Source organism: Neofelis nebulosa, chromosome 5 (genome assembly GCF_028018385.1).
Source record: "Neofelis nebulosa isolate mNeoNeb1 chromosome 5, mNeoNeb1.pri, whole genome shotgun sequence".
NCBI classification, from domain to species: Eukaryota; Metazoa; Chordata; class Mammalia; order Carnivora; family Felidae; genus Neofelis; species Neofelis nebulosa.
This window is the reverse complement of record NC_080786.1, coordinates 117,624,558-118,201,273: the sequence shown is the minus strand read 5'-3', so window position 1 is coordinate 118,201,273 and position 576,716 is coordinate 117,624,558. Positions and strand designations below refer to the sequence as shown.

General features: G+C 35.7%; 1 protein-coding gene, 1 long non-coding RNA gene, 1 other non-coding gene and 1 pseudogene across 5 annotated transcripts; 3 read left to right on the top strand and 1 right to left on the bottom strand.

Annotated features, from left to right (window-relative positions):
- Nucleotides 1–193,665: 193,665 nt before the first annotated feature.
- LOC131512665 (uncharacterized) lies at nt 193,666–212,738 on the bottom strand. Its single transcript, XR_009262229.1, has 3 exons — nt 212,180–212,738; nt 201,773–201,906; nt 193,666–193,928 (listed from the first exon to the last, which is right to left on the bottom strand). It is a non-coding gene; the product is annotated as an uncharacterized LOC131512665 (long non-coding RNA).
- Nucleotides 204,605–565,064, top strand: EPHA3 (EPH receptor A3). 3 transcript variants are annotated; one of them, XM_058731685.1, is made up of 17 exons: nt 204,605–204,898; nt 224,872–224,936; nt 303,438–304,098; nt 432,598–432,753; nt 433,452–433,787; nt 485,551–485,675; nt 488,885–489,044; nt 496,732–496,834; nt 497,545–497,612; nt 502,870–502,995; nt 509,592–509,777; nt 519,920–519,981; nt 522,353–522,562; nt 538,408–538,557; nt 540,082–540,275; nt 556,114–556,269; nt 562,316–565,064. In XM_058731685.1, the coding sequence occupies exons 1-17, from the start codon at nt 204,811–204,813 to the stop codon at nt 562,419–562,421; spliced, it is 2,952 nt and encodes a 983-aa protein (XP_058587668.1). In that variant the 5' UTR covers nt 204,605–204,810; the 3' UTR covers nt 562,422–565,064. The 3 variants fall into 3 exon arrangements, with proteins under 3 accessions (XP_058587668.1, XP_058587667.1, XP_058587669.1); XM_058731684.1 differs by having other exon boundaries at nt 204,606–204,898; nt 488,882–489,044; XM_058731686.1 differs by lacking the exon at nt 204,605–204,898 and adding an exon at nt 211,853–211,969 and having other exon boundaries at nt 488,882–489,044.
- LOC131513020 (superoxide dismutase [Cu-Zn]-like) lies at nt 404,341–405,161 on the top strand (annotated as a pseudogene).
- TRNAG-UCC (transfer RNA glycine (anticodon UCC)) lies at nt 473,116–473,200 on the top strand. Its single transcript has one exon. It is a non-coding gene; the product is annotated as a tRNA-Gly (tRNA).
- Nucleotides 565,065–576,716: the final 11,652 nt, after the last annotated feature.

The following is a 576,716-nucleotide window of genomic DNA, read 5'->3' as shown; positions in this document are numbered from 1 at the left end:
TATAAATGTATAGATACAAATGAGCTATATAATGAGTTTTTTACCACATAGTACGATTTTCTTCTCTTGTGGATTAAAATGTAATACATAGAGGTTATATTATAAAACATTACACTACCACCCAACAACTACCAAGTCACTTCTCTGGGTCAGACTTACGGTTTTTGTTATTTATAATATTTCCTGAGGTCATGGTCTGTGCCCAATTTCAGGGTCTCGAATCAGACCAAATTGTGGGATCACATCCACGAATTGAACTTATCCATGAGTTGAACAAGGATGGGTGCAATGCTGCAGGGAGAATAGCAATTAAAGGTCCTGTAGCATGTGTACACACACATACACACACACACACACACACACACACACGTATACATTTATTAACTCATCCTTGCTATTGACCAATGACTGTTGTGTGTCTTCCCTTCTTCCCTTTCTGAATGAAAAGTTTTTATTGGCTTCCATTGCCCCTATTCCATCTATGTTTATTAGATGTGTCACCGAGGGTAGGAAAAGAGCTTGTCTTTTAGCCCCTGGTGAAGCACTTCTGGACTTTATGGAAAAGGCTGAACAGAGATCCTGTGCACTGAGTTGAACACAGCATCTGGATGGGGCTGTGTGTTATCTACCATAGGGACAGACGAGGATATATTATTTTTATGAGAAATAAGATGCAAATAATTTTTCAGAAGGCACAAGTGTAGACTATGGCAGAAAATGTTAGTTATTTCATATTATTCTTTGTTGTGCAGAAAGATTATAGATCTTGGCCTGCACTTTATTTTTTTTAGATGTTTATTTATTTTGAGAGAGAGAGAGAGAGAGAAAGAGAGAGAAAGAGAGCCTGACATGGGGCTCAGTCTCATGAAGTGTGAGATCATGACCTCAACTGAAATCAAGAGTAGGATGCTTAATTGACTGAGCCACCCAGGAAGTCCTAGGCCTCCATTTTAGCTAGACATGGTCACTGATTCTAGTTAATGAAATGTAAATGAAGTTAACATATACCTTTACCAAGCCTGAGACATAAAGTCTACCTAAGCACTTTTCTATTATAGAGAGTTGAAACATACAAAACCATCTTAGAAATCACATGTTGAAAACAATAGAGTCTTTATCTTCCTGACTTCCTGGATCAATGCATACATGGCATAATCTGGCTGACTTGTAAACTCACCAAGTATTTTAATAGAAGAAATAAAATTCTATTGTGTTCGAACCTATATATCTTTGGCCTATTCTTAGTAGTGGCTAGCATTATCATCACTATCTAATTACTAAAAATGAGATATAAAATCCAAGTAATTTGATGAATAGTATATACTAAAGACATCTTTAAATTCCTAAAAATTGTTGTAATATATTAATAATAATAAGCTCCTATTAATCTCTGTGGTGAAGGAAAGATGACTAAATATTATACACATCATCCATTTACTTTAAATAGGAATACAGAAATAAATTTTACACTCATGAACAACCAGAAGTGTATAAGAAGAATGAAGACAAATCAAAAGTGCTATGTTCTCCATTACATGGTGAATAGTTTGTCTGTGTCAGTAGCTCTCAATCTCAGTTTTACTTTAGAACCACTTGGGGGCTTTTATAAAACACTGAATCTTAGTATCTAATTACTACAATATTTTAAAAGCACCTAAAAAGATTCTACTATGTAGCCAAAGGTGCCTAGGTGGCTCAGTCAGTTAAGCATATGATTCTTTATCTCAGCTCAGGTTTTGATCTCAGGATTGTGAGCTCAAGTCCTACATTGGGCTCCATGCTCGGCGTGAAGCCTACTTGAAAAAAAAAAAAAAGTTTCTACAATGTACTCAGAATTGAAAATGACTGAACTTTCCAGCATTAATTTAGCAAATTATGTTATATGTCTTACTTTCATCCCCAATACAGATTAACTGAATATTATGTAGTCCACACATCCCTCTGTATTTCTTACTCAGAAGAATAAATTAGGGCTACCAGTAGATCTCTATAAAAATACATGTGCCCGGTTTCATATATGAAAATTCTGATTCACTAGGTCCAGAATAATGGAATCAGTAGATTGAGACTTTCTATCTTTTAATGTGGGCTAAGCCAGACCAAACCAGTGCTATGTTTTCTGCATCTGCTCTATACAGAGCAATGTGGAGAATGATACAGAAACACATAGTAGTGAGAAAGAGTGTTTGGTCTTTAAGCATTTGTCAAAATGCCTTCTTTTTTGCTTAATTTTCTTCTTCATATTTTTGTGTCATCCTACCTGCTGTGTCTGAAACTTTTCTCTTACAGAAATAACAACAACAATAATTATTGGTTTAAAATGAAAACTTTAATGAAGCAGCATAAGACATAAAATCATTCTAAATGCAATTGCATCATTTAAACAACTGCTCTGAATGACTGGTATCAGAATCTTTCTTGTCTTGAAAAAGGAAAGAGTCGGAAGAGTGTCTGAAAATAATTTTAAGGGCAAGATCTTTCTCAAAGAGAAGAGAGCTTCTCTTCAACAGATTAAAAAAACCAGACTTATGCAAGCCAATATTTTTTAGCATAGTCATCCCCATTGATCTCAATGTTTTGGGATGAATACAATATGTTGCATATGTAATTTTTCTGTTTCTGGTTGCTAATTCAACAACTTAAAAACTGGGGTATTTTCCTCATAATTCATTTTTCTAAAAGGACTGTGGTACTGCTCTATATTATTGTTACTCATATGAAAGGAAAAAAATATGTGTTGTTTTCCAGATATGTAAAAAGTTTAAGATAAATATCTAAAAGTATTTTCAGAATCTTAATGACCACCTTAGTCGATTTCCACCCTAGGAAAAATTTGTATCCATTTTTTGTGTAGACACAACTTCTCTTTGCCTTAAACTCATTGAAAGTCACTCAGGCCAAACCTTGAACAGCTGATCTTTTTCCCTAGATTTCCCTTTCTAGCAGAGACTGAACTACACTAAGTTACTAGGCATCCCCTTCATTTATGGATACCACCAATTATTTTTTAAAAATTGAAGTCACCTCCATTTTGAACCCCGAAATGGAATATAGTGTCTCAAAATGAAATGTTTTGGAATTTGTAACTGCAAGTGAGATCAGATTTTTTAAAAGGTAGCCATGGTTAAGTTACGTAATTGGGTTAAGAGCCTGAATATATCTTATAGTAAGTGATGGGATGTTGATTCCATTTTGGGGGGAATAGAGTTTGAAATTTCTTCTAATTAAAGTCCTACTTGGACTTAGACTATAAGCAGAGCTGAGTCTTCTGTCAGGGCCAAATGACTCCAGAAGTAGACAGCAAGTTACATAAAGTTGAGGACAAAACAAGGTATTTTTATATAGGCCTGCGACTATATATATGCATCTCTCTGTGGATTCAATGCCCACGCTTTTATGGAAGATCAGAGGGAAAGCATATCTTTATAAATATACAACCTCTTCTTTCTTTTTATAAGATCATTGGTTAAAGCTGCACAAGGTCCTTTAAAATTGGTTTACTATTAAGGAAAAACACTTAAAAGAAAAAAATGTAAAGCCACAAGACAAAATTTCTTAGGTGGAAGGCCATTCTTCCTCAGTTTTCCCCCTCTTCTTTAATTCATTTATTGGACATTTGTAGATTACCACACAAGTATCACCAGACCAAAGATACTGTCCCCTTTGAGGCAATGCAACTCCTATTATCAAATTATACTTATTTCATACTTCAAAAATTTTGATCCACAATGAACACCGAATGTCAAGTGTCAGGAATTAATCTATACTTACTTTAATTCAGCAATCACTATGCAATGAAGTGTTTTAGACATGGAGGAATCTTCAGAGAGATATGAATATACATCCTAGTCCTTAGAGTAAAATAGATTTCTCTGTTATAACCAAGTATAAAATAAATGTCTGCTTTAGTCCTTGATTTCAATTAGCTTTCCATTCTGTTGTGACTACAACATGCATGCAAAGTTCCTCCAGTTAATAAATTTGTCATAATACAATAGCGAAGATGTTATAAGGTTTACTAGACTATGAGATTTTTTACAGATGCAGATATTTCTTGCTTATATTCTTATTTTCAGACCTTAGCCCCTTGTGTTTTGCATATAATAGAAATTTAATATGCGTTTCATGGGTAAATGATTATCATATGAGTAATACTGAAAATAAATTCCAGGGCTACCTGGGTGATTGAACTGGTTGAGCTTCTGACTTTGCCTTAGGTCACGATCTCACGGTTCCTGAGTTTGAGCCAGCATCGGGCTTTCTGCTGTCAGTGCAGAGCCTGCTTCAGATCCTCTGTCCTGCTCGCTCTTTGCCCCTCCCCTGCTTGCACCCTCTCTCTCAAAAATAAATGAACATTTAAAAAAAAAGAAAGAAAAGAAGTTCCAAGGAAAGAGATACTGCCATAGCCAGAGCATGAAAGAAAAATTTTAAAAGTCAAGAATTATTTATTTTCATGATGGCCTTCAGCCAATTTCAGCAAAGTGTGCATTTTAGAGGGTCAGAGCCGTCATTGAGATTGTGATGGAATGTATCAACACTTTTGCCTGAAAAGTACACATTTACACATTCACATATTTTTGCATATCATTTCAGGGAGTCTTCAGACATTCTTAATTCCTCCCATGGATACATTTCTGGATACATAGGCCCTGGGTGAAGAAATCCTGATGCTTTGACTGATGTTTTTAAACATCCCCAGACATGAATGTATTTTAGTCATTAATAATAAGTAGATTTCCCTGTTGTAAACAATTGTGAAATAAACAATAATCTGCATCTTAATTCTGGTGGTAATATGGGCATATATATTTGTCAAATCTCTTAAAGTTATATACTCAAAGGACTGACTTTTATTATAAAAGTTGCATTAATAAAGTTTGTTTAAAAGGAACTAAATAGTTCTGTAAAACTCCATAAATATGTAGCAGAAAAACTACTCTCATAAAAATATTATCTTGACTATGTTGTGTGATCATGGACAACTTTTAATTTATATTAATAAAAAAAACTGGTGCAGGTTATAATGAAGGCATCTAGAGGACCATGGTCCGAACTGAGAGTTGAAGACCATTCTATAGAGCAAGAAACCTTTTTGGGGCACCAGGGTGGCTCAGTAGGTTAAACATCTGGCTCTTTATATCAGCCCAGGTCCTAATTTCATGGTCACAAGATCGAACTTCACCTGGGGCTCTGCGCTGATAGCACAGAGTCTGCTTAAGATTCTCTTTCTCTCTGCCCCTCCCCTGTATGCATGCAGATTCGAGTGCGCAACTCTCTCTCTCAAAGTAAATAAATAAACATTTAAAGGTGCCAAAAATAATCTTTTTATAACCAGAGGAAAAAGTAGAGGGTCATAGAATTGTTTGCACTCTATAACCAGAGTTATATGAAAACAAAAACAAAAACAAAAACAAAACCTTGACATCTCAGGTCTAAATCTTTCCTGCTATATTTTCATGGAGAATTACCCTAAATTTCCAATGCCTTGTCTTTTCATGTGTAGACAAATTTTCTCAAAAATCTACTACAAATTATAATGACTTTTCACTGCCAGATGGCCAATATGATCAATATAATTGTCCAAGTCCCATTTTTAATATCAGCTAACATCATACAGTTTGGAGGGTGTATCTTTTAAAAAGAAGACGAGAAAGAAGCAGCCAGGCAGAGATCAGCTACCTTAGGAAAACTGAGGTGAAGACCTACCCATCTTTACTTAAAATGAATATATGCCATCTATCAGCAAACACCTTCTTCTCCAAATCTATTTTGACATATTGTAGTTCAGGCATGTGGGAATATAGCTCTTGTGCTGTTCATGGTATGTATGTCTGTGCTAGGACAATGTCAGGAATGGGGTGAGTAATGACACTGCAAATTGAAGTCATCTGCTTATTTTCCACATGCCTGCCCAAAACAAGCAGCTGCAAAGGAATTTCTCCCATAGTGCTTTGCCCATGACCTTGACCCCAAGAGTACCATCCTTCAGAGAGAAATATAGAATCTTTTGAGAGAAAAACTATATTATTAATTTATCTATTTTCTGCTCCTCTATAAATAATAGCATATTTTTCTCACCTGATATCAATATCTTGGTTCGCATGTTTTTCTTAAAGTATGTTTAACATTGGTCATGAGAACATAAGAAAGAACAAAACATTAATTCACTACTGTATGGACCCAATCAGAAACCAAATAAATGAAAGAGAAATTTGAGCATATATCTTAGAATAAAAATGAGAAATACCATAGATATTTCATATGTATTTGAGGAATTAAAGACCCTGACGTTGTCTAGTCTACTGTAATTATCATAGGCAGAAATAAATATAGCTTAGAGTACCCAATTTTGACCTTGAAATAGTCTTTTAGGATTCCAAATAATGACTAGTTTCAAACTGCCACATTGGTGGCTGGTGCACCTGCCTAACCAAAGTTCTACCCCTATACTTCTCCGTGCATTCTTTAAATAAAAACAAAGGATAGCTTTTTATCTGCACATCATTGGAACAGGCTACATTACATATATGTAATGATTATACATCCATATATATATATATATATATATATATATAGAGAGAGAGAGAGAGAGAGAGAGATAATCTGTCCATAGATTATATATTATCTATAATTTGAGAGAAGTATATATAATGTAATTAAATTAATTATATATAATTCTCCTAAATTTATCTATTTCATTTGTTTTTAGAATTGTAAACAATTTAAATAAGTAGGTAGTTTTGTGTTCATCTCAGCATTCTTTACATTTACATGACCAAAATCACTTTTCCATTTGGAAAATTAACTTTGCATCTTACAGTACAAAAAGAAGCACTGAACTTGAAGGAGAAAAAATACAATTTATTTTTGCTCCCATCTCTAAAAATCTGTGTGGTGACCTTGAGTGAGTCACTTGATCTGTCTGACTTTCACTTTTTCCCAACTCACAAGGAAGGATCCAGTCATTCCTAAGGTCATTTATAATGAAAAACTCCTATTATCTATGAGACATCACTATAGAGCTATAAATGTTTATTTGCCAGTCATAGAGAGTGAAAGGAGAGGTTATGCTGTCCAATTTTCATGACAATATTGGAAGTAAATTTTTGACTTGCTTATAGAAGCACCCAGAAGGTACTGACAACATATGTGGTTTTTTTCTGGATGAATACCATTGCTAGTATTATACCATCATCTCTTGACATTTTGTCTTTGGAAGCTCTCTTTCTAGAATGATTTGACAGTTCAACAGGAGGAACGATGAAGTTTCTTGGCACTTGAATACACACTTGATACATAAAAAATATCTATATTTCCTTGTGGTGTTTACTTGACACATCTATTCCTGTTTTTCATATTGTGTCTCCTTAACCTTAGTAGCTGGGATCATCTGACCTCCACGAAAGATAAGGATTTTCCTTGTTGCTAATTCTCTGGAAAGTTTTCCACACAAGTTAGTTAGAAATGCTGCCTACCTCCTAAAGTTTTCAAAGTCATGGCATTGCAGGTTAGCACCCTAAATACTCCAGGATCATCTATTGCTCCTGATTCCACATGTATATAGACGCTCCTCTGAGACTCATATTACTGGCATTTAAAAAATGCATTTACTTTCAAGAAAAAAAAAAAAAACAAAGTATAAAAATAAAATAAAATAAAATAAATTAATAAAATAAAATAAATACACTAAAGGCAACATTACTACCTTGTAGTAGCTTTGCCTCTCAAATAAGTCACCGCTTCCTGTTTCTTTATACCCGTTAATTTTACTAGAAATGCATCATCCTAGACATATACTTTTAAAATGTGGAATAGTCCAATTCAGCATCTCTCATCCTGGTGACACAGGTCCTAGAGGTTCACAATTCCTATCTCTGTGGGGGTTTATACCCAGACCGCTACATAGGTGTTCAAATGCCATTACTATGTGACATGACAAGCCAGTCCAGTGTGCTGTGTGTTCTTACTCTGACTGAATTATATTCTAATCTTTTTGATACAAGTTCCCTCACAGAAACATTTTTGTTCTTTTTTATTTCAGCCATCTAGAGCAGCTTCACCAGACGTTAGTTTTCAGAGAGATGTACACACATACACCTCATAATTAGATGCATAATAAGGCAATGCTTATTTAAACTGAAAAGCAACTAGCTTTTTTTTTTTTTTGTAAGTTTCCATTTACTTGGCAAATACTGGAGGCTGTTCAGCACAAAGAAAAAAGTAATATAAAATTTATGAGGAAAAATCTATCTCTTACTGAAATTGTTCATTTTGAAATCAGCTCACCAATAAATGAAAGACACAGGAAACATCTCCATGCTTTACATGCCATAAATCGTCATTTGTAAATGATATCGATGAGAAATTCTTCCTGCAATAAACTATTGATTCCTCCAGTCACAATGATATAAAGAACATGATATGTTAGCATAAGAACATTTAAGTGCCTGTTTTTTTTTTTTTTTTTTTCTACTACTACATCAAAATTACATTTGTTTCTAGGAGGAAAAAACAGGACATCACCCTAAACTTTCCTATGGTCTTCATGTCCATGTAATATTTACTTTGGTATAAGATAGGATAAATATAATGAAAATCAGAAACATTCTAAGAGTGTTGAAAACAGTGACACGCTATGAGAAGCCACGCATTTCAACAAGCATTTAAAACAAATTTCTAATCTAAAGTTGGTCTTAAAAGTAAAAACAAAAGTAAACCAGTAGTTTTCTAGGTTTTTCATTCATGAAGAGGCAATCTTACCAGTGCTTCATAATTTCAAATGCCCTTATATTTTTCTGATCAACCTGTACTTTTTAAAAATTCTAACAATATATTCCATCCTTCAGGTTAGTATCTCCTGTTACTTTTCTTTCTATGTATGAGCATTTTTTTTTTTTCTGTAGATCTCCTGTGCTAGAAAATTTTCAGATTAATTCTCTTGGTAGAAAATTGCAAGGCTATCTGAGAAAGAAAAAGTTTAATTAAAAATACCGCTCTCTCCTTCCTCCCCCAACCCCCCACCCAACACAGTAGGGAGTAAGAAGGAAAGGGAAGGTTGGAGGCAGAAAGAGGAGAGAGAAAAAGAGAAAGTGAGAGACTATCTGTTTATGTCATTATTTTTGAAAATCCCAAATCTGGTCTACGTTATTGAATGGGTGAGGGAATGAACTTCAAACTGAAGAAATTTGAAATCAAACTCACTAGCTGTCTTGGGTGTAATATGGTTTATTAAAGTATTTAATATGGTATTTAGTCCTACAAAAGCCCTAATAAATATTTGCCCTCATTAAGACAATGCTACTTCCCTTGGGAATTTACAGTCTAAGGAAAAACAGACCAGGGAAGAGAAAATACTAATAAATGATAAAATGTGTCACAAGCGAATATAGACTTATGCCCAGCATGCTGTGCAAAGCAGAGTGGGGTCTCAGCCACACACAGGTTCAGGCGAGGCTTGCAGGACGACTGCATCTAAGCTGATTTTTACAGAGAAGCAGTGTGGAACACCTCATGCCATGTTGCCAGAGTTCACAAGCATTTTAAAGCATACTGTGCTTTTCAAAGTTCTTCCTGAAGCAGAAGGTTATTTTATTTCCCCTAAAAGTCTGGGAGCATAACTGGAAGACACAAAATTTCTTTCAAAGTGTCCACATCTAGCAAGGAGGAGAAGGTGCTCTGGAGTCGGATGCTTTCCCTCCATCGAACCTGGATCTGTTCCATGGTAACCACTGGTAAATGTCGGTGCTCAGCATCTCTCAGCCTCAGAATCTGCATCAAGAAGCGGGAAATCATAGGAAAACTACACTCCTTCGGGTGCTCTTCTGAGAATTAAGTAAGTTCATGCTTATGGAGTCCCCAGGAGTGCCTACAACAAAGTACTCAATACATAGTAAACCAATTTTATGTCTTTGCAGTTTGAGATACCATTTTAAAATTTACATCAATTTTGTATTTTTATATTCTCCATGATGTAGATGTTTATTTTAACATAGAATTTTTCCAATTACTTAGAATTGAGAAAAATCAAGCTTTAAGAAGATAAGCCATTGGATCAGACTTCCTAGGAAGAAAGATTGTCTATTCATTCTTTGATTTAATGGATTCTTTAGTATATGCCTACTTTAGGTTATATGCCAAGCTAAATGCTGGGATGCAATAGTGATAAAACAATGAACTTATAACCCAGTAGGGGAAGCAGGCATTAATCAAATAATCATGTTAATAAAAGCATAATTGCAAGCTGAGACAGTCTCTGAAGGCAATCAAGCTAATGAATGTGTAAATGTTCTTCAGGGAAGTTGAAAGGATAAGATAAAGGAATCTGATTTAGATGAAGGAGAAGGGTGGTCAGCTTAAGGTTGGCAAGAAAACACATGGGATAGATAAAAGTTACTTGCTCAAAACTGGTGGGAGAAATGGGGCGTCGGCATTCCCGGCCAAAGGAACAGACTGTATAGAGGCTTGTGTCCAGTGGAAGAAAGCGGGGCACCTCCAACAGAGCAGGACAGGTTAGTGGGAGCACCGAGAGGGGGAGGGAGAGAAGTCTGAGATGCAGGTGGAGCCATGGCTGAGACACGGCCCTCAGAGTCCAGGCCCTACGAGAAGCAGAGATCAGATGTGCAAGAAAATGGGAAGAGAGCTGGGAGAGGTAGTGGGAGTCATGAGACCACCCTCCTTTGTGAGGGAGGGAGTGCAGGAGGACATTTGAGTGGGGAAGTTTAGCCCACGGTTCACACCACTGATGGGACGCTCTTAGGCTAAAGTCTTCTCTCAGCCGAGTCCTGAGTCTCCTGGGAATGGGCCTACCTTGGCACTCCTGCCATGCTCAGTTGCTGGCTGGGGGCATTCTCCGGAAAGTGGGGCCTAATCATAGCGGGTGATGATTTCAGAGCGCGCAGCTGGGGCTGCTGTCAGCTGTCAACCACGCACTTTGGTCAAACACACTCAGCAGAGTAGATGTATCAAGTGGGTGGGGTTTATGTATCAGGTGGGTGGGGTTTGTGTAATCAAGTGGGTGGGGTTTATGTATCAAGTGGGTGGGGTTTATGTATCAGGTGGGTGGGGTTTCATGGAGGCGGTGCCACACTGACAGTACGCATGGAAGTTAGAAGACGGATACTATCAGATTGAAAAAGTCAATATCACTTCATAAGAGTTTAGAAAGGTTTAAAGGCCAATTTACCACAGCTGTCTTCCCTGACCATCCTGTGAAAGCACCTCTTCTCACACATCATTCTGTTCTCTCATAGTTTTATTTGGGGATCTAACATCTACCAAATGCCGACATATTACATTTTTAATTTATCTAATTCTTTACGGTCTGTCTACACTCTTCCCCCTCTACAAGCTAAACTTAATGATTGCAAGGGGCATCCTTGCGTTTTGGCTGTTTTTCTAGCAACTGAAACGGTATGGCCATTTAAGATATATTTGTCGGATAAGTGAAGGGGGGTTGGTTTCCTGATGAAAGAAGAGAAATTGTCAAAGAGGACTTGTCCCAGTTTTACGGTATGTGCAACTGGTTCATTCGCTGATGAAATACACACTGGAAGTCTTGAGCAGGTGGGTCAGAAAGTAACATTTTTTTTTTTTTTGTACTTGAGTTTGAAAGTCTTTTGAGACATACCAATAGAGCTTTTACCCTTTCCTCTTTTTAAAAAGTTTTTTTTAATGTTTTATTTATTTTTGAGAGAGAGAGAGACACAGTGTCTCTTAATGTCTTCCCTTTTCTTAATAAAAAAGTATTATAGTATAAAATTTAATGCAAGTAATAGAAAGTTGCAAGTTTAAGTATGAGTTAAATCAGTGTGCTGGCAATTTTATAACATACTGAAGAGGTGAAATCTGAAAATTACCCTGTAGAATCAACACATAATATCCATCAAAATGCCATTAAGAAATGATTGAAGGCGTGCCTGGGTAGCTCGTTGGTTAAGCGTCGGACTTCAGCCTAGGTCACGATCTTGCGGGTCCCGAGTTTGAGCCTTGCGTCCGGGCTCTGTGCTGACAGCTCAGAGTCTGAAGCCTGATTTACATTCTGTGTCTCCCTCTCTCTCTCTGCTCCTTCCCCCACTCACACTCTGTCTCTTTTTCTCAAAAATAAATAAACATTAAAAAAAGAGAAATGATTGAAGGGACTAACAGATAAAGGTAATATTTAAAGGGAGATTGGTCAGTCATGAAAACAGAGACAAGGGGGGAAAAATCACAGAAATAGAAGTTTCCAGTTGGACACGTATAGGGAGGACACTGGGTCTTTAAAATTGAGTTCCCTTGGCAGAACCTTCCTTTTTTGTGAATTAGATAGACGAAGTTATGTAGTCAATTATAAAATCTTTGAATAATCAAAATCCCTTAACTCTGATTCCATGCACATAAAATTGAACTTCTTATGACTGATTTTTTCCCCCACAATTGTCTTGTCTACCAGAAAAGTAAGGTCATGTAATAATTTCTCATTATGAATTAGTGAGTTGGAATCCTGACTTCATGTAAAAATCTCTAGGGCTCAGTTAATGTGTGCCCCTCTGTCATTCCTAAGAGAGGTATTAAGCCAGGTCACATTATATTAACAAAATCCAGCTTCAGAGCATCCAAGGCTTCAAGGCAGATCCTGCATCTGATAAATTCACGGAAGTAATACAATGCCACCTTGACAGTTCTTTGAAGTCAGCCTACTAAATATTGTTTTCTGTGGCAAAATCTGGACATTGATAGTACATTAGGAGAAAAACAGTAAAACTGGATGCCCAATTAGATGGTAGCTGGTTTGTCTTCAAGATAGATCAGTTTTTCCCCTCAGCAGTGAACTAACTTTGTCCCTCTAGGAACAAGAAGCAATTCAAGGCAATTGATATTTAATTGTGGGTTATAAGTGAATACCCGTGTAAATCCAGTCATGCCCCTCTACTGTATAGCTGTGTGATACTTAACCGCAGCTCTCTGAACCACAGCATTTATGTTTGTAAGCTAGAGATTGCAATATCTCCTATACAAAATTGCTTCGAAAAACACATGACACAGAATATATATGAGGTTCTGTGACACATAGTAAACACCCAATAAATAGTAATTAAAAATTACAAGTGTGTGGAAATTCAGAAAAGAAACAAAAAGCATTAAATAAGCTTAACCTTATCTCGTCTTCATTTCTTTCCCACTTGATTCGGACAAAGCAATACATACTTTGTGTTCACTAGTTAATTGCCCTTTGGCAAGTTATGGTATTAATTGATAGCAGGGCAATATATATATATATATACTTGGTCAGAATAAGCAAATAAATGTCTGTAACAACTGTGTGTAATTCACCCATAAATAGATAGTCATAGCTTTGCACAGAGCTGTGTTAAGAGCAACTCACGTATATGGTAGCCAGGCAAAGCAAAGACACTGTTCCTATCCATACAAAATTTCAGTTAACACAGTTAACTGAGAGTGAAGACTGCTTATAATATAATTTCCCCATGTATCATTAACAGCTGTGAATATAGTTATCCTTTTGTTCTTTCACGTCTTTTTAAAAAGATGACATTCATCAATATAATATTGTTCAATCTTCTATTCATATATGGTGGCTGCTGTTTGGTAGAACAAAGGCATATCAGGTGTTATTCTCTAAAAAGGATCTATCATCCTTCTCCCAGGTTTGTTCTTCTTTATTTACTCATTGTGAAAGAGATTAGAATCCTTCTTGAACCTTGACATTAACCTTAGCTTTTTTTGTTATTATCCCTCATATCCAGTGGGGACGGGTAGGTACCATGATGTTTGGCAGTGAGCTATCTGTTAGAGCCATACATCCCACCTGAGTTTTATTGCTTCCACAAGAGGTCACACTGCCATTATCTTCCCCTGGGTGACTCCATATTTTTCCACCTTGTCTGCTCTGCCTCTTTTTATCAAATAAGTGCAGCATTGGGTCATCTGGGTGGCTCAGTCAGTTGAGCATCCGACTTCAGCTCAGGTCATGATCTTACAGTTCGTGGGTTCGAGCTTTGTGTCAGGCTCTGTGCTGACCGCTCAGAGCGTGGAGCCTGCTTCGGATTCTGTGTCTCCTTCTCTCTCTCTCTGCCTCTCCCTCGCTCACACTCTCTCTCTCTTTCTCTCTCTCTCTCTCTCTGTCTCAAAAATAAATAAACATTAAAAATTTTTAAAAAATAAATAAGATCAGCACTGTGTTTACTGTTTAATTTTCCTAACACGCACATGAGATCATGCTGTTTCTCTGGTCACAAATCCCAGAACAACCAATATTTGGATTCAAGTTCCTCTTTAACCCAGGCCAAGGATTACATTTTCTATTCACATACTTCACTTTATTTCTCTATATCTATACTCTAAATTCAAGAATGTGGAACTATGAAACTTTATAGTTATACTTCAAGCAGAGAAAATAATTATCATTTTTCCACTTCCATTCCTCACATTTATGTCCTATATCTTCCATAATTTCTGAATGTTCACATTTTCTCCATTTTTAAGACCAAATATGAATGCCACTCACTCTATAGACGTCCTGTTTTCAAGCTAGATGTTCTCTCTCCTTTTTCCCCATCGCCACTTCCCTTAATTCTTAAACTTCCTGTGATAGGCATTGTTTTCCATTTAGTATAGTTTACAAGCATGTTACAGGTCTCCCACTGTCCTAGATTATCCACAGATAGGGAGTTTGTATTGGTTTTATTTGTGTTCTCCTACTGTATTTTACACTCAGTGATTTATATGGAATAATTACAGCCAAGCATTTTTATTACAGCAAGACAAATGAATAATAGAAAAGCTCATCCTTTAATCATTTTAAATATCTGTATAAATGCAGCTATACCAACTTAGTACTGCTTGTTATGAATGTTCATTAGTATAATTAGGCTCTTTACTTAAGAAATATAAATAAAATTATAGTAACATTTTTATGAGAAAATATACAATTACAAGGAATGTAATCCTCAAAGAACTGTAAGATTGTATTCATTTCTATTTCTTTTAATATTCATGCTTAGAAAGAGTTTACTTTTTTTTTTCAACTGAGTCTTATTCTTTAGAAGGAAGATAGTAGAACAAAATCCATTAAAATTCTCAGTTGCTATCTAGTTTAAAATCATATCATTTAAATATACTTAGAATTCCATCTAGCAACCATATTAAGAGGATTATGTCTTCCCTCAAAATAAGCTCATCTTCTTTAGGGCAGAGCCAATAATCAACCACCATCATATCTGAGCTTACTAAATGTAGAGCCTTTCAGAAGTTTCATTTAATTGTTTTGAAGATTTATTTTCTGGGAAGAAATCACATATTCCATTTTGTGTGTCATTTGAGAATTATAGCATCAAGAATATCACTGCAGACTAATAAAAACAGAAACCGCTCTCTCTTTTTTTTTTTTTTAAGAAAACCATGAAGCACATAAGCCACATATTAGATCACACTTTAGTACAAGCACACTTGCAACATTAAGTAAAACCTTGACACTGATATTTGGTACTCAGATGATGTGTCCAGAAACTTTCTTCATTTCAATAGTCCGACATTTGCCAAGAATGATGAGAGTGGTGATTTGAATCTTAGCCCATGCTGACCTCTAGCTTAGGGAGATATGGATACAAGAGGATACAGGACAGAGTTTGCAGTTTATTTTCTGAAACTAGCACAGTACTTTGTCCTGGCTAATTGTTTTGAGAAAGAGTCAGTCTCTGTATCAATTTAAGTCAGGCACAACATACAGATGCTCAAAGAACGGTTTATGGCAGTAAGGTTTGAAATAATTATCAAATTCAACTGAATACATTGGACAGTGCAGTAACAAAAAAAGGCCCTTGAATATTTGAATAATAACCTCTGGAAACGATGAGATACCCTGGTGCCAATAGACAATTGTATTTCAAACCAATTTACTGCTCCATAAAGGCATGTAATAGTATTTTATTTATTTGACCTCATCTCATGCATTTGTTGTTGTGGATCCACTCTACAAGTGGGAAAACTGGATATCATTGTACAGACCTTGGTTTTCTGTGTTTCCTCGCTAATAGTTTGTGAGTTTGGCAAACCTCTACGACTCCCTGCACCTCTGTTTTCCCCACAAAACCTCCTATAAATATTACTTGCTTCGTATTAGAGAAGTCTTATTAATCTACTCTCCCATGCTCTTCAAACTATTAGAAAAAATGTAAATCTCACTTTATGAGATTTCAAAACCAGTACAGAGAGGCATTAGTTTAATTTTGTTTGTTATGAAAATGTTAATGACTGAATTAACTCCCCAGATTCATATGTTGAAGCCTCAACTCCAAATGTGATTATATTGATTTGCAGATATGACCTTTATAGGTAAATAAGATTAAATGAGGTCATAAGGCTGTGGCTCTGGTCCGATAGGATTAGTGTACTTTTAAATGAGACACCAGACAGTTTATGTTCATGCTCTTTCTCTCTCCTTCTCTATCTACCTCCCTCTTCCTCTGTCTCTGTCTCTGTCTCTGTCTCTGTCTCTCTCTCTGCCATGTAAAAACATAATGAGAAGACAGCCACCTGCAAGTTAGGAAGAGTCTCAGCAGACCCCAACCATGCTGATCTCAGACTTCCAGCTACCAGAACTGCGAGAAGATCAATTTCTTTGCTTAAGTTACTTAGTCTGTGGTATTTTATTATATGACAGTCCAGGTAGACTAATAAAGAGGACCCAAGGGAGTAATAAATATTCATTCTGAGTCAAATAAATTGAAGTAAAGAAATCAATTGGAAGCACACTTCTTATAATTACATTATAATATGGTAGGTTTTTATGCAAATATTAGTATAAAATAGAATTACTTACATGGAGAGAAAATCTATATATTTAAAAAAAAACTGCATATTAAGTGAAAGCTGAAAGTTATAAAACTTCCCCAGCATGGGCATTTACTTTATCTTTGTGTGTATATATTATACATGAAAATGTTGGTGGTGGTTATATTTATTGGGTGAGAACATGAGGCATTTAAAATTTCTTCCCTTTTTTGGCTTCACTGTTAACTGCTTCAGATAAACCTGTATTAATTATATAATATAAAAGGTCAGTCAATTCAGTTTTTAAATGCATTTTTCCCAAATTTTAAAATATTACAAGTTAGCACCTCAAAGAAATAAATGATAACATGAACATTATGCACGGATGACACACCCCAAGTTTTAGAAATTTTTACATATATTGCAGAGTTGAGCTTCTCAAATGATAATGCCAGGAACACACTTAGATTTTGAGAATCTTTCTCTCTCTGTATGAAGCATAGTTTATATAGGGTGTTTTATCTCTATCTCTATCTCTGTCTCTATCTCTCATCTCTATCTATGTCTATCTACATAATTTTGAAACTTCTGATATTTAATATGTAAAAGATATAAATTAGACAATAGTGAATGAATCCAACCACCTCCTAAGTACCAGCAAGCTACGTGGGCAGTTATTAGCAAGCAATTTATGCAGTGGATAATCTGATCGAATATCTGATCTTCACTCCATCTTTACTCTTCAATCCTGGCCCTTTGAAATTGATCATGATAATAAAGAACACTGAATATTTTACCATGAGTGTGATACGGTTAGGAGCAAAATTGATCAATAGTTTAGACCATTCAATATTTAAAATTTTTTTAATGTTTATTCATTTTTGAGAGAGAGAGAGAGAGAGAGACTGAATGGGAGCAGGGGAGGGGCAGAGAGAGAGGGAGACACAGAATCTGAAGCAGGATCCAGGCTCTGAGCCGTCAGCACAAAACTCCATGCGAGGCTCGAACTCACCAACTGTGAGATCATGACCTGAGCCAAAATTGGACACTCAACTGACTGAGTCACACAGGCGCCCTGACCGTTCAGTATTTAAACATTCTAATCAGAACCATGTGGGGATGAGATGTTGATCAGAAAATGTGATGATCTTTCTTTCTTTCTTTCTTTCTTTCTTTCTTTTAAACTCAGAAGTATCTTTATTGTTTGAAATTTTTATTTAAATTACAGTTAGTTAATATATATATATATATATATATATATATATAGTGTAATATTGGTTTCAGGTGTAGAATTTAATGATTCATCACTTTCATACAACACCCAGCGCTCGTCACAACAAGTGCCCTTCTTAACACCTCTCACCCATCTAGCCCATTCCTCACTAATCTCCCCTCCAACAGCCCTCTGTTTGTTCTCTATATAAACCCAGAAATATTAAAGTGAGTGAGTGTAAAGGGTGGCATGGAAGCCAGGAATGGGGTAAAGTCCGCATTTGTATTTATTGATCGACAGAGGTTAATCAAACTCCGTGATATCCTAGAGCTTATATTCTAGAGTAAGATATTAAGTAATTAAGCAATAAACAAGCAAGATATATTCAGATGGTTATATGTTAACATGTTATCAGGACAAAATGAAAGAGAGTGGTATGACAAAGATATCCAGGAAAGGGATGCTTTCAATTTGTGTGTTCAGGGAGGGTTTCTATAAGAGATAATAATGGAAGGGGACCTAACTGATTAGAAAGTGGGTTCCATGAAGGGATCAGAGGAAAGATATTTCCAGCCACACAGATTTGCAAATACAAAGGCAGAAACAAGCTTGGCATTTATAAAGAACAGGACATTTAAAAGTCCTGTAGATGGAGCATACAAGCAGGGGAGCAGGTGGTGGGAGAGAAAGTTAAAAAGAACTGACATATGGGGTTTGTAGGCCAGAGCAAGGGATTTACATTTTGTTTTGTGTCGAATAGGAAGTCATCAGAGTGGCTTATTCAGAGAGTGTTCTGATATGATTTCTGTTTGAAAATGACCCTCTGGTTGACCAAATTTATTAAAATCTCATGGATCTGGGAAATGGAAAATAAGAATGGGTTTTACAAATGAATCAAATGAGTCTTATGATATAACACATTTGAGAAACTTGTCTTACGAGATAAGTACTGGCATTAGCTGCCAGGGAGGCAGTGCTTAAGTCAAGTGAAAATATATCAGGACCTGGAACCTCACTTAAATTGATTTGCTCTGAATCTGTCCCAGGAATGTTTATAAAAATAAAAATTTAACTTGACCTACGATTGATCTCTTGGAATTTATTCTAGAGAGGTAAGTCAGACATTAAACAATCAAACAAAGGAAACCCTAAGGAATGTGACACTAAACAGCAAATTAAAAAAAACACCATGACACGTCAACAGAGAAACTGCAAGAGAAAAGAAAACTTCTTCCCTTTGGAACAATGGACCTACCATTTTTATTTTGTGTAAGGGCCCACAAATTATACAGCTGACCATGTTTACAGGTTTTCCTATTCTGTAAAATCAGAAGAAAAGCCCTACCTCATTGAGTTGTAAAGTTACATGAAATAAAGCACATGTAGTACTTGGCACAACGCCCAACAAATGTAGGTGGTCAATAGAAGATAGTTTCTCTCTACCCCACGACCCTCTTACCCATATAGTCTTTGTCATTGATAAAGAACATGTCTAATAAGAGACTTAACCTTCAGAATCCTTGGCTTCCTCATCCATAAAGAAGGTTGGGCAAGACGCTCTCTGAGATATCTCCTGTGCTCTTAGCATTGTTTCCCTCTGCAAACCCAAGTGGTCCCCATACTAGCATGTCACAGCAATGTGTCAGGGCCACAGTCAGGATCACCTCTCGCTCAAACAATAGCTTCTCTTAATTACTGAGGCACCCGATATTGTACCCTGTAAAAAGAAGCATCTGTTACAAGGATTTCTATTTAAGCTGTTGCACTTGTTTCTAAGGCCTTTGATGTTTTAATTATTGATGAAATATTAATGTATGTATGGCTGGTATTAAAATATTCTTATCTCATTACAGAATAGTTGTGCCTGCTTTTTATTTTTTAAACCCACTGATTAAAATCTTTGCTACTCCGAAAACATATTACACTTTGCATAAAAACCAATATATAGCTGTGTAATTTTCTGGAACTGCTTTTAAAATATTAAGTTTGGGACATCATGAAGTGAAGTGTGAGTAGATTATGTCTGCATTTGCAGGACTAAATTTATGATTATAAGTGACTTTTAAGACATACTAAGGGAAATAATAAAATTACTATATAATAAAATGATAAAATAATTTTTCCTTGACCCATCATTTCACTCTTCCATCCCCTCCAAAATGAGAAACTTCTCATCTAAATCTAATTGCAAACTTCATAAAATACACAGGAAAGAGTTTAGTGACAAAATGAGAAAACAGCACTGCTCTGTGACAAGGAGTTTAAAAGACAGGAAAACATCCATATTAAGTAACAAGGGATTGAATAGGAAACTAGAGAGCAAATTTTCGGCAAGAGAAAGTAGCTTTATATAGTTAGGACTTAAGATCTGAGGCTGTTGTCTAAGTAGAGTGTAAAAAGCAGAGTACTTTTGGGACGCCTGGGTGGCTCAGTTTGGCGTTTGACTTTGGCTCAGGTCATGATCTCGCGGTTCATGAGTTCAAGCCCAGCATCGGGCTTTGTGCTGACAGCTTGGAGCCTGGAGCCTGATTCGGATTCTGTGTCTCCCTCTTTCTCTGCACCTTGCCCAGTCACACACTCTCTCTCTCTCAAAAATAAATAAACATTAAAAATTAAAAAAAAAAAAGCAGAGCACTTTATCAAGTGATTATTTCAGTTACTTTAGTATTTGATTATGAACAGATTACATCAATGCATTATTTTGGCATGGGTAAAATCAAATAATAAATGTGCTGGAAAAGATAATCCACATAAAATTTGATAATTATAAATATATAATATTTATGGCGTATTTTCATATTAGTTACCAAATAGAAGACATGAAAGAAGAGGATTTTATTGGTACAGCCTCAAATACATTACTAAGTTTGTGACACTAAATGTGGAGTTTTCCTAAAATCTGTTCTAAGAGAAAGCCTGATAATTGTTGTCTGTATCTCAAGAAAAATTCTTATTTCCCTGTAGATATATGCTTAGTAGGACATAAACTTATCTTAACTTGGGAATTTTCAAAGTTAGAGTTCTGTGGATGTAAAATGATGAGATCAAGTACGTGCCAGTCGCCACAGCAAAGCATGCGTCTTCAATAGTCGTGTAATGTAGATATATCAAATTCATGAAAAGACGATGATACAGCTACAAAATGACAAGGAAATCCATCATGAAGGGCTGCACAGGTCTTTTCGTGAGAAGCTGATTACATATTCCAAGAAAGGAAGTGTCATTTACTGGTTAACCTATCTGGTAGTTTTATGTGAACCGATGAATAAATATATTCATTCCTGTAATTGAAACTGAGTCTTTCCAAGGAAAACTGCTATAGTGCTTGAATATATTTACAAAGAATTTGGGCGAACTTAAATGCCTTGCATTTAAGAGGTTTGGCTCCTTATTATCATTTGTATAATTACTAGATGATGAAGATGGGGCTAATTACTACCACAGTGTCCTTATTCAGTACCGTTTATTCTGAAGAGCTCAAAGAAATTTAGAAACTTTCATCTAAATAATTCGCTGTGGCAAGCATCATAGGAAATACATTTGTCCATTGGACAGCAGAGCAGAAAATGTAGTCACATCAAAAGGAAAGCAAGATTATTTTCCTTAAAGTTGGCTTTTGAGTTTTCTGCCACAGAGCAGAGATGCCTGATAACCCTGGAGAGCTCAATGATGTATCCAGCTGTGGAGACCAAAGCCTAAGAATTAAATTTCCTCAGACCCTTCCCTATTTTTACAACCTCACACAGAAAGACAAATGGGTAAAGCTCTGTCAATGCATAGGACTGAATTTCTTTTTATATGAAACTGAGTAATCCAACTTAGGAGACACATTCATGCTAATACATCACCTGTAAGGGTTACTAGGGAAGTTGGAGACCATTATAAACAAGGAGACGATTTATAGCAAATGGAAGAATGTCAGGATTTAGGATTCTGCTAAGAAGGATATGGCAGTCTGAGTATGATTGTTGGTCAGAAGAGAAATAGGGAAATATTCAAATGCATGATAATTATTTGCTGAGAGGCTGTGGAAGGTATGGTTGACCCTTCATTTCTTTCACATCAAAAGCAAAAAAAAAAAAAAAAAAGCGGGCTCCTCATTTTAACCGGTCTCAAAGTGCAATTTATTTTCAACCAGAAAAAGAGACTCCAAAATTATTTTTATAGATATTGTCATTAACACAAGATGAAATAACTTTCTAGATATTTTTACTAATTATATTAATTTCTGATATTCATTGTGGTATCCATAGTACCTCACCTATAGAAGCCACTCTATAAATGCTATGGGATTATGATTATGTGGTATTGCTGTATTTTACAAAACTATTTTGTATGGACCTAGGTAATACATGGCCTATTTGCTCCCACAGTAGGAAGGACATTGAAATTCTTTCATTAGAGAAGCAGTATTTTACAGTTTCAGGATTCTACTGCATATTCTCCTCAAAGAGTCTAGGTTTCTTCAGAATATTATATAAAGATTCAACTATGAGAATGAATACTAATATATTTTTAAAAGTTTAAAATCATATTCCATTTGTATGTGAACACTGAAAGATGATTAGGAGCAGTCCTCCAGGGTTCTCTTCAAGAAACCAGGTGTCTGACTTCTCAGAAATTGGTCCTTAAGGAGAGATCTGTCTCTGGAATGAGAACAAGGTTAGAGAATTGTATGAATTTTATGCCTTCCTCTTCTGATCAGGTGCCAAGACAACCGCATAAAATACTGCTAAAAAGGAAGCATTAAGAAATGCTAACAATGAGGAGAATGAACTCAAAAGACAAAGAGTGAAGAGATTTCCATTAAGATGTCAAGTAATGCAAATATTAGCAGTGCCTGTAGAATTAAGTTCTACAGGTTGCTCAAATACTTTAAAACTCTCTAAAGCAAAAGGTGATCAGTAACTTCCTTCTCTACTAATGGGCTCTTCCAAATGTGCACGACTTACCTCTCTTGATGAAATGAAAATAATCGTGTATACATTAAAAGTATTTTTTAAAAATATGCTTCACATAGTAATGTGTGCTGTGGGCAGGGGCTGTGAGGTGGGGTGCAGGATGGAAGAGTAAATACCTGTATAAGAAGTAATTCCAATTGTTAAGCATTTATAGGATTTTTAAAAAAGGTTAACATGATTTAAAAAACCATAGCAGGAGTAATTATAATGACATGTATTTCTATCTTGTACTTGATTATATCTATAACATAATATAGCTATAATATATTTTTGATATATTATGAATCTGTCAATTAACACTTGTTAAGTGGAACCGGGGTGGCCAGGTTGTGAGCCATAAGAGACATTGAAATAGAGAAGCTTATTACAAGCCTTAGAGGAAGTATATGGCATGTCTTGAGGGGTCACATAGGGAGGTCAAGGCAGAGTGCAGATAGAGAGGCAAGACTTGAGACATATGCCTTTATTAGGGTCTGTAAGAAGAATATTTTGGGTTTCCTGAACTAAAGCCAGATTGGTCAATTCAAACCTAAAGAGCAGAGTTTTAATAAGCCCCATAGGACTCTTATCTAAGGAGCACATGAGGGGAAGGCTCTGAAAGGCAGGGGAGAGTGTTGATCACAAAGGCTGTTGGTGGCTCATAACAGAAATTTAACATTTGCTTGTGACTCTGCAGGCTGTTATCATGGGAGGTGCTAGTGTCCGTTCAAGGTCTCTGTAGGCTGATTGGCTGAACAAAATGGAAGGCAAGGTATCAGTACCACGGGGTAGCTAGGCTAAACCTTCAATACAGTGTACCATCCATAGTATTTTTGAGCTATAACTGAACTAATGCCAAGGTCATTGCAAGCATGTAAGAAAATATTTTTGAAATGCAACATTTTCCTATTTTCTTCTATGAACTTTCATTTTCAGGAACAAATAGAACTGCTGTTTCGGAGTTGGATTGCTTTCTTTAAGGTGCCAGATCTCTCCTCGAGATCCTTAGTTACAGGTACTTTGAAATTGGTGATCTGATTACCAAGAAACTTTTAATTCTAGAGAAAATACAGGAAAATAAGGTTAAATTGGAGCTATTAAAACATAGGTCAAGGACCAAGGTGTTTCTTTTCTAGGAGACAAAAGATCTGGGAATCTAATGATTGCAGTTACCCCGTTTAAACTTAAAGTAAAACCTTTTGCTCTGACTGTAAGAAACCCTGCCATTGTCATTTGTTACACATTTACTTAATTGTTTTGTTTTCTTTTGTTTTACTTAATTGTTTAATGCACATGTATAGTATATATAGTGGTGTCAGAATTATTAACCTGTCCTCCATGGAAAACAGTTTTATCAACTAAGGCATAGTTCTTATGTACATCTACTTTTGCCTTTAGTATTATACTCTCCATTCATTTCCAGTGTTACTTAGGTCAGCACCCTTTCCCCCACTAACACAGTGAGGTTACTTACATACATTTTTAGTACAGTTCTATTTCTTGTCTCTATCTGAATTCTGTCCTGGAATCCCTCAACTTCCCCATGATTAAAAAAAAAAAAACAACCCTGCATACATTAAGATTCAAGATTTGTACTGTAAAGTTCTGTGGGTTTGGACAAATGCATTGTCATGTTTATATCGTGTTATATCATACAGAATAATCTCACTACCCTACAAATTTCCTGTGCTTCATCTATTCAATTCTTCCCACTCCCTAAACTACTGGAAACCACTGATCTTTTGAACTTCTTTTTTTTTTTCAAATTTATTTATTTTTTAATTTTTATTTGAGAAGAGAGAGGATGCAGAGGGGCAGCGAGAGAGAGAGAGAGAGAGAGAGAGAGAGAATCCCAAGCAGTGTCCGCACTGTCGATGCAGACACCGATGAGGGACTTGAACTCAAGAACAATGATGAGGTGACGACCAGAGCCAAAGTCAAGTGCTTAACTGACTGAGCCACTCAGGCAACCCTGATCTTTTGAACTTCTGTAGAGTTTTGCTTTTTCCAGAATGCCATGTAATTTGAATCATACAGCATGCAGTCTTTTCAAAGTAGCTTCCTTCACTTAGCAAGGATGAATCTTAACATTCATCCATATATATATATGTATATATATATTTTTTCATGACTTGATAGCTTATTCCTTTTACTACTGAAGAACATCCCATTACGTGGATGCACCACAATTTATTTATCCATGCACTATTGAAGGATATCTTTGCTGCTTCCATTTTTGGACTATTATAAATAAATCTTTTATAAATTTTATGTTCCACTGGGGTGTGTGTGTATGTGTGTGTGTGTGTGTGTACATAGTTTTCAAATCAGGTGGGTAAATACTTAGTAGCACAATTTCTGGATTGCATGGTGAGAGTATGTTTAGCTTATAAGAAACTACCTCAATGTCTTCCACAGTGACTATCATTTGCCATTTCCACCAGCAATAAATGGGAGTTCCTATTGCTCTGAACCTTTGCCAGCAAAATATTGTCAGGGTTTTTTTTTGGGGGGGGTGTTAAATATTTGAATAGGTCTATAGTGTAATCTTGTTGTTCTTTTCATTTGCCTTTTCCTAAGGACAAGTAATGTCAGGCATCATATATATATATATATATATATATATATATATATATATATATCTTCTATTATGCCATGTATATATCTTCCATGGTGAGATACATGTCCAGAACTTTTGCCCATTTTTTACTATGTTTATTTCCCTGTTGTTCAGTTTTATGGGATTTTGGTCTATTTTGCATATAAATCCTGTTTCAGATTTTTTTTTTCTAAATATTTTCTCCTAGTCTGTGGCTTGCCTTTTCATTTTTTCATCAGTATCTTTTCTTAGTGGAAGTTTTAGTTCTGATAAAATCCAACTTATCTAATTTTTTTTTTTACAAGGATCATCCTTTTGGTATCATATCTAAAAACTAATCTCCAAGTCCAGTTTCGTGTAGATTTTCTCACATGTTTTCTTCTAGATGTTTTAAAGCTATGCATTTTACATTGACACCTATAATCCATTTTGAGTTAACTTTTGTGTAATATATAAGGCCTGTATCTGTGTTCCTTTCAAGGACTAGCTGTAGATGGCATGTGAGATAATAAAATTTGTGAGTCTTGTACATCTGATGTTACAAATGATTTGGTATACTTTAAAAAACTCATGAAACAAGCCAAGCAGTGACAAAAATATGATTAGATGTTCTATATCTTTTTAAACTGTGCTAATTGGTATATAATGCTGATTACCAAAAGGACACACATCTTGCTGCTCAATCAATGACATGGTTAAAGGTATGAACGTGAGGAAGTTAAGACAACTGCTTTTATAGGCTCTGGGTGCAGTCAATATACCATATCATAAGAAAACACAAATTGAGAAAATTGGAAACACAGATGATAAAAAGAGCCTGGCTGAACCCTGTTAAAATTTATTCAGACAATATCACTTTGGCAGGGAATTGATAGAAATATTTAAAATACTACATTGCAAAGGAAAAATAAACCAGGAATCAATACAAAAAGTATGAAGGCATAGAAATGGGAAAAAGAGGCCAGTACTTTATGATTCAATTAGTTTTGGTTCAACTACAATTTGTGAAGACACTGTGCCATGCCGATGGGTGATAGAGAAAGCTCAATAACACATTAGGCTTCTCTTAAGTGAGCCCCCCACTTAACAGAGAGAAAGGCGTGTGTTCAAATAATGTAAAAGGTATATCAAAATAGATCTAGGTACAAAATAGGTGAGCGCTCACTAGAGCATTTATAAATGTGGTAGTAGTGCACTCCAAGTAGAAAGAATATCAGAAGGGGTGCCTGGGTGGCTCAGTTGAGCATCTGGCGTCGGCTCAGATCATGATCTCAAGGTTTGTTGAGTTCGAGCCCCGCAACAGGCTCTGTGCTGACAGCTCAGAGCCTGGAGCTTGTTTCTGATTCTGTGTCTCCCTCTCTCTCTCTGTCTTGCTCGTGCTCTGTCTCTCTCTCTCTCTCTCAAAAATAAACATTAAAAAAAATTAAAGGAAAAGAAAGAATAACAGATGAAATAGTACAGAAATATGAAACTGCATTGTATATTCTGGGATTTATAAACAATTCAGTAATTTGGGAATATAAAACATAAGCAATTAAAAAAAACATTTTTCTTAATCTCCTATTCTTTTATAAGTAGATATCCAAATGGGATAAGATGGTCTTAATATGCATATGAATAGAAGTTATAACACTTTGCCTTTAAGTATGTTTACTAGAACTCATCAAATAAATGATTCTTCTCTTTTAACCAAGAAATGAAAAAATTCTTCTGTCCTGTCTACCTCTTGAAAATGTGAAGCATATAGAATGAGTCTATTCGGATTCATTTCTACCCATCCATTTTGATTCTAGTCACATACCATAATACAGCCCAAAGATACTGGTTAAAAAAAAGAAAGGAAAAAAAATAATGTACCCATAAATTATGCCAACCATACAAATGACAACTCTTAGATGATAACCCACTATAATTACAGTATTTTAAGCACCATTATCTACCCATCTATACATTTCTATAGCATCATTCACCCAAGTTTGTAAGATCATTAAGAAGGCTAATGTTTTATAACAAAATAGTAACAACAACAAAAAAGCAATCAAATACTTCCGGTTTTGAGCTGGAGCTGGGTTGTAAAGTTCACAGAAGCCAATAGGGTATATTCCTTTGTCAATTCCACATTCAGTTGACCTCTCAATAGCAAGTTGAAATTGGCCAAGTGGAAGTATGTATAACTGAATATTTCTTTATAATTTCTTTCAATATTGGAAGGACAATTATTTCAGAATTTATAGATCTCTTGAATATGTCCTTAAAAAACCTATACACAGAAAAACCTTAAAAATAGGTACAGATAGCTTGATTGTATAAATGAAGCGATGATAACGTTTTGGAAAGCATTGTTGCTGTTAACAATGAAAAATTTGCTTCCAACATGAGAGCAAGTCTCAAAATCATGGAAGTTTTTATGTCAACCAAGACTAATGGGATCTAAAATATCAGTATTTCTACCATCTAAGTTCTGAAACAGATAACTTTATAGAACTATCATATAAAGTTCCTTCATGTGAACCACACTGAGATTCATAATCAAATATAGTCTCTGTAGGAAAAGGATAGAATGCCTGTGAATTTCCACAATTTGTCCGTATTCTGTGTATTAAGCTGTCAGGGACTATCTAAATCACTTCCTTTTCTGTCACTCTGTCTTTGGACAACATCCTTTGAGACACAACAGCATTCAGCAACGACCTTTCCCTCTCGCCCCCCGCCCCTCAAAGTCTCAAAATGATATGTAAATCCTGCAATTCATCATGCCCTGTGTAGTACAGGTTTAATTCTTCCTCCTAGGCCTCAATCTGCTGAAACATTACTCTGATATACAGTACAAAAGCAGTAACAAAGATGTTCATATCAGCCCATTGTGAGTTGGTGGCAGGCAGAGAAATCAATGAAGCCTAGGGGACAATAGCTGGAGTTTAAACAGGCTGCTGAAATTTGCTAAGACGCAGACAAAGGGCCCATGCTGAAAGGGGAGCTGCAGTGGAATTTCTTGGCCTCCATTATGTGGCTGAAACAATCCTTACTCAGAGAGTGGATTTGCATCTCTAATAGAGTTCAGGCTCTGTTTGTGAAAGGCTTTCGCTAGGCCTGACCCCTCGTCTCAAGAGCGCACTGATACCCAGCGCCTTGCCTCTGCCTTGTCCCACACCACAGAGAGCAGTATCATGGGAAAATGCACTAACTTAAAAGAAAGCAAAGGAAGGCAAGAGGAAGGGAAAAAAAATGAAAGGCTCGAGGCAGTTTTGGTGGTACTTAGCGGTGAAAATTACTTTGGCAAATAATAGAACCTACTGCTGGTAATTACTGCTAACAAGCTTCCCCTAGCCCAAATGTGACACTTGGGCTGATGTGAGAAAAGCTGATATAGGCCAAGCTTATTAGCTTCAATGAAAGGGAACCTTTTCCCTATGAAAATATAGCAACTCAGGAGCCTGCAAATCTTGTAATCTAGTGTTACCAATTATTCAGTAAAACAGAAAAATGGTGCTGCAATATTTAAAATGCTTCTTGGATTTAATTCAGTATGGTGCCCTAATCCCAAGCAGCTGTAATCATGAACATCATTGGTTTCCTAAACATGCACTCCTGGTTCCAAACAAAATATTGTGGGTACTTAATCTTCTACTTCATGTTAGGGACCACTGGGAAAACCTTTCATACTTGATGTCCAGCAGATAACATGGCAAAACATTTCTTTGAGAGATCACGAAAGAAATAAAAGGAAACAGTCATAATCTGAAACGAGGCAATAGAATCTTGCTCGAACATGTTCATGACTTATTCATGATCTTGATTTTAAATTTAATTTTGTGTTCTCTGACATAGTAATGTCAACTTCTCCATCAACCTTAAAATTGTTTTAATTAGCATGAGGAATGATCACATGAAGTGATAGCATCTATTAATTATTATATTAGTGAAATATCGTGCCTTGAGAGTAAACTCAAATTTCATATGTAAAAATGAGTATGAAAATAAAAGATGTCTCAGAAATGTATTTTATTTGCTCCTGTATTTACTACATACAGGAAAAGATCATATTCTTCCTTATTTAGGACACAAGCATTTGTTAAAGAGGGATGCTTCTTATATGTAGCAATAATCACATGAAAGATAAATATTTAATTGAGCATTTTGACTTAAATTTCATTAGAATTATCTGGCATATTCATACTCTTTCCACACTCAAGTTGTCACAGATTTTTTAAAATATTACCATTGACTCTATGATATAAATGGCACCTTGGGTATCTAGCAAACTACAGAAATTTTAAGGGTAAGCTCACTTAATTCAGTGAAACAAAATCATATGCTACTGTGGACCTGAAAGCATTCAATTACAACTGAATTTTAAACTTTTCAATGTAGTTTTGACTTCTTAATAATCCATTAGTTCATTGCTTGAACATACCAGTTGAATATTTCCAATAATTTGTTTTTCTATAGCCTAATTACATTGGGAATGTGGCAATATTAAGAGATGCACACTGTATCACTTAAGAATTAGTACAGATATTTAATCTGAATTTTTACAATATGACTGTTTTTACAAGTAGCTTAAAACACATTTTTTAAAAGTTGTGCAACATAATAGAGCCAAGAAGTCACACATTCATCTAATTATTCATTTTTAAAAATACATATTTAGGTTTAAGGCTCTATTGTGTTTTATGATCATGTTGCCTTTAAACCTCCAATGTCCTTCATTCAGCAAAGTGTTGATTGTTTATATTTGTAGGATTACTGCCATGTGTTGCAGTTAAACTATTCACTCAGTGATCAGGATAGTGAAAAAAGATTTTGACAATTTATACCAAAGGAACAGAGTGAATTTTTAATATTTCCTTAGATGAAAAGTAAATGATAAAAAGTTAAAGGTGAAGATTACTAAAATTTTGCACATTAAATTTATGACACTAACTCAAGATATTTAAGACTATTACCACAAGTTACTAACTAAACTTATGCTATTCTTATATTCAATTAATTGCTATATAGAATTATTTATTTTAATATGCCTGTGCTGTTGCAAAATTGTAAAGATTTTATTATTTGTTTATTAAGATATTTGCTTAAGCTATGTTATTATAATATAAATTTATTTTTAAATAACTGCATATGGCTTATCTCTTACACTTTTCTAGTAAGATGGTAATAAATCTAATGAAATTATTTCATCGTTTACTAAATATAGTATATACATAATAGCCTACTACTTATAAAGGCTGTGCACTTTTGATCTAGACCAAATGTGATTTGAAGTCTTTTAAAGGGAAATAGAATTGTTCAGAAGAACGTTGCTTATAATCAATGAAGTACATTTCACAAAAGATGATAATCTGTGATTTTATTTTATTTTCTTAAGAAAATTTAATGTTTATTTATTTATTTATTGAGAGAGAGAGAGAGAGAGAGAGAGAGAGAGAGAGAGAGAGAAAGGATGAGCAGGGGAGGAGAAGAGTGAGAGGGAGAGAGAGAATCCCAAACAAGCTTTGCACTGTCAGCACAGGGAGCCCAGTGCAGGGCTTGAACTCATTAACTGTGAGATCATGACCTGGACTGAAATCAAGAGTTGGAAGCTTAACTGACTGAGGCACCCAGGTTCCCTAAGTAATCTGTGATTTAAAAAAAAAATCAATTTAATTTTCAAACTTTACCAAATGCTAATCATTTGATAATATACTAAAATAATTCTCTTTTCTGTGTAACCCAACAATCAGTGAAAAAAAAAAAAAAGACATCACTGGGAATTTTAAAGAAACTAAATAAATGAATAAAGAATATAGCCTTTCCTCAGTTTCTTTTTTAAACAATGTAAGTTTTTTCATAAAGAAGTTTTCACGTATGCCTCTGTGTATATGTGTTTTAAGATATTATCTTCCCCTTGAAGCAAAATGTGTACATTTAAAATAAAAAAAGTTTCCGAGTGATAACGAATACTATAATGAATTTGTACAATTGCTGTCCTAATGTGAACTGCATAGGATATTGATGTTGCAATAAGAGGAAGTATATGTTTTTAGTGATACTTCAAGGCAAAAAATAAAAATAAAAATATAAAGGAAAGGAATGAAGTAATGCAGACCAGGGTGAAAAAAGGTCACAGAGAGAGAGGGTAAGAAGGAAGTGGGTAGAGAGGCTGAGAGAATTGGAGAAGCCCAAATGAGGAGAGGGGAGGAGAGAGGGGGGGATGGCAGAAACAAAGGGGGAGGGAGAGAAAGGAAACTCATGCCTCCCTAATATGAACACTGAAATTCATGATTTTCATAACCCTGTATTCACTTCCAGAAAAATTCCAAGCTTTGCCAGTGATGCATTTCATCTACTTCCTAATTCCATCTAAGCTTTACCTAAAACCTATTCTGAGGTGTTTTGTTTCATCACAGGGAAACCTGTAGTTGAAACAGACTTTATGAGACAATGAGCTTTTCAAAGCTCTATTAATACATTTCTATGGAGAAAAAAATGACAAGAGTTAATGATAATACTAATGAGTTTGAAAAAGCCATGCAAACAAACTTGATGGATCATCGTAGTCGTTAAGCCATATATTATATGTTTTAGGTAGAGTAAAACCTTGGTTGCAAACACGCTTATAATCCAAAGCACTCATCTGTCAGAGGGAATTTCAAGAACCATTGTCTCAGTTGTGATCCTGTGACATTCAGCATTTCATACTACTTGTATTACAAGACATTGCTTGTTTATCAAGTTAACATTTATTAGAAATGTTTGGTCGTCTGGTGGAACGCTCACATAACAGGTTACTCACAATCTAAGGTTTTACTGCACAGGGTGGAGAAAATTAAGGGAAGTATTAGTTCATAAAGGAGAATGTGGAAACTGATTTCAAATACTTTGCAAAAGTATGTGTCCAAGATAATATATAATAATAAACATGTCTCATACAATATCTATTTTTAAAATAATTTTTTACAGACAATTTGAAAACTGGAAAGGATCACCAGATGAGACTGGTCACTGAAAATGGGAGCTTGTTGAGATCTTCGGTCACACTGATGCTTAAATGGAATTCTCAATTAATTCCATATACTATGTGCTATCATTTCATCCAGTTTCGAAAGTGCTGTTCCCTTTGACACATGCATTTCCCTTCCTCTCTCCACTACAAAATGTTAATCCCTGTAGATCCTCCCTCTTGTATCTCTCATGTCTGCTGCTTCAGTTCCATCTCATTCCCTTTTCTCTGACATTGCAGCAGCCTCTAAATCCCTCCCCCCTTTCTCCACTGTTTACCTGAACAGCTCACTCTGTATAGAGCTGTCACATTAATTATCCTAATGTTCAGATTCAATTGTGTCTCACTTGTGCTCAGAAACTTTCCCGTCTCCCTACTGCCTTCTGAAAAGGGTTTGCATTTCTCCAGCAAGTAGTCCAAACTCTCCAAATCTATACCAAGCATCCTTTCCAAACGTATCCTCACTCTATTATTCTGCACATACGGATACCCTTACAAAAGAGAGCTGCTATTCCATGGTTTTGCCATACCATGACTATGTTCCACTATTTAGACCATTCGGTTCTACTGGAATCTGCTTCCTCTACCTCTCTGCATCTCTATTTACTAACTTTGAAGTGTGACTTTTACTATGACATCTGCCCAGACCTCACCTACAAGCAGCGCCTTTGAAACTTCTTTGTCCCTAATGCTAAACGGGACAGTACCTTATTATAATACTTGCATAGTCAAACCGTGTCTTGTCATTCCCAAGAATACATAGTACATTCCCTTCCCATACTAACATGAAATTAACATTGAATACATTGATACATGAGAATAGAGAGATACCAAGTGTTTTTAACTTAACAGTAAAAAAAGATATACTGTCAACAGTTATCTGGTGAAAAATTGTTTTCCTTTTCTTAAATTAAAAATAGTTATATTGCCTTTTAGTGGCAAAAATCAATATATCCTTTAAATCAACTGGTCGTTTTCAATAATGGATGCAATTTATTACATCGGGGGATGTATTTCCAAGTTAATATTTTAAAAATCAGAAAATGGAAAATATTCCTCAGATAATCCCTAGATTTTAATTATGCCTGCACTAAAAATATAAATGTGGATAAATACTGGATAAATAAATAAATAAATGTGGTGTGCCATACACCAGCCTTTGGAATATGACTTTGAAAACACATTATCTTCATATGGTCCCTCCAAAAGAAATAATGCTTCTATTTTGATATGTTACAGGGTACGACATTTATTACAATAGTATTTTAGATCAATATAACATATAACTTTATAATGAAATTCATAAAATCTCTAATTTCTGACACTACAGAAAGCAGCTTGGTATGAGATGGATAGATTGATTATCCTCAAACTTTCCATAGAGAAAATACCTCAGGCATCTCGGAACAGAAAGAAATAAAGGTTTATTTTTTAATGGATACTTTATTTCATGTTCTTTCTTGTAATTTCATCCAAATGAAAGACTACCACTTTTTAGTTCTTTTATTCAAGATATTAGCATATAAATAAAATTCCTCAGAATTGATATAAGGCCATTCTTAATGGAATTTCCTTCATTTTTTCTATACTGAAATTAAGCAATTGCTGATGCCTTTTAGAATGAAGTTACAGAATTTTTTAATCTTCCCTTTCTTTTCCAAATTCACAGAATGATCATTTAAAGTGGCAGTTATAAACAAACACACAAATAAAGTGGCTTTTATCATATTTGCTACGATTTGTAAACTGGAGTATGCATTAAAAGTTTCTTAGAGTTAACTATGAATTTAGTAAACATAACTTGATAGCAGCTGAGTGTCTTATTTTGAAGATAAAAGTGAGTTATAAAAAAAGTAGTGTCAAGTTGCATATTTGATTTTTTTTTACTCTTAAAAATTTTCTTTCTTTCTGATGAATACTACAGAAACCTTAAAGTTCATCTCAAAACTTAATCCCATCCAAACTTATGCTAGAATGGTATACTCATATTTTCTTTAGTGTTTCTGGCACTGTAACACGTGTTCAATATAAAGGCAGCAATAATGGGCTACTTAGTTTCTCTTATTCTTTGACACTTCAAAGAGTATTTTGCTGATTTACCCCCATCTTGGTAAAATTGGCGACAATCGTATGGCTTAGGTTTCCCATTTGCATTATCAAGTGTGGAAGAGTCATTAATAATTCACCATTTTGAACCATGTCAAGCCCTTTTAATATTATCCATAGTGCAAAATAAAACACGAACATTGTGTTTGGCTTCAATACCTGAGGTGTCTTTTGTGTGGTCTCTACAGATTCCTACATTACGATGTGAAAATATTTTTGTATCAGGTAATGTGGCGCTATGCAAAACTAACTTAATTTTTCACATGACTTTCACATTATTGTGGAATCTTCCACCAGTTGTCACTATGTAACAGACCGCTATGAAAATGTGAGAGAAACACAATAAATGTTCTCATTTCATTTTAACATTTTACATGAGGGTTGTGGTACCATTTAATGAAATGCTCAAGATATTTTATTTCCCAATATCAGTCTTAGGTTTCAGAGAGCTCCAAAAAAATAGAAGAGATTCTTTCTTACATTCCAGGAAGAATAGCACGGTGATCAAATGTATTTTAGTGAGAATTTTAAGACTAAATACGGAGTAATGTCTTAAGGCCCCCTTAACATTACGTCCCACCTATTGGAGCTATTTCATCTGCTTCCACACAATAACAAGAAAAATTTGTGCATTTAGTTTTGTTGTAGCTAAGGACAAAGACAACATACAGTTTTGAACTTGAATTTTCAGATCATAATAGCATTTTGTCTCATTGGTGTTTCTTTTTTCTTTCCTTTTACCAACTGGATGACTTGTTGAAGGGAATAAAGAGAGAAGGCTTCATACAGGGGAAGCCACCGATATCATGGGCAAGTGAAGCTCACGACAAATGAGATATTATACGGGCACACACAAAATGAGCTCTCACGCAGGGCTCTGTCAGTGTCATTCAGCTTTGCCTGAATGGATAACCCTCTCATGATTTATCTTCCATTCATCAAGTCGATGCCTGGTATCTTTTCAGTTGTGATGGATAAGACCTTGCTAAATTGACTACTGCCTGCTGAGCATTGTGGAGCCTGAGAACTGAACAGGAAGGGGATCCAGTCATATTTCATTCATATAGTAAGTCAGCCATTCTCAGCAGACCTAAGGACCGAGGATTATAAAGAGCCTTGTTTCAGCTGGCCCATTGGGCTAGAGGAGAGAGTAGTCAAGGGTCCATCTAGTTTCCAGGACTTGAAAGTAAAGTAGGAATGGGGATATTCGTCGCTTCCACAGCAGATCAAATGGAAAATAGAAAACCAATTTATTAAGAAGGAACTACTACTCCTTCAGGTCTCATTCTAGATGATAAATATTTAGCTAGGCCTTTCAAACATCATGCTTATTTTATCATGAAAAATAACTACATCAGGTACACATTTCCTCTCGTATTTGACCGAAAAAATTACCACACTTCATTACAGCAGTGAGCATGGTTGACTTATTCAGCTGCATATTCTTCAGCTGCTAGACTAGAAGAAGATCTAGCTCAATCAACGTCTGTAGGTAGATGGAAATGTGACAGTAATGGAGATGGAGGGAGGGAGGAGGGAAAAAAAGGAAGGAAAGAAGAAAGGACAAACCTAAATTAATGCATTGAATTTAGGATTTGAAGTGTGGGCATGCATCCCTAAGTACTCTGGTTTTTTCCACTTGACTAAACACCAACCTTAAAATTTTCTGAGATGGTTGTTTGGTTGTTTGAATGTGAAGTGCGAAGCATCTATTTAAATCTCCTTCACAGATATTGCACCTTTTTGGTCCCCTAGATAATTGTCTCCCCACCCCCCATATTTAAAGACACAGGTTAATTGTTTTAGCCACACAGTGAGTACATATTTCCATTCAAGTTCTGAAGTTGAGGTATCCTTTAGATGAGAAAGTTATCAAGTGCTCTCTGTTCATCAAGTCATGACTTGAAAATGCCAGTGTGCACACTCAAAACCACTGCCACAGTATAAAGTGTTCAAAGATATGAATACTGCAAATGAAAAAGTCCTGCAAAAACAGGGCCCACTATCATTATACGTTACCAAAAGTAAAGAAAAAATTAACAAACACAAATAAACATGAAAAATAAAATAAATAACGGAACATCTTATATCCTAATGCTCTGGAGATAAGGATCCTTATGATTATTTATCTTGTACACTCACAAAGACTTACTTGAAAAGTAATTTCCATGTAAAAATATCATTTCCTTTATTTTTGTGTCTGCTTTGAAAACTTGATTAATGGATTCCTCACAGCATTACATCAATAACATTTGGGAAAAGATACTAGAGTATCATTAATTCTTCTGAAATGTATTAGCAAGGATGTTTTATAGATATGGTGGATTTACTTAAACACACACACAAAACAGGGATGAAACATGTCTCTCTTGTATATTTCCAAGAAGGAGCAATCTAGAAACTTTTTTTTTTCAAATGTAGATGCCCTTGTTTGAAGAGTAAGCTAAGTTTCTAAGCCTAGGGGTTGAAGGGGCGTACTCCACAAGAACATACCCTACCATGCTGTATGAAGCATTATGCAAGGGAAAATAAATGGTCATAAGAAAGGAGTTTGGAGAAGAGAGTGAGAAGTAAGTGATAGCCTTGTCTGTGTGTTTTAAAAGTTTCCTGGCTAAGCCCTTCTCCTAGTTACATTTGCTTTGAATTTTCACTTTTTGTTTACCAGACGGAATGTACGTTTTTTAGGAAACAAAGCAAACAAAAAATACCCCCGTTTGATAGCTTAAGGCATAGACATCATTCCAAAAAGGATAGGTCAAATATATAAAGAATGTCTATATACACATACACATACACAATGTCAGTGTAAAAATCCCATTGATCTCCATAGCCTCTTTTTCTAGAGTTTGGTATAAACCTTTTTCAAAGGCAAATAATAAAATTGTAGATTTCTTTTCATTCTTTGCTTCTACCCTCCTGACTTGATCTGTATCCATTTCTCTATTAATCAGCCATCCCAGAGAACGGGCAAAAGATTATAGAGGCAGCCCAGAGTTAGTGTTTTTGTATAAACAGCAAAAGAACAGGTTGGGAGGGCTTTAACAACATAGCTTTAAATAAGGCTTTGAAATTGTCCTAGTATATGAGTTGGACTTTCTTTCTTTTTTGAATGAGTCATGCTTTCTTTCTCTGTTCTATTATTAAAGGAAATAGTTATGAGTTAGTGATGAACCAGTTTGATTTTATTAAATTGACATTGTAAGGCATAATGGTATCTTTTAAACTACTGTTAACTGGTTTGAAAAGAAAAAAATGGTGGTCTGGGTTCTTATTTGGGATCCTTTGAGAGAATAAAACTGTTAACACCCAACATGTCCTACTACAGGCACCAAATCTCACGAACGGATTGCATTTAATTTTTATTCTGTAGGTATTTATTCAGTGTTAAGTCCCAGATGTTGTTCTAAGAAATTGGGATACATCATTGAACAATATACAAATAACCTTCACATCCTGGAACTTATATTCTGGGTATAGGAGGAGACACAAATTATAATATATATTAAAATTGTGATTAATAACAGCCAAGAGCTGGAAAAACAGGATACTTGAATGCTTTTTGGTAATTTATTCATAGGTCTGCCCTTTAACAAATCTTCTATTTTTTTTTTAACAAAATACTTTTTTTTTTTTCACGGCTTTAAACACTTAAGTAACCAGGCCAAGTTCATAACGCCTCAAGGTTACCAAGTAAATAAAAACTGACACTGGACCAAAGCAAGAAGCTCTAGCTTCTGGCCCAATCTTAGCTATCAGCCGTCTGAACCCCTACATAGACACGTGTGTCCCCCAAACGCACTGAAAAAGCAAATGCGGATTGTGTCCCACTGCTAGAAAGTAGTTAGCATCAAATGATAGACTGTCCAAGGAAGTACTTTTAAAAGGATAAATAACTCTGTACCTCATACAATTACCTTAACACAATTTCTGCCATTCAGTGGATAGTCTGCTAATAACTACTGAAAGAATAAATAAGTGAGTGAAGAAAAGCAAACGTTCACATGATTTATATCATTCTTTGATCATCTGTTTTGTGAATGGTCTGTCAATTCAAGCTTTTTAGTGATAAAAATAAAGTCACTTTCTCCCTCCAGGGTGGCACAGAGAGCATTTTTTCACAGAATCTAAATTCATTTACGTGCTTTTAATGAAGGAATTTTGTTGAAAGAAACAAACAAAAGCCTTGTGTATTAATGATAACGAGCATATTGCTTATTAAATTATAATGGTTCCATCAGGTGCTCCTTGAGTACTGTTAGTTCTGCAGAGAGGCTTAATTTGTATATTTTAGAGTTAGCATAAGTATCTTGGCATGTAATACATTCAGAACAAATGAGTACTTAGCTCAGCAGCTGCCAGAGGATGAAGAAGTAACATAAAATCTTTATGAAGTTTTATACAAATGAAATTTTTCTTCATTTACTGCTATTTTATTTTATATTCACAATTTGTTATTTCTCCCCCATGCTTAAATTTTTCCCTCTGGTCTGACAGGCTGTAGAATAAAATAAAATAAATATTGAAAAGTAACTCATTTCTCTGACCAGGTCCCCATCATATCTAAGACCTGGTAACAGGGGGTAGAAAATGGAAGACTGAAAACCCAGACTTGGTTGCACTGTCACTTAGCTTCAGTCTAAATCTCGGTTATGTGATCAACCACGCATGTGAACAAAAGAGACATCCTCTGAAGAGAGGAGGGGTTTCTGATGGAAATCACAAGGAAAAAAGAAAAAAAGAATATAGGTTGGAAAAAAAGCAAGAAGATAGGTGTCAGGGCCTTGTGGGTTTTGCTAAATGGGGAGACGCCCACATGCTCTTTGCAGTGATTCTTTTCTTCTTAATCTCCATCCTTCTTTTTCAGAATGCATTAGGGCCAATCCACGAATCTGTTATAAAGGAAAGTTTTGTGTATTTTTGAAGTGTGTGGGAAAGAAGTGTCCCTGGGGAGGCTGTATTTAGGAATAGATTTTGGAAGCATTTTCTGAGGTGAAAAGGTTTTAAGGAGAATACTGTGTTAATAATTAGTTCGCCTGAAATTCTGAGGTTACCTATTGGATGTTTTTTTCTCATCTATCACAGTATAGTGTATCTCAACACAAATCAGCTATCCACCTCTCCAGCTGGTCAAAGGACATGGCATCTTCAGAGGAAACATTTTGGGCATGAATGGTATCAGATTGGTCTTTTTTGACTTTAGTTGCTTTTGTGAAGGAACTAGGGCAATCTATTCACCAGTACAAATATGGAAAGCAATGAAAAATATGAGTCAATATTAAATTGAATCCACAATATTACACCAGCATGTTCAATTTATGTTTACTGTGAAAAAACTTAAAACAAAAAAAAATGTGGAAAAATAAAATACCACAGCCCACCCAGAAAGGGGAAATTTTGTTTACTGGGCACCAAAGTCAATGTTTATCCTACTCACAATTGGAAAAACAGAGCTAGCTCTCTGAAATTTTGTGAGTTAATATGACACATAACGTTTCTCAAAAGATTCTCACTTAACACATACACTCAGTGCTGAAGCACTGACTTTACTCATTTGCATCATGAATTAAATGGAATTGCATAGGTCTTGAGAATCTTTATATTTAAAATGTCATGATCAGATTAAAGTTATTCCTTCTTTCCTCTTTCTGTTATATTCACAATGACCACATTCCCTGTCATCATAGTCATTACCTTAGGTAAGTAGTTGGAAAAGTAAAAAAATTGAAATAGAATAATTAAGTCATTTAACCCAACAACAAATTTAGAGTTCCTAATAACAGCTTATATATGTAATGTGTTGGAAGAATGACAATAAGTTTGGGAACTCCAATCCAAAATTAAATTCCTTTTGTGTATGTTAAGGAATGGAAGTGAAAGAATAAAAAGAGAAAGGGAAAGGAAATATCCTTTACTGTTTTATTCGAACATCCACACAGGCACAAAGTGTTCTTTATATTCACATGCTTTGCTCCATGAAGCACTTTAAAGACACTGCCATATTGCAAAATAATAACTTCTCGTTTTAAACATTAATAAAAAAACATTTAAAAACCCACAAAAATGATAACCTTTTAGGGAACATTAGGATTTAACACGATTTAACATTAGCGTTTAATTTTTTGAGTTGTATCACCATTCTGAAAGTGTCCAGAGACTATCCACTTTCTGTCTCAAATTAAAACATAGTAACTATTAAGACAAGAGAACTATTTGTATGTGAATTAGCCTGTTGACTTCCCCGTAGTGTCCATTTTAACTTACAAATTCAATATGAATTTTAATATGAATTTGTCTATATTTTTTTAATGAGACTGTCTTCAATTTTCAATACACACTAAATTTTAAAGTTAGCATGTAGCTTATTAACATGTCTCTGTCCTGAGAAAAAGAAACTTTTAATGAATATAATTAAAGATGAAAGAATAGGGGCTTCTGGGTGGTTCAGTCATTGAGCATCTGGCTCTTGATTTCGTCTCTGGTTATGATCTCACAGTTGGTGAGGTTGAACCCCATTGCAGGTCCGTGCTGACAGTGCAGAGAGCTTGTTTGAGATCCTTTCTCCCCTCTCTCTCTGCCCCCCCCCCCCCACCGACTTGTGCTTTTTTCTCTCTCTCTCTCTCAATAAATAAACATGAAAAAAATTAAAAATAAACAAAATGAAAGAACAGGTCATCTTTCTTTCTTAGAGTTTCCTATGTTCCGGGCACTGTCCTGGTAGCTTTGTATCCGTGATCTCATTTTATGGATGCAAAAACCTCAAAAGAAGACACTATTGTCCTGTATCACTGAGAAGTAAATTAGCCTCCCTCCCAGTGTTTCTCTCTAGATATGGTAGGTGTGGATATCCATTTCTTTATTGCCCCTGAAAACTCTGTGAGATTTTCCATCCATTCCATTGCTGTTTATATTGCAAATCCTGCCACTTGTTCCTGTTAACTCTTTGATACTGATGATGATGATGATGATGATGATAACAAAATCATAAGGACTGACATACTGAGTGTAGAGTTCTTGCCAGTTACTATTCCAAAAACTTTATATATATTTGATAACTTGAGTCTTCTCCCTTTTCCCTTAACAGAACTGGAAGAGACAACTGGAAATAGTATTGCTCCTTCTATATTTTGAATAACCTTGTCATTTTTGTAGTGAAAAACATTGGAAATACTAAATTTCATATGGTCTATTCTAAAATGCAATATATTTTAGTTTTATTTGATTTTTAATATGATAATTAAGTACATAATAGACAAATGCATATCAATGTACATTTTATAACCATAAAAATAATTTAGGCAAGAGTTTTATTGACCAATAAAATTCTTGCATGTATCTTGTAATTTTTGCTTCATGAGAGATTTTTAAATATGACCATTTTATTGGCTTTAATCAGATTGTATATACTGCTTATTAATATAACTTTATTCAAGCTGCTAATCATCTTTTCACACCCTTTCACAATGTGATCAACACATTTTCACATTTTTATTGATCTCATATTTACAAAATCTCCCTATTACTTAGCAGAAAGATATTTATAAATTATGCTGGCTATCATCTGACAATAGTATACTGTGTCATTAAATAGCTGCCCAGGGTCAAAGGAGAAATCCGGATAGATTACCAATGAGAATTACCTTGTTACTCTGGTATAGTTTTGAGAAACATTCTCACACATTATGGGCGCTAATATCATGGACAGTGAGGAAATAAGTAAAGAAATGTTAAAGCACTGAGTGCTGATTTATTTCTTTTTCTCAATCATTTAGTCTACCTTCATTATTAGGGGTAAAAATAGTACACTTTATTGTTTTCTATCAGGAGTGCTTTTGTTTTAAATTATTTAACAATATATAAGCTACTGTTTTATTCTACTGCTAACACTAGGAAGACCGCTAATTCTTTCAGAGTGATTCCAATTTTATAATTAAAAAAACAAATCATAAGTGATTGAGTCAACAACTCTTAATGGTATCGTAAGTAATTAGATTTGATCATCAGAGAAGAAACATTTTAACAGCAAAAACTTGTTTCCTAAGAAAGTTAATATTGTCTCATATAGGGCGGATGAATGTTTTAGAGTATTTTTAGCATATGCCCTATAAGGTTCAAAAGACAACATTTTCTATCATCAATCATTCTCATTGCTAATAATGAGCCAGTCCTAACCATAAAATATAGATCAGATTTGCTGCCCTCACATTTAAAGTTTCAGGTTCTCCTGCACTGATTACAGTATCGCCATGCCGAAAGAAGAGGTCTTCGAAGAAAAAAAACAAGGCTCCATTAATCATGAATCATTACGTTTTGTCAGTTGGCAAAGGAATACTTTGCTCATTTATCCTTTGAATGAAATTAGTTCTGGCTCAGGCTCTTGTAGAAGGAAATTCTAAATTGTCTTGGCATCTTCCTATAGCAGTTTGTATATGTGCCATAAAATGGCAGATGGGGTTTATTAATGGCAGATGAGTTTAGTTTGCAAGATTTTCTCTTTTCTCTATTTGATCATTTTAATATGGAAGCTCAGATAAGACATATATATTATTACTCTATATTTATCTATAGATAGCTTTTATCCTATTGAGAGAGAAAAGAGAAAACTGATAATGTTTGTGATGCCAGATATAAGGAAGCTCTTTATCCTCTGTGCCTGAAAGAAAATGGACACAAATTTCCTTAAGCATCCAAGAAGAATCAAAGAATCAAAATCTTTGAAAATATTTACAGTAAGTATGTGAAGATGATAGTTTACTCATAAACAGCACTAGTCACTTAGTAGAGTGATATGAAGATTACAGTCACATCAATTAATGTGTAACAGACATATGAGTAAGCCTTGAAAAGCAATGTTCTCTCATGAATAATTTCTACATAAATTTTACTGTCTTCACTCAGTCACCCTAAGTGGGAAAAAAAGTGTAAGGTTTCAATATGAAACACTGAAGACTAAGTTAAATGACTGATATAATAGGGTATCTTATGGGTATATTAATCAAGGCTCGAGTCCCATCTTCTGTCACTCTGTGGTAGATGTTTAGGCAGACACATGGATTCTTTTAACCGTGAGTGCGTGACTGGCAGAAATCTGTAATGTGGAATATGAGCCTGCAATGTACCCCCTCAACTACTTACTTAATTTCACAGAAGTGACACAGGTGCTGGGGAAAATAACACATACAAAAGTGTTTTATAATCTATAGGAACTATAGACATAAAAGCCGTTATTCAGCCCAAAACCAGCAGATATAAGGGCTTTGCAAATTGTTAATAAAAATGTTTTATGCTGAGTGTCCATATGCTAGACTTGATGGGGGTTAATGGTGAAAATTTTATTTTATTTCAATGATTTAAAAGTTAGTTGTGACTTACCTTTGGGGAGGATTAATGTGTGTTTAGAGTAGTAAGTTGCATACTTGAAAATAATTCAGACAGGGGAGAGGGGGAATCGTATTTTTAATAAAATAACTCCTAATCAAAGAGAATTTGTAACAATCCATTTCCTTAAAATGTAAGTATACCTTCACTGCAATTTGTGTTTATAGGAAAGGATAAAACAATAAATCTTTTGTTTTCTTAATGCTGCTTGAAATAATAATCAGTGGTTATGACAGCATGCTATTTCAGTTTTCACAAAAGCCTTTAATTTTTTACAACTTATATCTTAACATCAATGTTGACTATCTTCTCAGCCCATTAAATGCATTTTTTATCAAGTGTTGTACTTAGTAGTATTTTTATTTTAATAAAATGGAAACAGCTAAGCTCAAATTTGATATCAGCCTTGAACAATAAAAAAGTGAGATACAAATATAAGCCTTACAATGTCAAAGTCAATTCAAGTAAAACTCTGTTGATATTTTTCAAGATCCATAAATAGCCAGTCATTTCCCATGATGACACACAGAAAGTCACTTAACAGTTTAAACCACACTCCAAATAGTTACAAGATACACTTACATTTCTTTTTCTGGCCACACTAATGTTGGATTCAGAATCAATATGATCACACTGCTGCCATTTATTTGCTTTATAGAAATAAAAGTAACTTTTTCCAGTAACTGGAGAAGAATAAGACAGTTATGCCTGTGAAGGGTATTAGGGAAATTTTTGCTTCTGTTTCATAAATCACTATTGAATCATAAGATAACTCTGCACCTAACAGATCTATAAAGTGTGTGTTCTGACTCTTGCTACCATTACATATACTATATTCCCCAAATACTCATCCATATGTGTAAAGGACGTTGCATATCTCCACATCAAGCACAAAAGGTCAGGATCCAGCCATTAGCTTCCTCCAGATTTAACATGGTGATGAAATGTGTATTTCATTTTGGCTGCCAAAAGATAATGGAATCCCCTGAAATCTCATTACCTGAAAATGTAATGTAGTCTTCTTAAAGTGGAATAGCAGAAACGGAAGTGCAGTGTTGCTCAAAAACTGGTACATTTCTATGCACATTACTATTTATGTCAATGTTTCATAAAGAGAATAAGTTTCTCTTGTATTTGGGACCTGTTTTTTAGAATTGCACAAATGGCTGCGGTCATTCTCTCCATGTTGGAGATTTTATATTATATATATATATATATATATACGCACATACACACACACGCACACACACTTTTTTCTCTGCATAACTTACTTTCCTCCTCTTTTTAAATAATATAACTATAAAAAATAATAAATAATATAACTCTGATTTCCAATCCTCTCTTTCTCTTTCTCCTATCTCACAAGGTCTTGGAGTGTTGGATTCCACTCCTTAGCAATTGACATGAAATCTGACCAATAGAAACATAGGTACATGGATGTATACATATAATACATATAATCCCAGCTAACCCAGGACCACTGAGGGCCAGAATTTTTGCCAGAGTCATTATAGTAAGAAACAATATGCCAGGCTCTGCTCTAAGGGTTTTCCATGCATTTGACTTTTTACTCCTTATAACAACTGGAATCCTTATGAGATACCAGAAAAATGGCATGTTCCTCCCATTGGAAGTTAAAAGTGTGATGCTTCCTGGAATCCACAGGAAAACTGTATGGCTGAGAATGATACCTACACTGTAAAAATCTGACATGAACAAGAAAGGAGATCATGTTTTGGTGATAATTGATCTCCTAGATTCAAATGTGACAGAAGTCAGCCAATTCAAAAGCAATAGCTTAGGTATTACACAGAATAATTTTGTCTATCAAATGCTACAATGAATGTGAAACCCAATACTTATTATTAGCATCACTAACGAGTTACTGAAGACTCAACACTGTTTTTCCCAGGGATATTTGCAATACAATGGGAATCCAAATGTTAAATTAACAGAACGAACCTAGAGCTAGCAGGTTTCCCAGCTTGTACTGAATTTTATGGCAAGGACGATGTCTTCCTAAGGCCTTCAAAATTAACAGATTTATATCGAACAAACATGTAGTTTGGCACCTATTAGAGGAAAATACAACAGAATAGAGAGGTTGCAAACCCAAAAATCTACCGGGGTCGTGCTGGTGTGCATATGAGTGAATTAGACCAGATTTTGAGGGTTTAGCTAAGAGATTGAGAGAGACAAGGTTTCCATGGTAGTTTTGAGTTCCTACCAGCAAATGTGCTAAAGTTTGCAAATTCAAAATATGCAACGTACTGTGAGGACTACAGTGGAGTAAGGAATATGTTTTCCAACTTCCTTCCTGAAATGTTTTCAAACATTAGTCTTTTTTTTTTAAAGGGAACTAGAATAGGGATTTTTTTTTTTTTGTAAAATTTCAATACTTAAATGCCTGCTCAATTTATTGAGCTATTGAAGATGAGGGTGCAAAACAAAACAAAACCAAAAAACCCCACAAACCTATCGTGTCTGGCACACAGGTTGTCTATTATGACCTCTGCAGTAAGGGATACAGACATGATTAACACTGTGACCTCTGTAGTAAAGGATACAGACATGATTAACACTGTCAATTAGAAATTTGCAATTTGAAATGTATCTTTTAATATTTATCTGTCTTGTTTATTTTATTTTTTTTAACGTTTATTTATTTTTGAGACAGAGAGAGACAGAGCATGAACGGGGGAGGGTCAGAGAGAGGGAGACACAGAATCTGAAACAGGCTCCAGGCTCTGAGCTGTCAGCACAGAGCCCGACGCGGGGCTCGAACTCACAGACCGGGAGATCATGACCTGAGCCGAAGGCGGCCACTTAACCGACTGAGCCACCCAGGTGCCCCTTATCTGTCTTGTTTAATTATTAAAATAATCCACTACATATATCTCCAGTTTACAGGGAAAACAGAAGCCCAGAGAAGTTAAGTGAATCATTTGGTAATATAGTTGAAGATTGCGGAGTTTAAACTCCAGTTCAAATATTCTAACCCAAAATAACTTGAAATAGATTTTGAAATGCAATTTAAAGTAGTCCCTGATATAGCTTTATTATTTATACATTTATCCATTTATCTGATTATCCAGCAAATCTTTGCTGGGTAACTACTGTGTGTCAGGTCCTCTAAACACTAAGAAATGTTGAGGTTAAAAATAGTAATATAGGGGCGCCTGAGTGGCTCAGTCTGTTAAGCGTCCAATTCTGGGTTTGGACTCAAGTCATGATCTTGCAGTTTCATGGGTTCAAGCCCCGTGTCAGGTTCTGCGCTGGCAGCGCAAAGCTTGCTTGGGATTTTCTGTCTCCTTCTCTCTGTCCCTTCCCCACTCACGCTGTCACCGTCTTTCTCAAAATAAATAAATAAACTTAAAAAAATAGTAATATAGAGGTGCCAGGGTGGCTCAGTCCGTTAAGCATCTGACTTTGGCTCAGGTCATTATCTCACGGTTCATGAGTTTAAGACCACAGTCAGGCTCTTTACTGACAGCTTGGAGCAGGGAACCTGCTTTAGATTCTGTGTCTTCCTCTCCCTTTGCCCTTCCCCTGCTTGAACTCTGTCTCTCAAAAATAAATAAATGTTAAAAAAATTTTAAAAATAGTAATATAATAAGTAATAGTAAAAAGTGAAAAAGAGGAACACTTTTCAGAATCCCACTTTTTAATTAATATAAAAGCTCATGCAATCATACATAGGACTAGGCAGAAAAAACTCAGAACAAATGTACAGAATCTTGAATGTTGAAATGAGGAATTCAGACTTAAATATGGGAAATGTCTCATGCACTCTAAATTATCATATAGTTACTAGAAGTTTGAATCATTGGGAGTTTTTGAGCAAAGGAGTATGATAAAGGAGTCTCTTAATCTGTGATTTATGGGTTTATATGAACTGCCTTAATTTTATTCAAATGTGTATGTATGATGTGCCTGCATCACGTGAGCGTTTTCTGGAGATAAGGGTCAAAGATTTTCATATATTTTCCCATCCCCTCTTCCTCCCTCACTCCTCTCCTTTTCTTGCTTTCTTCTTTCGTTCCTTCCTTTTTCCCATCCTTTATTTTTTTAATCCTTTTTCTTTTTTTTTTTTTTTAAATTTTTTAACATTTATTCACCCTTGAAGAGACAAAGAGACAGAGCACGAGTGGGGAGGGGCAGAGAGAGAGGAAGACACAATCAGAAGCAGGCTCCTGGCTCTGAGCTGTCAGCACAGAGCCCTGTGTAGGGCTCAAATCCACGAACTGTGGGATTGCCCTGAGCCGAAGTTGGACGCTTAATCAACTGAGCCACTCAAGCACCCCTTTTTAATCCACTTTGTAAACCATATTCCTGCTTGATTTAGACAAGATCAGGAAGAAAATGGATATATAGCACATATGTAGAAAAAGTCAAATGAAATAATTTGAATAATATTTAGCCCTTTGAACTAATTTCTGTATATAATTGTCTATATTGTATATTGATCTCCAATAAGGCATTTTATCTTCGAGTATATTTTAGTCATCTTCTTCAGATGTTAGTTTATGTATAAATATTATTTTGGCCTTGATTTATTTTTTGATAAGTGAAATGTAATAGCACAGAATTTAAGCATGTTTAAATAGATAGCTTTAAATTATTGAAGAATCAATAAAGTTAAAGCACAAGATTTTAAACGCTGGCTGTGTCACCTAATCAATATGTGCCATTCACTAAGTCACTATACCTTCTTGTGAATTGTTCTCCTAAACTACATAAATGCCATTTCCTTTCTGTTTCTAAAATTTTATGAGTATGTAAGTCTAGAATGTTTAATATATTATTAACTATATTTTTCCTTCTTACACAAAGTATCTGATTTAAACAAAATAGAGTCAAAGAGTACAATGCTTATTTTACGTGATCATTTCAGATACAGTCGAGAAGAAGAGAATGAGGATACTCTATCTATACTACAGACTCTCCCACATTATGTATGACTTTCTAAGTGGTTGCACCTACAGTGAATTGTCATATTTTTTCTCTATTAATGCCTATGCATTCAATTACCAGCATCTTCAGTTTTACTTATGAAATTTCTATGGCTTTTCTCTCAGTCATGTGTAATTATTAAGCTCTCTGAATGTTGACTGTGGATTCCTGTTATTTATCTTTCATAACATTCTTCCTGGGGGAAAAAAGACATATCTAAGGGTAAGCATTAAGAATCACTAACTTGAGAATATGAATGTTACAAAATAAAACAACAAAAAGTATAAAAGATTAAAAGAAAAAGCAAAATGAAGGTTTCACCTATATAAAGATTACAAAATGACCAAAAAAAGGGAAGATTAACATTTTACTAAGATACAGAATTTTAAAAATGTGTTATTGATGTCCTTCCCTCTTTTTCCGAATAGTGAATAATGTTTAAATATGACTTTTTTACTATTAAAGTAAATGTTTTAAAGGATAAAAACATGTAAAATGAACTATGTTTGCTTACCTGTATATTTCATTTATTTTTTCGGTTTCAGTTCTAAAACTGGTGCTTGCCTGTAAACGGATGAAATTAATAGGCATCCTGTACATTGTTGCTGTTACCTTCCAATTTAATTATGTTAGTGTAGCAAAGAGTTTTATAGATTTACTGTGTATTGTTATAAATGTCATTTGACCATGATGTTGGACATTAAAATGTCAGTTATTTGCTTTTAGGTTAATAAAATGTTTTTATAGGAACCAGAATGGCGATATGAAGTGTAATGTATAAAACCATTTTGATATGCATATCATGTAATTACAGAACTACTCCATGAGCAATCTATTTAACTCCTTTCTCTTGAAAAGTTCTACTACAGCATCATTATCGAGAGGAAGATAGCCTAACCATGTATTTTATTTTAAATCAGACAAGTTCAGCATCTTTGAGGAATACTGAGTCAGTTCCTTCATTCTTACTTTCCCAATGAGATACAATCACTTGTCTGATGGGACAGCTATTAGAGCAGATAGTGAAGTGCCTTGGGTATCTTTTGAGGCTGATAAAATATAAGGTGGCATCAGATAGTGACTGAACATCATTATATAAAATTGGAATCCTACACCCCAGAGACCTCTCACTTGATCAGGTACATATTTATGCCACCTTGCAATACCTACTTTCTAGTTAGGACAGAAAGGCTTAGTCTTCTAGATAATTACAGATTACCAGATTACTTGAGTTTTTGATGAACGCATGAGTCTGAGTATTAACATTCATGTGCAAACATGAGAAAGTCAAAGACTACTGGATTCTAGGGGAAGCAGTGCTCATCATTTATAAACGAAATCCAGATCTCCTTACTTTGGTTACTTAATTAAATGCCAGTTGTTGTGGCTTAATCCATAGTCACAGGAAAATAGAAAATATACTGAGGAGGATAAGGTGGAGCAGGAAAAACAGTCAACCACTATGGAAAAAAGAATACAAAAAAAAGTAACAACCAATATTTACTACATGTAATAATTAATTTTATGGACACTTGTCATCTGACTCCATTTTTTAAAATATTTGATGGCTGACAATTTTTAAGTCTCACTCCTTCTTATAACCTAACTCCATTTTTTAAAATATTTGATGGCCAACAATTTTTAAGCCTTACTCCTTCCTCGAGATCTGCTGCTCTGCATCCAGAAAAACTGATGAGAAATCCTGGTTTCCTCTTTTGATGACGACAGATTTAAACAACACAAATCCCTGCCCCACACAGAATCCTCATCATGAACCCATAAAAACCCTGAAACCAGTACCCTCTGTTTGATCTCTCAGGCAATTTTGGATCAGCTTGGGGGCCTGCCCTGTCTTCCCTACAAAGCCTCGTTATGGAAGTAATGAACTTGTTCATACATTCTTGGTGTATATGTAGCAACCACAGTCTGAATATCTAAACTACACTATGAAGAAGTTGCAGTCTAATTCTACACTGTGGCTACAACAAAGACAAAACTTGTAAGGAAAATGCACATGACCAGAAGTAGGTAGACATTTTTAATAATTTAAGATTATGGATGATGTCTAAATGGTAAGATCATAGACTATTAGCCCTTGCAGTCAAAGTAGTCATTTTCATTTCCCTTTGAAATTGTATGTAATATTCTTGCTCAGTAGATATCCTGATAAATATTAATGCTATGTCACAATAACATGCAGTTAGAATTTAGCAAAATGGCATATTTTCTTGTGCTCTAAAAATTCTCACCTGAGGGAAGAAAAAAATGGGCATTCCTCTTATATGTTAGTTTCCTAAGATTTCTGTAGCAAGTTGCCACATATTTGGTGGCTTAAAACAACAGAACTTTTTTCCTTACACTTCTGCAAGGTAGATATCTTAAATAAAAATGTCAGCAGGGCTGCAGATCTCTCCCTGGAGGCTCTGGGGAAGATTTTGTCCCTTACCTCTTCCAGTTTCTTGTGGATGTCAACATCCCTTGGTTTACGGATGCACGTCTTTCTACTCTGTTTCCTATCACCTTCTCCTCTGTGTGTCTGTACCCTCCTCTATGTGTTTGTCTCATTTCCTACTGCCTACTCCTTCTAAGGACACTTGTAATTAGTCTTACTGCCGACAAGGATAATATCCAAGATAATCTCAAAATCATTAACTTAATCACATATTTTGCTATACAAGGTAGTATTTACTCTTCTCCTTATAAGGTAATATTCAAAGGTTTGGGGGATTAGGACATGGATATATCTTTTCTGGGAGGAGTGACCATTCAGCCCACTACATCTTGGTTAATAGGCTCAAAAGCCTGAGGATAGTTTCTGTAGCCCCAATTCCTTGTTAGTGAGACAGAAAGCACTTGAGCTCCCATACCTTGTCGGGTTTATAGAAAAAAAAATAGTAAATGTGAAGAGAGATGTGTCAGTTAACACAAGTCTGTCTTCAAAACGGATTTCACCTGTCTATTCCCTTTCACACATCCTTGGATTATTATAATGAACCACCTGACATTGCTTATATAAGCCATGCATTTCTGCTGTCTCATTCTTTTAAAACTGTTCATTTAGCTCATGGTGCACTTCTTTCCATCATTTCATGTTCACTTCCAATTAACTTTTGTGATCTGTTAAAATGCCAGTTGTTCAATCAAATCTAACTAGACTGTAAATTAATTTAGGAAATAAATTGTATTGGACACTTCCCCTGGCACCAATATTCCTTTTACATACTGTCATGTAAATGTTTTTTTAACTTTGTTTATTTTTTTTGAGAGAGAACGGGGGAGGGGGGGGGAAGGGTTGGGTGGAGGAAATATTGGGGGGAGGGAGAGAGAGAGAGAGAGAGAGAGACCCAAGCAGGCTCTGTGCTGGTAGTGCAGAGCCTCAAAATCAGGAACTGTGAGATCATGACATGAGGTGAAGTCCAGTCAGATGCTTAAGCTGACTGAGCCACCCAACAGGTGCCCCTGTTATGTAAATCAAAGAATGACTTGAAAGTGTCAGTTTCCTCTTGAAAATACATTTCCATTCTTCAGCCCTTTATCCAAACCACTCCCTATCTTTGACTTTTACTCATAATTACTAGATTCTATATTAGACTGATTCCTCCTCATTCTTGGTTTTGGGGGTGATTCCTTGTATCATGTTTATGGTGGACTTTCTGACCTGTCAATTTCCAGTGCTGTGTCTAAGTCTGTAAGAGCCCTAAGCATTTCTCTGCGGGACACTGTTCTGAGGCTTTCATTCTGAGGACTATAAAGGGTTCTGAATTAGAAAAGAATTAAATTCTTAATGTTGTCTTCATGCTTTCTGCATATTCTTGTAAGCATTTAGATAAATGAGACGGAATGGGTATGTTCTCTAGTGAAATCAATTTAATATACCATGTTCATATATCTTTGTAGTTAGTTATATTTGTAGTTTTATATATATATATATATATATATATATATATATATATATATATATATTTGTAGTTAGTCAATTAGTTATATTCTAATTGATTGCCATGTAAGGTAACTAAGCAACATTTTTTTAACAGAAACACACAAAAACCATATTTCTACCTGTTGCAATTGGCTGGATGTGCTGAGGCTAGAAGAGGCTGTGTACCAATCTTCACCTATGCAGAGGATAGTCTTTATTTGACTTTTACTGTATGGCATGCTCCTTAACATGCTAGCTATGCAGTGACCCTCTTGGTGTGCAAGAGACAGGGAAACATCCCACTTGCCATCACTGGCCTTGGAGTCAAAGAATCTGGGACCAATTTTCTTCTGTGCTGCTGACTTATCTTGTGACTTGGGAAAGTCATTGCTATCTCTTGTCCACAGTTTCTACAGGTGGTTGGGTTCAAGAATAGAACCAACACTCTTCATCACTATTGCATTGTTTGCATGTGACATATAATTTGATTTTATTTCATTCATCCTAAAAGCATGAACTGATTATATGATGTACCAAGCACTGTGCTCCACTGTGCTGGATGGAATAACCTGAAAAAAGAAAAAGAAAAAGAAAAAAAAAAAAAAAGAACACAATTGGTACCTTCAAGGAACTCTGCGCTCAATGGAGAACACAGGTGGCAACCAATTATTAATAACACAGAGATTATGATAGGAATTATTATATAAATGAAAATATTTACTGTTAGTACATAGAAGGACATAGTAGATGACATGGAGAGACATAGGGGGAGTAGGCAGCAGCTTTAGGATCGGAAAACCCTTGGAGGGAGTTTGGCGTATGAGCTGAAATTTGAAAGGCACAAGTCACTATCCAGATGAAGAAAGCAGAGGATGGAATCCCAGGCAAAGAGAAAAGAACATGCTAAATCGTAAGAGGACAGGACACATGCAGAAAAGTAGTACATTCATTCTTTGTTTTCCAACAGATATTTACTGACTACTTCTCTAGTCTAAATGTTTGCGTTCGAATCTGAAATCCTAACTCCCAAAGGTGATCGTAATAGGTGGCGAGGGAGGTGATTAGGGAGGTGATTAGGTCATGTGAGTGGCACCCTCATGAATGAGATAAGCGCTCTTATAAAAAGAAGTCCACAAAGCTTCCTAGCTCCTTTTGCCGCGTGAGCATACAACTAGAAGCTTTCGACCTGGTAGAGGGCCCTCATCCCACCATGATGGCTTCCTGATCTTGGACTTCCAGCCTCGAGAACAATGAGAAGTGAATGTCTATGGTGTGTAAGCCACCCAGTCTGTAGTGTTCTGTTACTGCAGTTCACATGAACCAAGGCAATCACTTCTACTTCAAAATGGTCTCTGCCACCACAGAAGGTGCAGGTCAGTGCACAGGAAATGCAGATGGAGTTTCCAGCGAATACAGTCGGGGATCGTTGTGAAGACTGGAGCCTGGGAGGAGATGAAGCTGAAGTGGTCACAGAGGAGAGAATGTACGAGCCTCCTCTGCTGTGCTGGGGGATTTAAATTCCACCCACTGGACAATAATAACAGGCGATAATTGCTTTTAAGTGGAGGAACAATCTAATAAAATATCTTTAGGAGACCACTCTGTAGCCATGACAAAAAGGGATTGAAAGGAGATCTGGGAGGAGTAGAAACATGCTAGGAGACAACCACAAGACTTCAAGAAGAAAATTGTGTATGTTACGGTAAAGTACTGAGAACAAAATTATCTTAAGGAAGAAGAATCTGGAGGAGTTTTTTATGTATTGTCTGTAAGATGTGAGGGGAGATTCTGACATGGGTAGCAGGCTTCCTTCACACGATTGTCTCTTCGATATCTCCTTCATGAGATAATGCAATACCATAAAGATGATACTCCAATAAACAAAAGAGACAAAACTTTCAGCCTTCGTGGCACTTACATCAGGTTTAGCGGAAGGTAAGTGTACACAAGACAGGTAAGTAAATTATGTAATGAGAAGATTATGAGTATTATAGAATTGAGAGCAGGGCAAGAGGGCTGCTAGTGGCAACGGGAGGCAGAACAGTGTGGTCAGATGGGTCTTACTGTGAGGGTGATGGTTGAGCAAAGACTTGAGGCAGATGAGGAAGGGAGCCAAAAGCATTCCTAAAGGGATATCAGGCAGAAAGAGGAAATTAGGCAAATAATTGAGGCACAGCACATGTCTGACATGTTCAAGTAGCAGCTGTAGGGCAGTGTCGACAGGAATGGGGGACAGAGGAGCAGAGCAGGATGAGGTAAGGTAGAGTGGCAGGTGGAAACTGGATGAAGTAGGACCTTCAAGGCCATGGTGAAAAGTTTAGATTGTTTTCAGATAGGGAGGATTTGTGCCAAAGAGTAACCTAACTGTACTTAAATTTTAAAAGGAACGTGATGTCGATTCTGTCATAAATAAACTAAGAAAGGCAAACATACCAAGAACAAGCCCAATGAACATCCTACTGTGCTGTTTCGTGGAGGCAAAAGAACATTTCCAGGCACAAAGTGATTGTGGCTTGGATATGTGGGTGGTAGTGAAGGTGGTGAGATTTGTGAGTATTCTGACAGATCCTACCGGAGGACGGGACGCACGTTAGCAGAAAATTACAAGGACTGAAGAAGCAAATTGTGTATGTTAAGATAAGGTGCTAAAAATAAAGGTGTTTGAAAATTGTATTCGAGGGGAACCCGGGTGGCTCAGTCGGTTAAGCGTCCGACTCGATTTCGGCTCAAGTCACGATGTCACGCTTCCTAAGTTGGAGCTCTGCCTCCGACTCTGCACTGACAGGGCGGAGCCTGCTTGGGAATCTCTGTCTTTCTCTGTCTGCCTCTCAAAATAAATAAATAAACTTTAAAAATACATTAAAAAATACAATAATAGTGTACCGGATGTTGAGCCAACAAGGTTTGCAGTTAGAGAGCAAGTCCGGTAAGTTTTGTACACTGATGGGAAGATGCCGTGGAAAATTCAATTTGAAGGTATAGGACAAAGGGAGGGGACCTGAAAAAAACGGTCCTCCAGTAGGTAAGAGAGTCTAGTGCACAGGAATAGAGCTTTGTATCAGATGCAGGCAGAAAATTGTCATGTTGAGAAACAGATTAGAAGGCAGGAAAACGGATACTGATGATGGTAGGTGGACAGGTGACATGGTGTGACCTTGAGGAAGTTCTCTTTTGACCCTGCCACCTCCCTCCGTGAAATAAGAGCAGTTATTACATGAGGATGAGGGTGGGGCATAATGTTTCCTGTCTTGAGACACAAAGAGAAAAGGAGTAAAAACAAATAGTATTTTAGATAAACAGAAGAGTTCACCGGTTAAGGAAACGCAGTTTTACCGCCAGGCAGCATCGTAAATCTGCTTGATTTTTTCTGGGGATAAACTCAAAGTTAAGCCGATCTGAATGGCTGTTTGTATTCTCTACACCCAGAAAAAAGCACGAAGTACATAAAGAGACATAGTTCAGCGGGACTGAAAGTACAAACAGCTGTGAATATTGGAAGCAGTAGAAAAGGGGATGAGGGGGGGCGCCTGGGTGGCTCAGTCGATTAAGCATCCGATTTCAGCTCAGGTCACGATCTCGCGGTCCGTGAGTTCGAGCCCCGCGTTGGGCTCTGGGCTGATGGCTCAGAGCCTGGAGCCTGCTTCGGATTCTGTGTCTCCCTCTCACTCTGACCCTCCCCTGTTCATGCTCTGTCTCTCTCTGTCTCAAAAATAAATAAACGTTAAAAAAATAAAATAAAAAAAGAAAAGGGGATGAGGGAAGTGCTCGATAGAGGGAAGTGTTAACGATTTCCCATGGAATTTAAGCTGGGTTTGAGCGCGGAAGAAGGGGTATCTTGAAAGGGAGAGATACAGTGACAATGTTGTGACATCAGTGAATTTTAGTCTCACTGTATTTGAAGGAATGGTGAGGTTTGGATCTTAAAAGGAGTAAGCTGTGAACATTGGAGGGGATGGTTACAGAGTTGGATACATGACACTGTGATCCTGGATGGGCACACGATACAGACGGGAAAGGTTTAATTTTCAGTGTGAGCATCTGTCTCCCATGATGTAGCAATCGTGGATGCACAAGTTAACAGAAGCACAACATGGAGCAAGCACATGTAGAGGAGTGCCTTGGAGAGTTGCCTGGAAACACAACAGGATTTGCATGAGCAATAAATAAACATTTATTGTTTTACTAGCATGAACTTTAGGGATCATCTGTTACTGCACCCAACCTTCTCAATCCTGAGAGATCTATTCCAATTAGCAGTTACTGTCAGTGACAAGAAAATGACCAGTGTGACTGTACGAGATGAAATAAGTTGAAAGACAGTATTATTGGAATAATAAAATTCAAGGAGTTGAAAAGCATAATAGATCACAAAGATGATTGATCCGTTTATTGGAATCATCAATAATTAAGAACAGTGAAAGCTTGAGGAGAGGATATAATCAAGAGATGATGGGGAGAAAAGGGGAGTTGGTAGATGACTGCAGAGATGTGAGGCTGTGAGAGATACCATGTAATGAGATGACATTCAAGGTACGATTTTAAGGAACAGAGAAGTGGAGTCAATTTGACTCCAATCCCAGAGTTGTGAGAGCTGTGGTACAAAACAACACAACCATCTTTGTAAAAAAGGCAAGAAAATCATTGTCCACATTTCAGTTAGAGAGTGGAGGTAAAGGGAACTTTCAGAGAAGATACTGAGTGATAGAAGGGTTTTTGCCGATGAGGGACTAAGAGTCCCAGAGGATACCGTAGAAGATTTTCAGGAGATAGGAATAATAGAACAGGTGTGTCTAATTATACGGAGGGTGTAATATGGAGGTAAGGGGTTATTTGGGAATCTAGAATCTCATTTGGTAATTGGTACAAATGGGGATAAAAGGCACAAAAAACATAAGTTCTGATGAATTTAAGGTATATAATGAATATTAAAGGATTGAACGGGGGATTACACGTATAGGAATCTTTTTAATTGCTGCAAACAGTAGTTGGGTAGCTAAGAAGGGACAGTCTAAATCATGTGGGGTTCCGTTTTGATCTCTGCTGATGGCCAGTGGTGAAGCACGGTCCTAAACCTAATTAATTCCTGCTATTCTCGCTAGACTCTGTTGACATCTGAGAAGCTAGATCTACTTCCAGAATATTCAGACTCCTTGTGTTTTTTGATGGAGTAGAGAATTGCTACAATATCTTGTAGCAGGTGTAATACTCTTCATTTTAGAGACAAGAAAACATTTACACCTTGAGAAAATTATACAGCTAAACAGAGAATTCAGGATTTGGTTCAAAATCTAACCTCCTTCGTAACACTTCACTGTCTCACAAATCCATGACAAAATCAGTCCTAGCATGAATTCTGGGGGAATATTTATTTCTTACTTAAATACAACAGGGTATGGATATTTATGTCATAGCCATTATAGAAACTATCAATATGGTAAATATCTCTGCTCTGTTGTGTACAAATAATATGTCCTTTTGTGGTCATATGCTATAAGGGACGGCTGTAGAGATGATTTACATAAGATGTCCTACCTAAACTTGTGGGTTGACATTAAAGGTTTGCATAATAAATAAATTGAAAATGCCAATAATGATTTTCAGTGAACGTAAGAATATAAAGAACTAAATACATTCAGCAGTGGGCCAGATTTCCCCTGGGTGTTATTAACCCATAGATCAGCAGCTAAGATAGATACAGAGCAGGCACAAGGCAGCAAATCAGTGTCACTCCAAGCACTGAAATGAACTCTAAAGGAAAAGCAAGGCAGTAAATTGTGACATTCCCTCCTGGGTATTCAGTATTTATGCAACTACATGTTCTGTAACTATATCACGTTCATATAAGGAACAGCCCTATGCTTGCGAAATCATGTATGGTGAATTGGTATTTAGGAGTGCCATGAAATACTTTTCCAATCAACGCTGTCCTCATTCTTCACAGTTAAAATTTTATCTAAGCTTATAAATGAAGAGATATTTATTGGAGTTTATCATTGAGACAAATCAGAGAAGCAATTTTTTTTTTTTTTTAGATAATGTTCAGATGCTATATAGACTCAGGAAAACAACAGTTAATAATGTTTTTTTTTTTTTTTCTCACTCCACTCATCGCTGAGACAATCTTACCAATACCAGCATTATCCCCCACGGTTCATTACCGCTTGAGTAGGTCAAGTTAAATTTACTGGAAATATGTTAACTACATCATTCAATTGATATGAAAATCCATAGCAAGACATTTGATTAAAAAAAAAAAAAGTGTCTTACACTTCCCGTATCTGTATAAGTCTTTTGCCTGAAACCCTTGAAGGGGCATTAATCTTAGAAACTTTCAAATTATTTTTAGTTTCTGAATTTTCAGTTTTTGCAATCAATTAACAAATTGGAGGAGAAAGGTGGTAATAGACAGAGGTTCCTTGCTAACTCATCAGTTAACACATGTGTTATATTATGCAGACAACACATATTTAGAAGTCATTTGAGATTTAAGTGTCCACTCATGACACAGAAATTATCTGTGGACACCTATGTTTCACATACCTGCAGACAATGAACTTTACAAATTCACCTGACTGAGGTTTACGTGTTGTCAGCTGCCACCTGATCTCATGGCCTAAGATAATAGTAATGGCTCCCAATCTGTAAAGCCCTTTGTAGACATAAGGGCTTACAGAAGAAAGAAAAGAGTGAAATGCATGGAAATAAGAAAAACGCTCGTGAGAAAGAGGACATTTTTGCATCTTTCAACTTGACACATATTTTCCTTTTTGCCATCTGCTTTACTATTTTGTACCATAGCCACACACTGCCTCATTTGAGGAGGAAAGGCTATGATCCCTTCTTCTTCCTTAGGGAGGGCAAGCATTAGACCATGGTTCATGGACCAACTAGTTCAGAATAAGCAAGGATATTTGTCAATGTAGGATGGCCATACAATGCATTTCCAAACCCGGGCCCTTCTGAGAGAGGAATAGGACACTGTGACACCAGGAGAGCAGGCTTAAGCCAGGAATACTTACCTTATTGTCACCTTAGTAAAAATGTAGATTGCTGGTTGCGAGTCCAGATTTAGTGGAATTAGAATCACGACAATGCTTTGCTTAAATATGTGGAAAGAATTTGATGATTTTCAGGAACTTTTGGAATAAGGGAGAAAGTCGGGAAAAAAGAAGAAATTATTTGAAAGGAAATTTCAAAATTATAACAAGGATCCAGGGGCTATAAGGAGACCCCAGATGGTGGAAAAAGCCTAACATTTTTTGTTCAGTCGTGTCTAATTTCACAATTATTGAATACCATACTGACTTTAGTGTATATTCCCCTTCACTGTATCTAAGTATTAGTTTAAAAGGCTTATCCCAACAATAGTTCTTTAGGATTTAGTGATAAACTTTAAAGAAGTGGTATTTTAAGAAGAAATGGGATTGGGTTCAAAATGAGGAAAAGTGGAACAGGATAAAAAAAAAAAGTTTTATGAGAAAAGATGCAGAGTGGAAAGTAAGAATGCAAAAGAAACAGGTCATTGGAACAATCTGTGCTCAAAAGAAACAGAAGCTTTCTCAGTATCATCAATACTAGGGAGCAGATTGAGTTCCTCATAGTGCATGTAGTGGGGGACATTATGTTAAAGACACATTCAAGTCCTGAGGACCTTCAAAAACAGTCACTTGAGTCCCATTGATAATGTGATAATCATAGTCATGCAAAAAGCTTTACTGTGTATTTAGGAAAATTTCATCATGGTAGATTCCCAGATGTTGAATTTCTCCTTGACATACAGAAACAAGTTAAGAACATTGATGTATATTTCCTAAATGAGACTCTAGAAGGCTATGCCTATTGGGTTTTCAGTGCACCAGCAAGCATGTGAATTATGTAAATTACAAGTTCTACTCCTTTTGGTTGGTTTAAAGAGGTCAGTTAAGAGGAGTGAGTTTAGGAAAGGAAATCCATAAATGGTGAGAGAGATTATTGGAGTAACAGAACTAGTTAGTTAGTCCCTATAGAAATATGAGGGTGTGGAAATAATTCACTGGAGGGATGTAGGCAGGACTGAGAATAGAAATGAAAGAACTCTCAGGCAGAGATTGATAGGAGCATCCCTATAAAATTAAAATAAATTATAGTGCATCAAAATTAATTGAATATGGGTTAAAGACACAGAAGCAAAAAAAAAAAAGTTTTTTTGACATTTAGATGAACATTCCCATAACTTATTTGGCTTTAGGCAAAATATCTAATCTCTGTGCTTCCTTACCAGCAATAGTCCCTGCCTTGTTCTTCTTGTTAGTTATATATATATTTGTATCTATATCATTTATACACATATGTTTGTAATATAGTGTCAGGCTAAATAAATACTGATGGTGAATGGTATGGTTGCTGTGGTTGTTGTTATTATTATAAAATAATGCTTTCTCTTGAACATGATAGGAAGTCAGAAGGGTGAATAATAGTAATTAACTTTTGTCAAGCCCTAACTATGTGCCAAACCCTATCTTACCAGTCTATCACTATTACCTCTGTAATGTGTATTCATTGCGCCCATGACCCCAACTGGTCATTTGGAAATAAGTAAATGCTTTTACTCATAAAGGAGCTTGGGTAAATAGGACAGATGGAAATACATGTATCTGAATTCCCTGAAAGACATCTGTAAGAGACGGGGCTTCTGATAATGAACCAGCAGTGTTTCCTGAAAGAAGGTAGTGTACTGTGCCCGGTAGGCTAAATTGCTCTGTGGAGAGCAAGGTATTTGCAGTAAGTAAACCCAAAATGTATATCTCTCCTCATTCCTCATTCCTCTTTCTCATTATGTTTGTTTGTTTTATTTTTGCTTCTCTCTCTTTCTCCTTTCAGATGCACGTGCACACACACACACACATGCACACGTGTGCACAGATATACCTACAGCAAAGGTTTTCGCCACATAGGAAACCTGGAATTAATCCCAAGGCTGCACTCTGAAGCTGTATGAGTATAGGCAATCTGTAGGCAGCTCTTGTCATTCAGTAGGGTCATTTATAGTTCTAAAATGCAATAATGCTAAGCAGTAGCTGTTCTGCATTACTCCTATGAGCCAAAGTTTACTATTAAAAGGTAATTGTAATAATAAAATCCTACACTGCTTTAAATCATCACTTGCCATACGCCATTGGAAATAGTATGCAAAATAGGATGCTTATAAATAATATTACTTCTAAAATGACTCACTGGGTCAATGTTTTTAGATCACAAAAAGGCTGGCATGAAACTATTTTAATTGTGGTCCAAATATAAATGACTTATGACAACAGCTCCTAGTGGCAAAGGATACTGCCAGTGCAATCCGTGATAATTACTTTTGTACCCATGAATGTATATAACTTCGTATTTACCTGACCTGAATACAAAAAGGCCTTCCCTATTCTTCAGGTAGGAAACAAGATACATGTAAGACACAAATCTAGTGGCTCAAACTATCAGGTTTTATTGACTGCAGATATTATCCAATTTTATTTCCATAATTCCAACTTGGGTTTTCCTTTAGAATTTTCAATGACATCGTATTATTAGAGTGTGGCTTTAAGTTTCTTATCTTACAGTGTGAGGCAATGAAAGGCTTTAGTATAACAGATTAAGCAGGCCATGCCTTGTAAAAGCAAATTGCTAACCTTTCATGTACGCTTCTGCACTCTGTGTGCTACAATACTCCCTCCCTAGATATTTAAAAAACAATGAATCAAATAGGGCTGTGCATTGCAAAAGAAAAGATCAATGGTTTTGTAACAGGTTCCCATAGACAGCCAAAGAACCTCACCCAATGAATTTTTATTTGAAGCTCTTCAATATCAATGAGAATTGTATCCAAAGGGGAAAATATATCAAGAAACAAAAACTTTAAACCATACTGACATCTAGGAGTCTCCTTTATACCATGCATAGAATTAGTATGTTATGATATCATCACAAAGAAGATGTAAGTGTTTAAGAACTTATTGTCAAAATAAATAATGCTAATATCTTTCTTAGATATTACATAGAGTACCACACCACCACCCCAGAAAAGAAACTTTCTAAAATCTATGATTAGAAATTTTCAAACATTTTTGATGTAGCAAATAATATGTTACCTGCTATAGTTTTTTTAAGTGTTTATTTATTTATTTTGAGAGAGAAAGAGAGAGAGAGAGAGAGAGACAGAGAGAGAGAGGGAGAGAATCCCAAGTAGGCTCTGCTCTGTCACCATGGGACCCCATGCAGGGCTCAGTGTGGGGCTCAAACTCATGAACTGTGAGATCAAGCCCTAAACTAAAGTCAGACGCCACCCAGATGCCTCTGTTATAATTTTTAAAGGGAACTTAAAAATCTTTTTGAATTCAACATTCTGGATTGTTTCATTTTATCTGGATATATTGAAAATGCTCATTTCATTATACCACATTCTTCTGAGGATGAATAATCTTAAATTCTCTAATTCTTCATTGTAGAAGTGAAAACTTCTGTAAGCCTGTTGGATCTAGGGCCTTAAATATTAAATATTTTACTTTCATATTTCAGATGTTAATGATTGCTTTCATAGAATGAATATAATGTTTTTATTAACAGCTTGAAATTATGTGATTGTTTCAAAGGCTATTACATCATATCACAATTTTTATACCTCTATAAAATCTTTTAATAGTCAATTCAACCACCATTATGATGAAACATACTGTATTTGCTACATTAAATCAACCTCTAAAAGACGTAGGGGGTCATTTTCCCTTCTTGAATGCTTCTACCTAGTATTTATTACTATTACCAGTGCATAAGAAAGAAGGTTTCAATCCCTCAGGGTTTAATTCCATGAGAGAAAAAGGGAACACTTGCCTGTGTAGACATTACCACCGAGTTATATTTCTTAAGTAGGTGCAGAGAATAAACTAGAAAGTAACTGCAGGCAGAGCTGGGAAAATGTGGCCAGGATTTGTCCAGGAACACACAGGAATACCTCAAACTGTGCACTGGTAAAAGCTTGACAAAGCATTAGACTGGGAAATGGAGAGCTACCTTCTAAACCGAGCTTTGACAGGAAGAGGTGTGTGACCTTTGAAAAGTTACTGAATATCTCTGGGCTTTTTCCTCCTTATCCAAAAAGTTTTGGGTGTTGGATGACATGACAAGTAAAGTGCTTTGATATACTTTATTATAGTACCCAGTTTGGAGGATGTAGCACAAGAAACATACCCTAAAAGACAATTTCCATTTAAATATTTCTTCTTTCCCTGTTTCTCAGTCTTTTGTGATAAGGCAATGTTGCGAAATAATAATCAACATGCTTTCCACCCCACGACACTGCTCATCCTCTCCCATTTTTACTGACTCCTTGCAGCCCTGGAGAGCTAATCAGTTTACTATAGTCACAAGGGGACATTTTGATGACAGCCAGAGAAATCTGATAGACTGGGTCAAAGTATAACACTTCAAAGAATATTTGAAAAGCACTTTTTAAAATTTATTTACACATTTACATGTGTATGCATTTATCTATGTATGCATGTATTTTGCATCTCAGAAGAAATACCAACATCCTGTGTTTCTAGAGCAAGGAAAAGCAAGACAGTTAGATGCCAAAGTTCTCTGGTCCAACCACATCCCTCAATTGCCTAGAGAACCCTACATACGTTTTTGGCAATTCAAGCATGTGGAGACTTCTATTAAACTTGACCCTTTGGTACCTGAGAGCGGAGCAGCCTGGCTGAAGTTTCCACATCGCCTAGACAGAGGAGCAGTAACGGAATAATAGCTGTATTGGTGACCAAGGGCTGGGAGGTCTTAGGCAACCATTCCATGATTCCTGAATTAACTAGGAGGGCATCTGAATTTTTCTCACCATACCTTGTGGACAGACACGAGATTTCCCCTACCCAATCCTAGGCAGGAAGTTAATGAACTTTCTGTTGGTATGAACAAATTTTGCAAGTGGGATCTAGGTATTTGATAAAGAATATTGTTTGAATATATTTGAGTATCTTTGACTGGCTATCTGATGAGAACAGAAATGCCAGCAGATGCCAGTATAAGGGGTTGGCCTTCCTGGATGATAGAATAAATCTGTGCATCCCAGGGATATTGATGTTCATAGGCACTGACCAGACCTTCTCAGTTCCACTCCTTCCTTATAACATGACACTACTCCAGAAGTCCCAGGGATTGAGACACCAACTCAGAGAGAAAAAAGTGTAGGGGAAAACACCTCCATGTTATGCATATAATTTGCCTGATCCCATGTCTGACACATAGTAGGCTCTCAGTAAATTGTTAATTGTTATTGGTTACAACATTATTATTAATATTACTCAGAAACTAAATACTAAGTGTATTTATAACTATTTTACATATTTTAGTTGATTTGATTTGATTTTAAAAAAGCTTCTCTGGAGGAAGATATTATATGTATGTACAAATACAGATTTTACTAATTTTGCAGGTATTTGATATTGGCTACAAAAAATCAAATATAAAATATAGGTGTTATAGAAATATGCTGCTTCTATGGAGTATCTACATGAACACACTAAAAAAAAAAAAACAACTTGCTGAGCCTGAAATACTAAAATGCACAGCAATAATGGTGAAAATGGCACCATAAATTAACTTTATGAATTGAATCACCTATTCTTTGGGGAAAAAAAAACCTCTTAAAGATTGTAATGATCACCAGATAAAAACAGAATGAATGTTGAAATAAACTGATTATATCTCAGAATTCTTTTCCTTCCCTCAACACAAAGCAATAGCTCTCCTAGATATTGACACATGAAATCGCTGATAACAAAATAAAAATATGGGCCAGAAAATAGATTTGGGAAGCATCGGTCTTTTGCTCTTTCTCAAAATACAGACATAACTATGTGTCAAGAGTGGGGCTGACAGTGACGGTGTAGCATCTGACAGCTCAAACACAGTTTACTCATCAGCCTGATGCCACCAAACCCGATATGGCAGGATTCCACCATAAAAATATGCCTGTTATCTTGAAATTAGAAGAATTGGCTTTTGCCTTTATGTGATTGCAGGTTGTTATTATGATAATTGGTTAATAATAATGTAGTTATTATTATTATTGGTTGCCACTTAATCTACAACTTCAAGGCCAATATACAAACCCTCAGTTTCCCAAATGTGAAGGATGTGTTTACAATATTATCTCCCTTTGAATATACTCAGTAATAATACAAAATACAATGGATAAGGGACCATTTTTCAGCAGCACTTCTGAGATCTGTCATATTTCCTCACGTGCTTTAAAATCAAGTTTTGGATTCTAATTTTCTGGCTCACTCAGTTGATTTGCTCTGGTGATGTCAGCACTTCATGGCATGGATGCCAAGTGTTGTTTATGCCTTGCTGTCCTCCAGGGACTTGTAAATCCATCCTGCATCCACAAGCTGTCAGAGGAGAAGAAAAGCACTGGTCACTAATCTTGTCATGATCAACACCGTTCTCAGCACCTTGGTTTATATCTTGGCCTGGATGGAAAGAAGTCAGTAATACAAATGTGAACCTGGGATGCCCTTTCTGTCTTTACCATCAGTGGATCTTCTTTTCTCCCAACATTATTTAAACCATGTTAGGCAGGTGTTGCGCAAAGTTGAAAACATATCTCTGCTAAAGAGCTGTGTGTGTGTGTGTGTGTGTGTGTTAAATAGGCTATTGAACAATTTATTAAGATTTTCTAGGTTCCTCCAGGTGGCTTCTTTTCCCTTTGAATTCTTCTACTTTACTTAACAGCCTGAATATAAAGGGAAAGCCTCTGCAGAAAGTGATAGGAACAGTGATAAGACTGAGAGTTCTCTGCTCAAATGGCCCCATTAAATCCACCATTGCCCCCTTGATGGGCCATGATGGTTCATTTCTTTCAGCAAAGCATACTACCAGTGTTGATGTCATGTTCAATAATCTTGGGCTACTGCTCTAGGGAAAAATATATATATCTTTTCCAAACAGTGAATGTTGAGCTTCAAGGCTTCACATTATTTTCAATCTTTTCATTCTCAGAATGAATAGACACAGATATTCATTTTCTCGTTCTCAACATTTTTTATTAATACTCTTGGCTGTTCTTTTTACCTTCAGATAAAATAATTTGTTCTGAAAGCCATTGAGATAAGAGTTCTTTGTTCACTCACAATGCAGGTGCCCAAACAAGCATTCTTCCAGGAGGGCCCCCTATCTTTAAGAAGAAATATAAGAAACAAACTGTTTAAAAGCAAATATTTTATAGTCATCACTTCAAACTAGTTTGAGGCCATTGGCTGATGTTATTACCCGAACAATTTTTTGGACTTGGAAATTCATCATTGTGAAACTTGCTCTTCAACTTTACTTTGTCTTCATGTCAAAAAGCTTTATATTGTAGCTTTATGACTAAAACCCTAATATTCTGAGATTCCTCAAACTGTTTACGCATAACCATGCTAGGAGAAGTGGCTAAATAGAATGGACTTCATATGACTTTGAACTCAAACTGACTTGAGTTCCAACCCTCCCTCTAACACTTCATAGCTCTGTGATTTTTGGAAAGATATTTAAACTCTGTGTCCCTTGGTTCACTCATCTCAAAAAAGAAAGTAGTAATAACTTAATCTTGCAAGGTTTTGTGAGAGGCAAAGGCATTATTTTATTTATAAAGTACCTAGACTAGGGCCTTATATATCGTCAAGCCCCACCATGTATTAACTCTTCCTCTTATTCATGAATTTTCCAGCACTCTCACTTACAGGGAGTCCCCTATCATTAGAAGAAAAAAAAAAGTTAAGAGATAAAGGAACATCTAGGGCATCCTTTAATTAAAGAAGAGATGCACAAAGATACGGTTTGTGGAGAAAGGTGAAGTATATGTATACCTTATACCAAGTATATGGGCCTATTAATTACTTTTTTTTTTCTTCATCAGAAATTTTATCAGGTCTCGTTTGGACTCATTGACAGTGGCATCTTCTTCATCTCTTTTGTCTGTCCTCCACTGGAGAGCCTACCTTTAACCCCAACCCCAAAATAAGCCAGAGCTGATGTTGCTACTTTTTAGCCCTAGAAAATCCGTTAATGCGGTATCATCACCCAGTAAGATCTATGATCAATTCTGACATATATACACTGGTCAGTGATGTAGCTTACAACTGGTTTCCTTTTCACAAAGTATGATCTGTAGTTTCAGTGGTATCTAGTTAAGAAAACAGCTTCCTGAAAGTTCCTCCTGTTCCTTCGGATGACTTACTTTAAACAAACCAAGGCTACTTTGCCAGTGTCCATGCTGGTTTGCCAACAAAGTGACTGCTTTTTTGTATATTGCAAAATTATAAATTGGTTTTCATGCATATATTCTTTTCTACCTTTCATCTCTGGTTGCACTAACTCCAACTCCAGAGATCAAAGAGGGGGTTATTTCAAGAGTATTATGTGTTTCTGATTCTTGTTGGAGTCACAGTTGTCATGAGGCATTACTCCAGATTCTCAGGTTGACCTTAGGGTAAAAGGGATCATTTGGAGACATTTTTAGGGAATATCTTAAAAGAGTGAAAAGCTTTGACCTCACGGAAGTGCAAATAAGAACTCTGTTCTAGATGTTTCTGGTTGGCTTCCGTCTGACTTCTCGGACCCCCTCTGTAAGTTCTCTCTCTGATGGGAAGCCATTCTAATCTTGCAGTGACTACAGTTTTGGGAGAAGAATTCTCTCTAAGGTTATATGAAAAACTGTCTGAATACAAAGATTTCTGAGGGAGAGTGTCCCTCTTTTTTTTCTTCATATCTAAATCAAAAAAAGTTAAAGACTGCCCCACAGCAATAAACTAATGGGATCCTAAATATTCAGATTCGTGGCTACAAGCTCCCAAATGCACTTCTTTGAGTCATAAGAAGACAAACAAACAAACAAACCCACAGTGTAGCCCTCCAAAGTACTCAATATCTGGCATATTTTTCCTGTGTTCCTCATTGATGCTTTCTTATTGACCTTTCTTTTTTCTTCCAATTTAGAATCAGTTAATCTGTTACTCCAGGGAGGTATGAATTTCCATATTCTGGTTGATTTATATGGATTTCCTGTAAACTGAAGACTGCAGGATGAAATCAATCACTATGATGCCTACAGCAGTGGCTCGGCATAGGATGTGCGAAACACCTGACGTTTTCCATTCTTAGTGGGAGTGAAATAAGACCATGTGATTTTCATGATGCTTCCTGTGCTGGGGAGATTATTTGGAGAATCTCATACTGATAAGAGAAGAATAGATACACACCATTTTGTGCCTTTAGCTGATGTCTTATGAAGGTGATAAACAAATATCCAAATGTTTTCTCTGACCTTTTTAGGAACTACTGAGCTTACAAGACTTCTGTGGGTAGGAACATGAATTAGTATTCTAGAACCTAAGAAACAGCTATATTAACTCAGTTTAGATAAGAGCATAGCATTCACTAGAAAATCTAATAGTTCTGAAATTCTGAGTTACGTTCACATGTTGTGGGAAGAATGTTTAATTTCATTTGTTTTATGTGATCATTTTTCTAACAGATCTTTTGAATGTGGGAAACACTATGTATATATTCAGGTACCAAAAATAATATAAGTACCCATTGCCAAGATAAAACTCTTTTTAGAAAGCATAAAATGGCACTCTGACAGCAACACCTGATGTTAAAAGTTTGAACAAGTTGCTACCTGACAAAGTGAGAAAAGAGGAAGGGAATCCTAGGAAAGTCACAGCAGAGGTTCCTTCTTTGTAGTTGAACTTTCTGTTTTTTAGTGTCCAAATTTCCATTTGTCATGAAAATGTAAAATTAAACCTCTTCAATGTGCACAATTTAATTTAATACAGGAGAATGTAATTTATTATTTGGCACAGATTTATCGTTGTAAAAAGCTCCCACTGATGTCATGGTGAATTCTGTGCATGAAATGAAGGCAAACAAATGATTCATTTTTCATGAATATTAACAATCAGTGCTACATTCTCCTCACACAGCCATAGAAGGTACTTTACCAAATACTCAGCTGCTCTTAGTTTATGTTTCTTTCCTAAATCCATAAGGTTGAGGAAAGTTTTATTAGAAGTAATGGTATTACCACAAAAAGTAGCACAAGATAAAAATTGCTAAGTTATTTTAATTGCAAAAAATACATGAATTGCAGTGGTGAGGTGATGATAAAATAACCATGATAACCGTGTATAAAGGATTACCTGGTAACCTATAATATATTTTAATGCATAGATTGCTTTCCTGTGCCTATTGCTGGGGTAGCATAAAAGAGCTCTTGTTTTCACAGATAGCTGTATCACAGCTATAAACCAACATAAATGGGATAATTATAGATTATAAATATTAATAATGCTATAAAGTTATTTCTGTTATTGTAATTGAAATCTAGTTGCTTTCTAAAGCCTAAGATAAGATAAAATAGAAGATAAGATAAGATAATGAGATGAGATGGACAACTTTTAAAAAATCAGTGATTAATTATCTTGGTTATGTTTTATTTCACATATATATATATATATATATATATCCATTTTAGTTTGTTTTGTTTTTCTCTGTGGTTTTTTCAGGTCACCATTTTAATAGGAAATGTTGAGTGAATTTAGCTTCCATTGGGCAATGCAACTTGTGAAATACTTCAGGCTTGTTTTTGTTTCCCAGGGCCACCCTAACAAATTTCCACACACTAGGTGGCTTAGAACTACTGAAATGTATTCTTTTGCATTTCTGGAGGCCAAAAGTCCAAAACCAAGGTTCTGCAGGCTCTCGGGGAGAATCAGCTCCATGCCTGTCTGGTAACTGTGGGCAGTCATTGGTGTTTCCTGGCTGGTGGATGCATCACTCTAATCTCTGCTCCCAGATGTCTTCACTTGTCCTCCACCTTTGTGTCTCTGTATTTCAAATCTCTCTTTAGTTTCTCTTATAAAAACTACAGTCATTGGGCTTATGGATCTATCTTAATTCAAAACGATCTCTTGATTAATCCTGTAACTGCATACACAAAGGTTAAATTAGGTCAAATTCTGAGGTTCCAAGTGGACATATTTTGAGGAGTACACCATTCAATCCCGTGCTCTTATAAATCAAAATTTTATTCATTCTTGAGCATGTAAACAAGTATCATTAGGTTAATAAATCACTTCTCCTTTCCCTATTTTTAAAAAATTCTAATATATTTTTATTTTGAGAGAGAGAGAGAGAGAGAGAGTGGGGAAGGGGGAGAGAGAGAATCCCAAGCTGGATCTACACTGTCAGCACAGAGCTCCATGTGGGGCTCGATTTCATGACTCATGAGAGGATGATCTGAGCTAGAATCAAGAGTTCGACGCCTAATCCACTGAACCACCCAGGTGCCCCTCGATCCCCCATTTTAAAATAAAAACTTGCAGCTAGGGATCATGAGCAAGTTACTTATTCTCTCTGTGTCACATGTTCCTCATGTACTGTCATGGGCAGATCCAGCAGGCAAATAATCAGTGAAGACACAGTTGAACTCAACACTACCATGAATCACCTGGATCTACTTGACATTTTTAGAACATTTTATCCAATAACAGCAGAATACACATTCTTCTCAAGGTCATATAGAATATTCATTGCGAAAAAAAAAAAAAAAAAGAATATTCATTGCGATAGACCATATCCTGGGCCATATATCACATCTGAACAAATATAAAAGAACAGAAATCATACAAACTGTGGTCACAGGCCGTAATGAAACTAGAAATCAATAATAGAAAGGTAGTTGAAAAAAATCCAAAATACTTACAAACAACATGTTTTACATAACATGGGGTCAAAAACTTTCAAGAGAAATCTTAAAATATCTCTAATTAAATTAAAATGAAAATATAGCTTAAAGGAGCACATGGGTGGCTCAGCTAAGCATCTGACTTTTGATTTCAGTTCATGTCATTACCTCGCAGTTCGTGAGATGGAGCCCCATGTTGGGCTCTGTGCTGACAGCAGGGAGCCTGCTTCGGATTCTCTTGCTCCTCTTCTCCCTGCCCCTACCCTGCTTTGCACTCTCTCTCAAAATAAATAAACTTAAAAGAAAAAAGAAAATACAACTTAAAACTTGTAGGATCAGTAATTAGAGAGAAATGTATAGCATTGAGTGCATATATTAGACAGGAAGAAATATCTAAAATCAATCACCTAGGTTTCCACTTTAGGACATCAGAAAAGGGAAAGCAAATTTAGTCCAAAGTAAGGTAAAAATAATAATAATAATAATAAATAAGCAAGAAGTCAACAAAATTTCAAACAGAAAATTAATAGAAAAGGAAAATTATATGAAAAACAACTTTGACGATCCAGATTTCAATTAAAAAAAAAAACTACAAAAGATAAAAGAAACTTGCAAATAAAAATAACCACCTAATGTAGAAAATTACAGGAAATGTTGTTAGTCTCATATGTTTTTAAAGGTAAACTAGAATAACATTTTTAGTATAAGAATGTTCAAAATATAGTAGTTGTTTATTAAGATACGTCACCAGTTTTAACTGTGTGATTTGCTATTTGTAAAAATGCTTTGTAAACAATTAAGTGAATATTTTCATTATGACCCTTAGGTTATAAAAAGCTGCTGTCCTGGGGCATACGGTCTCATAAAAACTTACTTATATGTTTTCATGAAATAAGTGTGCCAAATTTTAAGAAATTGGGCAGAAGAACTGTGTCTAGAAGGGCAATCATTTTAGATGATCACAGTTAGTTAATGGCTAGAGAGCTGATCAAGTTTTTAGTCTCGAAACACTTTACTAACAAAGCTATTGCACTTATGTGTAATATACTGATAACAAACATGATAAACTCACTTTGAAAACGACCAGAATATCAAATGCAAATAGAGTAAAAAAGAGAGAGACAGAGGTGGAATATATGAGAATATAAAATAAAAATTAGTGAGAAAATAGTGTGCAATGGAATAAAGCAAAGAGTTCAGACAGACTTATGAAGAAGTACATAGTAAATATTTGTCTAACTCTTCACTAACTTAGTTTACTCCTGTCCAAATAAGCCTTTTTTTAATGTTTATTTATTCTTGAGAGAGAGGGAGAGACAGAGCATGAGCAGGGGAGGGGCAGAGCGAAAGAAGGACACAGAATCCGGAGCAGGCTCCAGGCTCTAGGCACAGAGCCTGATGCGGTGCCGGGCTTGAACACGAACTATGAGCTCTGACCTGAGCTGAAGTTGGACACTTAACCAACTGAGCCACCCAGGCGCCCCACCAAATAAGCATTAAATAAGAGTCCAACTGGGACTCAGTTAACTTCTTTTATTATTTCCTGTTCAGGTCTACCACAGCATTTCTGTTAAACTCTGGTTCATCCGTTTGAAATTCAGGTATGATATTTTTAAATAAAATATCATTTTATTTAAAATATAATTTTATTAAAAATAAAATTTAATTTAATTTTAAATAAAATATCATTTTATTTAAAAGAAAATAACATTTGTTATTGTTAGGCAATATGAATAAAAAATTCTATATATACAACATGAAAGTTATGAATGCAAATATATTCCATTAAGTGAACCACAAAAAAACTGCAAAATAAAATGGAATTAAGTATGAAGTATTTATTATGAGAAAATGAAAAGTGAAAATCATACAGTGCCTGAAAACAATCCAGAATAGCAATCATTGGTAGAACAGCTTTGTAAAAGCTACTCGATATACGTTTTAATAATATTTACCGTATCTCTGACATTTCCACCTAATGGCACAAATATCTCACAAGCTGTTGCATGGAAAGATTCTGAGATGGAGATTAGAGAGCAGAGGTTTTACTAGGGAGCACTCTTGGGCTCCACTCCTTTGGGAAAAATGAAGTGGACGATGGAGGGAGAAGAGGTTTAATACAGTCTCCATGGAGGTGGCCACCAAACCATCTGAAGCTGGGATAGCCCTTCGTACAGATGCTGAATTAGGGAGAGAGTTGTATCTTTACAGCCCCGAGTGGTCACAGGATGTGGGCTACCTCAGAAAGAAGGCACAACTTTGGGCAATACACCTGACTTCAGCTGAGGCAACGACAAAACATGGCTTATGGGTGACAACTAGTAATATATTGGCAGTTACAGCGGGTTCATCCTGAAGAGGAACCTGGGAGGTGCCTGTTCCTCACATCACTAGGGACTATTTTGTATATAAATTCAGGGAGCCATTAGTTCAGGGCTCTGGTGAACCTCTCTCCCTGGAGAAAGATGAAGAGGATTGGTGAGAAAAACTATAAATACTGCTGTTTCCTTTGGTATTGGAACCACAAATGTCACTTTTTCTTTCCCCCTCTAATATCCATCATACATTCGCTTCAACATCGAGCAACATGTTTGCTAGTCTCAGGGACATGATGCATAGCCTCATCCCTGAGAAGCGTGGAGCCTTTAGTCCTCATGTCCTTCTGTAGCAGAGATGGTTGCATTGCAATTGACAATTGATCAAGGTGGTATCAAGAAAATCCAAGTATAACACCTGGATATTAAGTTGATTCCTTCCCACAACATAACAGCAGATCCACTGTATACTCCTGGTGATCAGATTCAATGAACTCTGACAATATGGTGACTCTCTCTCTTGCCTCCTTTTTTCCCTTGACCCTGCACCTTGACTGTGCACTCTTAGATTACCATCCCATGCACATTCATGTTGAGTAAGCCCTATAGTTCCCTTGGGGTATTATCCCTTTCCTTCCTTATCAGGCCCTACAGGTCTCCAGTTGTGTTATTTCCTGACTCAACCCCTGTGGCTAAGAGGAGGACTGGGGACAGATCCTGAGGATGGGGTGCATGTTAATGTGTACGAGGGAAAACTCCCCACTATCTTAAAACAAGGAAGGGGCTGATGGCCCTAAATTAGGAAGTGAGCCATTGCTTCAGTTTTAAGGGTTCTGGGGATTTGGGGGACTCCAAGTTTATGGGTCAAATCCACCCAGATGTCCCCCTCCCATGTGTCAAGATGGACTCCTTTCCTAATCAGGACGTTGGATTTAGCATAACTGAACTGATTAGGTTGAGAGTTAAACTGTCTTTGGAGCTCTGTTATTCCTTTCAATAAGTTCTGGAGCTAATCTCCAGCTTTCTCTGATGACAGCTGCAAGAAGTGAAAGCCTTTTTATCTGTTAAAAAAAATGTTCTAGTTTTCACACTTGGCTTTCAAATGTCAATTAATTACTACTCTGAACCTTTCCATTTCTCTTACTAAGGTAATAACGCTTAGCACCCCACCCAGTTACAAGTACTTTACAGCCACCTTTTTATCTCTCACATATCTAACATGTGCAACCAGCTAGTGTCATCCTTTCTACCAGTACACCACCCCAGGTGAAAGTTGTAACAATTGCAATGTTACTTTGTGCCAGGGACTGTCTGTACTCCACCTACTACCATCTCCTCTGTACATCTCATGAGTTGTTTCATGAAAAAAGATGCTGAGATAGAGATCAGAATGTAAGAGTTTTATTAGAAAGAACTCTTTCTAATAACTCCTTTGGAAATAAATGAAGCAGACTCCGTAGAAGGAGAAGAAATGGAATGCAGTCTCCATGGTGGTGGCCACCAAACCATTTGGGGTCATTGCCAGACAAGAAGCAGGCAATCTGGTTTCAAAAGCTCATCTCTGGTCTGTTTCCTCAGATGACTACCAGCACTAACTATCTCTGTTTGGGCTCTCCAGGAAGCAGATTCTGAGATGGAAATCCCCACACAGGAGATTTTCTAGCAACTGCTCTTGAGATTAACTCTGAGGGAAGAGAAGCAAAGAAAGCAGAGTTAGTAAGAGCAAAAAGTTGAGATCTGATATAATTTTAGTAGATACTTCAGTTGACCACACGTGGAAAACTAAACTGGCGTGGCTTTTCAGAATTATCCTAAATTTGGGGGAAATGGGTCAGGTCTTTATCAATCATTGATCATCATCTATCATTGATCAATATGTAGCACCCTGCATAGGCAGCATACTTTTGGGCAAGATGGTTGTCTTCAGTTATAGCAATCCTCAGAGGAGGTTGAGAGCTGAGGTCTATAGATAGGAGGTACAGAATGAATTATTCATTCTTGCAAGAAAATCTGGGTGGTGTTACCACGATGTTAACCAAACTGGTAGATTATGTTGTTACTCAGTTTTAAGGCAAGAAAAACTCGGAAAATCTTCAACGGTCTATTAAAAATAAGAAATCCGTGCCAAATATTCTCTTTCTGTCCATGTGAAGTCATTTGGTTCCTGGTTGTAGTTAGCCAAAGGAGAACTCAGGTAGAAGTGGAAAAGAGAGCAAACAATACATTCTATTAATTCTCTTAGGTCCTCCTTTAAAAGCAAATCACTGATCTTTGCAAGGCAACCAACTCTAGCGATGCTTTCTCTTTCTTGGTTGAAGTGACCTCCCCACCACACACACATTCCAAACAGTGTGGGCACCTGCTCCTATGCTGCTGTTTCTTGCCCTCTCCTTGTATTTCCTTCTCAACTGTCCCCGCCTTAGTCATAGGTCCAGCTGCAAATCATTTCTCTCAAGTCATTCCATCTTGAGTCCATCCTTGTTTCTTATTGGGACCCTGACTTACACAAACATCTTTCCTAATATTATCAGTGGTCTGTAAACTCCCTTAGGGCTACGTCTGTGCCTGATTTGTCTTTGTGTCTCTAAGGTACTCCAAGTGTTCTATAGGCATGCAGTAATTGTGTTATTTCAAAAATATGCATAGGATTTTTATTTATAGCAATACTCATATCATTTGAGGTTCTGGTAACTTCCTGTTTGTCAAGTTTGGAAAGAAAATCTTAAACGAGGCCACATTTCCTACATATTTTAGTTATAAATAAAATATTGGGTTCTCAGTTGCTTGGGCCTTATTAGAGAATGCAGAGACCCTTAACTGGATTGTGAGAAGCTACTCAAGATGGTCCACTATTTGTATGATCTGGTAGAAGGTGCTTGGTTTCTCGGGGTCTTGTTTCTTCATCGATGTAATAAGCAAATGAGATAAAATATCACTAAATGCTTTGCAGTTCTAGTCTTTTTTAGTTCTGTAAATGAAGAAAGTTGTAAGATGAGCATATTGCTCGGAATTTTTATTTTGTATGCTTTTTAACTCCTGAGTCATTGAATTTTTTTTTTTACAGATAATGTTCTAGGCTATTGATTATCATTTCCTACCTTTTAATGGATGGGAGGAAACTGAGAAATGGACAATGTCATTGAGATTTTGGCAAAGACAACAACATAAGGTTTATAAATACTGCATTTTGTACTTTGGTGAAATGGCCATTGCTCAAAGCTAATGGTTTTGGCAGCCCTGGATGGCCCAATGTTGATTGACTGACATAAAGGTCAACTGCTTAATTTATGAGCTGTCCTTCCAGAATAAAGACACTGACACTGACCTGATGGCAAAAGAAGTTGCCATTGAAACTGTAGATACAATAGTGATGACAGTTTTAAAAGAATCTATTCACCTTCTTTTGATCCCTGCCTCTTGTGATCAATGACACTCAAGCCTGGTCAAGATTAGGAACAGACATTTCTGTGGCTGTCGAACAAATTGAGGCCAAGTTGCTACAAAGCATTATTAACATCATCTGTATTCTGAACTAGCCACACATAGACAACGCCCTAGACTGCAGACAAGTTCAGGATGACATTTTCTATTGGTTCTCAACTGCTTAAACAAGAATCCACTCTCTCTGGAAATTAAAAATTATTTAAAAATTCCAGCCTAGAAGATAATTTTTCCCCCCACCCCCAGGGGCACCTGAGTGGCTCAGTTGGTTAAACATCCAACTCTTAGTTTTGGCTCAGGTCATCATCTCACATTTCTTGGGTTCAAGCCCTGCGTTGGGCTCTTTGTTGACAGTGCAGAACCTGCTTAGGATTCTGTCTCTCCCTTTCTCTCTGCTCCTCCCTTGTTCACACTCTCCCCACCCAATCTCTCTCTCTCTCTATCTCAAAATAAATAAATTTAACATTTAAAAACTTTTTATATCACAATGATATCACAAATCTCACCCTATGCTGTTTTGGATATTCTCATTGAACTGATGATGGTAATTAATGAAAATTGGTAACTATCAATGAATAAAACTTGAATTCCTTGAATTTTTGGAGAAAGGAACACAAAATTTAAATGATACTTCCTCAGTCTAAGCACTAATGACATGTGGCCCAAGTAATTTATTGTTGCAGGAAGGTTGTCCTGTGCATTTTAGAATATTTAGCAGCATCACTGGTTTTTATCCACCAGATGCTCTCTTAGCAACCTTCCTCAGTTGTGATGACCAAAAATGCCATGAAATATCCCCTCGGGGGCAAAATCACCATAGGTAAGAAACTACTGATTCAATTAATAAATATTTTAAACTGTGTTTTGTTGCCAAGCAGTGAGCCTGGGAGTTCCAAAAATGAATGGAACAATGTGCTCTGCTCCCCAAAATCTTACAATCTGTTAAAAAAAAAAAGAAAAAAAAAGAAAGACCAATAAATGCTACCATTGAGGTATGTGGAAGGCATTGTTTTTAGCTCCCTAGGTTTTTCAAAATGTTTAATTCAGTAAAAATTCATTAATAATGTACGTGAGAATGGATTTGCTATTAGCTGATTAAGCTACTCCTTGCAGCTTTGGCTGAAGGAAAATGGGGAACCTGGAAACGTCAGCAAGAAGTGATAAGAAGGGGACCAAGATGACAATAGGATTAGAATGGTTAAAAAAAAAAATAGAAAAAAAAAATGTGGTCCAAACTTTGATATCCTGGTGCAGAATAACACAAGAGTTAAATTCAAAGATGAAAATTGGTATTTCTTCCAGAACATCCATCATCCTTTAAAAAAAAAAATCCATCGAGAGGATCTTCCAGATCTTTGAATTCAGATTTTATACAAACTGCCACATGTACGTCTGTATTGCCACGAAAGAACATTTGGCTCTAAGACTCTGTAGCATCATTCTCACTATCCATGGCGGCTCACTCACCTGAGGTCCCAAGGCAGGTTTGCTAGATTATGGCTCCTGCTGCATGTTCAAACCCCAAATGGAATGTGAAAATGCAGTGGCATCTCCCTGAAACTGAAAGAAATTAGAAGGGGAACTCCAGCTGGGAAACATAACACTGTCCCAAGGTTGCTGTCACATACCAAGTAGATAGGAAGGGATTTTATACAAAAGTCATGCCTGAAATGCAATTGACAAAAATGTACTGGAACGAGACCAGGCTTCATGAAGTCTTCAAGATAAAAATCTTGTAGAACACACGATTCTCAGTTGTGAGAGTTAAAGTGAATTGGTACTTGTTATCTGGTGAGCAATGTTAATTAAAACATTTGGGGACACGTCCAAGAAAACCGCAAACATGCAATTTTCCAGTAGAAGTGAATGAGACCCATAGCAGGTTCCTATTGTGAGGAATCATCAGAGTAACTCAACAGCAGTCCTGAGTTTTCAATGGCACCGTGAGCAGTCTAGGAGAGTGGCAGTTATTTTTAGCTTAGAAATTCACATTAGCAGTAACAACTGAATACTCAGATCAAATACTGAACATGAATGTTCTCTGAGATGTAGAGATGTGTACTTTACACAAAATTTAATTATCTTTAACTTGAATGTAAACTACCTACGTGGTTTTAAAAAGCACTTTTGGGACAATGCAATCTTACCTCTTGCTGAGCAACAAACATTATTAAAATCCCAAGCAAAGTTTTTCAACATATCACTAAAATGTATAGTGAAGTTTGAATGCTTAAATGTAAACCAGGGCTGATAAAGAGAATCACTTATGTCAACCAAAACTAACATGGGTCTTAGGATCAGCTAAAAGTCAAGAGAACAACTGCCCAGGAGACTGTAAGTTAGGAATCATTTTTTCCTATTTTCTAGGATGAAAGCAGAAGGCGACTAAGCTCTGCCTAGAAACACCACTGAGACTTGTCTACTTGCTCAAACTATTTTACAAATGGAGGCAACTCCTACCCAGGACTATCCATAATCAGCTAAGACTAAAGAGAACACAACATGAAAAGGCAAAATTTAAAAAAAATTTTTTTGCACCTTTTTTTTTTTTTTCTCAACAGACATCGTCTGTAATACTTGCAAAGCTCCCTGTGCGATGATTCAGATATGAGTTAGGTAGAGTCCCTATCCTCAAGTTGTTCACCATCTGCATGGGAAAGATTAATGCAGAAACAATGAACTAAAATAGTCTTAATTAAGATGCCAAATAGTAGTCCAAATAAACCTAAAACAGTGTAGAAAAGGGAAGAGGCATAAAAAGGGGGAGTTGTTTGTTTGGTTTTTTTCTTAGCTTTGGCAAGCTTTAGAAAATTTTATATATGTCCATATTCATAAAGTGAATTAAAGTAGTTCTTACTTGTTTTTTATCCTGTGTTCTACAAAATTTTGACAGCAATCTGCAAGAATGTAAGTGATTACGTGAGAGGCATTTTAGGAAGAGGTCAGTTTCTATTTTCCCTTTCAGCTATTTGGACCGAGCCTAAGATTTCCTTTGAAGTTGGTGGTATTCCAATCAGCATCTCAGAAATGTAAGACAAAAATCTCAAACGTGTCCCAGATGTTTCTTTCTCTCTTTCCTTTTATTTGAGTCGTTCTATTAAAAAGACAGCAACAGTAAGTATTTTTAAAGTACATTACACCAGAAAGCTTAAAACAATATTTTTAACCATAATATGCCATTAACTAATAAAAAAATAAAGAAACATATATGGTGTGTCTTTCTCCTGTATGTTTCCATGCTTCTAAATTTGCATTTAAACGTTTATATATGTGTGGGAGTGAGTTGTAAGTGGGCTTGTGTTTAATGACATACAGGCTGCAGGTTTATGGTGATAGAAACAAATTATTCTGTCTATAGTCTCCATGATACTTAATTTAAACCCCAAACTGACTTACCAAGTAATAGATGTGTTTATAGTCTAATTTATAACATATTCTAATTATATATTAGATATATTCTAATTATAATATAATATATATGTAATATATTCTATTAATATATTTTAATAATATGTAATATATTATAATTATATATTCTAATTATATTCTAAATATATTATATTCTAATTATATTCTAAATATATTCTAATTATAACATATTCTAATATAAACATATGTGCTTATATTCTAATTTATAACATATATCTATATTCTAATTTATGCTAATATGTTATTTTTATAACTTTTGGCTTCTACATATGAATTATATAGTTTCCAAGATAGGTTCTTAAAAAAATTAAGCTGACCATTTGGTTTAAATAAATCGGCAGCTATTCAAATAATTTATTTGGATTTTTTAAAGGATAAAAGTATTTATTATTCTCAAACTATTATTCTATCCTCTGGAAGGCACTATAAAATGTTCTGGATAGGAAATATATAATAATAACTTTCTCAGTTTGATAATTAACATTTCAGAAAAGTGCTTCATTTTTTATAAACACAGTTCAAAATAAATAGTTATTTTTCTTTTATCATTTAAACCACTCTAATGTGGCAAGATGGCATTAGAGAATCAAATCAAGAAAAACATATTAGAAGTTTGTGGGAATCTCAAGGGAGAATAAAAAGTGAAAGGCATAATGGCAGGTTTTTACCCATGATTCAGTTATTGATTAATAAAATTACATTGAAGTTCATGTTCTGTTTTTCTACATGTAAGAACAGTGCATTCTGCATAATTATAAATTGTCCACACCATGTTTAAAAAGTACAATAAGAATGTTAAAATATTTTGCCATATAATTGTCATTCCAACCATGATCACTGACAAACAGATGAGATGGTGGTAAACTTACCCCAGAAAGACCACGTTTCCTAAGAGAATTATAAAAGGATTGACATCCTTGTTAAAAGATTGCAACATTTTTTTTCCCATTTCATTTACTAAAGTGAAAGTCTTTTTAACATGCTTGATTGTGGCAGTTCAGCTAAATAGATTGCCCATTGAACAGTTACAAAGTGAAATATTCACAAAGCTGATTGGGTCTTTAGACCAAACCCATTTGTACAAATCAATTCTGGCACAGGGAAATATGTATGTTATAGTTTATCACCATGAAAAACTGCTGTTGGAAAATAGTAATCATGTATCCAAGGAACAATTTATGAAAACCACATCTTAAACAATGGTGTCATTACAACAATCATCCATAAACAAAAGAAACACAAATGATACATAGTCATTTCAAATACACTGAAAGTGGAATTATATGGTAGAATAACATTATATTCATGTTTATTTTAATTCATTTTATGCTATTCAAAAAAATAGATACAACTTAGCAGGTGCTGAATAATAAGCAGAAAAATGAACATTTCTATTAGATGCACCTGGGTATTCTCAGCTTGGATAACAATAACCCAAAGAAATCCAATCACTACAGATTGTATGCAGCGAGATTCCACTACTCTTTTCTGAAATGTTTCACTATTTCACGTGCTCTTATGTCTTTTCAAGTTAAATAGTATGTCATTTCTAGCCTTTATAATATGGTCTATCATTGAATATGCATGTGGATATAAAGAGTATTTTAAGAATGTCACCTGGTAGAATAATTCTCTAGCTCTCTATTAAATATATAAACAGATATTGCAAAGAAAATTCTACCTTTTGTGAGTTCTTACACCAAAATGCTTAACAAGTACCAATCACTTTATGGGCCTAACAAAGTAAGTTTTTCTAAAAAGCTTGGCCTAATGAAAACCCTAGAAAGTAGGGTACATGATTTCTCAGATTTTTCCCCATGAAAGTAAAGTAAATGGTTGAATAGCTTCTCATTTTCCCACAGACAGCAAGGAATTCACCTAGGATTTGAACTGAGTAGGACAAGGTGGAAATATCATTCTTAATCACGATGTTATATGCTACAAATACTCCCTACCAGACAGACACTTGCAGACTTCTTTCTCTCAAAAGTAACATAATTATGAACTATCTTGCTGATATTCCCCAAGTATTAGAGGATAAGCTTAGGTTCACTCTATTTTTATGATTGTTGATTTTCTCTTCTGGACAGAAAAAATAGTGAAGATCTCAAAGATAATCTAAGGTGTTGAAATGACTAAAGAAGATTGTTTAGGTGATACAGACAGACTTTATTTAACACTTGGTGAAGCAGGCATTTCCCACCATCAAAAGAACTGAAAGGTGGGGGATGAGGAGAGAAAGCAGGATGCCTTTATAGGATAAAGAATAGGAAACAAGGAAGAGAAGGAATAAAAATTTCTGGTTGGTTGGGTTGTGTATCTGGCCTTATCCGAGGTATCATTGGAATAGGAGGATCACTCATGTTCTTTGATGACCACAGATTGGTTACCTAGATGGTCTGGTTTCTCAGCAGATAGACCGTTTATAAGAACATGGAGTCTAAGAGTTAAGTTTTCTTTTGCTGAGGTGGTTTCCCAGGGTCAGTGGTGTCCAGCCTACCAAGCCAAGGTCAGTATGACAACAACTGACATTTCAAAACAAACTTTAATTTTTTTTTCAACGTTTTTTATTTATTTTTGGGACAGAGAGAGACAGAGCATGAACGGGGGAGGGGCAGAGAGAGAGGGAGACACAGAATCGGAAACAGGCTCCAGGCTCTGAGCCATCAGCCCAGAGCCTGACGCGGGGCTCGAACTCATGGACCGCGAGATCGTGACCTGGCTGAAGTCGGACGCTTAACCGACTGCGCCACCCAGGCGCCCCCAAAACAAACTTTATTTAACACTTCTTGAAGGAGCCATTTCCAGATCAAAGAATTGCCTAGTTCATGAAGTGTTAAAGTCTGTACCACCTAAACTGTCTTCATTTTAATGAGGGCTTTTTTTTTTTTTTTGGCAGAAAATTTTGGTTGACTAGGGCAGAGAGAAGAACCAAAGAAAAGGAGGAGCAAAAAAGGAAGAAAGACCCCAGTCATGCTAAATCAAAGAACCTGAAACCAGAAGACTTTTACCAGGCTAGTATGGTTCTTCCTGCATTGGGTGTATACACTGACGCCCTAAGGCCTTCTTATGGGTTATGTTTGAGCTGAATGAGGAGTTTGTTCTCTGATAGCAAAAAGACCTAGAAAGTATTGAAGAAGTCTCTTAAAGACAGTTCCAAGTTCATACCATACTCCATTCAGGTGCCTGAAATGTAGAAAAAAAAAAAAATAATGCAAACTATCCATATCTGGTCATCCATGTAAATAGAGAGGGGCACCCAAAGAATCTGCTCACTCTATTTCTAAAAACTGGTTTTAGATAAAACTGTCCCCAGTTTGAAGGAAATGCAAAAAGAGAATTCACATGGGTTTCAAATAGTCATCCTACGGAGAAATGAACCAAAGAAAGGAATGCAGCAAGTAAAAGATAAAAGAACACAATGAGTGAACAGAAATGGGGGGGGGGGGCAGGGGGGCATGAAGAAAACAATTGTATCAAGTACAAAGTCAAGTAGAGCATTGGATCTATGAACAAAAGAGATTAGTGATGAGACAATCAGTAAAAAGGTGAGGTTGAAGGAGACCTAGTAGTAGTTAGAAAAAGTGAGCAGATGGTGACATTGCCATAATAATGGACACTTTAGAGACCGGAAGTAGGGATTTCTAACAATAGGGTATCTGAGTGGAAATTATTACATGAGAGTGAAGAAAGGAAAGACAAAGCAGGGAAAAAGGTTGTAGATAAATGCTATGTTTCGAGAACAGAAACATATGGAAAATTGGAGCCTCCCTGGTGCAGAAAGCAGAACAAATAGAATAGGGGAAAAATTAAAGATAAATACTTTCCTGAAATGAGGAAATAGCTAAATTGACACATTGACAAGGTTCACTTTGTTCCCAGAAAAGTTAATGGAGCACATTCAAAACCAAAACATATCCTGTTGAAATTATTGAATTATGGGGATAAAAAAAGTAATGCCAAAGGCATTTGGGCAAAAGAAACAACTCACCTATAAAGGAAAAAAAAAAAAAAAAATCAGGGGAGCCTTAGACTTCTTTAAGGCAATCATTGTGGATTAAATTCAAGTCTATGATGTTTCTAAGGAAAGCACAGTGAATTGAAGTTCCATTCCTAGGCAAGTCACCATTAATGTGTAAAAAAAGCCAAAAAGACATAGTCGGATCATCTGGGATGTGGGAGCCATATTACCTACAAGCAAATCTGTGTATAATTTATACAACTAAGATACTAGTCAAAACAACGAAGTTTTGATGTGGCAACCAACTAATGTAACTAAACAAAATAGGTATGTAGAAGTGGGGTAACCTTACCAGTTAAAAGGAAAAGTTTATTTTTGTCTGTTTTTCCTTAAATAAACCTAAAGTAAGCTGTATATAAGTGACATGTTTAAAGTAAAGCGACTCAAAAGGAACAAAGTAAATGATCAGGCAAGATTTACAGCAAATAAATATAATGCATACGAACATAAATCAGGTGATAAAGTTAAGATGAAAAAGTGGTATTCAAAAAATGTATTAATTGGACCAAAAAAGAGTGATCCGATGAGGCATGATGTCCAAAAAGAACACATCACTGTTATTAAATACCTATGAAATTATAATGACCTACTTTAACATGTTCTGGGAACTTCATGACTTCTGGCTTTGCATGTTACTCATTGCCTTATCACATCTGTTGAACTTCCCTCTATATAATATAAAGATAGATATACCTTTAATAAAAAGATATATAACGCTGTCATGAATATGTTCCCAAATATATAGTATCAAGTTTTTTATTTGTTTTTAATTTTGGAAATATGGGGGTGGCTGGGTGGCTCTGTCGGTTAAGCACCCAACTTCATCCCAGGTCATGATTTCACAGTCTGTGAGTTCGAGCCCCGCATGGAGCTCTGTGCTGACAGCTTCGAGCCTGGAGTCTGTTTCAGATTCTGTATCTTCCTCTCTCTCTGCCCCTCCCCGGCTCGTGCTCCATCTCTCTCTCTCTTAAAAATAAATGAACATTAAATTTTGGAACTATGAAGAAAATTTGTCAGATACATAAGAGTAGATGTATCTATGCATTTCTATCAGTTCTCAGGACAAACACAAAAATAAATGAGGATTTGAATAGCTGTAATTAATATGGTTAAATTAAAAAGAAATATAACTGTTTGCAAATGGCAGAGTATATACCTCTCAAGAATCTGTGAAACATGTATTAAATTGGTTTAGCTTGAAATTGGCAGGTTAGAAATAAAATCTGCTATTCAGAAATCGTTAATAAATCTATAACTAAGATGCCATGCCTGTATGTTACCTAAACAACTACTCTAAAAGAAAGCCCTCTTTTGTCTCCTTCATATTCATAATTATGTCACTCAATTATCATATTAGTGCCTTAAAAATAGGACGTTCATACCTGGCCTTTTTAGACCTGGTGTGTGTGATTGTATAAAATGAGGCATTTAAAAAGGGTTGTTTTTTTTTTTTTTCTGCAAAGGAGATTCAAAATACTTGCATATGTGCTTCAAATTCTGGGAAGCAGCATGGAATGTTGGTGATTGATGAGCTAGTTATTTCAGAATTCCATTTTATGGTAGTATTTCAGAAATGTTAAGTCTTGTGGCAGTTTTGCCAGATCAAAAAGCTGTAATTCAGCGACGACAATAATGCTGAGCAGTTAGTTCTGGCCCCGTGGTTTGACGCCATCTTTACATCCGCAGATCAATCCCCCACACACCACCGTCACATAAAAAACACCCCATTGCACTGTACAATTTGGCACGATTGCCTAAGAGGCCTGGATTGAACTGGCATTAATTAGCTATGTCACACTATTATTCATTCCCCATGAATGTGCTCTTACCATTCAGATCAGGGATGAATTCACTAGCACAGCAGTATGTAGAAACAATATATGATCTCCTTGCTTGTGTTTCAACTAGTATTCCTCTTACACAGAAAAGTCAGTGCTGTAGAACTGCAAGGACTCTAAATTACATACCCTCCCTTTGCATCCACCTTCCTTGCTCAGCACAAGTAATGCACACGTTAAAGGACTATCCCTAGTTTGAAAATTGCAAATGGGGCTCAGTTCTCTTTCTTCTCTCTACGATAGGTTTGTTTTATTCTCTTTGCTGGATTCTCCGTCTACCTATCATATCCTCCTTTCTGCCGAGATCTCTCCTCTTGGGTTTAAGTGTTTGGGAAGTATTTTGCTCTGGCTTCCTACACGAAGTCAGATATATATCACTGTTTATCCTGAGTTGGGAGCCCCTGAAAGGGAGATGATCTAGTTCATGAAAGTGCATTTAATTAAGTAACATGGAAGGATAATTATCCAATAAGTTACATAATGGCCTTAGATGAACGCTATGGCAACATTTATTTAAAAGCCGCTGTTGAGCATCTTAAAGCATTTTATTGCTTATTTTATAATCTTATATGTCTGGTCCAGAACATTATCCTTTCTTAAAACTTGTCTACGTCCCTGCAGCAATACAGACAGAGAGTGTTTAATTTTGTGGCCCAGAGTCAAACTAATCCCGTAAAACCAGAGAGCCTTCCAGATTGTGTGCTTTTGAAAAATTTTGAAAAGTACAGTATCATAATATTGGTAATTGTTCATTAAGAAGTTTTAAACTGTAAGTCACAAAGAATTCTGACTCAGCAACAAAAAGTACATGTTATCTTTTCTAACAAAGTCGTCGGCTGAGGCAGCTTCATGGCTGCTTGATTGAATAGTCTAAAGACATGATGAAGCACCTTGTCATTCTCAGTATGTCAGCTTAGCTCCTGTCATAATGGAAAGATGGTTGCTGCAATTTCGGTCATTACATGGGATCATTTTCTTACCCAGTAAAAGGAAAAAAAAATGAAACCTTTTGCAGGACAATCCAGAGACACCTTCACATATTTCATTGGCCAGTACTGTATCACATCACTAAGATTAAACCAGTTACTGACAAGGAGAATAAGGCCACCATGATCGGCTTAGGCAGATCAGTAATTACCTTTGGACCTCAGGGTGGTGTCATCTCCCAGGGTCACAATGGGGATTTCACCACCAAGATAAAAAGGGAGTTGGGGAGGCAACTGACAGTAACTGGGGAGTTTGCTGAATTAAATAATTCATATCTTGTTTCTTGTGAGAATGAAACTCAAGACAGGTAGATGGTCTTTAGTGGAATTTGGACCACCAATAAGACAAAGCCTATTTACCTGAGGCAAATAATCTAGTCAGACCAGGAAAATATCCCTCAAGTGAAGATCATTGACATTTCTGACAGATGTTTATGTTAGTAAGAAGTGGCAAAAGGGATTAGGAAGATTCTACTTAGGGAGATAAAGAAAAGAGAGAGAAAGGAGGTCATTGACACCATAGTGTTAAAAAGGAACAAATTAATCTCATTTTTTGTTTTTAATTTAAACCAGGACAAAAAAGAAAAATTCAAAAGATATTTGCTCAGCTTTTACAGATTCCAGGCACTGTTCTTTCTATATTCCCCTGTCTTCATTCTGTTATGCATTTAACAGGTGTTCTAGGTGATGGGAATGTAGCAGTGAATGAAATGGGCAGAAGTCTGTATTTAGCAAAGATCACTGCCCTTAAGGAATTTAAACAGTAAACGATATATGTAATAGACAAACAGTATTAGGAGTGCAAACAGTATAAAGGGAGACAAACAGTAAACAATAAATAAAGTAAATGATAGTCTCTTAAAAGTTGACAAATCCTATGGGGGAAAAATAAAGAGAAAGACACATGTCAGGCCGGTCAGTGGAGATCAGGAGTGCAGGTAGGGTACAACTGTAAATCGTGTATTTAAAGTATATTTCACTGAAGTGATATTTAAGCGAAGACTTTCTGCTGTTCAAGTTACCCGTCTCTTAATGTTAAGTTGTAATGCAAGTGTGAAGGTTTTTGAGTTATTAAATGCACCTCATAAAATATTAAAATATATTTATTAAATATTTTATAAAAATGACGTTTTTGTTAAATTCTGTTAGACTATCTTATGTTTAAAAAATATTTCTAATGGTAGCTTTCAGTTCCTGCTATGTATCAAAAATCACCATGCAAACTGATTTTTTTCCCTTAAATTATGACTAGTTCTACATTTATTCAAGCTATTTTGCCTTCTTCTGAGTTCTGTGCAATCAATTCTATTCTCAAAAGATTTAGTTTTCCCCTTGGCTAAAATACAAACTCTTTCTTTTTTTTTTTTTTTTTTTTTTTTTTTTTTTTTTTTTTTCTGGGAAGGATATCTGGTACTAAAGAGAAGGTAGACTTGGGGAGAACGTGGGGCTTCTGAGGGATAGTGAGGGGAGGCTTTACCCCAATTACCAATGAAAGTACCCAATAATCAATACTGGTGATCAAAAGAATAGAAATTGCCTTGGCATCCAGCTGGTCTTCTAGAATGACTACTGATTTATTTGGTGTAAAACAGAAAGTGCCACCATTAGGTGCAATTTTAATTTAATCAATGTTTATTTTTTATACCTTTTAATGGCTTTGTCTTTTTTTACAATCTCTGAATACCTAATGCATGTGTTCCCTGGGTCTCTCATGAAGGTCAGTTCCCCTTCCCAAATTGCCCCAGGCTTTGAACGTTTAAATCTCTTTTTCACCTCCCGCCCTTGTAGATAGATCTTAGGGTAGATAGGCTTTATATTTCTCTCTTCCTTTTTTTTTTTTTTTTTCTATCTCCCATTCCTGAGAATTTGAATTGAAGTATAATGTAGTCGAGGGAAAAAAAAATTCTAATAAGTTGGGGTAATTTTTACAACAGTTTTAGTGGATCGGTAGTGTGGAAGTTAGATTGTGAAGAGTATTATTCTCAACTAGGAGTAAAGGGATGTTTGGAAATGTGGGGGATATTTTAGAAAGAACGCGTACTTTGAGTGCTGGCATGAATGGATGAGATATCTAGCCATGCTGGGTATTCTTTAGATGTTAGGGAAATGTTGCACTATGAAAAAATATTCTACTCAAAATACTAATAACACCCCTGTAGAGATACACTGGAAGACATAAATTGGTAGGGGCGGTGGAGGATGTAAACAAGAATATTCTACAGTCAACACTACTGAATATATATGATGGAGGCAAGAATGTATGCTGACTACCTTAGGGGAAGTGGAAGGGAAGAAGGACAACATGGGGAAATTGCCTGTTGTATTACAAATAGAAATGTAGGTAGCCTTTTTATACTTTTAAATATAGCACAGCAAGTCTCATTTTTACCATTAAAGCTCCGAGAGGTTAAATAATTCATACAAATGCAACATATTAGTGAATGCCGTATCCAGGGTTCAAACACAGTTATATTGAACTTCAACGTTCACATCCTTTCCCCTAGATGGAAAGACATCAAAGAACTGCTCCAGCATCCGATGTAATCAACTTATTTGTATGAACTTGCAAATACTATGGATGAAAGTAAATAATCTCGACCCAAACTTATTGGTTCAGGGTCTCAGGCCTTGCTTTTGTAAAGAAATTGGGGGTCAATAATATTGTTATTTTTAATAGCATTAATACATATGTGTGAAGTGTTACTTTATTATTGTTTCAGAGGATCCAGAAGACCAGTGTGCTAGAGTAAAAGGTAAAGGTGATGTCATGGTGTGATAGATTAATTAAACACATCATTGGCCTCAATTAATGGCCTTGTAGCCCAGCTATTGGTTTTGTAAATTTACAGTCCCTTCTTGAGCCTACTCTGAGCTGGCCTTGTGATTTGCTCTGGCCAATAGAATGCTGCAGGAGTCATGGTGCACCTTCCTTACCTTTTGTGTTTCTTCTTTAGATGCCTCCATGAGAATGAGTCTGGACTAGCTGCTAGATAATGAAACACCATGTGGTACAGAGCCCACTTATCTTAATCACGGCCATCCTGAAACACTCTATAGCAGCAGGGCCCCAAACATATGTAATAGACCAGACCAATTCAGCAAAACCACCTACTCCCTCCTTCAGCTGTGTGTAGCCATGATATATGAGTGAGTCCAGATGACACCAAAATAACTTCTTAGCTGACCCACAGACTCCTGAGCATCAAAAACACTTATTATCTTAAACCATGAGGTTTTAGAGTGACTTGTTACATAGCAATAGTCAACAGATATGGATGATTTTCTTGAGAGATTTTTAAAGCCTAAAATTAATGCCCCTAGAAAACCAACCCTATTCTAGCTTCTCAGAAGCTGCAAATTCTGAATGCATCAGTAGACCATATCTGAAGATAGATTCGGCAAACCCATCCAGGGCACAAAACCATCAGCAACAGAGAAGCTCCTTCAGGCAGCTTCAAAGTCAGAAGACATCTTCTATGGAAAGCTGTCTAGCAAGGAAGGACATGGTACACCCTGCTTGAGACATTAACAGATAGATTGATTTGTTAAAACATGTGAGTCATCTCTTTGGTGTGTTTTGGAGGGTGAAGGTTTCTTTTAGTCAAGCTACTGGGATGTCAGTCACCATAATTGGGAATTAAAAACAAATTTGTTCAAACTTTGGATGCTTAGAATGATAGAGCCTTTGGCTTACCAGTTATAAAAGCAAAGCTATCTTTCAATGCAATTAATCACATCTGTCTGGGATGGTTCAGCTGAAGCCAGAATGCTTGTCAAAATGACTTTTTGGCATCTTTTCCCACCCACAAATCCATAATTGTAATCGTAAGGAATTGTTACCAAAGGCATTGTCTATTCTATATAGCACGTTATTACTCAGTATAAGTGCTTAACATTTTTATGTAAGTCAGCTCCAGGGTTTAAAAACGTTTTACTAAATCCCTAGGGCTAATTATTGAGCAATTGGCATGCAATAAACCTTAAAGATACTTCAAAGAGGGAGATGGTTTAAGTGGGAGGATCTAAAGACTGGGAATTACAATAATCAAATCTTGTGGTCAGGAGACATTAGTTGTTGCTGTGAGGTCTTTGGAAGATAAACATGGCTGAAACCCACACTGAATGAATAGCTAACATCAACAAGTTTTGTACCATGTCCTACACAAACAGAATGGGTGGGAAGAAAAGCTTTCCAAAATTAAATCAGCTCATCATTTCCAGACAACTTTCTTATAGCCCCACTGCCCCCCAAATTAGGGAGGAGGTGAAGAAGGAAACACTGAAACTCTGATAAATCATCTCATAACCACCAAGATGTCATCTTCCTTGGCTTGGAATTAAGTAGGGTTGGCTCAGCCACCCAGGAATGTTCCTATGGGTACCCTGGAAAACAATACAAAAGATGTAGAAAATCTTTAAGAATAAGCCATGGACAGAGATTTTATTAGTATACTCTGTATCTGTAGTTGTACTTAGAAAAAAAAAATTGTGTTTAGTTCATGAAACTATATAATGTAAAATTTATAAGAGTGTGGTTGTTATTACAAGTAGAATCCCACTGTAGCAAATGTTATAACCATGAACGATTTTGTATAATTAAAGCTTATCAAAGTCCTAGATATGGGGGTCACTGTTTTCAAGCATAAATACTGTATAAAATCAACTTTATTTAAAATTAAAGAATGTAAATATCTCTCTTTAATTTAATTTTTTAAATGTTTATTTATATTCGAGAGAGAGAGAGAAAGAGAGAGCGAGCAGGGGAGAGGCAGAGAGAGAGGGAGACACAGAATCCGAAGCAGGCTCCAGGCTCTGAGCTGTGAGCACAGAGCCTGAAGGGGCGTTTGAACTCATAAGTCATGGGATCGTGACCTGAGCCAAAGTCGAATGCTTAACCAACTGAGCCACCCGGTGCCCCTCTTTAATCTTATTTTAATAAAATCTTATTTGTGTAAATGATAGAAACATGACCCAGCCTAATACTTAGCAGATACTGTACTATGGCTATTCCAATTCTAAAAGTATCTCAACCAGCTAACAACTTTGGCTAATGGTAAGTAGTTGGTTGAAACATTAAATCAGTACTGCCTAAAGGTGCATCTTTCTTCACGCACAAAGCAGAAGATTTCTTTTTGAATTTCATTGATTTATTTAATTTCAATATTTATCTAAGTAAGGCTTACAAACGTTAACAAAAGTCAACTTTGAGAAAAGTTAATAAATATACTCACAGCAGCATGGATATATTTTTGAAAACATAACATTGAATAAAATAAAGGCAAAAATGGGGGCGCCTGGGTGGCTTGGTCGGTTAAGCGTCTGACTTCAGCGCAGGTCATGATCTCACGGTCCAGTGAGTTCGAGGCCCGCGTCGGGCTCTGTGCTGACAGCTCAGAGCCTGGAGCCTGTTTCTGATTCTGTGTCTCCCTCTCTCTCTGCCCCTCCCCTGTTCATGCTCTGTCTCTCTCTGTCTCAAAAATAAATAAACGTTAAAAAAAATTTAAAAAAAAATAAAAGCAAAAATGAAACAAGCAATATAACTCAATAAATTAAGGTACATTAACATAGCACATCTGAATTTAAAAAGAAAAACTTTGGGGCGCCTGCGTGGCTTGGTCGGTTAAGCGTCCGACTTCAGCCAGGTCACGATCTCGCGGTCCGTGAGTTCGAGCCCCGCGTCAGGCTCTGGGCTGATGGCTCGGAGCCTGGAGCCTGTTTCGGATTCTGTGTCTCCCTCTCTCTCTGCCCCTCCCCCGTTCATGCTCTGTCTCTCTCTGTCCCAAAAATAAATAAAAAAACGTTGAAAAAAAAAAAAAAGAAAAACTTTTCCAAGGATTCATACTAAATTTTTGAATTTTGTCCAATTTAAGCAACTTTTAGTTGAACACAAAACAACTATTTTAAAGGGGAAAACTTTTAAGTAAAAGAATGAGAAACAAGATGAAGGAAAAAAATTAAATACAGTTTTGTACATTTTGTACAGATTTGAAAACTTCCTAAACACAATACCATTTGATTATTTGATATAAAATTCGGACATTTCACTCACTTCCACTGTGCCCTTCTTACTCCACAATTTTGTTATCTAATTTAATACTTAATTTATACAATAAAGTGTATTATTTTAATATATCTATTGATTACTTTTAACTGTATACATATAACTGTTTCTCGATTGATTGATATAAATTAATAGAAATATATATAGAAATATAAATATCTATCTGAGTACTAATAATACCTGTTAAGCAACAAGCAACATGTTTGTTTTATGTTTATGTTTACTCTTAGAGCTATACTTTAACATGCACATATAATATTATTATGTTTATTTAAGTGTTTACTGCCATGTCAAATAATGTGCTGTAATGATAATGCCATGCCACTTGAGCCAGTAAAAGTACATTCCTAGTTTTAAAGTCAAATGGATTTTCTGTTCTTACTTTACTCTTAGAGTCATGCCACATTTTAGTTTGCTTTATATTTTCACTCAATCTTCTTTCCATAGTCTTTGTTTAGCCTACTTTTTTTTTTTTTTTAGTTTTTATTATCCTAGACTTTTTTTTTTTTTTTATCCTAGACTTTTTAATTGTCTTTGTGTTTCCCAAATAATAAAGGTCACATCACGGAGGCCAATGTTTTGTCCAAAAATTTCATTCTATTAAATTATAACTATATAATTAAGCATGACACAAGTAATTGACAAATCTGACTGTACATATGTCTGCACATTCAAAAAATTTATTTGGAAAGTACTTTTGATGAGACTAGAACTATTCAGAGCCCTCTGAGCATTATTTTTATACCCTAAATAATAAGCATTATACATTAGGCACTGTAACCTCCTATGTCACTATACATAGTGTAATACCAGTGAGTAGTCTGTATTCCTTCTTAATGTAAAGTAGAAAATTTTAAGAGAGATCACCCACACTAAGTCCAGTTTGAACCAGTTTCAATATTAATTTTGATTCTCATATGCCCCACATAGTAACTCACAGAGGGTTCCATTAAAAGATTTCACTTTGGAGTGCCTGGGTACTTCAGTTGGTTAAGTGTCTGACTTTAACTCAGGCCATGATCTCATGGTTTGTGAGTTTGAGCCCTGCATCCTGCTGTCTGATGTCAGCACGGAGCCTGCTTCAGATCCTCTGCCTTTCTCTCTCTCTCAAAAATAAATAAACATTTAAAAAATTAAAAAAAAAAAACCTTTAACTTCATCAGTATAAACATTCTTGGAAGCCTTTTCTTTCATAGACACATTAGATCTAAAAAATAGTGTTTCCCCTCCTTCATTAATTCCACTGAAGAATCATTTTTGAGAGAAATGAAAGAGAAAATAAAGCAATAATGGTAAGAAAAAACACCCAAACTTCGTAAGCTAGACTACTGGCTAAGATTCCTTAAACTGCAAAACAGTTAAAGATACAATTAAAGACCAATAATTTAATTTTTAAAAGGCTATCATTTCCATGTTTATTTTTTCCATTTTAAAACGTTTCTCACATGGATCCAAACCTGTTCCAAATTAACCAAACTGAGCCTGTTTAGGTTTTGAATTGTCTAAAACACAAAACTAAGTCTGTTTAAATTTTGGCTTTATTTTTGTATGGTGTTTTTATTTTTGTTTTATTTTTAACTCTTAAGCCAATGATATCAAATCAAATAATGTATGTTAATGAACTAATATGTAACATTATATCATTCATAAATATTTTTCCCACTGTGGGTAAAAATTGTCATTTGAAAACATGGCGACAATCAACCTGCTCATTTGCACTGTATGTTTTTAAAAGTACAACTACTACCAAAATAATAGCAATTATCCAGGATCATTGGGAAATATTTGGCTTACTTTTTTCTCTGTAATACAGGTTATTCAAAATAGTTCTTACTTAGTCTAAGCCAATTAACATTTGCAGTAGGTTTTAGAAACAGCCAATACAATCAAAATACAAATTAAAATCGCTGTGTAGAGTAAGCTGCACATATATTAATTGGGTTTAGAAGGTTGGCCTTGATTGATAATATGGTCTAATTGACATAATTAGTTAGCTATCATTTGTACCTATTGTGGTGTCCTTACTTCAAGAGATGATAATTCTGGAGTATGACTAGGTGTTATTTGGAAAATTACCGGTTTCAGCACAAATAATTCTGAGAAAGTTTCAACTTCATCTCGTTAGTCATCTTCAGAATGGCAGCATCTAGGTGACGATAACAACTGGCCATTGCGTTGTATGAGGAGGGAGTTTTATGGAATTCAAGAACCAAACCACAAACGTTTCATGATGCTCAGTGCGATTCAAAAGTGACGATGATATCTGTCTTTCTCTGTATGGCTTATTTCACTTAGCATCACACTCTCCAGTTCCATCCACGTTGCTACAAAAGGCCATATTTCATTCTTTCTCATTGCCACGTAGTATTCCATTGTGTATATAAACCACAATTTCTTTATCCATTCATCAGTTGATGGACATTTAGGCTCTTTCCATAATTTGGCGATTGTTGAGAGTGCTGCTATAAACATTGGGGTACAAGTGCCCCTATGCATCAGTACTCCTGTATCCCTTGGATAAATTCCTAGCAGTGCTATTGCTGGGTCATAGGGTAGGTCTATTTTTAATTTTCTGAGGAACCTCCACACTGCTTTCCAGAGCACTGGGTGTTGTATGGAAACCAATTTGACAGTAAATTTCATATATTAAAAAATAAATAAATAAATAAAAATAAATAAATAAATAAATAAACTTAAAATTTAAAAAAAGAAAAAAAAAACAAAAAACAAACAAAAAAAAAAAACAAAAAAAAAAAACCAAAAGTGACGATGAAGCTGTATTACCCAACAGCTGCCAGCTGATTCTTTTCTGGTCTTTGTATATTGTGGTTGTTACTTTTTATTTTGCGTGTATATAGATGGTTAGCTATATGGCCTAGAACGTATTCCCATAGATATTTTCAAGGAATCAAATTATGTGGCTTTGAGAGGAAAAAGTTTTCAGTTTCAAGTAGAAAATGGATTATGTATTAATCCATAAAATCTTATCCGCCAGCCCTCAATTATGCTTTGGTGCAGCTATACTATTACATGTTTGGAGCATAGAATGAATCTGTCTAGTCATCCCATCATTTTTCTTACATTTTCCCCATAGGATAAGACAAGAGGTAAAATGGATGAGCTGCCACTTTTCCACAGAGGGATGCCAGCGAGATACAGACATTCCTGATGTAGGTCTTGGCGTTAGCTCTAGATTGGCATAAGTCTCCTCAAAATTTCTTTAAGTCACACTGATTAAGGTTTTACAGTCTGTGATGGTGCCAACGTCTGCTCTTGACTAGCTCTTTTTGTAAAGGTTCTGGGTAAATTTTGCATTTAGTTTTGACTTGTAGGCTTATTCCACTGCAAGAAAACGCCGCCTCCCTCCTCCCCCCACCCTCCCAGGTCACACACATTCTTGCTTTTTCCAAGTTACCACCATCCTCAAACCTCGGGAGGTACTGTCAGATTGAGTAACAATGAAATCCCTAAAGCAAATCTCTTTAAAAAATAAAAATCAATTTTTCACAGCTATTCAAAAATGCATAATAATTTGGAGTCTGTCTACTGGGAGGTATCACTTTCTCAACCACAGGCTCCCCACCCTTGCACAGTCTCCTTGTTAGAACCCAGTGTGTGCAAACCATAGGTGCACACACCGGTTCTGTGATTCACTCTAAATGGAAGCACCCACTGTTAGTGACCTGCCTCAGGCAGTTGCTCTGCATTCCTCTGGGATATTGACACTCTTTGTGCTTTCCTCCGAACTGGAATTATGCTTGAAAGCTTGATAATTTGATAAATCTTTTAATTGTGAGCAGTAAATCGTCAAGTTCTTTTTTAGTTTGGTGTTAACAATATTAGCTCTCCCTGCAAAGAGCATACTGAAATGATTAGTTGAAAAGCATCCTGTTAAAAGGTTAGCTTATGCTTTCCTTTTTTTTTTTTTTTTTTGTATCATCTTCTGGAAGCAGCCAACTATTGTAGCTATTTAACTCTTATTATATGAGGTGAAGAAAGCTGAATGTCTGCCATATGCCTGGAAAGGATCAAGTAGTTCATCGCTTACCTTAGAAACTGGGTTTGCATTTATGTGCTGCCTTTAGCTATTTCAATCCACACTACCAGGTATGTTCTCCCCTTTCTTGCAAACAGCACAAATGCTGACATGGGAGATTCTATTGTTTTATTTCATGTTATTGTAAGAAATCCTTGCATTGACTATGATGGGAGATGGAGTCATCATCTTATCATGAAAGTTTTGAAATTAGAACAGAAATTCTCGATGGGTATTGAAGAGGGCATCTTTTGGGATGAGCGCTGGGTGTTGTATGGAAACCAATTTGACAATACATTTCATATATTTAAAAAAAAGAACAGAAATTGTCAATAGGGTGCCACAGAAGGGTTTGGTGGTACCCTGACAACGGTAAAACATGTTTTCTAGGATTCATGTTATCAAAACAAGGCCAAGATTTTTGTCCAGTTATACAGGAACAGGGCCAAGAGGCACTCAGAAATTCTGGGAGAGTCCCAGAGGGGAGGCAAAAGTTATACCACAGGTAAAGGGAAATTTTATGAAAAAAAATGGGAGATAGCTATAACCCCAAAGACTTTTTGTTATTATATGATAGAAACATTGAACTGGATTTGAATTTACTCAATTTCCAATATTTACATTTGACCATTGATTTAATAGAAACACAGAAACCAATTCCAAGGGACCTCACATTTTATATTATATTTTTTCTGAGGACAAATATTTCCATACTTAGATACTTTTTTCTCTGCATTAATACTGTCACCAACCTCCTGGGAGAGGCATTTTATATGGTTTTAAATCCCATCCAGGCCACCTAATAGCTGTGTTACCTTGGCTATTCATTTCATTTCCTGGAGTTTCTGTTTTCACATCTAGCAATTAGATTAATAGGTTTCTCACCAAGATATTTTAAGAATCAAATGCAATAATATATGTGAAAGCAAAATGTCTGGTGGTACCCTATAAATATGAATTCTTTGTCACTTAAAAAGCAAATATCCCTTCGAAGTATAGCAAAAATTAACTGGGCATTTAAAATGCCCAGTACATTGGTTTTCAAGTAGTTGTGAAAGTATGTTATTTTTGTATCTGTTAATTATCAGCAATCTTTTGAAGTATGCAAAATGTACTTTGATAGCTATGAAATACATTTTCTATGTAACAGCACATAAATTCATAGTGTTGTGTTGGAAGCTTTATATCTCTTGCATTAACATTTTTTGTATTCTTATTGCCAACGATTTCGGATTCTCAAATCTTTTTACCTAAATATCGTTGGTCCTCTGCAATTCATCTTATATTAATATTAGTAATATTATAAAGTTCAAGAGTGAACTTGGAATTCTGTGTTCAAATATCTTTAAAGGCTCCTCAAATTCCATTGATATATCTGAGTGTCTTTTCCCTTTCACCATCCGGCTCCAAAACTCATAACCCTTATTTCCAGATATTCCTATATGCATACCTTGTATTTCAGCCAAATTAAGCTGATTTCCCCCTCTAAACATGTCTTGAATGTCCTTACCTTCCTTAGTTTAAGCCAAACTTTCTGTATAAAATACACACCCCCACTCGAAACAACCTGCCTCACTAATTGTCATCTGTTTGTTAGAATTCTATCCATCCTTCATATTCCAGGTCAAATGTAGGGAATAATTTCCCTCATGATCCTCATAAAAAGGATTCTTTTATCTATGAATTTCCATGTAAGATGACATACCTACTCACACACATGCACACATGCAAACATCTTATGGTAACTATCATATTCTGTCTTAGTTCCAGTTTATTTCTCCATGTGCCTTTACTCCCGGATTAGATTAAATTAGCCTAATACGTAAGATTTTTGTTTCTATCACCTTTGTCCCATGGAGCATATCTAGGATAATGAAATGAACCTTTCAATCCTTTGGAATAAGGTTACTGTGCCACAGCAATGAGATTTCTAAATAGGAATGAACTGGGGCGCCTGGGTGGCGCAGTCGGTTAAGCGTCCGACTTCAGCCAGGTCACGATCTCGCAGTCCGTGAGTTCGAGCCCCGCGTCAGGCTCTGGGCTGATGGCTCGGAGCCTGGAGCCTGTTTCCGATTCTGTGTCTCCCTCTCTCTCTGCCCCTCCCCCGTTCATGCTCTGTCTCTCTCTGTCCCAAAAATAAATAAAAAACGTTGAAAAAAAAAAATTTAAATAGGAATGAACTGAGGAGTAGGAGGACGAAGAATCTGGAAGTATGGGTGTCACATGAAGAACTTGGAAGTTTGTTGCTGGGAATGGAAGGAAGGAAGAAGAATTTCTGAGCAAAAACAACAGGGCCACAATGAACAGAAGTAGAAGTTTATGAAAGAGATACTGTTTCATGCGCTTGACTAATGGTGACTGTGCCTTTGGAGGAACAGTGATATATAGACGTTGTGGCCACTTTGAGCAAGAGGAAGAACACTTTGTTCTCAAATGCAAAGACTTGCCCTCTAATGCTCTCTTCATAAATCTTCTGGGATGTGCTCTGATAGCACGCCTCTGCTCACACCACCCCTATTGGGAACATTTGGATCTCTCCCACGACCTCCTAAATCGATTACAAACCTGATAGTTTGCCTTTCATGATCTTCTGGCATCTTTTGAAGTTCTCTTTGGCTAGCCGATGCACATATGGAAGGCTCTAGCCAAACTAGACTGCTCCCATTGGGTACACGTGGCTTCATCTCTCCAGTACCACACTGTTTCTCACACTTTTCACTCTGAATGGAATACGTTTCCACCTAACTGCTCTTCATTCCCTAGAACCTCCGTCTCTTCTAATGTCCTGAAATTCTACTCATGCTTCGAGGCATAATTGAAATGTCCCTTTGTTCATGAGGGCTTCCCAGATTCCTAACAGTGTATCACAAATAAAACGTGACTTCTTTATCTTCTTCATGTATTCTAAATACTTTTATAGAAATTAACAATTAACAAATAATATATATAATATATAATTTATGTGCTCTTGTATTTTTATATAATTTCCTGACATTTAAAAAATATCGTGCATTGAATGAACCAAAAATATTCTTAAAATTTATATACAAATGATAGGAACTGGTTTCATGAGTAAAATTTGAAAAAATTTAGCAACGTGCAATCTTGGATTTTTATGTGAAATAATAAAAGAAAATGTAACTTAATGAGAATTTAGTTTGGAGTATGATAATCTGGAGTTTGTGGTAAAAGCATCAATTGCTGAATTTCACAGAGCTAGGAAAAGTTGACTAATATCAGGAAAACAGAGGCATGAATAAAGCTGTATCTTGATCTAACAGTTTGCAATAAAATCAAATATAACCAAAGAAAATGTACTCCTTTACATTAAAAACAAATCTCAGTAAATTCAGTGGGTAATTAATTCTGGTTCCCAGATAAAACCCTTAGTGAGAGCAGGTAACTGAAATTCGTGATGGTTGTATATCTCAAATTCTCTGCTAAAAGGCTATTGATAAATTTTTACTTATTAAAACCTTAATTCTCACACACCTTGGCTATCTATAATTTCTTCTCTACAGAGCCCAAACTTGGCCACTCCATTCTAGGAGGGAAATGCATTCAACTGAAACGCAAAATAACTTTATCATTTCTCTCTTGTCCAAAAAACAAACAAAACAAAACAAAAATAGACAAAGTTATCTATTAGTGCATTAAAAGTTAGAATTCAGGGGCGCCTGGGTGGCGCAGTCGGTTAAGCGTCCGACTTCAGCCAGGTCACGATCTCGCGGTCCGTGAGTTCGAGCCCCGCGTCAGGCTCTGGGCGGATGGCTCGGAGCCTGGAGCCTGTTTCCGATTCTGTGTCTCCCTCTCTCTCTGCCCCTCCCCCGTTCATGCTCTGTCTCTCTCTGTCCCAAAAATAAAATTAAAAAAAATGTTGAAAAAAAAAAAAATTTAAAAAAATAAAAAATAAAAAAAAGTTAGAATTCAATAAACACTTAGAAAGAGAAATATAAACACATATATAAAACCCCACAGTACCCATTTTAAGTGACATTTCTCATTGAAAACTCTGGTTTGCTCAGTTAGGTGAGGTTTTACATTCACTATTCTAAATACAGGTTCAATTCACTTCTCACTTATTATTTTTGTATTTAAGATCTTTTCATATCAGTCCCTCTCATATATGGTAAGTGACTTGGTAGAATACTCTCAAGAAAGAATGGAATGTTCTGCCATCTTCTCTATCCTTTAGCAGAGATTACTGCAGCATACACAATGATTTTATAAATTAAAGATAGCAACAGGGAGAGGACAATTAAACATCATCAGCAAAATGTCAAGTTGATTTTCTTTCCAAGACATTTAATCCACAAAATAAAAATTTCTATGTTTTAAACTAAATTGTTTTAACCTTTCATTTCAAAGGATAAGCAAACAATAACATCCAGAATTTATGAATTTATTAAAAAGTCATAATCATACCAAAGCCTGGAATGAAGCAATGGATGCAATTTATTCTATGCACAATAGAAAAACAAGAAAAGTGACTCATATGACCTTGTTTCAACTAATTGCTCGTACTTCCTGGGAGAAATTTCAGTCCTCCTTCTTCTGAACTTTTATACAACAGTTGATAAAATAAGAATAACTCAGCCCCTTCCTTGGACTGTTCAACAACAAAATCCTGTCAGTATTCACTCTGCTGAAGTGCTATAATTAGAACTTGCTGGAAGCAAAATTACAGTGATAAATAATTATATTTTCTCTACTAATAGCGCATGTGGGAATACAATAGAGATAAACACAATGAGAGAGAGACAGAGACAGAGCATTCTTTCGGTCTAACATCTTTGATAAAAGCTGCACCAGAGACAGGCAATAAACTTAGTATGCAAGTAGTAACTCACTCCCATGAACCCCGAGCTCCCCAGTTTGTCAGTGTCGAGAAAGAAAGAGTCCCTGGCATTCTTGGGAAATCAATGACAGTGCCATGTTAAATGCTCCTTCATGGGTTATTACAGGTCAATCCAAGCATCTCTTTACCCTCATTCTCTGTCACTTTGCGATTTTCTCCACCAGTTTTTAGTTTTCCTTGTTGGAGTATCATGATTAAACAAACACCAGAACTGCCAGATAAATGCAGGTGGATTAGCTGTGCAAACATAGAAAAAAACCTGACCTACAAATGTCACGGAAGACGTGTTACATAGAATGTACTTTTCCATAGAAAAGATAATAGACAAAGGTTAACTTGACAGTTGTACAAAAATTTTCATTTGCCTGTATTGCCCAGAGGAATTGTCTTATGGGAATCGAAGCTTTTTTTGTCTTCAAAAGGCATATAATTCCTGTTCACATAGGGATACCTTTGACCCAATAATACCCTCAACAGGGGAACACCCCTTGATCTCTGCTGGATCTGCCCAGTGCCCCATCTCATCCTCACTCTGTCCCTTAATATAACGAGATGCCCTGAAAGCTTGTCCAGCCTAAGACATCAGCCAGCTCAGACCTGTCTACTAAGCATGTTGTTAGAGCTAGAATTCCAGATTCAGGGTGGGCCGGACTTCTTCAAGAATCAAAAGCTTAAACAGAAAGAAAAATAACTAAATTGCCAGCTATGTGGTTTGAGGACACAAATCACCCCTTCAGTGTTTGTGCTGGTTGAGAAATATTCTCATGCAGATGTGAGCAGCAGCCTTATGGGAAAATAGTCTGTTAACTAAGAACTATCTGTGCGTATTATGAGGAAAACACCAGACCAGCTAATAATACAATTCCATTTGTTTTAAAGTGTGTTGGGGGTTCGGGGGGGGGCATGGGACAATATAGTACGAGCTATATCACTAGAAGTTTTGTTGGAAACTAAAAGAACACAGTATTTTGTGACCCACCTGATACACAGAGGAAACTTTCCACATATCCTCTCTAAAAAGCTGACTCTGGGGGCGCCTGGGTGGCTCAGTCGGTTGAGCATCCGACTTCGGCTCAGGTCATGATCTCGTGGTCCGTGAGTTCGAGCCCCGCGTCGGGCTCTGTGCTGACCGCTCAGAGCCTGGAGCCTGTTTTGGATTCTGTGTCTCCCTCTCTCTCTGACCCTCCCCCATTCATGCTCTGTCTCTCTCTGTCTCAAAAATAAATAAACGTTAAAAAATTTTAAATAAAATAAAATAAACAAAAAGCTGACTCTGGTACCAAATACTGTTGCCTCCAGGTGCCTTTGTAGCAGCTCTTTGGGTTCCTTTCCATGATCTTCACACTAGAGTTAAGTAGGGTGTTGTTTTCAGAGATCCAGTTCCTTCGGCAGCCCCCCAATATTAAAATCATTGTTTGTTTGTTTGTTGCCTAGGAGCCTCCAATCCCTCCATGCACTTGCTCCATATGAGTAGCTATGATTTAAAAAAAAAAAAATCTACTTTTGTAAATTATTGTCAGCCTATTTGGCATTACAACAATTATTTGATACTTTGGACAAATAGCCTCTGGAAGTTTGAACAAGTTGTGGCTTTATGGTTCTTCTTCCACAATCTGGCCACCAGGTGGTATTAGACAATGAAAGCAAGGGTTGGACTCAATCTATCAGCACTTGGGTACATAAAGTGATTCAGTCTCTGCTTGTAGCATGGGAAAACATCCTCTCGCTTCCCTCCAGAGTTCCAAAATGGATCACTCTATTCTGAGGGTTTGGAGAGCCAGCCTTGTTGTTTGGTTAGGTGAGAGAATCTGCCAGGAATCAAATGATTTGGAGGAACAAGAGAGATCTAGACCTTGGCACCTGCATGAAAAAAAATGTAGGCCATTCATGCAGAGTAAGGCCCAGCCACTTCTCCAAATACCTGTCTAGAATACTGTCATTTCCACCAGTGAACAATTATTTCTAACACACCTTGGAGAAACAGACTCTGAGTTAATGTTTTTGGAGCTTTGGGAAGTTCTGTTCTGATTCTTTTAGTTTTCTCAATGTTGAAAGAAATGAGGTCATCACTAGAGAATGAAGATAGGGAAGAAGCATTTGAGGTTGAGGAAAGAAGAGGGATATGGAATCTTCTAAGGTCATAGGAAAATGGAAAGTTTGGGAAATGAAGTTTTATTGCTGTGCAACATTAGGGGACGATTTGCAATTCTTGTTCATAATTTCAAGGTGATCATCTTAGTGGTATTTTTCCCCCAACACATTCAGCTGCTTGGTTAAGGATGTGAAGTAGGCACAGTTGGATTTAAGTGGAGTTAGGATTATATCTGATGATTTATGCTGAAGTATTTTCAAAGAAAATGTATCACAGAAGATATAACACTGTTTGTGACCCAAACTGTGCATTTCTAAAACCCAGCATGCCTTCTGAGCTTTGTTGCTCCTTACAGACTACAGGTGTCAGATATTCCAAACTGAACGTGTCATTCCCATGACCATGCTGCTTAAAACCGGCCCTTCCTATTAGTGTCGTTCCTTCCTTCTTCCCCACCCCTCACCCAACAAAGCACTTATCACAGTTAAAACAATAATCTACCTCTTTGTTATTTCTCACTCTCTTTCTTTGAAATTTAATGTCAGGGAACATCAGGGAACATCAGGGAACATGTTCCATGTTTTGTTCACCACTCCATTTTCAGGGGCTACTAGCTAACACGTGGCTACCGCATAGTAAATACTCAACATGCATTTATGGAATAAGTAAATGAACAAGTGAATATGAAGAAATAAATGAATGACAGAAGAAAACAACCTGGCTATGGTTTTGCATCCAACACTTTACTGGTTGTGATGAGATAAGTGCTGTTTTATTACTGGTACTTATATCTCAATTATAGTTGGCTTCTTGATTCGGGCAGAGATCAGGGCCAGAGCCAGTCTTTCCAATGTCTCTGTGACTCTGCCTCCCTAACCATTTCCCCAAAGCTGCTCCCCAAGGAATATTATACATTTAGCCAACTATTCATTTGGCATGGAGTAAATACGTAAATTATGAAGATTCATAGAATACAAACTTTTCAGAAACCCAAGTATATGAAGTTACCTTCATTAGAGTCGAGACTTCTAATTTAACAGAGGGTGACTTTACAGCTTTCGCCTGCTTCAGCCCCAGCCAAAGCAGGTTAGGCAATCTTTCTTAACTGTTATCCTTGGCAGAGCTCCAAATACAACTCCTGGGTTAAAGCTGCAGATGACTCTGCTAAATTGGTTGCTTCACATGATGGATAACACTCAGGGTCTTGGAACTTCTTTTTATACATCCTTACGTGCACAGACTTACTTTTCTTTGCTACTCTTCTCCATTTCTCTACTTGACTTCGTTCCTTTTTCTTTCTGTAGACCTGTTCTGCTTTGCAAGTCTGTAAGAGCCACATTTATGCTCTTACAGACTTATTTCATGCTTATAAGTCTGCTTCTTTCATGCTTTATGTCTTCTCCAATAGTAAGATCTGGGTCTCAGTCTTCTTCAAATATTCTTCATCCAGGCCCTGCATTTCTCATAAAGTTAGCATCAACAAAGACTGACGTTTTAAAAATAACTTTGAGATATGTCTTATCAATTAAAAACTAACACATTTATAAACATACTTAGGGCAAATTTATTCATGGAAAAATTAGGAAACTCTAAGGGATCCTGGGTGGTTCAGTGAGTTAAGCAACCAACTCTTGGTTTCAACTCAGGTCATGATCTCACGTTTGTGGGTTGAGCCCACATCAGGCTCTGCGCTGATGACCCAGAGCCTGCTTGGAATTCTCTCTCTCTCTCTGTCCCTCCCCTTCTCATGTTCTCTCTCTCTCTTTCTCTCTCCCAAAAATAAATAAAATAAATTAGGAACCTCTCATTCTCTTTTTATTCTTTAACACTTAAGTATATTTTCCAAATAGTTTTGAGGAAGTTTTCTACCTTACTGCTAGAAATACCAATGCAAATTTTGTTAACATAATATTGTGACACTCGGGGGCAATAGCATTAGCATTAGCAGTATACTGAGAATGCAGGTGGTTTAAGACAGAACTGGGCTATATAACATGTTGCATTTATCCAAGTTGCATTTGAAAGCAAAGTAGGATGTGCGTTTCCTTTTCTTCAAACCTCCACTTTCTTCTATGGGCTAGAGTAAAACTATTTGCCAACATCTAGTCAAGAAAGGCTTACTCACTTACTCTGTTTCTAGAATAAGTGAAATTTGAAATACACTTTGGCTCAGTTATCCGTCGTGATTCAAGCAAGAGAAATTTTAAACCAAACTCATCCAGATAATTGCCCAAAATCTCCATTTCCCTTTGGTGTATGAACACAGTCTATAAAATATTTTGGAAGGGATTATTTGCTTCATTTTAAGGCAGTGGATTCCCAGGATGAATTTAATAAAAGTGATTTGTCATCACCATTGATTCATGGTTAGTAGTTATCCTGGGAGCTTGGCACTATATGCTTAACTTTAAAATTTTGCAGAACTTATAATTTCTACCTTCAGGAGTTTATCCATTACAAAGAGCAGAATGAGAAGCTTTTTAGAATCAGACGGATGCTACAGTAACAGTAAGTGACTGAAGTAAGTGACTTCTAAGGTGGTAAATACCAGATGGGGAGAAGGATATACCTGTGCCACAGCTTCATGAAGAAGTTCTTAAAAATATGCCCATAGTAATTTCTAAGTGTGTGTGAAACTAACTTTGGTTTGCCTTGTAACTCTCAAAGTTTTAAATAATTATATTCAGAAAAAAATGCAAATGAATTTTGCCAAAACCTTTCCTCCCTGAAATTTCAATCCTGTGGGAGTTTTAATGAAATGCACTGCATATGTTTCTGATTCATTTTTTACTTATTAAATCATTACAGAGCCTATAATAAAGCATTGGGTTGTACTTTTCTTAGTCTTTTCAACACAACTTCTAGGGGAAGCAAATATGCATTGAAGTCTTTGCAGAGTTAAAACTGAGCCCAAACTGCATGGTCTGTGGACTGAAAAGAGCCTTGCAATTTGCCATGTTCTAGTAAGTGGGACACAACAATTGAGAATGATTTCTATTGTTGGTTTTTGTTTGTTTTGTTTTGTTTTGTTTTTTGATTGTTTGTTTTTGATGTTCTGAAAGGAACAGTCTCCTTAATATAATATTCTTCACAGGTTTTATGGGGTTAAGGAAATAAATCCAAAAACAAGTTAAGTACCAGAGAAATGGAGTTCTGGAAAGATTTTAGAGTAAGAAGCACTCACTAGGAATCAGTCTCCCTACCCAGACAATAATTACACAGGGTTTGTCTGATATAACTGTTTTGGAACTCAGGAGTCTATTAAAGGCTTATAAATTCCAGGGAAGCTTTAAATGTGAAACTGTAATTAATTTTGGTCAATTTTAGCCTTTAGTTAGGTAATGGTTCCCTACTCCACACCCTCCAGCTATGGGCACATTTTCCTTCAGCAGTTTTCATGAAGCTTGTGGAAGCCTGGATGGGCAATAAGGACTCTGCTCTCCAAACATCAGATATCTGTATTCTGATTGCCAATTGCTGCTTCTGATCACAGAGGTGCAGAGGCAGAAGCATGAAACCACTGCACCTCCTTATCTTGTTGTAGGTCCCCTTCCCCCCCGCCCCAGCAGAAGTAACTTCCTGGGAATTCAAAGAACTAAAATGTTTCACATTTTTGTTATTTCCACTTCGGGGAGTCTAACACTCAATACCAGGATATTAAAAGGCAAGTTCATATATGAGAAAAATTAAAAAGTTGCCACATATACTCAGGGAAAATCACAGGCCCAGGAAAGACCTGGAAAGACCTTAAACTTACACTTCAGATTGATTTTCAGCACAGAAACAGCTTACAGCAATAAACAAAACAAAACAAATGAATGATGGCAAAACCTGGAAGAATTTCACTTCCACCATTACCACATTATTAAATTTAAATGTCCAGTATTCAAGAACAACAAAAAATTACAAGACATACAATGAAACAAGAATGTATGGCCAATTCAAAGGAGAAAAATCAAGAGAAACTACCCCTTAAAGAGAACTGACACATACCTACTAGACAAAGACTGTAAAAACAACTGTCCTAAAAATGTCCAACAAGCTAAAGAAATACATGGGAAAAGCCAGAAAAAGTATGTATAAATAAAATTGTAACATCAATACAGATACAGAAAACCTTTTAAAAAAGAAGAAATTCTGAAGCACCAAAGAACAATAACTGAAATAAAACATTCACTAGAGGGACACAGAGACAGATTTGAGCAGACAGAAGAAACAGCAAATTTGAATATAGAACAACTTAAATTATTAAGTCTGAGGAACAAAAACAAAAAAGATTGAAGAAAAATGAAGAGAACCTAAGGGGCCTGGAAGACACCATTAAGTACACCAACACGCACAATGTGAGAGTCCCAGAAAGAGAAGAGTGAGAGAAAGAGGCAGAGACAATATGTGAAGAAGTAATGACTGAAACTCCCCCAAATCTGATGAAAAACATGAATACAAATATGCAAGAAGCTTGGCAAACTTCAACTAGAATGAACTCATGAGACCCACACTGAGACATGCTATAATCAAAAAGCAAAAAGCCAGAGGTAGAGAATCTTGAAAGCAGCAAGAGAGAAGTGACTCCACAAGCAAGAGATCTGTGATAAGATTTTTAGCGGGGGCGCCTGGGTGGCTCAGTCAGTTGAGCATCTGACTTCCGCTCAGGTCATGATCTTGCAGTTGTGAGTTTGAGTCCCGCATGGGGCTCTGTGCTGACAGCTCAGCGCCTGGAGCCTACTTCAGATTCTGTGTCTCCCTCTCTCTCTGCCCCTTCCCCACTCATGCTCTGTCTCTGTCTCTCAAAAAATGAATAAACGTTAAAAAATTTAAAAAGATTTTTACAGATTTCCCTTAAGGAACTTTGAAGGCCAGAAGCCAGTGGGTCAATATATTCATGTGCTAAAAGGAAAAAAAAAAACCTATCAATCAAAAAACCTACATCTAGCAAAACTGTCCTCCAAAGTTGAGGGAGAAATTAAGACATTCTTAGATACACAAGAGCTGAAGAGTTAATTATCACTAGATCTACCCTATAAGAACTGCTAAAGGGAGTCTTGCAATTTGAAATGAATGAACTTTAGACAATACTTTAAGCTGAATGCATAAATAAAGAACACTGACAAGGTAAATACATGAGCATACAAAACTCAGTATTTTTTTTTAACTTTGGTTAGTAACTCCACATTTTGTTTTTTTACATAATTTAAGACACTAATGTATTAAAATTTTATTATCTTATGTTTTTGGACGCATAATTCATAAAAATGTAATTTTGTGACACCAACTACTGAAAAAGGTAGTGATGGAGCTATAAAGGAGTTTTTGTATGTTATTAAAATTAAGATGGTATAAATTAAAATTAGTGTGTTATAACTTTAAGATCTTAAATGTAACCTCCATGATAACCACAAATAAAATAACTACAGGATATTTTAAAAAATAAAATGAGAAGAGAAGGAAACATTTCATGATAAAAAAAATTAAACACACAAGATGTTTATGGAGGACATGAGAAAATCTCAAGTGGAAAGCATATAGCATATGGAAAAAAAATAGCAAAATGACTAAAGTTCTTCCTTATCAGTAATTAATTTAAATGGAAATAAAAATTAAAGTCTCTAATCAAAAGGCAGAAATTGGCAGAATGGATTTTAAAATAAATTCAGCTGCATATTAGTTACATGAGACTCACTTTAGATCCAAAAACACAAATGAGTTGAAAGTTAAAGAAAAAAAAATGTTTCATGCAAATAGTAACCAAAAAAGAGCAGAGGTAGCTATACTTATATCATAGAAAAATAGACTTTAAATCAAAAAAGGTGAAAAAGACAGAGAAAGATATTAATAAATATTAATGAAAGGTTGATTGTAACAGTTATAAACATCCACACTTCTAACAGCATGCCATCATCATATATGGAGCAAAATAAACAGATTTGAAGAATAGACTATTTTACAAGAAGAATTGAAGAGTTCAATACCTGACTGTCAATAATGGGGAGAATACCAATAGGGATAAGTAACAAATTAGAGGACTTGAACAACACAATAAACCAAGTAGATCTAGCAGATATATCCAGAACACACTACCCAACACCAACAGAATTACATTCTTCTGCAGTGTACATGGGACATTCTCTGGGATAAATCATATTCTTGGCCACAACTTAAGTCTCAGTAGATTTAAAAAGATAATTGTCATACAAAGTATCCTAGCTGACCACAGGGGATGAAGTTAGAAATTAGTAACAGAAAGAAAACTAGAGAGTACATACATTTGGGGAAATTAAACAAAACACTCTTGAACAACCAATGGATCAAAGAAGAAACCGTGAGAGAAGGCAGGAAATACGTCAGGGCAAATAAAAACAAAAATAAAACATACTAAAACTCACAGAATACAGTGGAATTTGCAGGGGAAAATTATAGTTTTAAATGCTTACATTAAAAAAGAAGAAAGATCTCAAGTCAGCAACTTGTCTTTAAGTGTAAGGATCTAAAAAAGACAGAAAAACTAAGCCCAAATTTGACAGAAGGAAGAAAATAATAAAGGTTACAGAAAGATAAATGAAATAGAGAACAAAAAAACAATAGAGAAAATCAATGAAACCAAAAGTTGATTCCTAAAATATCAACAAAATTCATACGACTCAAATTTGTAAAGCAAGAAATGAAAGTTGTGGCATTAATACCAATTCTATAGAAATAACAAGAATAAGATAATACTATGAATAATTCTATACCAACAAATCGATAATTTAGTTGAAATGCAAAAATGCCTGAAAACGAAATACTTACTAGAAGTAAACCATGAAGAAACAGAAAATCTGAACAGACCTACCATTAGTAAAGAAATTGAATCAGTAATCAATAATATCCCATCAAGCAATAGAGCCCTAGATCTGATGGCTTCACTGGTGAGTTGTACTAAACATTTTAAAAAGGACTGACACCAATTCTTAAACTCTTCCAAAAATAATTGAAGAGCAGGAAATATATCTTAACTCATTCTATGAGGCATGCACCATTTTAATATCAAAGTCAGAGACACTATAAGAAACTTACAGACCAATACCCTTATGAACACTGATGTAAAAATGCTCAATGGAACACTAGCAAATGGAATTCATCAGCGTATTGAAAGATAATATACTGCATCCAAGTGGAATTTATTGCTGGAATGCAAGGATGGTTAAATGTACAAACATTGATCAATGCAATACATCACATTAACACAGTGAAGGGAGAAGACCTCTAATGAATCATGTCAGCACTTTTAGTACTTGACAAAATTCAAAACTCTTTCATAATAAAAATACCCAACAAACTAAGAAACAATTTTGAAAAGGAAAAACAGAGAAGGAGGCATCATACTTCCTTATGTCAAAATTTACTACAAAGCTACAGTAATCAAGACAGTGTGGTACTGGAACAAATGCAGACATATTGAAAAATTGATGTGATGGGATGGGATGGAATGGAATGGAATGGAATAGATAAATGAATAGAATAGAATAGAATAGAATAGCCCATAAATAAACCCTTGCATATAGGGTCAAATGATTCTTGATAAGGGCCCAAACTAATCACTGAGGAAAGGGCTTTCTCTTCAACAATTGGTGTTAAGGAAACTAGATATCCACATATAAAAGAATGACATTAGAGCTAACACCATATACAGAAATTAACTTAAAATGGATCAAAGACCTAACTGTAAGACCTAAAACTCTAAAACTCTTAGAAGAAAATATAGTGAAAAACCTTTACAACATTGGATCTGGTAATGATTTCTTAGATATGACCCAGAAAACACAGGTATCACAAGAATAAACAGACAGTTTGGATTTCACAAACATTGAAAAAAAATTATGCATCAGAAGACACTATTAATAGAGATATCATTCCATACCTGTTAGGATAGCTTACTCTTCAAAAACAGAAAATTATAAGTGTTGGCAAGGATGGAATCCTTGTGCACCATTGGTGTGTAACACGGTGCAACCACTGTGGAAAACAGTATAGTGAGTCCTCAAAAAGTTAAAAATAAAACTACCATATGATACAGTAATTCTAATTCTGGGTATATAACCACAAGGACTTAAAGTGGGGTCTTGAGGAGATATTTGCACCACCGTGTTCATGGCGGCCTTATTTACAATAGCTAAAATGTGGAAGCAACACTGTGTACATCAGCAGATGAATGGACAATGGAATATCATTCGGTCCTTAAAAAGGGAGGAAATTCTTACCTATGCTTTCAACATGAATGAACCTTGAGGGCATTATGCTAAGTGAAATAAACCAGTCACAAGAAGACAAATACTGTATGGTTCCACTTGTAAGAAGTATTTAGACTGGTCAAAATCATAGAGGCAGAAAGAAGAATGGTGGCTGTCAGGGACTGGGGAAAGGAGGATTTGGGGAGTTACTGTTTACTGGGGATAGAGTTTCAGTTTACCAGATGGCAAGAGTTCTGGAGATGGATGGTGGTGGCAGTTTCACAATAATATAAAAGTACTTAATAACACTGAATAGTAGATTGAAAATACTTAATATGATAAATTTTATGTAGTGAGACTCTCATCACAATAAAAAATTGAAAAAAAAAAAGAAGTACCAGAGGAAAACAAATATCACTTTTACCTCCTTATGTTCTAAGGTGTGATCAAAAGTTTTACATTAATGTCCTTGGGATACTTATGTTGATGTTTCACATAAGCTTGAGGTACTGTTACACTGTTTGTATGATATTTTTGTATAAAATATGCCCTACATCCCTCTATACTTCAAATATCATTAACATATTAATATAAACACAACATTTTCTCAAGGTTTTACATTGAAGTTGCCTCAGGAGTTATATGTAACTTAATACTGGAATCAGACATCTGAGTTGCATATGTGATTATTGTGTAATAACATCAGATACCTCATCTATAGTAAAAAAAAGAAAAAGACAAGTGACAAAGATAAGGGGAACTTGTATAATAAATGAATAACACCAACATTTATGTAATACGTTCAGGTTCTATGTACATATATTATCTCAGTTAATACCCTTAATACATCTTATTTCCATTTATTTTAAAAAGATTTTACAGATTTTAACAACGATAAATGTATCATGAATGTTGCAAATTCACCCCTTGCCTAACTGGCTAAGAAGTCAGGTTTCCTGTGTTCATCCCATTCCAGCCACACTGGTGATTTTAGATTTCTTGAAAACAAAGAAGCAAAGAAACAAACCAAAAACAGTGTTGTGTGGTTACTCCTGGGCTATTAATCTTGTTTTTCTTCTGCCTAGAACATCCTACCCTTAGGTCTGGACGGGGTCACTCTTCCTTTTATGAATCTCTGCTTAAAGATCATCTCTCCAGAGAGCCCTTTCCTGACCAACTTATAAAAAAGACTTCTCTTCTACCTGATCATTCACCAGTTCTATAACCTCCTTGATTTTTTTTTCTTAGTTAAAAATATTTTAAGTGACAACATATTAATCTGTTTACTCTTTATTGTCTATCTCCCAAGTAGACTATTCGTAGCACCTTGAGGGCAGGAACAACTCTCCGTGTGTCCCCGTATCTCGTGCAGAGAGAGGAACAGGGGCTTGTGATGATTTATTAAATAAATGGATGAATTACAGAATACACTTCAGTGGTAGGAAGCTCTCTCTACCAGCTGTTAATATTTCAAAGGAAGGGGCCATTTCTGACTAGTAGGGCTTTGCTTTTGTAAACACAAGACATCTTGAATATATATTCAATAGGAGAAAGATTCAGGTGAAAGGATGTTCTTTTAGAAATGTGTAATATCTCCAAACTGAAGTTAGGGTTGCAGTTTCAGTGACTGACAAAGTTGCAGATGGAGCCTTTGCGTAAGACAGTGAATGAAACAGAACCAAGTGCAGTAAGCTAGCTCATTTGCACTTCGTTGTTTTCATAAAACATACCCATCAATCAAGCGAAAGCAGCTGCTCAATTTTCAGAAGCTACGGGTGAAATTCTTTACTGAAAAGGATAATAAACTCAAGACAAAAATACATGTGAGCTTCTAATTCAGAATTGCCCTTCTAAGTACAGAATAAAAAAAATTTCCATTTTACTTTTGAATTTGTCCAGGACTCTAATAACCTTCATGGGTCAAAGAAAAAGAAATCTTGTTTTTCTGAAGCTTTAATGTTCTGCTTCTGATAAATGGATACAGTTGAGGCAGTCTTGAAGGGATTTTTTTCTTTCAATTTAAAAATACAGTTCTAATCACAAGAATACATGTCAATGACTACTCACCCATTTGACTCAATTCATGCCTGACTGTAAACTACATGATATACAAACCCGTATTCCAATCAGGCTTAGTTTTCTCACTCCTTAAACGCATGCCAACCACTTCCAGTGTTCTTTCAGTGCAGCTTTTCATCACATTCTCAATTCTTTAGGGATTTAGGGTTTTCAAAATAATTTTCTATGACCAATTATCATACTCCAAACAGCCGGTTTTCCCTTTGTGCGATTTAGAAAATTCTGGCCAACTTTGTAAGTGATGTTTGATCTGTGTTTTAGCTCCGGGTTTCTCCCATGTGAACTGACTTTTCTTATCCCCAAGTTGTGAAAATAGAAACTACAGTGTCAGTTCCATGCTTTGCCCTTTATTTATATGGTATGATAAATGCATCCGAAAAATGCATTCAGAACCAAAAGACGCCTATTTCTTCACTCCAGACTGGGACTAGCTGTACATTAGCCACTTTCTCCTGTCTTAGATCAATCCCTACTATCAGAACACAGTTTATTTAGTAACACTAATGGGACATGCAGATCTGCTTTTTTTTCTTAAACTAAATCGCTCTGCAAAGTCAATAGTCTCTGACTCTAAAACTGGACCCATTATGTTAATTTTAATGGTTAGCCTGCAGATTCTCTGTCTGTCTAAACTGTTCTAGGAATGGGCTTGGAAGTAAATGACTCTGCTAACGTAGTGCCGAACTCTTTCTGTAAGACTTGATCTGAAAGAACAATGCAAAACTAAGCCTTTATAATATAATGCCTTGACATTATATTTGGGATTTTAAGTACATTAGTTGAGCACTGACAAAGTGACAACGTGATTGAGCTACAAAATAAATCATGTCTTCCCTGCATTCAAGGTTCACAACTGAAAGGAAAGATAGACACAAAAGCGATAAATTACAAGGCCATATACAAAAGACACATAGGCAAACATAAACAGACATTACAAAGGATATGCCATCAAGCACGAGCAGGAATACAACAATCATATAAAATTAAATAAATAATCCATTCAGTGGGAAGAGAGTGAAAAAATGTGTGACTATAATGAAGCACATGGAATGTTTGGGGAATAGAAAATGGCCCAACTGGTCTGGTTGGTCAGCAGTCATTATTCAAAGATTTTGAGTCATAAATGAGTCTGGCTATCAATGTGCATACTAACAAGCCAGATATCTGGGACCAGTGGCCCTTGAACATTGATGTCCCTTAGAAATACCAGGAAGCTTGTTAAATGTAGATTTTCACGTCTGTCCAAGGAGGTTTTGATACAGTATGTTTGAGATAGACTAAGAACTATGCATTTTTAACAAGCACCTCAGGAGATTTAGATTCAGAATAACACATTTAGATCCAGTCAAGCGGGGTCCCAATTGCAGACTCACCCAAGGGCCTCCCAAGCCTTGGAGTGTCTTTCTCAAACTTTCCAAACTCCCCTGCGGTGCCTGAGATCATCTGGGCTAGCAGTAGGGCACAGCACTGGGACCCACATGGGCTCTGGTCCCACTCTCTCCCTGTCAGGATCCTCTTTAGTCCCTACCACGGTCTTGGGTTCCACACATACCCCAAGGAGTTCAAGGGCTTTTACCTATGGGGTTGTCTTATGGTCCCAGTATTTCTTCCATGCAATCACTTCAGATTGGGCTGCTACCAGAGAGCTGGCATGCTGACTTAAGATGCCTCTTGGCATTGGACACACTACCAAGGTCAGACCTCCAAGCTGCCTACAGCCCTGGCACTTGGACTTAAACCACGCATAGACCTATGTGTCAGCTCTTGCCCTTCCATTGGCTCTTGCTTATCTATGTTCTGATCTCCACATTAGTGCCCCCTCTGCTCTGAAGCACCCGAGTGTGGCAGGGTTGGTGGGAAGCACCCTGTATAGTGTTCACAGCTTAAATCCGAAGATGTTTGCCCATCTCCTGCACTCATTTTGTGCTATGGGTCAGAAGTCCTTCACAGATAGCCACCTATTGCACCATCATGCCAGTGGGCCATTCTGAATGATATCCTTTCTTATCTTTGACCGATGTGGTCACTCCTGACTCCTAGGTCAGTCTTAAGCCATGCCGGGTGATGGATGAAGACTCCTATGATTTCTGTATAATTCAGTTAAACAAATTTTTATTGAGTGGCTACTAGGTTCCAGAAATAATGCAAGGTTTGTGAACATGAGGCTCAAGTAATTCAAGACCCCTACTCTTAAGGAAATCACGGTTTGTGAGATGCACACATAAGACAAATGAATAAAAGCTACCGTGGTAAATTCTATAATAGTATAAAACATGAATCATTATGGGAACATAAAATAATAAGCAGCTAATTCTGCCCAGCCTTACATTTAAATCAAACCAGAATATGTTTTTAAGTAAGTATTCATTCATTCAAGTGGTAAATATTTTTTTCTGTGTGCTTACACTGTGCCAGATATTATACCAGTCACTGAAGATGGAGATAATTGTCAAAGAATAGCACGAATGATACACAGTTACAAGCTGAAACAAGTTGAATAATAAATGAACCGGACTTAGGCTGTGGTCTTCCTCCGGCATATCTTCTTCATCTGTTAAAGATGAGAGCAATAATTTTTGTAAGGATTGTTGAATAAACGAAAGGACAATGTGATGTTTCTGACGTTTTTTAAAAATCAGAATTTATCTCAAGCCGTTTCTGGGGAAAGATCACTTATTGAGAGCCTTTCCTTGGGTCACACTCTCTCTAATTACAGCCTACACACAGAAAGTTCATAAGGAATTGATCCCCATTTGACTGAAAAGTTTCTTGGCAAAGTTTTAAAAGCTGAAAAAAATCTTAATGATGAGAATCTAGTTAAGTTACCCTCCATGCATGTAAGTTTTGTTATCATATTTAATAACAAGCTTCTTCATTGAATGCTAAAGTGGATTGTCCTTCTACTTGAATTCTGAGCTGTTGGCCTGTGTACAACCCTCATCTCATCATGAGAAGGAGTGATTCATTATACTAATATGTAATTCCCCATAATGTATCTTGTTTGTCACCTGAGATAATGCACTCTGAAAATGGGGGAAATTGTTTCTTCTTCTTTTTATTGCCAACATTTTATTCAGCATCTGTAAAAATATCCCCTAAACTTAACATCACAATTACAAGAGGTTAGTTAATATTATCACAGATTTGGGGAGCCATTAGTCTACTTTGTGTGGCTTACTAAATGAGATCTGAGTGTTTGAAAATCATCACGCATGTGAGTGACATGATGTGAGTTATGAAATGAGTTGATACAAGGTGAAAAAGTAATTGTATTGAGTGTATAAACTCTTGAATAGTCTGAAACATTTGAGTGTTGACAAATCATCTTACAAGACAGTGGACTTTTCATTCCATCTGAACTCTGTCGGATAACCAAAAATATGGTGGCCACAATATTTATGATGCCATTTCTTCAAGCCAATAAAATATGGGATCAGTGAAGAATGGTTAGCAATTAAGTCTTTTCGAAATGATCAATTACAACTTTTTAAACCTATATATTCTGATAGTGACTTTCTTTGTTCTTCCTCATTTATTGCATAGGTGACAAATATTTCTATGTTTCAAATTTCATAGAGCTTTATGTTACGCTGTCACTTTATAAAAGGATTCCATTAGCTAGGATTTCAGATGTCTTTCGTCTTCCTCTCTCAATGATATTTTAATTAAGATTGTTTCTGAAAGAATGTATGGTTACATGAATGCTGTCTTTGAACTTCAGCTTTAAATTAGCTACTGACAAGTGTGGAGATTGAACACACAAAAATCCTGATGGTAATTGTATTGATCATCTTCAGGTACTTGTCACAGAAAGTAAAAACCTGAATGCTTTATTTAACAACAGTTTAAGGCAACATTTTTCACACCTGAAAACATATAGGAATCATGTAGTGGACCTAGTATAATAGAGATTCTTTGGTTTCCAAAGACTGTGATCTCTAGTGCAGAGGAAGGCACTAATGATTCTGAGCCATAATATAAACACGTTGTTCTATAGAGAGAGACAATGATTAGAACCTAAAATTATAGTGTCTGTTTATGTTTGGTAGTTACTTTTTTTCATGATTATCTTTATATCATTTTCATTGGTCTCACTAAATTCTGGATCAGTGATCACCAAAGTGTGGTACAGGCAATCAAGGACAGACAGACAATAGTTTGGAGTGTAAGAAAAGTATACATACATGCACGCATTTACCAATGCTGATCATAGAAATACATATTTATTATTATAGTGAAAATTAGTGTGCCAATATTTTAATTAATATACCATATTATAAAGTTATAGCCTATAACTTAGAGTAGCCTATATTCACGCTAGCTTATATTTCTTTTTATTTGAAAATCATGTTTTCATGTAACATATCAAATCTTTTAATAGAAAGCTGATAAAAATATTCCTCTCTAGTCTATTTGGCATTATGTAAAAACATAATCATCTTCCAGATCATAATCATATTTTTTGGAATCTAGAAGTTAAATTAGAATAGAGGAAATATGATTGCAAGAAAACTTGGAATTTTGGCATTCCTCTTCTACAGAAGCAAGTGAAGTATTTAAATTAGTAGATATGTATACATATTTAAATATAAACAATTTATTGGTTTCTATGCCAAATTCCATCAGTTTAAAGGGACTTGGCTTTTCACAGCCAACTTTTAGGATGAGGAAATTGTTAAATGAAAACATATTGTGTCCTCTGATCTTGGAGGTGGCAACTTTTGCTACCTAACTGGGTAGGAGATTGATCTCATTCTTTGGTTTTCCGTTTTTTGTTTTTTGTTTTTTATGAAGAATTTAAATTTCCTATATTTTAACTAACAGTTAAAAAATATTGCATAGCCTTGGTGAAAGAGCAATGCTTCATAACTGCATAATAGCTTCATCAACAAATAAGAGTCTGTTTCCTGCAATGAAGCCACAAATATGTTGAAAGGCCTTCGCTTTCTGCAGGATGTACAAAGATCTCTGTTCAAGTCACTTTTGGACCATTTTCCTTCTTTGTGGTGGCAGTGGTTGTCTGGCTGTGTGGGTGTACATTTAAAACACATCTTACAGATTTTTTAATAATGCATTCTTGGGGAGAAAGGGAGACCAATTTTTTCCTATGCTATAAGCACTTAAAGCACTTCTTCAATGACTTATTGTGGGTTTTTTTGACAGTTTAAGATTGATTAAATAGGAACATAAAGAGGATTTTTGGAGCACAGTAGATAAAAATACCTGAAACTTTTTGTTATTATCAAGCTTATTTTATATTCATTTGCTGTCAATGCTACAAAATCTTTAAGGGCAAAACTAAGATCTCAACTGGAATTATTCATAGTGAGTTAAACAAATCACACTCGTGTATCTTGAAGGCTTTCATCTGGTGACATTAGGTCTACAACATTAATTTATTCATTCATTCCCAAAATTCCTTTTAATATGATCAGTGATAGTATGTTTCCAGCTCTAAGTAATTATCACCCAAGGGAAAAAAAAAAAAAGAAAAGAAAGAAAGAAAGAGATTCTTCTAGGTCAAACTTTCTAGAGGGCAAGTATCTTGAGTATTGTCATGACCTACTTATACTGATTACATGATTCGATGATGACTTCAGCAAATTTTCCCTGGAGAGTTTCCTTCTGATCTGCGTCTTTCATAGCAATTTAGGTCTGTATTAGAGCAAACAAACCTGGTCCATTTCTCTTCTTTTTTATTTCAGAGGCAAGTTTCACATTCTTCAATAAAATCTTCTAGAGGTTAAATCAATATATAATGAGCCATTTTATAAGGTTACCCTGTCATATGTATGTCTAAGATAGATTTTTAAATAAATCAATGTGTTCTTTTAAATCTCCTTAAGCTTATTGTGAAATTTGGATCTGTTTGTTTTTTTTTATATCTGGTAAATATGAAATTCATCTATTTATCTCTAGGCTGGATTATAATTTAGGTATAGTGGAGAGATGTGTTAATTTCTTAAAATATAATATTTCATAGATAAAATCAAGGGTTTAGTTGAAATTACTTTTCCTGTCCCCAGACTCTTACATTTTATATTCTGTGATTTTTAAAACTGTTTAGGATAATTCTTTTAATCATCCTTAGGGAACTTTCTTGGCTGTAGATCTTCTTTATTTTTAAGAAGGGGATTCCTCATTAATGATCTAAATTTCTCAAATTCCAATACACCATTATTTTTGCACCATTTGACCAAATACTAATAAATACATTTTAAATGAATCCTTCGCCTCCATATTAGATTAAAACTTTTTTCTCATCTCTAAGCAAAATAATTATAATTTTTAAATTTTCATTATTTAGATAGTCAGAAAAATGCTTTTTTGTGTCATTTTCCATTTTTCTGATTTCTTCCTAACTTGTGGGTTTCAGTCCTATGATGTCACAGTAAGTACTTGGCTGCAGTATTCTAACACTCCAATTTATGCATGTTAGTCTCTTCTACATGACCTTTAGTTCACTAGTTTTTAAATATTATCTTCCCCTGCCATTTCACCTCCAGGGAAAATCTACCAAAAGAACAAGCCATATTTTGCTCACTTATAAAGCTTTCTTAATATTATGGAGAAAACATATAGTAAAATTGATCCTCGAGATTATATATCAAGGCTATGTTCTCACAAAAATCTTGTACTCCACAGGTAAATGTGTGGATCCTTAATAACAGAAGAAGTGAGTTCAGATGTAGGAAGTTCCTTGATGCTGGAAGTTGTCTGAATGCAGGGTGCTGTTGCCATGTTTCCATAGTCCTTAGCAAGGTTTTCCTTCCCAAGAACCTTCATGAGGAGGGTCACTGGTAACACTGCAGCAAGAGGAAGCTTCTAGAATTGACCCCTTCTTACTCAGGCCCATTGCTGGAACCAAGTTAGCCCATGCTTATTGAGTTTTTCCTATGTGTCGAACATTTGTAAACCTCATCTCACATCAATCCCACATTAGCCCTGAACAACGTATCCTGGTAATCCTAAATTTGCACATTTGGAAATAAAAGTTTAGAGGCATTGCATTATTCAAAGTCACACAGCAAGCTCATGGCAGAGTCAGAATTCAAACTCAAGCCTGTTTGACTGCAAAGCCAATGCCTTTACCTTTTATGCTCTACTGTCAGTGCTTTATGCACAATTCCAATGTCATGCCAAATTTGTACCTTTAATGATGTCCTCCTCCCACTCAGACCAAGTGACAATTCCTGGGAATTTATTATTAAGCCTGTCTATTTTCTAAAGTTCAATGTGTTTTAAACTGAAGGCAGAGGACTTTGTGTAAAAATGAACTAAATGATTTTTTTAAATCCCCCAAACTATAAATGAACACAAATTTCAATGGCAAATATCAAATACTGAAATAAAACACCTGAAATGCAATTATGCTAAGCTGTAGTCTCTTTACTAGAACAAAAAATAATGAGAAACACAAAGTAATTATCGATTGGAGGATACATTGTATCTCCTGCCCTCAGGAGGTCTACTTTAACTAGGAAAAGTAGATCATGCTCAGATTAAAATATTCGGCTTTAAGTAAACATTTTTACTTAGAAATCTATTTCAAGGTTAATGATTTGAAGCCAATACTGTCATAGACAAAACCTCTAATATGTTCAAGATTGTATCTTGATACAATAAACTAGACCCAAAGCAGCAGTAAAGCAATATGAATTGTAGCAACTCTCCTGATCTCTCCACCCTGCCTGACTCAATGCCCCGAAGGCTACTGCAAAGCTGTACTGTTAATTTCAAAGGAGCCACTATCAGAAATTTAAAATCAAAAGAATCATCTTACAAGAGAGGAGATGGAGAATAATTGCTATATTGCTGAAGGGAAATATTCTTCTTCTAAAAATGGTATGGCTTTAAAAAATAGTTTAGTTTCATTTGATGAATTTCACTAGCTGACCAGTAAATGAAAGTGCAAAGTAGGTTCAAATAATTTTATAATGTTGAACAATATGTGACATTACAAAATAGTTCTCTTTGGCTGCCAACTTTTTCTTCATTTCAGGAGTACAATCCAGTTCCCCGTTAAAGTGTGCTGGCTTTTCTTTGAAGACTACTTATTTGCTTCTTGACTACAATCATGTGCTTTCAATTTCTTTTGCATTTTACCACTTACTTTCTACAGCATTCTTTTATGGATGAACGACTGCCTGGCAAAATAGAAACTGAACCACAGTATGTAATTAAGTTCTTTGCACAATGGAAGTTAGTCATCGACACAATTAAACCACTGGCTTCAGATTCCAGCACTGAAGGAATGAACAGCATAACCAAACAGCACTCATTCCAATAAGACTTTCCTAAATTGTAGGATTGAAGGGATCTGCCTGCATTTTTGGTGTCACGACAAAAATTCAAAATAAATTCTTCCAACACTGAAAAGAATTTATGTCAGATGATATTCTTGCTTCTTCTATATTCATTTTTGTGCAGTTTTTTTCATTGTTTCACTTCAAAATATTGCTGACAAGATACAATAATTTAGAGATTTTTTTCAAACCCTGGGAAAAAAGTCCTAGAACATAAAATCTACATTTATAAAACATAGAATAATTTAATAATATTCTGTTATTTTAATATAATGCATAATGTAATAAGTGCAACAAAATATAATATGCAATAGTTAAATATAGCTTAATATTTCTTTAAATTATAAGTAACACTTTCAATTTTTTAACAATATTAATTTTACTTAGTGGTGATTTATTTAGGAATGTTCTAGAACTGTTCTAACTTATGATGCAAAATTCAATTTCAAGTTGATGATCAGACACATATCTAGATTTAAAAAATATAATGGAGAGCCAGTAAGTCGCTGGAAATGTCCTGGAAGGAACAAGGTAACTATTAGTAGATATAGTTTGGTTTTGAAACTTTTATTTTTCAAAGTAAGATATGGGAGTAAAAATATTGAAAAGGAAGCAATACAAGGTCAGTTTCTGGGTGGCTGGGTGGCTCAGTTGGTTTAATGTCAGGCTCTTGATTTCAGCTCAGGTCGTGTCTCGCAGTTCATGGGTTCGAGTCCGCATCAGGGTTCTCTCCCTCTCCTTTTCTCTCTGCTCTTCACTCGCATGATCTCTCTCTTTTTCAAAATAGTTAAACTTGAAAATATATATTTCTAATTATCCCTTGCCTTCTGATCACATTATTGATTATTTCACATTAATAGGTTCCAGTTGGAGCACCTATAAACTCAGATAAAAAAGTAAAGTGTAGAATCACACATTTAAGTAGGTGCCATAAAGTTGTGATAATATTGGATATTTCAGTGACTGCACTTGTTGATATTGACATAGTGTCTCAAGGCTTTTATGTAAACAAGACAAGTGTACTATAGCCTTATTGCTTGTAAGTTACCCAGAAATTCTCCTTTGATATTTTTCCTGTCAAGTCTTCATTATAATAACTAGCACATATAGACTTGCCCCAAATCAGATATATAAACGTATAAATATCTAGAGAATTCTGGAAGCATGCTATAATTAGTATTTCTGGTATAATTTTTGAGTAGGCATTTGTTTTCCCTTTGATGGAGGATCCTAAGTATTTTCTGGTTGATAGCAATGGAGTGTGGTTACTTGAGTTACTCTTATAACCACTAAAGCATTTTATAAAATTTGAATCTGGTATAGGGAGCAGATACCCACGAGGCTGCTAGAAGAAAAGGGGAGAAATAAGAAAGCACTGTAAGCACAGTTTGGTTTTGAACTTTTTGTTTTCAAATTACCTATGATCATACTGTATCTACCTCTCACTGGATGTATCATCCTTAGTTTTTTCCTTAGGACATTAAAATCCTGTTTGCTCTTCCTTGAATGATACTATTTCTTCATAGTAAATTGCTCAGTGTTTTGCTATCCATATTGCCTCCATGGAATTTATCTGTTAATGCATTGGTGAATACCTGTAGATTAGTAAATTGCCTCTTCAGGAATCAGAAGAAAGGCATTCTGCCTTATAACGTAGAGAGCTCTCAAAAATGTGAGACCTTTCAGGTTTTGAGTGTTCTTGTTGGAGAATGTTTGGACACAGATTTTTCCTTTTGCACATATGAGCCACTTACTTGATATAAGCAAGGGAAAGGCAACATCTGGCTTCAGGGTTGATATTACTCAGACCATCATCTAATTTGGTTTAAATAAGGCTGGAGTAATCTGAGTCACTGAAGAATAAAGTGGAAGATATAATTAACTATCCCATGATCAAGTTAGAGAGTGACACAAGTGGGTTGTAAAAGAGAACAGGGATTAAAAACTAAAATCTGCATTGGATAAAGCATTGGCAGAGTGGAACTGATTGGTTTTGTTGCTCAAAAACATTTCCAAAGTATTAGTTGAAGAATGGGATGGGACGGTTGCAAGGAGTGGTCATGAAAAGCGATCCGCAGGATGTCCAGGCTTGCGGGCTGAGGTTTGGTCAAAAAGCTGAGGGCAGAAGAAGACAGCAAAGGCAACATCAGAGCACAGTCATTCTGCCCGGTGGCCCCGACCTCTGCATTCTTTCAGCGCACGTCTTCCTTGGCCTCCAGTGGAAACACCACTGAGATTTCGTGCACAGTCTCTCATGTGACTCTTTTAAGGGGGATGATTTTCAGGTTCATATATCCATTCCTTCATGCATCTGCCCTAAACTTAATTATTGGATAATTGTCACATGTCACATATTGCAAGATGTGAATCTTGCTACCTAAGAGGATGTTAGATTCTACCTAAATAGAGAAATGGGTGCCTGAACAGTATACCATGAAGGGCTTTGGGAAAATAAGGAAGGTCCATGTAACCTAGACTAAGGGGATCGATGAGATTTCAGGAAGCAGGGGCTCCTCAGAAGTAATGAAAGACAAGGAACAGTAAGATGAAGAGAGACCAGAATTCTCCACAAAGCAGAACCTGCAAGGCCTTAGACATCAAAAGTGGGGGGTCTGAGATTTTGGAATCGGAGTGTGCAAGAGAGCTGCAGCTGTCAGACCCCAGGGGGTACTTCAGGTCCTCAACATAAACTTGAAGATTATCCTCTAGCTAATAGAGAGCCATTCAAGAGTTTCAAGTAGAGAGGGAACACCTTCAGATTCGCCTTTTAAGAAGATTGTTCTGGGGGCAGAGTGAAGAAAATTGCTGGAGAAGAGCAAGATCAGAGGCAGGGAAACCAGCTGGACAGGTGCTGTGTTCAGGAGAAACGGCAAGGATTTACATCTTTTTAAAGTGGAGATCGTGTAGATTATATTTAATTCCATAAATTCTCATGTTTGTTTAAATATCATGCGCGTTACCTTATAAGCTTGACCGTTCCCTTTTAAACTTAATGTGATTTCTCCTTTTTTGCTTTAAATTAACTCACGATTTCCAGACAAAGTCTGTAATGGACTCTGTCAGATATGGATAACCTTAATCAAGAGAAGTTATCTTCACAAAATAGGTTTATATATTGAGTAAACAGGCAACTCAAAAAAAGGAGTGTCATATTCTAAAAAACCTTTTTGGAATTAATTTCAAAGTGAGATTTTTGTAAGAAATTTTCCCTCTAAACCGGTGCTTACTTCCAAGCATAGGGAAGGACTCATGCTTTTGTGGATTGCTTTTCAATTGTGTGGGTGATTTGACCACTTATACAAAAATAGTATATTACTAAAAAGCTCAACTTTTGTTGTTTCTACATCTACCTTTAATAGACTTTCTGCAGTAGAACCTTTATATACAGAAATAAAGTCATTTTAAGAAATGAAAAAAGTCATTGAAATGGACATTTATAGACCATCAAAAGGAACAAAAATCTAGCATGGTGTTAATAAGAAAGCAAAATGTTACTCCTGGAGGGTAACTGAAATTCTGCCTTCTGTGAGTCTGTCTTATACTAAAATCAATGATTTTAAATTTTATATTATCGGTGGGCCATATTAAATAATAAAAGAGCGTAGACTTAAAATCAAAATATGTGGGTTGGAATTCTAGTTTATTTTGCTGATAGCTTATCATAATATGCTCAGTTTGGGGGGACTTCAGATAGGATAAACTAGATGATACTTAAAATTATTTTCAGTTATGGAGTACAATGAGTTTTTGGATTTTAATCATGTATACATTTAAAAATATATATACTATTTAGTAAGGAAAAATGCCATAAGACTCGCTAGTAGCCACAGGCTTGTAAAATATCAGAGTTTTATATTAAATTTATTCTACTTATATCCCATGTCATTTCAAGCTGTATGCATAGATTCTGTCTAGTATATAAGAGTATTCCCAGTAGCTGAGCAATTTGCATGTTTCACTATCACTGGAATAAAGCCTTTGAGAGTCCATGACGGCTAGGATCACAGCTAAGATAAATTAAACATTTCTTGTGATCCCTAGAGCCAAGGATTAATATGGATTTGAAGAATATAAATATGTTTTGGAAAAGGTCATGTCTTATCACAAAATATGAGCATTTTGGCTTTGTATACCATTTTTTAAACTACAACTGTGCTCACCAAGGTTTCCCCACTTTAATAAATATTTCCTCTGTCTTTCCAATCAAGCATTCTAATTGTCATTGTTTGCTTTGAATAAGAATGTATGAAGGACAACTAAATCAAGGATAGTCAATGGTGGTGTAATGAAATATAGATGTCAAAATGCAGATGTTCACTCTTGAAAATTAAGTTTCCCAGTATATAGATGGAAATGTTTGAGGGTTGATCAAGTAACTAAAGTTCTATAGACTTGAGAGTAGGTCTGGGTAGGACCTGGATGATGATGATGATGATGATGATGATGTGTGTGTATGTTTTCTAATCACAGAGTTTTAAATTTTTGAACCAATACTAAAAATTATAAATTTTCATGTAACAATGCAGGTGTTACCTTCTTTTTCAAAGCCAAGTGATATGGAGCTGGAAATAGGCTTCTTTTTTTTGTACTCCTTGACATTTATTTGAGACCTATAAACATTTGAGTTTAAACCAGATTTTGGACCAACTTAAAGACTTCTTGTCTTTTTTGATATATACACTATCAGTTCTCCAAAAATACTGTGAAGAGAAAATATATGAAATAGTTGAATACATACAGGGTCAAAGGCTAGCAAGATACACTGAAATTTTAGTGATGGTTGTACAGAATTCCAACATTTTTTACTCAAAGTCAGAAGCTCTTCCTGAAAATCACACATCCTTCATGAATGCGCTAACCTCGAGCCCGTGTAATCTCATCGGAAATATGAGAAATCATAAGACCCAAGATGTTTCAACAGTTGTATGAATCATTATGCAAGGTTTCTGACATATATTTTCACTGTTTATAAATGATTTTTCGTTTCAGTAACTTGTTTCTAATAGATGAAATTGCTGGATAAATTCATCAGAGGTGATATATGGGTCTTCATTGCAACAAACTATGAGGATTGTAAAAGACAAAGGGACAATAAAAGAGAGATTTTGGAGCTACCATACTCAATCATGCCTGTAGTTTATTTATTTATTTTTTATGCATCTAGTTTTATACCGGAAAATTCAGGGTTACACGAAGCCAAAATCTGGTAACATATATTTTGGGAAAACATTTGGGGAGAAAACACCGATAGAGTAGCCATGTAAGGTCTGGGAAATTATTTAAATGTTTATTTTATTTATTTTGAAAGAAGGAGTGCAATTAGGGGAGGGGAGAGGGAGAGAGGGAGAGAGAGAAAATCCCAAGCTGACAACGCAGAGCCCAACATGGGGGTCGATCTCATGTACAGCAAGATCATGACCTGAGATGAAATCAATAGACGCTTAACTGACTGAGCCACCCTGGCATCCCAGAGTTTTGGAAATTTTATTTTGAAAAGAAAATACACTTTAAGCTCCATTGTTGGAAGACTTTTCAATTGTCATATACTCCTTCTACTAAGTTTGCTATTGTAAGTCACATCATATTTTTTAATGACAAAAAAGAGGTAATACTCTTCTTACCATAGGCAATGAATTAGGACTGTAACTGCTCATATCTGCTTTGAAAAAGACAACACTCAACATTTATTCATAAATATCTTTGAATCTTAACACTAACAAAAATTTTTTTCTTGTTCTAATTCTTGTGTTTGTGGTGTTTGTAAAGTCATGCAACAGTCTAATACTTATTAGTTAGGAAACGGTGTTATCTATTTCACCAATGTCATTATTTAAAGTGTTCATAAAGTACAAAAAGTACAAAAGTTCACACACATATATTTTGAAAAATTAGATATGTAAAGCTCTTTGGGAAAATACGTTGGTTTTGTCCTGTGGAATTATTTTTTCAAAACAGAATAGGAAATATATGCACACTTAAGATAGACAGTATTTCATTGTCAGTTTTAAGATAATAATAGGAAACATAATTTTATGAGTCATAGCCTGCTTGACTTTAATCCTTTTAGACATTGCAACCATTTGATTAAGTGCTATATGAGCTTTCTCCTCCAACACTCTCAAAGTGTCATCTGTCATAGCCTTGCTGTCACAGCCATAAAATATGACTGTCTAATGATATTAGAAGCAAGAAATATGATGTTGGGTTTGGCATTTCAGATCAAAATGTTTCTTTACTGTAAACCATGTAGAATGGTCCCTGTGTACATAATGAAAGAGAAAATATCAGTTGAGACCATGAACATGGCAGATTTGGGGTAAAAATAGAAAAAAAAGGCAACTTTACCTTTTACCATATTTAGTGCAGAATACCATGAATAAAGAAAGACCTATTATCTGTTAATTTTGATTTTTTCCAAGTAAACAATTTTACATTTACTTCTGTGAGCTCACAGAAAGTTAAGCATTCAGGCTAAGTCACTTAATCAGGACATTGGCAAAAGCTTGAGTTGCCTAGCTTAATATTGCATCAGCTTTGTTGTTACCTGGCGCCTAAAAATAGATTAATATGCTGCTGACACTAAACGTGTCAACTAAATGTGGAACAAAATCTCATGGGTTTTGAAATAAAAGTTCTTGTTTGGGAATATATAATCCAGCTGTGTGATACTGGGAAAGTTACTTACCTTCTTTTTTCTTATTTGTAAAACTGTGTTTCCAATATCTCACTGGCAAAGATTTTTGTGAATTAAGTGGAAAAAAATGGGTGTGAAAAATTTAGCAGAGTGCTTAACACATAGTATGTGCTCAATAAAAGATAGCTATATTTATCATTGGGAATACTGTTGGAAACATCCAATAAGTCTATTCCTGTCCTTATACAATGATGTGACTTAGACCTGTAATTTGGAAGTTCACGTCACTATACATCCACATAATGAAACAACTTGTAGATAATACAAGGTAGGGCAACAGAACAAATTGAGGAGACAGAGTGATTTTAAGAATTGCCTTGATTCATGAAGCAACATGGATTTTGAAATATGGTAGAAGAGATAAGAAAGAAATGCGCAAAGTAGACACAGTTTATAGGCAGGAAAGATGATGGTTGGAGAAAAATACCATGTATTGAATGGAAGGAAGGTTAGCCAGACTATTGGATGTGGAGGGTATGACATGCTTATTTAACAAACAACCACTAAGAACAGTGTGAAAAGCTCATAAATGTAGGATCTGCCTTCCCCAAACAAAGGTGCAAGTGGTGGAACTGACAAACATAAATACTTTTAGATAAACTTACCAGGCTGTAAAAATGTACAAAAGGCAAGAAACACTTGTGAAATGGTGCTGTGAGGGTCTCTTTGGAACTTCTTCCCAGCAAAACAACCATAGTTCATGAAAGTAATAAAAAAAATCTTTTACATCTCTGGAAATTGTACTTCAGGAATTTGCAAGCAGCAAATGGAGAGATATTTATTCAAGAATATCTGTGCAATCTTAGTCTGCACCATTGCATCCACACCCTGCTCCTCTTCCTCCCTTAGCTCAGTGTGGCAAAAGCTCTACTCTAGGCAGGTGCCACAGAGGAGGTGAAACTCACTCTTCTGCCAGCTCCCAGTCTAAGGTGATGACGTCTCCTTAAGACAGGCTGTGCCCATTACTTATCTCTTTCCTCCATCTGCATGTGGCAGAAGTTATATTCCAGGAAAACATAGCCAACAGGTCTGGAGTTCCCTATCTCTATCCAGCTCCTGCTGTGTAATGGAAACTCTAACTCAGAGGTGTCTGGCCAAGAATATTGGGACCCATTTCCCTCCCAACTTCAGCTTGCTCAGAGGGTGGAAGTTATGTGCCAGTAGAAGCAAACAAGATGACAAGTTTACCATGCACTGCCATCACCTCAGTGCCCAGTCCTAGGGTAGAGTTTCACTCCCAAAGAAGCAGACCACTGTCCCTGCCTTCAGCTCTGGAACAGTGGCACAGAGCTTCTGCCCAGGGGGAGATACAGTCTACAAGAATACAAGGTGCTATGGCTCTCCATAAAGGGATTGCTTTTATTTGAAATACAGGAGGAACATTCACGCCCATGGGCAGAGTCAAAACCAATTAAGATCTTGGTGCCGAGCAACTAAGGGGAGATTGCCATGATAGTAATGAACTTCACAGTAGCAACAAGTAGACCAGACAGAAGTTTAACAGAAAGAGCCATGGAAATAATTAAATAAAGGAGACATTCTGGGGTTAAAGTGAGTTTCAAAGACTGACCTGAAAGAAGTTTTGAATGTACCCCTGCAAATGGGGTGGCCACGCTTTATTTGGATAAGACTGTGGGAACATCTATGCCCCAGAGAGTGGTGGAAAACAATAATCAGCTTGCAATTACTGGAGGTTAACTGAATATGATACCACTAGAGACAGACCATCCAAAGCTCAGTAGAGAAATCAGGTAAAGAGACAGTCAAAGAGTCCAAGTAAAACCACAGTCATTTCTGTGTAGGTAAGGGGGAGACTTAAGACTCTACCCTCTGGAAAAAAAAAAAAAGACTCTACCCTCTGAAGAGCAACATCAGAGGCTGCACACTGAAAGAGAAATAGATTTTATGGAACTAGTCCAGCCAACATATTAAACAAACAAACAAGTAAACAACAACCATGGGAGATGAGGGGTCAGGATCTAGTAGTGCTACAATATATTATCTAAAATGTTCAACAAAGAAGTTGAGTCATGCAAAGAAACAGAAAAGTGTGGTATGTACAAAATTAAAAAAAAAGGGCAATAGAGATTTCTCTGAGAATGCACAAGTGATGCACATAGAAGACAAAAACTTCAAAGCAGCTCTTAGAAGTATTTTCAAAGAAATACAAATAACCATGATTAATGAATTAAAGAAGGCTTGATAACAATATCTCATCCAATAGTGAATATCAATAAAGAGATGGAAATCATGTTAAAAAAAAGACTCAAATGAAATTCTGGAGTTTAAAACTTCTGTAACCAAAATGAAGAAATAAAGAGGATCAGCAGGAGTTTTGAACTGGTAGAAATAAAAACTAGTAAATATGAATATGGATTGAGAATTATAACGTAATGTGAAGAACAGAGAGAAAGAAGAATAAACAAAAATAAACATAGCTTTAGAGAAATGTGGGATACCATTAAGTGAAGCAGCAAACACATAATGGAAGGACATGAAAATGAAGAAAGAATAAGACAAAAAATACTGTAAAAAATAATGGCTAAAAAACTCCCCAGATTTCATCAAATACAGCTTGTACACATCCAAGAAGCTTAATGAAATCTAGTAGGATAAGCATGAATAGATCAACACCAGACACATCATGATCAAAGTGATGAAAGTCAAGGACAAAGACAAAAATCCTTAAAGTAGCAAACAGAACTAACTTGTCGTAAAGGGAGCTTCAATAAGAATAAATTTGACTTCTCATCAGAATCAATGGATGTCAGTAGACAGTGGTTTGACATATTTAAATCCCTGAAAGAAAAAAATAAAATTGTCAACCTAGAATCTTATAATCAGAAAACTTTCCCCCAAAAAATCACTTAAAAATGGAGGAGAAAATACGTTTCCAGTTGTTGTTTTTTTAAATGAGAATTTCTGAGATGCCTGGGTGGCTCAGTCAGTTGAGCATCTGACTCTTGATTTCAGCTCAGGTCATGATCCCAGGGTCACGAGATCAAGCCCTGCATCGGGATCCCTGCTGAGTGTGGAGTCCCCTTAGGATTCTCTCTCTTTCCCTCTGCTCCTCTCCCCTGCTCACTCTCTCTCTCCCTAAAATAATTAAAGCACATTGAAAATAATTTAACAAATAAAAATTTCTTACTAGCAGATACCCCACACAAGAAATACCAATGAAGTATTTTAGGCTAAAAACAAGTAACATCAGTAGTAATTTGAAACCACACACACTTAAAAAGAGAGTCCTGGTAAAGATAATTATGTAGGCAATCACAAAATACAGTATAATTGCATATTATTTTTCTTTCCCAATTCATACTATGAGGTCAGTATCACCCTGAAACCAACGCCAAACAAAATCATCACAAAAAAGAAAATAGAAAAGTACAGAACTCTCTCTTTCCCTCTCTTTCTGTCCCTCCCCCACTCATTCTTTCTCTCTCTCTCTCCCTTTCTCTCTCAAAAATACATAAATAAAGTTAAAAAAAGAAAAAGGCAATATCTCTTATGACTATAGATGCAAAAATCTTCAACAAAATACCAATAAACCATATCTGGGAACATATAAATAATTATACATAAATTATAAATCCCAGGACCAGATGGGATTTATCCAAAAATGCAAGATTGCTTTAGACATACAATAGTCACTAAATGCAATTAACCAATTAATAAACTAAAGGATAAAAAAATGCAATCATCTCAATTGACACAAATTATTTTTAAAATTCAGCACTCTTTCATGATAAAATTACCTGAAAAACTAGAAATAAAAGGGAAATTAATCAATCTGAGGAAGAGAACCTATAAAAAACACCCAGGTAACATCATATTAGTAGGGAAAGACTGAAAGATTTCCCTCTAAGACAAGGAACGAGACAAGTAAGTCCACTCTGAGCACTGCTTTTCAATGGAAAGGACAGTCAGGCACTAAATACATAGAAGAAAAAAGAAAGACATACATAGAGGAAAGAAGAATTTTGGAAAGAAGAAATTTTAAAATACCTCTTTTTGAAAATGATATAATCTTGTATGTAGAAAATCTGAAGGAATCTGACAAAAAAATATTACAAATAATAGACTACTTTGACAAAGTTGCAGGATTCAATATCGATATTCAAAAGTCAATTGCATTTCTATAGACAAGAAATAAACAATCATCAAATAAAATTTTAAAAACAATTCTACTTACAATAGTGTTAAAAAAGAATAAAATAAAAAGGAATTATTTTAACAAAATAAATCTAATACTGGCACTCAGGAAAATGCAAAACATTTCAAAGATGCTAAAGAAGACCTAATAACTACGAAGACCTTCCTTTGTAATGTCTTTCCACATTCATAGATTGGAACACTTACAGTTAAAATTTCAATGCTCCCAAACTGATCTAGATTCAGAGCAAGCTTGTCAAAATTCCAACTACATTTTTAAAAGGGAAGTTGACAAGTTCATCCTAAAACACCTATGGAAATTCAAGAGACACAAGACAGTCAATATAATCTTGAAAAAAATAAAAAAATAACAAGTTTGGAGGACTCACAGTTTCTGATTTCTAAACTTACTTCAAAGCTACTGTGAACAAAACAGATTGATACTGGCCTTAAGACAGACTCAAAGATAAATAGAATAGTATTGGGAATTCCAAAACAACCCTTTACATTTATGGTTAACTGATTGTTGATAGACTTGCTAAGAAAATTCAATGGAGAAAGAATAATCTTTTCAAATAATTGTGCAGTGAAAGCTGGATGTCCACATGCAAAAGAATGCAGTTGAATTCCTTCCTTACACCATAAGAAAGAATTAATTCAAGACCAAAATATATTAGCTAGAACTATAAGTCTTAAAACAAAATACAGAGTAAGTCTTCGTTACCTTGGATTAGGGAAAGCCATTTTAGATAAGCTAACAAAAGCACAAACAATGAAAGAAAAGAATAAATAATGGACTTCATCAAAATTAAAAACTTTTTTCCCACAAGTCCACAGAATGGGAAATATATTTGCGAATCATAAAGCTGGTAAAGGGGCTTTGTGTCCAGAATATACAACGACTCTTACAACTTAAAAAAGATAAATTTAAAAATGGGCAAAGAATCTGAGTAGACATTTCTCCAAAGAAAATATATAAATCATCAGTGTTGGCAAGGAAGTAGAGAAACTGGAACCCTCATACATCGCTGGTGAGAATGTAAAGTGGTGCAGCTGTGTTGAAAAACAATGTGAGAGTTTCTGAAATGTTAAACATGGAGTCATCACATGACTCAGCAATTCCACTCTTAGCTAAAACACGTCCACGAAACTTACGCATGTTTTGCTAACTAAAATAAGTCTGTCACAAACAATCCTAAATATGATGCTATTTACATGAAATGTCTAGAATAGGCAAACCTGTGGAGATGGAGAGTCCGTTAGTGGTGTTGGTGGTACCTGCGGCGGGGGTGTGAGCGGTAGGGCCCGGGTTGGGGGTAACTGCTAATATGCACCAGATTTCTTTGCAGGAAAATGACAACGTTCCAAAATTAAATTGTGACAATGGCGACACACCTCTATGAGTAAACTGAAAGCAAGCCATTAGATTATATAATTTAAGCAGGTGAATTGAATAATTTATGAATTATATCTCAATAAAGCCATTCAGAACTGTACACAGGAAATGCAGCCACACTTAGTAGGAATTTAGGTGGGGAAAAATTCAGACAGCATATGGATAAACATGAAATAAAGAGATAACACTGAAGAAAGAGATAACATATATCGTCATGTGAGTAGAGTTGTGCCCAGGAGTCTAGGAGCAGACAAAATTCAGAGGCTAGCTTTCTAAAAATTTTAATATTCAAGAGGAATAAGTAGTGGAAATTATTACAGAAGTTTTCCTGCAAAAATTTGATTTTTTAAGATCTAGAAAAGAGTGAGCATGTTAGTGTTTATGAAGTGGCCACATCTAGGAAGAGAGGAGTTTCAAGGGCGGACAACCAGTCATAATCAGAGTTGACCAGATAAACTAGATGAGATGCAGGGTCAAGATCTACATCAGAGGATGAATCCTGGAATGTACAAATTTTTAAAAATTATTTAAATTTAAATTTAAATTTTGACTACAAACCCCTAACCTTAAATTGGCCATTGTAAGAATTTTTAAGTGCACAGTTCCGTATCACTAAGTATACTCACATTGTGTGTAACAGACCTCTGAAATTCTTTTCATCCTGCAGAGCTGAAACTTTATACTCATTAGACATATTGTCCTTTTGTGACTGGCTTATTTTACTTTGCATAATGTCCTTGAGATTTATTCACATTGTAGTATGCCACAGAATCTCCTTTTTTTAAAGGCTGAATAGTATCTGTTGTATGAATATGTTATGTTTTCATTATCTTTTCATCATTGATGGTTATGTGGGTTACTTCCACCCCTTAGCTATTGAGGAAAATGCTCCAATGAACAGGGTTATACGAGAATCTCTTCAAGATCCTTCTTTGAATTATTTTGGATACATACCCAGAAGGGGGGTTGCTAGATCATATGCTAATTCTATTTTTGATTAAAAGAAAAAAAATGCATACTTTTTTCCATAGCAACTGTACCACTTTACAGAGCCCAAGTAGTCCAGTTTCTCCACATCTTTGCCAGGACTTGTTTTATGTTCTTTTGGAAGTGGCCATCCCAATGAGCATGAGGTGGTATCTCGCTATGGGTTCGCGTCGCCTTTCCCTAATGATTAGTGATGGGGAGCATCTTTTCACATGCTTCTTGGACATTTGTATGTCTTCTTCAGAGAACTGTCTATTCAAGTTATTTGCCCCTTGAAAAAATTGGCTTATCTCTTTTGTTGTTGGTGGTTACAGAAGTTCCTTATATATTCTTGATATTAATCCCTTAGTAGATATGTGATTTACATATATTTTCTCTCCGATAGATCACCCTTTCCCTTTGCTAATTATTCTTTTTGGTGACAGAGAATCTTTCACATAGTAAAAGATGTGTTTCTTTTTTTTCTTTAAGAAAGAAGTGCTACTTACAACAGTGAAGCCCTTTAAATCAGTCCATATGCATTTCACCATGTCAAATGTAAAAATACGTTTCATCATGCTGCTGTCTCTAGGCACAGACACCACAGCACGGACCACTGTTTCCACCTCTGTTGGCCACTGAATAGCAATACTGTAACCACTGATGGTGCTGATTCTGAACCCTTGCCATACATGCCACTTCTGACACTAGTCTCGCCGGAAAAAAAAAAAGCTTACTCTGGTTCCTGCTTCTATGTCCCACTAACTTCCAAAGTTGTGGCAGCTTCATATTGACAGAGCCTAAGTGTAAGTGAGAAAGTCTGCCAGTGCTGTAGCTCCAAGTGAGGATTGGAGAGTGCACACAAGTCACTTTCAGTATCTCAAATGGGAGATAAGTGACGTCTCCTTAAGGAAGAATTCCTCAGGCATAGATATAATACTTGGTGTTGTGATTGAAAATTAAAAATGGGGGGCGTCTGGGTGGCTCAGTCAGTTAAGCGTCCAACTTTGGCTCAGGTCATGATCTTGTGGTTCATAGATTCCAGATCTGCATCTCCTTCTGTGGAAAGCTCCAAGCCTGGATCCTGCTTTGGATTCTGTGTTTCCCTCTCTCTCTGCCCCTCCCCTGCTCGCACTCTGTCTCTCTGTCTCCCTCTCTCCCAAAACTGAATAAACATTAAAAAAAAAAAAAATGGCAGGCACCCGTCACCCTTAGGAAACAAAGAATTTTTTTTTTTATAAAATGTGTCTTGGTACCATTTTCATAAATAATCATGGTCTTGATGGGCCACTTAAATAAACCAAAGTAATGCTTCTTATATTTTTATGCATATAGAATAACAAGTCAACTTTCAAGACCAAGGTTCTTCATTTAGTGAATACTTCTTGTTGCAGACTCAGTGTGCATGGTTATTATAATGGTTAGAGTCAAAAAAAGGGCCTCATTTACCTGTAAGTCTATAGTATTTGAGTAGGCAATACATATCAATGATGGACGAAAGAATGGCTCAATAATAATAAATTAGGCCATCCAAATCAATATCTATGACCTATATAATTAGAGAGGTTATGACTGATTACTCTCAAATTCTGAAGAGTACAGGCTTTCATTGTTTAATTGCACTTTGCGGGGCGCCTGGGTGGCGCAGTCGGTTAAGCGTCCGACTTCAGCCAGGTCACGATCTCGCGGTCCGTGAGTTCGAGCCCCGCGTCAGGCTCTGGGCCGATGGCTCGGAGCCTGGAGCCTGTTTCCGATTCTGTGTCTCCCTCTCTCTCTGCCCCTCCCCCGTTCATGCTCTGTCTCTCTCTGTCCCAAAAATAAATAAAAAACGTTGAAAAAAAAAAATTAAAAAAAAAAAAAAATTGCACTTTGCTTTATTGTACTTTGCTGGTTTCATGTTTTTTTACAAATTAAAGGTTTGTGGCAACCCTTAACCAAACAAGTCTACTGGAGCCGTTTTTTTCCCAACACATTTGCTCACTCTGTATCACATTCTGGTAATTCTAGCAATATTTCAAGTTTCTGTATTATTATTATATCTGTTATGGTGATCTGTGATTAGTGATCTCTGATGTTACCATTGTAATTGTTTTGGGTCACCCCGAACTGAGTCCATATAAGACAGCAAACTTAACTGATAGATGCTGAGTATGTTCTGACTGTTCTACTAACTGGCTATTCCCTTATCTCTTCCCCTCTCCCCAGGCCTCCCTATTCCTTGGGTCACAACTCTATGAAAATTAGGCGACTTAACGACTTAACGATGACCTCTGAGTGTTGAAGTAAAAGGAAGAATCTCACATCTCTCGCTTTTAAATCAAAAGCTAGAGATGGTTAAGCCTAGTGAGGAAGGCATGTTGAAAGCTGCAATAGGCCAAAAACTAGGCCTTTTGTGCCAAACATTTAGTGAAGTTGTGAATTCAAAAGAAAAAGGTTTTGAAGGAAATTAAAAGTGCTACTCCAGTGAACACACACAAATGATAAGGAAGTGAAACAGCCTTATTGCTGAGATGGAGAAAGTTTTAGTGGTCTGGATTGAAGATCAAACTAGCCACAACATTCCCTTAAGCTAAAGCCTAATCCAGAGCAAGGCCCTAACTCTCTGTAATTCTGGGAAGGCTGAGAGAGGCAAGGAGGCTGCAGAAGAAAAGTTTAAAGCCAGCAGAGGTTGGTTCATGAGGTTTAAGGAAATAAGACATCTCTATAACATAAAGGTACAAGGTGGAGCAGAAAATGCTGACCTACTAGCTGCAGCAAACTTTCCAGAAGATCTAGCTAAGATAATTAATGAAGGTGGTTACCCTAAACAACAGATTTTCAGTGCAGATGACACTGCCTTCTACTGAAAGAAGATACCACGTAGGACTTTCATAGCTAGAGAGAAGTCAATGCCTGGCTTTAAGCTTCAAAAGACAGGCTGACTCTCTTGGTTGGGGCTAATGCAGCTGGTGACTTTCAACTGAAGCCAATGTTCATTCAGCATTCCCAAAGTTTTAAGGCCTCCCAAAAATATGCTAGGTCTACTTTGCCTGTGCTCTGTAAATGAAACAATAAAGCCTGGACGATGGCACTTCTTCCTAGAGCGTGGTTAACTGAATATTTTAAGCCCACTCTTGAGATCTACTGCTCAGAAAAAAAGGATTCCTTTTAAAATATTACTGCTTAATGACAATGCACCCAGCCACCCAGGAGCCCTGATGGTGACATGGCATATTTTCAGAGCTTAAGCATCTGAAATACCCCAAAATCTGTTACCAAAGAATCATTCAATTAATATACTCCAGCATTTTTACCAGGAATAATTCATAGGCAGATGCTATGACAAAACACTTAGCACTGATTAGTATTTTGATTTAAAAAAACTCTCAACATCTGAGTCCCGGGGAGATGTAGCCCTGTGGTTTTGCCCTAGCAAGGTCAAAACTAATGTTTGAAGGAAGTGTTCCCCGCCTCAAACAGGGGAAATTCAACTGAAAAGAGTCTTTAAGTTTAAAGCTGAATACTGTCATTGAATTACACAAATATTTATTATTTCCATACATGTGAAATAAGCCAGATTCCTATTGACCACCTTCTCGGTCCAGTTTATTTTAATCCACTTCTAGTCAGACCAAGGATGAATGTCACAAATAAAAAAAACAAAAACAAAAAAACCCAAAACTGATGGGTTCTTGGAGTTTAGAAACGGTGGTATTAGTTTCGCAGGCACTCACCCTGAGCCAGTGACATGGGCAGTTTTATATTAATTCCAGAATTGGCTGGAAAACTTCCGTTAAGCATGGGAAGGGGAGTGCAGTGTGAGTCACAACCACAAAATGCTTTATCTCATGTGAAACCTGGTGTAAGTGAGAACTTTAAATGGTATTGACAGGAGTGTGAATTTTCTTTTTTGAGAGTTCCACCTGCCTAAAAGTGGAAGCTTCCCCTGCTGCTGCCCATGCTGTCCTCATTTGAGGGATAAACAAAAGCCTCCTCTCCAAAAGTCTGTCAATCCAGCACTTTTATGAGGCACTGAATTCATTTGAAGCAAAAAAAAAAAAAAAAAAAAAAAAGTGCTAAACGAATACATTGTCAAACTCAAAATGATTTTAGTTTTTTAAAAGGGAGACTTGGCATACCAAATACTCTGCATAATGATCTCAGCAGTGTGCAGTTTTGCGTTCCTACTATGATGGTGAGAAATCCAGTATCATACACACCATTTGAATCAGTATTTCCTGCTGGAACCCAAGGTATAGCCAGCAAGAAATGGCTACAAAGTGGGCATATAAATGCCATGGGACACTTTGATAAATAAATGTTATCTGAATAATTATTTTTTTTTTTTTTAATTTTTTTTTCAACGTTTTTTATTTATTTTTGGGACGGAGAGAGACATAGCATGAACGGGGGAGGGGCAGAGAGAGAGGGAGACACAGAACCGGAAACAGGCTCCAGGCTCCGAGCCATCAGCCCAGAGCCTGACGCGGGGCTCGAACTCACGGACCGCGAGATCGTGACCTGGCTGAAGTCGGACGCTTAACCGACTGCGCCACCCAGGCGCCCCTTTTTTTTTTTTTTTTTTTTTAATTTTTTTTTTTCAACGTTTTTTATTTATTTTTGGGACGGAGAGAGACATAGCATGAACGGGGGAGGGGCAGAGAGAGAGGGAGTGAATAATTATTAATAAAATCCAAGATTATTTACTTTGCTTTTCTAACATTAAACATACATTGTATGAAAAAATTCTGATATTTTTAAACCAATTAATTTATCTTATTGTTTCTTGATGGGTTCACACGAATTTATTCACAGGAAACTCTTACTGAAGTACCAACTTACTACCTTTGATTCTTAATTTTTCCTTTTTTTTTTTTTTTAGTTTGGTGCCAGTAAATTTTTTTTTTTTTTTTAAATGCTTTGTTATGATTTGTAAGGTAAAGGAGGAAAACGCATTTTCGGTGCCTTCAACTTAGATATTATTGCAGGTCATTTGTTTATATTTATACTACGGAAATGTATATAAATGTCTCCAGTTATGATGCATCACAGTTTTCCTCTTTCCAATAATCAAGTTGGGAACGTTTTTTTTTCAAGTACTCCTTTCAAGTGCCGCTGTTTCGTTTCAATTCATCTACTCACACACGGGACCTGATAAAAGATGGGATCTAGTTAATACTCCTGATCCATTGTGTTCACATCGGCTTCTTCTGTGGTGCTGTGATCATAAGCAGTGCACAATAGGAGGCATTTTGGTACTTATTGTGCATAATTATTAAGGTGTGACAAATGAATGAAGGAATTGCAGAAGCAATCTGTTCTTCAATCTGGGCTGTCTGAGGATCTTTTCAGAGCGGCGGAGTGTTAATTTCCTGAACATCTCATGATAAGCGAAACAAGCCTTCTCTGACAAGAAGGTTGCCATAAAAACATGCCATTGGTGCATGATTTATTCTCCAGTGTAATAAAAACCCCAGTGAAATAAGAGTTCGTTCTCTTAGGTAAGGAAGCGCTCAAGCTTTTACAAAGTATTGGTGTCCTCCTACCACGGAGGGAAAAAGACAGTTTGTTTATATTTTGAAAGTTAATGAAGCCCCTCAACTTAAAATATTTCTTACCTCATGGGAGTAGCAATGAAAAAGGTAATTTTCATGATGATTCCTGGTGATGTGAAAGTCCATTCTCCTGCAAATAGAGCAGTTTATAAAATACCCACAGTTACAGAAGTAGCATTTACCAGATAATAAATATTATTTGCTTGTGCATTGGTTTCAGATAACTGTGAAAAGTAGTAAACACATTAAAATTCCAAGTACATATGCCACGTAATAATTTTTGGACTTAAAAATAAAAACAAATCTGTTTTAATATGATGAGCCTGACAATAAACCCTTGGTACTTTTGTTTTTACCAGCATTTAACAGATTATCTTTAAAGCAAATACTCTATTTGGGAAAATGAAATGAACTGACAATTTGTCTTTTTTTAAAGTTTATTTATCTATTTTGAGAGAGACAGAGACAGTGCGAGTGGGGGAGGGGCAGAGAGAGAGGGAGAGAGAGAATCCCAAGCAGGTTCTGCACTCTCTGTCATTGCAGAGCCCTACAAGGGGCTTCAACCCAGGAAACACTGAGATCATGACCTGAGTTGAAACCAAGAGTCAGGAGTCAGACTGAGTCACCCGGGTGCCCCTGACAATTTGTCTTTTTAAACTTACTTGAGTCGGAGAAAAATAATTATGGCGAATGATACAAAATACCTTTTTTTAAATTCTTGAGTTGGAAATATTGGGTTATGTTCTGCAGTTTTGGCCTGCAAAATAATCTACCAACTCAGAAGTAAAAGGCTGTGCTCCTTTGCCCCTGTGAGGTTCCAAATCTAGTTATCTGTTTTACTTTAGACCTCGGGAGTTTCAGAATCATCCAGGGAGCTAAAAGCAATGGCCTTCAGTCTGAGCCTTTTGAAAGGAAAAAAACAAATCAAGAGCAGAAGCCTTCTAGAATCTATACCTTCTCAATTCTTGTAGATCTAATCCTACTTGTACACTCAGCAGCTTAGACCTTTCAGCTCTAGAAAAATGATTTTTGTTGTCTCTTATGATGGCTTAAAAATAATCTCAAACTTATTTTTCTCTACTATATGGGTAGGAATCCAGATAGGAATCAGAGATATCTATCTTTAACTGGGTATATGTTCCACGGAGAGAGAAACATCAGTCCGTTTCAATTAGGTCTACCCTGGGGTAGACATTCGGAAAATTAAACTGAGATATGGAACAAAATGGGAATATTTTAGCAACCCTCTGAAGATTAGCATTTCTCAAATTTAGTTTGTTAAAAATACAAATTGTCAGTTCTCTCTGTCAGAGTCTGACTCAGGGTGAGGTGATGGCCAGGAATCTCTCTGAATGTGGACCAAGTGTCTCTGATGCCTCTGATAATCAAGCTCTGAGAAATGCCCCTGTATGTTAAATATTACCAAAATGTACAAAGAATTCAACCAATTACTGGACATTATACCGAATCTCAAGCTCTGATATGGCATTAGTATAGTTTTCATCTGATCTCTCCTCTGATGGAGGGATTGTGAAGTTTACAGAATCAGCTTTGTGTCTCTGTTAAACGAATGTTTGTCTCCTCTGCTTCTGACTTTTGCTTTCAATGTCTTATGTATAGTTGTCTCGCCCATTCCTTCGAAGTGTTTTTCAAAGTTTATTTACATGTTTGTGGGGAGTCGTTACCCCGATTCCAATCCCTATATATGCTGTAGCTAAAAGTAAAACTGCATTTTCCTCAGGCTCCCTCCACTACCACTTTACCATGGTTCAAGGTGAGGGTGAGGCTGATTATGCAGGAAAACTCTAATTTAGGAGTGTAAGCTAGCTGAAGATCCAGAAAATGGCTAGTGGATGCACTAGCCACATTAAAATTTTTTTTTTAACATTTATTTATTTCTTGAGAGACAGAGAGAGAGAGCATGAGTGGGGAAGGGGCAGAGAGAGACACACACACACAGAATCTGAAGCAGGCTCCAGGCTCTGAGCTGTCAGCACAGAGCCTGACGTGGGGCTTGAACCCATGAGCTGTGAGATCATGATCTGAGCTGAAGTCGGATACTCAACTGACTGAGCCACTCAGGCGCCCCTCATACAACTGTCAGTGGGCAGACCATCCTGCGTTGCCCCCTGCTTGTTGCGTTTGGTCAGTCCTGCATTGCTAGTTTGGCCAAGGTGGATATCATGAAAACCAGGGTTTTCCAGGGTACAGCTGACCACTCTGTGGGGGTAAAGACACTACAAGTAAAAGAGCAGAGAAGAACAGAAGTGTGACAGAGGGAAGAGAAGTGTGAGCAGTTGGCATTTCCTGTAGCAGCTGCAGCAAATTACTACACATTTGGTGGCCTAAAGCAAAAGAAACTGAGTCCCTCACAATTCTAGAAGCCAGAAATCCAAAATTGGTTGGCACTGTGCTGAAATCACAGCGTGGGCAGTGCTGCACTCCTTGCCATAGAGGTGAATCCATGCCTTGCCTCTTCCAGCTTCCGATGGCTTCCAGCATCCCTTGGTTTGTGGCCGCATCACTGCCATATTTGAGCTCAGCATCTTCAAATCTCTCTCTACTCCATCCACGCATCTCCTTCTCCTCTGTGTGTCTGTAGAATCTCTCTGCCTCCCTCTTTCAAGGGTACATGTGACTCACCAGACAGAATACTCTCCTTTCTTCGAGACCCTTAACTTAATCACATCTGTCCCTTTTTGACCATATGTAAGGTACCATTCCCAGGTTCCAGGGATTAAAATGTGGACATCTTGGAGGTGGGAGTCATTTTTAAGCTTTAAAGGAAAAAGAGAACTTATAGGCTGAAGCAGGTACAGAAAGTGATCATTGAACAGCCATTGGCTATAGTGGGAATATCTAAGATCAATTTTAAGCGGTATGTCTTGCTGAGATAAAACTCTCTTGATTTTCTTAAATTTTTAATAAATATTTCTTCAAAAACAAAGTCTTGTGGGAGAAGCTGAGTTTCACAGATGTAAAAACGTCTGTCAAAAATGACCACGGGAATTTTAATCTCTGGATGTCCTGGGACAGGACTTCCCACAGGATTTGGGATAAAGGCTTGAGCTAATTTTATATAAATATCAAAGGGCAGTGTTGCTTAACTGAAATCTGGATAGCAGTGTATTTATTGTGGTTTACATTGGGTTTTAACTATTACATTAGGGTTTTTTTCGGGGTTTTTTTGTTTTTTGTTTTTTGTTTTTTTTTTTTTTCCTGCTGCGGTTGTGTCCTTTCTTGGCTGTTCACACGTTTCTGGAAACCATCTCAGTTTATATTTCCTTTTATATCATTTTCTTTGCTATTCCATGTGTCCTAAATGCCTTCCTTATAAGCTTGAATGGGAGATTGTGTTGACACACGTTCCTGTTTAAAAAAAATAAATAAATAAGATCTCAGACCACCCAGTGCAATAAGACTTCCCATCTGCCTGTCCTTTGGTTTATATATTACAGTTATTAAATCTTTATTTTCAAATGTATAATGAGAGGGATTTTTAACCTCCATGAGGAAACACTTTGGTCTGGGAGGAAAGGAGAAACTCTCTACCAGACTGACTTCAGGACTAAGTACTACGTGTACAAGACATTTGTCTGTCCTGTAGTCACCTGTCACATTTCAAAGGCAGGCCTTCTTTGATTAGTGGTAAGATTCATATCAGAGTTTATGAGAAGGTAGAAATAAAGACATTAGTAGCTCATGGGCCTATGTAAACTAGGCCAAGAGAAGAGCCATTAAGTGCCATAGAGCCTTATACAAGGGGGTTAAACGGTGTTCGCTATGGTTCATGTTTTCTTCAATTTCCAGTTTCACAGGCTTCCCAAAATGCCACAATTATGAAAAGTAGTGTAGAATGAGGTGCAAGCCCACCTTTGCAGGGCACTGTAACAACTACACTAGAGCTGCTTCACATCCAGAATGAAGTTGAACAGGTAAGAGGATTCTTCTCAAGAGTGACAGGGGTGCACACAGCGGGGAGCAGCTTCCTTCCGCCTCCTTGTGAACAGGGAAGAAGGCGTCTAAGGCAATCCCTGAGAAAGCTTTCTCTATTATCCTGGAGCTTGGGGAGTTAGTGTGTGACTCTTGACAAGACCAGTTTAAAAATTTTTTTTTTCAACGTTTTTTATTTATTTTTGGGACAGAGAGAGACAGAGCATGAACGGGGGAGGGGCAGAGAGAGAGGGAGACACAGAATCGGAAACAGGCTCCAGGCTCCGAGCCATCAGCCCAGAGCCTGACGCGGGGCTCGAACTCACGGACCGCGAGATCGTGACCTGGCTGAAGTCGGACGCCTAACCGACTGCGCCACCCAGGCGCCCCTCAAGACCAGTTTAAAGTCAGGGAGTGTGCCTAGAACTGACCCTTCCTGACTATACAAGGAGAAAGCTTATAGGGTGTGAGCTGTGTAATTAACATATGCTTTCATGGTCAACATGCTGTACTTTAAACTATAAGCACCCTAATGCTCTGTTAGATCAACAAATTTATTTATTCTGTTATTCAGCAAATACTTGTGGAATGTCTATTATGTGCAAGAGAATATTGCATCCCTCGAGTGAACAGTGTTTAGTAATTTTATCTCAGATAGTCACTGGGAAGTTCATAGCATTAAAAATACATTCTAAAGACATACCTAGTGAGACATTTATTGAATGTATCTCTGTATAATACACTGTACGAGACACAAGCAGGAAATCTATGTAATCTTTTCCAGAATAAGAGGAGCTCATTGTTCAGTGATTAAGTATGCTATAGCATCATATGAAGTCAAATGTGACAAATGAAAGCTATGAGTGTTCAGTTCCAGTGAGACAGTGCCACCCTCAGAGGCAGAAGTTCTGGAATGGGTTATAAGTGAGGTCTTAGTAACAACTGTTGAATCGTCTCATATAAATCTGCTTGCCTTTTGAATAAAACAACACCACATTGAGACCCTCATACATCAAATTATATGCCAGAGGTAAAGAACCCCAAGATGAATATAATCTATTTCCTAACCTCAAAAGGGTTATGACTCAATGGAAGCAATAGATGTTTCTGGAAATTATTCTAATGGAGCGTGTCTGAATGTGCGTATGCATGTGTGTATGCGCACGTTTCCGAAATTGAGGTTCGTAGAAAGTGCCCAACTCTGTTGAGGGAAGTCAGGAGATGCAAAGAGAGAAAATCAATAATGATTTTAGAAAAGCAGACAACCTTCTATGGTACGAACTTCTTTTTACCCCAAACCAAAGGGAATCTAAACCCAAAAGTCGGTCTCAGGAAACCAAGGAGATCGATTTATCTTGAAGGGTTTCTTCTCACTCTGCCTGTCCTCAATGGCCACACAAAGCGGGCTTCGTGGGTCCCAAGCGTGACACAACAAAACAACCCCGAGGCACTGTCTGAAAGAAAACCATCAGCATACACTTGGCTGGCGCAGGGCTAGTGGTCCGTAAGAGTTTCCCTGGACATAGAATCCAAGGATGATCTCACCTGCTAACCCTACTCCTCTTCCTCCCATTGTAATTTCTCCTTAACTTCAAGTTTCTTTTTGATGTTTGAAACTTTTTTCTGAAAAACAATTCCAACCCCTCTCAAACTGTATTTAAAACAAAAACAAAAACAAAAACAAAAAACATAGGCTACTCTGACTTAGGGCAATTGTGTCTAAACATAGCTCCTATTAGATAGCTCCAGATTCTATTAACCTTTAATACTCACAACCCGAATATCACCCCTATAGGTATCTTACCATATCAGACACTCCTTGGCCAAAATGGTGATGTCTCAGAGCTCTTCATAAATGTCACTGTTCACAATGTCAATGGAATAGGGTTCATTGCTCAACAAAATCTACAAAGGTTAACCAAAAAAATGAAGAGAAAATTTAATTTTTTTGAGTCCTGGATAACTTTTCTAAAGTATATTCAAGTTAGTTAAATGTAAATACTCAGGAGGTAAAAGTCCTGGAAAATAAATTTTCCATGAAATGCATACTAAATATAGCATGGATTTGCAATTTAACCTTGGCAAAATAAACCATTGAAGATTTCTGTTTTAAACTAAATGCAGAACCATTTAGAACATTGCTGTTTTGACTCAGTTGGACATTTTTTTAAGTGTTTGGGGACTTAAATTTTGTATAATACATACAGAAAAGAATTGAAAAAAAAAAAGAAAAACTTTGTTTTTCTTTTTTTATAAGACTTAGCCAGACATATCAGAAAGATCATATATTAGTTGCAAGAAAAGTTTAAGCGTTTTAGTTAGAATTTTACAGTTTCAATACTCTATATGGAAAGGTACACTTTCAGAAAAGATTTAAATTTCTTTAGTAATGATGATACAATTCAACTACATCATAATGCCAAGAGTCACTATTCTACAGGTTTCCTACACTAAGATACCTGAAATGCATTTTGCTGTGGTCACGCCAAAGAGGTGAAATAAATCCCCCCAAACTCAAAGTTTGGTTTAGATATCAAGATTGACAATGCCACAAATTCACCAAGAGAGTCTGAAAAGGTTCATTACCTCCATAATGAAGTTTTCTTAGGGCAAAACAGAATGAGCTCCCTAGCAGGTCCAAGAATAGCTTGAAAAAGCATAGAACAGAGATTGTCTTCAGGGTTTTATGGTCGATAAGAGAGGTGGGGGTAGGGTGAGCATTCTTTCACATGAAATGTGGCTTTTGTGGTTTGGAATTCCCACAAACACCAAAGAAAGTAGCTTTAAATCAGCTTGCCCAGATATAGAACAGAGGGAGGAAGAGAGCGGTGGGGATTGAAATCTGTCAGCAGTCAAACAAACATTGAAAACTGCACCTGTCTTTATTAGAATTCACCTCTGATATTTGACTGATGGTTGAAGGGTACAATATTTCAGTTAACGGAGTTTGAATTTGTTTAAATAAACCATCACCATGCTCTACAAGGTCTGAGGCTCTTTTAGCATAAGACTCGCAAGGGAAGTGAATGTTCCAGGATTCTGCAGCTTTTGGAAGTGAAATAAGTGCCTTGGTCTCTATCAGTAATAGAGTCTGGAGCTCTGAAAGGAGTAAGGAGTATTTTGCTGGTGTCTTGTATTACAGCTTTAGTATGTGCAGGAGCTTGTGTGATCTTGATCTAAGTTTTGTATATCCGTGAAGCAAGATCACCAGATTTCTTTACATCAAAGGAGGCAACTTTGACTAAACAATTGTTATTGTTGCCATTGCCAGACCAAATGGTCAAACCATTGGCAATGACCAAGAGCATATAAATAGCAGATGAGGCCAATTGTCAGCCAAGGTATCCAATGCTAAGATGGCTGCCTAACATACAGCCAATTATGCTAATCTTTGATCAGGGACATCCTGGTAAAGGAAGGAAAAAAGTACACTCTGTCAGTGAGCTCCATCATATATAACAGTGGTGCTGTTGTCCAAAAACTACGTGAACTACCTTTACATACATGTACCCAAGGGATTACCCAGGTGACCATGGCATTCAAAACAGAGGAGTCCTCCTCTAGAACCATGGAACTTGGCAACACATTGAGGATGGAGGGGGCACTCTTCCTATTGATGAGATATGCTAGCACCCACATTTGACTCTGTTCTCTGGAAGGAGGTCTCCATGGTTGTGCTGAACATGTGGAGTGCTGCTTATATAACCCAAGACATAAGGGCAGTTGGGTATGGAGAGTTGTGGGCTTAGGGCCTGTGAGAACCTCTGTTTGGGGGACAACCAGTATGTAGCCAGCATTAGCCACCCTAATTATATGAACTGTGGAGTCAAGGGGGCAATTTCTTATACCAGAAGTCCATGGGAAACTTATGGCCACTTCGATGCCCCATCCAAAGTGGGCTAATTTCCAAGTAATAGTATAAGGGGTTTAAGTAAAGTTGTAACTTAAGAATATGTTGCCTTCAGAACCCAAAAAGGCCTAAAGGATGTTACGCTTGTTTTAAAATTATGGGTGATGAGTAGACCAACAATTGCTTCTCAATGGTGCCAGAGTGGTCTTAGTTTACCCAATCATTTTCAGGAATTTAACTGAGGTTGTGGGGCTTTATACTATTTGTGATACAATAGCCCACAAAAAGCTCTTTTTTTGTGAGCTCTTTCGTCAAGTATGTGTATGGCCTGAATGAGTATGTCAAGCAAACCTCCTTGGAAGGCAATGTCATCAAAATAATATCATATCTGTGCTCCTGGAGAGAGTTGGATGTGCTTAAGAACTTGCCTGCAAGGATTGTGTGTAATGATGAGGCTGTTGCAGTACTCTGTATGCAGCCAGAAAAAGGTGTATTGGTTTCTTCAGAGGTAAAGGCCAACTGCAGTTGAGGGGCTGCTGCAATAGGTGCTGACCAGAAAATATTAGCCAAATCTATGACTAAGTATTTACCAGCTGCTGCTTGGATGGAGACATTAATTTTAATAATATTTTATAATATTGGGTATGGGTCTTAGTATGTGGGACCGGGACATTAAGATTGGGGGAATGCACCATTAGGTGCCATTCATTCTTTCCAAGTTTAAGAATAGGTCAAATTGGGCTGTTAAATGGAGGAGTGGTAATAATCATCTCTTCCCTAACAGGTCTTCCATTATGTTTTTCAGTCTTTGAAGGCCCTGTTTTAATTTCATTGGTCTGTATTAACTATTTTAACTAGGGAGGAAAAGGACCATGGAGTCCAATTTTTTTAGGCCATATATAAATTTCAAAAAATAATTTTAATTTATTATTCATCGAGAAAGATCCTTTATACCCTCTATGGGCTATTTTGGGGCAATGGTCACTATGGCTATGGGGGAATTTTGGCAATGGTTAAGACATGTCTTTTTGGCCTCTATTTTATATTCAGGAAGTTCTTTAAGGTTATGGAGACCACCACGATTAAATGTAGTGGGATTCCAGGTTGAATTGTAATTTGAACCCCAGTATTGATTATGGTCATGAAGGTTTGCCAGTTGGTGCATTTCAGCAGATTATTTGTTATTTCGGGACCTATGTTGTAGAGGCACAAAAGCCAATCAGCCCTCTTTTTTTTTTTTTTTTTTTTTTATTGTATGAAGAGGGTCCCAGTCACATACTTCTGTCCCTAAATACTGATTACTGAAACCTGAATCTAAGGTTGGTTAAATCTGTGTCTCAGTAGGACTGAGCAATTGCAGCACAAAGCAACACAGTCAAAGCACAAGATTGTCAGCAAGCACATCTGGTTATCAAGACAATGTAAGAGAAGAAGGCTCCCTGGTGGTGGTGGCCGTTATCTAGCCACTCTGTTTCCTATGCCAAATGTTATCATCACTCATAATAAAGAAATGGGCCTTCTCCCCAATATTTGGTTCGGATGTCAAGACTGAGGATGCCACTCATGTACCAAGAGGGTTTGAAAAGATTTATTGCTATACAATAGAACTTTCCAGAGAGAGCAGGATTGGACCTAACAAGTCCAAACAGGTCAGGGGAGTGGGAAGAGGAGACACTAGCTTAGAGATTTTTAAGGGAGTTTGGAGTGGGGCCAGAATGAGAGTCGTTCCATGAAGGCTGGAATTTGCAAGGTTTGAACTTTCTACCTATACCAAAGGGGGGAGCACTTAGGCTCGCTTACAGTTTGCCCATATGTGGATCAGCAGAAAAGGAAATGCTGAGGCTTGAAAGTTGTCAGCAGTCAAGCATCAAAAAAAAAAATGGAGGCTGATATTTTATTGCACATGTATATATGTGTATGTGTGTGTGCTATACACATATTAGAAGAAAAGATATGATTTGGAATATTACTACATTTTCACCTCTACTCAGCATGACATGGGGATTCACAGGGAATCAAGGGTGCCGTAAAAATAGGACAGACATTACCGTCAAGACAGTATGAATGTTACAGTCAGACAGTCCTGAATTTACACCACTAATCTGCTACTATTTACTCTATGCTTTGAGTAGGTATACTTCAACTTCCCAGTTTTCTCCATCATGTAAAATAGAAACCTCAAGGAACTGTTGAGGGGAAGAGGTCAATGTGCAAATTCATGTGAGTTGTGTGGCATGGTTCTTGGCATATGGTAGGTATTGTTCATGCTAGTTTTACCTCTTTTCCTTCAGACACTCAGCAACTTCTGTTTATTTCTGAATGGAAACCCTGGAAGCAGTAAGGTTTTCCTGTACAGCCAATTCCCGATTATTCACAAGTGAGTTGTCCTCCTTGGGGAATAACGTGATGCCGCAGGAGTTTCCCAGCATCCATTTCAGCTTGCCAGCATTTTTCATCGTGGGGAGAGGTATTAGCCAAACCAGCTAATTTAACTGCATATTAAATTGGATTATGCAAGGTTGTTCTCTCTATTATGTACCTTTACACCATAAAAAGTATATTTGAACCTTTCTATTTAATCTTTGCAAATCAACGATCTTTCTAGCTCTGCATTTCAGGATGCTTACCATGTACACATTCACCACTCTATTTTTTCTTTCAATAAACATGTATTGAGCATATTGTTGTGGGTCACAATGACACAGTAGACCTCATTATTAGGATATTATGTAAGGATAAGAGGACAGTAAGAAAAATGCAAAGAATTCAGAATACATATATGAAACAAAGCAGCAAATGCTGTTTGTGAGTAGACAGAACATGTGCTGCCATGCCCTGTCCTTTTACCTGGTGGCCAAAAACTCATGACCAGGAGCTTCTCTGACTTGCGGTTTCTTCATGCCATGAGGGCCATTTTTAGCACTTGATTCACATTTTGCTGCCCCAACCACATCCCTTTAGCCGTACTGTTTCAGTGGACGCAAGTTGATTCCAACTCCAGTGTCTGCATTTTTCTGTGCCTGATGCCTTTCTCCAAATTCAGAGACCACTCTACCCACATTCCTGACATCATGGAAGGGCTAAGTACTTAATGCCCCTTCAGAGTAGCTCCCAAGCAGGGACTGTTGGGAAATGGTATATAAATAGCCATCATCCTGTATCCTAGATGGGAAAACCCTGAAGCATGTGATTTACATTGACTTCCAGAGTTTTTCCAGTGGGGGATTAGGCACCATCATCCACAGTGACCACTGGCTTTATACAACTACCTTCTGTTGAGTATCTCTTCTTTGTCTCATTTCTTATTCACTTAACAGTCTTTTCTGCTCATTGCAAATAAGCTATTGGCACTCACCTCTTTGATTTAGGGTCTGCTTGCAGGGGAAGCCAAATTAAGATAAGTTAGGTTTATTTTGTCGAAGAATTAGGAAAGAATCAAAGCATTATGTACAGTAACTTGCATCTATCAAGAGCTATGAAAATTCTTGGATTTTACTTGCTTGTGATCTAACAAGTTAAACTATTTCTGTGCCATGGTTATTGACACAAGACATGAGACTCCTAGGTCAGAGACAAAGAACATCATTGCTCATAGTGCAACATGCGACGTGGGCTTCGCGTTCATGTCAGTTCTCTTTACCACCCCCTCCCCCAGGCTACAGAAAGGTGATGCAGAGGTACCCGTATGAATGCTAGGTATATAATAGATTGTGTCATGATTGAGGTTAGTAAACTTGGGGACTTCATTATTTTATCATGAGTGGCAGGCGCACCTGTTTTTATTCCTTCTCCCTCACTGCAAATGCATTCTTGAAAAATGGCCCTAGCAAAGAGAGGTCATAGTCTTATACTCTTGGTATACCCAGTAAGGACCCACTGGACATGCAGCCCATGGCAAATCTCCTCTCCCAACAGCGTCCTGGTTTATATTCTCTTACTTCTTGTATGGCCATTGACCAGTAAACTGAAGAGAGGCCTGGGATGTCATTTTCACTTCTAACACAGGGCATGTCATTATACTCTGGCCTAGCTCCCATCGGAACACCAAGTGCTAGATGCTGTAAGACCTTCCCTAACTTGAGGGCACTAGTGGTCAGTGGAGAGATTGCAATATAGTAATCCCAAGAAAAGAAGTATAAAAAAAGAATAACAGAATCATGTAAAAACCAGCAATTTAGATTCGGGGAGATTTCTCAATTCTCACAAGAAAATGCCATTTGAGCTATCGTAACAAAGGATGAACTTTACAGTGGAAGAGAAGAGGGTCACAAATAGAGGGGACACTACCGATGAAAGGCACTGAGACGTGGAAGCATCATGGTGTGTCCAGTGATGGCAAGTAGGGCTGTATGAAGCATGAGTGAAGGTAAGAAGTTTTTTTTGTTTACGTTTATTTATTTATTTATTTATTTATTTTGAGAGACAAAGAGGGCAGGTGGGGGAGGGACAGAGCAGGAGGGGAGAGAGAATCCCAAGCAGGCTCCATACTGTCAGCACAGAGCCCGAAGCAGGGCTCAAACTCACGAACCGTGAGGTCATGACCTGAACCGAAGTCAGACGCTTAACCAACTGAGGCATGCAGGGGCCCCCAGGTAAGAAATTGTTAAAGTGAGGTTAGCAAAACAGTGATCACCGATTATGAGGGGTCTTGAAGCCATTTAATGTGTATTTAACAAATGTTAATTGCCCTTCTACTCTATGCTGCTCCAATAATATAAGCTACTCTCTCAGGGTTTTCATTTGCTATTCTTCCTACTCCACTCCCCTCCTCAAATATCTAACTAAGGTGGCAGGGCCACTGCCTCAGAATAGCTTAACTAAAGTTAGCAGCCCCTTCTCTGCTATTCAGAAGATTCTACTGTATCAGGTAAAGCCCTCTGTTGAGATACCCATATACATCATTGCAGTCAAACATTTGACTGCTTTAAACATTTTTTTTTTTTTCTATTTCAGCAGTAGAGCTCAGTGAACAAGAGAATCCATGGAAATACGGCATTTGCAGAAGCCAAAATATCAGTCTCTGAATTCAAACTCTTAAGTCTTCAGTCCCACAGGTGAAACTTCTTAGCTATGTGGGCTTGGACAAGTTACATAACATCTTAAAGACTCAGTTTCCATTTCTATAAAATGGGATTTATAATGTTACTGTCCTCATGCAAAATATTCAGATGATTGAATGAAGTAATGAACATTAAGTACACGGGGGGAGCCTGGCACATATTATCATCCAATACAAGTAGTTATAAACCTTAGGTTCATATTATTATCACAGATGCTTGGAAGGTGGCAGTATCCAGTAGAACACACATATAAAATCAATTCACTGGGCTTCTTTGGCTATGATTAAGGTATTTACAAAGAGTTTTGCAATTGGGAGATAGTCATAATGTTTACAAGTTGTAACATTCTTATCAGAACTGAAATCTGGGGACGCCTGCGTGGCTCAGTCAGTTAAGTGTCTGACCAGCTCAAGTCATGATCTCATGGTTTGTGAGTTCGAGCCCCGTGTTGGGCTCTGTGCTGACAGCTCAGAGCCTGGAGCCTGCTTTGGATTCTGTATCTCCCTCTCTCTTTGCCTCTCCCCCACTTGTGCCCTGTCTCTTTCTCTCTCTCAAAAACAAAACAAAACAAAACAAAACAAAAAAAAAAAAAACAAAAACCCTGAAATCTGGTCACCACATCAAAATCTGACTGTGGCTTCCTAAAGAGTGTCAACAAATTTTCAAAGAAGTTTTCAGAGATGGATCTGTGGTTTATTTTTAAAGAAAATCCGCACACATTTATAAGCAAGAAATAATGCATTATCTTTCTATAAAGTATTTGCACATGCCATGGTGGATTGAAAGAGTTAATGTAGTCGCAAAACAAGGTTAAGCAGCTTACAAAAGTTTAAATTGGAGGAAAAATAGTTACAGAATTTAATAGCTAAAACGTATCAGACACAGAGCACATGGTTCAATACCTCCTGTTATTCTAGTATACTTTGTTATAATTGGAAATGAAAAAGGATAAGTATGTGTAACCCTGTACCACAGGCGCCTGTAACACTTCTCTCAGCCAAACCCCAACCCAGAAGCCACAAAGTATGCCCTGTTGGATAAATCCAGGGCTTCCCCACTTCCATGCACTCTTACACAAGTCACAAACAATGTGTGTGCCAACAATTACATAACTTGCTTTGTAGCTCTAGTAATCTTGCTCCTTCCTCTTTGGGACCACTCAGTCATCGCTCGTTTGTCTTGCTTCATGCTGGCCTGTTCACTTCATGCAGTTCCTGTTAAGCCCCGGTGCACACACTCTTCGCCACACAGCTGACGCGATACAAATTGGGTTGAAATGTAGGCACACTGCAACCAGGTTGCCCTTTAGCGTTTACCTCTGATGTGCCTCGGCCTCCTGAAGATCATTTCTGAACCCTGTCTTGCGTCTACCTTTCTCTTTGTACTTGGCCTAAGTGTAATATAATTCTTAGGGATCACCCTTCTAATCCCACCGCCTCACTCACTTTATAGATGATGAAATGATCTCACTTTAGTTGCTCATATATCGAATGTTTCACATGAGGTTTTTGCAGAAATATTTATCAATCACTTTAAATGCTAGGCTAATTTCTGGAAGGTTTCCACAAGTGGCTGGTCTCTCCCTCTGTATTATATTAATTCCTAATAGTTTTATTCAGAGGATAAATGTCTATATTGTCCCCTGAGGGGAAATGCCTTCTTATTGAAAAATCAGTGGATCAGAAGAGAGAATATATTGTCTGAATATAGACGCACAGGATTTAAAAAATGTATTCAAATTCTTTATAAAAGGTATTAATTCAAATCATATATCATCTTTATGAATTCACTCTGGAATTTATTTCCCCTTTCCTTGGTTCCCCTGAAATTTACCACATCTTTATTTATATAGTACTTTATAGTGTTTAAATGCATTACCCTATATTCTACCAATAACAATGAATAATTTTGGGTGGGGAAATATATGACTTTATCATATACATGAATAAACCATGGATCATTTCTAGCTGTGTAGATTAGACTATTGAAAGAAAAAAATAAATTGTGAAAATACTGGGGACACTGGAATGGAATGTTTATATACTTGAAATTCTCAAATTCCATCATTTTGTCTCCCCAAAAGCCAAGAATTTTAAAATACCACATATGATAAAAATATCCAAGGTACTGTCTCATAGTATGTCATTCTCTGAGTGTACTAAAAGCAAGTCCTTAGGCATTTTAGGGTCTAAATCCCTTTGATGGAGTCCATTTCGCACTGAATTCTTCTCTGCCTGCATAACACGGTTGCAAGTTTCCAGTGGTTATATCTGTCATCTGAATTAGGTTGGATAGATTATCAGAACAAACTTACTTTGACTTTAACTATTTTGTTGTTTAAATAACTCTACAAATAAAACATGTGGTGAATAATTGATTCTTTAAATCAGGCATTCAAACTCTATAGGAAAAATATTTAATTTTCACCGTTGTAAGAGAAAATTTGAAAAAAGATTAATATTGTGCCTCGCTTGTTCCCCAAACTAATTTCCTGGTGTTCGCTTGAAAACTTTGGCTTAAGATCACATTGAGGGAAATCAGAAGAGAATCCATCAACTACGTCAGTGGCACACATCCATTTTAAACACTGAAGACCTTTCCGTCCAAATGCACTGTTCTGTCATGGTCAGACACATTGTAATCTTCTCTTCTTTATCTATAATACGGCAGCTTCCTCTTATACTTTGAAGGAACTTCAGTCAAAATACTCCATCAACACTCTCTTTGTCCCGCAATACTATTTCTTTCACATTATTTTAGGGATTTCTGTAAAAGCATCTTTCCTCTTTAAACTGTCAAATTTTACTGCCTGAAATATATGTGCTAGTGTACATCTGTAAACCACTGGCTGGGCCCAGTGACTGAATATAAATTGGTTCCTCCTTAGGAAACATGCCATATTTCCCCAAAGCACCTCCCCTTGGTAGCACATGGCCTCCCAATTCCTCGTTCAACAGTGCTGTTCTATTTAGAAGAAACAATCATTTAACAGAAAACTTAGCTAAAATGGTTGATTATCTTGAAGTTGTTCAATCAAGTGTTGCTTATACTACTCTTTGCTCTCTGTGTTGTCAGCAAAATTATTTAATTTACAGTACTGTGTAATGTAGACTGACACATTACTAATATCAAATAAATTGCACGACAATTATTTAGTAATCCAGTACGAGAATTAGCAACAATAAAAATCAGCGTAAGTTTTGCTTCAGTGTTCTTCAATACAGTGGAACTGAGTCTACTTCAAGTGTTTTAAAAGCCTGATTTACATCTTTCCTGGTATACTGTGTCACATCGGAAAAAGTACCCCCCAAGAAGTAGAGAAAAATTCTCTAGCCAACTCTACAGAAAAATAGTGACTCTAGGTCTGAGTGGCTTGTGTCTGATCCACAGGCTGAAGAGTCTTGATGATAGATAGATAGATAGATAGATGATAGATAGATAGACAAATAAGTAGACATATATAGAGCTAGAAATGTTTGTATAGGTATAGATATACATGTAGTTCTAGATATAGATGTAGTTGTAGATATAGATATGGACTCGGTATAGAGATATATAGATGCATAGATATAAACAGCCTAGCACAAAACCTCATTCTTCATGCTATCCTATATTACCTCACATATTTATGAAAAATGCCTGGTTCCTGTAGGTATATGAGTTTCCATCCTTTATCCAGAGAAATGCATCGTGGTTGAAAGCTCTTGTTTTGCAGCTAAAGGTCTTTACATGCTTGGGGTAAGCTGAAGACTTTTTTCACATACACACATTCAGCTCTAACTGAAGCATGGAGTCAAGGAAGCATAGGAAATACTCGACAGTGGATTGAGCCTTTGTCGTTTTCTGAAAATCTTATTTAAAAAGGTGTTCTGTTACAATTTACGAACAGAAGCCTATAAGTGAATCTTTAGAAACCTTCTTTTTGGTTTTAATGACACTGTTCCTCAATGTATTTAAGCTTGAAGTTTATTTGCTCTGTGTTATGTAAATGGAGACTGGCGCTTTGGTAGAAAAAGCAAACCATTTCTTGAAAGACCATACCACACATACGTAAACACAGTGTACACACTGTGTCAAATGAACATCTTAGAAATGCTGTTGTTAACTGACCACAGTGTTACACGGATGTACTTTTTTCACTACTATGTTCCCCCCCCCCCCATATACAGTTTTAATATATCAATTCACCTGAACTGATAAAGGTCAAACAAGGGGTAAGTTATTCCCCTTAACTGGTGGATTGATAATTCCAAAGCACATTTTCATTGACTTGGAAACCATTGTGTTCCTCAAGCAGGAGTTTTTAGTCACAGAAATATATACTTTTCACAGTAAAAGTGGAAATAAAAATTGCTAACGCAATGCATGTGCACGATAGATAGCATGTTTGATGTATATGCTTGAGATATGTATTGACCGGGGTGGCAGTGTGGACTAGTGATTTTAGATTTATCTGCCAGATATATGATATTCCTACATGTTGATATTCATTTGATTGTTGTTTACTTGTTCTGTGCACAAATGGTTTTGGCTCAGAGAAGGCCATTAGGTCTCTAAACTATTTCCCCATGGGCTGATGTAATTGTTTGCAAACATAGTATGAAATGCAAGAGACCAAAAACAACAACAATAACAGGAAAACATGGAGAGTCATTAGAGATCATTGGCCTTTACTTTGGCATGAGAAAAATAAAATATCTTCCAATAAACGAAACCATTTCTCTTGCATATCAACCTTACATTAGATGTTCTGCACTAAGGCATGCATTTCTCTGGCTTCTGTAACTGTGGTATTTGGAAATTCTGTTGAAAGTCATCTTTTATATCTTAATTTTATGACACCCGTTAATCCTTAAATCACAAAGATTTAGAATGTTAGTGCTTGCGACATACCTAGAAGATGATCTGTTTCATTTTCCATAGACAACTCATGTTGAGGCTGAGGAGAAAAACAGCAATAAAACAATTGAACTGAAGGGCGCTTAGGTGGCTCAGTCAGTTGGGCATCCGACTTCCGCTCAGGTCACGATCTCGCAGTCCGTGAGCCCCGCGTCCAGCTCAGAGCCTGGAGCCTGTTTCAGATTCTGTGTCTCCCTCTCTCTCAGACCCTCTCCCGCTCATGCTCTGTCTCTCTCTGTCTCAAAAATAAGTAAACGTTAAAAAAATTAAAAAAAAAACAATTGAACTGAAACCTCTAAATAAATAGTATTTTATGAACTTACATTAGGAAGTTTTCTGGGGCACCTGGGTGGCTTAGTCAGTGAAGCACCTGACTCTTGATTTCGGCTCAGGTCGTGATCTCATGGTCCTACAATTGAGCCCCGTGCTGGTTGTGTGGGAGGCTACTTAAGATTCTCTCTCTCCTCTCCTTCTGCCCCTCCCCCTCCATCTCTCAAAAACAAAACAAAACAAATGGAGCTATTCCAGTTGTCTTCAAATTAATTTAGGTATGTTTTAGGAAAAAATATCAAAGTTTCTTAGATTAAGACAAATTAATGATACAGACGATTATTTGGGGAAGTCACCAATATCCCAACTTTATTTATTGTACATCCGCTATTTGCCATTCACTAGTCTAGTTAGTAAACAGAGACTAATAAAGCAGGGGGGAAATCTGTTACCTTGGAGCTCATATTTTAGCGAAAGAAGTGAAGTAAAAGAACAAAATGATGTCTCTTTTGTGTAAAAATATGTAAACTATAGGCAAATATCAGGTTAATCTATAGTATGTTCTCTATAAAGAGTGATAGAGAAAGCATCCCGGTTAGAACCAAAAGCCCTGAGCATTAATCTGAAGTCTGGAATACACAAGACACCTTCATAGGTTATGGGGTTTTTTTCTTTTGTTTTTTAGTTTATTTATGTTTTGAGAGAGAGAGGGCCAGCAGGGAAGGGACAGAGAGAGGGAGAGAGAAAATCCCAAGCAGGCTCTGCACTGTCAGTGCAGAGCCAGATACGGGTCTTGAACTCATGAACTGCGAGATCATAACCTGAGTCAAGGGGGAGGCCTAACCGGTTGACTGAGCCACCCAGGCACCCAGGTTATTTACCTTTTTGATCTTCAGTTTATCCTTCAGTTAAAAAACTGAAAATTCACCCACTATTTCTCACAATATTTTTCTGAATCGCATAAGTGATCAAAGAATATTGTAGCATTTTGTAAAATGGTATGAAGCATGATATAAATATAAAGTAGTGTCATTATTTGGGTACTTTGGTGTGAGGAAGGAAGTAAACTAACATGTAGCAGACAAAATCCATGGGTATTGCTAGATCTTAGCAAATGCTAGAAATTGGCTAGCAAATTGACAAAACTTTGTATGAGTTGCAAGATGAAGATTGCGAAAATTTAGGATGTGTCCATACTAAATTCTACCCCGTCAGATCCACCTCTAGAATGTAATTTACTGGGGCCTCCCCACTCACCCGGTTTAATGTTTTAAGGGTACCATTTTGCTACATGGCAAGTGGTAATGCAATATGGATTTGAAGAACTGTCTGTGGGATAAAGAGATCACATTCCTCACCTATGCTAAAAAGTCCCTGATGACTTCCCAACAAGCTAAAGGAGAGGGATGGCTCCTCTTTTACAATTTACATTCATTTTTACTGTTTATTAAAATTTTCTCTTGATGTTCATTTTAAATTGACTGCATCTGCTTTAAAAATTTTGGCATTGGGTCTGAAGTTAGAATGAGGACTGTAGGGAGTATTTTTTCTTGGGTCTACCCTTCTACATTGGTGGTTTTCATATTAACTTGAGTTTAAAGTCAAATGTTGATCTTGGAACATTGGCGTCCCTGGGCCCTGGCACAAATATTCTGACTGAGTGAATTTGGCATGTGTCCCAGAATCTGCATATTAAATAGTACCTACCTACCTCACTATTTTAACTCGGTTGACCTTTATAATACACTTTGAGGAAAAAAAAATTAATCTAAGGATAATGGACAACCCTGGAAATAATCTTATTTTTAAAGTGTGCAAATAATTTTCTATATAAAATCATGATTTAGGTATTTTTGTAAAATATATTATAAACAGCTAGTTGTGATAGGAAACAAGACCCATGTAAATGCTCCTCAGGTACCATTTTAAGTATGTGGTTTTTCTACCCCAGTTCATTCTTTGTGTTCTGCTTGAGTTTTTTCTCACTATCTAAAGAAAGCAGAAAAGTAAGGAGAAATAGTCATTTTTTTGGCTTTTACCTAAAAATAGAACATATTTCCTACAACAACCTAAAGAATGTTTGTCCAAATAGAAATCTTGGAGAGAAACAAAGGGAAAGGAAAAAGTAAAATAAATATTATTATGAGAAGAAACAAGGAAAACTATACTGAATAAAGCAAGCTCAAGATCTTGGAAGAGTGTATCGTGACTTAGGAACTCCCAGTAAAAGGTCTGTGTGTTTGAATTCTTGTGTATAAGAAGGGAGGAGGGGGGAAAGAAAATGTGTGTGTGTGCGCATGTGTGCACACGCACACACACACACACTTGCATGCAGAACATACACGTATTTAATACCACAAGATAATAAAATAATCTGATTAGGTTTTGTATTTTGTTTTGTTTTATTTTAAACATGCTATTGTTTCTTTGGAGGATGGATAATTCAAAGAAAGCATGGGAAAGCATATTTCTTTTAAAATTACTAATATAAGGGAGGAGACGAAAAGAATGGTTTTGATTAAGGCTTCCAATTGTCTGAGACATGTCAAGAGCTTCCTTTTCTCTTTCTACATTTTAAAAGGCTCAGAAACATTTGACGGGATTTTATTTTCCTCTGGGTATTTTCTTGGCTATTCTCTTGGGTTCTGAGAGTCATTACTCAACAGGATAGAGTTGAGTAACTCCAAAGTTGAAAATAAATAGTAAAGCCTTAGGAATTAGGATGTATGCAGAATGGTAATAGAAAAAAAGAAGTTACTTTTGCTTTGGAAGACATGAGTAAAAGGTACTACAGCTCTTTGAGCAATATCAAGGGTAATGACACAGAGCACTTGTCCAGGTGTTCTTTATCTCCGTTAAGGGCAGAATGAGAGGAAATGGTTGAAGATGGATTATTTACTTTGAAATAAGAAACAAATTCCCAATACTGCAGACCAACAACCATCGTAATTTTGTTTTTGTTGTGTGTATGACTGTGTTTATGATTTAAAGGCGCTTTATAACCGTATTACAGTAAGATTTTCCAATTGGAACTGCTTGGTCTAAGTTGGCTTATTTATGTTCCTGAATAGAGAAAGACTAGTGCAAGTGGCCTCTTAGAATGCGTCCTATACCTGTCATTCCTTAAATCAAAAATCCAAATGGATATTTTCTTTTCTGCAGATAGTTTTAAACTAACTGATGAGATGTCATTAGGGAGTTTTCCCTGAATTAAACATAGAGATCTTTCCCATGATCCTCTTTTTCCTCTTCATCTCATTCATTCCCAATTATTTTCTTTCTCATGATAGTGGAAGTTTAAAAGGGTGGGACACGCGAAGAATGTTTTAGAAGTAATCCTTCCTGCCTGAGTTAAAAAAGCAGCATTTGGAAAAGTTTATGCTACAATTTTCTGAGATCTTAAATAGAAACCTTATTGAGATTAGTTTCCTGAAGAAAAAAAAAATCAATAGCAGAAGAAATACTAAAAAGTTAGTTTATTAATTTAAAATGCACTTTAATTATAATGGGAGATTATAAATTGTTCATTTCAAAAAGAAGCAGAACTTGATTGATTTAAGGAATGCCAGACTGTATTCTTTAATTGCTTATTCTGTACGACACAATGTAAGCTACAAAGAGAAGGTGCTATTAAAAACTTAAAGGCATCTTGGATATTAGCTAGTTATTAGAATAACTTTTCTCTGTCTGAAATAGCTACTGTATGTAAAAGATAATAATTAACTTTTCATTGATATAATATCTTGCAACTTATCTTTTTAAAATTTAATTTTGTCCCAAAGTACTCTTCAGTAGCCTGTTTTTCTCTGTCAGTAGAGACGATAGAGAAGATTACTATTGATAGGATAAAAAGATCACAGAAAAATATTTAAACATCTTACATTCTAGCTTCTCAATCTAATAAAATGAAAAGATACTTTAAAATTAAATAAAAATAATGCTCGGTAACAATAGTCTTTTCCCTATTTACTGTTTATTTATTTTTATGAACTGAGTCATAATTTTGTGTGGGGAATCAACATGTCCAAACATGTGTATTTCTTTTCTGCCAGATATTTACTTTTCTAGGCTTCTTTGTAGCCAGGAGTGGCTACACTGAGATATAAGAAAATCACTCTGAGATTTTCTCAAGAGTTACCATCGCCTCTTTCTCATGCCTTTTGCCTTAAACATGGATATCATACCTAGAGTTGAAGCAGCCATCTTTTGACCATGAGGCAAAAATGTGTAAGGAAAAAAGCTCTGCAAAGCACAGAATGAAGAAAGAGTTTTGATGATAATATAAAGGTTTTGAACTACTTATTTCTTAGACTCCTGGTTAGGAAAATGATGAATGTCTTTATGATTGAAGATACTTTACATACATGTTCAGTTACTTGCAGCTGGATACATTGCTCCGTGGTGATTCCCAAATGAGTTTTCAAAGTACCTACCTGTCAGTAACAGGGAGAGGATGCGTGACCTACATGTCAATCTATCAATAATCTTAAATCAGGAAAGCAAGTGCCATTTATTTTTCCACCTTTCAAAGGTTATCTTACAATTTCTTAATGATATGAAAGTATTTTAAAAGATGAGATCATGTGCTCTTCCTGTTTATCTTTTGCCAAGTACACTTTAAATTTCTGAGGTATTTATTTGAATAATTGCAAATGTTCTATATTTATACGTTACATAAAAATCACTTGGTTACATAAAAAATATTGAAAGACAAACAGAACATGTTCAGGAATATATCCTTCATTAGATAATGTTTCTAGATGAAAAATATTTGTAATTATTATGATTGGTGAAAATGTTACTGACTTTTTGAAAACAATTAATGTCCTTTCAACAACTATAAATGGTTTCATACCAAGAGAAAGATTTCCAAGTCAACAACATATAAAAAGTCATTGCTACTCAAAAAGTAAATAATATGTTCATATTTCAGTATGTCTTTACAATAGATGCTGAAAAAATGTGGAAATATTTGTATTTGTCCCTTATCCCCCAACATATGTATAACAAAAGCAAATATTTCCACATTTATATATAAATATCTGCACACATTTATATTTATTCCCAATGCACACTAGAATACAGTTGATATTATGATATTTAAGTGACTGTAGACACAATTCACCTGATTAATTTTTAGATTTTGGAAAAGAAATTTTTTATTATGAAAATGACTTTGGAAATATGGGAATAAATATTTAGGATTTATCAAAATTTCAATCCATGTATTCTGAATCTAGTCTTTTCAGATAAATATTTGAGATTGTAGTTAATGAGAAAAGTTAGAGTTTTCAGTTGGTCGTTATTCTTGAAATTTGGCTAGAAATATTTTAAAGAAGTTATATTTTGCTTTTTTTAAGTTTATCTGTTTTGAGAGACAGAGAGACAGAGAGAAGCAAGTGGTAGAGGGGCAGAGAGAGGTAGAGACAGAATCATAAGCAGGCTCTGTGCTGTCACCACAGAGCCTGATGCAAGGCTCGGACTCACAAACGGTGAGATCATTACCTGATCCAAGATCAAGAGTCAGATGCTCAACTGACCAAGCCACCCAGGGGCTCCTATATTTCCCTTTTAAATGAAGTAAAATCATTATAAAAATTCATAATTTTTATTCTTGTTAGTTTGTACATCTATTTGAATATGACACAGAAATGTTTATTTTAAGCTTTTATTATGTAAATAAATTGCATTCCGGTAAAGTTATAAGAACTCTGAAGTGTAACAATTTTATAAATTTTAATACAAGTATTGTGATATTCAAGCCTCAATTATTCATTTTTTGGGCAAGTCGAAGCAAAAGAAATAAGTTAAAGGTAATGATCTCTGGTTTTCACAGACCACTATTTTTTTTTAACAGTGGTTGAGTAGTATGATAACTCTTAATAAAAGAAAATGAAACTAGGGGCGCCTGGGTGGCTCTGTCAGTTAAGCGTCTGACTTCAGCTCAGGTCATGATCTCACAGTCTGTGAGTTCGAGCCCCACTTCGGGCTCTGTGCTGACAGCTCAGAGCCTGGAGCCTGCTTCAGATTCTGCATCTCCCTCTCTCTCTCCCCTTCCCCTACTCATGCTCTGTCTTTCTCTCTCTCTCTCTCTCAAAAATAAGTAAACATTAAAAAGTGTAAAAAAGAAAGATAATGAAACTATGAATTTGTTTCTTCAAAAAAAGATGAGACAAGTATTTGTATAAATTTAAAATAACTATTATATGCATTATTGAATAGATTTACATTGTCATTGTGAAGAATAAATTACTTCAAAAAAGGATTAAGAGTACTTAAGGGATGCCTGGGTGACTCAGTCTGGTGATTTCAGCTCAAGTCTTGATCTCAGGGTTGTGATTGTGAACCCCGCTTTGGGCTCTGCACTGGGCATGAAGTCTACTTAAAAAGGAAAGAAAGAAAGGAAGAAAGAAAGAAAGAAGAAAGAATACTAAAGTAAAGCATAGCCCAAAACAATAAATTTGGAGAAATGGGAAAAAAAAGCAGATCTGTATATTAATTATAATATATATATATATATAATTTTGATTTTTCCCTGCAGTTACAGGCAGACTGTGAAGAAAATCTTTTTTAATAAATTCTATTATGTTTTATAAATTTATTTTATAAATTCTATTTTGTGGCTATAACTTGGTTGTCTTTGATACTATGGTGGTAGATTTTTAGGTGGGAAAATTCTAAATTCTCTGTAGGAAATGTCTCACGTGGAACTATAAAATAATGGCTGATTCTCACTTATTTCTTCTGAACTTTAAGCCCTTACTTTATTTAAACCACGTTTAATATGATATGTAATAAAATTGACCATCAGTGATTTTGACTTTTAGTTGCAAGATCTGAATGACCCAAGGATTCCTAACTCTGCTTATCCTCTAATATACTTCAGAGGGGGTGGATTGGACAAAGGTCTTCCCCAAACCAGGTAATTTGCATGCAGATCTTTCAAGATCAGAAATTCAATCAGATACAAATGGGTTTTCAGTTGAAATCGATAAGAATAGGTGTGCAATTAAAACAAGCTCTTAATCCTTTTCATTACAAAATAATAATAAGAAAGAAAGACATAAACATCATCATCAAATGATCAGAGGGGAAAGCAAGGGCTTCCCGATAGGGAGTTACAGGGCAGTGCTTCTTAGAATTCTTTTCTTCTCAAACAAACCCTCATGCGTGGAACAAAGAAGCCAATGCCTTTCCTCTCATCTCTCCCCATGTCCCTACTGTTTTTAATAATGTACGTCTGACATGCTAACAATCGAGCACATGTTTTTTTATTGTTGTCTGATCTCAGCTGTCTGATAATGGCTTAAGAGGAATGATGAGTGGAATCACACATCAAGGATCTCCTTTGTTGATAGTATAACCGGGGTGTATTTCCAATTTGCAGTTTGGTGCTGCAGCTTAGAAGTGCCACCTTTGTCCGATATCCACTTGGTGCTGTGCCATTAATCTACCAAACTCAGGGGTCAACTGCTCCGACAATGTGTGAATAAGGAATTAAAGGTATGAACTTTGCAGAAGTTTGTGAAAAATAAAGAAACAGTTTGTTTCCCAGTTTTTTAAATCTTCAGACATAAAATAATAAAATATCCCTCTGCAAAAAATCTAAGGGTACCATATGATATGTACATACGTTCTTTACCGTCCATATTTAGTTTAAAAAAGGTCTGATGTTTTCCATAATGAATGAAGAGTCAATCTGTTCTATGTTTTACCACTTGGAATTAATCCAAGACCAATTACTTTCCAGATTATTCTCACAAATTTTCCACAACCCAAACTCCTCTTTTGGAGGAAAAGTACATATTTTCAATAGTTTAAACTTTTTCTAACATGAGCATGTTACCTGGGTAATAATAAAAAATATGTGCTTAAAATATGAACTGTATAATTTTATAAAAGCTTTCAAAAAAGAAAAGTCTATGTAAAAATTAGAAAATGTTTGTCCGAATATTAATAACTTCCCCCCTCTGCTAATAGTGACATGTTGTTTTCATAAAGTTTACTCTCTGAAAGGAATCCCACTCTGATTAACCAAAATAGATTACATCTATAATACAATTTTTTTGTCTTATATAATTGATAGTGATTGAAATTAAGTCTTTTCTGGTGTTGAGGCCGCATTCACAGTTAAGAGCCTTGAATTCATCTATAAAAATTGGCCTTTTTAGAATATGTGCATATTACCATTCATTATTTTTTCCTATTTTTCCTTTGATTAAGAATAAACAAAAATATATTAAACTACAGACACATGGCTTATATCCTTTCAACATTAATAGTGATCTCTCCAAATATAGTGGCACAAATGAACACTGTAGCTAAACTTACTTTTTATTCAAACACCCCTTCTATTAGAATTGATTTTAATTTTTAGGTACAATGGCATGAAGAGCTTTAGAAACACTTTTAGTTGCATACTCAAACTGCCTCAATACTACAATACAGACATATTTGGTGTACGATGTTCTGTGCCCACAGGGTTACCCGAACTTAGTATGTGATAAATTTCTTATTTTACTCTTTTTATTTTCATTATGATTCTGGTTTGCTGAGCAGCTGTATATAAGAAGAAAATAGAAAAAAAAATTAGTATCCATCAGAATAGTAAATACTATTTAAATTAATATTTGAAGAGAATAGCAAAGTGAATAAAAATCTGTGAAACAGGGGCGCCTGGGTGGCTTGGTGGGTTAAGCGTCCGACTTCGGCTCAGGTCATGATCTCACGGTCCGTGAGTTCGAGCCCCGCGTCGGGCTCTGTGCTGACAGCTCAGAGCCTGGAGCCTGTTTCAGATTCTGTGTCTCCCTCTCTCTCTTTGCTCCTCCCCTGTTCATGCTGTGTCTCTCTCTGTCTCAAAACTAAATAAACGTTAAAAAAAATTAAAAAAAAAAATCTGTGAAACACATGATTAGCCATAGTAAGTATAGAGAGGTATTAAACTAAAGTCTGTGATGCACTAATTTATGGCGATTCAATGAAAACTCCTCTTAAGTGAAAACTTGCTAACAAAAGAAACATGTTAATGGAATTCTGTTATTTTATTCAAAGCCTAAACACTTAAGAGGCTCTTTGTACCCACTTGTTGTGGGAAAAATCTACAATTAAAGCCCCTGCAATACACAATCCATTTAACGCTTTCCTTTTCAATGTGCATTTATAAGGTAGGAATTGCTCTGAAAATAATATCTTAAGCCAGATTGTACATTCTCTCTTTCAAATGGCTCTTAGAATCCGTGCAACTTCTCTTTATACAAAAAATAATGTTTCAGAGGGGCCTGGGTGGCTCAGTTGGTTAAGCATCCAGCTCTTGATTTCTGCTCAGATCGTGATCTCACCATTCGTGACTTCATGAGCTCAAGCCTGCTTGGGCTTCTCTCTCCCTCTCTCTCTCTGCCCCTCCCCTGCTTGTGCTCTCTCTCTCTTTCTAAATAGATAAACATTTAAAAATATAATGTTTCAAGTATGACAATAGGCTGTAGAAAATCATGAGTTTTGAGAATAAACTTTTAATAGGACATATTCATGTGTCCTATGATTTAAGCAAAAGGTTCTTAAGAAAACTTGATATAATTAGGTTTTTCCTGCAACACAACTATGATTGCACTGTATCATGAAACAAGGGTGTATTTTGATCAGGGAAAAAGGTAAAGGCCATATTATTTCTCTGGATAAGAAGGAAGAACAGCATTATCAAGTACAAGTGTGGAAGTTTACCCCTGCACGAACACTTCTTTCAGCTCCGGAATAGCTAGATCCTGTGTTTCTAAATTTCCATTAATGTCTCAAAATGTACTAGCGTGTGACTTGAATATTACAGGTCTTTCATGCTAAAGATGTCTCCAGATCTTAACAGAGTTAAATTTTACCTTACAATAGCTTGTTGTTAATTAAATGAAATTTTTATTGAAATACATAGCCAAATTCTTTAAACATATTTTTTAAAGTTTTTATTGGTTTTGAGAGAAAGAGAGAGAGAGAACAGAACCAGAGAGAGAGAGAGAGAGGAGAGGGGCAGAGAGAGAGGGATAAAGAGAATCCCAAACAAGTTTCTCACAGTCAGTGGGGAGCCCAATGTGGGGCTCGAACTCACAAACTGTAAGATCATCACCTGAGTGAAATCAAGAGCCCAAGGCTTACCTGAATGAGCCACCCAGAAGCCCCCTAGCTGTATCCTTATAAAGGGATTTATAATGTTTTATTCTCTCTGCCATGACTGGGATATCAGCAATAACAATTATTTTCATTTTGAATAAAAGTAAGAACTTGAGAAAAGTTTATATTGAGTATAACTGTCCAAAGACACGTTTATAGGTGAAATTATATCATTTTTAAATCATTTTGCACATCAAAATGTCAACATTGCCTTGCCAATATTCTGTCCCAGAGTTCAATTATTTTGTTTTCTTAAACATGCATATTTTGGGGAGGATGCTAGTTGCCGGATAATGTTCACAAGCTTCTCTTTACAATAATTTTTGGGGGCACTTGGATGGCTCATTCGGTTGAGTGTGCAACTCTTGATTTCAGCTCAGGTCATGATCTGAGGGGGTTGGGTGATCAAGCCCCACTTTGGGCTTCATGCTCAGCATGGAATCTGCTTCAGATTCTCTCTCTCCCTCTGCCCCTCTCTGCACCCCCCCCCCCCGCCACTCACATGCTCTCTCTCACTCTCTCTAAAATTAAAAAAATAATAATTTTAAAAAGTAAAATAATCTTTGTAGGAGAATAGTCATTCACTTTGTCATAGAGACAACGTAGGGTAAGTGTGATATAGCATTAAAGAGTATGGGGTGCCTTGCTGTTTAAGTATTGGATTCTTGATTTGGGCTCAGTCATGATCTCATAGTTTGTGAGTCTGAGACCTGTGTTGGGCTCTGTGCTGACAGCATGGGGCTTGCTTGGGATTCTCTGTCTTTCTCTGTCTGCCACTCCCCTGCTCACTCTCTTTCTCTTAAAATAAATAGATCAACATAAAAAAATAGGAACAATAGAGTAGGATTAATACAATATGAAATAGTCTATATCCAAAATGCAGCAAGGTATCAGATTTACTCCTGTTAACCTGTAGTTGAAAAAAAAAAGTAGCTTATTCGCTCTCATTTTTCATAAAGCCAGACTCCACTAAACAAGAGAGGTGACTTAGCAATCAAAAATACTTGCTAGTTTAAGTCTTTTTGGTTTAAAACCAAACTTAGTTGGGGCGCCTGGGTGGCTTAGTTGGTTGAGCGTCCGACTTCGGTGCAGGTCATGATCTCACGGTTCCTGAGTTTGAGCCTCGCGTAGGGCTCTGTGCTGACACCTCGGAGCCTGGAGCCTGCTTGGGATTCTGTGTCTCCCTCTCTCTCCGCCCCTTTCCCACTCATGCTCTGTCTCTCTCTGCCTCTCAAAAATGAACAAATGTTAAAAAAATAAAAAATAAAAACTGAACATTAGTCAAAGTTCCTTTTCTATAGGGTTGATTTTGCTAACTTTCTTCAGATAAACGCTCTTTCAGATTGTATTCTCTTTCCTGTCCTACACTCAACATGATGTGGGTGTGCTTGGGAAAGGAGAAGGTGGTAAGCAACAAGGCAGCAGTGGCCCTTGAATGTAGCATCCTCTGGGTCCTCCTGGTCTTTTCTTTGAGCGGCTACAGAGACCCACCTGGTCAAACTTACCCAGAGGGATCTTTCTTTCACATCATATGCAATTATCAACCACAGGCACAAAGGCTCATGACCAAGCAATCATAGAGGAAATGGTTTCCTCTTTACGCTGTCGAAGAAGCCCTTTAATCTGATTCCTCCAGATTTGTTTCTTAATCTGTCAAAGAAAGTTTAAAATTCCTGTTTTCTCAAAGCCTGAATTTGCAAAATCGTATTTTGGATGCCACTGCTGAATACAATTTAATTCTTGTTCTACATACCTTTTGCAGTCACCTTTTTTTTTTTTTTTAATTTTTTTTTTTCAACGTTTTTTATTTATTTTTGGGACAGAGAGAGACAGAGCATGAACGGGGGAGGGGCAGAGAGAGAGGGAGACACAGAATCGGAAACAGGCTCCAGGCTCCGAGCCATCAGCCCAGAGCCTGATGCGGGGCTCGAACTCACGGACCGCGAGATCGTGACCTGGCTGAAGTCGGACGCTTAACCGACTGCGCCACCCAGGCGCCCCCCTTTTGCAGTCACCTTAATCATCCTTCACCTAATCTACCACCTTAAGATTAGTAAGAAACAAGGTGATATCGATCAGAGTACAGAAGGGAAATAACACATTTAATGTATTTTCAAAACCTTTTTTTGAAGTGAAGAAAGTTTGGGGTAAAAAACTAATTAAAATATACTTGAATGTTAATAATGGTTCCTTTAATTAATGGATTTGTTTATCCAACATTTTATTGAGTCTTCATATATTCTGGATAGTGTTCTATGCCCTGAAAATACGTCAGCTGAATAAAACAGACAAAACTCATGCCCTATTTGAGCTATTTTCTTGTGAACAGCACAGCTGTTAATCTTATTCTTTCCCATGGCTTTCAGGATCATCTATATGCTGATAACTACTACCAGTGAGAGTCTAATCCAGAAAACAGAAACCACTGTAAGGATTTTTAGAAAGGACTTTAATAAAGTCAGTTGGTACATAGGTGATAAAAGAGCTGAAAAGAAAAAGAAGGATCAATGGGGTAACCAGCGTGTTACCAACAGCTACACTCTTAGATTAGAGGATCAGAGAATAGAGAAAGAATTACCGGGTATCAGACAGGGGGACTCACCAGATGGAAGCTGGAATCACACCAGCCTGTGGGGTCGAAGCATGAGCTCTAAGGGATATTCAGCCACTGTTAGAGACGTTCTTCAAGGCAAATGGAGGGGGAAAGAAACACCCTTGCTTCTCAACACTCTCTCACCTTCCTGTTTCTTGTCAGTGTCTGGATCAGCCAAACCCAGTGTTGGACACAGCCAGCAGTGATTAGCCCACTTGGGATGCAGAGTGGAATAAAGGAGAGATGACGGGTGTCCCTGAGAACAAACAGGACGAGGCAGGCACATCTACTGAACTTACATCTTCTGTGGTTATTTTCCTCAGACTTGTGTTCAAATGTCTCTACGAGGTTTCCCTTGGATATGTGAAAGACACATTATAATAAATATGAAAAACATCAAACTTTGATCACCACAACATCAATCATGCAGGGTGTATCATCAGTCATGGGGTATATCAATCATGCTTTTCTCATTTTCTCCTGACTCTATTCATTTCATATGCAAGTCCTATCTCTGAAACATTCTGGGTCTGTCTACTTCTCTTCATTCCCACAGCTAACACTCTAGTGGAAATCACTATTATATTTACCTTGAATTTCTGCAACATCTCCTAATTGTCCCACTATGATAGATTGTATCTTTCAAAATTGGCCTGGCTCTTGAAGCCAGAAGCCATGTAAGATATTTAACTACCAGAAACTACAAAGCTTTGAGATGCCTCCACCACGTGTAGAGATCCTGCAGAATGAGACCACCTGTGAAGAGAAAGAGGCGAAGAAACACTCCTGGTGCCCTGTGTATGAGTGAAGGACTTGTCTTGCACTTATTGTATCTTATCTTGAAGCCCTAGTTGCCCAAATAATTTTCTCAGAATGCTATGAATTGAGTTACTCTGGAACTCAGCAATTCCACTTCTAGATATCTACCTAAGAGAAATGAAAAAAAAAAATCCACACAAAAACTTGTACATGACTATTTACAGTAGCATTATTTATAATAGGCAAAAATGGAAAAAAAAAAACCCAAATGTTCATGACTAAGGGATGGATAAACATAATATGATATATCCAGACACACACAATGGGATATTATTCAGCAATAAAAATGAACAGAGTACTCAGACATAATATAATACGGATGAAACTTGAACATTTTATGCTAAATGAAAGAATCCAGCCATGAAAGACCACATATTGTATGACCTCATTTCTACAGAATGTCCAGAATAAGCAGAGCTATAAAGACAGAATGTAGAGTAATGGCTGCATAAGGCAAGTTGTGGTGTGTGTGTGTGTGTGTGTGTGTGTGTGTGTGTGCGTGCGCGCGGGCTGGTGGAAGAGGATGGGTGGGTGTTAAGTGGGAAGAGGCAAAAAGTGCTGATGAGTATTAGGTTTCTTTTGGGCATGATGAAAATGTTCTAAAATTAGATTAGAGTGATGGTTTCAAAAGTCAGTAAATATATTGGAAACCATTGAAGTATACATTTTAAATGGGGGAACTGTCCAGTATGTAAATTATATCTTGGTAAAGCTGTTTTAAAAATTCCCATCAGATCATGTTAATCCATTGTTTTTTTTTAAGTTTATTTATTTATTTTGAGGGAGACAGAGTGAGTGGGGGAGGGGCAGAGAGAGAGGTGGGGGTAGAGAGAGGATCCCAAGCAGGGTCCACACAATCAACACAGTCTGATGTGGTGCTCCAACTCATGAATCTGCAAGATCTTGACCTGACCCAAAACCTAGAGTCAGACGCTCAACCGACTCAGCCACCCAGGCACCCCCATGTTAATCCATTATTAAAACCCTAGGAATCCCTCCTTGTGAGGCCACAACCTTGTACACCATCCTGATCTTACCTCTTGCAACTCTCCCAAAGGTCCACTTTCTTTAGCCATGTTGGCCTTCTTCAGTGCTTCTCATAGTCTGAGTTTGTCCTCTTATAATATTCACATCACACCTTTACCTACACCTGAGAGACCCTTCCCCCAGGTTTCAAGGTGTTTACATCCTCCTAGCCCTTCAGGTCTCAGGCTAATTTTAACTTCGTTTTTTTTTTTAATTTTTAAATGTTTATTCATTTTTAAGAGAGAGACAGAGAGACAGAGAGACAGAGCATGAGTTGGGGAGGGCCAGAGAGAGAGGGAGACACAGAATCCGAAGCAGGGTCCAGGCTCTGAGTTGTCAGCACAGAGCCTGACATGGGGCCCAAACTTACAAACCGTGAGATCATAACCTGAACCGAAGTCTGATGCTTAACCAACTGAGCCATCCCAGGCGCCCTGGTTAATTTTAACTTCTTAAGGCAGGTTCATTCATCAAAACAGTCCACCAGCCACTCTCTTAGAAAATACCGTTTTGTCTCCATGGCACTTCAAACACTACAAAACATTATTGACTTGATTTTCTTTATTTCCTTGTGACGTCTTTTTCTCCCACTAGAATCAGAGCTCCATGAGAGTTGAAATCTAATCTCCTGATCATCACTTTGCAGCACCTGGAGGAGTGCACAGAGTAAATGCTTGCTAAATATTTGCTCATTGAGGAATTCTTTACACTTAATTATCTTCTTATATTTATCATCATGGAGCAAATAACAGCTTTTCAAAACAGTTATATGTCTCATTGTTTGTAACCTTCATTCTCACCTTTCTCTGCTCACTGTTGAGAAAAGTTCGCTGCTCTGGGACTAGACCAGCGCTCTCCAGAGAGAATGTTTCTTCTGTTCTCACCTGCTTTTATCACAGATCTTCCCACTGCTGCAGTAACAATGGAAATACCTTACAAACTATTTTTACAAGTATTTATAGTTTATATTTTTGTTATTATATGTATATATATTGGTATAGAGTGGACACATAGTAGGAAATCAGGAAACCTCACTTTTTTACCTACATTCTGTCCCCAAACCATCTGAGTCTGCAAAACATCAAACTTTTTCTGGACAACTTCTGAAATTCCTTCTTGTTCCAACAAGAAAAAAAATGCTACAGGAGCATTGCAGACACAATATAGATATCCTAATGGCATTAAGAAGTCCTAGTTTTATTCCTTTGTGGTAGTGCCTCATTCAATCTAATTGCTTCTTTAATTTTCTTGGGATGATTTTCTATTTCTCATGCTCATTCTTACAAGAAATTCATACGTTTAGCTGATTTGCAACCTTGTGACACTTCCTTGCCAGGCCAAATTAGCCAATGCTTAGAACTGACTATAATATAGACAGACTTTAGCTTTCCAACCTAAGACTAGCTGTATAGACATGAATAAATTGCCACACTTTTCTGGGACTCTTTGTCTTCATTGCTTATTGTAGATAAATAGTATATCCTGTTTTGGGGATTAAATGACATAACTTACACGAAGCTGTATCACAGCAGACTCAGTGGCACATAGTAGGTGGTTAATAGAGGTATAATAAATATGCTACATTATTTTGTATAAGCTTGCCTATTCTGTATTAATCAAAACCACTAATATCTCGGTTGCTTAAACTAAAAAGTTTATTTCCTGCTCATGGTCCGTGTCCATCATGGGAGCCAGGCAGATAAGGGATCTACAAACTGGAATGTGATAAGTCATCAAGAGAGGAAAAAGAGAAGAGAAGGAACTATGAACCAGTTTTTAAGTGTTCACTCCTTGGGAATACATCACCATATTTACATATGTGAGTTAAAGTTCATCATGTAGCTTCAACTATCATGAAGAGGTTGGGTAAGTTTCAATCCTACATGTGCTTGGAAGATGAAAATAAGAAATATTAGTGAACTGTTGTAATATTTATCTCAGTAGTCAGTATAAATTTCTTATTTTTATTGTTGACATGACTATTATTTAAAAATGTCTTGGGGCACCTGAGTGGCTCAGTCAGGTGAGGATCTGACAGGTGATTTTGGCTCAGTTCATGATCTTGTGGTTCATGAGATTGAGCCCTGCATCGGGCTCTGCACTGCCCTCTACCTCTCCCACCCTCTGTCAAAATAAATGAAAAAAAAACAAGCTTAAAAAAAAATAAAAAGTTCCTATATAACTGCATTTGTTGGGAAAGTATACCTATTTCAGTTAAATTTAGAAAATAGGTTTTGAATCATTCCCATGTACAAACTCATATTGTAATGATGGAGACTGATATACATAGATAGATGATAGATGATAGATAGGTAGATAGATAGATAATACATAGATGATAAATAGATTTAATATTGGTGGTACAACATAAATTGGTGGGATGCTTTTAGAAATAAAATAAACTTGGGTCACAGAAAATGCACTAGTAAATTCTAACTGGAAAACAAACAAACCAAAAAAGTCTACACAAATGACAGCATAAGTAAATTATAACAGATGACTACCATCCATGCTCACCAGGGTAAGGAGACAAAAAGAACAAAGATAGAGCAGTGTGAAAGTGCCTCATGACCATAGATCAGCACATGTCAGAGTGCAGAAGCTTTGGAAAATGGAGCTGGGCCTTGTTGAGAACTATGGATACCATGTTAAGTTTCTGGATGTAGGAACACAGACATGAATTTTCTCCAAAAATATAAGAAACACATTAGAAATGGAAAATATTTCAAAAAATGTAAAAAGTCAGTATAGTAGAGCCCATAGTAGTGGTGACCAGTTGAATGTAATTGTTGAGAAGAAGTAAACAAATCAGATATGGCAGTCGGAGTCTTCATACAGAAGAGGTAACTGGTGGTACCATGAATTGAGGGTCACTTGAAAGAAGGAAGTTGTAATGAAGAAATGGGTTTACCTTGAAAAATATGAATTAAAGGTGCTTATAGGAATTTTACATGGAGGTTTTTCTAAATTATCTAGTGGTCCTCACATAAAAAGACCACACACACACACACACACACACACACACACACACTACAGAAGAATGAAAAAAAAAAAAAACAGAAAAGGCAAGCCAAGAGAGATTGTATATGTTTGGAAAATGGATGAAAATTAGGTCAAAACCTGCAGCCATGTCATGTGCAAGATAAGTTTATGAAACTCTAGGCAAATGGCAATTAGAAAATTATTGGCCATGTTTTAGTTTAGTCTTAGTTGAATAGTGACAGTAGAAGCCACATGCAGTGAAAACATGAGATAAATTAAGGATGATGAAAGTGGATTATGAATTCAAGAAGTTTGGCAGAAAGAGAAGTTATCACATTTCTCCACTACTCTAAGCCCTCCAGTTACTTCCATTTCACTCCAAATGAAATACCAAGTTCGTAACATAGACTAGATACCTCTACCTCATTTGATCTTCTGCTAATTTTCTGAACTCATCTTCCCCACTTTCTTCATGATCTTTCTTATAAACATCACCTTCACAAGTAGACTTTCCGTGGCCACCTGATTTAAAAGATCCTACTCTCTCTTCCATGACTTACTATCCCACCCTGCTCTTTCTTTTGGGTACGTATTACAACCTGACATATTAAAAAATGTCCTCCCTCCCATCACCCCCAGAATATAAGCTACAGTACAGCAGGAACTTCCTCTGTTTTGTCCACTGCTATATTCTTAGTACCTAGCATAGCACTTGGCACAAATTAGGTGTTCAGTACATATTGGTTAAGTGCATGAATAAAAGTGTGACAGTGTAGGGCTCTACTTAGAAGGAGGAATTGGGTTAAGTAAAGGATTTCTTCAGCAGGAGGCAATCTTTTTTTTTTAATATTTTTTTTAACGTTTATTTATTTTTGGGACAGAGAGAGACAGAGCATGAACGGGGGAGGGTCAGAGAGAGAGGGAGACACAGAATCCGAAGCAGGCTCCAGGCTCTGAGCTGTCAGCACAGAGCCCGACACGGGGCTCGAACTCACGGACCGTGAGATCGTGACCTGAGCCGAAGTCAGACGCTCAACCGACTGAGCCACCCAGGCGCCCCTCAGCAGGAGGCAATCTTGAGACTATTTGTGTAGGGGACAATTTGTATCAATCTGGAGGGAGAAATGGATGACACCTTGAAAGGGCATAGGGTAGAAACAAGCAATGGAGTAATAATCTGTAAGGGGGTGTGCAGAAGAGGATTGTATCAAGGCAACAGGTCAGGGATACATCTCAGAAAGGAAGGGAGAATTCCTACATCTGAAATTTAAGGGAAAGGAAAGGATGGATAGTAATGAAAATAAAATCTGAGACAGGAAATTGGAATCGCTGTTTCTTAAACTGTGAAGAAGAATTCAAGAATTCTTAGACAGGCTAGAGGGAAGGGAGAAGCTTGAGGAGAGCCAGAAGAAGAGAAGTTTAGGCATGCTGCTTGGAGTGAAAATAGAAGACATGTAGATTTCCTGGAGGTCAGTCCAGGGTAGAATTCTTCCCTTTCCTTCTACTTTAAAATTTTTATTCTACTAAGTTCTTCCGATATAGTCTATTATTTTTTGAGATAGGCTAGTATAGGATGTCAGTATATTTTACTCATTGAAATAAATATATGCATATGATATATATAACTTGATTTTTGCATATATCTTATATGCATATATGTATGTATGTATACATGTATGTATATAGCTATACATTGTATATATTTTTGGATATGTATATATGTGTAAATATGCAAATGCATGCATGCATATTGGTAAATATGTGTGTGTATGTGTGTGTATATGTGTGTGTATGCCTTTAGTATAGTAGGTCAAGTTAACTGGTTTTGGTTTTTTTAGATTCATCTAGTCGACTTGCAAGAATCTAGTATCTTTCTATCTTGAAACTGAATTTTCCAGTTGATTCCTGGCAGCAGCCATCATCATCTGTTTGGAACGATAGCTGTTGTTTAAGCTTTGATGGAAGAGACCACAGAATATTTATCCCCCTCTGATGATCCTGCTACTTTACTAGATGTTGTCAGTTTTTTAACTGTTCTGGCATTAGAAAGAAAATGTCAACAATGTTTTTTTTAATATCTACAAAGTAGTATATGCACATTAAAGAAAAGGGAGAATACAACGAAGAATATCAAAATTATCCCTGATTTTACTACCCAGTATTATTGTTTGATAATTTGTAATGGTGTTTTCTTTCTAAACTATTTCTCTATATATATGTACAATTTTTAAATGTTCCAACTAATAATGTACACCTTTCTACAGTCTGATTATTTTTCATATTTTCTGTCATTAGCATTTTGTCAGGTAATTCAACACTCTTGGAAAGAGTAGTTTTTTATAGCTGCATAATATTCTATCATACGGCATTTATTTAACTCTTCTATTTGTTTGTTTTTTTCTTTTTTTAATGTATATTTTATTTCTGAGGGAGAGAGAGAGAGAGAGAGATAGAGTATGAGCAGGGGAGAGGTAGAGAGAGAGGGAGACACAGAATCTGAAGCAGGCTGCAGGCTCTGACCTGTCAGCACAGAGCCCGACACAGGGCTCAAACCCACAAATTGTAAGATAATGATCTCAGCCGAAGTTGGATCCTTAACTGACTGAGCTACCCAAGCTCAGCACCCTTTGTTTTTTTTTCTTTTTGTTATAGTATTATTATAATTTTTTTCCACATAAATTCTTTATTTAAGGGCATGAGTTTTAAAAAAATTTTGAAACATTATCATTGTTTCTGTGAAAGATTATCATTATAACTGCTACTCGAGTTTTGTTTTTAAACCAATATATCAAGCAGAACATGGGAAAATAATACAGACTTTCACATTTATATATTGATGCTGATAGTGTCTAAGATGTTACATTTGGGGATGTTACATTATCTTACCCAAGTATTTGTAGTTGTGAGTTTTCATGAACTTGTGTCCTGTTTTGTATTATGCATCTGTTAAACTTAGTAAAGCTAAAATAAATAAATGTTGTGCCATATGTGTTCTTGGTTACACTAAGTTAGAAATAGCACTAAATTCTGTATTTGGATCATATATTTTATAATCATCATGGAGAACTATATCATAAATTTTGTTGCAAATAGTGGATAATATTGTCATCAAGATCAATATTTGGACACTAGTTTTATTTAAATGTTAAGTGGATTTTTTTACATCAGAATATTCCTTGATAGTATTAAAGCAGACATTATAAGTCTTTCAGAATATACCTTATAAATGAAATACATTTATGTGAAAGATTTCTTTTCCCTGGATAGAACTATCCTGCCCTGTTGCATTTCAATAGCTATTTCTTTTTGTTGTTCTTGTTCCAGGAACATAAGTGCTCCTGAGTGAATGGATAATGCTGGTTGAGAAAAAAAAGCATAAAGGAGGATAAATCTCAAATAGAATCCCAAATGTTTCTATTTGGAATTCATCAATGGCATCTGCTGATGTTCAAGGCAGACAAAGTTGCTTAAAATGCAGACTTTTTGCTGTTCCCACCACAATCGATATCACACATCTTTCATACTTAAAAGGCTGACTTTACTGTAAATCTTCTAACATTCCTTAGGTGATAAATGGCAGGCTTTTAGGGACAGACAATTTCAACTAGCATGGCAACTGTATTTCTATGATGAAGATCTATTTAAAATAAAATGGACTCTTTTTTGGATATAACAGTAAGAAAAGAAAGGAAGAGTGACCACTGTTTTGATCACTTCTGTTGCCAAATTATAGGACATTTACTAGCATACAGGTAGTGTTTAGTTTCATTTGGTACATGTGCATTTCTTATTGGAACTTAAAAATCTCTTTGTAGAGCATTGTAGTGTGAAGGCAAAAAAGCCTTTAAAGAATATGATCCTTTCACGTGGATCACTTACCTTCTAGCTAACGGCCCATGAAGTTTACAAAGTTTTCTAAATCCTATAATTTTCTTCTAGGGAATCTATCTCTCTATCCAGCCCAAACCTCCCATAGGCACAAAGCATTTCAGTGATATAATACTAACCTGATTTTTGCAGAGATCTGAGGGGTAGAAGGTGAAGAGAGCAGAAGTAGAAAGTCACTTGAGTAGCGTTTCAAGAAGAATGTAATCTAAAGTACCGTGATGTGTACTGTGTGCAGCTTAGAACTAAATTAAAATTGCAAATTTGTTAACTTTGTAAAAACCAGAAAATTGAGTTGGACTTACAGGATATTTGCTTGTTTGTTTGTTTTAACCTTCTAAAGTAATCTTTATTTACAGGAAATATTTAACTATGGTAGATGCTGTGCCTTCTACGACCTTAAAGACCTGGTTTTCTGTAAGAGAGTAAAGTTATTTTTGGCTTTGACCTAAGGGAAAGAAAGATAATAGAGGAGATGTTATGGTAGCCAACCCTTTGACTGGTATCAAATGATTTTAAAAGAAGAAGAAGCAAAATGATACCAAAATGAGTGCTAAGACAATACACTGGGTGGAAAAACAGTCTTTTTAAAATAATGTTAGGACAACTGAACATCCATAGGGAAAAAACTGAAGTTAGATCCCTTTCTTACACCATACACAAAAAAATTAATATAAAATAATCATAAACCTAAATACAAGGGCTAAAACTACAAGACTTCAGTAAAACACAAGAGTAAACCTTTACATCCTTGAATTAGGCAATAGTTTCTAGAACTTCTTATATATGAAAATCATGTCAAATAGACAAACAACAAAAATTTTAAGAAACATCAAGAAATTAAAAAGCTCTCAGAATGGAAGAAAATATTGCTACTGCTAAGGGACTGGTATTCCAAATACATAAAGAACAATTACAACTTAACAATAAAAAGGAAAATAATTAAAATATTGACAAAAGATTTGAATAGATATTTCATCAAAGAAGATATACAAAAGGCTGATGAGCACATAAAATGATGCTCAACATCATTAACCATTAGATAAATGTAAATGAAAACCGCAGTGAGAAACCGCTTCACACCCACTAGGATGGCTATAATTAAAAAAGACAGATAATAACAAGTCCTAGGGAGGATGTAGAAAAATTGGACCTCTTGTTAATTGCTGATGAGAATGTAAAAAGGTGTAGCCTCTTTGGCAAACAGTTTTCAGTTCCTCAGAAAGTTAAGCTTAGAGTTACTGCATGACTCAGCAATTTCTCTCCTAGGTATGTGCCCAAGGAAAATAAGAACAAACAGTCACCAAAAACTTATGCATGCTTCTAGCAGCATCATTCATGATAGCCAAAAGGTGGAATAAAACCCAATGCTTACCAACAGAAGACTGGACAAATAAAATGTGATATATCCATACAGTGGAATATCATTTTATGAATTAAAAAAAGAAATGAAGTACTAATTCACACTACAACATAGATGAACATCGAAATTATTATGCTAAGTGAAAGAAGCCACTCATCAAAGACCATCCATTGTATAATTTTATTTTATGCCATTTCCAGAATAGGCACATCTATCGAGGCAGAAAAGTAGATTAGTGGTTGCCTAGAGCTGGGCATTGGGAGAGGGGAGGGGAGGGAGGAGTAGTGTTAATTAAGGAGTGATTGCTAATAGGTATGGGTTTTCTTTCGTGGTGATCAAAATGTCCTAAATTTAGATTGTGGTAATGGTTACACAATTCTATGAGTGTACAAAAATTGAATTACATGCTTTAAATTGGTAAATTTTATAATATGGGAATTATATGTCTCAATACAGGTATTTTTAAAAATAAGTGTCAGAATCTCAAAATAAGGTTTTTAAGAGAAAATTCATATAAAATTCTTGATTAAAGGACAGGGCAGGAACTGATGCAACCCTTTTAACAGATTTCTAGATTCAAGACACACACAAAAAATCTACTTTGGATCCCACGGGACCTAACGAGTTACAGATGGAGTTAAGTTCCCACTTTGTTCACTTGACTATAAGCAAACACCCTGATGAATTGGAAATAGAAACCCCTATCTTGTTATATACTAGGATTAGATTCTTTGAGGTTGTCAGGAGTCATCGCTCTTGCTATAGACATTTTTCTTGGGACAGTAGAACAATCCTCAGGGATCTCAGTGTCTCCCGCACAAACACTTTTTTTGAAGAGTGGGATACAGCCATCAGTGATTTCATGTGTTTGCTTGTTTTAACAAGGAGAAGGAAAATTAAAATATCGGTAGCTGGGAGCTTGCTTTATATATTTAAAATTATCATAGTAGCATCAGTGTTGATGTGATTCTGCAAATGGCAGAATATCCACCTGAGGAATTTATTTATTTTGCAAAGTGTAGGATGTTTGTAGAAACTTTACTTGAAATCTTTCCTAAATATACATGAATGTCTTTGCATATATACATATAGGTGTATGTGGGTAATATTCTCTCAAAAATGTTTGATATTATCCCCTTAGAAATGAAACTTTGAGAAACACTCAAGTATACAATCCAATATAATGTTTTAGTTGGACAGATTTGAAACAAAATGGTTAAACTTTCTTCAACCACAACATAGTGTACAGTGACAGACTAAAAATAATTATAGCTATTGTCATTCTTGTGTATTTTACTTTAACAAAAACTGGAAGTAGACACATGCAAAGGAATTCTTATATTTTAGTGTTAGTTTATCATTTATATTAAAATTAATTAAACTATGCTTTTGCTATGAATTGTAATGTACCCTTTGCCTATCCCTACCTCTGTCATTTACTTTTAAGCAATCACGGACAAATATATTTTTAAGCCTATTGAATTGGCATATTAATTAAGCACAACAATATGTTTGGTAAAAACAGAATTTTATCATGGTTAGAAAAACAAAAATAAAAAACGTTGAAAAAAAAATTAAAAAAAAAAAAAAAAAAGGGGCGCCTGGGTGGCGCAGTCGGTTAAGCGTCCGACTTCAGCCAGGTCACGATCTCGCGGTCCGTGAGTTCGAGCCCCGCGTCGGGCTCTAGGCTGATGGCTCGGAGCCTGGAGCCTGTTTCTGATTCTGTGTCTCCCTCTCTCTCTGCCCCTCCCCCGTTCATGCTCTGTCTCTCTCTGTCCCAAAAATAAATAAAAAACGTTTAAAAAATTTTTTTTTAAAAAGAAAAACAAAAGAGCAAGTTTATATTAAATTATCTATGTCTTGTGATGATCTTATCTATAAGATAGATTAAATTGTCTGTACCTCTGTGATTCTATGATTCTAAATAGTTATAGAATCTTAGAAATGGATATAAAAGAATGATAAAAATATTGTTAAGTATCACTAGGAAAAACTTTCTGAGATTTCTATGTCCAATAACAGCCATCAGGCATTTCCCAGATAAGCATGTAAGTTGGATAGTGACAATTCTTCCAAGGATGAAAAGAAAGAATTCAGGGAAAATTAATATAGGTTTGAAGGGTAATAATGTATAAACTAATATATACATATAAAATATATAATTTGTATATATAAACGTAATCTAAGAAACTAAAAAAAACTTAAATAAAATGACAAATTACTTAAAGAGATATAACCACAAAATGAATTAGGAAATCTGAATTGACAATTAATAAAATAATTAACAAAAGATGTATAAGACAAATACAACGAACATTTAAAAACATTGTTGAGGGGTGATTGGGTGGCTCAGTGGCTTGATTTCAGCTCAGGTCATGATCCCAAGGTCATGGGACTGAGCCCCACATTGGACTATCTGCAATGAGCATGAAGCCTGCTTAAGATTATCTCTCTCTTTCTCTCTGCCCCTCTTCCCCATTTATTCTCTCTCTCACTCTCTAAAAAAATTTTTCAAAGTAAGAAAAAAATAAAAAATAAAAACATTGTTGAGATAAATTAAATAAAACCTAATAAATTACAGAAATAGAATTTATTCTTTGAAGCTTTCCTGAGAAGATATCTCTAGGCCCAGATGATTTTATTGGCAATTTCTATTAAACATTCAAAAAATTGCACATAAACACTGTCAAAAAGAGGAGGAAAGAATTTCTGACTCATTTTATCAGGCTAGCATTGTCCTAATGCCAAAGTCTAAAAATTACAGATTCATATCTTTTGTGAACATACATGGAAAAATAATTAACAAAATATTAGCAATTGAATACAATATATGTTAAAAGATAATGGACTCAAACTATGTAGGGTATATCCTAGGAATACAAATTTAACATTCAAAAACAGTCACTGTAATTCGTCATATCAGAATGAAGGATGAAGACCATATGAATCTTTGAAAGGAAGCAGAAAAAGGATTTGACAACATTCAGCATTCATTCATGAAAAAGCTCTTCCCAAAAAGTCTTCAGCCAACATCATAATTAATGTGATTATGATGGCTAATTTATGTGTCAACTTGGCTGAGCCACAGGATACCCAGACATTTGGTCAAATATTATTCTGGGTGTTTAGGTGGATGTTTTTGGATGAGATGAACATTTAAATTCGTGGATTTTGAGTAAAACACTTTGCTCTCCATGACACGATGGGCCTCATCCAAACAGTTGAAGGCCTGAATAGAACAAAAAAAAACAGCCTCCTCTAATTAAGAGACAATTCTCCAGTAGACTGCCTTCAGATTCAGACCTTATCTGCAACATTGGCTCTTCTTGTTCCACAGCAAGTTCCATATATATATATATATACATATATATATATATATACACGTATATATGTATATATATATATACGTATATATATATGTATATACGTATATATATATATATATATATACGTATATATATATATTTATATTTCTGGTGTGTGTATGTGTGTGTGTGTGTGTGTGTGTGTACACATTCACACTCTATTAGTTACATTTCTCTGAACTATTCTGACCAATATAGTGATATACTGAATGCTTCCCCTACAAGATAAGGAAGACAAGAATGGATGCTCTCATCACTTTTTTTTCAACATTGTTATGAAGGTCCCAGTCATTGTAATAAAATAAAAATAAATACATAAAGATTAAAGAGAAAAAGGTAAACTGTCTCTGTTCAGACATGCTCAGATTGTTTCATAGAAAATCTTAAGGAATATATAGCACTGCTAGAACTAATAAGTGAATTTATCAACATTGAAAGATAAAGGTCAACACAATTGATTAATTATATATTTACACACTGGCAGCAAAAAATAGGAAAATGGAATCTGAAATAGCATCAAAACACATAAAACACAGGAACAAATATAACAGAAGATGTGCAAAGTATCTGCACTGAAAATTATAAAACATTGCTAATAGAGATTACAGAAGATATCAATAAATGAAAACATATAATGTTCATTTTATATAAAAGACTCAATATTTTCAAAATAGCAATTCTTCACTAATTGCAATCTCAAACATATTCTTAGAACATTTTTTCACAGAAATTGTAAATCTAATGCAAAATTATATATGTAAATGCAAATGACCTAGAAAAGCCAAAGCGATGTTTAGAAGGGAGAACTAAATTATAGGTCAATCTAATCTTAAGACTTTATCTATATCTCTACTAATCAAGATAGTGTGGTATTGGTGAAATGATAGACATATAGATAGATCAATGAAACAGAATACAGAATCTAGAAATAGATCTACACATATAAGCTATATTGTTTTTGACAAACATGTCAAAACAATTCAATGAGTAAAGAAAGTCTTTGAACAAATAGTGCTAGATTGATTGGCTATTCATACAGGAAAAAAGTGACCATTTAACTGTGTCTCACACCGCATACCTAAATTAGCTCCAAATCAGTCAAATACTTAAATAGAAAAGCTAGAATTACAAAACATCTAGAAAAAAACATAGAAGTAAAGTTTGCCACTTTGAAGGAGACAAAAACCTGCTTAGATAGGACACAAAAATATAATATCTAAAGGAAAAAATATTGTAAACTGGACTTTATAGAGACTAAAAACTTTTATATTTTAAAGCACAATACTAAGACAACAAAAAGGTAAACCAAAGGATGAGACAATATTCATAATACATTTATCTTATGAAGAATTTCTATTCAGAAAATATACTTAATCTTTATAACCCAATAATATGCAGACAGTTAATTAAAAAATAGGTGAAAGAGTTGAATGTATGTCACAAAAGAAGATATACAAAATGGTCAACAATCACATGAAAAGATGCATAACATCAAGAAGATGCCTTAATCATCAGGGTAAGTGCAAACAAAAACCACAGGGAGAAATCACTACTCGCCATTAGAATGGCTAAATTAAAATGTAAAGTATGAACAAGGGTTTTGAACAACTGGATCTCACATGCACTGCTGTTGCGAAATCAGAAAGTTAATTTGTTTAAAATACAACCAACCTTTTGATCTAGTCATTTCATTTCTAGGTATTTACCCCTTAGAAATAAAAATAAATATCCACAAAAAATGTTGATATGTGAATTTCTATAGCAAATTTATTCACAATAGCTCAAAAGTGGGGAGAAAAAAACAAATGTCTATTCAGAGGTAAATGAGTTAAAAAAAGTTACATCTGTGTAATGGAATAATTCTCAGCAACAGAAAGAAACAGACTACTGATGTATACAACAACATAGATGATCTGAAACTTATTTCGCTACATGAAGAAAGGCAGACGCAAAATAGTACATACTGTAAGACTTCATTCAATTAAAATTTTGGAAAATACAAACTAATGGATTGTAATTAAGAGTAGATCAATGGTTTGTCTGGAGCTGAGAAACAGCATGGAATGTGAACAGACAGAACAGTTTTGGGGATTATAGAAATATTCTACATCGTGTTTGTAGGGATGTTTCACAGGTATATATACCGGCCAAGATTCGAATGCATTTACATAATGAAAATATAAATGCATAATGATTATACATAATAAAAATTATAACTAAATAAAAGCAATTTTTTAAATGGAAAAATATAAATCATCAAAGTATATGTTCACAGGACTCAATGTTGATGTAACTATGAAAATGATTTTATAATGTTGGTAATAACATGTTCAAAAATCACTGTAAGATTAATAGCCTGATGGATTTTGATTTATTTAAAAGATCAAAACGATATAAATGTATACATACAAAAGAACAAACGAAACTGGTAGATGTAAGTTAAGGCATCTTTTAGGGTCTTTTCCCCTTACATTCTGTAAAAACCAAACATTGTATATAGAAGAGAAATATTCCTTTCTTCAAATACTACTTTTAAGTCATGTCGATATGAGAGAGGTAGTAGGGTGGGCGAAGATCCAAGGAATTTCTATGTCCCTTTCAATATGTCCCTTACCCTTGTCATGTTTTTTCTGAAGAGACTCATCTAATGAGCTGCTTGCCTGGCTTCTTGGGATCAGATGGGAGAAGATAACCAATAACTTGGGCATTTCTTGTTAATCTAGTAGTATTTGAAGCTGTAGTTTTAAAGAAAAACAAAATGATAAAATACACATTAATATCAATATACTCTGGCAATCCAGGCAAATATATTACTATTGAGATTACTTATTTCAGCATGTCAGTTAGTATTGCCAATAGTACAATGTCTAGGTGAAATAGACATTGTAAAATAAAATGGTGTAGTACATTAAAAGGTAATTTTACTTTGATTTTCTTTATAATGTTAAAGCTATAGAAGACCTTACAAATCATCGGCCAAAAAAAAAATGTAGTTTGCAGATTAAGCAGTAAAAAAACAGAGATGCTTGTTTAGGATTATGCACCCGGTTTGGCCAGAAGTGAGACAAATACTTCTCAGAATCAGGCTCTTTCTATTAATTTTTTTTTAACGTTTATTTATTTTTGAGACAGAGAGAGACAGAGCATGAACGGGGGAGGGTCAGAGAGAGGGAGACACAGAATCCGAAGCAGGCTCCAGGCTCTGAGCCACCAGCCCAGAGCCCGACGTGGGGCTCGAACTCACAGACTGCGAAATCATGACCTGAGTTGAAGTCGGACGCTTAACCGACTGAGCCACCCAGGTGCCACAGGCTCTTTCTATTAAATCATAGGTTTTATTCATCTCTGGAAAGTTACTGTATTTTAATTTAATTTAAGAGAGAAAGTAGGGGGAGGGGCAGAAAGAGAAGGAGAGAGAGAGAGAATCCCAATCAGGTTCTGAACTGTCAGTGCAGAGCCCTATGCAGGGTTTGAACCCATGAACCGTGACGTGAGATCATGCCCTGATCAAGAGTCAGAAGTTTACCTGACTGATCCACCCAGGTGGCCTTTGCAGTATTAACTTTAAGTAAACTTTTGTGTTTTCCTTCACTCAAAAATTTGGGAGAGTGTAAATATTTTGACCATTATTCACGTATTAATTCCTGGATTAAAGACAATAAACCAAATTAGTTATTAATATCAAAATATTTTCAAAAAAATACTTTCATGTGATTACTAGGGGTTTATATTCACATTCAAAAAGAAATCCTGTTTCTAAAGTCTTCATTCAAATTAAATAACTTGGTACCATTGTAAAATCCTATCTAAAGTATGTAACCTGATTCTCACAACCACAATAATATACTCAAATAAATTGGGTCTGTAAAATGTAATGGAGGGAGAAAAAATCCTTTTCAGTTTTAGCCTGTAGTATTCTCAATCTTTTCTTTCTAGTGGTATAACAGTCATAATATGACAAAAACAATTATTTCTCCTTGATACCCACTATTAAAAATAATCTAAAGGGTTTTGTGTATGTTCACATGCGCTTTAAGTAATCTTGGAGTCCACATTTTAATCACTACATTCAAGCGGTTGTCATCTTTCCCTTAGATAAACATGTTGCTCTTAAATCTCCTTGGAGTTCATGTCACTGTACGAAATTAACCTGTTTACCCTGGTTAGAGGGAACTTGTAGGTTCTGATTAACGACAAGAATTTTCTCTTTCTGTTACTAAATACAGTGTCAGTGTTTTCACAATATTTTAGATATCTTTTGTAAACAGTGGAACTCTGCAGACAAGTGATAGCTGATGAACTCCATTCATGACATTGCAGTGAATTTTTGATTATAGCCAAGAGTCTGAAATTAAATGTTGCTATTGGTAGGAGACAAATCATTTTAGCTAGTGGTTATAGTTACTACATATATGAATATATATAGTAGGTGGTCCTGGATATTTCATTCCATGATACATGTTCTAACATTTTTTTTGTTATTAATTTTTTTCTCTAGTTGAAGCGCGACTTAGCTCAAATATTGAAATTGCCACTTATGGGTCCTTTCACGGAAATTGTTAAGTAGTGTACTTCAGTTACACATTTTTCCTGGGGACATTTTTGCTTGCGAAAATGCTAGCTCTCTATTTTCCGGTAGAAATATCTTTGGAGGATTGTAGCTGACATGCTGGCTCTCTTCCCCAAACCATGGATACACTGTCAATTTTCTAAATTAATATATTTCATATTATATATTTTTGATCCAATTTAGCTGTTTTCAAAAGCTCGGTAAGAAATATAAATTAATAATATAATTTCAAATGGCAAATATGCATATTTAACTAATCATCATATTTTCTTAATATTTATCTTCAGTCTGTGCTTTTTAAATTTACATTTTAAAGGACTTAATTTCTGGAATTCTAAAACCCATGAAGAAAAATGTAGTTCTTCTTAATCACATTACTGTTATTAGGAAAATAGCTTTAGTTAAAGCCACTAAAATAGGTGGTTATAACCATCAAAGGGGGGGATGTGCCTGTGTCTGTATTCTTTCACCTTTATAATATTTTATTGCGTTTTACTTTCACTTTACTTCACTTGCCATTTTTATTTGCATGGAAGAAAAATACAGGATCACTAAGCACTAGAAAAAAAATGACTCCATATAAATTACAAATAAACTATGTCTATTGATCTTTAATTGTGGTCTATTATCGAATTAGCTTTAGAGATCATGCCTTCTGTATGTCCTGAGCTTGAACACTTACTCTCATCTTCACTTCTTGTTCTAGTTGCTGCCCATCATTGCTTAATTGCCCAGTCCGGCCTTCCCCTGGAAACCATTCATTAGCCAGCAGTGAGACAAAGTTCTACAACATTATTAGCCTTCTTTCCAAAGTATGCAAGCTGATTTGCCAATTGATCAGTAAAAAAGTGCAGATGAAAAATTTGTTCTTAGGAAAACCTTTTGAAAAAGTCTCAAGATGAGATCCTGCAGGCATTTCCAAATAGGTATTAAGTGCTCACACACACAGCGTAAGAAAGTGGTGTCTTGATCAAGTAGATTGAATCATTGTTTCTGTCACTTAAAATTACATTTACCCTATTTCTCCAAGAACTTGCAGCTTTCTAGAGTATTATTGAGCAAAAATAGGTACTAGAACCTATTTTGGATGTTAAAATGATTTAGGGGATATTATGAATTTTCTATGCCTTTTTCTTTTCCCTTCATAATTTTTCTATTTATTCTATTGCAATATAACCTGCTGAAATATGTTTCAAGATTTCCACGGCCTAAGATTTCTTTGAAGAATTTCTCCGTGTAGGAAGTCGTACTGAAACATTATTCACTGTCTTAATTCTAGGGCTTCAATGCTCCATAAAGCAAAGAAGCATCCAAGGAAATACTCATTTTTTTCCAAGTTGGAAAACCCCTCTATAATAACCTCTCTCAGAAAATGTGTTAAGTAGGCTCACTTCTGTTTTTCACCCTACTAGGAAGATTTTCTTCACCCAAAGCTAACCCTGTTTATTCTTAAATTCTTGAATAACTAAATGTACAAACAAAAAGGAAGAGTCTAGTTTTTTATTTTTTTAATCTCGTGAATAATGCATTAACATTTTCCTCTAGGTTCTTTTCCTTACAGTCTTAAGACTGATAAAAAATGTAAGTGGCTACCTAAGGGTATTCAGTTAGTTGTACATTGATGAGGAAAATAAACTAAACAAATAAAAGACTGTATACTAGATATGAGCTGAACGATGTATAGAACAACATAGAGGGATTTGAGGGGCACTAGCTTTTTCTCTAATATGCTTGTCCTGAAGACAAATAAAAACTTTAAATCTCATAGCTGCCTATCAGGCCCTCTTTTGAAACCAGTATTCTATTCCACACTGAGTTACTTAGCAAATAAAAAAAAAAATATTGCTTCTTTGCTAAATAGTGATGCCGGTAAAATGAAGATCACTTCATGTGGTACAATTCATTTAAAATATAAATTAAACTTTATGGACACTAAATGGCTTTTTTGAGGAAGTCTAAAACTTGAACTTTGACTGGATAATAATCATTGATTTCTTCAGCAGTCTTTTCAAATATTAATACCTAATAGTTATTTTCTTATTGTTCATGCAAACATGAGGCCTAGAGATCTCTGACTGTGTGGCTTGACTTGTTGGGAATTTAAAGCTATAAGAATGCCCTTCTTCCTATTTTGGGGGAAACCCACAAAATAAAACATTGTATTTTGAGAATTTGAAATTTTAAAAACTAAAAATAAAGAGAATAATTTTATAGATTGAAATATCTGCACTGTTTTGCTAAAAGGCAGTTTTATCTTGCTTCTATCATACTTTGAATTCTTTGTATAAAATCAATTTATTACAAATGATAATAAAGTTAACATAAATATTGTTATATAAATTGAAACAATATACAGAAAAAGGTTTTTGCTGTTAATTTATTGGCTGCCTCAAGAAAGTTGTTCTGGATCTCTCTCTCTGGGTTCAATGGTTCAATTAAATACCCCTTAATATTGTCTAGTCAATCCAGTTGTTTATGTTTTTAATGGGGTGGGATTATATGATTGCTAGTCTAATTATCTGTTAAAAAACGCAAATGTATTAATTTATTCAAATAGAATAGAATAAGTTTTACTAATTCACTGCTATGTGAGTAACTTCTACCTTCATTTCTGGGCTATGTTAAACAACTTGAAAAGGAAAATTAACAAATCAAGTTACTAGGTAGAATGTTGAAGTCTGACATAAAATGGATCCAAAAAAAAGGACAAAGCAGAAAAATAAAAAAACAAAACTTTAAGTATATTGCATGAATGTGAATTATATTTTTATTCATTCAAAAAATATTGATTGCAGACCTACAATGTGCCAGTGCTGTTCTAGATGCTTGGAAGACAGCAGTGAACAAAACAGACCAAAATCTTTGCTCTCCTGGAATTTATATTTTATTTACTAATTGCACAGTGTTTTGGATGAACTCATCTTTTGGCAGGCTCAAATGTTGGTTACAGGTGGTCTGTAGGCTACTTAGCATTCATAGACATCATTTTATTTCGAACAATGTAGTATTCTGGACTTCATCAGGCTTGTCATAATATAGTATGGTGTTTCTTAGTTATAGTTATGGTGATATGGCATATCAGTCCATCAGTGAAGGGTCTCCACCACCGCATCGAATATAGTTCTAAGTTAGAAGACTGTAAAACAAGGACATTGTTATATATTGTGGAGGTTGTACCAACTTTCACTCTGAAGTGTATTAAAAATAGATAATTCATGTTTTTTACAGTAAAGATAGAAAAGTTCATATTTCTAAGTTAGGCATGTTTTCCTCCAGTGAAAAAGCTCATCCCCACAAGAATTTCTGTACCTGTACCCGTGTGACCGGGTGGCTCAGTCAGTTAAGCCTCTGACTCTTGGTTTTAGTTCAGGTCATGGTCTCACAGTCCGTGAGTTTGAGCCCCGAGTAGGTCTCCATGCTAGCAGTGTGGAGCCTGCTTGGGATTCTTTCTCTCCCTCTCTCTCTTCCCCTCTCCAAATCACGCCTGTGCAGGGGCATGCACTCTTTCCTTCTCTCTGTCTCTCTCAAAATAAATAAATAAACTTCAAAAAAATTACAAATAAATAATTTTCTATATTCCTTCAAAGAGTGTATCATGTCTCTCTTGAGAATCATGATGGGGTGAGTCACTTTTACTGTTGGGAGCTAGACATATTCCACAGGAACATCAGGTATATTGTTGCCCAAAAAGGATTTGGACATGTGGTCTATACATTTTTATTTTGATCTGTTCTTGAAGATGCAAACCTTTATATTTAAAGTGCTAAAACAAAAGTATTCAGCGTTTGCTATAGTCGTTGCTCTCTGCAATACCTTTACCATAAATACTACAGATGAGCCCATCTTCTGTCTGCCATATGCGCCATACAGATGACTATCCATTTTGGAGATCCTGTTTCATTGTCATTTTTATCATACTCCCTTAGTTTTTTCAGTACATTTTACTAATTCATATAATTTGTATATGTTGTATATCTTACATGCATTCTCATTATCCATTTTAATGGAGAAATTTAATGAGGAAACTGCATAGAAGAGAGAATGGTAAAGAATAATAGATGGCTCAGTCGATTAAGCATCCGACTCTGGCTCAGGTCATGATATCATGGTTCACAAGTATGAACCCCGCATGGGGCTCTGTACTGACAGCTCAGAGCCTGGAGCCCGCTTTGGATGCTGTGGCTCCCTCGCTCTCTGCTCCTTCTCCACTCACGCTCTGTCTCTCTTTCTCAAAATTAAATAAACATTAAAAAAAGAAGAAGAAATTGTGTCACTCGTCTCAGCATCTTTTAGTGTAGAAATGAGTAGATTTACCTGGAGCAGAAATTAAATGTGAGACTTTGTTTGCTTGATTCTTTAGGGTTATGATGAATTCATCATAGGGTCCAGATACAGTAAGTAAAAGCATGTTATATGATCATATAAAACTCACACGTAAGCATCCATAACCCTCCGTAATTACTACCAATCAGGAAACTAATCAAAGTAAACCTAAAAATAAAGTTGTGCTAATTCCTGTGAAGACCTCTGCTTTTTTGTCAAGGAGCTGATCTGAACACCTGAATCCTCAGCTGCGGTGGCCACTGCTTCTGCAGAGCCCTCTAGTGGAGTGCATGACCTATAGCAATTTCCTAAGCCAGAGGCTTGACTAAAAAATCTTTCACGAAATCGAGTGAAGTGAGTGCTGGCAGATGATTATCACTCCTTCGTGTGTTTCGATGTGACGTACCTCCAACAGGCAGATTTCCTATATGTGAACTTGACTTGTAAATTTATTGTACTCTAAGGTGAATTTAAAAAAGACTCACGTTTTTACTTGGGGCTTTACTTGTATGAGTGCTTCAAAAAATAACTCTTGAATATTTAAGCCCCAACTAAGTAATAGAAATGGCTAAGTGAGTACCTTGGAATAATAAGAATACAACATGCATATTTTGAATACTTTCATTGCCATAATTAAGAACTGGAGGAGGGTCTCTTATTTTTCTAGAAGAAAATGTATGTCATTAGTATATTTGTAATTAAATGTTTTAGAAGCCATCCCTTTTACTTTGATTCAGTTTTAAAATTAAGTTCTTTGGAGCTTCAAATAAATATGTAAAATATGTATTTTTTAATTTAAAGAAATATGTTTGGATATCTAAAAACCTAGAGTTTAAAACAGAAGTAGCTTCCATTTTAATTTGGGAAATACTGCAGGGGTAAAGATGACTGACATTAAGATGTGGATTACCTGTCACATTTTAAATTATTTATCATTATTTAACCACTGTATTGATGTGACATAATAGGGATCACTGACCCATAGCACAGTCGAGGAGACAAATTGGAATAGCAGGTGAGGTTATTTGGGCACTTGTGGAAACCAGAGCATCCGTGAAAAATCGCAAATGTTTGACACTGTTGAATATAAGATCCCTATGACTTAATATGGATTATTTTTCCGGTTCCCAGCTGAATTGACGACTATGGTTAGACAAGAACATAATCAGTTAATTTTTCTGTATTGAGTAATTCTATTTTATGTTCAGGCTTACAAGATACTTGAGAAACAAAATTGAAGCCATGTGTTCTCAAAATACTTCTATACAGAATAGTCAATAACCCTTTATCAAAATTTGCTTTTGGTTAAAAAAATGCTCTGGTTGCACTTACATTTTTACCTGAGCCATAATTATAACTTACACACACACACACACACACACACACAGACACACACACATATGTACACATATGTACACATCATTAAAAAATTCTCTTCAATCTATAAACTATATTTCTATTACTTGTTTTACCAAACTACATATCAGTATATCAAGAAAATTAAAATGCTCGTTTGTAATTAAAATTAATCCATTAAAAATGAAGGACATTACTTTTTCATCTTTAGATAAATGTCCTAATACTTGTAAACACAAATTCATTTCGTATTAAGTCATGGGTTTATTTTTACAATGGTTTTCTTATGCTTGTTAAGCTTTGCAAGTCCCTCGGATAGTTTAAATTTGGCATCAATACATATGTTGAGAAATTATTATCAAACTGTAATTATCACATATTCAACATATCTGAAGTAAAATGAAAGAGACTATTATACACTATTGGGTTGAACAGTGTCGTCTCTCTTCTAGATAATGTTTGATATTTACTTTGTCATTTAAGAACTTAAAATATTGGGCAGACAATTCATACCCTTGAAACAGTTCAATAACAATGAAGATCGGTATATTATAAAATGGTTACAAGAGTGATCTAGATAAAAGTGAACTAAGAGTTAACAATAATGGTGAATTAGTCTTGACTACTTACCTTCAAGAAGAGAGGGATTTAGGATACTAGAGTATCATTTAACTACTTTGTGGGAGCATTAGGTTTATCTTGAAATTTATTGGGAGATGAAGTTGAACCTATTGGGCCACGTATTCCTGTATTTTTACCATCTGACTTAAAAAATTTTTTTTTAACGTTTATTTATTTTTGAGACAGAGAGAGACAGAGCATGAAAGAGAGAGGGTCAGAAAGAGGGAGACACAGAATCTGAAACAGGCTCCAGGCTCTGAGCCGTCAGCACAGAGCCCGACGCGGGGCTCGAACTCCCGGACCGTGAGATCATGACCTGAGCCGAAGTCGGATGCTTAACCGACTGAGCCACCCAGGTGCCCCAACCATCTGACTTTTTGATATGTTCCTGCTTATATTTAAATATACATATACACATATTTATGCTAATTTTCCAAACAAGATCTACGTATTCTAGAACTCTGCCGTACAAAGTGTTGTCAGACCTGCAGAAGACAGGGCGTAGGAACTTGAGGGAATGCATAATCTCAGGTCCTGTGCTTGATTTCCAAAATCAGAGTCTGCATTTGTGCAAGCTCCCCAATCTTCTGTATGTTAAAGATGGAGACCTCCTGCTCTAGAAAACTTGGCTGGATAGAGCATCAATATACCATTTCCTTCGTGCGTGTGCACGTGTGAATGTGAGTGTATATATGTTTATGAACGTATAAGTGTGTGTAAATATATATGGTCCCAAAATGGGCTTACAAGGACGATGATGTAGGTTCTGCTTCAGCCAAATGCTCCCTTGTCCCTCAACCACCTCAAGCCCCCTGCGCTCATGCTCAGAGTTTTCTCAGAGCTTTGGGATGTTTTCCTTAGATTTTAAGATGAACTCTTGGCTTGTTTTGACTGGTTTTTGGCAAGGGAAATGGAAGACTAGGAAGTAATGGTAGTACTAAAGTCTGTTTTTTAAAGTAGAGAAATGTTTCAGAGGTAGTTATAAAAGTGAGTGTAAGCGTATGTTTTAAACAGCACTGGTCAATCCTAGCAAGCCACATATGTTATCTTTTTTTCTTTTTCTTTTGACACTTTATAACAATTGAGTGAAATCCTTCTAATTTACAATTAGCAGTTTTCAATGAATTCAGGCATGCTAATTTTTATATTGACTGCATAAACCTGTATGTTTAAATTTGAGATATGTTAATTCGGTGGATATCGGTTAAAATACAGCAAATTGATTTGTGCAGCCCACTGTGACTATTTTCAAGTCCAAAATTTAGTAACTGTCCCAAAAAACCACAACCCTTCGTGAAGTTTTCTTGGATTATTCTGTTCCAATAACCCTCAAACACTTAGGTAATGGAAGTTTTCCCATAAAGTTCCTCATAAGTATTTTTTCTAATGTTTTCTTTGCATCCTGGCAAGGGCTCTCAGACACTTTCCTTATTGTTGCCTTTGACTGCAGGAACATAATGAAGTCAGTAATGTTTTAGTCTTTCTCTAACTGTAAAATGATAAGCTCTAAAGAATTTTGCAGCTCCAAGTGTGAACTTTTTTGGGTAGGGATTCCCAGTCCTTTGGTCTTTCCATTAATGGGAAAAAATCTTACTGTTGTTGCTGTTGATTCTCTCCTTTCTTGAAATTTTCATTTTTCTTGTCATCTCCAACCCATTCTTTCCTTACCTTTCTTTTATAACATTTACTCCTACTCAATTAATTCTGATAATTATACACCCTCCGTCTGCCTTTTGAATATTTTATTTGACAGAATTGATTCTCCCCTGCTGTTTATGACCTTTCTGGACAATTTCATCTATTCCAGTGGATTAAGCTACTACCAATTCACTAATCATTGTTTAACTTACAGCGTCTAACCTCCCCTCCCTTCTGGGCTTCTTATTTTCTATCTAAGTCCTGGCTTGAATATCTACCCTTGCATCTTGCCATGTCCTAAACAGAGGCTGTTATTTTCTCACCTTTACTCCATATCCCCAATTTGAGCCACGAAATTCCTCATCAATAATTGTATCACTCGTCAACTAAGCACATAAGAGAGATATCTTACAAGCCTCTTGCATTTTTTAACATTTTTAAAAAAATGTTTATTTATTTAATTTGAGAGAAGGAGAAAGAGTGTGAGCAAGGGAAGGGCAGAGAGAAGGAGAAAGATAGTCTCAGGCATGTCAGCGTTGTCAGCGCAGAGCCCAAGGGATGTGGGGCTGGAACTCACAAACCGTGAGATCATGACCTGAGCTGAAATCAAGAGTGGAACCCTTGGGGTGCTTGGGTGGCTCAGTTGGTTGAGTGTGGGATTTCGGCCCAGGTCACGATCTCTCAGTTTGTGAGTTCAAGCCCAGCGTCTGGCTCTGTGCTGACAGCTCAGAGCCTGAAGCCTGCTTCGGATTCTGTGTCTCCCTCTCTCTCTTCCCCTCCGCCATTCATGCTCTGTCTCTATCTGTCTCAAACATAAGTAAACATTAAAAAAAATGTGGAACCCTTAACCGAGCTGCCTTGAGCCACCCAGGCACCCCAAGCCCGTCCCATTTTTTAATATTCTCATTACCCTTTGCTTTTTCCTCATTTAGGCATGCCTTCTCCTCTAAGTTTACTTTCTTGAAAGAGTAGTACATTTACTATTTCTACTTCCTCTCTTTCCATGTACTCCTTTAGCTCAATCTATGTGCAGCAGACTCATTACTCTAGAACTGCTACCATCCAAGTCATCAAAACCTTCAGCTGTCAAATCCAACTGTTATTCTTCAGTCAGTATCTTATTGAATATGTTCCTTGCAGGCACCGTTGACCATGAATTCTTTGTGAAACTCTTAAAAAGTTTTAATAATATGCTAATCTCTTCCGGTTCTTTGTTCTGCTCTATTTCTGCCTGTCTTTTAAATATTGGTATATGCTAGGGTTTCATCCTTGGCCAACTGATCCTTCTGTCAACACTTTGCTTATATGGAGGAACCTACTTATTTTTTTTTAAATAGTTATTATTTGTAAATGAAATTATTCCCAAAGGAACAGCACCAGTGAAGGTCTTTGTCTCCTAATTTTTCATCTATTCCTGGTTTTCCCGCGAGCCACGTGATGTAAAATACACCCAAAATACAAATTGTTGTACCCACGCCAATCTTCTTTGATTTTGTATTGTTGACTGCCTCTTCACTCAAGCCACAGATTGAGAGGCCTCCCAGATGCTTGTATCCACTTCATTTCTTATAATCAATAATTATGAAGTTATGCCAATTTCCCCTACTTATATTTGTGTGCCTGCTCAGGATCGGACCTTCTAGATCTCTCTGCTAGATATAGATAAAAAATGTATGGAATTCTTTTAATATGTGAGGCACTAGGCTTAGACTTTCTCTGTATCATCGTAAAGCTTATCTAATCCTTACAACATCCCTATCAAATAGGATCTGTTATTATTAGAGTTTTACTAAGGGTCACAGAGCAAGGGCCCTGTTAGGGTTAGTCTGACTCAAGAGCCCCACTGCTATCTCCACATGATATTGGCTATGCTGTTGCAGAGGGATCCTAATTGGTCTCTTGGCTCCTAATTGGTGTTTTTGCTTCCATTCTACTCTCCGGATTTAAGTATGTCAAAATGATCTTTTTTTTTTTTTAATTTTTTTTAATGTTTTTTTTATTTTTATTTTTTATTTTTGGGACAGAGAGAGACAGAGCATGAACGGGCGGGAGAGGGGCAGAGAGAGAGGGAGACACAGAATCGGAAACAGGCTCCAGGCTCCGAGCCATCAGCCCAGAGCCTGACGCGGGGCTCGAACTCACGGACCGCGAGATCGTGACCTGGCTGAAGTCGGACGCTTAACCGACTGCGCCACCCAGGCGCCCCAAAATGATCTTTTTAAAATGCAAAATGAATAGGTCTCTACATCACCTTCAAGTCCAAGCTCCTTAGAAGAGTTCACAAAATTCTTTATAACCTTACGCTTTCCTATTCTTCCTGTCTCCTCTCTTCATATCCCCTCACCCCACCTCAAAATCTATGCTCCAGTAATAGAGGTATGTGTCATTTCCTCCCCAAAGCATGCTTTTGATGCTTATTCTCTCTTCTCATCTTCTCAGGACTCTTCTCCCCCGCACTGTGAAAATATTCTACTTGTATGTAACACTTGCTATCATGTGATTCTAAGTTATTTAAAGGGCAGGGACAAGGTCTTTTTCACGTTTTTACCCTCAGTGTCTAACACACAATCAGTTACGTGGTCGGCATTCACATTCTGTTGAACTGAAATACTAGTTTCAGTATTCAGGTGAACTAAATATTGCAGATATCTGTCATCTCCCTCTTCCTCAAACCCGAAATTCAGCTTTTCCTTGGGGAATAGTGTTTGTTTTACCTCAGACACGTATCTTAATTTCATCTTGTATTTTCGTTCTTTTTGTTAGATTGTACTTCAGTTCCATGTTACTTTAGTTTTACTTTTATTATTATGTTTTTAAATGTTTATTTGTTTTTAAGGGAGAGAGAGAGAGAGAGAGAGAGAGAGAGAGAGAGAGAGGATCCAATCCAAAGCAGGCTCTGTGCTGACAGCAGAGAGCCCGATGTGGGGCTTTAACTCACAAACTGATCATGACCTGATCATGACCTGAGCCGAAGTCAGAGGCTCGACCAACTGAGCCACCCAGGTACCCCTAGTTTTATTCTAAAATTGCCTCAGATCTCACCATTTGGACTCCGATTTTCCCTCTTTCATGTTCAGCAGTGGTTCTCAAATGTCAGGATCACCACAAGGATCAACTGAAGAGCTTGTCAAGTTGTAGTTCTTGGGTCCCAACCTCAGAGGTTCAGTTCAGTAAGTCTGTGGTGAGCAGAAGGGATATGCACTTTTTATTATTTAAAATTTTTTTAATGTTTATTTATTTTTGAGAGAGAAAGAGAGAAAGAGAGAGAGAGGGAGTGAGCAGAGGAGGGGCAAAGAAAGAGGGAAGCACAGAATCGAAGCTCTGAGCTGTCAGCACAGAGCCCAACAAGGGGCTCAAACTCACGCACCGGGAGATGGTGACCTGAGCCGAAATCGGATGCTTAACCGACTGAGTCACCCAGGTACCCTGGGTTATGCAGTTTTAAAAAGCATTACAGATACTTGCATAGCAGGTGGTCCATATACCACAGGTGGAGACACTCTGCTCTGTGCTATCAATAGCATTTCTTCCTGAAACCCAGACAGGATAAGTTATTACTTGCTGAAATACTTTTGGTGTCTCCCCTTGGTCTAGGATACATTGTAAAATCACTGACATGTGGCATAGGAGTTTCTACAGTTTCCAGTCTGCCTTTTGGAGAACATCTCCCAGCACTCTGTCCCCACCCTTACTTCCTTGTATCCTAACCCTTTTTGTATCGTACATTCTCTATGTTCTATGTTCTCTATGTGCCAGCTGCATTCTCTTGCCCTTACTTGGAAACTATTATTGTTTGTTTATGTTATACCTGCCTGTCTGCACTGCCTTCTGATCCACTGTTCCAATTACTGAGCTCCTAATCATCCTACAAGATCTACCTCAAGTATTACTTTCTCCATGCGGGCATCCTTGAAATAGCTGCCTTCTCCTCTAGCCTTTGCTCTTATCTTTGGCCAAATTTAATGTTCCCTCTGTTTGCTGATGTCACTCTTTTATACATCTATCCAGAATGCCGCTCAGACTGTGGAAACTCTTTGATGTCTCTTGACTTAGAGAGTCTATAATTGAGAGATCTTACATTGTTTATGTTATATTCCTGCAATTACATTATAATTGCTTTTTACGTATTTTCACACTATCGTAGCTTCCCTCAAACATGAAGGCCTCTTTCCACAGTGACAGTAGTTAATTGTGAAGAGAGAAGCAGTGTGAGGGGAAGCCAATGTATGTGGCTATCAGCACATGGGGTATTTTTCTAAAATATTTATAAGTCGTCATTCCAAATAACACTTTATTTTCTTTCAAGTTTCAGGAAAATTTTATCTAGCCCTAGAACAATAGAACAGTGCCTTATGGAAAGACTCGAGTTGTGCTGCAACTTTTAAAAAAATGCCAGAGTCACCATTATCTGAGCCCTCTGTTCAGTATCTGTCAGTATTTTCAATTCTGACAGACTTGGCACTTGAAGAGGGTTCCACAGCCTCCGGTGACATAACGTGGGAAGAAGTTAGAGATACAAAGTAACAAGGCATACATAGAAAGCCAGCAGGGCCACTCTCCCAGTCACTTCCTCTACCCACCTCCCAACCCCCCATCCCAGCCAACAAGCTCTCTTCAGAGGCCCTGAATTTCAATTCATGTGAAAATGGGGTTCCCTCATCAAAAACATAGTGTTTGTGGAAGGACTATGTTTTGGTGAGGTCTTTTCAAACCCTTATTTAGATTTAGATTCCCCAACCTAGGGCTTTAAAATTCATCACTGATCTTAAAATTGTCCACCTATCTTTACTTTCTGGAGTTGTGCAAAGAATGGAAGTCTCGGGTTCTGTTTGGAGTAGCAAAAGACAGATGAGGAGGAGGATATTTGAGTAATCGTTTTCCGGGGGATGTTTTAAAGACAAGTGAAGAGAGCTCTCCAAATATAAATCACAAAATTATTCAGCTGAAGTCGGTTGCAATTGTATTGCCCGACATGGGCAAGCGTGCTGCAAAGTGAGCAAGTGCAAGGACACTATGATTTAGCCATTGGAGTTGGAACATAAAAGAACATCCAGCTATTATCAGATTGCAAGTGGCTGAAAAGCTGAATGGGGGACTGTGAAATATACCATGTTTATCTCACAGATCCCAGAGATCCTAACATAGATGGTGAAGTGGGGGGGGGGGGGGTGATGTGTTGCCAAGGATTTCAGATTTGATTTGTATTACTCTTATTTACACCCACAGCACAGAAAGAATAAATGCTGCCCAGCAGCCACTCCTAGGGCTGGGTCTGCTCACTTCCTTAGCATGGTGAAGGTTACGCCCCAGTTTGGAAAACTAAAATACAACAAATGTACACTGAAATCCCTGTGCCAAATCTATTGAAAGCCCTGATACCATTTGGTGTAGAACTGAAAAGACTTTCTGATCTGAGGTGTGTCTAAGTGTCCTTCTGGACCACAAAGGACTCATAAGAGTTATGATTACATTGAACATAGCAAAGGAATAATCCTAATTTTCCTTTGAATTACACAATCATCTTTAATTTTTTTTTTTAAATGAAAGGCTCCTGCTCTTTTACTACAAACATCTTCTGACATTTCAGTTTCTTTTTCGCTCACACTGCCATATGACATTCCTATCAGGGTTTCTGGTTTCTTCAGGGAATTAACCTACAGAGCATGTATAGCAAACAATAAAATAGCTGCTTTTCAATGAAAATAAGGAGCGGGTGTTTTTCCCTCCCTTCCACTGCTTTCTGCCACTGCCCCATCACAACTTCTGGATTTCCTGCCTATTGGCGGCGCCCCCCAGCCCCACCCCTAGCTCCCCAGTTCTGTGCTTCAGAGCAGTTTGCGAGCCTCAGCGGGCTGTTCCTTCCCCTACAGCGCTCACTTCCGACGGCACTAGGACCCAGGGAAGTCCCAGAGCGAGGTTCGAGGAAAGGCAGCCAGACTCCTCCTTATCTCCAGTGTCAAACTTGACATCAGCCTGCGAGCGGAGCATGGTAACTTCTCCAGCAATCAGAGCGCTCCCCCTCACATCAGTGGCATGCTTCATGGAGATATGCTCCTCTCACTGCCCTCTGCACCAGCAACATGGATTGTCACCTCTCCATCCTCCTCCTTCTCAGCTGCTCCGCTCTCCATTGCTTTGGGGAACTGATTCTCCAACCTTCCAATGAAGGTAAGCCAGGTAGAGCAAACTGCCCTGCCCCGCAGAGCTAACGCTCTTCAAAGCACGTTCTCCCTGAAACCTTTTTAGGTCGTTAAGGTGCCTCGGAATAAAGCAGTTTGCTCTGAGAGTAAACTAAAGATGTGCTTTTATTTTCCGGTGTCTTCTGAAAGACTTTAAGAGAGAATTTTGGATTGCCTAAACCTAAAATGTGTTTTTAATCTGATACCAATTCAAGCAATTACCTTGTTGGCTAATTTTAAGCAGAAAGAAAGAAATATCCTCCAGTTTTACAACCCACGATGCTAATTGCCAAATAGCCGTGGCAGTATTTTATTTTCTAATTATGACCATGTAGTACTCTGAGAAGTTTAAAAGAAAACCCAACCCTCCTCGCTAGATTCTTTAGTATGTTCAAAGGTAATGACAGGTTGTTTCTACTTAGGATCATGGCATTTATGAATGGACTAAAGGGAAATCAGAGTTTGTTGAAGCTGATGGGGTGTGTGTGTGTGTGTGTGTGTGTGTGTGTGTGTGTGTGTGTGTTTATATTGCAATAGCCTTATTGAAGTGATGTGTACCCCGCCAGGCGATGGTTTGCTCTATGGTACAGGTTCTAATGAGCAGCATATGCCACATTAACATAAGTAATATTTGCAGGAATTACAATAAGCTTAGATTGGATTCTCTTTGTTTAAGGGTTTATATACGAATAAGGGAATGTACTTGATGAATAGTGAAAAGCTCTTGGGTAGGTATAGTAAATAACTGAATAGAAAATTAGAGAAATAATGTCCATATGCAGCAAATGGCATTTCCTGATGTTGGGTTATTTATTTTCTTCCTAATGGGCATTCATCCCTTTCCAATGGACTAAAGTGCAAATGTAACATTGAGGACACCAATGTTTCCTATAAGATTGTGTATTTGATAGATACATTGCTTTTTTCATGTATACCTTTTGTGATCTATTCCTAATGATTTGTGAATACAATCACTGACTTTTAAGACAAAGTTCTCTAAATAATTGATTGCTTTAAAGCAACACTTACAACTTTGCCTCTTAATCATTTTGAACTTATAACAGTAACGTTTAGCAACCTGTTTTGCAGTTTAGTAATACTGAGAAATTGATGTGAAATCCTTCACTATATACTATGCCACTAAAAATATATCAAGCCAATGCTGTTGTATGTTGTATGCATTATTTTAAAAAGACAAGTAAATACTCAAAATGTTTAGAAACTTTTCATTGAATCTGAACACTGCCTCTCATATTTACTGACCTACTTTCATTGCTAATAGAGCATTTTAATTTTGTTCTTTCCTTAGTGACTGTTTTTATCAATTTGGCAGATTTCATTAAATTTTTCTGTGTCTTTTTTTAACTGGGAAAGTGAAAATTCTAAAATATAAGGATCAAGAAAATCATCTGATAACCTAGAAGTGACTTTTTTTTTTTTTTTTTTTTTACAAATCAAATTAAAATCTTTATTGGAAAGTAATGGTCAATAATTTTTCATTGAATGAAAGGCAGGAGTAATCATTTGTATAAGGAGTAACATATTAGTAAGTTAAAATTAGTGTTTGTTTAATCTCCTTAATTTTTGAAGATATTAAAGAATTGACAATAACTAGAAGTATAGTAATGTTATTCCCGTATTGCTATGATAATTGTATTTCTCCAGATGGAATATTTATAAACTATTTAGATAATGGATTTTGCTGAATTAATAATGCACAGGGATAGAGCTGAGAGTGAGTATTTTTGTTGAAAACATAACCTTTCAGTAAATTGCAAGAGGAAAAAAAGATCCTTTATTTAAACTTATTCATGCTTATATAAAATTAATGAATACTAATTTAATGAAACAGGAATAATCAAATGTAAATTGTCTTTAAGCCACACCTTGTATATGTTTCAATATATAATGTATATAATATTATGCTGGCAGGGATGTATGTAGAAAGGGAAATAGATGCAGAAAACTGACACAATTACATTTAATTTGTTTGGATAAAAGTTTATCCATTGTTCATGGGATTATTCTTTCCAGATCATGTCCTATGGATAGTGTCTCCTTTCCCTCCTGAGGTCATGAAGGGAAGCTCTGGAACAAAATTTAAAATGAATGATTTACCTTGAGAAATATTTGAGTGTAGTTTTAAATATTAATGTAATAGCTTAGGTCTTAATAGTTGAGATGAACAACATGAAAAGTGAAAACCCCAAGTATGTGCCAAGATTTCCATGCAATTCTTCTAACAATGTCATTTGAATAGAAAGTCATGCTTCTGAAAATTCATATATCATAATAATGATAAAATGAATCTCACTAATATAGCTTTCTGATACAAGTTTTGAGAATGGACATATAAAATACTAGGTTGCATTTAAAATACTATGCTAAAAAGTATACTTACTGTACATTTACTAGAAATTTACTAGTAAAATTTACTAGAATTTATTTCACAGTCTTCTATGGAGTTAGGCATGATAGAACTAAAAGGGAACAAACAGAAGCCATTGAGTTAATTGCTTGCCCCTGTGTGATTTTTTTTTTTAATTTGAGATTTGATAATTAAATTGCAATATTAAAATGCCATGGGTCTCTGATAAAGCAATTTTTTAAAAACTTAGAAAAAGTTTAATCTGAACTTGCCTTTTATTAATCCAGTTACAAATAACTTTCTAATATGCTTTCAAGAAAATGACTCCAGGTGATACTTTCTATCACTGGCCTCCTCAATGATAATAGATTATTCATAATTTCAATGATCACTTTAACAACTGGCCTATATACTTAAACAGAAACTTTATTAACGCTGCACAGAACTTTATTAAAATCTTATCAGATCTCTGTTTACATGACACGCCAACAGAAGACTTCCAATGGGAAATCAACTACTCATGGCAAAATTGGATTGCTATACTACGCATTATTTTAAAAGTTCATGTTTGCTCCCTATTGTAATCCCAAATGGATGATAATAATGGTAAATAAAATAACTTTGGAAAATGGTTAAAATTTGATATAAAGTGAAGTATCAATCTCTTTAGCATTGGATAAAGTACTCTCTTTAAACACTTTTCTACATTTGAAGGAGTCTGAGGCAGAATGAACTGCTTATTCATCAGTACATAATGCATTAAGTCATTTTTCTGTCCAAAAGCATTTGTAAATTAGATTAATGTTTATCTATAGAGCTCTTTACACTGGAAATCAGAGTTTTCAAAGTAAGAGTGGATAAAATTAAATCTGCATATTTATATGCTACTTATTTTGGGAGACTTTTATTGGAGTGTCTGGGACACTATATCTATGAAATGTATTTCACTGAACGTAAATCTCCCAAGTACTAGAGGTGACTATGCGATTGTTCAAAGCTTAAAATTAAAATTTGCATATGTACACTGTATGCCTCCTTTTGAATATTAAGCAAATGTTTGAGACAGCCATTTAAATAATGGATTATTACCTTTTTAAAAATTACTATAAATTGGCATCACTTTTCATATATAAACACTTATCCTTAAACAATAATACATTGTGATTGAAATCTTTATAGAGTACTAAGCTGTCATATCTTTATAGGTTTTTTTTTTTTAAAGAGGGTTTACATTTGCTTTTAATAGCATTTCATCACACTAGACTAAATAATTGAATGCATTATACATTTTTGTAATTTAATAGCTCCCCTAATAGCTAACCCCCCCACCCCCAACAGTTATAACTATGCTATTTGCCTGGAGGTAGGAGAAACCTTAATTTCACTATTTTATAACCCACAACAGTTAACACTTGACCTAGGTCATTAACAGGATTATCAGCAAATTTGTTTAAGCTTTTACTGACAACCCGAATTGCTACGATAATATTTTGATTGTGCCGGAAAGAAACTTCTTGTAACCTCTCAAAATCTATCATGAAATTAATTCATTCTGAATCTTTATCTTTCCAAAGACTAATATTGATAATAATAATCCAAGTGAGAAAAATGTCCACTTCAATATCCCATTCTGCTCACTCTCGTGTTACATATATCACACCATTCTAAAACTTGTCATAAATGAGCAATTAAAACTTCTTTTAAATAATACATATTCTGGCAATAACAATAGATTTATAAATACAAACCAGCTATCAAAATTTCAGTTTTATACTTTTTTATTATTGGTACTCTAGTTGATATTGCTTTTCTGTCTGTTTTAAGATTTAAGGTCAATTGGATATATTTATAACTCAGAAACAACTGGAACTATAAAAGGGAAACTACATACATAAAACACTATTGCCACGTGTTACATCATGGTTATATTTATATAAAGTTGTAAGGCTAACAACTGGGAGCAAAAATGAAAAGCACTGAAAATTAATATAAAAATTTTAAACAAAATGTTGTACACAATCAAAACTTAAAGGCATTTTTTTAAACGTGGTTTAGTGAGGTTGGGAAGTGTCATGTGATCTTTTTAAATTAATTGAATACAATAATGGTTTGTGACTTGCTCATGTAAACAATTTAGTAGTTTCACCTTGACTCCAAAGAAACATTGTCTTTAAAGAAAAGGTTTGGTAAAATTCTTCATCGTGTTTATATATTATCCGCACGTTAATATTCAAATTCTGATTTGTTCTTCACCACCTTCACTTCACTATAACTTTCTTTATAAAGATCGCTAAATGTTAAAATTGTTTCTGAAACTTTGGAATTTTTCTGAAATAAAATATATGCAATTTTTAAATATCAAATAATCAGTTACATATGCAAAGGATTTTTAAAGGCAAAACATATTTCCACAGTATATTTGATTTACTAACTTCAACGCAAATGGAAAGAGCAAGGACTGTTCTTGAGAGTTACTTTTTCCAAGTCATAAAATCTTCAAGAAAATATTAATAAAACTTTCTACAAATCATCAAAACTCGATAAGTTTTTACATTTACTTACTAAGAAATCTGTGATGTGGGTTACCTTTGATTTTAGTCGTTTCCAAAGATTTTGTTTGGCATAAAGACTAGATGTAAGAGGAAATATATGTATCTTGGAAGAACACTAAGTTTTACAAATCATTTTCTGTCAAGATCCTCCACTTTATTTTCTAATATACACACTTTTCCTTTACAACATTTAATAAACCTCTTCTTTTAATTCCTGCTTGATAAAAGATTTAGAAAAACAGATGCAGGTGTCCCCTTTTGGGTTGTTTGCAGAGATCTGGATTTTATCACCAGGGAAGGTCAATGCAGGGCTTTTACAAAGTGGACAAGTAGCTTTCCACAGATTGTTCAAATGAAGGGATGACTGGTGGTGTGAAACATTCATTATAGTATTCATCCAGGTATACCAAAAACCAGGACTTGAAATTTGCTTCTCAAAAACTTGGAAACCTTTGATAATTCTTTCCTAACAACTTTAGAAGTAAAAGTAATGTTGTGACTTTTAAAAAATTCAAAGGTTTCAAAGCCACAAATCAAACTAGGAAGATACTCCTGGTGGGAATCAGGATGTGGGACCATGTGCTCCTCTTAATTTTACTCTTTGGGTCTGTTACAAGCCGCCTAGTATCAGGTAGTTCTTGGAATCTGGCAGGAGGTTTTCTCTTGGAAAAGTCTGAAAGTCAGCAAGTATTAGTTTGCCTCCTATCAGCTTTCTTTGAAATAAAAAGTGTGGTGGATTACAAAGAAAAAAAAAAAAGTCTTTGCAGGCGAAAAAGTTGATTAGAAAGATGGGGAGAGGTAGAGACGTGCAAAGGTTCTAAAACCAATGTTGATATATAAATATTTTGCTTAAAAAGAAAATATTTATCACTTAAAACATCTGGCTAATCAATTTTTATTAAAATCCTAAAAACCTGCACACTGAAAAAGCGTGGGGGGGGGTGGCAGCGGGAGGTTGCGTTGTTTGTTTCTCCTCTAAAGTTTACACAACTTTTGATTTTCCCCCAGAAGAAACTACTTTATCCAGGAAAGTTTTAAGACTGTATGCCAAAGAATGCTTCCCCCTTTGGATGCCTGGGCAAATGCATGTGGAGGGTGGGTGGAATCAAAACCAGTTCAACAAATAAAGCCTCCAACTTGGAGTGATGTTATTAAACTGGAAGCCCTGAGTGTGCAGCCCCCTCCCTCCCTTCATTTTCTAAACCACGTCCTGCTGTTCCAGTCAAAGCAAAGGGTGAAAATCCACATAATCCAAACCAACATGGTGAAGTCAGAATAATAGGCGAAGAAGGAGGGGGGAAACAAGTGGCAGCACTGTACAAACAAACTGTTGTGAATAATCTTAGCCAGAGACTGGGGTGGCCACAGGAGGGGATGACGGCGTTTCTTTTCCTTCGCATTACACCTCCTACATTTGATAATACAGGACCGATTACATGTCAGAAGTGTGCTCTGAGAAATTTTAGGACGCAGCAGGGCTTCGGGGGGGGGGGTAGTGACAGCAATGTGGCAACCGAGAGAAGAGCAAGCGCTCCTCGCTGCCACCACACCCACCGCCAGGGCATCGAAACCGTAAACTATTTCGCCCGCGGGACCAGGCTCGGGGGTGCGGAGGGAAAACGAGGGCTCCCGACAATTCATCACTTTTTCTCTCTGCACGGATTTCAAGATCAAATCATAGAAACTCAACTCTGGGTCTGCGTCCCCCAGCCCCAGCCCTCTGGGGGGGGGAGGGGGGGCGGTGGTTCTTTGTGCGCGAGCGTCTCGGCTCCCGGCGGCCGCAGCCAGTTTCCCGAACGCGGCGAGGCGGCGCGGACCTCCCGCGGGCCCGGCCGGCGGCGGGCGGCGGGCGGCGGGCGGCGGGCGCACGCGGGGCCCCTGCGGCCGCGGACTTCCGCCCGGCGGCGGGGCCGCGCGCGCTCGGACGGGCGGCGGGTGAACGCGAGCAGCGCCAGGGCGCCAAGTTACGCGCAATGAGCGCGGGCAGGAGACCCCGGCGGGTGAGAGGTAAACGTGCGCCCTCTGCCTGCTGCCGCGGAGCTGCTGGCGCTCGCAGAGGCGGCGACCTCCTCGCCGCCCGGATTCCCCTCACCTGGGGCTCGGGCCCGCCCAGAGAGCGCGGGCGCCCGGGACCCGCCAGGTACGTCCAGACTCGCACCATAGACTTTGACCGGAGATCTTCGTCCCCCGCCCATCGCTACCAGCCAGTCTTTTCAGCTTGGCGTCCGGAAGTGGCGCGGTCTCCTTTCCTTACGAGTTCAGGGACCCACCAGGTGGCAAGTGGAGGAGGGGGATACAGTTCTGCAGGCTTCTAGAACGAACTCCCTGCTGGAAAGCTCCTGGTACCCACCTGCTGCTCTGTTGGGACACACGGGAGCGCCTGAGACGTCTGGTCGTCCTGCTTGCTGTTGTTTGATCCGACCTCTGGGCTATTTGTTGGTCCTTTAGACAACCTTCTTTCCTTCAATTCTTCAGTTGCTAAAACTAAAATGAGGAGTCTCCCCCCCCCCCACCCCATTTTCTTTAAAGCTACTTATGCCACCTGTTAGGCGCCTTGTGAGAGCAGTTAAGTGGGCGTGTTCCATAAACTTCCCGGTGGACGATTAAAAGTTGTCTGTTTTCTCCTACACGCCTCATATTTGATTGGCACCATTTTATTAAAACGAGATTTTCCCTCTTCCGGTTTTAAGAGTAAAACTGGAATGGGCCAGAGAGGGTGTCTGGGATCACTGCTATCGAGGTAGGTTAGTAGTAGGATGATGCTGATGTTTCTGTGGTTGTGTTGGAACTTCAGTATTTTTCATAAAAGAATTGTTGAATCCAGGGGTTCCGAAACTAAATATGGCCTCAGTGCCATGCCCAACATTGTAATAATAATTGTACAGAGTTGTGCTAGTTAGGAAGAATTTTCCCCTACATTATCATTCACTGTTTGCTGGACCTCATTTAATCATTAAGACAGCCCTAAAATAGGTATTATGACATCTTCCATTGTTACAATTGAGGAAATTGAGGAATTGAATCATAATAACGTAGTAACTGAGCCAGACCCGCTTTTGTCTTTGTCTTTTGATTTTAACCTCATATGTTTCCTCATGTACACAGATGCCTATGAATTAGGGAAGCATCCTTCCATTCAGGAAAAGCACTGGCTTTTCAACCGTAATCCTAGTGACTAGCTAGTTCGTCCTATGACTTTGCAAGAATAATTTAGAAATACCCAGAGTAAGAGAGTGAAAAATTGTGCTAAGAAGTGCTTTCAAAAAAGTACTTCAGAGAGTACTTAGAAACTGCATAGTTTTTACACTCAGAAGTTATGATTCTCTACATGGGTGGGGGACACACTAGGAAAATAACTTAAAGAAAATTTGATGTGGATAGAGGAATAGGGAAAAAAAAAAACAACAATGTCTGTGTTGCCTTTTCTTAACACATTCTTACCTCTGTCTTTCCTTCCGGACTCTCAAACACTCCTTTTTCCTCATGCTGTAAGGATTTTGTCAGGAAATCCATACACAGATTGTAAGGCAATTGTCGCTATACTGTGAATGTTATTATTTAGAGTTTTATATAGTAAAAACTGTGAATCCGTATTGAAATTGTCATAGACGTCAGTAATGGGGGAAATAGAACGTGGTCTAAAAAGTAGACTTTATTCCCTGAGGAAACTTTTCTCTATTTGAAAGATAATTTATAAATTACTTAAGATGAGAAAATAAATTATAATGATTTATCTCCACTTTCATAAAAACACTTGTACTCTATTTAAGTGGAGATATTGAGAAAAGGTAGCTAAAACAGGGTTTTGAAAGGTAGCAAATTAAGTTGGGGGCAATTATATTTTTCACGTGGGTACTTCGGCACATATGTTTTGCATTAATTGCTGCAATAAATTCTGTTAACCTGGCAAAGAGCAAAAACAGCATATTGATGATATCAGTCTTCCAAATCAGAAAGCTGCTTTTAGTATCTTGCTTTCTTCACCGTAGTGTACCAAATAAATAAATACATAATTCTAATGTGTTACCCTTTATGTTTTCAGTGAATGTTTCAACCATTCAAGCTATTGGCACATTTTGCCATAAGCAAAAGTGAGGGCTTAGCAACAAACTTTTTTTGTCTTGCTTTTGGAGAATTAGAGTCCACAGCTACTTGCCCTATTTTTAAATCATTTTATTTATATTTGAGTTCTGGAACTCTCATTCAAGAAAATGTAAATTTGACTTTATAGTCTTCAAACTGATTTGTCTCTTATTTTAATTACAGGACAGGGTCTCAAAAGGTGTAGGAGCAAAGGGTTAAGCCTGAGTTAATGTCATTGCTGATTAATCAGTATCAAAATGGTTTCACCTTGAATTTCTTTTTTTTTTTTTAATGTTTATTTATTTATTTTGAGAGAGTGAGAGAGATCACGCGTACAAGTTGGGGAGGGGCAGAGAGAGAAAAAGAGGGAGAGAATCCCAAGCAGGCTCTGCACAGGCAATGCAGAGTGGGATGCAGGGCTGGAACCTGTGAACTGGGAGGTCATGACCAGAGCTGAAGTCAGACGCTTAACTGACTGAGCCACCCAAGTACCCCTCATCTTGAATTTTCTATATGTTCATTAAGGTGAGGTTAATTTATCTTCTTTGAAATAATAGTTAAAGAAAGATAAATGAATAAATTCTATAGGTCCAGGAAAAGTAATACCTGCCCTTCATCCCCACCCCCTCCCTCCTTTGACAAAAATATAAAGCTTTAAAATTAGCTTTTTGCAGTGATAAAGTTGGTTGGTTTCCCATCAGTATGAAATTTAGACATTCTCTACCTTAGGGTGACGAAGGGCAACAGAACAGCTCGTTAATACTTAACATATATTTATTTCCTGATTTTCAAATCTAATTTAGCAATTAATACAAATCTATAGGTTTTAGAAAGACATTTATTTATTGCATGTAATGGTAATCTTCACAGTAAGGAGAAGTTAGACTGGGAAGCCACTTTGCAACACTATGTGTGTGCCTGTCTGTGTCACCAATAGTATAATCCCTATGCAAAACAGAACTATCCCCACACTGTGGGCAAAATTTTATGAATGAATATATGCCTTTTAGATTCAAGATGATATAAAATTCTGTTTCTCTGAATTACAAATTGGTGATGAGGAAATATAAAAACAATCATGTCTTAAGTTATTTATCACTATCTAACTGTGTAAATTTTCCCCAACTGGACCCCCTAATCTACCTATAATATTCAAAGATGGCATAAAACTAGAGCTATGTCCAAATTGTGATTTTTTTTTCCCTTTCATATGCCAAAGCTGTTTATGGTTGGTTTTTCATTTGAACTGAATGTCAAGAACTGGCATAATCACAGAAATTATAAATAAAATTAAATTGGCTTGTTATTCTTTTATTAGTTATATAAACTCCATCAAATAGAGCTATTCCCAAATATTGAAACTGTTGTTACAGAAGCAGAATAGAAGGGAATAGTATTTTTTCTCTTGGTTTACTTTTACTATCTGGGTTACCGTACATAAGTTAAGACTTGTGTACATTAGATAACTCAAAAAAGCTAAACTCTGATTTTATCATGGTGTTCTTGACATTTCTGATCTGAATTTTTTTTTTATAATTTTTTTTACATTTATTTATTTTTGAGAGACAGAGTGAGACAGTGCATGAGTGGGGGAGGGGCAGAAAGAGGAGACACAGAATCTGAAGCAGGCTCCAGGCTCTGAGCAAGCTGTCAGCACAGAGCCTGATGTGGGGCTCGAACCCACGAACCGTGAGGTCATGACCTGAGCTGAAGTGGGACACTCAACCGACTGAGCCACCCACGCGCCCAAACTCAAATCTAATTTTAAAGCCATAAATGTAAAAACCATTAAAATGAATCAAGAAAAATGATAAGAAAAAAAATAACTCATGTTCTATATTATAATTTGTTGTTTGTGTTTATTTATTTACAAAACAGTTCACTCCTGAGTATTAGTTTCTTACTGGATTTTGGGAAAGAAGGTCATAGGGAAGGTATATTTTCTCCCCTTGAAGATAACTAAGGTGGGGCAGATGACCACAGAATAAATAAATACTCTTATAAAAATTGTGTGTTTTGGGGCACCTGGGTGGCTCAGTTGGTTGAGCGTCCGACTTGGGCTCAGGTCATGATCTCGCGGTCTGTGAGTTTGAGCCTCGCGTCAGGCTCTGGGCTGACAGCACAGAGCCTGGAGCCTGCTTCAGATTCTGCGTCTCCCTCTCTCTCTCCCCCTCCCCCACTCATGCTCTGTCTCTTTCTCTCTGTCAAAAATAAACATAAAAAATTTAAAATTTTGTGTTTTAACATAGATATAAAAATAACCAAAAAAATGCAATATGAATCTTCAGAGGAGGGTGCAGTTAGCTTCCGAGAAAAGAGCACCTGGGATATAGAGAAGATTTTTTTTTAATATAAAAGTTAATAGTAAGTTAAAAACAAGGAGGAGGAGGATAAATGATTTTTCTCATGTCATGTGGTAGCATGATTATAATCCCAATTTTATACTGCTTATATCTAGAATACGTTAAAAATAATTTGCCTAAGTATATATAAAAGTAAAAACCACTTTTGAAAGTACTGAACATTCAGAAATAGCTGTTCTTAGTAAGCATGCATCTGAGCTCAGTGTAAATTCTGTATGACTACATACATACTCCTGTGTGTGAGTATATGGAAACAAACATGATTGCATATCAAAAAAGAACCATTCCAAAATAGAAGCTTTTTTTTTTTTATTTTATTTTTATTTTTTATTTTTTATTTTTTAATATATGAAATTTACTGTCAAATTGGTTTCCATACAACACCCAGTGCTCATCCCAAAAGGTGCCCTCCTCAATACCCATCACCCACCCTGCCCTCCCTCCCACCCCCCATCAACCCTCAGTTTGTTCTCAGTTTTTAACAGTCTCTTATGCTTTGGCTCTCTCTCACTCTAACCTCTTTTTTTTTTTTTTTTTTCCCCTTCCCCTCCCCCATGGGTTTCTGTTATGTTTCTCAGGATCCACATAAGAGTGAAACCATATGGTATCTGTCTTTCTCTGTATGGCTTATTTCACTTAGCATCACACTCTCCAGTTCCATCCACGTTGCTACAAAAGGCCATATTTCATTTTTTCTCATTGCCACGTAGTATTCCATTGTGTATATAAACCACAATTTCTTTATCCATTCATCAGTTGATGGACATTTAGGCTCTTTCCATAATTTGGCTATTGTGGAGAGTGCTGCTATAAACATTGGGGTACAAGTGCCCCTATGCATCAGTACTCCTGTATCCCTTGGATAAATTCCTAGCAGTGCTATTGCTGGGTCATAGGGTAGGTCTATTTTTAATTTTCTGAGGAACCTCCACACTGCTTTCCAGAGCGGCTGCACCAATTTGCATTCCCACCAACAGTGCAAGAGGGTTCCCGTCTCTCCACATCCTCTCCAGCATCTATAGTCTGCTGATTTGTTCACAAAATAGAAGCTTTTTATACTATTCATATTGACTACACTACCAAGAAAAGTCACATTGAGGATTTTCTGAATTCTTCCTTCTTTTGCAATGATACTTTAAAAGTTTTCTGTCGCCAGCACTAATACTTTGATTTTTTTCCTTTGATGCCATGCTTCTTATATAGAAAGTTTTGAATTAAACTGACAAGCATGTGACTCCTCATTGGACCCTCTGTGGGCCTTTATAAAGACCCATATTTATATGGTGAAGAGTTTGTTTATATGTGCACGTGTCTCTTTGTAGACATCAGTCATGATGTATTACATGAAGTCCAGATGTGGTTGTCCTCTAGAATACGATGAAGCCAAAGCTATATCCTGATTCTCCTTTTCCAGAAATTCAAACCAATTTATTCCACAACGGATTTCTTTTGAAATGAAAAAAAGAAAATGTTTCGTGGCATAAAGATGTCCAGAGAATGTTTTTAAATTGAAATTAAATTTCATCACTGCACTTTTTGTTCTCTATGCTAAAATTTTGAATCCTTCTGTCTAAGGATTCTAGGAATACTTTATTTCTAAAATAAATGCTGTAGTGGGGCGCCTGGGTGGCTCAGTAGGTTAAGCATCCGACTCTTGATTTTGGCTCAGGTCATGATCTCATGGTCGTGAGATTAAGCCGCCTGTTGGGCTCCGTTCTGGGCATGGAACGTGATTGGGATTCTCTCTTTCCCTCACCCTCTGCTCCTCCCTCACTTGCAATCTCTCTGTGTCTTTCTGTCTCTCAAAAAAAATTATTTAAAAAAATAAAAATGAAAGAAATGCTGTAGTGAAATTGTGATATAGGCAAGCGTGCTTATTCTCTTTCATTTTCATTGCCATCAGTCAAATGCTGACTGAACGGAGAGCTTTCATTTAGTAGTTGAAGGTGCTGATAATCAAGATTTTATGACAAAATAAAAAATGTATTCCAAGGCATCCTCAGTTGATGGTGTGAAGGCAAAATATATGTGCTAAAGTTTGAGCACCTATTTGCCTTAGTGATTATTTTTATAATATTATAATTGCATACTATATTTTCATTTTTCACTTTTTAATCTGTCAGAAAAAGTCTTTTGAATTAGAAATCAACAAGTTCTGCTATTTCCAGAATATTTTAAAAAAGCAAAATATGTTGAAAAAAAATACAGTGTTAATGTAATCATTAATGTTCTACTTACAGTAACTTCTACATTTTGGGAAACACATTTTCCTTGTCTAAGTGATTCATAATATTAGTTGACAATGCACAGAAACAAATGAGATCTGCTATTCGAGGCACTGTTATTAAATCTGAGGTAGTTAATTTACTAAAACTTCATTGAGTAGAACATCACCACTCATTTATATGAAAGGATTATTTTGCGGTGCCTGGGTGGCTCATTTGGGTTGGGTGTCTAACTTCAGCTCAGGTCATGATCTCACAGCTTCATGGTTTGTGGGTTTGCATCCCGTGTGGGGCTCTATGCTAACAGTGTGGAGCCTACTTGTGATTCTCCCTCCCTCTCTCTCTATCCCTTCCCCACTGGTGCATGCTCTCTGTCTCTCTCAAAATAGATAAATAAACTTAAAAAAAAAAGATTAAATTCCTTCATGATAGTTTGATAGCTGTTTCCTTCATGATAGTATGACATTAGAGTGGCCTTCATACTTTTCAGATTAAGAAGGAAAAAAAAAGGAAAGTTTTAACACACTAGAAAAAGCACAGCATTTCCAATTACTGAAGTGTCCAGGTTTCAAGCAAAATTTTGGTGTATGTTTCTGTTAGTCCCTTGAACAGCTCTAGTCATTAAAACACAGGGGCGCCTGGGTGGCGCAGTCGGTTAAGCGTCCGACTTCAGCCAGGTCACGATCTCGCGGTCTGTGAGTTCGAGCCCCGCGTCAGGCTCTGGGCCGATGGCTCGGAGCCTGGAGCCTGTTTCCGATTCTGTGTCTCCCTCTCTCTCTGCCCCTCCCCCGTTCATGCTCTGTCTCTCTGTCCCAAAAATAAATAAAAAACGTTGAAAAAAAAATTAAAAAAAAAATAAATAAATAAAACAGACACCTTACTGGAAGCCTGTGTGTTTGGAATCCAAGGAGGTCTCCCTGTCCCTGGCAAAGATTGAGATGAGGCAGCTCATTACAGTTTCTTCTATAATTAGGACCTGTATAGAAGTAAATCCAAGATTATTGCTCAGGAGGAAAAGCTAATAAGAAAGAGTAAGTTGATAGTACACCACCTTGTCCAGAAATCTGCTTATATCACATAAATAAGCCATTAAAATACCATGTGACAAAAGAGATTTTTTTTCACAGAACTGCTCGCACAACAATTTTTTGTTTAATTTTTACATAATGATTTTAGCTGGTAACTTGATGGAGAAATTATCATAAATGAGTATTTCTGTGACACAAAATGCCTGTTAAACTTAACAGAATTTACAGGAAGATTTATCTGCACATAATAAATTATAGGTGACTTCATTTGTAATCTAAAAATCTTATAATTTTTAGTCAATGAAATACAGTAGTAACTCGATCTATTGCAACTGTTTTCATTATATTTAGGTAGAAATAAATATAAACAGGAAGCCTGTGGGAGCTATTAAGAGTATATAATCACAGTAGATAAAGTCAGTGTTGAAATACATAAGTACATTAATCCAACTTTGACTTCTCTAAATTTCTTCTCAATGGCATATCCTGGTATGTCCAATAAAATGAAAAGCTGAGGTTTGGTGAGCTTCTGTGAGAACATACATCTTGGTTTCTTCACTCCATGTTATGGTTGACCAGAGTCCTACAGCCGAGATTTACAACACCCAGAATAAAATGTATCACTTTCTCTATCATCTTCTTCTCTTTGTGAACATTTAGGTGCAACCTGTAAGCAGATTAAAGGACCCCTCTGCTATCTGTAAACTAGAGCAAAGCTACCCCTTCTATCCTAACAGAAAGTGATGAAAATGATAAGTAGCGCGCAAGAAATGTGGCTGGGGACGATGAAAGTGATGGTGTGAACAGAAAAGGAAATGCCATTTTTCTTCAGTAAATGCAAGAAATAATCAAGAGATGGGTTTGTTTTCTGTTGTAGTGGTTTTATAGTTATTTGCAAATGTCTTTAAAGGCACTTTAGCTGAAGGTTTTAGAAGAAAACATGTTTATTATTGTCAGAGTCTGAAATTCTTTAGCCATTAAAGTCCTCTGCTCCCTCAAATAATTATTTGATAATTTTTATAGCTCAATATTTTCATAAAATGCAACTAACATTTCATAAAATGCAAATAGCATTACTACAAAGCATAGTGATGTGTTATTAGATAATCGAAAATGTCTTCCACTTCAGTAAGAAATTGTCATTTAATTTTAAATATTATTTTAGCACTGTCTACATATTTACAGCACTTAAACAATCTACAAGATGTGAATGTTTAATTCTCAGTCTTTCCAAGCGGACACATAGGCACATGAATCAGAACTTTGAAATGCCCTTGAAAAAAGTCTTCTTTAACGATTCTCTAAGAGTGAAAACTCCATAAATTTATACCTAAAAAAATTAATCCGTCCTAACAAGTAATATTTACTGAAAATACTTATTTCAATAATTGCGTCCTTGAAATCATCTTACCGCATTATTAAGAAGGGAAGGAGGAATAAGTTCCTGGTACAGAAGATTCTTTATAACGTTGTTAATTCAAATGAAAAAGGAGCGAACATTTGGTTGTCTCTCTGTTATGATGAAGGATAGGAAAGGGAGAGAGAACAAGACTCCTGTGCATCTTAAATCTACAGTCCAGCTGAGTGGGAAAAGTGATAGTAAAAATCAGTGGCAGGAATGACAGCAAGGGTTCCTCCTTGATAGAAGCAGTGACACCAATTTGAGCCAACTTTCTCTATTCTTACGTTGTTCTTATTCCTGTACTCCATTCCACCCCTTCTAATTCCCATCAGAGACCATGCTTCCTTTTTTGTTCAGCAAATCTCAAATTAGTGCCCACCCCAAAGCCAACTCAGAGTTTGAGCAAGGACTCCCTTACAGTTTTCATGAATGGAAACCCGTTCACATTTAAAATAAGATTTACAATAAAATATTGTCTGATTAAGAGCAAGAATAGAGTAAAGCATGTGAAGGAAACCCAGAACCATATCCATCCAGACTTTGGTCAGTTATTTCCAAATACAGTTTTTCCAAAAAGCACCGATTTATATCTCAGCTCAGAGTCAGAACATTTAAAAATGTGTCCAGTTCAAATCGCTTTAATTTAAGAAGTATGTCCATATACCATATGGACCTTCGCATAGAAAATATTCTGAAATTAATGAAATGATATGTTTCCTGTTACAAAACAAAAATATTTGGTGATCGTACCATTTAGAATATAAAAACTGGTAAGGAACAGTTTATATCTTTGAAAAATAATCTGGCACGAGGCAGTTATTAAAGAATTAAGCCACTTCCCCATCAGAGTTTAAGAATAACTTCGTAACTTTTTTTTTTGTTGTTAAAATTCATAATTATGGACTCAGGATTTTTTCAGCAGTTGAAATAAACCTTCCATGTTGCAAATCATCATCAAAACTCAAAAGACTAGAATATAATCGTACATCACAATTTTCTCTGCTTCTTCCATGTGCTCTGACATTTGTATAGTGGCACCACCTGAAAGGCTATGATCAAATCTACTTTTATTTTAGGAGAGAAAAACATTAGTAATGGAAGTTCTTGCCCGATTCAGTGTCAGGTTCAATATGCTATATTGCAATGTTGGATTTAGTCAATGGATCCAGAGAAATCACTCACAACACGTTGACTTTCAAATTCCATTAACTTTCTCTTTTTCTTATTTCAATTATGCTGCACTGAGATTGCTGCACAACAGATCACAGGAGACTTGAGCTTATATCCTGGGAAGTCCCAGTTTAGCAATTATTCACTTTAGAGTGACTGTATTCTTAGATTCTGCTTTTCTGATTTGGCTATAAACAAAAGACACCATGTAAACTCAAAAATAAATGCTTTTAAAAAGTGTTTTGAGGTCACTATTCTTTTCTATTAGGTTATATATCCATGATTGGCTATAAATACAATTCAGAAGCCAAAATGGTATGGTTGTTAGTTAAGGTATTAATTTTACATGAACATTGAATCTGTATAGCACGTTATAATCTCATGGTGATTTTAAATACATTTATATTATTTGATCATCACAGAAACATTGTGAGATAACCAGGGCAGATGTAATTATGTTTGATAGACAACAGAATCAGAATCATGAGTAATGATGCTATTGTGTTTTCCTCATTCATGCTAAATGGAGTGCACTAAAAATTCCATTTCTGGGTAAATGCAACAAATTTAATTAATCCATTACACTTATTTTAATCAGCAATGTGATCCAATTCTCTTCTCTTTTGAGTAGACACCAAATGCTGATGTGACTGGTCCAGCCCTTCTTCCCTCATTATCATCAGAGAAAACTTAAGGGTATTTAGTTCTTTAGTTAACAGCCTACATTCCAATGAGTATTTTACTAAATGGAGACAACAATCATATTTTCTTTGCCTCAAACACTTCTTCCCTCTGGTTACTAATATTGAAATTAAGTCAGCCATTTATCTTAACATATTGAGTGACACATATTCATCAGTTAGTACATATTCAATTATTATACACACACACACAAATACATTGAACCATTTAAACCCCTCAAGGCATTGCAAATATGATCTAATGATTTATGAATACTGGTATTGTAAACTCTATGCAAATCATATGTAAAACTCAGAGAAATGAACTGATGTCTGATAGAGCTGTCCAACTAGACTTTGTCAGTAGAACATATCTTTATCAGAATGAACGTTGGTAAAATACTTTAATCTGAAGGTGAAAATGTATTCTTATATTTTCAAACATTTTCTAACATTGATTAATCTGAAATATTGCCTATAACACTGATTAATCAGTAGAGCATTTTTAAAAATCATTTTTGACAGATAATTTCAGTATAATTAAGCATACTGTTCATTTCCAAACTGATATCCTGGGAAATAATACCATTATGGAAATTGCACTATGTAATCCATGCAGCAACTGTCTTCTCTTATCTAAATATAATTACTTCTCATTGGGATTAATTTATTGAGAGAAAAAAATCTTTAAGGATTTCTAGTGTAATTAAGTTTATGCGTTTTTCTTGCACTTGCGCAAAACTTAGAGATTCTAACTTTGAGAATTTTATGTTTTCTAAGTTAACAATCAGGACGATTTTTTAATACTCATCTAGATAACCAGATATCCTCCTTTAAAAAAGCAGGGCTTGAAAATTGAGAATTATAATATCTGTCAAATATATTATTTCTTTAACATTTTATAAGATTAAATGTATCCTATCTGGGGTGATTAAATGCTAGTATTTTTGTGTATAAGGAAATACTTTATTGACAACACGTGGACCTGTCGCGCAGTGCCATGTACTACCGTTATGTTTTGATTCATGTATATATGGAAACTAAAAATGATTTCTGATTGTATTTAGTGATTCAATGGCTCTAATAATACATGGCTATTTTGTGTAAATTTCCTCCACATCTTCCCTTAGTCACTTGTGGGATTGCTTCCTGATTTAGAAGAAGGATGAGGTGAAAGCATTAGTTTCCATTGTTTAATAGATCAACAAAGTGAGCCTTTCGTTATTAATTAGACTTGAAGTATCTTTTTATATTTTAATTTCTAGTCCATTACAAATTAATGCCCTCTGTGTTAGAAAGAAAAGATTTGCCTTTCTTTTAATAATATATTCAAAATGCAACCGCATTAATGTTATTATTAATCTTATTATTCATCAGACTTTTTAATAACTGGTGCAAAGTTCTGAATAAAATCATTAAAGCCTTTGGGTAACAGTGCTTTGTCTGAATAACTAGAGCTTATTCCAGGCAGTGTTATAAAACATAGTATTGTTTTGGCTTCTCCTGAAATTATTAGTTAAGCATTTTGTTTGTTACACAGAGGTAGACAATTTGTATGGTATTAGAAAATACACATGATAGAATCCTCTGCTTCATATTGGACAGAGGCAATATAAAGATGTCGTATCAGACACAAACTGATATTGATTCATCATGGGAGCATATTTAAGAAATTTGTTCATAGTGAAATCATATGTAAAGTTGTCAAAATTAATGGTCTTTGAAGTTATTTTGATACCATGTTAGCATTAATGTTCCTGCTTTGCATTTTTGCTATTTCTTCTTTAAACCTGTAATTATTTTGTCAAAAATTATTATCAATATTTTGAACATTGATCTACCTTTATAAACAAGACAGTTAAAAAAGCCACAGAAATCTGATTCCTTGACTTTCCCTATGATTTCTTTTATTTTGCCATTTTCTTCTTTTTCTCTCATATTCCTATAACAGAAAGAAAGAGTCATGTGTTTTGAACATGTTAATATTGTTATATCAATAACAACAGACAAATTTAACTTGACAGAGGCAAATAGAAATAACTTATTTCTCTTAACTATATTTGTGTATTTCTGTTTTTTGTGTTTTTTTAGTCAATCTACTGGATTCAAAAACAATTCAAGGGGAGCTGGGCTGGATCTCTTATCCATCACATGGGGTGAGTTTGGTAAACTATTGAAAGGGAATATCATTCTGTGTGTTGTCTCTTAAAGAATAGAAGGAATTATTGGTATGTTCTCTGAAAGGAACTCCTGTACTTCTGGTGACAAGTTAATTTTATCAGTAGATTCAATACATGGACTAAGACAGCCTGATATTTGTGTACAATGGAACTACTGAAAATTTTGAAGTTTTATTTGTTTCTTCTGAATTTACCAATTGCTTGATGGTGCTAATTAAGCCTTCTGATTATGACTGGCATTATGTAGATGATCTAAATGTGATCATCTAAAATTTTTTTGTGTGATGTGATCAGAATAGGTGAATTGAGAAGACATTTCAGATTTCAAGTAATGTATAAAGCATGTATTTGGAGAACTGCAGAGTTGTAGCCTTAAAAGCCACCTTGGTGACTGTTCCAAGGAGGATATGTTTGTCAACTATATGAACCTTTGATTTGTCTGTTTATTTGTCCTTATTTCTTAATTTCTTCACGTTGCCTTAATGTCTTTGCTTAAAATGTCTGCATCATGTTTGCATCAGCTTAAGACTGGGGAATTTTATTTAGAAAAAAAAATTTGGCTACTTTTAAATTTTAAACTCTTCACATACCTTTAGTATTTTGCCAGTGAGACAAAGATCGTTCAAGTGTACGGTATGTTTGTGACCCAAATGTTTCTGATAAGACTTTGTGTGAGAATACTGCTTTTCTTTTCTTTTCTTTTCTTTTCTTTTCTTTTCTTTTCTTTTCTTTTCTTTTCTTTTCTTTTCTTTTCTTTTCTTTTCTTTTCTTTCTTTTTGTTTTTCAGAAAAAAAGATCACACACATTTAGAAAATTCTTGTTCTTAGAAAATTGTGTGATAAGTACCTAAATATACCTCGTTTCCAAGTATAGACTGTGGAAAATGCGAAATGCTATTTTGAAATACTTGTGAGAGGAACAAATTTGTGTATTTCTTCTCCTACTCTCATCCTCTTTTCAAAGAGATTATAATTACTTCCACTTTGTATCGGTATTCAGTCTTTAGATTTTTGTGCCCAAACATACTGATTTTTACGGTACTACCAGCTTCTTCACCAGCGGATGTTTTACGTCAGGGATACTTCATCTGTCTGTCATCTTTGAATCTGCTTCTCTTCCTGGTACACCTTGACATTGACACGATGCCAAAACCTATCACATAATCAGGACTTGGTTAGTTGCTTTGGAGGGGAGAGTATGAAGTAAGCCAGGATTTGGTTTTCCCATAGGTGTAAACGGAATCAAATGATTAGGATAAAAGAACATCCTGGGTAGTTCTGAAGAGTGAATCAAAATTCTGGATTCAGCCGGAAAACTCATTTAAAATTAATCATCCTAAAATCAAGCCTAATTTTAATTCTGATTTTATAAATTTGACTTTTTCATTACTTCATCAGAGCATCTACCACAAAAACATGCTACCCAAGGATATATGAAAAGCAAAAACCACAGTGACATTTTACTAATAGCTACTTATATATGCTTTAAAAAAGTCAATAAGAAATTAACTCATATTTCAAAGCAACAATCTCATGTTTTCCTTTAAAGAAGGTATAAAGAAAACATATTTCTATATATTAAGAATTTAGGGAGAATACTGTATAAATGAATTCATTTTACCTTGTGAATCTTACAGATTTTGTGATGAAACAAAATTGGCACTTCTACTTCCAGAGATATGTTGGGGGTGGGGAGGAATGTTCTACAACTCTACTACATAAGGTGTGGGACATGCACCACCCAGCAATATCAATCCCCCAGAGATTCTTAGATATGCAGACCCTCAGGTCCTGCTCCAGACTTTCTGAATCAGAGTCTGCATCTTAATGTGGTCCCCAGGTAGTTGTTGAGCACAATGAATTTAAGAAGTACTACTTGGGGGGCACTTGGGTGGTTCAGCCGGTTAAGCGACTGAGTCTTGATTTTGGCTCAGGTCATGATCTCATCGTTTTTTAAGGTTAAATAAACTTAACAAAAAAGAAAAAAAGAAAAAAGGAAAAGAAAAGAGAAAAGAAAAGAAAAGAAAAGAAAAAAGAAAAGAAGAGAAGAGAAGAGAAAAGAAAAGAAAAAAAAGAAGAGAAGAGAAGAGAAGAGAAGAGAAGAGAAAAGAAAAGAAAAGAAGAGAAGAGAAAAGAAAAGAAAAGAAAAGAAAAGAAAAGAAAAGAAAAGAAAAGAAAAGAAAAGAAAAGAAAAGAAATCACTACTTAGGATAACAGACCTTTTGGCCTTTCCCACCTCTTGCCCAATTTCCTACCTCATTTTTGTCTACAAACATTTATGGTTTTATCAGTTTCTCCTTTGGCTTACAATTGCCTCAGAGAGCCATCCTCAGGAGCTGGGCCTTTCTCCTCTTTGTTTTCCTGGTGCATCTTCTTACAGCCTTGCCTTCCCCTTTTCTGATGCACTGACTAGCCTAAAACAGCTGGCCAAGCTTTCCACATTTATCATCAAAACTTGCAGGGAGGGAAAAAAAATATCTCTGCAACAAGTCATGGTATTTATAATACCCCAAGACCCCAAAGCAAAAAAAAATAAAAAGAGGGAGAGATGTGACGTGGTGCTGTGTAGTGTGTTTTTCCTTTAAACTGTATCCCTGTATTATGTTAACCATAATGTCCATGAGAAAAGAAGTAGCACTAATTTGGAAAATGTTAGGTTAATATTCATTTCTTTCTGGGAAACTGGTGAATTTCTTGAGTAAAAGTGCTGCATAGTAAATTAAGGTTTGGGAGTTAACATCCTTGCTTTTACAATTGTTTGTGCTTTTAGACTGAATTAATTATTTTTATTGCCTAATCATTGCCATTATCAGTATGACAAAAATATATTAATTCTGTATTTGTTTTTAAAGGAAAGTAGATAGTTAAAAGTATTGTGATATCTTTGCTCCAGATTTTCCATATAAAGTGACATGTAATAACTGGAAAAAAATTGAACTTGTTATTGTTTTGATTGATTAACCCTAATAAAAGCAGTACATATGTTTGTAGGTTAGCTAAAATATAAATGTAAACTTCAGAGAAAAAAATTTGTAACATCATAACATGTTGAATCACTGAAAATCCTGCTTTGTGTGTGTGTGAGAGAGAGAGAACACTTAAATTCTACTCTCTTAGTATATTTCAATTATTCAATAAGTGTTCTCAACTATTTTCATCATGTTTTACATGAGATCCCCAGAACTTATCTTACAGTGAAAGTTTGTGCTCTTTTACCTGCTTCTCCCTATATCTCCTACCTCCAGCCCCTGGCACCCACTTTTCTTCTGTTTCTATGTGTATTTTTTTTAATTCCACAAAATAGTGATATCATGCAATATTTGTCTTTCTCTGTCTGGCTTATTTCACTTAGCATAATGCTCTCAAGGTTCATCCATGTTTTTGGAAATACCCGAGAAAATCCTACTCTTTTGATTTAGGGCAATGGTTTTCAGTGTGATGGGGGAGGTGGGTTGGAAAGGAGGCAGTGTTTAGTTTGCCCCATGGAGATATTTGGAAATATCTGGAGATGTTGTTGTCACAACTGGGAAGGCAGGACACTGCTGGCATCTAGTGTGGAAGGTCAAGGGTGCTTTCTAAACTAAAATGAGCAGGGAGGTCTCTCACAGCAAAGAATGATCTGGTGTTCCCTTGCTGAGAAACCCTTTCTTAAGAGATGAATAATGGTGCTCCATCAGGAGCTGTGGTCACCAAAAAGATGCTAGGACACTGCTGGCAACTTCTCTAAATCTCAGCCCTGTTCTCACCTAAATTCAAAATCTTTTGAAGTACAAATTTAAAAAAATGATTATGTTACCAGAGCTATATAAAATTAATATATTTGAGGGAAAGGCCCAAGGGTGGCTCATTCATTGATGTATCTTCTTTCCTATTTCTGTTCTCCCTTTTCCCCAGAGATATATTCATGCATAAAAACTTACAATTAACCTATATAATTTTCTTGGGAGGAGTATTTCTATCTATTTTTAAATGGTGCTTCAAATCTTAGAGGTACGAAAGTATGGTACTATACCATTAGGCCTAGAAAAAATTCTCTAAATGAGTGTCTGGGAGGAAATTTAATGAGACTTTGGTTTTCTCTATATTAAATTCTTGAAAATAATACTTAAAATTTGTAAACTGAAATTATCAGGGTGTTACTAACATATTTTTTTTAATTTTTCAAAATATAATTTATTGTCAAATTGGCTAACATACAGTGTGTATAGTGTGCTCTTGGTTTTGGGGGTAGATTCCCATGATTCATCACTTACATACAACACCCATTGCTCAAAATTTATTTTTTAATAAGAGTTTTATTTTTGGCACTAAGTTTGTTCACCTTAGTAAAGCAGATATAACAATTACCTTCTCTTCCTTATAAACTGTGAGTTATAATATATGAATCTTGGATATAATTATATTCAGAAATTTTATTAAATAATCAGTAGTTTAAATATTCTTTGATTTAGAGGGGTGCCTGGGTGGCTCAGTTGATTAAGCCTTTGACTCTTATATCAGCCCAGGTCATGATCTTGTGGTTCCTGAGATCAATCTCCACATCAGGCTCTGTGCTGGGTTTGGAGCCTGCTTGGGATTCTCTTCCTCTCTCTCTGCCCCTCCCCTGCTTGCTCTCTCTCTCTCTCTCTCTCTCTCTCTCTCTGTCTCTCAAAAATAAACAAACTTAAAAAAATATTCTTTGATTAGAGGACAATCAACACATATAAAACCCATGTATATTTTTGGATTACAACTTTGAAAAAGTATTTTGCTTAAATATGACCGTTATTTAAATTATTTGATTGATTGATAATGCCAATCTATCATATAAGCTTTACTTAGTATATATATCATTATAGAAGAGGGATCAGAGGGAGTTAAAGCTGTATAATTTTCAGTTACAATTATGATGGTATTGATGTGCTTACTAAGTAGTACAAAGGAATTTAGAGCTTCAATTCACTTAATTACAGACTCAAATAAGGGGAAGTGTAGAAAAAGCAGAGTCTGAAATGAGTGATCCATGTATATTTGTCGATGAGAGAAAGAAGTCTCAAAATTAGCAAATGTGAATTTTTATTTTCTACCTTCCCCCTTTTCTCAACTTCTTTAAATTTTTTTTTCCTTAAAGATTTCCTTAGACATTTATTGGTGCCTTACCTATGGTAATGGACTTAAATTAAACCACAACAACAAAGCAAAAACAAAATGCTCTTTTGGCAAAGAAACCCTGTTGGTTGCCTACCCGCCATCTGTTTCCTGGCTTTTTCTTGAGAATGGAACACCCATATTGTTTAGGTTTTCACCTTCTGATGTGTTCTTGGAAAATGGCCTCTCTGCCACTTTGTGGAGAGAACATCTGAGAGCTAATCATGATAATTACAGTAATTTTGTCAGTGATTGGTTTAGGCAAGAGTAAGTAAAGCCAATGAGGCTGGATCAGAATTCTACTAACTTCTGGGGAAGTTTTCCTCCTGATAAAAAGAAATGAGGAGAGGCTAAGTACTTTGTGCCCCTGGGCTTGCCCTGTGAAGGCCCAGTGTCCCTGTGTAGAGCAGTTGTGCTTTCCTTATGACCAGAAAAGTGGAACCCAGTGAACACTAGAGAAATTGGCCAGGAGCCCTGACACAACCCTGATTTGTGTAAAAGAATTTTCCTTGTTTAAGTCACTTTTGTTAGTACTTCTCATACTTTCAAAGTAAAGACATTCTGATAGAATACAATGTTTAATTTCCCGATCAAATATCTTAATATCTAGGGGCACCTGGTGGCTCAGTTGCATGAGCATATAACTCTTGATTTTGGCTCAGGTCATGATCCCAGGGTCCTAGGATTGAGCTCCACATTGGGCTCTGTGCTAAGTGTGGAGCCTGCTTGAGATTCTTTCTCTCCCCCGCTTTGTCCCTCTCCCCTGCTTGCATGCCTGCTCTCCTCTCTCTCTCTCTCTCGTAAATAAATAAAAGTTTAAATATCTTAATTTCTAAATGAAGACTAGGCAATGCATAATTATAATTATGTTATTTTGTTAATTATATCTTGTTATTTGGACTTCCCCAGGTTATCTTTTTTTTAGTGTTTTAGTATGATGTCAAAGAAAATATGCAGAGTGGTCAAATAGAATGAGCACATTGTTTAGAATCAGACACTTGTATTTGAAATCTGGCCTTGCCATTTATTGCTGTGTGATCTAATGTAGGACAATTAACCTCCATTAACATTTGTCCTCACTGTTAAAAAAGGAATAACAATAATTTCTATGTCACAGCACTTTGGAGTAAATGATATTTGAGCAAATAAGGTATTTCTGTGTATCCATCTATGAAAAAATATATATGATAATGCATGTGAAAGAACTATACAAGTATCACTTCTTATTCCTAAGTAAGTTTGATGATTTCACCTTCTAATCTTCAATCTCAGACTATATGTGATATCTTGGATTTGGATTTGGGAGAAGGAAATTGATAGTATTTCCTGAAATTTCTTTTCAGTTAAGAGCCCAAACATTGCCTTTGACATTACATGATTGTTATACCATTGAAGTTGTGCAGTCTAAAGTTTGGATACAATCTTGACACTATATTTTGAATTGAAAGAGTCAAAATGTGGGTGAATGGGTCCAGTTATTTTCAATTTTTAAGTGATTAGAATTTCCTCAAAATTTTATTATTTCTTCTTCAGGGAGTACTTCTGATTGTTTTACATGTCACTCTCCTGACACCCCTCCCCCTACCTGCCAGATACCCCCCCAGACTAGCATATCAGACTGTTAAGTTAATCTGGTTTGTTCTATGTTGTTTGTCCACAGCTTGAAATTCTACATTAATGCAAATATTTCATTGATACTTGTTTCAGCCAGGAAGGTGAAAACTCTGTGAAACTGATTTCCATCATGAAATTTCCCCTTTTCTTCACATTTTGAGTTCCTGGGTTAGTTGTCCATAAATTAAAATTGCCTGAACAAATGAATAATGAAAGCTTTCCAAAACAAGGAAGGATAACTAAGTTAACATTGATTATGTATTTGTTGAAAAAAAAAGGTTATTTCCAATCGGTTATTTTAAATGGTATCTATTAATGCTTCCACTTCCTTTTTAATGGCATAAATGTAAGTAAAATTATAACTATATGAACACACCTTATGTACTATAAATATATATATATATATATATATATATATATATATATATGTTTATATTGCATACAATATTATGCTGGTTTTTGTACTAGCAGGTCTATTTAGTTAAGTATATTTAGAAAATACTGTCAGCTTTTGAGTTGGAAGTTAACTGAAAAGAAAACTAGCTAAAGACAGCTCTATATTGAAATTTATCTTGATTGTTGTTTAAGGGTAAAAATCCAGAATCCTGCAGATGAATTCCATTTAACTAAACATAGACATGTTTAGAATTGAATGAATCATACAGAGGAGTGGAATCATACAGAGAAGTGGAAATTATAAAAATACTCTCTGAACAATGCATTGGTTTTCTATTTTCCAGTTTAGTGTAATTTGCCTTCCGTAGTGGAATTATTGCCGTGTGTGAAGTCTGGATTCTAAGTCTTACCTACTGGATTTCTAGCTTTCACTTTGTGAATGGTATCTAAAATGCAGTAAGACTATTTTGACAACTCGGTGTCAACAATAACCACCTGGGATTCCGCCTTTATGAATCACAGTCTAAATTCTGCTTCATATGCTGAGTAGTCAATCCAGGAAAATCAAATTTTTGACACATGTGATATGTGATTCTGGGTCATTTGAATTTTTGTTGCCTACAATGAACGATACTACATACTTTAAATATGTCACTCTCACCTATTGTGCTGACCCTTCGAGGAAGGATGTCTGATTAAATTAGAAAAACATGGCAAAGTTTTACAGTTTTTTTTTCCCTAACCATTTCTTGAAACAAAATGCACCAAAGTAGAAGGGAAAATATGGGTAAGTGTTAGAAATCAGCAAAGATAGAATTTATTCTAGCACCATTCAATTTATAATAATTATGTTACCTTCTATTTGTTTTAATGGAATTTTTATCAGTGCTTTAAGAAAATAGAAACCATTTTCCGTTGCTAATATTATGTATTTCTATGTTCATTCAAATTATTTTTCTATGTTCATTCAACTTATTGTATATTAAATTTGCTGAAATATGTAAATAGTATACAGCAGACTGAATATCAGTATTTTTATTGCTAAGAAATATCCAGTTCCTATACTATTTTAAAGAGTATACTTAAACACTGCTTTCAAGCTTCTAAATTTTCATTTGAATATAAGATATAAAAACAACATATGTACCTTAATGGAAGAGTTTCAGTTCTGTTGTTCCATTAAGCATAAGTCAAGAATTTTGATAGAAATTTATAAAAATTAGTAATTTACCCAAAGTTATACTTACTTATTTCTATCCTTCTTTTTAAATCCCATGGGTTAATGATGTTGATACTTAGGTTTATTATTGCCTGGTAGTTAATTATTTTTGAAAGATTAAAAAAAAAAGAAATGTTTGCTCTGGAAAGAAATATAGCATGAAACACTTTTTAAATATGTCCTGTATTGCAAATGATAGCTATTGGACCTGAGAACATTTAAAGGTTATACTATTTACAATACAAGACACTTAATTATTTCTGCAACCTGAACAGCCCATTGATTACCATTTTTTCCTGCTAATAATGCCAATTTTAATGAATAAAAACCATACTAGTTTCTTAGAGGTTGCTTAAATCATTTATTCCCTTTCCATGAAACGTATGAAGAGAAATATCAAGGGGGCTAGTGTACTGAGTTTTCTGAGTAGCCTACATTTACAAGTTATTTTCATTCATCAGTTAACAATGTAGTTTGAGAGATGTATATGTGTGTGTGTGTGTGTGTGTGTATGTATGTATATGTTATATATAAGACTACATAATAATTATAAATATATAGATTGAAATCCTTAGTGTAAAATTTATATACAGTAGTTGTTAGAAATGGAAAATCCTTGGTACCAAACAAGACCTATTTCATTAGAAATCCTGAGGGTTGGGACCCAGGAATCTGCTTTTCACAGACCCTCTGTGTGATTGTGATGCCACTCAAGTTTGGGAATCACTGTACTAGAAAATCATTATCTGCTATAATGAGGCCAGCATTACTTATGAAGATATTTAGTTGCTGCTTGATGCTTTGCTGTAGTTCATTCCAGCCTCTTAATTAATACAGCACTGTTCATGATTCAAGATTAATATAGCTCTGGATGTTTTTAATTTAGGATTTGACAAAAACCATATAGCAAGAGAATACAGGTATTTTACCAGCAACTCGGTGAATTTATTCTTTGCAGTTTGTAACAAGGATTCATTTTAGAATCATCATATTTCTCTCATATAATCAGGGGATTCATTTTTTGAATTGCATGTATATAGTGTTTATACATCTGGCATCCATTGCTCATGATAAAAGAGATGACATTAAAACCTAAAGACTAGAAAAAGTCATGAATTAAGTGATAGGGAAATTGCAATAAGGAATATGAAAATCCCCTTGAAGAGTTACTAGAATTTAAGGTTGTCTAGGGAATGACTATGGGATGTTCCTAGAAAGTGACAGGGATCAGCTTATAGTGGATTTTATGTGCACACTAAAGACATTATACAACATTCAAAGGCAACATTTTAATCACATGATTATGGGGGATGTTTTAATTGAAGAACATACAAGAGTCAAAAAAAACCAGGAAAGCACTGTGAAAGTTCCCATGGTAGGTTGATTAGGAACCTAGTATCTGCTTATATGTGTTTGGTTATATAGCTTAGTGATTTGGCATAAGGTTGAATTTTTACTATTGTACTAACATTCCAAGAAAGGATATTATAAAAAATAAATTTTTATTAGTGAATTATTTTTATAATAAAAGCATAAAACAAAGAGAAGCCAAATTTGGAGAATTGAGTTGTAAGACCTTTGGAGGACTCAGTAGAAATGAAAATTATCTAGTAAACTAAGGAAGACAAAGCAAAGGAAGAAAAAGGGAGAGCATAAGATACTCTAATGGTAAGAGTAATTAAATTTCTCTTCCCTGTGACGATATCAGTCTATGTTTTGGGGGGGCACCTGAGGTTAATGATAAGTTAAACTTTAGAAAAATGTAAATGGTGACCTCCCTTCTCAATGTGAAGTCACAAAACTATAGACCCAGTAACTAGAGAGATTCAGCCAGTGCAGGAAGAGGGAAGAGATGCAATGTGGTGGTTTTAAAGAACTTTAACTCCCAGTCTGCACTTGGATGTTTATTCCATGCCATGAAATCCCAAGAAAGCTGGTAGTCATAAACTTTATGGATTTACTCAAAGTCTTCAGTAGGGATTAAAGCTTCTGAGTGGTATGAATCAGTCTTTTAAGCTCTTCTTGCTCAGAATTTCCCTAGATCCATTTGTCATTTGTACCCTTAATGTTGGATGCATGTGATAGGTGGCCATTTTTTATGTAGAATTAATGATATCGCTTTGACTTCAATTTCGCTGTCTTCATGAGTGTTGGAAAAGCAATAAACAACAATGTCATCATAAGCCACAAGAAAAGAACTCTGTGGAATTTTGTGAAAATGTTTATTAATAGGGCTGCTGCACTTATTATTAAGGGTAGCAAAATTTAATCTTATTTGGAGCAGTAGAATATATTCAAGTTGCTAATCAATTTTAGAGGTAGTAATGGCTTTAGAAACCATCTAGTACAATTCTCCAGTGAATGTCGACAAGCAGCTCCACCTCTGGGAGTGTTAGTGACTTGACCAAGGTCATTTCATTGCTTTCTGGGTCTGAATTCATGCTTTTTTCATTATTCTCCTCTGTCTTACTCTGGATAGTACCAATGAAGATTTTGAATTCCATGGTTTACTACTTAGCAGATTGGAAACCATAAAATTTCAGAACTATTTTGTCTGAGTGTCTTACAGCACCCTAAATAATCACCACATCTTGGGATGCGTCACTCAACATAGAGCTATTTTTCTCAGCAGCTGAAAAATGCTGATCTTTCATAAGACCAAGAGGAAAATTGGGTTGCATAGGATTATTATTAGCTCTCTGTTCCTGTATACATATCCCCCCCTCCCCAAATCACAGCTGGATATATGATCCAGGGACTGAGATGTCAATGAATGACTAAGGATTTTTAACTTATTCTCTGACAACTAGAAATTGATTTTAGTTTTGATTCAAATATGAATCTGAATTTACTTGCATTGAAAGGGTGTTTTTAATTGTTAGCTTATAACCAAAGCAAATCTCCTATAATTTCAGTTTTCATAAGAACCAATGAATGTTTTGAGATATTAAAAAAAATTAGTACATAATCTTAATGTGACTAGTTTTAAAACAAGGGGTAGATATGTTATCTTCTAGCCAGTAAATCATGTTCAAGCTTTAAAATGTTTCTAAATGGTTAAATTTATTTTTTTTTGTATTCTGCATTACTAAAATAGTAATTTTTAGTTGTATACAATTTAGTTGTATACAATTTTTTATTGTATACTTTTTCTAAAAATATATGGTACTCTCATGTAGTTTTCCAAATGGTTTGATGAATAAAAATTAGATTAACAAGTTAGTTCTTGAACAAAATTTGGAATCTAAAATATAAAAATTGACCCAGGAGTTTTATAATCCAAGAAATATTTTGTAGTGAAATTTACCATAAATTGGTTATTAAACTACTAAAATAACTACTTTTTCTCTTCTGAAATAAATTACCCCAATTAAAAAAAAATCCCAGTAGTGGTAAACATTTTGGGGGAAAACTAAAGGTGGTAGCATTGTTTCAGAAAGGAAAATATATGGGATGTTCTTAGTTTCCAGAATTTTTGAATTCTCAATAGTTTTACAGTATAAAAGGAGTTTGTAAAATCTTTAGTATATTGACATTTATTCATCATGTTGTTTAATAACTGCTTGAAAAAAAAATAACTGCTTGATCTGCTACTGTCTGCTAAGCACTATCATATGGAATGGGGATGAAATCATTACCAATAGTTAATATTTCTACAATGTTCTATATTCTGTTAGCCTGCTTTCCATATATCAGCTCATTTAATTGTTACAACAATCATATGAAATTTTACTTTCATTTTATAGAAGAATAAAGAAGTCCCAAAGAATTTATTTATTTATTTATTTAAATTTTTATTATTATTATTTTTAATGTTTATTTTTGAGACAGAGAGAGACAGAGCATGAATGGGGGAGGGTCAGAGAGAGGGAGACACAGAATCCGAAACAGGCTCCAGGCTCTGAGCTGTCAGCACAGAGCCCGACGCGGGGCTGGAACTCACAGACCGCAAGATCATGACCTAAGCCGAAGTCGGCCGCCTAACCAACTGAGCCACCCAGGTGCCCCTGGAAGTCCCAAAGAATTTAAATAACTCAAACAAGATCAGACACCCAATAATTGTGTCAGAAATGGAAATTGGTCAGACTCCTTACACTGTATATATCACCCCACCTCTCTACTGCCTGTTTTAAGAGAAGTAAGGAAGATATTTCTTGGTGAAGCTTAAAGTTTGGTGCAAGACACCAGTCCATGAACTGGCAATTACAATACAAAGAAAATCATCAATTGAGATACATAGTAGGTACAATATCACACCGTATGTATCATCAGTTCTGCTTGGCATGAGTCAAGGAAAATTATTTTGAAGACGTTTTTAAGCTTTAAAGATCAATAAGAATTTACCAGGTATATGTGACTGGGCAACACACACACGTGAAGCACAGACTATAAAACAGCATTGTATGTTGATAAAAAAAAAAGCCCATGTCATCTGGAAGTAAGCTATAGAGAGAGTAAGGTGATAATGTGTAAAGGAAAAATAAGAGAAAGTTAGAATTTCCACCTGTATTATGAAGAGCTCATATAGCATGCCAAAGTGTTTAGATTCTCTTAATAGAAAATTGTTAGGCAGTCTTAGAATGAGGAAGTTTACTCGGTGCACTAGAGGTACAAAGAAGAGTTGGTTTCTAGGGTCATCTGAGAAAGATACCTAGCAGGGCACAGAAAGGAGGTGATGGATACTGGCTCAATGTCTGTTTTATAAGAAATGATGCCACCTGGACATAGGCAGAAAGAAGATGAAGGATTCAAAGATAATTTCTGATATTATGGGTGATTAATGATGACTTATGTGTATCTTAGTTTCCCCTAGATGAAAATTTCTTGGATTTTCAAGTGCTTCTGGATCAACTACAGGGACCACCTCTATAGTTACAGATTGCATTGCTCATGATGCCAGTCCAAGGGCCACACTTTGAGAATCAGTATCCTAGATCAATGTTAAAGGATTTCCCTGAAAATAAATTAGAATAGTTTGGTTTTATGAAACTTAAAGGATAGAAATTAAATGAATTTAAAAGGAGAGAGGTGATCTGTTCTTTTTAATAGTTTCTTTTTAACATTTTAAAATTTATTTTTGAGAGACAAAGACAGAGCGCAAGCAGGGCAGGGGCAGAGAGAGAGGGCACAGTCTGAAGCAGGCTCCAGGCTCTGAGCTGTCAGCACAGAGCCCAGTGCAGGGCTTGAACCCACAGCCGTGAGATCATGACCTGAGCTGAAATCTGACACTAACCAACTGAGCCACCCAGGTGCCCCAAATGATCAATCAAGATTGAGAATCATTTTTTAAATACCTTATTATTGGCATATATATACAGCTATAAACATGTATATTTATTTTCATGTGTGTATATGCACGCACATACATGTCTGTATTTATAGTAGTATCATTATACAACCAAGGGTATCTATATGCTATTCTAGCATTTGAAATTCTATATCATTGGGGCGCCTGGGTGGCTCAGTCGGTTAAGCGTCAGACTTCAGCTCAGGTCACGATCTCGCGGTCCGTGAGTTTGAGCCCCGCCTCGGGCTCTGGGCTGATGGCTCAGAGCCTGGAGCCTGCTTCGGATTCTGTGTCTCCCTCTCTCTCTGCCCCTCCCCCATTCATGCTCTGTCTCTCTCTGTCTCAAAAATAAATAAAACCTTAAAAAAAAATTAAAAAAAAAAAAGAAATTCTATATCATTGCCTCAATATTTCCTGAATTACAGAGAAATATAGAAGCTAAAAGACTAATTTTTCAAATAGATGGCCATGGGCAGTTGCAGGAGGTAATATATATACTTTAAAATTTTTGGCAAATCCCCCTATGGGTATTTTGGTAGTAGAAGGTATTTAGAAGCAAAAAGTAAAAATTTTATCCCAATATTAATTTTATATTATGTAATATTTATAATACAAAATAGCTAATTTCTGAAGAAATGTTGTAAAATAGACTCATGATATGTGATAAAGAATAATTAGAAAATAAAAGATGAAATTTTAAATAGAATTTTAAACAATTGACAACCTTAGGAAATGTTCACTGGTTAACTTTTCTGTTAGTATTTAATTTCCCTTTGAAAAAAAATTCCTTTAACATCTGATTAGATGTAATATTTGTAGAATGTATGATTCTCAACAGAGACATAGGTAGGTGTTATACAGCAATATTTAAACAGGAGAGGAATAATTCCTTAACCTGTTATAGAAGCAGGCAGTCATTTCATAGGAAATGAGTATAAACAAAAAGAAAATGAAATATCTCGAAGCCCTTATAAGCAGATGAACTAATTCTTTGTTTTTAAGTTTATTCATTTATTTTGAGAGAGAGAGAGAGAGAGGGAAGGAGGGAGAGAGAAATGTGCATGTGTAAGCTGGCAAGGGGCAGAGAGAGAGGAAGAGAAAGAGAATCCCAAGCAGGCTCTGCACTCTGAGCATGGAGCGCAGCACAAGGCTTGATACCAACCGTGAGATCATGATCTGAGCCCAGAAACCAACAGTCAGACACTTAACAGACTGAGCTACCCAGGCACCCTGCAAATGAACTAATTCTTTTTTTTTTTTAATTAAAAAAATTTTAATGTTTGTTTATGAGAGAGAGAGAGAGAGAGGGAGAAAGAGAGAGGAATATTGTGAGCAAGGGACGGTCAGAGAGGGAGACGCAGAATCCAAAGCAGGCTCCAGGCTCTGAGCTGTCAGCACAGAGCTCGATGCGGGGCTAGAACCCACACACCACAAGATCATGCATGACCTGAGCCAAAGTCAGATGCTTAACCGACTGAGCCACCCAGGCGCCCCTCAAATGAACTACTTCTTGTGACCTTGGGCTAATTTTTTTTTAAGTCTCATGAGTATTTTCATTCATTTTTATCCAAAATTTTTTGAATAAAATAGAGAGATGTTTTAATTTTTTGATTATTACATTTTAATTAAAAATTTAAATTAATGTTAATTGTACGTGTTGTTTGGAATATGTACTCAGTAAACATACATAGGTCTGAATTGTCACCTTGGAAGATTAGGATGTACATCTCTCATGAAATACCATGACCAACATGTACCAAAGAAGGATTTTCTTTTAATGTAAGGACAATGATGTCTAAATTTTATATAACTGGATTTACATAACTGTAAATCAGTTGGGGTTTAGTGTAGTGATTCAAACCACTGATCCATCAAACCTTTCAATAACTTCACCTGGTAGAGATTCATTTTAGGCCTTTTCAAAAAAGGACATAGACCTAACAGTGCTAAGTAAAGATTATATTCAAAAATATAATTAATTGACTGAATGGTTAACCATCTGTAACATGTTTAAGAATAGGATGGGGAAATCTCTTTGACCTTTGAGCAAATTAGTAGATGTTTTTATATGAAAAAAATTCTAAATGTTACTTAGAGAGTATTTCATAAAATATAACTAATTAAAAAAAAACTTGGCTTACAAAAGGAGCCATAACATATTTAGCAAAATATTTAAATACTGAATTCCATAGGATATCTACATAGTTTGGAAGAGAAAAATATCATTGCGTTTAATGAGACCAGATCCTCTTTGCTTTTTCTAGTTTGCTTTTCGTCTTTGTTTTGAAACATGTACTGTAGCCTCTCTATGAGGAAGACAAAGTTAAATAAAAAGCTGTCATTTTAATTAATACAACACAAGCTGTACTACTAAGTGGCTTCCGAAGATCTGTTGTCATTTGATTCTAGGTAATTGAGAATCGGTAATTGAATATGTATAAGCACCTCTTCCTCTAGACATTTTAGAGTGAAAAGAGAGTCAGAAACCATCTCTGCTCACGAGGCGTTTTTGGTATAGTCATGTGATTGTCTCATTCTTTTACATCCAGCTTTCAGAGCCAAAGATGAATGTGGTCTATAGTAGTTGGACATTTAGTTCTGGCTGTTGATTATTTCATGATTATGTGTGATGCTGGTTTTAAAAAGTTTATTTTGAAGAAATGATTTTGGATTTATAGAAAAGTGGCAAAGAGAATACAGATGGTTCCCATATAATCAAACCAGTTTCCCCTAATGCTAAGATCTTATATAAGCATGGTATACTTGTTAAAACGAAGTCATTCACATTGGTATATTACTATTAACTAAACTACAGATTTTATTCAGATTTCACTAGTTTTTCCACTAATGTTCTTCTTCTGTTCCAAGAAGTAAGAAATTTTTCCCCATCAATTTCTATTCAGTAATACATTTTATACCACATGCAATATAATTGTCATCAACTTAAGATTAATAGACTATTTCTTAGAGAAGTTTTAGGTTTACATGAAAGTTGCACCTGAGAGTTCAGAGTCTACATATACTCTCCCCCTTCCCAGTTTCCTCTATAACTAATGTCTTCTATTACTGTAGTATGTTGGTTAAAAATGATGAAACAATATTGAAACATTATTTTAACTAAAAACCATAGTTTATATTAGATTGTACTCTTTGTATTCTACAATTCTCTAGGTTTTACCAAATACGTAATGTATGTGTCTACCATTTCAGTATCATACAGAACAGTTTCACCACCCTAAAAATCCCATGCTCCATCTGTTCATCCCTTGCCTCCTCTTGGGGCTTTTTTTTTTTTTTTTTTTTTTGCTATCTCTGTGGTTTCCCCTTTTCCAGAAAGTCGTATAGCTGGAATCATATTTTATCTATCTTTTCAGACTGGTGTCATTCACTTAGCAATATGCATTTAAGGTTCCTCTGGTTATGATGCTATTTTGCATTTGCGTTTAAAACTTCTAGTTTTAAACATGGCCCTTTTGCATTCTGAATTTACCAAACAAGTCTTTGTTCGTGTTCTATTTCCATTTTATGCTTATTGAGGACTGTATTTTTGAATCTGGTTTTCTTTTACAATTCTTGATCTGAAGTAATAAAAAACCTTTGAATGCAATTTACTTAGGAAATATCTGAACCTATCAAGATATTCATTTCTTTGCATATTATCACTTGTAAGATAACACAATTATTTCTCTTACATTTATTGTTACTTTTACAATACCATTCATCATTTGTTTTTGGTCAAATGGACTCTCAAATATTGTTATTTCCTCATTTTCCAAACACTTTGTGTCTGCAGTGACATGAATTGTAATTATTTATACTTCTCAATTTCTAAGGCTAATTATTAGGCAATTTAATGAGAGGTGAGAAAAAAAGTCAGAATAGGCACAATCTACCAACTGAAGTATAACAGTTGGTTGGCTGATTTTATAATTTATTTTGTATGATTTAAAACAAGTTAGGGAGTAGCCATCATATCATTTTTGTACTGTCAATAGCAAGTATTTGATAATGCCACAGGATTTGATAGAACATCTAAGAAGACAAACACAAAATTAAATCTACCTTCATATAGACATTTCTTTTCCTTCACTAAAGAAAAATGGATTCTTATAAAGAACTTTTTCTTCCTGATGATTTATTTGAGAAGGAGAGAGAGGAGGAGGGATAGGGAGAGGACTAGAAAATTGGTATTTTTTGCTTACAATCAGTGTTCTTAAATTTTTGCTCTAAATGAATTTGCTTTATTTTCCTTAAATCAAATGTGTTAGAAGTGCTTTATTTTAGTCAATTCTGTGTATACACACATGCAGGGGGAAACAGACACACAGAGACCCATGAAACGTCTTTTTCTTACATAGATTCTTCAGCTAAACATATAAAAGCTTTGTTTAATTTTTATAGTAATACCCATTATATAAACATTCTTAATAAAACCATTCTCTTATGTGGACATAGCCAATTTTCAGGTGGATATGTTCTGTGAGTTAAACCAATTCTTATCCAGATTATTTAAAATAATGTAGAATGGGGGCAGCGGGTAGTTAAACATCTGACTCAGGTTTTGGCCCAGGTCATGATCTCACGGTTTCCTGAGTTCGAGCTCCATGTTAATCTCTGCGCTGACAGTGCGAAGTCTGTTTGGGATTCTCTCTCTCCCTCTGTCTCTGCCCCTCTCCTGTACATGCTGTCTCTGTCTCTCTCAAAATAAATAAACTTTAAAAAAATAAGGTAATGTAGAATGATCTTTTTTTGTATAAAGGTTCAGAAGATACTGTGACTTTTTCTTTATGAATTGGCCTGAATGTATGATATTCAATGCTTTACATCCTCTTCACTGAATAAGTTGATCTAAGTACCTCAAATTTTAAAAGTCTACTCTTTCTTCTGTATTATCTATTTTAGATAATGCATTAAATATCCACTTAGTCACTTGATGTAAAAGACCTTTGAATCAATTCTGATTTGTTGTTTCTTTTTATCCATATTCAATTATTCACTACTTCCTAAGGATTCTTTCTTTAATATGTGTAGAATCAATTTTTTTTCTCCATCTTAATTGTTGCTAGGTTTCAGGCCAGCAACCATAACTGAAGAAGGCACCTGTGTGTAAGAAGAACTTGGGCTTAAATAATAAATAAATTAAAGAAATCACTAAATGAAGAAGAAAAAGAATCAAAATAATAAAACAAAAAAGATGCAGTGTCAAAAATGAAACAGACCCAGCAATAGCACTGCTAGGAATTTATCCAAGGGATACAGGAGTACTGATACATAGGGGCACTTGTACCCCAATGTTTATAGCAGCACTCTCAACAATAGCCAAATTATGGAAAGAGCCTAAATGTCCATCAACTGATGAATGGATAAAGAAATTGTGGTTTATATACACAATGGAATACTACGTGGCAATGAGAAAGAATGAAATATGGCCCTTTGTAGCATCGTGGATGGAACTGGAGAGTGTGATGCTAAGTGAAATAAGCCATACAGAGAAAGACAGATACCATATGGTTTCACTCTTCTGTGGATCCTGAGAAACTTAACAGAAACCCATGGGGGAGGGGAAGGAAAAAAAAAAAAGAGGTTAGAGTGGGAGAGAGCCAAAGCATAAGAGACTGTTAAAAACTCAGAACAAACTGAGGGTTGATGGGGGGTGAGAGGGAGGGTAGGGTGGGTGATGGGTATTGAGGAGGGCATCTTTTGGGATGAGCACTGGGTGTTGTATGGAAACCAATTTGACAGTAAATTTCATATATTAAAAATAAATAAATAAATAAATAAATAAATAAATAAATAAGTAAACATTAAAAAAAAATGAAACAGATGCTATTTCTGAAAATTGAATACATACTTCTATTGAGCCTAACCTTATGATTGATCCTCACCCATGAGGACCTTTTCCTAAGAAGTGTAACATGGGGCAGAAAAGGATGCTGGTATAAACATAAAGATAATGACTACTGACTAATAGTTGAAATTGTGAAATGACTCACATATTAGCAAAGAAGAAATTTAATTAAAATCAGTCAGCTTGGGGCGCCTGGGTGGCTCAACGGGTTGAACGTCTGACTTGGGCTCAGGTGATGATCTCATGGTTCCTGAGTTTGAATGCTGCATCGGGTAGCTATCAGGGCATAGCCTGCTTGGATCCTCTGTCTCCCTCTCAGTCTGCCCCTCCCTGCTCATGCTCTCTGTCTCAAAAAAAATAAACTTTAAAAAAATCAGTCAGCTCATTTGACAATACCATGCGGTGGTTGGTAAAAAAAAAAAAAAAAAAAAAAAAGGAGGAAACCAAAATCGGAAAGTGTGTGTGTACTCGTATGGGTGTGTGTGTATTAATTATTGGAAAACTAAAATATATGTTAAAAGGAAAATATGGTTATATAATAAAGTTGATTAAAATATTACAATAAAGAATAAGTGTATTCAAGTATATTTGGTTTTTTTCTGTGTCTAAAAACGATAGGATTAGTAGCTATGGATTTACTGTTTTACAGGAAAAACTTCTCTTTTTCTCCCTCCCTTTTTGTCTCTCCCCCCCTCTTTTTTTTACTTCGTTTGAAATTTTTATTGATAAGCAGAGAAGACAGGAAGTGCTAAGTAAATTTTATTTAAGAGCACATGAAAAGGACTTATGAATAAATTAGATGGTATGACCATCAGAAGTTACACAAAATGTTTTCATCTTTCACGGAACAGAAGCCCAAACTGAATTTAAATTTAGTTTTCTCTTTCTTATTTTTAAAGGTCGAAAAAAGGTCAGAAAAAAATTAATGCTTTTTAAGTTGGGGACAACCTGTGTTTTAAAAAACTACATGTAACTTTTAGGACAGTAAAACAAAATGACTCTCTTAGAACATCATTAGGGATTACTTTACTCTGATATTGATTTTTTAACCTACCGATCTCAGGAAAGTTCTGTTTGTCATTTCACTTATAGAAATAGTCAGTTGGTGGATACATCTGAGTTATTTTCAATTTTCAATTCATGTCACTTGCACTTCCATCGGGAAAGGAAGAGAAGAAATTACTGGTTTTCACAGAAACTGCCTAAATTAGGTATTTGCAAGTAGAAACTAAAGTTTAGTTGAAGTCACATTATGAAATAATTGTGAAAGTGCACATCAAAAATAGGACCTAAAAGTACTGAGGCCCAAGGAGCCACAATGACATAATGCAAAATTCGATACCAGCACATAATGGTCAAGGGATCCTAGGCCTTTAAAAGGGATACAGAAATTGCAGTGAAGTCCATAGTACCTCAGGAGTCTATTGAAATAGAGAATAATACCATGTCAGAATAATCGTAAAATCTTCTATAATTCGGTGGACTTTGTGGAGTATTGGTTTCTTCCTGAAACCAGGTGTGTCTGACTTGATTTTACAGATACAGACTAAAGCTTGTATTAGGTTTTGCCTTTGAAAATTATTTATTTATTCTATAAATATTTACCAAAACCACTGTATTTACTGATGCAGTTCTAGACATTTAAAACATTTTTAAAGTTTATTTTTGAGAGAGAGAGAGAGTGACAGAGTGTGAGTGGGGGAGGGGCAGAGAGAGGGAGACACAATCCAAAGCAGGCTCCAGGCTCTGACCTGTCAGCACAGAGCTCAACACAGGCCATGAACTGAGCCAAAGTCGACGCTTAACTGACTGAGTCACCCAGGCGCCCCAATGCACTTTAATTATTAGACACTTTAATCAATTTTTAACAAATGTGTCACTCTAATACAATAAAAAATAATAGGTAATACTGTAATGGAAAAGTTTTATGGGAAATCTGTACTATCTGCTTAATATTCTGCAAACCCTGACTGCTCTCAAAATGAAGAAATACTTTTTAAAACTATCAGTAAATCTTTAACAAACATTTCATTCAGTGATTCACAATTTTACCATTCGATATGACATATTATAAAAATATAAAATAATAATGTAGGATTCTGATGTAATCTGTGATGTTAAAGGCAGAATTTTGTAATACATAATAAGCAGTGATACTGTTTTTGAAATAAAAAAAAAGAACCAAGTTAATACACTTTAAATGCAAAAGAGTTTACTGGGATGTCCATATGTATAGAAAAAGGAAGGGTGATTGCTATTAGTTAATAGGAGATTTTTAGGTGGATTTTTCTGTCCTCCTCTCAGCCCTTATAACAAAGGGATAAAATTTGTAATAGAATTCACAAGGCACCAAAATATATTCCTGTCTACAAGTAGCAGCTTGTTCTTAGGTTTTACTACAACTTACCATAGGCAATAGATCTTTCAAAGGTTCTGTTGCTGTATAACCATTTTCTTGTATCTCTGACTCTCTGCTCAATGACACTGTTGGCACAGAAAAGGATATGATTCTTAGAAGATATTGGTTGCAAAGCAATGTCCTCATGATTAATTAAGCACATGTTATGTCAAATTATGTCTAATTACACAAAGTACAGTGCAGATACAAAAGTCAAAGTAGTAACAAGTAACTAGACTTCCATGGGGTATAGTTGAATTCAAATCCTTTGAATTTTGAACAATATTGAAATCATCTCTGGTCTTCAAGAAATTTTGACGGTAAAATTTGACATGTATTTTTAGTATATATGTCACTTGTTTATATTTTATATGTATAGATAGATAAAATGTACATTAAATACTGAAAAAAGGAAACTTTAAAAAAGGCTAAAACATATATGAATAGCAGGGGCCTTTGTGTCTCATTTTGGAAATCTCATAGTGTAGACAATAGATGTCTTCCTTCATTTTCTGACCAATGGTCATTTCCACATTTTGAAAATCCACGTAACTTCCCCAAATGCAAATACACACCTTTAGGAAAACTTCAAAATACTGATAACAGATCAACAAAATTCTATGTGACTGAAATGTTTGCTAGATATCAACTTGAAGTTAATATGTATTAGTTTTTTTATATGATTCATTACTTACCCCATAAAAAAGTGACAGATTGATAATGCATATATCCATTGGACACTCATAAGTTTGACATTTTGAATCTGAGAGTTGATTTAGAAATTTGTACAAATTCTACCATCTTAAATAAAAAAGGCCTACCACCTTTTTCCTGTATTATGCTAAGCAGTAAACCCTGTGGCCAAAGACATGCTCAATGCTTTAACTTTGTTTCAAATTTTTTTTTTTTAATGTTTATTTATTTTTGAGAGACAGAGAGACAGAGCACGAGTCGGGGAGGGGCAGAGCGAGGAGGAGACACAGAATCCAAAGTAGGCTGCAGGCTCTGAGCCATCAGCACAGAGCCCTATGCGGGCTCGAACTCACAGACCGGGAGATCATGACCTGAGCTGAAGTCAGACACTCAACCGACTGAGCCACACAGGCGCCCCTCTTTTAACTTTGTTAATGAAGGAAATTTTATGAACAAATTAACTACTGTAAGAGGAATGGGGTGATTGATGATTCATAAAAAGAGCAGAGAGATAGTCATCATGGCTGGATTGCGTGACACTGAAAATCCTTTGTGTCTAATCGCCTACTCCGAGTCCTTTCTGCTAATGATAAGAATCCTTATTTTATTCAGGCTGACTCTGTGTCCTGCTAACGGAATACATCTTCTGGCTTCTATAAAATCAAAGTGTGTCTGTATGACACAGTGTCAACCCATGTGATGTAAGCATTGGGGCAATGACTGGCACTAAACATGCATCTTGTGACATTAGGATGAGAGCCACATACCGGGGGCAGTGTAGTGAGGAGCTAGGAGGAGCTGGATCGCTGGTTTCAGGGTGCTGCCCTAGCAGATAGAAGCTGCCTACTTCTAAACTCTTCATGTGAAAAAATTAGACCTTGTTTACTAGTGAAGATTTTCCAGTTTCTCTCACTACCGGTAGAATAGAATTTGTAACTAATATAAAAATCATATTTTAGTAAAACCTAATATAAGTTGAGCACGAGTATATATATATCAATATGCACATTCTGCATTCTGTATATAAACATGATATTATAAATAATAGAAGTTAAATAAAACATAGAAATTAAATATTCATGAAATATACAAATCTATTTTATAGTCTTATATACCCTGAAGCCCAAGAAAAAAACCTTTCTTCCAAATTCTCTTTGTAGTGATCCATCCACATTTACTTTTAAAAATAATAAGATGCTGACAGTTATGTTTTTGCTCTTAATATCAAAGCTATCCCATGATAAAGATATTAAAAATTTAATCTTATTTAAAGGGAATTTTTCATTTGAAAAAGACTTCTAGCCCACCTTGAGATTGTAAAGTGGATTTGTTTACATTATTTCGTATACGTTCCTGGGTATTTTAATTCATATTTCTCTGGATCACAAAAGTAACCATCATCATTACGGTGTCCATATTAACTTGTATCCATGTGTTCTCTGTTTATCTGATTACAGTTCTCAATCCTATCTCTAGATCAATGAATAATCAGAGGCAACACAACGTAGATAAGTCACCTATACGTTAGAATTAACAAAATACTCTAGTTGTCTACTTCCAGTAAACCTAAAACAGCCTCCTCATGCTGTTTCTTATTATGATTAAAGGCTCTCAGAGACTGCACAGATCCTTCTCCTCCACCCCCAACCTCCTTTCACATATGGAAGTTTTAACTTAGGGTCAGGACCATTCAAGATGTCTAGGTGATTTTACTCATCTGTTTCTATGAATAATTCTCAGGACCTAAAGTGTTCATACTGTTAAACATTTTAGGGAGGACTAATGGAATACATACTATTACATATTAAAAAATGCTAGAATTCACAGTATTATTTTTTCATTTATTGTTCCAACCTCAGAAACTTAATTTTCTAAAAGAATGTGCTTACATTTCCTATCTAGTCAAAAAAAAATTTTTTTTTTGCAGAACGAAAAAATAGTATAGTGCAGAATGAAACCATTTTTATGATTATAGGAATACATTTCTACAAAAGTGGATGTGAAAAATCACAAAGCAATTGCTAGTATATTTCTAGATGAAAGAGGAAATATAAGCCTATATATGCTGACAGTAGTTTGAAAAGATTCATTAAGAGCTAGTAATAAATTCCAACATTTTTGATTACCAATTTGCTGGGTAAGTTTAGAACAAGTCTCTCAAAATTAAGTTTTTTGTACTATCTGTAAATTTATCTAATTATGATATTGTCTGTTTTTACAAAATATTATGTGTATGTTTATAAATTATCATAGTTGAGTGGAGAAAAATTCTACTATAAATGATTACAATAATGTGTATTTAAATAAGCATAATTGTAATAAGCACCATACTGTATGTTGATTGCTAATTGGCCTATGTCAATAATCAAAGCCATAGATGTTTAGAAACTGAAAAGCGCTGTATGAACTGGGGTGGTTAGGGGAAGAGAGCCTCAGCCTGAAGTTCAACTTTTCCTTGAAGGGTGTGTGTAAGTCCGTGAGATGATGTGTTGCAAATTCACTTCACTGAACTCATGAGTTGCCTGTTCTGCCTTTTCTTTCCGCGCCCCCGCCCACCCCATCAGTGGCTCCATTTACTTTGCTGTTGCCTTTTTGTTTCCAGATTTCTCCAACTTACAGATTTATATATTCAACTTTCTTCTTAACATCATCTCAAATTAAACTTATTAAAAACAGATTTCCTCTTTTCCTACGTATCTGACTCACAAAATGTACTTCTCCTGTAGTCTTCCTCCTATTAGTTCATGGCCACTTTATTGTTCTGGGTGGTCAGGCGAAAAAATGTGGAGTCAATGCTGACTCTTCTTTTTTTTACATTTCACTTGTAATGGTGGTAAATCTTGTTGGCTTTCCTTTCAAAATATATTAAGAGTATAATCATTTCTTGCCTCCTTTGCTGCTACCACCCTAGCCAGGACACCACCATCTTTTTTTTTTTTTTTTGCTTGGATGATGTATAAGTTGGACTTCCTGCTTCTGCCTTTGTCCCATTACAGTTGAGGGTCAATTTCTGACAAAGAGTTATCCTACTAAAATGTCAAGTCTACCATGTCACTGGTTTCTCCCAACTCGGCAGTGGTTTTCCAACCCACTCAGAAAGCCAAAGCCCTCAAAATTATTTACAAGACCCATTGTATATGTATATATATACATATACATATACATATACATATACATATACATATACATATACATATATATGTGTTATATATATATATATATATATATATATATATATATATATATATACACACACACACACACACACACACACACACTACATCTTCTGTATCCATTCATCCATCGATGGACATTTGGGTTCTTTCCAAACTTTGGCTATTGTGGATGGAACTGGAGGGTATTATGCTAAGTGAAATTAGTCAGAGAAAGACAAAAATCCTATGACTTTGCTCATATGAGGACTTTAAGAGACAAAACAGATGAACATAAGGGAAGGGAAACAGAAATAATATAAAAGCAGGGAGGGGGACAAAACAGAAGAGACTCATAAATATGGAGAACAAACTGAGGGTTCCTGGAGGGGTTGTGGGAGGGGGGATGGGCTAAATGGGTAAGGGGCACTAAGGAATCTACTCCTGAAATCATTGTTGCACTATATGCTAACTAATTTGGATGCAAATTTAAAAAAAATTAAAAATAAAATTAAAAAAATTATTTACAGGGCCCAGATGATTCTCCTTCCAGTGGTATCAATGATCTTATCTTCTCCCCTTCCTCATGCTGCTCCATCCTGGCTTGTCCCTGTGGTGACCTTGAGCAAGTCAGGTCTGCTTTTATCTCTGAAGTATCAGCACTTACTCATCTCTCTACCTGCAAACGAAGCCCATCCAGGAGGCTCCCCCTCTCATATTCTTCATTTCTTCTCCCTTCAAATGCCAATCTCTCAGTAAGGCTTCCTTGATCACTCTATTTTAAATTTCATTTCTTCCCTCCCCCAAAACTCCCTGGGGCACTTCCTACTTTTATCATCTCTATAACACATATCACTTTCTAACATTTTTTATAGGATATTTTATTATTATTATTATTATTTCTCCTTCCCTTAGACAGTAGGGCAGGCATTTTATGGCCCTTTTGTTTTTCAGTTTATTTCAAGCAGGTGGACAAGCCCTGATACAAGATGAGCACTCAACAAATATTTGTTGAATGCTTCAATAAATTAATAAATGTAGAAAATAGTATCTTCTGCAGAAAATTATTAGTATCAATAGACTATGTGTGCTTATGTAATGCTAACAGAGATGTGTAAATAGAGTATATAAACTCATAATCTTTTTAATTTTGAAAATACTGATTTGGGCCCTAGTTTCTGAAATTGCTTTGTATAATGGATGGCTATAATGACAAATATTTTAAATCCCTGACCAAGCAAGGGTTAATTTTATAAATCCTGCCAAAAAAAAAATCAATCATTTGTTGGCCATTTTGTAAACACTTGTCTGTAATTGGTTGATTGGTCAAATGACTGAAGAATGTAATACAAAGTTTTCAGAATCAAATAGATGAGGCTTTAAAAAGAATGGAGCTTTAAAAAAATCAATATTTTATTTGAGACATTAGGCAGTTATCCATATATTTCATCCAAAGATAAATGACATACTCAGTAGGCCAACTTCTTTAAGCCACACTAAAGTGTCTAGGAGCATTTATAAAATCATTGTTAAAGTGGAACAATCATAAATATAAAATGTGATCAATTTGTTTATCCACAATCCATTGACAAGAGTTGATATATAATCTTTAAATCCTAGATAACTACAGAATAATTGTATTATATTTTCAGCTTCACTTTATTGAACTAAGAGGACCAACCATCACATAAAGTCTTTCATAAATTACAGTCTTCTCTGCTTTTTAGTAATACCTTTACCCAGAAAGCTACATATGATTTTAATCATTACTTTTTGGTTCTTTCATCTGTGTAGTGTATAAAAGGGAACTGATCAATAGGAAGATAATTGTGTTAAGAGGTTGGGAAGATTTTTGTTTGTAAAGATAAAATCGCATTAAAGAATTCTTGAAGTCTATTCAGAGAAGCATCTATTAAGCACTTACTGTGAGTGTGTCTGATAGTATGGTACATTAAACATGAAAAGATGACTGTATGGCATGATTCCCAGGGTGACGAGTTTTGGAGTAGTAGGCACAGAAATATCTATAAAATTAATAAGTAATGAAAAGTATTCTGAAATATCAATAATGATTCTATATATTCTTCATCTTTAATAGTTTAGAAACTATTAAATTGTAATTGTGCTTTCACCCAATCTGTGTAATTTATTTAAAACAAATTTCTCAAAGTCCAGGAAACATATAAATTAGCTTTTTTTAGTTATTTAATAAGATTATCAAGTCACGTTTAGTGAGTGCTAACATTGTGCTGGACACTGACAGCATATGTTATGTGTATTACTTCATTGAGTCCAGCAGTGCATGGATTTTCAGCAAGCTATTAATGAGAAAGATGCTAACTACTACAGATGAGAGAGTAAACAAAAATTTTAAATAAGATTTCGGATTAGATGACCTATGATAGCAGTCCATTTTGATTTTGAGAGTGGCTTTTGCACTGTCAACGGAGATTCTGGAAAGGAAAGGATCAATACGTTTTCACAATGCTAGACCTCATAGATATAATTTGTAAAAGAAAAAAATACAGCAAATAGGCACAGTTTTACAGTTATATTTGAACAAGCTTAAATTAAAAAAAAATCTTATATACCCATTGTTGAGGGTTGGGTTTTCTTGAGAGAGTGAAAATATGGTGCTAGTGATTTCTTTTCTGGATTACCCTTTTCTCATCTTTGAAAACATTGAACAGATTCATGATTTCTACAGTATGTAGTTGAATGTTGGGAACCAAGTCCTGCTGCAGTGGTAGGAGTAATTACAGCTGTCAGTTCTTTCAACATGAGAAAACAACCTCCTTTCAACTTTACAAGAAACAGATTGTAAGTATCTAAAGGAAAAGAAATAACAATCTTTATGTGATGAACAGTGTGGTGATTGTTAAAGTAGTCAACTTGGTCACTTGGAGGGATATATTTACTGGAGGCCGCTGGGAAGAAGATACAGTTTATATGCAAGTCCCAGAGTATTTTATGAACGAACAAACAAAAACATGAGTACTAAATATCTTATCAGGACAAGACTAATGACTTAGACATTAGGACAAAGACAAGATTGGTAGACTTCTCAGGGTAGAAAAGTTATGTCTAAAGAAACTTGTCTTAACTGCTTTCATGTGACTTTTGTTTTTTATAAAAGCACTTCTTTGTGTCTGGGTGTTCCTCACATGAGGTTTATTTGGATATTAGAAATCAAGGACTTCCTTTAACTAATCAAGAAGAAAGTAGATGAAACTGAAAAAAGTTGAAAACATGTTACAAAATAAGGATCAAGCACTCTTATTTTTAGCTGATCTTCAATAAATGAAGTTTATTTTTTAAGCAATTTGTTTAGCGTGGAGTGATTGTCCTTTTATTCTGTGTGTGTGTGTGTGTGTGTGTGTGTGTGTGTGTGTGTGTGTGTAGGGGTGATTTTGTGTGCTTGTGGCAAAAGTAGGCCAAAGTGCCAGTCTTAGATGTCTAGGACCCTGGAGGAAGGGATATTCTCGTTTTTGCTTTTTATTCCACTGTGAAGTAAACTTCAAGGTCTGTTTTTCTAGCATGTGCTGTTTTCTTCCTCTTAATGAAAATTTTTATTCCTTAGGTAAAAATAAGACTGAGCTTAGCAAATTATCAAAACAACTTAGCATTCAAAAGCTGAAAGACAATATTACAATGCCAGACAAAGCAGTGACATGTTATCAAAAAAAAAATAGGTAGACTATGAAAGTGCTAAATATATATTTTTCTGATTAGTTTTGAAACATCACTTTCCTTTTTCTCTTTGTATTCTCTTGTCCACTACACATTTTTTCTTTGTCCTGAACAAATTGTAACTAAGGGCAGCCAGATGGCCTAGGACAGAAAACAGGACACCTCTCGTTGCCTGGACAGGTTTCAAAATTGACACAGCATCAGTGCACAAATGAAGCCAGATAATGTGGCTGAAACAAGGTGTCTGACTCCTAATGTGTAGAGTGCAAAAGCTGAAGGAATAGAATAAACTTTCATGGACAGTTCTGGTTTACAGATATATAAGATTGAAAATGTGATGAAGTGAAGGTTTCTACTGGGATAGAAGCCAGGATACTGAGGTACTGTGATCCAGTGTCCCAGTCTTGGCCAACAGAATTCCAACTTTTCTGACTGAATCGCATACATCCACATTTTACTTTTGAAAAATTAAGATTCAAGAAGATTCCTTTGTTAAAGACAATCTCCAGTTATTCCCTACTTCAGCTTTCAAATAATTTTCTAAGTTTGCTAAATTCAAACAAGTTCTATTTGACCTTTATTAACAGGCACACTTTCTCATACTTCAGCTGTTATCCATAACACCTGTAGTACATTCCTATGGTGTTCTTTCACAAAACCAGATCTCTTGCAAAGTTGATGGAAAAGGAAGAGGAACAAGTTGCATAAAATATCACATTTCTTTTAGGTGTTTTTTCCTGATTTCCTTTGGGTTCTGGAATATGTACTTATGTTCATGGTTATCTGAATAACCATGCTGCTCCAAGCAGATGGCTGTTGTAAAAGGATAATGTTGGGGGAATAAAGACCAGGCTAGGGGGACCCAGAAGCAGCGATGAAATCCTCTGGGGGCTGATGATGTACATATATTAATTTCACAATTTTCCTACAGGTGACTAATACCAGGAAGTTGTCTCTATGTATCTCTGGAGATACAGTGGTAAACAAAGAAAAGAACTTGTCCTGGAAAGTGGAGAAGATTGACAATAAAGAACCTTAATAATATAAGCGGTGTTTAGATGGTGACATATGCTATGGAGAAAAATAAAAATATAAAAATTAAAGCAGGGCAGAGAAATAGGGAGAGTCCATGGGTAGCATTGAAATTTTAACTAGGGTTGACAGAGAAAAGCCTGAGAAAGTAATATAAAAGCCTAATTGTTGTGAGGCCTTTCTACCTCTCTCAAGTTGAAGGCTCTGCATTTATTTATTTACTATTTATTTGTTTGCTTAGCTCACACTATGTGTTTCAGTATATACCAAATCGTTATAACATTAATTTATTTAAACCACATGGAAACCCTATGAGACACATTCTATTATTTTGTAGATGAGAAAACTAAAGTACAATGAAGGTAGGAAAATCATTCAAGGTCATACAGCTAGTAAATGGTGGAGAAATGATTTAAACCTAAGCAGCTTGACTCCAGAACATTCTAAACATTTTTCCAAAAACTGGGTATGTCATTATAGATTTTATTATTCCCTTGATACCTTTAATGCTAATGGTAAAGGGTATATAATTTCTAACTATAAGACCTTGTCCCTTAGTTCTCAATTAGGGTACAATTATAGGTAGATGGGGTTTTAATTTTTACTAGCTATTGAAAGGAGATAAAAAAATTGCAATTTATTGGTTGGCTATTTTATTTGGTCAAGAATTCCTAAGTTTGTCCATCTAAGATGTATTACTCCCAAAAATGGTAAGGTTAAAATTTTAAACAAGATAAAAAAAGTTTACAGAATGCTACTTATCATATCTCCTTCCAGATTCATATCAAAACATTAATGCTTTAAAGATTTTGAGAAGTCCTATTTTAAGTAGATGTGATTTGCTTTTTTAATAAACTATTGTTTCTCAAACATATTTTACAATGGGCCTTTCTTCTTAGCAATAACTTGATATTACAAAGGATGCTAATATCTCAAGGAGCACTGTTTAGTAAATAGTACCAAAAGATGACTGGATAGAGCTATTTTTCAAATTTAAAATCAGTTCTACCTGGAAAGAATGAATTTCATCAGCCATTGCACAGGAAAAATATAAATGTACTTGTCCTTAATTTCCTCACATAAATAAAAAAAATCTCTGAAACATAATATGTAGAGAGAAGAAAGGAAATGGCTATATTTTTCTTTACTATTTGCCTAAATGATACATTATAATAGGGCAAGGACAAGATACTATAAATAACTTCGCCCATATCTTTTTAAGAGTATGTGCATTACTTATTCAGTGACTTCTTATTAGTTCATTTCGTGCTAATGGCTGGCATATCGATTAGATATTTCTAATGAGATTTCACTGATTCATTAAGTCAATATTTATCAAATGTCTACTATGCACTTTGATATACTAAGGTTTAGTTTTAATGTCATTTCTATAGTCCTGACAATTTTGTACCAAGCTACAATCTCTCTTATCAAGTAGATACTCATGTTATGCATCAGAGTTCTTAGTTGTAAGCACCAGAAACCCATTCAGGCGTATTTAGCCCGGGGAGGAACTTACTGAAAGGAACATCAGCAAGACCTGCAAATCCAGTTCAAAAGCAACAGGATCCAAGTTGAGAGGGTACAGTGAGGACCACAGCCAACGCCAGCAAAATCCATGGTGAGCTTCCTATAGTCGCTACCTTTATTTAGGCCCTGGCTATATGGCTGCTGGTACTAGCTGACAGTACCGCCAGTGGAACTTAGGTAGCATTGCTGAGGCCATTGCCACAAGAATAAATTTGCCACTGGGTCTTACTCTTGTTTCATAGTCCTAGCCAGGAATATTTGATGAGCCAACCACCAACTGCCTGTTGGAGCCACAGAAGATAATGAAGAGCATTTGATGGTTGTGTGTCCAAATGTAGGAAAATGGCTCAATTTCTGGGAATCCAGAGTGGATAAATATCTTTTTGTCCCTAATACTATTACTTTTATTATTTTTATAGGCCTAATTGCTATCTTAGAGTATACCCAAGTATCAGTGTAACAAAACTTTAGCTTCACCTGGTGATTTGTGAGATTTGGTGTTGGAGTGTAAGTGTCATTTGTTAAGAAACCAAACACTGACTAGCCTTTATATAGGTTTTGGATATTTTTCTTTCTTTTCTTCCCCCATCCCCCCGTCTCTCTCTCTCCCTCTCGCTCTGTCTTTGTCAGTCTGTCTCTTTCTTCTCCTTCCTCCCTTTTTCTTACCCTTCCCTTTGTTTCCTCTTTTTTGGGGGGGAGGGAGGGTGCTTTCTCCAAAATTAAAAAGGTTAAACTACATTTGGATATATATAAACAAATATTGCAATTACACTAACACCTTAATATCTTTATCCTAAAATTATATACACTCCAAGAGTTTGAATAAAAAAATGTTGGTAATCAATTTTCTTTCATCCTATCAGAAGGCAGTTTGCAAATACAACAGATGAGTATGATATATATGATAGAAGTTGATAATATTATGGAGAAATCTGAGTGGATTCAAGGGGAGATAGACAATAAATATAATAAATAAACCAATTGTATAATATGTTAATGTTTGATAAACAATATGGGAAAATAGGAAATACAATCACAACAAAAAAAGATTTATAAAAGTTTTGGGAATTGGTTGAACACAGAATTATCATCCTTACAAGGATGTTTGAGACTAAAAGGGGGCACTACTTATAATTAAAATGGGGGACAACTGGTATAAAGTAAGACTGTTCTAAGCAAACCAGGAAATGTGGTATCCTAGGAGTCATGCGTTATAGAAACGGGAAAGGCAGGAGTAAATAAATGAACGTGCCATATACAGGAGATTAGATCAGAAAGAATAAACCACTGAGTTAATAAATAATGTATCTATAACATATTTTTAGGTCCAGGGAGCAGTAATGTTAATTTTATGCAGACCCAAATACAACAAACTGGGGAAGTTGGTGTGTGTGTGTGTGTGTGTGTGTGTGTGTGTGTGTGGTTTGATTTCTGCTCGTTTCATGCAGTGTTGCTTTCTTCAGTATTCTCCTTACTACTCTTGCCCAGAAACCACATGCCCAGCCTCTCCTTTCTCCACTATTGGGAGTTGGCTTTCCCAGCAAGCAGACTATAAGAAATTTAGTGTGCTGGTGCTGTGGGGATCCATACCTGTGGAAAGGAGAGGAGGAAGCAGGGGTGAGCAGAATGAGAAGTGGAGCTGACATACCTGAAGTGGTCCCTTAGAATTTATTTATTTATTTACGTTTGAGAGAGAGAGTGTACACACAATTGGGGAGGGGCAGAGAGAGAGAGAATCCCAAGCAGTTTCCGCACTGTCAGTGTAGAGCCTGATACGAGTCTCAAACTCATGAACCATGAGATCATGACCTGAACTGAAGTCAGATGCTTAACCAATTGAGCCACCCAGGTGCCCCTAGAATTATCTTGAATTGGGCTGAGTTGCCCAGGACTTTTCATTCCTACATGAGTAGTCGCTGGATACAGCACCCAACGAAGGACATGAGCTCTGGGCTGGGGTCTTTCTGCAACAGAGGCCACCTTTGAAGGGGTCAGAGATGGCAGGCTGCCCAGGGACAGCATGCCCAGCGGCAGAGCACGACGTCCTTCAATGAAGAGGTGCCTGGGTGGCGAGTGTCATTGTCAGCCCCTGTATCAGCATGATCACTCAACAAAGGTTATTCACACTAAGCTATAAATAATTAAAGCTTAGGTTTACCAGGAATGTTTAATTTTATGATGAGAACGATAAATGAACCAAATTAGAGTGGTTATAGCTTTGGAATCAGGCTGATGACCTAAACTTGACTTTGCCTCTGTCTTTTATTCACAGTAAGATTCAGTTTCTCCATCTGTGATGTGAGGAAGCTGATGCCCATTTCATGAGATTACTGTACAAATTAAATGTTACCTTTTATATGAAAAGTTAAGCTCAGTGCCTGGTGCATAATGAGCTTTCAACAATGATTACTTGCAGTTTTAAAAGATGATAACTTGATTAACTTAAAAAAATTATAATGTTTATTTATTTTCGAGAGACAGAGAGACAGAGCGTGAGTGGGGAAGGGGCAGAGAGAGAGGGAGACACAATCTGAAGCAGGCTCCAGGCTCTGAGCTGTCAGCACAGAGCCCAACATGGAGCTAGAATCCACGAATGGCGAGATCATGACCCGAGCCAAAGTCGGACACTTAACCAACTGACCCACCCAGGCACCCCTTGATTAACTTTTTAAAAACATTTTTTAAATGTTTATTTATTTTGAGAGAGAGGGAGACAGAGCTCAGGCAGGGGAGGGGCAGAGAGAAAGAGGGTGGGAAAGAGAATCCCAAACAGACTCTGTGCTGTCAGCTCAGAGCCCTACGTGGGGCTCGATCTCACACACTGTGAGATCATGACCTGAGCTGAAACCAGGAGTCTTACACGTAACTAAATGTGCCACCCAGGTGCCCCTAACTTTTTGTTTCAAGTATAACATTTTCATTTGGGGGGCGGGCAGGTGGGGAAGATGCAGAGATGGAATAGGAAAGCTTTCTCAGAGCATCTCATTTATATGACTCCTAACTTACCAAGCTAACCTGTTCTGTTCTATTCTATTCTATTCTATTCTATTCTATTCTATTCTATTCTATCCTTGTTTTATAATGTCAAATGTGTGTTATGTTTTTATGACATAAAAATGAAATGTGCAATTTTTGTGAATGTCTTTACTGTCTAATGTATACTTCTATGGAAAAATAGGAATGAAACACTCTAAATACACCAAATGGATACAAGTTATGGGTATCTGAACTCCCTTCCTGGAAGTTGGGAGACCCTCAGGTTTCTTGGTTTCTAGCATGGACTGCTTGTCTCTGCTACAGCTGAGTGGCACAGAAAAATGTACCACTCCTGGACCAATAAGAAGCCATGGAGAGGACAAGAATTCATTCCAAGATTGATAGGTTGGGGAGGAGAGAGACATATACAAAAAATATTCTAAAATCAAAGATCCCTGTTTGAGGTCAATAATTTGAGTCTGGTGGCTTTATCTAAGTTATTTAGGGGCAGATTACAGAAGGGGATCTTTTAGCATTTGATGGTGTCTAGTTTGGGATGGAAAGTAGTTACAAACACCAAATCAGGATGGAAAGTGGTATCAAATAGTATCAAGGGAAAAGAACCAACTCAGATTAATCTGGTCATAATACATAATTGTTCAGACAGAAGTAGCATTTCAGACAGAAAGGAGCACAGAGAAATAATTGATCTAGAGATACATGGACCTTCCAGACAGCCTAGACAAAATCAAGTGACAACCTGCCTCCCCCGCAAAAAAAAAAAAAAAATTGAGGAGCTTTTGTATAGTGTATGTCATTGCTTGAATCAACTAGGAAAACTTTGTTAGGAGTCGTTTTCCAGAACTCATTCTCATACCTGACCCCTCCTGATTCTTGACATCATAACTTCTTCTGCCCATTAGATCTACTCCTACCCATATTTTCTCTTGGGTGTGAATCCCGTGGGTTTTTCTTGACTTTCTCTGATGTACCAGAAATTTTCCAACACAAAATTGTATATGCCTTTGTATTTCTTGTCTTTCATGGAGAAAAAAATAATAAGGCAATGGAAATCATCTTCAGATTACTTAATGAAACCTACAATTTTTCTTCCCATTTGCTCTCCTGAGGTCATCGAATTAATAAACTGTGTGGTGGTATGCAAATGCTTCAGAACACCCAGCAGAACAGCCACAGAGTATATCTCAGGGACTATGAACATATGTAATAGAAGAAACAAACTGATGACAATCAAGGTACATTAAATGAAACTTAATTTACACAATTACGTAGAAACCATAGGTAGTACTAAAATGAGATGTCTTTGAGTGCAATGTTGCTGATTTGAGGTTTTCATATACTCATACTTTAGGAACTTGGCTTTTAAGGATTGCAGGGGCTCCTTAATGTCTTCTGTCACTTCTATTTCTAATCGTTGAGTGATTAGGAACATAAAACAGATTGATACAGGAGACATTCTGTAAGTGATTCTGACTCCACAATCCGAACAGTCCCACTGGGATCCATGGGAAAAGCCAGCCTACTTAGTGTCCTTTCTAGCTACAACTGAAAAGCTGGGAAAGCTGGAGAAGAAAACAAAGAACCTTCATTTAAGAATAAGACAATTTGCCAATGCCTTAGCTACTCTGCAAAAACTGATCATCTTCAGAATTAAAATGAAACATCATACTATACAACCCACGCAGTATGTATTATCAGCATATAAAACCTTCTCCAAGGAAGTAACAGTTTTAATAGAAATGATTTTTAATCGATGCAGTGTAGTGCAAACACGTTCTGAATTGGTCAAATTCTTTCCATCCCCAGTGCTGCCACCATAGCCCAGACCGCCATCTCTTAACTGTTCTCACACATGTAATAAAAATGTCACTACTCTTCCTGTTGCCTTCCCCTTTAAAACCTTCATACTGAAGTCAAAACAATGTATTTAAAATGCAATACTTATGTTAATCCTGTGTTTCATTTTTAATGTGTTTACTTTCAAAAGCAAAAAAGAAGGCCCCATTTCACATCATCCCTTTCTACTCTCCATTGTCTTGAACACTTACATAGATGTCTTCTGAGGGAAGAACAAACATCAGCTTTTGTACAACAAGCAATATCCAGACCCCTTTCCAAGGCTGACCAGGCGTTTGGATAATAAGGCTTTTGCTGCTCTCAAACTTCATCCCAGCCAGATTGCACTGTGGTCACTCTGGCCAATTTGCAGTTTCTCAGAAGCACCAAATGTTTTCACCCTTTAGTGCTCTCATTCCTGTGTTTTCATTTTCCCAGAACACTTGCCCCTGGCTCTTCAAATGCCGTTCACCTTATGTTTTTAGGTGCTGTCATCATTTTCCTTTTACAGATGATGACACAGAGCCAGAGAAAGTAACTTGCCAAAAGGCTAATGAGCAGCTAATAAGTGGCAGAATTTAAACCTCCGTGATCAAAATTTGAATCTTCAGTTCTTTGCCATCATTAAGACCTCCATGTTATCACCCTGTGGTCCTGGTGTTCAGCTTAAATGTCAGGAGCTTCCTAATCCACTATCTAGATGAGGCTTAGGAATCCATCCTTGTTTACTTCTATTTCTTCCTTATCTTCTACCTCCTACTATTTATTTACTTATTGTTCAGCTTTTTTTAAATTGTTCAATGAATTGTTAAGATTTCTGGGGCAGCTGGGTGGCACAGTCGGTTGGGTGTCCTACTTCAGCTCAGGTCATGATCTTGTGGTTCATGAGTTCAAGCCCTACATCAGGCTTGCTGCTGTCAGCACAGCGCCCGCTTCAGATTCTCTGTCCCCCTCTCTCTGCCCCTCCCTGGTTTGCACTCTCTCAAAAATAAATTAAAAAACATTAAAAAAAATGTAAGATTTCTAAGAATGAGAACAAAATATAATCTCATGTAATCTCCTTTCCACAAATGCACTGCCCCAGTCCATTTTGCTTGAAGTAACTGATGCATATTCGGAGGCCAGGCAGGTATTGGCTGTCGGTAACTCTTAAGATGACACAGAGTCGTTTAGGGCATGATAATGGCTGTTTTCTGATTTTCACTCTGGTACCATCTTAAAAGCCGTATTACAAGGTTCTCTTTTGTACGGAAAGACTAAAAACACCAACAATAAAAACAGCAGAATTCTCTGTAATGTTCAAGACAAATGTATTAGCTTCCGTCTCTGGGTTTTTTCCTTTTCTTCTCCAAATTCCCCAGTTTCCTCTGATTTGCTCTCCTTTTCTCTTATGCTTCTTGGAACCGACTCCTTACAACTAGTTTCCAAACCACTGTTTTAGCAGAAACTTCAGACGCTCAAAATACTTTGGAATAATGTTTAAGGAGGCCTCAGATAGCACTCATGCTTTGAGTGAATTGACCTGGCAACATCGAAGGGGCGTCTTGCGTGGGATGATTCTCTGAGAGCATCAGTTAACAAACAGCACAAAAACACAAGTACAGAAACCCAGAGAGTATGTGTTACTAAAAAGGGGTGGAGTGAGCATTTATCTGATAGGTCATAGCCAGGAAAAACATTCCTGCAAATTGGCCCATTTCTCCTCAAAATGTGTCTGAGGTGAAATGGAGCATCCTTTATTTTACACAAAGAAAATAATTCAGGAGGATGACAGCTTAGTGATATTTGTCTTCATGGCCTAAAATCAAAGGCCTGGAATAAAAAAAATGAAGCAAAATTGGAAAAGTGAAGGACAGATAATTTGAAATATAATATTTTGTGTTCTTTAATGTTTTTCAATAAGATAAGGTATAACTACAAAGTACAACATGGGTAGGGAAATGGGGAGAAATGGAGAGTAATGCAGAGTGTCCGTAACATTCTCCCTATGTGGGAAAAGTCACATTTCAAAGAATAAATAGAAATTAAAGTGCATCGTCTTCAGTTGTGTGTTACATTTGCTGCATGGTTGAAAGTAACTGTTAGAAATCCACGTATCAGTGGCAAAAGACTCTGGTGTCTCAGTTTTTGTCTTAAATGAAGGTCAGAATCAAAGTGTACTGGGAACTTTCTAATGAACAGCACAATGTCAAGATTCCCTTCCTTAAGAAAGTTTAGTGATTGTCTGAGAACTAACTTTCCTCTGAAGAGAACTGTTTGCACGTTGCTAAAAGCCCTTTCTTCTCTTTCAAACAGGATGGAATTCTCACCCCTAGGTCATTACCATATTTTGACTTCTAACCCCTCATCTTTATACCATTTGTGAACATATTTGAGCATTGCAAAAGGTGGGAGCAATACCTTCTCCACTAATTTCCATCTTTCACTTAATATATATGTATATATTCTTTACTAAATTCTGATGACATTTTATTTGAAGTGTTCAGAATACCAGAAAGTCGCGAGGAAGAGGGTTTGAGGTTGGAGCCGGATAAAAAGACAACCTTGAACTAATTTTAAAGTTTGCAATTAGCAGAGATCACAGTGTGGCAAGTAAAAGTTTTAATGATAGACTGGCCCAGGCCTTGAGGTAAATTATGCATAATTATTCATAACTGCTATTTTTGGCTTGCCTGATTTGTCCTAGACCTCTGGCTGAGGAAACAATTTGAAATAATTAGTGTACTAGTGCATTGACAATGATGAATGAATTGAATACTTCTTGTGCCAAACATGGGTCTTGATAGGAAGCAGATAACTTTGGCAACTGTGGTATTTTGTTATTGGATCTCTCAAAGTGGAAAGTTTGTGGTGTGTGTGTGTGTGTGTGTGCACATGTGTGCACACACATGTGATTTTTATAGGTTGTTTTTTAAGTCCTACTCTAAAGACCTCAACCATTAGAGAGACAATGATTAAAAAACAAACCAGAAGAACAACATGAAAAAAAGAACATTTGTTATAGAACTTCTCAATTCTTAATTGACTATGCCTAATTTTTGCATGCTTAATGTTGAGAATTAGACCATGGTAGATATAAGCTAAACGTAATTTCACAGTAATTAACAAACCTCCTTTAAATTTTAATTTCTTGGAAACTTGTTCAGAATTTAGTATATTAGATCAAAACTGTGGTTAAGGAAGAAAAAATGTACTGGTAATGAACTAAATGCAATGCTTTTTGAAGTGCAGAGATTTTAAATAATTAATACATAAGGATACTTAGTAATTTCTTCCTACACATCTGTTTTAGAAAGTAAGAACAAAATGGATATTTAGCTACATGCTGAATTCCTATTGCTGGGTTAAGAAACCTCATCTTTACATATTGTAATATGTAAAATAATCTTCAATGATTGTGACATATTTCAGTGATTATAATATATAAATATGTTGAAATAGAAAATGTGGAGTAATTCTGGTATGCCATTAGAAGATAAAACTAGCAGAAAATTTAAAGAAAGGAGTTTCATGGATCTATTTTTTAATTCATTCCTCAGAAAGCTCTTTTTAATTAAGCAGATACTGAGAAACACAATGTATTCACATTTTTCAGTAGAATAAACACCAACAATTGTCTCTGTCTGGAGACAACAATTGCCTCTTGGCTGCTGGTTTGGACAAACAGCCAGACAATCTTTGTTTTAGTGAAAAAGCTTCAGCCCATTTAAGTCATCTGAATGCAAAATTAGACTTCCTTTTTCTAAAAACATACAGTAATTTAAAAGTATAAAAAGATAGAATTTTCAGACAAACTTTGAAAAATATACTAGTTGAATTTTATCACTTTGTTAATTGTATGTGTTATTTTCTCTATTTTAAAATAGTTTTTAAAGATGTCCAAACTTGGTGAAAACACTGTAATTTTTCATACAGATTTCATATATTTTATATCATATATCATTTTTATTTCATCTTAGCTATGCTTCCTAAATGCTACATCTGATTCAATTGTATTTTTCTTTATTACTTTTAACCATGACAAAATTATTTAAATCATTTTGCCTTTTATGTATAGAATGAACTGCAATCTTAAATAGTCTGCACAGGAAATATATCTACTCATTGGATGATTATTATATGTACAACAATTCTTTTATGTAACTTATAACCTAAATGGAGAGAAACAAAGCACATATATTACCATAGTTTTCCTGTATATTATCGGATTTTATCATATATGTCAGAATTCTATATCCCTGAACTTGAAAAATCTGTTTTTGCAAGATCACATGGTTATATAAAAAGAGGTTTCTCTCAAGTCATTCCTCTTGCCATTTTATTCTTTGGTTTAAAACCCAAATGTAACACAACTTCACTTTTACTGGTATGTAAATGCCACTTTATAACCTTAGCTTTGGTTTTTGAGTCACATTTTTTGATAGAAATTGTAGCATTGGGTCTACTTTTCCTGAAAGAATTTGTTAATAAGGATATCCCGTAAGGTTGCTGGTGGTGATGGAAAGAGCCAAATGAGTGATTTTGGAAGTCAATAAATTCTAATATCAACATTAATATTATTAACATGTAAATTAATATTAATTAATAATATATTAAAATTATTCCTAAAAACAAAATAAAATTATTCCTTATAAAAGGAAGATTTAATCACAGAAATAGAATTACTTAAGTTTAAATGTGGGGATACTTGGCTTATTCTCTTCTCTTTTCCTCATAAGTAGTTTACTATGTCGATTTCACTGATCCAGACCTTCAAGGACATCGTCCTACTCTAGCTCTCTGTCTGAAGAGACATAGAAAGGCAATACTCTGGCAGTAGAGATATCCACTGATCCTTCGAATATACACACTTTGAGGGGAAAGTGCGGCCAAGGGGCTAATGGCATATGATCTAGTATCTTCTATAGTTTTCTTCTGTGTTCCCTGTGAAAACTCTCTCTACTGAAGATAAAGCAAGAGGGTAGACAGTGAGAGCCCAAGCCCAAATAGAAATACTGAATCCCAAATCTGAATATTGCAAAATAATATGTGAATGCACATTACTGTTGTTATTTTTGTTAATACTATCTGGAGTTAATTTCAGTAGTTTCCTTGTCTAAGGAGTCATTAAAAATAAAAGATGTTTACAGCATGAAAAGCAAATGTTTACTTTTTTATAGCCACCTTTCAAGAATTACAGCCTGGTACTTCTGCTCAGCTGGCTAGGGAAGCACAACTTTTAACAGATTTAATCCTACAAAAAGGGGTTCTGTTTAGCATCACCTCATGGGCATGTATTTGCAGATTGGTACAAATTTGCCTGAGTATTACATGCAGATTTTGATGCTCCAAATTTATGAGAGTTGTCTCAAAACTCTATAAAAAAGGAAGCATTTTACCCGCTAAATTAAAGTGAACTGTTACATGGGAGGCTTACCTACTTCTTTTAAGTCCCTTGTGACAGGATTTAAAATAAGCACATCATATTTTTCAAAAGCCTTTTCTCATTGAAAGCCAGGCAGATTCAATTTCGTGGCTACAGCCCAATATTGAAATCTATGGGAACAGCAATTTTTCACATTGATTGAATATCACTAATCGGCACTAAAGAAAGAGTTGCTGTCTTTCTTTAAGGCAGAAGCAATGAATTCTGACATATAATATAGCAGGTGGTGTACATGATAGGTGTTTTTCTTATGATAACATAAATTGATACTTAATTTTGAAGCTTATGTTGAGTGAATGTGGTGGGACATAATATTACAAACTCCATCTCACATCTGTTTTATTCTAAGAAAACGGCAAATGATAAAATAATGGCAAAGAAAACATCCTTTATAATTTATTCAGGATTGTTCATTAACTTCCTAATGGCTTCAGAGTACAACCTTAGGCAGGGCCTGTTTCCAAAATGTCATGATTTTTTCCTGTGATATGTATGATATTTTACAATACTTAAAAAAATCCGCTATTTGGGCAGATGTTCAAGGCTGTACCTGGAGTACTCTGGAAATGCTCCTGGCGGTAGCTCAAAGAAGGGTAACACACAACCAGGAAACCAAAGATCCATGGTTTGACTTAAAAATAGTTTGAATCAGGAGTTACCTTCTGATCACAAGTCATGTTTAAATTCTAGGCTCATGGAGATGTGCCTGTCATTGATTGCATTTCCCTGGGGGCATTGTGTGAACCTGAACTATAATCTTTCCATAGACAGAAGCCCTCTGTTTGGGTGGGTGGAGGCCTTTTAAAGTAGTTTTCTGTGAGATGGGTTGCAATTTCTCCCATTTGCTTTTTGTTTCTTCCTCCTCCCTAACCAACTGCCCCATCCTCCTTCCTCCCCCATCACCGCCTTTAAGTTTTGAAGCCATCAATTCATGTATTTAAATGTCCTTGGAAACTGAAAGTAATCTAGAAGGTTATTAGCATATTGTTATAAATGTTAATGGCCTGACACCAAGGATGGGATTTTTTTTTTATGGGTGTTGTTGTGAACATTATGAGTCTAAATGGGGAAAATCTTCCCCATTCAGAGTGTCACCCTGGCCCTTCATTCACTTGTCAGGAGCCCATTGTGTGCCCAAACCTTGTCAGAGGCTGCTACATGTTTAGTGGCAGCAGCTTGCCATTGAGAGCTGGGAAGAGGGCTGTTGGGGATGGGGGAGAGCCTGGCCTAGGCAGCCAGGTGGTGGCCAACTGGCCAGTAACTGACAGACAATTTAACCTAACTAGGCTGTACAGTCAGGCCTGTGTTACAAAAGGCCCACATGTGTCCTTAGCAAGCTTCATTAACTCTTTTGGCTAGGGCTGTACTCCTCTGACATATTAATTAGTTGCAATGCTTTCTCTTACTCTAACTTAACCTTTCCATTGGTCACTCAAGTGGTTCCATTGGAAGCTATTAGAATAATATGTATGCAGAACTACTGGGGGGAAAAAAAACTATAAGGGGAAGAAAATATTTCCCATCATTGCACTGATTATATATGAAAAAACAATGATAAAAAGAGAACAAGTGACCATTAATATTTCATTCAGAAGGGTGACCTAATCCATATTGTTAATAAAAATAGGACATCAGTGGCTACGTAATTATGTGCTGTGATATGTATAAAATTGTCTCGCTTTCTTCTTTGTACTGGAAACAAAAGAAAAATGCTATAAAACGATATTTTGAGGTATTTTAGATTATCTTAACAACCAGAGTGACCTGACTTTGGGATTATAAATCGATTAAAGGTTTTGAGTAATTTTCACAAGTTAAAAAAGTCTTAATGAAGGAAAGCACTTATAAAATGTTTTTAAAATCATAAAACATACTGAGCATTTTGAATCTGTAAAAATGTTTCATACATATTTAGGTAGATGCAGATATACACATAAATATATTCACTGACAAAAAGTGATGGAATTTTTGTGTGTGTAGCTTTTACTACTTTATACTTCATAGCCAAGTGCTGTATCATGTGAAGCATGACTATAGATTATTTTCAGCTACATGCAATGAACTTCTTATCTGTGGATAGACAGGGTCTGTTTGGGTTTGTTTTTTAATCCATCTCTGAATAGTGTGTGCACTTATGTAATTTGCATATCACTTCACGAAGTGAAATTATGGAAAGATTGATTTGGAGAGAGTATATTTGCACTATATTCTAGAAGTCTGTAATTTTTTCCCCTAAGAATTCCGATCTTGAATGTAAGTCCGAATTCATTATTACCCTTAATTTTCAAGTTATAAGCTAGAGCTGATAGTCTTGGAAGCATACGTCTTGATGGAAAGTTCTTTCCTTTTTTTTTTGTTTTCTTAAGCATCAGGTAAAATTATGAAATAAATATCACAGTATAATATATATAGAAGTGATGATATGTCACAAAGGTAGGAAATCTGGAAAGAACTTTTGCTAGCCATTTAATCAAATGCTAATAATGATAAGTTTCTGGTCCTATGTTAAAAAAATCAAGGTTTTAAATATGACAACAATAACATTTGCAAAGGAAAAAAAAAAACATGAGAGCATTTTGTGGTGCTTGTTTTGTCTCAGTTTTATTAGAGACATATAATAGTAACATTCTCTGGTCCTGCCTAATTCTTTTTCAATTAAACCAAGCTTTGAAAATATGACAATAGGTTTTATAAGGGTTCCATAAGGGGGAAAAAGTGATAGCCTTTTTAAAATTTGACCCTGAACCTTTCACCTGAAGAAATAAACATGAGTAGGTTGTTTTTGGCAGTAGAATGTTGTCTTTGAAAATATGCCCTTTTTATTCGATGTGATCCAAAATAACGCTTAAACAAATTGGGTCACAAGTGCCAGCACTTGATAATTTAAAGTGTTGTAAAAATGATTGGTGTTTACAAGTACAATTTGCTCCAGGAAAATTTGGCACCCTTTTAAGTTGGAAAAGTGTCAATACTTTATGATATATTTTATACCAGCTATGCTCAGATTCCAAGATCCGTTCCAAGTACAAGCTCTAGACAACTTTAAACTATTCATTTAAAGTTGTGATTTACAGGTGCAGTATAGTTACCGATCATTTATTAAAGCACATCATTTTTTAAATACTAAAACACATGAAAGGTCAAATATGTATACTTTAGTATGTGGAGGTTTATTTTGAGCTATGTTAAAATATTAACTTTTTCAGTTTTTTGAATACATTTGTAAAGTTTTGTTTCCTTCTAATAGGCCTTTAAGATCATTATTCCTAAATATTAGTTCACAAAATTATTCCATTTTAAGATTTTATTTCTATAAGTTAGCTAAAATATTTTCCTTAAAGGAAAAGTTGCTATCTAAGAATTTACTTTTAGTTTTTGATCCATGCCTGTAATTCTATTCTGAGTCTCTTATGTTCTGATACTTCTAGTATTTAAAAAAAAAAAAAAAAGGGGGTGGAGTAGGAGAGAGAAGAGGAGAAGGAAATGAGGAAGGAGTAAGAGGCCCATATAGCTCTATTCTCCAGGACTTAGTTTCTCCTTCTGATTAGGTTTTATCTGTTTGTTTTCTTGTTGTTTTGTTTGGCCACCACTGCCTCTGGCTGATGCTATCTTGAGTGCAGCTTCTGATTTTAGATATAAGTTCCATATTAGTTTAAGAGATTTAGTTTTCCATATTCTAATACAGAACCAGAATCTTCTCGCATTTTCCATTCCATTTCTGTGTTTGTGATACAGATCTCAAAACATTTAAATTTGAGGATATCAGTAACATAGCACAATAGGAAGATGATGGATGTCCAAAGTTCAAAAAAATTGTCTTGGAGAGATTTTTTTTCCCATTTACTCTTTATTCTTGTCCTAGTCATTGAATCCTCTTTTTTTGTTTTTTATTTTTTATTTTTATTTAAATCCAAGTTAGTTAAAATATAGTGTAACAGTGGTTTAAGGGGAATTTAGTGATTCATCACTTACATATAACACCCAGTGCTCATCCCAACAAGTGCCCTCCTTAATGCCTATGTCACCCATTTAGCCCAATCCACCACCCAGCACTCCTCCAGCAACCCTCACTTTGTTCTCTGTATAGGAGTCTCTTAGACTTACCTGTAGAATGAAAGTAATAATACATGTCTCAACAGAGTTGCATGTAACAATACTTTATAAAGCACTTAACAAATGTTAGATGCCTTAAATATTGCTCACAACAAGGAGTGTTATAAATGTAATTAACTGTAAGTATGTAAATAAATACATAACAAAATAATTGTCACTGTCAGAATTTGTTGTATAAATCACTTGGAATTGACATGAAATGTACTTAGAGGAAAATGCAATGAGAAGAATAAATAAAATCCAAAAATGACTTTCCAGATTTAAAATGTCAACTTTCTATGTTAATTGAAGTAAAGACATATAGATTTTTTTAGTGCTTCAGACACTCATGCAACAACAAATACATGCAAGACACAGATCTAAAACATATCACACATACACACACACCATTTTTCTATGAATGACTGATGAATAACTAATTTGCAAAACCAAAACACTTGCCTACATGTAGCATAGCATTAAAGGGCTCGTGTGTGTGTGTGTGTGTGTGTGTGTGTAAGTTTATCACTTCTCATAATCATTTGGAATTTTCCTAAAGATTGTGAAAATAGTGTTTCTTATATCTGATTCAAGATCTTACCAAACATTTTTCCATCTAAGCATGTGCAGAATGCTAGCCAGCTACCTGCCAGCAATTCTATGCAGCGGATCTGCAAAAGACACTTGTCTGGGTATTGTATATGCCTTGGTGTTGCACTGACAACCAAGTTTTGAAATCTCTGGGGGGACTCCCAGGAATGACTGCAAGTCTGATGCCTTGGATTGCCTGTCCACATTTAGAACTGTAACAGTAAAAAAAAAACACATTTATTTCTTATACATCTGCCTTCTCTCTTCCGGTTTGATGTTCTCTCTCCCATTGGTAGGGTTTCAGTCAACAACATAAAGACTGACACAGCCTGACAGACAGCACACTGCACATGTGAAGCGTTACCTTTCTCCATTTCTCCTTTAGATTTCATTTTTATCGACATTTTTTGAAATTGTCAACGAAGTTTAAGGTTTAGTTTGTTACAAAGGTTTTGAAAAGCCACTGAAAATGCCAGATAATGTGAAAAAAAAGAGCAAATATTCAAGTTAGTTAATTCAAATTAGTGATTGCAAACTCAATGCACTGTTTTATCCCAGCACTCTGTACATCTCCCTCTGGGTAGCTTAAAGTGGGGTCTTGTCGACAATCTTCCATGTGTTTTATATTTGTATTCACTGTGCTTTGCTGCCTACTGTGCTTCCTCTTTTCTACCTCTCTTTCCTGTATTCATTTTATTTCTCTCCTATTTAGATAGTGTGCTATTCGAGCAAATGTTATTGCTTGATTAATTTCTTCTTCCCAGAATTTTCCAAAGCAGCTGGGGGCACAAAGCAAAAATACAATGTCTAAAGATAATGAAAACAATGTCCCCTAAAAGAAACCAAACTATTGGAGGAAAATCCCAAGAGGTGGGCTATAGTGTTATCTGTTTACTGAAATTTATTTCTATTTTGGATTTTATCAAAATATTAAAACCAGTATTTTACCAATATGGAAACTCCCTCTGTTTATGGATGGATAGTCCTGAGATATTGAGAACAATTATTCTATTAACCACTTAAAGGTACAGTTCCTCTAGCCTTATGATGCAAACATTACTGTTAATTAGGAGTCAACAATATTTTGAAAGCTTATAATTAAGAGCCTTTTGCATCTGTGAACACTTTGGTTCATTTTTTTAGGTTATTTATTACAACTTATCGGTATCTTTGATTTCTATTGGATGTTCCTTTTCATTTGTAGAAAGATAAGACTGATGTATAAAGGAATTTTATTAAAGAACTTAGAATTTTAAATATATTATAGTGATTTTAGGAATTAGAAACAAAATCTGTCTGTGAAGCCAGATATCATTGCAAAGATGAACCAACTGTCTTGAAAGGAAGTCTTGTTCTAAACTTTTAGACCTTGGGAAATATGGCCTCCGTGAATGCATTTATTATTGTAGATGTTACACTATCTATGAAGTTTGTGGGTTAAGACAGATCTTACATTAGTTATTTTAGGTGCCTTAAAATATATACCTTAGGGATTAATATTTATTTATTATTTCTGAATGATATAATTTAATGCTTAAAATATTAACATTTTCAAGACTGTTATATGTTAAAGGATCCATATTTTGGAAAACATCTTGAATACTTTATCTTCCATTTGCTGAGATAAATAACAATTTCATATCAGATGTTTGGGATAAGTAAAGGAAAATAAAGGATCTTTTATATCAATTGCTACTTATGAGTAGCATCTGAATCTTGAAACAAACCATTTCTGTGTGTTTAAGTTCATAATTTTATTGATTTTGGCCATAGTATATCATACCATAATAAAATAGTAAAAGAAACAGTTGTGATATGAAAACTATAGGTGTAATATGTTATTAATGTGTGACCTTTTTTGTAAAAGCAAAGGATCCAAGATATGTCACTTACATTTTATTCTAAATTTGACTTGTGTTCTCTTTTTTTTTTTAACCAACCATTTAAAAAATATTTTGGTTTCTTTCAGTGTTGAATTATTTCATGTGCATTTTCATATTTTCCAAAGATCTAAACAAAAAAATGTGAAACAATATTGGAAACAGAAATGATTTGGAAGACTAATTGCTATATTTCTTTCTAGTATTTCTCCTAGTGTAATACTGACCTCTGTGTCTCTGATCCTTTCCTCAGTTATCACAAGGAATGGGGTATAGACAGGGTTATCATAGAAAGCATTTTAAGGAAGTCTAATTAAAGAAAAAGGAGGAGAGTTTTAAGAAGGAGTTACCATCTGACTTTATTTCTTAAATAATAGAACACATACTGCATCATCTAAGAAGAAAGAAATCATACGATCCGTACTGAGTCTCTTTATGATCTTTGGTCCAGACTAGTTCAAGGGGAATGTAAAAGTATAAAGTTCAAATCTTCTCTCATCTTTTTTGTTTGGGTTGAGGTCACTGATGGGGCAGAGCAGGGAACTGTATGGTTAACTGTAGTGAAGACAGCCTTTGAACCAATGCTAAGTGTTATGTTTAAATGTTGCCAATATTTTTAAACTGGCTACAAAAAAAAAGATCTTCAAGAAATGTGGACAATGAAATCCTTGTCTAGCTCCTTTTTTACTTTTCCTATTAACACATAGAGTCACAAATGTGTGTTACCAAGTCAAACACACTCACACTTGTAGATACATGTTCCCAGCAGGATTTCATTTGTGCTTAGTGCTGCGGTTTAGTGAAAAACCCTCTCATCTGTGTAGTTGTTTTCATTTTTGAGCTTGTCACAGCATGAAATCAGTGTCTCACTGAGAGCAGGGTTTTTTTTAATACCCTGAGAGTTAGAGGCTAAATAATTTAAATGTCTGAATATGCAGAAATGTAGCTCAAGTGGTATTTATTTATTCCTATCTATTCTTGTTTTCAAAGAATAGAAAAGTTACAGTAAAACAATGTTATGTGTAGTTGAGAATGTTTGGAAAACCTTTTCTTTTGTTTCGATGTGTTTTCTAGAACACAGTGGGTAACTTTCTTCCCTAAAAATTCATAAGTGCATACTACACCAACTATAAGATGTCAAAACGGCTATATGTTCAAAAAATGATCTCCATTAAGGTTCTCCCTTTCCTCCCATATATCTAAAATATCGTAGATAGACCAGACTTGAATGTGAAATGTTTAGACATTGGCATTTATACAATTCCAAACCTGGTGTTTCTTTCTTCTGTAAATTTTCCACTCTACTGTAAACTGAATCAGGAGTTAGTTTCTCTTGATTTTTCAAGGCTGTATGCTCAATTCCCCAAAGAGAAAGATGAGACCATACCCTTATGGGTACCCTTCACCTTAAATTTATGGTGTGTATATTTACCAACTGGTATGTGACAGGAGCACTGGTTAAAAAGCCACAGCTTTATGATGCTTTGGGTCAAATGTTGTTTTGACATTATGCTTATTTTACAGTAATCAGGATATTAAACCAAGGAGGAGGGTTTGCTCATATATGCAAAATGCAGAGTATGAAAAGCAGTGGTGTAGTAGCAAGTATAAGGCCAAACAAGGTGAAGGTTTGCTTGCCTTATGGTGCAGCTGATAAAACAATTGGACTGTTTCCAAGATTCCTTGACTCCAGCTTTGTCATTTATTTTTTTCTGTCATTATTTTTTAAGGAAAAAAAAAAGACTTATTTCCATGAAACTCTGAGTGGTAAACCTGTACTTTAAATGAAAGAAAAACATTTTTTGGTAAGTGAAATGCATATGGAAATACTCCAGCAAGTTCAGTTAGTGTAATTTGTTAAGACTTACTCATATAGGAGGAGCTAAAATAATTTCCAGAGAGTTAAAAAGAAAAAAAACAAAACAAAACAGAAAAGAGGTTTTGTCACAGTCTGTTGACCAAGATGTGGACAACCCAAATGAATGGTTAACCATTTTTAACAGAAAATTTTCCATATTCTTTGACATAGAGTAATTAAAATTTGCTTTCATAATTTTACAATGCTTATTTTTATTTAAATACAAGTGCTGTTACAATCAAGCAATTTATGTTTGACAGACTCAAAATGATCTAGTTTTATTGTTCAAACTACTCCCTTATTCTACTTGCTTCTCTTTATACGACAGTTCATTCTTTTTTAGACTTTCAGTGAATTTACATGTATTTATTAGATGTCTGCCTTGTTCTCAAGTTGTGGTAGGAGTGCTGAAGAACACAGAAGCATTCCTGCGGAATTTACAATCTAGCTGAGTAAACATAACAAAGATACATTGAATAAGCAAATAATGCCATGCTGTCTGACTCTTCTAATGTCTACTGAAGAATTTTTTATTTAGAACACAAGGTAGCATTTACATACTGTGTCATATAGTTCAGTTTTGTACACTGATGGAAACTTTTGAGGATAGAGCTAGACATTCAAATAGATGTGGTAGGTAACCAATAAACAGCTCAGAGGAGGGTGCAACCAGATCACATGAAAAAAAAAAATACGGCACGATGGAAATGGTAGTGGAGAGAAATGTTAAAGCATTTAATACTATGGTGTTTTAAATCTGCTTAAGTTTTGAATTTTTAGTGCCACGGTCAATAAGTGTGTCTTAAATGTCCTCTAGAATTATAAGGTATCAATAGTAGTTACATAATTTGAGGGGCAGAGGACATAGTAATAATTCCTTGTTTGAAAATTATAAACAATATGATGATGGTAACAGCAGAACATTGAGCAAGTGCGTGCCCCTAAGCACGGAGTGCTGTGCGACTGCGCGGATTGCACGCCCCTGAGCCAGCGCTGCAAAGCATGGTGGGGTGAACGTATTCACGTAAGACCCCGTTTTCAGTTCTTGACGTCATTGTCCCTTGGCACAGTACTAGCACCTTTTAAAAGGGTTGTCTTTTAGAGTAATGAAATACTGAGTAAAAGCTATTTAGCCAGCTGTAGGCACTTACGGACCTTTTGACAAATGATAATTATTATTTCCATTCTTATGTTAGCTTTATTTCACTACAATTTTACCTTCATTTACTGGCCATAGTATCACAAATTTATTTTCTCCTTTGTCCTCCACTATTCTTCATGACTTTGATCGGCTCCCTACCACCCTCCCACATCTCCACTCCCCTTGCAGTGAAAAATAAATATGGGTCTCATACCATCCTTTATTTCCTATAGCAAGAGCACATCATACTCAGTGGTGGCACTTTACTATCCCAACCGTGCCTCCATTCTGAGAACATTCTTTCATTAAATTTCTTTGACATCTGCAAAAGATCAGTCCGGGAATGTATAATTGCTAGTGGTGTAGTTTGCAGTACAGAAAATACGGCCATTCCTCATGGAGAGTTTAAACATCTCAGGACGTTCTTTAAAAATAAGAGGTAGGAGTGCATTGATAGTTTGCCGTAGGCAATTTTATAGTTTGAATAAATGTCCAGTTGACTCTCCAGATAGTCCATATAGATATCTACTCATTTCAGTAATTTCAAAAGATATATTATACATTATGGCATAAAGAGAAATAAGGTGAAGTCTGCTGAATAATAAAAGGCAAAGTCAATGCATATACAAAATTTTAATAGAAAAAGTATGACTTAAATGGGTTTTTTAAAGCATAGGTATGAGCTTTGTGTGTGCGTGTGTGTGCAATTTTTTTTTTTTGCTTATCTGGAAATAATACATATGTAAAAATTGAGATACAACCAACACAAACTTAGCATATTTTTCTACTTCTGTAACAATGTCAGGGAAGTAAGATGTTCCCTACTCATTTTTTAAGGAGGAAACATAGAAAGATCAAAACCATCTATATGTGATACAAAACTCCATGCATTATGCTTTCCAGAATCACATGGTATATATTACTTTGATTTAAAATGTTTTGAATGAAAATTATCTGTGATAAATAGCTTGGTCTTTGGATTGGAATATACAGAGCAAGCACTAAAACTTGTTAGACTGTCAGACATTTCTGAACCTGAAAGGAAAACTGATTGCAAATGTGATTTTAATTTGAAAATTAAGGGATATAATTTTTGAAGTCAGATTACCAGTATAATTTTAAACCATCCGTGCTTTTTGGTGATGTACCCTGATAATTGAAATCATTGTTTAGCTCCCATTATGTGTATATTTATAGATATCTATAGATTTATGTATACACATACTACTGAATATATTGCAGAAAAAAATTGAAATTAAATAAAAATTAGAAGTAAGACCACATAAACATGAATTGAATTTCTGATATATTCCTCCTTCCCCACATGCCTTACCAGGACTTGAGATATATTAATCCCATTTTGGATAATCCATGCTTTGGACTGAATGTCTCTGTTCCCTCCAAATTTATATGTTGAATCCTAAATTCCCAATGTGATTGGTATTTGGAGGAGGGCCCTTGGGGGCTAACAAGGTCATGATGATGCAGTCCTCTTCGATGAAATTAGTGCACTTAAAAGAAGACACATGACAGAGAATCTTTCTGTCATCTGTCATGTGAGGATACAATATAAAGATGGCCATCTGCAAACAGGAAGTGGACCCTCACCAGACTCTGGGTCTTGCTGGTGCCATAAAGTTAGACTTTCCAGATAATAGAAATGTGAGAAATGAATATTTGTTGTTGAAGCCACATAATCTATGGTAATTTGATGTAACAGCTCAAGCTAAGACAATCCTGAATGATATCTTTGGGTAAGATCTACAATATTTGGTCTTTTCTTAAGCAGAAATCTTGAGTTGTCATTCTCTTTACACATTTTTTGAATGACTCAGTAAATAGTTTTCATTTTTCAGGAATTAGGAAGTTGCTACAGATTTTTACACTGGCATCCTCCTCTGAAATTCCTTTGCAAAACTCAAGGCTTGAATCTAATCACAGTTGTAAAAAGTGTATGAGATTCTGTCAATTAAATAGAATTATTGAGGGGCACCTGGGTGGCTCGGTCAGTTGAGCATCTGACTTTGGCTCAGGTCATGATCTCACAGTTCATGGGTTGGAGCCCCACATTGGGCTCTGTGCTGACAGGTCAGAGCCTGGAGCCTGCTTTGGATTCTATGTCTCCCTCTTTCTCTGTTCCTCCCCCATTCATACTCTGTCTCTGTCTCTCAAAAATAAATTAAAAAGTAAAAAAAAAATTAAAAATAAAATAAGTAGAATTATTGAGATTTAAATAATTGAATATCCTATGAATATAAAAATGTTTTGGGGCGCTTGGGTGTCTCAGTCAGTTAAGTGTCTGACTCTTCATTTTGGCACAGGTCATGATCTTACGGTCTGTGAGTTCAGGCCCCACGTTGGGTTCTGTGCTGACAGCGAGGAGCCTGCTTGGGATTCTCTCTCCCTCTCTCTCTATTTCTCTCCTGCTTGTGCTCTCTGTCTCTCTCTCAAAATAAATAAATAAACTCTAAAACAATTTTAAAAAATAAAGATAAAAATGTTTTAAGGGTATAATTTTTGTAAATTCTTTTGTGCGGCGTTTTTCTCGCTCCTTTTTAAAGATTTGATATTTTCCTTTTAAAATATTCACTTGATTCAGAGCAATATTTGGAATTTTTAGGCTGTTAGTATTGAAATGTTTCAAAGACCATGTAGTTACAGGGATCACTGGCAAAGGATGGTCAACTTTATCTCAGTTCGTGGGAAATTGAAAGAAACTATTTCCCCTAAGGGAAAATTTATTTATTTATTTATTTATTTATTTATTTATTTATTTATTTATTTATTTATCTATGCATTCAAGGAGACATGAGGGTAACCATGTAAAAGTAGTTGATTGGTCGGTTTGTCAGTTTGAGTGACTTCATCAAAATGGAAGCCCCCGCACAGCAGTGGTATCTTAGTAGGTTCCAGGCCACAGGAATTCAAAAGCATCACACTCTATTCGTGCTTAAAAGACCTCCGTTCATTGGGTTGGTGGTTTACATTGGCATTAATCTAATTACGTCCTGGTTCTTTTGAATTTAGTTCAAATTTAGTTTAGATATGCCATAAGTGATCCTACTTTCAATAATCATATGCAGAAATTGCAAAGTAGCAGTCAGTAGAGGCCTTAAAAAGAAACAAGCATTGAACAACCAAACTCCTATTTTCCAGGAGTATAATCCAAAATATAAACACATGCTCTTTAAAAAATCAGTGATAGATATTGTACTCGTGACACTCAAATTTTTCCATGCCAGAATCCTTGGCATCCCTTGTGATTGCTAAAACAAAGTGAAACAAAAATCAAAAATTGAATAGTTTTACCCTAGTCCACATCTCACCATGTTTACCATTTTCTAGTAAGGCTGAGTGTTTCGTAGCAAGATGATGATGGGAAATCAGGTGAGAAGACAGGGAAAGAAAAGTAGCAGTGATATTCAGATGTCACATGAGGAACTACTGGTCCTGGGATTAAAAGATCCAAACCCATCCAAATCTTGTGGCCATTACCATCAGGGAGTTTGGTATCTCCAGTTCGGAAAGTATGTTCTTGATTTCTGTGTGTCTGAAATAGAAGAGCTAACTTTATTGTCTGCTTTCTTCCTATTTCCAGATTACTCTCTTGATGAGCTCTGCACTTTATCTGCATGACTGTACTATGAAGACAACCTGTGTCTATGTATGTGCATTTGTAGTCAGGGAATATTTAAGAACCCAAATCTTGAATCATTATGCTTTCTCTTGATACATAATTCAAAGTAAAAACAGCATCAGGCATATAAAGTTCAGAGAAATTCTGACTTTTCCCCAGACAAAACCTTCTGTATGCTTATTTTTTTTTTAAGTTTTAAATACATCAAACATCTTTATAAATATTGGAAACTAAAAAAAAAAAAAAAAAACCCTAAAAAAAATGACTTTTGGTGACTTTGCTGCCCCTGAGGTACATGTTAATCTGTGAGATGGCTAATCCAGCATTAACTATGGATGATTTGGGCATTTAAGTGACTAGTTATGCAGAAGGGAACTTATGTTTGGTATATATTTAGTAAGTGAGAAATTAGAGATTTAGGGGTAGTTAGTAATTACGAAATGTCACAAAGAAAGTGCTGGGAACAGAGTTAGAATTCAGATCTCTTAGTTTCTCACCATCTCTCCTCCTAATATGTCACTATTAGCTAAAGAACTTTTTTTTTTTTTTTTTTTTTTTAATTTTTTTTTTTCAATGTTTTTTATTTATTTTTGGGACAGAGAGAGACAGAGCATGAACGGGGGAGGGGCAGAGAGAGAGGGAGACACAGAATCGGAAACAGGCTCCAGGCTCTGGGCCATCAGCCCAGAGCCTGACGCGGGGCTCGAACTCACGGACCGCGAGATCGTGACCTGGCTGAAGTCTGACGCTTAACCGACTGCGCCACCCAGGCGCCCAAGAACTTTTTTTTTTATGTCTTCTTTAGGGCGAAGTGCGGAGTAGGGGGGGTTGAAGAATGTGTTTGGTCTTCAGTTCCATTTTTCACTTCATGTTGGTGCTAACAGTCTCTACACAGCCCTGCCCTTCCACTTCTTATGCTATCAGAGCATTCTGGGTTCGCATAGTCATGTGATTATGTAAATGATGGTTTAGGATTACTTTAATATCACTTTCAGGGTACAGTCATTTTTAGGCTAATTTAGATGAAATAATGACTTACTGGTGGAATTTGTTGTCTTAGTATTTTGAGAGGAAGATCACCCTATTGTCAAATTTAAAGCATAGAAAAACACTACTTAATTTGTTTGCAAGAAAGGCTTCTCTTTCTTTCTTTCTTTCTCTTTCTTTCTTTCTTTCTTTCTTTCTTTCTTTCTTTCTTTCTTTCTTTCTCTTTCTTTCTTTCTTTTCCTTTCTTTCCTTTTGTTTTCTTCCTTCCTTCCTTCCTTATCAGGAGATGCATATTTACTGTTTGTTACTAGAAATGAAAATCTGTTCACAATGTTATATTTTTGACTAGCATAGTTAGAGGTTCCATCTATAAACCTCTCTTGGTAAAATCTCACTGTATTTTCATGCAGTATTAATTTATTGTGACACTAGATTGGGACTTCCTCAAGGACTTAATAACCTTTACCTTGTCTAAGAGGCATAGGGACCTGTCTAAATACCTCTGTTCATCTGTATAATGGTGTAAATTTTGCCTATCAATATATGCCCCTGGTTTAATAAAATGTAGACCAGATGGTAAGCTTACAACTCACCTACAGCTTCGTTTACATTTTTTTCTTTAAAAGTTTTTTATTATTTCAAAAGAAAAATTGCTTAAACTTATTTTCCACTGTCACAAATTGAATTATGTGAAATGAGAACAAGTCAAACTTCACATTGAGAAGTATTTTCTGATATTTTGTTAGTTGTGCTTGTGTAGTACTGCCAATTACATTTATTAGGCCTAAATATTAAACAGCTGGCAGAATTCCACTGTATATAAATAAGACATTTGAGACCTGGACAAGTGCCATTCTGAATACAGCCAGCTGGTGCTTTTTACAGTTTCATTCAGCCCAGCAGTACTGATTCCACAGTATGTTCAGTGTTTAGGTAAATGACAATAGAAAAACATGTTGTGTATGGGGAATTCTATAGAAAATTCCATTGTGTAGAAAGATAACATTTCAAAGACTTATTAAACCAAGGAAATGATATGGTATGCACCTGTTTGTTGAATTTATTGAATTTTTTGTTACCTGAGCTATGTTTTTAATCTTTAATTTTCTATGTGTCCATTTTTGTAGAGCTCTGAGTTATGCCATACAAAATGCTGCTTTATTTTCCTTTTCTAATGAAATTAAAATTCTTTATTCAGATTTATATTAATCGTAAAATTATATTGAACTTAACAACAGTGTACTGTTTAAATTCTCACTTCATATGGTGAATGTATTCTTTTGGGGTACTACAGACTTTAATTTTTATTTTCATGTGCATACCTTACCATTTTTGAATTACTTTTTAAAAGTCCTTTACCATGTTATTATATCAAATTAGTGTTTTAGAAATGTATATGCAAAATATTATTACATCAAATAAGATACGAAGATAGATGTTGGTAAAGTGACATGAACATTTATGAATAAAGTAAATAAGAAGTAAATGTTCATTAATTTTAAATTAAATGATGAATTTAGATTTGTAATGTCACTATAATTCTAAAAGATATCACCTTGTTTTGATTATGTATTCCTAGAATTAATTGGTAAATATCAAAGAAAATATTTATTGATGTATCTTGTTTGTGTGCATTTGCCTGTGTATGAAAAGTCTAAATTAAGCAAATGTCTTGTCACTATAAGCACTTATCTGAGATAATTGACCATGACATAGCTCTGTGGCATCACTTAAAGAATTGGGTTGAGGAATGCAGTATAGCAACTCTCTTGAGTTGTTGGAAAACAAATCTAATATATATTAATTAACACACACACAAAAATTCTAAGCACCTCATTCTGTTTTGTTTGACAATTTTAAATGTTTTAAATTATGTAATTATTATATCTTAAATGAAAACAAGCAATCTGAAAACATATAGGGTTTTAATGGGTATTTTGTTTTTATTTATTTTCTGATTTAATGATTTGTATTATGAAGATAAATGGATTTCATTATTTTTTGGTTACTGCTTTAGTGCCAACACATAATATTTCTTTAATAAATGTTGTTGAGGAAACAGTTTAGATAGGCATAAGCCAGTTGAAGTCTCATTCTATAATAGGCACACCAGTGATATCCATGTTGCCAAATGCAGTGGCTCAGTTTTCAACCCTCATCTTTCTTATCTACTAGGAGCATTTGACAAAGCACTTCATTAATTTATCTTCCTCCTCTAGAAACTTTTTCTTCATTTGGTGTTGCCTGGAGTGTGGTAGTTCAATAGATTACAATCTGTTTAGAAGATGTTAAAATTTTCTGAAGGGAATAAATTTGAGTATGTCTTGAGTATGGATATGACCAAACAAGAAGGCTTCTTACATCATGAAGTTGGAAGTATACCATAAGTTTATCTGATACAAGGTGGGATTCTGATATTAATGTCCAGACTTTCATTGCATTGGTATAATGTCCCAATCCTTCATTCCAAGTATAGTATTGAAAACTATACTAAAAGACCTAGCTCTCTTTTGACTTTTCTCTTCTTGCAAAGTCTTGGTTTCAGATGATGTTATTGTGAGTTGTTCATTGTCCTGACTCAGTTACTTTTATTTCAAAAAAGAACACTTGCTTTCATTTGCAATATTTTTTTTATACCAGCTACTCTTAAAAAGAAATCACTTTAGGTACTCTGTTTATAATAGTGGAATTCATAAGAAGACATTAATTTTGCCTAGTGTGTTCTGTAATTTATTATTTATATATGCCTTCCATTGTGCGGTAGCCCTGCTATTTTCCACCCAAATGTAATAATGGAAAACAAATTTTCAACTCGGCTACTTTTATTTGGAAGCATAATTTCAACATTAGGTCTTAGCTGAAAACAGGTCTCTCATTGTGCAGAAACTTGGACTCTAAACTACTTCCTGTGCAAACTATTAAACATCCTCCATCTGTAGCAGCTCAGGGTTTTACTACTTAACTGTTTCATGACTCCTTAACCTAAAGGGTGTATCTGCTCCTTTTTTTATTTTTTATATATCTCATTGAAATCAGGTCACATTTACCTTAACTTTGGCCCCTTCTAGAAGAAGCTGATAAATAAAAATGTTAATTTTTTTTTGGACTGACATGATTATAATAAAAGAGGTTTCAATTCTTTTTCTATATCTCTTCAATGAAAGAGACTTATCTAATGAAAACATTAACCGAGAAATTTTGGAGAACAATATAATAAATCAACCAATTAACTGGGTACCCAAAACAACTTTTACTTGAAAAATTATACTTTTCAATTTTCCAGAAATGTGACTACATGGTATATTCTTGACTAGGGCTTCCATAACAAAGTATCACAGACTGGGTGGCATAAACAATAGAAATTTATTTTCTTACTGGCTAGAATTCCAAGATCAAGGTGTTGGCAGAGTTGGTTCCTTCAAGGGACACAAGGGAAGAATCTGTACCAGGCCTCTCTCCTTGGCTTATAGATAGCTGTCTTCTTGCTCTGTGTTCCCATAGTCTTTCTTCTGTATGTGTCTGTGTCCAAATTTCCTTTTCTTATAAAGACCCCAGTCATGTTGGATTAGGGACTGCCCTAATGATCTTAATGTTATCATCTGTTTATAGGACCTATCTCCAAATATGGTTACATCTGAAGGTCTTAGGGTTAGAATTTCAACACTATGGATTTGGTGGTAGGTGGGACACAATTCAGCCTATAGCATATGATTAAGTGCTTACCCATTTCATTTTGTTCTTTTTTATTGGAACAATTTAAAATATAATGTTCTTTCATTAGTTGAGCAAATATTATTTGCTCATCCAATATTATTCATCCAATATTATTGGATGAACCCTGCTAGGTATTATTATAGATTAGGAGACAGGAGTGTTTGTGAAAAATTAAGGTGGAATTTCTTCAGGCCATCAATGTACTTTCTTGCTTACCAGAGTTCTGAATCCTGGTTATGCTTAGCTAGCTTTATACTTTCATATGATCTGCGCTTGCAAATACATGAATTTTCAAACACTCTGCTGGATTCTCTCAGCTACACAGAGAATTTGTACTCTTAAAGATCATATAAATTTACCTTCAGGGAAAATGTAACCTCTTTGGAGAAAAATGTTGAAGCAAATCAGTGCAGTAGGAGGTAATATATGCAAGAGTAGAACTATTTAGGAGGTAATGCAAGTGCATAGCTAAGGAACAAGTAACTCCGTCTTAGCAGAGAGGGAAAATTCTTCACTGACAATGTGCCATATGAACTGGGGCTTGAAGATCAAAGAGTAGCTAGTAGGCACTAGGAAGCAGCAGAGCAGGGAAAACAGGAATTTTGATTTCCTATTTATGGAACTGTGGCATAGAGTGTCTTTTGTAACTGCACTCCCCTTCAAATAATAATAATAAAAACCAGAAAAAAAAGTAGGATAAGCAAAACCCAATCGACAGAGAAGTGTGACTAAGAGTGCAATCTGAGCTCGATTGCGAGTTCACACCTCCTCTCTGTCCTTCCTAAAGTGTGTCAGCAAGATCTGTAATCTTTTGGAAGCTTAGTGTCCTCATCGATGGGAAGACATCTCTTTACCCCTGAGATTAGTTAGGGGGATAATATTAAATTACAAATATCAAGAACTCGGAAAAAATATCTGCTCAATAAAAAGTATTCAGGGCATGATTGTGTTGGGGACTAGTCAAGCGTGGGGAAAGAACACCACAATCCAAGAAGGAATTCCTAGGCATCTGTTCTAGAAACCACAATACACCGTGCAGTGTTCATTAACTTACATTTGACACCTATAATACTGTTGGATGATCGTTGATATTAAAAATATTGTACTCTTGGCCTTCTTGGATTCAGATTTATAGGAATGAAGAGTTAATTCTCTTCAAAATAACAAGGCTAAAGCTTTAAAGCAGTAAACTATGATAATGAATATGAATAAGGGTAAAATACACTGTATAAAATCAACACCATATATTGTAAAATAGTATATATCACATATAATAATGTATGTGTAAAACTTAGTAAAATAAATACTAAATGGTATTTATAACAACCTAAATCATCGTGGGATTTAGGAATTAGCTCTCCAGTAACAAGAATATAAAGTTGACTAGGGCATCACACCAGAACATTTTCTTTCAGGTGTACGTATGTCAGGTGTACTAGCTTTCTTCGGTATAGTGCTATAATCCGATTTCATTACCAAGAATTGACTTGGGTTCTATATTTTGAAGGGGGTCATAATGCAAACAAATTGAAACATGTTACCATTTTAGGTGCTAAATAGCTCTGGATGTTGAAGTCTTCTGGAGGCATGTAATATTAGGAAAATAATATTGGGAGCCATCCTGCTGCTAATCCAGCACAAACAATTGTTTTAAAATATATCAGCTTTGGGGCTCCTGGGTGGCTCAGTCAGTTAAGCATCTGACTTCAACTCAGGTCACGATCTCATGGTCCGTGAGTTCGAGCCCCGCATCGGGCTCTGGGCTGATGGCTCAGAGCCTGGAGCCTGCTTCTGATTCTGTGTCTCCCTCTCTCTCTCTGCCCCTCCCCTGTTCATGCTCTGTCTCTCTCTGTCTCAAAAATAAATAAACGTTAAAAAAAATTAAAAAAAATAAATAAAATAAAATAAAATATATCAGCTTTAGCCTAATTTGACCAGGAGATCAGAGCTGATCATCAGTTGTAACATTAGAAGCAGAATTTAGAAAAGCATTTTCAAGTAAGTATATCTTGGCACATCTATCATTTCTACCTGAACTTTGAATTTATCTGTGGATATTCTCTGAAATGTTTTGTAGAAAGTTGAACAAAAATTAGTTTGGATAGCAAATAGAGGTATAATGGTATAACATTGTAGTTTATGTTAATAGAATATTGAAACCACAGAATAAATTCTGTTGACTACCTTTTCCTTATGTGGGCCATTTATAAGATATGGGAACATTTGAGATACCACATACAATTGGTCAAACTGTACACAGAGCAAACAAGAACTCTGTAATTTAAGTAGTTGGCTATGATTTTTGGATTTAATTTTTTTTAAGTTCAAAATTGCTCTGTTGATAATTATTATTTCCCCAACTGGTAATAGTCTTGGCATCACTGTGGGGATAGTTGTTACAATTTGGTAAACCTATTTGACACAATTTAATTTGTCATTAGAAAAAAAATTCTCAATCATTTTTATTTAGATCAATTCCTTTTTCTTACACAAGTTTTTATTACACAAGAGAATGTTCTGAATATACACCATTTAGTTTTGTAAGTTTCTTCCAGTATATTTATATACTATATAAACATTAGGCAAATAATACTGGACCATTTCTCCATGCTCAAAATGTTAAAATTTTCATTCATCCCTAAAATTTTATGAACATCTCATGTATTACACTTTTGTTAATCCTGAGCATGTGTCTATTTAACATCCCATGTTATTTCATTGTTTTTACTCCTAATAACATCCACTTTGGGCTGTGAAACACTATACACTATATATTGTAGAACATATATGATCATATGATAGTTTTGATAGTGGAATATTTACCACAATTATTCTGTTTACAATTACCTTTAAGTCACAGTTGAAATAGAGGTAAGTCTTTTCTCAAGTATTCTTCCAGAAATTAGCTTTTCTTTAAAAAATACTAATATTTCAAAACATGTTAAAACGTACTATAAAATAACACAACCAGGCTTCATCTAAACATATAGTAATACCATGTTCCTGCATTTGTTTCAAACCCATTAATCTTTGCCAGTAACCAGGGGGAATTTACAGTCAAAATTTCTATAGATTACTAGTGGATCAGAGTTCTCCAAAACTGACGTTAAAATCAGTCCTTTCTGTCTTGTAGAGGTAGTCTGGTGTATTGGCACTCATATCGGACTGAGCATAAGACCTGAATCTTGGTTGGCCTAGGTTGGACCCTTATTAGCATTGTGACATTAGACATTTTTGTCTCCAGATATCAATTTCTTTTCTTGTAAAGAAAGCCTCAAGGTCTCTTTATGTGGTAAATGCACTATTCCAAGCTCTGTATCCATGGAATGCACTGATCTTTTCTGTTCAACAATAAAATGCTTTTTCAAAAGTTACAATTGCTGCCTCAGCAACTTCTCTGCTGTAACCTCCTTCATTCCATAAAGTTTTGGAAACACCTCTGCTACCTAAAAACAAACGAACAAAAACATTTTTATAAGTCACCAAGTCAGCAATATCCTTCTGTTTACTGGTTTATTCTTCTCAGACGTTATACTTTTTACTCTATTCTTCATATTAAATTAAAAAATTCTTAAAATTCCCTCCTGGCTTGTTAGTCAGTTAGCTATCTCTGCCTTGTTTTCTCCCTATTCTAATCCTATCTCTATCAATGCTCCTTTTCCAGCAGGATTTACCATACTTGAAGACCTTTTTTGATGTGGAGATGATTTTAATATAGATGCTTTGAAACAGCAATTTTTGTAAAAGTTTCATCTCTTTCATCAGCTCATCTTTCTCTTCCTAACCTCTAAACATAAGCATTTCATACGGTTTCTAAAATTCCTTTTTTTCTTTTTTAATCATCATAACCATTTCCAAAGCTTTAATTATGACACTTCAAAATCTGAATTTCTACTCTTCCACCCTTTTTTCTCCCATGACTTCTAGATGACCTTTCTAACTTTTGAAAAAAAATCTTTGTGTTTCATGTTGACATGTCAGACTTAGCTTATATTAAACAAAACTTCTCCCCTTCTTCCTATAACTTTTCCTACCTGTATTGCTGCCTCTCTCTGCTAATGGCATTATTTCCAAGTCATCAACACAGATTAGTGGAAAATAGGAAAGGCTTTGTGATGGAAGTGTTCTGAGTTTGAGTCTAGGCTCCACCATTTACCAGCTATGCAATTTGGGGCAAGTGGCTGAATCTCTTACTGAGCTTTTCTTTGTCTAACCTCTAGAATTACTTGATAATAGCACTTGAAGTGCAGGGCTTTTGAAGGGATAAAATAATGCGTTTCTGAGAAAGCCCATTACTAGTAACATCATCATAAAATGGTCAATATGATTATCAAATGTTAGCTTTAAAACCTCAGAGTCTTGGGGCGCCTGGGTGGCGCAGTCGGTTAAGCGTCCGACTTCAGCCAGGTCACGATCTCGCGGTCTGTGAGTTCGAGCCCCGCGTCAGGCTCTGGGCTGATGGCTCGGAGCCTGGAGCCTGTTTCCGATTCTGTGTCTCCCTCTCTCTCTGTCCCTCCCCCATTCATGCTCTGTCTCTCTCTGTCCCAAAAATAAATAAATAAACGTTGAAAAAAAAAAAAATTAAAAAAAAAAAAAAAAAACCTCAGAGTCATTTTCAGGGTTTTAATTTTCTCAAGCCAAAAATCCAAAAATCCATCAATTGCCAAGTCATGGTACTACTCCTGAAATATTACTCTCTTTCAAAAAATTAACCCATTCATTTGCTCATTTAGTGAATGGATTATGTGGAGCTATGTTAGGTGCTGGGAATCAATAATGAGCAAAACGGCCAAACCACCCTCTCTTAACTAATCACAGTAACTTTGGAATTCATCGCCCTCCATTCCTCCAATCAGTCCTAAATTCAGTAAAACCTTGGATTGTGAGTAACTTGTTCTGCAAGTGTTCCGCAAGACAAGCAAACATAAAGGAGCAGTGTCTTGCAATATGAGTAGTACGTGGTGCCGAGCATCACATGATCACAACTGAGCCAATGGTTCTTCTCTGTCTCTACTCTCTCTCTGCGGAATTGTGGGTGATCATCTGTCTCCCGTGCTCAGATGCTAGGTCTCAGGCCACAGCGTTTGACTGAAGTCCCTGATTTTTCAGAACGTTGGAAGATGCCCACAACAGGCACTAGTGTATTTTTTGTCACTTCAGGGCACCTATAGATGGTCCTTTGCTTTTCCATATAAGAGTGAGGTTAGGAATGCTTTGCTTCATTCTAGGTCAGAATGCCTGGAGATAATAAACCCTCTCCTTTGGTACCTTATTGCCAGTTACATTAAATGCAACATATGACAAGAGTTTATTAATACTGTACTGTAGTCAACATCTGTTAGTGATAATGAAAGTCATCCTACAAAACAACCCTCCTCTTTCTTGTCACCCTCACACCAGCTATAAGATTTTCAAAGGTAAGTGCAGGTTACTTTGTTTATTTTTCTTTATATTTGTATTTTGTATTTTCTTGGTTGTTTTGTATTATGTTACAGTGTTGTAATCATTTTTATATGAATATTTTTGGGGTGTGGAATGAATCATCTGAGTTTTCATTATTTCTTATGGGGAAATTCTTTTTGATATACAAGTGCTTTGGATTACAAGCATGTTTCCGGAACGAATTATGCTCGCAAACCAAGGTTTTACTGTACTCTTGTCAAAGTTATGTCCCTAAATCTGATCTTTATTGGAATCTCTTGAATGATGAGTTAGTTACATTCCAAACCATGATGATCATCTCCCATTTCTCCAGTTTTCTAGTATTCTCTGTAGAGCTGCCAGATTGAGGCTATGAAATACGAGTCTTGTTGATCCTTTACTCAGAACCTGGATTGGACACTAACTCTTCCAACTTCCCCAGTCTTCCCCTGCTATACTCTTTTCCTCCCTCTTCTGAGGAACCACATACACCTTACTCCTTGTGGCTTTTTATTCCAGATACACTCCTCGGGGCCTTCTACTTCTTTTTCCTTTGCCTTGAATGCTCTTTCCTGATGCATCCATACTTCTTTACTAAAATATCACCTACTCAGGGAAGTCTTCCTTTGCCAGGAGCCCATCCTTTCAGGTGTTTAATTAACATTTTTGGTGAGGTCTTTCTGGGTACTTCGGGTTTTTTTTTTAATATTTTTTTAAAGTTTATCTATTTTGAGAGAGAGAGAGAGCATGCTTGTGAGCCCACCCATGAGTGAGAGAGGGGCAGAGAGAGAGGGAGAGAGAGAGAATACCAAGCGGGCTCCACACTGTCAGCTCAGAGCCCAACACGGGGCTCAAACTCATGAAACCATGAGATCATGACTTGAGCTGAAACCCAGAGCTGGACGCTTAACCAACTGAGCCACCCAGGTGCCCCTGGGTCATTTGTTTTAAAATCTTCTCTTCCTCCCAACATACACAACTGTCTCCTCTCCTTGTCTTTTATTGCTTCTTCTTAAAACATACCAGTATACAAGAAAATGTAAATTTAACTTATCTTTTTTTTTTTGGTCTGTCTTTTCCACTAGAACGTAAGCTCCCCACGGAGAGATATTTCAGACATTTTGGTTGTTGATATAATTCCAGCACCTAATAGAATCCCTAGTATATAACAGGTGTTTAGTAAAAACATGTTGAATTAATCAAGGAAGCTTCCTCTTTCATTTTATCTGCTTCATGATAACCAAACTGAGTTAGTACTTTTGTGTTTTTATGCATTTTTCCATATTTCTTCCTGTGCCTGGATTGTGTTCCTTTTCCTCTTTTCTCCATCTTTCCCTATTTTTACTCATCAAAAATTCCACTTATGTTTAAATTTCTTGCTAAATGCCATCTCTTAGCTGTTCTTCTCTTTCTCTGGCCTCACACTGGTCATTGCCATTCTTTGATGGATATATGACATTCTCCACCCTTCTCTAATGTCCCACACCCAATGTATCATCAAATCCTTTGGCTCTACTACCAAAATATTTCCAGAACTTGATCTATTCTTTCTCTGTCTCATTGATAACATTCTGTTCTCTGTCACCTAAGCTATTATAATAACCTCCTAATGATCTCACCACTTAGACCACTTCTCCTTAAAGTTTATTTCCTACACAGCAGCTCTTAACCTTTTTGATACATGAATCAGATCATGTCACTCTTCTGGCCACACCCTTTAACTGACTTCTGATTTTTTCTGAGAATAAAATCCAAATTCCGTCACGTGGTCAACAATGACCTAAATGCTTTTATATTCAACAATCTCTCTGATTTAGTATTTTACCACTTAATGCCTGGATCACTCTGTTTCAGACTCAGTGGCTTCTGTGCTCTGCGTGGATTATAACACCATCCTCAGTCTCCTAGCCAATGGACTTTCTGTTCTCTCAGCCTGAGCTGCTTTATCAGCGGATATTCTCTTGGCCTGGCTTCTCACTCCATTCAGGTGGCTGCAAAAATGAGACCTTATGCCTGGTTACCCTATCTAAAATATCATTTTAATCAACCCATTTGTGGTATTCCTGTTTTTATCTTTGTTTTTCTTTGTAATGATTATCACCATCATACCTATCGTGTGTATGCCTCTGTGTGTGTGTGTGTGTGTGTGTGTGTGTGTGCTTACTCTTCGTTTTCTCTCAGTGCAACATAAGCTCTATGAAAACACTGGTGGCTTTCTTATTATTTTTTTCATGAAGGGGAGGAGGTCCCCAGGGAGTAGAAGAGCACATGGCCTACAATGGATTTCTGTTGAACAAATGAATGACTGTCTAATGTTAAGACTTGTAGACACATATATCTGCTTTTATAATGTAAGGTTTTCAAGGGCAGGAAACCCTCACTTCTGCATCTTTATCATAATGAGAGTACCAGAAAATAATTTTATAGTATGTAAGGGCTTGATAAACATTTTTTTACCTAGTTAATGGTAAGAACTATGTAAGCACTTATTAACTATCAATATCATCTATTAAGCAACTGAATAATCCTATATGAAAGAAAACATTATTATTTCCATGCTGATATGAGATAATCGACACCACACATTGACCAGTATGGAGTAAAACCATAGTAAGAATAATATATATTTTCATTTTATTAAATTATAGAATATGACTGTTAGCATGTTATACAGATAGATTATATACCTTTTATTTAAAAAAAAGAATAGTGAAAGGAATTGAAGTGGAATGTCTAATAAAATTAGAGAACTATATATGGTACCTGGCACATTGTGGAATATTATTGGCAGAAATGTACTCCACCTAGAATAGCAAACTTCTCAAAGATAAAAGACAGCAGACTCATTTATAATAAAACATGAATTGGTTCAGTATTGTTAAGTTTTGTTATTTATTATATTCATTGAATTTCAGGACAGTAAAACAAAATACACTTGTCACAAGTTGTGGTGACCTTAAGTAAATAAATAAATCCTGGATGAGTTAAAAAAAAATAGGAAACAAGGAAAGCTTGAATTTGAAACATATTCTTATTATTTTATACGGAAAAAAATCTGTGTATTCTGATGACATTTGCAGTTAACTCAGCTTTAGCAAAGTAATAAATAATATTTGTTTACTGCTTCCCAGGTGCAGCACAAGATTACACCTATTTTAAATGCATAATCTACTGTTGGTCACATCTCCAGAGTTTACTATTATTATTATTTTTTTTTTTTAATTTTTTTTTCAACGTTTTTTATTTATTTTTGGGACAGAGAGAGACAGAGCATGAACGGGGGAGGGGCAGAGAGAGAGGGAGACACAGAATCGGAAACAGGCTCCAGGCTCCGAGCCATCAGCCCAGAGCCTGACGCGGGGCTCGAACTCACGGACCGCGAGATCGTGACCTGGCTGAAGTCGGACGCTTAACCGACTGCGCCACCCAGGCGCCCCACTATTATTTTTTTCCCATTTTACAGATGTGTGAATTAAATCAGGGTCAGTAGGGGCACCTGGGTGGCTCAGTCAGTTGAGCATCCAACTCTTGATCCTGGCTCAGGTCATGATCTCACAGGTTGTGGGATCCAGCCCCAGGAGTGGGGCTCTGCACTGATAGCATGGAGGCTGCTTGGGATTATCTCTCCCTCTGCCTCTTTCTCTCCCTCTGCCTCTCTCCTCTCTCAAATAAATAAACTTAAGGAAAAAAAGGAAATCGGTTGATTTTCCTATTAAGTAGCAGAGCTAGGTTTCAAATCCAGGGTCCCTTTGTCTCTAGAGCTTAGACCCTTAATCTGGGCTCCCCAGGATATCAATGGATAAAGGATTAAAAATATTCCTGTGAAATAAGTTTGCCACCCTTGTGAAAAGAACTGCAGAAGAAATCTGCAGCTTTAAAATGCTTGCTGTAAAGCAGCTTACATTTCAGGGAATTGCTCTCAAGAATCACACTTATTGTGTTAAAAATAAACTTAGTTATCTGAAGATCTATAAAACTTAGCATATGTTCCACAGTGACATGAGTTAATTTCATTTCCGTCACTGTGAGTGCTCCACAGGTATATCGTAAATTGCTATGAATTACTGTGGCTGTGACCCATTATCATAGCAGGAAATTACATGAATCTCACAACTGATATGAAATGCACTGCTGTCACTGCTATGCATTAATTTCTAAGTAGTTGGCCATTTGTAATAATTCTGTAAATGTCCATCTTAGCACAGTTTTCAGTCTAGACAAGTGAAACCAATGTGCATGGAATTTCCCCCCATTATTTCCAAGCAGTTATTCTGAATTCTAAAATTACCTTTTTATTGGACAATTTCATATTGAACATTTTCCCAAGAATTGGAAACATGATAGTTTCAATGTCCTACTCCCTAATTTTCAAGGAAATTTATTCTATAAAAAGTAAAGTCATTTGGCTATATGTGAATAAGAACACAGAATGAGAAAATCACTGATAAATATAAACAATTTTTCCAACTTTTAAGGACAGATAAATGGTTTCTTAAATTGTTTTTTAACCACATCAACCTCCTTTTTGCTGAGATAATTTTTAGATAATGGTATATACTATATGGTTATAGTTCTAAGAATACCATATTTGCAATTATGTGTTTTCCATTATAAATAGAAATATTTCACCATTAAAAATCAAAACGCTATAATGCAAATTGGACTTTTCCTATATTTCCTTTGATATTGATATTCATTCCCTTGCAGAAAAAATAAATTCAAATTGAAAACGTTTGAGAATGGGAATTTGTATAAATTGCCACATGGTATTTTTTATATTTTGGTACATTGATCACATCTGTTGCAAATCGGTCCCTCTGACTAGAAATTCACTTTTCTGGTAGATCTTCAAGCATTTTGATTCATTTTTGAAAGTTTTTCCACCATCTCCCAGACTTTAAGATTCTTTTTCTTCATCTTCCAAATTTCTGTCACCATCTATTCTAAAAATCTTTATCATAAATTTATTGACACATAGTTCCTAGCAATTTACTTCCTGTGAATTTTTTTTATTACAAAAATGCTTAGAAACATAGAATCGGATTTATATTTACTCAGTAGGGCCACTCTTTGAGACATAATTATACAAAATATTGATTTTTAAAATTCAATTCATTATTCACCTGAAAGCATACTTCAGTGCTTTGTTAGTTATATTGCATGATTTTGGCACATTGCATGATATTGAATTTTAGTAAATTTAGTAAATTGGCTACTTGATTTTAGGCACCATGCTAGATGTTTGGGAGGGGAAAGATGAGCCGAATCAGAGACTATGTAGAGGAGAACGAATAATGAATAAAAAAATAAGTGAATATGTCTTTATAAAATAAAAGTTGATATAACGATGGATATAACACAAGGACAATATGTTCCTTAAGTTCAGGTACCCTGTTTATCTCTTGTTACTACATTATTGAACTAGAGCTTGGCACACAGTAGTTACTCAAAAAATATAAATGAAATGTTCTTAAAAGGACATATGTCGAATTTAATGAGAGCACTGTTTCATTAAGAGAAAACTTAAACAAAATGCATTTATATATGTGCATGCACTTTGATATTTTTTCTATCGATGCTTTCAGTCTTTCAGTACAAACAGGAGTCTTTCTGAAATATATATTTTAGTAGTCAAAAAGTTCTAGTATAATGAGCTCTGTTACTCTCTGCACTTGTGGGTGTATCCTGGTTACATTCATAAGAAAAACGTACATCCTTCTATAATCTTTTGGGAAATATTCAGTGTACGTTCATTCAACAGAGGTTATCTTCTTACAACATCTCTTCTGGATCTTTGCAGCAGTTTTTCCAAAGCCCTCTTCTTTTCTTCGGAGAATCAACTCCCAGTCCCGAGCTAACCCTGTGCCTATTTTCAGTGGTTTCTCACTGTAGCAAATGAAGTTGAGGCATGCCAATTGATATTTCCAAATTGTCCCAGGTTTTTCTGTTCATTTCCTTTCTTTAAAAAAAAAATTAACATTTATTCATTTTTGAGAGACAGAGTGTGAGCGGCGGAGGAGCAGAGAGAGAGGGAGACACAGAATCCGAAGTAGGCTCCAGGTTCCTAGCTGTCAGCACAGTGCTGGACTCAGGGCTCAAATTCATGGACCGCGAGATCATGACCTGAGTTCATGAGCCCATGTCAGACACTTAACCGACTGAGCCATCCAAGCTCATTTTTTTTTAATGTTTATTTATGAGAGAGAGAAAATGAGCGTGAGTGGGGAGTGGGCAGAGAGCAAGGGGACAGAGGATCCAAAGCAGGCTCTGCCCTGACAGCAGAGAGCCTAATGTGGGGCTCCAATTCACTAACCGTGAGGTCCTGACCTGGACTGAACTCAGAGCCTTAACTGACTGAACCACCCAAGCACCCACGCCTTTCTGTTCTAAGTGACTGCCCCCAGACCTACTGCTAAGCGCCCTGTGTTCTAGCCAAACTGGATTCCAATTCCTTAAACAGGTTCTGTCCCCACATATCTTTGTATTTGCTCACACTTAGTATGTGTATGCCCCCATATTTCCACCTGTAGAAGCGCTATCTTTATTACCCTTCTGTCTCTTCTTCCTTAATGTTTTCCCACAGCTTTCCTTCCAGCAGAAATCCTTTCTTTCCCCAGTCCTTGAAGTACCTTGAAGAGCAAGTGTATTGTCATCTGCCTTATGTGACACATATGCCTCTCACTCTGGCATCAATTTCTGGAGACCAAAAGTCACATGTCACTTATTTTTTTACTATCCATGGCTTCTAATCTAAGCTTTACATAGAAATATTTAACAAATGCATCTAGAATTTAATAAAACTACTGTTAGAGAGGCATCTTAAGACATCACAAATCACCACAGAAAATCACAGTAGGAAACTACCGAACTATAGCAAACTGTAAAAAGAGTAAGATGTCTAAAACCGTTCTCTTGCATTCATACCAGGAGAACTATGTGCTTGAAGGTAACCCTCCCACACACACTGTTTACATCTTTTTGTAATGCACACGCTTTGCATTTACCACCAGATGTGAAATAGAACACTATGATTAGATTTACTTTGCTCGTTAGAATAGAATCTTACCAGTCTTTGTGGGAGGTAGAAGATGAGGTTATTCAGGTGAGCTTCTTTAAGGCATGTCTGGGACTTGGCAAATCTAAAATCGTAAAACAGATGGGATGAGGGCTGAGCAAAAGTCCATTCTACAGAGACGGGCCAGTGCTATCTAGAAACTTTAGACAGAGTTTCTGAGGAGATTCATAAATCTTGGAAGCTGGTATTGGAGTATGCAGCCAAGTCAAGTAGACATCCGAGGTTAATAATCCTGTTGGCAAAGGATGTATAACATTGGTTCTCAACCTTAGGGATACATTAGAATTGCCTGGACAATTTAAAAACAAATAATTAGTTTGGACAGAAACCCTGAAGCAGTATTTTTTAAAAGGCTCCCTGGCTAATGTTACCAGAAATAAGAACCATCGATGTAGGGAATTAGACAGACTGTGTGGTCAGAAATATGGCACACTTGTCCACAGGTGCAAAGCTGTGGCAACAGCCCTGAGGTCTCAGCACAGTGCACCACTGAACCCCACCAGGGAGGAAAACGACTCAAATCAAGATGGTGAATCCGTGGCCACTCTAGTTCTTGTCTCAGTCTAGAGGTTTAAGGAACTGAGAAACACTGAGCGTGAAGATGGAACCATTTGTGTGTGAGGGAGTGGCTAAAGTAAAGACAGAGGATCCAAGGTAGGTACGGATAGCAGACCCCAGGAGCCCCACACCCGAAGACACCGTCTTTAACAGCCTGCGGCTTACTGTAGCTACAGAAAGTACCATGGCACGTTCGGTATTCCTGAGAATTCTAAACAGGGCTCTCACGTCATCCTCACTCTTTGTCTCACTCTCTGAAATCTTTTGTTGGCTTTCCTTATTAATATTGTCCGGCCTTTCACTCCTTTCTTAGTTTTTACCTCTTTTTGGTGTGCTTTACCCTAACTAGGATGTTGTTCCCCCCTTAAGTAAGGCAATTCTAATTTGATGATTATCAAATTTTTGTAGAATACTTAGGAGTTAAGGGTGGGTAGGAGAGTGGATAGTAGTCATTATTATTAAGATTACCAGTCATACCATCCCAGGCCTGCCCTTTTGGGGCATTTCTATTCTTAGACTCTAACGCATACCTTGTTATCTGATGTGTGTTTTCAACATCAAGTCCCCATCTCTCTTTTCATTCCCTGGTTACAAAGGTAATTCTCTGATTTGACCAGAAATCAACATCAACAGCGAGACAAATTAAAAACCAAACAATTCTATTCCTTACTTGTTTCAACTCTTTTATCTTACTCTATCTTGTTATAGAATGGTATTAGAAATAGGTATCTGTGTGCATGCTCTTCAGACCAGAATGGGCTAAAAACTATTTATTAATAAATGGAGATATGATTTTTATAGATATAGCTGTGCCTGACAATTGACAGTGACGTTCTTACTGCAAGTGATTATGGATTTCCACGTGTAAAATGCTGATGCATGGTAAATGTTCAAGTATTTCTAGGATGAACACTGAATTTTGAAATGGCTATGCATGTGTACAGAGGGGGAATAAACATGGGATCAAGAAATATGAGTGGAGAAAGAATAGCATGAATCAACTTAATATCTAATGCAATTTTTGAGTGCAAGATTAGTCATCATTAACATTTAGTAAAGTGCAGAATTATGTATTTCTTATTAACCATTGAAATGCAAATGTAATATTGTAAACTAAGACTATCAGTGATCATTTTTTTTATTGTTTTCTGCAAATTTCTAAGAAACTGGTTTTAAATCTTACAAGGTAAATCATGAAAGTTCTTTTTCTTACTTTTTAAATGTTTCCCAAATTATGTCAGCCTATGCACTAAACATATTGCAAGTTCTCCTCTCTTAGAAAATGTAAACATTTTCCTCCTTACTTCCTATTAGCAAGTAGCTAAAAATGTGTCCAAGAGAGTAATTAATATCAATGAGTATAAATCCTTAATTACTATCATTGAGACTTATCAGAATGATAGTTATTAGGTTAAATACTGATAAATTATTAAAAATATATGTTTTCCTCCCAAAATACATGTTTCACTCAGTGACAAGGAACTGTTATATCCAGCAAAATATAAATAATCTCCTTTGTATCCTACTCTATGTTTTGATAATGGGGAGGTTCACTGTGTTTATACGCTGGGAATAGGTTTCAGAATGACTTTTTTTAGGGAGATGATGTCTGGATACATGATTTTCTAATAGTCAAAATAATTTGGAAAAATAAAAATAAAACCACAAGGAATTCAGCTCTGGCCTTTGTGGTCTAATAATAAAATCTCAGAGTAACAATCTGGGAAAGGCTAAATATCAAAATTGTTGATTTTGGAGAATTTGACCATTAGAAAAAAAATTGAATTCTTTCTAGTTCTGTATTCCCTTCTGCTGAAGACGTTGCTGCTGAAAACCCCTTGCAGAGTTTTTTGTTTGTTTTAATCAGGAAAATGAAGGGAAAGATCTTCTCTTTGTACCGCGCAATTCTGTATGTCACCAGTTAGTTCTATATGGCACCCATTTTATTTTCCCAAGTTTTCCTTGCGACAGTGACTATGGCAATATAGTATTTCTAATAAATTATGAACATTATACTTTAGTTCTTGGAATAGGAAGAAAGGTTAAACATGAGCATTCTTTAAGTTTATGAAGTGTAAACATTACAACCACAGCTTTAATTAGTGATTTCTGTTGTTGCTGCTGCTGTTGAGAAAAATGCTCATTTAGGGATTTTATTTCTACTGTCTCTAGTCCTCAGCAAATGCCAGGGTTTGGGACTTGCTCTTTTTGCCAGTGGACTGAGAGGGCAAGCCACCATCACTTACAGGCAATTTGGTCTTGATTACAAATTAATGAAGTGATAATTGCTCTATGCAGCCTTTTATGTGCAAAGCATGCTGGTGCTGTTTGTATTATCTTCTTGCAATTTATACCTCAGCATTCAAGGACTTGTGATAGCCTGCCAAATTAGCATTGAGAGGAAAAATGTTAAACTACGGGGATATCTCTAAATTAAAATCATATCTAATCTTAACCTCTGTTTGATGTTTAGTAAAATACTGTCCATAGCAGGATTAATTTGCAACTGATTCATCGGTTAAAGTACACACTCCTATCTATTCTGATAAGAAAAAACAAAAACAAAAACAAAAACAAAACAAAACAAAAAAAACCCTTGATCTAAAAATTTTAAGTCACTTGATTTATTTTTAAATAATGATATCCATGATCTAATTTTCTCTCAAGTGTGCAAATAAAGGCCTTACTCTCTGGAGTTTTTGCTAGTTCTGTACAATGTCATAGTTCTTTACAGTTTCTCTGTAAAGAGAAAGTTTACAGTTTCTATTGTTATCGTAGAACCACGGTAACAATAATAGGCAAAATTACACATAGTGCTGACTTTTAACATCAGAGTTTTTTGGAGTTCCAACTCTGTTCACTTTTTTTATTTTTCTGATATTAAACATATATATGAATTTTGCTTTAACTGTGACTTTACTCTTACAGGCAATTCAGAGTACAATCCTCAGAACTTAGATGCTTAGGTACACCTTTTTTCTTAAACACTTCCTGTATAATACAGTCATAGAGTGGATGTTTGAAAATGGTATATTGATGATTATTTAAAGTACAGTGAGGGTGTTTCTTTTCTTATATTAATATATAAATATAGCTTGTATATTCGTTATAGGGTTTTCTAAAACATTCTAAATTTGTTCCTTTCATGGACTTTGGTGTGACAGTGAGGTCAAGCCCATTTTGCTTCCGGAAAATGAGCACTTCTCTTGTATTCCAAACTCTGGAATCAAAGTTATTAACATGAAGAGTGCTTTTTGCTATTTGCTTTTATTTTGTTTTTAGGTTGGTAGAAGAGCAGGGGAGAGTAAGAAGTTTTTAACCTGTTTATTACATTAGTGAGGTCTACATATTGGATTTGATAATTCAAACATCCTAATGTAAATAATTTTTTTTAATGTGTTTCAAAGACCAAATAAATGTTGTATTTCTTGCTTGTGGTTACCATCAATTCAATAAATTAATATTGTATCTAATTTTGTGACTGAAATTTGTGGATTGGAACTCTTACGTGTTTTTAAGATTTATAATTACAAAAGTGTTCGTACATCTTAAATGCTGTCCGTTTAAGTATTGAAAACTTGTCATTCGTGATGAAAACAATTAACTCCCTCAATGGAGGAAAAAAAGCAGAACGCATTTATAACGAGTTTCATGAGAATTTTGTTTATTTATAAAATTAAAATATATTCTCTAATAAGGACTTTATGTTTGCACTCCTTTGAGTGATTTCCTTCATATATTATAAGAAAATAATAATTTTTATACATCTCTCAAAATATGACGTTGTGTTCTGCATATTATGGAGTATATGAAGAGGTCCAAAGCGTAGCAAATGCATAGGAAACCAAAACTAATCTTAGCATGCCTACTGGATTAAATTTGTAAATGCATTAGGTATTTAATAAAGATTATATAGCACAGAATGTTTCTTAAGAATTACAGGATTATGGAAGGCATCAAGGAGAAAACAGCACAGTCAGATTGGGGTTATACCATAAACAAGAGAAAATCTAACATGGCTTTTGACAACAGTAAAAAGGTTTACAGTGACGAGAGCATAGTATGTGCATAAGTGAAACATCTAATTCACTAGTCTCAATTCAAACTTTTAGAAAAATATAAATGTATTTTGGAATCACTTTTTTGGAAGAATGCCAGTATCAAACTAAAGAGTGTGAAGTTATGTGTATAAATAATGGTCAGCCAGAGAAGGCTTTGAATTCAAGTATGACATGGCAAAAGATGTATTTTCCTGTAGGACAAGACAAAATTGGGCATGGCAAAAAGAAAGTGTAGACACAGGTGTAATAGTTAGAAACAGATGGTATAATAGTTGCAGAACCGTAAGTGCCACAACGTGATGCTAACTTAAAAGCTTCCCCAAATCTGTCGCAAGGATAACAGAAAGCAGTGCTTCACTGTCCTACGAAGTCCTGAAACTATTTAAGTGTTTTTACAGTGAGTACATGTTATGTTAGGATAACCTTAACTGCTATAACAGTGAAAACCCAAATAGCCACCTATTTCTTGCTTGTGTAAAATTCAATGGGAGTAAAACATATTAAGAATTGAAATGTTCGCTACATTTACGTCTTCTGCTTTCCGTGTATAACTATTAGTTTTTTATTTTGTTGGCAGGGGAGGCATGTTTGTATTTTTACTTCAGATTTTCTTTCATGGTTCACCCAACATCTATTCCTTGAAATGGTTATATTAAAAAAATGTCATGCATGGAGATAAGTGGTAATGACATCATCCAGATTCACCTTGTTATGCCTAGATACTGATTTTACAAAATTCTGGACCAAATTGGAAAAAGATGAATAAAAATTTGTTGTAGGCAGTGGTATTTTTCATTCTCTTTTTAAATAACAAACCAAAAAAAAAACACAATAAAAATATATGTACAATAAAACCATTTCATAGTGTTATTTGACATAATTGATTTGAGGTTTTTGATACTGGAATCTTTGACTGGTTTTAATCAATTGCCAGGCAATTTTTTCCTGACTATTTGAAAAACCACAATACAATCCAAATGTGTTAGTCAAAATTTTAAATTACTTAGTGTCGATGAATATAGAAACTTGCAAATAATAAACTTACAAGTAAGAAAGTTATGGAGTTGTTCCATAACATGATCTTTAATGAGTAACACGGAAGTTTCTCTTTAAATATTTTGTATTTTCTGAGATGCCATTAACACCCTGATCTTGTATGCATTATTATTCATTATGCTTATTTCATTATTTCTCATTTTTTTCTCCTTTGATTCTTCAGTGGGAAGAGATCAGTGGTGTTGATGAACATTACACACCCATCAGGACTTACCAGGTGTGCAATGTCATGGATCACAGTCAAAATAATTGGCTGAGGACAAACTGGGTCCCCAGGAACTCAGCTCAGAAGATCTATGTGGAGCTCAAGTTCACTCTACGGGATTGCAATAGCATTCCACTGGTTTTGGGAACTTGCAAAGAGACTTTCAACTTGTACTACATGGAGTCTGATGATGATCATGGGGTCAAATTTCGAGAACACCAGTTTACAAAGATTGACACTATTGCAGCTGATGAAAGTTTCACCCAAATGGATCTCGGAGACCGTATTCTTAAACTCAACACTGAAATTAGAGAAGTAGGTCCTGTTAACAAAAAGGGGTTTTATTTGGCATTTCAAGATGTCGGTGCTTGTGTCGCCTTGGTGTCTGTGAGAGTGTACTTCAAAAAGTGCCCATTCACGGTGAAGAATCTGGCCATGTTTCCAGACACAGTACCCATGGATTCCCAATCCCTGGTGGAGGTTAGAGGTTCTTGTGTTAACAATTCTAAGGAGGAAGATCCTCCCAGGATGTACTGCAGTACAGAAGGTGAATGGCTTGTACCCATTGGCAAGTGCTCGTGCAATGCTGGCTATGAAGAAAGAGGTTTTATGTGCCAAGGTAAGAGTCTTCTCTATTTTCCTTTGAGTTGTATTACTCACCTGTGGGTTTATCATTGAGTCATAGAAAGAAATGAACGCAGCCTGAACTCACTCGGCAGTAAAACATGCCTCAAGCAACACGCCTCAAACTGAACAGAGTCTATTTATAGACCAAATTTATCTCACTTGATGTGTTGATCCACAGTTTGTTATAGAGATATTCACGTGTTTGACTATGTGGTGCTGGCCTGAACCACACTGGAGGTGTTACATATGCTATTTTTAAGTGTTCTCTGCTGTTTAATGACCACGGTAGTATAACTCCAGATCAACTGGAAAAACAAACAAACAAACAAACAAACAAACAAAACCAAAACTGTCTCTTTTATGTAGAGGGAAGAAACATCATTGGCAGTCAGGTAATCTAATTCTAACAGAATAAGATACTACATTGTTTGCTTTTCTGCCTCATAGTGGTACATACTTCATTGTTATAAAATGTATTCTCCAGTGGTATCTGTTCATCAAATACACGTTCACTTACAATGTGTTAGTGCTTTAATAGAGATTATTTTATTTAAAAATCCAGGGTGGATACCATAGTGTTTGATGTACTGAGGGGTAATTTTAAAAGAAATCTCTGCTTCATGATTTGGCCCTTTAGACTGCCCAGGAAAATATCTGTACCAATGCTTAGGTGCAATGCAATGTACCTGCAATGCAGTGTGCAATTGCAATGCATATTCGAGTCTTCATATAGTAGCAAAGAATCTGAGCTCTGCCATCAAATTGATTTTTATTAAAACTCTATTTTCATAGACGTAAAATTAAAAGATAGCCTTTTTTTTCACGTAAGATATGACATATCAGATGAAAATTTCCATTTAATCCAAAGATTTGTTAATTTAGCATTAGGCAAAGTTTAGTGTTTAAGAACACACTGACATTATTATTAAAACATGTATAAATACATAGGAGAACTTAAATACTTACTCAGTCCTTGGAACCTAGTCTTTTAATACCTTTGTTTGCTATTATACTCTGCACATGAATTGAATTTGTAGCCATTCTAAATCTCAAACATGCGGAAGAAATGAATACACTTTATACATAAATTAACCTTTCTAACAATGTGAACAGAACATAGCACTTTGCTTTTGACTATAGACTAGGTCTATAGAAGAAAAAAAAAAGTAGTGAGAGCAAAGGCTATACTGTAGTCTCATACTTTTCCATGTTGTTTAGATCCTTGACAAGCACTAACAGAAATATTGTTACCAAGGATGGTTTTGAAAGTTCTAAAATTGACACAACATAGTAGTTACTACCTGCTTATATACATGAGTGGAGAAAAGTCTTAACAGCCTTTATAATCCACTTTGAATCATATTTTGTCACTGTGGTATTCTTTGTGATATATGATATGGGTGAGAATTATTTTAAATACAATAATAAAGGCCTAGCTCAGGAGGAATTAAAAAAAAAAGTCCATTCTTTCTAATTTGGTCTCTACTGAGCCAGTCTCTGATATCCACACCAGCACAGGAATAGATGTGTCTCCTTCTCAGAGAAATCAATATGCATCAATTTATGCAGAACTATCTCATAAAATATGACATTGAGCAAGAAACCTAATCATTAGATGTTCGGATTTAAAATAATTTTCGTGTTTTTATAATCATATGGAAAGTTACAAGGAAATGAAAAATAAGTATCAATGAGGTAAATAGAATCATATAAAAGTATTAATACAAATAAATAAAGCATACAAATAATTAACTTATGTTACATGCTGTGTTGAAGACAAACTAGTAGCACATAAAAAAAGTCAAATTAACTTGTATTTAGAAAATCTACAATGAAGGGTGTCTGGGTGGCTCAGTCGGTTGAGTGTCCGACTTCAGCTCAGGTCACGATCTCACAGCTCGTGAGTTCGAGTCCCACATCGGGCTCTGTGCTGACAGCTCAGAGCCTGGAGCCTGCTTCGGATTCTGTGTCTCCCTATCTCTCTGCCCCTAACCGACTTGCATTCTGTCTCTGTCTCTCTCAAAAATAAACATTAAAAAAAATTAAAAAAAAATTCACAATGAATTCAAAATTGCTATTTTAACCTCATTTTATTTACTGAACTACTTTTTTAAAGTAACTACTATGCTATTGCATTCTATGTCAAGATTACGCCTAGAGGTAACATTTATGTCAAAGTTCTATATCTTTGATTCTTGTAGTTTATTATGTTGAAGGATATCAACAGCATCTTTTCGATATAGTAATGCTATGTCATCACAGACTTTCTCAGCATTTGAAAATACTAGTTTCAGAATGAGATACATATGCATTAATAGCACATTTTTTCAAGACAAAGATCATGAAGATAAATCAGTAAAAAATAATTATAATAGAATTAGAGATGGCCCATGAAGTGAGATGTGATTGTAATTTAAAGGGGGGGATGATTTTTTTAGTGATGTAATTTACAGGTGGAATGTGGTCCTAGGGTCATATCTTGACGTTTGCTAATGTTTACAGGTGAGTTTTGGCTTCCTTTCTTTTTTAATCGCAACATTTTTGTGTATTCAGGTTATTAAACAATGCATCGAGGTAATCTACTTTGTTCTGATTTACATATTTAGCAAATGTTTATTTAAATATATTAGTTTGGGCATTACTGTACTACATCTTAAAAAATCCAGTACTCCACCAATTGGTTCCGTATCTGGTGCAAAACCTGTAATTTTGCTGCTTTTGTCAGTGACGGTGCTGATGTTTCCTGTGCCTGTTACGGTTTCATTTCTTTTAATTTTTAATTTTTTTTTGGTTTACTTTGTAGTAAAGCTTGAGGACTGATCCAAATAGCTTGCTGTGACTCTCACAGGTCAACATTCTATCAGCACTGCTTATATTCAGGCACACAGAAGAATGGTAATTCCCAGAAAGGAAACAGATAAAAAGATAGCTAGACAAACTTCGTATATTTCATGTGATCACTTTCATTTTGTTTTTTTCCAAAAAAAAAATATTGTGTCACTCTTAAAAAAAAAAAAAAAAAAGGATGGGACAATAGCTTGACATACCCACTACTTGGAATACATATACAGCTAGATTTTTAAAATCTCAGGATAATTTTCTAACATAGAGATCAGAGACCATGGAATTTCAGTTGCCTAACACAAAAGAAAACAAGAGTCCTTCACTTTATTTAAAGGAATATTTAATGGATGCCAAATTCATTCAAAGCACTGTATCAGAACTCAAAAACATTTTTTCAACATTCATTCATTATTTACCAGATGCTAGACAGTGTGCTTATGTGCCAACTCATATCCATGAGCTGTCTTTATCCCCCAAATAACCTATAGGTACATATTATTATTATCTCCATTCAAAAAAATGAGAACAAAGCATTCACAGGTTAAGTATCTTGCCTTCGTGTATTTAATAAGTGCTGGATGAGATCTGAAACCAGGCCGTCTCATTCAAGGTTGAAGTTTCAAACTCAATCCACACAGCTTCCCTGTGGTTTAGTCCAGTGGTGACAGAGACCAAGAAACCCCATGAAGACACAGATTCTACAGGAGTTAAGAGTACTGTAAATTGAAGGAGGAGGAGGACCGCAATGAGTTGGCATAAAGTAACTAAGAATCTGTTAATTTATGGTTTATCTATTTCAGTTCATTTCCCTCATTTTTCTGTTTCTAGATTGTTTGGAAGAGTTACTAGCTAAATAGCCAAAATGTCATATTTTGGGAGGACTAAGCTTAGCCTGGGTGATATCTAATAAAATCTGGATATATAGATCACCAAGCATCTTAGATATACAAAAAAAGTCTACCAAATTTAATTCAATATGTGTTTTTGACCATCCATTAGTACAAAGTAATAATGTGCCAGACACGGGGAAACATAGATGAATTGTATGTACCTTGCAGGAACTCACCATCTACTATGAAAGACAAATACATAAATGAATAATTTTAATGCAAGACAGACCAATCAGTCTTCTACCAGGAGTACAAGGAACTTTGGCAATGTAGGGGAAGGAGAGATTAATTTTGAGTATTTCAAAATTAATAGTGGAATTTATTCATTAACAATGAGAAGTCTTTATTGAGAGATTTGGATCATCACTGTTGGGATTGGAAACTTTTGGAGTAAGAAGAAGAGGCTAACTACCTTACGGAGCTTGCATATTCTAGAAGGTAAAGTTTATAATTTGTTTATTGAATCATTATCTCAAAATCTCAAAATATGTAGAAATCTCTCCCATTAGAGTTTTGTGTTCTGAGTTTGTTCCACAGGAAGGCTTTGTAGAAGATCTAAATTTCATAACCAGATCATTTTCTGACCTTAATAATGAAATATTCTGAACCATTTATTCCAGCCTAAATGGATAATTGGGACAATTGAAGTTTGGTTAAGCATACTGAAAATAGGACAATGTCCATTTGAAAATAGGAAAAATGTATTGATAAAAACATTTTATTGTCAAAACGCTCATCCATCAGTTTCAGAACTATAATTAAAACCAAAGTTATCTTTGTACAGGACAAGAACCCTAACCATTGCATTACACTTTTCTTGTATATACTTTTCACAACAGTATATTTTTCCTGAAATGAGAAAAAGTAGTGGAAAATATCTTTTCACCATTTATTCAATTATTCAACAATTACCGAGTTTTGTAATATGTACTAAAGTCTGTGCTAGACACTAGGAAAACAAAGATAAACATTATCTCTGCTAAATTAGTTTGATTCGTAGATCAAAAATCTATGTGTATTGTGTATGTGTGTGTGTGTGTGTGTGAGAGAGAGAGAGAGAAAGAGAGAGAGAGAGTGTATGTGTTTAAAATATTAGGTCTTTGCTCTTAAAAAACATAGATTTTTTAACTGAATTATTAAACAGAGCTAAGTTAATAATAGTTTAAACTAAAAATAAGTTATTAGTGTTAATGAGGAAGGAGGTATTGGTGTGGGAGGATATAAATGATAGGAAATTAAAATGTTCTACAATTAGATGCTTCATGTTGCTGCTCTTCCTTTTCTGTGCCAAAAAAGAACACGGGAAAGCTAAGAATAGAAAGTGGTACACCGTTCTCTTTCAAGGACTGGTTAGAGGAAGAAAATAAGAGAGGAATGAAAGAGATATTGGTAACTAAAGAGTCATTCAGGAATTGCATGCCATGCAAACTGGAAATACAGAAAAAGGCAGTTTCAGGAGGGTAGAGAGTGCTTGTGATAAATTTGGTAAAATAGAAATGCACATAAAAAAAAACAAAAAAAAAAAACAACCCACACATGCTTCATCTGATAAAAAGTAATGTACTGATTAGTAAGAAAAGTAAGAAATCATGTATTAGACTTGGTTTTCTGCTAGTTTCTCTAATACATAATTTTAAAATATGGCTTTAGTTTAAATAAGTTCTCTCTCAATTTAATGATAGAGGAGGAAATCCTGGTATCTCTTTTAATTTACTGTTTGTGGCTTAAGCATTTGGGCCATGTTTCTGCTACCTGGGTAAACTTGCTGGATGTGGTCAAATTGCAGGTTGAGTTGTTTTTACAGGATGTCAATAAAGCTCTTTTAAGATGATAACATTAAAAATTAAAATTACAGGGGCGCCTGGGTGGCGCAGTCGGTTAAGCGTCCGACTTCAGCCAGGTCACGATCTCGCGGTCCGTGAGTTCGAGCCCCGCGTCAGGCTCTGGGCTGATGGCTCGGAGCCTGGAGCCTGTTTCCGATTCTGTGTCTCCCTCTCTCTCTGCCCCTCCCCCGTTCATGCTCTGTCTCTCTCTGTCCCAAAAATAAATAAAAAACGTTGAAAAAAAAAATTAAAAAAAAAAAAAAAAATTAAAATTACAAACCTAAATCATCTACTATTTGGGCTTTCAATCACTGACAATCAAAATAAACTTGATTTCTTTCACTGGAGAAATCATTTTTACTTCTTACATCCCACCATAATTCTTTTAACTTTTTAAGATTGGAGATGTGAAAGGGGCACTGGCGTGGCTCAGTCGTTTAAGCATCCAACTTCGGCTCAGGTCAGGATCTCATGGTTCCTGGGTTCCAGCCCTGCATCGGGCTCTGTGCTGATAGCTCAGAGCCTGGAGCTTGCTTCAAATTCTGTGTCTCCTGCTCTCTCTGCCCCTCCCCCACTCACATTGTTTTTCTGTCTCTCAAAAATGAATAAATGTTAAAAAAAAAAAAAGGATTGGAGATGTGAAGAAATTTTGCATGAATGCCAAGAAACCTTGTGAACTTTATTATTATTTCTTTTAATCCTGGATAATAAATTATGTTATCTGCTTTGATTTAGTTTGGAGAGAAAAAAATGAGAATGCTAATGGCTTTTTATATAGTCAATTAATTACATTTGAGGCAGATACCAGGAGGTTACTATAAATATTCCTGCTCCTACAAACTTTGTTTAGATTTAATGTACCAAATACCTTATTAATGTCACCGAAGAATCTGTTGCTCTGTGTTTTATCTCTGTGCATTCATTGTGGAATGCAAACTTTATTCCTTGTTTTTGTACATTAGCAGCTTAATAGAAAAGTGTGTTTGATATGATGTATGAAGACATCTAGATTTTTTGATGATTGTCCATAATTATGTTTGTTTCACTTAGGACTTATGATATCAGTTCTTACTCTCCATTCATTTCTCTGTCAATTCAGAAAGTTTTAAAGAACGTGTCAGGGTTTCAATAACAAAATGGTTTGGAGATTCTGCTTACTCTGACAGAGGAGGTAGAGAAAATTGAAAATCTCTGTTGAAGTTTCTTAGCACTTACTACTGAGTCTGTTTGCACCTTCTGGAACTGCAATGAGTGCATACATTTTAATGAATTCAGAAGCATTTCTTTCCAGTTGTTTTTAAACTGAAAGTTCTTTGAGGGAAGGGGCCACATCTTGTTCTTTTTTTAGGAGCATCATGCCTTGAACTAGCAGAGTATAATTCTCCATGAGATACTTATTGAAAGGATACTTACTGAATGAACCATTCCAACTGTGCATGCTTAGAAAGTAAGCTCTGGAGAGAACATACTTTATGCTGTCTTTGAATCTACTAGGTCTTTCAGACATAACTTTCATCTAATTCGAAATGAGCACATTTGACATTTAGGTCGCACACAGTTGCAACAAGCTAAGACTAGATCCACCTGACTATCATTAAACTAATTAATGAACAGATGAGATAAGGTAATATTTTATATGGTAGTTGAGAGAATACCTTTCTCTTTTATGAATTTATGATGAATATTGTTTTTCTGACTTTCGAAAATCAATTGCCTCACATACCTATAATAAAGTAAATTTTTTTTGCATTTAGGAAAATTTTCAGCATTTAGGAAAATGCTGAAATGGTTTTTGTTTTACACACCTAGTACTTAGATGCCTCCTCCTTTAATTACTGCACTAAAATTACCAGGTTTCTTACCTTGAATTATGAAAAATTTACTTGTTTTCCCTGAGTTTAAAATGACAACCCTCTATCACCACTTTGCTCTTAGCAGTTGCATACCCATGACTCTTCAAACCAGTGAATTTATTTTAATAAAAGAAATATGCCAGTAATAAGTAATAATGTAAATAACTTTCAAGTGAATTAGACAGATACATTGTGACAGCTTTATAATGGCTATAAAACCCTTGATTTATACAAGTTTCTGTGTCTTCTCACCAATTTATATAGTAAGTTATGGTAGCATTAACACGATGCAGAAAAACCCTCCAAGTTTGCCCTTAAACTTCAGTTTGAATTTAATTGTTTTATTTAGCAAAATACTCTTGTCACTGACAAATGTTTGAGTGCTTGGATCAAGAGCCCCAGAATGCTGCTTAGCAAGTGTGCAGCTGAACAATTTGAGCCTCAGTTTCTTCATCCATAAAAGGGGAATGATAATACCTACCCTTTAGAATTACCAATGAATATATACTTGGCCCATTGTAGAGTGCCTAGCGGTGGGTTAAAGGTATATGAACATCCTTGCTATGATTAGTCATTGGCGTCATTGGAATGTGTGATCTTTCTTACTTTCTTGTTTCATCTGTGTTAAAACAGATGTGACAAACCCATCCGTTCAAACAGCCTCTCTCTTACCTTAAACCTTAGGCCTTAGAGACATCTGGCGGGAGAGAAAAAGTCTTTAATGAATTTATATATCTGCCTATTCATTATTTATTCATTGGTGGTCTACCTTCTTCCAAATAGGGTTTTCCTTTTCCGAGGAGACTTCATTTTAAGTTTCATTAAGCTTCTAGCCTATTTACTCACAGGTGTTATTTCCTCTATTCTCATATTGTTAGCTTTTATTTCTCTTCTTCTGAACATCAGTCACTCTTGATTTTTCCCATCTAGTGTTTGACTCACTCTCTAATTCTTTCTAGAATGTTTTTTTTTTTTTTGCTGATTATTCAAAAGCAGCCTTAAAATTAGAGATGGACATTTTTATTAATTGTAGACCCAGAAAGGCTTTGAGATTTTAACTGATTTAAGATAATATAGTTTAGGAAACAAATAACAATAGCAAAATAAAATAAAAATTCTACATTTTAAAAATGTTAAGCCCAGAAGTTTCTCACTGTGTTACATCCTAATATTCACCATATAAAAGACTAGCTTAGGTAATTGGGGAGGTTATAACAATAAATAATACTCTTGCCTTGAAGAAATCACGAGTCAAAAAAAATAATCAACTAAGCAAAAATATTTGTCCAACCATTTTACTTGACTCTGTATAAAACTAACTATATCTCTTTGATTTATTTTAAATATTTATTATGTACATTTAAGAATCACCCAAATAGTAAAAAAGGCAGTGAAGAAAACAGTATAAATTGTATGAAGTAAATGCCAAATATGCTTACATGAATTACTATATGATATTACTGGAAACCTTCAATAAAATTATGTCAATGTACCATCTAAACAGTAATTAAGTAAAAAGTTTTTTAAAATATGAAAAAGAGAGGAAAACTAAGGGAGTGTATTTGGCTTGTGAGTTAAAGTATTGTAGTTCATTTTTGAATCTGTATAAAAACAAACAGTATAAATTTAAACCGTGGATTTGCATATTTAAGATACTAAAAAGAAATGTGAGTTCTTTGTTCTGTAAAAACTACAAATCAGATTATTTTGAGCAGTCAGAGCCAATTTAATTGCAAACATATTTAGGAGAGGTATGACTGTTGTTAAACTTAAGGAGTAGAATGAATTCATGTGTAACTATTGAAATACCTCCTAATTAATAAGTACAAGTTAGATGATCAGCAATGAATCACCGTAAAAGACAAAAATCATGGGCGGTTTTATAAATGTTGGTAACATTATAACACAGGTTTACAACTAAATGAGAATTACAGTGTGTTAGTAAAATATGAATTACTTTACCTTGTATGGGTTAACTTTAGTTGTATAATCTTGCCAATCCCATTATTCAAAGAGGAAAAAATAGTAAGACATTTCTTCTGTCAATAGGTCTTTTACTACTTTTTGTCTTGACCTGGAAGGCCATTTTGCAGGTCAGTATGAAGATATTTTCCCAAGGTTTTAACCTAGTTCACATCATCCCTTGTCAAATAGCTGTAGGGTATTAGCTTTTATGATTTTTTATTTAAGTATGCTAAAATCTGTGAACTTTCAGATACTTTGCCTGGTCCAGTGTCTCAAAGGTGGAAATAATAATTTAGGCAACACCTATATGCCAAATAGATACTCTTTGGACCACACAAATAATTTTCCCACTGAAATTGTTTGGGAGCCTATCTGTGAAAAAATATGGATTGAGCTTCCCAATACAATATTTACTATGGGAACTTAAGACATGGGGAAAATAATTTAAGTTGCAGAAAGTAAAATAGCTCTAATTTTACTTGAAAGAAGTTGTTTCTGTCATTGCATTTTCAGTCTCATTTTCAAAGGAAGATCAGAACATTGTTTTGTATAACACTAAGTATCTAGTAAATGTAAACCCCTCTGAAAAGTGATTAGAATTTTCAAAGGAAAAGACACACATGGGATATTAGATATTTTGAACATATGAAAATTATAATTATTTGGCAGCTTAATAAATATCACCTTGTCAAATAGCTCATGGATCTGGCATCATAATTTACAATCAAGTAGTTAAGTTTGAAGGAAGTCTTGAAATTTCAGTTCTTTAACTTAGACTACTTTGGGGTTTATATAGACAGTCTTCCTCAGTTCTGATTTCCTGCATGCCCTTAGATAAAACAAATATTTTAAAGCTGACACATAATCTATGGCTTTTGTCAAGAATATCCATCTTTAATTTTTCAACCTGCTTTTCTTTCCAGCTATTCAGATATTGTCAAAGCTTCTAGATTGTAAAATTTGAAGAATGCGATGTAATTGTTTTTCAGAATACATGTTATGATTCTAAAAAGAGATAATTGATATTTCATTAACTTTTCCATATTGTTTCATTATTTCTAGTCAGCTCCTATCAAAGGAAGGGAAATCCAACCTTATGCAAAATAAACTGAGAAGTAGATCTTTTTCTCCCTCTTGAGATACATAGATTCTGTGAAAGGCATCGGTAATAGTTTCACAACGTTTGCTTTGCAAGTACAGATTCGTTGTGCACTTTCCACCTTCTTTCCTGTGATTTCTCCCCCCACTTCTGTCTGTGTTTGGAGTTTTGACAATCCCTTATTAGTTCCAGAGTAGAACTTATAAGAGCTAATAAGGGTTTACATTACAGCTCTGACAGCTGGCAGTAAACTTTAATAGAAAGCAATTGGGGAGAGAAGTTTAAGTTTTGATAATATTTGATGAAAGTGCTCCTAAAGTAAGAAGAGCCATTTGGAAAGAATCATATGACTAGAGAGACTGCATGTATGCTCTGTTCTTGTAGCTTCTCATCGTCCAGAAAGCGGACAAAACATCCTGTTGGCAGATAACTGTAATCACTTATGGATGTCTCTTTTAGGGATCAGAATCCATGATAGGAGAAAAAAAGTAATGTAAACTTTGGTCATGTTATTTACCATTATCCCGATAGTCCTCTGAGATGTGTTTGATTGTCCTTTAGAAACACTACCACAGTGTGGACTTCTAGCCAAAGATTTGTTCTGTGAGAGGAGACCCGGAGATTCCACGGGTGAGTCGAGATCGTGAAAATCATACTCACTGTATGAGCGGTCGCAGACTTTTTGTATTATAAAAAACACAATTAAAATAAGAAGTAAGGATGGCTTCTAATAGTGAAAGGCCCTCCATGTAAAATATTCCTGAATTCTCTGTTGAGTGGTCAGCTACAAAGCCACAAAAGGTTAAAAGTGGATGCTGTAATTGAGAACAGCTGCTGCTTTTTGACATGAAGACTCACTTTCAACAAGAAAAGAGAAAGCATATGCTATGGGATGAGAGAATACCATTCTTGAATTAATGCACAAAGAGCATGTAAAGTTTTGTGAAACCCAGAATAGAATCTGTATATATAAATGGTTGGAAAGGAACCTTTTTACTTCTCTGGTAGTTATTAGAGAAGAAAATGTATATTTCAGAGATTTGGATCCATTTGCTGTCTATCTCATGCTGCTATATTGAAGGTGGAATATTTCAGTCTATCAGTCAACATGTGTAAAGGTTTTATGGCATCCAGAATTGAATTGATTAATGTGCTGAACTTGGGGGGAAGGACAATACATTTCTTGCTCCCAAACATCTTGGATTCTAAAGAGTACCTGAGCTGAATTTATGCTAAAAGGAAGCAAACACAATATCCATAAGTTCATAAGGGAAAAGAAATGGAGTAAGTATGAAAGATGAATATTGCTTAGAGATTCATAAAAATGTGGTGCTAAGAGGTAATAAATGGAGAGGATTCAATCTCTATGGAGTTAAATATTCCATCATTATCCATTTTCATCAAACAAAGCTTAAAGAATACCTACTATACCAAGTATCCACCGGAAATATCACACAAAACACAACAGAAAATGTCCCTGCCCTCAAGGAAGTTAGATTTTAGTGGAGACATCAAGGAATCAAATGCTAATGCAGATTCTTTCTGTGTGCCACCCATAGAGTTTCAAAGTGTAGACTGATTTCTTCCCCCAGGTGAATTTGCCTCTAAGGAACATTTGAAAATGTCTGAAGAAGGTATTTTTGGTTGTCACAGCTTGGGGAGGGGATTGCTACTGGCATCTAGTGTTTAGAGGCCTGAGTTTCTGCTAAATATCGTATAATGCACAGGGAAGCCTCTATAACAATAAATTATCCAAGCAAACCATGTCAAGGTTGAGAGACCCTGGTCTAGAATAACCCCTCTTTTACATAAATATAAGTTAAGGCTAAAAGGTCAAATTACATGTTAGCAGAGCCTAAATTGGAAAAAGGTCAAATTACATATTAGTAGAGCCTAAATTGGAACCCAGGCCCAAGCATCTCATGATGGTACCTCGGGCCTTATCCTTTCTGGGATTCACTTGGAATTTATTTAGAAATTTATAAAACTGTTAAAGGCATATGAAATCCTACTAAAGGCATATGAAATCCTACTAACTACTTAGATCATTAGAAAGTGATGCTTCTGCAAAGAAAAACAAAGCTAAGATCCTTTATGTGAGAGAAAGAATAACGACTTCAGGAATATTCACATGAAGGTGGACATTTAAAACCAGTGGAAGAATGTTACTTGCACAGAGCTGGAAAAAGTGACTGACGTTCAGTGGCTGGAATTTGGTAGTGCACGAACTGAGAATGTGAACAGAGTAGTAAAAGAGATATCAAAGACAAAGCATTTTGAGATTGAGGGTGTTTCCTTAAGCAAAGGTTTCGGACAGCTGCTATGGAGTTAGTCCCCTTTTAGGCTACTCTGACGTGCTGACATGACATCAAATCTGACATTTGGTTCTCTTTTTTCTGTAATGTGTTACTAATGCAAAGATGACAGGTAGGTGCGGTTATTTAGTGCACATATTGTATTAATAGTCTTGGTATAAAAAGCTCCTTGGTTCTAGTTCTAGGACTGTTCCTCTTTGATACGAAAGCAGCACCTCAATATCAGCTGTTTCAGTCCTCTGGCGAATATCTGAGCCTAGTGCTTTATTTAATCCTCTCAACTGCCTCTGAGGAAGGTGCTGTCTTGCCCTCCTTTCCCATGAGAGGAGATTAGAGGTTGTAGCTGGTAAGAAATGAGAACGGAATTTGAGTGGAGAGCACTTGTGTGTGACCAGTGTTCCCTGGGCCTTCCTAGTGAAGAGGGCCAGGGGGAGTAAGGAACCAGAGGCCCACCAGCCTAGCCTGTGTTTGTAGAAATAACCTGTGAAACTCAGGGTTGTAGTTACTGTAAGGATGCTTTTGAGGATGCTATGCAATACTTTCCATTCTGTTTCCTCAGAAATATCTGAGACCCATCACAAACATTACTTTCTGGCTCCCATGCCAGAAGTGCTGTGTTCCTCAGGCTACTGCCTTGTTTTCACTTTTGGAAATTGATTCATGCCACGGTCATGGTATCTTGTGTGCATTCTCTATAAGAGAGCACAAGAGTTATGTCTTCCTACATCCTACAAATAGTTATGCCCCGGCAACATTCTTTTTTGATACTAAACTCACATTTTGTTTCATGTGAAAGGAGAAATCTGTTTAGGCAAGAATAAAATTAAAAAAGCATGTTTAGGAATTTGACTGCAGAACAGAGGGCAGGTTTGTTTTGTTTTGTTTTGTTTTAATTTTAAATTCCAGTATATTTGACATACAGTGTAATATTAGTTTCAGGTGCACAATATAGTGATTCAACACTTCCTATACAACACCGAGTGCTCATCATGACAGGTGCACTCCTTAATCCCCATCACCTATTTCACCCAGTCTCCCAAGCATCTCTCCTCTGGTAAACATCAGTTCTCTATAGTTAAGAGTGTGTCTCTTGGTTTGCCTCTCTTTTTTCCCATTTGCTCGTTTTGTTTCTTGAGTTCCCCATGTGAATGAAATCATATTGTATGTGTCTTTCTCTAACTAACTTATTTCACTTAGCATAATATACTCTAGCTTCATCCATGTTGTTGCAAATGGCAAGCTTTCATTATTTTTTATGGTTGAATGATATTTCATATCGTATATACAATATGTATATCACTTCTTCATTCATCTGTCGATGGACACTTGGGCTGCTTCCTCAGTTTGGCCCTTGCAAATAATGCTGCAATAAACACAAGGCTGCATATATTTTTTGAATTCGTGTTTTCACACTCTTTGGGTGAATACTGAAAGGGTATTTGGTATCATAGGGTAGTTCTATTTTTAGCTTTTTGAGGAACCTCCATAGTCTTTTCCATGATGGCTGCACCAGTTTGCATTTCCACCACTAGGGCAAAAGGGTTCCTTTTTCTCCACATCCTCACCAACACTTGTTTCACAATTTTATTTTTTCCCTGTATATTCCCTTTGTGTTCTCTTCTTCATCTTTTAAAAAATATTTAATAGTAATCTGCTGCATCCTGAATTGTACATATCCTGTCTAAAGGATAAGAGGTAAATACATTTGAATTGCCATTTATTGGTTGCCAAGTATGTACTCAGTGATTAATACACCATTTGATCCTCAACAAAAGCCTTATAGAGTAAATATTATTAGCCATATTTACCAGGGTAGGGCTAAGATAATTTACTAATTTGCCCTGTGTCACAATGCCAGGTTATAAACTGAGATCTAATTCTGAAACCCAGTCCTTCTCATAATATAATAAGCTAACATTTTTCTTTTGCCGATACTTTTACAAGTCACAATAATGTGTAAATAAACAAATTCTTGCAGCCAAGGATGTGGCTAGAGAATTTGTTTTTTATTTTATTTTATTTTTTTTTCATTTTATTTATTTTGAAAGAGAGAGAGAGGGAGAGAGAGAGTGTGTGAGAGATGGGGGGGGGATGGGCAGAGAGAGAGAGAGAGAGAGAGAGGGAGGGAGAATCCCAAGCAGGCTTAGGTCAGGACAGAGCCTGATGTGGGTCTTAATCTCAGGAACTCACAGCCTACGCTGAGATCAAGAGTTGGACCCTTAACCAACCGAGCCATCCAGGCACCCCTAGAGAATTTGGTTTTTAGAGTTGAGAAAAAAGGTTGGCATTAGTTACTTAAAGAGGCAAGAACTTCATATTCATTAACATAATCCTTTCCTCTTTTTCTCAATATAGAATTGAGTAAGACTATAATGTAAAAATGTTTTAACAGGGTATCTGTGGCCTTTATTTTCTGTGCATGTGGAACTGAGTCACACCTCTAATTACCTCTGCTTCTATTTCCATTGCCCCTGCTGTTTCTTAGGACATGATTGATGGGAGATGATGGCGAGTGGGGAACCAGGACTCAGAAAACACTCGCTATGTGCCCAGTGTGTATGTTTGCACAATATGCTTCATTATTAGTTTGACAGATCTCCAAGTGGCAGATTGGAAATGAATTTTGGAGATGGCTGACATATCTGCTACACATACTGGATGTTTTCAAATCTCATAAACACGGAGATACATGTGTGTGTGTGCGTGCGTGCGTGTGTGTGTGTACATGCATACATGTAAATATATATGCAGGTGTATTTATATATGTGGTGTTTGTGCCTATAGACATATGTGACATGTACATATATTATAGGCACATATAGAGATGCATATATGGATACATAGTATATATATATATATATATCCATGTATACACATACGTTAGCACTGTATACTTAGCATATATACATGTTTAGTCACTATAATATGTGTCCTTCTAAATGTACTTAAACATCTTTCTAAAAGAAATTAAAATGAGTGAAGTATGGATTAGAATATCATACTGAACTGTAGATGATGTTGGGCTGCTGCATACATTCTTATATTTCTTTTTAATTGCTTTTAGAATGAAGCAGCACACAAAATAAGTTAATAAATATAGAATGCCTAACTTAAAAAATTTAAATAACAAATCTTTTAGGTAAATAGATATGGCTTAAAATGTACATGATTCCTACTATTAATTGATTCCTACTATTAATATTAATAGTATTCCTACTATTCCTATAGTATTCCTACTATTAATAGTATTCCTACTATTAATCAGGTTGTTTTATATAAGGATCATATGTGAAACTTTCTTTGAAAATGTTATTGATGTAATTGATTACAAAGTTTTGTGTTGCTCTCAGGAATGTCTTAATCTTTTAAACTTTCTAGACTATAAAGGCTTACATAAAGTAACTATTTCATTAATACAGTAAAACTCCTTTAAGATGTTGATGTTCAAGTACATAAATAATTCCCAAGGGCTTTTACTGTACCTAGTTGTTATGTTTCAGTGACACGATATATGCTGCTTTATATCCAAATCTGTTGTAATGGTGATGGGTAGGATAATGGCGTTCCATTAATGCTTCAGTGCAAAGCTACTGGGGAAAGAAAGCTAGAAGTAAAAGCAGACTATATCCTTCATAACGTTGATGGTTGCTCTTATTAGTGATGAAAAGGAAATGAGAAAATACATTGGCTTGCCTTTTATTAAGCACAGTAAGGAAAGCAGATGAACGTTTGAAAGCTCATTGAGCTGCCATAAAAAAATTTAAACATTGTTCATATTGGCGAGTAGCCAAGCTCATGCTGTAAACTCCAGACAAGGGTCAGCACTGCAGAGGAATTGTCAGCTCTATTCATAGAGGATAGTTTCTGTACTAGCTTAGTCCAGTTGTAAACCTGAGATTTACTCGGCACAGTTGTGGGATTATATTTGTTTTACATGACTTGATACACATCTAAATCCAATAAGATTCCTTAGCATAAGATGATGGGGTTGCTTGATTTCATACGCTTGAATCTTGTTAAAATCATTAAATCATTTATTTTATATAATACTATATGTGTGTGTATACATTTGAGTGTATAGACCTAGATCTAGAATATTTTTAAGAGAGTTATGAGAGAATAAAAAATATAGCAATAAAAATATAGCAATAAAATGTTGATAACAAATCTGATACTACAATATGGATACTAAGTTTTTAGGCGAATAAAAAACTTTGTTATTGTTGTAGATTGTAATTTTTCTAAAATTAGCAGCTGTGCTTTTTGCTCTTATATGAATCTTTTCTGAGCCTAGTTCAAAGTCTGTGTTTAATAAATACATATTTTTGTGTGAATATTCATGGCTCCTTTTCTTACTAATATTTTTGCTTCTTTATTAAATTATGTACTATATCAATATATAACAGGAAAAAATGAAGCAATAGTAAAATGTGGGTAACTTTCTTGAATGAAGGCACGTATGACAGATATAGGAACACACATACCTAGGTATTTGTTATACCCTCACCTTTTTTATTTTAGAAAATAAATCACTCCTTCTTCCTGCACAAATCGTTTTCCATAAATAAGCTTTATAAAACAGAGACATAATGTAAATATTTGGCTGGTCAGCCATATTGGCTGACTGGACAAAGTTTTGTCACTTTCAAGGCAGATTACTTGAAATAGGTAATTTAACAATAAAATGATAACACAAATTCTGCTATATTAGTTAACACTTTGTTTGCCTCACACCAGTTTATCGTTAAATATTTTTTAACTTCCTTTTTGTTTTTTCGGTTTGTTTTTTTTTTTAGAAGAAAGGCTCCAGAGAAGAAGTGACAGGAAAGTAATTGCCTTGATTTCTGAAGAAGGAAGTGTACTAGAAATAGCCATTAGTTTATATTAAGGATACAGCCACACTTATAAAATCCAGACAGTCTAAATACTCTTTAATAGACAATGAAAATGAAATCCAATTTCTCATGCACAATAAAAAGATTTCTGTGATTTGTGGCATTACTTTCCCAATTTAAACCAAAATAAAAATAAATAAATAAATTGAAAAGGCAATGGATTCCTTTTTAAAAATACAAGTAAAGGAAGAAAAGGCATTTGGAAATTGTTAAATTATCCACAGCTGAAATGATCCATCCTGTGGAATAACTATCTTAAGATGTAAAGATTTGAAGGGTTGTAACTTAGTAATTACATTTTATTTGCTGTTACTCATTTGCTACTCAGTTATGGGGACATGATTATATGTTGCCGCTTAGATGATTGTAATGATAAGAAAAAAATGTCTTTATAATCTAGTAGATTCTATGTCTGAGAAACTCAGGAAATATATCCTGTGAATCTCTGAGTACCCTTTATACTTCCTCTGAAGCTTTTGGTATATTCAGTTTTCTCAAACTACACTGGATTTGAAAGCAAACTAGATGGAACCTTTACATGTTCTACCAACTGTAAGATTTTATACATCTCAATCACTCACTTATGTCTATATTTCTTTTAGTTTAATATTATCATCTTCTTTATTTTTTTGTTGTTTTTAAAATGTTTTTAAAATTTTTCTTTATTGAGAGAGAGAGAGAGAGCGAGAGAGAAACAGATCATAAGTGAGGGAGGCACAGAAAGAGAGGGAGACACAGAATCCGAAGCAGGCTCCAGGCTCTGAACTGCCAGCACAGAGCCCAGTGAGGGTATCGGACCCACAAACCATGAGATCATGACCTGAGCCGAAGTCGGATGCTCAACCAACTGAGCCACCCAGGTGCCCCAATGTATCATCTTCTTTAAACAGATGGAAGTTCATAAAATTAGGCCATGACAGCCTAGGATATTTTCTAAGATACATTTTTCCCCAAATAATTTTAAAGAAAATACCCTTGCTCACTGTTAAACAGGATGGCAAAATAGGTCTTGTAGGTTTGACACAGTTTTGTGTAGTGCAGTTCTTTATTCTTAAAACACTGAGGCCCCAATCAGAATCTACCTTACTTTAGACACATAGTTATAACTTGCTGAGTAATTCAGTTTCAAAGCTGATAGCAGATGAAAATCCAAACGTTGAAAAAGGGGAAAAGATCATAAATATAGTAAACATCACAACTGACAGCCTGGGAATAGGACAGGAGCCAGAAGGACTATGATAATATACACACGTGGTCAAGTTACTTCTTCCTGGGACCACAGCAGGCCACAGCCTTCCACGGCTGAGTAAATCTGAGTGGATCTCAGGAGTGCAAAGTCTATAGAGCAAGTAGAAATATTCATGGTTGTGACCTTGAAGTATCAATAAATGTTTAAATTGTATTCTCTTCACTCTGGTAACAAATTAATTAGTTACACATTTTACAGTGTCTCTTTCACAGAAGACAATGATTAGGAGTATCAATGCTTTTATTGGTATAAATGGTATAAATCAGAAGGTCTGGATTTTATCTTGGTTCTACCTCGTATTCACTATGTGACTATGGGCAAAGGATTTAGCTAATCTGGGTCCATTTCCTCACATGTAAATCGGAGATGACAAGAGATAACAAAAGCATTTCCTTGGTAGTGTTGTTAGTAGGATGATATAAAGTATTCAACGCAGACTCTGGCACAGAGTGAGTACTTAGTAAGTGTTAGCTTTTATAACAAGGATAAAGCCTTAGTTACAGGGAAAAGTCAGCTATCCAGAAAGATTTTTGTTTGTTTGTTTGTTTGCTTTTCTCCAAGTTCCAGGAATCCAGAGAGCCAGAGTTTGCTATATATTAAAGAAAAGGCCAAAACAAACAAAATAAAATTTAACTGAACAGTACACAGTTTGTCTTCTACAATATTTCTGTGCTCAAAATAGAGATCTTCATTTCTTATATATTTAGAACTTAGACCAATCCATGATTGGATAGTTTTTCAGAATCAAATAACTTTACTTGGTTCTGTAATTGGTTTTGATGGTCTGTCTAACATGGTTCAGGGTTGTTTCTTTTAAAACAAGGCATGTTATACCATCTGAATTATTTATACATTCTGAATTACATTCCTGTGACAGTGTTTTTTTCTTTATCGTGTAGAACACCAGTTCTTATTCAGTGCCAAATAATTAGCTACTTTGCAAATATCGTAAAGTTTGAAGCTCAAGCATGATTACTGAGACTTTGATCACACTTAAATCCCTCAGATGCATTCCATTGTGTAACCTTGTAAGAGAGGGAGGTGTGGGAATAAATGTGGTAATGTCTGTATGTATAGGTAGTGTTAAAAAACAAAATTTACCTAAGCAATTTGAAGATCAAATTAGCTTTATTCAATGATTCATGCATTGAGCAGCATCTCCTCTGGCAACTAGAGAGGTGCTCCAAAGAGCTGTACAAAATGGAAGACTTTCATAGGCAGAAAGGGGGTGAGACAAGGAAAAGAGTGTATTGTTTCAAGCAAGGTCACCTTCCTTTGGGGGACAGAAGGGGTCTGTAGGCAGATTACCTCCCTACTGCTGACCAGAAAATTCTAGATTTACTGGTTTAAGATTACATTCCTGGGAGACATTTGAAATTTCGATTAGATTAGATATTAAGTTTTGGTGTGCTGACATGGGGTTTAGCATGAGTGACTCCATTTGGGGCCTGTTGTCTCTTTTTTTAACAGTAAGAAAGCAGAGGACAAATGATAAGGCAGAGAGAAAGAGAGAAAGACATAAAAATGTTTAAAAAGAGAATTCCATGAAGACGTGATACTCGGTACTCATTGCATTTTATATGTAAATCTTCAGTCAAATAGTCAAATATGTAATTGGTATGTTATAAATAGTATGTGTATTCATATATGTAGTACTTCTAAATTATTACTATTCCTAAGTGTTTTTAGTTCTACTGTTTTTTTAAATAGAAGTTCTCACATTGAGATCCTAATCGTGGCTACTAAATGCTAAATCATTTTCTAAGTGAATTGTTTCAAATTGCCTTTGATAAATAAGTAATAGTTGCTCTCTTGGAAATTCTGGAAATTCACCTCAGACTTCGGAGGTAGTCTTGCTTAGGTATTGAAGATAGAAGCCCAAGGGATCACTTCCAGGTCTGATTTCTCATTTATCAATCATAATTTATTTCCTGTGTGTTTCTTGAATAAATATTAAATTGAAGTAAGGAACTTATATATCACTGAAGATTGAATGTTTAAGTCAGTATTCAGTATGCTAAGGAAAACATCTTATAAGTCATGATATAAATTTAAACCCTGGAACTTGGAGCAAAATTCCTCAAGTGCTATGTACCCTTCCAGGAACAACTTGTAAGTCCTATTTGTGTGTTCTCAGATACTGGAGGGATGATTGATTCATAGCTTTACCTGTGATTTCAGGAGACTGAGTATTATTATTTTATTCATTTAAACTCTTCAGGGAAATTTATTGTAATAATTCAGAGTAAGGATATCCCAGAACATGATGACTATTATTTTGGGCAGTTTGTTTGTAATGTCCCATATCCAAGAATGACTAACTCCTATATTAGGTTGTTTAAACTGGAAAGGTCAAATGACTTAAGCTTCTAAAAATTTATTTAGCAAATTTCACATTTGCTTTCAGCACTGTGGTTCCTTTCACCAAAGTACATACATGTTAAGGCTGTAAATACAGTGAATTTACAAGGTTAATTATAGTGTATTGTGCATAACAGTCATTTTGTTAGTAGTTCAATATTATGTTTGGCATATGTGATAACATTGCAAAGTAAATTTGCTGTAACACCGACTTTGGTATACTTAGTTAGAAATGCCTGCTTTGTTAGACACATGGTCCCCAGATAAAATGCCTGCTTAGATTCACTTAAAAAAAAAGTTTCTGCTGGAATCAGTTTTCACCCTTTGGTGGATATTCATGGACAGGGTAAGTATAATTGGTAATGTGTGGTTAAGTGGTACACAGAAATCTATAAAGAAAGAAAAATATGGAAGATGAAAACATGACTGAGATATAGTGTTCATTGGAAGAAAGTTATAGAAAGTGCAAATGGTAAGCCTGCGAATGTAGTTATAGTAGATTAATTTCCTGATGTTAATAAATATAGTATATCCATGAGCTCATTGTACTATAGTATACTCTTATCAGACAGTTTAACATGTTTGGGAATAAATATTGAAAAACATAATAACAAAGCCATGTTCATTTAAATACTGATTTTGTGAATGTATAATTAGATACACTATCATATAGTCTAAATTTGGTGTTACAAATTATGAATTTTAGATAAATATATATTAGTTGAGTACTAAATTCAAGGCATTAGGCAAAGTACTGTGTAGGATGCAACACCTGAGTACTCTATAAATACACACAAGGAAGGATGTAAGTACTTACGTTAATTTCCAAACTGAGGTACATGAGTATCCACAGAGAATAGCCAGGAGGGTCATGTGCATATGGTTTTAAGGAAATTAGTTTCCACATACTCAGTTTCATACGTACTGATATTGACTTGTGTGAGAATTTGTGTTTAAGCCCAAATTCTCAAGTTCTCTTCACACTTACCTTTTCACAGTTGCTCTTTGAATTCTTTTCTAAAGAAAAGTATTCCTCTCGTGTTGATTCTGGAATCCTATTAAGGCACATTGTTCTTTGGATGCAAGTGTTAAATGGGAATTCAAGACTTCGTGTTGAAAATGTGAAGATGGGTGTGTATCGAATTGTATTTCAGATCAAGTGGCTTTCAGTTCTCCATTGTCATCCAAAATTAAGGAAGACCTAATAAATTGTCAGTTGCTTACTTTTACATGATAGTGAGTATCAAATCACTATAGTGTTTAGGTTCCATTGGGTGTATTTAAAAAAATTATTTTAACGTTTATTTATTTTTGAGAGAGAGAGAGAGAGAGAGAGAGAGAGAGCTGGGGAAGGGGCAGAGAGAGGGAGACACAGAATCCAAAGCAGGCTCCAGGCTCCGAGCTGTCAGCACAGAGCCTAACATGGGACTTGAACTCATGGACTATGAGATCATGACCTGAGCTGAAGTCAGATGCTTAACCGACTGAACCACCCAGGTGCTCCCCCCTTTTTTAAATTTTTTTTCCATTGGGTGTATTTAAAAGAGTGGTATAACAGCTTTGTTTTCAAATGTCAGTATTTACAATATGCTGGAAATTACATCATTTCCAATTATTTACATTCACGAGGAAACATTATAATGCCAACTGAAAATATATGAGTCAGTATATAGGTTTTAAAAGATTATTTTAGGGAGCATGTGAGTAATTAAAGTTAGAAATTCATAGATCTAGGCCAACCACTTTACATTTGTAATGAAGAGATGGAGATCCAAAGGAATTAAGTCTATTACCAAGGTCACTCATCCAGTTAACAGCATCGGACTAGTAGTGTCTATAGAGAAGAGAAAGGTTTCGTAAAGGATGTAACATTGAAGCTAAAATTTTAATGAGTGAAAATGGCCTCTTAAGGCAGTGTAAGGTTTGAAGATAGGAAAAGTTTTCACCTAGAATTATCATTTCCATCCCTGAACAACAGAACATTTCACTTTGCCTGAATTTTATAGTTTTGTTGGAATGTTATAGGTATATACAGAGGGCTGGATGTTAGGCCTGGATGGCTTAGGCCAAAGATTTTTAAATTTCTTCAAGTTTTGTGTGTGGGATTAGCTGTTGAAGACGTTTGAGTAGAATGAAAGAGAAAAGTAGAATGAAGCTAGCACTGAATTTAAGCATTGCACTAGATGATTTTGATCACCTCAAGGGAGGTTATTTGATCAAAACACTATTTTAGGTAAATCAATCATCTTTTCATTTGGTTTTATCTTTCTTCAGATATTACAATATGGCTAGATTCCACTGATGGAGTTCCACTGCCCTAACATGGACGCACACACATATACACCCACCCCCACATACATACCACTGAATCTAAATTGGTTCCTACAAAAGCTTTATGTTCCAGGCTCTGGACTTTGTTTTAAAGCACAAGCACGGTGGCCCTCATCACTGGCTTTCTCCATGGCTAAGTATCTATGCTTCTGTAATATCCTTTCTATCATATTAGGTTGATTCTAAATGAAAACAATTCATTAAACACTAAAAGAAATCTTATTTGGTACACATCTTCCCCCCCCCCCCCATATTTCTTTCTTTTTTTAAAAAAAATAATGTTTATTTATTTTTGAGAGGCAGAGAGAGACAGAGTGTAAGCGGGGAAGAGGTAAAGAGAGAGGGAGACACAGAATCCAAAGCAGGTTCCAGGCTCTGAGCCGGAAGTGGTGCTCGAACTCATGAACCACGAGATCATGACCTGAACTGAAGTCGGACACTTAACCGACTGAACCACCCAGACACCACCCCCCAATCATATTTCTAACGATTGAATTTACCTAAGAAAAGAAATATATGAGAACACATAATCATATAATTCCTTCTTTCCTTTCCTTTCCTTTCCTTTCCTTTCCTTTCCTTTCCTTTCCTTTCCTTTCCTTTCCTTTCCTCTCCTTTCCTTTCCCTTTTTCTTTTCTTTTCTTTCCTTTTCTCTTTTCTTTTCTTTCTTTTTCTTTTCTTTTCTTTCTTTTTTTTTTTTTTTTTCAAGGAGGAAACAAAAAATTAAGAAAAATAATCTGCAGGGACGCCAGGGTGGTTCAGCCAGTTAAGCGTCTGACTTGAACTCAGGTCATGATCTCATGTTTCATGGGTTCATGCCCTGTATCAGGCTCTGTGCTGACAGCTCAGAGCCTGGAGCCTGCTTCAGATTCTGTGTCTCCCTCTCTTCTGCCCTTCCCCCACTCACTCTGTCTTTGTCTCTCTGAAAAATAAACAAACATTAAAAACATTTAAAAAACAAACATGGTGCTATCTGGGAAAACATTTGGGAACGTGGCATCTGAGAATTTAATTCTCAGTTACTTTTAAGTTACTTTTAAGTAAACTCGAGGAAAAAAAGGAAATATGAGACAAAAGTTTTAAATATGGAACACATATTTGGCATGCCTACACTTATTTTAAAGGCAATTTACCTGAAGGTAAATATACTTTCTCTGAATGTAAAAATTATTGCAGAACTGGCACTTTCTGGATCTGGGGTTTTGGGACCACATCCTCTTGATGACATTAACCAATAAGTGACCACTTCTTTCTGCTGTCTTAATTAGAACCTGCCCCAAACATCTCTCTCTTTCTCTCTCTTTTCAACCACGGGGTGTCCTCAACACTCTGCTTTTACCTCTAAGCTCACTTCCTTCTGGGTTCCCTCGAGTCCTCCAAGGTCTAGCAAAGATTCACCCCTCCCCCATGGGACTTCATGCAAAGTTCTTTCAGATTCCACTGGAATTGCTAATTTATTTATTTTTTAAATATAATTTATTGTCAAATTGGCTAACACACAGTGTGTATAGGCTAATTTATTCTTTTTTTTTTTTCAACTTTTTATTTTTTTTATTTTTTTTTATTTTTGGGACAGAGAGAGACAGAGTAGGAACGGGGGAGGGGCAGAGAGAGAGGGACACACAGAATCGGAAACAGGCTCCAGGCTCCGAGCCATCAGCCCAGAGCCTGACGCGGGGCTCGAACTCACGGACCGCGAGATCGTGACCTGGCTGAAGTCGGACGCTTAACCGACTGCGCCACCCAGGCGCCCCTAGGCTAATTTATTCTTAAAGGGCCAGCCCTTTGAGGGTAGGATGGACTACCCTTTTGAGGGTAGGGTAGCCCATGTCTATGGACTTTACCTTTATAACCAATAGTAGGCAGAAATGCCCATGTGGAAAGAGGTGATCATCAAAGTCACCTAGGCTTTGCTGTGCTCTGCAGGGCCACAGACTTCCTTGTCTCAGTTTCTCTTTAAATTAGATAGACCCTTTAGATTGACTGTAGTCAACACCAGAACCCCTCTGTCTGCCTTCGAAGCTCCTCCAAGCCTTTCTAGCAGGTTCTTCATTTTGTTCTTTAACGTTTTTCCTAACTCCTGAACTCCCTAGGCAAATGCTGCCTCCTCTGTGCTCTAGTAATCCTCCTAACAAGTGACACTGAGCACTTTTTTTGTGTGCCCCTTGAGTTAGGGCAAGGTCTTGTTTACCTTTGTATCTGAACTCAGGTATTCTCCCCCCCCCCCCCCCCCCCCCCCAGCCAGCATGCCTTTCCGGGATTTATCTGGATAGTCAGTTCCCTTAGAGCAACCTTAAGAAGCTGTTTCTTAATGACTTGCACTAAGATGAATAGGTTAAGTTTATTGACACAGGTGTCCCCTAAAGAATAACTATTTTAGTGCCATTTTATTGGACAAAATATTTACCTGCCATTTCTTTCATTTTGTGACATTAGTAAATTATTTATGGTACAAAAGACTAACAACCTCTGTCAGAACAAACTCTTAACTAATTATAATATTTGGAGCATATCATCATATGTTGAAATACTTTCTATATTGTATGAATACCTCTCAAGTATATATGTACTTAAATGAACACAGACCAGATTTTAGGTAAAACCAATGTGTTTTCTTTTTTTTTTTTTTATTAAAAAAAAAAACTTTCCTAATGTTTATTTATTTTTGAGAGACAGACAGAGTACAAGAAGGGGAGGGGCAGAGAGGGAAACACAGAACCCAAAGCAGGCTCTGGGCTCTGAACTGTCAGCACAGAGCCCGACACGGGGCTCGAACCCACAGACTGAAAGATCATGACCTGAGCCAAAGTTGAATGCTCAACTGCCTGAGCCACACAGGGTCTCCCTGTGTTTTCTATTAAACCCCTAACTTAGAAGGAATGCAGTTGGTTTGACATTTACTTTTTTCCTCCTTTCCCTTCCCTCATTTCTAGCTACTAGTTGTTTGCTTGCTTGCTTGTGTTGTAGTTGCTCTTGTTTGTTTCTATTTCTTGGCAGTACAGAATAGGGCTTCTTAAATGTTAATTTGCATATGGACTACCTGGAGACGTTTAAAATGCAGACTCTGAGTCTGTAGGTCTAGTGTGGGGCTGAGATTCTGCATTTCTAACCAGGTTTCAGATGATTTGGACAACACTGGTTCATGGACCACAGCATAGTAAAACTTTAGAGACTAGAATGGTAAGTATCTACTTCTACTTATAAAACTACTTCCTTAATGAAGTTTAACTCAAACATACGTATTTTTAAAGTAGAAAGCACAAGTTTGGTGGTCATGCAAGGAAGACCCATTTCTGGCCATGTTGATAGATTTCAGAAAGCTTGGCTGCTGGGACAATCAGGGGGCCATCCTGGTAAAAGTGCTAGTTTGACAAGTGTGTCTGGGCAGATGGGCCAGATTGGGTGCAGCACACCAGATTGGTGAAAGGCTTGAAATACAAATTTATGTTGGAAACGGGAAGGTGTCTGAGCCTTCAAATAATTCTAAAGAGCAGAATGGAATGCTTGATATTGACAAATTTAATTAAAAAAAATACAAATGTACCTTCTTTTGGAGGTACATTTAAATTTTATGTTAAGGGGAAATTTTAAGCATTAGTGAGGAGAGATAACATTTTCAATAATGTAATTTAGTCACACAAGTCGTTTCGCAATTTTATGCCAGATTACAGAATGAAAGACAATTAATATTACAGTGTATTACACAAAATGGTCTCTGCAGCTTGAAAATATTCAAGTAGCCAAGAAGAAATTGAAGTGATCTGTAATTAATTCTAAACACAGTCTCAAAATGAATGTGATTTTTTTAAATCCTATACTCCAGGCTAGAAGAGACTTAGCTGTTTGCCTATCATTGACTCAGGTCATTTTTAGTATTAAAAGTACACAAATAGTAGACGGAATGAACTTTCAGTGTGACTGAATCATAGCTGTCAGTTCTTTTTTATCCCTGTACCTGAAGTCAGTATGTATAAGGAAACTGGCATTTTCAGGGTGGGGGCAAATGAATCCCCATTTTATATTTAAAGACGGTCAAGTTTCAAGTTTAGTAAAATATAGTTAAATATATAGTAAAATATATGTATGAAAGACCACAGGTATCTCATATCTAAATATTTACCTTATATAAATACAGTGACACTTAAAAAGATTAAGATCTAAAAGCAGAAAAAAAAATGCCCTGGATATTCATCATGCATTGTTCACTTTATCAAGTAGGAAGACGAACTACTTAGAAAACAGAAAATACTAAAATAACACAGTGGAAGTTCTTTAGTGGTAGCATTTTTTTTTTTTTTTTTTTAGTGTAATAGATGCAATAACAATGCTATCCACTTAACTGCACTGCTTGCCCAAAGACCTCCATTGTCTTCCCCACTTTTCTGCCTTTGGAATTGAACTAGCATGTGTAAATGAGGTTGTCTGCTCTTTTGGCCCTGTTGTTAAGGCATGAACAGCAGGCCTTGCCTTTGGTACTGAGGCTATTCATAAGATCAAAGCTTTTAAAAATGTTTTCATTGTTATTGTTGTTGACATGACTTTTTGCTTCAACTTCCCCTGCTGGGCCAGACCCTAAGAACTTTGTACCGGCTGTTATTTTTTCTCATGTGCTGAATTGCACTTGGTTTGAAGACTGCAAGGGGAGAGTGAAAATTATACTGGTTCCTCAATTAGAGTTGGCTACAGGTCTTGTGCTGTTTCTAACCAGAGATTAGAGTGTAGTGCTACCTCTGTCTGAGGGAAACAGTGGAAGGCATAACTAAGATAAATGAATGCATTTTAGAGTTTGTCAGCTGGAAAAGGCAAAGAGTTAACTACAGGGAATTTTTCTCTTATAGACTTTGAATTACATTCTCCATCCTGCAAAGATGTTAACATTGCCTGAGGTTGCTTCGGGTAGGAATAATAAGAATAATAATTCATTTATTTTTAGTTTTCCAATGCTCATTTTGTCACTGATATTTAAAAAAGGATGCACGTATCGCTGAGGCATTGTATCAGGTACCTTCCTTTCAGCCTGAAGTCATATGTAATCACATGAATATGCCATAAAACAAAATAAAGTGGTGAGGACTGGACTACATTTGAGATTCATGTTTATTTAAAATCATGACTGGAATGTGAGATACCCATTCTCTGATCCAAAGAAATGCCCTGGTGGAGAGAACCTTGAGAGGAATGTTTCCCAATCCTTCAGGAGGTGCCTATAGAATAAGTGGGCCATGGAGTTAGCTAGTCCGAGCCTAGCTTGCCCCTCTGTGTGATACATGACTTATGAGTTAAAATAGACAAGCATGGAAAAATAGTTGGTAATTTGTGCCAGGGTTTCAATGTCCCGTTAATCTTTAAGACTTTATTAGTGAAATCATTTTTGTTTTTATACATATTTTTTTATGGAGAAACTCTGGGGAATGTTGACATTTTTGTAGTTCTTTATAATGATGATTTACCAGTTTTAAACATGGTCAATTAGAGGAACTTATATTTCACTTTATTTTCTTTTTAGGTAGACGTATCTGTTTTTTCCCAAGCCCATGCAGTTAATGCTTATGAGTTATATAAGTTACTGTTGCTGGGATTGAAGAGACAGAGATTTTTTCTATTCACTTATCTTTTGTACAGGCAGAAAAAGTATGACACATGGGGGCTTGCAACTGAAGTGAGGTTTAGTTGGAAGATAGAACAGTGGAAGGAAGCTTTTGAGAAGATGGCACAAATCTGAGTAATTTGCTCCATAGTCATAGTTTTAAGAGTTTCATGTCTTAGATAAATAAAAGGCAAAGAGTATGGGGTAAGAATTCAATAAATTATGCCAAAAATGAAAAAATGCAACTTAAAATTGATATGAAGTGAAAGATCAATTTAAATATAATTTCACAGTAATGATGCTGCTATATAAACAGGAATAAAAATAGAATAAAAGTAACATTAATGAGGTAATTTTATAAAATCTTAGTATCAGTAGAAAAGAGAATTTGTATTCTAATCAATAAAATCTTTAGAGCTCTACAAAAACATGTAGAAAAAAGTAACTATTTAAACTACACTGTAATATGCCACAGTTCAGTCTGTATGACTGGATTTCATTTATATTTAATTGTTTATTTTCTGTCATCTTTGTAACTAAGTAAGGTAATTTTGGTTGGTTATGATTTGACACATATGGACCGATAAAACTTGACACTTTCTTTCTTTGTAAGAGAGACTATTAGTTACTTCTAGAGATGAATTTCAGTAGTATACTTGAGTTAGAAGATGATGAGGCTTTTCAGCAATCTATAGTGTTTGGGTGTGCCTTGGCTGAGTTGTTTTCAAGATAAATGTTTTCCTAGCACTCAATGATACCTTTGTAGAATGGAAAAATATTCATGAAAAGTGCACTCTTTTCTTGGACAACATTTGACACTCAAAATGACTTTCAATGGCAATATGGAGATTTAAGCCTCAAATCCAATATATTTTACATAAATATATTTACCCCATGTCAGTATTTGTTTCTTAATTACTAGAGTTTTTTGTTAAGTCCTGATACCTGAAAAGGCAAATCTCTTATTTTTGCCCTTCATATTTATTACTGATAATTCTTGTCCTTTATTCTTTTATACACATTTAATGTGTTAAATGCTATGAAAATTCCTGTTGGGTTTTTTATTGGAATTTCTAAAATACCAATCTAGGGAAAATTGGTATATTTTCAATATATTATTCTATTCATGAACATGGTATATTTGTACATTTATTGAAATTTCTTGAAAATATTTTTATAATTTATCAGTTTTTCTTTTTGAAATCTTCCTAAATTCTTAACATTAAATTTTCATTTCTATTAAAATTAAGAAATTCAGTTTTTCAAAATACATTTTAAGAAAGTAAAACAAGTTTCAAACTGAGAGGATTAATTCTCAACACAAAGAGGTGAAAAATATGTGTACTAGTAATAAGTAAAGAATTTCTGTGTATTAATAATAAACAATAAAAAATGAGTGAAAGTCATAAACTGAAATTTCCCCCCAAAAGGAAGCATATATGTTCAATAAACATTGGAAGAAATGTTCGATATCATTAATGATGAAAAAAACACAAATCAAGAAAGCAGTGTATTACCATTTTTTAACTATTGAGTTGAAAATATAAATAAATATATATATTTAAATTAGATATTTCTTTTTTTTTTTTTTTAATTTTTTTTTTCAATGTTTTTTATTTATTTTTGGGACAGAGAGAGACAGAGCATGAACGGGGGAGGGGCAGAGAGAGAGAGGGAGACACAGAATCGGAAACAGGCTCCAGGCTCCGAGCCATCAGCTCAGAGCCTGACGCGGGGCTCGAACTCACGGACTGCGAGATCGTGACCTGGCTGAAGTCGGACGCTTAACCGACTGCGCCACCCAGGCGCCCCTAAATTAGATATTTCTAGTGTTAGAGAAGATGTGCTTTCACAGCTTCTAGTGTAAATTTAATATAACTTATGGGAATTCAAATGTTTTAACCACTTTGGAAAACAGTTTAAGTATTATCACAAGAAACAAACAAAACCATTTTCCTAGATATGTACTCAAGAAAAAACTCTTGTTTATGTTCAGCAAGATATATATTCATGAAGCACTGTTCAAACTGTATCAGGCTTGGAAATAATCTAAATATCACTAAAAAGAAAGTGGATGAATGAATTGTAGTACATGTGCACAGTGGAATATTATACATCAATTCAAATTAAGGAAAAATAATGATACGAAACTGTGGATGAATCTTAGCAATATAATATTAGGTGACAGGTAAGTTCTTGTAGTTGTATCTAGCATGATACTCTTTTTTGGAAAGTTAAAGAGAACTAGATTTTTTAAAGTGTTACAAATACTTATGAAATTAAGATATACATATAGAATCAAGATCATCGTGAAAGTGCAACTCATGGTAATGATTGCGCAAAGGGAAGGGAGACAAGAGAACTGGGGAAATAATATGGTTAGAGGTGTGTAATTATCATCAAATTCCTATTCTGGATGATTGACCTATACTTATTATAGTACTATATTCAAACCATAAAATGAATAAATGAATGAATGCATGGACAAATGAGTTAACAAGTAAGGCAACAAATACATAAATAATGGCCGTATATAAGCCAATTAAAAAGGTTTTCTTAAACCAAGATTTATTAATTTAGTTCCAAGAACTCATTTAAAATCAAAATAAGTAAGCAAGATGATATCCATAATTTTCACAAAAATCTCATTTTTGTTGACATTTTTTTCCCTAAGCTTTTTTTGCCTATGAATACAGTGAACTTGTATGGAAAATTACTTGTTGATGGATGGTTAGTGCTTGCACACAAGAATAATTTTGACCTGTTGTAGTAAATCGTCATGAATTTTGTAGTTTCTAAGATTATGTTAGAATAAAGATGTTAATTTTTGGATTTAAAGCCCTTCATTAGGAGAAAAGAACAACTATCTCTTAGCATACTAACATCACACAGTCAGGACAGGGTTCTTCAGAGATACCTGAGGGAATGACAATGATAACATTCAGTATATTCTTTAAATAACTGGTATTTGCCCTTCAAGGATTTTCTTAAGTATTAAGAAGAAAATTATATTTTTAAAGGGAGATAATTACACAACATGGGGTAGCCAGGTGGAAATGTGGGTCAGTTTCTATTTAATTTGGCAGTTGATCCAACATTCTCTGCCAAAGAACCAACACTCAGAATTTGTGTTACAATCTCAATAAAAACAATAGAGAATTGGGAAACTAGAAAATTTTTCATTATGCTAGTAGTATGAATCTTGTTGAGGTATGTGTGAACCCAATTTTGAATTGATAATTGCATTTTAAAGATCTCAATATTATACTTAATATCTTCTGCCTTCAGTCAGAACCAAAATTAAGCCAGTCCCAGAATCATGAAAGTATTCTTTGACCACAATTCTAATATAAGAAATCCATTCTTGAATTTAACAACCCTCAGTTTGGGGAAGTATTTCATTTTAACTGTTTGTTTAAATGTGGGTAGTTGTTATTTGTGGCAATTTATCTATAACCAGTATAGGTTTGGGGAAGCAAACACAAAAAATTGCCCAGGAAATTTTGTGAAATGGTGGTCTAAAATATGAGTTGATCTTTCTTCCTTTACTGCATTGTTAACCTCAACAAATTACTTATTTCATTTCCACAACTTTAAATGCCAAGTACTTGTAAAATAGTTGCAAATATTTAAAATTAAATGACTTCATAAATGTTTGTAAAAAACCACACCATGGACTTGATTATATTTGAGAGGGAAGGAAAACTTTCTAGGAGTTATTTGGTAGCCATGAATCTACCCTTTATTATTCTCAGAAACAGAAACCAATTGTATTCTGTCTCAAACAGCTAGGTTTATATTAGGTTAAAAAAAATCCTACCCAGCATGGTATAAATACATTTTAGATTTGGCCACATTTCCTTGCTCAGGAATATGATGTAAGAAGTTACACAGTATGGTGGAATGATTGAACACCTTTAATCTTTGGTCTTTCTAGTTTGTAGCTCAAAGTCAAAAAGAAAGCTCCATATGATATATCTATAACTGTGTACATTGCACTATGGAATATCAAAAGCAATCAGTCCTCACTCAAAGAGGATTGTACTGTTCAAAGTAAATGCTTTCTTACTATGAGTTTTATTCCTGAGACCAATTCAAGTAAATTGAAGATAAAGGAACACAGAGGGATATTTTGCCAATGATTTCATTGCTTTCTGCATTTCAAAATATCAGTTTATAATTCAGATGATTATCCAGTCCAAACCATTCACTCTTTTAGAGGATGCTGCTTTAAGAAAATTAAAGCCAAGCTAACAAAATAATAATAACAATAACAATAACAATAATAATAATAATAATATTAATTATTGCATTTTAGGAGTATTATTATAGTTACAGGCACTGTCAATTTTAAAACACAAAGTCATTATTTGTACAGTATACATTTTAATCTGATAATAAAATGTTAGGTTCAAATAAAAGAAATGGGAACTCACAGGAATATTTTTTTTAAATCAACTAGTCTTTCTGAATCTATAACTTGGGTTTAGGATCTAAATACATCACAGACATTTATCACACTTCTCTCTTTTGTGACCTTTTGAAAGGAGTGTAATTCATCAAAAAATATTTTTCAATAATCTCTGCACTGGATAATTTTCCTTTTTTTCTGATCTTCAAAGTGACAGATTGCATAGGTTGAGCCTCTGTGACTTAAACCACAGACAGTTTCATGTTTCAGTGTGCTTTTCTGTCTCGCTGGCTGACTTGATTTATAATAGTTGAGGTAGTGCAAAATTAAAAATTAATTAATTTGAGTGAATTGGTAATAAAGGGGACTGGAGTGGCTGTATTGAGATGCTAATAGGTCTCTTCCAGACCTATTCTGGCCATCTGATCCTCTGGAATATCCAACAGCTGTGGTAGGCAAAACTGACAACTGAGCACATTCAAGAGGAAGGGTCAAGAGTTTGGCATCTAACCCCGGTGGGGCCAAAGCAGGGGCTGCTCCTCCCAAGATTCTACTTCTGGGATGAAAGCAGGTCAGATGGTTGAAATAATACATATTTGGATGGCATTACTAGAGAATCTCTGTGTAGAAGCAGTGAGATGATCTCAGGCTGTGATTTTCTGTTTTTCTTTTTTTCTTTTTTTTTTTTTTTGTGGAAAACAACTTCCTGAGCAGATTTCTGTAAGGCTTCCAGTAACTACAATGTTTGCTTCATTGACTGTTTTATTGGGAGAATGCATAATTAATGCAATTAAGATTTCTAGAAAAAAAATCCGTAACTTCCATTTTTTTGAAATATATCTACTATCATACAACTATTCATGCATGTTGGAAATGTAATATATTTGTATCCTTTTAAAGAGTGGAATTCGCTACTGAATAAGAAACATTTTACATCACATTAATAAAATGATCTCTTTTTATGTGACTCTGTTTTGTAAAGTACCTAGCATAAAATGTTTTTATTTCTACTATAAAACAAATGTATTAGGAATTGTTTTTCCTAATTATAAGAATAGAACATGCTCATTTATGAGACATTTTTGTTTAAATTGAGAATAGAGTAAGGAAATAAATAAAATATTCACATTTCACCTATGTAATTATATATCTGATAAGTGGTATAATAAATGGATAATTATATAATTATGTATATGATAAATGGTAGAAAAATAATAGCAAAGCAATAGTAATTAATGGCAATTGGTTGAAAATAAAACCAACACAAAGGAGCACTAATTTAAGTTATAAAGATTGACAAGCTGATTTGAGGCAATTAGTTTCAATAATCGCGATGGAGCAGGTTTTAAGAGCAGAACTTTAAAATTGAAATGCTGAATAAAAAAATGATTAAAGGGGCACCTGGGTGGCTCGTCGGTTAAGCGTCCGACTTCGGCTCAGGTCACGATCTCGCGGTCCGTGAGTTCGAGCCCCGCATCAGGCTCTGTGCTGACAGCTCAGAGCCTGGAGCCTGTTTCAGATTCTGTGTCTCCCTCTCTCTCTGCTCCTCTCCTGTTCATGCTCTGTCTCTCTCTGTCTCAAAAATAAATAAACGTTAAAAAAATTTAAAAAAAAAAAAAAAAAAGATTAAAGCAGCACAGTGGAAAAACTAACATGCAGATAACAAGCAAAATCAAGCAAAAAATTTTATTTCTCTTCCAAAAAAACATATTTTTTCCTTTAAAAAAATCTTTATTTTCTTGAAGAATATATTATGTACCTCATATCTTCCTGGCTACAGGATCACTATTTTATTAATTTGAAGCTGTCCAGTATCTAGTCTGAACATTAGAAAACAAAAGCAAACAAAAATAGTCCTTGGATAATAATGTGATTTTTAATGTTTGTCTTACTTGATTTCTTCATGTTTTTCCTCAGGGAAAATTAGAAAAAGGCGATTAACTATTTCACTCAAACCCAATTACCTCCATGTTTCTGGTGGGAATTTTCATACCACATACTAATCAGTGAATCAGCCAGTCACTATTGACCTCCTGTAGTTAAACGTTAGCTAATTGAAAATTGATTGCCATTTGCCACTAACCCAGTGCATTCAGCTAAAATGTACTATAGTGGTGGTGATTTTCATGTATTTTAGCAATACTGTCACAACTATTTTTATTATATCCACCAATTACTAGGATATCTCTACTACTATTACTGCCAGCTAATTAATACCACTACCATTATTATTATCTAGTATTTATTGAGTTCTTACTTTGTGCCAGGGATTTATTCCACCACTTTTATATATATTAATACATTTAATCCTAATAATGACCCTCTTTTGCCAAGTATTATCATTTTCTTCATTTTGAAAATGAAGAAACAGGGTACCTGGGTGGCTCATTTGGTTAAGCATCTGACCTTTGATCTCAGCTCAGGTCATGATCTCACAGTTCCTGAGATTGAGCCCTGTATTAGGTTCTGTACTGATAGCACAGAGCCTGCATGGGATTCTCTCTCTCCTTCCCTCTGTCCTTCCCCCACCCCCATCAAAATAAATAACTAAACTTTAAAAAAAAAATAAAAATGAAGAAACTTAGGTGGCTTATCAGTCAGTCACTTTTTAACACCCTCTACATTGTTTTAAAAGAATGTAATGCATATTCTTTATTTCTCATCTAAATAGTTCATTATTTCTTGGAATATAAGTAAGTATAGAATATAATAATATATTTTATTTTGAGTTTTTTTTTAAACAGAAGTGTAAGAGAAAATATATCTCAACAACAAAAACTAAGTATGTCCTATAATTATTGAGTAGGTTTCCTCCCCCAACCCCCATCCCGAGATAAACTAATGGACCATCAAACAGAATTATAAATCTCAAGTCTCAGGATCATATTGATGGGGCGGTAAATAAAATTATACTTCACTATCAGAAAACAAGATTAAATTGTCCTTTAGAGCAATAAAACGATGATTTCAAACCTAGGTTGATTCTTTTAAGGTGCTTTCTAATCAATGAAGATATGAAAGGAAATGCACAGTTGGCAGAGTTGGGAATCCTACTCAAAGTCTAAAGAGGAATGTACTTATCTAATTGCTACAAATGCTGCAATACGAGCTGATGATTTTTAAAGCAGTTTCAAGTCAAGAACTGTAATTCTACTGAGACAGCCATTCCCGCCACAGGCTAAAATCCATGGACTATTCCTGTTAAAAATAATAATAACTTTGTTAGGATCACACATTGATATTAATGTTTTCAATAAAATAACAAGTATTACTATAAAGTTCAATGTGAGAACCATTTTAATTGTCACTGCAATAAAATATGTATTTCCCTTATAATTCATATTTTCCATAATGTAAAATAATTTAAAACACTTGGATTAGGTGAGTTTCTCCAAGTCATTGGGCAGATATTAGGTAATATTATCTCAATCCCCAGGTTCATTTATCTCATTATTTGTGTTTTCATTTCCTTTTATCCGTTTTATTTAGTAAAGTATGAGAGTACAAAGCCTCTCCCTTTAATATTTTCTTTCATACTACCTCTAACAATGCTTGTACTTACATTTCACCAACAGTGCTGGGATTTGGGAATTATTTTACATGTGAAAACATAGAAATTTCCCATCACATCTCCTTTTATATTTTTGCAATACAAGACTTATTGCAAATATATGCTGCATTATTGACACACAATAATTCTGAAAAAAAAATGGGAGAAGTTTGCCCATAATGAGAGATTTTAACCAAAATTAAAATGGTTCAATTAAGTCAATTGAACAGGACTGGAAAATCCACTTTAAGGAAATCTGAAAGAATATAACTTTGATATATTTTATGTTTACGTTGCTTATGTGTTAAAACTTTAATCAAAATGAAATACATGCTAATATTTTAAAGTTTAAATAGGGTGATTTTAAAAATGGTATGGGTTAATTTATAACATGAATTATCTGTTTCTATATATCCAATATATTTGAATTATTTTTTTCTAGTAAAAGGAAGATGAGAACTTTAAAAATATTTTACACCATCCTTTAATTCTTGAAACAAATATGTTTATATTATTTTTTCATTCTTTTTATTTACAAAGGTAATAATTTCATGACTGTAAAGTTTGTATAAGAGTGTTTCCACAAATATGAATATGAGAAAAGCAGTAGAATAGAAAATATAAAGACAAATTTTTGATGTTTTCTTTCTTCTTATTTATTTCTTATGTTGACATATGATTTTATTCACCATGGTGCCAATACCTGTAATAGTGATGTTGATATGCAGCTTCATTAGTGGCTGTCATATCATGAGAACATTTCATCGACTGCATAGTGCACAGTTGAATGATCCTGTTGGAGGTATTGGCTTTTTAATTTTTCCAAACTCTTGCTATTGTGCTAAGCATTTGTTTTGGAAATGAAGTGACACTTGTTCTTCTGAAAATGCAGTTGAACAGATTGTTTTGGGCAAAGTTCAATTGTAGTTAACCCTCCAGATGAACTGTTATGCTCCCATCACTGGCTGTCATTCAGGTCAGTCTGAATTATTAAAGAGAATTGCAGAAGGGTAAACATGGTTGGATATTTGAAGAAACATTAAAAAAAATAATAACCAAACCAGAAAAGCAGTGTCTGTAATGGTCTTAATTCACCTTCATTTCATTGTTTTTTAAAGATAAATAGCAGAGATAATGCCAAACTTGGTAATAATTAGTACACGTTTGGTCTTTTTTTTTTTTTTTTAGCTTGAAGTTACATTAAAAATTCATACATCCTTTATGTCCTTATCTTAGGAGATAAATTCAAAACTGTTATATTAATGCATTCTAGAGTATCTAGGCATATAATTAACTGAACAGTATTTGAAGGAAACACAGTAGAAAAGCATTATTTATATCAGTGTTTTGTTTATATTTTAAAGAATTTCATAGTTAATAATCTTAAAAATAGCATTGTGCTATTTTCATATTCATTATATAATAAAAACTTATAAAAGGGCTTTTTGTATCTTGTAAATAAAGTGCTTGCTATTATAAATATTAAAGAATAATGTTTATACATTGTCAAAAGGTTATTTTTATCTTGAAAAATAGTGAAATGAAATGGGAAAGAAAAAATGTAAGGTTCTTTATGTTGATTGTTCTGGTGAGATAGAATAAATATAAAAATCTAGCTGACTCTCACAATTGTGAAAAATCCTACCGCAATGGACAAGACTAATCTATAACACCTTTGCTGAAGTGTGAATTAAATCTGATGTCTCAGGATCGGCTGGAGTCAATGTGGATGCCTGCGTACATCTTGGAACTGGCTGTCCAGCTGGCAGCTACTGTTAGCAGAGTACTAGCTTTGGCTGGTTAAGTGGATTTTGCTTAAGGTTAAAAAGTCTTTAGGGAAGTGGGTCAAATTGTACAAGGACAGCTTTTCTAATTCCTTGCCTATGATGTAAAAGTAAGAGTATAATAAGGTTACCTAAAACCCTGCAATATGCAAGATCATTTAGAAACACTAGAATGGGGAATCTCAGGAGAATAAATTAGACCCACAGTTGGATACTGGAAAAGGGCTTTTACTGAAAGAGTAGGCCAGAATCCCAGCCCCTCTCTACTTTTCTCTCATGTTGGGTGACTGGAATGCTCAATTTAAACTAAGAAATACTGACTCTTTAAATGGACACCCTCTAAGACAGTGACATGATGTTCACACATGATGTGGGTTGTTACACTTAAGTCATCTTCTGTGTTTTAGACCACGTTATTCTGAATATTTTAACATGGCCGAAAAACATCAAACTGAGCTAAAAGCCCCAGTAAAAACTTTCAATGCAAACTTTTGAAGTTTATATTTTATTTTATAATAAGATAAATAGTGTTTTAGATACTCAAAAGCTTAAAGAAGTCCTCTCGGCAAACTATAAAATAAAATTTACATCTCAGCTCCTATTATGAAGTAATTATGTTTTAATGTTTAGAAAAAAAATAAGGTATGAAGTTGAAATTTTATATTTCTAATGAAACTTTTTTTTTTTTTAGAAGATGGAGTAACATTTTGATGGCTCCCACGTTGCTTTAATGTGATATAAGACATAGCTGTCTATACCATGATCCCCTATTGAATAGATCGGGCCCCCTGCTGGCTGAATTCTTTGACTCTCCTGCTAGGTTGCATCAAAGAGCTTGCAAGGGACACAATAAAGTTGCCATCATTTCCATGGGCTATGGCAGCTCAATTATTTTATGTGTGAATATACTGCATGACAGTTGCCATCCTGCACTTTCTATGACACAGTGGACATACTTTCAATCACTTTTCTATGACAGAAATTTGAATAGCATCTAAGAAAGCTAAATATGAGTTGTAGTAAGAAGCATTCTGGGCTTTTTCAAAATTCACTGCTAACATTTTAATGATTTATTCATTTTGCCCCTTATTACCTTTGAAATCATCAGAAAGTAATGTTAGTTTTATGTATACACACACACACACACACACACACTCTACCAAATATATACCAAGTCAACAAATACTATATATTTGTTATATTTACATATGTATGTGTGTGTGTGTATATGTATATATATATATATATATATATATATATATATACATATATGTATGTATACATATACATATATGTATGTATAGTCTGTACTTTTTCATAAAATCCTTGCCCCATTTTTTTGTTTGTGGTACCGTGTGGAAATGATGTTCTTAGATTTCACAACATGAAACTTCCAGGCTCCAAATTAATGACCTTCTTTCTCAATTCTCATCTTTCCTGATCTCTCTGAAGCAAGTGCTCAATTATTCACCAGACTCATTCTAGAAAGTCTGCCTTTCTACAGCTCTGTGATTTATTACCCTTGGTCCTTTTCTAATCTCCACAATATGGATCTACATGACTCTTTATATATGTGTATAATAAAAATATTCAGCGTCATTCAATAGTATCTGTTGAACATCTGCACCAGTACTTTTCTAGATACTGAGGATAATTGCAAATGTAACCAAGTCCGGTTATTTTGCCCAAACTGCTCCCTGTTTAGGAGATAAACAATAGGAAGAAGTCAAGTCAAGAAAATTTTTTCAAGGCTATAGAGATTAACAGACATCCTCCTCTAAAATTGCTACAGACTCACCCCAACCTGTGGGGATAGAAGATAACTTTAAAGAGCAAATAAATTTAAGGTGGAATTTGAAGAATTATTAGGAGATAATTAGACACAGTAAAGGTGAAATGGGTAAATGAATCTGAAATCAGACAAAATATCATGACAAAGTTCTGAGGGTAAGAGATAAGTCAGATGTAAGCAAGGTGGCAAACATTTTGGTATTGCTGAAACACAAGGGTGCTGGCAGAGATGGAAAGTATTATCTGAATTATCTGAGATCAGGTAGGAGACAGGCAATATAGAATCTAACATATCATCCTAGAAACTTTTTGTCAGTGTGTGTCTAGGGAGGTGCTCTTTGGTATGTGTGTGAAGGTTTAGTTTTGAATGTCTCAAAAGAAACAATTGACATAGATAGATCTTGGCGATGGAGTTTGAGATATAAACGTAGAGGCTATTATAGTTGTCAATTCAAGAAGTAGCGATGGCCTCTTCCTGGACCAGTTTTGTAAAGCTGAAGAAAGTAACAGACCCCAAAAGTACATAGGATATGAAATTCATGGAAATAGGTTACCTAAGGGAGAGAGAAATCGAGGTGACCCAATTTTCTGATAGGAAATAAGACATGTGGGGAAAACACAGGGCTGTGAAAAAAGTAATGAGTTCAGTTTGGGGCAGTTTGTACTCAGAGGCATTGTGGGACATCCAGGTATAACTATTAAGCCAACTTGAAATTTGAGTCTAAGTGTCATTGCTCAAGACATGATTTGTGAAATTCATCAATAACAGGTACAGCTAAAAACCAAGAGAGTGGATGAGGTTGCCCACAGAGACTGAAAGTAAAGACTGTGTTAATGTAAGGAGCCTTGGGGAACACAGATGCTTGAAGTAATTTTCAGTTCTTTTATGTCAGGTGCCAATTGTTTATGGTGCCTGGCTTTAAATCACGCCTTTTTACTTGAGCACACCTATGCCTTCCTAATTAAAACAAAACAGAAACAAAAATACTTCCTCACTATATCTCCTCAAGTTTTATCCTATTTATTTCCTTTCCTTAATCTAAACTAATAAGAAAATCTAATCATTTCCTGAATTAATTGCAACATATATTGTCTGTACTTTTTCATCATGAAATCCTTGCCCCAGTTTTGTGTGTGTGGGTAATGTGTGGAAATGATGTTCGTGGAGTTCACAACATGAAATTTCCAGGCTCCAAATTAATGACCGTCATTCTCAATCCTCATCTTCCCTGATCTCTCTGAAGCAAATGCTCTGTTGTTCACCAGACTCATTCTAGAAAGTCTGCCTTTCTACAGTTCTATTATTTATCACCCTTGGTCCTATTCTAATCTCCTAATCTATTCTAATCTTCTAACCTCAATAAGGATCTACATGACTGTTTTTCCCAATTTAAAACATGAACTTCCATTGTCACTGTTTTTTCCCATTTTTATTTCCCTTTGGCCCTTTAACATGGAAAATCTTTAAAGTATCTTCAGTAGTGGGAATTGCATTTCGGTACAATAATAGATACCCCTAGTTGAACCAGCAGAAACAAATCAGGAAAATGTATCTAACTTTACTTGGTAGGAAGTGCAGAGGTAGGATGTGTTTCAGGATGTATTGTTATCAGAAATCAAAAATATCATAATGAACTCGGCGTCGTTCTTTGGTCTGCCATAATCCCTGCAGTTTCATCACTGGGGGCTGGTAGTAATTTGGTTGTGGCAATTCCAGGCATTATATCCAGAAAAGAGATTTTCTTCCTAGGTTTTCTCTTAAAAGAGGGGATATATTTTTTTCTTTCCCAGACTTCTCTCAGCAGACGTTATATCGTGTCTTACTGAGTAGAATCAAGTCACGTGCTCATTGCTTAGCCATTGACCGTCCTGAAACAATCACTCCTCCATCCCTGAAACTGTGGTGCAGTCAGCTTCCTCTAAAGGCTGTGTTCGCAAGGGGGGGGCGGGGTGGAGGATGGATTATGGGTATTTAAGGTTGTTTTAGAAAAGATGAGGATGAGTGCTGGTATTGCAATCAACATTTCTCATTATAGTCCATTCTTAACTGTCCAATATTACCAACAATTTCCAGTTTTTAATGTCTTTTAGTTGAAGCTCCATATTTCTAGTATTATATTTCTGAATACAGTCAATTTCATTTCAAAACTAAGAAAGTTGATTACTATTATCCAAAACCGAAGCCAGCATCTTCCCTACAAAACCAGCTCCCTTGAGCTACTATTCTCCATTAACAAATGCTCCTTTCTCCCTTGCCTAGAACCATAGAAACTTTCCTGACTTAACCACCCTCACATTTGCTCCGTTGATTCTTCCCTTTGTATTTATTGGTCAATCTGCATATTTTCCACACTGTTTTAGGGCTCCAGTAATTCTCACGTGTATTACCAAGGTATTACTAATTGTTGTTTTGGTTTTTTGTTTGGTTTTGATTGGTCTTGGTTGTTTTGTTCTGTTTTGTTTTTGTGCCTCATGTCTACCCACCCTTACCCTATGAAGAACTACAAAATTAATTTCCCTAATGTGTTCTTCTAGTCTGCTTCCTTAAGTCCTCAGAGTTTTTCAGAGAATACCAAAACTCTAGTCTCAGTTGCCTTCTGTTCGTATTGCTGCTACAAATATCCTGTACTGACCTAATTGACCTAATACTTTTCTTTTTAAAGTTTATTTATTTATTTTGAGAGAGAGAGAGAGCACAAGCAAGCAGGGAAGGGGCAGAGAGAGAGAAGGAAAGAGAGAATCTCAAGCAGACCTGCTGCTGTCAGTTCATAGCCCAACGCAGGACTTGATCTCAGGAACGGTGAGATCATGACCTGACCTGAAATTAAGAGTCAGATGCTTAACTGACTGAGCCACCCAGGTGCCCCAGTACTGACCTAATACTTAAACGAAGCTGGAGGTTCCTGTGAGTTCAACAAGCTGGATGTACTAACTACATCAGAATTTGCTTAAAAGGTGCAAAACCATCTCATCATTGCCTGTTTCTCAGGCTTTTTTTCTGTTACCCTCTTTCTTAGGATGACTTCTGGGTATAAAAATACTACCGTTTTCCCCCGCAGTGTTTGTCTCTATTACCACTTCTATGTGAAGCCTCAACTGAATATAATGGTAAAAATTTTCCCAGTGAATGCTTAGTGATATCTTTCTATGAGACTGCGAATTTGACAACAAAGTTGACTCATGTTCCTCCAAGTAAGCTCGACAGCCCTTCTCATGAGGCTGCAGTTAGCAAATATTAGCAACAATCTTTCATGGAATTATGAGAAACATTGGATGTAGAATTAGTTGTTTGGGACAATGAAACAAAAAGCTCAGCCTTAGCTCTAAGCAGTTAGATATAAATAGTCATGTATAATGATTTTGCTCTTGAAAACTTCAAGGTCTTCAGAAGTTCAATATCCATAACTTTGGTTTGGGATAAATCAATCAACTTTCTTAGTTTTAAAAATAAACTTGACTGTCAAACTGCTGGGGCATACTGAATTTCCCTTGCATAGTCTTGTCAAACTTTTGGGGGTCTTTTGTTTGTTTGTTTTTATTTTTCACAAACAGGAAAAACAAGAAAAGATAAAAACAAACCCTGTTGAATCAGAACTTGTAGGAATACACTTCTTTTCAGCATTTTTTTTTACTTTCCAAATAGATTATGGTTATTTTTTCAAAGAGGGAGACTAACATAATAACCTATAAAAAGTGATAAATGTTTCAATCACAGTAACAATTCTAGGCCAAATTAGTTTATCATATATAAACATTAAAAATGATATATGAGAAAGGTGACTGAAATTTATGAAGGCAGATTATGTGTTAGATATGTTTTTCATAATATCTCAGCCCTGAAGGTAGGTGATATAAATCTAATTAATAGAGTTAGAACCATAATTCAGAGACATTAAATAATTTCTCCAAGGTAATATAATCAGCAAAGGGTACAACTCTGATTTAAACACAAATCAATCTGATTACTGAGCCCATGCTCTTTCAACTCTCCTGTAATTATAAAGATAAATACATTAAACAATCAAATATAATTCACAATAATACTCAAATACCATTATTATTTTAATAACAATTTACCTTTTTGTCAATTTGTCTTATACAGAGTAAATTAGTCCACTGACACGCCTTGCTTTATTCCATCATATTGTTGTATGTGGATGAAAAAAATTCAAATTGATTAACATTTTAGCCATTTTTTTCTATTTAATAGAAAAATATATTGGGACATTGTGTCATTCCAAGTATCTTAGGTTATCTCCATTTAAATATATTACCTATGTTCATTATTAATGACAGCGTTTTGTTTTGTCTTCTGAAATGGAGTATATAGATATGTATCAAAATAATTATGGTATAGGCAGCCTAGGGGAAAGAAAATCAGAGATTATACTTTGAGTCTTAGTTTCTATAGACCTTATATTCAGGAATAATAAATTATAGAGCAAAAATGTGCCATAGCTAGAGGAGCAGTTCTTTTAAAAAGAAATATGAAATATTTGCAGAGTAAATGCAATCCCATATATTTCTCATATAGTACACCATTTCCAAATTTCCACATATGCTTGCCAAGAACAATGATAATTAATGTTTCATTGAATTCTTTTAGAAATGTTGAATTCCAGGACTGGTTTGGACCATATTTAAACATATATATGCTAGACTAAATTCCAGAGCAAGAGAGAACATTTTATATTTTTGGTTATTTGTGTTAAAAAAGAAAACCCTCAAGTAGAATAGAGATGCAAAATATATTTGATTAAAAAAAATTCACATCATGTTTGCCAGCTGCTCCTTCAGTATTAAAAACAAATGGATATTTTTTCATAGTCTCATAACTAGGTAACATTGAACTTTTGGTCTACTCATATTTTACAAATATTGTTCAAGTTTGCCATGCTTTTACCTTAATAGATGTCAATAGCAAGTACAATGTAGTTTGTAGGATATACTTATGGATATATATATCCATATATATAAATATCCATATATATCCATATACATAAATATCCATATATATATATATATATATATATATATATATATTCATTTAAGGTGATAGTATAAAACATCAAAATAGTTTACAGAAGACATTTAAACTTAGTTGACTTCTCCCCACCCCCAACTTAGTCATTCCCCATTGCCAGATGTCATTTAGTTATCCCAAGCAATAGAAAAAGATTTATGCATTGACAAGTGGAGAGATGAAACACTGGTTAAAAGAGTCCTGCAAATGATACTTCTGATCCCAGCAGGAGTTATAGGTTTACATTAAAAAAAAAAAAAAAGCAAAGTTTTCCCTGTTAATAACTGTAAATTATATGCTATAGTGTTTTATTCCTTTTTTCTTTTTTCTTTTTTCCACTGACTAACTATACCTCACTTTAGGGATTAAATCCCTCAAGTACATGACTAAGACAGATATAATACACTTAATATTTGAGAGACTCTGGAGGTTTTCTTTGAAAAGAAAGGATTTACAAAATTGAAAGCTACATACAATTCACACTCATGCCATGCCCTTCTCCCCAACTCAAATTTACACTTTCTTTTAAAATAAAAGTTCTCAAAAGTATGCCTGGCTTAGGGCAGCCTTTAATTGTTAGAACACTCCTCTCTTCTCTTAGTTTCTATGTAGATAAGAATTATAGCTTAAACTGTGAAGTGTATGCATGTGTTTATTAGAAAGCTATACTCACAAAGGAAGTTGGATATCAATTGTCAATTTCTTGCAAAAATGTAAACTTTAAATTATTATTTTAGATAAATAGGAGCAATTTAGGGAGTTGCGTAGGTGTCTAAATACTCTAAGACACCAACTTCATTTCATGAATTTGGCTTAAACACCAAATTTAGTCAATTAATAGGGAAGTTTGTGGGTAAAAATATACTCAATACTAAGAAAATAAGATTTGACAATAATTCAGTTGCTGTTGATAAATATGTTTCTTTTGGAAAATTATTTTCAAAAGGTATAATTCTATTTGTTTTCCTTCTGTTTGCTTGATGGTATTTCATAGCTAAAAGACTACTAACGTCTCCAAAATTTTAATTCTTACAAAATCTTGTATGTTGATCAATAAATTCAAATAAAGTAACTTATAAAATTTTCAAGAAAATCAGATTTGAAATTATAGTTTGTAGTGAGTTTATTTGAAGTAGATGAAAATAGGATGAGCTTCTTTCTTTCTTTTTTTTTTTTTTCTTTTTCTTTTTGCAGTAGCAAAAGCACATGATATGGGCAACTCATGGTCTTACTCTGTAGAGTTGAAATACCTGTTTCTTTTCCATATTCTAAATATACTAGAAATTTGAGTGGGGGAAATATCCCATAAAACAAAGGAATGTTCAACCTTCTTAATTAGAGTGCTTATAAATAATATGAATTATAGCCATTTGCTTTGAAAGTTGATCCTTACAATTTGATGGAGAATGACACTAGAAAATGACAAACAATATTTTCAGCTTTTCTTTTAATCTTTTGAATTCATGTCTCTCCACACAAAAGTAATCTCTTTAATTCACATTTAGACCCTGGACTTAATAACAGTGTGAAGTCCTTTAAGCTCTTACTCAAAAGTTTTGGAAACATACCTTGGAATTTGTTTTGCTTACTAAAAAGTCAGTGTCAGCAGATAATATTTGCTGAAATCACTCTTCTCTGCACTGATCAAATAGAGAATAATTTTATACATTTAGTTTTGTGGTTAATATTATTTCCTTGCTACATTCACTCTAAATAATAAGAGAGGCTATATAATTGATAAATTTATTTACAATTGTATGTGTAGTGAATCCTGAAATTTTTTTCTCAGTTTAAAATTTCCTATTTAAATAGTATCAACTCTGTTTAAGTAAAGCAAAACTTTTTGAAAGACTAATGTATTGTCAGCATTTAATATTCTTAGACCATCTTTCAAAGTGTGAATATCCGTTTTATAATGTCCCTTACTTGTTAACGGCCAGTAGAGCTGGAGGTTTCAAAACCCAGCAGAACTGATAAGAGATCTCAATTCTGCATTAAAATTGAGGTTTTACTGTAGGAAAAGCATTTTTTTTGTTTATTTATTTTGGGGGGGGGCAGGGACAGAGAGAGAGGGAGAGAGGGAATCCCAAGCAGGCTCCATGCTGTCAACTCAGAGCTCAATGTGGGGCTCAGTCCCACCTGTGAGATCATGACCTGACCTGAAATCAAGAGTCAGATGCTTAACTGACTGGGCTACCCAGGCACCCCAAGGGAAAGCATGTTTTTAAACTTCAGTCAATAACTTGAGTTGAACTGGATTGTTTTATTGCCTGAACTATTAATACGGCATGGGGTACAAAGATGATGATAGGAAAGGGGAGAGTTGTCACTATTTTATTTTTATAATTTATATTTACAAGACATTTTCCCAGAGAAATTTACTTAAACCAGTTCTTCAAACCCAGTAGAGTTGATTAGTAGTTCAAATACATAATTAAAGAAACATAATCCTGAACTTGCCTTATAATCTTCTAATGTCATTATTATGGGGAAGAAATGCTTTCTGTGATTCAAATGATTCAAACAATTAAGCTATAAAAGAATGTCTAGATCATAAATTTAACAAAGAATTCCATTACATAGCAAATGCTTATCTAAAAGAACTTTTATGAAATATTCAGATATTAGGAAATTCTTATATATAGCCTATGCCTTTTAAATTAGGTTTGGGTATACTTTATATTAAGAAAGAAATATATGGTAGCATATCATCACATATATGATTATAGATTTCATTATCAACAATAGTTTTTTTTTAACATTTGACATTTTGATATTCTTGCTTCACCCTTGTCTTTTACACTAAAGCCACAAAAGTGAGATGTCTGCCCTTAGTTGTTCTGTTTTATTGAGACTTTGCTTACATTACGGCATGGCAAACTATGGTCAGCAGGCTCAATTCTGGCTGCCACCTGTTTTTATAAATACAATTTCATTGAAGCACAGAGACCCATCAATTTATTTTCATATTTTTCATGGCTGCTTTCATACTACAATGTGGCTAATAAAGCCTAAGATATTTACTATCTGACTCTTTACAGAAAAACTTTATCCATCACTACCATAAATAAAACTCATGATCTAATCCTCTAAGTATATTCTTAGATATATTCAATGTGAGCTAGAGCTTCTTGTCAATGCATGACATTCAAGCCCAGAGTCTTGCTGAGCACCCAAACAAAAATCTAATAGCAAATGTTGACCCATGATTTTGTTGTTCTACTATTTTTCTGCTTTTATAGAAATTCATTGGTAAAATAGTAGGGATATCCAGAGCAAATCAATCTATCCTATGGGAGGAAGTCTGAAAATATCCATAACTGGTACCAGTTACCACTTTCACCTTTCTCTTTTCCTCTTCTCAAGGTCACTGACTCTTCTGCTGCCATGGCCACCTTTTTGTTGCTTGTAAGCCTGTCCGTCCCTGGCCTTTGCTCTAGCAGTTGCTTCACATACTACCTTGGCTACCCTCCAAATGTTGAATAAATATCAAGTATAGTGGCCTTTAATACTACTATATGCAACTGCTGCAAAGAACTTCCTAATCCCCTTTATTCCACTTATTTTTTCCAGGGTAATTATCACTTTATGTCAACATAATAATTTTAACCATTAGGTTTATTGTCTGTCTGTCTGACTAGAATGAAAGTTGAAACAGATATATTTGTTTGTTTTATCAATGATACCAAGTAGCTAGAAAAATTCTTGGGACATACTAGGTATTTAAGCAAATCTTGGATTTCAGGTGCAGAAGGTCCCTGACTTACGATGATTCAACTTACAATTCTTTGGCTTCATGATGGTTACACTGATATACATTTAGTAGAAACTGTACTTCACCGTTTGAATTTTTATCTATTTCTGGGGTAGCGATATAGTACGATACTCTTTCATGATGTTGGACAGTGGTAGCAGTAAAGCCAGCTCTCGGTTAACTGGTTCACGAGGCTGAACCTCTGATACACTGACAGGAATTGTGTGCCCATACAACCACTGTGCTTTTCATTTTCAGTACAGTATTCAATGAATTGTATAAAATGTTCAACACTTCATTATAAAGTAGGCTTTGTGTTAGATAATTCTTGCCCAGTTAGAGGCTAGTGTAAGTGTTCTGAGCATGTTTGAGGCATGGTACTACGATGGTTCGTAGTTTAGGTGTATTAAATGCATTTAGACTTATATGATATTTTCAACTGATAATGGGTTAATTGGGATGTAACTCAATCATAAATTGAGGAAGTTCTGTACTGGAATTAATAAAATTCTGTTTTCTATGTGGACTTAGAAAATAGTGTTTCTGATCACTTTGTATGTATAAGATTGACTTAAAGCTCCAAGAAACAAGGAAATAACATCTTTCAGATTGCTGCTGCAGGCACTATTGACAGAATATAATATTACTTTTTTCTTTGCCCTTTTGTTTTGCACGCAGTCAAAATCTCCCTCTGTGCTGACTTCCACACCAGGCTGATTTAGGAAGGGCTGCTGTTTCCCATTGTTCCTTGTTAGGACTCTATGGGCCTCCACAGCAATTCCACTGAAATCTTTGAGGCTGTCCTTCTGTTGCTGAGTACATAGCAGCTGCTTACGTGTCCTGGTGTCATCCATTCTTTACACATTTCTTTCTGTGGAGTTTTACTCCAACAAAGGACATTGGCTTGCTGGTTGAGTGTGCTCTTCTTCTCAACATGCCATTTAATTTCCAGTAAGGTTTGCTAGTGGATGATGAGCTAGCACATGAAGCCAGTTATGGTGTTTGTTTTCAGACTCAGTCTTCAAAAGGCTATAAGGACACTCCTGTGTGAAACTCTGCTAATGATGGCTTTACATTTCATCATTTTAGAATTATTTGATTTTATTATTTTAGCATTTGCATCTTCTTTCCCCTTGATGTGTTTAGAAATGTAATTCATCGCTTAGGCTATGTTTACGCGTGCAGTGTTTTCCATCATAATGCTGCCTCTTGCTTTGTTTTTGTTTGTTTTTTTTTTTTTTTGTATGTGCTGCTCCTTTTAATACTTCAGCATTCAGTTAAAAGTAATCAGCACAGAGAGCTGTGTCCTGACCACTGGATTGAAAATACAGCTATTTGTTCTGCTGCATGACCACTGCCTACATAGAATTATTATTTTATATGTAGTTTTAAATTGTGTGGATCATTTCTTTCCCACTAACCTGCATGCGTGTAGCCCAGGATTTGTATATGATAATGATCAAAATAAATATTTTTTTAAATAAATGGATGTTTGACAAAATTAATTTACACATGCTATTTGAGTAAATTTATATACCCAGGAAATAATTATTTAACCTACAGGCATAAGGTATTGATTTATTCATAACTCTGGTATATTGCATTTACATTGTTCCTTGAAAATCATTTTCAGTCATTTTATATTTTTAAGTTGTTAGAGAGTTGTATGACCTCTAACTTTCAAACATACAGACACTGACATATACATAGACACACATTTATTATAACATTGTCTATAATATTTAATATTATAGATAGCATTATTTTAGCTATAGTATAATAGATATATTATAGTATTGTCCTTAATATAACTATTGATATTATTTGTTTACCTTATTGAATACCTGTATCCAGAGGTAAAACATAAAATATGCGGTGTTACAAAGTTACAATTTTAGTTTTCCACTGTAAAGAACTCAAGTAGTATTATAACTAGCCTCAGAAGAAACTGTCATATTTATATCTACCTAGCCTACCTAACTAGGAAGATCAACTCTGACTCTTCGCAGACCTCTGTGATCAGTATGTATGGTGAGTGATACAAACAAAAACATCTCCGGGTATTTACCTGGTGAGAAGCTGAATTAATTCCTAGAGCTGCTGTAACTACAAATTGGGCAACTTAAAACAGCAGAAAATATTCTCTCACCAGTTCTTGAGACTAGCAGTGTGAAATCAATGTATTGGCAGGGCCCTGCTCCCTCTGAAAATTCTAGGGAAGACTCTTTAATTGCCTCTTCCTAGCTTCAGGCATTTGCTTGCAATTTTTCGCATTCCTTAGCTTATAGCTGTGTCACTGCCAATTTCTGCCTTGGTCTTCACCTGGCCTTCTTCCCTGTGAGTGTTTCTTCTCATAGGCAGGTTGTAAGGACATCACTCATTAGATTGGGCCCACCTTATCCAATATTAAGACAATCCCTCATCTTAACTAATTACATCTGCCTAGACCCTATTTCCAAAGAAGGTTACATTCTGAAGTTCCAGTATGTATTAATACTAATGGAAGGGGGATACTATTAATTTGGGGGGACTCAATAGTCTTTCCTGTGGCCCCCAAATTTACATCCATCCCACATGCAAAATACATTCACCCCATTCCAGTGTACTCAAAAATCTTAGTTCATTCTAGCATCCGCTCTAAGTTGAAACCTCATTTAAATATCATAGACTCCAGAAATTTAACATTTCATCATTTAAACCAAATATGAGTGAGATTCTGGATATGATGTATCTAGAAGCAAAATCTTCTTCATCTGTGTACCTGTGAAACTAAAAAATAAGTCATCTGTTTCCAAAATACAATGGTGGGACTGGCATAGAACAGACATTCTCATTCTCATAGGGAGAAGATGGAAGGAATAAAGGATCCAAGCAAGTTTGAATCCCAGCAGAGAAAATTCCATTATCTTTCAAGGCCTGAAAATACACCTTTGTGGCTTGATACACCATTCTTTATGCCCACAGATGTCAGCCCTGTTTTATGTTCCCTTCCTCATCAATTCCACATCAACCCTATCCCTTTCTCAATGAAATCCTACTTATCTTTTAATCGTGGTTTACTTATTACTTAAATTTCTTAAGTAGATGAGATCTCTTTCTTATAAATGTCCATATTAACACTTATCTGCACTGTATTAGTGAGGGTTCTCTGGAGAAGCAAAACCAATAAGAGACATATTCATTGCTTAAATATTCTTCTAGTTTATGCCTTTATTTATTTATTTATTTATTTATTTATTTATTTTAATGTTTATTTATTTTTGAGACAGAGAGAGACAGAGCATCAACGGGGGAGGGTCAGAGAGAGGGAGACACAGAATCCGAAACAGGCTCCAGGCTCCGAGCTGTCAGCACAGAGCTCGACATGGGGCTCGAACTCACGGACTGTGAGATCATGACTTGAGCCGAGAAGTCCCACAATCTGTCATTTATAAACTGGAGACCCAGGAAAGCTGGTGGGATAAATTCCAGTCTGAGTCCAGAGGCCTGAAAACCAGGTGAGCCAGTTGTGTAAGATCTAGTCCAAGAACAAGAGAAGATCCATCTCTCAGTTCAAGCAGCCAGGAAGATAGAGGGAATTCATTTGGCTCTTATGGGGCCCTCAGTGGGTTGGATGATGTCCACCCACACTGGGGAGGGCTCTCTGCCTTACTTAGTCCCCCAATCCACAGGTTCATTTATCTCTTCTGGAAATACCCCCACAAACACCCCCAGAAACAATGTTTAAGCAGATGTCTGACATCCCTTGGTCCATTCAAGTTGACACATAAAATTCATCATCACATGCACCTTTGCTTACCAGTACTTATTACAATTAAGTGATTTCTGAAAAAATTTATTAATGTTTGTGTCTCCAAGTTGGGTAAAAATGATGAGAGCAAAACCAATATAAGTCTTTTTGCTGTTAGATCCCTAATGCATATATCCATGTGTGGCATACTAATATCTCAAGAAATACTTATTGAATTAATGAATAAAAGCAGAATTGGGGGGCGCCTGGGCAACTCCATCGGTTAAGCGTCTGACTTCGGCTCAGGTCATGATCTCTCAGTTTGTGGGTTCGAGCCCCGCGTCGGGCTCTGTGCTGACAGCTTAGAGCCTGGAGCCTGCTTCAGATTCTGTGTCTCCCTCTCTGTCTAGCCCTCCCCTGCTCACACTCTGTCTCAAAAACAAATAAAATGTTAAAAAGAAAAAAAAGCAGAATTGGAATTCTATCTTCAAAGAAGACAACATGACTTTCCCACCTTGGGAGTTAAGATAATGTCATGAACAAAATGCCTCATTCCATGTTAAAATTCCAAAGAGTCATTAAGAATACTGATTGAATGGAAACCAACTCTTAGGCTTTTGATAATTTCAAGATTTGGATGGAACTGAGGAATTCTAAATTATTAAAATATCTTTTAGACATTGATTAAAATTTAAATTTTTTTCAGCATTAATAAGGAGACTATTCTTTGCTTTATCTTAATTTTTGTTAGTATTATAATATTCTTAGTGTAGGTGCATCTCCAAAATTATAATTGTCATAAATGAAAAAGTGCAACAAAATTCTCTTTGTTTTTAAGTAACTTTTTATCTAAGGCTAAATTTCCCAAAACTGGTATCGTAGAGAACATTAATCCTTCAGAGTTACAGTTGGAAAAAAATGGGGAATCCCAGGCCAAATACTTTTGGGAAATACTGCATTCAGTATTCTCCCTCACACGTTCACTTTCATTAAGCACATCAATGTTACTCAGGTAACAACTCTCAGTGTTCTACAAAAAAGATATTTTATTTTCTGAAGGAAATACCCCTCTGAAGACTTTTATTTTAGTAATTTTTGTAAGCATCCTTGATGCACCATTATCTCATAAAATACATTTTGGGGAATGTATCAAGTAAAAAGTGATATGGCTTTTATTATGTAATTAATTCCTGTTCTCATTTAGGGTCAGTTAGGTAAAATGGTGCCCTTGCTTTTCAAGAAATAGCATCTGGTTTCTTGCTATATCCCTTCGTTTGCTGAAATTATTATTTAGGGGACAGTATAGCAGAAACAACTGCAGAGGTCAGGAATTAAGTAATATTTGCTGCTTTGGTCATGTAGACGTTATGAGACCTACCACACTCTAAAAGTCAGGTCCTAAGACTGAGGAGTCATTGGACAACTGGGCAACCCGTTTCTTGCACCCCTCTTCTCCATGTCAGAGTTCTTCTGCCTGAGATGAATGTGGTAGCAGGAAGAAATTACTGTAAGGATATGTGCCAGGATATATACCAGGCAGTTTTGTTTCTTGTGTCTACCTCGGGATTCAGGATTTGAGATGGAAGTCTGGGAACTTGTTGTGACTCAGGAATTTTCTTTTTTCTTTTTTTCCCTGTGGCATGTGTTTTATTATTTCTTCTCATTTATTATTTTATTGAAGTATAGTTGACATACAATATTATATTAGTTTCAGGTGTATAACACAGTGATTCAGTAATTCCATACAGTACTCTGCGCTCACCACAGTAAGTATAGTCCTCAGATGTCACCAGAAAACATTATTACCATATTACTATATTCCCTATGCTATGCTTTTCATCCCTGCGAATTATTTATTTCATAGCTGGAAGTTTGTACCTCTTAATCCCTTGTACCTCTTAATCCCTTTCACCTATTTTGGTCGTCTTCCACTGCTCTGGCAACCACCAGTTTGTTCTCTGTATGATTCTGTTTCTCATTTGTTTGTTTGCTCGTTTGTTTTGTTTTTAGATTCTACGTATAAGTGAATCATATGGTATTCGTCTTCTATGGCTGACTTACTTCACTCAGCATAATACTCTCTAGGTCATCCATGTTGTGGCAGTTGGCAAGAGCTCATTCTTTTTAGTGGCTGAGTAATATTTCTCTCTGTGTCACATCTTCTTTATTTTATTATTATTATTATTATTATTATTATTATTATTATCATTTTTTTCTCAAGTTAGTTAACATACAGTGTAGTCTTAGCTTCAGGAGTGGAACCCAGTGATTCATTTCTTACATATGACACACAGTACTCATCTCAACAAGTGCCCTCCCCAGTACCCGTCATCCATTTAGCCCACCTTGTCACCCCCACCCCACCCCTATCAACCCTCAGTTTGTTCTCTGTATTTAAGAGTCTTTTATGGTTTGATTCAGAATTTTCTAATATGATGAACACTGGCAGAAGATACCTAAACACACTTAAATTCCTAGGTTCGCCCTCGGCCCCATCTCCTGGATACCTTTAATCCCAATGTATTAAAGGTACATTCTCCAGATGAGCACAGTGCTACAAAGAAAGGCACTCTAAGGTCATTTAACAACACTGAAAACAACATAAAGTGTGGACTCATTTAATATCCAAAAAACTGTGAAATCTACTTTATTAGTAATACCACTTTACAGAAGAGTCGACTAAACCTAGAGTTTAAATCACTGGTCCTAGGTCACAGTTACTAAGTGAAACAGATGGGATTTGAACCCAGGTCAACTGGCTCCTTGGAGCTACTCCTAATTGCTGCATCATGTAACCCTAATGTTCATTGGAAAATGTTGCTTTGTTGAAGCCAGCTTAGTTCGCATGTAGTATAATCTGAATATATCTCCATATTAGCACAATTTTAAAGATTTTTGTTTCATGTTTTAGGTGTGCTGGTATTCAGTTGAGGATTAAATTCAATTGTAGCACAACGTATAAATCAATGAACTTCAATTACTTTTATAGATTTTGATAAAAGACTCTCAATTTCTACATGTAAATATTTATAAAATTCTCTTAATTTTCTTTCAATCATGAGGATATAACTTTTCTTAAGCAATTAACATATTCAGTCATTATGAATGACTCAAATGTTCTCTTTATGTTTTTTTTTTACACTTTAGATTTCTTTTTTTTTTTACACTTTAGATTTCTTTATATTTTATATGTTCTCTTCTGATCGCTATAATTATTGTTCTATCACTGTTATAATTGTAAAAGAAATTGGTTTTATTAAAAGGTACATCATTAAAAATAAATAAACTCAAAAACAGGAGTAGACTAGAAGAAAATTTAACAATGAAAAAATTTGGTCATTTACCAAATATGAAATAATATTTCAAATATATATTTACCAAATATAAATAATATTTTCAAAACTTGCTTTAATATGTTCTAACACATTTTTCTTCAGAAAGAGAGGTTTACTTATGTAGCCTTGAAAGGGCTAAGACCTTTGGAAGGCATTTTAAACCATTTAAAATGCTTCAAAACAGCATTTCATTAAAAAAATGAAACTCTGTAATGTCCCCTACCATTTCTTCTCATCTTCTGCCTGGGTTTGTTTTTTGTCAGAGAATGTAAGGATATTTGCAGTGTATAAGCAAACAGGATGAAGAGAAATCAGATTCTTTCTAAGACATAGGTAGGAATAAAATGGAATAACACACGGAGCAGAAGGTGAGTGGTAACTAAACAGGGCAGTGCATGAAGTTAGCTTATTTTACGAAATGTTATTTTTGTAAAAGTTATAGTAGATAATGGCAAAACCTTCAAGCAATTTAAGACGATGAGCATCATTGTAATTTTCTTTGTAACTCCATTAAAAGAAGATGTCTGTGTACTTGAATTGGAAGTGAATGAGGGTTGACTCAAAGCATATAATTAATTATCCTTGGTTATTTTACACTGTGGCTAATTCAGATGTTACTCTCTCGGGCAGAGAGGGAGAAAGTTGATTTATTCAGTCTGGAATCCTGTTCTCATTTCAAAGGAAAGGCTTGAGCACCACTGACTGACACATGCAAGTCACAGCCCTGCTGTTCTCCCTGCTAGCCAGGAAGCAGACGAGCAAAGAAAGGATGTTTCTAAATGAAGCATTAAAAGTCCTTCATGTTGGAGGAAGGTATATTAAAAGAAAAGACTTCATAAGGAGATACTGCTTTTCAGTCAATTAAGTTTTTAAAAATAAGTTCATGAAGGCTGTCCTGGTATGTTCACACAACACAGAATCAATCATTGTTTGATTTCTACTTGAGCTTTGACTTACATTTTAATTAATGTTTTTGAAAACTTCAAAATAAATAATAATAATTAAAAGCTGAGAGTAAATGGGAACCAAGCACAGACTTAAAATTTTATACTATAATGGCTATAATGCTAACAGTTTCTGAGATGATCCTGAGTTTAAGTTTGAGAAAAGGACAACAGACAAACTGATAGGATTTTATTTTAAAACAGTGTGATTCCATTAGGCTACAAGTATATTTTGTTGGTAATTTTAACTGGTTGGAAGCTCTCTCTGTTACTGGTCTCATTTCACATTGGCCTCCAACAAAGTTTCTGCCAAATGTTTATGATAATGGAAAGGATACATGAAGTTCCTAATAGCTGGGATGTGCTTGCTGATGTAGTTCAGAAAAATTATGAAGTTAATTATTTGTGGTAGGCTAATGTAACCTTGTCCATTTTTCCTGAGGATGCACTTAAATGCCAAAAGAAACAAGTCACTTGCCTGAGGCCACACAAGTCAGTAACGTGGGGTGGTGTTTGAGAGGGATTAAAATTCACAACTTCTGACACCTAGTCTATGAGGCCACACCAATTTCAAACTGCCCCCATTAGATTAACTTTCTTCTTTCTGAAAACACATGTTTCCTAATGCTGTTGCTGCTGAAAGATATGTCTGTTCATGTGGCTAATCTTCACTGCTTAGGAAGAAATAATAAGAAAGGATCACCCATCTCCAAGTTCACTGCATTCTCAAAACTTTAAAGGGATATTTCGACTTTCTAAAATCTCCAAATTTGATTTTTTAACATGTGTGGTCTAGCATGTCTCTGTTTTTTTTTTATTATTTTTAAGCCGCCAAATTTTATTACATAATCAATATGCTTGAAAGTGAGGAAATTGAATGTATTTTCAAGATAGCAGACAATTAGACAATTATAAATTATATTGATGACACATTAAAAGAGAAGGCCTAACTGTGCTGACTTTTCAAGAAAAAAATTTTCGTCTATAACTTTAGCACTTTAGCTATAGCAGTAAATCAGCTGAGATTGAAAATTTACAGTGTTCTTTGAGGAAGGTGAAATTTATTATTAGCTTTTATATACTCCATTATTTTCACAAAGTGCTATAAAATAATTTTACAAGTTATTCTTTTCAACCTTCTTGTGTTGTGGTAAATGATATAATTTTTCTTATTTACAAGTTAGGGAAAAAAAAGAAAAACTTGAGGTCAAAGCAAGGTTTTTTGTATCTTGTATACAGGGACGCAGGATAAACCTATATTACTTAGAATTGAAAAAATGATAGTTTCATGGCATGACTGTTTCTAGTGTCCGACTCTTTAAAACATCACAATCTAATTCAAATATTATTTTGTAACGCTACTGTCCAGTAATGTCTTTTTTTATGTATTTAGCGTTTATTGTATGCTAGATGCAGTTTAATGTGATAACTATTTAATATTCACAACAATCCTATGAGGAAGATTTATTTTATATATTTTACAGAGAATGAGGTACAGAGAATTTAAATGACCTTCCCACATCCGAGAAGGAGTTTAGAGAAGTAGTTCTAAAAATGTGGACCCCAGACCAGCAGCATCAGCACCACTGGGGAGTATAAGTGTAAATATGATACTGTAGGTCAAGTATACTTCAAATAAAATTTTTTAAAAAATTAAAAAAGAAATAAATGTAAATTCTCTGGTCCCACTCAAGACCAACTGAATTAGAGGGGCGTCTGGGTGGCTCAGTCGGTTGAACATCCAACTTCGGCTTGGGTTATGATCTCATGGTTTGTGAGTTCGAGCGCCGCGTCGGGCTCTGTGCTGACAGCTCAGAGCCTGTAGCCTCTTCAGAGTCTGTGTCTTTCTCTCTCTCTCTCTGCCCCTCCCCCACTCACACTCTGTCTCTCTCTGTCTCTCAAAAATAAATAAACATTAAAAAAAATTTTTTAAAGACCATCTGAATTAAAAACTGTGTATAGGGCCCAGCAATATGTGTTAAACAGGTGAATATGATGCGTGCTGTAGTCTGAGAACCACTGATTTAGAACATAGATTCTGGAGATAAACTGCCTGGCTTTGAATGACAAGATTCTCAGTTATGAGCTATGGGACTTCACATCACTGGTTTCTCAGTGCCTGAGTTGAGGCAGCTTTAGATTGTGAGTGATAATAATGGTACCTCTTTGACGAGGGTGTCAGGAGCACTAAAAGTGTGTATAGAGAAGACCTCAGATAGCCAGCATATCTTCTGTGAGTGCCGATTGCAACTCAGTTTTATTATCCATGGGACTGGAATTAAATATTATATAAGGATCCATTAATAGTATATATTAAATCATTCTTCATAGTATTCAACAGTAAATGGTTATTATGTGAGATCTCACATTGTCATTATTATTGTTGCTGTTAGTACTATTATTAATCATTGTCCTTGCTAGTCATTATTTGACTTGGAGAAGATGGAGTTATTGGTTTGCCTTTGACCTTAGACTCTGGAATCCTTTTCCACCGCCCTTTTGACAGGACTCCTGTCCACTGCCTTCTCGTTTGTGCCTGTCTGTCTTTGGCCAGCTGTTGGTCCACCTGTTCTTTATGACTAACAGTGTTAGCCATGTGGACAGCTTCTCCTGATGTACAGCGAACCTGACCTTCACTACTGTATTTCTATAAGAGATACGATAGTGTGTTGAATTTTGTAGCTCGAGTATGAATTCAGTCTACCATAACCATTTTAAATGTGTGCCCCTCTTTTTAATGTCTTTCCTTTTAGTGGAAGTTAATAAAAGTTATACTTATGGATTTTTACTTTATCAGATTTTGTCTGTGCCTCACGGTTATAACTTTCTGAATAAATTCAATGTCAACTTTCAAACATTATTCCCTACAAAATTTCCCTTGTATGTCATTGTTCTTCTCCCATTTCTTTCTGATAAAAAAAATGTGCTTAGATTTAAGAAAAAAACAAGCAAACAAAAAACTATGCTCCTTCACCAAATATTTCTCAAGTTGAGGCAATAATGCTTTAAAAAACTAAGAAGGAAAATTAATATGAAAAGATTAATGCCCTCCCTTTTACAAAGTTGTAACTTTTGTGTACACAAAATATAGATTTTTCTCACCACATATTATCTCCATATTGACACTATTATATTCTCTGCTTCAGCACTGAGACAAGAAAAATCTGTTTGTTTTTTATTGGCCAGGGACCATGAAACCCAATAATATTGAGGAAGGAGCATTTTCCAAAGTCACTCTATCACCTTTTGTATCTCCTGCAAGACACAAGTTAAGAAAAGAAACAAACAACAATGAGAGCCCTTAGAAATAGCAATCTAGGATACTGTTTTTTAAAATCCAAAATAAGATTATTTTTCTGAAGGATACAGTGAAGTTGGATATATTTTTGAATAATGTGCATAGTAAAATTTTACTTTTCTAGGGTTAAAATTCCAAAAGTTCAGATTTTTCATGGGGAAGCTAAGTGACTTTCTTTGGTCACTTGGCTTTCTTTGGTTTTCAGTGTTGTTGGACCTGATCACCTCTAAGATATTTTATTATTATTATTTTTAAGGATTATTTATTTAGTTTGAGAGAGAGAGAGAGAGAGAAAGCATGAACAGGGAAGGGGCAGAGAGAGAGGATCCCAAACCGGCTCCACACTGTCAGTGCTGAGCCCTACGCAGGACTTGAGCCCATGAACTTGAGATCAGGACCTGAGCTGAGATCAAGGATCAGATGTTTAAATGACTGAGCAACCCAATTGGCCCACCTCTAAGATACTTTAGATCTTGATTTATATTCAAGGAAGAGGAGGAAGAGGATCAAGAAAAAAAAAAAAAAAAGAAAAGAAAAGAAAAGAAAAGAAAAGAAAAGAAGAAAGAAGAAATGACCAGAAATATAAGGAAAGAAAATGCTGTCAAACAAGTCAGTTTCTATTTACTATTACATCAGTACCATTACCAATTTTTGGCCATAATCTTAAAAAATAAAAATAAAATTTCTAATTATAATTTTTACTTAGAATTAAATAAAAATTTCTTAATACGTCATAGAATTTAGTCCTATGCCACACATCTGTGGTTATATTGACAGACTGCCATAAAATTATACCAGCATTTAAACTAAAACACTATATTTTACAAATAATGCAGTGTCTTTGAACTTTTACAAGTGTCAAAGAATTTTAATCCACTGATACTTGTTAGAAAGTAGAAAATAAGGCTTATTCTGTGCCGGATTTTTAAGTATCCATGTGTACTTGAAATAAATGGAATCATATTTTTCACTCTTCTAGATGTATGTCAGAATTGCTTGTTAAATACCTTAAAATCATTCCTACTTAGTGTAGCTGATCCTGGTACTTGATCCATATTTATATTTACTCTTTTTCTCTTCGTTTATATTCATAATCCATCATGTTTAAAAATAACCATGGAGCACATGGGATGTTGGAATATTATCAGGTGAATGAAGGGAATTACTTTTCACACCCTGGTAATAGAGTTTTTAAAGTAAACCTGTAAATCTGGGACATATTTACTGAATTCATATTCTCTGACAGTCAATATAAAAGGCTTAATAAATCACACATCTCTTGCTTAAGATAAATTCTGGCTTTAATATTCTTTACAAAATAATAATCTTCATCAATTTGGTATGTGTTTATTAATGGAAATGAATGTTTTTATCTGTGGAAGGGGTTTATTAGGCCAGAAATATATTTATCATTGGAAGATATATTTTCAGCTTATTCAAGTAATTTCTGTAAGTGCTATGAGCCAAAAGATTTTCTTACTCCGCTCTTAGCTCTACCCATGTTCTCTTAAAGATTTTGCTTTGTCTTTCTAAGTCTCACTTTGCTGATGTGTTAACTGAAAATAGAAATGTTTGTAAATAGTTAACAGGGAGGTCCAAGTGAGATCAAGTCATAAAGGAACTTAGAAGGCTGGGGGAATGTAGTTTTCTCTTTGCGGTTCATTTCTACATTTCTTCTATTCATTTTATAGCTTTCACTGCAAATATCTTAGATAAAATTTTATATTCATAGAATAGTAGCCAACTTCTTTTTTTCATTTCCATCAGCTTTTTTTTTAAATCTAACTTTAGAAGAGGGCTTTTAATATAATACATGTGAGTGAATGCTATTCAAGTGGAAATTAGAATGGCAAATATATGCTAAGAGTAAAATAATTGTAGCAGACATAGTTGCTTCTCATTTTTTGGGAAGTTATATTCTATAGTCACCACAATACTGAATTGTTCCTCCTAGGGAAATGCAAGTGTACTTCCTGAGGGCAGCTGGTCACATGTTCAGCAACTGGTCAATACATAACCTTGTTTTATGTGTGTTTCTGTTTAATGATACGTTGTTCAATGTATACTGTTGATTCATTAACAGTAAACTTCAAGCTAACAGCACTTTAACTCATACCTGAGGGAAGATTTTCTAACACGTGTATTTTTCTGTAAGGTGCATTGGAGCCTACTTGCATTTGGGAACACTAGACAACATTTAACACTATGCTTTGGGGCCATTTTAAACATTGACGTCATTAACAAAATATATAAAAAGTGTGAAAAATGTGGCACTAAATAGGCTGCAAAAAGGCCATTTGTTTACAGAATGAGATCTGAATCAAAAAGGCAAAATTTCTCCTTGTTTTGAAATGTGCATATTGGGCCAAAAATTTTCTACTACTCTGTGCATACCCTTCAAGTGACCAAGAAAGAGCCATGGTATTGACTTTGGAGTCACAGATAGATTTTAGTGAATAGGCGAATTCACAAATACAGAATTCACCAATAATGAGGATCAACTTTGTTTGTTATTTCCTATTTGTTCGTTCCCACTTTGTCCAAGCCTCAAAATAGTTGGTTTTCTGCCCTTTATGACATGCTTTAAAATTATTTATCTTTTGAAAGCTTAAGAAAATAAATCATTCCATTTTTGTCACTCTAGTGCTCAACCATTTTTTTTTATTTTAGCATTCTTTAGTGCTTTATAAATATTGCAGATACTCAATATTTAGGTATTTAGAGAGGAGAAAAGTTAGGCACACCATTTAGGTAAAATCATCAGAATCTTTGTCTAATGATCTGTATTAAATTGTAACATTTTCTAATGATTAAGGAATGATATCTTAATCTGAGTGCCATAGATTTCTGTGAATTACTAGAGGACAGAAACACATTTCTGAAAGAGATATCACTTGTGTCAGAATTAAAATGACTTATCTAGAGGTAAAAATCAGTATGGTTGATAGAGTATCATTTTGATATAGTGAATCAAATGCCTGCCTTGTACTTCTTTGTTTTTTGGACTTTTGAAGACTAACATTGATTTAGGATAGTAACCAGGGAAGGGGAATAACCCTATTAACAGGAAAATTTAAAAACTGAAACTAATATTTAATCTGTACCTAGCTACTTCTTCCAATATAATCATGAAATGAGGATATTCATCTTTCCTGTACACATGTATCAATTGGATTTCATGCTCCCATTCCATAACTTGATATGTATGTCAGGCACTTCACATGTATATTTTTCCAATTCTCCTAACATTCTGTTTGGTAGACATAGCAATACTTTCAGAATTTTACCAATGATAAAACTAAAGTTTGTAGTGGCTGTGACTGGTTCAAGATGGAACAGCTAGTAGGTACTTTCATTAACATTGAAGATCAAGTCTGAGCGACTCCAAAGTTCATATGTTTTCCACCATACCTGGTTTCACATCCATATCAACCCCAAACTCCAACTATTGCATAAGCTATGAATGGGACAGTCCTTGAGGGAACAATGCCAATTCTATACGCTCCTTTCCCTGGAGATTTGTTTTCTTCAAAACCACTGATAGTTCTTAAATTCAAGAAGACATGACAGAAAAAAGAAAGACCCATTGACAGGAACTGTGATTTTCTAAGGTGAAGCATCCTAATGATAGAGGAAACTAGATTTCTACCTGCAACTATTCTTTTCCTAAATTGTCACAGTCTATAATTAGGAAGATGTGAATTTGTAGTTGTACTAATAAAGTTATTTATTTAAGTTAATTTCTTTTGAGAGAGAGAGAATGTGTGCGTGAGCAAGTGGGGGAGGGGCAGAGAGAGGAGGAGAGAAAGAGAATCCCAAGCAAGCTCTGTGCTGTCAGACGCAGGGCTTGATCTCACAAACCCTGACATCATGACCTGAGCCAAAGTCGGGAGTCAGATAGACGTTTAACTGACTGAGCCACCCAGACATCCCTGTACTAATAAACTCCTTAACGTATGAGTGGACCAAGCCCTCATGTGTAAAAAGTGAGTGTTGAGCCTGGGTGGCTCAGTTGGTTAAGTGTCTGATTTGATTTCATCTCAGGTCACGATCTCAGGGTTTGTGGGATTGAGCCCTGTGTTAGGCTCTGTGCTGATAGCACGGAGCCTGCTTGGGATTCTCTCTCTCCCACTCTCTCTCTGCCCTCCCCACCTCTCAAAAATAAATAAACTTTAAAAAACCCATCATTACCATTATTTAAAAAAAAAGCAAGAGTTGAATTCTTTTATCTCTTGGATGCTGAGAAGTCCAAATGAGATATTATAATCAAAAATGCTTTTCAAATGCATGTAACTCATTGACAGATATACTCATTCTCATCATGCTCCTCCATCTTGAATTTTCTCAGAATATGTTAAAATCCTTTAGTCTGTTCCACAATTGATAGCTGGCAGGGTGTAATTTATAGTTTGTGTGATTTTATGTGGAGCTCTTACTATTTGGTTTAACTATTCTGTGTATCATGGAAAAAGTCTCGGTTTCTTTTATTCATTAAATAAATGTTGTGGGGTACAGACAGCAATAAACTTTGCTGAGAACTTGTACTATTAATAATGAGTAAAGCAAACATTTCCTTCAATTAAAAAGAATACAGTGTAATGTAATGCATTACCTATTCAGCAGATAGACTTGACGAAGTTTTGGAAGGCTGCAGAAGGTGATGTCTGGGTTGGAACCCATGGGATGAGTAGCAGTCAGTGAGCATAGGACTGGGGAGAAAAAACAGACAGAAAAACCCTCCAAGAGGCCGCAAGGCAAGAGTGCACTCTCAGGAAATCACAAAAATGGAAGCCTGCATTTTTAAAATAGATGCTCATCAGGGAAATACAAATCAAAACCACACTCAGATACCACCTCACGCCAGTCAGAGTGGCCAAAATGAAGAAATCAGGAGACTATAGATGCTGGAGAGGATGTGGAGAGACGGGAACCCTCTTGCACTGTTGGTGGGAATGCAAATTGGTGCAGCCGCTCTGGAAAGCAGTGTGGAGGTTCCTCAGAAAATTAAAAATAGACCTACCTTATGACCCAGCAATAGCACTGCTAGGAATTTATCCAAGGGATACAGGAGTACTGATGCATAGGGGCACTTGTACCCCAATGTTTATAGCAGCACTCTCAACAATCGCCAAATTATGGAAAGAGCCTAAATGTCCATCAACTGATGAATGGATAAAGAAATTGTGGTTTATATACACAATGGAATACTACGTGGCAATGAGAAAAAATGAAATATGGCCTTTTGTAGCAACGTGGATGGAACTGGAGAGTGTGATGCTAAGTGAAATAAGCCATACAGAGAAAGACAGATACCATATGGTTTCACTCTTATGTGGATCCTGAGAAACGTAACAGAAACCCATGGGGGAGGGGAAGGGAAAAAAAAAAAAAAAAAGAGGTTAGAGTGGGAGAGAGCCAAAGCATAAGAGACTGTTAAAAACTGAGAACAAACTGAGGGTTGATGGGGGGTGGGAGGGAGGGCAGGGTGGGTGATGGGTATTGAGGAGGGCACCTTTTGGGATGAGCACTGGGTGTTGTATGGAAACCAATTTGACAGTAAATTTCATATATTAAAAAATAAATAAATAAATAAATAAATAAAAAAATAAAGAAGATACCACGCAAAAAAATAAATAAATAAATAAATAAATAAATAAATAAATAAATAAATAAAAAATAAAATAGATGCTCTCAAGGATATGCATCTTCTATAAGTGTCCCTGCTCACAAACTGTACATAGGCAATTTATACTCCAGAACATATTCTGATTGATTTATCAATGTGACAGAATGCCATACATAAAAGTAGATCAATCTGGTACAGAATGAGTGATAGTATGAAAAGGCTCCTAACACCTTCTCTTAATCCCCTCCGTCTCAGATAGGATGTCTATAGAGCAATGTGCTGTACAGAGTGAGGATGCTTCTGCCAAGTTGCTTAAATTATTGATTGAAGCTGTCACTAGCAAATTCTTTAAACTGAATACGTTTTGATTGAGTAGGAAGGAATGTTTAAATGGATGCCTGGCTGTGAAGAGAATGGTTTTGCAATTTCTCCACAGTGCTCCTAATTAAAGTTCTGATAATACAGTATTGTGAGATAACTTGTTCTCTTTTATTTTTAATATGGCGATTTAAAATGTGCATATAAATTAAAAACACGGGAGTCAAAAGCAGCAGAGATTGATAACAGTCCCTGTCTTACTTCTTAGATGTTATTTGGGGAAGAGAATATGAAATAGGTTTGACTGAGAGAGAAAGTTTTACCAGACTTTCTATATTCAGGGGAAAGATTTATGATTCTAATCTGAATAGGCCTCTCAGGAAGTCTAGATTCCCACAGAACACAGGAAATGATGTATTTTTCTATAGCACTAAAGGACACATTATGTATTAAAAAGGATATCTGAAAGTTAGTCTATTTTGAAGCTATCCAGCTGCAGTCTTAACTTAAGTAGATCATAGCAACTTTCATACTTTCCAAAGCGATATTAAGGATCAGGTTAACTGTTTTCAACACGTAGATCCCTTTTAAGATGTCATCTTGTAAAGCTCATGATTAATTGCATGGATATCCATATGAAATAGCATTACCTATTCTATTCCCCACCTCCCCAAGAAACAAGCTAAATGCATGTGGAGTATCAGAACTTCAGAAGCCAGGCGATCTCTCTGTTTGCCTCTGTATCACTGATTTTCAGGTCGAGGGAATAGTCTCATATCAAGGCTTACATTTTCTCTGAAAAGTGCCATTTTTTTTTTCTCCAAATGGATGACTCTCTTGCCTTCATGCAAATAATGATTGATGGTGATGGTAATGATAATAATAATAAAAATAGTAAGTACATAATCTGATTCTAAATTTAAAGTGTGATTATAGGCACATTTCATGAGGTAATGATATCTAAAATCCATGCGTAATGTAACTGTACAAAAGTTCTTTAACTTTTGAATATATTTCTAGCCAACACTATGATGGATATTTCATATATTGACAATTCTTTTTTATGTGGTCATAGTAGATGACTAGATTGACATTTGAAAACATTTTAAATCTCAACGGGCATAGAACTCTAAAGGACAAGACAAAAATAAATCTGCACATTAGTTGAGAACTAGGTGACAGTAGTAAAGTTGTTCTAGGCTTGTGAAAACAGGATGCTTTTAAATAAAGTATTGTGGGTTACGCATTTCAAGATATGTTGCTGGAGGATGTTCCTATAGGAATGGCACTCTGGAGAACTTTTATTTCATAGGTTTTTAGTTCAAACTCTAAGCTACCGATTTAATGGGAAAGTGATTTCGATGTATTCTATTCGTTGTCATAATATGATGCTCTAGAGTTTTGTCACATTCTCTCCAAACATTTACTGAAATTTTATTTTTCAGAAACTATTCATTTTCTCACTTATGAAAATTCCCTATGTGTTAGCTAATGCAATTTAAACCATTTATTCTTTTGTCGTTTTAAAAAAAAAATCTTTTACACAATGATTCTCCAGAAGACTCTCCTTGAATGACGAATATAGTTTCAGTGGGGTGTTTAACACTCTTACTTCTCACACTGCAATTGAGAGGTTAGCTACAGCTGCCTTTCCAAAAAGGTTCATGAGGTTGTCTCAAATAGATTTTATTTTTTTGACAAAGATCTTTGCTTTTACAAGCTTTATGATGGGTTTATACTTTTTTTTTTACAAGATGCCTTTCTAAAACATGTATAATTCCCCAGCAGTCCTTTAAAATAGAGTCAAAATACTTTTCTGTTGGAGGAGTTTTACCCCAAAGGCTAGTATGTTATATATATTTCCTGCTTTACTTTTCATTTTAAAAGATTTATGCTTAATCCCAGGCATATTGGGACGTTATTCAGACAGGGTATCAAGTTTGCTCAGCCTCAGTGGCATGCTGGCGGCCTGCATCTTGCCACTAGTGTAGCTAGAAGCAGGCCTCTGCCCTGTAGGTGGTTAGAGCCCAAAAAGCTTGGCTCTATCAGGTGGGAAATCAACCCGTCAGGAAGAGTCATGGAAACATGATTAGTTTACCAACTTCATTGAATGAAAACGTTTGCAACACAGCCCTCCCTTTGCTCTCAGTATCTGCCATTGCTAAACAATCCCGTGTTTCATGGGCTGAGTGGAATGCCATGTGTACGCCCAGCAGGAGGACATTCCAGAAGGCTTGTGGGCTTCCTCTACTTTGTGATCTTGTGGACTTCATGTGCAAAGCCCTATTTTTGTGATTCCTTCTCCCCTCCCTTACTCGATAACCCACAGCCACGAGTACACAAATTAAGAATAAAGTGAAAGGGATAGCTCTATTTTCAGATTTTGATAAATCTTATTAAAGATTTGTATGTATGAATTACCAGCTTCTTGGGTAGAGCATTCCTGATGAGTAGGCCTATTGCCCCGGAGATTTGCCTTAATTTCCCAGAAGAAATGCTCTAAAATGAGTGCAAATTAACTTCTAAAAAGAGGATAGATTTCATTACTTTAAGTGCCTAATGCTGGGGGAGGGGTGCAACAGAGCTCATATTTAAGTGTGTTTACCACTGCGTCCTTAACTTGATTCTTAAATATGCATTTGACTTGCTTGGTGGTAGTTTAAACTGTGGAAAATTTGAACCAAATGTGTATATGGTGGGGTTTTTCCTAGGTTTTTAAATAGCAGACTATGTAGCATTTAAGTTCTGGGAGTAGTCTTTTATTTTAAATTTAAAATTGTTTTCACAAATAAATAGCTATGGCAAAGAAACTACACTCTGTTTTCTTAGAGTTTTTTTTTTTCTTTTCTTTTTTTATTAGCATGTGCACACACTCACAAAACCGCATTCAGGTAGGAGAAAACATATGAGTTTTAAAGAAAGAGTCTTTTCTTATTAATGAAATTTACACACTCTGTTTACCATTCTAGAAAGAGTTGGAGAAACTGTCAGTAACAAGCACTTATTCTACACTTAAATATTTATAGTTATTGAATGTTATATTCATATACCTCATGCTGCCCATGGCTAATTAATTTTTATATTTTCTTTTTTTAATGTGTAACTGTCTTTGGTTACTGGCTTAGATGTGTATTAATAAATGTTCAAAATCAATGCTACTAAAATTTCAAAGAAATTACTTTTTTTTAAAGTCAATGAAGTGAACTAGTGTGTAAGCTGATTTTTAGATTTTTATTAATTGACTTTTTTCCTTTCCTTTCCTTTTTTTTTCAACAACTAAATCTTCTTTCATAGACCATCTGTCACAATAATGAATCTTATAATACTTACTAGTACAGTCCTAAAGAGGGTAGGGCAGCTATGTTTTACATTTGACTACTGTGTCTTCTCATTAATTCTTGGTTATAGTCCTCTTTGCTCAGTAGCCAATGATCATCAAAGAAAATAAAAATAAGAATAAATAATATTTGAACTCAATATTATCATGGACTGCATTGGGAAAAGCCCATCTTAGACTAAATATGATACAAAAAGAGATAGTTACTTCAATAAGAAGAAATGATCTTTTTAAACATTGTTAAACCATTAGTATCTGACAATGTTCTTTTATCATACTAAGATGTAAACTGTCTTTTATTCATTACATAAACTCATAAATTGAGAAAATATATATATAATTAATGACTACAGTGTTTCAACATCCCTTGTTATGTGCCCCGTGTGTGTGTGTGTGTGTGTGTGTATGCGCACGCGTGTGTAGGGAAGCACAGAATACAATATTACATCAAAACTGCTAGATATAGAATTGATGTAATGGCATTTACTTCCTGAAAATATGAATGGATTTATTTAGCAATGCTCTAATTTCACAATGACTTCTGAATACTGTTTTATAGGAAATACTGCTACTTCAGGTAGGAAACTAGATGGCTTTTTAAACAAGGACTTAAAGAATGAATGGTTATAGATGGGTCTTCCTACAATTCTGTGATTCTGGTATAAAGACAGTATCTCTGAGTTAATGGTAATCAATAAAATGACTCTAGAGGACTAAAAAGAAAAACCAGAGTGGAGATGGAAAAGGGGAGGCACTGTCACCATGTTTATTCTGTTGTGCAGCATACACAAATCAAAGCTGAGTAGCAATGTTAAAATTCTCATCTCCCAGTACCGAGTGAACTATTCTGCAGGGGATGCTTGTGTTTCAGAGGGCCAAGCATGGTGTAATTGGATTTCAGTGGAATCAAGCAAAACATCAGCACAGTAGTAAGACATGACTTTGGTGCATGAAGGCATCTGCGTTGTATTTGTGCATGTCTCGCCTTTGTACACAGCTATGAAATATATGAAGGGCATGCTGCTTAGTGATAAGTATGACACAATCATATGTACCATATAAAGCATATGACTATTGTCCTCAGTATTGCTATCAAACTATGAAAAAGGTGGATTTTGAATTATTTTCCCAGAAGTGGGAACACCCATATCCTTGTGTTTAGACTTGTATATTTTATTTATAAGATTAGTTCATGAAAATAGATAAATAATAGATGCTATTTACTAAATATCCACCATGGCGTTCACATGCCTGTGAAGGTCCACTTACACAGTCTTTCACTCAACACAGGTTTAATGAATATTTACTGTAGGCTAGACATACATCTGGGGCAACACATAATGGTGAGTAAATATACACATTATATTGGCTTCTCTGGCATTTTAAATCTTTGAGAAAAAAAAAACATATATGTAATCCAAACAATGATTTAATCAGAATTGTGATGATTGTTATAATAACGTCTTTTCAAAGTTCAATGAGAAGTGAAATTTAAGCTGATACCCTATAAAAATTTACTGAACACCTACTACATGCCAGACACTCTAATAAGTGTTGAGGAAATAGCAGTGAACATTGATATTTATCCTCTAGTATGGAAATTATCTACTATTCTTATTGGTTAATCATAAGTCATAAACACATTTTCTTGGGAGTTGATTTGTAAAAAGCATAGGTCATCTGCAGTGTACCTTTCATGCCAGGGTTTCTTCTGCCTTTTTTCGTGTTTATCTTTCCTAACCCCGTTCCCTTCCTATACAATGGGAAAGTGATGCTCCATTTACCCATACTCATGGGAACTGATAGATCATTACCTTTATGGAACATCATAATTTTATTTAATAAATACCATGCTTTCTCCCATGTTTTTATTTACTCTATTGAATTTTTGAAAGAACCATATCAATTATAAGTGCTAATACTAGGATTTAAATGTAACAAGTGAATAAAGCTGGAAAATGAAGTGTGTTATTACAATACCCACCATGGGCAGCCAATATATTGTCTTTTCTCTATAGAGAAAAGCAATTCTCTAGACCCAACTGAATCTGTCATGACTTTTTAAAAGCAGCAATATAAATTACTATGAGCCATGCTGATTCTTTTTATCATGTTAACTTACACATAAATTCTAGAAGCCATTGAAAAATTTTACCTTTATTTCTTGGAATTTAAGTTGTATTATCTTTGTATAATATTGGTTTAACAGTTGACTGTTTCTGTACTTGATACAGGAATAGCATGCAAAAGAATTGTAGGTCCAATCAATACAAATAACTATGTTTGGAATGCAGGTGTATGGAGTTTGCTTTCAGATGCAGTAACAAGGCATGAACAAGTCTTAACTAGTAGACTAGTTAAGACTTGTTAAGACTAGTTAAGACTAGTTACAATGAATAGAATTTATTGTAGCAAAGTAAAATCAATAGCAAAAAAAAATGTTTAAACTGGTGAGTGAGTAGTTATCAGCATTTCTGAAGGTTCAAGCCCTTGTTTACCTGAATCTTCATGAAATTCTATGTAGGCAGCTTCCTAAAGCAGAGGGAAAGCATTATTTTGCATTGTTACTGAAATTTATTCAATGGGGGATGGTTGTCTAAATATGACAGAATAACAAAATGGTCCATATGTGCTTCTATGTTTCCACTCATCTTCTCCAGGTGCATACCAGTAATAATACTGGAGTCGGTGGGGGGGGGCATTTTATTTTTACTTTGCAGGCAACGTCTGTGCTTTTTTTCAGATAGAAGAATAAACAAGGAGTCCGAAAATATCAGGGCCTTTTTATGTAAATATACACTTCACAACACACTAAAATTAAGGAAAGTGTTTCTGAAATTTGGAATCAGTTTAAATTAATTCTTACACATAAGTAGAAATGAGGGTCTGGCAACATGTAAACTGGCATTGTTAGGAGAATGTATAATTTCTACTCTTAACTCTACCAATGACTTAAAAATCATTGATGAGGGGCGCCTGGGTGGCGCAGTCGGTTAGGCGTCCGACTTCAGCCAGGTCACGATCTCGCGGTCCGTGAGTTCGAGCCCCGCGTCGGGCTCTGGGCTGATGGCTCGGAGCCTGGAGCCTGTTTCCGATTCTGTGTCTCCCTCTCTCTCTGCCCCTCCCCCGTTCATGCTCTGTCTCTCTCTGTCCCAAAAATAAATAAAAAAAAAAAAAAACGTTGAAAAAAAAAAAAAAATCATTGATGATGTCAGTGAGTGGCTCCAGTGCCCCAACGGGTGTTTGTCAGTGAAGACATTTTGCATATGTAGAAATAAGAGCTTAATAAGAGCAGAGCGGAAGCAAGATAACTGAGTGACAAAAGAGCTCAAAGATAGCACACGTTTCTATCCTTTTTTTTCTGTATTCTGACACTTTATATATGTTTCTATCCTTTTTTTTCTGTATTCTGACACTTTATTTATAAATCTTGTACAGCGTGGTGAAACAAAAAGACAATTTATATTCTATACACACATATTTGACACTTAACTGCTCCTGCAAACTTGAAAATTCTTCCTTCCCTTTACATAAATAAGAACTAGAATTGAACAAAGAAAATAATCATAATGGAACAAATGGAATATGTTTATTTTTATTTATTTTTTTAATTAAAATGGCAGCTCCACAATGATAAGATTTGCATTGAGAAAAATCCTAGGAACTTCATTGGACTTTTCTATCCATATATCATTGTTGACTTAAGCTTTTTAGTCATGTATCTTAGTGATATGATAACATAAATATAAGACATTTGTAAACACAAATGTATGCGTTTGTACTGACACAGTATAAAATGCTAAAATTTTATTAACAAATGTTATTACCATTTAATTTATTATTAGTTTAATAGATTCATATTAAATTTATGATAATTTTTGTTACAGTTATTTTATTAAGATATTGATTTAAATAATATATATGAAGAATTTCATACCCACATATGTAACAATGAATAAATGCTAGATACCAAAATAATTCTAAAAATAAATTAAGTCAATTTGTATCCAAAGCCCACGTGTTGTTGTTACAGGGTTATAATTCGAATTATATAATACCTATTTTCGCTTTTAAAAATCCATAATCATTATCTGTAATAAACTACATATTTTGGTAAGTTTTTTTTTTAAGATTCAGGGAAAGTGAATGGAACTGTTAACAATGTGAAACCTTCCAAAAAATTAACCATTCCTAGTAACAGTAATGAAACCACTGATAAACTGAATCTAAAGGAATATTTATATTATATTGAAAAAAATGTGATTTCAGTGAAATTTTTTCCCAGCATCAACTTCTTCTCAAATATGAAAACTTAGGGGCTTAATCTTACAGATAATTTTCATGTTATTGATGTAAAAATCTTGATAATGTGATTTCCCCTGATTACTTTCTTCAAGTAAAAAATAGTTTTTTATTCCTTGCTAGCCAGATGATCTTTTAGAAACAACGGTGACGCTGGATTGTCACTCCCTCAACCCAAACCTTTGGTCGTCTCCTTCAACACTGCTTCCTTCCGCATCTAAAGTGAAATTCAGCTTCTCACCATGGCTCAGAATGCCTGAAATGAACTGTCCACTCCCTCTTTCTCAGAACTTAGCTCCTACCTCTCTCTTCCTCCCTCACTTTACTTTAAACATTGCTTTTCCTGTTTTATTTATTTATTTTTAACAGAGAAGTAGAATAATCATTTAAAACTGTAGGTCATTTCCTGTCTCTTCTCTCTCTGTTCAGTCAATCATTGACAATTGTTAAGGTTGTTTCATCTGCTTAGAATAGTATCTGCCTCCAGACAGTCTGCTAGTTGTCTGACTCTTGATACTTAAGGAGCAGAACAAATGTTGCTCCTCAGAGAAGCCTTCCTGGACACTACATTCATTTATTCTTTCTTTAAATCATTCATTCATTCATTCCATAAATTTTGGAAGAACATTGATGTGTTAGACAGTTGCCCCTGCAATTCCAATACACCAATGGAATGACATAGAAATAAATCTCTGCCTTTATGATCTACATACCCTAAGGGAGAAGAAATAGTACAATAAAATAAATAAATGTGTTTGAAGGTGGGGCGCCCGGGTGGCTCAGTCAGTTGACTGTCTGACTTTAGTTCAGATCATAATCTCACAGTTCGTGGGTTTGAGCCCCGTGTTGGGGTCTGTGCTGGCAGCTCGGAGCCTGGAGCCTGCTTCGGATTCTGTCTGTGTCTCCCCTGCTCGTTCTCTCTCTCTCTCTCTCCAAAATGCAAGAAACATTAAGGAGGGTCTCACCCGGAAGGTGACATTTCGATGAAGCCTGAAGGAACTGAGGAAGCAACCATGCTGATAGTGGAAGAACATGCCAGACATTCACAGAAGGGCAAAGGGCGTCAGGGGGGAAACAGGAGGCCATTTCACCAGGTGCAGAGTAGGGAGGGTGTGGAGGGTTGTAGAAAAGTAACCTAGGTAAGTATGAGTAAAGCCTTGTATCCATGGTCTACTTCTGCTTTTATTCTGAGTGAATCAGAGCCATTGAAGCCTTTGAACAGAAGAGGCACATCATCCAATTTATGTTCACTCTGGCTGCTGTGTTGGAATTTAGCTGTGTGTGGGCAGAAGTAAACACAGAGCGACCAGTTAGGTTTCTAATAATACGATCAAGAGATCACGGAGTCTTGGAACATGGTGGCAGCAGTGTGGGTGGTGAGAACTGGTACAGTACGGGCTATATTTTTGAGTTGAAAGAATTTGCTGCTGCTTTGGATCTAAGATGACAGAAAAACAAATTGTCAGGATGTCTCCAGGGTGTCTGGTCTTAGCAAGGGAAAATGTCATTTACTCAAACAGGTGACTGCCAGTGTAGCAGGTTTGAGGAAGCTCATCAAATTATATGGTATTTTGGGGGGTCATATTTAAGCCCTGAGCTTTAGTGAGGTAATGAAGGAAGGGTGTCTGAACAAAGCAGAGGTAATGTGCAAGAACTGAGCCTTGATTCAGTCCAATATTAAGACATTATGCATATGAGCAAGTAAAAGCTCCTTTTTTCTCACTCCACTCTCCTGACCCTCTTAATCTCTGTCACATGTTCTTGTTTTCTTAGTGACTCTTATCTATACCTGAAAATGCCATATTTGGGGTTTTTTTTATTTGTATATTTTGAGAGAGAGAGAGAGACAGACAGAGACAGAGAGGGAAAAACAGAGAGAGAGAGAGAGAGAGAGAGAGAGAGCATGAGCGCACATTCGAGAGTCCCAAACAGGATCTGTGTTGTCAGTACAGAGCCTGACATGGGGCTGGATCTCATAAGCTGTGAGATCATAACCGGAACCAAAATCAAGAGCCAGATGCTCCACCAACTGAGCCACCCAGGCACTCTCTTATTAAAACTGAATAAAAATGAATTTTACTTGAAAACATCTTGTTGCGCCCACAGGAGTGTAAGCTTTGTAAGAGCAGGCAGATGATCTACTTTATTGAGCAAACCTGATTCATGGGGAACCCTCTAAAAAATATTTATTTGTTGAAAGGAAGAATTTTTTAATTTATGCTTGGTTTTTAACAGGAAAAAAGAAAACATAGTTGCAGAACAATTAACAGAAAAACAGTAACTAACATTTGGGGCGCCTGGGTGGCGCAGTCGGTTAAGCGTCCGACTTCAGCCAGGTCACGATCTCGCAGTCCGTGAGTTCGAGCCCCGCGTCAGGCTCTGGGCTGATGGCTCGGAGCCTGGAGCCTGTTTCCGATTCTGTGTCTCCCTCTCTCTCTGCCCCTCCCCCGTTCATGCTCTGTCTCTCTCTGTCCCAAAAATAAATAAAAAACGTTGAAAAAAAAAATTTAAAAAAAAAAAAAAAAAAAAGAAAAACAGTAACTAACATTTATTGAGTTCTAGGCACATTTCCCACTCTTTATATGTAATAAAGCCTTTTAAAGTACAGAACAGTCCTGGAGGGCAAGCGCTATTGTTATCCTCATTTTACTGATAAGAAAACTGAGGCATGGCCATCGTAAATACCTAGCCAAAGGTTAAAAAAAAAAAAAAAAAAAAAGCCCTTTTATCATTATATTGATGCTTTGCAATAGAAGGGAGTGATAATGGTAAGGTCAGTAAGAGTGACATTTATAAGGTTGGTTGCTGCTTGAGGGCTGACCCAATTAAGGGAGGGTGTGATGTCAGCTAAATAGAAGAGAGAACTGTCACTATCTGGAATAACTATAACATTCTGGGAATATATATTTTATAGGTAAACAAGTTTATTAAACATCCCTGCCAAAACCCTAAGGACAAAAGAAAGGAGTTAAAGAAGAGTGAACAAACGTATTTAGTTCAGCATTAAAAGTTTTTTAGAAATAGAACATTTTCATAAAGACCACTGAGGTCAACACCCTTATTTACGGATAGAGAAATAGGAGATTCCCAAGATTACAAGGTTGATTCTGACCCAAATTGGAATCAATTATCTTGAATCCTGCCTCAGCCATTTCTTCTCCTCACTCAAGGTTCTCCCTAGGTAGAACATTGACTTTGATTTTTTCTTAAAAATTGAAGAAAAATACACCAAATGGTTTATTTTCCCTTTTTCTGACAGCTAAATATATATCTAAATATGGTAATATAACTCAGATTACTATTCCAGTTCCATAGAGATATGACTACCTGATAAGAAAACACACCAGAATTTATTTTTTAAAGGAAAAAATAACCTAAGATGTGCATGCTTCCTAACAAAAGATGACTTACCAAGGGCTACAAAAGAATACCATTTTTTATAAAAAATTTGTTCAATGTTTATCTATAATAGTTACCATGGTAAAAAGCAATTTCTTACATACATAGTCAAAGTTGTATATTCAGGCTAGGGTATATATGCATTTGTCTTTTTAATGTAATACTCTCTGAGAGCAGAACATCTTTCTAAATGGATGTGTCATACCATTACTTGGTAAGACATGAATGATTACAGCCTTAAACTGGCAATACGCCTTCCTGACACAAATATAGGACTATGATGCTGTATAATGTTGACATTTATAGCCACTTTCATAGACTTTATCTCGAATCCTTGAGTGGATACAGAGTATATGGCATATCTATTTTAAAGTGCCTATGTGTGGACAAGCACAGTAACTATTATGTGATGAAAAGTGTTATAGACTTCACTGTTCCATTACTGTGGGTTATTTTAGAACCATTGTGAATACAGACTTAAGTCAATCCTTCTGTGCTAATGGCAAATGGTGACTATAACCTAACAATGTTCTCAGGTGACAAACTCAACCAAGGGTCCATATAATTAGTATGATAATAAATATTGTTTATGTAAACCTTGGACATTACTAGTTATATTAAACTCAAAAGCATCATAATCATTACATAAATGATATTGCCTTTCCTCAGTGTTACAGAAAGGCGAGACATGGCTTAGAAAATTTTCAGAATAATTAAAGTTTAAACCTCAAAATGTAAACCATTTTTATTTAATGTAAAATTGATGGGAATACTTCTTTCTCTTAAATGTTCTGAAGATATATTCACCTTAGATGATGGGAAAATTTTACGAATGGATGTATTAATTATGATATGACAGTCGTTAGAGTAACAGGAAATAGTAATATACCACCTACTATGTGAAGGACAAGGCTTTTGCATATATTAGCCTCTGTAGTCATCAGAATAACCCCATGAGGTAACTCGTATTATTACGTCTGTATTACCTGCTAAGGAACTGAAACAGAAAAGTGAGTTGACATGCTCCTTGTCACAGAGCTAGTACGTGGTATCTAGCCACCGATCATCAGGGGGCACAGGGGTGTATAGACCTTAACTTTTGTGTATCGGAACTTCTTTAGTGTGGGGTGTGGGTTGGTAGAGAGAAACTGATGCTTGGTTCTGCCTTCTATTCTTTATTCCCAGTGACAGCTGAGACTGCTAATCAAGTTGCCTTATAGATGGCTAAATTTGGGATTAAAGTTGGTACTACTAAAAATTAATGATTTCACAATTTACTCCTGAGGGTGTTCTAGGATAAAGGAGAAAAATTACATGTTGTATGTTAAAGTTATCCATCCTTTATAGTGGGATCCTAGAGCAGACAGACTGTGCCAGGCAAGTTTACTTGAGAATCTGAACCAATTTTTAATTTGTTGAATTTGTCTGAGATATATATGGTGTATAAATATATAGTATGCATAGATATATAGATATGTAGATATGTAGTATATAGATATATATTAATATATATTTAAATGTCTTATTTATAGAACCTCATGTCAGAAGTTACAACTTTATCTAATTTTCTGAATTCTTCTCAGTGACAGTTTAACAATGGGAGTTTTTGTGCATGTATTCATGCAAGGGGATGACACGGAGAGACACATCTACCTGTCCATTTTAGTTTTAACACGGCATGATGAATTTGTTTTCACTGTTACTGTTAGATGTAGAGGTCAAGGGAAAACTAGTAGCAGTCATTCCTTGATAAAAGGATTTGCAAGTAACTTCTATTCTTTTTTTTTTTTTTTTAGAGTTATTAGGTGTATTTTATAACTGAAATAAGTTAAATTCAGACCCCTATATGTTGATGTAATGTTATGGGTATTTTGTTTGTAATGTATCTTTAACGGCAGATTTGAGGAAAGACCTATGGATAACAAGATTCCACTGAGTCGAATGGTGTGTGACTAGGTTTCTTCCCTACCATACTCTCCTTGCTAGGATGGCTGGCTTTGTGCCTTTTTCTTTTTCTTTTTTTTTTTAAGTTTATTTATATATTTTGAGAGAGAGAGAGAGCATACAAGAGCAGGGGAGGGGCAGAGAGAGGGACAGAGAGAGAATCCCAAGCAAGCTCCACACTGCCAGTGCAGAGCCTGATGCAAGGCTCGAACTCACAAACCAGGAGATAATGACCTGAGCCAAAATCAAGAGTCGGACGCTTAACCAACTGAGCCACCCAGGCGCCCCTGTTTCTTTTTCTCTAAACCTGATTTGTGGTTAGCATAATGTAGGGCTCATCACTAGCACTGTCTAATTAATTAATGAGTGAAGACAGATCCATGTCCTGCTTAAGCATTTTCGCATGCTATGGTCATGAGTGAGTCACTGAACCTCTTGCATCCCTCGTACCATCATTTATATAATGTGAGAGCTGGCCTGGACTTACCTCCCCGTCCTTGTGTACTTTGATTTCAGGATTTTATACGTAAGATTCTATATCTAAGAAATAACTATAAGTGATGCACAATCCAACTGTGCGTATTTTCATTCTTAGTTTGCATTATGGAGGAAAAGAAGTTTGCAAAAAAAGTTTCAGTTTTTTATTTAACAATATTCTCTAAAAAGAGAGAGAGCATGCACATGAGAGAGTGAACATATGCATCAGTTTTATAAATTAACACTTGATTCAGGCCAATCTTCCATAATAATAAAAAGATGAGAAGAGATGCAAGTTATTTACAAGAGTCTTGAGTAATAAAATCAATAGAAGAAGGCAGATATAAGATAACTTATGGTCAATTGTAGGTACTTAAGACTGAAGAATTATTACCAAATCGCTGAGGACCTTCAAGTGTGATGTTGCATGAGATTACGTGTAAGGATCATTTGCTCCATTTTATGACTCTGTCACTTAAAAGATCAGAACTTTCCACCCTGTGAGGCTAGAAGTTTGGCCTGGTTTATGGGACATGTGCCAGCTGGCCAGGATAAATGAAAAGATCTGCTTCCTCAATGAACTTCTGATAATGTATGATCCTCAATCTACTTTTTAAAGAGGATTAATCTGAATGTATGGTACCACCAATGCCTGGGGAACAGAGATGAATGTAAATTATCTGGCAATCAAATTAATATTGAATTAACAAACTCTCACGTTTTAGTGCCAATAAGATTTTGGACTCAATGGGCTAGTAAGCCTAATTATTTCTATGGTTTGAAAAAAGGCAGTAGAAAAACAATTATTTTCAGAAATCCCTTTAATAATGAATAAAGGATTATTTTATTGGGAAGGTAGAGGAGGTTCAGGAAGGCACTTACAAGAATTAATTTACTTTAGCTTTACATTAAACTTAGAATTCTAACACATATTGCCACATTCCCTAAAATGCCCTGCTTTCAGAAGCTATTTATGAACACAATATTTCGTTTTTCAAATGTATTACTAAAGTTTCTACAAAGTCTCCATATTTAGCTTAATTCTTTCTAATCTTGCTCTCTCCCTTTTACACATGGTTGCTGAAATTTATTCCAAATTTCAAAAATCTCTGAACTAACTACAGATTTGTGCACGAGACTTTTTTAAGGACTTGTTTCTTTTGGATGAATACCAAAAAGGGGACTGGCTGCATCATGTGGTATTTAAGCTTTTAAGAAGGTGCCAGAATGTTTTCGAAAGTGCTTGAAACGTATTCTATTTCTGGTAGGAGTAGATGAGAATTCCAGTTCACATCCTTGTCAACCCTTGGTATGGTCAGTCTTTTGTCATAGGTGCATATTTGTTACCTTGTTGTAGTTTTGATCTGCATTTCCATTAAGGTAAAGATGTTGAGCATCTTTTCATGTGCTTATTTCCCATCTATATGTATTCTTTTGTGAAGTGTGTGTTTAAATATTTTATCCTTTTGGGGGGATTGAGGATTACACCATAGAGGACCTGAGTTCTTTGTGTATACTCAATACAATTTTTTCATCAGGTATTTGACTTACAGATTTTCTCTCAGTCTGCGGTTTAACGCTTCTCATTCTCTTCATAGTGTCTTTTGAAGAGATGAGTTTTAAATTTTGATCAAGTCCCATTTATCAATTTATTCTTTTATTAATTGTGCTTTTGCTGTCACAGCTAAGAAATCTTTGCCTATCATAGGAGTTGGCAATTTTTTTTTCCTTAAAGGGCCAGATGTAAATGGTTTGGGCTTTTTATCCACACAGCTTTTGCCTCACTAACCATTTCTGTGCTTGTGGTGTGAAAGCTGCCACAAAAAAAAGTATAAATGAATGGATGTGGTTGTATTCCAGCAATTATTTACTGAAATTTGAATTTCACATATTTTATGTGTTATGAAATACTATTCTTCTTTTTAAAGTTTATTCAATCATTTAAATTCGTTAAAAAATATTCTTAGATCACACGACATAGAAACATAGGTAGGGGGTCAAATTTGGCCTATGGACTGACCATAGATTGCCAACTTGTTCCTAACACAAGGTCACAATGATTTTCTTTTGTGCTTACTTCTAGAAGTTTTATGTATATTTTTTTCAGTAGGTCTATGATTCATTTGAATTTATTTTTGAATGTGATACAACTTTTGGATTGAAGTTCTTTTTTTTTGCAAATGGCTGTCTGATTGTCTCAAAACATCTATACTTTCTCCACTGAATTGCCCTTTATCTTTCTAGAGAATCATTTGTCACTGTATTTGCAAGTGTACTGCTGAATTCCTTTCTGTTCTTTTGACCTATTTGCCTATCTTAACACCAACAACACAACATCTTGAATTAAGTCTTGAAATCACAAGTGTTAGTTCTCTAACTTTGTTCTTTTCAGATCTGAATTATTTAATAGATATATGACGATTTAGGTTATCTCTTCTTTTTTGAGTGAACTTTATCTCTCAGGGAAATTTTCAATGTCATCTAAATTGTCAAAAAGTTCCAAATAAAAATTTTGGAATAAAATTTTTCACAATAGCCACTTACCATTATATTTCTATGCTATATAATCTGTAGTAATGTCATTTCTCTTATTCCTGATATCTGTAATTTGTGATTTTTCCTTTATTCTCCCATTTTCAATTTCACCGATCATCTCAAAGATCTATCTTTTGATTGCATTGATACTCTCCATCCCTTTGTTTTCTATTTTATCAAATTATGTTGTGATCTTATTTTCTTTCCTCAGCTTATTTTTAATTTAATCTGCCCTTCTGCTGCTGCTGCTTCTTCTATTTCTTCTTCTTCTTCTTCTTCTTTTTCTTCTTCCTTTTCTTCTTCTTCCCATTCTTATTCTAATTTTGTTGTATTTCCATGGGCAAGCTGAGGTCATTGATTTAAGACTTTTCTTTTTTAATATCGATACTTTGTGTTATAAATTATCTCTAAGTACTGCTTTATTGGCACTGTCTAAATCCTAATATGTTATATTTTCATTTTCATTCAGTTTAAAATGCTTTCTAATTTACATTTGTATTTCCTCTTTGAACTAAGTTTTATTACATTGTTCTTATTTAATTTCCAGTATTTGGGTATTTTGTTCAGAAGTCTTTCTGTTACTGATTATGAACTTAATTCAGTTTTGGTCTCAAAAAAATTTGTGTCACTTAAATCTTTTAAAACTTATTTAGGCTTGTTTTATGCCCCAAAACATGATCTATCTTATAAATGTTTTGTGTGACCATAAGGAAGGTATGTAATATGAGTGGAGTGTTCTTTTGTCAATTAGTTCAAGTTGGTTGACTGTGTTGGCCAAGTCTTTTCTACCTTTACTGATTTTCTCCAAACTTGTTCTGCCAGTTATTGAGAGATAGGTATTGAAATCTCCACCCACTAATATGTATTTGTCTGTTTTTCCTTGCAGTTCTTTATTTTTTTTCTTCATGCAACTCTGTCTTCATGTGTGTAAATAAGCATGTATGTGATTGTGTCTTCCTGATTAATTCACATCTTTATCACTTTGAGATGAATTTTATCCTATCAATATTCTTTATTCTGAAATCCCATCTGTCTGACTTAATATAATCATTCAGCTTTCTTTTTTCCAGTGTTAGAATATTATATCTCTTCCATCCTTTTACTTTCAACCTGTATGTGTGTATATTGAGCATACAGTTTTGTCTTGCTTTTAAATCTAACTTAACAATTTCTGCCTTTTTTGGGCTGTTTAGACTATTCTTACTGTGATTATTGATAGGTTTAAGTCATTACCTTGCTATTTGTTTTTTGTTCTCTGTTCCTTTTTTCTTTGTTTTCTTGTTTTTTGTTCCTTTGGGTTAAACAAGTATATTTTTATGATTCTATTTTATTTCCTTTGTTAGTTAATCAAATTCTCACTCTTTTATTTTTAGTTCTTTTTTAGTGTTTTAGGAGGGTTATTATGTATATTTTTAGCTTATCATAGCCCACCTTTAAATGATATTATGCAATTTCATGTATAGTATGACAATCTTGTAGTAGTATACTTCCTTTTCTACCCCCCAGGCTTTAAGCATTATTTTACCTTTATACATAGACTATAAATCTAATAATACATTGTTCATATTTTAGTTTAAAAATCCAGTTATAGGGGCACCCGGGTGGCTCAGTTGGTTAAGCCTCCAACTCTTGATTTTGGCTCAGGTCACGATCTCATGGTTTGTAAATTTGAGTAACATGTCTGCACTATCAGTGCAGATCCTGCCTGGAATTCTCTCTCTCTCCCTCTCACTCTGCCCCTTTCATTTGTTTGCATGCATGTGCATGCACACACTCTCTCTCAAAATTAAATAAATAAACTTAAAAAATCCAATTGTATTTTTGAAAAATTAAAATATTTACAACTCTTGTATAATTACCAGTGTAGTTACTAATGCTGTTATCTTTAGTTCTTTATGTAAATCTATATTCCTATCTAGTATCATTTTCTTTCTTCCTGAATGATTCCCATCAACATTTCTTGTTGTTTAAGTTTGCTGGTGATAAATCCTTCACCTTTGGTTGACTGAAAAAGTTTATCTACCCTTCTGTTTGAAAGATACTATGCTGAGAATAGAATTTTAATATTCTATTTTTTTCTTTCAATATTTTAAAGATGTTTTTCCACCATTTTTATTCTATGGTGAGAAATATATTGTGATAGTTATTTCCTTTTATGTGAGGTGTCACATCTGTGATTGCTTTTCAGATTGGCTCCATTATGGTTTGGAACAATTTGTTTATGAAGTGACTTGGTGGAGTTTTCTTTGTCTTGGGAGTGGGATTTATTAATCTTAGATCTGTGGGTTTTTAGTTTTCATCAAAGTTTGGAAAAAATTCAATTATTATTTTTTTCAATATTCCCCCATTGGGAGCTCCAGTTACACATGCATCAGGCCAATTAAAGTAGGCCTTAAGTTGGGGCGCCTGGGTGGCGCAGTCGGTTAGGCGTCCGACTTCAGCCAGGTCACGATCTCGCGGTCCGTGAGTTCGAGCCCCGCGTCGGGCTCTGGGCTGATGGCTCGGAGCCTGGAGCCTGTTTCCGATTCTGTGTCTCCCTCTCTCTCTGCCCCTCCCCCGTTCATGCTCTGTCTCTCTCTGTCCCAAAAATAAATAAAAAACATTAAAAAAAAATTAAAAAAAAAAAAAAAGTAGGCCTTAAGTTCATGGATGCTCTTCACTTTTTAAATTGTTTTTCTTTGTATTCTTCATTTTAGGTAGTTTCTATTGCCATGCCTTCAAGCTCATGAATCTTTTTCATTATAACATTTGTGCTGCTACCAATCCAGTTTAGTGTAGTTTTTATAGAAGATGTTATAATTTTTTAATGTAATTTCGACACCCAACATAGGGCTCGAGCTCACAACCCTGAGAAAAAATCTCACATCCTCTATAGACTGAGCCGGCTGGGCTGTTGTAATATTTATCTTTAGAAATTTATTTGGATCCTTTTTATTTCCTTCCTTGTGTATTTAACTTTTTGAATATATGGAATATAGTTTTAATAACACTACTGATGTCCATGCCTACTAATTTTAACATCTATGACAGTTCTGGGTTGATTTTGATTTATCGATTTTCCTCTTCAATATGAGTTGTATTTTTCTACATGCTTGTAATTTTTTTTGGAGGGGGGTGCCAATCATTGTGATTTTCACCTTCTTGAGTGGGAAGTATTTTTGTATCCCTGTAATTATTCTTGAACTCTTTTTATGGGACACAGTTAAGTTATTGAGAAATAGTATGATCCTTGTAAATTTTGCTTTTAAGATTTGTTATGTGGAATCAGAGCAGTATGACACCAACATTTGAGTATTCCTCCCAATTGACGCAAGATACTTCTATGTACTGTACCTAATGTTCCATGAATCTTGAGGTTTTTCAATTTGGCTGGTGGGAGCAAGCATTTCTCCGAGTCTTGTGGGAGCATCAACCACGAAGCCTCCAATCCTTTTGCGTAGTTCTTTCCCTGGCCTCAAGAGGGTTTTCTCATACATGGGCTGCTCAGTACTCTGCTGGAAGCTGAAGAAGCATCTTTCACAGATACCCTTCATCTCTGTCTATGCAGTTGTCTCCTCTCTGGTATTCTTTCCTGAGAACTCTGATCTGTCTGGTTTCCCTGGAATTTCAGCTTCACCTCCTGAAATCAGGGAGTTTCCTGAGCTGCTTTGTCCTGCTTCCTCTTCCTTGTGTTGTAGCCTGGGAAATCTGAAGGCAGTAAGATGTTACATTGTAGTGTTCATCCGATCTATTTACCTTTTCTTGAGGATCACTGTTTTTGTTCCCTGATATTCAGTGATTTAAAAACTACTCTTTCATATTTTTTTTTGTTCCTTGTTTTGTTTTTTCTTCTAATATGGTAAATACAGTCCCTGGTATTCTATCTTGGTCAGGAGTTAAGGATTGAGTTTTGTTATGTATTAGTCTCTTAAAATAGTTATTTGTATTTTAAAATTAAGTATCAGAGGTATTGAGAAAGGCATAAAAGCTTATAAAATAATGTCTGCGGGGCGCCTGGGTGGCGCAGTCGGTTAAGCGTCCGACTTCAGCCAGGTCACGATCTCGCGGTCCGTGAGTTCGAGCCCCGCGTCAGGCTCTGGGCTGATGGCTCGGAGCCTGGAGCCTGTTTCCGATTCTGTGTCTCCCTCTCTCTCTGCCCCTCCCCCGTTCATGTTCTGTCTCTCTCTGTCCAAAAAAAATAAATAAAAAACGTTGAAAAAAAAATTTAAAAAAAAAAAATAAAATAATGTCTGCTACAGATGCTTAAAATGAATAAAAAGTATGGGGTGTAGGTCAGTTAAATATTATAGAACAAATTAAAACAGTATATAATTAGCCACTAACTGGTTTGTAAACACAAGAGTTCAACATTGTAAGAATTTGCTGAGGATTATGCATTTAGAGACTCCTACATAGACAAAGTATAGTGTTGGTAAATTTTCTGAGGCTGGTCTATTCATTTGGAGAAAGTCTTTCCATGTAGGTAAACACCGCCTATTAGAAGTGTGTTGTGATAAATGATTAAAGAAGAGATAATTTTAAGTAAGAGGGTAGTAAAAGATGATAATATGTTTGAAAAAGTATATAAATTCTAGTTTTTAGAAACTTTGAGTTTGTTATTTTGTATAAAGGCAGCAATAAACAATTAAAATTGTGGAACAAGTTTATAATAGGATGCTCACATTTTGAACAAGAATAATCAGGATGAAGTGACAGGGAAACAAATATTAGAGAAAATAGTAAGAAACTTATACTTATCTAAACAAAATTAATAGGTTGGTTGTATGGATGAAAAGAAAAGACAGGAAAAGGATTACATATAAATTGGCAGTGGTTGATGATTGATGATTGTATGCAGGAAAGAAAAAGAGGAAAATTTCTAAGATAACTGACATTTAGATAAAAGAGCATAATGAAACTATCAACAGAAAGTGAAACATCAGCAGATCTTAGTGTGGAAAGCTAAAACTAATATGGACCAAAGAAAAGTAATCATAGTAGAATAAAATAATAATAAATAGAAATACCTATTAAATGTACAATATGTGCAGGCACTATGCAAAATTCTGTACCTGGACTATCTCATTCAATCATCACAGCATGGTTATAAGCTTTATGAGTGTCTGCAATTTACAAATGAGGATATTGATCTGAGACTTATGCTCAAGGTGATAGCAAGAAGTGGCAGGGTCAGGATTTGAATCTCAATATATCCAGCTCCAGAACCTGGTTTCTTATTATCAGTAATTACCATTAAAATGGTGTAGGCATAGCTTTAAAGAAAATATTTTGTGCAGGAGTCTGGCTAACACTGTATGCCAAACAGTAAAATATAATTGATTTGCGAAATATCTAGCCTTAAATAACAATTCTGATAGCACTGTGTAGCAAGTACTCTCATAGTTTTGCCTACCGACATTCTGAGAAGGTGTGACAACTGAAATAACTACAGGTTTCTGTATCACTTACATCAGTTTTTCTTTTTTGGACATAAGATTATTTTATTTTTGTTGTCACATTATGTTTTCCCCTAAGCCCAACAAAGAAATAATTTAAAACAGTAGTGCTAGTATTTACCAGGACTGGAACCACAATAGATTTATGCCTTGGATAATTGTGATTACTTCATTTTGTTTATTGTGTAGCTACTCAGTAAATCTTCTAATTGACAGGAACTATTAAAGTCTCAAGACCAAGATGTCTTGTCTTTCCCCCATTGGATGATATTCTTTCTATCAGGAAGGTAGTATTTATTCCAACTCATTTATTTTTCTGTAATAGAAGCGGTAAAAGGAACATCAATATAAACTATTCTTGGAACTCATTTAACGTTATCAATATATGTAAAGTTAGATGTACTGACAAAACTGCATACTCAGGGATACAAGCTAAGAAGCAAAGAGAAAATGGTAGGACTGAAATACTTAATACATACTGTGTGTCCAGACACCATGCTAAACAATTTTGTTCAGATGATCTCATTTAATACTTTCAACAATTATCTCCGTTGTCTGAAGTTTGCCCTGTGTCACTCAGGTAATAAGATTTGGAGCCAGATTTCAACCTTCACTGACTTCAGAGCTCAGGTTTTTAGCCGCAATGTCGCACTGCTCTGTCCTAAGATATACTGAGTCAATATAGTGTCTGCCATTTATTTTAATAAAGGAAATCCTGTGTGGCAAAGCCAATTCCTTAAAAGTGAAATGTCTCAAAACGTATAGCCTAAGTCTTCTTACCACACTGCCATACCTGTTCTCCAGAGACTTCTGAGTATCTTTCTGCTCCTTCACTTTTAAGTTATGTTATATGTGAGACCTGTTTATAAAGTAGTGTGTCTGATCCTTCTGTGAAGGTACCAAGTCATACCTTCAGAACCTATGACCCATTCTTTAAATAAATGCAATAGCAACACATTTTGATTCCTCCCCCCGCCCCCAGATAAATTGAACTTCTTGTCTAAGCTGAATTTTCATAGTTGTTAAGAATTATCCAGAGTCAAACCTGGTGGGTAAAATGAATTACCAAATAAGAAAGGCCATTTAGGGATAAAAAGAAAAGAAGAGAAGAAAATGAATCACGGATTTAAAACACTTAGGAAAAATTTCTCATGTGGCTCATAAAATGTCTCTTGTGACAATGTCAAAAAAGTTTTCAAAAATGTTTTGAGTTTCAGCTGCATTGTAGGGTAAATGTTCAGTCTTCTCAATTTTCCACTTTTAAGCTGCCACGATTATTTGGAGTGATATATTGTGAGATATTTTTGATAGAAACATTTGATAATGTCACTTTTAGTAATAAAACATATCTTCAGTCTTAAAAGAGATTTTACTGAGCTTACTTTGAACAAAGACTAGCACATTACCACACACAAGGGATTAATAAATGTCACTCTCAGTAATAAAATTGGGTTTCATACTAATTAAACCGAGTCATAGGATACCTTGATTTACATATTTAAATATTTTCATCTCCCCATGCTTGTGGGTGTTTGTTATGGATTCAGCAACTATATTCAAGGAATAGTTACAGTCATGTAAATCCTAATGCATTTCAGTAAATATAAATTATGTAAATTGAGAGTTAAGTGTAAAATACCACAGGATACTTATTTAGAGTTGAAATTATAATCTTTTCCACAAATTTCCATGAATGAGGATATATTTTTTTTTCCTAAGAAGCTCAACATAACAGAACATACCCTGGATTGTTAATCTAGGATATTATATTGGTGTTGATAAGCTCTATAAGAATAAGTGTATGATGTATTAGAACACATCGGGGGTGTAAGGAACTGAAACAAAATGTGATGTGGCTGTTTTGTGAACATTGATCTTTTTAACTTTGGGTGTATTCAAAACTCTGACTACTTCGCCACTTTAGAAAAACTTTACTTACACCAATGAAAGAATCTTGTCTGGACAATTTAAACAAACAAACAAACAAACAAACAAATAAATAAATAAATACATAAAACACATGTCATGTTAGGGAATGCCATTGCCTCAGCTTTTTCATTTTATTTTCCAACCTATAAAATCCCCAAAGTTGCATCATCTGTAATTAAAAGAGCAATCTATTTAGTCCTTACTCTAAAGTCAATCATATTCATGTTGTCACATAATTTTAAATTGCAGTACTGAATAAAATCCTTCCATATGATGACACCATTTTTCCTCCTTCTAATTCCTTTGCCTGCTATTGATCATCTTTTTATCTACTTTATAAAAGCCTCTCTTTATACTCTATTCTAGTTGATATAATGGAACAAAAGGGATCCTAACGTTTAGCTTGCTTTGTGGGAGGTACAAAAGCCTTTTATTCCATATCCATTTGAGGAGTTTGACTCTATGCTAACTCAGTACAAGTTGAGAATAAGGCACTGAGTAGGTGGGAATGATTAGAGAATTGCAGTCAGAAGCAAAGTGGTGAAAGACGTTGTGTGGGAATGAAGAATACCATATGGGATTCATTTCATGTGTATATCATGGCTGCTTATTTTTCTAATATCCTTCTCCCCACATGTTTTAAGATATCTGCAAATCTTCAGAATGTCTTTATGTTCTCTGAATTTAGAGCCATAGTGGTTCCCTACTTGCTTAATCCTCTCCTAAAGTATAGCTCCTTATTATTGATCTTCTATATAGGTCTCTCGTTCTAAAGGACATTAGAATTTCAAAAACAATATCGTATGGTCCAAGAACAGTATTTATGACAGGATTATGTAAAGTGGCATTTGAACTTATTCTTTTCCCCTTCCTTTTTTTCAAACTGTATCTTGACTTTTAAAATAATGTTGACTGATGGTGTTTACCCCGCACATGTTTTATCTCTGTTTTTTCCATTCGTGATACCTATAGCTGCTCTTTTCTGTCTCTGTTCACTGTTGTCTTCAAAAGCTTCTTTCCCGTGCCAGTTTTTAAAAATCTTTTCTCTTTAATTCAAAAGGATGATCTTAAAATAAACCTTAATATCTGGAAAAGAGGAAGAAAGAAAGCAAGGAAGGGAAAGGAAGAAAGGAAAAGGTGAAAGGAAGGAAGAAAGCCAGGGCAGGAGAGAGATAAGGAGGGGATAATTTATTACATTGGAACTGGTTGTCATCCATTCTTATTACTCCTATACATATGTCTATAAATATCAGTTCCTTTACAAAAATGTGAAGGAGACAAGTTAGTCCACATTAAAAATGATACTTGAGAGATATTTTGATTATTGGGGAACATTTCAAACAGATAGCCATCTCGTGTTGTTTTTATTAGTCTCTGTAATATATTCAGGAGACTAAAAATAAAGCCAACTATTTTTTATGGTCTGAAAAAAAAAAATAGACTTCTTACACCAGGAAGAAAAAGAAAAAGTTTAGTGCAGAAAACTTTTGCCACTCGCAGATAGTTCAGATAGGCCTTTGTGTAACTGTGCTTTTTTGTCTAAAGTCACCAAGGGGAGTTCGAACTTGCTGTCTCTTTATGTATTTCACTAAATGAGAGCTGACGCAGAACTGCTTTTCTTCTCTGTGCCTAGTTTCAAACCGTTGAACACCTTTATTTTCTTTTACACTGACAATCTGGTGAAACTCACAACTAAGACAACTTCCAGTTCCTGTAGTAACCATAGAACCTGCTTTGCTACTCACTTGGATGTAAATGTAAAGGTGGTTGGATCTTTGGATCAAGCCGTGGCTTTTGATAAAATTTTCCTCACCAGCACTTCACCAGACTTAGTCTGTTAGCGACAAACTCCCCACTTCCTGTCTAGTCCAGTGTTGGCTGTATTTTTGAGGTCTGAGTTTAGCCCCTCTTACCCTTCTACCATCTATTCTTAAGACAGACACGAGGATGTTTTCAAATTGGCCAGTTCATTTTCCCCTCTGCCCGTACCCTCCATGGATTCCCCATTTATTTAAGATAGAAGCCAGAATTCTTATACTGGCTTTGATTTCCATACATAATTTGACTTTCGGGACTCATCTCCCCCATCAGTTCCACCACGCTGGACACACTCGACTCCCTAAAGTTCCTGAACTATATCCTCATCCTAGGGCCCTTGTCCTGGCTGGTTTTAGTCCAGGAAAAGTTTTTCTAGGTATCTGCATGAGAAACGTCCTTACCTCCATGAAGTATTTGCTCACATCCATGACAAGCTGACTGCTCTATTTAAATATTCCTCTCACACGCTTCTTAACTTTCTTAACTTCCCATATTATTTTTTTTCATTTTAATTACTGTTGTATCTAACAGAAAACATAATATACATATTCATTATATTCCTGACTTATTGTCTGTTTCCTTTCTCTCTCTCCCCTTTCTTTCCCTGCCGTTCAGTGCACACTACAATGTCAACTCCGAGAGGGCAGGGTTATTTGTTTTGTTTCCTGATGAATCTTAAGCACCTTGAAAAGTTCATGGAACACTGTTACCACTCAATAAATATTTGATGAATTTATGACTGTAAGTGTTTCCAAAAGTGTCATTAGGTTAATGAGCATCCTACTTTGAGGTTGATCTTCTCTAGTCACATGTTTAAAACTTTTTGAAAATTTCATTTCTCGGGGTGCCTGGCTGTCTCAGTCAGTTAAGTGTCTGACTTCGGCTCAGGTCACAGTTAGTGCGTTTGAGCCCTGCATCAGGCTCTGTGCTGTGCTGACAGCTCAGAGCCTGGAGCCTGCTCTGGATTCCATGTCTCCTTTTCTCTCTGCTCCTCGTTCTCTCACACTCTGTCTCTCTCTGTCTCTCAAAAATAAACAAACATTAAAAATTTTTAAAGGAAATTTAAAAAATGAAAATTTCATTTCTGACTATTTAAAACTGCATTGCTTAACAAGTTTAATATGGAGCATCCCTCTCTTTTGCATCCGGAATCATTTTTATTTATTTTACTTTTTGTATTTAAGTTTTTTTTAATGTTTAATTTTTTTGAGGGAGAGAAACAACGTGAACAGGAGAGGCACAGAGTGAGAGGGAGACACAGAATCTGCAACAGGTTCCAGCCTCTGAGCTGTCAGCAGAGTGGGACAGGGGGCTCAAACTCTTGTGAGATCATGACCTGAGCTGAAGTCAGATGCTTAACCGAATGAGCCACCCACATGCCCCAGGAATCATTTTTAGTTTAAGAACTATCCCATATCCCATATATACTTGCAATACTTCCCATTTTCTCACACCTTTTTTTTTTGTTTGTTTTATTATCTTTTTTTTTCTTACTGTGTTAATCATCTTCCCATTCTGAATATCTATTTTAGTCCTCTCTGTGATTTTATAATTTTCAACATAATGAGCTGTTTAGCACAGCACATGAACATCGCTATAGTTTAAAAGAAGAAGTAAAGGCTAAGAAAAGTATTACTTTGAATGACAGATGATACCAGCTACTAATAGAGGATAAAGTTGACATGTTGTAATTCTAGTTTTATTCTGTGAAAATTTGTAAATAATTTTAAAGTTTGTAAGTACAGGCCATTCCTTTTTGAACCCATCATATAAGGTAGAGGAAAGAATATTAGATTGATATTTAGAAAATCATAAATAAATATTTCCCAGTGTTACTACTTTCTCATTGTGTAACATGAATAGGCCACTTCACATTTCTGAAACCTACTTTTTAATATCTGTTTACTTTTGAAATTCACTCATTCTACTATATATTTGGGATTCTTGATTGTTAGATGGGAAACTATAATGTGTCTCTACTGACCTTAGTGTCTGCACCGTTGTCCATGCTGATCATATCAACTCTTTGGCTGCTCCCACTTTCAGATCTGTGCTTTCCTGGATTTGCCTCCTTTCTCCTCACAATGTATGTTCAATCGCATTGTTCACTCTATTTTACAGTGCAGAGAATAAAACTTTGTGAAAACAACTTGATTTTGTTATTCTAACAAGTTAGCAATAAAGTACTAAGTTAAATATCATGTGGAACAAAAGTAATTTTTCATGGAAAGCTGTATTTCCTAAAAGGGGAACCATGGATGCAAAAATAAGAGACTACTATGATGTGGAGTTATTACTGCTACCGTCATTTGGTACCTTGGCAGATGTAGCTGTACAATAGTCCTTGTCATTGTCCTCACCATCACCCTCATCGTCACCAGTATTCTTCATGTACTTACTCTGTTTTAGGAGATATTCTAAGCATTGTACAGTTAATAGTGATTAATCTCAATAATCACAGTATGAGAGAGGTAGTGGTTTGGTCCCCATTATACAGGTGAAAACTGGAGGCACAAAAAGGTTAAGTCATCTGTTTAAGGTGACAGAATTTATAAACGGCGAAGCCAAAATTCTAACTGAAGTGTTCAAATACATTTTTCTCAATTACTTTATTATTTTTATTTTATTTTATCATATCCATTGGACTCTAGGCAGAGTGTTTAAGTCACCTCATGACAATTAACACTATTGAAATTATAATGAAAGCAGAAGTTGAGGTTGTTAGATGACACCATGAATATTTGTGGTTACCATAGACTTCATGTTAGCGCTGGCTTTCAGAAAATTTAATTTTCCTACTTCAACCATCTTAACAAAGTATTCCAGAAAGTACTTAAGTGACCATATTAAAGTTCTAAATGACAAATTATAGTGGAATTTTGGGTTAGACCTCTGGGAAACAAAGATATGGGCTGTATAATGGCAGTAAAATTAATGTTATAAAATTCAGGTCTGATAGATTATCAGACTGGCTTTTCCAGGTCGGTTCACCTAAGCTCAGTCTAGCCATTCATTCATAGCAAATTGTGAGTAATCCTCAGAAAAGCCCCGTGGGTTTGCGTCTGTTTGGTCCTGACTATGCTGTGGTTTGGCTAGGCTGAAAGCTGAGAGTAGAGATCCGTGTTGTCCATACTTGTCAGGTGATACTTGCCAACTGTGAAATTTGTCCTTTTCAATTTGATCCAATCCTTTCTCGATGAAGCACTTTCAAGGGCTTCTTTGGTTAGGAATAAAGAAAACTTCAAATTTGAAACATTCTCATATTAAGGTATTTGTTTGTTCCTCTCACATTTCAAAACATTAGACCTATATTTGTAACTTCAAATTTAAAGAACAGTAGTTTGACATTATATTTTGTATTAACGTCTGTGCACTAGGGTAAGTGACTACATTTTCGTAGGTGTCAGGAAGTTTGACGAATTTCAGTTTTCCTGATGCATAGATTTTTAAAGTGTCTTCTCTATGTTTACATTGTACCTGAGATTGTTTAAACCTAGAGACACTAAAATCACCATCATCATCTCCATCATCATCATCATCATAATCATCATCATCTAGCATAATCATGGAAAAACAAAAAATCCTAAAATTATCTTGAATGTTTTTAGAAGGGGAACATTCTTGACCAGTTTTGGGGTAGCCTTGGGGTTTTCAAGTGCAGAGTCTTAGCACACACACACAAAACAAAGCAAAACAAAACAAAACAAAACAAAAACTAATGATGACCAAAGAAAACAAACACCAAATAAAGTATTAGAAATTTAAATATTGTGATGGACTATAGCATCTAGCAGTTATTGGAATTTAAGAGTGACTCCACAGAATGCAATCATTAAAAACATCGATTGCCTGAATCATCCAATGAAGTCTTGGTAATTCTTAAATATTATTAGCCCCATTTAAGCAACCACCAAGTATTTGTTGAGTATGCATTATATGTTTGGTCTTGAGTTAAACTGTGTGAAATGTATTAAGAAAGATAATATAGCGTTAAATCACTTTTATCCAAGATCTAACTGCACAACGGTAAAGAAAAAGACCTACACGTGAAAAGTATTAGATAACAAAACTACATATAGGTAAAGGTAAAGTACATGGTACAGTTTGTAAATACAACATTCCATATGTATATGTATATATACGTATACATATACATAAATATATATACACACATACACTGTATATGTGTACGTGTGTATATACATATATAGAGAGAGACTTAGTGATGAATATATACTACAAAAAAAGAAAGAGCAAAAGAAGTTTGAGAAAGGGCATCAGTGCTAACTAGGATCATCAAACATGAGAAGTAAACAGAAGCTTAATAGAGGAAGCTTGCTATGACTTGGAGTAGAGGGAGGGACACGCAATGGAGAAAATGTGGAGCCCTGATGCAGGAAGCAACTGAGAATGTTGAAGTGAAGGTTAAACTAAAAGTCCTAACTGAAATAGTAGAAAACAGGTAGGAATAAGTGAGAAGGGAACCAATTATTTATCGACTATAGTTAAGGAGTGATGTTTGAACTTTGCCGGTAATTTGCAACTATAGATTTTGAGCTGAGAAGTGACGTTCAACTCAGCAAACATTATGAAGCACACCTTGGTCATAGTTGCTGCAGGTGGTGAGAGTGAGGTATTGAGATTTGCAGAGTGGTGAAGAGGTTTGTGTAAAAGGAGCTGGGAATAATGATCTGAATGCAACTCAGTAATTCTGTGTCAATAATAATAGTTAATTAAGAAGTTTAATATTGTGGGGTGCCTGGATGGCTCAGTCAGTTAAGTATCTGATTCTTGATTTCAGCTCAGGTCATGATCTCATGGTTTGTGGCATCGAGCCCCACATCAGGTTCTGTGCTGAGAGTGTGGAGCCTGCTTAGGATTCTCTGTCTCCCTCTGTCTCTGCCCCTCCCCTGTGCATATGCGTTGTCTCTATATATCTCAAAATAAATAAATACACATTTTTAAACAAAGAAGGTTAATATTGAATGCATATGTAAAACAGATTAAGTGGCAAAGGCAATGGGTTAAGGAAGATATTCAATCTTTTTTTGAATACCTTTTCATATGAATGATCACCGGTCCCTAATCACTATATTTAGGAGGCGAACAGAAAAATTCTTAGAAATATTTGAGAAGTTGGAGAGTAAAAAGACAGTACAATATTTGAGAAAATTCTTAGAAATTTTTGAGATATTAGTGAAAAAAAAAGATGTCTCAACATTGTAGACTGCAAGAAAGTAAAGAAGCCCCTTGAGGTTTAACAATTGAAGGATTGGTCTTGCCTTTTATCCCAATTGTTCCCATTAAATTGGTAAAAGTTGGAGAGTTAATGGGCATAAGAAAGTAGAAACAGGAGAGGATACCCTTTCCATAATTGTTTTGGAAACAAAATTAATAGTTACTTCAGCATGGAGAAGGGGACTATGAGAGGATATTCTTTTGTTTGTTTTGGTCAGAAAAGGAGCGTCTTGCACTCATCTATAAACCATTGGAGGAGAGGCTAATGAATATGAGCAATCATAATTGGTAATATCTAACATGGGTGACGTTGTGAGAATCACATGCAGGTGGAGGGAGTATGAGAGAGAGAAGTACTAATTGTTAGTGTTAGACTCTCAAAGTCATGAGGTTTTTTTGGTGAAGAGCGCCACACATTTCTGGCCTCCTGCCCTGCACGTGTACACACACACACACACACACACACACACACACACACACATGCACACACACAGAGCCCCACGTCTGTCTGGGCCTTTAATAACCTATTGCTCGTATTCAGAGCACTAATCCTGTAGCTTAGTCTTTACTGTTAAGGTTATTTTAATTCATTTATTTGATAGCCTTCAAATAAGAACACTTTCAGTTTTAGTGCCAAGCCTGGGTTTCCCGTGTCAACAGGAATTTAAGTCAGACTTCTAAATGTTTTTAGTAAGTAACTGAATACAGACTTACAGGCCTTGAGAGATATTTGGGTCCATCCTTCCTGTCTTCTTTCTACACAGTAAAATACCTCCATACACACAAATATTCTGTTTCACATCACTCTCAAATCCCGTGGTTTTTGTCACTATAAGTTCCACATCTTGTGTATTAAATAAAGCTCAGCAAAACTGGACTCATTACTTCAGAATGAAGATTCTTATAGCAAGTCACATCTCTGATGGAAAACCCACAGGGTGATCTTCACAAGCCTTAAATTCTCTGTTCTAAGTAGAAAGTGGCACAATTTCTAAAATGTCCACAGACTGTCTCACAGTAGAGTTTTTAATGAGCTGATATCTGTACAACCCGTTGAGCAGTTCAAACCAGGTTTCTTTATATATATAGCAGATCTATAAAAGTAAAGGACAAGTAAGTAGAAAAGCATATTAGATCATGAGGGCACTAATTTTAAGGGATAGGAAAAATATAGAATATAATAACTTTAAAGAAAAAGTAAAATTGAAGAGACTCACAATTATCTCTATAAATGCACAGAATAATGTCAGACTGCTTTGGGAAAATTATGAAATGCTTTCATAAAAAAGTCTTAGTGTTCAATAGTGTTTCTAAGCTGTATAATTTTATTGATAAATAATTTAACTTAAAAGCACTTTGGGGAGATGTAGTTTAGCTTAAATTATTTTAGTTCCTCCATTTCTTGATATAAACTATCTTTTTTTTTTTTGCATTTTTTTCATATTCTGGATCTTACCGCAATATCCAAAAACCTTACTTATTCACCTCTCCAAAAGGCAGGAGCACATTCTGCTAAGTAAAACACCTATTAATTAATAATGAACTCCTGGAAATCAGTAAATAAAATAAATCTCCCAGCAATGCATCACTGTTAAGACTTGTTAGCTGTTTGAATATAAGACCTAGATTATCTAGTTGGACTGCTGATGTGTTAATAAATATATTAAGTATCAACATGGTAAAAAGCAAATTTTAGTGTTTTGGAGATATCTTAGCCTGTCATTGTTTTGTTTGTTTTGTTTTATAAGCATAGAGATTAGCAGCACAGTCTTTAAAACAAAACGCCTGGATTCTTATCCATTTCCTGGCTAGTTATTTCACTTATCTATACTTGGTTTTATCCCCTTTATCATGGAGCTCATAATGATACTGATATAAAGGATTATAGTGAAAATTAAATAAAATGTCAGGAAGATACCTGACAAAGAGTAAGTATTCTATGAATGATCATTCCTGTTATTTAATAGTTTCTCTCTTTTTTTTCTTTTAATGAGAAAATACATAATGACCCTCCCGATGTAGAAAAAAAAGGAAAGAAAGAAAAAGAAAAAGAAAGTGTATTTCAGATTCTGGATTGCAAAGAGAAAAAAATATAAAATGAAAGAATTTAACTTCAACACATTTTCCTTTGTTCCCCTAACTGTTAACCTTGACAAAGGAGTGCTGACATTTTGGAGAAATGGACTTTATGGTGAATATTACCTTTTCTTTGTTCTTACTTTTGACATTTTACCGTGTCAACCAACAATCTAAGTGAAACCATGCAAACATTGGTGTCCAAAATGGAACAAAAGGTGATATTGGGATTTGAGTAACAGAGACAGATTTTAAAATTCTGCATTTTGTTTCCATGTGTATCATTCACTTAGGCTGGAAAGAAACAAATCATAATCATAATTGAGTCAAGGCATTTTCAGAATTTTCAGATGTGCTCAAGTTCAATGTTCTCTTTAGTGCTAGCCAAAAGACCCGATGAATTTAGGAGAATCATGGTCCAAGCCATTAAGTGTCTCTTAAAATTCATGTTTATTGTTCTGATTTAGTGAATATGGATTGTCTTTCTTCACCAAATGCCAACTCTGGAATTGTTTATTATCTACTTTATTAATACTTCCAAAAGGTTCTTTGACCTCAGAGTATTCTTCCTTGGCACAGGCACTTGTATTTTCAACACTTCATCGCTGGCAGTGCAACTTAGAACATTTTCCATGTAACGTCTGAAAATATTCTGGGACTTGTTGTCAGATGTGGAATTGGCAAGAATAGTGAAGAGTGGCTTTGGGGATGGTACAACTTAGGCACAATTTTGTGGAAAAAAAGAGGGACAGAGAGACATGAAAAATGAAAAGCAAATCCTTAAAGTAAATTAAAGGACAATGCAAGTTATAGAAGTGGAAGTGTGAAATCTGTGTGGCTTTTCACAGTCTTGGCACCTCACTTCCTATGGTCAGCCAATTCCTCCACAAAGGTTTTTTTGGTTTACTTGTTTCAGGCCTTTGGTCACATATATTTCTGACCTGTGGTAACAACAAAGTCAACATGTAATGTGGTGTCAGCATCTTATGTGGCGTCCTCCGCTGCCCTCCCAAGTCATAGAGATGAAGGCTGTGTGCGCGCTGAAAGGCCAGGGCTGTGTGGAGGGCACTGTCCATTTCGTGCAGAAAAAAAATGGGCCTGTTGTGGCATCAGGAGCCATTACAGGATTGACCAAAGGCGAGTATGGATTCCACGTCCATCAACCTGCAGGTAACACACAAGGCTACACCAGTGCGGGTCCTCACTTTGATCCTCTGTTAAAAAAAAACATGGTGAACCAAAGGATCAGGAGAGAAGTGTTAGGGACCTGGGTAATGTGATTTCTGGCAAAGATGGCAGGGCCAGTGTGTCTATGGAAGTTTCTCTGACTGCACTGTCAGGAGACCCTTCCGTCACTGGCCACACCGTGGAGGTCCGTGAAAAACCAGATGGCTTGGGCAAAGGTGGAAGTGAAGAAAGTACACAAACAGGAAACGCTGGCCATCGTTTAGCTTGCAGTGCAGTTGGGATCTCCAAGTAAATATTCCCTGTATTCCTTAGAACATCGTCTGAGTCCTAGTAACTCATACGTTATCTTGCTAGTTGTAGAAATTTAACTTGAAAAACATTAAACACTGTAACCCTAAAAGTGTAATTTTTGTGACTTTTTAATTGCTTTAGGTGCCTGTAATGAGAACTGATTTATGATCACTTAGAAGATCTGTATAATCTTATAAAACTCAGACTCAGTTAAAAATATGTCTTTCAATGACCTCTGTACTTTACCAGACTTAATAATCATATATGGGCGTTAAAAGTAATTGTCTGAATTTCTTTACTTCTCAGTCAAGCCCGCAATAAACAAATACACCATATGGCACTGTATTTTGAACGTATTAAAGTACCTAAATTGAGACTCTAAGAAAAAAATCACCATGTAAACTCTTTGCTGAAGGACTTACGATAAGGCTTATAATAATGCTCATCATGTCTATTTATTAATAAGTCTCACAAATCCTAAGAAAACTTCTAAGAAATTGGAGATGGTGTATTTTAGAGACAACCTAAAATGTGAAAGTTCATTCACAGTTACACAATAACTTGTTTTTAAATTTTTTTAATGTTTTATTTATTTTTGAGAGAAAGAAACAGCGCGAGCAGGGGAGGGGCAGAGAGAGAGCGAGGGTTAGAGAGAGAGGGAGACACAGAATCCGAAGCAGGCTTCAGTCTCTGAGCTGTCAATGCAGAGCCCTAGGCAGAGCTCGAACTCACGAACCGAGAGATCACGATCTTAGCTGAAGCTGGACGCTTAACTGACTGAGCCACCCAGGTGCCCCCACAATAACTTGTTTTTATAGAGTCCTTAGGGTTTTCTGTATAAACAATCATGTAGTCTGTGAATAAAAACAGTTTTAAGTATTCATTTCTAAATTTACATTTCTCCTTTAAATTTTACCAATATGTGTTTTATGTTTCTCTGTTATATTTTTAGATTCAGGTACATTTATAAGTCTATTTTCTTCCCACCGTGTTGATGTTGTTTTATGTCTCTCCTTATTTCTAATAACATTGATTTCCTTTAAGTTTGTTTTGTCTGATGTTCATAAAGCTACTCCAATTCTCTCATGCTATTATTTGCATGCTGTATCTTCTTCTGTCTTTTCACTTCCAACTTATTTTTGATTTTGAATTTAAAGTGTATGTTTTATAGATAGTATATAATCGAATCTTGCTTCTCTGGCCCAATTTCACTGACTCTGCCATATGTGTGGAGTGTTTCATTCTTTCATGTTTAATGTAAAAGTTAATACGTTTGGCTCTAGGTGTGCCGTTTGCTACTTCTTTTCTGTTTCTCTGAGTGCTTTTCTTTCCCCTTCTGTTTCTCCTTTAATCTTTTCTGGTTCTGTTATACCATGATTTTGATACAACAATTCATTTACGCATCATTTTGATTCTTCTCTTAACTTTTAAATCACACTTCTTTGTGTTACTTTTTTGATGGTTTTTAATGATTTCTACATCTCTAACTTATCAAAATCTACTTCAAGTTGATAGTAAATTGCCTCTGGTAAAATATAGGAAGTTTTTATGAGCATAGCTTTCCCCTCCCCCTGCTGTTGTCGTCATATGTATTATATACGTCTTATAATCAAATATAAGACGAATGTTTAACCACTGATGTGACTTCTAAATAACTTAAGAAAAGAGACAGTATATTAGTGATTAGTACCAGAAGGGAAAAAAAGTAAAAGTTACGAGACTTGCACTCTGTTATCTTTCTTATTCCAGCTTCTAAATACCACATGTTTTTGTTCAGAGTTGCCATCAGTAAGATAAAATAACATGTCTTATCATGGGAAGTATATAATTTCTGTAAAGCAAACTATTCTTGTAAGAATTCCACAATTTTTGTGATTCTATGGCGCAAACTTAGAATTGAAATAATTATAATATTAATTTGATATTGTACACACAGAGAGAGACAAACACAAACTCTAAGCATTAGCATTTTATATTGCTTTACATTTTACTAAGCCCTTCAACATGCCTTTCTCCATTTGGTTATGTTTGAGGGATCTACTGTTACAGAATTATTACACATGAGTTAAATATGTCCTGAGAGGTCAATTTTTTTTTGCCACAGATTATGTAGTCAAATTTCAAATTTGGTCAAATTATGTCACTAATTTCACCATGAGATTATCACCACAGGGTCAAATCAATTTTTTGATCCTCCGTAAAAAGCTTCTTTTCTAATTTTTAAAGTCGTTTCTAACCTACATTTTTTGTGTTGTTTTGTTTTGTTTTGTGACACTGAAAGCATAGGACTAAATTTTTCTATAAACTAACGGGCCATGAGCATTACATGGGGATGAATAAGATACTTTGTTCAAACAATGGGAGAACTTCAATATAGCGTGGATCAATGTGATGCAATGCAAAGCAGTTTATAATGTGCTTATCAAAGATCCAAAGCACACTGACTATAGAGTGAAAGCTCGTGGAAATAAATTATGAAAGGATACAAATAAAGACACACATTTTCATGACTGTGCCTCATTTCCAGAGCCCGGTGATAGTCTTGCTGTTCTCAGCATGCTACTCAACGATGACCTCATCGGTAATGTAAGATGCATTCAGCTATCTGGCACCTAGATGGCAGCCTGCAAACTATAAACACAGTGCCTTCAAATGGACCATAAAGCCTGACTAAAATCTACAAATTAGTAATAGAAATACTTGTTACATCATCACATCATTTGGGTCCATCTAGCAAATTACTCCCTGATGTTTATATTTGAACAAAAAATGTGTGTGTGTGTGTGTGTGTGTGTGTGTGTGTGTGTGAAACATGTGAATGTGTGTACAAAACTTATTTTATTTTATGTTTGTTAAAATGTACCATCTTATCACAGGCATGTGACTTGAGGAGTCACATGTGACTTGAGGCATGTGACACAGGAAAATGGACTTGAGAAGGACGGTGTTGGGGAGCATGCTTTGATTGTGTCACTCATACTATGTAATGAGACATGTGGAACAAGAACCATAATTGAGAACCCAGTGAACAAGAACAATTCAGTGCACCTCCAGGAATTAATAAAAGCTTTTTTGTCTTGTGGATAATAGTCACTCACACAGATGTGTTACCATTGATCTGTTTTGGCAGTGACATTAAATCTTGTTTTAGGAGACGCTTCCCTAAGGTTGGATGAATATTGCTATCTTTTGATTCAGGATGCTTAAAACCCGGGAAGAGAATTTTCTAAACAAACAAACAAACAAACAAACAAAACAGGAGGCAGTGTTATCTTCTTAACCATGTAAGCTTTAGCAGTTCAGGCAGAGGTCCTTCTCTTCAGGCCTTGCACTGGCTTTGCCTCACAGATAGCTTCACAGAAAGCAGTGAGTGAGACTCAAACTAAGATGCCCGGTGCTAGCACATTTAATTATGGTGGATGAAGCATGGTCTCAGATAAAGATTTATTCTCATTTTAGAACTTCATATTCTAGTTGACATTATTCCTTAAGAATACAAATCTGGGATACAGTTTCCCTGAATTATCTGCAAACATTATCGTAAGAAAAACGTGCCCACTGAGGTGTTTGTCAGTCAAGAGACAGCTTGAGTGGGGTATCTGTCAACCCAGATATAGAAGCAGGGAAAATGGATGAGTCATATTTTTGCACCCACTGGAAATACCTTTCTGATTCTTAATATAAATATAAAAAGTATTCCTTGAAAGGATGCACACTGAAAGAGAAGCCCTCTTATAACCTACTCCTTACTGGAGAGCATTGTGAGGAAGAAAGTGTTTGTCAGTATTAACTCTTTCAAACCCTATAGCCTGGCACAAAAATAAACACAGGAGGAGAAAATCATCCTGAATTATGGATGTTTTGTCCTATTTTCATGGCACCAGGTGGGAGTGTTAACACTTAATCAGTCTCTCTGGCATTATTTCCCGTCCATATTGCCAACTTTATCACCGTGAAAGATGCTTTGATCCTCTTCTGTGGTGTCAAGAACAACAGGCCACAGCGTCAATGACATTCTAATCAGTGGGGCATCATTTCACATTACTTGTGATCAGATACGATATTTCACTAATGCGTTTTGACAACATGTGGCCACAATACATGGGTCTCTCTTTCTCTTGGTATAGACATATGTGTGTAGATACATACACCGATATATATATATGATATATATGATATATGTATATATCATATATATCATATATATCATATATATATAAAATCTTAAAATAGAGATTAACCGCAAAGCACTTTTTTTCTCACCGTTTTAGATTTTGAAGGCAGAAATAGTCTCTTTAAAAATATGCTACAGCTTTCACCTTAAGAGTGCCTAATGTGCTCTCACAGAAAATGAACCACGTCCATAGATTTGGGGCACACTTTATAGTCACATATGTTAAAACAATGCCCTGACTGAAATGCTAAGAACTGAAAAATGCTAACATTGTCTGTAAGTACCAGTTGTGAAGTACAACTGTAAAATAATAATAAAAGCTCCTTTCTAGGAGCTCCTGCTCTCTGTTAACACTTCACGAATGGCCTTTCCAGTGTTCACAACTCTCTGGGGCAGACAATCTGTATTCAGTGTGCACCTGTGGAGGGATAACTTCGAAGCGATCACTCAGAAGGCAACCAAGCCCTGATTCTCCCAGAAATTCTCCACCATCTGTGTGCACTTTCTACTGCTATTCAAGGCCACCCTCTCTCCCTTTTTAAAATCAACTTATCCAAATATGACATTATTCCTAAATTAGGAAAATTATAAACATAAAAATTGGGGGCAGTAATTATAAGAAAATTTTGCAATGTGATACAAAACGATGGGAACAGAAAGATTGAAATAACTTAAAACATCACCACAATTAGATTTTTTTCTTTGGAGTTGCCCTTTTTTTTCCTTTGTTTACTGTTTAATAATCAGTTAGGAAAGCTAGGAGGTATAGCATACAGTGTTTTCAACTAGCAGAGAAGAAAAGAAAGAACTGATAAATATTAATGCGTTGTAGATCCACGACAGATTTGGAGCACAGGAAAATTTCACATCTAGGTATATTTGAATCAGGCTCTGTATTGCCGAAGAGCAGGGCGTTACTGACAAATGAGGGTGGGAAAGGATGTGTGTAAAGAGATAGTTGAAGAAAAATAACAAAATTTTCTTAAAAAGTAACAACTTGCCTACTAGTTCCAAAAAAACCAGTCCTACCTATATATCATGATAAAATATATCTTGATATACATTGACCTGTAAGGTCAGAACTATGAGATATTCTGGATAGAAAACAATTTTTGCATTAGAATATCAAAAGAATGTTAAGGCTTCCACATTTCCCCTACAAAAATGACACAGCTTTTATTTCTAATAGTGCAAACTATTAATATGAATGTATTCTATCTACTCAATATGTAAGACAGACTAGACATTTTCCTTAGATTATTTTTACAGTTAAAAAAAGAACATTTTGTATAAGACCAAAAATAATTCAAACAGATGAGGTAATGCATTCTTTTGCATCACTTCTACATAAGCGATACTCTTTGAGGTTTCTAAGTGGCTTAAAAGGTGATTTTATAGGTTGAAATATTGTCCTTCCTAGTTTTATGGCCAGAGCAAAACAGTACTTGTCTGGAATACATATAATATTGCACACGGGGTTAATTAGGTTAGGGATGAATTAATTTGTAACAATTTCCGTTATTTGACAGGCATCAATAATATAGTATATTACGTGCATTCCAGACATCAGCATACTGCCGTGACCCAGTCAGATTCAATTTGGGAAAATCTTGGATCATATGAATATTTTATTATTGATTTTTTGTAACATCATATTTTACAATCAGGCTTGGTTATAGAACACCATAATAACTTGAGGAGATATTTTAGAAAGCTATACTGTTGATGAATGGAAACCATGCTTTCTGGAGTGAAATGGAAACTTACTCTTCTCTCCTTGAAATGAGATGTTAAGGTATAATATTGTACATTATTAACATCTATTAAAAATATTTATTTTCTAAGCAATTTCCCCATCCTTTGATTGGATGTTTTTGTTATGGGGGAGGGCTGGGATATGATGATAGTTTGTATAACTTGGTTATCTTGGCTTCTTTTCAAACCCCTTCTGTTTCAGACTATTTCAATTGAGTAATTTGACTTTTACTAAAAATCCCTCCATGCATCCAGGCCCTCATTCCTTTGCACAAAATGATCAGATAAAATCTCTGACTTTGCACATACATGATGAAATGGCAGGCTAGCTTGATAAAGAAAGGATATGTTGTTCGTTCCTATGGTTAATTGCATTGTATCTCCAAACAAGAGCTTACATGCATCAAAAACCTAATTGTAGAACTTTTAGTTATGGAGGTGCCAAGCTGTATGTACTTACAATGTGTGAAGATGCAAAAATGACACAACTAGAGAATCACAGAGTTATGAAGCACAAGTTAATTTAAACAGTTTTGTGGAATCAGAATTACACACACACACACACACACACACACACACACACACACCTCCACAAGGAAATAACAAATGTCACTGTTCCTCAGGTTAAAGGTCTGATAGCTCAATCCACTCTTCCTCAGTTCTCACACTTTTCATATTTCATTCAGAATATTTTATTCTTGCCCATGCTTTTGTTGAAATTATTGACCCTAATACTCATGTATCCCATTCATCGCTCCCTATGTTTCCTTCCCAGTATCATTTACTCTTTCCAGGTTCCAAAAAGTAGGCAGTTTTCCAAGCAAGCAAAGGGAAAATAGAGAGAGAGAGAGAGAGAGAGAGAGAGAGAGAGAGAGAGAGAGAAGCCAAGGAACAGACTCAACAATAGAGAACAAACTGATGGTTACCAGAGGGGAGGTGTAGGGGGTGGGGGTGGGGGGATAGGGGAAATTGGTTATGGGGATTGAGGAGTGTTGTCATGATGAACACCAGGTGATGTATGGAAATGTTGAATCCCTGTAATTTAGACCTGAAACTTATGTATTACACTGTGTGTTAACTCTACTGGAGTTAAAATAAAATAAAATATAAAATAATAAAATAAAATGAAATGAAATGAAATGAAATGAAATGAAATGAAATAAAATAAAAACAAGCAAAAAACAAAATGTTGGCAGTTTTATAAATTTCTATTCATAAGTGTAATTTCTCTCTTTCTTCAATTATTTTTTTCCGTGTAGACTCTAAGAGCTTTGGTTAGAGAGACTGAGAGTGGAAGTGGGGGCAGGAGAGGGATCAGGAGGGGAGCCCATACTGTGACATGATATGTGTGCTGGCCACCCAAAATGCACACACACACATACGCATACACATATGTGTGCCTGTATTAGAGTTACTTTGTCTCAATACGTGTTAGCTACCAACTTTGTATCAAGCAGTGTTAGGATATCTAATACACAAAGCTATATGGGACATAATTCCTCCTCTCAATGAATTTCCAATGTAATAGGGCTGAGAGCCCCACAGAGAGATAATGAGAACATAACATACTGAGATTGAAGCATACTCAGGTGTTAAAATTGCCAGCAGAAAAAAAACACATAGTTAGTAAACCAGTCAGGATCATGAAAAAACTAAAACTGGAAGAGGCTAAGCACAGTGGTGCCGCCCATCAGAACTCTGGTCAGAGGAGGGGCCTTGCCCCAGACTTGTCCTGTCAGGAGACAGGCTGATCCTTTGTGAAAATGGGGGCCTCAGATTGCACAAAATGATGCCATGAAATGTTGAAATAGCTTCTCTCTCTTTTAATGCTAAACAACCATGTGAATTCCCTATAAAGATAAGCAGGTTGTCAGTAGAGGCTCATGGGGTAACAGATTGCTCTTAATATGCTGCCTATAAATATCTGTAGAAACAAATTTGAAATCGCGTCTTAGGTTTGGATGCTTGGGTGGCTCAGTCAGTTAAGTGTCTGAGTCTTGATTTCAGCTCAGGTCATGATCTCAGGGTTTCTGTCAGTGCAGAGCCTGCTTGGGATTCTGTCTCTCTGTTCCTCCTCTGCTTGTGCTCTCTCTCTCTCTCTCTCTCTCTCTCACTCGCTCTCAAAATAAAATATGAAAAATAAAATACTCTTAGGTTTATTTCTAAAATAATGGTGTACATGATATGCATATAAAATATTTATAAATAAGATTTTTCTGTTCATATAAAAAAATGTATGTACTTAAGCAATGACTATGTTCCAAATATTCAGAATTCTAAGCACTAGAAATTTCTAACATTGAAAATTTTGCATAATTCTAAGAAGGGTAACTTATTGTTTTATTTGCATTGTTATACTACATGTCTTATTAGTAATACTGTACCTAGAAGAATGACAGGCATACATGCATGTACCTAGAATTCAAATAGAAAATAATGGGGGAAACCAGAAGCAAATGCCAACTCCCTGCTGTTATCCTCCCACGACGCCCTAGCCTTTCACTTCATCTGGTGCAGCAGCATTTCTGTGGCCTCCAGCTGTGGTCAGAATAGTGTTCATCTCATGCTATTCCCTAGTGTCCCAAAGGTGTTTAATTTTCAAGTTATCGTTGACACAGAGGAATAGAAATTCAGCAAATGAAAGAGTAACTTGAGATAAGAAACTAAAGGTGACTACAGGGATATTATCTTTGCTTTAGGGGAAACATATTTTCCAATGTAATCATTGAACCATCTTGTGTCATCTTCTAATCCTGGGAGACCAATGCTAAATAGATGAGGAAGTCTATTTATTCTAGGGTATGGGATTTTAAATAAAAGAATCCTGTGATTTCTTTTAAGCCATGGAGCTACGTGGCAAGGGTTTTTAATCCTTGTTTAAACTTAATTATATGCTCATTTAAGATCTTAATTACCAAAAATTAGTTTTAGGTTACCAACAGTGAATATAGAGATACAACATCACAAAAAGTATCTTCAAGTCTTTTACAACTTCTGAAAAATCATCAATGGAATGTGCAAATATGTTACTATTGACTGAAAAGGTACTTTATTCATGTGATGATGAAGTAACAACCTATCTATATGAATAAATGCTATAAATTTCTCTATAAAGTAAAATTAAAAAGGAATTCCTAAAATAGAATCAACATCCTACTAGCTATTAAAAAGTCAATCCTGTACCCATAGTAATCGTTAGAGGAAAGAATGATGGATAATATACATTCGGGAGAGCTGGGGTTTTTTTGTTTTGTTTTATTTTGTTTTCTGTTTCTCCATGAGGAAATTCCTACCACTAGTTTGTCATGTTAGACTGTTCCCAGAGTTCAGAATGGTAACATGCATGTAGAGTAAAATGTTATCAAAACCATATGCATTCCAGGTTAAACTGACTTAGGAAAAATTTGCTAGTTGCTCAAAGTTCTAGGCTGTGAGCATAATGGAAGCAACAGGTAAGCTCAAGGAAGATTTGGTGTCAAGGTCTTGTCTATGACCTTCTGAGGCTGGGCTCTGGGACAAGTTCGCTTAACATAAGATAGCACCTAGCTGGATAGGTCCAGTCAGGACTAGAACACAGGTCTATTGCCTCTCAATCAGAGGCTGCTGTTCCTCCTACATCAAAGGATAGAGTTGAACATGGAAGCTGCACTTATACTTCAAACTAAAATGATGGTACATTAAAATATTTAAATATTAAAATAAATGAAAATAGTTTCTGCTCTGAGGAGTGTTCTGAAACCACTTTATTAATTCAGCGGTTCCTTTCAATGTCTGCTCTTCCTTTAGAAGTGCCAGAATATCCTACTTATTTGTTGATTGCTTGTGAGTCTGTGGAATGTTTAATTTATTACCAAGTGTGATTAAACAGAAAGGTTAGAGATAAACAGAAGGGAGTACAATAGAGCCTTGAAAACCAGTTTGGACAAAGGAGCAGGCTTTGAAGTATAAATAAATTACTGTATATAAAATGGAATCTTTAAATATTGAATTAATAAATGTTTTTACATAAGTAGACTTCATGTTGCGCTACTTTTGAAAAATCAAAAGAATGAGAAAGATGAGTTAAAAGAGCATTCTGTAAATGATAGTAAGATTCTTGAAAGGATATTGTTTCCAAAGCTGAGCTGCTGCTTCTATTTAGATGTATAAACATATCAGCTTCTTAAATCTATAATACCTTATACAATGTGAGACTGAAATATTCTATCTCTAAGGTTTCAATTACCATAGACTTAAGTCTATAATTTTGGTAGAATTATATAAATTTTGGCATGAACTATTTAAATGAATCTCCTTTATTGGAAAAGTCTATTGGGAAAAAAAAAGAAAACAAGCAATAACTGTACAAAAAAAAAAAACAGTACATACTTATCTTATTCAGAAGAGTTTCCTATTTGGCACCAAGGAATTATTCAAGTATCCATTGGGTCTTTAGAAATAAGTCTGTGATCACCTAAAAGAGCTGCCAATTATTGCCATATGTGAATGTGGTTTTTGTAATCTGGACACCTGTCCCCTAGGATTTGGACTAATAGCTCTAGCCTTTTACTTCTCATTAACTGTCAGAAAAGCTATCAGACAGGGGAGATATTGGTCAGTGCCAACATGATACAGATTTGGACAAGTGGCTGAAAGTTACAAAGCTCAGTATCACCTTAGCAAGAGTCTGTACTTATGGAGAAATAAGACTCAGGAAAACGAATGAATTTCAAAGTCAGATTAATTTTGGAGCTCAGTAAAATAAAGATCCTTCAAGAAGTGAGGACAAGATGTGGAGGGAATTCAGCCAAGTTTGTGTTTGCTAGTGCATATGGCAGCCAAAAAAATAAAAATAAAAATAAAACTGCCAGTATTGGGGGTGGGGAAAATGCATCTGAATAAAGAAGCAAAAAGGCTTTGAGCTACAAATTGGAGGTAATCATTTCAGTTTCCTCTGGGGGGACCCATTCTGTGTTGGTCCTTCCACCAGTAAATACAAAGATTTCAAAGGAGGATAAAGTTATTAGTAGCATGTAATGAGATGGACTGACATATCCACAAAGAACCAAGGGCAAAACATTGCTCTGGTTTGTCTATGTTAAATATAAGTTGTGTAGATATAAGATATCTATGGAAATCTCCAGTGTCGCAAAGTGGTAGTTGGAAATATTGGGTAGAGCAAAGGGCTGGCCGAATAACTATCAGTAATGTACTTGGACAAGAGGATACTCTTTTGTGAAATATTTTTGTGAACCCTCTTAAAAAATACAGTTTTAATGGAGAAGGATATTGCAATAATATTTTAAGGAGAAACAAATGCCTAATATATCTCAAAAGTAGAAAATTAGGAAAAGGCAAATGTGGTTTAATGTTGTTCAAATACACTGAGAAATCTGTTGATTTATGTCATAGATTTTAGAAATGTTTGGGTACATCATGAATGTTTAAATATGTATATAAATATATATTAATATTTACTAATTTCTAAGATGTACTTGAAACTTCCTATACTCTCGTTTAATTCTTATAAAATCCTGGTAGGATTCTTCTACTGTCCCCATTTTATAGATACAGAGAAACTGATATGAAGAGGCTTTGTACCTTGCTCAGTTATATAGGTAGTAAGTGATAGAGTCAAGATTTGAACCTGAGCTGCCTGAAACTGTGTTCCTCACAATTACAATATGCACATCAAAAACGTATCTTCTATTAGGGGTGCCTAGGTGGCTTAGTCGGTTAAGCGTCCTGCTTTGACTCAGCTCATGATCTCATGATCTCATGAGTTTGAGCCCCGCGTCCAGCTCATGCTGACAGCTCAGAGCCTGGAGCCTGCTTAGGATTCTGTGTCTCCCTCTCTCTGCCCCTCCCCCACTTGCACTCTGTCTCTGTCTCTCAAAAATAAATGAACATTAAACAAATGTTTTTTTTTTTAAATATCTCCTATTCGTTTTCCAGCAATTGATGTTGCAATTTAAACTATTGGTTCCTTGGTCAGATATATTTTTGTTGATGTGCTCATAATTTTTCTCCTTTTTTGCTTTGGGATAGATAGTGTATAATGGTAAAATCAGGCAAATGTTGGAGTCCACAGAACACAGGTTTTCTATTTTGGAGTCCAAGTCTCCGGTTCATGTACAAATCAAAATCAATATTCTATTCCGAGAAGAAACACCCAACTCAGTAAAGACAGTTTTTCTAATGTGTCTCTGACATGGGACCTTTCTTTACCAGTATTTTATTGTAATCTTTTTACATTAAAAGAAAAAAAAAACTATATAGACTGCTTGATCATGTTGTCTTCTCTGGAAGCCCATATATATATTTTTGGAAACCCATATTTTTGATAACTAATTTCATCTGTTGACAATAAACAAAAGCCTGTAACAGAAAACTTAATTTGGCATTTTGCTTAACATGAGAATATTGGAGTCAGTTTGTTTTTTAAATTTTTTATTCCATCTTCACTTTTTTTTTTTAAATTTTTTTTTTTAAAGAGAGAGAGATAATCTTAAGCATACTTCACATGCAGTGTAGAGCCCAACGTGGAGCTCAATCCCACAACCCTGGGATCGTGACCTGAGCTGAAATCAAAAGTCAGATGTTCAACTGACTGAGCCACCCAGGTGCCCTGGAATCAGTTTCTTTACAGTACAAATATGGTAAATGCTACACAGTTTAGTACAGCAAATGCTTACTTGGCTAACTCAGTGTAACATATGCAAACTTAAATGGTGTGTACTTACCCAAAAATTCATTCATTCCCTAACTCAGAAAATAGGAATAACACCCAACAACTTGAACAAGAAACTCAGATGCCAGTTCTTAAGGTTTCTTCTACCTTATAATCTTCATCGATTCTATCTCCAATATCTATCAATATTTTCTAGATAATATATCTCAAATGAATACAGTTCTTTCTATGATGATAACTATTTCTCTATCTATGTCATAACATCTCTAATTTGGGCTATTTTAGTGATCCCCTGTGTACTCCATTTTTGACTCAGTTCAATGCATTTGCCCCTAGGAACAAGAATGATCTCTTTGAAATGTAAATCTGATTATGGTATACCTCATGCATGAAACCTTTCAATGACTTCCCACAAAACTTACTATATAAAAACAAGCCCTTAATATAACCTTCACAGCACTGCATGGCCTAATTTGTCTGCATGCCTCCCCAGACTAATTTGAGACTCTCTGTTTCAGCTTTACTTTTTTTCTTTCACGTTCAAAGTCTCAAAACTCTTGCCTCAAGGATTTCACCCCAAAGTGATCTGTCGTCCATTTTTTGCTTCTGTCTTTTATATATCATATAAATCTTGTAATGTTTTGTATGTATCATGGAAACGATAGTCCTTACTTTTAAGGTCAGATGGTATCCATATCATAATAATAATTATTATCAATTGGAAGTCCTCTTGCTCCTTTTTGTTCTAAACTAAATATGTTCATATAGGGGAAGAAGTTTCTTTAGGAAATATACCTCATGTTTTCTTTTATCCTAGGGATATTTGTTTAAACATAATTCAAGAATTTTTTTAAAAGATGTGTTTAGAAGAAACACAGACAGGGGTACTTGGGTGGCTCAGTCAGTTGAGCATCTTGATTTGGGCTCAGGTCATGACCTCACAGTGATGAGATCAAGTCCCATGTTGGGCTCTGGGCTGGGAGTGAAGCCTTCCTTCCCTCTCTCTCTGCCCTTGTCCCCCACTTCCTCTCTCTCTCTCTCTCAAAAAAAAAAAAAAATTAAAAGAGGAAGAAATTGAGAGTTTCCTTTATTTCTAGCTTTAAAATACAACTTACAGGGGCGCCTGGATGGCTCAGTCAGTTAAGCTGCCGACTTCGGCTCAGGTCATGATCTCGCAGTCCGTGGGTTCAAGCCCCGCGTCAGGCTCTGTGCTGACAGCTCAGAGCCTGGAGTCTGTTTCAGATTCTGTGTCTCCCTCTCTCTCTCTCTGACCCTCCCCCGTTCATGCTGTCTCTCTCTGTCTCAAAAGTAAATAAACGTTAAAAAAAAAATTAAAAAAAAATAAAATTGAATACAACTTATAATTACTATTAATCATATATGTAATTACAAGTTAAGTATATATTACATATATTACATTATATAGTTCTGCATTTAATACCTAATGGAACACATAATTTAAAAAAATTGTCCTTCTTCCATTTATTTTCATCATAACGCTTTATAATTTGTTCATAGCATGAGAGTGATTCTTTAAAGGGAAATTTATTCCACTAAGATGTTTATGATTTGTTGAACCTAGTAATTGTGCATGGGAAATACTATAATGGGACATTACTATGGAGAGATGAATACAGCTTTCATTCTTCTCTCAAAATGTATTGGTTGCTTTTTGTGAGCCAAGCATTCTAGTAGGTCGCAAGGGATAAAGGTGGAGGGGGGGGATCCATGAAGTGCTTATTATCTTATCTCACCACAGTAATAATATCATAGGAATTGAGTTTTAAAGAGCAGAATGTTATTGATACATATGTTTTATGAAAGCATGATTAGATCTTCAGTATTTAGTTTGTATGTAGTTCTGGTACTACATTGCTGTTACAAGGCATATCAATTATCAACTGAGTTGAACACAGTTTGGGAAGAAGGATTTCAGATAGTAGAAATTTCTCTGGCTGGTAAGAATGCAGATTGTGAAATGTGAAGGCAGGTCAGAATGGGTGCAGGATGTGCCTTTGGGTGACTTCAGACATTACTGAACACGAACTGAATTTCTTTTAGTCACAAAAATTTATTTTTTGTTTTAGGTGTAGCTTCCTACTATATATCAAATAAACTGAAAGTATTATGAAACTAAGATTTCCTTAGAAGGAAAATGGTATGGATCCAGCTGTTACAAATTATGTGCAGGCATTTTCAGTGTACTATTTTCTAATCCTAATTAATGAAAATTTTATTGGTTTCTAAATATGTTGTTAGTTAGTTGGGCTTAATGTGTAATCAGAGTGACAAGTACAGATTGGGGACAGTGCAGAAGACTTTGCTAGGCGTCCAAAGTGCATCAAATCTACCCCAAAGTCTTGGGAAAAGTGCTCACTTTTCCACTCTTGTTGGTATTCTGAGCATTTGCTCTTCAGTATACACTGTGCAGAATTCCAAATACTATGTTATATTTTAGTGAAAATTACCTCTCAACTGTGTAATAGACAAGGTTGAATATTTTACTTTCCTCGGCTGCTTGAGAGTTCTTAATGTCCAGGAGACTAAAGCAATAAAGTGGAATTGCATTAGCCCTTTTAATTTTTTATTGGAAACTATTTAAGGGTTTGCCTTTTTCCCCCTACACAATAAAGCTCCTTGTTTCAGCTGGTAACATAGAGAAAGTAGAAAATGTATTCTATGGTGAGCAGGCAGACTCCTCTGCAAAGACATCCCACTCACAAATAGCTTTCTAATAGACCTACAACAGTGAAGCATTCCCTCGTCCCGGTGACCAGAACTGTCTTCCATCAGAGCCATTCACCTGGCTAGACATAGGCTTGAGATTATTGTTGAAGAAAACTACTATCGACAATTACTGCAGTAAAATGAAGTAAGCAATTCACTGTGTGCCCAGTAAAATCTGTCTACTATCTTTATAGTCAAACTATATAACTTTTTTTGTTAATTTTAGGGTGCTGGATTTACTGCCAATCCTCCATCAGATGCCACTTTTACATTTTACAGAACGAGAAGTCAGCGGATACAAAACACCTACGTATCTGTGTCTAGGAAATCCTCAGCCTTAGATTTCGTTTCTGCTTACAACACTTAATGGGATGAACAGTCAGTGCACTAATATCATTAAGCCTCAGTCATCTCCTCAGGAAAAATAGATAATAGTGTCTCACATGATCACTGTAAGCACAGAAGTGAAATACAAGTGCAGTGCTAGACATGGAGATTTTCGGTAAGGCATTTGTTATATTACTCAGAGGTGCAAACTCTCTCTTCAAGTAGATAGATCTGGGGTAGGTGCTGCAAACTGATAATGCAATCTGCATCGATTTTCTTTCTTTTGTCTTTTTCTTTTTTTCCCCGATCTTTATTTAAATTCCAGTTAGTTAACATACAGTGTAAAGTTAGTTTCAGATGTAGTTTAGTGATTCATCATTTACATACAATGTAATGTATGCCTGAGTTTTCAAAGGCTGCTGGGTTAAGATGTGACTTAATGTCCCATCCCCTGTCCAATCCCTCACCTCTCTATCCTCGTGTCCGAAACCAAAACCCCTAAATTTACAGAATATAAGAAGACAATTATCCTAAATGAATTCTCAAGTCAATCAACACACTTTTAAATAGTAACTCCAAAGAGTAGGTGGAATATATCGATCTCTGGATTGAAGAAATACTTGCAAAATCTTGTCAGTGGTTTTAATTACAAACACACACACACATACACACTCCTGCATGCGGACCCCTTTCTCCTTCCTTCTCTCCCCCCGCCTTCTCTTTCTCTCATTATCTCCCTACTACCCACTCACTTCAAGGGTGGCAACTCTAAGCATAGGTGACCAAATCTGAAACTCTGTAAAATGATCAAATAGAGTGAATGAAAATGGCAGACATCCTCCCACTTTTGTTCTTCATTCATCCTTATGTTCCAAACTTCTAATATGTCTGAGTTATTTGTACTAGAAAGGTGATACATGTTTGCCAGCTATAAGTAATGTGGTTTAATATTTCCTCTGTAATATTTTCTTCTCTTTCTCCCATTCTCTCTGCCCTTTAATTCTCTCTTCCTCTTAGATGAATGTAAGTTAATTTAATCTTCTTATCCTGTTTATTCAATGCATCTATCTCCCAAGTTGCATGTAAAATTCTAGGATAATATAGTGTTAACAATGCTGAAAAAAAGGGTTGTGCCTATATTTAGAAATTAACCACTTTAATTTTTTTTAAATTTTTATTCACTTTTGAGAGAGAGACAGACAGAGCATGAGCAGGGGAGGGCAGAGAGAGAGGGAGACACAAAATCTGAAGCAGGCTCGAGGCTCTGAGCCATCAGCACAGAGCTCCATATGGGGCTCCAGCTCACAGAGCGTGAGATCATGACCTGAGCCAATTTCAGACACTTAACTGGCTGAGCCACCCAGGTGCCCCCAAAAGTAACCACTTTAAGGAATTCAAGCCTATTCTTTTTATTTTCATAATGCCATTAAATACTATTATCTATTGCTCTGTGTCCTGCCTATGAGATTCTTCCCTATATTTTGAAAAGTTTATTTCTACCTTAATTAGGGAGTAGGGAGAGAGATTTTGTATTTTTGACATACATATTAGAATAGATGTACATATGTCAAATCTTATAGTGCCCTTTTTTTCTTTGAAAACTTCGTATTCTTATGCAAAAAGTATCTTTTTCTTGAATAGGATGGAATTAATTTTATATAAAATTCAAATATATAGACATGCTGTCCTATACAGTTATGTACATTCATGTCTTTCCTAAACAGTTTCAAAATAGATGATTGGTTGAAATTTTTATGAAACACTTACTTGGCTAATAGGTTGTTGATCCCATGGGCATCTGTTTATGGTCATCTATTTACTTTTCGTGTTTTCCTGAGAAGTCCATTCTTACCCACCTAGGGAATGAAATTTCAGAATATGCTGAGTAGAAATCTTTTTATCTTGGAACAAATATTTACTTTAAACATAAAAATGAAATGAAGAAAAAAACCCTAGAATTACATGAATTCATTTTTTCTTCTATGTTACCTTACAAATATTAGCCATTTGTAAATATTGAATTCAAAGCAAATATTGAATACTTTTAAATTGCACACTTCTAGTTGATAATATTTTGTGATCATAAACTGAATACTTAACATATAAATGGCACATTACTGGTTTATTTTAAATCCCTCACTTGTTTTTAAAGTTTATTTATTTATTTTGAGAGACAGAGAGTGAGCAAGGGAGGGGCAGAGAGAGAAGCAGAGACAGAATCCCAAGCAAGCTCCACTCTGTCAGTGCAGTGCTCAATGAGGGATTCGATCTCATTAACCATGAGATCATGATCTGAGCCAAAATCAAGAGTCAGAGGCTTAACCAACTGAGCCATCCAGGCGCCCCATAAATCCATTACTTGGCCACAATATTGTCAGTCATTTTAATAAATTTCACAAAATAAAAATGGAATGGAAAGCTGATAGATTATAAGATGTGTTGAAGTATAAATTTGAAAGTTGCAGAGGTGTTTCCTCAGGAAAAAAATGGACATTATTTTAAAATAAACTAACCTAAAAAGTAAAGCAAGTCTAAAGGACCCCTGATACAATATAATGATGTCACCATTTCTCAAAATTCTATATGGTGATCTCTTTTGGAGAGTGTATAGTTAATGATATAACTAAGAGGGCAAATATTTTTGCGTCATGTCTTATAGCATTCACAGAATTTTGTTTTGTTTTGTTTTTCCTCTGAGTTTTCTACTTTTTATAGGTTCCCTTTAAATTCAGGATTTAAAAAAATTGTATTGTTTTCTGTATAAATGTTCCTAAATGAGATATAGTTACTTGAGATAAAAATGTGAAATTCACTGGGGTGCCTGGGTGGCTCAGTCAGTTAAGCGTCCGACTTCAGCTCAGGTCATGATCTCATGGTTAGTGACTTCGAGTCCTGCGTAGGACACTGTGCTGACAGCTGAGTCTGGAGCCTGCTTCAGGTTCTGAGTTTCCCTCTCTCTCTCTGCCCCTCCCCAGCTTGTACTCTGTCTCTCTCTCTCAAAAATTAAACATTAAAAATTTTTTTTTGAAATGTGAAATTCACATTAGTGAAGCTACCAACATTCACAGTCGACAATAATTTCTCCCATGTTGCATTTTTTTAAAGAAAAGAGAAGAAAAAGGGAACAGAGCAGTAGAATAGAAACAAGAACTAGTAAAAACCATGGTGAGAGTGTGTGTGTGTACGTGTGTGTGCATTTGTGAGTGAGAGTGTGCTTTTGATGTATAAATCCAAGCCACACATGTAGTATGCATAGTTAGTTTCTTACTTTCCTGACGTAAGCCTAAAGCTCATGACTTATGTCTCAAACTCGTACTCTGGGTGATTTCAAATCTATTTTGGAAATTCTATTTTCCTGAAATAATTTCATGTGTTTATTTTTCCTAAATTTGTATATAATGGTAAATATTGGAGTGGTGACCTCTCCATGCTCTAGCTATTGTTCCAGTGCAGCCGGGAAGATCCTATTCTGTTGTAGGGCCTACTGAAACATAGAGGTGACTTACCTCCTCCAAAACCCCTTCCTAGAAATAGTTTTCTTAGACATCCCACTGCTCTTCAGGTCTGAAGAACACTTCTGGCACTGTTCCAAAAGAACAGGCTGTCTCTCAGTATACCTGAGTATAGATTTGGGCCCTATGCATTTTAGGGCCATAAACATGGTTTTGTCTTTCATATACCTCCCTTTCCCCCTTTTTTAGTATTTACCTATTCGTTACATACATCTTCCTGTGAATTTGTAAACTTAGTTCATGGGACTTGTTCTCTGGCCATTGATAATTAAGGATAGAAAACTCAGCTAGTGCAACTTTTAGGAAACACAGCTCTTCCTTGAAGGTGGAGGGCAACTGAAAAGCCAGCAGAACACAACAACATCCTTAGGATCGGGGGCTGTTTTAGTATTCTCTTTGTGGTGAGCGTATTATTGGACATATTTCAGTTTTACTGGCACCTGTCTTGCTAAATCTGATGGAACAACAACAAACACAATAAAGTCTTGTTACTTGGCTATCTTTGAGCCACACTAGATTGTGATTGATTCTGTTGTGTTTAATGGTATGGTGACATTTTGCCTTAGGCCTTTTTTATTGAACAGTGGAAGGAACAGAAGAAGGAAACACTTGATCACTTTGTAAATGCTGCACATTGCAGGCAGGGTTTAATGACTGAACGTTGCCACTTCCAGTGTATTGAAATGCCTGGGCCTTGCCTCAAAGCATTGTACCTCTATTCAAATGGCAAAGAATAGAGTTCCTGTAAGATTGTGGAGTGCAGCTCATTTTGGGAATAAACAGTTGCTTTGACCTTGTACCGGCAAATAGACCCTGTCAGGCCTGGAATTGCAAGGCCAGGAAATCATCTGTTTAGTCAGTGCTGGTTCTGGTCATTAGTTTGTGTTTATGGCTGGGAATTGATAATATAGCCCTGTGTATATGGAGCTAAAGTCTGAATACTAAAAGGGACCTATTTACCAACAGCTTTATTTTTTAATTTAAAGTTAATTCAAATTGAAATGAGCCTTTTAACCCTTAATTAGGACCATGTTTTCTCTTAAAAGTCAACCACATTAGTCAACTGGAGACAAAATTCACTTTGCAATTGAAAGGCTGTCTACTTTCTTTCAACAGTAGCCACCATGGTTTACTAAGTGCATTGGTTTTCCTTTCACTATGGTAACTTGACCCATTCTCAGTATCAGCCTGGCTCAAACCCATCAATTAGGACTTAAAGGAAAGTGTGCTATGTAATTTGGGAATAAGGCCAAGATTCTATCTTGAAGCTTTTTTTGTAATTATTATTTATTGTATACACAGTGCACATAATACTCTCTATTTCATACTTTTTCTTTGTTATTTTCCAAAGCTGATAGTTTGTTATTTTACCCCCCTATTGGCCTGCAATATTTAGTTCCTGTTTTATTGTTACTTCTTCATAAATATGGAATCAGCAGATTCCCAAAATATTTTTAACTCATTCACTACAAATTGGTATTATTTTGGCTTCCTTCTATTATATTATTCACATTTCAGTGTTTCTCAATAGCAAATTAACATTTGGCAGGGGCTTTCTCATTTTTGTTCCACTGTGGCCTATCTTGGGATTTTTCAAAAAGTTTTAGGGTTTGTTCTCAGTAACTCAGCACTTAAAATAAGGGAACTAAAATCTAGACAGCAAGGAAAAGACAAGTAAAACCTCACTGCAGATTAACAGAAGAGAAATGTATTCTCTTGAATTGTGTTTTCAATAGTTTGCTCATTTCCCTTGTCATTAAAAAAGAAAAAGAAAACGCATCATCTTACAAAATTAAAGAGAACAATTAATATCAATATTTTTATGCATTGCCATAAGATTCCCCAACTTTTAAACATCCTACTCTATCTGAAATGTACATAAAATCAAATATAGACTTATGTGCTATTGGAGAAGCTGAAACTATAAAACAGGGAATTATCTGGTGGTCAATTTATTTTTCAATGCATTCAATCATGAAATCAGTACATCCTTTGAATACATTCTGCTTCTGACACAGAAAAAACACTGAAAAGAGCAAAAACCTGTCATTTCTTTTTCAAGTATATTTCTTTAAAGTTAGAAGAGAACCTCCTTTGTCTTGTTACCCTATGTGGTTTTATAATTTCAGTGGCTAATTTTAACCCTTAAAGCAGTGATGAAAGTGAAGATACTTTGATATACAGTATTTATTTTGTCTTTCTACTTAGAAAGTTGTAAGAATCCTACTAATTTTGGTACACAAAGTATTAACCGTTCAGAGTGTCAACCTGAAGAGTTGTTAGAGGTAAGCTAGCCAATGTCCAGCATCCGATAAATGAAAAATTAGAAGCATAAAGAGGATAACTGATTGCAAGGTCTCATTCACTTCAAAAACGCATCTTATCAACTGCTAGGTGCTAGACATTGAGCTAGACGCTGGGCATACAAAATGAACAGGAAGTAACTGTCTCTGGATTGCTCAGAGTCTAACCTAGGAACACATAGTAACTAAAAAATGGAACTTCAGACTTATTTCTAGAAGAGGAAGTCACTTTCCCAAAGCCCTCATTAAAATTTGAATACACCTGGACAGTGACTTTGAGATAACACCTATTTAGGAGAAAAGATTACATCAAAACTTGCATTTCCTACTACCTAGTCCAGAGCTCTTCCTATAAGATGCTGAAAACAACTTAATGTGTTGGGTTAAAAAGAAGAGAAACTGAAGAATTTCTTGGTGAAGATAACACTAAAGTGTATTGAAAATTGTCTTAGCAATTACACTTTCAAGGGAGGAGATCCATTTCTAAAATAACCGTGCCATATAGAATTGAGCTTTTTAAAGCTAAGATTATAACTTCTATCACTGTAGGACCAGACACAATAAAGTGTCTTGGTCATTTTGGAGATTAACACATATGTGTTAGAGGAATATCGATAAACAAAACCCAAACACTATCTGAACAAGTCTCATTATTTAGTAAATCCATGGTGATATCCAGTAAGGTTTGAGGAAGTGATACCTCTGGCTTTTAATGGCTATTAATTTATATTCATGGATCATCCTCCTTTTATTTACCAACACAAAATCAAAGACGAGAGTTCCTGCCACACTTAACTACTTTGAAAATCTTCATTACAGGAAGGGAATAAAACATTTATGGGAACACAAAAACAAGGGCGGCAGTTTGCCTCCAAACAGTATTAAACTGTTGAGGTACTCCTTGGTTTGCCCACCCCAAGACTGAAATCTGTAAATAGTTTTACCAGTGTTCTTATCAGTCAAACACTGATAAAATTATAACCTAGGTTACCTGAAGAAATCTGTAAATCAGAATTCTGTCATTTTGGCAGCAGGTTTTGAATATGTGTATACCTATCTTACTTAAGTATTGCTTTAGTAGCTGGCTTGCACCAGGGAAGATCTTAACTATTTAGCATATTATTATTATTATTATTATTATTTTAAAACTTAAGAGCACCTGGGTGGTTCAGTCAGTTAAGCATCTGACTTCAGCCTAGGTCATGATCTCATGGCTTGTGAGTTCCAGCCCGTGTCAGGCTCTGTGCTGACAGCTCAGAGCCTGAGCCTGCTTTGGATTCTCTGTCTCCCTCTCTCTGTCTACCCCCCCCGCCCCCCGCCATCACCACCCCACTCACACTCTGTCTCTCTCTCTCTCTCTCAAAAATGAATAAACATTAAAAAAAAACCCTTAAAACTGTATATATCTGAATCACTACTCTTTTTGCCTGTTTTTTTCCTTGATATTCTATAGTAAGTTGACTAAGATTTCCCATGAGTAAGAGAGAAACATTACTTTCTATTCCTTTACCTGATTTTTTATATGCTGAACCTTTCAGTCTCTGAAATAATACTTAAGTGAAAGAAATGTGCAGATTGCTTTATCACTAGTTTTACATTCAAGGATAAAGGAAGTTCTTTGAAATTACAGTCATTGCTTTTACCACTCAAAGCAAGATACTAAAATACAAGTATTTATGCCCCTTAGAGGTAAAATTTCACATTCACTCAGGAGGATTTTTTTGAAAGACGAACAAAGTACAATAGATAGATAGGTATTTAAGCACAAATCAACTTCAAGGAAAGGAGATTATTTACTGGGAAAAATTCAAAAGTAAGTACTTTATGTAAAGAATTTCTCCATATGCATTTAAAGAGAGTGTTCCCTAACAGTGTAATTTCACTAGTGGATATAAATTATTCAGTCATATTCTCAACTTTTTTGAACAATTTTGGTAAAAGATTTAAAGATCCTGCTTGTAGCAAGAAGGAAAAATGTACTTGTATGTCTCCTATAGGTAGCGGGTCGTGCTGTTCCTGAGGTTGGCAGACTCGGTTCTTCAAGCAAAAACACACTTACCCATCTTCCCATAATAATGTTAGACGTCAAATAGAAAATCCTAGAGAAAGGCGAGAAAACATTGCCCTTTCTGAAATAGTTTCTTACTAGGAGTAGATGACAAAAGACTTGGCATTCATTTAATTAAATAAGTTTTAGATGACAATTCTTCAGTGTCATAACAGCAGCTTAGAATTTTAGAAAAATAATTCATGGTTCTAGAGAATAATTTGCTTTCAATAAGCAATCTATAGGGGCGCCTGGGTGGCGCAGTCGGTTAAGCGTCCGACTTCAGCCAGGTCACGATCTGGCGGTCTGTGAGTTCGAGCCCCGCGTCAGGCTCTGGGCTGATGGCTTGGAGCCTGTTTCCGATTCTGTGTCTCCCTCTCTCTCTGCCCCTCCCCGTTCATGCTCTGTCTCTCTCTGTCCCAAAAATAAAAAAAAAAAAATTAAAAAAAAAAATCAATAAGCAATCTATATAAAATTAAAAGCCAAAAAATCTCTTACATGTTATTAAATGTTTATTTATTTTGAGAGACGGGGGGAGGGTGAGCAGGAGGGGGCAGAGAGATAGGGAGAGAGAGGGCGAATCCCAATCAGGCTCCACACTCAGCATGGAACCCAACACAGGACTCAGTCTCCCAACAGTGAGATTATAAACTGAGCCAAAACCAAGAGTCAGATGCTTAACCCACTGAGCCACCCAGGTGCCCCTTCTCTTTCAGATTATACCACGAATTCTTTGTTATCTTGGAGATGCTACTTTTTCTGTGTATGCTCTAATTGCCCATTCTGTAAAATTAGTAGAGTAACATCTGTTCCAGTGATTTTGACACAACTGCTGTGAGATTCAGTTGAGACGGTACACATGAAAGTTTTTCAGAAAGAGTAAAGATGTCTACAGAATTTAGGGTGTTGTTATATAATCTATCATTGTATCCTGCATATAGTTGAAACTTGATAAATATCAACAAATTGGATAGGTAAAGCCTATCAGCAAGCTACCAGGTGCTGGAAGATACAGAGTAGAGGCTGTCCCTGTGTGTCATCCAAAGTCCTGGAGCTCTGGGTCCTCAGACATATAAGGCACAGACTGGCCAGTGTGATTTATTAGGATCTTCTTAGCTCCATTAGTCTATAATTCTATTTAGTACCTCTCAACTGCATTCTGTGCTTGTCTTAGATCCTTTGGAAATACTTTCTGCTGTAGTGATAAAAAAACTTGCCCATGGAGAGCTACACAAATAGGGTGTTATTCTTCTGACATTCTAAGAAATATTGAGAGAGGTGCTAGCTGAATCAGCAAGTGCAGATTACACATCTAATTTTCTTGGCCTTTAACTTATTGTCACATGTAAACCATTATGCCAAGAATCAATGCTGGAATTATATAGGTAGAATGGCTTCTGTTACATTTGGACCATCTTCTTAGGGAAAAAAAAAGATATTTTAATGGCTTTCGTCAGATTTCTGTTTGTATCTCTTTGCCCATCTTTGGGCTATCACTCTGGCCGTCCATAGCTATTTGCAATTACGTCTGTGTAAGGGAGGACTTGGCAGAGTATGATTCTGAACAAAATCAAAATTCTGTGAGCAAGCAGAAAGCAGATTTAGGTGTTTAGTATGCAACCAACAGTACCCATCAAGTTCCTCTACTTAACCGCTTGTCTTTTCCTGTTGATCTATTTGTGTATTTAATTATGCTACTTACAGGCCTTTTGCTATCCTTTCATGATCTTTCTCAAGTGAAATTCCTTCTCTGTATTTCCTCCAACAGCTCAATCAGAATGGAATGTTTGCTCCTTGGGGCCTGTGTCAAATGTCTGGTGCCCACTTTCAATTTCAATTGCAAGGGCCCTTTTAAGGTGGGCAGAACTAGGGACATTTGTATCTTCAAGGCTAACAAAAAGCCTGAAGAAGAGTAAATGATTAACAGATATTTATTAAGCAGAATGTATGTGTGTCTACCTATCTTTTACTATTATTATATCTAAGGTTATTTAATCATTTAGATAAAGTCTAGTTACTAGTTTGTGTCACATTCTTAACTTAAAGGTTTATTGACTGTAGCTACTTTCAAGTTATTATTAGAAGTCCTGTGCTGTAGCTAAGAAATGATTATATGACTTGCCTTTTCTTTAAATATCACAGAGTATAGCCATTTATAATATTGACAAAAAGTGATTGTTTAGTGAATACCTTTATGCTAAATGTTGTAAAAACCATAAAAACCTCAAATAAAAACATACAGATAAACTTACAAGCAACCAAAAAACAAAATACACTGGAACAGTGCAACTCAATCTTTTAAACACTTGAGCGTTGCCATCTTGCAAACTTAAAGGCACTCAGTGAGCTAAATTGAAACCAGAAGTTAAGTGCTTAGTTTGTTTATACTTTATATCATTTCCCCTAGAGGCGATATGACATGAGATATGAGTGGAAGTTTCTAACCAATGCTTAGGAAGAATGATCAAAAGTTTATGAGCCTACTCCATGTTTGGTCAGGGCAATAGAATTTATCCGAGTGGCTCTCAATGTGGCACCAAAAGTTGTTCCATTTAATGTAAGATAGTCTTAGAGTGGCCATTCTTGATAGAAACTATAAAACAGCAAGACTAGATTAATGATTGCTATCATTTTAAGTTATTCTAATTGTTTATCTTGGTACTATTTCCCTTGACAGTGTATTTCTCAAGAAACATTCAGTAGGAAGATACACTGTTATGGATATAAGGTGTTACCTTTCAAAATGCATTTAAGGATTATAAAAGTTAAGATTTGTTCACATAGGCTTTACTTGAATGCAAATAACCCGTTGTTCACAATATGAAGCTGACATAGGAAAATTCTGGGATTCAGATCACTTACAGGGCATATTTTACACATAAGTGCTTTAAATCATCACATCTCAACATAGCATTGAAATTGAGTTTTAGAGATTTAAGAAATCATTGACTTCCAGAGATACTCTGTAGGAAACCTAAAAAACGTGGACCCTGATTTTATTTATTTATTTATTTTTAATTTTTTTTTTAATTTTTATTTATTTTTGAGAGAGAGAAAGAGTGCAAGCAGGGGAGGGGTGGAGAGAGAGGGAAACACAGAATCCAAAGCAGGCTCTAGGCTCTGAGCTGTCAGCACAGGGCCCAACGCGGGGCTCAAACTCACAAACCATGAGATCATGACCTGAGCCAAAGTTGGCCACTTAATCTACGGAGCCACCCAAGTGCCCCTGGACTCTGATTTTAATCCTCAAAACAATGTCAAGAGACTTCTTGCTAGGATTTTCACTATGATTTCAGTTCTCCATGTAATTCGAAAATAGATCACATAAACCATTACAGCATTTTGAATTTTACATCAGATTAAACAAAAGCAATACAGTAGAGGTGTATTTCTGTAAAAGCAATAAATATATAAAGAATACTAAATGGGCATCTGAAATCAATATTTCATGACCGGTTCGTGGAGCTCAACAAAACATGTCATTCAGAGATGGCCAGAAAGAAAGAAGAGGAAGACAGTTATTTAGAAAGCTTTAATCTAGTAATTATTTACAAGTAGATCAGTTTAAATAGAAATTATATGTCACTATGTTTCTGAAAGACAAGGAAATTTTTAAAAACCTTCAGTGTAGGCCACAGCTGTAGAAGTTACAGCACTGGAACGACACTGTCAAGGCAGAAAAAAAAAAAAAAGCTCATGAGAACCGATGCATCAAGAATCTTAAAACAAGGAAGCCATGATTTCTTCCTTTCAGTTGCTTACAATTTGTGGGGAGGGAGCCGTACACACCGAAATCAATTAGAAAGAGAGTGAGTGTGTAATGTAGTGCTAACTGCACGCAGATAATGTACACATTGCATCATGTTTTAAAAGGGAATGGCTACATGATGACATGGCTTTGCTGTATTTTTCTCCACAAATAGTTCAATGCCAAGCAAAGCTGTGAAAACATGAGCTGGAAATTTCATCACACTCTAGTGCCAAAATAATCTAAATCTTCAGGGTTTTTTTTTTTTCCTCTAACATTTGGTGCGAATTCAAATGTATATATGTGGAGAAACTACACTGGGTCGCATTATTTGCTTCTGTAAATTCTGGAAGGAAAAAAAATGGATTTTTTTTTTATTCCTAATGAATTCTTCCCCTAACATTCTGAAATCTGTTTTACGTGTTTTGAAAAATACGCTTTCAAAATTATCACCGAATCTTAAAAGAGTGATTTTGTTTGTAGCTTGCCGACCAGGTTTCTACAAGGCTTCGGATGGTAATGTGAAATGTGCCAAGTGCCCGCCGCACAGTTCTACCCACGAAGATGGTTCAGTGAACTGCAGGTGTGAGAATAAGTACTTCCGAGCAGACAAAGACCCTCCATCCATGGCTTGTACCCGTGAGTAGTTTTGCTGCAACCCATGCCTCCATGTTTCTTTTATTTTGTGTTTTTTTTTTCCTTCTGGTTATTGTGCTTCTTTCTTCTTTTTTTAAAGCATTTGGCCCATTTCCTTCCGTTATCCGTGTGCAAATTGAAAGCTTTCTCTGCTTCACTCTCCATGCTGGCTCACCACAAATGCAACATTTATCACACAAAATGAATTAGTTTTTAAAGCACTTCCTGCAACAGGACCCCCAGAAAGAAAGAAAGTTTTCTGTATCTTGGTTTAGATCCTGTATTACATTTGACAGAATAGGGGAGGTTATAGTCATGGGATTTGTGTTTTTACATTTCTATTCCCTCACGTTACATGTAGGTCATAGGTCATAGGGAAAAAGGACTAAGATTTATAAAACTAATAGTAAAGTTTTCATAACTATTCACAAGGGCATTGAATTTAGTAGTAAATTCCCTCATTGGACTTCGTGAATGTATCTTCAACTTTGAGTCAAAACTCCCCCGCCCATGGCTTGGGGACGATAGTGCTCTTGAAGCCATGTGTCTATAATCTCATGGATCCTCTAAGGACGAATTAAAAGTATATAATAGAGACAAGATGGTTATTTACCTCTTTCGGTTCCATTGTAAATTATCTATTTCCCTTGTAGTAGAAAACAGAAGTGAGGCTCATTAATCTTTGTTGAACTACTTTGCAGGACCTCCATCTGCACCAAGAAATGTTATCTCTAACATAAACGAGACCTCGGTCATCCTGGACTGGAGTTGGCCCCTGGACACAGGAGGCCGGAAAGATGTTACCTTCAACATCATATGTAAAAAATGTGGGTGGAATGTAAAACAGTGTGAGCCATGCAGCCCAAATGTCCGCTTCCTCCCTCGACAGTTCGGACTCACCAACACCACAGTGACAGTGACAGACCTCCTGGCACATACTAACTACACCTTTGAGATCGATGCCATTAACGGGGTATCAGAGCTGAGCTCACCACCAAGACAGTTCGCTGCAGTCAGCATCACAACCAACCAGGCTGGTGAGTACGTGCTCGATGCTTTCTGCTCCCGCCATCTCAGAACCAAGTCATGATTTTGACAGAGTGTGCAAAAAAAGAGTGGGGAAGGCAAAGGTTTGAAAGAGTCCCAGAATGTTCTCTTCTGTCACGTTTAAGCAGTTATGCTACGTTCAATACCTCAATTTAATTCTTCAAGTAGGAATAAGTCATATTTATTAGATGATTTTAAACTAGTTTAATCCCTTGTTTTTCAATTTGGAATATTTAAATAACCGCGGCTCTGCAGATGGTTCTTGTGGGGCTCCTTGAAACATTTTGATATTCCAAAGAACTTAACAGACATTGAACCTTAGTTTGCAGAAGGTTATATAGGATACCTAAAACTACAAAATATCTTTACCTTAGTTATAATTATATCATATTTTTATATAGTTATTCTGTTGCTTTATGTTCCTCTGAAGCTCTAAGTATTACAGCTCAGATACAGATAATTCTGATTAATTAAAAATAAGAAAATAAATCCATTTTATTTGATAGATATAATTTGTATTTAAAAATTCAAAGTAAGGAATTTGGAGAAGCATGGTGAAAAGAGGTCTTGGTAGAGAACAGTTGGAATCACTGACCTAAAAATGTTTGCAAATATAAATTACTTTTATATCTTCTATATTTCCTGCTGACAATCTTTTCCCAATTAAAACAAAACACTATATTGGCAGGTTGTAAGCAAAGGCCCTTTAATATGGAATGGAAAAATGAAACAACAAGCAAACTTCTCACCTTTCTTTATCTTACATCCACAATATTTCTCTTTTCTTCACTGTTAGTAAATCTTGTTCTTTTAATCACCCCTTAAATCTTCTATGTGTTTTCTCATTCTCTGATAATTCTTACGATTTTTTTAGTATGGCTTTTTTTTTTCAACAGTGTAGTGTCCAGAATTACTGATGAGACTTTAGTTGTGATTCTCTGAAACATGTGGAAGGGTTACTCTACACAGTATACACAAGGGACATATCAGTGATGCCCCTTTGAAATAAGGTGATCACAATGTTTCCATTATTGATAACTGTGATGAATGAGTAAGAGTTTTCTTTTGTAGCCAACAAAGGCTGTGGGAAGTTAAGCTGATAGGTGTTTATTGTACATAATTGTTGCTGTGCGGTATCATAATTAGGGATACTACATTCCAAGCAGTTCAAGACAGAAATATCATTGCATCCTTTATGCACAAATAAATAACAGAGCCAAAATGGGAGAAAAGGAAGAGACATGATGCGCCCTGAGAATGCTTCAACAAGGACCGGTTTCTCTTGTCGGCTCCCAGGTGGGCTCACCCCTGAGCCAGAAGTCAGGGTTGAGAGGCGACTCTGCCTCTTAGCTGCATTTGGCTTAAACTGCCAAAGACCCTCTGCTGTCTCCTGGGACTCGCCCTTCGCCCTGAGTGGAAGGTGTACTGGATGCCATAGGGAAAGGGAAAGAGAGAGGTCTGAATTCTCTCTTTAGCTGAAAGCGGTCTTAGAACAGCAGCCAAAAAAACCAGCTAAAAACACCACTTTTGTTTCTCTCACGTGGCTGGCTCAGGAAGATCCTTAAACTACCAAAGGCACACAGTTAAGAGATGTCACCCAGGGCTAATGTTCAGTAAGTATGCACCAGTATGACTTTGCTGGTTATACTAGTTCAGAGTAGTTCCAACTACTTCTGCAAGGGAGTTAGGCAGATACATCTGTATCGGCTCATTTCTCAGGTATCCTGGGTAGCCCCCAAAACCCAGTATCTTAGCTCCATAATCCTTGCCCGTAATCTAGCATCCGAAAGATAAATGCTGGCGTAAGAGGGGGGTCTTCAGAGCTTTGCACTGGAACACCTCCTTCTTGAGGGGTCCTTATCCCTGTTATGTCATTGATAGGTATTTTGTGTATAACCCCTGCCAGAGTCCACGTTCACCTGTCTCTTTCTGATTCCAAATCCCTCTTTTGGTCCTACTTTGCTTCTGGTCTCCTATATTGATGAAAGTCTTACACTTTTACATTGTCTCATGGTGATATATAAACTTTATCTGTGGAAAAGACAGGACTTTTAAGTGAAGTGTGCTGAATCATTTTTTAAATCTTGCTTACCGAATCTGTGTTTTTTTCCCCACTGGAAGCTAGGTCTCAGACCAAACAACATATGCTTTTGCTTTGCTTCAGTTAATGGTATTTAAACTTTGTAACTAATAATATTTAAAAATTCGTAACTTCAGTTTATGTAACTGTCTTCCATGAGAGAAAAAGATGAGTAATGTCATTGCTAGATATTGCATGATTATAGTTTCTCATATTCAGTGAACACGGGAATTTTAAGAAATTATAATTATGTGGCAAATGGCTTTCCCCAATCCTATATTTCATGCTGATTTACTACCTTGTTTAAAATAGGAGCATCAATCTGGGTTATAATTATCTCCCAAGTCAAACAAAAACGTATAAAAACAAGCAAGAGCTCCTTCTTTCCTATGTTATCATTGGCCTCTGGCTTTCTGACAATGCATTTATCAGGAAACTAATAGTTCCAGATATACACACTGAATGAATCTAGGTAAGGGCAAACAAGAACAGGCCAAGACATTAAAAAATAAATGGGGTTGACGCTTCGGCCCTCCCAGTTACAAATCACAGGGTAAGACAGATTCAGCAGGGATGGTATCAGTTACTCTCTCTAACCCCACTATCATTTAAAAAAATAATCACAAATTTGTCTACACGATGCACCACAGGCATTTGTATATTTATTTCAGGGCATCTGTATCGTTTTGTGTGCCTGGGGTGCTAGAGGGCTTTGTTCCATCTTCAAATCCCCACAGTAAGATATATAAGCAAGATTAGGAGCGATGCCATTTCTCCAGGGAGTGTTTCTTTGTTTTGCTTTATTTTTGTTCTTGTGAAGGTTAATGGACTGGTAGCCTTGAAAAATGAGCTCTCTACCTACTAAAAAGATATGGCTGTGACAGATATGATGCCATGGTGTTTAAATTCCTCCTAGTCTCTCTATCTTTGACAAGGATATAAAGGGAGAAGGTGAAACGTGTCCCTTTGAATTTCGTTTGTGAGATTGAGTTTGTTGATTTTTCTCTTGATTGCATTGTGAAAGCCGTGTGATGACCACGTGATAAGGCACCTTCTAAATTGTAGGGGATTATGTTGTAAGTTCGGATGTTAGTTCAATACTTTTGCAAGGTATGCCAGTGCGATCAAAATCATGGTCTCTCCATAAAGATTGTATCTATCTGTGAATCTATCAGTCAAACATATCCAGAAAGAACTGCAAATTGCAAAGCAAAAATCTGTAAAGTTATAACTTAGTGTAAATTGTTACTTCCTGTTTTTGTACTTGCATGAGTGTATTTACCTTTCACTTCTGGAAACAATCATTCCACTAGTGAAATATCAGTCTGCTTATTCTCAACCTCCATCATAGAATCTGCCCCCTTTTCACTATACTATAGCATGTAATGATCCCAGACTAAAATAGGGAGCACTAATAGAGACCTTAGGGGCTTTCAGTTTTGAGGTCCACCCCACCCCCATTTTATAGCTGGAGAAACTGAGATCCCAGAGGTTTTTCTAACATTTCATCAAAGAGATCAAACTTTCATTTATGTCTCCCAACTCCAATGCCATTCCCAACTTCTATCCTCATATTCTTTCTATCATCCTATGATTCATGCCATGTAGCTACAAAAATAAATGCTGCCTTGGAGACAGAGAGGGGCTTTGCTGGAACATTTACTCTAACTTATGCCATCCCTAGTAAACTTGGTTCTTGCCTTTCCGCCATCTGTCACGGGGTTACTTAGGGGCGTTCTGCAAGAGATCTTCCTTATCATCTCTACTTTTCCACAGACCTAGCTTCATCCTTCATGCCCTCATTCTCCACAGATGATTTTCCCTCTGTGATATTGTGATTTATAATAAGAAATAATATATTTGGTTTTGGTTCCAGTTCAGGGTGCATGTCTCCTAAAACCCTTGGAATTTCCTAAGTGATAAGAGTAATAAAGGTCTATTTTGTAATTCATAACAACCCCCACTCAACCACACCTGTGTTTATGTTAATGAATCAACTTTTGGAAAACCCTAAGGATGGGGTCGGGTTGCTGGGGGAACCAAACCCCGTGATTAGAAAGTTGAAACTTTCAGCTCCCTTATCCCCCAGCCCCAAGCCCAAGAGTAGGGAGAGGAGGCTGGTGATGATTTAATCAATCTTGCCTACACAATGAAGTCTCCTTAAAAGCCCAAAGGATGGGGTTCAGAAAGCTTTGGGGTTAGTGAACACATAGAGGTGCTGGTAGGTGACGTGCCTGAAGAGAGGGTGGGAGCTCTGTGCCTCTTCCCGGATACCTTGCCCTGTACATCTCTTCCATCTGGCCGTTCTTGGGTTGTATCTTTTTTTTTTTTAATTTTTTTTTAATGTTTATTTATTTTTGAGAGACAGAGAGAGACAGCTTGAGCGGGAGAGGGCAGAGAGAGAGAGAGAGGGAGACCCGGAATCTGAAGCAGGGTCCAGGCTCTGAGCTGTCAGCACAGAGCCCGATGAGGGGCTCGAACTCACCAGCCGCAAGATCATCACCTGAGCCGAAGTCAGATGCTCAACCAACTGAGCCACCAGGTGCCCTCGGGTTGTATCTTTTTATAATAAGCTGGTCATCTAGTAAGCAAAATGTTTTCCTGAGTTCTATAAGCTACTGTAGCAAACTAATTGGACCCAAGAAGGAGGTAGTGGGAATCTCTGATTTCAGCTGGTGGGACAGCATTATAGATAACAACTTGAACTTGTGATTAGCAGCTAAAAAGAGGGCAGGGGGGCCTTGTGGGACTGGTCCCCTAACTCTGGGCTTCAATGCTAATTCCAGGTAGATAGTATCAGAACTGAATTCCTTGTAGGATACCCAGCTTATGGGTCAGAATTGCTTGGTGTGGGGAAATCCCCACACATTTGGTAACCAAAAGTGAAGTGTTCTGTGTGTTAAGTATTGAGATTAGAGGAGGCATATCAGAGTGTGTTTTTCCTCTTACACTGTCCTCACTTATCAAGACCTTCAAGGTTCAGAGGGAAAAGAAAAATGCTACTCTCTACCCACCCCCTCCACAGTTTCTTTAAATCTAATTCCTGCCTCCCCCTCTGTGCTTGCTAACTCCCACTGATTCCTGAGTCTTAATAGAATGTGCTCTCAAGCAAATGTCCTCCCCTTCTAGCATCTTCAACATTCCCTCTCCGGGCTTTTTTCCCTTGCCTTTTGTGTTGTATAGGTGTTCCTTCATCTTAGAGGAAGTTACAAATAATCAAATAACAGCAGCAGCAATAACAACACACACAAAACTGTGTGTGTGCATTATAAATGGTTTGACTCATCAAGGTTTCATCCTATTTTTTTCCTGATTTTCAATCTAAGATTCGATTTTTTTTCACAGAGTAATCCATACCTCTCCTTTTGTTCTTTCATTCATGGTTTGATATCTATCTGCCCTCATTCGATAACAAGTCACTTCCTGGAAATCAGGAATAATTTCCTCTTTGTGTCTCTATGTTAAATTGTTAGGAAGAATATAAACTTCACAAGACCATAGACCTTGTCTCATGTTCACATTTATATTTTTTTGGACATAGAACAAAGACAACAAGGCCTTCTAACACCTTATAATCACTCAAGTGTCTACTGAATGAATAAGTGATTTTTAATGGAAATTTCCATAATTCAAAAATTAAAACACATTCTCTCTCAAATAGCTTTCTTTCCTTATTTTTTTCCCCTCTCTACTAAGACAACCATCATTTCCCCAGTTTGCCAGATTCTAATCTAACATTTAGAAACATCTTTGCTTCATTTTCTACATTTAAGAAGTTGTCACGTACTCTTGATTTTTCCTTTCAATTGTTTTGAATCCTCATGCCTTTTTCTCTATACTCAGTGTTAATTTTTTACATTCCTGGTTATAACATTTATAAATAAGTGATGTGATTAACTTTAATAGTCATCTTTTAATTATGTTGAGATTCTAAGATAAAAAAGAGTAGGAAGTAAAATCCACTGAGATGTATATAAAAAGTGTTAGTGGATCAACAAATACATTTGAGTGTCTCTTTTATGTGCATGTCATATATGCCCGAGCCATGCGGTAATTTACCATCTAAGTATAGAATTAAAAACAATACATATGAAATAAATAAATTTACTTAAGACACTAAACAATGAAATGAGTTAAGAATGTCACAGTTAAGGATTTTAGGGAAACCTTTGGAGAAGAGTCAGATGTATAATAGATACAAATAGATACAAATAGATGAAAAATAGAAATAAACCAGATAGATATAAAGAAAAAGAAATACGTATAGCATAGTATTGGAGCTGAGCTCCCTGAGGAACAACAAGGCTAGGTTGAGAGGAGGAAATTGATCTTGTTCAGGCGTAACAAGAAATCAGGTTGGATAGTAAAGGAAAGCCAACCAACCTGAGTGTTAGATAATAGGATGTTGGAGAAAGATACCCATTTTGAGTGGCAGAGTAACTTCACTAGATTTGTGTTTTAAGAGGTAATATTGAAAAGGATGGTGGGGTGGGTGACACCTGGGTGGCTCAGTCAGTTAAGCATCAGACTCTTGATTTCAGCTCAGATCATAATCCTACCGTTCATGAGTTCAAGCCTCGCATTAGGCTCCACGTTGACAGCACAGAGCCTGCTTAGGATTCTCTCCCCCGTCACCTTCTCAAAATAAATGACCAAGCTTAAAAAAAAAAAAAAAAGAGCGGGGAATAAGTTAATAAAGCAATTCTTAGGGGCACCTGGGTGACTCAGTCGGTCGAGCATCCAACTTCAGCTCAGGTCATGGTCTCACAGTTCAGAGTTGGAGCCCCGCATCAAACTGTGGTAACAAACAGCTTAGAGCCTGGAGGCTGCTTCAGATTCTGTGTCTCCCTCTCTCTCCTCCTCCCCTGCTCACACTCTGTCTCTCTCTGTCTCTAAAAAATAAATAAGTGTTAGGGGTACCTGAGTGGCTCATTTAGTTAAGTGTCCAACTTCTGCTCCAGTCATGATCTCACGGTTTGTGAGTTTGAGCCCTGTGTCAGGCTCTGTGCTGACAGCTCAGAGCCTGGAACCTACTTCGGATTCTGTCTCTCTCTCTCTCTGTTCCTCCCCCACTCACTCTCTGTTTCTCTCTCTCAAAAATAAATAAGCATTAAAAAGAGTTAAAAAAAGGGGCGCCTGGGTGGCGCAGTCGGTTAAGCGTCCGGCTTCAGCCAGGTCACGATCTCGCGGTCCGTGAGTTCGAGCCCCGCGTCAGGCTCTGGGCTGATGGCTCGGAGCCTGGAGCCTGTTTCCGATTCTGTGTCTCCCTCTCTCTCTGCCCCTCCCCCGTTCATGCTCTGTCTCTCTCTGTCCCAAAAATAAATAAAAAAAAAAAAAAAAAAAAAAAGAGTTAAAAAAAATAAAATAAATGTTAAAACAATTTTTTAAATAAATAAAATTTTTAGCATATGAATGACTTAATTATAACAAAAGAGTAAAATCAGTAACATCATTGGATTTATATGAGTATTAATGTTATCTGCAATTATTATTTTCAAGTCTAACGTGGCATTTTTAAACTTTTGAGCCATAAATTTACCCTCCCCCCCAAAAAATAAGATTCAGGGGTTTTGGCCCCTTTCTACTTGGATTCCTGATTGCCAGATTATTGGCATTGAAGTATCATCAGTCCCAGAACAATTGGACTAACTAACTTTAGTTTGACACTTAGGTAAATGCCGTCATGTTTCTCTCAATTTGTGTCTGTTGAAAGAGGTGCCCCTCCATTCTCTGGGTATTGCTCTAGTTATCTCCTTTTCAGTATCTCCTCAATCTTGATTTTTTCTTTTATACAGGCATGCACATTCTAAATATTTTTTTCTAGTTCCATTTAAACTTCTTTTTTCCTATGAACATTATCCCGACCCAGCACTTTACCTAGAGTGAACAGCAGTTTACCCTGCTAAAATTCTGCATGTATGTGTACAGTTTCTATCATAAGATATGATTTGTTCATGTGTACGAAAATATTACAGATGTCACAAAATAGTATTGTAGTATACATTATGTGTGTACACTTTTATCCAGATTCCTTAAAAATTAACATTTTGCCATGTTTCTTTTATCGTTCTCTCCCCCATCTCCTTTTCTGTATGGATATTACTTATTTCTATTATTTATTTCTCTGTATTTCTATTATTTATTTCTATTTATTTCTTCTCTTTTTTTTTAATTTTTTAATGTTTATTTATTTTGAGAGAAAGAGAGAGAGAGTTATACATGAGTGAGGGACAGAGAGACAGGGAGACACAGAATCTGAAGCAGGCTCGACGCTCTGAGCTGTCAGCACAGAGCCTGACATGGGGCTCAAACCCACGAGCCACAGGGTCATAACCTGAGCCGAAGTCGGATGCTCAATCGACTGAGCCACCCAGGTGCCTCTACTTCTGAACTTCTTGGAAGTGAATTGCATAGGATGTGCCCCTTTGCTCCTACCTACTTTAGTGTATGATTTCCTAAAAACACTGCATCTTCTTACATAACCTCAACACATTTTTCAAAATGAAGACATTCACATTACTACCTACTATTATCTCAGATACTAGTCAACTTTTGTCAATTGTCGCACTAAAACCCCTATAGCAAAAACAAACTGATGTTCTTTTTAAGTTTCTATTTATAAAATAGCTCATATTTATAATAATGAATAAATCAATATTTTTCTGTGAATTAAGTCTGATAAAAAAAATACAAAGGGAGGGGAAGCCAATACTCATCTGTAGGACTTTCTAGGTGTTTGATATTAGTCTGGCAGTTTCACAGTTGCCGTCCCATTAAAAAAAAATGACAACTAAATAACATTATTGAGAAGAAAAAGAACTTACTTTTATATAGATGTCCCATTGAAGGACCACTCATTTCTGCAGAGAAGGATGACACCTTAGAGACTATCCAATGTAATGAAAAGATTTCTGTCCTCAGCCTGGGACAGAATCACTTCTGTCATCCACTTACTCTGGTGATCACAGACAAATTCCTTCATTTCTTCTGGTCAAAAATCGCTGTCCATCATATGAAGGGGTTGGCCTAGAAATCCAAGTATAATCTGTCTTGTTTTACTTCTCTTTTGCAATGCTTGTACCACCATTCAGAACTTCATTACTAGTATAATATTAATAAATCATTAAATGTAACTTTAAGTATACACTATCAACTCATGTCCTATAAAGGATTTTAGAAGCTTTATGGCCAATGGTTTAGTGGCCTGCTATTTCACAGAATGAAGTAATGATGTCCATTAGTAGAAATAGATATCTTTAATATAGCTTAAATAAAAAATACATCCTTTTTAAATTTTTTTTTAATTTTAACGTTTATTTATTTTTGAGAGAGAGTGAGACAAGAGTGGGAGTGGGAGAGGGGCAGAGAGAGAGGGAGACACAGAATCCAAAGCAGGCTCCAGGCTCTGAGCCATCAGCACAGAACCAGATTCGGGGCTTGAACTCACGAACCGTGAGATCAGAACCTGAGCCGAAGTCAGACGCTTAATAGACTGAGCTACCCAGGTGCCCTCAAAATACATCCTTTTGAAAAATGAATTGTAGGGATGCCTGGGTGGCTCAGTCAATTGAGCATCCAACTTCAGCTCAGGTCATGATCTCATCGTTTATGGGTTCGAGCTCCGCGTTGTACTCTGTGCTGACAGATCAGAGCCTGAAGCCTGCTTCAGATTCTGTGTCTTCTTTTCTCTCTGCTGGCTCGCTCTCTCTCTCTCTCTCTCTCAAAAATAAATAAATGTTTAAAAAAATTTTTTTCAATGAATCCTAGATTGATCAGTCCTTTGCCTAAGTTTAGCATTTTACTCTAAATTTTTACATTGATAAAACAGGAATTTCTAAATCTTCTATATTCCTGATTTTGAAATACATTTACTCTATACACCTTGTTGTTCTATTTGAATCTAAAAACAGCATATATGGATACGATAGTGGAACACCTCATGTCAAAGATAGCCAGTCAGGCTTTAGCATATCTGAAGAAATGAATGTTTCAGTGTAAAGGTAGAAAAGTACAGAGCTGCACCTGCTATTAAAATATGGACACATATTGCTGCAGTCTCTGAAGAGATGTATGCTGTTGTGTAATTACGTACCATCGAAGTAAACTAGGTACCAGAAGAGTCTGCATTAGTTCTTGCAGAACATGGAAGAAGATGTTTTGTAGCATTGGTGTCATGAATTGGAATCATAAAACATATTGAAAATCAACCACAAAAAGAGTGGGGATACAATTCTAGGAATGCACTATGATGAATCCTCCCTTTCTTATTTCACCTGTATGATTAATAAACCCTGAGAATGGAAATCTTAACCTTTTATTCCTCTCAACAAACAAGTGAGGTCTGAGTCAGGCTCAGAGATTATGAGTGAATATATACATTATAATTTTCCTGGTGCATTTTGCCTGTGTGGTAATTTAGCTTCTTTCTTTCTGATTTGAAATGGAGGCAGATACCTGTGCATCTGGGACTATCACTCTGCAGTGATGTGTCATACTGTGCCTGAAGCATTCCACATCGTTTAACACATTAATGATGCCTTTCAGCCATCACATCCTGGTACAGAGGCAGATTACATATCTGCAGCATGAGCAATAAACTGAACAAAAGCATCACCATACATTGTTATTTAGAACTTTGATGTGAGCTTAAAGCCACAACTGTGTGGAGAAACTGTGGATGAAAACAGTCTGGGAGCTTCCAGGATCTAAATTACATATCGTCCCATCTTCATTTCTGATCCTTAACACGACTACAATTAATAGAGCAGACAAGTGCCTGGAAGATTATAGTTACTTCTTTCTTGCTGGCTTCTCCCAAAGGGTGTTCTCAAGAACAGGGATATCATCAAGCAGCTGGAGGAGGAAATATAGTGTTAACTAAAGCATGTGAATTCTAAGAAAGAAATAGCCATTTAATGCTAACTTGTGCCGTCTCCACTGCATCTTTTAAGAGCAAAAACAAAAACAAAAAAATGCCTATTCAACAGAAATCTTTATTATTATTTTGCCCAAACAAAGTAAGAATATGTTTCATCTCAAACCGCAGTATACACAATAATTTAATTTTTAAACATGCTCTGCCCTTTAAGGGTTAAATTAGATATAGAAGGCACTTAGGGAATAATTGCAGTATGTGTAAAATCATTGAGAAATTGAATAGATACACATATCTAAAAGGAAAAGATGCTTTGTTCTCTGAAGCAAAAATTTTACAAACACTGCCCAGACTCTTTCATAATATACCTTTTTTTCCATAATAAACCTTTAATTATATTTCAGTATCTATAAAAATATTTCTCAGTGTGAATTACTGACATGGTCCATACTCTTGACTTTATAATCCTAATATAACACCATCATCCAAATCAAAAAAAAGGCACCCCTTGCTAAAGGGACCTTACTGCCATCTGACATAAAATTGTCAGGATAAATATCCAAATTAAAAGGACTATGGGGGCACCTGGGTGGCTCAGTTGGTTGGGTGTCCGACTTAGGCTCATGTCATGATCTCACAGCTCTCGAGTTCGAGCCCCGCGTGGGGCTCTGTGCTGACAGCTTAGAGCCTGGAGCCTGCTTTGGATCTGTGTCTCACTCTCTCTCTGTCCCTCCCCCCTCTGTCTCTCTTTCTCTGTCAAAAGTAAAATAAACATTTAAAAAAAAAAAAAAAGAACTATGAACTATGGCATCCCATGTGCTGGGGCCTTGAATTCTATAACATTCGTAGTGGGACAAAGAATGCCAAGGCCAAAACATGAGAAGCTCAATTTTCTACCCTGTTTCATGAGTAATTGCTGATCTAAATCCTCTTACTGTGATTAACACTGCACTATAGTCTATTACATAATTATCTCATTTATCTATAACTCTAAGTTATTAAATGTCTTCTTTGTGCTTACATAGTTCCACAGTTCCTGCCCTTAACTGTTAGGATATTCTTTTTTCTATCGCTTTGCCCAAAATATAAGTAATACTGAAGAAACTGTATAAAGACTATTATATTATTATAAAATCTTGACTGATGGGCTTGCATACATATCATATGACTTTTTTCTTTTGAAATCAAAATTTCATATGATCAGCAATACTGATAAGAACTAAAAATCTGAATTGCCTTATTAGAAAGCTATTTATCCAAATCTTTCTTGTTAAAACCAAACAATAAAAAAACCCTACATTTCTAAAGTAGCTTTGAAATATTATACTTACTATTAACCGATGCCAATTTAAACACCTTTATTTGGGGCACCTGGCTGGCTCCGTCGGTCAAGCATCCAACTCTTGGTTTCAGCTCAGGTCATGATCTCACAGTTCATGAGCTCAAGTTCCATGTTGAGCTCTGTGCTGAGCCTACTTAGGATTCTCTCTCTCCCTCTCTCTCTCTTCCCCTCCCCTGCTTGTGCTCTCTCTCTCTTTCTCTTTCTCAAAATGAAGAAATAAACTTTAAAAGCAAGATTAAAAAAACATCTTGACAATTTGTTATCCTTACTGGTACTTATTTTTATTTCATTACAAAAAAATAATTATAACAAATCAAGAGAAAGATGATCTGTCTCTGGTCACAATTTTGTCGAGGAACTAGATCTAAACATTTAAACATGAGGTTAAGCTCTGAAATACTCTAGTTTGATTGGTTTAGGTCCCGGTTCTTTCAAAATTATAATTCATATGTGTGCTGTGTAACAACTCTCAATATAATTAGCCATTCTTGCTTCATTCATCTCTCTCTCTCTCTCTCTCTCTCTCTCTCTCTCTGTCTCTCTCTCTCTCTCTCACACACACACACACACACACACACGTATAAATATTGGCTTTGAGTCAACACTGAGGTGTGCCCATGAGAAGATCTAATGGAAATATCAAAAAGGCATTTGGGTATATTTGTCTATTCTGCTGAGACTTCGGTTAGGATAAAGGGATAGATAATAATAATAAAATGAGAGTCAAGCAGAGGGTGTCTGTAAATATTAAAGGAAAGAAATGGACAGAGATATAAGAATTATTTTAATTATTTTAATTCCATATAGTTAATATTCAGTGTTACATTAGTTTTGGGTGTACAATATAGTGATTCAACACTTCAATACATCACCAGGTGCTCATCACAAGTGCTCTCATTAATCCCCATCACCTATTTAACCCATCCCCCATCCACCACCCTTCGGCAACCATTGACTTATGCTCCATAATTAAGAGTCTGTTTCTTGTTTGTTTTTTTCTCTCTTTTTCCCTTTGCTCATTTCTTTTGTTTTCTAAATTCCACATGAGTGACATCATATGCTATTTGTCTTTCTCTGACTGACTTACTTCACGTAGCATAATACTGTCTAGCTCTATCCATTTCCTTGCAAATGGCAAGATTTCATTATTTTCTATGGTTGAGTAATATTCCATTGCATATGATGAATGGATTCTCTATCCATTCATCAGTCAGTGGACACTTGGACTGCTTCCATAGTTTGACTATTATAGATAATGCTACAATAAACATAGGGGTGCATATATCCCTTTGAATTGGTGTTTTTCTGTTCTTTGGGTAAATACCCAGTAGTGCAATTACTGGACCATAAGGTGGTTCTATTTTTAACTTTTTGAGGTGTCTTCGTACTGTTTTCCAGAGTGACTGCACCACTGTGCATTCCCACCAAGAGTGCAAGAGGCTTTCTTTTTTTTCCACATCCTTGCCAACACCTGTTTTTTCTGGTGTTTTTGATTTTAACCATTCTGACAGTTGTGAGGTGATATCACATTGTAGTTTTGATTTGCATTTCCCTGATGGTAAGGGATGATGAGCATCTTTTCATGTGTTTATTGACCATCTGGATGTCTTCTTTGGAGAAATGTCTGTTCGTGTTCTGCCCGTTTTTTAATTGGATTATTTGGTTTTTGGGTGTTGAGTTTTATAATTTCTATATATATTTTGGATACTAACCCTTTATCAGATATGTCATTGGCAAAAATATCTTCTCCCATTCAGTAGGTTCCCTTTTAGTTTCCTTCTGCTGTGCAGAAGCTTTCTATTTTAATATAGTCCCAATAGTTTATTTTTGCTTTTGTTTCCCTTGCCTTAGGAGACATAAGTAGAAAAAAATGTTGCTGTGACCAGTCAGAGAGATTACTGCCTGTGCTCTCTTCTAAGATTTTTATGGTTTCAGGTTTCACATTTAGGTCTTTAATCCATTTAGAATTTATTTTTGTGTATGATGTAAGAAAGAAGTCTGGTTCCATTCTTTTGCATGTTGCTGTCCAGTTTTCACAACACCATTTGTCGAAGAGGCTTTTTCTCGTTGAATATTCTCATTTCTCATTGAATACTCTTCCTCGCTTTGTCGAAGGTTAATTGACCATATAGGTGTGGATTTATTTCTGGGTTTTCCATTCTGTTCTATTGATCTGTGTGTCTATTTTTATGCCAGTACCATACTATTTTGGTCACTATAGCTTTGTAATATAACTTAAAGACCAGAATTGTGATGCCTCCAACTTCACTTTTCTTTTTCAAGATCGCTTTGGCTAAGGGTCTTTTGTGGTTCCCTACAAATTTTAGGATTGTTTGCTCTAGTTCTGTGAAAAATGCTGTTGATATTTTGATAGGGATTTCATTAAATGTGTAGATCGCTTTGGGTAGTGTAGACATTTTAACAATATTTGTTCTTCCAATCCATGAGCATGGAATGTCTTTGCATTTCTTTGCCTCATCTTGTTTTATAGTTTTATGGTTTTATAAAACTATAATTTTATAGTTTTCACGGTACAGGTCTTTCCCTTCTTTGGTTAGGTTCATTCCTAGGTATCTTATTATTTTTGGTGGAATTGTAAATGGGACTATGATCTTAATTTCTCTTTCTGCTGCTTCATGACTGGTGCATAATAATGCAAAAGATTTCTGTACACTAATTTTGTATTCTGCCAATTTACTAAACTCATTAGCAGTTCTAGCAATTTTTTTAAGTGCTTATTTATTTTTTGAGAGAGAGAGACAGAGCGTGAGCAGGGGCGGGACAGAGAGAGACAGGGAGACCCAGAATCTGAAGCAGTCTTCAGGCTCTGAGTTGTTAGCACAGAGCCCAATTCAGGGTTCAAACCCACGAGCCGCGAGATCATGACCTGAGATGAAGTCAAATGCTCAACCCCCAGAGCCACTCAGGCACCCAAGTTCCAACAGATTTTGATGGCGTCTTTTAGGTTTTCTGTATATAATATCATGTTATATGCTTTTACTTCTTCCTTACTGATTTGGACACCTTTTATTTTCTTTTGTTGTCTGATTTCTGTGGCTCAGACTTCCAGTACTATGTTGAATAAAAGTGGTGAGAGTGAACATCTTTATCTTATTCCTGACCTTCGGGAAAAAGCTCTCAGTTTTTCCCCATTAAGAATGATGTTAGCTGTGAGATTTTCATATATAGCCTCATTATGTGGAGGTATATTCCCTTTAAACATACTTTGTTGAGGGATTTTATCATGAAAGAATGTTGTACCTTGTCTAATGCTTTTTCTGCATTTATTGAAATGATCATATGGTTCTTATCCTTTCCCTTATTGATGTGATGTATCATGTTGCTTGATTTGCGAATATGGAACCATCTTTGCAACCCAGGAGTAAATCCCATTTTCTCATGGTGAATTATTTTTTCAATGTATTGTTGGATTTGTTTTGCTAATGTATCGCTGAGGATTTCTGCATGTGTGTTTTTCAGAGATACCGGCCTGTTCTCTTTTTTTGTTGTGTCTTTATCTGGATTTGGTATCAGGGTAATGCTGGCCTCATAGAATGAATTTGGAAGTTTTCCTTGGAATACTTTGAGAATAGGTATTAACTCTTCTTCAAATGTTTGTTAGAATTCACCTGTGAAGCCATCTGGCCCTGGGCTTTAGTTTGTTGAGAGTTTTTTGATTACTGAGTCAATGTATTTGTTGGTAATCAGTCTATTTAAATTTTGTATTTCTTCTTGTTTCAGTTTTGGTAGTTTATATGATTCTAGGAATTTATCTATTTCTTCTAGGTTGTCCAATTTGTTGGCATATAGTTTTTCATAATAGTCTCTTATAATTGCTTATATTTCTGTGGTGTTGGTTGTTGTTTCTCCCCTCTCATTTGTGATTTCATTTGAGTCCTTTTACTGACAAAAGAATATTTTAACAATAATTCTGTATAAACTTGCAACCAAGGACAATGTTGTGATGCAAAACAAACATTTTATAATTAATTAGCATACCATAAGTAAGACCGAGATGGACAAATTCCATATGATCTCACTGGTATGTGGAATGTGAAAAGCAGATCAATAAACAAATAAACAAAAAGCAAAATCAGAGCCATAAATACAGAAAACAAACAATGGTTTCCAGAGGCAAGAGTGTGGGAGGATGAACAAAATAGTTGAGGGGAAATGGTCAATTCAGCTTCCCAGTTATGGAATGAATAAGTCATGGAGTAAAAGGCACAGCATAAGGAATATGGTCAATGATATTTGAATAGCACTGTATGGTGGCAGAAGGTAGCTATATTTGTGGTGAGCATAGTATAACATACAGAGAAGTTGAATCACTATGTTGTACCCCTGAAACTACTGTAACATTGGGTCACCCATACTCAAAAAAGGAAAAAAAAAGGCCATAGGGAGGCTTGAGAAACTGTCTTTCAGGAATAAAATTTGAAGGCAGAGGCACCTGATGGCTCAGTCAGTTAAGCATTTGACTGTTGATTTTGGCTCAGGTCATGGTCTTGCATTCATGGAATCAAGCCCCGCATCGGGTTCCACACTGACAGCGTGGAGCCTGCTTGGAATCCTCTCTCCTCCTCTCTTCTTATCCCTCCCCTGCTCATACTCTCTTTCTCTTTCTCAAAACAAATAAATAAATAAACTTCAAAAAAAAGAATAAAATCTGAAGGCAGTTCTCCATGGTTCATCAATACCAGCTAGCAAGAAAAACGAAGTATACATCAGGAGCTTTGACCTTGAGAAGTTATGTGACTTCTACAACCTTTGTAGCTTCTCCAGATCTATTACTTATTAATCTGCTTTCCTGGTAGTAATGGCAAATCCATTAAAGGGAAAAAAAGTAAATTACTTAGGAAATGCTCATCTTTTACTTATAATCATTAGAATATTAGCTGTTTCCTTAAGGGACATTTCAGTAAGTTTATTATATTTCCAAGAGAAAATTTTAAATGCCAAAAAATTGTGCTCACTATAGATATTAAAGAAAAGTGTTTCAGCACATTTTCTTTTATGTGCTTGTTTCATCTTGTCATTTGAATTTAGATTTTGAGCAGTGTTTATCCATCTTTTTCCATCTATGGAGGATAATTGTGTGTATAAGGAATGCATATTATGGTTATTCATGCAAATTTCCAACATGCCAGGGAAAGAGATTCTCTATTTCTGTGTCATTTAGTAAGGCTTACTTTTTTCCCTCTATTTAAATTGCTTTCAAAAAGGTCTTTCATAGTTGACATCTGAAATACATTGCCTCATATACCATTAACTCCCAGTAAAAAACTAAATTTTAGAACATAACATAGTTCTTTGTTGATATGAATTGATATGGTAAAAGAACTTGATTTAGTTTGAAATTTTTATTTATGAATAGTTTAAAAAATGAATCTCATCAGTATTCCTTGAGATATACTTCCATTCTAAGATATTTTCATAAATTCTTATTATCGCAGATAGAAGATAGATGTCCTTATTAAAGTTCCGATATGAAAAAGCTAGATTAAAAGCTAGGTTTACAACTTACTATTTATATGTGTATGTATGTGTGTTTATATACATATCTCAAGAAGAATATGAAGTTCAGAAAGAGTGCAATTATAAAAAGTTTATAAAGTCTAATGGATTTGAAAAGAGAAAGTCTCTTTTCTACTAAATTACTTGAACTTGGATAGTTTTGTTCTTAACTCTCCTATCTATTAAATAAGGATTATCTCTACATTGAGATGTGGTAAAGATGAGAACCAATGGCTGTAATACTATGTATAGTGCTTGCTACTTATAAGTGACCAATACGTGGTAGTTAATATTTTGAATGAATTTCTGGAGCATGAGTAACAAATGCACTCTTGAAGATCAAAATAACTTTTAACTCCTGGTTTTCTTTGCCAGTAAATAACATGCTTGATTAATTGCTTTTTTCTATCGCCTAACCAATGACTGAGCACTTAGTATGAGCCAGGTACTATGCTGGGTGCACTGTGGATAAAATGATGATTAAGATGTGGCTACTATTTTCAAGGAGCTCTCAGTTTAGTAGGAGATCTTAAAGGTTTTAAGAAACCAGCATGAAATTGATTGCTTTGGCCAAGAAAATTCAGGCAAGGCCAGCTGCCAGGAGACTTCAACAAGCATCAGCAGCCCAGTGAAGCAACCTAATGAAACAGATTTATCTCTTGCACTCACAGATAATGCCGAACGATGTATATCCCTTCATCTTTTCTTTATTATTATTAAAGGAGATACTTTAAAAACTTCCCTTTTATGATGTGTTTTGTGATGTAATGCTAAAAACAACATACTATCCCAAAGATTTTCACAAAAAGGAAAATTATGTACAAATTAAATAATAGTTACCTGTGAAATTTAATGGTACCCCAGTTGAATGTGTCTGGGTTGTATGAAGCACTTAGTCAAAACATGTGAACTTATAAGTGGGATGAGACCAGATATTTAGATCTATCTGGTGAAACTCTCCACATCAGTATTGCTTTGTTTATCGGTCTGTCTGTTCACTCTTCTACTGATCAGCCAAACTTTCTATTATTAATATGGAATGAAGCATTCTATTTTGTTAAATATACAAATTTTTAAAGAGTTGCCACATAAAGTAGATGAAACTAGAATGTACTAAAATCATTGATAGTAATTATTACGGAAGACACTCTTTATCTCAGCAATTAAGAAAATGCCCAATTTTAGAAATGTTAATAATATTATAGACATGAATTGTAATTTTTCCAAAGATACACAGCCATAATTTAGCACTGATGACATAATAACATGCCAGGTTTTCTACTGTGTCTTCTAATATTTATTATGATGTCCATGTTTACAAATATTGCCTATTTGCGAAAGTTAAAAGATATTTCCCACTCTCTCTATTACAAGTAAAAACCTATTGAAATGGGTTTCAAAAAGAGAAATCTATCAAAGGAATTAGATAAAAGAGTTACCCATCATTCTTTATCCAGGTCAACCTGCATATACACTTTGTTGGGAGATAAGAGTTTGTCTTCTTGGGAAGTGCTTAAAAAGACTCTAAGATCTATGCGATTTCACATGTAACGTTGGTATTTATATCACCATTTGCTATAATTTTTAGAATACTGGATGAACTTTTAAAATTTATTATATTCAGATAATAAACATTTCTCTGCTATTAGTAGCTATTTCTTATTTAGATGGACTGATGGGCATTAGATATTTTGTACAAATTTGTGTGTATCTTCAAGTTGTAGTAGTCTAAGGAACAGTTGAATGGACACAAAAAGCAGAATATGTGTTATGTAAAGACACAACCAAGTGTGTAGTGCTAGGAATTTGCTAAACACTCTACTAGATATTTTTCACTGAAGCCTTAACACAACTCTGTAATTTGAGCATCATTACTCTTATGGATAGAAGAAAAAAAAAACTGTGCCACGACTTTAGTTAACTAGCCCCATCTATCTAATTTAAGTAGCTGAGAATTTGAACCCAAGTCTTTCCAAGCTGAGAAGAATTTGAACCCAAGTCTTTCCAATGCAGTGGTTTTCCCAATTTTTAGTAAACAAGCTACTACTTTCAGGAATTTGGTTCAACCACAGGTCACCAGGACTCTTACAACTTAACAGTGTACTTAAATCAAGCCTCGGTTTTTGTGTCCTGAAAACGTATTTGAAAGAGAACTTCACTTCTGTAAACAGAAAACTAATATCACTTGCCAAAAATGTATTACTAATTAGATAAAAGTCTGTCCATATAACTCCTAAGATCCTTTCACAAACTACTACGGGTAAAGTTGCAACACTTTGAATAACACTCTGCTTCCCACCAATAATACAACCTTGCTCCAGTTGCTAATATGGAATCGGTAACCCTCAGGCCTCCCCATTTCAGGTAAGGCCAACTCTTTCCCTCCAGGTTATTTAGATCAGAGCTATTGGAGTCATCCTTGACTCCTTTCTTCCTCTCACAGCTTATATCTGATCCATCAGCATTTTCAAAAAAAACATATGCCTTCAAAATATGTCGAGAATCTGACCACTTCTTACCATGTTCATTGCTACCATGCTAGTTCCATCATATCCATAATAATTTCAGATCATTTAAAATGCTTTCAGACTGGATTTCTTCCTTCCACCTACAACTTCTCTACAAAAATAGGCCTGAAAACTATACTAATGTTTAATATCATTAATTATTTTATTATATAGATTAATGGTGTTTACATTTTTTCTGAAATATTTTATAGCTGATATAATTTCCTGGTTATTTCAAGTATTTTATTTACTTGAAATAAATTTATTTATTTATTTTATTTCAAGTATTTCCCTGTTTCCTTTTAAAGGGGACAGGCATTATTTTTTATTTCATCATAAAAAGATGAGAGAATTTCTCATATGACCAGATAGGTTTATTTAAAAAGAAAAAAAAAAAGGCTCAGATGGGAATTGCTACTAATAATTGCATGTTCTTAAATGCTGACTCATGATTTTGATGACTTACTAAGTCAAGAGATTGGATACTTGGCATTTCTTTCCTCGCTTAACATCTCACATATAAAATATTCATCTTCAGAATCTTACCTAAAGTGCATATATGGTCTTGAAGCCCAAAGAATACACTAAAATAATAAGAAAAAAAGTTGCATTAGTTTTGCCCAAGGCACAGCTCAGGCTTTCTTTTTTCCTTTGTCCTTTGGAAATAGATCTGTAAGTTCCTATCTCTACATTTTGTTGAGATCCATTTTTAGAAGGGTGTCATGTGTAGCCCAAGATATGAGCTTGAAAGTTGATATGAGTGGTGCTTTGTGACAGAACCACAGATGTTCAGTACATGATATATTTATTTTTTACCCCAGTGGCCCTTATAAAAAGGGCCAGAAGACCGGCTTATAACAAGTCAACTAATGACATGATATAGAGAGGCCCCTGGTTCAGTGGCTGTTATTACAGCTGTGTCCCATTACATATTGGATACCTAGAACATGCTTGCATTCTGAATGGCATTTATCTTTTGAATTTCAAACATTCCTGCCATAAATAAGGATTTTCTGCTTTTCAAAAATGTTTCACAGTTTAGTCTAGGGAACACTCAAAGGTTGCTTTTACTTTAATGAAATTCCCCCTTTAAAGATTCCTAGAGGTAAGATGAGCATTTTCTGAGCTCTTAACTCCACAGAGTCTGTGTCACTCTCCTCTCTGCCCATTCCTTGCTATTCCTTTAGCCTGCAGAGGTGATAATAACTTGAATTTCACAAAACCAGCAGTGTGGGGACCATATGAGAGTTGTCTGTGATCATGGCTTAATAATTCTCTCTTTGTTACTTCTTCCAGCGGGAGGTAACTTAGTCTATCATAGAATGATGACCTACACCAGTGCTGTAGGCAAAGTAAGTTTTCTATACATATTTAACACATGGTACATATGTAGTTAGCAACAGCTAGCATTATGTCTTAAGTATATTCCAAATGAAAGCATGGCAGAGTGAGGACCACCCCTTCCCTCCCCAAGGACCTGATCACAATACGAAGGAACTAAAAAAGACTTGTGCAATGAAAATATAATACTGAAGTTTGAAACCTCATCAACAGCTATGTGAGATGACCCCACACCAGAAATAATAACCACAATTATTTCTTGCAAAAATAAGTATAATGGTCCGTCTCATCTTTTCAAAGTGGAACTAGCTGCTATTAATCAAGCGTGCGTTCATTTCTTTCTGGGACGTATATGTCTCCCGTCTTGAGGAAGGAATCGTCTAATGAAGGAAATTCATTATGCGTGTCTGTGACTCCTGGAGAAACTCAATCATTTTCCTTTTGTTCTCCAAATAACCATTGGGATGGTGGGAGATTAGCCTGCATAGTTATTGAAAGGGTGGCGACTGCTGCCCAGGAGTAAGCTTTGCTCTACTAGACATACAGAAAGCAGCTGCCTTTCTCCTGCAGTTGGTGCCAGGCAGCTGCTTTTATAGTTGATATTTCTTTCTAGGGCCTCTCAGCCTAGCTGAAGTCACCTGCACAGAGACTACAGTGTTTTTTTTTTAAATGTTTATGTATTTATTTTGAGAGAGAGAGAGTGTGTAAGGGAGGGGCAGAGAGAGAGGGAGAGAGAGAATCCCAAGCAGGCTCAGCACTGTCAGCACAGGGCCCGATGCAGGGCTGGAACCCACGAACTGTGAGATCAAGACCTCAGCCAAAACCAAGAATCAGATGCTTAACTGACTGAGCCACCCAGGCACCCCCAGAATACATGTTTTTTTTTTATTTTTTGTTTTTGTTATGTATGTATGTATGTATGTATGTATGTATGTATGTATTTCTCAAAGGCTACAGCCAGTAAAGCTTCATAAGACCACTATAATGAGCAATGCAGAAAGCAGAGTAGAAAGACATTTTCCTTGAACGTTGTATAAAGAGCATGTTCTTGTGTTGGGGTGTTGGGAAGCGGGGCCAAGGGGAAAGCGCATAACATATGTGATTGAGTGTCAGTGAAAAGCACCAGACTGACAGGTGGCAGGATGCACGCAACGTGGGAGAAATGTCAGAGCAGCTTGAGTCATCAACCCTAGTCCTGTAAAGAGGAATCACCGACACAATGAGAACCAAAAATATACCAGATGAATGAAGTTTTGTATCTGTTAACAGTTAAAAGGAAATGTTCCTATTAGTCAGGGTTATATTTGTTAACTCAAGTTAAGATTTTAGTCTGGCCCATTCTATCTCCATTTTCCTCCTAGAATTTTAATAAAGAGGATTTGTACAAGCCCAAATTGTGAAGAGATTTATAAGATGGTTGCCTAAGGCACCAAAGAAAATAATTCTATCAATTTATCTTAAAGCTGTGTACCTCTATTTCCTCTTTTTGACATAGATTTTGATTTTATAAGTACTTTTTGGGAGAGCATTTATTGAATCATATTAGTGTGTGTGTGTGTGTGTGTGTGTGTGTGTGTGTGTGTGTGTGTAAAGAAAGAGAGAGATTTATTTTAAGGAACTGGTTCATGTGACTGTGGAGGATGGCAGTTCCAAAATCTACAGGGCAGCCTGGCAGGCTGGAGACTCAGGGAAGAGTTGGTGTTGCAGCTGAGTTTGAAGGCATTCTGGAGGCAGAATTCCCTTTTCATGGGAAATACTTCAGTCTTTTCCTCTTAAGGCCTTCAAGTGAATATATGAGACCCAGCCACATAAAGGAGTGCAGTCTGCTTCACTCAAAGTGATTTAAATGTTAATCTCATCTGAGATTAACACCTTCACGGTGACATCTAGACTTGTATTTGACTTATGGCTTAACCAAGTTGACATATAACATTAACCATTATAATTTCTATGCCAATAGTGTGTGTGTGTGTGTGTGTGTGTGTGTCCGTGTCTGTGTGTCTGTGTCTTTGTGTCGTGTATGTATGTGATTGCAGTCTCTCTTTTGAATGAATTTCTAGACCATATGCTTACAGGAAAGTCCAGGATTTGTTCCACAAACAATAATAATCTTTGGATTTCACCCACTGACCATGTTGATGTTCTCTTTCTGTGAGTCTTGATTCTTCTTTGGGAGGCTTTTCTTGGGCTTTTCTTGGAATACACTGTCTACTGCGTCAGAGAATATCCTCTCACCTAATCCTATCGCAAATATATTGAGTTTCAAGAGCTCCTTTCAGCGACCACTTATCAATAGCAATGTCGTTGGTGGAAAGGCGCATTATTTATAAATGTTTTTTGCTGGTAAACATTTTCATGCCAACATACTTTTGGAGGTCACTTTCAAATGTACCTCTTTGGATAGAATTTTGGAAACAGCATGAGATTTGATGAGACAGTCTTTACCACACTTCTTCCCCTCTTCTGCTTTTGAGGGGCATACCTAAATCTAGGGCAGTGTTGGGACTGCCAATAGCACCACTCAGAGAGTTTGTGCATCATCTTTGGGTGGTTCTATGACAACCCTCAGCTCAGTGACTCTTAAACATGGAATCGCTTTAACAAATCACTCAGAAGCTTTTCCACACACCAATATATACCCACTTCAAGCCAATCCTACACGTTTAAAGTCTCTGAAAATAAAAGTAGGGATCCCTAACACATATAGTTAAAACATACAGTTCATGTACATTTAAAAGACTCTATAACCAAATGTGTCAGCGAGCACTTGGAAGTTGTTGGGAGAAAAGTCTTTCCCAGTTGCAGGGCTTCAAGACAGGCAGAAAATCTGCAGCCCTCTCACATTTGATGTCTTTACTCTGTTTGAGTTTAGATGAACTGCCTGGCCTGAGGCCATGCATATTGAATTTGTAGAAATGGAAGATGGGAAACCTCCATTGAAAACTAGATTTATGTATATTAATATTATACTGGCTTCAAAAGACAATGCTTATTTTTCTAAAATTCATGCAGATTTTAAAGATTGCCATTATTTTATCAATATTTTCTGAATCCACTTAATTCTGAAGGATTTTAACATCCACTTGTATTTGGTTTCCTTCCAAATTCTTGTAGAGTAATGCTGAGTCAATCAGTGTAATATACAGACCCTCCCCCAAAGTATGCATTAACTAGGGTTGTGTTATTTTTTTCTTCTGCATTTTGGTCAGTCTTTGCTGTTTTTAAAGTTTTTCTTAACATTTGGCTTGTGAAGTGATTGCATTGCTATCGCAATGAAATGTTTTATTATTCAGTTGAATTCCAGAGGTGTTTATTGAATATTGCTGTGCAATCAACATTGTGCTATGTATTGTGGGGGATATAATGCTAATTGATACATGCTTGTTCCCCTCCCAGAATATATAATTACTTAAACATTTAACCAACTAAATATGGTTTGTGCGGTTGGAATATATCAGAATAGAGAAAAGGGTTGATTATTTCCAGTTTGGAAATTGAGAGAGATTTTGTTGAAGAGGGGGGTTTTGAAGTGGAGAGTGAAAGATAAACAAGGATTTAATAGGTGCGAAAGGGAACAAGAGCATTAAAGATGAGAGGCCAGGGAGGTAATTGTCTCTTCCAGCAAATCCATTCAAGTGAAGCACAGGAAAGGGGAACCCTGAGTGGGGGATGCGGACTGGAAAGGTGGTTTGAGGTCTACACTCTTCCAGGGGTATTCAGTTGGACTGAAGCAGACATACACTCACTCACCAGTATTTCCAAACAGACATAGTCAAGGATATAGAATTTAAGTGAAGTAAAGGGGCTATGGGCACAAGAGCAGATACAGTATATCTTGGCTTTCCTTTGTACTCTGACTTCCTGAATTCCTACAGGGCGATAGCCTTAAGTGACTTTCTGTGCCACTAGGGTCCTGCCAGACTTGGAAGTGCATGATAGTCTTGCTGCACCACTGCTCTTTAATTCTCTGTTCTGTATAATGCATTTGGAAGAAAAAAAGAAAAAAAAAAACCAAGAATTTGTGGTCTTCACTTTAGGGGAATATTTACAAATATATTTGTATATATATTTGATATATATTTCTTGCATGTCAAGCATGCACGGGATTTTTTTTTTTTAATATCTAGTGGTGTTGTGTATGTTATAGATGATTTAGGAAAGGATTAACGGAAGGGAATGAAGAGTCTCTCTTCTGTAGAAGAGTGATATGATCTGACCTGTGATTTAGGGATATAAATAAAGTGGCAAGGGAGACCAGTTAATAAACTAACAGTAACCGAAATGGGGGACAGTAAGGTCTGAACTAAACCTGAAGAAAGTAGAGAGATGACCTTTCAGAGGTAAAAATCAGAATGTACCAATTAACTAGATGTGAATTAAGGAGCATGGGGGAGTTGCAGGTACTCCAGCATGAAAATAATAGAAACAAGTATGAAATAAAGCATGATGAAGCCATTGATTAAGATAAGGAAAGAGGAAGATTGCATAAGATAATTAGAGCATTTTATTTTATTATTGCTTTTTTTTTAATTTGAGAGATAGAGAGCATGAGTGGAGGAGAGGGGCAGAGAGAGAGAGAGAGAGAATCTTTTTTTTTTTTTAAGTTTATTTGTTTATTTTGGGAGAGAGAAACCATGCAAGCTTGTGGGTGGGGGGCAGAGAGAGAGGGAGAGAGACAGTATCCCAGGCAGGCTCTGCAAAAACCGTGAGATCATGACCTGAGCCGAAATCAAGAGTCAGGCACTTAACTGACTACATCACCAGGTGCCCCAAGAGAGAAAGAATCTTCAGCAGGCTCCATGCTCAGCTCAGGACCCGACTTGGGGATCGATCCCACAACCCAGGGATCATGACCTGAGTGGAAATCAAGACTAGGATGTTCCACCAACTGAGTAACCCAGATGCCCAATGGAACATTTTAGAATTGACAACAAGGCAAAATGCAGGTGGTTCGTCCAAATGGTCATACAAGCAAGCAGCTGACAGTCTGATTCTTGGGGAAGAACTTAAATATGAGTTGTGCAGTTAGGAGTCATGAGAGTTGAAGAGAAAAAAGAGTATATAGAGTATAGAATTAAAAACTATATTGGGGCGCCTGGGTGGCGCAGTCGGTTAAGCGTCCGACTTCAGCCAGGTCACGATCTCGCGGTCCGTGAGTTCGAGCCCCGCGTCAGGCTCTGGGCTGATGGCTCGGAGCCTGGAGCCTGTTTCCAATTCTGTGTCTCCCTCTCTCTCTGCCCCTCCCCCGTTCATGCTCTGTCTCTCTCTGTCCCAAAAATAAATAAAAAACGTTGAAAAAAAAATTAAAAAAAAAAAAAAAAACTATATAGGTAGGCCCGAAATAAGATCTTGGGAACAGCAACCAGTAGTTACTAAGCATAGGAGAAATAGCTGACTTTAGAATCAAAGGTCAGATTTCATCTAGGAAATAATCATATGCAAAGTTATTTATGAATTCATTTTTTTTGTCCCCTTTCTTAGTCCTCCTCAGTAAATCTAAGTTTTACGAGGGCAGGGGATTTTTGTGCACTTTTGTACATGGATGCATTGCTGATATATTTCCTCAATGCCTGAAACAGAATGGATATTAAATGTCTATCAAATGGATATATAGTCACGCCCATTGATCGACCAGCACAAGCTCTCTCCTGTTTCTGTGACATCCTTTCTGTCTTCACGGGTGTCTCTAAATTCAAGTTGTCATCATGATCTCTCATCCGGCCTATGACAATAACCACTGGTTTGGAGTCGCTCCTCCATTTCATTTGTTTTGCAGAATACTTTAAATCTGAGTGCTTTACTAGGGTTTGCAAAGCTCTCCGTGACCTGCTCCATGCTTACTTGACTTTTAATGCCTTTCCACTTTATGCTCTATGAATACAATTTCTTGTACTCTTCATAAACTCTCTACTGTGTCATGCCATTTAAACCATTTGAGCTATTTCCACTTACAGGGAATTCTGCTATTTCCTTCCATACTTGTTCATTTCTCATCTCTCAAAAATTAGTCCATGAGTCACCTTCCACCAGAAGTAATGGGTAGTACTTCCCAATGGTAGTAAGCAAGCTCCTCCCATTCTCCCACAGGAATCTGTTCACAGCTCTGTCACCTGCTTATGCCCAGTGCTGTGAGTCCTCAAAGGCAGGTACCCCATCTTATCCATATCTATTGAACTATGAAGAAATCATGACAAGACTGATCTTAATGAATAACGTTTTGATCATGTCAAAACTTACCTGCTCGAAAAACTCTCATAGCTCCCTATCATTCACAGAAAACAAAAACAAAAACAGAACAAAACCTCTTAGCCTGAAATGAAGACATTTCATAAGTGGGGAAATTTATGCAAATCTCCGACCATCATCTCCTTATTACAAAGTGAATTTAAAACTTTCTTGTTCTCCAGGAAGTTTGGCAAATTTGGTGACCTTCACCTGAGATACACTTTTTAAATATTTATGTGTCCAAATGTCTTCCATTCTGACATGCCCAGATTAAATGCCAGCACCTCCATTATTTTTTCTCTAATTTTTCTCAGCTAGAAGTCATTGTGCTTTCATCTGACCTTCCAGAGCACTACATTAGGAGTTAGCAGTATCTCTTCTGGTGCTCTTCTATTCTAATTTTCATTAGAATGATATTTTATATGCATTTAATCTTCCCTACTGTACTCTAAGATCCTGAGGGCATGATCCAGGCATGGCCCACATTTGTCTTCTTCAGAGGCTCCCTTGGTCCTTATCCAAATAGGCACTTCTTGATACTTTTTAAGTGAAAAATATCTAAGATGGAGGAAGGGATGCACACAGGATTTAAGTACTAGAGGTTTCACAGAATTAGATCAGAATACAAAAGCTACTACAGTTGGTAGGTAGTTGGGGAAGTATAACGTCATCTGAGACAATTTGGAATGAAATTTGGGGACAGAAGCTGGATTGCAAATGTTAAAGGACATGCTGTGTGGCAGGCCCTCTGCTAATCCTGTTATTCATATCAGTTAATACCATTTTTATTGAAAGAATTTCCTATAAAGTAGAAACTATCATTTCCCCAGTATTTCAAAGGAAGTTGTCGGCACGGAGCCTGATGCGAGGCTCGAACTCACAAACCGTGAGATCATGACCTGAGGTGAAATCAAGAGACGCTTAACAGACTGAGCCACCCAGGCGACACTTACTTACGCACATTTAAATAGAACGGCCTTCTCTTTGCTCTCATATCTTAAATTTCCCTGGAAGATTAGCTTCTCTACTCGTTTAATAAACATAAACTTAACTATCTTTCTTTTTCTTGTATTCATTATACAGGAAACTTTGTTCTAGGTCCACTGCTACTATATCTACTAAGGAAGAATGGGCTAGTATCTTAGTATTCCTTATCAAGGTGTATGGAGTTTCCTTAGTACTGTTAGTCATTGTTTTCTCTAGTTTAGTATTATGCAGCCACACATTCAGAATTACTAGGGGAAACTTGTTGATGGGGAACTTTGCTATCTTTTATGTCCCTCTACTTAATACATAAAGCATGGGGCGCTTGGGTGGCTCAGGGGGTTAAGCGTCCAACTTCGGCTCAGGTCATGATCTCACCATTTGTGAGTTCAAGCGGTGAGTTTGAGCAGTGAGTTCGAGACCCATGTCAGGCTCTGTACTGACAGCTCAGAGCCTAGGGCCTGCTTCAGATTCCGTGTCTCTTCTCTCTGCCCCTCCCCCGCTCATGCTCTGTCTCTCTCCGTCTCTCAAAAATGAATAAATGTTAAAAAAGTTGTTTTAAGAATACCTAAAACACAGTAATATGAAAAAAAAATGAAAAGATGAGAAAAACAAGTGGCAGATTTTAAGACTGGAAATAATTTCCTTCATAGAAATTTTTTGTATCCTGGTCAACTTTGATCACTGATGCTGAAAAGAAACATAGTTTCTAAAAAATCAACATTTATGGGGCACCTGGGTGGCGTAGTCGGTTAAGCGTCCGACTTCAGCCAGGTCACGATCTCGCGGTCCGTGAGTTCGAGCCCCGCGTCAGGCTCTGGGCTGATGGCTCGGAGCCTGGAGCCTGTTTCCGATTCTGTGTCTCCCTCTCTCTCTGCCCCTCCCCCATTCATGCTCTGTCTCTCTCTGTCCCAAAAATAAATAAAAAACGTTGAAAAAAAAATTAAAAAAAAAAAATAAAAAAATCAACATTTAAAGAGTTACTGGGCTTTAGTATCAAGTCCATTGTTTCTACAAGGCAATTCTCTGTGATTCACTTTTAGCTTAGGAAATTATCTGAAAGCTTTGTTCAGTTCCAAAAATCTAGAACCTTATGGCACAGAGAAGCAGAGAAGAAAATGTTACTGCAAATTTCTTCATAACTAATGATCAACCTGGCTTGAGAAATTCAAATCAAATTGGGATTGACATTTGACTGCCTTGGAATGAAAGACTGATCCATGTGAAGTGTTTAGAATCAGTCAACCCCTGTGGACTCTGCAGATAAGATAACAGGATATATCAGGAGAAGACCCTAAGACAACTCTCAGTTTCACAGGTTATGACCTAAAGCTTGAAGATGCCTCAGGTATAGTTTTGGACTTGAATGGCTCTATAGTATGATGGAGCACATCAACTATTTCTGGCAGTTCCTGGTCACCCCCATGCTTCAGCTCAGGCTTCTGTATTCCCAAACATATTTTTAAAATAAAAAAAAACCCAAACCATAGAGTGGCTTTTGTTAATACCGAGCGCAGACTTCCTATTTTTTTCTAATGCAAAAAGCTGCTTCATTGGCCTATGTGCCATGTCTAGGTATGCTCCTAACCACTTCTTCAAACCTGGCACCGTCTAAATGTTGGGTTTGATTGCCAACCTACGAAAGAGAAGGGAAATCATGAAAGAAAAAATTAGCAAGTGTGCGCAGTTCCAAAATGTGTTCTACAAATGTGTTTTAAATCAAATGAATCATCCTTTGGCACACAAGCTATTCACTTTATAGTCATTCATTTGAACGGCTTAGTCTCTGTCTCCTGAAGACTGTGGTTTGCATTATTCTTGATGAATGAGACAGTTACCTTAAATCATAAATAAAACAAATAGAAAAACTTAACATCTGACTCTTACCAAAAGGTATGTTATCTCACTTTGCACTGGCAATATATTTTAAAGGGAAGTATTCAGAAAATCAGTTTAAACCACAAAAAGAACCCAGGGTGTATCTGTATAGAACTGCTGCATGAAAAAAGTGATTTGATCAAACAGATGTATCTTGATTAAGAAAATATGTGGTCCTCCCAAATATTTTATCACTTTGTTTTTGTAGTCCTTTTACTCCATCAAGGTGGTTTCAATTCTTTTTTTTTTTTCATTGAAGTATAGTTAACATACAATGTTATATTAGTTTCAGGTGTACAACGTAGTGATTGACATTTATGTACATTATGAAATACTCACTTTGGTAAGTCTAGTTACCATCTGTCACCACACAAAGTTATTATTATTATATTAATATTATTGACTGTATTCCCTGTGCTGTGTTCTGTGTCCCCACGTCTTATTTATTTTATAACTATAAGTTTGTAATTCTTAATCCCCCTCACCTTTTCACCCATCTCCCCACCCCCCTCCTCTCTGGCAAGTATCAGTATGTTCTCTGTATTTATGAGTCGGTTCCTGTTTTGTTTTATTTGTTTGTCTTGTTTTTATTCTTGTATCTTTCTAATTTGATTCGTTTGGCACAAGTAGAATCCATGCTGTATAATATTCATATTTTTTTCTTGAAATGAATTTTTATTAATTTCAAATCTTTGCAAGAATAAAGACTTACAGATGAATACTATGTAAATATTGACCTTCTAAGACATAAATTGGGCTTTTTTCTCATCTCCTTTGATGTTTGCTTTTAAAGAAATTGTATTGTTCATTTATAACTTCTTCAAAACTATTTTTTAAACTGATTCTTAGGCAAGATAAAAACTTACTACAAGCATATAGTTTCTTCCTCATTTCATGTAGGCTATCTACATAAGCCTATATGTATTTCACATCTCTTTCTAACATCTGCCTTCCCTCATAAAACAATACTTTGGGAGTAATTGTTATGAAATGGCAATGTGGGAATGGAGGAAGCAAGAAACAGAAGATCTCTTGGTAAGCCCACTCATTTCAATTCCTACATGACAGGTGTCTCTTTCGGTGAAGTCTGTTAGACAGTAGGATACCAAGATGTCATCACCTTGCTATGAAGGAATCTCTCCCAGAAGCGACTTGCTTATCTGCCTTCTTTTCTGATTCCTACTGGACTCTAATTTTCACTCACCATGTGAATTGACAAGAAGGATTTATTCAGAGATCTATTTTAGCTCACTTTCAATCCAATTCCAGCCTTTTATTTGTGAGCTTCTATAACATGTTACCCCAAAATAGAATTAAATTTCACTATGTAAAACTTTGAGACCTGTAGTATGATGAAGGTGTAATTACATGGCTTTATTCATCCTAGGTACAAGAGTTTTACTCTAAGATAAGATGGAGTCATTTGGTCCAATTATTATGATATAGGTACTATATATAGTACTATATATAATAAATATCAAGAGGTTATTAGGACAATAGAAAAATCTGTTAAAAATGAGTTTCCAAACTAAAAGCTAAAATGTGTAGTTATTTTTTTATTGCTTGGGAATTGGCAACTAAGATCACAAAATAGTACAAAAATGCAGTAAGTATACCACATTGAAAAGAAAAATTTAAAAGTCAGGGCCAAATATATCTTGCAGATGTTTTAAATGGCTCAAAATGGGCCCACACAGTATGGAGACCTACAAAATCTTCTGAAAAAGGTCATGAGTAGCTACAGATAGCCAGCACACAATTCTAAAAGCAGATATCAGCCAAGAAAACAGTGGAACTCAACAAATACAGTGCAGTTGGGTACACAGTAAGTGTGAGCTTTTTCATTTATGCATAACCTCTTCACAGCACCACAAGACCAGAAGAGAGGAAGAAGGAATAAAAATGCCAACCATTATCTCTCAAACCCGGAAAATTGCCATGTTATACTAGGATATATTGGGTAGTAATAGTTGAAAATAACAGAAAAGTATGAGATATTCCAGCAATGTCATCAAAGAATAGGAAGGCAAGTTTCAACAGATCAGTGGAACTCTGTTCTCTGTTTTCCACTTAAAAAAATTCTATGGGTCTGGTATGCATTGAGATGCCTGCTTCTTGTTGAGGGCCCATTGTCATGATATATTTTGGTATTTGCTTGCGAATCCCCAAGAATGGACAAGTAATGAAACACCTCTGCTTCTCGAACCTGAGGATGCTGCATTCTGAGCATAGGAGAACCAGATAAAAATTATTAAAAAGTAACCATTTGTGTCAGAAGAGTCACCCCTACTTAGAGTAGACAGAAAGAGAGACCTCATTGAACACAAGTGATGCCACAAATCTTCCATATAGTATCACAAACAGTCTCATCCCACTATAACAACCCTAGTCATGTTACTCAATTCCCAATATTATCATCTGTATTACAATTTACAACATCAAGAGTGAGTTGGAGACATTGATAATGCTGTAGTAGGAATATATGCATGTGCGTGTTAGCTCTGTGTAATTGTTAACTTGCTATGTTTTTTGTGTTTGGTTTTCCTAAGCTCAGACCCAGTGGAGACTAAAAATTCCTAATGACAGAGTTGGCTATTAACTAGAGCAGACATAAATTGCTTAAGTGTCTTGAAAATCTAAATAGAGCTCTAGACAGACTTGGCTGTCATCAGTATCCCAGATAATCTTCATAGACTCAAGGTGTCTTAGTTTGTATTTTTCCAGTAGATGTTGAGATAGAATTTTAATTCAAGTTTTTTATTGGGGAGATTATCCCAGGAGACACAGGGGAGTATTAAAATGAAATAGGGAATGAAGGAAACCACCAGAAGGTGAGGTATTGGTCAGGTTACCCTTTAGGAAACCAGAAATTAAGTCTGCTGCTGAGCCTTAAGAGCTGGTGTAGCACATTTGCTTTAGAGTTATCCCTTCCAAATGAAGAGGAAGCTTGGGTATTTACACATTAACTCCCTGTCAGTCCTTGACTGAAAGCTGTTCCAAGGATGAGATGTAATTGAAGGAGTACTAATTCTTAAAACTTCCAGCCTCAAGTGTTTGGCAGAACTGACTCTGATGCTCAGAGGAAGCCCTCCCAAGTAGAGTAAGTGCTGGCAGCTTGAAATAGAAAAGTTACCCTACGTTTGTAAATTCCAAAGGGATATTATTCGGACACCAACAAAATACACATTAGGTATCCTGGATGGGTTGGAGTACTTCAAACCAGTTAGTGTTTAACTGAGGTAAATAAGTTCCATATGCATTTAAGGGAACATGGGGTATCAGTAATTTGTAAAGAAATCCAACTCTAGTGATGAGAGTGTTTTCAATCTCTATAAAGGCAGACTCCATCTGCTTTTTACATTGTTTAAACCATTGTACCTTCCACAGTGCCTGGCATGTAACAGATACACAAATTCTTTGGGAAAGAAATAATTTTATGCTATTTACTCTGATATTTTTTACCAAGGAATTAGTCAAAGATACACAAAAGGGAACATTTAAAGAGATATTCTTTACATTATTAATTTAGAAAGTGCCTGAGAACAATAATAAGGAGAGCTTTAAGACTAGTTAGGATTATTGCTTTATTAAATGAAATACAAATTATATTGTCTTAAGTGTCTTTCCGGAGAACTACAATACTTCTTTAGTCTTATTCAGAGTAGTAGGAAAGAAGAATATGGGGTTAATGGTAGTTATTAACTGTTTTTCTTTAAAAAAATGACCATTTTTTTTTCTCTTCTGTAAAATAGAAGCAGAAATTATCTCATTATTTATATTGCAAAGGATATTGGTAGGTATGAATGGAGGGGTTCAAATTAGAGAAGTATGTGAAAATAAGAGGAGTACCACCATTTGCTAACTGTTGTTTTAGCTGAGTTTCTTAATAGTTTTTTGTTGTTGTTTATTTATTTTAGAGAGAGAGAAAGAGCGCGAATGGAGGAGGGGCAGAGAGAGAGGGAGACACAGAATCTGAAGCAAGCTAAAAATTCCTAATGTCTGAGCTGTCAGCACAGAGCCTAATGTGGGGCTCGAAGTCACGAACCACAAGCTCATGACCTGAACCAAAGTCAGATGCTTAACTGACTGAGCCACCTAGGCACCCCTTGTTTCTTAATATTTTTAATTCAAGGTTTCCTTTTTGTGGAATCAGAAAAAATAATTCTCATTTTTTAAAATAGCTTTTAGAATTAAATAAAAGAATGTGTGAGTTTAACATAAAAAATTGATCAGCAATTGAGCATTACATAAGAAATGTATATATATATGATATACATGTATATCCACATATACATATAAATGTATATGTATATATACATAATATACATATATATGTGGATATACATGTAAATGTATACAATAATGCCCCTTTATCTGTGGGAAATACATTCCAAACCCCCAGGGGATGCCTGAAGCCACAGACCATAACAAACCCTATATATACTATTTTTTCCAATGCATACATACCTGTGCTAAAGTTTAATTTATTATTAGGCAGAAAGAGATTAACAATAACTAAAAATAAAATTGAACAATTATAACATAATAAAAAATATGTGAATGTGTCTTTTCCTATCTTTCTCTCTCTCAAAATTCCTTTTTGTACTGTACTCCCCACTCTTTTTGTTTGTTTTTAAGTTTATTTATTTTGAAAGAGAGAGAGATTGATATCAAGGCTGGGGCAGAGAGAGAAAATCCCAAGCAGGCTCCATGCTGTCAGCTCAGACCCTGACATGGGGCTCAAACTTGCAAACCAGGAAATCATGACCTAAGCCAAAATCAAGAGTCTGACGCTTAACTGACTGAGACACCCAGGAGCCCCTGTACTCACCTTTCTTATGATGATGATGTGAGATGATAAAATGCCTATGTCGTGAGAGGAAGTGAGGTAAATGACATAGGTCTTGTGACATAGCATTAGGGTATTACTGACGTTCTAATGATAAGTCAGGAGGATCATCTGTCACTGAACTATGGGTGACCACAGGTAACTGAAACCATGGAAAGCAAAACTGCAGATAAGATACCTATATCAATGGTACATATATATTTGTGATAGTTGATATGTTATATATTTTAAATATATTACATAGTGCATACATATAAATACGTGTTTCTGTGTAGAACTTTTAAGATTATTGCATTCAATGGGGTGCCTAGGTGGCTCAGTTGGTTAAATGTCCGATATCAGCTCAGGTCATGATCTCACGGTTTGTGGGTTCAAGTCCTGCATTGAGCTCTATGCTGACAGCTCAGAGCCTGGGACCTTCTTTGGATTCTGTGTCTCCCTCTCTATCTCTGCCCCCTCCCCGCCCCCCGCTTGTGCTCTGTCTCTCTCTGACCCTCAAAAGTAAATAAATGTTAAAAAAAATTTTAAAAAAAGATTATTGCATTCAGATTTTATATTTCATCAGTGTTCTTTTTGTAAATATCAACTATGGGTCTATAATTTTTCACTGGCATTGGATTTCTGATGATTCATGTAGTTGAAAGAATTTGTGTTCAAATCTCATAAAATATTTGGACTCATCATAGTTTTTTATAATTTTATATTCATTTTGATAATTAAAAATATAAATAGCTTCATCTATATTACATATCTTCCACCTATATTTGGTTTAAACATGTGTTGATTTAAGGTTTCAAACATACCACTGAAGTCAACACTAAGTATTCAGAAGCTGGTTTTGCAACTGGCACTCTTGGGATAGTTAGTCATCAATATTACTCGCCTTTTCCTTAAATGAACATTGGTAGTTAGCAATTTGTAGTCCATAAGGACCTTTTCATTTATCTTCAAAAAGTGACTTTGAACATATGTTATTTTGTTGAATTATAGATGTTAACTGAATAAATTCTTTGGTTGCATGTTTTCTTCCTACAATCGCTTGATTGTTTTCTTGTGAAACCCTGCTGACTTCATGGAATGTGTTGGAAAATTTTTCTCTAAATTTGCCTTTTGCGTCTGTAGTTTTTGTAGTCACGTCTCTTATTACAAAGCTTAATTGATATAGGTTTTAGAACAAAGACATAGGTTTGCTGTTGTTCACACTTGTTTTCTTTGGGTTGATTTTTTTCTGGTCTGATTTCATGATCCACCATTTCACTAGAAGCTAGTGGTGAATTACCAAAAGAACTTACCAATGTGTTTGTATACATTTTTTTTTCTTTTTTTTAATTTTTTTAACGTTTATTTATTTTTGAGACAGAGAGAGACAAGGCATGAATGGGGGAGGGTCAGAGAGAGGGAGACACAGAATCTGAAACAGGCTCCAGGCTCTGAGCTGTCAGCACAGAGCCCGACGTGGGGCTCGAACTCACGGACCGAGAGATCATGACCTGAGCCGAAGTCAGCCACTTAACCGACTGAGCCACCCAGGCGCCCCTACATTTTTTTTTTCTAATTCATAAATGAGAAGAACACGGGCATTATATTGATTATGTGTAATTGGCTATGCATTTGGATGCTTAGCATGGAACACAAACGTAGTGGAATATTCATTCCACATGTACTCATTTGCAAATTTTATACATTGTGTAGGACCCAATATCTGGTCTTACAGAACTCTTGTTTCAGGATCCCCTTTCAGAGTATTAAACCGAACCATTATAGCCTCAAATCAAATTGACAGTCATTTATTCCCAAGGTTAACAAAAAAATGAAAGTACCACACGTTAACCATCCAGGAAAGTAAGATAGATACATAGATCCATAAATCCATGTATGAAAACCAACTGTGAGCCCCTTAGATTGTAACTGGGATAGAAAAACCCAGTTGTGTTTGGAGAATGGACTGCCAGACATCCCAAACCTCAAGTTTGCTTTGCCTCTAGCATTTTTCCCTTATTTTTTTCTAGCTAGGTGCATTTTGAAGGAAATTTAACTTGAAAAGCATGTTTCTAAAGTTAAACCACAGACTGAGCAATGTGAATAGTAATGATTCCTGGCTTATTGTTTTTTCAATTCCAGAAGGAATCTGACAGACCAAGTCTGTAACAAGTAATAATGCCTATATAATGGTTTCACACAGATGTGTCCTTTTTTTTTCAACAAACAAGCCTGAAAATTAGAAAAAAATAATATTTGGAACATAGTAGAAAAATGTTTAAAGTTATTCAAAGCCATACAATTAGTGTAACCACTTCTCAATATCAGTAACGATGTATACTACTATTATTCATATATATGTATATATGTATATATATATATATATATATACCTATTCTTTTATATATATGTGACTTTATTAGAGTGTGTTTTATGTCTCATGAAATTTGCCCATTTCAAGTGTACAATTCAATAATATTTAGAAACTCTTCTGACTGATGCAACCATTGCCATACATCAGTTTTAAGATACTTTTAACCCCCTAATAAGTAAATGATGAAATTATCACTGCCTTTGTTGAAGCTTTTTTTTTTTTTGATAGAAATTCTAATTTAAGAGTCTTTATGTTGAATTTAGTTTTTCACAAATAAAACAACACAAAATGACTTGAGTTTAGTTCACAAGCTGGGGAATGAATGTTTAGAATTTTTCCACACTTTAGGTAAAATATACCGTCTTCCTGTGCAAACTGAAGTTTACACAGCTCTGTCTAAGAACTCTTGCTCTGTGTAGACTAAAGACTGTTAGCTATTGGGAATTGGAAATGCAGGAAACTAACTACACACATTAAAACGAAAGCCAAAGACTCAACAAGTATTACTATTTTGGTATCCACATAATTTTCTTTTTAGCTTTACTTATGCAGTCCAAAAATGGAACAACTTAAATCTTTTTTTTTTTTTGAATAAGCTACAATTTTTATGTTGCATGTGAAAATTAATTTGCTGTAGTCCTTAAAATTCTAAGGTCATTCATGTGGAGTTTACATAATTGCAAAAATATGTATTGATGCATTTTCCTTATTTGGATGGACTTGAGAATTAGAATTCTTCCAAAACTTATGCTAGCTCAAAAGGTATTTGACAAAAATTCTTTAGATAAATTAATCTTGTTCCTGGAGCTAAAGAGGTCAAACCACAGGCATTGTGGAAATTAAGCAGCAGGTAGTCTGCCTCTGCAATTTCCCCTTTGTTTTCTGCTTATATTTTTTTAGAATCTGTTTGTGGGGAATAAAATGTTATTTATTGCAATTAAATGTTTGCATTTCTTAATCAAGTGATATGAGGTAGAGAAAGGGAATTTGGGGCAAAAAGAGTTTGGGAAGTATTACTAAATGCAAGCATGAACAATGCAAATGTTACACCCAAATAGAAATTTTTCAGGCATGATTGCTTTTAGAAATCTGTAAGTCTCTGCTGGTGTGGATTTTGTTTGTATAAATATGCAAACGTACCCGAATTAGCATACTTCCCACCTGCATCCTTCAGACAGCTAGACTACAAAAAATTAATAAACACAACCTCTTTTTTACTACTTAATTTGTTAAATTTTAATTGAAATTAGATAATGGGTTTGGGATGCATAATTTGAAGAGATGTGGAGTGCATATGAGGATTCATGTAATTGTCAAATGCATTTGACTCTTTCCTATTTTACTTAAAAATTTTCAGGTGATGGGGCGCCTGGGTGGCTCAGTTGGTTAAGCGTCTGACTTCCGCTCAGGTCATGATCTCACGGTTCGTGGGTTCAAGCCCCACGTCGGGCTCTGTGCTGACAGCACAGAGCCTGGAGCCTGCTTCTGATTCTGATTCTGTGTCTCCGTCTCTCTCTGCCCCTCTCCTGCTCATGCTGTCTCTCTCTGTTTCTCAAAAATAAATAAATGTAGAAAAAAAAATTTAAAAAAAATGTTTCAGGTGATTTCTTTCAAATTAACAAATAAAGACTATTTTTCCTTCAACAGTATAAATATATCATAAATAAGTCACTAGCATCAAGGTAATATAGAAGTAGGTCTGCTCAGGGGCACCTGGGTAGCTTAGTCAGTTAAGCAAGCATCCAACTTTGGTTCAGGTCATGATCTCATGGTTGGTGAGATGGAACCCCTCATCTGGCTCTCTGCTGTCAGCCCTGAGCCTACTTCAGATCCTCTGCTTCAGATCTCTCTCTGCCCCTCTCCACCTGCACTCTCTTCCTCTCTCTCAAAAATAAACATTAAAAAAATAGTAGGGCTGCTCAGGAAGATGATTTTATGGTAATCAAATATTCTATATAGTTACTCACCAAAAATCTTCCTTCCTGGAATACTCCCTTGGTCCCTCCCCCCCCCTTTTTTTCAATCCAATGAGTATTTCTGTATGTAAGTAAATTGGATAGGTCTGAATTAATTTTGAAAATCTGATTTTGAATGTTGGACCAGCCTTTGCAGATTTTCTGGTATGGGAGGTTTGGGCTTTTACCTCCCTAAAGGAAGAGATCAACTCCATGATTCCTAAAGAGGACTTCCCTCCCTGCTTCAGTTAGTCTCTGCTGCACTCAGGGTAGAATCGCTGGACATATGCAAGCCATAGGGGCCCGGCCTTCATAAGCCATACACCAAGCAGAATTTCTCAACATTTTTTTCTGCTTCCACACACAGAATCGATAATATCTAGATATAACATATACTTCTATGGTGTACATTTATGGAGGAATAATGCACTATAAAAATTCATGATTCATACAACAGTGAGAAATAATGGTTGCTCACTCATGCATGTGATACTTATAAGGACAGTTGTCATTCCTTCAGGAGTAAATCAATTTCTCACTCACCCAAGAATGTTTGTAAGTGAAAGTAAGGTATTATAGGGCCACGCTTGAATTCAACAAATTCATGAATGCATGCGTGTGTGTGTGTGTGTGTGTCTGTGTTTCAAATATTGGTGCCTCAATTAAAGTTAGCTATTTATTACTTGTGACAGAGACCCCAACTGACCCTACACAACAATGGTTTAAAAGTGAACCCTTGAATAATTCTGGACTGACACAACAAGGGATCATGTTCTCCTTTTTCTTTTCTTTTCTTACTTGTATAAAGGAGGGATCCAGTAAACAGAACAAAAGGGTTTACCTTGGGCCTCAAGTATGCCACGTAGGAGTAGGTCCAGGTGAGCATTAGCTTATGAGTTAGTGTCTAGTGTCTAATGATGTGATGTGGCTAAAACCATGGAGCTGATGAGCAGAGACCCAGGAGCCCAGCAGATAGCAAGCCTCTAAGTACAGAAGGATCTCTTCCTTAAATAGCATAAAATGTTAAAACTCTGTACTATTAAAACTACTGTAGGCTGGTTTTAAACCTTAGTTGGTTGGACATCAAAGACAGTGCATCATGGAAATCTCTGGATTTGTTGGAGTGACACAAAAACAAAATTACAACAAGACGGTGTGCATGCCAGGTATTTCCTTAGATAGCTCATAGTGCTGTCAAGAAGAGGTCTTTTACTTGCTTCAAATAACTTCTAGACAATATTCCACTACTATAATTTTCTGAAAATATCGTGTTTATTATTATTCAGGTATAGTCAGACTGAGAGACCAGGTAGGAGATGATTGTTATGAAGTAGATAGTTTGTTCCTCACACTTCTCAGGGGAAGGGGAGAATGCCACACCATAGAGGGTCACACAGAGAAATGGCTGGGTCGGTCAGGAGGGGGAAGGAGCAGGCGGAAAGCATGGGCAAGAGCCTTTATTGTGGTTTCTGTGGGGAAGGCGAGGCAAGATAAGTAGACCTACGATTGGCTAGTTTGAACAATTTCAGTGGACTTCGAGGTATAGGGACTCCCTAGCTGTCTGGTACCTGGCCGTGGGATGATTATGGCAGAGACATATTGCCTCCTGGGGTATAAATCTAGATAAAGAAGGCTCTGGATTTATTAGTTTGCCTATGAAAAACACCCTCCTTGGTCAGTCTTTGCTATTCCTAGGAATTGTCTGGCCTTGGGAGAGGCAGTCTATCCCAGTCAGCAAGGCTTCAGATGCCAGAGCATCAGGAACACAGAAAATAAGAAGAGATGGTTAATACAGTGACATTGTAAGATCTGAGTAAAAAATTCTATTTTTGCCTCTTTTTAAATTGAAGCAACATTTATATATAGTGAATCATATTAATTATAAGTGTAAAATTCAATGACTTTTGACAAAGATATCTACCTCACTCAAAATATAGTGTATTTCTATTAGTGACTTTTCTGTCTGTCTACAGTTAGTTTGCCAACAAAAAAGTTTAATTTATTTAAGGCCAGTATATATTTTGTCTTGTTTACTATAACTCTAGTATATATTTTGTGTATTATGATAATAAATATAAAATTATAAATAAATATAAAAACTATAAATAAATATAAAACTATAAACTATAAAACTATATGATATATGAAAATTATATAACATAATTTTCTCCCCATTTCTGTCTTGATTGAGCACATAAACCAAATAGCTCAAGAGGGTAATCTTTTTGATTATATTTCTTACCATTATGTGTAAAGTGGAACCAGCATAAATGTCAGTCCTCTCCTGTACTCACAATGTATTTAAGTTGTACCTCTCCACTCCTGCAGTAAATTAGAAAGCAGCAAGCTCTGTGTTACAGGCTCGACAGAGGGTGCCACCAAGGTCCAGAGCAGTTCCATCTGTCCTGTGCTGCAATGTAGCAGCTGTACCCCTGAGTGACTGTGAGTCAGAACAGACCTATTACCTCAGCAGCCCTTTAAAAGAAACAAACAAGCAAAAACTCACAATGTGGTTAGCTTAGTTATAATCTAAACTTGGTTCTTCATTCACCTGGGCTTGACTTTGCTCCATAATCCTTTTCCCACCACCATATTTCCATTAGCCACATTGAACAATTGTCCCTCTTAATCTTTGAATCAGTCTATACTAAAATGGCCTTGTCTGAACTAAAAAGTTGTATGAGATATTATCTGATTTTGCCCAAGAGTTCATATTTAGTTATTTACTTTGATTACTGACTTGAATTTTGAAGCTTGTACTCTATTGTCTTTATTTTGTGGATACCACTCAATTAGGACAACATGCAGGGGATATTGTTGAAAGTAATCTACATTGGTTGGGAACTTGGGATATTAAAATCCCATCAAAGCAACTTTTCTAAATATATAACTAGGAAAACACCTAAAGGACAACTTTTAACAAATAATCAGGATTTAGATATTAAGACTCACAAAGTCAAGATATAGCTTCTGGAAATTTTAAGATATTGAGAAACTTTAAGATATTGAGATATGAAATGAGGAATTCCTGAAACAACTTTTGGCTGTCTGGGAGGGAAGATTCTATCCTTTCCATGTAGATTACTTATATTATCTCTGGAATACATTTTTCTAAGTTTAGGCCTAGGAAAATAGCTAAAATTGTAAAGCAGATATTTTCAGAAATAAAGAACATTGTGTATTTCAAAATAATGTGTGCATAGCCAAATGCCTATCTAAGAATTTTGCAAGTACTTTATGTTTCATGTGTAATTTATGAAGAAAAAGAAGAACACCCCAGATTTAGGTGAATTTCATTTGTCTCACATAAAGAGTGAAACACAACCAGACCTTCCAGGAGCACTATATCATCTGTGTAAGAAAGAACATTAGGTTAAAACGCACACATACAAATACACACACATATACACACACACAAATGTTTAGATGAAGAACCAACTATCAATATCATTGCCTTGTATATCAAAGCATGATGTCTTTGGATAGGGCTCACTAGAATCTGAAACTGTAGAAACTTTGAAAGTATGCATGGTCCTCCAAAAGACCTAAAGAGAAAAGAATATTGTAGAACATCTCAGCAAATCTAAGGAACATATTTTATTTTTGTCTAAAATGTAATCATGTTGTAGATATATAGAACCTCTTCAGGAATCTCAGTATTTTTATGATAAGTTTGCTAGTATGCTGCACTTTTCAAAGACAAATAGTTAAGAAAAAACTTTTATTTGCTCTAATTTCTGTTATTTCCTACCTACATGATTCTTTATTTTAGACATTAGTCAACTCCAAGTGAACAATAAGAGTTTTTAAAATAGCTACTTATCAATATTAACCTCTTTCATATTGCAACATTATTTTTAGAAACCCGTGGTTTACCTTCCATATATTTTCGAAGCCGTATTACATATGTGAGATAACAGAAAATATATATTAGTCTCTGTCCCCAGTTCCTGGCACAGAGCTCCTAAAACTCTTGTAATTTTCTCTTTTTTTTTTAATGTAATATTTCTTTATTTTGAGAGAGAGAGAGAGAGACTACAAAAAGGGGAGGGGCAGAGAGAGAGAGGGAGAGAGAGAGAGAATCCCAAGCAGGCTCCCCACTGTTAGCACAGAACCAGATATGGGGCTCAATCTCATGAACAGTGAGGTCATGACCTGAGCCAAAACAAAGAGTCAGACACTCAACCAACTGAGCCACCCAGGTTCCCCAAACTCTTGTAATTTTCTAAGCGATAGAGCAATAGGAGCATTTTTTGTTCTAGTACTTGGTCTTTGACATCAGTTGCCGACACAGGACTCCTGAATCTCTTGTAATTTCCCGGGTCAGAAGTGCATCTGTTGTTCTAATGAGGTGACTCTGGGTGAGTTTTCTGGATGGCTCCTGGATGAGGACTGGTCAGTGGAAAGACCAAGCCACGGTTAGAAGCTTGGAATCTTCAGCCCTGCCACCCTTGCTCTTGAGAAGGGAGAAGGGCTGAACATGGAGTTAGGCTTGATCATGCCTACATGACGAAGCCTCTGTAAAAATCCCAAGAGTATGGGGTGTGGAGAACTTCCAGGTCTATAAGTGCATCCATGTACCGGGAGGTGACACACCCGAACCCCACCAGGAGAGAAGTTCCTGTGCTTGGGACCCTCCCTGACTTGTCTTGGATATCTCTTTATATTATTTAATGGATTGATAAATGTAAGTATTTTCCTGAGGGCTGTGAGCCATTTTAGCAAATAAATCAAAGGGGAGGAGGAGGTCATGGGAACCTTTGATTTGTAGCCAAGTCAAACCGAAATTTTGCGTAATCTGGGAACCTACTACTTGCAATTGGTATCTAAATGGGTGACAATCTTGTGGGACTGAGCCCTTAACCAATGGATTCTGATGCTATCCCTAGTATGATGTCAGAATTTAAACCGTAGAAATTACTTTTCTCTTTACTATAGACAATTAATGACATAATTTTATAGGTAAGGGTATCTCTGCTAAACATATTATGGTTGTTATTTTGGTTTGAATTTTATTATTTTAACATCAAGAGCTAAATGGAACTTATCTTTGAAAGGAAATAACCACAAAATATATTGTATAGTTTACTGTAAAACTAACCAAATTGCATAGCTAGTTTTATACAAGGTTGTCATGGCATTAGGCACTGAAGACGCTGAGGGGCTTATAATGTAGCGCGAAGACATATTGGTAAGCAAATTATGCAATTACAACCTAATGCAGTAGGCTGAACAATAAGAGAATGAACAACTATTCTGTACATCAGAACAGAGGAAGAAGCTGCTTAATATCGCCTAAGGGACTCAGGAAGGGCTTCATGGGAGAATTCTATTAGCCGTGGATTTCTAAGGATTATAAATACAAGAGCGTTTTCACATGGAAAAGGAAGAGATTGAGTGTTCCAGACAGCTAATGTAGCAGCACACTGTGGACAGATGACCGAAGGAATCATCTTCAGAGTTTTAGTTTGAAAGGAGAGCAATAATAATAAAGCTGGTATGGGTGTTGCCGTCTTACGAAGAATCTTAAATAATTACGTAATGAATTTCAATTGATATCTCTCATTGTAGTTCAGAATTTCCCAAATGTGAGATCGTAAGAGTTTTCTAATACAAACTTCTTTTTTTTTTTAATTTTTTTTAACGTTTTATTTATTTTTGAGACAGCGAGAGACAGAGCATGAACAGGGGAGGGTCAGCGAGAGGGAGACACAGAATCCGAAGCAGGCTCCAGGCTCTGAGCTGTCAGCACAGAGCCCGATGTGGGGCTCGAACTCACGGACCGCGAGATCATGACCTGAGCCGAAGTCGGCCACCCAACCGACTGAGCCACCCAGGCGCCCCAATACAAACTTCTTAAAACTAGATTCTTAGACCTTTCTTTCATTTCTTATATTTAGTTAGTAAGCTTAGAAAAGACTGATTTGAAATTATGAAATTTTGAAAGAGGGCAGGGTTAATGTTTCATTTACTTTATAAAATGATAAGTCATCAAAAGGTGAGAAAGTTGCATTTCTGGAAAAATTGAGATGAAAACTATAGAATCCAATGCAGGTGAAAAACGACAAGAGTTTGAACTGAAACAGGGATGGAAAAATAGAATTGAATAAAGAAAAGCCATCAGCTTTCAGAGTTTGAAGCTGTTGGCTTGGAGGGTTGTTGGTGAGGGAGAATATATAAAGAAGCTTAACTCTGAAATTCAAACTGGTTAGTCTGTAAAGATAGTGAGTCCTGAGACCCAAACAGGAAATTCCGGACAGCAACAGGTTGAGGAAATCAGGATTGGGGTGGTGAGATGGAGAACATTAAACTATGAATGATTATGCTAATTCAAACCCAAGAGTGTTTCTGGATTTAATAGAAGGGTTCACTTCCTAAAAACCAAGAAGGAAATGTTCTTAAGTGGGCATTGTAATGAATGGTACAAAAATATAAGGGAGTAATGCTTTGAAAGGCATGTCTGATTCAAAGTAAAAATCTTTCAACCATTTACTGCATAATATTTTCCCATGGAGATAATTTTAAAAAGCTTTGGCTCACTTAGAAAAGAAATACTGAGCCCTCTTTGTTATTACTTTAACTGGTCCAATCTCTAAACCACAGATACCTCAGAGGTTCATTAGAAATTCCCAAACCCAGAAGGAGGAAAGTCCCAATAAAAACAAACACACCAAACCAGATCCTTTAGGAGTTGAATTTTGAAGTTTTGACTTCCTGATTCTAAGGATGGGTCATATTTTAGCTGCAGAATAATAGTAAACGTAGCTTGAATATACCACAGCTAAAATAATGAATCTCTTCCATGTCTGTCAGTAGATTTGGCGTGTAAGTATATCATGTGTAATTCAAATACAAATTGTAAACCATACAAGCCCCATCTCTAAGCCAATCTCTTTACCTGGAAACCTCTTTAGCCCAACATTTTCTGCTTCTTCATTGAAATTTGTTTTTTTGATTATTTCATTAGATGCAGTCAGTGGCTCAGGTTACACTGGCAATGAGAGAAAATATTGCCTTTCCTTTATAAATAAATAACTGGGGTTCAATTATCAACTATTGAGGGTTATACTTCTCTTATGTCACTGTCCTCTGGACTACCCATTACATGTTTCTGATTCAAGAGGCTACCAATTGCAGTGGTCTGGAACTAGGCAAGTAAATACCCAGTGTACATTCAATCCTTGGTTCCCAAGAAGTGATGTCTCCCCAGAATAGAAATTGAAACCATTTGATAGCAAATTTTACAAAACACATATTACAAGATAACATAAGGTGAAAATATCGGTATAGGCCTATGTAATGACCAAAGAAAATTTTTAATTTTTTTTTCAATGTTTATTTATTTTTGAGAAAGAGAGAGACAGAGCTTGAGTGCGAGCGGGGGAAGGGCAGAGAGAGAGAGGGAGACACAGAATCCGAAGCAGGCTCCAGGCTCCAAGCTGTCAGCACACAGCCCGACACGAGGCTTGAACCCACGAACCGCGAGATCATGACCTAAGCGAAGTCAGACCCTTAACCGACTGAGCCACCCAGATGCCCCAACCAAAGAAAATTTTTAAAGAAGAATTAATTGAAAGAGCCTTGAGCAAGTCAGCTGTGACACCACAGAATTTTTGTAGTACCTTGAAGGGTCATAATTTTTCAGTGGTGTAATGTAAGTATAGGAAGGCTTCGTGGAAGATGATTAACTGTGTGATTCCTGAGCCTCTCTTTCCCTTCCAACCCTTTTCTCTTGTATGTGTATTCTTTTTTTTTTTTTTTTTAATTTTTAACCTTTATTTTTGAGACAGAGAGAGACAGAGCATGAATGGGGGAGGGGCAGAGAGAGAGGGAGACACAGAATCGGAAGCAGGCTCCAGGCTCTGAGCCATCAGCCCAGAGCCCGATGCGGGGCTCGAACTCACGGACCGCGAGATCGTGACCTGAGCTGAAGTCGGAGGCTTAACCGACTGAGCCACCCAGGCGCCCCATCTTGTATGTGTATTCTTTTAGGAAACATTTCAGTTAAAATATAATACATTTCACTGTATAAGTGTATCATGTCTCCATTCTTCATTTTCCAGAGGACATGTATCCAGTTATACCCAGAACAGCAAAAGTGAAGATCAAATAATTGTTCTCTTTCAAATACCAATATAACCAAAATGTATTTTATACACCAAGACATTATTTGAAAGAGGGTCATTAACTTACTAAAAATTATTTTCTTCTTACTGTTTTAATTTTTCTTGTTACCCCTTTTTCATATTTTTTTCCCTGTATAACTCTGCATTTACTAATCTGCATAAAAGCCTGGACCAGTTTCATAGCAGCCTATTTTGTCATCAACTTCTCTCTCTTAATAAGATAGTCATTTTAGTAATGTATCATTTAATATATATAGAAGAGGCACCAGATTAAAACTCTTAATCTTGGGCTATTGGGGTATTGACCAGTAATTGCTGTTTTAGCTTATAGGACCCACATTTTGCTGGGAAAAAGCTGTGTCTCCTTCTCCTATGTAACTTCTCACTCTAGGTGAGAGCATTTTTCTAGTTTTAGAATATATATATATATTTTTTTAAATTAATTTATTTATTTTGAGAGAGAAAGGGAGAGAGAGTAAACTCTCAAATGTGCACCAGTGGGCAAAGGGCAGAGAAAGAGGGAGAGAGAGAATTTCTAGCAGGTTCTGTGCTGTCAGCACAGAGCCTGATGTGGAGCTCAATCTCAGGAACTGTGAGATCATGTCCTGAGCTGAAATCAAGAGTAAGACAACAGATTGAGTCACCCAGGCTCCCCTAGATTTTTTTTTCATTCCATGTAACTATTACCTGCCATTCTTACAAATCAAAGTTAAAAAAAAAAAAGGAAACGAAGACCAAAAAATCAAATCTATTTTATGATATATATGCAATACCATGTTCTGTTAAATACAAAATATAATAATAAATTTAAAGGATTTGTATGGATTTTGGAAACTAGCACTTTGAACAAATCACCCTTTAATACCTGGAAACTAACTTAAAGAGATGTAATCCATATCACTGTTTCTCATTAATATTACAAATTCTGTGAGCACTTAAGGAAGTGTGGATAAATTATACTTCAAGACATGAATTCGGAGTGTTCTAGAAAATCTTTTAAAGAGCACTGATACAGTGTAATGCCCATGGAATTCATCTCTTCCTGCAGTATGTTTCATTATGTCTTAAAATTATTTATTAGGAGAGAGAAAAACAATTTCTGTTAATTATTTATGAATATTAAAACATTGATGAGCATTACCTAAATGTGACAGGATCCCAGCTGGTGCACAGGGCTGACACTGCTGAAATGTAGCCAACACAAGAGGCGTGCACGAAAAGAGCAGAACAAATGACTTAACAGGGGCCTAAAAGCAGCAATCAGAAGAGGTTCATTTAACTTAGAGAAGGCACAAGCTCCGAGCAATTGCCTCTACTTAAGTAAGTGTGGAATTACAAAAGACTATTTATTACAGTCGAACAGGGCCCTGCAGCTTGCTCAAAGATCTTTGAAGAATTTCAGCAGTTATCAAGTCTTGCTCAGTGCAGAAGCAGTAAACGTTGGGCAGATCCCAAGCAGCCTGCAAAGCTTTCATTAAAAAGTTAATACAGCCTTCCTCACAATTGTTCTTTGAAATGAATTATTTTCTCTCTCATTTTTTGTTTTTGTTTTGTTTTTGTTTTATGTTGTTGTTTTATTTTTGTTTTTTTAAGGAGCGATGCCATACATGGTAATTTTCAAAACTTCTCTGAAAACTGTATTTTAATTGTTAGGAAAAATAAACCAGTTTCATGGTGATATGGAATGAATGAATGTAGGGTCTCCATGGGTTTACTAAGAAAGTGTTCCAACATCAAGAATGTTTGAAATGCTCTGTAAGTATATATTAAAAGTTATTCCATTAATGGATTTATTTCAGCACGAAAATTAGTGGAATTTCTTCATTTTGTACAAAACAATATTTATTTCCCAGGACATTAGGGCTACAACTTTTCTATTAACAAGTAACGAATTGTTGTTTTGTTTTGTTTTTTAAATATAAAGGTTAAAGTAAAAGAAAATAATTCTCAAAAATTAACACATTTTTGTTTATTTATAACTGAATGATGTATTTAGAAACATTGAATACATTTATAAAATTTTAATGAAATATAACCAAAATAAATTATCCTTTGCTAAGAATCAATTCAAGAGCAGCAAACCAGTACAGGTTGGAGGGGTGAGGGTGCTGTGAGGCCAATCCAAGAAATAAAACAATAATATTGAATAGACAAAAATTGAATATGAAAGGTAAATGATGTTAAGTTACATGAAAGGATGTTAATTGCTAATGGGAATAAAATATGGTTAAGAAAATATATTTACTTTCCCATCAGAAAAGCAACAGCTACATTTTTCCTTGGCAAAAGATTAAATTATCATTCCCAGGCCATTAAATGAATGAAGCTTTAATTACAAAAGAGTTCAGAAGATCTTACAAATAATAGAAATAGGAGGATGGGGAATTTATTGAAGCGGATTTTTCATTTAGATTTACCCTTTCTAATACAGTGTCACGAGGCAAGCTTAGCAAAAGCTCTATTTTAAGTAAGGAATACAAATGAAAGGCATTTACAGACAGGAACAATTTAAGAGGTTAGATGCAAACGTCAGCATGGGACAATCACAGAAACATCAAATCCACAAATAGGAATCTTCCAATGCTGGCTATTTTGGGGAATACAAATACACAGCGTTCTAATGCTTCTTGATTGAGAAAAATCTGTAAGAAAATAGGTCCTTTAGCAGTGAAAACAATTCAACAGTTAATGTACTTGATAATTCTTGATTTTTGTATTGTTTCATGTTTGCAATTTCTTTTGCTGCATTCTATTAGGGCAGAATGCTGCTGAACCCCACAGTGAGATATTTCAGTTGGCCAGTGTACCAAGGTTGAGATTTGAAACCAGAAGTGCACTGAGGGATAGTACGCATTTTTTTTAATGGAAGGACTTAAGGAGGATATCACTTAAAATATATTTAATCTTCCATTAGAAATGAAGGTAACCGTATGATATCTGATCCAAACAGATGATTTTTATTCATATTCTGTACTTTAGATAATGCATAGCAAAACATAACAAATACAGAGTCAACACCCAATAAGACACCTCAAAATATGTCCCAAGATTTGTGACATGAAGTATATTCAGTTCCTTGGTATTTTTATTAAATATATATATTTTAAGAAATAAAAATGTAACAGCAGAAGATTGTTGTTTCCTGATATTTTTATTCATGAGAGATTTGGTTAGAAGTCAAGACCTACTATAATATGTTCTAAACCCTGTGTATTTTACAATACAGTAAATATTATTATTATCTATAGATACCAAGGGACTCCTGGTGCGTAATGGATTCCAGTCCTCTTAAAGAGTTGCATATGAAAATGTTATCAATGAGCTGAAGAATCTGGCATTAATAACTTTGCAACATTATAACAAATAGGTAGCCCTGATTTTTTGTTCTTTTTTTTAATATATCAAATATATTTCATTGGTTACATTATAGTAGCAGATTGAAAACATCTGCTCACTTGCCACTAGTCCACCAGCAGCTGAAAATCTCAGCTCATTTTCCATAGGTCTGTATGTACCAAGGCTATAATCCAGCTGCCGAGGCTTGATATGGGGCCAGATTAATACTCCAGAGCCTTTGAAATGGAGATAGTGCTTTCTTGCCAAAGATTAGAGCAATGATAGCTTGCATTTGCTTGTTCCCTTCTCGTTCTGCTCTTCCTTACTGGCCTTCCCAATTGGATTGATTTGTGTCCTCCCCCATCCCCTCCCATTTTCTTTACAGCTCCATCACCTGTCATGACGATTAAGAAGGATCGAACATCCAGAAACAGCATCTCTTTATCCTGGCAGGAGCCTGAACACCCTAATGGGATCATATTGGACTACGAGGTCAAATACTATGAAAAGGTGGGGAGATGACGTTAAAGGGTTGGGCTGTGTAGGGAAAGAGGTTACCTTCTTATGAGCTGTGCACTTGCAAAGAAACCAATGGCATTGCTAAGAAATGGTAGAGCTCTGTTTGGAACTTGGGTCCTCTGATACCTTTGATTTATAAGGACAGTGGGGTTTTGAAATCACTGTGCCAAATATCCCCCATTCTATAGCAATAAGCCACAGCAAAGATGTCAGTACCAAACTGAAGCCATCTAGTTATGGCATTGGAAATGACATTTTTCCTTCTACATTGAGAGACCCCTGTTCTATCAGCTGTTTCACAGTGATTCCTTCATCTCTTAATGGACTGTTCCTTAGTTTATTGCCTAGGCATCGTTTCCTGACCTTCACATTCACATGAATTTCATTCAGTACAGATACTGAACTGTTGAACTTTGAACTAATAACAAAACCATTGTATAATTGAACTGACAATGAAAAGCTTTCTTGATGTCGTACAAGGTAATTTAGAAGGTGGGCATAGATGGATGAGTCTGGTCCACATCATAAAATTGTGATTCAGTAATACAATTATAAAAATAGGTACATGATTATTTATAAGTAGAATTTAGGATATAGTATTTCATCACTCTAAATGGCACTTATTTTTCTTTGGTTATAAATTATGGTGAGGTTTGAAAGCAAGATGTATTCAAATCTTATCAGAGGTGGGTGGTTTTATAGCTACCAATGTGAACGAAACATATTTGTGTGCAGTTTATAAAGTATTTCAAGGTGAATTAAAAACAAATTGTGCGGGGCGCCTGGGTGGCGCAGTCGGTTAAGCGTCCGACTTCAGCCAGGTCACGATCTCGCAGTCCGTGAGTTCGAGCCCCGCGTCAGGCTCTGGGCTGATGGCTCGGAGCCTGGAGCCTGTTTCCGATTCTGTGTCTCCCTCTCTCTCTGCCCCTCCCCCGTTCATGCTCTGTCTCTCTCTGTCCCAAAAATAAATAAAAAACATTAAAAAAAATTTAAAAAAAAAAAAAAAAAAAAAAACAAATTGTGCATTCGTAGAGCACTTCATAGAACAATTCTGCATACATTATTTAATTTTGAGCTGTCTGATAATCCTACGAAAGTGGGCAAATAGGTTCATCCACAAATAAGAAAACAGAGTCCATGGCATTATTTGAATTTCTCACAAGCTCACTGCTAATAAACAGCTATCTGTTTTGATTCCAGGCAGCCATGACTCCTCCGTTAGTATGTTTCCCTGTATTACAAGCCTTGCTCTACCTGAGTATGGATGATTAGAGAATTAGTGGTATAAACAGTTGTGCAAAAAAAAAAAGTAATGTATAAACATTTATCTACATTGTGTAGTTATTCTCTTTATTGAGGGTAATGTATTTCACAAACAAGTATGATGCCATTTTTTTCCATACTGCCACATGCAGGGAAAGGAATGTCTCTCTCATTAAAAGAAAACAAGAGGCCTAATAAACTTCACTGTGCTAAAGTCATAGTATAAATAACTTACATCCTAGCTTTTGGTGCTCCACTGTGACACTGTGAAATACTCATCTGATCGAGATCTTCTGTTTTTAAAAGTGTGACAAGGTAGATTGGGCAAATATAAGAATCCATGTTTTATAGATAATGCAACAAAATAAAAAAAATTAATGATATGCCTCAGTTCAGATTAGATAGCAAAACCAGAAAACATGCAACCTTTAGACATTTAGAGCTAATTCAAAAATACAGTTAATCTATGTTCATATCTTGACAAACATACACAAAATTCTGAAATTGTCAGATTCTACCAACAAAGCACAATGCACATCCTTATATTAAAACAATATTAGCCAGTGCAGGAAAAAATGGCTGAATCTACTTTTTAATCCTTAAACATTTAAAAATTTGATGCAAACTTACTTGCAATATTGTCTTTAATATATACATTTATATAAATACTTATTTTTATCTTAAATATCTTTTATCTTAAATCATAAATTTAAAAATTATTCTCAAATACATATACACATATACGGACACATGTATATATACACATATATGTATACATATATATATGTATATATACACACATATACATATGCATATACATATATATAATGATGCTTAGAAATGTTTTGAATGTTTCACTATATTTAAGTTCTGTAAGGTCTAGCTTTCTTTTACTTTTTCTTTTTTTGTTTTTAAGGTCTAGTTTTCTTGACTGTTTACTTCACTAATGATGATGAACAGATTCAAGTTCCAGGCATATGCTCAATTTTTTCAAAAATGAATTAATTCTTTCTGTAAAATAAATATATTTGATCCTCTTTATTATTTAATATACCAACTCAAATGTGATTCAATACATAACCAGCATCATTAACTAAAAAATGTGTGTAATGTACAACTTTTTTTCCGGTAAATTCTGTTATTTTGGTTGAGGATATCCACTCCGGGCCCCGGCACAGGTGCAGGGCATTCCACTATTGTTCAAAATCAGGTTACCCATAAAGTGCTCAGTATATGTTAATGTGCCTTAGGGGAAAAACACAATTCTCTGAAAATCCGAGTTTTGCACACAAGGCTTGACACAAAGACTTTACTGTTACTTTGCACTGTGAATAGTGCAAAGTCCTAACATACAGTGTAAGTGTCCTGGAGAAGATCCTTTGGGGAAATGTCTCTAGGCTTTGATCTGAAGATATCTGTCTCTGCTAAACCACAGTGACTTAGATTAAATACAGTGCACATATAAGTGATGCTGAGAAATTTAATGTAGCGCTATATGTAAAACCTGGGCCTTTTTAAAGTTTAATATTTTATAATTGATATCTTTCTGAGAATCAGTAGGGCATCCCTATTAGGTTTAATTCAAAAGGGTATGTTCCTCTTTGTAAGTTTATTTTTGAAATTGGATTGAAGCTTTCATTCAGGGTTGGCTGTGAAGAAAGCATATCACTTGCATGTTCACTAACCAGTAAGAATGAAAACTAACTTTTCCTGCTTTATGTGCAAGACGCAAATCATTTTATCCAAATTAGGAAATTCGGTATATATTGTTAGCTTCAAGATGCCTCTGTTGTATTCAGAGAGTGAAATAATTGTCACCTCTTTTATATGTCCTATGTTAAAATTTGAAAGAACTGGTTTTGGGTGGCTCACCTTTTTACCATCCAATAGCCTTATGAAGATTTGATTGTAACATGATTTTTCTTACCTCAAAGCAGGAGCAAGAGACAAGTTATACCATTCTGAGGGCAAGAGGCACGAATGTTACCATCAGTAGCCTCAAGCCTGACACTACTTACGTATTCCAAATCCGAGCCCGAACTGCAGCTGGCTATGGGACCAACAGTCGCAAGTTTGAATTTGAAACTAGCCCGGACTGTATGTATTATTTCAATATAGGGTGTAGGGGGGAGGGCTGTTGCAAAGTTGTCTGATAATTCACTCTTTTTCTCCCTATCTAAATTTAGATAATATGTTGACATTTAGACACATTGAAAGTGTACTGCTTGAAATATTTAGCCATTTATATAGCGTTGGGTCTGTAGTGTGGGTGTGCATCTGTGTGGGTTTTTTTTTCTTTTTTACAAATCAAACATATTCTAAGGCCTGGAATGCTACTGGTCTTCTGTTGGCCATAAATTGCTTTGAGGAACGCCATTTAATATGGTAACATACTCCCAGTACCTGTTCATCCAGATGTTCCAGGTTCATTGCATGATTCAGTGAACTATGAAAAGAAACTTGCTGATCCATGAGGATTTTAATATTGTTTTAATCCTTAACATATTCAGTCTTGTATCACTTGGAGATTAAGGATTTTCTAAAACCTGATTTATCACCTCATTCACATTCACAAGCAATTTGGATAATCTTGTGTGTCTGACACCAAATTTGGCATAGACTGGTCTAAAATTGGCAAACATTTCCCAGTAGCATTTCTCTTTTCTTCAAATGCATTTGCTTCATATTAGAAAAACCCTCTGCTAAAATATGATTTTCAAAAAGCTAATAAATATCATGGCCATGGTACTAATATGGAGTGAACACAAGTTCAACTTCAAGCTAAGGATTTTATTTAGTGTAGTAATTAATGAGGAGACTATTATAAATTTATTTCTGTTTATTATATTCTAAAAAAGATTAAACTGGTTTATTTGTTTTTTAGATTAAACTTGTTTAAAGGAAATTTGAAGAACAGATAACTATGCATATATAAATACATATTTGTGTGTGTATATATTACAGGCAATCAGGAATACTTAAAATTATTAATTTGTCCCAGACTGATTAATATCCTATAGGACAATAAATGTAATGATTGGAGTCATCTTTTCTACTGTACATAAACCAGTTCTATGTCTAGTGAACGTTTTATTTTAATTGTAATGGGAAAAATTGTATACATCACTCAGTTTCCTGCAACTTAAATTCACAGTTGTAAAATAGCCTAGAAAGACAATCAAAGATGAACTCCTTTTAGAAAAAATCATCCAGGGAGGGTCTGACAATGGCCAGCACAGTACCGAAGAGAAACCCAGTAATCTCTTTTGACTGTTCTGATTTGGCATTTCTCCTGGCATGTGTATTTCCTGTCTAAATATTTTGTCTGCGATCTACAAGCACATTGGTTTTGGTACGGTAATATTTTTATTATGCCCACAATCCATACCTAATAGAAACATTAAAAGATAAACACAAATTATAAAAAACAGTTTAAGTTAAATAATAGTTACTGCATCAAACAGTTATGCTATTTTATGGCACACCTTTTGTCAGCTGATTGGAAACGCCGCTTACTGTAACCAGCTGTACCTTCTGCAAGGTGTTGAGAATCTAGTGTTCTTAGAAATTATCAGCTCATGCTGAAACGCGGTAATTCTTCTAACTCGAAGGCGAGCTGCCAACCCCCAAAACACTAATCTATATATACTTCAAAACCTCTGCTAATTCTCCTGTGATGGATACACGTGTTTTCACCTGTGGGGCGGTCTTGGGAGTGCCTGCTCGGATGTCCCTGCCACCAAGTCAGCAGCGGCAGACAGCCTTCCTCTGCTGCACCTGCCAGGACCCACTGCAGGCCTGCTGCAGGGGCCACGCTCTCCTCCATGACTAAACACTGCAAGGGCACAGGAGTCAGCCTCTTCTGCCTAAGGCAGGACTCGTCCACGGGCAGCCTTCCCTCTGGGACTCCAAAGAGAAATGGCTCTCTGAGAACATTAGAAACCAGAATGTTATAAAATACCATGAAAGTGCATCTTGAACAGGTTTAAAACAAATTTAAAATTTTAGATGACATCATAACAGAGTTTAATTGCAATTTAACATTGGTAGTTCTCAATCTTTTTGTAACATTTAAGTAATGCAAAAAAGTTGCCTTTTTTTAAAGATTTTATTTATAAGTAATCTCTACACCCAAAGTGGGGCTGGAAATCACAACCCCGAGATCAAGAGTCGTGGGCTCCACCGGCTGAGCCAGTGAGGCGCCCCGCAAACAAGTTTCTTGTTCTGAAATGATTACAAATTGAATTTTTTTTCAAACTTTTAAATGGTTATTTAAGTTAAAAACAACAAAACCTACATTTGCTTTACCAAGAAAGATCACAAATCCCAGAAAGCGAAAAAACACATGTTCATTATATCCTGTGGTAGAAATTAGGTATATCGAGGGGCAGGAGGGTCAGATCACCATTAGATAAACATATTTTCTGTTTTTAAACAGCACTTAACTCTGGGTGATATGTAAATTTTCAAAGGGAACAACAAATCCCAATATACTAATGTGATTCCAGATTTACTACAGATACTGCTGTGGCAGCATTCTGCACGAACCTCTAATGGGGTTTCCGTGTCTGAGGTTTAAGAAATATTCCATTTGAAAATTACAGGGTTTGGGGGTTTTGCCAAATAAGTTTTATATTTGCAATACTTCCACTGATGGATACAGCAGATGAAAAGAGAGTAAGAAGGAAAAGATGAGCTTTTTAACATCATGTTCCTCATTTATAAAAATCTTTGAGTGGTACGGTTTGATATTTTAAAAACTCAGTTTACTCTTTTTCACCATAGAATTCTTCCAGACTTTAAATATGGATGAGAAAAAAAGGTACCTTTTGTCCTAGGGAGAAAAAAAGACAAAATCAACTCTCTGTTTTTTTAATCAGAATGATGTATTCATAAAAATTCGTTCTAAGAACTTAAGAGTCTTATTTGTTATATATTGATATTAAAAAAAAAATATATATATATATATAAAAGACTGATGTTTGTATTTCTTTAACATTTTGCTCTTTATTCTAATTTTTTTCTAGTTTTTATTTTTAAAAATTATATTAGAAGTTATCTTTCATAACACATATAGATATTTCTTAGTAGAACAAAGTGGGTTTTTACCTGGAGTTTAGATAATATTTTTTGTAATTATCTTTTTTTTTTTTAATGTTTATTTTTGAGACAGAGTGTTAGTGGGGAGGGGAAGAGAGAGAGAGAAACAGAGACACAGAATCCCAAGCAGGCTCCAGGCTCTGAGCTGTCAGCACAGGGCCCGACGCGGGGCTCAAACTCAAGAACGGGGAGATCATGACCTGAGCAGAAGTCGGATGCTTAACCAACTAAGTCACCCAGGGGCCCCAAAATGTCTTATTTTTTATAGTTATTATCATCTTCATTTCACAAAGAGACTGAGGCATAGAGAGGTTTAAGTAAGCTTTCCAAAATCACACAATTGGTAAATGACAGGTCTGATTCGAGAACCTATGTATTTATGTGATAATATATTAAGCATTTTCTTTCTTTTTTGTTGAGTTTTTTGTTTTTGTTTTTGTTTTTTTGAGAGAGAGAAAGAGTGAGCAGGGGAGGGGCAGAGAGAGTGAGAGAGAGAGAGAGAGAGAGAGAGAGAGAATCCCAAGCAGGCTTGCACTGACAGGAACCCTGAAATCATTACCTGAGCCAAAATCAAGGTTTGGACGATTAACCCACCGAGCCATCCAGGGACCCATTAAGCACTTTCATAAGCATTTTATTTGATCCTGTTCCATAAGTTATTCCGGTACTATTATTTCCTTTATACATGGTTTAGGACAGAGTTTATGTGTGTTTTTTCTCCAGTTGCATAACTAGGAAGTAAAGTCAGTGAACCTAGAATCTCCAAATTTTGGAGTACTAATCTAGTGCTGCAGTTGTACATTAAAAAAAAAAAAAAGATATTATGCTGAAATTGTAGAGTTCATAGGAGTAAAGGGGCTTCCCTAGAGTCAAGGTGGCATCTCCAAAGCACGAAGTACAAACAGAATGAAACTGACGCGCTTGGGAAAGCAGACAAGTCAACTGTCTGGAAACCCTCACTGGGCAGAAACTGAATCCACAGCACTTTTTGCCAGTTTTTTACTGGAGAAATGAAATAATAAAAATATATAACATTTATTAAGCACGTACTCAGTGCTTGGAACCATTTTAAGTGTTTTGCTTGTATTAACCCATTTAATCCTTGCAACAGTGATCTTGTGTCACACAGCAAAATAAGTGCAAATCCAAGCATTCTGTTTCACGAGACTGAGCTCCTAACCAGTCTGCTTTAGGGAGAGAAGGTCGGCTGTATGTGCAGGATGTTCTAAATGGGAAGTGGCCAGAAACAGGGGAAGCAGTTGGCTTGTGGGAAAACATATTCAAAATGAGTTTCTAAGACATGTAATAGACAGCAATTTTTAAAAGTGTTCCATGTAACATTTTTAGACAACTCTATAATGCATTTATTCAAAATCCCTCATTATAAATGTTTGCTAATTTCACTAACAAAAATGATCCATTTTGATTATGTGCCTTAGGTAGTCCCCAGGATTCATAGATATTTAGAGCTGGAGGACATTGCAGAGATGTCCTAATTTAATTCTGTCTGTGACAGAAAAAGAAACAGAGAATTCCTCTTCCTTCTATCATGCTTCCTCTCCCAGTTTCATTGACATTTATCTCATCTCCTGGCTAAACTTCACAGAGAATGCAGACCTTGCTGCACTTTAGAAGTTACTACGATGTACATACAACATAGAAAGCATGAGATAGAGTTATTATTATAGGTTTACGGAGCATTATTGAATCACTAGGTTAAGTTACTTTACAAACTAATCACGGATCTGTATCCAATGGATAGGTATGTATCCGTCCAGGGGTTCTGGGAGAGAGATGTTAAGATGGACTTCTATGAGCTTTATAGGGGAAAATGCAGAGAGAGGAAAGAGGTGGGAAGAACAGAAGCAGTCAGGCTGCACCTCTTGCTGGGATGTCTGTCAGCGTCTGTGAAGAGGTGGAGGGAAAGAGAAGAGTGGAGGAGGAGGAGATTCAGCCAGCAGCGCAGCTCTGCGGGTCTCCCCTGGGGGTCCCGCAAGCGGTGGGGAACCCCAGAGTGAAGAGTGCCTTAGAGGAGTCCTGTACTGAGCAGGGAGGGCCTGGCTCCAGTCCCCTTGTAGTGTTTAGTCATGGAGGGGAGGGTGGCCCGTGCATGAAGGCTGCGGTGGGTCCTGAAGGTGCAGCAGCTGGAGGCTGTCTGCCCGCTGCAAATTTGGCAGCGGGAAGATGCGAGCAGGCACTCCCGTGCCTGCCACAGTGGTGTAAACAGTTTGCTGGTAGTAAAGAATAAAGAGCTTGCAGCAGTTTATATTATGAGGATGCCATCCTACCACACTTGGAGCTCTTATTTTCAGATGCTTGGAAAACTTCTTACAGCCCATCTGCCATGTCTCTTTATTTGCATCATTTAGCTCTCCCTAAAACTGCATTATTTTCAAGAAATCCTTCCAAACTTAGATTTTTGATCAGGCTGAACATTTGATAATGGCGTCTGGAGAGGTGATAGTATTCAAATAATCACACTCTCTCTTCTAAGCTCTTTAGATACACCGCTCATTCATTTGTTCAATCAGCATTTACTACAAGGGCAATATATGTTAAAATACGAGCATGTGAAAGGCCTTGTTCCGGAAGCTGTGTATATTTTAGAGTCTAGGGATTAGGATGCTTATGGAGTTTAATAGCAGATGAGGCTGGAGGTGTAGGCAAGGAACAGGATCTTCAATGGCTTTACCTGCTCTGCTACAGAATTTGCATTTTACCTTAAAAGTGATGGAGAGGGCACCTGGGTGGCTTGGTCGCTTAAGCGTCCGACTTCGGCTCAGGTCATGATCTCGCGGTTTGTGGGTTTGAGCCCCACATTGGGCTCTGTGCTGACAGCTCAGAGCCTGGAGCCTGTTTCAGATTCTGTGTCTCCCTCTCTCTCTGCCCCTCCCCTGTTCATGCTCTGTCTCTTTCTGTCTCAAAAATAAATAAACGTTAAAAAAAAATTTTTTTTAAAGTGATGGAGAGCCCTGCAAAACTTTTATGCATGACAACAGCATGATCAAATTGATGGTTTAGAAGGAATATTCTACTGGCCAGATAAAAGATAGGAAAGACATGCAAATAAAGACCAATTAGGATTTTCTAATTGTAATCCAGAAGAACTAAAAAACACTTAAAACAGTTTGGTGATTAATTGGATAGTGAATGATGAGGTGAGGGAGAAGACAAGATGATTTTGTATTTGTGTTCTCTATCCTTGCTACTCGAAACATGGTCTGGAATCAGCCAGCATCAGCATCACTGGAAGCTCATAAGGAAAGCACAGTCTCAGGGCACCTGGGTGGCTCAGTGTCCAACTCTTGATTTTGGCTCAGATCATGATTCCAGAGCCATGGGATTGAACCCCATGTCAAGCCCCGCACCAAGCTCCATGTTGAGTCTAGAGCCTGCTTAAAGTTCTCTCTCTCTCTCTCTCTCTCTCTCTCTCTCTCTCTCTCTCTGTCTCTCTCTCTCTGTCTCTCTGCCCTCTCCCCTACACCCCTCTAAAATAAAATAAAATAAATTTAAAAAGAGAAAAGAAAAGCAGTTTCAGTCCCCACTCTAGACCGACTGAATCAGAAACTTCTTTTCCAAGATTCCCAAGTGGTTTGAATGAACATTGAAGTTAGAGAAGCACTGGTCTAGCTCAAGGGTCAGTAGACTTTTTCTGTAAAGGGCTAGATAATAAATATTTTAGGCTGTGTGTGTAGACAGCCTCTGTGCTCTTACTCAACTTGGCTGTTGTAGCATAAAAGCAGCCATAGATAATACACAAATGAATGTGGCTGTGCTCCAATACAACTTTACTTATGGACACCAAATTTTGAATTTTGCATAATTTCTACGTGTCAAAAATCTTCTTTTGACTTTTTACAACCATGAAGCAAATGTGAAACCATTCTAAGCTCCTGAGGTATACAAAAACTGGTAGCAGGCCAGGTTTGACTCCCGGACTATTTTTAGGTGAGTGAGTGATGAGACATTCACAAAGGTAGGAGAGCAATTTGTTGGTGGTATGTGTTAAAAAAAAAAAAAAAAAAAAACATTTTAATAACTCTAGATATTGCAAAATAATTAAGCTTGTTTAGAAAGCTTTTAGGGCACCTGGGTGGCCTAGTGGGTTAAGCATCGGACTTCAGCTCAGGTCTGATCTCAACTTTTGTCACTTTGAGCCCTATGCTGGGCTTTGTGCTGACAGCTCAGAGCCTGGAGCCTGCTTCGGATTCTGTATCTCCCTCTGTCTCTGCCCCTCCCCCGCTCGTGCTCTGTCTTCTCTCTCTCAGAAATAAATCAACATTAAAAAAAAAAATTAGGGATCTTTTATAATTTCATTCAGGGAAATCTGACCTGTTCACTGTGTTCCTCTGATAACTTCTGGTGTATCCAATGAGTTTCTTTGCAGTAAGCCTACAGAAAACCAGTCCAGGATGTTTCGCAGAGTCTGCACTCAAGTAGCGTTTGATTGATGCCATTGAAAGAGAGTATCTTATCTTATTAACTGGAAATTTCAAGCACCCTTACAGGCACTGTCTGTTTTTACACTAACGTGGGGAATTCTGTTTATACTGTATGAAGCAGGAAGCCACGTTTTAGGTAAAACCAGAGTAACTATGACTGAGTTTATCAGCTTTTCCATGCCGATGTTAGTTATGGTGTGTTAATGCCTGTCCTTTTCTTCTTTTTCTCCTCCACCCCCCAGCTTTCTCCATCTCCAGTGAAAACAGCCAAGTGGTAATGATTGCCATTTCAGCGGCAGTGGCCATTATTCTCCTCACAGTGGTCACCTACGTTTTGATAGGGAGGTGAGTTTGCGGTCTCTTTTACGACCACTCATTATTGCTCTGCTCGCTCCCCTGAATTGGGCTACAATCTGAAGACTGTGGTCAATGAAGTATTTTAACAACTAAGAATGTCTCTGCTTGTATCTATTCTTTCTTCCCTTCCCTTCCTTTTGTTTCTCCATCTTTAGTTTTGATTTTCTTTTTTTTTTTTATCCATGAAATTCCTGCCCCACTTTTCAACCTCATACCACTTCTCCCTTTTGACCTAGTTTGCGGTTTTTACTCTCTTTTTCCAATTGTTCTCTCACTCTTGAAATACACCCCAGATTTTCCTGCCACTTTCTCACCCAGAACACTGGTAAGGCAGCACAGCACTAATCGCTGACAATGGAGACTTTACCCTTCATTCATTCTAACAGCAGTTGTTAAAAAAAAAATACTATAAACACTTTCTAAGGCCATTATAAAAACTGAACTGAAGGGGTCTGCACAGTGGGGAAGCAACTCTGCATATCTCCTCATTAGGCAGCTTTCCAGAGTCCCCAGAGAAAGAGGCTTTCTATAAAGGATTTAGAAAATATGAAGTCATTAAACTTTCACTAAAGCATTTAATTGTTTGAGGAAAATGCCTTATTTTTTTTTTTTTTTTTTTGTGCTTTGCACATTCTGAGCATAGATAATTGCTTTCATATATTTTCCTTCTGTGTTCTCTTCCCCTGACTTCCCTCCAGGTTCTGTGGCTATAACAAGTCAAAACATGGTGCTGATGAAAAAAGACTTCATTTTGGGAATGGACATTGTAAGTTCCTAAGCTGTTTTGGTACTTTGGTTTCACCATTCTAGTTTTAGCCTTATTGATACATAATTGGATAACTTCCCCACAAAGCAGAGAATGCAAAAGGAGTTTTAGGAAAGAATTGAGCAGATTAAATTAATTTAAAATGGGGAAGGAAATTCATGGCTCTGCATGAAGTAATTTTTGCATGGTCACATTTCAGCATCCTTCAGCAAAGTGAAGGATAACCTATGGTTTATAGCCAAATAATGTACATGATGGGGAGTGTGTACTCTAGTCAGCTCTGCGTAGCTGAAAGGCAAAGCGTATCTTCCATTTCCTTATTTCTCGTCCTTCGCTAAAATCTAAATAGGAACCTTGTCCCTTTCCGAACTCCCAAATAAATATAAACAACCTCTGTTTATGTGAAACGCCGTAGTCTATTTTGTCAACCAACCAGGAGAGAGCCTTTAAAATAAACTGTTTATTTTGGAGTTACACGATACCTAACTGGTCGGAAAGCCAGCACTTTTTCCTCGTATGTTAATACCAAGCAATTTCGTCTCCTTTTAATATTTTCTAAAGGAAATAGTCTTTTGGGAAACAAAGTGTTTATATCTAATAAGAGGACTGACTCTTTTTTTTCTTCTTCTGGCAAAACAAATCATCCCAGGCATTTTGATTTTCCAAACGATGTGGCAATTACTAATCAGTGGACTCAAAGGGAATAGCATGTTCTTATGGAAATTAGTGCAGACTAAACTCATATTTTCGTGCTCTCAGATCGTCTCAATATGACTGACGTAGTCTTGTAAGCATCACTTTCTTTGATTTGCTATTGCCTTGTAAAATTATTTTCAGTTCAGCATGATACTTTATATCCGTCATTGGCTTTGCATCTAAAAACTATAGCTCCCCTTATAACTCAAGTTAACAGCTTGATTACCTGTTGCTAACATGCAGGAGGCACACAGTAGCTTGCAAAAAAAGAAAAAGGGAATGTGTTCCAAAATGTAAACTGATGTGAGCTGGACACAGTGACAGTTTACAAAGGGCATTGTTTGTTCTATCCTTCTCATTGTAGTCATCACAGAATAATTCACAAAAGCCAAAGCGCTACCTTCCTCATGGCAACATCTCATCATTTTAGATTACTTTAAGAGAATGAATGAACAAATTGCAGGAGGCTTATGTAGCTTTTTTTCATGGTCCCCCCCAAAAACAGTGAGTCACAGCTGCCGTGCATAAATTAGAGCAGTCACATTCCTGTGGATTAAACTGTTCCTAATTTGAGTTGGATAGTCAATGTAAATATTGTCTTTAGAGTAAAACAGTACTGATTTGGGTCTTTTAATATCGGAATTGTAAATCTCATGAATTTGGAACAATGATAAATTTCTGTGTCTCAATGGTAAGCACGTTCCTCTATCACTCCAATCTGTTTTAGCTCTTGGTTTTTCTGGTGGAGTTGGTTGAAACTTTAATTTTCTTCAAATGTACAATGTCTTTATGATAGACAAACAAAAAAGAAATGCATTTTATCCTAGCTGTAAGGGCATAAAATAACTTACATGCATGTCATAAACTTTCTGAGTCTTAGTGCTACAGCTGGTTTATTTCAGACCATTTATTTGGTATTACTTTAAAAAGCTCTAGCTATGAACTATTCCCTCCAGTCTTGTTACAAATCCTATAATATTGCTTCAAAAGGAAAGAAATGTGTTTCACCTCCTAAGATCCTGTCCCCTTGCCCTCTCTGGCTAGGCCTTTTTATTTTTTGCTATCCTTAGGGCAGCTCATGCTGGTAAAATGGAAATGTAAATTATTGTGTTTGCACAGAACGAGCTGTAAAGTAGTACAGCTTAACACGTGTGCATGTGTTTATTATCTGGTTTTCTTGACACAGCCCAGTTACTCTGTATGTTGCCCTTAATTATTGGTGTGAAGGGATTATGTGCCTTGTATCCTGCATCACCTGATTCCTGGCACTTCTGGGGTCAGCAGTTAAAAGTCAGCAGCCAAAGCTCCCACAGTGAACAGGCCATTTAACTTGGGGATGTGTGTGTTTATATTTGTATTGTTTCCCAAATTTCATGTGGATAGAAAAGCAATTTATATGATTTTATTTAATTGCAATGAATTTGATTTTAGTAGGGAAAGGCGACTGAATTTTCAGATTATTTAGTGATACATATACTCTCTAGGGCTGACAGGTATAGAAGGGTCACTTTAAAGCACAATTCAAGGCTGTTTAAAGCTAGTGTTTATTTAAAATGTTAGACATTGTTTCTGACAACTCACTTTATAATGGTCTTTGTAAATTCTGATACTAGTAAATTGCTTCCAAATTGATTTCCTTAAGTTCAGCAAGGTTAACACATTTGTAATTGTTTACAAGAAAAATTTTCATTTTTTTAAAAATAATTTTTACCTTACTTAAACATTTTTTTAATGTTTATTTATTTTTGAGAGAGTGGGGGGAGGGTAGAAAGAGAGGGAGACACAGAATCTGAAGCAGGCTCCATGCTCCGAGCTATCAGCACAGAGCCCGATGCAGGGCTTGAACCCAGGAACCATGAGATCATGACCTGAGCCAAAGTCGGACACTGAACTGACTGAGCCACCCAGGTGCCCCAATTTTTACCTTATTTTTTTTACTTGAAAAGGAATACTAAATTTCCTTATCTTCTGGTCCTTTACTGTACAATTACTAGAGATAAATCAAAACTGGATGATCATATATCCCAGTCTGCCTTTGATGTGAGCTTTTATTAAAATGTAACTAAACTTATTATACAAAAAGATTCCGGCAGAACTTTATTCCCTAACATATTTTAGTAAGTCTACAGTTACTTTTGCTGTTTTCCTTACTCTTAAGCAAGAAAAGTATCATAGCTTTCCTTAATCTGTTTGCTTGTTTTAAGGGTAAAGTGTTTTAGTACTGATAATATTAGAAATAGTTTTAGTGAAATAATAAATTATAATAGACCACTGAACTAAAGAGTGACTCTGCCATGTGTTTTTATAGGAAGCAATGATGTTTACAATAATGGCAGAAGCTTGCAAACTGATCTGGGAGCTCAAAAGGAATGGACATTTCTGGCCCAAATCCTGTCTCCAGAAACCTCAATCATATTAATAATTTGAATAAACATTCTTAACATCAAAATACATACAATGTCCGTAATCTCTATCATTCATTGAGCATTAACACCATAACAGGCACTTGTGCCGAGCACTTGAATAACAAGTATTCAAGAGCTTTCGTTCTCTGACACCTAGGTAATTCTTTTTGCTGAGCTGTTCAAAATAGAAAAGCTTCAAAAGTTCTTACTTCAAAAGCTGCTCTACTCACAGTTTACCCAAAGCAAGAGCAAAGGACTTGTCATTTCCCCAGTTCTGTGGAGGTAACCTTCAAATTGGTGTCTTCTCGATAATCTGCACTTGGCCTCAGGATGGAGAGGCTGTTGTATTGCATGCAGTGCCAATGTCAACACAGGCCAAGTAGGAGGAGCTTTATTAGCCTTTCTTCTCCATTTGCTTCCTGACCCTCCCATTTCTATTCTAGAGTCTCAAAAATCATCTGGAAAAGTAACTGAGGAAAATTGAATTTTTACTTCCCAACCACCACTTATTTTTTATAATCTTTTTATTCTTATGCCTCTATTTCGTCTCTTGAAACCTTTATGGATACTTTGCAGGAACATAACTTATTATGTGGTGTAAGAAGGGAATTCATGAAGATGTCCTGTATGTCAATGAACTGATCATTTCTCAGCCCGAACCATGAAATGCTGGACCCGTTGGCTTACTGTCCATCGTGCTGAAGGCTCTCTGGAATAATTGCTGTCATCAGTCTCTACATCCATTTCATGCAAACAACAAAATGAGTCAGAGACCTCTTTGGTCATCACTGAATGTTCAGTTGCAATTTGCCATTAAGATGCTTTCATTATAAAGGGATACTGTAAAAGATAACATCTGATTTTACTTGTTACTTTAGGATAAAAAATATCCTTCAATAATATAGGGTCATAAATGAAAAAACAATCACTATTATGCATTCCTGCCCCTTGCTAAAACAATATTTTTTTACCAATTTTAAAAAAATTACCAAAATTAAAAACAAAAATCTATCATATAAATACATATACTATATCTTTTAGTGTTAGATCATGTTTATGTACTTTAATAGATCCTAAGTTCCCTTTTATAAAAATTTAGTTTTAAGGGTGACTGGTTGACTCAGTTGGTAGAACATACGACTCTTGATCTCTCCGGGTCATGAGTTTAAGCCCCACATTGGGCATAAAGCTTACTTAAAAATTCATTTTACTGTAGAGAAATTTAGTTTATTAAACGTTCCAAATTATTTCTAATATGACTTATTTTTTCCAAATAATAGAAATCTCATTAATATTAAATCAAATCCAAAATGATTCTCCTGTATCTTTTATCCATGCTATTTTAATTATAGAACATCACAAAAAATTTTCACCTTCAGAATTATTAAATAAATATACATATTACGAAGGAGGTTTATATTTAATAGGCTAAAAATGTAATTTATGTTTGGGATTTAGCTTTTTGGCACCATTATTAAAATATAGAGAATTTATGTTGCCTTTATGCTGAAAAGCTACACAGTAAGATTTCAGTAATTTTATATTATGTTAGTATATTCATATAATACCCATATCATATATGCATATCCTCACAGGTTTAAGTATATCTATAATTACAAGGGATGAGTTTGATTGTGAATGTTACTAAGAGCAGAATAGTGTCAGACAAAAGGCATGCCGTTTTATATCCTTTAATTAATTTATCTATAATTTTAGTCACTGTACTGCCTTTTGAAAATATTTCCCAAACTGTGATTTATTGTCAGATGTGGCATTTTCATAAATACTTGTTTACGGCACTATTTGTAGAATCATAAATGTGTCATAGTGTGCACTCACTAAGGCTGATGGTATAATTACTGGACCTACTCAATCTTCTGCTTGAGATTACCCTTTTTGAATGTTCATTTTCCTTGTAGTGTTTTTGCTGAGAAAGTTCATTGTGGTTCCTCTTTGTTTCATTATGGGGAATTTTGTTTCTTAAATTGTTCAATGCATAGTCCAGCCTCTCTGCCAATTGCAGAATAAACTAACAGTTGGTTCACTTTATGGTAATAAGGATATTTTTTCACTAATAATATGGTTATAAAATTTTCTCAGTAAAGTTTTTATAAATCAGTTTTTACAATAATGCCTTTCTTCCTTCCCTTAAACAGTAAAACTTCCAGGTCTCAGGACTTATGTTGACCCACACACATACGAAGACCCCACCCAAGCGGTTCATGAGTTTGCTAAGGAACTGGATGCCACCAACATATCCATTGACAAAGTTGTTGGAGCAGGTAACCACCACAGTAACCCCACTGTCTATCTACATGTTAATTACAAGTTTGCAACTATGAATAAGAATGCTGCCTAAGAATGTGCAATTTCTCAAGCCTAAGTTATACTGCTGTGAAAAGGGACATTTTTCTGATTTCAACATCAAAGGCAGGCAATAAATAAATGAAGGAGTATTTAATGGAATGTAATGATTTCAAAGGTGCCAGACTTGCAGACTCACAGACCATGGCCAGCTTTTTATTTATTGAATTTCAGAGGCGGCAGCCTCAATAGCTCAGTCTTCCCCTGACTATGCCGATCATGTGTCACAAAGCCTATTTGACTAAACAGGGATAACAGGATAAAAGTGCGTCTTACTTTAAACAAGCTCACTAAGTGAAAATTTTGAGTTTGTAAAACAGGCAATTTTAGAATCCTCTTTGGAATTACAGTAAAAAGGCGACACAAAGTAAAATCATCAATGACGCATTTTACACAAACTTCCTCAAAACTATTTTGAGTGGATGGTTTAAATAACATAAAGTGCTCCATTTTAATACTTGCCTATAACTTTATATAGTTTAAATTTTTGTCGAAGTTTGTTTTCATATAGATACATCTTCAATCTAATCATTAATGGACTCAATTATAATCCCATTAACAAACAGCTCTGGAGTGACTGTGAATAGCAGTTGCCTTTTTCCAATAAAAGTTACAGATACTTATAAAATAACACAATTTTTACATTTACACATAAACACAGGGACATCCACTGACATTCAGTGTGCATTTGATTAAAACTACTACTCAAAAGTGAAAATAAACAATCTTGTACAATAGTTCTGCTCCACCATCCCGTTCTTCAATATTATTTTAAATTTTTTTTTTTTTTCAACATTTTTTATTTATTTTTGGGACAGAGAGAGACAGAGCATGAACGGGGGAGGGGCAGAGAGAGAGGGAGACACAGAATCGGAAACAGGCTCCAGGCTCCGAGCCATCAGCCCAGAGCCTGACGCGGGGCTCGAACTCACGGACCGCGAGATCGTGACCTGGCTGAAGTCGGACGCTTAACCGACTGCGCCACCCAGGCGCCCCAATATTATTTTAAAAACAAATGCAAAGTAGTTATGTTGATGTGGGAAATAGAAAGACTGAGAAACCAGCTCATTGAATAGTGAGTAGCATCAGATCATGTTTCCTTCAAGTACTATATTTATGACGGATGCTTCTTTACACAAATGTGCATATAATTTTCTCTGTTTTTCTATACAACAAAGCAGTATTTAGAAAGGTAGCAGTATTTATTATTCAAGCAGGAAAATCTGAGTAATTCATATTATCTAAATGAAATGATAATTTAGTAAATCTTCTCCTCTAACTTTATTAGTATTTCAGCCTGCTAAAACTCACCTGTGCTGGTGATATTCAAATATGAAACTAGTAATTCATAAAAGGAAAATAAAGCATGCGCTTCTTTTTCCACAATTAAGACCTAAGAATACACACATTCATCATATATCTGTGCTAATCCAGTGAACACAAATAAATATCGATTACTGTCTTTCATTTGTACACTTCTGCTTTGTACACTGCTCTGTGGTGCACATGGTTCTTGTAGCTCTGGTGTTACTATTGTCCCACAAGAGTGCACTGTTCTCCAGCATGGAAACCTCAGGAGCATACATAGCACAAAGACTTTGCACAATCAAACGATATGAGAAGGAGAAACTCATTTATGCTCAGCCAGTGTCTAGAGGCCAGACAGACACATGGGGACCTTGAACTTTGGGACCATTTCCACTAGTAAAAGCTTATCTAGAGAGATGTTACTGATAACGCTAGAACACAGTGGTGTGAGACAAGACGCACTCATTAAAAATGGTATCTGAGGGGCGTCTGCGTGGCTCAGTAGGTCGAGTGTCCTACTTTGGCTCCGATCATGATCTCACAGTTTGTGAGTTCAAGCCCCGTGTTGAGCTCTGTGCTGACAGCTCAGAGACTGGAGCCTGCTTCAGATTCTGTGTCTCCCTCTTTCTCTGCCCCTCCCCTGCTCGCTCTCTCTCTCTCTCTCTCTCTCTCTCTCTCAAATAAACCTTACAAAATGGTATCTGATAAATAAAACAAAAGGAAAGGCTACTTACACTGAATCATTGAACAATCAGTCCCTGATGCTCATGAAAGATCAGGACAGATCAACTTTGTTCATTTCTTTCTTCAAACATATTTGTAAAAAATGTGCTCCATTTTCAGGATTTTGCAGCCAATATCCTCATTTTCCTTATTTTCCTTTTCCTAAGGACAATAAAACTATGCCTGTTTTGTTTGCAAACAAGTATATCTTCAAGGTCGATTATTCTTCTCCTGGAAGATTTCAGTATAATATTGTATGCATCCAATTCTAGTCTGTCTTGATTAGCCTTTCAAGGGTAGAATATGAAATCAAGATTTTGAAAGCTATCAATTTTTCTTAACATTTTCTTTTGCAAAATATAAAATATCTACAAAAGTAGCTGAAATTGTCTAATAGTATAATGGATAGTATAGTATAATACTACCCATTTCCACAACTACTCCAATAACAACCTATTCATGGCAAGCCTTCTTGCATTTATACACTTACTCATTTCCTATATCCTTTAAAAATTTTTAAAGTAATGTGCATAAAAAATTAATAATTATACTAAATTGATTAGCAGTTGTCTCTTTGTTAAGAGGCTGAATTTTGTGGTCAATGACAGAACTTTCACAGTCAAATATGAAGAAAGACCCTATTTGTGTGGGCTAATTCTCTAATTTTCTGTAAGAGGTTTCATACAGAAAAACAGGAATAACAGAAACTCTCATTTATACATTGGAGAATCAGAAGAATTATACAAAATAACAAATAACAAATTTAAATAACAAAATTAAAATTAAGCCACAAATTAACTTTCTCAAAGTAGTAAATTTTTTAAGAATGGAATGCACAATGACTAAAATTCCCAGTTTTACTCTTCAGTCCAACCAGTATTTCAGGGTTAAATACTGAAAATTTCTGAAGGTAGAATATATTTAACTCCTATGCTAGGCATTCACATGATATTTAATTTTATATAGTTATTGTCTCCATTTCTGTAGATGAGAAAACAAGATCTAAAAATCTGAATGGCCTATAGGCACATGGTTATTCGTTGGGAAACCAAAATTTGAATCTTTTTTTTTCCAACTTCAAACTCCATATTAGACACTGATAATTACACTAGTGCCTTCTTCTAACATTTTTGTGAGGATTGAGATAATTTATGACCAGTGCTTAGTTGACACATCAAAATTGTTCAATACGTATTTTCATTATGCTTCTTTTATTAAAAGAGTAGGAGAATGGAATGTGAAGCGAGGGAAGAGTATCATTCTACTTAAACACAAGTAGATTTTTTCTTCTATTTTAGATGAAATGAGTGTAGGAAATTTTATTTTGAACAATTTTGTGTTGTGCATCTTAAATCAGAATATAGTGTACCCAGTCCCATAAAACATACTTTATTTCAAAGGACAAATGAAAACTACTGCAGTTATTGGATTGAACAATCAAGCAGTGCTGTCCAAGTGATCTTATAGTTGTGCTTTTACTTAGAAATGACAGGATCTAAGGTTTTTGTTTTTTGTGTTCGTGTGTGTGTGTGTGTGTGTGTTTTCTTATAGGTTCAGAGCAAATTGAATAAGACCATGTAAAATTTGGCTAGGTGGAAAGATCGGGCATTGCATTTGCCCAAATTTGTTAATTTTTCCAACACAGTTGTTGATTAGGAAGATAAATGAATTAATGTTTAACATTTCTATGTTTAGTATACTATCTTGGTGACCATTTCTAGTATTTATCGGATGAAATAATCACATTTCAGAGTTTGGGGGTTTTTAAAAATTAGCATTACTGAAACATTTTCTGAATTTTGAAGGTAGATATACATTTACATATGTCAGATATTTCCTTGAGAAGGAAAGGAACGCTAATTGACCCACTTGAAATTTGAACTCTTCCTCTGATCTCTCCAGTGAAGGACTTTTACAAAATGCTGCCCTTTACAAATACTTGTCCAGCATGACATTAACCTTGTTATCACCATCATCATCACAACCATCTCTTCTTAACATTAATACAGAATTTGACATTTTAAAAAGCATTTTTGTATTCATTCTTCAATGTGATCTAACTCTTTAGCAGTAGATAGATAGTTTATCCTTCTTAAGGTGGGTCTGAACTCAGAGAAGAAAATAGTGGCTAACACATAGATTACACTATGCATCTTTAAATACATTAATTCATTTAATTACAAAAAAACCCTCATGAGTTAGATGCAATTGGTGTTCCCATGTTATAGATAAGGAGAGAAAGGTACAGAGAGGTTAAAGACATTGGTTGAAGGGGCACCTGATTGGCTCAGTCAGTTGAGCACCCAAGTGTTGATTTCAGTTCAGGTCATGATGTAAAGGTTCATGAGCCTGGAGCCTGCTTGGGATTCTCTCTCTCCCTCCCTCTCTCTACCACTCCCCCACACACATGCATGCTCTCTCTCTCAAAATAAATAAATAAATATTTTTTAAAAAGATGCCAGTTCAAAATCACAGTAAGTGACAGAGGCAATTAGGCCCTAGAATCCATTCTGTGTCCTACAGCACTGTATTATCTGTCCTGCAATCTGCTGACAAGTGACTTGTCACATTGAATAAGTGGTGATAACATCAAAATTTAATACATGGTCCATTGCAGCATATTGACTCATGATAACGGCAGAACTTTCTTTCAGAAAATAGAAATGTATTTATGGATGCTTTCTTATGGTTTGCTCACAGTTAGTGTTTATGCAGCATGAACTGGAGCTCTCTGGCAATGTTCCAATAGCCCAGTATAAGGAAAGGAAGTCTTAGTATTGCTTATAGATTCTAACAATGATTTACTCTGCATTACAATTCTCCTAATATTCACACTCTATAATGACATATTCTTCCTTGGATTTCAAAAGATGAATGTTCTCAAACTCTACCCCTGATTCTCCCTATAATCCTAAAGAACACTCTAGTCACAGATATTGCTATCTTCTCTGTATTCCTGCAAAGGGAAGAAATTAGATCTGCCTTATTTAGCATTATAACTCTGTGTTTTTCGGTATCGGTCATAGTGTTGCCAACTGATGGGTATTTATTTTTAAAATGTATAAATAACTGCTTTTGGACCTTATGTGACTTTGACAAGTTACAGCATAAGTCATGGTTTTGAAACAGTGACAAAAGTGGATTCCTGAGAAAGGGGTCAAGTCTGGGGAAGTTTAGAGCTTCCTGGAGAGAAGCAAGTCATTTGTAGTAATGCAGCTGGTAAATCAATAGGACAACCTGCTGCTTTTGTGGGTTGAACCACTTGTTTGAACAAAATATAGAGAAGAAGCATCTCACTTCTTGACAGCTTCTCTCTGGCTGAGCCATGGGGCATGGAGCTTGTACAAAAACTCACAGTGAGAAGGTTGGACCAAGAATCCTCTGCTATTCCACAGACAGCCTAACAATGAATTATGCAATTAATCTTTTGAGGAAAATCTCTCATTTGGTATTAAAAAACATTTTTTAAAGTGTTGTACAAATCAGATCTAGTAATCTGCACAATATTAGGAATTCCTCTCTGAACAAGGAGCATTCTATGCGTGGTACTACTTTGTGGCAATTACCATGACAAGCAGTGGGACAGAGAAATGAATGTAAAGGGCCTCTGCTCTCAGGAAGTTCAAAATAGGATGAAAGAGTTATGGGTAAATCTTCTCAATAGCAATATATATGAAGATAGTGCCCAAGCTAGTTCTAGGCAATTTTATACCAGTAGGATTAGACTATTTAAATGTTACCAACATTCCAAATTCAGTAGATTCTGGATTAATTGTACATTTAAAACAAGATTTTTTATTGAAGACTTTGAAAATATTTACAGTGATTCTGTAGAAAAAATATGCTACCTTTTTTTGAAAATAGTATATTCATCTTCCTTCCAGAAGCTCAGAGAACTTTACAACTCATATGGCAATAATGCAACATGCCAATACTCCAATAAAATGAATTGGTAGCAGATGCTTCTGTTCTCATTTTCAGAGAGTCTGAGTATATAACTAAATTGGTCCTCTTATTAATAACAGAATGACTAGAAACATCTGAAATTTAATCCATTGCTCAACCGATAATATCTATGTTGGTCTGTTGATTAACCTGAGGAGATGGTGGCCATGAGAACAAGGAGCTAAAACCCTGTTAGATATAGCCTTCCTACTTTCCTCCTGCTCTTTCATATTATATTGTTCACAGTGTGGTACTTCAAAATGTATGAGGCTACTCACAAGGTCCATTTCCTACTAGGTTCTGGATATTCTGGGGTTTCTTAGGGAGTCTGCAATTATCATGTTCTAAATTAAGTTGGAGATCTAAGTGTATATCTTGCAGGTCAAAGGTGTAAATACTTTGAATGGAATTACTGACAGGGAACAGTTTATTATCTCTTATTATCTGCTAATAATATCTGAAAATCTATTATTATCTGCTGATAATATTTTTATTATATAGCTCCTTACCTTTTGTTGTCGTTTTGTTATACTAACAGGTGAATTTGGAGAGGTGTGCAGCGGTCGCTTAAAACTCCCTTCAAAAAAAGAAATTTCAGTGGCCATCAAGACTCTGAAAGTGGGCTACACAGAAAAGCAGAGGAGAGACTTCCTGGGAGAAGCAAGCATTATGGGACAATTTGACCATCCCAACATCATTCGATTGGAGGGAGTTGTTACTAAAAGTAAGTCAAGCCAAAAGATTGACTTTTGCCTATGTTGAGCAGAGGTTATTTAAACCCTAACTCAATCATTTCAGAATTTTGACATTTTTTTCGTAGCTATGTCAGTCCTCACAGAGACTATTTGGGGTTGCCATGTCTTTCTTCGACAAGAAAGCAAAGGCTGTTAGTATTATATTGAAAGTACTACTCTACATCCTTAAAAATTGAAAAAAAAATTAAGAGCTAAAAAGAAAGGACCACATTAAGACACATTGATGAAAAGGCAGTTAAGTGAATTGTGGAGAAGTCTCTGTTACGTGGACTAGCAAGGCAAAACGATGACTCGGTTTTGACAGGAATTGCGGAACTCCCAGCTAGCTGCTTTTTCTTTTACTGTTCACCAGTTTTAGTTAAACTTCCAAATCTTTACCCCCCTGGCTTTAGGGAAATTATGGGGGTTTGGGGAATACTTCTGAGCTGTAAAGAGTGGGATCACATTAGACCCAAGGCCTTTTCCTGGTTCTCTGTGGATTTCAAATAATTCTAATCTAGAGTCCCAGATGGATTTTTGACTGGTCTGGGGAAACTCTGGCTCACAGCCCATGATAGAGATCTGAACTTATTTCCATGATAGTTTCTCCAGCCAGACTCAAAAGGAATCCCGTGAGGCAGATATGTGATTTTTGGCTCCAATACCAATGAAAACCTCTTGAGAATGCTCTAGGATTTTTTTTTCCTCGAGATTTTGGAGCACAGGATGAAGAATAAGCTAAATTGGCAGCAAACTACTTAGAGCGAAAGACAACATATGGCAGGAAATTTGGCATCCTTTAGGGGATAATTCATTGGCACCACATTTACATATTCTATGGTTACCAACAGACATTACACATTAAATTTTTCACAATGATATTTTTCTTTAACATTACATGGAGCACTTTCCAAATGGGACTAATACCTATTCTCATCTTAGTGTGACTAAAAAGGCAGTTCCTTTCTCACAAGAGCATGGCATAATTGAAATGTACTTTGGTTTCCTTTAGAGTTTGTAATATAATAAATGGGATTAAGAACTGAGCAATGTAGAATTTAACCATAAACTGTAAGCCCACATTAAGTGTTGTAAGAAGCATTTTTTTCCCTTCATGCTCCTAAAAATTAGGCCATACTAGTAATAACACTGAAATATTTTCTGATGAAGACCTTGTTTTAATTTTTTTTAAGTAATGATAAAAACACAGTAGTAGTAAGGATTGGGATCCTTTGTTCCTCCAGGGCCAGACCATACAACTTAATGTTTTAATAGTCAATTAGCTATTTAGTCTCCTTTATAGCATCCTCACCGACTGGTTGTCCAGATCTTGAGCCCCACTAAGGAGGAAATGCATTTGTACTTATGTAACCATTTTTCTTTTAACCCAGTTTTCATAAGATTTTCTTTATGCATTCACTATTATGTGCCCGAAAGTGTACTATGGACATCATTTCATTCTCACTACTACCCTGTGAGTTAGATACAAAAATTCCATTTTACATTTGAACAAACAGTAACTACAAAGAGCAAGTCGCTTGTCTAATTAGAAAGTGCTAGAGATGGCATTGGAAACTTGGTTTGTTGGTTTCACCTCTGTCTCCAACCGTGAACAAAAATGGGTTTCTAATTTTCATCTTGTCTTCTACTTATTCTTTTATATCTTGATTTTTTTTTTAATTTTCCCTAATAATTTTTTCATACCAAAGACTCCCTCAAGCTTCAACATTTCTCTGGAGATTAATTTTCTGGAGATTAATAACCCTTAACATCTAAAACAAAATGTAAACACTCATAAAGGGCAAGAATCCACGTTACTTCTAATCAGTGACTAAAATAGAACCTGGATCATGCTGGATACTTAAGTTACCAATGTCAAGGAATAAAGACACTGATTGATTGATTGATTGATTGATTGATTGAATGAGGAACAGAGCAACATCTTCTTCCTATAGGTCTTTCTTCAGTGTTTGTTCTTTAAATTGAATGCATGAAGTGCAGTTGTGTAATTGCATGTATCGCTCAGAGTGATGGAAAAAAATCATTATATTTTAGCATGGGCAGAATTATCACCTAACTTCAACACCTACACCTAAGAAAAAAATGAGATAAAAATGACAAACTAAATATTAGGTTTAAATTTACATTCATTGATAGGGTCTTATATTTTATCAAATGTAAATTGATTTTTTGATTTCCAGTGTTATGTATTATTGAAACTAATTTGTTACATTTTACTAGATGTTACCTATAAATTCATTTACTGGATGAAGAGCAATATTAAACCATAATTATTATGGCAGGATTTCTTGAAATATAAAAATGAAATAATCAAATATGAACTATGGTCAGCTGACAAAGAGAATCATAAAACAATCCCCAAGACCAAAATGCAAAAAAAAAAAAAAAAGTTGCATTGAGGAAAAAAAGACTTTAAAAACCACGGGTATTATCCATTAAATACCTTATTCAAGTCTGATTCTGTAACATTCTAATATGGATTACAACTGCTTATTCTTAGGGTGAAAGTTCTAAATTTGATATATCTCCCTGGTCATATAAGCATGTAAGAGGCTGCCAAATCTGACTATACAGATCCCAGTCATCTCATATAGTGTGAACATAATAGGGTAGCAGACCTAGAATTAGATTTTGAACTCTTTTAGTGGCATATTTAAAACCTCTAAGTCTGGTACCCTATAACATCGGAGAGGAAACAGCAGTCCTTAGAATAAAGTTAATATGTTGCATTTAACATATAAATAAGGCAGTTTTATCACCAGAAGTTATTCATCCACTCCTGTTATTTTCTTTGTTCCCTGAGAATATATGACTATTAAAACAATCCAATTGCAAAGTTTAGAAACACACACACACACACACACACACACACACACACACACCAAGAGTGATGTAGAGCTTATAATTTAATAAACAAACCTGTGTTTTAAGAAAAAAAAACAATTATATCGGTATCTGGATTAAGAATCAGAGGATCAGGGGCACCTGGGTATCTCAGTTGGTTGAGCATCTGACTCTTGGTTTCGAGCCTGACCTGAGCTGAAACCAAGAGTCAGATACTCAACCAACAGTCTGTGCTGACAGCATGGAGCCTGCTTGGGATTCTTTCTCTCCCCCTCCCCTGAATGTGTGTGTGCTCTCTAAACAAACAAACAAACAAACAAACAAACAAACTTTAAAAAAAAGAATCAGAGGTTCAGAGTTTAAGTTTTGACTCAACCCAACTGGTTGTGAGACCGTTGGCGAATCAAACCAGTCACAGGGACTCATTTTCTTCACCTGTAATTTGGAAGAGCAGTTCTACTTCACTATTTCCAGATACTTTAAAGATCAAATAAGATTATGTAGGAATACATTGTTAAGTGAAATAGAGCCATGAAAATCTAAATTACCACTTCTGGTAAGCTTGAGATTTTATCAGTTAATCTTGGCTGTGTAGAAAAAAAAATTCTTGAAACAATTCCCTTTTTTGCTCAATGATAATTTTTTAAACTACTGCTATTAATTATATGCTTGAAACACTAGGTCTGTTATAATGTATCATTTTCAAGTCTTTTAGAGAAAGCCCTTTATTCAATCATTATATTTTCATTTATTTGAATTGAGCCATAAACAATTTTAATGATACGTTTTGAGCCTGATGGTCTTAAACAAGAGAAGGTGAGAGAGTCTCTGATCTTCAAAGTAGCAGAAAGCTGGGGGCACAGTCTGTGCTCAGAACTTGGTACTAACATGTGTTATCAATTTTAGCTGGAGTTCAAAAAGATGGAACTTGTTTTTAGCAAATGTTTGATATTTCTGCCATCACACCATTAGTCAAATGATGTTGATACTCCAAGAAGACCTCCATTGGCCACTATTCACCCAGTGAAATAAAAGGAATTATACTAGATAAGGTTGATGTGTTTTTGTATTTGGAGAGGGATTATTTTCTGAAAATTAAAAAAAAATAATAATGCAATTTAACTATAACTTTGCATCATTAAGGAATACAGTGAGCAGAACATTAGGACAATTTCTCATAATTAAAACATTTCTATGCTGGTATGAGCATCCACCTTCCACCAAAAGCTTAGTCATTTGTTTGTTCTTTTCTATCTCCTGCATATATGATTAAAAAAATATCGCTGAAATAAGACATCATTCTGTGGTGACGATGTCAAATTCTTGCTTTGTCCTGTTTGCTTCTCTCTAAGAGTTTTCTTCTGTACTTATCTTAAGGGTACTAACTCCCTGTAGTATTTAAGATAGTCCATATATGTGTTATATTTATTTTATTAATAATTTGTAGAAGTAGTTTGTTAAAACAAACTCTGGTAACCCAAGTTCTCATGCGTTCATGACTAATCTGAGAAAGGAGTCGAGAGCCTCTCTGTCTTAGTGTCCATAGCAACAAAATTAGGAAAATCTTTGCTGAATATATTGGAGAAAAACATAAGACAGGGAATGCTATTTTTACATGCTTAAGAACTTTATTTTTTCAACATTGCCCATTTATATCTTTTGGTTGTGTTGGCCACATTTGAATTACAAAAAAATATGTTGTTGTCTATTTTCCCCATTTAAATAGTATGAACTTATGATATTTTTGAAAGGTTAAATGCAACTTAACAACATTTGTTAGAGCATGACACATGTTCCCAAAGACTGACTTTTAAAGAGCACTAGTTTAAATATACAATAACTCTCCTAAAGAAGAGCTATAATTATATACTTACTTAATAACTGTCTGAGTAATTCTAGTCATACACAAATTCTTGCAGAAAGTGAGAAAAAAAACCACCCTTATTTCATGAGGTTAATGATATCTTGATACTAAAGCATAGAATAATATTTTCGGAGAGGAAAACAACTGTAATTCATGAACAAAAACTCAGTAACACTGGAGTAATTGTAAAGCATAGCTAACAATGTATCATAGAAGATACTATATAATTCTCAAGTTTAGTTTATTCCAAGAAGGCAAAGTTGGTTTACTATTTAATCATTCTGGAAATTCACAACATTAATAGAAAAGAAAAAGCCAATCTCGATGGATGCAGAAAATAAACACCTTAGTTTAAAAAGTTTTCTTAGCACATCCTACATAGAAAATATGTATGTTTGATAAATGTAAAAACCCCAAAACAAAAACAAACAAGCCTACAAACATCATATTTAGTAGTAAAACATGAAAAACATTTATTTTAAAGTAGAAGTGAGAATGCTACTATTATAACTTTAATTCATTAATATACCTAAGGCCTTAATTTCTGTAGTTAGACAAGAAAATAAATAAAAGGTAGAAGGCCTGAAAAGGGAAATGCTAAGCTGTCCTTATAAAATCAGACTGAGCACATTCAGATTACTATATTTATTAATTATTGTTGTACTTATGCAAATAAGCTTTGTATTCAAAGGGAGAGTAGAAATATTGCTCTTGTCTTTTTTAATTTAAGTACGGTTGATGTACAATGATATATTTGTTTTAAATGTACGGCATATTATTGACCATGTTGCCTATGCTGTACTTTTATCTGTTCCTGTCTTTAAAAGTATTAAATTTTGTTTCAAATTAAGCACAAATAAATTTTAAAAACGTAAAGTCAGCTGAATGTAAAGCATTCAGCATACTGAGATTGATGGAGCATGGTTGTTTAGGAAGACTTGGGAGAAAGTGTTTCTTAGCCTAATTTTTAAGAAAGAGATTGTCCTTAGACACCCTGAAATGATAGACATGAGACGATCAATTTTTTTAAATGTTTATTTATTTTTGAGAAAGAGAGAGACAGAGTGCAAGTGGGGGAAGAGGCAGAGAGAGAGGGAGACACAGAATCTGAAGCAAGCTCCAGGCTCTGAGCTGTCAGCACAGAGCCCCACGCGGGGCTAGAACTCACAAACCGTGAGATCATGACCTGAGCCGAAGTCAGTCGCTTAACCAACTGAGCCACCCAGGTGCCCCGAGATTATCAGTTTTAACTGGCACTCTGCTAGGTGCTAGTTTTAGAACATAACCAACATGGAGTTGGTTCCTGCCCTCATTAACTCCTAGACTAGTGGATGTAATAGGGGTCATTTTGGAAATGAATAATGTCTTGATTAAAATTGAGTTTGGAAAAGATTACCCTGTAGTTTTATATGATAATGGGAACCCACAGAAAAACACTCTAGGTCATCACAATATCTCTCTCAGTCAGACATAGTACGTGAAAATCTAAGACCGAAACATTTTCTTTCTAATCAAAAGTGATTCTAGTCTTTTTTCCTGGGAATAATGAGGTGTATTTGTCAGTTTTTTTAATTTTTTATTTTTCCTGTGTATGCTTTCTGGCTTCCTCCTTGATTCTCGCTCCATGATACTAACAATGACTGCAGGCTGCTAAGGTCAAAATTTTGATTTTATAAACCATACTCCTGTGTTTAGAGTATGTTTAAGTCTTTTGAAAATGAGACATAGAGAATGTGAGATACAATTACCGGTAATAGAAATTAATAGCATTTCTTTTGAAAATGAATTAAATTTCAATAATTATTTTTAATTTTATTTTTTTAAGTAATCTCTACACCCAATGTGGATCTTGAATTTACAACCTCAAGGTCAAGAGTCGCATGCTCTACACACTGAGCCGGTCAGGCACTCCAATAATTTTTAATATTTCAATCATTGATAAATACTTTTTATGTTTTAGTGAAAACATTTTAATCTAAAGCCAATATTTATTTGATAGTTGAAATAAAAATCTCATGTATGGCTGTATATTTATTACATTTTCCGGCTCTTCTTTTTATAGAAAATGTGATTAGAAAGTTGTGGTTGGAATACATGGAGCTGAACATGGAAATCTTAGTTTTCAAAATCACATTTCTTCTGTCATCAAACAGTGGTTCATGATTAGTAATATATCTGAGCCACTGGGGATAGTTGAGGAAATGAACCAACTGACTGTAACAGACTGATTTGTTTCCTGTAACCCTTTAATTATAAAAGGTCATAATTTTATCTACACTCAAGAATCAATTGAGGAACAAAAGCAAAATTCCTCTGCACAATTTGCTTTGCTCATTTTTATTGGAGTTTCACTTCAGCCAGTTATCCCGCAATAATTTTGGTGAGTTTAGTATGGATACTCAGATGCATTTTAGGATTTCTGAGGGCGGCGAATGATACAAGCTCTTGAAAATACATATGAAAGAGCATGCAAACTTGGATAGAAATACATTGCATCCATGTATGGATGAGCTGATATTTTACGATTTCCAGCTGTATTTAATACATGTTAGAACTAGTTCTCACCACTGTCATGGAGAGTTTCTTTTCCTTTAACCCTATTTATATAATCAAAAGCACAAGTGAAACTAAGGCAGAATAGACACTTAGACACTTGAAAAAAAAAAAGAAAAAAAGAAAAAAAAGTTAAAAATTAAGGCTTTCCAAGGTAGAATATTTGTGATTTTGTTTATTCTTTGTCTGTACGTTTGGGTTTGCTGCATCTTTGAACTTAATGTAAAGCATATTTTCAGACTTGCCCATCTTAACTGATGTGTTTACAAATACCTAAAGTTTAGAGCTAAATACAGCCTGATCTGATTTCTGAATGGTCATGGGGCTTTGGCTTAATTGACTGGTTTGATTTTTCAGCTACTTTTATTTCCCTTGCCAAACATTCCACTAGACATGCTAACAAGAAATGAAATGGTCACAGGGCTGGGAGCCAGAAGGAAACGAGTGATAAGCAAAGGTCTAGGTAGTACAAAAACACAGTAACTGGCCACTGTAATTGACAGTTGGCTGTATGAGGCAAACTATCTATGACTACACTTAATGTATGCATTGAATTTTGCAGGCATATTATTCTTCACAGAATTGTATTAAGGCAAGAACATAGAAAATTATAGTGATTATAGTGATTTATGGAGAACATGCCTATGAAGGATTTCATTTATTCCTTCATTCATTTATTTGTTTGTTCATCCATTCTTTTAATTTCGGGTCAGTCTCTGGGATCAGTCTTCAGACAGTGGATTTATCAGTTCAAGAGAGATAGAAGTTTCCAAGGAAATGTTGAATCTTCCTTTTTGTCTTGAATATTGTCAAATCCGTGCTTAATTAGAATTTTGAAGAAGCAAGTTCTGGAGGCTTAAGCCTTCGGATAAATGGCTTTTCAGACATTTACCACATTAACAAGATATATATGATGTGTTACCCAAAATATATAACTAAATCAGTATCTTAATGGAGGATAGATTGGTATATCAATTGATTGTTACATATATAAAAATTATCTGAAAATTATAGAATTTAAATATATTTTACCTCTCATTAAATAAGACATATAGCTTGGGATGCATTCAAATGCTAAATATAACAAGTATAACCTGCATGATACCAAGCCATAATTCATAACTAGTGTGAGTTAAGAGTTTTTACCTATGAAAGGACCTATGAAAGCAAGCAAAGAACGCTATTTTCTATCACCAGAATGGCAAACTAACTTTCATGATATAGAAGGAGATATGAGGAAAGCTTAAAAGTGTACTCTGTATTAGGGATGCATCGATATTTGTTAAAGAGCAATTTGCTCAGTCTTTCAGCAGTGCTCATTCAAGACTTGATTCAGGTTCTCCTGACATGGAAGAAAAGTAATTTGCCTTCTTTTTGTAATAGAATGGAATTATATTTAAAACAATATTACAGCAAAAATAAAGGAAGAGAATTATATTGTAGTAACAGTGTAGGCTTTGAAATCAGAGACAGCCATGTTAAGGATTTGCTAGAGAACTAGCTAATTATGTAACCTCAGCTAGTTTCTTAAATCCACTATGCTTTTGGTTGAGGGCATCATAAAATGGGAATAATATATGTTACTAAAGCATAGGATGATGTGAAGATGACGTGATATAATGTATGTATGTAATATATATGTGTATATATGTAATGTTATATAATGCTAACTATGCAAAAAATTTACTAGTGTTTCCCATATATAAAAAAATATCCATCTTCCATATTTATTTTTTTTTTTGAAAAGTTCATTTTGCGTTACTTATTTTCCAAGTTGTTATCATAACGTATATAGAGTATATTTTCAGCTTTGTTCACATGATATTAAAGTGTAACAATAATGTAAAATGCTAGGCTTCAGAGTTCTCATTTTAATTCAAAATAATCCATAGAATTAACACCCAACGATCGTATTAAATTATTACCCATGGCCTAACATATATTCTATTTGTGAATCTCTATATAAATATACTTAGCACTTTTGTATCTAACACTTTTTCATATTTTAAATGTTTCCCACAGCATAAATTTCCAAAAGTAACAGCATACTCTGTTCAGGTCGCTACTTTTGATTTTATTACTTATTAGTTGTATGACATTGGGTAAGTTAATTACCCTCTATCTCAGTTTTCTCATGTGTAAAATGGAAATGACAATAATAAGTTATCATATATAAAACAATTAAACCAGCAAAGTGCATACAATAAGACCATATAAATACATTTAAATGCTCATTAAAAGGTATAATGGCATTTAAGTCCACATATTTCTAAAATGGTTATTATAAGTTACTGCCAACAATTTTAATTTTATTTTCCGTTTAAACATGGATTTGATAATTTTTAATACATTAATTATACAGATTTTAAAAGTTATAATTATTAGTCTTAATTGTTTTATGAAAATCATATGTAGGATCCATGAAGATGGGGACTTTGATTTACTTGCTCTAACCAGCATAAAAAGGAGCACCTAGTCCATAGTTCTATAAATATCTGTAGAAAATACAAATGATTGTAGAAATCCTGGCTCTATCTTGGGCTGGAAAGCAGAAACACTTGATTTTGTAGATCAGCTGAGATGCAATTAAAGGGAATAAAAGGGGTATATATTAGGTTGACAAAGAGCCATGCCAAATAAGCCAATTTAGATATCATAGGTTATAGGCCCTTGTTCTGGAAACCAATCTTCTTCCTTTTTTTTTTTTTTTAGTTTTATTTTCTATTGAAAAATGTTTCTTTGTTAAAACTGGGAAGATAGTTTACATTTTTTTAATTCATCAGGTGTATCATAGTGTATTCTATATGTATTCATCGCATGATATTTGTTTGTTATTTATCATATATCCAGGTAAACCAGTTATGATTGTCACAGAATACATGGAGAATGGTTCCTTGGACAGTTTCTTACGTGTAAGTAGAAGATTTTATATATATTCATATATCTCTTATACCTATCTATCTATATACACATATGCATAAATGTGGAATGAATGCTAAAGATGTTAGAGGCAACCTCTCGTATCTTGCCAGCAACTAGATAACAAAGTTTAAAGTGGAACTGAAATTTGGGGGGTCTAAATAGTCAGAGGAAGACTAAAATTGCATCTTTATCTTGCAGTGTCCAAGGTTAATGGCTTATATTTGTAAAACAAATCTATGCAATCTGCTTCAGCTTTTTGTACTGCCAAGATTCACATTGGCTAAAATAAAAATTAAAAAAAGACTTTTTAGTAAGACACAAATAACACTGATACAAGACAAATATTCTCTTGTCTTCACTTAAAATAACCTCAGACTGCTATAGGAAGAACATGTCTCGCTCACATAGAGCTTTGGTCTCAGAAAATGAGCAAGTGTTACAATGCCAAAGCAGTCTTAATTCAGAGATACCATTTTGGTATATGTGCTGCTGAAGCAAGCACCAGAGACACATTTTGGTAATAGGTGTGCATCCGTATCTATTTTTTAAATATTTAAACTTAGAAACTTTATTTTTTAAGTTACTTCAGTAAAAATTTGTTCAAAGAAATGCAAAAAAATTATGGAAAACAAGGCACTGCCAATCACCAGTGACTGCAGGGATTAAAAAAGACATATACTCTGTCCTCAATATGCTTTCAGCACTATAGTAGGGTGCCTGAGTGGCTCAGTCGGTTAAGCGTCTGACTCTTGGTTTTGGCTGAGGTCATGATGTCTCAGTTAGTGAGTTTGATCCCCTCATCAGGCTCTGTGTTGATAGTGCAGAGCCTGCTTGGAATCCTCTCTCATTCTTTCTCTCTCTCTCCCTCCCTCTCTCTCTCTCTCTCTCTGCCCCTCCCCTGCCCATGCTATTTCTCAAAAATAAATAAATAAAACTTAAAAAATGTTTTTAAATAAAATTAAAAAATGAATTCAGCGCTATAGAATAGAGATAGGTAGAGAGAGAGATAGACGATAGATAGATAGATAGATAGATAGATAGATAAGGATGATTCATTATCATGGAAGAGAATTCTAAATTTTCTATAAATGAGAAATTGTATTCCTTATTTTAATATTCACAAGGCAAACAATTTTTTAATGTTTATTTATTTTTGAGAGAGACAGAGAGAAAGAGAGAATGCGTGTGCACATGGGGTAAAAGCAGGGAGGTGGGGAGAGAATCCTAAACGGACTCCACACTATCAGTACAGTGCCCAATGTGGGGCTCAAACTCACTAACGGTGAGATCATGACCTCAGCCAAACTCAAGAGTTGGCCGTTTAAACTACTGAGCTACCCAGGCACTCCAAGGCAAACACAGTTTTATCAGCAATTATTTTCACAAGCATTTCAAAAACAAATATTCTTCAAATCAGGTCATAGAAACCATTATAATAAATATTCTTTTAAAATGTTATTGTGTATATATAACTAAACATGGAATTTTATAGCTATTTATCTATACATGCACTTATGCACATATTTACATATGTATGTATGTGTATTTGTTTACCTATCTATCATATAAATCATGTATTTCTGTTTTTTTAAGTTTATTCATTTTTGAGAGAGAGAGAGAGTGAGCGAGCTGGGGAGGGGCAGAGAGAAAGGTAGACAAAGAATCTCGAAGAGGCTCCATGCTGTCGGTGCAGAGCCCGACCCCACCACCTGTGAGATCATGACCTGAGATGAAATCAAGAGTAGGATGCTTAAGCCCAGTTCCCCTTGTATTTCTATTTTAATCAAAGTAAATTGGAAGTTTTTCTAAATACAGGACTCTGACTTGTGTTTTGTTGTTTTCCATTTTATGAACTATAACTGAAGATTGAGTAGAAAAACAAATACTCAGTAAATATCTTTGACCAATTCTGAAAGAATTATGATGATTTAAAAATTTAACATCTACCTTATTTGAAGCAATTAATAAAATATCTGGAAAATTAGAAGGAAGAATGAACACTCAATCAAACAAATATGTAAAACTAAAATAGCCCCAAGACTCATTTCATTTTGTTGTTCCTGAGGTTAAAATTTCTGAGGAGTTTGTATGTCACATAAAGACCATGAAAGGTATGGTTTTGAACCTGAAGTCAAAGGATATTTAGGGTCCTTCTTGTTATGAACTATTTTGTGATGCAGCTACTATGCTATTTTGTTTTAGCCTTATTTCTGTTTATTCACATAGCTTGTGAGGCTGGGGTGCTTGGAACTAAAATGTATATAATCAGTCTTCTTGCAATTCAGTGTGTGAGATTTTAACCAAGATTTATCTTTAAGAAAGAGCAACACATCTTAATTGTATATTTGAAATACTTCTCAGAAACACGATGCCCAGTTTACGGTCATCCAGCTAGTGGGGATGCTTCGAGGGATAGCATCTGGCATGAAGTACCTCTCAGATATGGGTTATGTTCACCGAGACCTTGCTGCTCGTAACATTTTGATCAACAGTAATTTGGTGTGTAAGGTTTCTGATTTTGGACTTTCACGTGTTCTAGAAGATGACCCAGAAGCTGCTTATACAACACGAGTGAGTAACTTTTTTTTCTTTTCTTTCTTCCTTTTTATCTTTGTTTCCCACCTTGTGCTATGTTGATTTGCACAAATAAATAGAAATCACCTCTCTCCATGCTGTCAATTATATCTTCCCCCAAAGGAAACATATCCTTTAACATTAAAATACTGTTACTTGTTCTGAGAAAATAGATGGTCACTGTTTATAAGGTGGCATACCTCTGTCCAATTAGATACAATTTTAAAGCATTTTAAAATTCATGTTTATATAAGTAACACATGCTCACACTATAAAAATTTCAAAACAAAGCAATAAAAAGGAATAAAGTCATCCATAATTCTGCCACCCATAGAGAACACTTGTAACTTTGTCAGTTAATTCTTCCAGATTTTTTTCTACATACCTATTATACATACCTATGAATGAATATGTAATTAGATTAGGATTATGTATAGGATTATTTATAACATCACTGTATAGCCTTTTTTTCTCTTAGCAGTATATCTCTTGAATGTATTTCATTGTCAGTAAGTTTGATATATTCTACTACTGATTTACCATTTAAAAAATTAACCCCTAATTATTGAGCAAATTAGTATTATATCTATCTTTTCTTTCTTTGTTGTTTATTATTATTATTATTATTATTATTATTATTATTACTATTATTATTTTATCATGATAAGTGTACTCTTTAATCCCCATCCCCCTACCCACCTCCCCTCTGGGAAACCATCAATTCGTTCTCTAAGAGTCTGTTTCTTGGTTTGTCTCTCTCTCTCTTTTTTTTTTTTTTCTTTGCTTGTTTGTTTTGTTCCTTAAATTTCACATATGAGTGAGATCATATGGTATTTATCCTTCTCTGACTGATTTCACTTAACATTATACTCTCTAACTCTATCCCTGTTGGTGCAAATGACAAGCTTTCATTTATTTTATGGCTAAATAATATTCCATTGTGTGTGTATATATATATATATATATATATATATATATATATATATATACCATTGTATATATTCCATTGTGTGTGTGTGTGTGTACATATGTACACACACACACACACACTGCATCTTTATCCATTCCCTATCTATCTATGGACATTTGGTCTGCTTCCATGGTTTGACTATTATAAATAATGCTGCAATAAATATAGGGGTGCATGTAGCCCTTTGAATTAGTGTTTTGTATTTTTTGGGTTATACACAGTGATGTGATTACTGGATCATAGGGTAGTTCTATTTTTATTTTTTGAGGAAACTCCATACTGTTTTTGCATTCCCACCAGTAGTGCATGAGTGTTCCTTTTTCTCCACATTCTCGCCAACACCTGTTGTTTCTTGTGTTTTTGATTTTAGCCATTCTGACAGGTGTGGTGTGATATCTCATTGTAGTTTTGATTTGCATTTCCCTGTGATGAGTGATGTTGAGCATCTTTCCATGTGTCTGTTGGCCATCTGGATGTGTTTTTTGAAGAAATGTCTGTTCATGTCTTCTGCCCATTTTAATTGGATTATTTGTTATTTTGTGTTAACTTATATAAGTTCGTTATATATTTTGAACACTAAACCCTTATGGGATGTGTCCTTTGCAAATATCCTCTCCTATTCAGTAGGTTGACTTTTAGTTTATTTTTTTATTGTTTCCTTCACTGTGAAGATGCTTTTCATTTTGATGAAGTCCCAACAGTTCATTTTTGCTTTCATTTCTCTTGTCTCAGGAGATAGATCTAGGGAAAAAAGTTGCTAATGCCGATGTCAGAAAGATTATGGCCTGTGCTCTCTTCAAGGATTTTTATGGTTGCAGGTCTCACATTTAGGTCTTTAATCCATTTTGAGTTTGTTTTTGTGTATGGTGAAACAAAATTGTCCAGTTTCATTCTTTTGCATGTTGCTGCCCAGTTTTCCCAGCACCATTTGTTGAAGAGACTGTCATTTCCTATTTTATATTCATTCATGACTCCTTTGTCAAAATTTAATTGACCATATGATTGTGGGTTTATTTCTGGGTTTTCTGTTCTATTCCATTGATCTGTGTGTCTATTTTTATACCAGTACCATACCATTTTTGTGATGCCTCCAAATGTTTGTTTTGTTTTTTTCAAGATTGCTTTGGCCATTCGGGGTCTTTCGGGTTCCATATAAATTTTAGGATTGTTTGTTCTAGTTCTGTGAAAAGTGTTGTTGGTATTTTGATAGAGATTGCATTAAATGTATAGATTGCTTTGGGTAGTACAGACATTTTAACAGTATTTGTTCTTCCAGTCCATGAGCATGGAATGTCTTTCCGTTTCTTTGCATTATCTTGAATTTCTTTCATCAGTGTTTTATAGTTTTCAGAGGACAGGTCTTTCCCCTCTCTGGTTAAGTTTATTTTTCTACATATTTTATGGGTTTTGGTGTTATTGTAAAGAGGATTGTTTTCTTAATTTCTCTTTCTGCTGTTTCATTACTGGTGCATAGGAATACAACAGATTTCTGTTACTGATTTTGCATCCTGTGACTTTCCTGAATTCAGATACCAGTTCTAGTAGTTATTTGTGAAGTATCTAGGGTTTTCGATATATAGTATCAGGTCATCTGCAAATAGTGAGAGTTTTACTTCTTCCTTATTTAGATTCCTTTTATTTCTTTATTGTGTCTAATTGCCGTGACTAGAACTACCAGTACTATGTTGAATAAAAGTGGTGAGAGTGGATATCCTTGTCTTCTTCCTGACCTTAAGGGAATAGCTCTCAGTTTTTCAACATTGAATATGATGCTCCCTGTGGGTTTTTCATATATGGCCTTTATTATGTTGAGGTATGTTCTCTCTAGACCTACTTTGCAGAGGGTTTTTATCATGAATGGATTTTGTACTTTATCAAAGGCTAGCCTTTCAATATTTCATACAAATGTATAACTGATCCATCTGTATTCATAATCGTATGAGTCTGATAATTTTCCTATGATATATTCCTAAAAGTGGATTTTCTGTGTCAAAATTTTGTGCCTGTTTTAAAAGCATACTTAACTATATCCTGATAAAACTATATATTATCATTTTTGGTATTTATTAATTTTGAAAAAATTATACCTAATTGTTTTAATTTGTATTTAACTTGATTCAAATGCATCTGATTATTTTTTCATATATTTATTGACAGATTTCTTTGAAAAGACATTCCTTTATAGAGTTTTTTTCATGACAGACAATTTTAGAAAATAAAGATATAATGATCACTAATGATATTACCAGAGGTAACCAATTTTAACATTTTATTTTTTTCCTTTCAAAATATTTTCTACACATTTTCATATGTAAATAATTACCAATTATGTATATAGTTACAAAAATGGGATCATATTATATATATACTTATATATAAAATGATTTCCACTTGTCAACCCAGTATTTTCTTTATACACACACTCAATGTTGTTATGTAATCTGCCTGTTTTAACTTAAAATATAAAATGTGGATTTTTCTAGATGATTAATTTTTTATAATATCATTAAATAATATATTGTACTCCATTTTAATCATGTACATTATTTATTTATCCAATGCACTATTAATTGAGCAGCGTTCCAAAGTTATTGCTTTTCTTAATACTTTTAATACTTTAACTTAATAGTTATTGCTATTCTTAATACTTTGATGTAATCCTGATAAATGGTTCATGTCTGGTCATGATTATTTCCTCAGGATAAAATTTCGGAATTACAATTGTCGAGTCAAAATGTGTACAAATATGTGCGGATTTTCATGTATGAATTGCACAATTGTTTTCCAAATAGTTTGTTATGGAATTTCACTCCTGGTAGCAGCATATAAAGAAAGCTGTTTCGGGGCGCCTGGGTGGTGCAGTCGGTTAAGCGTCCGACTTCAGCCAGGTCACGATCTCGCGGTCCGTGAGTTCGAGCCCCGCATCAGGCTCTGGGCTGATGGCTCAGAGCCTGGAGCCTGTTTCCGATTCTGTGTCTCCCTCTCTCTCTGCCCCTCCCCCGTTCATGCTCTGTCTCTCTCTGTCCCAAAAATAAATAAAAAACGTTGAAAAAAAAATTTTTTTTAAAAAAGAAGGCTGTTTACCTGTACTCTCACCAGCCAAGAAAATGGGCAGTTTTTAAAAAGTCAACTTCTGTTATTTTCTTCCGGTTTCTAATCATTACTAATTTTAAAAAAAAGAAACTCATGCATTTCTGAAATCATCAATTTTAATGATTCCATTATCAACCACCAAGTGTGTCACGTGGCATCTATCTCACATTCTGAGAAAGAGCCTGATTTGCCAGACTGAGTTTCATCTACAAAGTGATAAAGCCACAGTGGGAGAACCAGAAATTCAGAAGCACGGTGTCCCAGAGATACTCCTCGATGAGTTGATATAAGAGTTGAAACTCCCCCGATGGCTTTCTCCACTCCACTTTTGTTAGCATTTCCCATTTTCAACTACACTCTAGCGGATTCACTCTGTTCATACATCTAAGTATTTGTTAAAATGTGTCCTGCACAAAAATGTTGCTGTTCTTAGGCATACAGTTCACTAGGTTAAAAGCAAGAGAAATAAAATAAAATTGTATATCTAGCAGCTAGTTAAATTAAATTTATGACAGTGACTCTGAAAACAAAGTTCTGAAAAAAGAAAAAAATTACAAAACATGGGTAAATATGCATCAGCACTATCAAGTGCTTTTTTTAGTTTTCCTTTGTTCCTTCTCTGATTTCAAGAAAAATTAGTCAGCCAGCATTCTACAACAAAGCATTTTTATGACAATAAATTATGATTATAAGTTCTCAGGAGACAGCATATGCAAATATGATAATATATTTATAATTTTGAGGATTTTTTTTATTATTTTACTCACTGCTACTAAAGATATCCTTTGTAACCTTCTGCTACCATATGAGCATTTAACACATTCCGTGGAAGGTATCCTTCTTGCTGGTATTGTCCTTGTTGTTACAACAATCACCGAATACAAGAAATATTTCCGGTTTTAGTAAAAATATTTGATTAAAAAGCCTTTATTTGAAATATTAGATTTCTGGTCATTCAGTCAGGTTTTAATCTCAGTGCCATATCCCATTTTTAAAGTAGAACATTCTTGTTTTCAGTATTAGTCATGATTTCTAGGACACTCTAAGGAATGATTGTTCTTGTAGGAACTGGGAAGATTCATCCAAATCTGGATCATCTGCTGTCTGGAGAATATATTGGGTTAACTTTCAGAGCTTCATTTGTACTGATTGTTACTTTGTCAGGACCAAGGGGTACAGAAGATCATTTATTGACACTAGTAGGAAAAAAAGGTATTACTGTGTCAAAATTCTTCCTTATCATTTGTGAAATAAAAGTGCAAAAGGACCTTTGCATTTTTTATTCTCAGAAGATTCTTAAAAATCAACTAAATGGGCTCATTAACTACCCATAAATAGCTGTTTAGAATTTGATATTCATTTAATTTATTTAATATTCATCCTTATATTTTCCCAGAACTCAAAATATCTATGATGGTCCTGACTTCTTCTGAGAAAGCTATAATTTGCATCTACACTTCTAGAATAATTTAGAAATCTTTAATTTAATCTCTTGTAATAATCCTTGTTTGGTACAACGATTTTATAATTTACCCCCAAATATGAGGTATGGTTTAAAGTAATAGGACTACTATTTTGTTTTTTAAACAAACACTGAAACAATTAAATAAGTGTTGCCATACTCGTTCTTGGGAATTTGTATTACTGTGGGAACACTGCTATTACACAAAATGTTTTGGGAATTCCTCCTTTGAGATTATCTTTAAAATTAGATTGTGAACAACAGCATCATTCCAAATTAATGAAGCATGTAGTATTTGAGGAAACATACTTGCCTGAGATAAAAATCTCTGGTCTTAATAAGCTTAGAGTTAGTAAATAAGAAAAGCAGCACATTGTTGTATAATAAAGTCTGGTTCTTTTTTTAACCAAAAACAGTATTTTTCAGCGTAGACATCCACTTTCTTTATTTGATTAAGCATCCCGTGATTATGGTTCCTTCAGAAAAACAAGCTCATCATTGAAAACAGTGTGTCAAGGCGTTCTTTTTGGATAAACACATTCTGGTGAATCTGGTTTAAAAAGGCAGTCACATTACTTTAGTCACACGTAACACATTTCATCTAGTGTCGCTTGGATTCAAAAATTAGTATTCAGTGCCTCAGTGCACGAAGCCTTTTCCCAGATTGCTCTTCTAAAAGTTACTGCCTTTAGGTAGAGGGTAATTGCACTGGCATTTGATTCAGTGCCACTGAATGAATATAAGATGTCTGCTGCTCTCATTTTAAAAGCATCTTTGTGGTCCACAGGCAAAGTAGAAGAGTGGAACAGAATTTATGTCCACTAATTATGCATTTATTTTTTTTTAACTGGAGGGAACCACCTAGGAGTTGAGGAAATGCTTAGCCTTAAAACTTGAAACAATTTATCACACATTTTCTCATGCTGCTTCTGATACTATCTTAACTCTATCACAAGTTTTCCTTCCTTCTGTCCCAACAGAATTCCTTGGGAGGAGAGGGTCAGATAAGATCATAATACACACTTTTTTTTTATGTCTTCCCTTTTTATAAGGGTATTGAGTAGGAAAACAGAAGTTTTTTCAATGCTCACTTATGGTTATTTTTCCTCATTTCTCACTACTAAGTTATGCAAAAACTCCAAACATTAACAATTTCTGTCATACAACATTATTATGCATTTTGTAACCTTTGTAAAATTCCACCATACACAGGAGATTTGAGAGTGAAAAAGGTATAGTATTTTAGTGTTATTATGAAAATAGTTCAGTCTTGCAGACCCTTTGAAAAGCTCTTGGGGGGCACCTAGAAATGCTTGGATGACACTTCGAGAACCACATTATAGATACTATGTCAGGAAAAAACACTCTAAAAACTAAATGTCTTAGTATTTATTAAATGATATAACACCTTGGCATATTGTATTATATGATATTATAGCATGTTTTGAAGAAAGGCCTTGAAAGCATAAAAGCAGCTGCATACCAAGGGTTGCAAATCATCTTGAAAGGCCTTGTATTTCATTTGGGATGGAGCATTTAGCTCTGCAGATTTATACTGTTAGAGAGTTTTCGTTGTTGAGAAAAACACAAGAAATGAATTCCCTCTCTTTGGTTTCCCATCATATGAATTCAAAGCACAATTATGGCACATTTCCTATATTTTTTTGCACTGAATTACCAGCTTACTTTATTTCATTTTAACAGAACCATGGAATTATGGGTGAGAACTGTTTACCACTAAATAATTTTCTAGTCTTTTTCCTTATGAAATTTCATTTTGAATGGTTACCATTTTTTATGTGCATGCACGCATCTGTGTATATGAATATTCCTGTATTCATATGTTCAAATAGATGGGGTCCAAAATTCTGCCATAATGGTGCTCAATTTGCTGTTTAACAGGATCAAGTTAGAGAAATTATAGGCTTTTATCTAATTTATATGGTATATTATATAAAGTGAATTCCAATTCTTGAGCCCCCAATTTCATTTTAAGGATATAATTACCTAAACAGATTTGAGAAATTTGAGAAAGCCAGATGATTTGGTTTTGGTTATAACCTTTATTTTTCATTTTTTTTTCTTTTTATTTCTGTCCTGAAAATGCATACTGAGTCCTAAGCAGTTAGATTTTTATATTGGATAATAAGCTTCTGCCTTTTGTTACATTGCCCTATAGCCCATTAGCAACTATTTAATTTTTGGAAGATAAAACCAAATAAAAAGTTGTCACAGGCATTGTGTGTTAAGCAATAAAAGAAAGAAATCTTATTTTACATAATAACTTATTTGATTTTTTCCTGTGTAATTTTGCCTACTTGATATCCAATGTATTCTATGATAGCTTTATTTTACCTAATTTCATTTGTAAGATAAGAATTTTTTTTAAGTGACTAATGCAAGTAGTTAAAAGCTAAGTAGTTAAATGCTCCTGTTCAGGATACCTCCATTCTAAGGACATAAATAATAGAAAATATGAACCTTGATTCTGTAGTCAAGGACTAAAAACTATGCATACCAAAAACCAGTGTGATGCAGAAAGAAAATTATATTCTTTTGATAAGTAGTATATGTCATATGTCATTCAGCTAAGAATGAAAAAAAATACATAAATATCTAATCAGTGGCCTTCATATAGTAATGTGTCTTAAGCTTTGAACCAAAATAAATAGTCAGTCATGACTTTATTCCCTACTCTCTGAGAATCAGTATGAATATGCCTCGTGTAGCTTCACAAAATAAAGCCACATATTCAAAAATCAGGAAAGGCTAGAAAATTTAGTAATCTCAATTGTCAATGTTGTATCAAAATTTAATGAGAGATCTGGTACTTTCTAGTCACCCAACTCAGAGAGTTAGATGCCACAAATATTTTAACACATGAAAACAATTTATCTAGATTTATGTGGAGAAAAATCATAGCTATAATTTTGGAGTGGAACATAGTAATGAGAAGGTTGTATGTAATATATTACACAACATCTCTAGCAGTAACAATTTTCTCTAAAATGCATCATTCATTCATTCATTCATTCCATATTTGAGTGCCTACCATATACCAGATACTGTTCTAGGGCAAAAGGACCCAGCAGTAAATAAAACAAAGCTATGACCTCATGAGTTTACATTCTAGTGTGGGAATTCAGGTAATAAACAAACAAGTAAAGTTACAGCAAGGCATAGTAGTAAAATAGAGAATGTGGGTAGTGGCCGAGTGGTTATTTTAGTTAGAAAGATCAAAAAAACAAAAACAACAACAACAACAACAACAACAAAAACCAACAGCAAAAAAAGAAAGATCAAGAGAGTTTCTCTGAGAAAATGACATTAGAGCAGTGAATTGGAGAGAGTGAAGGAACAAATAATATAAATATCAAGGTTAATTAACCAGATTTACTTTGTTTTAACTATGTTTTCAATTTAATAAATTAATTTTAATCATTGTTCTAAGCCCAACAGGCTCACTTTGCAAGAAGACAAATTAAGTAGTCAGATTAATGATTTAACTCAGACTAAACATCAGGCTAATAGTGACTGGTCTAGTTTGTAATGTTGGTGAGCCCTGGAAGCTTAGTAAAACTCACTTTCTGAAATTATTTCCAGTTCACTGTGAATATTCCACATTTTAAAATATGTGATGACACATTGCCTGAAGCTTTTCCCAGGTTCCCCAAAGCCATTGACCAGCCCCAGATTCCTTTGGCATTGGAAAATACAGCGGTCTTTTTTTTTTCTTTTCTTTTTCTTTTCTTTTTTTTTTCTTCTTTTTTTTTTGCGGGGGTGGGGTGGGGGGACAGGAAGTACAGCAGTCTTGACGTCCTAAGTCAGTCTTACTTCTTGATGTCTGGAATGACTAATAATTCGACTCATTTCTGCCCTATCACCCCTTTTCAATGATAATTCTATATGTCAGGGTTAAAATACACTCCTGTGATTTCGTTTTTCTTTTTCATTTGCTAACCACTGCTCTGGAATCCCCCTATATTTCAGGCAGGTATTTACTAAACATAGACCTTTAAGGGAATCATTGCCTTGATGTCTAGTCAGAACTGTCTTTTGGATATTATGAGGTTCTCTGGATATTATGAGGTTCTCAACCTATCATTTCATCTTTCCTTATTTTTCAATCATCAGTATTAAACTTACTCAAGTTTTGCACTTTTTTGGTTAATTACTAGAATGAATCTAATATTTTTATTATTTTTATTGCAATTATATAATATTCTTGTACACTGAATAGATCTTTCTGACTTATTTACTTATAGCATTGCCTCTTTGGAAAATTGTATTCCGAGTGCTAAAAACACACACTCTTAAATGAATTTCTTTAAACAAAATTAGGGTTGAGTATGTATAAACCACAAAGTTTAGCATTTAAAACCTCAGTGAACTCTGAAACATTTTTAACCTTATCCATAAATTTTGGCATTGTTTTTGTTGAAGACAGACATTATATATGAGAGGAACTAATTTGAAAATAACAGAAAAATTACTTATTTGTATTGCATTACCTGGGTAGCCATAGAGTAACTTAGATTTCAAAGTGAAGATTTTCCTATTTTTTAAGACGTTCTTAAACATTTCACATAATGTTGAAACATTTCAAAAGTTCAAGGGATAGGCTTTGCTACCTAAGAGATCATCTGTCTCTGATCTCTTGTGGCAATCAACATCTGCTGAAACAATTCTCTCAATGGCTTTTAGATTTGAACTACTGGGGATTAGAACAGATGCTTCCCCTGGGAGTCTTCCCGGCTTGCCCTTCACCTTGTTGTCTAGTGTTGTCTACAGTGAGTGAAGTTTAGGCCCTGACAATGCATAGATGCTAAATCCTAGAGTCAAATGATTTATCTCTATGGTTCCACTTTTAACCTGAGAAGCCAATATTTGCCTCCAGGTTAAACACTCAATTACTTAGGGTTTACTAAGATAAACTCTCCAAAGTCCTTTGTCACTCTAAGTATGACCTGACAGAGCTCACCAGCAGGCAATGTGAACTGTGGATCCGCAAAGCATTTACTAAATCAGCAGGGAGAGATTTGTGTATATAATTAAAGAAAAATTAGGGCAGATATGAGATATTATGCCTTAATGTCCAGAGAGTTCAGCAATTATACTCCTTTTCTTAGAAATCAAGACTTGAAGCCCCCTAACCCATAGTGAAAGAGCTGACTTTAGTTGAGCGCCTGAAAAATTCAGGCTCTTAGCCAAATGTCTCATTTGAACTGTCTAAATTCATTAAGCTTAGAGAACTGAATTGCAGGATCTTTTGAGAATAGGTTTACTCTAACTGCTATTTCTGGACAAAGTGAACAAGGTTTTGGACTCCTTCAACTAATCCTGGATTTGAGTGTAGCAATTATGTAATTCCTCTTTCCAGAAAATTCCTAGTGTCTTCACTTGCACCATTTTATTCTTCTCTTTTAAATTTTCTGTAAGAATTCTATATAATTCAATCCAGATATGACACCCAATAAGTATGTAGTAGCCAAAGCTTAGGATCATCTTTAAGAGTCCAAAATAATTAACATTGAAAATGTCAGCATCCTTGATACACATGTAGGTTTAAGACAGAAATTTGAAAGTTGAAGGAGTAGACCTAAGAAAGTTGTTCATAGGTCAGCACAGCTGTTAGAGATATCCCCCACGATCCTATGACAAGATATGAATGACAAGATAGCTGAACAGAGAAGTTAAGAAACTTGGCTAAAATTAAACAGTATGCTAAAATTAAGCTGGAAACTAAGACTCTTGATTTCTGCTCAACTTAAAAATGCAAATGGAACAATGACTATAAATTCCCCTGCACCACCAGTTACTGAGTTATACAGGATGAGACATCACACTGGGAGAAACTGGCCCTAGGTGTGTTCTTCTAAATATGGGAAACAAGCATTAACTTCTAATTCTTTTATAGAGTTCCCTCTGCAATTGAGGCTTTAGACACACTCCACATACTGTGATTCTGAGCTTGCCCCAGGCAATTGCAGGCCTTTCTCAAATACATAAAAATCTGGGAAGCTTACATGTAGACATAGAGAGCACCTTAAGTAAATGTGGTCATTTTACAATGTATTTATATATTGTAAAAGAACACATCGTCATAAATTATCTTTATGGCAACAAGCTGTGCTTTACAGTATTCTGAATGCCCAGTAGCATTTTACCAACCAAACTTGAAATTGTCAACTGATTTCAGAGTTTTAGCTCATTAAGGACAGTTGTACTGGAATAGTTTTACTGTGGCAGGAAAGAAGTATGGCAAAGAGGACTTTTTGTCTCACTGAATCCATATTTTTGGATAGCCCACTGCAGGATGTGTTTGGCAGTTATTCGAAATGCATCTAAAATTTCAAAATACACCCCAACATATGTAATGGAGAAAGCAATTTCTGGACCTGAAAAAGAAAAAAAAAATGTCAAACAATATGAGCTTGAATTTGTTGAGGTGGGGAGTAGGTAGGTGTGGAGAGGAACTTTTGTGATCAGTCAAGAGAAAAAGTATGAATAAACTCTACAATGGGCGACTTGTAAAAAATTTAGTCAATTCTTATAGATTCATTTTATTTTATTTTGATTGTCTCAGATCTACAGATATTTAACTTGAAGGCAGACAGCCTTATCGGGAAGTTAGACTGTATTAAAATGTATGGGTTCTTCTTTCATCCATGTTTCAGAACCGAATTGGGCCCTCAAGGACTGGCATCCAGTGTCTATGTCAATGACATTTATGCTTTTGTAGCCACAGATAGTGTTTGCTCTTGAAGTAAAAACTTATTTTTTACTAAACTCTTTGGTCATATATACCTCCATTTAATAAAGAAAAGTTTCACTATCAATAGGAAGTTATCCTATTTTTGAGTAAAAGAATGGAAGAAAGGTAAAAAGAAAGGAGAAAATAAAATAACAAAAATATTAAAAACATAAAAATAATTTAAAACAGAGGGAAGTATCTCAAAGAGATACAGTTATATTTACCAAAACCCAAGTATAAGAAGATTAGCTCTGTTGAACTTGACCCTTACTTGACAAGAACATAAATAAAAATATACATGGAAAGTACAGGAATGGTGTTAAAAAAAAGAAAAAGATAATTCTATTTAGTCTATATAAAATCCCAGATAAATCCTGGACCTCATCTGAATGATTTTCCCTTGCTAATTAAAGCTTGTCACATACCATCTAAACCAGTAGTTTTCAAGTGAGGATAATTTTCCTCCTAGGGGATATTTGGCATTGTCTTGAGGCATTTTTGGCTGTCACAATTGGAGGGATGCTAATGTTATCTAGTGGGTAAAGGCCAGGGATGCTACTAAACATCTTTCAATGCACAAGACAGCCCCCACAACAAATAATTTGGTCTAAAGTATCAGTAGTGCTACTGTAGAGAGAGCTTGTTGTGAAATTACCTAACGTGTAAAGAATGTGTAAAAAATGGGAACCAAGATCAAATATCCCTCTCAAGTACTTGATAATCTCTCCTATCCATACTAGACTGCAAGTTGCATGGGGCAATGCAGAACACATTGCCATTTGTGAAAAAAAAATATGCAATATGCAACAGACTGGCCATCTGCCACAAGGCCTAGAATGTGGAACTTTGAAATATCACAAACAGAATGCAATGAATGGTATGACTTTTATTCCTGTTAAAATGTTATTTTCATTTGCTGTCGATCTAACACTTGAAATTTTCTTTTCTCCCAGTGCTCTAAATGTTAGACATGGCCATTTTATTTTTGATTTTTTAATTTTGTTTTGCTAAGATGTCTTTGGAGTAAACTCATAAATAGACATACTCACCTCGCAGTTAAATAGGTCATTTACTTTCAGTCAGCGTATGAGTCTCAGCCATGCATTAATTTTTATGTTTAAAAATTGTATTTACTCATCCTACAAAGGAATAGTGTAATATTCATATTAAGAAACAATAATGGTTATTAAGTTATCAGTGATAAATTTAGGTTTTAGGCTGGTAGAGTACCTGCAATACTAATATTGAAACAGTTGGTAGAAGATGCATATTATCTATGGAGCTAAATGAAAATCTTTAAGGCATTCTTCAGACTCTAAAATTTTTAATCCATGCAATACCCTGGGAGATATTTTCATAATTTTGTAGATACTGTAAAAACTTGTTCAGTAATTCTTATATTTACTATTATTATGGAAATAACAGCATTGTTAAATAGCATGCTTGGAAGGAAGACATAAATAAATAGTATGATTTTTTAAAGCTATGATTATGCTATTCACAGGTTCATTCTTAGTATTTATACATTTTCTGAAAAACTAGGCTCAATGTATTATTTTCTAAAAATAGGCTGTAAATGCTCAAAATCATTAAATATCTTCAGTAAAATCTACCACTCTAAGCCCATAACATAGTCCTCTCTCTCAACAAATACACACACACCTCCAGGAAACAAGGTTGTAAACAGGAGAGCTTGAAAGTCGGACTCCTGTTTTAAACTACGGGAATGCAGAGATAAAGGAAGCAAGCCTATAACTCCTCTGAACATCCCAGTCTACACGAGATAATTAAAAGGTAGAAGGATCACAGAACATGGAGTGACCAACTTGGCCTGGAACATTTCCAAATGTTCCACCAATGAGTTTACATTTGACCAGGATGTTCAACTAAGTTTACTAGGTGCAGAAGGCAGACAGGGAAAAAAGCTTCCCAAGAAAAAACAGAATGGCACGTATTTAGGAGAAAGGTAATTCAATTCAAGTCAGTGAGCACTTGTTGAATGCCTACCCGGCACATTTGCCAAGATAATGTCTAAGCAAGACCATTGCTCTCTGCAGTGAGTACAGGCTCATGGGGCTCATGCTCATTATCTTCAGCTTTATGATCTATTTAGCTTTTCATAGGCAAAGGATTTCAAATTATAGTTTGGGTACAAGAATTTTATGTATGGCAACATATAGGACAAAGCTACTACTTGTACGAAAAACTTGTACATCCTGAAAGGCTCAATCCATATGTGACCTCCTCGGTCTCTCTAGTGAGCATCTCAGGCCCTTGTTCTGCATCACAGCTGTCTCTGCTACTGTTCCTAACTCACTGCGAGGTCCATGACTGGCGTGGTCAGCATCACCTGGAGCTTTTTAGACACGCAGACCATGGCTACACTCTGCAACTACTGAATCAGAATTTCCATGGGCACAAGCTCCAGAGGATTCATATACATAGTAAAGTTGGAAAACAAAGTACTAGATACTTATTTCTCTCTGCGTTTCGTTATTCAAAACAACTAATTATCATTCCTATTTGCCTGATATTTTCCCAACAGAAGGGCTAGTGTGTTATTTATTTTTGTCTCACCCGGAGTGACTAGCATAATACTTCCCATATGGTTGCTACTCAACACATTTTTATTAAACGTATTTATTAAACTGAGAGCAAATTCCATGGGAGTCATACCTTCATACCTCCCATAACTCAGAGAAGCAATATTCTCCTCCAGACTATAAGTTCTGGGAATGTAGTCATTATATCTATCTAGTTCATATGGTGTCTACCTAGGACATGGAAGGTACTTCAGCCATTAATGATGCAATGAAGCACTGGGTACCGAAGAGAGTTTTTTAGAAGTATAATTTTATTTTGAATGTATTTAGTAAACAAATGTCAACGAGAACTTTTGTGTCGAGGAATGGTATAAGTTCTTTACAAATATTAACTTGTATTCTGAGCTAAGATTGCTTGGTCAAGCAAAAATCTATGCTAAATCAATAAAGGTTGACTCAGGATACCTCATTCAATTCTAAGATAGTCTTTAGCACATCTACTTTGGGTCACTGTGTTGCACATGAGTAATTAATGTGCCATAGTTGATATAAACCAGCAGTAGTTGAGCAGTTTTTAAATGTTTGCCTTTCCTTGATGATTGGAAGTAAACACCTCAGTACATGGTATGCCACTCATTTCTGCTTAATATTAAAATAGAATATCAAGGGGCAGCTGGGCGGCTCACTTGGTTGAATGTCAGACTTTGGCCATCGTCGTGATCTTGCTGTTCCCGAGTTCGAGCCCGCATCCGGTTCTGTGCTGACAGCTCAGAACCTGGAGCCTGTTTCAGATTCTGTGTCTCCCTCTCTCTCTCTCTGCCCCTCCTCTGCTCATGCTCTGTCTCTTTTTCCCCAAAATAAATAAACATTTAAAAAAAATTTTAAATAGAATATCAAGGTATCTCAGCAGAAACCCATATTCCACTTCAGAAGAGAAGCACTCAACTTCAGTCGGGTTTTATACTATATGTTAGCTAGTTTATGCATTGATCGTGCATGTACATGATTTTATATTAAAAGGGAGGCAAGATCCCGATCCGATGGACATCACCAGAAGCTATAGCTTACCGCAAGTTCACGTCAGCCAGCGATGTGTGGAGTTACGGGATTGTTCTCTGGGAGGTGATGTCCTATGGAGAGAGACCATACTGGGAGATGTCCAATCAGGATGTAAGTATTTGTAGTCAATGAATTATGGGTTCAGATTAAGAGATCAAGCTGTGCAAGGAAGTGGAGCATAATGAAACCAGGTGGCTCCCAGTTTGTGACATTGAAACAGAATACTTAGAAGAAATGAAATAGTTCCCAGGTCTTGCAAGGATATTAATTGAGTTGCTTTTACAACTTTACATGTTTCCCTTAAGCAGGGGTTTAGAAATGAGAGAAAATGAAGACGTTTGTCGTAAGAATGTAAGGAAATAAGTGACCGCAAAGATAGCCAATACGTATAGGGGACTGTTTGAAGTATTTTTGCTACAAAAGTGCTTCTATGTAATATTAATAAACCACATTACTGCCACCCTTTGTAGGTTTAATTAATGATCTGTGCCAACATTTTGTTTCCTTAAACATAGTATTTCCCAAAGTCAGACAAAACAGCCAATCTGCAGTATGTTGTTTCTCTTCATGTATTAAACTTGCACACGAATTTAGTTACACACCCTGAAGTGTCTGGATGGAAAAATGATCTTTAACTTTCTGTGGCAACTGTGATGTGATTTTTCAAAAGGATTTGTGTTTTTGTAAGTGATGCTTTGCAAATGCTTCGTAAAAGGATGCTATTGACATGGGATCAGCACTCAGAGATTTTTCTTTATGCTTAGCCGGAGACTATGAGCTGGATCTTAAAGATTCATAAGATGGAAAGCTGAGATGCTTTTAGTCATTTCCTACTCACTACATACAAAACTGCTTTTACTGTATTTGGATATAAAAACCTTTCTGTACTTCTCTAGTCAAGCTGTTTTCTGTGACAGTGCTGGGAAAATCGGACTGTTCCACATCTCTGTTTTCCCAATCTTCTCTATATTAGAGGATCTCAAAGTGAGGTCTCTGGACTACTACCTCTAGCGTGGCCTGGGAATTTGTAGTAATGCAAATTCTCAGGCCTTCCTCGAGACTGACGAATCAGAGGAGAGCCATCTTTGTATTAATAAGTCCTCCAGATTATTCTGATACACAGTAAGTTTGAAAAATCACTGTTTTGGGTGATTTAAAAGTACAAATGAATTAATAGTTACTTCATGGTTCAGCACATAGGATTTTACCTAAGGAATTTACTATGACTTGAAAGGTACCATTTGAATTAAGTCCAACTGAAATCTGTAGACTTTCTCTGCACTCATTCATACATGAACAATATTCCACATACATCTGTATTACCAAGTAATAGTTTCTTTGTAACTCTGAGTTTCCTAAAGAATGTTTCCTATAGAATGTTTCTTTTGATTTTATTCTGCAAAGTATCTTTACAAATGCTTCTTTCCTAAATTCACTTTCTCTGTCGATCTTCCTGTGTATAACATTTCCAGTTATGAATAATCTCTTACTTATTTGATAAGCTGTTATCCTTTCCAGCAACTTAAAATGGGAACTTTCTCACTTAACTTTAAAATAGTCATCTTGATGTGCCCTGCCCATGGAAAATAAAAGGAGTCTCAGCTCTTAAGTCCCTGGAAACTGCTTCTCACACAGGTGATCAAAGCTGTGGATGAAGGCTATCGGCTGCCGCCCCCCATGGACTGCCCAGCTGCATTGTACCAGCTGATGCTGGACTGCTGGCAGAAAGACAGAAACAACAGACCCAAGTTTGAGCAGATTGTCAGCATTCTGGACAAGCTTATCCGGAACCCGGGCAGCCTGAAGATCATCACCAGTGCAGCAGCAAGGTGACACTTAGATTTTACATTCTGCATTCACTCTGAAATTGATGTATTTTCTATCTCCAGTGTATTAATTTTTTTTCCTCCCACCTCCCTCATTGCATTCTTTGAAACTTGTATTCCCGAGTAATGGAGAAAAGTGTCTTTTTTTTTCTTTCTTTAAAAAAATATCTTCCAAGAGGAATTATCCATGATGATAAGATTCAGAGATATTTCTAACGTCCATCTTGACTAGGAATTAGTCTACATTCAGGCTTGTGTTTAAGTCTTTGGAAAATAGGAACCCCAGACACATAGCTCCTTTTCACTCTCTACTGTTTAAACAAAATTATTTTAAAGGAAAAAAAATGAGTGGTGGTAAATCCTAGTGAAGTCCTGATTCATTCCTCATTTAAAATAAAGCTTCAAAAATAAAAATGCTTCTAAAATATTGCACCGGCTAGCAGAATGCAGTTTCTCCCACCGTGTAATTAAACAAAGTTTGTTTAACCCATATTATGTGCCAACAGCTTTGTTAGACATCGTAGAGAAGAAAACTGAGAATGAAAGTGTTGGCGTCCCCAGAATGCAACACAAATGTCAGTACATGATAGCCATAATGCAACCCAGAATGCATGACATCCATTAGGTTTTATGCATCTCCCGCCTAGTTAAGAATCACTCAGTTCTCCTCATGATGTTGGGAAATGGAAGTGAAAATGTATCTAAAAAAGTGCAATTAAAGAAATGGGGAAGAAGAGATGAATTTTGCCGGGGCCACGAGAACAAAGAAGTGTTAATATATTTAGTACTTCCTAGTGAAACTAAAGGCAAAGCTAACTGTCATGTTTAATGATTTATATTCTCATTGTACATATAAGAGAAGAACAATTCTTTTACATTCTAATGATATGTGCTCTTATAGGACGGTTATATGGTTTTAGTAAAAGAACTACACTTCGTGTGCCTAGAAATCCACAGTATTAAGTGACACGTATAAATGCTACATAGTGATGATTTACTGTGACTCATGTGTAAGAGATATAAAATACTGCCTTACTGGTAGGAATTTCTTTCTTTTTTGCTGTCTTTATTGATAATCACCAAGAATTATGACTTTCAAACTGATAGAGCATTTGCTGTTGCACTTTATAATCGTGCATATGATTTTTTTGACATTAAAAGGAACCATTCTTTTGAACATACATGATCCAGCTTTTGCACTATATTTGGATAAAATGAATAAGGGGAATCTGAACCAAAGTCTTAATATCAGTATCTAAAATTTATAGATTATTTGTTGAAAATAGCATTTAGGGGTCACTAGATTGAACTTGACATATTCTTGTAGGAAAAACTACTCATAATTTATCCTGTAAGAATGAATCTCTATCCCAATCTTCACAGAGAGAAACTGTACAGACTCTTTTGGATATCCAACTGACAGTTTGACAACCAACAGTATAACAAACCCATCCTTCCCTGAGCCATAGGGTCCTTGTTTTGTACCCCGAAGCCATTTCTTTTTATCCTTACTTAATATCAATCCTAGAGAAAAAAAAAACTCCACATTTTTTAATTATTTCCATATCATAAAGAAAACAGTCAAACCATTTCCATAGGATGGTATTATCAATATAAAAACCGACCCATCTAATAGGATCAAGGGATATTTAACTCCACTTCTGCATGGAAAAATGGTGTTAATATCATATTGTAGTATGCCAGGATATCCAAATTTTAGCATACTTCTTAAGTTCATTTTTCCATTCTTATTGAAATTTAATATTATTTCTCCTAATATATATTCTTTTTTAAATGTTTATGTATTTTGAGAAAGAGAGAGCAAGCGTGAGCAGGGGAGGGGCAGAGAGAAAGAAGGAGAGAGAATCCCAATCAGGCTTTGCTTAACTAACTTAGCCACTCAGGTGCCCCTCTCCTAATATATATTCTTTAATACTTGAATAAATTCTGTGTATTTTGTCAGAAAACATGTAATTTTCGTGAAAATATTTTTCTAATAAGTGTCATACATCTTGATTCACTTAAATATAAAAGTCTTAGAAATTATGTTTATAGGTTTACTTATTGCCATTAAAACACACAAGTGGGTGGATTGCATCACTGTAAATTTATTAGTAACAAACAAGTTGCCATGCAACAATGTCAAGAAAATATTTATTTTTCCTTTAGAAAACTTGCTTTCCCACTTTGACAATGATTATTTCATCCTTTATCATAACTGATTAAACTCATTCCCTTCTCCCTATAATTTTTCGGTGATGCCCTTGCCACATACTTCATCAAGAAAATGCAAGCCATCAAATGGGAAATTCCAGCAGCAAAACAAAAAATTACTGGTGCCCGCACCCATGCGTCTTATCTTTTTCTCCCCCTCTCTTTCTCTAATTACAAGAGAGGAAGAGAGGAAATGTCCCTCTCTTTGTCAGAGGCAAATCCTTCCTTTCTGTCCCTTGCTCTCCCCTCTTTCTCCCTCTCCTTCTCCCTTGCATATCCAGGTCCTTTTGTTGGCAGAACCATTGTTATAGAAATATGTTCTATTACATTGTTTCTCAAATTTCCCTGGCAAGAAGAATCACTGGGAGGAGCTAATTAAACATTCAGCTATCCAGGTCTCGCCCAACTACTGATCCAGAATGTCTAGGAAAGGGGAGTGGAATTTGGATGCTTGATAAAAACTTCAGGTGATTGTTGTCATAAAGGCAACTTAGGAAATGCTGTTTACCAACATTACCTCTGCCGGCCTCACATCTCTGCCAACTCCTTCCTTATTTGTCTGCGAGCCTTCATGGCCAAACTTCTCAAATAAGTTTCACAGTCATCTCAAACTTAATATTCTGAAAGTTTATGTTTTTATTTTCTCCTGGTAGCCTCATCCTTCCACCACTTTCCTAATTTAGTTTAATATACCAGCACCTATTCATTTGCCCAGTCAGGATTAGACTAATTCTTCACACCTCTTTCTTGCCCTCCACACTTTGATCTAGAAGGTCACTGGATCAGCATGATCCGTCCCTCTCCCTTTCCACTGCAAACCCCATCTGCTATGACTGTTTACCCCTCTGGCTGAGACACTGCAGTGGTCTCCTGACTTGTTGCCCTGCTTTCATTCTTTCATTCATTCTTACTTTCATTCTTTCATTCATTCATCTTTCATTCATCTTTGCACATAGCCTTCTGAATTTTCTTATCAAAATACATGGAGTTTGGGGTGCCTACGTGCTCAGTAAGTGACTCTTGCTTTTGGCTCAGGTCATGATCTCATGGTTTGTGAGTTCGAGCCCCGCATTGGGCTCTGCACTGACACTGTGGAGTCTGCTTGGAATTCTGTGTCTCCTGTCTCTCTCTATCTCTCTCCTGCTCGTGCCGTCTCTGTCTCTCTCTCTCTCCCTCTCTCAAAATTAATCAATAAACTTAAAAAATATGTGATTTAATTTCAGTCACCTTTTTATAGCCAATTTTGAACTGGAAAAAAATCTAGACTCTTGTTGACAACTTAAATAGCCCTGCTTTTCCGATGTCATTTCTTTTATTCAAAGGTTACTTTCTTCATATTTCAACAACTGTTTATTGTATGCTAGTATACTATGTGCTAGACATGTGTAGACTCTGGAGAATGGTGGAGAAGGCAAAAATGGTCCCTACCTTGCCAGAGCTTAAATTACAGAGGATGTACAATAGACAACAGACAAGCACAGATTATAGGAAGGAAATAAATAGATAGTTGTGATAGATAGTAAAAGGGTGATTGGGCAAGAACCCTCTGTGGAAAGACATTTGAGCTAAGACCTAAAGAAAGAAAAAGAGCCGGCTGTCTAAAGAGCCCTACCCCCTCCGTGCGCGTGCGCGCGCACACACACACACACACACACACACACACATTCCTAAAAAAAAGTATTCTTGGCATAGGAAAAAGCAACTGCAAATGAGTTTGGAGGGTTCTAGAAAGTGGCAGAAGGACAACATAACTGAAGAGCAGTAGGGGAAGGAAGAGTCTGTCATGAGTCTGAGAAAGCAAACAGAAGCCAGAGCACTTGAGGCTACCCAGGCCATGTGAGGACTTTGGAATTTTTTTGAAAAACATGAGGAATCCATTAAGGCATTTAAAGCAGAGAAGCAGTGTGATTTGATTTACATGGCTGCTTTGTGGAGGGAGGGCGAAAAGTGTGAAGAGAGGGGCATTGCAAGCTTCCAATCTCTCTGCCACTTCCACTTAAACAACACTCTAGCCTCAGTGGCCAGCGTCAAGTTCCTTCAGAAGGCCAAGGCATTTCAGGTATGAAGACAGTAGCACATGCTGTTCTCCTTATGTTAGATTCTCAGTTTCATCCCTTCCTCCCTCTTCTGCAACTTGTATTGATTGAGGCATTCTCTGGCAACATCCTGTAAAGGCCCACACCATTATTTTTTATACAGAGTGCCATCACAGTTTTAACTCACTTGTGTTTTTTCTCTTTTTAAGTATCTATTTCTCCGATAATCCTAAGCCCTGTGAGATTCGATGCCATGCTTCTCTTGTATTACCAGTAGCGGGTTGGTACTGGGAATTCAATAATATCTATTAAGTACATGAGTATACATTTTCTAAAATAATAAATGTCCATTTCAATAGATACACGATTTTTAGAGAATATTCTAGGTTTTTTTTCTATTCATTATGTAGGTTTCTGCAGATGTTAGTCATAATACTAAAAGCTTAAAATTTTCTTCTCAGCAAAATTTCATGTCTTTCTGCCACCTCAACTTCAAAAACATCCTCCTCCAAACACACTAGGAGCCCATCACAATCTGAGTTTGTGAATGACACCAAGACTTCAGGTTTCTGAATGACTTCTCTAGATCAATGTACAGAGTTATGCCTAGAAAGTCCTATGGGAAAATAACATTATTCTATCATTCCTATAGGGATGATGTTTTCCAGAGTCATCCTGAGTCGAGTTAGTTTTGTGGCAAACTTTATTTCATATATTATTACAGAAATCCTTCTATAATGCATCATTTGACTTCTGACCCTTCAGTAGAGTTGATGATTTGTAACAGAATCTTTCCCAGAGAGTCTTACACTAAGAGTTTCTTGGTGACTATCACTGCTGGAAGTGGAAAGGTATATGAGTCCGTGGACAAGGTGTGCCTACTAAAAACTTACTTGGATGTTGGAAACGGTGGTAAGGAAAGAAGGGAAGTTATATTAAATTTTATGCCATGTTTGTCTTCTAGTAATTGATTTCTTTTCCTAGAAGTAGTATAATTGGAGGAGACATACATGAATTTGAAGTTTAGACAGTACATTACTATGAAACCACAGATGTTTATTTAGCAGTTACTTTGTGCAAGGCATTGTACTATGCCCTGTGGTGATCAGTTGCAGAGAAGTACCTTCTGAATGGTGGATGAAATTTTTGTGAGCACATAACAGCGTTAATACTAGGGGAACACTGTGCAAAAAAGACACACAAAAACCTAGGATCCTTCCAAATTTTATTGCATAATACAATTCTGCTGGAATATAGTATGAAGAAAGAGCCTGATCGATTATTTCATCATATAATGGAAGATTTAATGTCATTAGAAATCTGGGCTTTGGGGGCACCTCAGTGGCTCAGTCGGGTGACTTGATTTCAGCTCAGGTCATGATCTCATGGTCCATGAGATCAAACTCTAATCAGGCTCCACACTGAGCGTGGAGCCCACTTGAAATTGCCTGACTGTATGTCTGTCTCTAAAAAAAAAAAAAAAAAAAAAAAAAAATCTGGACTTTTGTCTTTGAGGAAAAGAGGAGCCATTGAAGATACTTAAAGGATATGTAGTTCTGTGCCTATGGAATAATTCTCTAGCAGCTATACCTAAGAACTGGAGGTGAAGAGGTTTGTAATAAGGATTTTGAAGGTGATTGATTTCAGTAGTCTAAGAAAGGACTTCCTCTAGAATAGAGCAGAGGAAATAAAAAGAAAAGATGTGAATTCAAAAAAATTTCCTGAAGTATTATAGGACATGGTGGCCAATGAGATGTGCAGAGTGACAGGGAAAGTATTGGAGAGTACTTCCAGGTTTTGAACATGGAGGACGATAAGAACAGTGTTTTCGCTGACAGCGTAGGAAGGGCATTAGGAAAAACAGGTCTGCAAGACAGATGAGCACTTTGGAACAATGAGACCAAGTCCTGCAAGAAACTAGAAGTTTATATCTCAAACTGGGGAGCCATTAAAACTGGATAATCAATTTAGAACCTTCTCTCTATAAAGAAAAAAAAAACTCATAGAAACTTGCTTAATAGTACAAATCTCAATCTAGGAAGGCTGGGTTTTACCATAAATATACCTATTTTTTTTCTAAAATTTTAATTTCTAGTTAAAGTTCTCATATGGATTTTGAAGAGATTTTTTAATATTTTTTTAAGTTTATTTATTTTAAGAGAGAGAGAAAGAGAACGCAAGGAGGAGAGGAGGGGTGGAGAGAAAGAACCCCAAGCAGTCTCTGCACCATCAATACAGAGCCAGTTGCAGGACTCGAACTGACACACCATGAGATCAGGACCTGAGCCGAAATCAAGAGCCAGACACTTAACCGACTGAGCCACCCAGGTGCCCTTGGATTATCAAGAGATTTTAACCTCCAAATGGAGATTTTAATCTCTGAACACTCCAAGAGTGTTGGTTCATACAGGTCGCCAATGAGTCATCCCTCCTCCCAATCTTCCAGATTGAACTTTTGAGCTTCTCCTTGCTGCCTCTGGGGTGCCCTATTATCTAGGAATCTTTCTGAAACTTCAAAATGCCTCGGTCATTTAGTCCAGAAGTCACTAACTAAAATGTGTGCAAGAGCCAAGAAGATAATTGAAATGGGTATATGCTTCCATCCTATGTAATAAGATGCTATGGTAGCTCATGAGGATTTCAGGCACCTTATGAGGGGATTGTGGAGCCAATTAATGCCATTGGATGGAAATCCTAAAAGGAAAACGGTATGAAACATTCAAAACTATCTCAAAACAGTAAGCCACTGCATCAACTTCTACCCAGAGAGAAAGAAAATGGTCTCTTTAAGCTGTGGGGAACAGTACCAATCACAGAGCAGAAGAATATGAAATGGTTAGTAGAAACAAGGAATAGAATTACACATGTGACTTAGACCATTACGGAATCCACAGCTCAAGGAATTTTCCAAAAGTGGATAGAATGAAGTGTGGTATCAAAAGCTGCTGAAGAGTGAGCAAGCAAAAATACAACTGAAGAAAGAAAGCCATTCAGTTAAGCAGTGAGCATAACATTGGTTTCTTTTTAGAGGAATATTTTGATTATTTTAGAGTGATAAATGCGATACAAAATTTTAAGAGGTTTAGTTATAATTAAATAATGAATAAGCAGGGTGAAGACAGTGTTTTTGAGAAATTTAGAAAAAAAATACAAATATAATGTACATATAGAAAATGGTAAAAATAAAACTCCCTCCCATTTTAAGAACTGAAGAAATCTTTCTTAAAGAAGTTTTTGACAAGCTCTATTAGAAAGCTGTAATCATCAAGACAGTATGGCACTGGCACAAAAAAGACACTCAGGTCAATGGAACAGAATAGAGAACCCAGAAATGGACCCATAAACATATGGCCAACTCATCTTCGACAAAGCAGGAAAGAATATCCAATGGAATAAAGGCAGCAAATGGTGTTGGGAAAACTGGACAGCGACATGCAGAAGAATGAACATAGACCACTCTCTTACAACCATCCACAAAAATGAACTCAAAATGAATGAAAAACCTAAATGTAAGATAGAAAACCATCAAAAGCCTAGAGGAGAAAACAGGCAACAATCTCTTTGACCTGAGCCACAGCAACTTCTTACTAGACATGTCTATGGAGGCAAGGAAAACAACAGCAAAAATGAACTATTGGTACTTCATCAAGATAAAAAGCTTCTGCACACCAAAGGAAACAATCAACAAAACCAAAAGACAACGGATGGAATGAAAGAAGATATTTGCAAATGGCATATTAAATAAGGGGTTACTATTCAAAATCTATAAAGAACTCATCAAACTCAACACCCAAAAACAAATAATCCAGTGAAGAAATGGGCAGAGGACATGAACAGACACTTTTCTAAAGAAGACATCCAGATGGCTAACAGACAGATAAAAAGGAGTTCACCATGACTCATCATCAGAGAAATACAAATCAAAACCACAATGAGATACCACCTCACACCTGTCAGAATGGCTAAATCAACAACTCAGGCAACGACAGATGTGGGCGAGGATGCAGAGCAAGAGGAACCCTTTTGCACTGCTGGTGGGAATGAAAACTGGTGCAGCCACTCTGGAAAACAGTATGGAGGTTCCTCAAAAAGTTTAAAATGGAGATACCCTATGACCCAGCAATTGTGCTACTAGGTATTTATACAAAGGATATAAAACTCCTGATTTGAAGTGGCACATGCACTCCAATGTTTATAGCAGTGCTATCAACAATAGCCAAATTATGGAAAGAGCCCAAATGTCCACTGACTGACAAATAGATAAAGGAGATGTGGTATATATATACAATGGAATATTACTCAGCAATAAAAAAGAATGAAATCTTCCCATTTGCAACAATGTGGATGGAACTAGGATGTATAATGCTAAGCAAAATAAGGCAGAAAAATATCATATGATTTCACTCACATGTGGAATTTAAGAAACAAAACAGATGAACATAGGGGAATGGAAGGAAAAATAAGATAAAAACAAAGAGAAATGCGAACTATAAGAGAATCTTAAATACAGAGAACACACCGAGGGTTGCTGGAAGGGTGTTGGGTAGGGGAACAGACTAAATGGGTGATGGGCATTAAGAAGGATACTTGTTGGGATAAGAACTAGGTGTTACATGTAAGTGATGAATCGCTAAATTCTACTCCTGAAACCATTATTATACTATATGTTAACTAACTTGGATTTAAATAATTTTTTTTAATTTCTTGATAGAAAACAGTTCTATAAAAATAAATTGAAAATGGTCTTACAGTGATAAATTTTCTCTTACTTCCTAACATGTAATTTAGTGATACAGATAGGAGAAATATACAAAATTCATTTTTTAAAAGAGACTATTTTGAAGGATTAGTTTTATACTATTTAAATTAATGTCATGATATACATTTTTATATTATATAAATATTCAATTGCCTTTACATTGTATATAAGATATAGCTCCTGAATTTAAATAAATTATTTCTATGAATATAGCTAAATTAAAAATAAAGAAGATTAACAATAGAGAAAAATGAGAGATGAATTAATTCACTTCCATTCAGGCAATAAGATGGCCTCTTTAATTTTTGGATACTTTTGTATATAAAATGAAATAGATCAATTATTTTTAAATTCACAGAATTTTCATACTCCAGGCAGTTATATTATTTAATAGTATTATAAATTTATGGAAAACACATTTTTGTTACAAAGAATTAAATACATTCCATATATTTAGAATGGAGGTCTAAAGTGAAGGTAACCAAATTCATGGCATAAGATCTTTTTGTTTGTTTACATTTTTATTTATTTTTGAGAGACAGAGATAGAGCACACGTGGGGGAGGGGCAGAGAGAGAATGAGACACAGAATCTGAAGTAGGCTCCAGGCTCTGAGCTGTCAGCACAGAGCCCAGTGCGGGGCTCCAACTCAACAAACTGTGAGACCATGACCCGAGCTTAAGTTGGACGCTTAACCGACTGAGCCACCCAGGCACCCCTCATGGCATAAGATCTTAAACAATATATTTAATAGTAATTTACAATGAAGTTCTGGATACTCTGGTTTCTTTTCAGATCGCACAATGAAGTTCTGGAGATCCAGTTGTACTTAGTTAACTTATTGAAATGATTTAACTATATTGTTCCATTGCATCGATCACTATCTTTAAAGGGACTCATATTTATTAACTTGCAAGATAAATGGAGCAATACTAGTAATTTTTCCCTGTTAATGGCACTAAATTAGTATAAATCAAAGCTTCTGATCGCTAAGAGAACAAAATATAATTCTTTTGAGAATATTTTGACAACTACTGCATCCTTTAAAAGAAGTCTAACAACCAAAAAAACAGTCTATTTCTCAGTGTGACTTTGACCTCCAATTCTGAAACTGACAGGGTGACTTTCCTCACTAATCAAATATTATACAGAACTTTTTAGAGGGAAGCAAATATGCCAAATACCCAGGTGATTTTTTTTTAATCTTAAAAATCAAAGTAGGTAATTTTGCCACTGGGAGGAATTAAACCAGCTGTAATAGCTATAACTGCTAAGATTCTTATCCTTAAGGCCTAAAGATAATTAAAATAAACACAGCAACTGTACTTCACCTTAATGTGTCGTGTATATCCTACTCCCTGTTGGGAACTCTATATACTCAAAAAGGATTCTTAGTTACTGATGACAAATTAAATTTGCTTAAACTTTATCTGGAATTTTTAATGTTAGATATAAAAAGATCAAGATTGTAATAAATCCACATTTTAAAAAATCGGTAAATAAAAGATTTTCCCCCTGAAATATGATGAGAAGGCACAATTTCAAATTAAAAAAAATCAACAATAAATTATAAAAGATATTGGAAAATTAGATTACTAATTTCAGACAATAATAAAGATAGATATAATTAATATTCTGCCTTTAAGAAACTATTCTTGAGTAAATATATTTCCTGAAACTGTTCAGAACAACAGACAATAAGTAGATAATTACAGTGGTATCACATACATCTCCAGTATTATTGATATTTACTTCTAAACTCAGTTGGCATCCACTTACTTATTCAGGGAATGTGTATTCATTACTGTTTTTATTCATGAAAGATAAAGTCCTTTGTATACCAAAAGGAGTCTTTTCATGTTATAAAAAGATAACGTTCAATCCTAGTGGTTTGGAATTCTAAAGCAATATTGAAGTAACATCATTATGAGAATATATTCTTGGGAGTGACAGTTGTTTATTGATACTGGGTACCCAATATCAGGTGCTAATTGGTATGAAACCTTTTGCAGGTAAAATAGGATTTAATCAGAAGAAAATGTATGTATACGTCTTTAATGCAACAGTATGAAAACCCATAAAGGAATAATTCACAAACCTAAATACAAGGAGGGAGAGAGAAGGGGAGGAAAGTTATTTTTTGCTTCCCCTGAGCAAACATGTAATTTCCATGATTTCTTTTTAATGACTGCGGTCTGCGGCCAGTAGGTACTGATTTATGAAAAGCTGTAAAAGATCAGGTGGAACTCTGCAGGACATCGTTTACAGCTGCATGGATTGAAACCTATCTAATTTGTCTAGTAAAAGTGTGAGCTCACAGTGCACATCACCCAGCCTATAAATTTCCCCTTCAGACCCAAGTCTGGGGCTGGGTCTAAAAAAAAAAAAAAAAAAAAAAAAAAACCCAATGCCTGCAGCTGCTCAAAAAGCCCACATTCCCTTGGTGCACATGAAGAGACATCACAGGCTCTTCACAGTGAGAGACAAATTCCTATCCATTGATAAACTCTCCAGATGTCCTCTCAGAGGAGGAAAGGAACCAATTTTTATTTGAATTCCCAAGAGAAATCCTGGAAGTGGAAAAATGATACTTTGCAGGGCTGGTTATTCTGAGGTCACTGGCATTAAAATTAGGCCATTCTTTGTCTTCATTGTACTTTGATCCAAGTAATAAACAGAAAAACTCAGTTGGGGTCACTCTAATCCCTAATCTGCACGTCCTGTTCTATTTCAATTTGTTTATACTAATTTTCTCTAAACTCTTGTTGAGTCTGGCTATAGTGTTGAGTTTAGAAATACAAACCATTTTGAACTAAGAAGAAAAAAAACTCTGCATTTTGCTATTAGGCACAGTTCATAAATATTCTGAATAAATGTCCTGGGGTTTGATTCTTCATACCCACAAACCCATAAATAAAGGAGTATTGCTGTTCATGGGACCAAGAGTCGACAAGAGTCGACATTAGAGTCTATGCTACAGCTACTGTAGAAATCCAAGCTGTGGTGTGTGCCTGTGTGCATGTGCACATATGCCTATAGATGGTTTAATATATCATTGTCTTCTACGTATGACTTCATTTTTCTTATCAAAATTTCTTACACCTGATTTAATGTTATTCCTATCAATTTTGTTTACTAATTCAGTGGCTTACCCAGAGTGTCCAATGTTACATCTAAGGCTGGCTAGTGACAAAGTCTATTTTACCCATGAGCGTCATGCTAAAACAATCCAAGAATATCGTGTAAATTTTGGAATCTAGCCTGTATATCTGTGTCTGTGATTCCTCAAAATCCTAGGGAAAAAAAAAAACAAAGGCAAGAAATTTATAATTATTAAAATAAGCCTTTTTTTCAGTTGAATAATTTAAAGAATCATAGAGCACTATTTATACATATGCCCCAGGAGAGAATAATTTATAAAATGTTATATTTTGTAGTTTTCTAGGTATTCCTTGAACAAATCAATGATTTTTAAAAATCATTTCTAGTTTTTGTTTTTTTTCCTTTTTTTAATTTTTTTTAACATTTATTCATTTTTGAAAGGCAGAGAGAGACAGAGCGCGGATGGGGGAGGGGCAGAGAGAGAGGGAGACACAGAAACAGAAGCAGGCTCCAGGCTCTGAGCTGTCAGCACAGAGCCCGACACGGGGCTCGAACTCACGGACCATGAGATCATGACCTGAGCCCAAGTCGGCCGCTTAACCGACTGAGCCACCCAGGCGCCCCATCTTTTTTTCCTTTTTTTAAGATAACCTCTGATTATTAGTTAAAATTAAACCATAATATATAAATATGTTACATTCTCTTTAAGTTTAATTTTTAATTTATAAATTAAATACTTGAGGTAAAGAAGATTGAAATAATTGAGTTTAGTCTCAAGGAAAGGAGGTCGCAAAAGTCCTCCATTTTCAGCTGTCTCCCTCTCTATAAATGATCATGAGAAAAAGGAAAGTAGCTATCGATCTATATTTTCCACACAAGATGAAAATATAGACAGAACCATACTGTCATGTTGCCAACTTTTTCTTCAACTCAGTATTAAAATTTCCTTAATATTTCACTTTTATCAAATAAAAAAATTAGTTAAAAACTTATTTTTATCAAACGCATTCCATATATCCCCATCAAAATCCAGATGGATAGTCCATTTACATTTTTTCATGTGTCTCCACCAACAGCATACAGGGTTAGGACATGGTACAAATTTGTTCAGATTTGAGAATGTTAACTTGTTTCCTATGTATCAGGGAGTGAGTTGGAGAAATATTATCAATAGTGTTAGAAATCTCCTAATTAAAAATTGCTTTTAAATGTGGGTAGAGTTGGCATATTTGTGGATTTGCTCTACAGAAAGATTTTCTCATGAGAATATGAGCTTTACCACATTTCCTAGATGATAATCAATGGTTAGTATTCATTGATAAAACACTATGCAGTTTAATTTCATCAAGATGGTTCACTTTGTTATTTCATGCTGTTTCTAAAAATATTATTGAATTGGTACTTTAGAGAGCTGAATTTGTTTCTAAAACAAGGACAAATCCATGGTAGTATAGTCTTCATTTGTTTTGATGCCCTCTGATAATTGTAAATATTGAATTTAAGAACTTCAAAAAACAGATTTCATTCAGGCAAAGCATTAATTTTTAACATTTAAGAAAATGCAAAGTTTAGTTAACAAATCCTAATATTGGAGATTTTTTAAATAATAATTTTAAAAAGTTTTAAGAGCTCAATGCTGATCAAATTCAACTGCAGTATCATAAAACATGAAAGATTCTGCATGGTAACTCTAAAAAAGTACAAATCTAAATGCACCTTCTCAATTATAAGTTAAAGATTAGGTGACAACACACAGTTTCAATGTTAGTAATATATTTTACTGCAGTAATGAAAACAGAAACTACAGAAATCAGAATAGCATATCCATTTGCAAGCATTGGTTATAGAATGATTGTGAGGTTGTAAAAGTTATTGGCTATTCAAATGAGGCCCCCAATTATACCTGCTTTACAAGGTTGTTGCCCTATTATGCTCATAAGATTATACATGACTAAACTTTTAATTGCTCAGAAAGATCATTAACAAGAATACCACACTTCCAGCAGCTTTTATAAACTGGGACTTATTGTGTTATTTTCTTTTTGAAGTTTTAAAACCTTCAACCATTTGACAAGATGTGTTACCTTATGTCAGAGTAACAAATAGCTAACCGATAGCATATTATATGTCCACATCTCTGAGTATTCCTTGCATAAGCAATCTTTTTTAAAATTCATTAATCTTCAGTTGTGTGAAATCTCTTGTGATCATCATTCCTATTTTACAGGTGAGAAAGCAGACAAGATAAGAAATCACTGAAGATCACACAGATAGTATGTGCTATAACCAGGATTCAACCCAAGCCTTATGGTTCCAGTGTCTGTGCACTGGACCACTACACTTTGTGGAATATAAAAGTTAAAGAGCCCATATCATGGAACTTAAATAAATTCAGATACACATAAATTTAAATAAATAAATGTAAATTTAAATAAATAACTTAAAAGAAAACAATATGAACTAAGTTCCACCTAAATGGTATAGCATAGTGGCCAAGAGTGTGGGCTTTGGAATAAAATAATTGGTGTCTAAATCCCAGCTCTGGCTCTTCTGCCTGAGGAAACTCAGATGTGTGAATTAATCTCTTTCGGTTTCAGTTTCCACTTCTATTATAGGGACATAGCATTGGTACCTGTTGTAAGAATCACAGTCCTTCCTATCTGTGTACTATGCGGAGTATAGACCCCAGTACATTAGAAGTGTTCGTAAATGTTCAATGCAATCATTGTTGCTGTTGTTGTTGTTATTCATCTCAAAACAAAGGGCTTCATTAGTGCTTTTTGCTCAAGCTCCTTCCCTTAAGAGAAGAAAATAAAGTCAATTGTCTATCTGGTCCCAGTCTTATGAGTCAAAGGACAATTAACGGGTCATTGCGATCTGAAAAAAACACCCAAAGGGCATTTTACCAATAGGCTGCTGCTTTTGGCTCTCCCAGAATGAAAATATGGTCTCCTCTGTTTCTTTTATGTCCCTGCTGTTCCTTAGATTCACCAGATCTTGCAGTTGGTCACAGATGTATGGTCAGACCTGTCATTATATAAAACAATTCTAAACGTTTCCCCTTAATGATGATTGTATTGTGCAGTATAAATCACAGTCACAATACCAGTACCGATATTTTTCTCTCTTTCATCTTTCTCTATATGTCATGAAGTCCATTTAATATTGTCAATAGATGTGAGAATTTCATTTATTGTTACTCAGCTATTTTTTCTATTCTTTTTGTGATTTTCATTGTTAATGACATGTATGACATTATTTTCATCTGTGCTGACTTTATGTCCTGCTGTAAGTATAATCTAGGTTGCTCAACTGTCCTTTAGAAAGCAACCAATACAATATCTACAAATGAACATCTATAAAGCAAAGTATTCAGTGTGTCATGTCTCCTATAACTGTATCCTGAATTACCACCATCTTTGCTAATAGCTAAAGAAAATAAATTATCCAAGTATGTATGGATATATTTATGCATTCCACTGGCATAGTTTCAATGATTTACAAAGCAGGCATGAGTGGAAAAGGGAAGCACTGAGACAAGATGATTACACAGTATTCTTGCAAGCTGCCAGCTTGAACAGATGAAGCCTTCATGGCAGATAAATTCCACAAATAAACAGGAACACCACATGAAGTCTGGAAGTTCCTGCTGATGTTGGTGTCAAATTTTGACACGCAGCAACTCTGCTGATTCCTGATCTCTCTTCCTTTGGTGTTTTCTTTTCTTGCAGGCCATCAAACCTTCTTCTGGACCAAAGCAATGTCGACATCACTACCTTCCGCACAACAGGTGACTGGCTTAATGGTGTCCGGACAGCACAGTGCAAGGAAATCTTCACAGGCGTGGAGTACAGTTCTTGTGACACCATAGCCAAGATTTCCACAGAGTAAGGGAAAGCTTTTAAGACCGAATGATTCTGAACTTTCTAGTGGACATACGGGTTTCGGACTAATGAATTATAAATATATATAATATTATAAATATATATAATATATATAAATATTAGCTGAAACTCTGAGGTTCTTACTGTCTTCTGTAACCACTGAGCTGGGTCCCGGGTCTCTTTATCAATGCCAACTTCTAGAATTATGTATCTTGATGTGTCTTCCTTCCTCACCGTAGCTCCCCACAATAGGTATTTCCATTGAACTATGACCTCCTTCAGATAGACCATCAGATATATACCTGTTCCCTACTGCCAGCCCAATGACCCAAGTTCTTAATTTAGGACATAAGTAAACATAGCATTATGGTTAACTGCATTCCTGCATTTGTGATTTTCTATTATTGATAACAAAGCTTAACCTCTATGGAAATGGAAAATTAGGAACTAAGTGGATAAGCTGGTATACAGGAAAACACACTACAATCTAAAGGTAGTTTTCACATCTACTAAATAATTGTATATCATCATCTATTATTGTCTACCCTATGAAGGATATCATGCTAGAAAATGAAGTTATAAATAAGTTTAAGACATAATAGTATTGTTTTCCTTAAAAGGCTTATAGGAAGTTTGGAAACACAGGATATGCATAATTAGCGTGCATTAATGAGTGTTAATTTATGGTTTTGTGTGTAAATGTCAAAAATAACCAAGTATAATGTGCTGTATTTCCTAGACAGGGATTTTTGCTAATAGGAATCCTTTGATATGAACACATGGCCATAAGGGTAAAGGAGGTTTATAAAGAATCAGGTGAATCCAATGAATAATCAATGAAATTAGTCCCCATTCACAGGGTATAGTAATTGGGAACTGGAAAATGAAGAATGAGAAGCCATATTCTCCATCTCTCTGTGAATGAGAGCCGATTTAATATACTTCCTAATGTAACTGCATCATACTTTTCTTTTTTATGCCCAGTGACTTTTTTTTTTTGTTTTGCATGTCTACACACATGGCTAGACATGGTTTTCTCAGACCTAGGTCATACAATCTTGGTGTGTCCCTCAAATGACCAAGGTCCAACTGTCTTTTGACTCAGTCCTCAGGCGAGAAATTCTGGTGAGCTAGTCCCGCTTGCTTGTAGATTGGCTCTTCAAAAATCATATGCCATGTGCCATGATCAAAAGACCCAGAACAAGGTAACATGAACTTAGCTCTAGGAACCCGTTTCTGAGGATAAGATAGAGGACTATTCCAAAGAAAGAGGTTTCGTGTCAGGCATATACATTAAAATTATCCATAATTGGGGGCGCCTGGGTGGCTCAGTCGGTTAGGTGTCCAACTTCAGCTCAGGTCATGATCTCACAGTCCGTGGGTTTGAGCCCCGCGTCGGGCTCTGTGCTGTCAGTTCAGAGCCTGGAGCCTGCTTCGGATTCTGTGTCTCCCTCTCTCTCTGTCTATCAAAAAATGAATAAATGTTAAATTTATTTTTTAATTATCCATAATTGTGTAGTGTACAGGGTCTGTTTGGAGACCAGGCCCATCTTTGTGTTAGAGTCTCCTACCTTAATCTTTGTCACATTAAATAAACTCTGTAGTGCCTTCAAGTTTCTTTAAGTCTTATCCTCTCCATCCAATATTTTAATATTTAGATGTTGAATATTTAAAGACTTTCATTGTCATCCTGTCAGTCATCTAAAAAAAGTCACTGTGGAGAGCAACAGATTAGATGTCAAAAAGGAGCATGCAGGGGTGCCTGGGTGGCTCAGTCGGTTAAGTGGCCGACTTTGGCTCAGGTCATGATCTCGCGGTCCGTGAGTTCGAGCCCCGCGTCGGGCTCTGTGCTGACAGCTCAGAGCCTGGAGCCTGTTTCAGATTCTGTGTCTCCCTCTCTCTGACCCTCCCCCGTTCATGCTCTGTCTCTCCCTGTCTCAAAAATAAATAAACGTTAAAAAAACATTAAAAAAAAAACAAAAAGGAGCATGCAGTATAATTAATAGAGATACAAGTGCCTAACAAATTGGTAAAGCTTAGCATTTATGACATAGCATTCCAATCAGAAACCCTAAAGTTCACAAAAGTACTTTTAGGAAGGGTACGTTACTATTAAGAAGAGAATTTGTTCCTGGAAAATAAAGTCACTCTCGTGTACCTGACATGTGTTGGTACTTTTGTATGAAGTGGAACGTAATGTTTATTGAATGGACTTCGGACCCAATCAACAATACTCTTTGAGGTTCTGTGGTAGTTATTTTGATCAGACACAGTCCCAGGATATATTCATGTCTTTCAATGTTTTTATAAATTCTCATTTTAATAATATAAACAATTCGGGTTACACTGTACAAGACACCTGCTTTAGAGCACAGAAGCCTAACAAAGAACAAACACAAAGTTGACCATTTTGAACCACTGCCAGGTTTTCAAAGGCAAAGGTCCACAAATGTTTATTCTCCATCAAACATCAACACCCAGAGCTTCTAGATAATGAAACCTCTACAGAAGTGGATTAGCAGAACGTTGTCAATATGGTCAACTGCTAGCTCACAGTTTAAATATAGTCAGATGTCATAAGCTGTGAATGTGGTAAGAAGGCTATTTGCTTAAGACTATGAAGTGGGAGCATTTGTTACACTTCCGACTTAAGAATGTATTTGTCTCAACGCTGCATTGTTGGACGGTAAGCTCTTTTTGGTCGGTGAGAATATTTTCACTTAATTATTATTGTTATTATTATTATTTCAACAACCCATGAACGTACATTGAAGTTGAAAGCTGACTTTTCCTGGGAGGCTCGACTCTTTCAGGTGTGTCCTTCACACTGTGCCAGACGGTTTCACATCTCTCTGTATTTCAGTCCCCACAATGTTCTTTCTCCTGTCCTTTATCCTCAGTTCAGGGACAACATAAAATTAACATATATATATATACATATATATATATATATATGTATATATATATATATATACACACACACACATATATGATGTATATATAATACACAATTTGGGGAAATCTAATGAGGCAACATTTTTACTGAAATGCTGTAAAATATCTAACTCAATAATTCATCCTACCTTTTGTAACCTTGGGCTTTTTTTGTTTAAATTTTCTTCCTTTCAATGTTTTGTGTGTGTGTGTGTGCCATCCAGACTCAATTCAGAAGTGATTCTCTTGCCCAAACAACTCTAGAGGCTCTCCTGAAATAAGACAAAATACCTAAAAAAAGATATTCACTTTTTTGTTCTTCTATCCAGACTCTCAACTCATAGGACAAAAGTCAATAAAGCTTCGTATCCAAATAAATAATTATCTATTTCAGTTAGTGTAGGGACTTCATTTACTAATCAAGTCATCTAATTTTCAAGTGAAATCCAGAAAATGTGCTGTTTTGTTAAGTACAAATCACATTTTTTAAAAACATACTACTTCATAGCCTAAGTTGGATTTAGGAAGGTTAATGTGAAAAGGGAATGAAAGAGGGCAAGAGGGACTGTAGAAACTGAGAGAGAATTGAGTGTGGAGAATGAATATTAGGCAGATTAATTGCTACATGCCATTACCCTGCACCCTTGGATGCCATTTTCACAGTGCCATCACCTAGCCTTTGCCTTTGAAGTGCCAGATCGCTTATTAACTTCTGTTCTCAATCTTGAGCTGCTCTTTAGACTTGAACTTTTCCATTGCTCTTCTGAATAGGATAGTCAAAATGAGATAAGCACATGGAATGTTATTTAGATTACAGCAGCTGGATGTTTACAACTATTTTGGACGTGGCAGGGTGCTGGGTAGAAGACATTTTGGAAGGGGTAGAGAGGATGGAGGGGACATAAAACCCCAGCTAAGGCATAACCTAAAGAGATAATTATCTTTTTTTTTTTTTTTTTTTTTTTGAGAGAGAGAGTGAGAGAGTATGCCTGGGGGCAGGGAGGGGCAGAGAGAGAGAGAGCATCCCAAGCATGCTCTGCACTGTCAGCACAGAACCCGACGTGGGGCTCAAACTCACGAACCATGAAATTATGACCTGAGCCAAAATCAAGAGCTGGACACTTAACGGACTGAGCCACTCAGGCGCCTGTACTATATCTTTTCTAATGTAATCCTTTGCAATGAATATATACAAAATTATGTATCTGATTACTTATGTCGGGTTTCAGGCACAGAATCTGAAACAGTTTTATGCACAAGATTTCTTGAGGAGTGCATTTAGGATATATATGTATTTTAAAAAGTGATGAGGGGGGCATTGAGCTATAGGAGAAAACTTGGCCCTTTTTATTGGAACAAGAGTCCCAGAGCTGGGCTGGCCCTTCAGAGCTATCCCAAAGCGATCTGTGAACACCCTTCATCTTATTTTTTCTAGCTACTGGGGTATGGGTGCTTCAGTTCTATAAAAAAGGTCCAGACCAGACATCATAGCATGTTTTACTCTTTCACTGGAAGCATTGTTTTCTTGCTTTCCATTATTATCATTTTGTGTTTCTAAGTTTTTTTAAGGAAGAGAAAAGGAAGTCAGAGAAAAAAACTGGTAAGTTATAAAAAGTATAATACAGAATTAGAAGAAGAATGAGAGAAGAAATCCAAACAGAGTGAGAATCTATTGATTGTACACATATATTTATATCTGCCCTGTTTTCTGGCTCTAGAGGATAAGTGGGGATAAATCTCGTACAATACACCTCAGAAGCAGGGATCAATGTATGTAAATAACCTACATTACTCTAAGTGAGAGTTTCATTATCCACAGTTACAAAGAGGAGCAGCCATATCGCCCCATTAGCCTTCCTCATGAAGTAAGGCTGCTGGAGTAAAATCAAAGAGGACTCAGGCAAGATACAAGTTGTACATTGAGAATTTACCAGCCCCTTGAATGGCAGCAGGGAGGTAACCAGCAGGTCACCAGGATTTCATTCCCAGCCAAGGTGATAGGAATGCAACACAGTCATGGTGAATTTTATGTAACAGATGTGTTAAGAGCATGTAAATTGCTTCTAAAATGTTACCTAGTGTCTGCTTGCACACCTTTGTTGCTTGGGAACTCATTTCTTAAGAAATCAATTGGTCCATTTTTGTAGAATTGAACTCCCAATTTTTCATTCTTTCCTTTATGTTCAGTATAAAGGAGCCCCTTCTGTGTGTGTGTGTGTGTGTGTGTGTGTACACGTGCGTGCACATATTTGCACGCATACTTTTTCTTAATGCCATTCTCGATGCTTCTTGCTAAGTGATACTTTACTCCTCTGTCATCTTCCCTGGATAAACATATTCTAGAGTATTGGTTCATTCTTTATTAAGTACATATTGAGCCCCTACTATTAATAGCCATTGTTCAGGGTGTGGTTAATAAGCAGAGTACAAAATGAGTAAGAATCCCCGTTCATGTGGAATTCACCTACTTGTGGGACAAGATAGAGAATATAAATAAGTCAGAAAGAAAGATATTATGCTGCATAGTGATAAATGCTTTGGAAGAAAATAAAACAAGAAAAGAAAATAGGAAATGCAGATATGGGTTCAAGAGGTTTTATAATACTAAATAAGAAAGTCAGAGAGGACCTTCTGAGAGGGGTGTGTTTGAGTCAAGACCTGAAAGAGGTGACTATGTAGACAAATTATTTGAATCAAGGTTATTTAATTAATCATTTCCACATGCTTAGCTAGGTCTTTTTTTCCCCCTAAGTGAAATTCCAAGGTAGTCTCATTGGATTTAAAGCTCATAGTAATCTAGAATGATCTCATCTTGATCCGTTGTCTTGATTATATCTGCAAAGTCTCCCATTTCCAAGTAAGGTCACATGGTAAGGTTCCAGATGGACAGAAATTTTGAAGGGACACTAGTCAACCCACCACACCATCTATTCTTCCATAAGAACATAGGTGGACTGGTCAGGATACAATACGTGGATGATGCAAAAATCAGAAAATTAGGTTCAAAGCACTGAGCTACATTATTGTACAAGCTTTGCTGACTAAAAATCCTCTGCTCATATATTATCCAGGAAACCAGGATTCTCACCCGACATGTTCTTCTTTTTTTTTACAGTGATATGAAAAAGGTTGGTGTCACTGTGGTTGGTCCACAGAAGAAAATCATCAGTAGCATTAAAGCTCTAGAAACACAATCAAAAAGTGGTCCAGTTCCAGTGTAAAGTGTTATTTCTGGAAGGAAGTGGTGGCTGTGGAAGATGTAGCATCATTCTACAGACAGATGATAATGCTGGAGATGCTGTTCCAAGCCCAATAAGACACTCAGATATGAATACAAATGCCTTAAAACGGAATCGAAAAACTCTTTATTTTCCCCTGTCATTTAGTGGATGGGAGGGGGGGGGTGTACTTTGTTTTGTAATTGCTTTTTTATATTAGTTGGTGGGTTAAATTAAAATTCTTCAGCGTGGAATGATGAAGAACTAGCATAGAGCCATTGACCATAAACTGATTATCATAAAAGCAAAACAAGTGTAATAACAAAATGAACACAGTGGCTCTGTTTACTAATAGCCACAAAAGAAAAGACTTGTGATATTTTTATACACAGAAGAAATCTGTAACAGGTATTTTGTTTCTTTAAAAACAAGCAAAATAGAGGAATTTATACCTCAAACTATCTGGCCATATATACTACCTTTTTCACTGTATTATTCTCTTTTATCTGTTAAGAGCATATAGAAGTGAAGTTTGTAGTTGTTTTAAGTACTACATATTTTTAATTGTTAGCTTCCTTAAGTATTATCATGTAAAAATGTGTCTTAATTTTTAAGAAAAGTACATATTTATTTTCTTTTGAATTGTTTTTATTGTTTTCTATTTATGCTTTGATGATTTAATTTGGATTTGTTACAGCCAAGTGCCAAATGTTGTCTCAAATTGTCAGCAGTAGGAAACATGGTAAACTAGACATGGGGAATGATGGGTTTCTTTCTAGATTTTCTGAACCATCTGCTCATATGTACCTATATCTCTGTATTAATGAAAGAAACCAAACCCCTTCATACACTACCCAAATCTCTCAGCTTGAATTATCTTATCCATTGTTGTCTCTCCATTGATTACAAACTGTATGCTCCTGATTTAGCGTGATATACTGGCTTATATGTAATGGATTCTCAATGACACACCTGCCCTGCTCTGGTGCTTAGAGGACAGACCATCAACTCCCCCCATTAGTAAACAGGCTACGCTAGAGCTCCTGCATAGAGAATAGCTACACTGGAGAGAATTCGAATCCTATGTAGATTGCTGCATCAATTGGCAACAAAGCCTATAGGCCAACGCATGAGTCAAAAAATCACTTACTGACTGGCTTTGAAATGTCAATATCTTTGCTTTAACTTGTTGAGCTATTTATAGGGAATAATGAAAATGAAACTACTCATCTGCATCACTGGGGTTTAGTTAATTTAATTAAACATGGAGATCATCAGTAGCAGGTATTAGTATCTTTAAAAGTCTTCCACTGATATGCACCTGTTGTAATTTTGATGTCTAACTTAGAAGCATTGAACTCCTTTGCCTTTATTGAGCATAAAATTTTCAAAAATAGCTGGTTATCTAGCAGATGACTCAAAATCTGTCAGCAGGAGAGAGATCTCTCCTTAGAAGTACTTAGATTTACTACTCCACACGGGCCAAATATAAGTGTACTCGGTAATATTTGAAATGATGTACCTGGTGGAGATCTAGCCACTAATATATTGCGAAGCAGCATTTTAGCTCTATCTATATTCTTTCTAATGCTGATATGCTCATGTAATGGGAATAAGAAATAAGAAGTGTATATGTCACAAGAATAGAATGAACAAATCAAAGCTGCAACCCGTATGTTCTTATGCAAAATGGAACACTATATAGCTTACAGTCACAGATCAAAATCCACAAGTGCTAATCTGTTGTAAATTTAGTGTAATAAGGCTTAGGTTGTGTTCCTTCATGTATGAAATTATTTCTTAGATTTCTGCAATATCCCTTATAGTCAAATCACCCTACTAGGATTCTGTATTGGATATAAGAGCATGAACTTGTTAAAAAGATATATGCGATTATGAAATTAATTACAAATTTCACTTAAGCCCGCTAGAAGCAGCTAAAAAACATTCTTCTTTAATCAAACGTTTCTTTGTGTCGTGGAATATTCACTAAGACCTAAATCTGGCTTCAATATCATCTTTTCCCATACTAGAATTTGCTTTCTTAGGTACCATTCTGAGCATCCTCAAAATCTGTGCATTTCATGAATTAATAGAAGTTGAGAATTGTTGAATCTATTTCACTTAATTTGGCTGTGGTTTCCATTTGAAAGAGGTTATATCCACAGTATATTGCTCTTCGTTTTTTCCATGATTTTTCTATCTTACCTCTTATAAATTTACTTTGCATAATTTTTACCCTGTACATATGTAAACATAACAGTGTACGATTCTTAACTGTGGAGTAGAGGTACTAGAATGTTGATGGCCATCTCTTTGTACAGGAACTGCGTTGTCTTTCAATAAACATGAAACCACATCCCTTCACAATGTTATGTACCATATTATCTGTTCTGTATCTTAAATTTGATTTACATTTATTATTTATTTCTAGCAACTTGCCCAGTTTATGCTGTGCTAAGTATCAATTAAGCCATGTATAAATATGATATGATTGGCAATATGTATTTACTTTAAATTTGTGTTTTCACAAATTACTCCTTTAGTTTATATCGTACAATGTAGATGGCCTCTTACTAATGTAAAATGATTTGTAGTGGAAACATTTATATTTTTATAATAAACATAATGAAAATATTTTTTACAGATTGGAATACAGAAGTGGTCTTTGAAGCTTTTTTAAATATTATAAAATACGTGCTTCTTTAAACAGCAACATAATGAAATTTATATAGTCACAAAGAATGTGCTTCTGTTTCTTTTTTCTCCCTTAGTGAGGAGTGTTCGTGTTATGTAGTCCACTTTGTCTAAATCTCCTTATTAATAAGCTACAAAAATGAGCAGTAAATATTATCTTCATAGTTAAAAAGCACAACTGTATGAGACAGTTCTCTTTTGATTATAAGTGACAAAATACAAATTAGCTTAAGGAAAAAAAAAAGAACTTTGAGCCCATGTGGCTGAAAAGACTGGAGATAAATTTCTATACAGTAGGATCCAGGAGTAAGTCTTTTATTCTTTGTCTTCTTCACTTGACCCTATTTTTCTCCCAACTGGGTTAGTTTGCAAACAGTATCGTTTAAAATACTGCTCTAGTTCATATAATTCTACATTGTAATTACCGTGGGATAATAATTGCCCCTCATGCTTTGCTTGGCTCACAAGCCCTATGTGAGTCACTTTGGGCAGGAGAGTGAATTACTGAAATTGGCAAGTACTTACTTAGTCATGTGCGTGCCCTTGGAGACAGTGGGTGGGGTCAAGTGGAACTGATGATCTACAGGATTAGAGGTGTCAAAATGGTTTATGTCTAAAAGAAAGAATATTGTTTATGAGAAAAAGAAGGAAAGAATTCTGCACAAGCCAAAACAAAAATGAAAAGCAAGCAAACGCACACAACTACAAATAGCACTCTAAGAAACACCTGATACTTTTTATAAAGTAGGTCCCTAGTCATGTGCAATCTACCTAAAGAAAATGATTGTACATGAAAACCAAGAAAGCTAACTAACAATATAAGGCAAGATCAGCCATCAGGAATTCCATAGAGGTAAGTAAAGTCAATAGGGAGAGGTCACAAAACAGCTCAGATGGAAGCTTACCTTGAAGGAGAAAAAGCATTTGATCATGTTGAGTAGAGAGTAACTTGTAAGCAGCATATTAGCTAAATAAAGGGGAAGAGGTAAAGAGGAATATATTTATTCATTCAAGAAACATGTACCAAGAAGTACCATGAAATAGGTATTTTGTTATTACCACTATTTACAAGCTAACTCATTCAATCTTTGCAACAATCCTGGGGCTACAGATTGCTCACTTTTAATATATGAGGGAATCAAGACTCAGAATGTCCAAGTCACCTTCCTAAAATGATTCTAGTGAGTAGACTAATAGATATTTCAAAGCTGGAACCTTCCTATTTTGTGTTCTTTCCCTAATATAATTGCTATTGTCAGCCCAAGAATGCTCCGGGGGGGGGGGGGGGGGAGTGACAGTGGCAATTTACAAAAATGATTTGGGGTGAAGCTATAGTAGACTGTATGATATTAGAAATCTACTTTGGTGCTGTAGGCATGAAGCTACTCTGCAATGGTGGCAATAGAATATGAAGAATGAAATGTGTACAAAGACATAAAGGAGAATTAGCAGAATTTATCAGTTTGATATAAGAATTATTCAAAAGGTTAAGAATCAAAGTGAACCATAAAACGTTAGGTCCTGAGTGGCTATGGAAATGATGGCACCATTAGAAGTAGGGAGTAAGGAGAAGTTAGTTTATGAGTTTGCTAAATTTATGGTGTTAGCCAAACCTTAATAAGTTAATAGGTCCTGAAAATGTGAGTCTGAAGCTTTAGAAAAAAGAATTCAAAGGTAAAATGTGTCTCTGAGACTATGCCAAGATCTATATATCTTTATGTATGGTGTACATACATATAACTTTGTCTTGGGCCACCTTTCTTAAGTTCATGCCAACTGCTAAAGTAGGTAAATCTCCACATCCCATCAGCTTAAAATAGCAAAATAACAATGTTTTTTTTTAACGTTTATTTATTTTTGAGACAGCATGAACGGGGGAGGGTCAGAGAGAGAGGGAGACACAGAATCTGAAACAGGCTCCAGGCTCTGAGCAGTCAGCACAGAGCCCTACGCGGGGCTCGAACTCACGGACTGCGAGATCATGACCTGAGCCTAAGTCGGCCGCTTAACCGACTGAGCCACCCAGGCGCCCCAAAATAACAATGTTTTAAATGCAGAATTACCCGAGACAGCTGTTTGTCACGTGGCCTTGGTAGCAGTGATTCAGATCCCATGCCCTCTTCGTCTTGTGCAATGTAAGGCCTTAGAATCTTGTGCTCATGGCCCCTAAAATGGAAGGGAGTCTTGACTGTGGTGGGTTTTACAAGCCCGGCTTTCAGTGGCACCTGTCACTTCTCCGCCCCTTCCATTGACTAGAAGTGGTATTGCTGTATTTGACTGCAAGCGAATGTGCAGGAAGTAGTGTGCCTAAATAGAAAAGTAAAAGGTTTTAGAGTCTATAGAACAGTTGCTGCCACAAGTCCTTTTTACTTACATGTATAATATGTGAGAGGCAGGCAGTTCTAAAAGGCTGTTGAAAAAACATCAGTTTCTTGCTAACTTCACCCATTTCATATTCTCTACAGGCAACCATGTTTAACTCTTCTCTCTCTGCTTAAACCCAATACTTCTATTAATGGTCCATGTGTCCGCTCTGGGCCTGCACTGTTCAGATCTCCTTACCAGACAGAACTTATTAGAAAGAGAACAATTAGCTGATAGCCTAGAGCTATTTTATTTCAAAAACCCCAGTACAGCACCAAGCCACGAGGCATGGCAGAAATACTAGAGCAAGGCTATTTCTTCCCCAGGGATGGCCTCCTGTAACCATCTCAAGCTCATCTCATCCTGGAAGAGGTTTTCTCATGGCTACACCATGGTCTGAGCTCCCTATGGCTGTTTTCCTCAGCGCTCTCTTTCCATAGGCCTCAGACATGAACTCCAGTCTGAATGCTCCCTATGCCTTCTCTTGCTCTCTTCCGGGATCTTTCTCTGGCGCCCCCACCGAAAGATTTCTGGAAGGTCTAATTTCCTCTTGGTGTCTGTTTCTTGACGAGTCTCAACTGAGACAATGATGCTCAAATTGGTTAACCTGAAAATTAAGATGTCACCCTTCACCCTTCACCCTTTCCTTTATCCCATCTTGGATCCCCTAAGCAGTCATGTTAGGAATGTTAACTTCTATTCTTCCCTCTAGGTCCCACCACACCTTCTGTTGGTAACCTCCTTACTTGTTTTGATTACCAAAGAAATCTCCTGCATAATGCACCTGTCTGTGATACTGGTATCTCCAATATCAGTCAGACTGATACATTAGCACAAATTTAATTATGCAGTTCCTCTTGCAAAACAAATGCCTCAGGGGCTGGGCAGTTCATATAAATATGCGAAACAAGTGAAGAGTATGGTGACTCGATAAAAGAACCCTCTGTTCGTCCAAAAACAATTTCTCAGGGACAAGACAACATGGATCCAATGTAAATTTCTGATCTTTTAAAAGAATGCCTAATCTGAGTTTTCGTGAGAAATTCTTATGTATTTCCAGTATGATATCCCATCTCATAATGAAGAAGATATACCCAAGGGCTGAACTTAGCTCGCAGCTGCCTCCTTATCATTTCTAATATATAGACTCTATCTAATATTGGTACATAAGATCTGCCTTGAATAAAACCCTGCTTCTCTCCACATTCTCATCTGTCCACACTATACACAGCTGCACTGAACCACTCATAGTTCTCTGAATATGCCACTTTTTTTTTCCTTTTTAAGCATCAGGGCTTTTAAACTTCTGTTCTTTTGTTTAGAATCACTTAGCCAATTTTCTTTTTATTCCTCTCCTTATCTCCCCAGCACTGTGTTAAATTTCTTTTCTGTGTGTGTAGCAAAGGAACCCTGTGATTGATCCTACATAACACATCAACTTTTATTGAAATTGCCTCTTCTTGGGGTACCTGAAGGGTCAGTCAGTTGAGCGTCTGACTTCGGCTCTCGTCATGATTTTGTGGTACGTGAGTTCGAGCCCGTGTAGGGCTCTGTGCTGACAGCTCAGAGCCTGGAGCCTGCTTCCGATTCTGTGTCTCCCTCTCTCTCTGCCCCTCCCCTGCTCATGTTCTGTCTCTCTCTCTGTCAAAAATAAATAAACATTAAAAATAAATAAATAAATTGTCTCTTCTTTAGGTCCCATCCCTACTTGTGGCTGAGGACACTTTACCAGGAACTGTGCCTTGTAAATCATGATTTAAACCTCTTCTATTGCAATGCCTGGTATATAATAAGCATTCAAAATTATCTGAGTTGACTTAATATATTAAAACAATTTTTGATAATAATATAAAGGGTCATGTCCCTGACTTCTTTGTCCTTGTAGAGAAAAGTGTAAATTTCCTTCAGGTCAATGAAACTAGTTAATGTTCTGGTTGTGTATCTTGGATCATTGAACATACTGATTTCTGCTAAGACTGGTTCATTTTCATAGAATTTTGTGGACTCCTTTCATTGGTCTCAAAGCTCTCATTTTTCTTAGTGCAGTTAAGTCTTTTAAGGAGACCCTTGAACCAGAGCTTAGCTATAAAAATTTAACAAGGTAAATGCCAAAGCTTTTCTGATCCTTTATACTCTCTTACTATGTACAAATAACGTCAACATGCCTACTAAAAACCACTTTCTTATGGGGCAACTGGGATACACATTCTATGGACCCAGGGGATCTAGACACAATTTGGGAAAATAAGTGGTAGAATTAAATACACCATAAAATAAAGATTTTGGTGGTTTACAGAAGTCCTCACCCTGAAATTCTTTGGGAAACCCAGTTACAGGCTGATGGAGAGTAGTCATAATTAAATCAGATTTTCCCACTAGGTGGGCTATCATCTTCCTTCTTTGAAGAAAGATAAGTTTCCAGTTGGCTTAGAAATAGTAAAAGAAACAATAGTAATACTAAAACCTAATACAAATCTAAAAATTGCTGGATAATTTCTATTACATATATGTGCATATACATGTATGTATTATATTCACCCGTTCCAAATCATAAGTACTTTCAATTGAACATTTACTATGTGCCAAGTGCTTAATATGAATCATTTAATTTAATTTTCCTTATGAACATTGAGATTTATGATATGGGAATATCTATTTTTTTAATTTTATTTATTTATTTATTTTGAGAGAGAGAGAGAGCATGAGTGCGAACTGGGGAGGAACAGAAAGAGAGAATCCCAAGCAGGCACCATGTCAGTGTGGAGCCCAATGTGGGGCTGAAACCCACGAACCGTGAGATCATGACCTGAGCCAAAATCAAGAGTCAGACGCTTAACCGACTGAGCCACCCAGGGCCCCTGTTATCCATTTTAGAGTTTGAAGCTTACGGGGGTTTAGTAATCACATTACATCATATAGCTAGCTAGTGGAAGAACTTTAAGTCAAAATCAACTCCAGGACCTGTGCACTGAATGACCACACTCTGTGAGAATTATAGTACTAATGAGGATAAAATCTGAAGAATGATTATAAAATGCATTCTGATCTAAGATCTCAGTCTCCATTTTGTTGCTTTTCAATGTGCATGTTATTCAGTAACCCTGCTAGTAGAGGCACGTTTTTACAGAAACCTTTGATTCTTACTACCATGGCCGAGGAAGGAACAAACAGTAACCCTTGATTTCATTTCTGTGAACTCCATTTCAAGAGCATGAGATTTGTCTGACATATGGTGAACCCTTCAAGCAAACATACTCCCTTGAACATTCAACAAATAATCTAATTTGGAAACACCAAATACCACAAGGAAAAAGTAGTACTGTTGTGCTATTTTTTGACAGATTTCCACACCAATGATTTATGGAAGTGTGTTAAGTTTGGGATTCTTATCTGAAGCCAAGAAAAAAGCCCTTATATTTTTAAAGCCTATCACCCTCAATGATGGAAGCCAAAACCTTGGAATGTTTGCTAAAATCAAGGATGAGAGAACACAGAATGTCATGTACTATCAAGAACTTATTGACTTTCATATGGTTCTCATTTATTCTCATACATGGCAAATCAAAAGCCTTGGGAGGAAGCCAATACAAATTGTTATAGATAACACTATCTGAATTTAACTGCCATAGGTACGCTTCATATAATAAATACATATTTCATATCAGCAACTCAGCAGCACAAAAATGGAAAAAGACTCTAGTCAAAACCAATTTGGATACTCTCCTTTAGACAATGCTCAATTTGCCAATATTATTATTTATCTTGGGCTGAAGATCCCCTAATACTCAATTGCTTTATGTTTCTGACTCTAGAGATTTCTGTATATGTGTGTGTGTGTGTGTGTGTGTGTGTGTGTGCATATATGTATTTCATACCCCATGGAATATTGAAATCATGTTATAATATCTCAGGGTAATAAAATACTTTCAATACATGAATGGTTAGTATGTGCTTGCAGAATCAAATAGATTAAATTATTCAATATTTAAATTTTCAAAGACATTTTGCAAACAGGATTTTTTTCTGTGTTTAATTGGCTACAGTTTCGTTGGAAGCATCATTTCATCATGGAAGTTTGTAGCATGACACTGCTATAAATTTTAGTCTAATAGGAATGGATCAATTATCAAATGCCTAACACAATGCCTGGCACACAGTGGGTAAGTAGGCACACAATAAGTATTTGTTGAATGAATTTTAAATGTGTTGTTAGAAAACAAATAATATTACCTTTTCAACCAATATGCTATGAATCCAGTGAATAATATACAATCTAATTCCACTTAGATTCATGTGTCTCTTAAAAATTGAGAGAGAGAGAATTTGGCAAATGCAAGTCTAATCTAACACATAATCTGGTTCATGATTGGTCCATAGAATACACTTATAATTATTTATTAAAAGATAAATAATTTAATTCGGTATCACTACAGGTAACAAAAGAAATTCTTTGTATCTTTTCCTGCTGAAGGAAGGGAATGCATGTATAGTAAATGACTTAATAAAATGTAAAGAATTAGTAAATGGCAAGGCCAAGATTAAAACTAAAATTTTTTTGAGAAATGCTTTCCTTCTAAAACATGCACATGAAAGAGGTCAAGAAATACTTTTTTAAAAGTGTTTCTTTTTAATGAGTGTTCTAGTGACTATTATTATGTAACATCATTTAGTGGCTTAAAACATTATCACCTAAAGTCACTAAGCTCATATTTTCTGTGGGTCAGAAGTTCAGACATGACATAGTATAGAGAGCTTATCTCTACTCCATGTTTTCTACGGTTCAGATGGCAAACTCAAAACCTATGGTTTAGGGGGTGCCTGGGTGGCTCAGTCGATTAAGCCTCCGACTTCAGCTCAGGTCATGATCTTGCAGTTCGTGCATTTCAGCCCATTGTCGGGCTCTGTGCTGACAGCTCAGAACATGGAGCCTGCTTCGAATTCTGTGTCTCCCCCCTCTCTCTCTGCCCCTCCCCGCTTATGGTAAGTCTCTCTCTCCCTCAAAAATAAATATTCAAAAAAATCCTATGGTTTGGAATCATCTGAAGTTTCATTCATTCTTATGCCATTATTAATTTTGGCTGTCATTAAGGACATAACTGGGCTATTGGCTGAGGCACTCACATATTTGTGGCTTGGGCTTCCTCATACTATGGTGGCTACTTCCAAGTACAGGCATCCCAGGGGAGAGAGAGAAGATAGATATCAAGAATTGTGAAAAGTCTGAGATTTTATCCTATTTATAAGCCAACAAGTTAGCCTATCACACTTTCATGAATGCTGGTGGAAGGCAGGAGGTTTCTGGATGAGACACCAGTGGGTGGTTTGGCCCCCATAACAATAGCTGAAGCCAGAGTGTCATTAGTTTCACATGCTGGTTCCCCCAAGCCCTGATTTCTACGGAGCAATGCATTTAACTAAGTTTTCTTCGATGTCCTTCATCAGCATTTTGTAATTTCATCGTAGAGATCCTGTACAAGCTTTGTTTCACCTATACCTAAGTACTTCATTTTCTTGGGCACATTGTAAATGATATTGCAGTCTTGATTCCAGTTGCCACATACTCATTGTTGGTTCCTAGAAAATGATTATTTTTTAGTTTTTATTTTATATCCTGCTTCCCCACCGAACTCACTCACTAGTTTTAAGTTTTAGGTTTTTGTAGATTGTTTAGAATTTTTCTATGTAGACAATCATGCCATCCAAAAACTATAACAATTTTATATCTTCTTCTCCAATATGTATGTTTTTAATTTATTTTTCTTTTTTCATTGTTCTGGCTACAACTTCCAGTACTGTGTTGAATGAGAGTGGTAAGCAAGCATCTTTGCCTGGGTTTCAGTCTTAGAAAGCAAGCATTCAGTCTTTCACCATTAAGTATGATGTCTGCTGTTAGTTTTTGGTAGAATCTTTTTATGAAGTTGAGGAATTCTTTTTAGTTTTCTGAGTTTTTTAATGAACAGGGGTTAGAATTTTTCAAAATTTTTTTTCCGTCTCAATTGGAATGATATGATTTTCTTCTTTAGCCTGAAGATATGGTGATTATACTGATTGATTTGGAATATTAAACCAGCCTTGGTTTACCTGGAACAAATCTCTCTTGCTCATGGTGTATAAATATTTAATGTGCTGCTGGATTCAACTTAATAATTGTTCAGAATTTTGCATCTAAGTTCATGAGAGATATGTAGATGTAGTTTTTAATCTTTCTTTTATTTCATTACTTTTTTATTTTTTTCTCTTTTGGTTTCAGGCTTCATAAAAAATGTTGAATTTTATCCCTTTCTCTTTTATTTTCTAGAAGAGATTGTATAAAATTCTTTAAGTAATTATAGAATATGCCAGTGAAATTATCTAGGCCTGGAGATTTATTTCTCAGGAGATTTTAAATTATGAATTCAATGTATTTAGTGAGTTTGGGACTGTTTGGTTTATTTATTTCATTTTGGTTGCATTTTGGTAATTTGTGGTCTTTGAGAAATTTATGTTCTAATCAGTTGTCAAATTTACAAGTGTAGTTTTAGTATTTGCTTGTTGTCTTTGGGGTCTTACTAATATTTGTGATTTACATCTTTGCTATTTTCAGTTTTATTAGTCTTTCAAGAAGTTTAACATAAGTGTTTTTGTTTTTTGAAGAACCATTTTTATGCTTCATTGATTTTATTGTTGTCCTGTTCTGATTTTCATCGGTATTTTCTCTTATCTTTATTATTTCTTTTCTTCTCCACTGCTTAGGGTTTTGTTGTTGCTGTCTTTCTTTTTCTAGTTTCTTGGCAGATTAATGATTTTTAAGTCTTTTCTCTCTTTGAAAATAAAAATACAGTATTATATTATTTTTCTCTTATCACTACTTCAGGCACATTTCATTAATACTGATATTTTTTGTATTAATTTTCATTTAGTTCTATGAATATTTTATTTCCTTTTAGACTTATTCTTTTTAACCATGCATTACTTAAATATTTTTTAAAGTTTATTTTTGAGAGAGAGAGAGAGAGAGACAGAGAGTGTGAGTGGGGGAGGGGCAGAGAGAGAGGGAAACACAGAATCCGAAGCAGGCTCCAGGCTCTGAGCTGCCAGCACAGAGCCTGACACGGGACTCAAACTCACAAGCTGCAAGATCATGACCTGAGCCAAAGTCAGCCACCCAACCAACTGAGCCACCCAGGCGCCCCAACCATGGATTACTTAAAAGTGTGTTGTTTAATATTCAAATGTTTATAGATTTTCCTGTGGTCTTTCTGTCATTGATTTCTAGTTTGGTTCTAGAATGATTGAAGAACATCCACTGTATGCTTTCAATTTGTCTGGGTTTGTTTCATGACCGAAGATAAGGTCTCTCTTGGTGAATATTCCATGGGCACTTTAATAGAATGCATTTTAATGTTGTCATTTGTTGGCAGATTTTTATCAATATTTATTAGATCTTGTTGGTTAATAGCATTTTTATTTATTTATTTATTTTATTATATTTTTTTATTTTAAAGATAGCACTCAAGTGGGAGAGAGGAGCAGAGGGAGAAAGAGAGAGAACCTTAAGCAGGCTCCATGCTCAGCATGGAGCCCCACACAAGGCTTGATTCCTCAATCTTGGGATCATGATCTGAGCCGAAATCAGGAGTCTGATGCTCAATGGACTGAGCCACTAAGGCACCCTAATAGTGTTTTTTAATTATTTTATAGTTTTGCTCACTTTTTCCCTATTACTTTTAAACACTCTCGGCTAGGGTTTTGAAGTCCCCAACTTTAATTGTGGATTTGCCTATTTCTTCTCTGAACTCTATTCATTTTTAGTCTTTGTAATCGGGAAACTCAGTTATTGCTGCATACACATTGAGGATCACCCTCTTGGTGGGTTGATCCTTTTGTTATGCGTTACCTTTCTTTAACCCTTCTCTTTTTTTTTTTCTTGCTCTGAAGTCTATTTAATCAGATATAAAAATAGCTAATCTTGCTTTTAAAAATTAATGTTTTCATGATATATTTTCTTTCATCATTTTATTATTAACATACCTATATCATTTTGTTTGAAGTGAACTTTTTACAGACTATGGTTTGGTCTTGATTTTGCAACTATTTTGCCAATCGCTATCTTTTTTCTTGTGTACTTAGATGATTTATTGTAAAGTAATTACACTGTGGCTTAGATATGTCAACTTACTATTTGTTTTCTGTGCTTTCTCCCTCCATTTCTCATTCCTTTCTTTCTCTTTTCTTGCTTTCCTGTGAGTAACTTAACATTTTCTTTAGTACAAACTTTTGATTTATTTTTAATGTCTTTGAGTATAACATTTTATATAATTTTCTTAGTAGTTGCTCAAATTATTATAATAAACAAGTGTAATTCTGAACATACATATACATTTTGACAATGTATAGATGAACAAATGAGTTGGCTTTTTCCACCTGTACCAAATGAGAATTGGTCTAGATATTTTTTATAGGTCTCTCCTGTTCTAACATTCTGTGATATGTGACTAATCTTGAGGATTATAAATTTCTTATATTTGATATCTCTTCAGGAAGGGGAAACAAAAGCAAAAATAAACTATGAGGATGACACTGAGATAAAAAGCTTTTGCACAGTAAAAGGAAACATTAACAAAATAAAAAGGTAACCTCCTGAATGGAAGGGACATTTGTAAATAATATATCTAATAATGGGTTAATAACCAAATTCTGTAAAGAACTCATACAGTTAAAAACCAAAACAAACAAACAAACAAAAAACAAACAATAATCTTATTAAAAATATTCAGAGGACCTGAATAGACATTTTTCTGAGAAAGACATACAGATGGCCAATAGACACATGAAAAGATGTTCATTACTAATCATCAGGGAAATGGAAATCAAAACCACAATAAGATATCATCTCACACCAGTCAGAATGACTAATATTAAAAAGACAAGAAATAACAAGCTTTGGTGAGAATGTGGAGAAAAGGAAAGCCTCATGCATTGTTGTAGGAAAGTAAATTGGTACAGCCACTGTCCAAAACAGCATGAAGTTTCCCCAAAAATTAAACATAGAAATACCATATGATCCAGTAATTCCACTAGTGGGTATTTTCCCCCCAAAATTAAAATGCTAATATAAAAAGATATATACACTATTTTTATTGTACATTATTTTTTTAGCCAAGATATGAAAGCTCAAGTTGTCTATCAATAGACAAGTGGATAAAGAAGATGTGGTATATATTCACAATGGAATATTACTCAGCCATAAAAAAGTCA

Excerpts from the sequence above, each read along its gene's own strand:
- EPHA3 (XM_058731684.1), top strand. The coding sequence starts at position 204,811 with ATGGATTGTCACCTCTCCATCCTCCTCCTTCTCAGCTGCTCCGCTCTC. Across the intron at positions 509,778-519,919 it reads GGAGGGAGTTGTTACTAAAA|GTAAACCAGTTATGATTGTC; the intron begins GTAAGTCAAGCC and ends TCATATATCCAG. Across the intron at positions 519,982-522,352 it reads CCTTGGACAGTTTCTTACGT|AAACACGATGCCCAGTTTAC; the intron begins GTAAGTAGAAGA and ends AATACTTCTCAG.